This window comes from Cavia porcellus, unplaced genomic scaffold (assembly GCF_034190915.1).
Source record: "Cavia porcellus strain 051 isolate PalLab524CR breed Dunkin Hartley unplaced genomic scaffold, mCavPor4.1 scaffold_23, whole genome shotgun sequence".
Lineage (NCBI taxonomy): Eukaryota > Metazoa > Chordata > Mammalia > Rodentia > Caviidae > Cavia > Cavia porcellus.
The window spans coordinates 4,116,320-4,693,035 of record NW_026947506.1 but is presented as its reverse complement, the minus strand read 5'-3'; the positions used below and the strand labels follow the sequence as shown (position 1 = coordinate 4,693,035).

Here is a 576,716-nt window from a genome sequence, read left to right as displayed (position 1 = left end):
GCTTGCTAGCTGCTGCAGCTGTGAGAGGGCCCGTGAAGGCAGGCCCCTCTCATGATTTCCTAACAGCCAACGTTCTCTTTTTCCTGCAGACTACACCCACTGCAGAGACGTGTCTGTGCTCTTCTAGGTGAAGAGCCAATGAGATTTCCTTCCAGGGGTTTGGATTGAAAATATTAATCAATCTCTGTGGTCCATTTGAACTACGAAGTGATGGACTCCTGGAGGTGGTCACTTTCTGTCTTACTCATAAACTCCAAAAAGGATATGAAAAAAACACACAGAATTAAGAGTAGGCAGCCCCAGAGAAATAAAGAATAACTCTTGTTCTGGGGTCTTTCAGTCTTTAGTGGAGAGCCAGAGATATGCAGAGAGACAGAGAGGGAGAGACAGACAGAGAGAGAGAGAGAGAGAGCGAGAGAGAAGACATATAGATAGAAAATATATGATACAGTTCCTGCAATATTCTTACCCATCCTTATAAACCCTTATCACCAGTGATAAGATTAGCCTTACTGGGCTTCAAGAACCAGTAACTAAAGTGCCTGGTTGCGATGGCCACGCACAGCTATGAGAGACACATTCTCCTCCTGAACCGTGAGCCTGATGCATACTCTGTATACCCAGCACATAGACCACAAATTTGTCCCACAAAACCTGATAATAAAAGGCAGTAAATAGCACCTCTAGAGGTTTGCACACATTGAACAAAACTAAAGAACACGGAGGTGATGGTTATATATTCTGGTTATTTTTGTCTTTTGCTAAAGGTCTCAACTAGGTATGGAAAAAGAGTGTGAAGCCCCATGAAAGTCTCAGTCCCTCAAATCAGGACTCTACATAGAGATTGGTTGAATCTCGGGAAAATGTGAGAAAATTTTGTTAGAATTTTGCATACAGTTTTATAGGAGAAGAATATGAGGCAATAAACTTAAAAATCAGATCAAAACTGGTGATGGGCAGTACTATCAAAAAGATGAAACCTTCATAAAAAACGCATGCAGCCAGAAAGTAAGGATCCTCCAGACATAACACACACCGGAAAAAGAAAGGTTCTCAGATAAAAATAAGAGGTAAAATGGAAATATATTGTCATTCTGGGAAGACAACACGATGAGAAATGTGTATAAGCCCCTTCTCCCTTTTGCCTCCTAAAATATCCGTGACATTTTCTGTCAAAGGGTAAAGAAAAAGTCTGCATTAACACCCAAAATGTTTGACAGGAAAGTTAAGCATGCTTCATATTCTTGTATTCTATCTTACAAAACTGGAAAGAACTAGAAGTTGGCGCCAGCTGCCAACCCAAGTCCAGCACCATGTGTCCCAAGGGACGTGGGGTCCTGATGCCACTTGAGCACCTGGGTGGCGCCTCAGTGCTTGCGTTCTACCTCCGGATACACAGCCCACAGGCTGCAGAACCCTCCCAATGGCGAGCTCAGAAAGCCGGTGTGAGTGCTGGTAACGTGCCTCCTCCCTTCGGAGAGGCCTGGGGGCAGTGCACCATCTGCCCTGAGCGACACCCCCACGCTGACACTGGATATTGCTCTAGTGACAAAAAAAAAAAATTGTTTTTGACTCTTGCTTCAAATGGAAAGGAATCCTCTTTCATGAGCTATATTCTATATGCAGAAATATTTGCTATTCGGAAATATGAGGAGATAGATATATTAAGATTATCAAGTTTGGCATAGACATCAAACCCTAGATTTAGCAGCAGTATGAATGACCATTTATTTCTGTTTATGAGGCAACGGGAACTATAAACCTTAGCAGCCCCCCAAAAGTCAGCATGCTCAATACTGGTTGAAGATGGGGATTGATAATGTCCTTCAAAAATCACCCAATCCATATCAGGACTTGGACACTTCAGGATCTTCCAATCAGTGAGAGACAGAAACTTGAAGCAGCCTCTTAGGAAACCTGCGCTCTTAAAGAAAATTGAGCAAACAAAAACAAAACAAATAAGCAAAAAAATCAAACAGAAAGCAAGAGCACAAAGAGATATTCCTTTGGCATCTTTAAAAAAGAAATTTCACTAAAATCTCACTATGGAACAAGTTAAATCAGTATTAGCAATGGTTAACAGTGAACTTGATGATGCAGAAAAATCAATTAGCAAAGGAGGGTAGAAACACACAGAATTACAGAGAAATTAGCACCACAGGAAGAAACTTGACAAGTATTTTCTTTGTCCACATTCTGACACTCTGGGCTGCTAGCGCAGAAACGTGGAGAAGCATTACCAGCTGCCCTCCAGGGTCACAGCCAGGAAGGAACTTAGAAAAAGAAACAGATAATAATCTAGATGTTATTAACTGACACCAGCTCGCTACTCCAGCATCACAAAAATACGATTTGTCCTCCAGCCTCCACAGATGGTGTACACACAGAAAGATAGAACATGAAATTAAAAATATCCTAGTACTCTGCAAAGAAGAAATTGTATAGCTGTAGGTCTCAGGATGTATCCCCAACACATCCCCAAACCTGGCACAGTAGGTATTACTACCCTAAATAACAAAATGAAAATTGGAAGTCTATTTTGGGAGATGGTGAAATTTATGAAACTGGTACCACGAGGTGAGTGAAGCATATTCGTGTGGAGAGAGATCTGGGGGATATTTTGCCATTTTAAAGAGTACCATGTCTTCATTAGGAGAACCACTGGGAAACAAAAACACAGAACCCAGGAAATACTACCACACAAAGTTAAAAGGACAGCAGAGATTCCAATCAAGTGATAAAGAAAGAATATCTTTAAATTTATAAAATGCTTCTTCCTTCATATGTTATTGAATAATTAAGACTTTTCCTGGTTAAAGGACATTTTGCTAGTATACTTCAAACTATTAAATACAAATTTTAAAAATGTCTGAGAATGAAAGAACATCTTGAAAATCAAAACAATTTGGAATTGCCACAGTGAAAATTCAGTAGAGGAGCTGGGTGTGGCGGGTCATACCTGTAATCAGTATTATGGGAAACTGAGGCAAAAGCCTCACAAATTCAAGCTCAACCCAGACAACTTAGTGTCTTACTGAGTGACATATTGAGCTCTGTCTCAAAAAACAAAAAAAAAAAAAAACAGACAGTGCTGAAGGGGTAGCCTAGGGAGAAGGCCCTAGTTTAATCCCCGTACTAGGAGGGTAAGTAAGTGAATAATTCAGTGGAGGAGCTCTCGCTGTAAACACACTACACTGAGGACAGATCGCCCAGGCTCTCCCCCTGAATGCAACTGTAAAACTCGGACAAAATGCATGGACTGGATCTCAGGAAGCTGAGAAGTACCTGATGGCAGGCGATTTAGTGGAGAAGACCAGAACCCAAAGCAGCACCAACCTGTGGGCAGTGTACCGTGCTCCCCCGAGGCATTCCCTTCACCTGAGGAAAGGACTCAAAGTCCACTGGGCACCGTAGTGTGGGGAACACTCCAGGGCAACCGTCAGTTCTGGCTCGCCAAGCAGAAGAGGGAATGTCTAAGGTCAGAAAGAGCATAAAAATCTTCAGGTAGTTTCCCCTTTCCACTTTCTTGGGGTCCACACTCTACGCAAACTCTGGTGGTGGCAGCAGTTACAGAACTAGGAGAGGAGCCAGTCCACGTAACTCAGCGAGCTTTAGACCCGGGACCGCGACTAACAGCTGTACAGCTTATTTTCCCCTTCCTGCTCATGGTCTCGCTGCTTATTTCTGGGCATAAAGGCAATTGCAAGAGCACAGAGCAGCAAAGGACACTAAAGCTCCAATTTGCTGACCAAAGAATTAAAATGGAACTTCTAAAGATCCAGAAATTAAACCGCTGAGAAACTACACGGAGGCAGAAGCTCAGGAAAAGCCCTCATGAGTCTGTTTTCCATTTGCTTCTTGTTAAGTGCATCTCTGAGTGCACTCTAAAGCTAAGCAGGAACGGGCTTCCCTACAAGTTCGCGAAGGAGACTAAGGATGGATCACGGTTTGGGGCTCAGACTCCCTGAGCATGGCTGATCTCAGGTTTGCAAAGGGCTGGGAGACTGGAGTAACTAACCCTGGAGCACAGACCACAGGAGGGCTGAATGTGCAGGCGGACCTAAACAAGTTAATTACCTGCTAAAAAGTGGGCATAGCATTCCTTACAGGTTACTTAAAAGTCCCGCCACCTCAAACATAATATTCAAAATACTCGTCACAAAATCCAGTATGTAAAGAACCAGAAAAAACATCCACTCACAGGGGAGAAAAAAAATCAACAGATACTAACGCCAAGATAAAAGATGTTAAACTTATGTGACAAAGAATTCCAAGCAGCTACTATGAAAATGTTTAGCAAACAACTGCTAACCTTCATAAAAGAGATAGAAATAGAAAGCTAGAATAAAAAATAGAAAATATGAAGAATAATCAAATTGAGAAAGCAGAACAAAAATAAAATAATTAAAAACTAAAAAAATCACTAAAAGGTCTCATAGCATCATAGAGATAACAGAGAAAATAATCTATAAATCCAAAGGTGGTCCAGTAAAAATTGTCCAGTCTGAGTAAGATAAAATGGATTGAAAAAAGGAACAGAAACCCATGAATATGTGGAACAACAATAAAAGACCTAACTCAATGTTAGAGTCCCAGAAAGAGAGTACAGACACAGAAACACATGTGGAGAATTAATGGCTGAATGTGTCTGTTTAGCAAAAGACATAAACTTACAGATTCAAAATGTTCAACAAGTCACACAGTTGACAAACTCCAAGAAGCCACGCTCTGAGACACACGATCAAACCTCTAAGTATGACAGGCAGTGAAAATTATCCTTGAAACGAACAGCAGTGATCACTGACTTACTCATGGGAACAATGACCCAAGACACTGTTCATTTCCCATCAGAAACCATGGAAACCACAAAGGGCGCAAATTTTGGAGGCACCAAGAAGAAACAACCCCTAAGCCAGAATTGCTATTGAGTGGAAAGAGCCCTTGGACACAAAGATGAAATATAAGTGGTCTTGGACAAAAGAAGCCTAAGAGAATTCTTTGCCAGTGGAGGTGCTTTAGAAAAACTGAATGAAGGTTCATCAGAGAGATGTAAAGAAATACTGGCAGGAAAGCTGGGTCATACAGAATGAAACAAGAGAAATATATAAATACAAGAAAAGGGCATCTGGATAAACATAACTGACTGTTTCCTCTTGAGAGCCTTAAGCATGCTTCATGCTTGAGAGTTAAAACTATAACATGTTCTCCTAGGGTTTTGAAAGCACATAACAGGAAAGTATCATAATTATAACATCCGGAGGAAGGTTAGAAGGACGCATAGGGTGCTAAAATTTCTATGGTCCATTTGAAGTTGAGAAAACTGATTCTCATTAGATTGTGATAGTTAGGTCATTCCCTAGAGAAATCACTCAAAAATTTTATTAGTTTTTATAAAATTCAGAGGGTAAGCAAAATAGAAAGCCAAAAATGTTCAAAAGCAATTCAAAAGACAGCAGGAATTAGCAAAAGAAGAAGAAAAATAGGTGTAATTAAACATCACATAAAACGCTCAATTTAGACCTAAATATATCAATAATTGCATTAAATGCAAATCCTCCTGCACGTCAGTTAAAATACACCCGTTGTCAGAATGTGTAGTCAAACCCAAAACAAGTCTCTGCTGTTGATGTGAAATTGACTTCAAATTTAACCCTTTAGGTATATTAAAGGGAAAATGATAGAAAAAGATATCTCACAAAAGAAAATAGTCAGTATATTCATATCAGACAAAGCAGATTTCAGAGCAAAGCAAATTACCTGATGAGAAGGAATTTTGTGTAAGCACACTCACAATTGCAGACACAGTAATCCTAAGTGTATGTATGCATAGCAACAGGGCCAAAATACAGGACACAAAATTGGGAGGCCTAAAGGAAAAATTGAAAAATTGACAATTCTGGTTGGAGATTTCAATGCTTATCTCTCACTAATGGTCAACTAACAGACAGAAAATTAGCGAAGGCATAGAAACACTCAACACCACTGTCCATCAGCAGCATCTGATTAATGTCCATAGAATGCTCCATTCAACAACAGAACACGGTCTTTCCCAGTTCACCGGAAACAGTCAACACAATAGTCCATACCCTGGATTCTTTTTAATCTTTTAATGTTAAAATCACAAAATATGTATTTATTCTTTGACCATAATGGGATTAAAATAAGAAATCAATAACCAAGCAATAACAGAAATGTTCCCAAATACTTGAAAATCAATTTGCTTATAAAGCTAGACCAGTAACAAAAAACTAAACAGCAAGAGAAACTTGTTAAAGGGACAGAGTGAGGACACAGCGTTCCCCCGTGTGCACAGATGAACAACCAGACTTCAGATGACGGTGAGGTAAGATAAAAATGATGCAAATCCTCCCAGCCCCCGTCCCCACTCTGCACATAAGGTTGCACCACAGAAATCAGAAGCCTGCGGGACACTGAAGGTCACCACATCTCACAGATCAGTTCTGGAATAACTACCCACCCTTCCGTGAAGACATTAAGCAAAACAAAGCTGGGCGATTTGTCAAACATAGTAGGCCTTTAAAAAAAAAGAATGTTACCAGGAATACAGAGGGACATTTTACAATGATAAAGGTATCACCTCGCAAAGGACCTATAATAATTCTAAATGGGCAGATAGCTAAACACAGGGCGTCACAATGAATAAAGCAAAACTGTTGAACTAAAAGTTAAAAAAAACCCCACAATTTTATTGGAAAACATCGAAATGCTCCCTTCATAATGGACAGAATGAGAGTTTGAAGATCAGATGGTGGCAGTCACCTACAAGCACTGCCACCTGACCTGACCTGACATTTAGAGAGCATTTTCAGTAGCAGCATACACTGCAATAAGCTGTATTCCAGGCTATGAGACACACCTCAGTAAACTTAAAATAATTCAAACTATACAAACTACGTTCTCTTATAATGACAAAATTAAACCAGAAATCAGTACAGAAAGATAGCTAGAAAATATCCACATTGATCTTAGTTCAACATCCCCAATGAGATTTAGTTTGACTCATGGCTGCAGAGGGTTTAGTCCAGGGCTGGCTGGCTTCAAGGCAGAAATAGCATGGCAGACAGGCCTGGTGCAGGAAAGTTGTCCACTGCGTGATGTCCAGAACGTGAACTACAGGGCAAGACACCAGTGAGCCAAATAAACTCCAAAGCACGGTCCCCAGAGACCCCCTTCCTCCAACCGCCCTGTGAGGCCCAGGAGATGAATCTACCAATGACTATATGGCTACCATGCTCCCATCACCAGTCCAGGACGCTCTGAGTCCAATCAGGTTGACAGTCAGCATTAGCTGGCAGGCCAAGTCGTAACAGAAATCAGGAAGCCGTACAGTGTGAAGGAAAATAGAAACACAAAGTATTCAAATCTGTAAAATGCAGTGCCGAGAAATAAACTCTGGCACTAAAAGATTATATTAGAACAGAGATGGACCCAGATGGACCCAATTCATTGCATCTCTTCCCCCCATTTACACTTGGGTAAGCATGTTGTGGTGAAAGAAACATTTAATTTACATATCTTCCTTTCGAAGTAAGCATGCAGTTAAGCCATCTCCGTGGAGGACAGGCGCTCTCCTGAGGGTTCCAGCTGATGCACAGGAGAAGGCGATCAGTGGGTCGGGCGTGCATGTGAGGACCTCACTGGGGCTCTGTCCCTGAATGTGTGCTCACGGCACCCTGCAGCACTGGCCTGATGATGATAACATCCTGCCGGCATCTTGATACAAAAACTGATGCCTTTAGGTTTCCTACCTGTACTTAAAGCCACAGACTTCCTGCCAGGACCAAGGGCCTGCTACCTGCAGACCCCAAAGGCCTCCCGCCAGTCCCTGGGTGGCCCATGTGCACCCCAAGAGGCAACCACACCAGCTCCTTCTGCAGACCACACAGAGTTCACGTGCACTGGAGGAATGACCCACTCCCACTGCACACCAGTGCTACAGGTCGCGATGTGGCCTCCGGTCTCCCGGGACCTGCAGACCACCCCACCACCCAGCTGACAAGGCCAGCAAACTTGTCTGCTGTCCAATGAACTCAGCTACACCATTTGCACTGAGAGCTAACCACTTTCCAAGGTGGCTCTTCCTCGGTGCAGGGAGGCTAAACAAGTCAAGGTAGGCCTGCAAGGTGGTCGCATAGACTGGACTTCCTCAGAGTGGCGCTTTGACAGTCTGCCTGAAAACAGAATCCTCTTGCCCAAAAAAAGCGAAGGGAAAGGAAAGCCCCAGGGAGAACGGAAGCAGAGAAGGAGCTAACCTGTCTAGGCGGTGTCATTTAGGCCAAGGTCAGAGCGCTCCGAAGGGCAGCGCTGCTTGTGGCCTCCTGAGCAGCAGGGTTTGTGTTATCAACGCCTGGCAGGTGCTGGACCGAGCGAGCGGCTTTGAGGCGTATGCAGTGCAGGTACGTACTGACCCAGACACGCTTGCTTGGCCATATTTAAGATGTGTAAAGTTTAACTTTGTGCCAGCAAACTTTTGAACTAATTGTGTCAGTCTCCTATGCAAAAGTAAAAAACACAGGAGCCAAAACACAGAGGCCAATGTTGGCTCATTCATAAAACAACTGGATTCCATAAATCTCAGCCAAATATACCACATGGGGTTTCCATATATCTTACAGTTACTTTAATCATACTCAACTAATTTTCTTATTTAAACTATGCTGTTTAACTTCTGCATGGTTTCTACCTCTTTGTATCTCATGATGAAGACGAGGCTGATTAAAAGTTTAAGTTTTTAAATCAATGATTAAAGTTGCACCTTATGAGTCTAATGAAAGAAGAGAAAACTAAACCCAAATAGTAGAAAGAAAATAGTAAAACCAAGAGCAGAAATCAGTGAGAGTTTTATAGAAAATCACTGAAACCAAAATACAGTTCCTTCAGGTGATTAATAAAATCAGTACACGTCTATTTAAATGCTTCATGGATTTTAAAAGCAAACAAATTACCAGTATCAATGTGAGTTACTTGTAGAAAAATGAACACGCCTTGAGACCAGAATGGTAAGTGAAATAAATCAGATATACAAGCAGGTTCTGTCGTATGTAGATGCACCGATCCATCAGGAAGGCAAAAATTATGCACTAATCCACAAAGAAATGGATGTGGAGACCTCAAGAAGGGAGACAGACTGAAAAACAGTAAGAAAGACTATAGACAGCTTGAGGGAAAATGAATTCAGCAATTTAACGAAATGAGCAAATAAAATTTAAGATAACACAAAAATATGTAACACATATATAAATCTGATATAGAGTTGACATCATAAAATACTCGTAAAATGAGATTGTCTAAGAAAACGGAAATACCACTATGTGCAAAATTGAAAGGCTTACTGTTTTGAAGATGTCATGTCTTAATTATTCTATGGACTTAAAGTAATCCCAGTAAGACTTTCACAGGACTATGATTTTACACGGTATTTGAGTGATCAGCAGTCCTATTCTTGTGTGTTAAAAAAAAAAAAAAAAAAAAGGTACTGTCATACATTGAGAAAGATAAACAAAGCAGTAAATTATGCTGTTTCACAGACTTACCAACCTATAGTAATCAAGATGGCTTGGTACTGGTGAAGGGACAGACACACTTGTTAATGGATCAGAGTAACAAGCCCGAGAAGTAAGCCCCAGATCAATACGCAGACAGCAATGTCTGTTAGAACGATGTGGAGAAGTGGGGAAATGTACTGTTAGCGTTGCAGGCTTGAACACAACGTCTGCCATTAATGGGCAGATCAGTGGGCAGAAAGTCAGCGAGAACACAGCCAACCTGAAGAGCGACCAAGAAAACCAGATCTAACTGATGGCAACAGCGTTAGGAAACAAGCAGTCCTCACACTCAGGGACACATTCGTGGTCATAAACACAAGTCAGCAAATACAAGGGAATAAACAGCATATAAAACTGCTTTTAGAGATAATGGAAGTGAACTAGAAATCAACAATAGGAAGCTAGAAAAACCTTAAGTTTTTGGAGGTTACACAATAGACTAAATAACCAGAAGAAGAAATCCTAAAAGAAAATATAAAACATTTTGAACTAAATGAAATAAAAAGTGTAACTTATCAAAATGTGTAAAAGCAGCAAAAACAGTGCTTAGAGAGATATTTAAACTGATGAGTGCGTGTATCAGAAAAAAGAAATAAACCAGTAAACCAAGGAAGTTAGACAAACCAGAACAACATAAAAATAAAGCAAAGTAAAGAATTAAAAATAATGAAGGCTAAATCAATGGAATTGAAGGTAATAATAAAATTTTTAAAAAATAACAAAACCAAAATTTAATTCTTTCAAAATTCCAATAAAATTTTTAAACTTCTAGTCAGGCCAATAAAGAAAAGACATAAATTACCAGGATCAGAGTGAAGGATGAACCATCATTACGGATTCCACAGACAACAAAACCATAATAAGGGAAACACTAAGGTGATCTTAGGGACAATCCTGTGCTCGCAAATTCAATGTCATAAATGAAACGAGCTGCTTCTTTGGAAGACATAACTACCAAAATTCACACAATGAAAAATAATTAAATGAATTTAACCAATGACTAATAAACTTCCAGGACAGAAAGAGCCAGACCAAAACAGTTTCACTGGTGAAGTCTACCAAATACTTCAAGAAAGATAATACCAATAATACGCCATAATGCATAATGCCATTATGCAATAACATAAAAAGACTACAGGACAGTACAATCAAAAATCAATATTGCCAAGTGTGATGGCACAAACCTGTAATCCCAGCACTTGGGAGGCTGAAGCAGGCAGATCGCTGGGAGTTCAAGGCCAGCCTGGGCTAAAAGTGAATTCAAGGCCAGTCTGAGCTGCATAGCAAAACCCTGTCTCAAATAGATAAACATAAATAAATAAATATCAGCATCTTTCATGAACATACGAACCATGATGCAAAAATATGAATGCTTAATTTTTAAAATATTTTGTAGTAAAAAATATACAGCCATTCTTTGTCAGAATTCTCTCCTGTGCCTGGAACAAAACTGTCACAGCATCTTCAAGTGTGATAGGATAAGTGTGTTCAAAGTATGGGAAAATAGTTTTAGTGAGATTCAAGGTAATTGTTGTGTATTGCAATAAATTTTTGAAATTCAAACTTTCACTTTATATTTTCATCGCACCTCATGCATGCAAAAAATCTCAACAAAATGCTAGCAAATTGCATTCAATGATGTATCAAAAATAATGATACACACTAACAATGCAGAATTCATTCCAGGTACCCAAGGCGATTATGAACTTTTCAGCTATCAATTGATGTAATATGTCACATCAACAAAAAGAAAAATCCTGTGATCCTATAAAAATTGAGCAAAATATTTGACAAATCCCAACACCCACTCATGATCCAAAAATAATCTCATCAGAGTAGGAGTATCAGGGAAATTCCTGAACTCGATTTTAAAAAAAAATAACTACCAAAGGCTTACAACTAAAAATATACTTACTATGAGAAACTAGATGATTGCTCAGTAAAATTAGGAGCAAAGCAAAGAGGCCCTTTATCATCTCTGCTGTACAGCTTCCAATTTCTGCTCAGATCCTAGCCAGTGAAACATGACACAGAAAGGAGATAAATGTTATGTACTTTGGGGAGGAGAGAAATAAAATTATCTTTGTTCACAGATGGAATAATCACTTGGGCAGGAAATCTCAAGCCATCAGTAAAAAACCATCCTGAAATTAATTTGCTACTATAGGAAGGTTGGTGGATGTTAGACTAACACAAAAGAATCAATTGTGTATTAGTTTTTTGATACAAAAGCATGAACAGTTGAAATTTTAAATTCATTTCAGCACCAAAAAAAAAAAAACCAAAGTACTTTGGAAGAGACTTCCTAAAATATACAAGATCAATAAAACAAGTCTACCAAAATCTAATAAAAAAGATCTGAGAAGATTCAAATATGTGGTTACATGCTTTGTGTCTAAATGTACAGAATGTGAACTGTTGTTTCTAAGTTGACCTATAAATTCACTAGGAGTCCAATTAAAATATCAGCAAGATAAGTTGTGGATATTTTGGTATTCTAAAGTTTACATAAAAGGGCAAGAAAATATCCAGAGACACTCATACTGAGGAACAGTCTAAAGCAGATGTTACTCAATTTCAAAGCTGTTATCGTGGATAACAGAATAAACTCAAAACAGACTAGTTAAATAAGATGGACATCCCCAAAATACACATGCTTAAACACATGTGCAAAAACACACATGATGCCCATCAATTCACCTTCAACTAAAAAAAAGTTAATGTGATGGAATAATAACCTTCTACAAATGTGCTGCACCTGGTTATCAATGTACACCATGACTCCAGACACTGAATCTGTGCCTGTCCCACAAATTAACTCGGAAGGGCTCATAGAGCAAAATGTAAAACATAAAACTATAAAACTCTCCAGAAGTAGCATAGGACGAAAATTTTGGCAACTTTGGATTAGCAATGTTTTCGGATATTACACCGAAACCACAGTCCATGAAAGAAAGTACGGATGAGTTGGACTTTGTTGTAATTAAAAATTTCTGCCTTACAAAATATCTTATTAAGACAGTGGAGAGGGGCCTGGAGACCAGCGCCATGCACGGGCCGCTGCCGGAGCGGAGACAGCCAGAACCCAGCCTCTCTCTGTGAGTCAGCCCCGTTCCCAGACTGAGCAGGGGAGAGATCCAGGCCTCACCAGGGTGGGCTCCCCGCCTGGAAACCATATCGTTTTCACTGTTTTGTTGGGTTGGGTTTTATTCTCTTTTCTTTTGTTTGATGATGTTAAACCTGATGGCAGGAGCAGCTGTTTAAAGAGCGTTTTGGATTTACTGCTGGCTTATTTTGAAGCCTTTTGCTGCATTCACTGTTTTGTTTTTTATTGTTTCTATTCTATTCTGTTTTGTTGGATTTTTACTATGTCCAAAGGTGTCTCTGCAGCTCCTTTAATACAACAAAAGGCATCATGGTAACTATTGTCGATTTCATAAGGTTGTGAAGTCCTGTATCACTTATACTGGTTTCTTTTGATTGGTTTTACTCTGTGTTATTTTCCTTGGTTTTATTCTCCGAGAGAGAGAGAGAGAGAGAGAGAGAGAGAGAGAGAGAGAGAGAGCAAATCAAAGACAGGGAAAATTATTTGCAAGATATTTCTGAAAGTAACTGAAAGACACATTCAGTGTTCAAAATAAATAAAGACCTAAAATCTTAACAATAAGAACAACATCCAGTTTCAAAAATGGACAAATGTCTGGACCAGCACCTCACCAGGAATATAAATGGAAAATAAGCAAAGAAAAAATGTTTAACAACTTGTATAATCTAACAGATCATTCTTTAATTGGGGAGAAATCCCATGGTGTATCTATTAAAATGACTGAAATAACTTTTAAGGAAATTTCTCTTTATTTGATGGGAAGGCAAAATGGTGTAATCACCTTGGAAATGGTTTGGCTGTGTCTTACTGTCTTAGTTCATTTTTACTCATTGCTGAGACAAAATACCTGAAGCCCAAGTTGGGAAAGGAAAGATTTATTTCTTACAGTTTTTGGAGGTTTCAGTCCACACTCAGTTGGCTCCAAGGCAGGCGGGCATGGCTGGGTCGCCGTTCATGATGGCTGCAAACAGCAAACAGGAACCAGCAAAGAGAAAGAGACACCTTCTTCCTGCCATTACATCACATCCTGGCTCCACCCCTATGTGGGTGTAGCACTAACACCATCAATCCAAGCACTAGACAATGAACCAATCACAAATGCACAATGCAAATGCATGAGGTCTAGGGGCCACTGACATAAACCATGACACTTACAAACCTTAAATTACTATACAATCCAGCTATTGCATTTCTAAGTACATGAATGATTTGAAAATTTATATCCACTCAATGACCTAAGTGTTTACAGCACCTTAAGAATTGACAGAACCTGGAAGCAACCAAATTTTCCTTCGAAAGTTGAATGGATGAACAAACCATTGGGTGTTCATAGAACAATGGAAAATGTTCAGTGATAAGAAATCAGCCAGACTAACAAAGACATGAAAGAACCCAATCCTTACTGTTTAGTGAATCAGTCTGAAAAGGCTGTGCATTGTACATTTCTAATTATATCACTTCTGGAAAAGGAAAAGGCCAGCGATTTCCAGGGGTTGGGAGCTGATGGAGGATCACTAGGGGTACATGAGGGATTTCTGTGGCAAGGAAGCTACGCTGTATTATGCAAATGGATGGATACATGGCATTATGTGTTTGTGAATACTATACAATGCACACTACAGAATGAACACTGAGATAACCTATGGACTACATTTAGTAGCAACATATAAATACTCTTGTTTCCTGTGGCAACAGTGATATCACACTATACACACTGGTGACACCAGAAGAAACTGAGGTAGACTGCAAATATATGGGAATTCTCTATGCTGCCAGTTCATTTTCTGTAAATGTAAAAGTGCTCTAGAAATAAAAGTCACAAATCACAGTGTGGGAGAAAATATCTGCTGATCAGTGTTTTAAAGAAGTTAATCTAGAGAACAATTCTCAGAGCTCAATTGTAAGAAATCAGATAGTCCAGTAAAAGGGAAGGGCTATTTTAACCACAATTCATTAAAATAGATACTCAAATAACAAGAAGAATATTAAAGATACTAAACACTCTCCGTCTCCAGGGAGATGTGAGGAAACACAATTGCACACCCGTTAGAAAGGCTAGTAGCAACCAGAAAGGCTGAGGACCAAATTTGCTCCATCCGTAGATGTTTATCCACGAGAAATGAAAATATGTGTTCATAGAAAAACTGGTAACGAATGTTGACAGTGGCTTCTCTCCAAGCCGCCAAAGCCAGAAAATACCCAGAAGTCTTCCAAAAGATGAATACATAAACCGTGGTTCACTGGATTGATGGCACTCACCAATAAAAAATTACTGATAAAGATGTTACAGATGAATCTCAAATGTGTTATTTTAAGTGATAAAAGCCAGTCTCAAAATATTACATGCTGCATGGTTCTATCTATGACAATGGTACGTCAAAAATAGACAGAAAACAGATCAGTAGCTGTCAGGATAGGGTTCTGCGGGAGAAAGTCAGCTACAAATGACATTAGATAATTTCTTGGGTGACAGAAATGTTCTAGATCTTGATTCCATTGGTGGTCCCATGTCTGTGCATTTGTCAAGACACACACAGAAGTCCACACTGAAGAGTCTGAATTTGATGTATATGCTGTCAAAGAGACTCTGGGATGCTAACATTTAATATTCAATTGCGTGCTAATTTCTCTCAACTTGTCATTATCTATTTATAGGATGTCCATAAAATTCAGTAACAACCGATCATCTCATTATCCTAATATTGTCATCCTCCTATCACGTATTCCAAAAGCCTGAATCAGAGCACTGACCAGTACCTGCTCCTACACCGAGGCGTCTCCCAAGCTATCACACCGAGGCTTTAGCATCTGGCCACCAGGATCTGTCCCGCAGCACCTACCTGTTTGCATGGGCTCTGGCTTCCATATGGGCACTGATTCACTCACAGAACTCCCACCCACTTGCTCTGTAGGAACCAACAGGGCCCATTAGAAAACAGACTGAGAGGTGGAGATGAAAGTTTAAAAGATGGAAGGATAACAATAATTATGGGGGTGGGAGTGGGTTGGGGGAGCAGTCAGATTGCAGTCTAACGTGAGGGTGTGGAGGCTGGCTCAGCAGGGCGCTCCAGAGCAAAAATCATGCCAGGAAGAAATCACTAAACCTTTGTGCAATTGCTTTGCTGCATGGTTGGCTGAAGACCACCATAAGAAGGGCACAACTTCTGCTTCTGCATTCTTTATTTATTGACTGAGCTGTTTTGAAAAGAGCCTGGCCTACATTCAAAAGCCAAGGTGGACCCCAAAAGAGCTAACAGCTGGCAGCCTTTCACTCACCACACTCCTCACAGCTGGCCAATCGACCCTTCCATGAAGAGCTCCATGGCGTTTACCATAGCCAAGAAGGCACCTTTTAAGCGAAGAATAAGAACAAAGCCCTAGAACTTTGAGCACTGAATACCAACACCTATATAATGAAGCTATGAAATAAAAGTGTTATATAGAAATATTAATTGGCAAATACATTAATAAAGCAAAATAGGGTTCAGTAATAGAATCACACTTATGCCCTCAATTAATTTGTCAGAAAACACTAATGTATTGCAGGGGAAATGGAAAATCTTTTCAACAGTGGATATTCCTTATAAGAAAATAGATCTTACTATCTGCCTCACATCTTACGCAAAATTATTCTAAACAGATCAAAGACCAAAATCTAAAATTCAAATCATAAGAATTCTAGAAGAAAGCTGAGGACAACATCTCTGCAGCACAAAGCAGGCAAAGATTTCTTAGATAAGACTGAAAGAGCAGTAAGTATAGAAAGGAAAATTGATATATTAGCCTGCATTAAAATTCAAAGCTTCTGCTCATCAAAAACACCATAAAGAAAAATATGAAACCGACAGGCTGGAGACACTGCAGCCTCTGGATCTCTGATACATAGCTCAGACCCACAGACACAGATAGAAGGCACACAGCGATAAAAAGGAAAAAAACATTCAAAACTGGCCAAAAGTCTCAAACAGTCCAGGGTGTAATGTATGTGAATAACTAATAACTCCAGTAAAAACTCCTCAGGATTATTATTAGACATTAGGAAAATGCAAAAGTAAAATATAATAGGATATTATTGCACACCCATTAAAACAGATTTTTAAAAATTCAATTTTAATGACATTGAATGTCGACAAGGAGGTAGAATTACTGGAATTCTCATACATTACTGAAGGGAGTGCAAAAATGGTCCAACCACTTTGCAAAACAATGTGTTGGTCTCTTTTAAACATATACCTACTCTATTGCTAATCTATTTACCCGAGAACAATGGAAACATATGTTCACATGCAGACTTGTACAAGAATGTGTTTAGTTTCAGCTTTTTTCATAATAGCCACACACTGGAAATAATCCACATAGCCATGAGAATAAGGATAGATACTCAATCATGCTTATTCAGACCCCACAGAATTACTCAGCAATAAGAAGGAACTCATTGTGAATGAATGGACTCAAAACAATGCTGAGCATAAGGATCCAGACAACACAAGAATACATATTGCATTATTCCATTAATGTGCATTCCAGCACAAGTGCGTTGTAGAGCCAAAGCAATCATATAAGAGGCTGCCGCCAGCGTGGAGAGCAAGGATTGGTTGGGAAGGGATAAGTGGGAACTTCCTGGGACAATCAAATGATATGTATCTTAATGTCTATGTGTTACATGGCTGTATGTATTTGTAAAAATTTACACTGTACACTTCAGAGTTGCATTTTAGTGCCTCTAAGCTATACCCAAGTATTTTGAAAGAAAGAAACCACACACACTTGTGTACACACACACACACACACACACACACACACACACACACACACACACAAAATGCAGTGGTATAGTGACTCAACAGAATGGCTAAAATGAAAAAGTCAATAGCAAGTGTTACTGTGGATATGTAGCATCAGGGCTCTTAACCACAATCACTAAAGGATATACTCTAAAACTATTCAAGTGACCATCAATAATGGAATAAAATGGAGTACTACACAACAGTAGGCATGAACAACCTACAACTAAATGGAAGAAGGTAAATAACTCAAAGATAACGCTAACCAAAAGCCACACATACATAGTTGTTATGGTTTGTGTCTAAATGTCCCCCCAAAACTTCATGCAGTAATGGGGTTTTTTCAGAGGTGGCTGAATCTAGTGTGTGTGGTTGATTCATAGTGCAATGCTGGAATTAAGGATGCTGGGATTAAGGGTGAGTGACTGATGGATCAGTCCACTGATTGAACTGTCACCTCCCTAATCCTAGTAGACTAGATACAGTATAAAGAACAGATCTCTCTCTCTGTGCCTCTCTCTGTCTGTCTGTCTGTCTGTCTGTCTCTCTCTCCCTCTCTCTCTCTCTCCTTCATTGTTTGTTCTCTTTCACTGCCATGAACTGTTGCCCCTCTGCTATGTATGGGTCACCCTGTTCAGAAACCAACCAATTATGAACTGAAACCTCTACAAACTATGAGCTAAATAAACCTTTCATCCTTTAACTTTAGGTGTTGAGTATTTTGTCTCAGCCACAATAAAATTTAACTAAGACAGATTGGTACCAGGAGTGGGGTTCAAACCCTCATGAACCTCACAGAAAGAGAAGGCTAGGTCCTGATTAATGAATACTCTGCACGTTATGCAGGCATTACATGCAAGTGGACAGCTAAAGTATTAAAACCCCTTTTCAGGACATCCCCAAAGGACAGTGTTGAAGGGAAATCATCACAGTGGGTAAGACTTCAGCAGTGTACTTGATAGTACATTTTGTTTGTAAGGAGAAAAAGACAGATGTACAACTGTGTACTGATTGATGGACCATAATCGATGGTCTGGCCAGATGGTCAGGAATTTGGAAGGAACATAACTGGAAAATTGGTGACAAAGGTATTTGGGGAAAAGATATGGCAATAGACCTTTACACATGGGCAAAAAAAATTGTTTCCCATATAAACACTCACCAAATGGTGACCTAAGCAAAAAAAACTTTATCAAGTGAATAGGATGACCCATTCTATGGATAGTGGCCAAGCTCCTTCTTCAGCCATCCCAGTCATGACCATTGGTCCATGAATAGAGTGGCCATGGTGGCAGGAATGGAGGTTACATGTGGACTCAACAGCATGGACTAATCTCCCTATAGCCACTGCTTAGTGCCTAATAGGCCAACAGCAGTGACCAACACTGAGTCCCTGATACAGCACTATTCCCCAAGGTAATCAACATGCAGGTTGATTATGTTGGACCACTCCCATCATGGAAGGGACAGTACTTTGTCCTCACTGTCATAGACATGTATTCTGCATATTGATTTGCCTCCTTTGCATATAGTGCTTCTGCCAAAACTACCATCTGTAGAGTCACAGAATGCCTTGTCCACTGTCTTAGAATTCTCCATAGCATTGCCTCTGGCAAAGAAATGCATTTTTCAGCCAAAGAAGTGAGTGAGTGGGCTTGTGCTCTTGGAATTCACTGGTCTACCATGTTCCTCATTACCCAAAAGTGATAGGATTGATAAAAATGGAATAATTTTTTGAAGGTGCAATTAGAGTGCCAACTGGGTGATGACAGATTGCAGGGCTGGTGTAAGGTTCTTTGAACAAGCATACACTATATGGTACCATGTCTCCCATAGCCAGGATTCACGGATCTAGGAATCAAATGGTGTAAGTACGAATGTTACCAGTCACCATTATTCCCAAGGGCCCATTAGCAAAATATTTGCTTCTTATTCCGATGACCATATTTTCCCTGGCTTGAAGACTTAGTTCCAGGGAGATAAGGCTTATAGCAGGAAGCACAACAATAATGCCACTGAAATGGAAGCTAAGACTGCCTCCTGGTCATTTAGGTCTCCTCATGCCTGAGAGAACAAGCTAAAAAGGGAGTCACAGTGTTGTCAGTAGTAATTGACCTTACTATCAAGAGAAAATTGGGCAATTACTCCATGGTGGAGCAAAGGAATTATGTACGTGGAGTACAGGAAACCCTTTAGAGCGCATCTGGTATTACCACGCCCTGTTGTTAAGTCAGTGGAAAGCTGCAATGATCTAATCCAGGAAGATTGGCAAGTGGTCCAGAGCCTTCAGGAATGAGGTGTGGGTCAACCCACCAGGGAAAGAACCAAGACCTGCTGCGGTGCTTGCTGAAGGCCAAGGGAACACAGAATGGGGAGCAGAAGAAAGTAGTTCTTAGTAGCAGCTATGACCCCATGGTTAATAGAGAAATGAGGATTGTAATTGCAGGATTTCTCTCCTAATACAACTCTAAGGTAATATAACATAGATAGTCTTAATACTCTTAAGGATTATTATCTCTGTGTTATAACATTCAAGTTATGAAATGATGAATAAGCATCACCCAAAGAAAACCTACCTTCTGTTCTGGAAAGGGAATTAGTGTGTTTCTGTCTGTTTGCAGGATATTTATAGCATGTTAGGGATAATTATTAGTGTGTCTGTTTATCTGGAGACTGGTTAGAGAAATGTGTCTGGTTGCCAAGTTGGAAAGGGGTGGATTGCGATGGTTGATTGATGGTGTCAACTTGAGGAGCTTAGAATCTTCATCAAATTGGCTCAGCAATTCTACATGCTGGAGAATAGAGGACCCCCCTTAGGTGGCTCCTCACCAAGGTGGCATAAAGGGGAAATGAGGAAAATGGATCTGCTGTGATCTTTGGAGGAGCCCCATTCCTCACCTTCAGCTTGTACATGTTCTCCGGGCTCTCAGTGCAGGCTCTCTGGCTTCCACCTCAGACCCTTCAGTCTTCTGGCGTAGGTTCTTCAGCTTTCCATCACAGACCCATCGGTCCCCTGATAGGGACTTGCATTGACACGGCAGTGAACTCCGGAACATGGACTAAACTTTCAGTCTGCAGTGTGCAGAGGATCGTCTGCCTCTTCCTCTTCCTCACTCTACTCTGTGACTAACTATCTTGTAATTTCTTATGCATTTGTATATCTTATGTTACACGTGTTTCTCTAGTAAGACACTGATTGATACAATATTGTTTCTCTCTATTACTATAAATCAAACAACGAATAACTTAATGCATGCTGTGAGGTAACAAAATATTTGAACAATGACTGGAATAGAGCACAAGAGAAATTCTTAGGTTTCAGCAGGTTTCTGCCTCTTTCATCTTAACGCTACTGAACACTTGCTGATTTTGTGAAAACCCATCAAATCACTTTTATTAATTTATCAAAGTTTATATTTATTAATTCTTCAAGTCTACTATATACATTTATCTGTATAAAGCCTTCAGTGTAATTTGGGGGGAAAAAGAAATGGATTTCACGTTCTTATGCAGTTTCTATAAAAAAAAAAAAACCCTAAATATCCTTTTAAAGAATTTCTAGAGCTAACTGACAAATTTAGTAAGGTTGTGAGAAACAAAATCAACAGTATATATCCAAAAGAGTTTTACTTACTAACAACAGATTGGCCAGATCAAGAATAAAAACATTTGACTATTAATTTACTATAATGCTCTTTGTTAGTAGTGATTTAAATATAAATCATTACCTGCTATAGAACCTTGTTTGAGCCTTTCTCAGACAGAAGCCCCTAAGAAAGCCCTCTCTATTCCTCTATTAAGAGTGAGTCAGAGGGTTAATCAGCACTTACTGTTCAAACCATAAAGATCCAAAATCAGAACAGCTCCTGGAGCAAGTCATGTGATAGCTTTCCTTCACCCTGGGTTTCTTTATTTATTAAACGTAGTGATCCAATAATTACCTGGTCTCAGACTGTTTTCTCAGAATACTCAAAAATAATTCGCTGGCTCAGAATCCTTTTGCATTTCCCCTCGTTGGTACAGCATGCACGTATCGCGTGGAGTACTCACTTCTCTGTTCATCACAGAACCAAAAGAGCTAAGATATTGAGTTGACTGTCACACCAGGAGACAAGAGGAGACATCCTGACTCAAAGCCTCTGACATAGAGGTCAGGACCCCGGAATCGGGCTGTCACCTGGTTGTCCAGGTTATAGAGGGCAGAAGACGTTGAAGGCTCCACCTGCACAGAGCCTCACCTTGACAGGTGTCCGGTAATGCTCCTGAATCCCCAGTGCAGTGCCCTCTTTCCCAGCCTCACTTGTCCTTGGGACGCATGCTTCCTCACCATGCTTTGACACTCTACCTGCCTCAGGGATGTGCATATTCCGAGGACCTTGCCCATTCTTGGGACTTGAGAGCAAGCAAGGTCAGTATCAGTGCTGGCAGCCACTGGTGCAGGCAGCACTCAGGAGAACACATAGGCAGCTAGGGTTGGAGAGTGCCTCCGTGTTCTATTCAGACACAACCAAATGAACATAAACTGGGCAGTTTAGGAGTGTCAGGTGTTTATTTCTCACAGTTCTGGAGGCTGAAAATCCAGGATTAAGGGATTAGATCCCTGTCCAAGACCAGCGTCCTGGCTCACTGATGACATCTTGCTGCCTTGGCAGGTGAAGGGCCCCAGCAGCCCTCTGGGGTCTCTTTTATTAGGTTCCCATGCAGTTCGTGAGGGCTCTGCTCTCATGACCTCAACACCGCCCCAAGACCCCATTCTAAATAGCATCACCTTGGATTAGATTTAATTTCAAGAGAGGAAATGTAGGGAGACAGAAATTCGGGACATGGCACCCAGGCATCCAACTGCCCCTTCTCCTAGACCCAGCCCTAAGAGCCCAGAACAACGACCCTCAAAATTTCACGCTGTCTGCATGGGCTCCTTTATAGGGACTCCAGAAAGGCTCTAGCCTTGGTGCCCTTCTATGTATCAGCTGGCTGGGTACTGTACAGGAAGTACCCCTCTCCCCAGGCACTTGTCACCTAACAGGAGGAAGCAGTTCCCTGTCCTTCACAGTTCTGGGCATGTTTTGTCTACAATACTGCTGTTAATTTTTTTTCCTTTTGTGTCTTCTCTGTGGCTACCAGGGCCTAACAGTAACCTCCCCTCCTGACCTTCCCCAGTGCAGGGAGTGTGGAGCAGGAGAGTGGGCTCTCACACATCAGATATTGTGATGAGCCCAACACTGACATCCCCACACTTAATCTTCCCAACAGTTCTGAGGCAGATTATCCCCGCATTATCAACAAAGAGGATAGGAATCGTGGTTGTTAACACATGTGTGCAGGTCAGAGCCACAGTCCAAGCACCCGCACATCCAACACTCTGCAATTCTCAACCAACAAATACTAATCCTCCATTGGAAGGGCCCCTGGGAGGAATGCAGCGGTAAACCAGGATCTCCTAGTGCTTGCGCTGGGTTTGTGGAGTGCCCTGAAGATGGGGGGAGGTAAAAACACACATGGGGATACACAGACAGGTGGAGGCCAGGGAAGGCGCTCTGAGGCAGGAACTGCTTTGAAATTTTCACCGAGGTACCACTGTTATATCACAGGCTGTATGTGTTCAAAATATGCAATTCGATGTTTTGATAAGGCTCTACTCCCATGAAACTGTGGCCTCTATCAAGGTTATAAACATATCAGACATCCCAGCACCTCACAAAGTCTCCTCTTGACCTTTTATGATCCTTCCTCCACCCCTTCCCTACCCTCTGCCATCACCTGGCAACCAGGAAATAGCTGCAGACACAGAGGAGTTTACATTTCTTTCATTTTCTGTAACTGCAATCTTTTCAGTCTGGCTTACTTTGCTCACCACGATTAGAGTGAGATTTTTCCATCCTGTCCCGTGGGCCAGGAGTGTTCTCATAGTTATCGTATCTCTGTACTCTTTCACTGTATAGATAAGCTGTACTTCATTACACAGTGCCTGTTTGTGGGTATCTAGACTGTTTCTAAGTTGGGATAACTCCACAAACATTGCTCATGGATGTTCCCGTACATTAAAGTGAGCTAAAGGTGCATGACACTGCCACGATCCACTCTGCTAAAGAACTGTGGCCAGCATGGAGCTTGGCTATCTTGGCTTCCTCCAAACCCATCCGGTGCTAACTCAGACCTTTTCCCACCCAGAGCACCCAGCAGGTGTTGTCACAGGGCCTCTGCCAGTTGACAGTCACTGATCCCATAGCTGATGGTTAATTTTATGCACTGACCTGACTGGAGCTAGGGTCCTGGGGTAGTTGGTAAAACATTGTTTCTGGGTGCATCTGGGGTCCCAGAAGAGCTTAGCATTTGAAATGGTAGACTGGATAAAGAAGGTCTGCACTCATCCACGTGGGTGGGCACCACCCAATGCCTGAGGATCTGAGCAGAACAGAGAGGTCCAGGAGGGGAAATTCAGTCTCGTCGCTTGAGTTGGGAAATCAGTCTTGTCTGATTAGTAGTGCTCCTGGGTGTAGCTTCTGTCTCCCACTGAATTACACTCTCAGCTTTCCTAGGTCTCCAGCCAACAGACAGCAGATCATAGATCTTCTCTGTCTCCATAACTATGTGAGGCAATTCCTATAATAAATCCCATAACAAAATTCCATTTTTAACTGAGGAGGGAATCCTGCTCCCTGTGTTTGTCTGGAGATCCCCAAATAATACATGTGGTTATCCAAAGATATATATCATGATTTCCTGTCCTACATCTCCCACGATAGGCTCAAGTCAAGCAGAGCCACAGCCAACTGTTAAGGTAGACAGAATTGGGCATTGGTTCTGGGCCACTGTGCACTGATGGCTAAGCAAAAGGTCAGAGCCCCGGAGAGCTGGCTGTGGGGTCTCACACACAGGCCTCCTCACTGATCCCCCTGCCTTTGACCAAAGGCTGCATATACCCCAGATTCTACCCCACCCTGTTGTATGAACCAAGAAAGCTGCAAGCAGCACACAGCCATGGTCCCCAACATCCCCAGAGGCTTGACTTAGACAGCAGAGGAAGTCCCCTGATTGATCACGTCACCTCCTGCCCTGCTCAGTTCCTCCATCATGGCAATGTGGTGCCATTTGGCTTCCTGGGAAGCCAGGAAGAGATTTCACATGCTTCAAAATAAAAGGATGAATCCAAACAAAACTCTGCCTTGGAGTTTATAGCAGTTACAGTCCCCAGGTGAGTGGCTTGATCCGATCTGATGCCCATCTTCTCCACCAGAACCATCAGAAGCACAGCCCAGCCTTTAGCCCATGGTGCCTTCTACTTACCCCTGTGGTTTCTTTGGTGTCTGCTTTGTCTGTGTCTTCTCTCTTGCTTAACCAGCCAATCCAGTAAAGTATAGATAACTCCAGTAATAAACCAGGCAAACACGCCCAAACAGCATATGAAGAGAAACTAACTGGAACCACCTCCATAAAAGTTAATTCTGCACTGGTCAGACAGGACTTTGGGGTTTGTGGCGCTATTTTCTGTCCCTCACAGAGCCTTCTATGAATCTATCATCGGTGCAGAGATCTAAGGTTGGGCTGTGAAGGGAGTGGGGATCTCAAAAGCCCAAATGTGCCACCCCTTGGCCATGAATACCTGGGACAACCCAGCAGGACCTAGAAACCTTGACTGCTGCTACTGAGCCCACCCCTTCATGGGAACATCTGGCACACCCACAGCACAACTGAACCACCTTGGACTGCCGCCACAGGCCCGTCCCTTGGGGAACCCATCCATCTCCTGGACCTAGTACTGCAGTTGATCTTTGGATCCAACTCCTTCTCCTAGAACCTTGGACTACAGTGAATTACCATGCTGGCTGCATGGGAGACTCAGGAACCCCTCACCCAAACAGAAGACCTCAGCAGTCTCCAGTCAGTGTGGTGAGTTTGCCCCTAAAACACAGGTCTGCAGTGGGTAAATAGGAGCAAAAGGGTAACTCCCTCCAACTCTAAGACCTTGATGAACCTGGCAAAAGAGTGGATAATCCCCTCTTCCATACAGAGAACACCAGACAGATTGAGGGGTGTGCCAATAAGGCACCCCCCCAACATGGAGAAAATTTAAAGGGCTTATGAGACCCCCAGTGACACAGTAGGGCCTCAGCTGACACAAACACTATAGACAGGGAGATCTGGTGACTGCAACAACCTGAAGACATAGCAACAGCACGAACCGAGTTGACCTACACCAATACATCTAGGATAGTTAACCCAGACAGAATATAGGACTCACCCAACAGGCCCTGTAGGAGGAATTCAGGTGCCTGGCTCTCCTCTACATTGTGGTACCCAGAAATTGGACAAACATCAACCACAAAGTAGGACCCTAAAATTCACACTATGGACGGTTGAGACTATTGAGATTGAAAGACCAAATGTTTACCCTAAAGGTGAAAATGACAAAACAAAAAGGCAAACTACAATCTCAAACATCTAGTCCATCAGGAGCAAGTACAGGCAACATTGAAATAGAGGACTTTAAAAGTCATACACCAGAAATCTCTGAAAAGATAGCAAGTAAAGTAAAGAAACAAGTCCATGAGGCTATAGAGGAACTCAAATTAGAAATAATGTCTTACATAAAGACAGAATTAACAACTTTAGTAAATGAGTTGCTCAGCATAGCTAGAGAAGAAATAGATTTAAAAAATACAGGAGCATGGGAAATTAATTGAAACTTTGAATAAACAAGGCAGAAAAGAATCAGAATCCATGAAACAAATTCAAAGAGACATTCAAGAAACAAACAAACAAACAAACAAACAAAAAACTCTATTGAAAGCTGGCAAAGCCATTTAAAAGAAGCAGAAGATAGAATTTCAGACCTTGAAGACAGGATCACAGTTAGCAATCATGAAACGGTAAAACTTATAAAAACAACAAAGTAACATGAAATGACAATCCAGCAGCTTCAAGATGATGCCAAAAGAAATAATATAAGACTACTATGCATCAGTGAAGATGCAGGAGTCAATGCAAATGACATAACTAAACTATTCACAGAAGTAATAGCAGAAAATTTCCCACACATGGGGAAAAAATCTGATATACAAATAAATGAGGCATATAGAATGCCAAACAGTCACTACCAACATAAATCTATATCTAGACATATAATAATTAAGATCCCAGACATACAGCATAAAAACAAAATACTAAAAGCTGCTAGAGAAAAGACACAGCTCACCTATCAAGGAAAACCTACTAGAGTCACAGTAGACTTTTCAGCGCAAACCTTCAAGTTAAGATGAGCTTGGAGTGAAGTATTTCAAGCCCTGACAGAAACTTTCAACCCAGACTGATGTACCCAACAAAACTTTCTTTCAAATTTAATGGAGAAACAAGATACTTCCATGACAAAGAACAACTAAAGGAATTCATATCCACCACACCAACCTTAGAAATAGTACTGAAAGACATGCTAGATAAGGATAAAAATGACTATAATCTCCAGAACAACAACAGAAAAAATCACCAGGCTGGACTAGAAATTAAACAAGGGAGAAAATCCAGAAATCAGCAATAGGAACACAACATGGCCAAGTCAAGCCAGGACATATCTGTAATATTCACAGATGTAAATGGGCTCAATTCATCTATCAAAAGAAACAGGTTGACAGAATGGATCAAGAAACAGGATCCCACAATATGCTGTGTACAAGAAACACATCTGACTCCAAAAGAAACTTGTAGATTAAAAGTCAAAGGGTGTAAAACAGTATTTCATGCAACAGGAACCCAGAAAAAAGCAAGGGTAACTTTTACTTGCAGACAAAGTGAACTTTAAAACTAAAAGAATTAAAAGAGATAAAGAAGGCCACTACATACTTGTAAATGGAAAACTACAAGAGGAAGGATTAACAATTATAAATACATATGCACCAAATACAGGAGCACCCAATTATATAAGACAAATACTAATGGACATGAAAAACCAAATACACAGGAACACAATTGTAACAGGAGGCTTTAACACTCCACTGTCACAAGAAGATAGACAACTAGACAAAAAGCAAAGAAATAACAGAACTGAATCATACTTGTGAGTGAATGGACTTAGTGGATGTTTAGAGAGTGTTCCACCCAACCACATCAGAATATACATTCTCCTCAACTGCACATGGGACATTCTCCAAAATAGACCATGTATTAACCCATAAAGAATTCTTAACTAAATGCAAAGGGTACAAAATTATCCCATGCATAATATCTGATCACAGCACGCTAAAATTGGAAATCAATGGCAAAAAAACCTCTACAAGACCTGCATAAATACATGGAAATTAAGTCACAATCTTCTGAATAACCAATGGGTTACAGATGAAATTAAAGAAGAAATAAAATAATACCTATAATACAATGAAAATGCAGATACAATATACAGTAACCTATGGGACACAATGAAAGCAGTCCTAAGAGGGAAATATACAGCAATAAATAGTCACATCAAGAAAATGGAATGAACACAAATAAATAGCCTAATGCTAGATCTCAAGCATCTAGAAAAGGAAGAGCAAGTCAAGCCCAAAGCTCATAGAAGACAGGGAATTGTAAAGATTAGAGCATAAATTAATGCAATTGAAACTAAAAAAAAAAAAAAAAGAATTAATGAATCAAAGAGTTGGTTTTTTTAGAGCATAAATAAAATTGATAAACCCCTGGCCAACCTTATCCAGAAAAAGAAAGAAAAAACTCAAATCCATGCTAAAAGGAATAAAAAGAAGAAAATTACTACAGATCCCATGAAAATTCAAAAGATCATGAACACCTGCTTTGAAAATCTCTACTCACACAGAGTGGAAAATACAGAGAAAATGGACAGATTTCTAGGAACTTGAACTACCAAAGCTCAGTCAAGCAGATATAGCAATTTTGAATAACCCAATATCAGCTACTGAAATTGAAAATGTGATTAAAAACTTACCAAAAAAGAAAAGCCCAAAGCCTGATGGACTCATGGCTGAATTCTATAAGAAATTTAGAGAAGATTCAATATCAATATTCCTTAAACTATTCAATGAAATTGAAAGAGAAGCACTCATCCCTAACTCATTCTTGGAGGCAAGTATCATTCTGATACCAAAAACCAGGGAAAGACTCAACCAAAAAGGAGAACTATAGACCAGTCTCACTAATGAACATTGATGCAAAGATTCTCAATAAAATATTGGCAAATAGAATGCAGCAAGTCATCAAGAAGATTATACACCATGATCAAGTGAGACTTATTCCAGGAATGCAAGGATGGTTCAACATACACAAATCAATAAATGTAATACACCTCATCAACAGAGCCAAAAATAAAAATCACATGATCATCTCAATAAATACAGCAAAAGCTTTTGATAAAGTTCAACACCTTTTCATGATAAAAACCCTATAGAAGCTTGGAATAGATGGTATGTACCTCAATCTCATAAAGGCCATCTACAATAAACCAACAGCCAACATTATATTAACTGGACAAAAACTGAAAGTCTTCACTATAAAATCAGGAGCAAGACAAGGATGTCCACTATCACCACTCCTATTCAATGTAGTTCTAGAAATATTAGCCAGAGTAATCAGACAAGAGGAGAAATAAAAGGAATAAAAATAGGGAAAGAAGTTAAAATATCAGTATTTGCAGATGAAATGATACTGTACATAGAAGACCCCAAAAACTCCATTACAAGACTACTAGAGATAATAAACAAATTGAACAGTGTAGCTGGATAAAAAGTCAACACTCAAAAATCAATAGCATTCCTGTACACAAACAAAAAACTCCATGAAAGAGAAATTATGGAAATATCGCCTTTCACAGTAGCATCTAAAAACTGAAATACTTAGGAATCAACCTAACCGAGAATGTAGAAGACCTATATGCTGAAAATTATATTACTCTAAAAAAGGAGAATGAAGAGGATATTAGAAAATGGAAGGATATTCCTTGCTCTTGGCTAAGAAGAACCAACATTGTGAAAATGGCCATACTCCCCAAACTGTTATACAGATTCAATGCAATCCCCATCAAAATAGCATTAACATACGTCACACATCTAGAGAAAATATTCCTAAAATTCATCTGGAAACAGAAGAAGCCTAGAATAGCAAAGGCGATTCTAGGCAACAAAGGCAAGACAGGAGGCATCTCAATTCCTGACTTGAAACTATACTACAAAGCCACAATGATAAAATCAGCATGGTACTGGCAAAGAAATAGACCTGAGGATCAGTGGGACAGATTAGAAGATACAAACACACAACTACAAAGACTCTAAGCCACCTTACCTCCTTTGACAAAAGGGCTAAACAAGTTCACTGGGAAGAAAATAGCCTCTTTTATAAATGGTGTTGGAAAACTTGGCTTTCCACATGCCAAAGACTAAAAACAGACCCCTGCCTATTACCATACACTAAACTAAAGTAAAAATGGATCAAGGATCTAAATATTAAAACAGAAACACTAAATCTACTGGAGGACAAGATAGGTGAAAATCTTGGAGACATAGAGAATTCATGAATAAAATGCAAACCGCATGGGAAATACTTCAAAGAATCAACAACTGGGATCTCATATTACTAAAAGGTTTTTGCACTTCAAAAGAAATCACCAACAGAGTGAAAAGAAAACCCACAGAATGGGAAAGAATTTTAGCTGACAACCCTTCAGACAAAAGATTTATATCCAGAACATATAAAGAACTGAAAAACATCAAGCCCCCAGATTCAAAGACCCTCTCCAAAAATGGGCATCAAAGATGAACACACAGTTCTCAGATGAAGATACACAAATGGAAAATAAATACATGAAGAAATATTTGCCATCACTGCTCATTCAAAAAAATGCAAATTAAGACAGCACTGAGATTTCATCTACCCCAGAAAGAATAGCCACCATCATAAAAACAAGTGATAACAAATGTTGGTGAGGACGCAGGGGAAAAGGAACACTTCCCTCCTGCTGGTGGGAGTGCAGACTGGTGCAGCCACTGTGGAAATCAGTATGGAGATGCCTCAAAAAACTAGGATTGGAAGTTCCATTCAATCCAGCTTTTCCCCTCCTGGGTATTTTCACAGTGATATATGTGCACCCATGTTCATAGCAGCGCAATTCGTGATAAGTAAATCTTGGAAACAACCAAAATGCCCATCAACAGCAGAGTGGATGAAAAAGATGGCATTTTTATACAATGGAATACTATTCAGCTATAAAAAGGATGAACTTGAGGCCTTTATAGGTAAATGGAGGCAACTCAACTTAAGAGTATCCTCATTAGTGAAATAAACAAGACTCACATTAGTAAATATCACATTGTCTCTCTAGTGTAAAAAACAATAAAAGTTACAGAATAATGGGATCCAAAAAGTAAAATAGATACTGTAAAAGTGACTTAGGGAAGGAAAGTGCTCTAAAGGACATAACAGTATGTACAGTATGTAAGATCGATGACCATATTACTAAATTTCTATTAGATCATCAAACAGAAGAGATTACACTATCAATGTTTGAGTGCCTAGCCACTTTTTATGCTTTGATTTTGTAACTTTAACAACTATTGTTAAGATAGCAATACGTAATGTATCAACTAGCGATTTTATGATGTTAATTTTTTTAATTCTGTATTCTATCTTTTTCTCTGTTTTTAAAATTTTTTCTCTTTTTTCTTTCTTTAAATACATTTTTTTAAAGCCCAAATGTAAACTGAGTTCAACACAAAGACGTCCTATTTCACCCCTACCACTAATGGATGCACAGAGTTACTAATTAGCAGGACTTCCTAACAGCTGCATGGCCCAAGAGCTCCCAAATTTTGTTAACTGTTTAATTCTTCAAGTGGCTTTGCGGGCATAGGAGTACCAGCCCCAGACACTGCCTCTCAGAGTGAGAGCTGAGCAGAGAAGCAGCTTCTCTTGTGTTCCGATATAACTGCTGCAAGGAACGTGGGTTTGTACCCAGATGCCAACGTGGGCTGCACTTGATAGCAGAGTTGCGGGTTGTTCCACCCAGGGAAGAGGCTAATTGCTCCATCATGCGGGTTTATTTGCAGCCTTTCCAAGGAAGGAGGCTCCATAGTTCATGTCTAGGTGCTGCCCCAAAGCCTCACGCACTCAGGGCGGGCTTCCGGAGGTGATGACCTAGGGGAGCCTTGTAGCTGACCAGCTGCGACAGACGGCGTCTTCAGAAGAGCGCATCACGGGCTGTGGCCTGGAGGGTTCACCTCCCTCCCTGGCTCCCTTCTCCCCGCTTCCTGGCTGCCTTGGTGTGAGCAGCACTCCTGTGCATCAGGTCCTCCCACCACGCTGTCAAGCATTCCAGAACTGTAACTTTTGAAACGTGAGCCGAAATAAACTTCCCTTCCTTTAACTGGTGGGTGTTGGGTATTTTGTCCTAGAAACGACAAAAGTGACTAAGACATGACGCAAGCCTTAGAGAAGGGTAACAAGATTTTCTCTGCAACTGTTTATGGCTGCTGCTTGTGTTGACTTTGGATAATATATCCATCCTTTCTGGTTCTTAGGGGTCATGAAAATGATGTCACTTACTCTGGGGCTCAGGAATGCATGAGATAGCATTTAAAAAGCCTGCCAAAGGGCCTGACCTCAGGAGGTGCTGGCTGCCTCTTCTTCCTGGTCCTTGTATTAGTTAGCACTCTCTAGAAAAATGGGATCCATAGAAAGTGCATGCTCACTTCTGCACAGGGGTTTACTGGTTAGGCTAACAGGATCAGAGGGAGAAGAGTCCACAGTGACTGCACAGGAAAGCCAGGTAACCCAGTGGCTTCCCGGGCCCAGAAGAAGGAAGCCACAGATCAAGACCCAGTGCCAGTCCAAGGGCAAAGGCCTGGAAGCTCACGGTAGTCACCCGCGTGAGTCTGCATTGGAAGGAGAGAAACTGGGACTGACGTCTAAGGCAAGGGCGAAGACTGAGCTCTTCCCACATGGCGACACTTCCCTCTTCTTCCCCTCTATGCCATCTAAGAAACAACCTACTGACAGCTGCCATGCACAGCCGGGTGGTCTTCCCCACCTCAGTCTGCAGCCTACGGTCAGTCACCTGTGCGTTTCTAATCTGCTAGAAGGTTCAGTGTTCATCCGCTTGACATGCCGTGATTAACCGTTTCCAGCCTCGTATCTTAAGTTAGCACCGACTTCATGATGTATTCTTATTTCTTACTGTATTAGAAAAATTTTCAGGAGCTGGGACATGCTGGGCTCAGTGAAAGAGAAGTGGTTTACAAGCATTTGCAACCCAGGCAGAGCTGTGTGCATGGCTTTCCCACCTGTGCTGCCACCATGGAGCTCCCGAGATGCCCTCCACTGGCACACAGTGTGCTCCGGGTGGCAGACCACAAGATCAATGCCATCGCTGGGCAAGAGTGATGGGATTTTACTAGCTCCTGATGTCACAAGGCTGTGTCTATGTGCAGGAGCAGGGCTCCCAAGAGGTGGCCCTGAACCCCTGCCCTACCTTGATCTCGGTCCTCGCGTGGGTTAGGTTCTCTAGAGGAGCCAAGTGAGGAGCTGTGCCACCTGCCTGCTGTGTGGGGTTCCAGAGGTGTAAGAAGATGAGAGGCTTGTAGCAGTCAGAACACCGTCAGCCTCTTCGTGTCCTTCCCTTCTTCTCCTGCCTCTCCCTGGCTGACGGACAATCCCCCTCTCTGCTTCCATTCGCAGTTACCTTTCCCTCAGCAGGAGCCAGACTCTACAGCCCCAAACCCACCAGCTCACCTGCCGCCCCTTTAAGCAGTTTTGCTGGGACACAGGTGTGCACACGCTTTCATCTGCACCTGGGTTTGTGCTCTAACTCCAGAGCCGCATAGTGGTGACAGAGAACTTACTGCCCTCGAAGCCCAAAATAGTTACTTTCTGACCCTTTACCCAAAAATATTTGTTGACTTCTTCCCTGGAAAGGCGACCACACAAGGTAAACCCAATTACTCTAAACACATAAACACTTAGACTTTAAGGAAGGGAACATTATTTACAAAAAAAAAAAAAAAAAAAAAAAACCCTCAATGTTTCATAAACTTGATTATGCAGAGAAGCTTTTAAAATTTGCAAAAACCAAATTAGATTATGCGCCCCGAGAGTCTGCGGAGCCAGAGCTGCCATGGTCTTTGTGCCTTGGCGTCACTTCCGGAGGAGAGTGGGCCTGCAGCAGGGGCTGCCTGTGCCCCTCGGAAAGTGCACGGAGCGTGTAGAACAGGAAGATGAGCCTGGTCATAAGCTGGCTCCTGCCACCCACCGTGCTCTCAGGACCGACTGTCCTGAGGGAGGAAGAAGAAAGGGACCCGTGGACTCATGCTGGCTGCAGTGCGGCCATGGCAGAGGCAGACAGCATCAGCTCAGGTGCGCCAGCCCTCAGCTGGCGCCCAGGCAGGGCTACAGGCCAGCTTGCAGCCAGACAAGGAGAGGGGAGGCGGAGACTCTGCTGCCCTGTGCACAAGATCCAGTGCCAGGGGACAGAGGACGCTGGGCCCTTGAAGCCACCGGACTGTGAGGTAATCTTTGCATGAGTATCCAGCCGGTGTGCAGAGCACAGTGTTCCCCGGCGTGACCTGAACTTGCCAGGTCCCACGTGCCGGTCTCCGGAGCAGCCCCAGCCTGCAGCCTGCTCTTCTTACTCCAGAACCGCCGCTGTGGTTGCACAGCACATCGTGTCTACGCTTCCTACTTTTATTACTATTATTAATCGGATATTGTTAGCTTTGCTTTCCATGAACGCCACTGTCCTCAGTTTCTCCGGTGCTAAGTTGTCTTCACTGCCTTTTCCAAATCACCTTCTGCTACAGATTGAATTTCTCCCCAACAACAGGCAAATTGAGATATTCAATTCTCCACATCCGAGGTGACTATATTTGGAGATAGAGTCTTTATAGAAGGGAAAAAAGGCAAAATGACGGCATAAGGGTAGGGTCCTTATGATGGGATTAGTGACCTGATAGGAAGAGACAGCAGATGGCCTTTCTCTCTTTGTGTCTCTGTCTCTGTCTCTGTCTCTGTCTGTCTGTCTGTCTCTCTCTCTCTCTCTCTCTCTCTCTCTCACACACACACACACACACACACACACACGAAAATTTCAGATGAAGACACTGTGATGGAGTCCATCTGCAAGCCAGGAAGAGAGTCCTTACCAAAAACTGCCCTTGTAGACCTGATCTTTAGACTCTCAGCCTCCAGAACGATGAGAAAATTAATTCCCCTGTTCAACCCACCTAGTCCACGGCAGGCCGAGCTGAGCTGAGACACTTTTCACTTTCCTCTTCTCCCTCCTCCTCCATCGATGGAGGCAGCTCTCAGGATAATCACTCCAGTCTTCTGCATTATCAATCGCCCTCCTATTCTAAGCTGCCTTCTGTGATTTCACCTGTGACCACGAATCCATATCTGATTTCTTCTCCTTTTAACACTTTGAACCGAATGCGTGAAATCTGTTTCACATCTCCACTTGGGTATCTCGCAGGCATAGTAAACAGATTGTTTCCCAAATTGAACTCACCATATTCTCTACAAGACCTTCAATATAGTTTTCTTTCCACTGAATCTTTTTCAGAACAAAGGAGAATATGAACAAAAATAGTCGTTTAGTATGTTGGAAAGACAGACACACAAAATTAGCGCTAACCCTTGACCACAATCCTATGGATCGTGTACGATGCCATGCACTTGACATGGCTCATTTGGGTTACTTGAGTAAGAACTCTCATTTCACAGATGAACAAACTGAGGGAAATTTAACTGCAACACACAAAACTAAATTTGCACGCCAGGCAATGGAGGTCTGCGGAACGACTCCCACCAGGTTGCTGGACTGCACCCACCCACCTCTCCACTCAGCCCGGAGAACTCTGTCCCCTCACTGTGCTGTCCACACACCCGACCAGGGGACAGCAACCCATGTGCATCATGCTTGATGTCCTGTTCCCCTCTCCTTCACCTTGTCCCTTTGCTAATGAGGAGCAAGGTTTCTAGGAACCAGGAACCGTGGCCAGGACCAGGGCTGCGCCTCTTGAGAAGGACTGTGCCTATCACAACGCGCACAGAGCTTTCTCTCCTGTCTCCAGGCAACACCCAGCACTCCTCCCTTCATCCTCGCCAGCACATTTTATTTTTACTGCTATGAAACCTCCTGTTCCATACAATCCCAAGCCGTGCGTGCTTGTCTTCCCTGCTGGACGCCAGGTCTGGACAGCAGGGACCGGATGAGTTCATCTCCTGCGCGCTGCACGGGGACAATGCTCTGCCCAGAGTAGGGCTCAGTAAGCGGTTGCCACTGAGGCAGAATTGGGTCCATGACCTAACATGGCTGGAGCTTTCAGGCCTGTGAGTGGGAAGGAGCCAGCAAGGACATGGGACTGTGACCAGGAAACAAAGGGCACACTAATGAAAACCCATCAAAGGGAGCGATTTTCAAAAATGCCCTCATTAGCCCACACTCAGGATCAAGCATGCCAGGCAGAAGGTGCTGCACCCCGGGACCCTCCTTTCAGATGCTACCAAGGAGAAGCCATGGGAATAAGATCATTCCCATGATCGGGGAGCCGAGGGAGGAGACAATGCCGCCTGCCTAGAAGCCCTCTGCCCTCCCCCAGAGCGTCCCTTCTCAGAGTCACACAGGGAATTCCCTGAAGGCATAGAAACAGGTGCACCTCAGAGGGCACACAATGGGATCGGTTCTAGCCACAAATTCAGGGGTACAAGAACCATTCATTCCTCTCTAACCTATAAATCAAATTTAATCCACATGCTCACTAGAGTGGGGTACATTTTCATCTGCAGACCTCAAAGTGGACCAGACCACGGCAGATCCACTGTGTACATCCAATACTCCATATTCCTCAAGCCCAGGAAAGTCCAGCAGAGATTTTGCTTAAAAGAATGAGCTTGAAAAGGTGGCCGAAGAGGAGAAGACAGCTGCCTTTGGATGTCAGAAGCCAGACGGGTGAGAGATGGCTCTTGGGGCCGTTCCCAGCCAACAATCAGGAAAGCCAAGAACCAGCTCAAGTGAGAAGGGACAGACTAAGGGCTCAGTACCCCTGTCAGCCCTGGAAGCTGGTGAGACAGTGGGGGTCACTGTGAAGAGGAGGAGCATGGAAAACAGGGTCACAATCAGATCAAAAGCTGGCTGTGCAACATGGGCAAATGGCGCCTGAAGGAGCCCAGCTGCCAGGCCGCAGCTGCCAGGAGGACGCCTCCCAGCTGAGAAGTCCTGGGAAAGCTACCTCTGCACCCTGGCTTTACTCCTGCATTTGAAAAGCAAAGCGTGAACGTTTCCCTGTTGTGTCTAAGCTGGAGGTTGTAAAGTTTGGGTGCCCATGCCTCGCACAGAGTACATCCTTACAGATACATAAATAATGAAATTTCCCAGTCCCGATTACACAGACTAGGAAGCTGCCCCTCCTCCTCTCCACACATCTGGAGTTTTCTCTGGAGAACAGAAGACACTGTGGGCAGTGAGCATCACACACAGGGGAAGAGGAGTAGTGGGTGGAGAGGGAATTAGGGGACCTTGCACATGGAGCGCTGGGCACATTCCTTCACCTCCACAGCGATGGTCACCAGCCCCGCTCTCCAGCAAAAAGCCGAGAAGTCTCTTCAGGAAAACCCAGCAGGTCCAAGGACAGCACTGATGCTGCCTGATAGCTGCTTCAGGAGAATCATCCTATACACGGTCCAGAAGCCACATCTGATTATGCCAGGTTCGTGATTCACTCATAAGATACTTAGCTCTCAAGCTGCACCAGCCACCAAGAGCTATCAGACGGCAGGGGGACGGCCGAAGACAGAACAGAGAACAAACACCAGGCAGAGAGAAGCGGTTGACCACGGGGAGAGAGGAGTCATAGTTGGCAAAGGACACAGAATTGAAGAGAGGAGGAAGAGGAAAATCAGGAAATGAAGTGAATTCTCGACACTGAAAACATGATGGTAGAAACAAAATAAAAATGAGAAAGTTTGGAAGATACGTTTTGAAATATCACCAAAAAGAGAACAAAAAGAAAAGAGGTGAATGATATCATTTTGGCTCTAAAAAGAGAAAATTGTTCTATTGGATGGTGCAACATTCAAATGATATTATTCCCAGGAAAATAATTCAGGGTCATTATCAATGAAATAATTCAAGCAAATTTCCAAGATTTTAAGTACATGGGTTTCACACAGAAAGAGTTCACTAAATGTCCAGAAAGATGGATAAAGTTAAATACCTTCCCAGATTCAGTCTGGAAAAATTCCAGAAAAGAACGAAGAGTCTAGAAGTGTCCAGAAAAAAACAATAAGTCATACGCAAGGTACCAAAAAGCAGCATCTGGACAACGTTTGGACAGGATGCAAAGTTGCTTTAGGTTATATACGTTCTCAAATGTCTTCCCTTTATTGTGAGGAGTTTTAGTCTTAAACTGCATTTTGGTGCACGGACTTGCCCAGCAATTCTTAAATCAGACTCCAAGAAGAGAACCAACCTTTCCAAGTAACCTAACCTTATGTCAGGAAAAAAGTGTAAAAAAAAAATGTATAGAATACGTAAGTATCTAACGTTTGGCAGATAAAATACACAGTGTCTGGTGTGCACCCTGACATTAGCAAGCATGGAAAGCAGCAGGAAAACACAGCCCCAAATGAGGAGGGAAACCTAGTAAAAAATAAAACTGAGAAATGACAGAGGTGATAAAATTAATAATGCTCCACATTAAAATGAATGTTGTGAGCACATTTCACGTATTCAGAAAGCTAACGGAAATGTTGGTCCTGTTAAGCAGAAATACAGATTTACACAGAAGCCAAACAAACTTCTGTAGATGAACAGGAAAATGACTGAAAATCCATCCACTGGGCTTCATAACAGGGTAGGCAGCGGGGAAAAGGGAAGAGGAGACGTGAACTGAGGACATCTCGGTAGAAAATGTCCAAAATTATACCTGGGTGGGGGGGAAGTACTTAAAAAAATGACGCCTAGCATGTGACTGGGTTGTGTGACAGTGTCACTCGCATAATTAAAATCCCTGATGAAAAGAGACGGCAGGAGAGACAAAAGCATTTGTGAAGAAATAATAACCTTTGCACATTGATAAAATTATAAACCAAGCAGCTCAAAGAACTTCATGCACAAGAAACAAAGCACATCACACTGAAAGGCAGTAGAAAAGATGAAAATGTTAAAAGCATACAGACAAACAAAGATGAGGTAGCCGTGGACTCACTCAGAGGCAAGCAGCCCAGGGAACGACAGGGCCACAGCTTTATTACTGTCCTGAAAGCAAGCAAAAGCAAAAATCTCAGCTGAGAACCCTGTAACAGGAGAATGGTCCCGGAAAAAAATGAAAGCAAGCGAGATAAATAATCGCTGAAAGAATCCGTTACCACCAGGCCCGCAGCACCATAAATGTCAAAGAATATGTTTCAGGCGGCAGGAATGTTATTCCAGAGAGAAAACTGGATCTGCACAGGTGAGCAAAGAGCACGGGGATGGAAACAGTGTGGGGAAATGTTGTTCTGAACGTTGTAAGTCTCTCTAAAAGATTTCTGATTGTTTAAAGTAATGCACTCGGTAGCTTTAGCATACGTAGACTTACAGTGTTGGGCATCAAAAGCTCCACGGCTCGGAGAGAAAAGAATAGAATTACCGGGTTGTAAGCATGCTAGAGGTAACTGATGTGTACTACAAATTCTTAAGTAATCACTGAAATACCACAGCGCATACACAGAGCTGATGAGATAGCAAAGCAGACGAAAAGGGGACCATAAAAATATATTCAACCCAAAAAGAGGCAGAAAAAGGAGGGGACAGAGGTCACAGGAGACAACGGAAAGCAGATACACCGTTGCAGGTTGGTGAGTTTAGCCTCAACTGTGTGACTAATCACATTAAGTGCCAGTGGCCTAATCACCCCATTAAAAGGTAGAGATGGCTAATTCAGGCTTGAAAAGCAAGATCAAATAAATATAAGATGCCTAAGAAAGGTTCTTAAAATCAAGGACTTGCATATGATCACACTGAAAAGACTGACAGCAGTATGCCGTTCTAACCCCACTCAGCAGCATTTCAGAGCAAAGACCATCGCCAAGGATAAAAAAGAGCCATTTCCCAATGATAGGAGGTTAGTTCAACAAAGAAAATCATTTTCCTGAAGGGTTACCCGTCTAATAGCAGAATTTCATAATAAATGCAGCAAAGATAGAGCTTCGAACAGGCAGATAGAACACAGGTAAGCATCAGCAAACCGATCAACACTGTCAACCGGTTTAAGCTAATTGGGATTTGTGTTAGCTGTTTGTGCCTGTGACAAATCTCTGAGATGAACAACGTCAAGGGAGGCTCGTGGTCTACAAGATTTGAGTCCAGTGGTTTTGAGCCTGTGGAAGTACAGTACAGTATGGTTAGAAGATCTGGTGGGAGTGAGAGGCGGGGGTCAGGGCCCCAAAGTCCCCTAGAAGGACACCGCCCAGTGACCTGACCCCCTCCAACTAAGCCCACCTCTTACAGCGCCACTTCAGGTGGCACCTCATGGGGGACCAAGCCTTAGCACCTAGACATTTAATATCTAGACATAACAAATAGTACATCCAACAGTATCAGAGTGGACACTGTTTCCAAGTCAGTGCGGAACACTGCCTAAGATACCAGATGGAAAATCAAACAAATTTTAATGACTTCTCACTGAATTCATGAAGAGTGGGTTTTCCTATTACAATGGCATTAATTTTTCAATCAATAACAGAAAGATATCTGGAAAAATCACCAAATATTTGAAAAGCAAATAATCACACTTCTAAGCAATACACAAGTCAAAGAATGCAGTAAATGGAAATAAATCAAGTTAGGATATATTATAATCTAAATGAAACCAAAAATACCCAACATACCAAAAGTCAAAGAAAGGAACTCAAGCTACTGGATGAGGAGCCACTCCACTCCCGGGTACTGACCTGAGGAAGGAAAAGTCTGCATCCATAGAGACACTTATTTATACTGCATGTTTTCATTTACATAAAATGCTAGAAAGCTGAAAGGCACTGGTGTGACAGGAGGCAGATCCGGTGCCTGGGAAGGGGTGTTAGGGAGGAGAGGAGGCACGATTACAAAGAGGGGTAAAAGCAAGCTTCTGGGAGCAGCTGTGCGCGTCACCGTGACTGCAGGCTCTCTGGAGCCTGACATAGTGGGATGACATGGACTTTTCCTTCCCGAGTTTATCACGAGTACCATTTACTTAATCCTGGTTATGTAAGACTTGTTATGCTGCCATCCGTGAATGGAAAGGCCAGCAGGGAAGACCGAGTTCACTACAGCAGGGAAGACCGAGTTCACTACAGCAGTGGTCTCAGACCTACTCAGGAAATGCAGGTGCAGTTACCGCCCAGATACCTGTCACAGAGGCTGAAGCCGAAGTGGCCACCCACCCACAGTCAACAATGAAAGGACACAGGGTCAGGCGTCCTGGCCACCACCCCTGCTGCCGGTGTGTGCTGTAGACCAGAGGTGCTTGGGTATGCACGATGATACACAGATCCACATTCAATTCAGATGCAAAACTCAGGTGGCCACCAGTAGTCCGAAACCCTTGATATGTGGCATCTCTAACATGAAATCACCTAAACTCAAATGTTCAAAACCTCCTGGTGGCCCAGTCCCACACAGTCCCATAAAATAAGCACCATGGTAGCTCCTTGTCTGATAACTTCCCTGGACCTTGAGTCTGGCTAGGGAGTCCAGGGTGACACTTGGGCATAAAGTTAAGGTGATATGGTTCCTGGGGTATCTGGATGACCCTGTCTATATATTGATAAAAGATTGCTAAGTATCCCCACAAAAGAGAAACTGGGACAAGCCTGTCAGTATGTCCCAGTGTTACGCTCCACATATCACTAAGATACCTGGCCCAGCCTCCCCGAACTCCAGGTGAAGGCTTAGAAAATTTCAAAGTATGAATTTCCAGGAACTTGGACCTGCATGGAAGCAGAGTCAGGTTTTCCTGCCAATGCTGGCCAATTTCAGACAATGGAGATGCTCACTGACAATTTTAAAGAAGGCATCGTAAAGCACGAGGCCCCATGAAATACAGATCACAGGATGAGGCCCCACTCTCCAGGGAGGAGTGGGGGAAAGTCCCCCTGCCTGCTGAGCGAGCTCCTGGCCAGCCTGCAGGAGGATGCCAGGGGAGAGAATGAATGCCATTGTTTTAAGCCGCTGAGTATCACCGTTATTGTTACCACAGTAACCAAGCTCATCCTGACTGATGCACAGGGTGACAGCCGTGCACCTGCGCAGAGCTGCACAGACCGAAGCCAGGTGACTCCACGGGGGATGTGCCCTTGCCAAGGGATATTCACGCCATATGACTTCTGGAGCTACCAGTGTTTAAGTGCTTTTAATTAATAATGCTTGGGTGGGTCTAGGCCAGTGCTTGTTTGTATTTATTTGACAGGAACATTCACAGTGCCCTGCCTGAAGAATTCTTCCCTGTTCTAATCCTGAAAGCCAAACACTGGACATGGTGAACTTAGAAGCAGTAAACTGACCAATCCTCTGACCACGCTCCTGCCGCAGGGCCACAGCTGCCCACACCACCACCCCGTCCTTGCTCTCCCGAGCCTACTGTCCTCAGCCCCTGGCTGCCCTGGGACCCTTCATAAAACCCCAAGGACACAAGAGTTGAGGTGCGGACCATCATCCTCGGTCTGGCTGGCCGCCCACAGGCCTTCTGTCGCACGTTTTTCTGTTCGTCAGCCTTCATATCTACCTATTTAAACATCTTTTTGATGAAATCACAAATTGTTGGAGGAAAAAGGAAATTAATCCCATTCCTTCCTGGGACCTCCTTCTCTCCCATGTTTGCAATAAATGGGCCCCTAAAATAGAGCGTGTAAAGCAGCAGAGAGGCTGCCAGCTTCCCTATGGCTGCTCCCGACAACCAGGCCAAAGTGCGCTGTCAGGGCCCCTCTCCCACGTGACCAGGGGGCCATTTAGTGCAAGACAAGAATTCCGAGGTAAACAGGAATTGTGTGCCGCTGTCCCAGGGCAGACGACACAACTGTTCCCTCTTCTGTCCTGACCTCTCCTCTCAGAGAGCTGCCACATGGGAAGCAGTGTGAACTTACACCCACACCACCATCCTGTCCCGACCTCTGTCCCCAGTCTCTCATTTCTTAAACTACAAAAAACCCCACTCCCTGTCTCCTCTTACTGTGCTGAGTAGGCTTTGATAAAATGTCTCCAGTGCTTCAGGCTTCAGGAAATACAAAGACAGAAAAAGCAATGTCTCTAACAAAAAGCCACTTCTGCTTTGAGCCGCGCGACACATCCTTCCGACCCACCAACCGAGCCTGGGGACCTGGTAGCATTCGTGGCTTGAGGGACTGGTGCGCTCGGGTGGAGAAACAGAGGAGAAACCTCTGGACAAGTAGCTCGAGGCAAGACACACACAGTGTGGGCACCCACGTAGGTCAGCACGAGGGGTAAAGAACGCACTCACCAGTGTGGTCAGAGTTCCCCGGACCCCCAGAGATCTGCAAAAGAATCCAGCACTCTGCAGAGGCCCTGAGGGATGTCTGGTAAGTGGTTCTGGATGCCACTGTCCCTTGGTCTGTGGCAGTTACTTTTCTCTGGGCTGCAAAGTGCAGGGCCAACAAAGTAAAGCAAAATAAGGTTGACTTCTGAGCCCAGTCATCTGTAATGCAGCCCTCGCTCCTGAGGCTCCTGGCCTCTCTTCCGGTGCATCGCCACGGAGGCCGCACTTAGCGCTGTCATTAGTTACAGCTGTTTCCCCGCCAGTTCGCACTTGGTGGCTTCCGGCATTTTCCTGGAGAATGGCTTCAAGGAAGGACATTTTGCAAATTACTGCTCTGCAGGTCAAAATTGTCAATTCTTTCTGAAAAACAACTGCGGTACCCCATTTTGAAAATGACTATTGTTACGTGGCACTGTAAGGAAAAGACCAACATTATTGAATCGAGCCATCAAGAGCAATTTAGACCCATTTCGTACCCACCATATTATCCCTGCTCCTTGGCGGAGCTGGGTGTGTGGGTATTTAATACCCTTCACAGGAAGGAGAGGCAGGCTGGCTCCGCACTCATAATGGCTCTGCCCAAGAGCCCTGAGAATGAATGGGGAATCGCATTTCAAGCACAAGCACTGTCTCTCCCTCTCTCTCTCTCTCTCTCTCTCTCTCTCTCACTCTCTCTCTCTCTCTCTCTCTCTCTCTCTCTCTCTCTCTCACACACACACACACACACACACACACACACACACACAAAAGGACCTGATACAAGCCAGGCAAAACCCGGTGTTTATATGTAAAACTATATGCAAATGCACATGGCTAACTCTGTTCGTAGAAGGAGCAATGTCTGGGCTGGTGTGACTGCTCTTGTGCAATGAGGGTGACACTGGGGAGTAGCAGAGGCTGTGTGGGATTACCCCGATGACACACCGGAAGAATAGTGCATCCGACAGAGCAGACTACTGCACAGATGTCACCAGTGTGCAAACTCTCCATGGTAGGCAGGCGGAGGAGTCAGGCACACACACTCCTCAGAACCATGGAGTAAAATGACCCTATTCCCAGCCCTGGGAGAAGGAGCCTTGGGATGGGCCTGTCCTATATCCCCCTTCTTCCTAACTCTTGGCTCGAGAGTCAGCTGCCTGGGATGCAAGAAGCTGCTCCAGGGACCCAGATTTGCTATCAGCAATGACTCTTCCTGAGTCCTCTGTCACAGCAGACAGGTAATTATTACGATTAAGAAATGCCTTCTCCAGCATTTGCCCAGGGTTGCTGCAAGCAGAAGCACATGGAGCCTGAGACAGCGACTTTCCACAGGGCCTGTGTCTGCAAAGGGTCCTCCTCTGCTTGCGGGTAATAGCAGCTTTCCAGTACCAAGTTCCAGACGCTGGATTTGCTGATCACTGTTTCTCTTTCCCTAGAGCAGTCTATAAAGGTCAATGGGAAGATCTCTATAGGCAGGGCTTCACTCTGTCCCAAAGGTGGAAGCATCTTATCCCAGGGCACAGAGCACAGCAAAATCAACAGCAAAGGACGAATGGCAGACAGTGTGTACGGGGTGACACTGGTGGTGGCCTCTGCTCACAGCCAGGTTCCGCCTACTCTGATGAAATCTTAGTGAAGACCAACAGCACCCCTCACAGTACTGATTCTCTGCACTCGACCCCTCAAGCTGGGCCCTGGACCGATGGATGGAGGAGCTGAGGACAAAGCTGACCAGCGGGGCTGGGGTAAAGGTCCTCCCCGAGTGGGCCCCAGAGGGAAGGAGAGTTTGGCAACAGGGCCCCCCGGCCTGCAGAGCCGTTGTCCTTGGAAAGGGTGAAGCCCTCGAAGCCCTCGAGTCAAGAGGCATTGCACTCACCTGAACTGGGGTTTGGTTCTAAGTGGGATTTGAAAAAAACCTGTGGTCCTTGAATGAGCCCAAAGGGGCTGTGGATCCTTAGTCTCACTGTCACGGGTCTGGCTTGTCTTCAAAGCCATCAGTCTAGTGAGTTCCAGGCCTTGGTGTAAAATCAGGAGGTAAGCAGGCTTGACATTCCACCCTGGGGAGTTGCCTGGCACAGTACGTCCTCAACAGACGGGGCCCTAGTGGCCTGCGGAGCTGGCAGAGAGACCACCGTGTCCTTCTCTCCCTCTTCCATGTGAATGAACACTGATCTCACACAGCCAAACCCTAAGAACAGCAGAAATGCCAACACGGCGGCGGCCTCAGAGTGTCCCCCTCTCTCATTCCTCTCTGTCCCTTCGACTCTCACGAGTCATCCTGTCCTGTGCAACTGATGACCCTTAGACTCTCCAGTTTGCCCCAAGGGCTGAAATCTAGGTGCTGCCCTGTCCCCAGCCTTTCTGGTGTCTCCATTGCAATCCTGCGCTCCCACCCCAGTGCTCCAGGGGCTCTACCTTCCCAGCTCAGTCAATGGGGCCAGCATCTCACGGGCCTGACAGCTCACCGGCTCACCAATGGGCGTCTCACATTGGGAAACAGCTGGTTCCGGTCTTCTGTGCCCTCCACTTTGTCCTTGAACTTGCAGCTCTGAGGGTTTGCATAAGAAATAGGGTTTGCCAAGGAGGAAAAGTTATGGGCAGAGCTCTCCATTCCTGTGCGGATGTGTGGCTGGCTGAGGGTGTCCTGCTGTGCAGCTGCCCATGATTAATGACCCCAGCAGGAACAGGAGCTCTGGAAGATCATTCACCCACTGTCCCCAGGGGAGAGTTCAGGCCAGGTGGCCAGCAGGCAGCCCTCAGCAAATGCAAAGGGACCAGCCTCAAGTCCTTCCCCGGGGCGGAAGTCTTGCAGGGCTGAGTGCCAGGCCAGAGAAGCATGACCCGTGGCCCGTTCCTTAGCTCTGAGCCTGTTTCTTTGCCAGCAAAATAGAGATTAAAAAAAACGTTATCCCTGCCAGGACTCCAAGATTAAATGAGAAACCCAGATAAAGCAACCTGCAGTCAGTTTACTCCCGTCTCTGTCCTCCGTCCCAATGACAATAGATCCGTTCCTGTCCCTCCTGGGAGGCGCCATGGTGCCAGGATGTTAAGCAGCATCCCCAGCCCACACGTTGGCCAGGATTTCCCTGCCCAAGCTCTTCATCCGGCTTGGGGGAGGCTCCCCACCCACTTCCTCCTCCCTCCCCTCACTCAGCACAGTTCTCCCTTCCTACCCAGGATGCTCCTCCTGAGCCTGCCCAAGCCACCAACTGAGAAGAAGCATCTCTTTTCCACTTTCCCTGACCACCTCTGGATGCACCAGTCACTTAGCCCCTGGAAAAATAATGAATTTTCCCCTGTTCTGCTGAAGTTACCCACCACGGGCCGTTAAAAAGACACTCATTTTTAAAACATACTTGACAGCCTGGAAGATCTATTCAGGGCATCAGAAAACTGAGCCCATTAGGTGACATTTAGAATATACAGGGTGGCGATATATTTCTAAAACGTGCGATATACTTTATGAATTTACGTTGCATGAATGGCAGTTCATTTATTTGTATTATTTTGCCACTGCGGATTCAAGTTTCTAGATGATTTCTCTGTTTGAGCTTCTCATCATCGGGCTGCTGGCCAACGCAGCAGGCAACCACAGAAAGGACATGAGTGCAGAGCTGAAGGTCAGCTGGTGGCTGACCCCACACCCAGGTGACCAAGGGAATCCAGAAGGTGGCCAGAGTGATTCTGGTGCACACCATCAGGGGTTGGGTGTGGTAGGAGGGGGACCCTTTGTCCATTCCACAGCTGAGGAAACTGAGTCCACAGAGGTGACACCATGCACTTATCCTCCTCCTCTCCTTTTTTCCCTTCTCCTCCCTCCTGTCTGTCTGTTCATCTGTCTGCCCCTCTCTCCCTCTATGTAACTCTCAAGCCCACCTTCCTCAAAAACAGCTTTCTTTTAAAGGCCAGCTCTGAGCTCCAGCCCCTTGTTGGAGGCCCACACCTGTCTCAGACAAAGCACGGATACAGGAAAGTCCCGGCCACCACCATTCCCCAAGGACCCTGCTCTCAGTACAGAGCTGATGCCACCGCCCTTTCCCATAATTTCAAGAAGTTCGGGATCTTCCAAACCCAACATGGAGCCCAGATCCAAGTCTGGGGACTTCCTAAATCTACAAACCCCTAATAATAATAACAGGCCATTCCCTCGGACCATGAGGGGCTCACGGTGGGTGGCAGGTGACAGGCATGGACCCTGGATCAACACTGTAGTCCAAGCACCGTGCTGGGAACATGGCACAGTGGTGGACAGAGTGGACAGGAAGCCCTGCCCTCACGGGCCTCACACTCCAGGAAAGCACCTAACCAGGCCCCTGTGCTGGACCCAGAGACAGAAGAGGGACCAGGCAGGTGGCTGCCTGACCCACAGGAACGCACCTGTCAGTGGGCAGGGACACACCTGGGGCCAGGGCAGCAGGAAACCGGAGGTTTCCTGATGACTCTTAACCCCGGAGGGCTCTGCCCGGCCCCCACCCCAGCACTTGGAAGGGCCTCAGGTCAGAGGATTTCCCATGTTTTGTCCTTGAAGTGCACTCTGCTTCCTCCGCTGTTTACCGAGGGTGGAGAGCAGAGCTAAATGCCTAGAACCGCTCCTCGAAAAGCTCTTAGAACTTCCGCACTACACAGTCACGAAGGCTTGAGAAAACGCAGGCTGAGTTCTAAGAAAAGCCACTCATCGGAGCTTCAGAAGAAGCCTGTGTGGGCTCAGGGAGGCCCATTTCACAGCCAGGAAAGCCAGCAAGGACACACGGCTGGGGCGTGGGGTCCTCCTCCCAGGACTCTCACAGGGCCACACTGTCTGGACCACGCCTGCGGGGTGCCAGAGAGGAGCAGGCCCCTTCCCGGGTCGCTGTCCATTGTTCCAAATTCCCCCAAATTATTTTCCTCCCCAGCATCCACACAGTGTCCATCTGCTCACAAAACCCCATTTACACGGCTAGCCAGCCTTGAATGCCAGGGAGACCCCTCCACTTCCGAAAATAAACACTCTACCTGAGGACATTTGCATCATTCTGAAATCTGTCCTTATCTCAAGAAGAGCACTGGGCTTTAAGTCCAACCACTGTGACCTAAGCAGGTGATGGGAAGTGGGGAGGACAGGAAGGGAGCACCAAGCCATGGGCTGTCCAGTTGGCCTCGCTGGACGCTCGAGGGATGTGGATGTGTAAGAGCTGCCTGCGTGGTGGTGCATGCCTCTAATTCCCACACTCCAGGAGGCTGAGGCAGGAGGACTGCAAGTTTAAATGCAGCCTGGGTAACTTAGTTAGACCTTGTCTCAAAATAAAAAATATTTTTAAAAGGGGGTTAGAAAATGTAGTCAGTGTGAAGGCCCTGGATTCAATCCTCGGTACAGAAAAAAAAAGCCAGGTGGGTGGTGCACATCTGTAATTCCAGCACTCAGGAGGCTCAGGCAGGAGGACCATTGCAAGTTCAAGATCAGCCTGGGCAACAAAGTGAATTTAAAGCCATCCTGAACTGCACAGCAAGACCTTGTCTCAAAAAGACAAAAGAGAAAAAGTTTGCAAGTTCCTGTCAAAAGCACATTCTCAGTCAGCAGAAACATTTCACATCAGTGGGTCTGGATTTTATTCACTTGCCATCCACCCTGCGTTTATGATCTGGCCTTTGAAAAGGTCAGCAGCCCCTCCTGGAATCCTCTCAGTGCAAGGTGCCTTCAGAGTTCCCAGCAGAATCTGGGGGGGAACGGAGCAGCGGGAGGGACACCCCTAGCACAAGCATCATCCCTGTCAGCCCCCTGCAGCCCCTCAAGGTGCAGAGAGCTGTCTTCCCCGGGTGTCCTAAAGGGGGCGCTGAACGCACACAGCACAAGTGTCACTGATCAGCCTCATTCCGGGTCCTGGCTTGGATGCCTGCAGGTAAGATCTCACTAGGCCGCCTCCTCTTCCACCTGGTGGCCAAGCTGGACGCTCCGGGTGCCTCTTCAATCCCCTTTTCTCTCTATCAGCGTTTAACTTTCCAATAACCCCTGTCCAAACTGCCACCCCGCGCTGCCCCTCCACCCCTCTGGCAGGTTTCAGACACCACCAGCACCTCGCAGGGCCCAGGGTCAGCCCCCAGGCCATCACCCCAGAATCCAGGCCATGATTCCACGCACGCCTCTGCCCACCCCGAGCCTGCACAATCGAGTCCTTGTGCTTTAGTGCAACACACAACACTCAGTGAGGGTCTGGCCAAGGCCACCTCTCCTGTCTCACCCCTGCAGCTGCACCCCGGGCTGCTCACCGTGTGTCCCGTGCTAGGTTTTGAATCCACTGCTTCCTGTCCTTGGCACCTACATACCTGGCAGTTCAGGAAAACTGTTTGTCATCACTGCCTGAAAACACACGTCGCTTCCTCCTCAGAGCGCTGTGGGCCCCACAGAGGCAAGTCCAGGGCGCCCCTGGCCATCTCTGGTGTCCCCTGCATGGGCGTCCACTCCCGCTCCCTTGGCCCACACCTCTGCTGCAGCGGCAGGCGGTAGTAACATTTAAGCATCTTCTCTGAATCCTGACTCGAAAACTGTCCAGTGACACGCGTACTTACAGGATAATCGGGAAAAATGGGGACGCTCGCTGAGTATTGGATGACACCAAGGAATTATTAATTATCACAACTGCTCTTCTGTTTTAAAATGGTTACCACCTGGAGACGCTCTAAACTAGAGAGGAGGTGGGAGGAAGCCAGTGTGAGAGAGCGGACAGGAAATGACTTTCGGCTTCCCGTGGGCAATGCATCTAGGGAGGTCCTGTGGTTTACCTCTGTGTATGTGTAGAAGTCTCTAGAATATTCTAGATTCCCCTAACAAATGAGTTTGGGTGCCTCCTCTCCCACTCTTGGGTCAGCAAGAGCAGGTGGCATTTAACTCCTAGGTTCAGTGGTGACCCTGAGCACAGCAACCCCACAGCGTGCAGAGTCCTCCCCTGGGCCTCCATGGTAGATAGTAACATGAAGGTCATTTCTAAAGACAGAGGACAGCGCTGCCTGTCCCCCTACCATCCTTCCTCCTAAAGGAAAGGCTGGTGCACTGTCCTGCTGCAAACCACTGACCCCCTTGCCACCGGCGTTATAGACGGGCCCCAGCAGAGGAGCAGCCAGTCATTGGAGCTGCCCGGGCCGTCACAATCCTGGCTTCCCTGATTCCACCCTGCCCTGTCTCCTGGATTTCTGATCACAACTGTCCACACTGAGACACTGCCATGCCTTCCTCCCCGATGACCTCATGCACCCGCTTGGACTCTACCTGGGCCGATGTTTCTGTGAGCTACCCGAGTCCCAGGCGAGTCCGACAACCCCTAGCTTACAAGAAGAGACTTGTCTCCTCCTTCTAGTGTGGCTGCTAATCCACTCCGGAGGCTGGTTTGACAGCTGCCCTGGAAGAGAGTAATTGAAGCTGATGCAATTTCTTCAGATAATGCAAACTTGAGAGCGAAGACATAGATGACACAGAGAAGGACGGACTTGCTCTAAATGTCTGCCCCTCTCTCAGCCCCCAAAGTGGGCGCCTTTGCTGGAGGCCAGCACTGGCTTCTCTGCCTGGTTCTGAACCGGTCTGAACCGGGCAGAGACAGGTTAAACAACTCGCTCAAGGTCACGGCTCAGTAATATCAAAGGTTTTCCCTGTCTCTTTATATGATTAAACTAGAGGTACTCTGCCATCGAGCTAAATATATCCCCAGCCTTTTTTTGTTTTATTTTTGAGCCAGGGTCTTGCTAAATTGGCCAGTGGCCTCACAGTTGAGATCCTCCTATCTTGGCCTTGCAAGTCAGTAGGATTCCAAGTGTGCATCACCGCGCCCAGCTGAGTGTCACACATGTGACCAGTGCAAGCGGTCACAGGCCCCCAGATTCAAGAATATCTGTCACCTGAGCTCAGCGCTGGGCTGTGGGAGGGTTTGTCCTGGGAAGCTGGGAGGAGATGAGGATGGGGCCTGTCAGGAGTTCCCTCTGGCAAGTGTCCTGTCTCTGGGCCTCATGTTTATGCATTTATTCATTTATGGATGTATTCTTTACAGCCTAAATATTCTTAAAAGCCCTATCCTGCTGCCCGATGCGGAGTTTTTGGAAGGCATGCGGGCTGACTTCAGAGTGAATTTCCAAGTGTGATCTTTTTTAAGGCCGAAGCCGCCTGATCAAGCAGCAAGAATGCCTCCGGCAGCTGAAGTCCTCTGTGCGGTCCAAATCTGTTCCTCCCCCGGCTTCCTCCACATCAGCCTCTCTGTCGCAGAACAGGATTCCATGCTCCAGGCTCCAGGCTTCCTGCGCCTCCATGGGGGGTGGTACCACGTGCTGGGGACTGTCTGCCTCTCAGGGAGTTGGTCTGCTTCTTCCCCAAGGCCACACAGCTGTGTTTCACCAGGACCAAGGCCACCTGGAGCACCCATGCCATCCTAGGTTGCTCGGTGTGACCGCCACTGCTGTGGATTTCTACAGAAACTGTTCCTCTCCCAGCCCGCACCCCCAGCGCCTCCCACACCCCGCCCCAGCTGGCTCTGCCAGGGCTGCCTAGGCAAATGCTGGTTCAAGTGCAAAATAAATGTGGAACTCCATTACACTGTATGTATAATCATCAAACATAATCGATTACAGTAAATTGTGAAATCATAATTATGTGACTCCACAAAAGTCCTTTCACAAAATCAAACGTCCACTCTTTATTACGGACTCTTAGTGGTGAGGAGGAGAAGAGTCCTTCGATCTGGCCCTGAATGTCCATCTAGAACAATCCAGCAACACCGTACACACTGTGGACCACTGGAGGAGCCCTCTCCCATCAACATCGGAAGGGGAAAGTCCACAAATATTAAAGTCCACAAATAGCATCCTGGAGGTCTAGGCTAATTCACCACAATAGCAAAGATAAATATCTGCATAACACCTCAAAGGGGATAAAATACATAATACAGATTATATGATTGTCTACCTTGAAAACTTTAAGAAATTAAAATGCTATGGAAAAGGATAAAGGTCAAACTTCATCTTTTACTTTTGAATGCACCCATGGTCCTATCCCGAGTCACAAGCATCTCTAGGTCACTGCATCAGATTCCAGAGGAAGCAGAAGAACATTTGGAACTTAAACTGCCACCCGCCGGCATGCTGGGTGGGGCAGCAGAGGGCCCTGCAGCTCAGACTCGGAAGCTACATTCCTGGTTTCAGACCCGAGCTCCTGCCCACTGTGCCCCGTGGCTGTAGGCATGATCTTGACACTCTTACACCTCATAGTCCTCAAATGGTGATGTACTAATCATCTCTCACATAGGATGTGATGAGAACAATTAAATACTATCTATACGTAATGTTCTAAGAGTAACTAACAGTTGTTAGCAGTAATTAACATTATTATTAATCATTAGCATTGACCAGCATTGTCCAGAGGAAAAAGAACCAATAGGAAATATATGTGTATAAAAATATGGACCATGGAGAATTGGCTGAGAGATTACAGAGACTGAGAAATCCCACCCCTGAAATAAGCCGGAGACCCAGGAAAGCCAGGGGTTCAATTTGCTGAGTTCAAAGGACCAGAGTAGCTGGGGCCCATCTGAAAGGCAGCAGGGTACCCATGTGAACGGCGGGGAAGATGGGATGAGAGGTCCCAGGCTAACGGTGGGGCTCCGGGGCTGAATCCCTCCTTTCTCTGACTGTTTTTCTACTGGAGACCTCAATAGATTGGAAGACACCCACCCTAGGGAAGACAAGAAGCAAAGCTGATTCAGATCCTCCTCTCACTCAGAAACACTCTCACAGACATGCTCAGAAATAATCTCAGTGTGGGCACCCCAAGCACATAAAATTAACCATCGACACGGAAAATCAACCATTCCAGCTTTTGTTATTAGAATAAATTACAGGCTACCATGCCTGTATGCCTTATTTCCTTTTGATGACAGACACCCACCAATGACTCCATGAGTAAAATAAATATAAATATTCAGTATCTAATAAAACTTTAAATGTATATAGCCTATTATGTTAGTTCTGTCACCAGGACAAATACCTGAGATAAATCAGCTTCTAAAGAGGAAAGGGTGATCGTGCTCACAGTGTGAGGAGTCTTGGTTCATGATTATCCAGACCCAAAGCTCTGCCAGCTCCACTTCACGGTGGGACAGAACTGCTGATGTCACAGCTGGGAAGAACAGAGAGAGGAACATGCCAGCGACCCATCACCCCCTTTAAAGACCTTCCCTCGGTGACCCGAGCCCTCTCACCCTCTCTCCCTGGTTCTGTTAGAACCACACTGGGGACCACCTGGGGGCGTTGGCGGTTATTCCAATCCAGACAATAGCAACAATGCCAGTACCTTTCACATGGCTCCCCACAACACCCAATACCCCACAGCACCCAATTCAAAGAGGAGCGATTCATTCTGGCTCCTGGTTCGAGGTATTCGGTCAATGGTCAGGGAGCCCCAAGCAGAAACATCATGGTAGAAGGGCACTGCAGAGCACCCCATGAAACACGAGGAAAGGGGAGCACCAGAGAGGTTGATGAAGCCCCAACGGTGCCCCCCACTGACCTACCTCTTCAAACCAGGCCCTGTCCCGTGGCCCTATCTCATCACAGCTCATTTGGCTACAGACTGACCAATGGATCAGTCTACTAATGAACAAGCACCCCCATAACCCAATCACCCACAAAAGCCCCACCTCTGAACACGCATGGGACTTTGGGGATGTCCTGGACACAAACCACATAGCACCAACACGTAAGCACTTCCATTTCTAGGAATCTGTTCTAGAAATGTGCATACATGGTTTTAAAATTAATGAAGATAAAGACACGGATGACAGCATGGCGGCTAATAACCAAAAATAACTAAAAATAACCATTAATCACGGGCCAGTTAGATAGATCATAGCACATGTTTAAACAGGTGGATATCCCTCTGTGGTAATATATGAAAGTTTTCATAATTTAAATCAATTTTTAAAAGTCTCGTAATGGCATGCAAAATAGTCTATCTTTGTAAAAAACTAAAAATTTATGTGTGTATATATGTCATATGAACACCTACATATTTATCTTGCATATACGTATAGCATCTCTGGGATATATATTTTAAAAAGTAACTTTCTCACTGTGAGAGGTAGTTTTCTGAAAAACAGAAAACAGTCTTGTTTTTCACCATATGTCATTTTGTTTATTTTTAGCTTTTTAAAGCTAAAAATAAGCTTATGGTACCTACACAACTTTTAAAGATAATTGCAGGATTTAAGCAAAATCACACAATTCTGCCTCATTAGTAAAATCAAAGAAATGCAAAAATATGCAATGACCAAAAACACTGGCCTATAAAAAAGACAGAGTTGCTTTGTTTTGTTTGCTTTGTTTTAAAATAAGCAGCTCGATCTCAATTTGCACAATATGGCAGAGAGGGGGAAGTCCGATCTGCCCCTGCTAGTAGTCAATCAACGCAAACATTTGATAAACCAATTAATTCTCAGTTTTTGGTGAGCAGCCGCATTCTAGAAACGTGTCCTGAGGAACTGGCTAAAGACAGGGATGGAGATGTATGCACAGATGTTAGATCACATGGCTAAACAGTGTAAAGCCTTTTGGAATGATGTTTTGAAAGATATGTAGCAAAATGCCTGGTTTTTACTAGCAGGAATAAATTTGGAAGTTTATTAAGTTTATTCTTCAATATAAACGTAAGTCTTGAATATGAATATAAAGGACATGAAGAGAGAACCTCGTGAGATAAAATGAACAGATGAATAATATATGAAGTCATAAATGCAGCATCGCCCTAAGTTCCTAGAGATTTTTGTGCAGCGGAGGTTTGGTTCGCAGGTTAAGCAGCAGGAAACCGCGTCTCACTCATCCTGCGGCCTCAGCTCTTAGTCTGCAAGTCACAGAATTCAGCTGAAAGAATCTAAGGTTATTTCCTCCCCCTAGCATCCGCGAGACGGTCCCTGTTTCAAGTCTAAAGCTGCTGAAGGACACTTTAATAAACGATCCCCCGCCCCACGCAGGATCTTCCCAATTGTCTCCTTCTCACGTCTGAACTCTGAACACACAGGGCCACCAGGCTGGAAGCTTGGAAACCACATTTTCCAAGCCGCCCTTGCCAACAGGTCTTCGATTAGATCTGGCTCTTGGGAGTGATGCCTAGGAAACATGGAAGGCAGAAGAGAAGAGGCAGGCAGTCTCTTGTCCAGCAGCTACAGAAGGCTCTCGGGGACAGCAGATGGCAATGTGTGGAGGCACCAGAGCCTGCTGCAGGCTTCAGAGCAACAGGAGCGAGCCTCGGGCCTGCAGAGGGGCACATGTGGCCTGCCGCCTTGGGAACTGTCAGAAAGCCCTCGGGAGTCCTGCTCTCCTGATTCCCAGGACGCTGGCAGCAGCCCTGCAAACCTTCAGTCTCCTCCCAGCTCAGCCAGGGTGCAGTGAGCCCCTCCAGCCCGTTCTAACCCTTTCCTGTTACAACGCCCATGCCTATCTGCTTCTGCTGAGAAAGCTCCCACGGTCAGACCCCTCCTGTCTTCAGAACACAGCTCGTGAAAAAGAAAAGACACAAGTTACTGGTACTTTGCTTTTCAGAAATCCAGTCAAAATGTTCATCTTCTTATTGTTGTTGATGATTTTATTTTTCACTGAAACGTGATCTCACCATGCACTCCAGGCTGGACTTAAACTTGTGATCCTTCTGCTTCAGATTTCCAAGTGCTGGGAAAATGTTTGTCTTCTTGACATTTTAGGTACTAAAATATGATCAAAGAAGTCTAAAACTCTAGCATTCCTAATGTTTAGGTTTTTGAAATGCTGGTTCTCAACTAGAGGCAGTTTGTCTGCCTCCTACCTGAGGCACAGGAGGGGCATTTTTTTGTTATTGTTGTCCAGGGATCGAAGTCACGACCTCGCGCTTGCCAGGCAGGTGCTCTAAGGGGCATTTTTGTTATCGATACCGTGTGGTGGAGGGAGGAGATGCTGGTAAGCATCTCTCAGTCCACAGGAAGCTCCTCAGAATGCAGAGACAACTGACCTGCAGCATCCGTGCCAAGGATGAGGGGAACCACCTCAATCTAACCCATCAGTGCCCAGGGTCACCGTCCAGAAACCTCAGGCTGGAAACCTTTCAGCTTATCTTTGATAAAAGTAGAGAAATTTTTGTAATTAATTCCTAAAACAAAGTACAGAAGTGGCAGGGGAGAGCAGCCCCCTGCAGAACGTTCCTAACTTGTGGAACAAAGCAACCAGAGGAGGACTATCATGGAACAAAGCGAGAGAAAGACACTCAAGCATAGAAATTAGAGCTTATCTCTCCCCTGGAAAATAATGACGCTGGTTATTACTTCACGATCAATTATGGATGCTTTTTCTTCCCCTCTATGCTTTTCCAGATTTTGTAAATTTTATATAATGGTCGTACATTACCTCTGTAATTGTACAGAAAAGTCAATACACATTATATTTTTCTTGGGTGGAAATATTCTAGTCACACTGTCGCCTGTGCATCCCATCCTCTCCAAAATCCTCTGGGGAGGCAGAGACAGAGAAATTATACAACTCCCCCCAGCCTGATTGTTCTGCTTTATAACTACCCATCCTTCCCGCAAACTTTATTAACACGGCTTTTCGGGTGCAGCCGAGGTGGTCAGGCAAGAGCCGAGATTTTCCCTCACAGAGACAATGGTGAACAAGAGTGGGGTCCCACCCTGATCTAATCAAGAGATCATTGTTTAGGAAACATTGAAACCTCGTGAGAGAGGGGAAAGGGCCCTCCTTCCCAGCATCCCCGAAGAGCCAGCCCAGGCCTTTCTGCTTGATTTCCAAGGCCCTTTGCATGAGAGATTCTTTGGATCTGAATTATGTGCATCCATTAATAGCAACATTTTACTGTGAAACCATATTTCTAACTAAAGTCTGGTTTTTAATCTGTGGGTTTCAAGAGTACAGCTTGTTGCTGAAATTTAAAGACCCATAAAATATTTATTTTGTTATTTTAAATATATGAATTATTCAAATAGTATTGGGCCCTACCCAGAACTAGGCCAGGCGCGCCCCCCACTCTTCTAGCAACTCCCCCCAACTGGCAGGGAGGGAACAGCCGTAGCAAAAGTTCTAGAAAAGCCCCTCAAAAGCACCAGTACCTCAGCTTCAGGCTCTCCTTAAGACTAACAAGAAACGCTTCTCCGTCCTGCACAGGCAGGAGCACGGTCTCCTCAGCGTCCTTGTGTCCACAGCACCCTGCTGAGTCCACAGCAGCTCAGCATCCAAGCTCAGCACCTCCAGCTCTGCGTCTGGCCCCGAGAACACATCTGAGACAGGAACAAGCATTCACTGTGGCAAGAAAATGTTATTTGTTATACACAAACCCCCCACTTCTACCCCCTCCAAAAAAATAAAACTAAAATTCCCCTTTGTGTAGGGGAGAGATGGGGCTGAAGGTTGGAAAAGCTCGGAGAATGGAAGGCAAATCGCCCTTGCCCTCCCAGGACAGAAGGTGTCAGGAGGTGGGGAGGCTGATGGGAGCCAGCTGAGTGCTGCTGCTGGGGTCCAGAGTGCACCCCATAGGCCCCTGTGCGGAAGGTTTGAATGCAGTCCATGGGGCTGTGAGGAGTGCAGGACTTTTAAGCTGCATACAAGAAGAAATTGGGTCATTTGGGGCTCAGCCTCCAGGGGATACTGGAGATCCAGCCCCTTCCTCTCTCTCTTTGACCCCCAGAGACCAGGAGGTGAGCTGGCCCCATCACGTCCTCCTGCTGTGATTCCCCACATCAACAAGGCCAAGTACCAGGACAGAAAGAGCAGGAAAACCAGAGTAAACCTTCCCTCCTTTTAAGTTTATTGTCTCAGGTATTTTGTCAGAGTAGCAAGACGCTGACTAGCAGAATGAGTTTAGCCTAGCAAGGAAATAAAAGGATTTAGGATCACTGCAGAGAAATTTTTTAAGAGAAGGAATAGTGTATAACGATCTCTCTTCCATTTCCCCCATTTACTAAAATCAGGACTTCTCACTAATTGAACAGATTCATGTGCATTGTGAGAATTCACCAAATATTTTTTGAATTAATGAATGAAGACACGGGGTAAGGGTGTTAAACAAAACTGGGTTTTTATCTTTGCAGTGCACAAAAGTACTGTGTCTTTCCTCTTTTGGGTCATTCCACTGACTTCATAATCATGGTTTTTAAGACGGCTTCAACTCAAACTCACTGACAGCCTGTAATTTGCTTATTCATTGTAATTTAATTGTTTCTTCTGCTTCTCCATCAGAGGCCGGGCCCAGTGAACATCTCCGGGTGCACTGTCTCCCCCCCCACACACACACATACACACCCGCAAACTGCTTTCCCCGGGGTGGCAGGTCCCAGCCTAACTTGCCTCAGCTGTGAGGCAACGGGAATCGGGCTGAGCCGGCAGCTCAGAGTAGGCAGATAGGGTCTGGGCCCAGTCCCCTCTGCAGGGTTTGGAGAAGCCGTGTAGACCACAGGCTGGTCCCTGGCCTACTCTTTCTGAAGCCATCCCAGGCCCAAGGCAGCATGCCCTCAATGCCATCATGCACCCTGTGACCTGACAAGAAAACCCTAACCCTAACCCTAAGTGCCATGGCAGAGATGCTGAGTGTGCTTTGGGGAATATACAATGCCACCATCTATCGCAGCGTGGGATGAAGATGGACAGAAGAGCAGGGAAGACTCGTAGAAGAGGAGATGTCTGCGCCTTTCTGAGAAGAGAAATGAAGGATCAGGTGGAGGAAGGGCAAGAGTGGTCACTTCCAGGCCGGGCGACAGCCGATGCAGAAGCAGAGACGTGGAAGAGAAAGCACACAGATGCAAGAGCGACCAGTGTCACATGCATAATGGGGACCAGGAGAAGGGCTCGGGATGACCGAGAAGACAAACAGAAGATGGAATACAAAGCTTCTTCCAGAGTCTGGACCTCACGCTGGAGGAAATCGTGTCCTAGACCTGGAGCTGACACCCATGGGTGCTTCTTGTGAGGATCTCTGGAGAGCAAGGGAAGGCTGGAGCAAGGAGGCAGCCCGGGGCAGCCCAGGGCTGAAGGACAAAGGATGAACCCCTGTGCTGTGGGGGGCGGCACCCTCCGAACTGCCGCCAGTGCAGCAAAGTTCCCCCTCAGCCACAGGAGTCAGGTTTCTCAGCTTCCACAGGCCTGGCACCTTCCCACCGCTTCTCAGAGTCATTTCCGCCATGGTCCTTCTGATTCCCAGTTTGGGGCTTTCTGGGTCGTTTCTTCTGCCGATGGCCCCATGATGCTACCTTGTTCCTCAGATTACATGCCATGGTGACCTGCTCATTTCTCCCTGAATCTGCCCCCAACCAACTAGCTCAGAACGCTGACCCTGCTACACCTGTATATATGGAGATGGCATCAGGTATCTTCACATATAGGTTTGGTCAATATCACAGCTCCACAAGCTCTGTCTATGGGAAAGGGTACTCTCCTGGGTCCTACCGAGACACACATGTGCATTGTAAGGCATTGGCTCAAATGACCGAAGATGCTAAGAAGTCCCAACAGCTGTAGTTTGCAAGCCAGAGGTCCAAGAGGGCCAATGATACGACCTCTAGTCCAAAATCCCCAGTGTGAAGAGCTGATGGTACAACCTCAGTCTGAGTCCAAGTCTGATGCAGAAAATCCCATGTCCTGGCTCACAGCAAGACAGAGAATTCCTTCCAACTCAGCCTTTCATTCTGTTCTGTCCTGCAGCAGATCTGTGATTCTTGTGCACATTTTGTGCCTATCAACTTGAAAATGACAATGTCCCTAGAAATATCTTTGTAGACACCTCCTGAAACGTTTGGCTGAGTATCTGGGAACTCTGCAATTCCATCAAGGAGATGCGTACAATTAATGACTGCAGGACTCCAGTGGGCTGTGGGGGTCCTGGAGATGTCAGCGTCCACAGGAGTAAAGATGTTTCCCACGGTGAGGCTCAGCAGGGCAGGCAGGAACATGCCCAGAAGGTGGCTTATCTGAATCGGGAAGCACTGTGACAGTAAGGCACCGCCTCCAAAGACTAAGCACGGAAAGGTAAAAGGTAAAATCTCACATCGTGATGGTTGACTTTGAGTGTCAGCTGAATTAAGAACTGTCCACCAGGCTGTGAAAGTGTTATTATTCTCAGTGATTACATTTGTTATCCTCGGTGCTTCATCAGGCACTGAGCTGGTCCCTCTTCTACCAAAAGAGAAACCAAGTGGTTTAACATTGGAGTAAAGCAACCAGGCTGCCCCGGGGTCCCCGCAGGTGTTTCTGGGGGAGATTAGACTGCGAGATGATGAAACCAGTGTGGAAGATGTGTTTCAGTGCCTGTGGGTGCTGTGCAACCTGCTGGAGGCCAGAGTGAATTGGAAAGATGGAAGTGGGGTGAACTCTCTCTCTCTCTCTCTCTCTCTCTCTCTCTCTCTCCCCACATCCTATTTGTTCATTCTCCTGGGCAGCTATCCTCCTATCATCTATCTTCTTGATCCCTTGTACCAGGTAATTTTTACTCAAGAGGTACAGCAAGCTCTCTGAAACAATTCTTTTTTCCACCAATGAATTTCACTAGATAAAAATCCTAAGGCTGCCTGATTTGGGCCAGAGGCTCCATTGCTGTATCACTGAACAAATAATCAGCCTTCTTCTCTTCTGTTTGCATTGAGAAGCAACAGACAGAATTAATTCCCTTCACTGAGAAAATTCCAAATCCATTTGTAAATACCGGTTTGGTTCTTAAATGGTCCTTGAGAGGTGATACATAATTAAACGCTGTTTAGATTTTACTTAAGCAAGAAGTTTCCAATTGTGATTGTGCTGGAAGTGTGTGTTTACAGATCTTATTAAGGTCCTACAGAAGCCTAGAGGCATCCACCAGGCCTCTGTTGGCAAATGCCCAAAGCATAAAGCAGGGTGCTGTGGGAGAAGATGGGCCAGGGGGTGCGGAGTTTTCCCCAGAGGGTAGGAAGAAAGAAAAGAGTGAACACACACAGGTCTTGCAAACAGCCACGGGAAGGCTGTTCTAGCTCCTCCCTGCAGCTGACTTCACGGTGCAGCCACACACCGCGAGCCCAGCAGCCCAACTCCTGCACCCCCTGGGCTCACAAAGGCCCGGTGAAGTCAGTCCCCGAAGCCTGTGGCTGCCATCTTTCCATGCAGTCGTCGCCTTGGAAGAGGTCTCTTTGGGCTCTTCAGTGGCTGCCTTCTTGTCACCTGACCGTGGCTGCCAGGCAAAACAAGCATGGTGCCTTGGCAGCTGTTAAGCAGTCGGCATCTTGGCATTGCCCTCCCTAAGTGTGCAGCCCATTCTATCTGCTTGCCTTGCCACCTGCTGCCCTCCATCAGAGAGACGACTGGTCCTTAGACTCCTGTGAAGGAAAATTCTAAGGGGAGAGAGCCGATGAGGTGTGTGGGGGGAGCACAGGAGGGCCCCGGTGGACCATCATGAGGGCCTAGGATCCAACTCTGAGGCAGTGGCCAGAGAGCGTGTATTGCCAAGTAGCCCAGCTGGGGGCGCTGTGCACGACACTGGACTAAGAAGGTCAACCTCTCAGTACCTTCAAAGCCTATTTTCTCCTTGTTACGCAAAAGATTTAAGGCAAAGGCGGCCCAGTATTGGCCATGACGGGCTCCTGGCACTCCTTCCAAAGTCCTGAGGTCTCTGTGCAGATAGGGTTAGGAGACCAACGCCCTCCATGCAGGGGCCATGCAGTGTGATGGACACTGCGGTTTGCCCATCCAACATCCATGACCCACTTCTGTCTTGCTAGCAGCATTGTGGGGGTGAGATGTGCAGCCACGTGCTAGGTAGACGATTCCATCCCGGGCTCCGCGGCAGCTAAGATAGCCCGCGTGCCAATTAGACACAAGAGAAGGACTTTGGGGATACCTGGAAAAGGGCTCTTTCCTGTCCACAGCCCTGCCCTGGCCCACAGTTTGGTCCTTTTGCTTCCTGCCCTGGACATGAGCCAGAGGCTGGAAATGGGGCAGGCACTGATTAGAACAAAAGTGATAAACTGAGAATGGACAAGAAAGGGTCAGGACCCAGCTGTCACCACCCAGAGCCCCGCTTATCCTCGGGCGCTCATACTCGGGCTCTCATCCCCGATGTCTGGCTGCATGACAGATAGACCTCTGCTTACTTTAAACTCTTCAGATTCCTCACATCGCATCCTGGTAAGCAGAGGTGACCCAGTGTGAGCTCAGTAAGTAGAGCGACTCTTTAAACACCCAGTGTTTACATTACCAACTCCGTAGATACCCAGGTTCTTTAAAACAATACACCCTGTGAAAGGGGAGGAACGGTCTAAAGAGGGAAGGCAGTGGCCACTGTTGATCTATTATCATGATTTGAAACCCAAGTTGTTTTCATTGTTCTGTTTAGTTTTATTCTGTTTTAGTTTGTCTATCTGCATTAGATTTGATGGCATGGACAGCTGTTCAAAGATAGCAGGATACACTATGGTAACCATTTTTGATTTCCTGTTAGTTTGATTTGAAGCCCTGTATTGTTTTCACTGTTTTGTTCTGACTGATTTTATTCTATTCTGTTTTGTTTGATAGTCTCAAGTCTGAGGGTATAGGCAACTACTTTGAAGACAGTAAGATATACTACCCTACCCATTCTGGTTTGACTATTATCTTCTTTTGAAGTCCTATAATGTTAGCAATGCTTTGTTTTTATTGGTTTTGTTCTATACTGTTTTGTTTGATTTTATTGTGCCTGATGATATGGGCAGTTCTTTTGAAGATAACAAGAGGCATTATGGGGGCTGGGGATTTAGCTCAGTGGCATAAGGACCTGCCTTGCAAGCAGGCAGTCCTGAGTTCAATCCCTGGTACCGACAAAAACGAAAAAGACAAAAAAAAAAAAAAAAAAAAAAAAAAAGAGGCATTATGGTAGTCATTATTGATCTTGTATTTTGTTTTTAGGTCATGTACCATGTTGATCCTTTTGTTTTGATTGACTCTATTCTATTTTGTCTCATTTAGTTTTATTCTCTAAAAAATAAAAAATTAAATACCTGATACACACACGTGCATGTACACACACACACACACACACACACACACGCCTCAGTGTTCTCTGGCGATGGTGTGAGTTAGTACCAAAGATGTTGACCCCCCAAGACTAAGGCGTGGGATGACCACACCTCTCTGTGAAAGCTTCAGCTGTGCGCCCAGGAAGTCAGGAGTGCACTGGGATCTGCCAGAGATGGGTCGTGTTTGAGTGGGCCATCGAGGCCTGGCATGAAAGTCATCACCATAGCAACAGTCTGCTTCTCCACAGGAGCTGGAGGGCCTCTGCGACCTGGGGCCAAAGTTGCTCATGGGTCCTGCAGGTGCTGTGCACAGACAGGGCCCGAGCCCGGTCGGCCCAGGTGTCTGTGCCACCTTCCTCCGTGCGCAGAGCCCAGGCCAGTTCCCTGCACAAAGATGACTTAGCACAAAGAGGCCCTGACTGGAAGGCCTTGGCTGGGGAGGTGAAAAGGTGAGAGCACCAGACCCTGCGGAGGGGGGGACCACAGGGACCGCCATGCTCGCTGGGGCCAAGGAAATGTAAAGAAGCAGCCGCATGAGCAGGAACGGGGGCTTCGGGGTGGCGAGCCCCAGCCTGCCGGGTCTCTAGGCCACAGGGCACAGTGCGGTGCAGGGAGGGTCACAAACGCTGGCACCTTCCCGCACCCTCTGCTGGCATAATCGGGCATAAAAGAGCCCCTGGCAGGACAGGACAGAAGCCTGTGAGCCCAAGCCCAATATCATAAAGGAGACAGGAGAGGAACCTGGAGCCCAGAGGCAAAGGTTAGCGACTACACGGGATCCCTGCATCCGGCACCCAGGGACCCAGTCTGCCTCCACAGTGTGAGAGATGCACTAATCGGGAAGCAGGTTTTATGGCTCAGAGACATCTAAGCACACTTCAGCATGGGACATGGGGGAACTGAGGAGCTGAGAACCATTCAGAAACCACGTGGAGCCTGAGGCCAGGAGCGCTCCGTGCCCTTTGGGTGCACGAAGGCAGGACCAAGAAACAGAGGAGGGAATGGACCCGCTGCAGGAAACCGCAGCTCAGCACAGAGGAGAACGGAGGCTGGAAAGTCACAAAAGGAGAAACGGAGTTTTCCGATGTGGTGCAGACACACAGGGGAATGCTTCTCAGCGGTACAAAGGGAATCTGCAGCAGCATGCACGGGCTTAGAGGTCACAATACTAAGCGCGACACACGAGGTGGGGAAAGACACGCTTCCATGATTTCATTCACAAGCAGAACAGGAAACCTCTGTGCCTACAGAGGCAGAGGGGAGAAGGGAGGGGACCAGGGGGCAGGAGGGTGGGGAAGAGGCTGAGCTCGGGGACATCACCTAGCACGTACACAGCCGGCAGGAGCAGCAAGTTCTGTTTTTCTGTTGCACAGAGAGGTGATCACAGTTAGCAAGAGCACGTCACAAGAGCCGAAACAGCTGGAGGAGAGGCCTTGGAGTGCTCTCCTCACAAGTGACAAGCTGGTCCTCAGCCAGGGCTGGTAGAAGGTTCAGCCTGTTTTTCGTCCTTCTGCGGGAGGAGACGAGCCACAGACTCAAGTCCCCAAGGTGCTGGATGCTTGACACCTGGCAGGCCCAGAGTGAATGCCGCAGGACCCCTAAGGGCTGAGATTGAGGAGAGGCCAACACCCGCTGTGGTGTGGCAACCAGAAGGCTTAGAGGTGCTCCTTCTCAGGGCTCCCTTCCTCCCTCTTCTCAAAGACCCTCTGCTCTTAGAGGAGAAGAGATTCAAAGACTTCACGTCATGATTAAGTGAGTTTTGGTTGCCTGATCCTGAGGTTTATAACAAATAGTTGAAGCACATATTCATTATAATAATGGGTTTTATTGAAAATTTTCATGCATACAAAGTGTATCCCTAATCACGTCCTTCTGCCACCCAGTCTCCTTTCTGTAATCACCTGCCTTCTAATTTGTCAACTTTTTCTTCTCCGCTGTCTTGGTTACTTTTCTCTCATGGCCGGGACAAAATACCCAACACCCGAAATGAAGGAAGTAAAGGTTTATTTAGCTCACTGTTGGGGAGGTTTCAGTCCGTAATCAGCTGTCTCCTAGGCAGGGTGGCGTCGCTGAGGGGTAACACTTCAAGGTAGCAGCTAGCAAAAGACACAGGAGCAAACAGGTGGCAGAGAAGCATCTGTTTTGTTCCTCTGCATCCGGTGCATGGATTACCTGGGCGCCAAGTCTTTGGGTGAACTCGGCCTGTGGAAGGCAGAGCCCAGGGCAGGCGCCATGGAGGTCTGCTGGGGCCTTGCTGTGGGATCGAGAGTCTCTGCGGAGACCACAGTCCTGCACAAGCAAGGGTGACAGACATAGGACTCCCACAGCGCTAGCGGAGCTTGGTGCCTGCCCAGCCTCTCTAATCCAGCTGCGGCAGCCTCTCAGGGTCTCTGGCCCCAAGGTCCTGTGGTCTCCGGGCTTTGTGCTGGAGATGGCCAGGAAACCAGCAGAGGCGGACGTGAGGTCTGGGCTGGGAGTCCCAGCCGGCCGCATTCAGGGAACAGAGGACCAAGGCCTGGGAGCAGCTGGCGTGGTGGGCAGTCAGAGGGAGAAGAAAAGGACAATTTAAGGCTCATCGCTGTGACCACACTCTGCCTTCCCGGGTCTGCAGGGCCTCAGGCGAAGCACGGAAATTGCTTTGAAATTACTTCGGGCCGTATGCGCTGTGTTCTTTTAAGCACAAGCCTGCTTTGGGGAAAAAGAAATCACAGGAGTGGTAGATCTATAAAAGTTATAAAATAATCTGAAAGATTCCCTCAGAGATACAGGGACTGTCCGTGAATACCCGAGCCTGGTCCTCCTCTATTTCCAGGCCATTTCTGTTGCATAGCCACTCGGAGATTGGTGGCCTTCTCCCTGCTGTGGGGCTCGGCCCCTCCTGGGCCTCTACCGCCAAGTGGCTCCTGTCCCTGGGTCCTGTCCAGCCCAATGGGGACAGATGCAGATTTCCGGGCCTCTTGTCAGTGTCCCCACAGACCGGGCCACGGACTTTGCCTATTTAAGGGACATGCTCATTCCCATAGACAGGGACACAGATGTCAGCCTTCAGGAGAGCAGTGGCCAAGGAATTACACATGCGTGCGTGCACACATACGTGCACACACGCACACACATGCACACTCACTTTCCTGGATGTGGATCCCCACACCCGCCAGCACGGAAGAGTGAAGGGGACACAGTGATGACTGGGGTACCACCTTTGTCTCCTTGGTGTCTGTGGCTTCTCTCACTGCCAGCATGGAGATGGGGTGCTGCCCTTCACTGGACACCACCCCTTCCTTGGAAGGGAGCGGCCACGCAGGTCCTCGCATGGATTCCAACCTGGCTCCTGGGCAGGAGAAGGTGAGGGGGGAAAGGGGACCTTGGAAGATCAGGGTCACATGGGACTGGTGGTCCCTGGGAAGCAGGGAAGCAGGATGGCCATGTCTGAAACCCAAACCCAGCCTCAGTCAGGCTCAAGCACAGGCAGCCTCTTCTCCCCTCCCCGTGCCTGCTGCAAACCCCTGGCCTTGAGATGTCCTGATACCACCCACCCTGGCCTTCTCACTGCTGTTCCCTGAGCTCCCCCCACCCCACCCCTCCCGCAGCAGCCAGGATCTGCCCCGCCCAGCCATCCTCCAGCCCTCCCTCCACCCCTGCAGAAGTGCCCGAGCCTGGGCCATGGCCACCATGAGCTTTCGGTCCACCCTGAGCTCCTGGTCCCTCTGTATTCTAGTGCAGCAGCATCTCATGATTAACTCCGTAAATAATCTTCTTCCCCCAGAATTGGAGGGACAGCTTGCTGTTTGAACCCTGCCTCTCACTGGGCACACTCAGCATGTGGAACTGAGCAGACATCACTTACTGGGAGACGGTGCTGGGAAACTGCCCCAGTGTTAACACCAAACCCCCAGAATAGTTACTGATTTCAAGCAAAACAGAATATGCAAAGAGCTTAGACCTGTATGTCCAAAATACACAATAAACCCTAGATATGACTATGACTGCCCCTCCCCCACCTCCGCCTGTCAAAACCCCTGTCCTGGTCCAGGGTTATAGTGACCCTTGTGCTACAGCTGTGCAGTGGGAGCCCTCAAACATCGTTGCCAGTGGAAGAGGGGAATTCTCAATGGATTCGTGGTCTTTCTGTGGTTAGCATACTCACACACCCCAATTTCCAACCCATGAATTCCTAATTATCCTGACCCTGCTTACACAAGCCCTGAATGTGTCCAGTGTACAGCTGTCTCCTGTTTCATTGAGAAAGCAGAGACCACGGGCATCTTTTCCTCCATGTCCAGCCCTGTAGCCTGAGAACGATTTAGATCCCAGCCAGCCTCCTCTGGCCCAAGACCCAAGCCCGTGTGTCCGTCTATTTTCTGGGTGATCTGGTCCTCCACCAGCCATCCCTGTCTGCATCCTCTCTACCAGCTGGGGTGACAGGGGAATAGGGGTTCGGGGGCAGACTCCTTCCTCACCCCGCAGGCGGCACCTCCATTCTCACTGTGTCCCCACTGGTGATACTTCTCTGTCCCGTCTCCTCTTCAGAACTTCTGAGAACTCGGCCTCACCCCGTCCGTCCGCGCACCGTGACCTCCACCCGTGCCTCCTCCTCCCACACCCAGGCTCTCTTCCCACCGTCCTGTCTAAGTCAGCTCTTCCCTTATTCCCACCCGTCTGTGCCTCTGGTTAGGGCGCTATCCCCCAGCTCGGAGCCTCCACCCCACCCCACCCCACCCCACCTGTACCCATTCCTTTAGTGTCCAAAGAGTGCTTGGCTCCTCTCCGCCAGTTCTCAGTCTTGAGTTTACCAAAACCTCTTCCTCTATCTGACCCTTCAAGGCTGGGGCTTCCTAGACGTCTCCTTCGGGTCTTCTGCCCTGCTGTGACACACACCCTCCTGGGTCACTTTATCCTCCTACAGGGCTGTGTTCCTAAACCTCTGTTTCAGTTGGTCTTTTCTCTTGAACTTTGTGCTTCTTTGAAATCTTTGCTTGAGCATTCCCAGGGCTCTCAGTGATCGGTCCTCAGTCTCTCTCTCTCTCGGTCTCTCTCTGTCTCTTGCTGTCTCTCTCTGTCTCTGGCTCTCTCTGTCTCTGTCTCTCTCTGTCTCTGTCTCTGGCTCTCTCTGTCTCTGTCTCTCTCTGTCGCTGTCTTTGTCTGTCTCTGTCTTTGACTCTCTCTGTCTCTATCTGTCTCTGTCTCTCTGCTCTGTTTCTCTCTGTCTCTGTCTCTCTGCTCTGTTTCTCTCTGTCTCTGTCTCTCTGCTCTGTTTCTCTGACTCTTTCTGTGTCTGTCTCTGTCTCTCTGTCTCTGTTTCTCTCTGTCTCTCTCTGTCTCTCTGTCTCTTTCTGTCTCTGTATCTCTCTCTTTTTCTCTCGGTCTCTCTCTGTTTCTGTCTTTCTATCTCTGTCTGTCTCTGTCTCTGTCTCTCTCTCTCTCTGTCTCTTTCTCTCCCTCTCTCTGTCTCTGCCTGTCTCTGTCTCTATCTCTCTCGCTCTGTCTCCATCTCTGTCTTTCTCTGTGTGTGTCTCTTTCTCTCTCTCTGTCTCTTTCTCTCTGTCTCTCTGTCTCTGTCTCTGTCTCTGTCTGTCTCACTCTCTCTCCCCCGGTCTCCCCCACATCCTTTACACTCCATATCCCTTATCCTCCTGTGACACTGCTTTCCCCATGTCCCCTAAGGCGTGAGACTAAGCAGCTCCTCTCCCCTCCAGCCAACCTATCACCCCTTTTTTAAACTTTCACTTTTAAACACTCCCAGATCCATCCCTTCCTGTCCCTCCTGCTGCCCTGGTTGCAGCTCTCCTCCTCCGTGGCCCACAAACTGCCCCCATCTCCTCGTGGGTTTTTACTGTTGATCTTATTTCTTTGAAGCCTCCCCTGCACGCGATCCCTGGGTAGACACTGAACTCCAATCTCCTTCGGTTTCCATCCTGCATAGAATTTTTTTATGGATTCCCATTTCAAGGTTTTTTTCATAGCCTCAAAAGGGCCTAGGTTATCTGGCTCTGCAAACCCCCTACTGGCCCCCTCCCTTCTCTCCTGCATACTTCCCTCCACCTGCACCAAAGCTACGCAGTCCCCGTGGCCCGTGCAGCGTATTTGCACCTGGGCGTCCCCTGAGTCCCGGGGGAAAGAGTGCTTCATGTTCCCTAGACCTGCTCGCATCCAACACCTGAGGGCTGTTTTTCTTCCAAAGCTGAGCATCAAACCCAGGACCTCGTGCATGCTGGGACAGCCCTGAACTGTTTGTCCATCCCAGACCTCTGTGCTCTTACCCCACCTTCCCTGGGGCTTTGTCTTTCTGTCTGTCTTGCTTTCTGGCTCCCCGCCAGCCTCTGAGCTCCTCGAAGGCACGGCCACGTCTTCACCTTCTGTGTGTGTCTGCCGCCTCCCCAGCCCTGGCCTGTGCAGGATCTTCAGCAAACGATGGATGAACCGAACTGAACTGACTGTCTAGCGGGCCGCTGTGCCGCTCATGCTCAGAACTCTCCACATCTGGCCCACATCAAACCATCCGACGACTCCCCTTCAAAGGCAAGAGCATTCCTTGCAGATGAAAGTCCTCTGTGCGCTGTCACAAGCTCTTTTTCTGACTGGCTACATCAGTTTCTACTTCACTTGGATGGTCCCATACGCGGTAGCTATTTTCTGGTTTGATAATAAAATAAAAGCTATCTGATGCCCAAATGTCATCCCAAACGACCTGTGTGATAGGAGGCCAGGGGACCGGAGCTGCAGTCGCTGCTCTGCGGCTGATGTGTGTCAGGCAGAGAGCAACCCGCTCCCTGGCTAGGGCTCAGTGTCCTCGCCGTCCTGGTGCCACGGCGGGAGCTGAGCCTGGTGACCCGGCCCACATGCTGAGATCCTTCCTGGTGCAGGCCTGGCCTCCCTGCCAGCACGAAAGCACGGTGGTGCTCAGTCCTCATCACCTCTGTCTCTGTATCCGCGTTCTTTAAACTCGTTACTCCTCACTCTACTGGGACATTGCCTGCCACGCTGTCCCTGAGTCACGAGACTAAGCAGCTCCTCCTCCCCTCCAGTCAGCCTAACACCAGTTTCTTTAAGTCTCACCTCTTTCCCTTCCTGTCCCTGCTCTCCTGCCCTGGCCAGCTCTCCTCCCCTGTTCCTAGGAATTGCCACCCTCTCCTCATGGGTTTCTATTTTTTGCCAGAATCGCTACTAAGGCAGCCCAGAGGCTGTAAGATGGTGAATTTGGAAGAGGTAAAGGGGATGAGAGCAGGCTCTATTCCTCTCATCTGAGGTGAGACTCTGGAGAAAGTGTCAGCCTGAGAAGCAGGCTCCAACGCGCTCCTGGTGCCCTTGACCCTTGGATTTCCCTGAGGGTACACTTGAGGCTCTAGAACTTGTTCACTCCTCCCTTTCTCTCAGCCAGTTCTTTTCAAATACTGACCTACAGAGCTGTCTGCTCTGTTACAGATGGCCCTCATGCCAGGAGAGCCAGCGATACAAAGAGTTTCTCCCTGCCCCAAATCCTCTACTGCATCTCACCTCTCCCCCGGGCAGGTACATTCTGTCCTCCCACTGGGCTTCCCCAAGCTCGCTCAGACAGAGTAAATCTCTGAGAGATGAGGACCTGCCCTGCTCTGTGCTCCTAGTCCTAGAGGGGCCTCAGGAAAGAACGGAGGCCTGCATGTGTTAGAAACAGGCAGCAACCGGTCGATGCATCATCAGAGGTGAGGAAAGGAGCTGACTGGGGGTAACTCAGCAACCACACACTCGCCAAGAACAGAGCACATGGTCCACGCTGTGGGGAGTGTGAAATGATTTCCTTCACACTGCTCCTTACTGGAACATTCCCCATCGACAGCAATCACTCACCCTGCCAGGGAGACAGGCTCACAGAAACAACAAAGGAGAAAGAACACACAGGGTTACCCAGGACTGCACAGGGACACACCAACACATGCATACACACACCTCAGAACGTATGCACAAGCACCCAGGTGAACACACCTCAGTACACACAGACCTCACTTACGCAGTTGTGATGTGCATATGCAAGACCAGCATTCATGTACTTGAACCCACGCAGCCTCAGACATGTAGAGCCCCAGCTTGAGGCCCAAACACACACCAAACCCAGCCACCACAAGCACACAACATCTCCTAGAACCCAGAGAACATGTAGACCCTCTAGTAGTATTTGTGAGTGTGCAGCTTTGCACGGATACCTCAACCCTGACATTTCATCAGCATAAAGTCAGCCAAAGTGACCTGAAGAGGGGTGAAACGTGTGCAGTATACAGACGTAAGAGGGTGAGCTGACTGGGAGAGAGCACAGCTAGAGAGATGAGGAGAGTTTGAACTGGGGCTGCGAAGGGATTCATTGCCAAGACGTGAGCAAACTTAGTGGCTGTCCCTGTGTGCTTGGTAGAGAGGAGGAATTTGTCTGGGGACTCTGCCTCAGGCGACAGGCTAGCACTCGTTGGGGCAGGAACACGGGGAAGGAGGTGGCAGGATCACTCTGGGGACCTGCTGTGGAAATGCCCTGAGTGCCTGTCACTGGGCACTGCTCTGGCCAAGCCTGCGAGGAAGGAGGAAGGAGGAAGGAAATGCCCCAGGCATATCATCTGCTGTTATGGCTGTGCCTAGATGTCCCCCCAAGCCTCATGCAGTCCTAGGTGGGACTTTTTCAGAGGTGGCTGGATCTAGAGTATGTAAATGATTCATGGTATAAGGTCAGAATTCAGGGTGCGAGGATTAAGGGTGGGGGATCACTACATCAGCCCGCTGGTCAGTCTGACACTGCAGGACACCCTGGCATCATGGATACAATATAAGGGGAGAGAGAGGTTTGCCTCTTGCTTGCTCTGCTGCCTTCTGCCCACCATGAGCTGTTTCTTCTCTGTGATGCCCCCTCAGCCATGCCACCCTGCCTTGGGGCCAGCTGAGTATGGACTGAAACCTCCGCAATCTGCAAGCTAAATAAACCTTTCCTCCTTTAACTTTGGGAGTCAGGTATTTTGTATCAGAGATGACAAAAGTAGGCAAGACATCTGCAGAGGCCAGGGAGCACACAGACTAGAAGTCAGAGCAAGGAGCCTGCTGGGGTACAGGGGGAGCACTGGTCCCACCTTGGGATCCCTCAAGACTTTCCTGTCCACAGCACTCCTGGCTGAGGCTCCCCCCAAATCTCCCAGGTGTAGTTCAGCAAACTCTTTATGATCTAACAGCATGGTCCTCAGATTCCTCTGGACACATCCCATTCTGGAATGAAAAAGGACACTTCTGGAGGCAAATGTCACCCTATGCCTTGGCTCCTCCTCAGGCTCCTCTACTTAGGACAAGAACGTGTGTGTGCACAGGGTTCTGGTTCAGTAATCACCTTGAGCCTCAGAGGTGTGATGGTTTTCACGACAAAGGACACCTGAGCAAGGACAAATCAATACCCAGGTGCCACCTACCAGAACGGATGGCTCGAGCCAAGCAGGGAGAAGGCTCTCCAGGGGAAGACCCTGCTATCTCAGGGAAGAATGGCTTCACACGGGCTGCAGCAAAGCTCACTGCATTTTTAGCATTAAATTTTCCCTTGTCGGATGAGAAGGAAGTTCTTCTCTCAAAGGCCTAATTCACAGGACCCAGGTGGGCTTCAATAGAAACCAGTTCCCAAAGGAAGCCATGCTGAGCGGCCCTGAGGGCGGCCCTTGGGCTCTGCGCCCCAGGAGACTCTCACTTCCCTTCCTCATGCTCCCCTCCCCTCCCCTCCCCCCAGGTCCCTATAGCTGGGACTGTAGGGAGTTTTTAGCACACTGGGTTTGGGACCAGGACCCTGGATATATCAACCATTCAAAGGGACAGCCTGTACCTCTCTGCCTGCATCCTCAACACATCAAGGAAGCTCACATAGACCTCAAGGGGACCTAAGGGGCCTGAGGACACCATCTTGGGGCCACAAAGCTCAGGGCTAAGGGGTCCGCTTTTCTCCCTGCTCCTTCATTCCACGAACTCTATGAGATGATAACATGCGATTTGGAGGTGATGGAAAGATACCCAGAAGGGTTCACATCTATCAGTTCAGACAGATTTGCAACAAAAAATGTTGTAAGATGGGTTAAGTAAATACCAACAGTAATGAGGACACAGAGCCATGAAATTGCAAGGTAAATAGTCACTCTGCATGTGTGTGTGTGTGTGTGTGTGTGTGTGTGTGTGTGTGTGTGTTGGGGATAAGAGGGTCATTCAGAAGACTTCACAGAAGCACAAGTGGGAGCAGGCAGGTGCACACCGCACTGGAGAGCCCAGCCTGGGGATGAGCACTAGAATCATGGACCTTCATGACACGGGCCTGGGGGCCACCTCTGTCCCTGGAAACTGACCCTCCCAGCTGATATGATCTTGCCCGATTCTTCCCATCCATGCCAAGCCTGGCCATCGAGTCTCTTCCCTGGGATGTGGATCTTAGATTCATCTCTAGTGGCTTGAGTTCTAAGACAAAAATCTCAGGAATCTCTGACGCCCATTTTTCTCTCCTTGGAGAAGAGCAAGGTGCAGAAAAGAGAAGCAGGAACCAAGCTGGGGAAGAGCAGGAATGGGAGGTGGGGAGACCCAGACTGCTCCTGAGGTTTCCCGAGGTCACTGCACCCCTGACCTCAGCCCCTCCAAAAGACGCCATGGGCTCTCCACTGAATTGCATCTTAATACGGCAAGGTCTGGCTGGGTCTCCCCACATGTAGCTTTCTCCAGAGGACTGGAGTGACGAGGTGTGTGCGCTGGGAGAAACCAAGAGGGCGCGAAGGATGCGAGCAGGAGGTTCCCCTGCCCCCTGAGGGACAAGCAGCAGCCTCCAAAAGGAGTCAGTGAATGTTCCAGCGCACACAGGCAGGTGTGACCTTGCAGAACCCGGACTAACGCATGGGAAACCAGGAATGCAGACAGCACAGTAAGCAAGGAATGGCTGGGACAGAACTTCGACAGAACTTAGAGAAAGCAGTTGCCTTGGAGTCTAGTGGGAAGATTCCAGAGGAGTCTCCAAGGCAAAAACCAAAGGATCAGGCAGAGGAGAAAGAATTAATGAGGTGAGAGATCCTACAACAGTGTCATGAGAGAAATAGGTAATCTTAGAGCCCAAAAATTATATCCAACAACACCCCCTCCAAATCAACCAGGAGATCAGCATAATCACATCACATAGAAAGTGATGATTAACCTGCTGCTCCTCCTTTATTTTGGCAGCTCAGAAGCTGCTGACCGGAGAGCAGTGGGCTCCGCAGGAAGGACTAGGGGGAACCGAGGACGTCGTTATAGACTGTCTGCAAGTCCACCAGAAAGTCCACCCATGCCATTCCATCGTGTAATTCTGATAATTTTTTTTGTCCTTTTCATTTTTATGGGTACCGGGGATCGAACTCACGACCGCCTGCTTGCAAGGCAGGTACTTATGCCGCTGAGCCAAACCCCCAGCCCCCCATCGTGTAATTCTGGTGATCAACTTAACACATAATTTAACTCAATGGAAGTGACATTATTCATTCTTGACAACAGTTTTGTGATCCCTACTTCTATTTTTAAAATAATTTAAGAAATGTCTTCATTCAAAAAATGAGATTTTTTTTCTTATCAGCAATAACAACCCTAAATCAGCAGCTCTTTTGCCATGTCCACATTCTATTGAATAGAACCATTCTATGAATGGTTCTATTTTTTAATAGTTAATACATGTATGTTTTTTGTGAGCATTCAGAGCACAAAGGTTATAAAATAAGGGACTCTCTTTCTTGATCCTGTTGGCCCACTACAAACGGTGTCGGGAGCTGCTTGCTAGTAGCCCCCAGACGGGCCATGCTGAAACACAGTGCTGTGGCTTATGCATCCCCTTTCCCACAGAGGTCTACGTGGGTGTGTTCTGTTCTGTTTTGTGCTTCTTCCACCTAAAAGAGCTCTGAACATGTTCTATCTCTGTATATATGGACTTGCCTCTCATTTTGAAATGACAGCAAGATAATTTTACAAACTGACCTAACGTGTTCTATTTCTTTAGGCCCTATGAGTGAACTTTTGGTCATGTGCATTATTTTACTAACATAACTAAAGATGATAAAAGCTCCCTTATAGGTTGTCTAGCTGTAAGTAAGTTCCCATAATTTATCAGAGTTAAAGGGGATATGCATTAGAAGTTTGGTAGTTATGCTCAAACTGCCTCCAAGGTCCCCCCAGAAAATGTAGGAGAACAACACTTCAGCTATAAGAGAGTGTGCTGGGGCACTTTGACTGTCAGCTGGTGTCACAATGGGGGGATAGTATCAACCTCAGCCCCAGAAGCCACAGGACCTCACAGTCCTGCGTCCTCAGAAGGAGCCCAGTTAAGCAGGTGTAGGGTGTTATGTCTGTGGCCTGCACCTGGCCCGTGCACACTGAGCAGGTCTTAGGTCACTGTGAATACAAGGCCACAAAAGGGAGCCGCAGGAACCCACATGCACACAGCCCATCCGGGCCACAGCAAGCTGCTGGTAGAAACTCACCCCATACAGTGCCGGAAGTGCTCAGCCTCCTGAGAGGAAGCTGCTGCTCAGGGTCGGTGCCTGTCCTCATCTCCTTCAAAAAGCTGAGCAGCTTTGTCTCCAGGGTGAGGCCTGTGCACAGCTCATTTCTCTACATTTACATTTATTTTATAATGAGAAACTTGAAAACTGTCCTGTAGATTTAAAGATTCTTTTCCATTTTATGATCTATCATGGTTTTTGTCTACTAAGGAAATCACACTTCTATCTGATTTATAAATACTCTTTATACACCATAAGGATGTATTCTTCACTATGTATTGCAAATTTTTTTTTTGGCTTTTGTGTTTGTCTTCTGACTGTAATTATGAAATGTTTACCACGAGGATCATCCCACTTTTACAAAGTATTTATCTGTCTTTTCTGTTAAGACTTCTGAATGCTATGAAACCGTTTCAGTGGATTTTCATATTTTAAGGTTATAAGATTCCCTTTTTCTGCCTTCCATTCTTTCCTTATGCCTCCATTTTTAAATTTTAGTATCCAGTGTCTCTGAAATACTTATTTAGATATAATTAGGTAAAGATCTAAGTTTACTTTTTTTTACCCAAGTCAATGCCTGGATGTAAGAACTTTCAAACTCTACCACATGGCACTGCTACAGTGGCTGTCAAACTTAATTCATTCCAAATTCATGTTTAAACACAAAAAGTTCAAGAATGGAATGATGTTCTCCCATAAGAAATACTGTCATGGAAAACCAAATAATTGGTTCTGAGGCCCCAAAGTTACACTTACAAATTTGTTTTTCCAGGACATTAACACAAAGTCAACACCCTTAGATTGTAGAAATATCCTATAACACATCAAAACATAAGAAATACAGTACATTAAATATCAAAGCAACAGTAAATGAAATCTTTAAAAACTTTTGTACAGTGCTTTATCTCACTGTGGACACTTCCTAGCATACTGGGAGCTGTAGAGATTCACAGGAGGAGAAGAAATGTTATTTTTGGAAGGAAAGTCTCCTCCCATAACTGCTGAAACTAGGGCCTTTTCTCTTGGTCTTTTTTCATGTTTTTTCACTAAAAATTTGTCAGAATAAGAGCAGTGCTTAGACTGAAGCTTTACCACTTTGCATCTGGGGGAGACTCCACGCGGGACTCACTCTCAGCCTGGACAGGTTTTTCCAAGTCAAATTTCTGGTTCAACTATTGAGCAAAATTATGAACACTAAGCAGATATTTTCAAACTTTGCTGTTCAAATAGTAGAGATTCAAGCTTGAAGCAGTGGGACCACCAAGGTATCACTGTATATGCTCTTTTGGAGAGTTAAAAGCACTTGGTTCTAAAAATGCTTTAAATATCTATCAACACCATTAAACAGATTGTGCCAGTTCAAAAGCTTGACATATCCTGCAGTTGACGCTCTGTTCCACTTTTTAATTAACTACTCCTAAAACTACACACTATAAAAGGATTTATGAAACACTGAAAAGGTTAAAATTGTGAAATTATAAAGATCAGAGTGGAAATTAATGCAAATGACATTAAGAAAACAATATAAAAATTAATCAGGCAGCTGACACAGTGGCTGGAGCCCCCAGTGCATGATGCCAGGTCCCAGGGTGACACACCACTTAGGGACACCTCACAGCTGACCAGAAGATGAAAGTGTCATCAACAGAATCCCCAAGGATTTGATAGATAACAGCTGGCTACAGAGGCTCCCTGAGATAGTCATCTTAGAATTCAACATAATACAGCATGGGGAACCCCAAACAGAGGGAGATGAATTCTCTCATCCCAAGAAGAAACTAAAGTGAGAAGAATCAATCAAACATACAGCCCTGGTGCTACTATTGGAACAGCTAAAGGTTCCATGCTTCTGCTAATAGCGGGTGACTTAAATCCTCCGAGATCCTGCCGCTTCGACTCACTGGAGGAAGAGTCACACTAAATTCTGGGGTCGGCCAGCCAAATGGAGAGCTGAGCTGGTGGGGAGCCTGTATTGACCTGTGGTGAATGACGGGAGTGGAGCCATTCCACAGAAAGGGGGGCTCCAGCAGATGACATTCTGGGACTGGGCAGGACTAGCAAGTACAAGGGGCAGCAGTGACTTCAGTCAGTTGTTCCCTTCCTGAACGGGATTGGTGGTGAGGTAGGCCTGGGTCACATGACTTGGCTGAGACCCAATAGGTTATCTGAATCAATTCCCTATGTGGCGGTGCACACTAGCCACACTAACACAGTGAAGGCTTCAGCAGCTTGACTGATCCAGCAAGGAGGGGCCAGCATATGCTGCCCCTGTTTGCAACTCACTAGCACACTGCAGTGGGAAGGGTCACCTAGCCAGCATGCTTCAGAAGAATTGTAACCAACAAAGAAAGAAACTGGGGCCTCCTGGAAGAAACAAAAAAGGTGGGAAGAGGAAGCAACAACAAGAAGACCCCAAGTCCCAACCCTGAGAACATTGACCCAGGACAGGTAAATACAAAGGAGAATGAGAACAGCAAACATGCAATATCAGACACGGCACCAATGGACATAAAGAGATATCTTTGGGACCTCATAGACTAGTCCAAAGTGAAATATTTAGCCAAATAAAGTAAGATATAAGATTAATAAAAGAGATACTAGGTATCCCTCAAGCAGACACAGATGGAAGAAGGGAGGAATTCAAACACAGGAGAGAACCATTTGGTGAAGAATATAAAAAGTATATATAGAATACATGAAGCAGATTCAAAGAGATCACCAGGAAATTAAAAACTCTATGGAAAGATGGCAAATCAGCTTAAACTTAAGGATAGATTATCCAAGCTGGAGGACAGTTTTGCAATGTGGGATTATGAAAGGAAAAAAATTTTTTTAAATAACAAGGAAACAAGCAGTAACAATACAAAGGCTAGAAGACGACAAGAGGATCTATAACTTGAGAATAAAGAATGTGAATGAAGAAGCAGGGGTACAAACAAAGGAACTGCAAAGGCTATTCACAGAAATAATTAAGGAAAACTTCCCAAATATTGGAAAAGGAAATGATATTCAGATGTATGAGGCATACAGAACTCCAGCCACTTACAACCAAAACAGAGCCACATCCAGGCATATAATAATCAAAATTCCAGAAATTCAGTATAAGAACAGAATATTAAAAGCTGTTAGAGACAAGAAGCAGATAACCTATAGAGGAAGGCCCATCAGAATAATGGCAGACTTCTCAATACATCAATTCAAGAAGAGACTGGAATGAAATATTCCAAGCCCTGGAAGAAAATAATCTCCAGCCCAGATTGATATACCCTGCTAAACTGTCTCTAGAAATTAATGGAGAAACAAGATGCTTCCAAGACAAAGAGGAACTTGGAAAATTCACAGCCACTAATCCAACTCTACAGAGAATACTGCAGGGCATTTTAGAGAGAGAGAAAAGCACTAAGATTCCAGGAACAGTGGCAGAGAGGCTTCAATGAATGGAGCAGAAAACAGAATGAAGAAGATAAGCAGACAACCGATGGCAAAAAAAAAAAAAAAAGGGGCATAACAGAAATGAGGCAGAAAAGTTGGTTATAATCTCTAATATAGATGGCCTTGATACACTAAATTTTAAAAAATTAATATAACAAAAAGAACCACATGATCCAATAGCATGCAAGGGATAATTTTAACTCTTTTGCATTTATTTAAACATGTTCTGTAAGTTAAATTTATTTAAATATGTTCTGTGGTTTATTTTAGAGAATGACCCAGGTACTTCTGAGAAGAATGTGCATTCTGTTGTTGTTTGGATGGAACACTCTATATATGTCTATTAAGTCCATTTGTTCACAGGTGTGATTCAGTTCTGCTATTTCTTTGCTGATTTTCTGTCTGGTTGATCTGTCCCTTGGTGTCAATGGTGTGTTAAGATCTCCTGTTAGAATTGTGTTACTGCTAATTTGGTTTTGCATTTCTGTTAATATTTGTTTTATATAACTGGGTGCTCTGGAATTTGGTGCATATATATTTAAGATAGTTATCTCTTCCTTTTGAAGTTTTCCCCTAACCAGCATGTAGTGACCTTCTTTATCTTTTCTGATCATTATTGGTTTGAAGTTCACATTGTCTGCAAACAGAATAGTTACCCCCGCTTTTTTGGGGGGGGGAGTCCTGTTGCATGAAGTATTGTTTTCCATCCTTTGACTTTCAGTCTGTGAGTATCCTTTTGGGTTAGATGGGTTTCTTGTAGACAGCAAGAATATGAATATGGTTTCTTGATCCATTCTGTCAGTCTGTTTCTTTTAATTGGTGCATTGAGACCATTTACATTAATGGTTATATTAATGGTTACATTAATTACATTGGTTACATTAATGGTTATAACTATTATATGTTGGTTTATTGTTGATGTTGTCTTTCTGCTGTTGAATCTTTATCTTTCCATTCTGTCTAATTGTCTGCTTTGCTTAGTTGTTTTTTCCTAAGTGTACCTAAACTATCTTTCAGTATTCTTTACAGGGTTGGCTTGGTGATCATGAAGTTCTTTAGCTATTCTTTGTCATGGAAGTATCTTATTTCTCCATTGATTTTGAAGGACAGTTTTTCAGGGTACATCAGTCTAGGTTGGAAATCATTTTCCTTTAGGATCTGAAATACTTCACTCCATGCTCTTCTTGACTTTGTTGTTTGTGCTGAGAAGTCTGCTCTGATTCTGATAAGTTTTTCTTTATAGGCAATCTGTCTTTTCTCTCTGACAGGTTTTAATATTCTATTCTTTTGTTGGATTTCTGGGATGATGATTATTGTATGTCTAGGTGTAGATTTATTTTGGTTATGGCTATTTGGAGTTCTATATGCTTCACTGATCCTGATATCAGTTTCCAATCTCATGTTTCGGAAATTTTCAGCTATTACTTCTCTAAATATCCTCTTGACATCCTTGATGTTGTCCCCTTCTTTTTCATTTATCCTTATCAATCTTATGTTGTTTTTCTTTGTGTCATCTTGCAGTTGTTGAATTGTTATTTCCTGATTTCTTGTTATTTTTAAAAGATCTTTCCTTTCCTGTTCACTGGCTGCAATCTTGTCTTTGAGGTCTGAAATTCTATCTTCACTTTCATTGAGTTGGTTTTTACAACTTCCAATGGAATTTTTGATTTCCTGTATATCTTTTTGCATCTGCTTTGTGTATTCTGTTTGTTTCTTATATTGTTCATCCAGGGATTCTATCTTTTTGTTTAGTTCCTCCAATTTTTTAACTGTGTCTTCTTTAGATATGTTTAGCATCTCCTTCATTTCTTTTATCATTTCTTCTTTTACCTGGGAGATTGTTTCTAGTTTGAATTCCTTTAAAGCTTCCTGGAGTTGCTTCTTTATTTTGGTTACTATTATTTCAGGCATATGGCATGTATTTTCTTCTATGTACATAGCTCCTTGGCTTTCTTGGGATGGGCTGGATGTTTGAGATTGCATTTTGGTCTTTCATTTTGTCATTTTCCTACATTTCCACATTTCAAGTGTTGTTCCAAAGCTTCTCCTGGGCACGTTGGAAATTGTCTCCTATGTCCTGGGCTCCTGGGACTCCTCTGGTAGCATAGCTCCCTCCTTGGGCAGTGAGGCCCTCAGATTAAAAGAAGGTTGCCAGGTTCCTCTCAGGAAGGCCTAAAGCCTCCTCAAGCTGCACAGCCCCCCCTCTGGCAGCAAAGCTCCCCTGATGGAAAGAATGTCACCCAGCTTGGTCCAGGCAGGCCCAAATCCCACTAAGCCCAATCTAGTGTGGCCACAAGCCCAGCAGGCCCCCAATCCCCTACAGCAAGGATCTCATGCTCTCCCGGGGATTGGATGTTGTGTAACCATCCACCTCCTTGTATGGCAAAGCTCCCCAGGCTGATAGAAGGTCACCCCTATGGCCTAGGTAGTCCTCAAACCTCCTCAGCAGGGCTGCTCCCTCCTCCTGGTGGTGCAGTAATGCTGGTGCTTTCCCAGATGAAAGAAGGTCACTGGAAAAGGCCGGAGCAGGTTCCCGTGGCTAACCCCAGCTCCCTCCTCCAGGCGGGGCAGCTGTGGCATACCCTCCAGGTGAGAGAAGACAGTCAGCAAGGCTGGAGCCTTGAACAACTATTTCTAAAAAGACAGTATGTAAACATCAACTAGTGATTTCTTACTGTTTATTTTGTCTCTAAACATTTGTATTATTTCTACTCATTTTCTGTTTTGTTTAGTCTTTCTTTAAATAAAATTTTTTAAAAAATTAATTAATCAAACTGGTTCTTTGAAAGAAAAAATAAAATTTTTAAATCCTTAGCCAAACTTATTGAAGAGAAAAGAATCAAATTCATGCATTGAGCAGCAAAGAGTGAAATCACTATAGATCCTATGGAAATCCAGAAGATTATCAATACCTAGTCAGAACGTCTTTACTCTCATAGGACGGAAAATACAGAAGAAATGGACAGATCCTAGAGATACCTATGAATTACCAAAGCTGAAGTAAGAAGGTATAAAAAATCTGCATAACCCAATATCAGTTAATGAGACTCAAAATGTACTTAAATTTTACCAACAAAGAAAAACCCAGGTCATGATGGATTTATTGCTGAATTCTACAAGAAATTTAGAGAACATTTAACACTGACACTCCTCAGACTCTTTAATGAAATTGAGTGAGAAGCACCTCTCCCTAACTCATTTCTAGAGGCAAGTATTACTCTGATGCCAAAACCAGAGGAAGACCCAACCAAGAAAGAGAATTATAGCCCAATCTCCCAAATGAACATAGATGCAAAAACTCTTAATAAGATACCAGCAAACAGAATGAGCAAATCGCTGAGAAAATTATACAACATGACCAAGTGGGATTCATTCAAGAATGCAGGAATGGTTCAATATACACAAATCAACAAATGTGATGCACCGCATCAATAGAGCCCAAGACAAAAATCAAATGATCATCTCAATAAATGCAAAAAAATGTTTTTGATAAAGTTCAAATGCTCATTCATGATTTTAAAATGCTACATAACATCAGGATAGATGTCCTTATCTCAGTGTGATAAAAGCTATCTATAAAAAGCCAGCAGTCACCATCATGCTCAATGGACAAGCACTGAAAGCTTTCACTCTAAAATCAGGAATAAGGCTAGGATGTGCAGTAACACCACTTCCATTCAGTACAGTTCTGGAAACATCAGCCAGAGCAACTCCCCAGGAGTGAACAGTAAAAGGAATAAGGACAGGAAAGGAGGACATTAAAGTGTTATTATTTGCAGGTGGCATGATGCTCTACATAGAAGACCCCAAAACTCCATATAAAGACCTAGAATAGCCAAATGCAGTAGTGTAGCTGGGTACAGAATTAATACTCCAAAACCAATAGCATTCCTGTTTCACAGACCACTAACTCACTGAGAGAGAAATTAGGAAAACCACATACTTCACAATAGCATCAAAAAAAGCAAGACTTACGAATCAATATAACAAAGGAATTTAAAATTCTATACATTGAAAATTATGGTACTCTGAAAAAGGAGGTTGAAGAGGATATCAGAAAATGGAAAGATATCCTTTGCTCATAGAAAGAAAGAACTAATACAGTGAAATGGCCCTACTCCCAAAATTGTTTTACAGATTTAATGCAATCCCAATAAAAATACTACCAGTATACCTCAGGATCAAAGAAAACATTCCTAAAATCCATTTAGAAACAGAAGAGACCTAGAATAGCAAAAGCAACTCTGGGCAACAAAGGCAAGGCAGGAGGTATCACAACCCCTGACTTGAAATTATACTACAAAGCTACTGTGATAAAATCAGCATGGCACTGGCAAAAACTAAAAAAACAGACCTGAGGATCAGTTGAACAGATTAAAAAATGCAGACACAACTACAAACAAACTCAGCCACCTTGTATTTGACAAAGGGTCTAAATCTGTTCAGTGGAAGGAAGTCAGCCTCTTTAATAAATGATGCTATAAAAAACTAATTATTCATGTGCCAAAGACTTAAACTAGACCTATATTTGTCACCCTGCACTAAAGTCAAAATGAATCGAAGATTGATTATTAAAGTTGTAGCATTCAACATATTGGAAGATAAAGTAGATAGAAATCTCAAAGACACAGGTGTAGGCTGAGTGTTCATGAACAAAAACCAAACTGCTGCCCAGGAAATACTTCAAAGAATCAACAACTGGGATCTTATCTTATTAAAAAGAATTTTACACATCAAAAGAAATCAACAGAGAGAAAAGTCAACCAACATATTGGGAAAAAAATTAGCCAACTGTCCCTCAAACAAAGGACTTCTATTTAGAACATATAAAGGATTAAAAACAAATCAGACACCTCAAATTCAAAGACCCAATCCAAAAATGGGCATCTGAGATAAATACACACTTCTCAGATGAAGAAATAGAAATGGTAAATAAATGTATGAAAAAAATTTCACCATCATTGGTCATTCAAGGCATACAAATTAAAACAAAACTGAGATCCAGTCTCACTCCAGAAAGAATGGCTATCATCAAGAAATCGACCAATATCGAGTATTGGCAGGGTTATGGGGGTGAAGGAATACTTCTCCACTACTGACAGGAGTGCAAACTGGTGCAACCACTGTGGAACTCAGTACCAAGATTCCTCAGAAAGCTAGAACTGGCAGTGGCATTCAATCCAGCTATTCCTCTTCTGGATATCTTCCCAGAACTAAGATCATCATCCCTGAGTGATATGTGTATATCCATGTTAACAGCAGCACAATTTGTAATAGCTAAATCCTAGAAACAAACATAGTCACTCATCAATCAAGGAATGCATAAAAATGATGTGGTATCTTTATACAATGGAGTCCTACTCAGCCTTAAAGGGATAAACTTGAGACTTTTATAGATAAATAGATGCAAACTAAGACCGTGCTCATCAGTGAAATAAGTCGTACTCACATGTGTAAGCATCGTATTGTCTCTGATGTGAGAACGTAAACAGTAATAAGGTAAAATATGTATCGTGAAATATTAAGAAATTGTTTTAAAAAAAGGAATCAGGACAGGGAAAGGGGAAAGAGTTAGTTATACTATTATAAGTGTCTCTCTTTTTTCTCTTAAATAAAAAAATAAATGTCTCTCAGTTCATAGAAAAGGAAAGTTTACACTCATATTGATTGAAGAACTTTTTTGCCCGTATTTTGCACTCTGAGGGGCTACTTTAAAGATAGCAATATGCAATGTATTAGCTATTGTTATTCTATCACCTTGTTATGAAAGTCTGTTTTACCTTTTTATTATATATATATATGTATGTGCAATTCTTTCTCATTGATTTGCAAGAAACATTTTTTCTGGCCTAACAAATGATAGAAACATTTGCTAAACTTCAACAATAGCCTCTCTTGAAGTGGAGAACAGAATTTTAAAACGGTGTTAGAGCTTAGTGAATGCAGGTGAGGAAGACCTCTCCTTTTGTCCGTGTGGAAAGTCCACTGAGGCTCTTTTTCTAGCCGTCGTGACCATTAAGCATTGATAAGAACCGAACTTAAATGATGAACCATCTAGTTGCTGTGACACAAAAGATGAAACCAAGTCTCTAAAAATAATGATGCACATTTAAATATATTTCATATGGGGTTGTTTTGCTCTAGAAGTCAACAAAGTTAGGTAATTTACTAAATAAATAAAAGGGGCCTAGGATGTATGTCAGGGCAAACACCTGTGTTCAATCCCAATACCAAAAAAAATTAAATTTTTCACTGGACAAGACAAACATGACATGGAATTGGCGTAAAGAGGGGAAAAGGGGAGTCTGAGCTGTTTGTAACTGTTTTCTAGACAACAGCTCTCCTCTCGTTTATACTAGCCAAGGGAGAAATTCTTCTTTGCAGCAAATAACAAAGAAATGGAACCAAAAAATTATTTTTAGAACGACAGATGTACACTAAATACATACTCTGTAAGCCCCAGCAAGCGTGGTTGGGGGATGTGTATGCCAGTCATCCCCTAGCTTTAGTGCAGATGAAATTCTAATAGCAAAATAAATGAGAATTAAAGCAAGAGACCCATCAGCTAAGAGGTAAACACTGGGACTGAATAGACCCTCCACCTTCTAAGTAAACATGGAAAACATCAGCATTCGTACAAAAACGTATGTCATCGGTCAGGGACCTTGGTTGCATTAAATGGAAAGCAATTGTGATTATCTTCAGCAAAACCCGGAACTTAGATTTAACAGGCTGCTAGGAGATAAGGGCTGGGAAGAAGCAGAAGCCAGCAAATTTAGAGACTCGAGAGCAGGATGCAAGGAGCACCAGGCAGGCTCTGACTTAAATGCTAGACAAATTGCTTCTGGCTGATTTAAGTGAAAATAAATTTCCTGACTGCATATTTTGGAGCTGCAGAACTGGCAGGAAGATTGGAGAGCCGGGCTCAGGAAACGGCTGGGGTGAAGGAGAAGAGAGGCCAGTGCTGGCAGGTGAACCCCGTGCAGAGGACGGGGCTGGGGATGTCATCGCTGCCACAGGGGCTGAGGACTGGGGTGAGAAGCACCGCCCCAGCACCGAGTGACCAGCACCCAGAAGCTATCCCAATGCCATCCTCCTTCCCCTGTGGGCTCTCCGGGATGTCACCAGTACGGCCAGTGAATGCCCAGCCACCCCAGGTCTCAGGATCACTAGCATTCATTCTAAAGGTCCTGTAAATTCATTGCAATGGCCAGGCCCTGGATTTCTGTGAGGCCTGAGATATTGTATCTGAATTTTCAATTGTGAGAGATTAACTCAGCTCCTCCAACAAGTCCAAACTGGTATGTTGGACACTCCTATCACTGTGACAAAATACCTGACACCTCCAAATTAAAGAAAGAAAGGTTTAATTAGGCTCATGGCTCAGGGACTGGTTGGCTGGCTCCAAGGCCAAAACAGCACAGCAGAAGGGTTCAGCAGAGTAAAGCTGCTCAGCTCAAGCCAGACGGGAAGCAGAGAGAGAAGGGAAGAGCTGGAGAGGGAGACATACCTGCCACATGTGCCCACCCACCGCCGTGCACACCTCTTCCAACCAGGCCCACCTGCCAAGCCCGCAGTCAGCGTGGAGCTCAGCAGTGGGCAAATCTACTGATGCACAAGGTGCACGCATGAGCCAGACAGCTCCCAACAGCCCACTCGGGACACCTGAGCCCTCTGGGTGGCGTTTCGGTCTACACCAACGGAACTCAGCGGTGAAGCAAACGACAAATGACCATCTTCGCCACCCCTACTGAAAACTGTCACCATCCGTGGATGCCACAGCTGTTTCCCTGCCTCTGAAAGTGGATTATGTCTACCTCCTCAGCTCCCCGAGAAGGAGCATCAGAGAACCCAGTCATGGCCCCCAGAGCAGAGGATGGAGGGGCGCCAAGGCCCCTGTGCTCCCACAGAGAAAGGCCAGTCCTAACGACAGTTACACACACCAAAAGGGGACACTGCCCCTGAAATTCAGAAAGGAAAAAAAATAGTGGTTTAGAAAAATACTTTGTACAGTACATATTTGAGGGTTTTCATTTAAACTAAGTATGAAATCTGTGCACTAAACAAGAGAACCTTGACCTTGCTAAGGGATGACTGTGAAAGCATTAATGAATTATATTTGAATTTAATACTGTCTCAAGATTTCAGAAGGAAAAGCCAAAAAAAAGAGGAGGAGGGGCTCAGAACGCCTTCTCCTAATGCAGAAGAAATCAAACGAAAAACAAGATGAAATTTACAGAATGAAGACCTGCGTAGACACCAGCAGTTCACCCCAGAGGAACCATGACGTACTGAAAATGCACATTGATCAGAGATATAAAGAAGAAAATATTCTCGGTCGGAAGCAATCACTTCTGAGATCTCCGAGTTAATGCAAAGGAAAGCCACATAATTATAGTCAGGTAACTTCAAAATGACAGGAAGAAAGAAAGAATTCTGTGAACATAAAGGCACAGAAAAACTACTGGCATTAAAACAGAATAAAATACGAAGTCAGGCTCTCCTTTCAGGCACACCTGAGTGGTCCACCCTCGGTGGAAGGCTTGTTTTAAACGCACTGGAGAAGATCTAAGCAGAAATGAAACTACAAAATTCAAAACCAGAGAAACTAAGATATAAAAAAAATTGGTAGTTAGCAAAGACATTCTGTGAATAATACACATTTGAGTTTTATTGTAAATATCATTCAAAGAAATGCCAAAATTTATATCATACCTGCAAAGAAATATTAACAAGACTAACAGTATTATCTTAATTGAAATCTTTTTAAGAATGTGAAATTTAAGGGATAGTATTTTTGAGGCAGTATAATGAGATATTTTTAATTAAATAGATTTATAGACATCAAGAAAACACTGCAGAACTTGTAAATAACTACAGGGGAAAGAAAATAATCAAATTAAAACATTACAGACAGCAAAGAAGTGGGAACGGGTGGGGTTTTAGACAAGGCATAAAAATAAGATAAAAAAAAAGATCAGAAACGCAGCTGACAGTAAGTATAATCAGTTAAATTAGAAACTAATGATGGCTGGCTTAGGCCCAAAGAAAGCACTGCCACCAGCTGTTTCCAAGAATCTACAACAAAGTGTCACATTTACAGGTTAAAATAAAATACCAGACAAAGTAAAACTCAACAACATCAGAGGCAGGACATTCACTGCAACACAGCGTTTCTACGGCCAACCTAAATTCTCCATCATCAAAACATGCAAACCAACAAAAATTCCAATCAATATAAAGTCTCAACCTACAGAAATTGCTAAGCTGAGCAAAGGCGACTGTTTCACCTTCGGTGAAGACACAGCCCCTAATGACAGCCTCGTGATAAGAGGAAACCAAGCAAAATCTAAGAACAGCCGCCATATTATACTGTGGCTCTATACCGCTTATCCCCTTTAAATGACAGCAAACAAGACAATTAAGGCCATAAACAAGCGTGAATAAACAACCTATCACTGCACTGCAAACTTCTGGCAAAAGAACAAGTCAAACCCAAAGCTCATACAAGGGGGAAAATCATAAAGAGCAGAGCAGAAATTAATGCAAGTCAGACTAAGACAAAATGCAAAGAACAAGTGACTCAAAGAGTTGATTCTTTCAAAGAATAAACAAAATTGATAAATCACTAGCCAACCTTACCAAAAAGAGGGAGAAAACTCAAATTCACGCCGTAAGGAATGTAAAGGGTGAAATCACTACACAGCCTGTCGAAAGTCAGATCGTCGGTACCTACTTGGAAAATCTTTACTCTCACAGGACAGAAAACAAAAGAAATGGGGAGATTCCTAGAAACAAATGAATTATAAAAGCTGAGTTAAGAAGATAGAAAAATTTTTGAATGTCGCTATATAGTTTCAAGATTCAAAATGTAATTAAAAACTTACCAACAAAGAAAACCCTAGGTTCTGATGAATTCAAAGCTAAATTCTATAAGAAATTTAGAGAAGATTTAACACCAGTGCGTCTCAAACTCTTTAATGAAATTGAAGGGGAAGGCATTCTCCCTAACTCATTTCTGGAGGTAAGTATTACCCTTATACTAAAACCAGAGAAAGAACCAGCCAAAAAAGGGACTGACAGGCCAATTTTCCTTGTCAACATAGATATAAAACCCCTCAGTAAGATACTAGCAAACAATGCAGCAAATCATCAAGAAAATTATACACCATGACCAAGCAGGATTCATCCCAGAAATGCAGGAATGGTTCAACATAAGCAAATCATTAAGTGTATACACCATATCAAAGGAGCCAGAGACAAAAATTACATGATCATCTCAATAGATGCAAGAAAAGCTTTTGGTAAGTTTCAACATTCATGATAAAGCCTACAGAAAACCGGAATATATCTATAAAAAGCCAGCAGTCACCATCATGCTCAATGGACAAACACTGAAGGCTTTCACTCTAAAACCAGGAACAAGGCAAGGATGGCCATAGCACCACTCCCATTCAGCACAGTTCTGGAAACACCAGCCAGAGCACCTGGCCAGGAGTGAGCAGCAGTTAAAGGGTTAAGGGCAGGAAAAGGAGAAGTTGGATTGTCATTATTTGCAGGTGACACGACGCTCTACAGAGAAGACCCCAAAACTCCACATAAAGACTTCTAGATTCAATAACCAAATTCAGTAGCATAACTGAATATATATACAAATATATATATTCTATATATATATATATATATATATATATATATATGTATATTGCATATCTATACTGAATATATAGTACAAAGGCAGCACTCAAAATCAATAACATTCCTCTACACAAACACCTAACTCACCGAGCGGGAAATTAGGGAAACCACACACTTTACAGGAGCATTCAAAAAAAAAAAAATGAAATATTTAGGGATCAATATAAAAAGAAATACAAAATAAATACATTTAAAGTTACAGTACTCTGCAAAAAGAGTTTGAAAAGCATGTCAGAAAATGGAAAGATATCCTTTGTTCATGGATAGGAAGAATAACATTGTGAAAATGGCCCTACTCCCGAATTTGTTATATGGATTTAATGCAGTCCCAATCAAAATACCATCAGCGTACCTCCAGGACCTAGACAATACACTCCTAAAGTTCATTTGGAAACAGAAGACACCTAGAATAGTAAAAGCAATTCTGGGCAACAAAGGCAAGGCAGGAAGTATCACAACCCCTGACTTGAAATTATACTACAAAACTATGTGATAAAATCAGCATGGCATTGGAAAAAAACAGAACTGAGGATCAGTGGAACATATTAGAAGATGCAGACACAACTACAAACAAACTCAGCCTCCTTGTGTTTGATGGAGGGGGCCAAATCTGTTCAGTGGAAGGAAGATAGGCTCTTTAATAAATGGGGCTGGAAAACCTAACTCTCCGTGTGCCAAAGACTTAAACTAAACCTAATTTTGTCATCGTGAACTAAAGTCAAAATGGATCAAAGAAAACAGAAACAATCTACTGGAATAGAAGGAGATAGAAATCTCAAAGTCATCGTGTAGGCAGAGTTCATGAACAAAAACCAAACTGCTGCCCAGGAAATACTCCAAAGAGTCAACAAGTGGGATCTTATCTTATTGAAATGTTATGACACTCTGAAGGAAATCACCAATAGAGTAAAAATAAAACCTTCATAATGGCAAGAAATTTTAGCCAACTGTCCCTCAGACAAAGGGCTTCTATGTAGCCAGGAATATAGCTCAGCAGTGTGAACACCTGCCTAGCAAGTACGTGGTCTTATTTGATTCCTAGTACAAAAACAAAAATGACAACAACAACAAAAAAACAGGACTTCTATATAGAAAATATAAAGAATTGAAAAAATCAAGCCTCCAAAACTCACAGACCCAATGCAGAAATAAACATCTGAGATGAATACACACTTCTTTGACAAAGAAGTACAAAAAGCAAATACATATATGGAAAAATGTTCAACATCATTGGTCATTTGAGAGATGCAAATTTAGGCAACCCTGAGATTCAATCTCACCCCAAAAAGAATGGCTCTCATCAAGAAATTAACCAGTAACAAATGGTGGGACTTCTCCCCTGTTGGTGGGAGTGTAGACTGGTGCAACCACTGTGGAGATCAGTGTGGAGGTTCTTCAGAAAGCTAGGATTAGAGTTCAGCCCAGTTATCCTCCTTCTGGGTATTTTCTTAGAGAACTGAAAACATCATGCCACAGCAATATGTGTGCACCCTTGTTTATAGCAGCACAATTTGTAATCGCTAAATCTTGGATACAATACAAATACGTCCATCATCCAAGGAATAGAAAAGAAATGTATTTTTATACAATAGAGTACTACAGAGCTGTAAAAAAGGATAAACTTGAGGCTTTCATAGGTAAATGGATGCAAGTTGAGACCATACTCATAAGTGAAATAAATCAGACTTGCATGTATAAACATCATATTTTCTCCCTAGTATAAGAAACTGAAAGAGTAAATAAGATCCAAAATCTTGTAATCTGAGCAACTACTTTGAAGATAACAATACACAATGTATTCATCATTGTTAATTTCCTATTGTGTTGCTAAGAAATTCTGTATTATTGTTTTCATTGAGGTTTTTTCCTCTTTAAAATAAAAAAAGATACAGAGAAGACGGTTTAGAGTTAGACCATCCATCCTGTCTATCAATTCTCTGCATGATCTTACACCGGAAGAAAATCACCCTGAAAAGACAATATGATTAAATACACTGGATACACTGAGTTTACACAAGATTTTAGAAGTTTGTTGATATTTTTTCCAAAGAGTTGGTTTCTAAATTCAGTGCATGGTGGTATTTATAGTTTTAATTGACTCCATAGTCAAAAATCAACTTATGAAAGCCTGAAGATCCACACAGAAGCATCGCACTGTGGGCTATACTCTCTAACTCCATTTTGCAAAGATTTTTCCTTTTTTGCTGAAATTCCATTCTATTAAATTTTGCCCATCCTCAGCTGTCAGTTAGTTATTCATGCCAAATAATTGAAAGGTAATGTATTTTGATTTCTTTAACCAAATAAGCTCAAAACAACAAAATTCTTTTACCAGTTTTTAAATGTTAGCCTCTTTTATTCTGAGAGTTTTGTGCATGTATTTGTGGGGTACTGGAAACGCCACATATTGTTTTGGGGAGCAAAATCCCGTGAGAATGAAACATTCCCGACTGCTGTTTTCAAAATGTTCTTTTCCTTAGCACAAGTTTCTGTCAAAAACCAGCTTCTTGCTGGTTGTTAACCATACTTTTACCTTGAAGGGACAGATTAAATGTGTTTGTCTCTTCAAACCTGTCTGCTTGAAAGAAAAAGAAACAGTCTTCCATGTGGATTAGTGATGAGTATTTGAAGAATTTTCCGGAGCCATCTCTCCCTGTGGGTGCTGACAGAGCCATCCTCGCTCTCCTCTGCAGTGTCTTAGAAAGAACCCACCACTTCGCAGAGACTCCTTCGGTGCCCTTCTGGCCACAGCGGGGCTGGTGCACTTCCTTAAGGAGCCGGAGCCCAGGGGTGGATGTCACACCCGGGCCGCGCTGTTACAGAAGGCACAGCTGTTCCAGCTGCAGCACCAGAGAGCAGTCCTGAGCCCTCTTCCTCCGTAAAACAGGGGCTTTGACAGTCGTTATCAGAGACAGAATAATAACAGAACTGTTGGTAAATAAGTCATGTATGTTCAAAAGCCTCTTCTCTAACACATTTAGAAAACATATCCGAATGGCTACACACAGATACACACGGGTGTGTGTGTGTGTGTGTGTGTGTGTGTGTGTGTGTGTGTGTGTGTGCGCGTGCGTGTGCCTGCCCATGAATTACTGAAAGATCACCTAGTGAAAACTCTAAATTGAAACATCTTAGAAGCATTTGTGCAAATACCCAAGTATGTACAATATAACTGTGGTAGTCAGGTTTTACAAAGGAAGACATTTAATATAGAACACATGATCGATAGGATTATTTTATAATATTCACTCAAAGAGCCAAATGCAAAAGTGTGCAAGAGATCTCATACACTAGGGATCCAAAAAATCCAGCTGAGGGACTGGATTGGATCCTGTGGCAATGTCCTGCACAAGTCCAGCCAAAGACCTGGAGCCCATGGCAGAGTCCTCTGGGAGTCCAGCTGGAGGCCTAGAGCCCACGACACTGTCTCATGAAAGTCTGTACCAAGGACCTGCACTGGGAAGGCCCAAAGGACAGCGGCGGGAGCTAGAAAGTCTGCCCCAGCAGGGTGAAGGAGCTGTGCCAGCAGGTGAGGGGTCTGCAGTGGAGCCAGGAAGTGACGTTCTAGGTAGGGACCAGAGCTCCCCCAAAGAGAGCCGCAGCCATCCTCAGTGACAGCGAGGACACAACCATCCTCAGTGACAGCGAGGACCTGAGCTCCTTTGATGATGGGAACAGCTGAGTTCATATCAGGGAACCAGCGTGCCGAGCTCCTCCAGGAGAATCCACAGCAGACTTCCCCTCCAGCTCTCCGCCTGTGCTGTGGGCAGCGATCCTCAGGTGCCCTTCCTTCCACGCCAGCACCGCGCTCACCCAGCTCCGCTGGCTGTTACATGATGCTGCCCATCAGTTAATCCAGCAACCACAGTTCCACACTGAAGAGTTGGTTCTACAATTTGATTCTCAAGTAGATACACACAAAGGTTTTTAACTATCTTCAAATACTTTTTGCTGACAAAAGAATGCTCTTTTAGTTTGTTATGATGAGGTTTTCTGGATAAAATGTTGTGACTTTTTTACCACGAAAATTAGAGCATTCCCTATGATGTGTGCTTTGCTGTTGTTTATTACAAATAAAAGAACCTCAATAAAGGTATATATTTTATGACACAACTTAAACGTTGCTGAAAAAATTACCAACTCTTCAGGTCTTCAGATGAGGGGTGGTCGGCTCTCAGGGCTTCGCTGACCTGGAGCTGGCACTGCCAGGTGTGTCTGCACCTGAGCACGCGTCTGCGATGTGTCTTTCCACAGTCACTGCTGTTACCCTCGCTGACACGGACAAGGGCTGGTGCTGGCAGCAAGTGGAGTGCCAGCTCCCGGTTCTGGGTTTGGTTTGGTTTCGGGTTTTTTGCTGCTCCTGTGTCTGCATGGTTAGATCATCTTCAGTCGAGGTTTATTTTGCAAGAGTCTTTGTTTCACAAGAGGGGAATTACTCTTGTTAAAACTGGAAAACTGTCTTTCAGTTCCCGACCCAGGAACAGGTGGACTGTGATGCAGCACACCACGCTGAAAGCCAGTAAGAGCAGGACGAGGTGCTGTCAGCAATTCTGCTGGGAAATTTCTACAGGAAATAGACGTATAAAATATGGACTAAAAAAGAGAAGGGAAGCACCCGTGCATAAAGTCACAAATAGAAAAGAACAGAGGAAAAGGCAGAAAATGTTTAATAATTTTATTTCTCAAAAGTTCACGTAACTTTAGAAATCTTAAAGATATGAGAAACTTTAAGAAAACAAATAAAAAATATCAAAACCAACCCAAAACTAAATATAAAAGTTTTCAATAGCTTCACAGGCGAAAAAATTTTTTAAATGCGTCTTAAGAACCAAGTCCAAACAAAATCATGGACATGGGTAATTTTCCAGGGGAGTTCTTTCAAATCTCTTTAAAATTAATGTTTACCTTCTAAATAGCTGAGAATGGAGTACAAAATAAAAGAAATCCATAAACCAATTATAAATGTAATTATTTGCAAAACTGAATACACAATGTATTCGAATAAATAAGCAACATGACTATATAAAGAACAGCCCAGGAATTCTCAGAATGTTTAATATCAATAAATCTATTAAAATGCAATGGTACCTCAGTAAGCTACAGAAAGGAAAATTATATTATTACCTGCGCAGAAGCAGAAAAAGAATCTGATTTAATCAATATCCTATTCATGGTAGGGGGAGAAAACCCCTCTTGAAATTAAATCATACTTCTTTGATGTGACAGAAATTATACACTTCATGACACTGTTTGGAGGCATTTCTGTTAAACTCAGGAACAGGAAAAATGCAGCCCAAACTGTCATTAGTTTGCCACTGCTGATAATTCCTAATCAACACAATAGGAAAAAAATTTAAATGGGAAAATAAAGTATCATAGCTAAATATTGTACACACAAAACTCATTAATTTTAAACGTCAACAACAGCCAAAAAACTATACAACCAGTAAAAAAGCCAGTACATTGGATAATTACATGATTAAATATGCATAAGCTGTTAGGTATTTATGTACCAGAAAACAAATATGATAATGTAATGTAGGGGAAAATATCATTTATAATATAAACAATGTAGTGTTCCATTAATCAAACTATGTGAAGAAAAGTATTAAATTTTTCTGTAAAAACAACAGACAGTTATATCATAAATATACATGGGAAATTAAGTGCAAAAATAGGACAAAATTAGTTTGCTCTTTTCTGCAATGTTAGAGATGGAACCCAAAGTTTCTTGTGTCCTGGGAAAGGACTTTTCCACCAAACTACCCTGCATCCCTATTTTGAACTTTAATAAAATTATAATTTAAACTACATTAAAGTTTTTGAGGCGCTCACAAAGATATATATATATATATACATATATATATATATATATATATATATATATGTATATATATAATCAGAATAAAGGATGAAACTCTCTTTTTTAAGGAAAGTACCATTAAGAAGTGTATTTCCAGCCACAGTCACATAAATGTTACACCGATGAAGAATTAAAAGATATCAAGAGATGAAAAACTGACAAACTCAGAAATACTACATGTGTTTATAAACACTACTCCTATGAAAGGGAGGCACCGGAAATCGGGGCAATAGAAGGATGTTCTTTCACGAGTCGTACTGAGATACATAATGCGTTAGACTTTTTAAATAGCAAACCGGACCCTTACTGCACACCACATACTGAAATCAAGTCCAGACAATTAACAAGCTAAATCTAAGAAACTAAAGAAACCATTGAGGAGAACAAAGGAACTGAAGTGCTCTCTGAATTTAGAGACAGTCTTTGAAGTCATATAACAAATAAAAGAAGAAGAAATGGAAAAGTCTGGTTTTCCCACAGAGGATTTTTAAACTTCGGAGACCTAAAAGTAACCGGGACAAAATTAAGAGTACAGAAAAATGAGAAAAATGTGGGAAACTAAAATCAACAGAAAGGCTAGCATATTTCACACGTGAGAGAAAGCAAGCTGCTCCTTGCCGTGAACTCTCCAGCTGGCCGCAGGGTGATGCCGTGAACGAGCCAGTTCATCACGTTAGGAAATCAGGGGACGTAAACACTGCATACAACAGTCATGCAAAGTCAGAGAAATGGAACACAACACAGTAATGAGCTGACACGGTTCGCGCGTCAGGCCGCCAGGCTGATTTGCATGTTTTCTCTCCTCCCGGGTGCAGGTCAGTGGGGCACAAGGAAGGCCACCGTCCCCTGAGAAGGGTGCGACTGGTGCTGCCTTTCCCGCTGGAAAGGCTTGGGGACCCTCGGCCCACCCAGTGCACGTCTCAGTGCTGAGAGAGCTGCGCGGTGATGTTTGTACGGTGGTGCTCATCACAGTGATGTCCTCAATGCAGAGACTCAGCAGCCATCTGAACACCAGCGACAGAGGCCTGGAGCTGTGAGAGACAGATTAGATAACCCGGTGCATATCTGCGGGGTAAAGCTACGGTAAGGTAGGAGGATTATTTTAATGAAGTAAGAAATTCTTCGAAATTCGATATTAGGTGGGCATCTGAACCCACGTACTTAGTGCACTTAGTGTTGGTTTGTAAGAAAGTGACAATCAGACAGATTGACTCAGACAATGTGTTATAATTTAATTTTAATGGTAGTTCTTATCTGCATCCCTAGTTTTTACAGTGAGCAGGCATTACATGTATAAATCAGAGGGGAAATAATAAATCTTCAAAATTTACTCATTCAATATTTAAAAACACAACGTTCTCCAAGGTTAACCTCTTAGCAGCATTTCTAAATAATCCATTGTTCATTCACAGAAATAGAAGACATCCGTCCAGAATTCCGAAGCTGACAGCCATTCAGACCTTCAGCTTGTTTGGCGCTCAGACGTAGCAGTCGGCATTATGTATAACAGCATAAAAAGGGACACAGTAGAGGGTTTAATTCACGTTTTGAAGCAGAATGTGTAACAGACAGATTCAAGCAGCAAAAAGATAAATTCCCCAATATCACATTGCACATAGGTCTGTTGAATTCGAGGTAAAACTTTTCCTTAAATCTGATTGGCAAAGGAAAACAGATCTATCAGGACAGGCAGCCCCCAGTCCCCAGAAGGACTCTAGACTGCCCCCCTTCCTTCTGAGAAGGCCTCCGAGAGACTGTCCTGCTGTGTGAGACTCCTCCTACCTTCCGGGTCCCAATATCAGCCCCCGGTGAGCACCAATTCCTCCTCAGAGCAGCCGAGCCCTGGTTATCAGCAAAGCATCTGAACATCCCTGAGCTCAACAGAGAGAAAGCAGGACCCTGGAGAAGGAGATGAGGCCAGATGGGTGGATGGAAGGAAGCAAGTGAGGCAGAGACTCACAGCCCTCACTCACAAAGAGTGCGACAGAGACCAGAGAGCCCTGGTCTGTCCCCTGCCAGAGGAAGCAGTTATCCTCAGATGCATGACCTCATCAAACCCTCTCAACCATTCTGAGCAGGCAGGAGATGACGGCTGAGGAATGCACTCAAAGTCACAGACCAGGAGCTGCGGGATTTGAATGCAGATCTGCCTGGCTGCAAAGCCCCAGCCCATCTGCCCTTTTTCTGGGTGCTCTGCAGTTCAGGCGTAGTCCCCTTGTGAGGGAGCGGAGCGTGCTGGCTCCCGCCTCTGCCTTTCTCTGTGCTGCTCCTCTCCTCTGTGCTTCCCTGAATTCGCAGCACCCCTTGTCTGGGTTGTTACCCCGACCCATTTCCTCCAGATGGCACCGTCTTTCCTGGGCTGTGGATCCTCTTTGCATACAGCTAAAACTGCTGACCCCGGGCAGGCCCTTCTCCTTTCCTGTCCTGTTCCATTTTGCCCCCACCACCCACAAATTTCTTAATCTCCAAACATGTAGAAGCTCTTTCAGTGCAGGATATTTTTAAGAAAAGAAAAAAATCTAAATTCTTTCTGTTGGATACAAAGCATACATAATTCACTAAATGAAGGAGACTGATACACAGGTGTAACTGTCAACAGAGAGACCATGCACTAAACATACGGGTAGCAAGATCAAATAGATTTAGGGAACAGAACATACTCCATCTCTTCCCCATGCATAACCACGTAATAAGAGTCATGAAAATCCTCCAGCTAAAGGATCATTTTTTAACCCAAATTACTTGGAGTCCAGAAGCCTTCTGCAGGACATTCTTAACATCTGACAGAGTCCTAGAGCCTCGGCAACAAAGATTACAGAGAGATGCTGATCTTTTCTGATCTCTACAATGGTATACGTGAGCCAGAGAGAAGCCCAGGAATATGTCTTCTCTGGCCATGTTTCCAGTGTCATCTTTCATTGTCCGTCCTGGCATTCTCAGCCCACCTCAGCACTGTCCCTAGCTCCGGCTATGAATCCTGAAGAGGTGGGTTCCATCCTGTACAGCCGGAAGTTGGCAAACTTCTCCGGGCATCAGAGTCTGTACTGGTCACATGCACATAATGATGCCTGTATTTGTAACACATCTGGCAGGCTTTGACCACACACACACACACACACACACACTTCTCCTTGAGAGATCCTGAATTGTCTTCTCATTGCAGAGTCTTCCTACTCCACATCTAAAATTGCTTCATGCTCAGCCTTGAGAGCACGGACTTCAGCAAGTGTCAGCCTATTTCTTGAGCTATTTCCTTTTGCCATTTGTTGGTGGCAGATGCACACAATTACGGGGACTTCAGGAACAATACTTCCTTCCAGACTACCCTGCAAATATGTGTGACAGAACACACCTTCTTCTCCCGCTGCTGTGTGAGGATGAAGGAAGCTTCATCCTGGTGCTGTGGACGCTCCCTACTGGTGTAAGATCAGCTCCAGGCTGAATTTTCCTGCAAGTCTTCCTGGAATTTCCACATTCAGGGGTTGAGCCCTTCTTCCCCCCCCACCCACTCAGTGCCTCCCACCTCACTGGGTTTGTTCCTTCGTCCTTCCGAGGCCAGGGCTCCTGCTCCCAGCACACCTGCCCTATCTCCCAGCAGCCCAGGTAGCAGCAGTGAGTTCCCTAGCAAAGTGCAGGCACTCATTTGCAACACAAATGTGAAGAATCACCCTTTGATCTCAGAAAATACAACACTGCATGTAATTACCCAGAGAGAACGGAACTCGGAAATGCAATCACATTTTCCGTGTTACACATTAGAACAAATGAGACCTCACCTGGTTCTCCTGTCTTCCTGCACGTCCTGGTATTTTCATTCCTGCATAAATAAAAAGCCACCGAAGCTCACCATTGCCTCCCATCTTATTCCGGAACAGGAAAACACCATCCCCAGACATAAGAATGGCGTGGAAAGACTCCAGTCAGAAGAAACCCCGGAAGCAGAGAGTTGACCAGAAATGGTTGAATGAGCCCCTCCCATTTTGCCTTCCACCCCAGGCCTTCGAGACACACTTTACAGAAAGCCGAGTTGAAAGCAGCCTCCCAAGGGTTTAGAGTGGTGGAGCAGCGTGGGCTTGGGGGACAGAGCCATCGGAGAAAAGCTGCCCCATGCGCATTGGCTTTGGGATCCATAATGTATCCAACACACTCAGCTGCCCCTGCACCGAGGCACCAATAAGACCTTTGCAAGAAGAGTTGTCCCAAAGTGAGATGGATCTTTGCTCAATGCAGGAGAGACCTGGACAGCAGAGAGCCGGCCCCTTCACAGAGAGCCAACCCAGCCTGCACGGTGTCCTTTCTGTGCTGCCTTTGGCTTTGTGTGGAAGGATAGGCAGCCTGGGTGGTGGAATAAGAAGACAGTCTGGTGCCTGAGGTTCCGGGGTGAAGGACGGCAAGAGGAGGAGAAAATAAGAGACAAAGCTGGGGTCAGGAGCAGCCCTTGCCCTCCGATGGGAGGAGGAAACTGCGGCACCTTTATTTGTACCCTCAAGGGAAAGACTTGCTTTCAGCCCTGCTGCCTGGCAACTCACTTGCCGGGCTGGCCTGGGCCCCTTGCCTTCTTGGAGCTGGAACGGCTTGTTCACCTGGCTTGTTTTGGGCTTTTTGTGTTTTCTGGGTGGGCTTGCTTTAGCCCCAAACATATGATCAATCTCCAGCTCCAATGGCTCCCTGCAGCCTGGGGCCAGAGCTTGGTCCCTTCAGGTGATACTGTGCACAGAAACAAAGCCTCCCTCTAACAAAGACATCTTTCTTAGGAGCAGCTTCTGGATTGTTTTAAGTCTCAAAGCTCAAGTCAACTTACTCATTTTTCCCCATTCTTACCAACTCACTGGTTCTCCCCAGAAGCTACCAGAAAATTCCTTAGATCCAGCCACCTCCTCTCCAGGCCCTCCCCTCAGCTGCCAGGATGACCCGTCAAACATAGGACCCAGCTGCGCTGACACTGTGGCGCCAACCCCATCCTCCCGGCCAGCAAGGATGCAGCTGTCTCCCCGCTGCACCCCCAGCCTCATCTCCGTGCTTCCTTTCCTGGGTTCCATAATCCGTGTTCCAGATGGCAGCCAGAAGGATCCATTAAGAATCAAAAATAAGGTCATGTTTCTAATGTTTATGTATTTTATTAGTACAACAAAGAAATGCAAGTTAAAACAACATTGAGATCCACCCTACTCCTGAAAGAATGGCTGTCATGAAGAAATCCAGCAATATCAAATCCTGGGATAAAGGCACCCCTCTCCAGCGGCGGTGGGAACGTGGACTAGTCAGCCACTGTGGAAATCAGTGCAGAGATTCCTCAAAAAACTAAAATTAGAAACTCCATCTGACCCGGCTATTCACCGTCTAGGTATCCCCCAAAAGAGTTAAAGACCTCGTTTTACAGGGACACGCACAGCCATGTTTATAGCAGCACAATTCATGGTAACTAAGCCTTGGGGTGGCCTGCAGGTGCCCCCCCCCTTCCCAGCTTCAGCGCCATCACTCGTAGAGAAGGATTAAGGCACAAGTCACGGCCCCAGGGTGGCTCCATGGACCCTCACGCTGACCAGCACAGCGTCCATGCTCAGACCTCTCCAGTCATCTTTCTGCTTATGAGACCCACGAAGTTCAGTCCAGGCTTGCCCTTGTTACTTTCCCTGCTGGAATCCGATTCTTCAGATCCGGGGAGGATGATGGCCCTTCTGTCCACTACCATTCCTATCTGGAGGCCTTTGGTGACCAGCTGGCCATGCCCAGAGAGTTGAGACATTCAGCGTATTCCTCCCTCCACTAGATGTAAGCTGCACAAGAGCAGAAACATGTCTGTCTTGTCTTTTCACCACTCTGTTCCCAACCTAGAGGCTGGGACACAGCACACATATTAACCATTTTTTAGATGGATAGTTCAAGGGATGGTTGGGTGGATGGATAGATGGATGGATGAATGGATGGATAGGTGGATGGATGGGTGGATGGATGGATAAGTGGATGGGTGGATGGATGGATGGGTGGATGGATTAATGGATAGATGGATGGGTGGATAGATGGATAGATGGATGGATGGATGGATGGTTGGATAGGTGGTTGGGTGGATGGATGGATGGATAGGTGGGTGGGTGGATGGATGGATGAATGTATGGATGGATAGGTGGATGGATGTATGGATGAATGGATGGATGGATAGGTGAATGGATGGATGGATGGATAGATAGGTGGATAGATGTATGGATGGATAGGTGGATGGATGGATGGATGGATGGATGGATGGATGGATGGATGGATAGGTGGGTGGGTGGATGGATGGATGGATAGGTGGATGGGTGGATGGATGGATGGATGGATGGATGGATAGGTAGATGTATGGATAGATGGATGGATGGATGGATGAATGGATGTATAGGGGGGTGGATGGATGGATGGATGGATGAATGGATGGATGGCTGGATAGGTGGATGGATGGATGGATGGATGGATGGATGGATGGATGGATAGGTAGATGGATGGATGGATGGATGGATGGATGGATGGATAGGTGGATGGATGGATGGATGGATGGATGGATGGATGGATAGGTAGATGGATGGATGGATGGATGGATGCATAGGTAGATGGATGGATGAATGGATGGATGAATGGATGGATAGGTGGGTGGGTGGATGGATGGATGGATGGATGGATGGATGGATGGATGAATAGGTGGGTGGGTGGATGGATGGATGGATAGGTGGATGGATGGATGATGGATGGATAGATAAGTGGATGGATGGATGGATGGATAGTTGGATGGGTGGATGAATGGATGGGAAGAGACATCAGGTCACTTCCTAGATCAAAACCAGACACCTACCCTAGAATGCAGTCCACACGCCTTGTCATAAGTCAAAAGCCACCACATCAGTCCTGCCTACTCCACTGGCCTCCTCTCCCACCTCTCTCTGGCCCTGGCCTCCTGGCATTTAGAAAAGTACAAGTCAAGCTTGCGAGTAAGCCAGAAAGACCCCCACCTTCATTCAGCATCACACACTTACACTGTCCGGCAAGCCCACCTAATGATGTTTGACATTTTAGGGGAAAATGTTTTTGTAATTTACTGTTTACTATTGATTAAAACAAGGACTCTGTCACGGTAAATGTTAACTTTAGAATACTGATAAGTTGCGGGTGGTTTTTATTTTGGCAGAATGAATTCTGTGCAGTAGAAGAGATAACCAAACGTTGCAGTTTCACCGTTAGACAGCAGCTCGGTATCTAATAAAATCCCTTTTCAGCAGTCCCTCACTCACTGATAGGTGCTGCAGGCTCCCTGTTCACCTCTGAGTCAGTTGTGCCACTGTACTGGGTCCTTCTTTGGTGTGTTAGGTCAATCTCTGACATGTGCTCACTGTATTTTTTTAGGTATTATCTCTGACACTGAAACACTAACACGCAACTGTTTCATTTTCTCCCCACTCTGCCGTATGTCCCTCGTTTGATGGTATAAAGTGTCCTTCCCCATCTCATCCTCTAACCCCACCTGTATCCCCGCCTATTCTCCCCCCAAGTGTTTCTTGTTCATCGCTTTAATCTCCACTAAATGTCAGCACAGTCCGCAACAGTCTAACTGTGCGTCTGGGGTGGGTCGTGGAGGCCCGATTTTGAGTACAGTGTGGCCCCTGGCCCCTTCCTCCACGGTCCAGTCCCTGCTCTGCACTCTGGCCACCACATGAACTGTGCTCCCCCGGGCCCTTCTGCCATGAGGCACCAGTCTCAGAGCCAGCCTATCCTGGACTGAACCCTGCGGAACCATAAACCAAACTGATCTCTCCTCCTGCCAGTTGTGGCTGCTGGGTGTTTGTCCCAGCGATGGAAGAGACCAGTGCACACCCCAACACCGGTGAACACACGTGGATCCAGCTTTCCTCCCGGCTTTTGTGAGCTCAACTAGAAATCAACAAAAACAAAGGAAAAAGAGGCCAGGTTTGTGCAAAATCTTAGGCAGACACCAGGGTCTTTGCCTGAGGAAGGGCGGACCCAGCTCCATTACAGACACAGATGAAGCATAAAAGCTTCCGCTGCCCTTCTGGAAGTGTTGGCTCCTCAGAATCTAAGCACATACTCCCAACAGCAGATCCACAGAATCAGATCATCCAGATCATACAGCAGAGTGGTCAAGGACACAGCCTCTGAAGCTACATCCTTGGTTCAAATCCCGGTTCTTCTGCCTGCTGTTCTCACAAGCTACGCAACACTGAGCAACTTATTTAGCTTCTCCGAGCACAGTGGATCCTCCCTAAAACACAACCATAGTGCATAAATCTGTCCTTATCAGTCGGTGTACGAATCAATTAAATTAAAGTAACTAGAGTTGTTAGAAGAGTCTCTGGCACAAGGAAAGGAAATGAGATGCAATTAGTACTGTGATCCTGGGGTCTGTATTCCAGGTTCACGCCAAACTCTCTGGCTCACCTCTTCCCCGGCTCAGCTGGGGTGCACACACAGTGGGAACCTAGATGACACAGTACTGGGCTCACCACAGCTGTGGAGAGGAGTCCGCACGTTCACACCTGAGGCAGACTGCAAACCACTGTGAACCCTGAGTGTCTCACACAGTGCCTGCTGCAGTAGGTACCTGCAAATGCCTTCCTTCCCTCCGTCCCCCTGTCCTGACTGTCCCCAGCCCCAAGCTTGACCTCATGGGCGAGTAAAATTTGTGACGCTTTTGATGCTTTAAAGAGGAAAGCGATTTTGCATCATTGTTCATCTTTTCTTTACTATCTCATTGGTTTTGCACTAAAATATTTTTTCTACATTTTCAAATGAGGCTCTTGCTTTGGCGGATCCTGCATCTGGCAAATTACAAACAATGGCGTGAGTTTCTTTCTGCTCTTAACTTTAATTTTTAAAAACCCAATAAGTCATCCTTGATGTCTTTAGAAGATATTAAATAGCACAATTGTCTTGGGTTTTATTATGAAGATGGTGCTCCCAAGAGTGTCTGCACCAAAACACAGGGTTATGTGTGAAAATCAGAGGTGCTGGATTTCTGGAGAACACCCCGTGAGGATGTAGAATGGAATCAAAAGGGTCCATGGGTTGCCTCCAGGGCTGCAGTGGTTTTGCTGAGAACAAATGCAAAGAAAATTAACAGATTGACTGGACTGTTGTATTTTTTTTTTCATTCAACATAAAAAGTCATTTTTAGTGTAATCCTAATTTTGCCTACTAACAGATGAATAGGAGAACACTAACAAGCGCACTTTGGTTGGTTTGGGCCACTAAAATATTTATATCTTAGTTCATGTGAGAAGAAACATCGTGAAACTGCTTTCTAATCGCTGGCCACACAATAGATGGAGTGGACCCCCTGGCGCCTCTCAGCTAACGCAGATCCCCCATCTGGGAACAAAGGGAAGTCTGAGAATTCAGAATTTCAAGAAGCACTAGGCCACCTGCATTTCCAAATCAGGCCGCGGGGTGCCCTCTGACTCTCTGCCCTCAGGTGCTCCATGCTAGCGGTAAAACCGGGGAGCTCTGCTGTCCACCCCAGGAAGCAGGCTGCCCGGCTGTGCCGGCATTCCCAGGATGAGGACGGTGGATCCCTGGTTGCCCCACACCATACACCAAACAAGGTGCCTCTTGGTCTTATGCCCTGACCAGCAGTGACCTAACTCAGCCCCCGCCCCCCGCCCCTCTTGTTGACTGCCAGATTAGAAGCCAGAGCAGAAGGCTGTACACAGCCACACACACTCCTCTGAAGTCTGCTTGGCCCAACCCCCTATTCAGGGATCCTGTCTGACTCCTCACTGCTGGATGACAAGCCGTCTTCCTGTGTCTGATCCCACTTTGCACACCCAGCTCCTGCAGAGAGGCTGGGAGCACTTATAGGCATCCCAGCTGGTCCTCCCCCGCAGAGCCCCACCCTTCCCCAGTGCCTGTTCCTCCGCTGCCATCCACAGCATCCTCTAACCTGTCTGTTCTGGAGAAGGCCGAGAGTGGGTGAAGGGGCCTGGCCATTTAATCTGTAGCCAGACAACACTGACATCTTGAGGACTGGAGCTCTGTCACTCCCAACCAGCATGGGCCAGAGCCTCCAGGGAGCCACCTGGGAGCCTTTCCCTGCCCAGGAACCTGTGAGCAAGCTGAGGGGTTTGCCTGACATGTCCAAAGGGCAAGGGACTCACTAAGGACAAACCCACAAGGGGGCCGAAGCTGAAATTCAGACCACACTGCTAACCAGTCCCCACCGCGAGCTGAGAGCGTGGACAGCAGCCTAGAAATCCAGGACTTCCCAGTGTCTCCTGTCAGGTGGAGTCTCAGTGACCCCTAAATATACCCGCATTCTGCTGAGAAAGCTTCAATGACCCCCTGAATGTGCTGGGGCAGCCCCATACCTCCTCTCTCCGGGAGAAGCTAATGCTCATTCCAAAGCTTTCCTGCAAACCAGAACGTCCATGATAAAACACAAAGTCAGGGTGTCAGCCCGCAGAAGGGGCTCTTGGACACTAACCAGGAAGTCAAGGGCTGGAGGAAGCTGGGAAGGACCATCAGATCCCCTCCCTGGGCGAGCAGAGCACTGGGAACTTGTTCAGCTCTCACAGAATCGTCCAGAAGCATCAGTTCCCTGACCCGGCTCATCCCACCCTTCCTCCTCCGTCACCACACAGTGGTAACTCTGGCCAGGCTTGACTCTGCATCCATGGGCTAAGTCCACTGGGACACTCTGGCTCTCACAGCCGTCAGGACGGGCTTCTGGTGCTGTTCTGAGACCTTTCTACTTACCTCTCAAAGTGTGTCTGTTTCCCATATCTGTTTCCTGTATTGTCCACGTTCTGCCCAGTTCAGGATAAAACTGCATCATACAGTGCATGTGACAGACTTCATAGAAGTGAAGGTCAAAACATGCAGTGACTGTTTAAAGGATTTCATACAGTAAAGGATACATTGCCATGAATGCCCCCCAAATGCCACTGCCTCACAGACCACTGATCCGTCATTCTTGCCGCTGTCTGAAGCTGCTCCGGAAGGAAGTCACCCTTCATGTCTTCCCGAGATCTCATCAAAACCACAGCAGCTCCGAGTGCCGCCCGGCAGGAAGGCGGCCCAGCCGTGTACTCACCGCACGACTTCCCCGAAGCCGGAAGGGCCACGTGTGGACACCATCTTTAACCTGTGCAGGGCTTCGAGGCAGCCACCACACAACAACGAAAGGCCCTCCCAGAAGAGGACCCCAGAGCAGTTCAGAAAGCGGCAAGGATCGTGGGACGGGTGTGTTCCAGGCAGGGCAGGATTGTGATCAATGGCAGCATGTCTAAAAATAAATTTTTAATACAAATGCTGAGTTTTTATCACACCTCGTATATGTTTGCGTCCATATTTAAGCACTACGTGTTACGCAGCTCGTGCGGCCTGCTGTATACTTTATGCTTCACTGCAGTTCTTCAGTCAGTTGCTCCATCTTTCAATGAGGAAGCTGGAGCCCGGCTGGCTTGGGTAAGTGTCCAAAGTCTCCATCAGGAAAGTGACTGCAGGACGCAACTGCACCCGGCACTGTGCACTTCTGCTGTGCCTCAACCTGGGTCGCCCCGAGACTGCGGGCCCAGGCGCACCCTGAGCACCCACCCGGCCCCAGCGCCCATTCTGGCCACCTGGGGAACAGTGCAGCCTGTTCAGAAATAGGGTGTTATGCCCCCTGAAAGTCATGTTTTACAGCCACGCAAAGAAACGCTGGTATGCAAAACTATGATGATGATAAAGGACAGGATTTTGTGTTCTCTCAGTGGGACCAATAATGTGAAAATTCATAGACAATAAGCCATGGAAAGTCAATAAATGTTAACGGTGGTCATTTCCGGCTGATGGGCTGACGGGTGGCATTTCTTCTTCCTTCTTTTGGCGTGTCCACGATCCAGTTTTCCACCACAGACCTGCATGGTGTGATGCAACAGAGGAGCCAAGTAGTGAACCCTGACGGCGGGCCGGAACCTCGGTGCAGCCCCTTCCCGTGCTCATCAGAGAGAAACGGCCGTGTTGACCCCACCTGGCTGCACCGACCCTGGAAAACACTGCTCCCCAGGTTGGCGTCTCTGCCCTCCAGTTCCCACGCTCGCTCCCCCTGAATACCCCTCCTTCCCATTCTCCTCTCCCACAGGCTCCATACTGCAGCCTCCCGAGGGACTGCGGCCCTAACACAAGTCATGAGGTGACCGAATTCATCCCTGGGGGTTAGGGACAGAAAGCTCCCATGGTGGTGTGGTGTTGCGCACACGCCCTCAGAGGATGGTGACAGCAAGACCGTCCCCTCCCTCCCTCTGCCCTTCCCTCTGTGCCCACTGCTGTCCTTCAGGACTTCAGGTGACACAGCAGCTTCTGCCATGGCCACTGGCTTCTCCTGTCACAGACACTTAATAGGGCAGGGCTTTCCATGGGGGACAGCGTCCACCCACAGGACAAGTTCTCCTGCAGGACAGAAGGTGGCCACCTGCTGGACCCACAGAGCAATCGGCATGATGCCCAGCGGGGCAGCAGGCAGGGGGCAGCAGCTGCCCCTGAGCTGGGTTCTCAAAAGATGAGCAGTGGTGAGACCGGAGAAAGGCGGCCTTCTGCTCAGCACCACCGGGCTGCACAAGAGAGTGGACACCGAAGCCGAGGGCCTCAGGGCTTCTGCGGGACACAAGAGGCTGAGCAACCCTGGCTGCAGAGTGGAGGGCATGTGAGTCCCTCCCTTGGGTGAACCGGGCCAGGGGGTCTACAGAAAAGGAGCCATGACCTAGAGATGACTGTAGAGGGCAGGGGAGAGGACCAGAGGTGGTGTGTCCTGGATCTCAGCTTCTCATGAAAGTCTGCCCCAAAGTGCATTATTTATTCTTCCCTACTGCAAAAACACGAAATGTCCCAGCTCCTCTGCAGACCCAGCCCTCCAGGAGCTGCTCACCTGAGCAGGCCAGAATGTCCGTCCCGGAATTTGGTAGTGACGGCGAATTCCATCTCCCAGGAGCACTGATCCGTGGAACAGGAGACAGAGCTTGCCAGGCCAGCTAGGATATGGAGGAGCTGTGTGGGAGAGAGAGGGAGAGCGAGAGAGGAGGAGGAGGGAGAGGGGGAGGATGGGGGAGCAGACCTAGAAGAAAGAGGAGGGAGAGAGAAAGACAGGAGGAGAAGGAGAAGAGGAGGAGGGGCGGGGCAGAAAGTCATCACCTAGACAAACAACACAGAGGCCGCCAGTGCGGGACTGCCTGGCCTTGGCGCTGCCCCGGCTCTGTTCTGTCCCAGGCCCAGCTCTGGCTACCCCTTTGCCTCCCTTGACGTGGAAAGAAGATAATCCTTCCTTTATCTTGCTTACCAGTGCAGCTGAATTTCTGTTACTGGCAACCCAAAGTCCCTAAGTTATGTAAAGCATTTGTAAAAGTCCTGGCGTTGGCTAAGTCCACGCGGCAAAGCTGAAGGGGGCAGGGCTGTGCCAGCACTGTTTCTGCAGGTGCCTGCTCTATGGATCAGCTAAGCAGGTAGGAGCTTAGAACGGGACCGCACTGGCTTCCAGGCCCTAAAACCACCCACCGCAGCCAAGTGCCAAGGAGCTCGGGAAAGGCAGGACACTTGGAGCCCCATCTGCACGTAAAGGGGACAGAGAGCTGGTCACTAGTGGCCACCTTGGCCCCGGCCCAGCTCAGAAGATAGTCAGGTCACCAGCACTGTGGAATCACCCTGAAGGGGCTCCCTGAGGGTGGGGTGGGGAGCTGTCACTGCCGCAGGGGCCTGTGGGAGGTGGCAGCAACATCCACCCAATGCCACCACAGCCACCGGCGAAGGCCAAGCTAACACTGCCCGGGGATGGCCCCGCCCTGCCCTCTCCCCACCCCCTCTCCTGTAGATGCCGCCCTGGAGCCATTCTCCTTCACGTTGTCTGCCAAGCTCAGTGGCTCCATTTCAGGGCTAGGAAAGTTTTCCCCTTAAATGATCTTGCTCAGATTGTAGACCTGCTCCAGACTTTCAGGGCTCAGTGCAGCTGCAGATTCATGGCCCCATAACAGAGAACAGGGAGAAGGTGCAGCCAAGCTCCCAAGGGCACAACTTAGTACCAATGCCTTCCAGAAGCGGCTGCAAATTCAGGAACCGTGTGCCGGGCTCCCGCCAGTCCCCACCAGACCGGCGTCTCAGGTAAGTCTCAGGAACAGGACAGATATGCAGCCCGGGGAGGGCACCGGGAGAAGCCCATTGCTACTCTGCAAAACCTTGCAATCCCCTGTCCTCTGGCTTTCTGACCCAAAGCCGTCTCCGTGGCAGCCAGGACAAGAAGCCTGTCTGCACGCAGACGAGCACACAACATGGTCGCTGTGGATTTCCTCCGACACATCCCAGAGACTCCGAAGAAATCAAAACACAAATGTCCTTCCTCCCTGGCTAGGAAGTGTCCTTTCATTTTTGCAGAAGTCCTGCTCTCTTGCCTCTCTGACTCCAATTTTGGTTTCTGCAGAAATCTCCTCCCTTTCCCCTTGAACCTTTTCTCACTTGCACCCCAACGCCATTCCACAGCCTGGATGCTCAGTGCCGAAGTGAAACATGGCCTGGCCCCCAAGAGGGCCGGAGGTGGAGGCGCTGCTGGCCTGGTGAAGGTGACCGCTTTGTCACTGACACTGCCCAGCTTCCAGCCCCCATGTGCGAAGCCCCGCTGCAAACTGCCAGCCCCTTCTGTGTCCTCTGATGACACCACTCTCCCTTCCGCCTCGGCTGAAAGTTTATTGAGTACTTAGTATGTCCCAGACACTCTCATCATTCTGGCTTTTATGACATCGTTTCTTTCCCACGCCAAAGCAGCGGGGAGTTTTTAGGACCTGAAGTTTTTCTTGCCCTTCAGCACCTTCAAGGGGGACAGAACATTGGGAACAGGGATACAAGGTCGGTCCTGAAGCAGCGCATGCCAGCTGTGCTTGACCAGCAAGGAGAGGGAAGAGAATTGGAGGCCTGGGTGGGGGCTGCACCTTCGAGACCAGCTCTGTGACGGCTCCTGCTGAAAGCTGTCACCCTAACCTCAGATGGGGCCCTGCAGGTAGCCACCTCCTAAGGGGTTTGGGGGACCCACGGAAACTCGGTCCATATGTTGTATGCTCCAGCCTCTCTGGTTCCTCGCTGCACCCGGCCAGGACCTGTGGGGAGCAGGGCCAAGGCACCAAGGTCACCGGGCATCTCCATGAGGACTATGCATGTCCCCTGACATGCCCAGTGGACACCAGGGAGGAACCAAGGCCTCCCCCTGCAGGCTGGGCCACCTGCGTCACCTGCCCCAGGGACAAAAGCATCTCAGAGGAACTAAGTCACTGAGCGCTGGGCCGTGGCAGACCCTCAGCAAGTGACAGTGACAAGCAACACAGCAGGGCCTGGAGCTGCCATGCAAAGTCTAGGCGGGCTCACTCCACAGAGCTGCTTAAAACCAGTCTTCAATTTCCTATTGTCTAACCAAAACATCCTTTCTTTTTTATTTTAGAAACAAAAAAGGATTAAAATGATACATAATTTCAAAACAAAATAGGAAGTTAACATTAGTTAACATATTACGTATTGTTATTTTGAAAGTAATTGTTCAGATAACAAGACTTAGGCACAAAAATCAAACAATCAGACAATGAAAATGCAAACTGTTCTTTTGATGAAATAACAGATTAGTAGCATAGTTGTCTACCTTGTACACGTATATACATACACACATATTTTTGTACACATATACACGTGTAATATCTTTTCTGTTCCTCCTTTTTTCCTTTCCCCATCCCAGTTTTTCTTTCATTTCGATCACTTTCTTTGCCTTTCATTTTCATAATATCTACTATCGTTTTAGTTATTTTCTCTTTCAGTTTTTTTTTTTACCCTAGGGAGACAGTACAATATTTAAACAATGAGTCGCAGTTATTTCACTTAGGAGTATGATCTCAAGCTGCATTCGTCTACCTATAAAAGCCTCAAGTTTATTCTTCTTTATAGCTGAGTAATATTCCATTGTATATAAATGCTACATCTTGGGGCTGGGGCTTTAGCTCAGTGGTACAAGTGCCTGCTTGGCAAGCGTGAAGTCATGAGTTTAATGACCAGTATCAAAAAATAAATAAGTAAAAATAAAAATAGCTCTTCTTTTTTTCGTCCTGTGGCTGATGGGCATTAGGGTGTTTAGCAGCTCCTGTCACCCTCAACCCAACCCCTGCTGCAGAGGCTTCTCTGTCTGACCTCATAAAAGGAAGCTGCTGCTGAGTGACCCATAGGACTCTTCTTCCGGTAGATATACCCCACACCAGAAGCACCATGACTGCAAGAGAGCCCCGGGGGATCCTGGCTGCCGAGCTGGCCTGGGTTGTCACTCTGTCTCTTTCCAGCTCTGTTCTGTGGAGAGAAGGTAACCTCCCTCACGGGGCTGCCACAGTTACACAGAGAGGAGAGGCACAGACGCTGGGAAAGGGTGCAGGACTCCTCCTCCCACAGAAAAGGGAGCTGGATTCACAGGGACAAAGTGACAGGAAAAGAAAGCTACTCAGCACTGCTGTGTGGGCACTCCAGGAAATCACAGTGGACCCACAAGGCAGGTCACCGTGGCCACCCTGGCAGGGAGCCCAGGGGGAAGGCTAGCTCGCCGTCAGCCTGCCCTCTCCTCACCTCTGGCTCTCAGCACTGACCCCGCACACTTCCGCTCTTCCACGCCCTCCTGCTCTGCTAGCAGAGTGACCGTCCTGGACCTCCTTCCCTGCGTCACCTGTGGACTTCAACTGGCACTTTCCCCTAACATAACCCATTTGTGTTCAATAATCTGCATGGAACACAGGCATGGGAAAAATGACTTAAACAGATCAACAGGATGTGTGGGATCAGCTTCTAAGGATCAAACTATAGGCTTTTACCACTCAGAAAGGGCCACGGTCCTTTGCCACACCCAAACTGGCAAGCTGGACTATGAGGTCCAGCCGACTTCCTTCTCCGCCAGCTGATGCCCCTCCCAGGCCCTGGGGCTCATCTGTGTGACTCAGTCCGTGAGTTTCTAGGGAAGACAGGATGGGGTCAGGGAATGAAGGTGTGTGTGATGGTTGAATTTAATTGTGTCTGCGTGGTACATCTAGGTGGAGTGTGGAGGTGGACCTTGTACCATACGTGGTCGTGGTCCCTTTTTCTCCGACACTGATCCTCTGCTCTGCTTCCACTGAACCAAACATCTTTGCTTTGCTGTACCCTCCGCCATGATGCTTCTGCCTTAGAGTCAGCCAGTCGTGGACTGAGCCCCCTGAAACCATGAGCCAAAATTTCCTCTCCTCCTCCAAGTTGTGGGTGTTCTGTATTGTGCCCTAGCAACAGCTAAGGAATACAGCCAGCCTAATGGGTGACTTTTCACAAGGAGGAAATGGCTGCAAGTCAAAGCTGATGACTGCTTCCATGAGTGCCCTGGGAGGGTCTACTCAGGGCTGAGCAGCCAGAGGAACAGACCTCAAGGAGGCCAGGAGTGCAGGCCCCATTTCTCCCTGGCGTCCTGCTCTGATTCTGAATACCAAAGCAGATGTCACGGAGCAGAGCCCCTTGGGGACTGTTGCCATTTGGAGAGCTCAGGGAAGCCACAGCCAGCATGGAAAGGGGGCCGTAGAGAAGGGCAGAGAGAGAGTATAAGAGCCGCTCTCAAGCAGCAGCCAGAAAGGATTCAGTGCGGAGATGAGGGCAGAGCTCTCGGCAGGCCAGCTGAGTGCACAGGTCATGTCCCCAGGTCCCTTGGCTGCAATGGGAAGCCGAGATGCTGCCTCTGCTGTGGGAGCGATCAGCCGCCAACGTGCGGATTATTAACACCGAGCTGCCTCACTGTAAGTGTGTGACGATGTTTCCAGAGAGCATTCAGATCACACACCAATAAGGAAGAGACAGCTCACTGGGGAGATTCAGCAGGAGCAGGAGCATAGCGGGCACCAAGTGTGGCCCTGCAGGAAAGATGGCTTATATTTGAGCAGGGCGACCAGCTAGCACCACACGCAGCTGCCTGCAATTTAAGGCTGAATGAGTAGTGTGGGCAATAAGAAATCTGAAATTCAGAAAAGGTCAAGGTCAGTGTGTGCTGAGCGCTCCAGGGAGGCGTCTCAGAAAAGATGCATTTGTTCTTGCCCCGAGTATTTATGGATCACCTCCCAGGAGCGTGTCAGGCATCAATCTGCACCCTGGAGACACACAGAAAAGTCAGATCACCTCTCAGGAAGCTCAGAGCCCTGAAGGGGACACAGCCATGACCTTGGGGTAGTCTCGAGGTGCGAGTCTCTGTTCAGAGCAGTGGGGCACCGGATGAGACCTTTCAAACTGTCCAGGAAGGAGGGAGACGGGAGGCCTGCCCAAGGAGGTGGTGCCCCAAGAGGAAAGCCCGCGGTGGAAACAGTCAGGGGGGCAGCGGGAAGGGGAAGATGCTGAGCAGGGGAAAGTCTGCTCACGGAAGGTCAGGCAGGGTCAGAGGCAGAGACAGGAGAAGAGCACAAGGGTCCCGAGTCCTGAGGAGGTGGGTGGTGTTCAGAATGACAGGGGACTCCTGGCTCTGGGCAGAAGCATGCAGGGTGCTGCTCACAGAGAGGGGTGTGCAGAAGGGACGGCTGGACTGCAGAGCGTCAGGAACAGGGACGGCTTTGGGCTCCACTTTGCAGGCTCCACCACCCTCTGGATTTGCATCTCGTCGTCTCCTATTCAGCAAAAGCCAGCAGGCTCCCCCCTCAGCTTCCGGATGCAGAAGTCCCCTGGACTGCGGCCAGGCTGCCCTGGGACCCCAGCTGTGTGTGTGCTAGGGTGGCTTCTCACTGTGAACACCCAGCGCCAAGTCAGTGCATCCAGGGAACATCCGCTTTGTCACCATCCACCCTGGACTCCATCCACAGGGGTCCTGCTACTTACCGAGGCGGAAACCAAATCCACCTGATTTATTTCCAGGGAGAGTTACACAAGTCATCACCACGTATGGATTTAAGCCTTAAGAACTAATGAAAGAAAAAGCTGCAAATGTTCTCAAACCACAGCCCAAGTGAAGCTTTGTCCTTGAACGCTCGAAATTTAGGGCTGTCGTCTGCGGGCCTGATAATGAAAAGGAGACTTTATACCAGCCCTTTCTTCAAATAATAAAAATTGATTTTTGGCCAATGCCAATCTATTGTTCTAGATCATTAGCTTCAGAGAATAAATCATTTCTGGTGCAGTAAAGCTGCTTTCTGGGGGTCTGACATTTCAGACAGCAGGCGGGGCAGGACAGAAAGTCCCTCCGGGCTGGGGCATCTGTGGGGGCTCAGTGCAGCCGCCATGTTCGGGTTCCTCGGGCTTCCTTGCCGGCAGCTGGAGCCCAGCGGACCCTGGGTACCTTCTCCGTTTGCATCCTGCGGCCTGAATCTGAGCTGCAGGATCCTCTGCCACTCTCCATTCAGGACGGGGATGGCATCAGCACAGCTAACTCCAAGGGCCGTGCTCACACCCACCCAGCCGGAGGGTTGAGGGGCCAAAACCCAACATGCTCATGAACCACGAAATCGAAATGCTTATGCAAACCTCCCTAGTATCAGTAAGGAGTTAGAGCTGTAAGACATTCAGGAAACCTCACTCTCCTCTCCTACCTGAGGAGAGGCTCAGGTAGCCTCAGGTAGCAAGAAGAAGCTGTTCTTTCCTATGCTAAATCTCAAAGGTCTTCGGACACCTTCTCCACCTGGGCTGGTAGCTTCTCCCAAGTTCCAGGAAGCCAGGAGAGGGGAGCAAAGAGCATCAGCTGGTTTTGGTTGTTGGAGGACTGTCCACACTGATTTTCACAGTGGTTGCACCAGGTCCCAGCTAATCCCCTTGGTATCTTCCCAAAGGGGTGACATCATGCTGTACTGATCCACACACACCCGTGTGTACAGCAGCACAAATCCTGAGAGCCAACATCTGGAAGCTGCCAACCTAGCCAACTGCAGATGAACGGGTACAGAAAGGTGTTTTTACACCGCATGAGGAGCTCGTCCGCCATCAGCTTGAGCCACTGCAGGGAAATGGATGCACCTTGAGGCCATAAAGTGAATCACAGTAAATCAGATGCACGAACTTAAATACACATAACTTCTCTTATCCAAGAAACCCAAACCTTTAAAACAAATCATAGACACTAGCAAAGAGGGAGAGCTTTAGCAAGTGTGAAGGTCAAGCCACAAAATGAGGGGGAGGAATGGGCCAGGGAAGGGTAAACAGAATCAGGCTGTGTTAAGTACGTGTATCTGATCCCTAAGATGACTGCAAACACCAGGTACCATCACAAAATTTAAAATTTAAAAACAGTCAGCTACTGAGGAACCCGTGGAAGAGGTCGTCATAGTGGTGGTTTGAGAAGAATAGCCTTGAACCTTTTGTACAGATTGGAACACTGAGGCCCAGTGACCCTTGCTGTCTACCCCAGACCACAAATCCCGAGCAGCAGAGCCACATTCTAGCCCAGCCCTTGGTGCCCTGGGCGTCATGGAGAAGCTGTGTCTGCAGCCTCGCTCTGGAGGCTGGGGAAAGTGTCCAGCACTGTAGGCTCAACACAACAGGACTCAGTCCCATTGACCCGTACCTCATGCTCAGATGAGCCCCGTGACTCATGCATGGATAGCAAAACCCTGGCCCAGGCTCATGGGCCGGCTCACACAGGATGATGGCAGAACATGCTAATCTCTGCTGTGACACATGACCAGTCCAGCAGAGCAGACAGGGCTGTGAGCTGTGGGATTTACCTCCTCCGCGCTCCTCAAAGCTTACACACTGGAGGCAGGCAATTGGATCTCTTACTGGGGAAACCTGGACTGTTGAGAGACCAATAGCTGACATCCTATGTGGTGGCACACACATACAATCGCAGCACTCTGGGAGGCTGAGGCGGGAGGATCGTGAGTTTGAGTCCAGGGCGGGAGTTAGCAACATTCTGTTTCAAAACAATTTAAATTTAGAAATGGGCAGGGATGTGATTCAGTGAGAAGGCCCTGGATTCAGTCCCAGTACCCCAAGAAAGACAGGCAAACAAAGGCACCACGGGGAGAGACAGGGTGCTCACAGTGTGTCCGGGAGGGCCCCTTTCCTCAGCCCTGCAGCTCCAGCCTGAGCAGCCCTGACCCGCCCCTGACCTTGATTTACAACAGTCTCCCCTGCACCCTGCAGCTCCTGTTGGAAACAAAAGAGGGTTCATATTTTCCAGCTCTCTCCTCACCCGAAATCCTCTTCCTGCTCAGAGGCCCCACCTGCACACAGTGCATTCTGAGTGTAAGGCACCTTTACAGGTTAAATCTCGGAGTGAATGCTCAGCACGCAGGGTACCCTCACCCTCTGCTCCTGGCCCAGGTGCCCAGGACGGCAGCCCCTGCACTATAGAGGGCGGGGTCAGGTGTGCACCTGTCCTCCAGGTCTTCGTGGCTTCCAGTGGGAGGAGAGGCCTTGGTCACTTTGGCAGCTGAAGCCCCAGTGGGTACGGCTGTTGAGTCCCTGCACAGCCAGGGGACCAGCTTCATCAGCCCTGCTCCCTGGGGCCCTGTGCCCCAGCCAGCACAGCACCCTGAGGGTAGCAAGTCTGGAGGTACCAGCCTGGGAACTGTTGCCTCCCTTCAGTGGTGCCATGCTTAAACACCACAACCACCCATAACAGGCCACAGAGAGAGAGGCGCTGAGCTCCCCAGGTCCCAGGGAGGAGTTTCCCCAATCCCTCCATCCTCAGAGCCGGGAGGACAGAACGCCCCTGCATCTGATCCCCCCTCTGCCCACTGATGGGTGTCCTGGTCCTGGAAAGCTTAGACCCCTGAGCCTCATGTCCACAGGCACCTGCTGCTGAGCAGACAGGACAGCAGAAGCGGGACCCATTCACACCAGCCTGCACACACCGAAGCCCGTCCTCCCAGCCCAGGTCAGAGCTCGCCCCTGTTCCAGCCCCAGTGCTGCCCACGATGCCCACCCTGACCCAGCTCCAAGATCCCCCCGCCCTGCCTGTGGTAGACAGCTAAATAGATAGAAATTAACGTGCCATCAGGGAGGGACTGGGCCCTCGAGGAAGTCAGCACCAGATAAATAAAGACAGAACTGTAGCTGGAGGAGACGCAATAGCGTGAACTGCATGACAAACAGCAGCTTGAGATTACACTGTAACAGCACCACCTGGTCCCCTGGGCCCGGATGGGCTCTCTCTGCACCCATAGGTGTATGACAGAGTGCCTGGCCGCATGCTCTCTCCCCTTCCCAAGACTGCCTTTGGTCTTCCCACACACCTTTGCCACCCGACTCCTTTCCTATCAGATCAATAATAGCTCAGTGACTGTACTTATAATCATACAGGTTGATTGTCATCTGACCACACCGTACCATGTTGTGACTTTGCTGTATGGATTATTCCCAACACAGGCCACCCACTTGGGGCCCTTCCTGAAAATCTAGGAATATTCCTCTTCGCCTTCTTACCAATCAATCTCTCCTAACTTCCTCCTTTGGTTGGCAACTTCATTCTTCAATGCCGTGAGACCACAGACTCAGCACAGGTGACAGCTGACAGTCTGGGACTTGTATTTTTCTGTATCACCTCCTCTGCAAGTTTTTCAGGACCTCTGCTCTTTGGGCTGGAAAAAAACTGGAGGCAGGCGCAGGAAACAATCCCCAAGTCCCTGGGCATCCGAGAGGCTTTCCGGGGAAGGGGATATGCGGGACCTCAGGGAGCAGGACAGCAGCAGCCAGCAAGTGCCCAGTTTGGAGACTGCAGGGAAGGGACATGGCGGGTGGGTAGGTGCTGGACAGAAGGGCAGGCGTTAGCAAGGCTGAGACACAGAGGAGGCCCAGGTAGCACATGTTACTAGAGCCTTAGGGTAGCACATCTCCATAGACATTTGTTAGGGCTCAGACCCAAAGTGACTCCACAGACCACAGTGACGCCCACCCCAACTGCAGAGCAAGGCACCAGCACGCCCAGCTTGCATGGCCTACAGCCCAATGACATCAGGAAGGAAAACGTTCTTTAAAGAATCCCCTGCTTTGGGTTGGAACCTGGTTTAAATAAATTTGTCTTTTGTAAATCTTTTATATTATTAACACCCCAGAGGAAACAGCACCTGTCTTAGTTACGTTTCTTTCATTGCCAAGACAAAATATCTGATGCCTAAAATGAAGGAAGGAAAGGTTTATTTAGCTCACAGCTTGTGGAGGTTTCTGTCCATAATCAGCTGGCTTGAAAGCAGGGTGGCCTGGCAGAGGGGCAACAGTTCAAGGTGACAGAAGACAAAAGGAGAGAAGAGAAAGAAGACTCTTAAATTGTATGTAGACTACCCATGCTAGGGCGGGTGTAGCACTCACACCCGTAATTCCAGCACTAGACAATGAATCGATCACAAACTCTAGATTCAGCCAAACCACCTCTGAAAAGTGCCCCCCACCCTGTGACTGTAGGAGGCTTTGGGGGGACATCCAGACACAAACCATCACAGTATCCATCTAAAAAGGACACAGAGATATTTGCAATTCCTGACTTCTAAGTAAAATGATGGTGGGCAACATAATTACCCCAGTTCCCTGGACCCCAAGAGTAACTCTTGGGTGCATAACAATGTACCCAAATTTGCACTCAGCACAGATGCCTTTGTGGCACAGCCCACTTTCTTACTGGAGGTGTAACTCTGTATCTACTTTACACTAAATTCTGCCTAGACTTCCACACAGCCTGTGCGTCTTGACTGAATTCTTTTATGCAGAGCACAAAGAATCAAGCACCAAGGAAGAGCGGGCTGCTGTCCAATGCATCAGAACCCAGCTTCCCGCAGCACAGAGACGTGGGCTCCTCCATGCTGGCTACACGAGGCCATGAGCTGACTTCGTGCAAGTCCAGAGCCTCACGGAATTCAGCATCATTTTGTTGAATTTAATATCTGAACTGTAAAATGTGTTGCCATCTATAAAGTCATCTTTAATAATTTTATACCACAACCTTCAAAATTTAATAAGCCCCCTTCAGAGAAAATTAATAAGTGTACCTTAAGTAAAATGTAGAGGTGTAATGTCTTTAGATATTAAAAGCCTGCTGTTGCCAGGCCTCTCCGGCCTGTGACCCTTTCTCCACCTCTCCGGGAGCCTGTGCTTCCCCAACACCCTCTGCAGGGAGGAGGAGGGTAATAGTCAGGGCAGAATAAAGACAAATGCTTACCTCTGAGCTCAATTCCGGAGCTAGAGCTCAAAGGAAACAGTTTCCTTCGAATTTCAAAGGATGTATTTGACTCAGGTGATCAGGAACCAGAGCCCAGAGGCTGCAGCATAGAGTTCAGTGCCCTGGAGGAGGAAGTGAGTGTGGAGGACACAGGAGGGGACACTGGAGCAACCCCTGCCAGGGGTCCCCAGCAGGACCCGAGCGTGGCACGAGGCATAGCTTGGACATTACCTGGGTCTCTCTCTAGGGACTGAGAGGGTTACGTTGAGCGCGACCAAGAGAGCACCAGGTAGGAGCTCACGTATGTGGGGCTTGAAGTTTTGGAAGAAGAGTGCTTCTCAGTGTCCAGCAATGGGGGCCAGGAGACTGGGGACACAGCAGGTGTAGCAGGACTCATGGACTCCCCTGCAGGAAGTCCACACTTCTGCTTTGGGGTTTCATATTCAAGTCTGATGAAATAAGTCGGCAATCAACAGATTCCCAAGAGAAAAAGGCAAAAGAGGTTTATCCAGTTACAGTTTTGTGAGACGTGGGAGCCTTTGGATTGAAGGCTCAAAGACCAGTGTTCAAGAAAAAGCGGGCAAACGCTCACGCTCAGGCGCCGTGAATCAAGGGCAGCCGTGTGCAACTGTGTGGACAGGAAATCCCTGAGCCAGCGGCTACCGACGTGGAGGCTGGCCAGCAATGCCTGCCCGTTCTCTCAGATCCCTCTCAGCCCCAATGCAGCACTCTTTCCTTCCTGATTTTGGGCAGCATTGTTCCTCAAACAAAGATCTTAGGGTCTACCACCAAAATAAGCCAAGATTTTCTTTATGGCCAGGGCCTACACAGAAGGGGGGTGGGGGGTTTAGGTTTTATGGTTGGGTTTGGGTAAAAGAGATTGTATGAGCTGTGCAGAAGAAGAAGAAGAAGAAGAAGAAGAAGAAGAAGAAGAAGAAGGAGGAGGAGGAGGAGGAGGAGGAGGAGGAGGAGGAGGAGGAGGAGGAGGAGGAGGAGGAGGAGGAAGAGGAGGAGGAGGAGGAGGAGGAGGAATAGGAAGAAGAAGCCAGCAGGAGGGAAATCATTTCTGTGTGTCCACCCCCCCCCAAATAAAACTTTCACCTCCAAAAAGACTACTAATTCTGGCTAATGAAGAGCAAATGCTGAGGGCTGGTGTCAGAAGCATGCAGGGAGAAGGGGCCATGGAAGGCACCTCCGTCCCTGGGTCAGCTGGAGACCTCTGGCCTCGGTCCCCACCCTCGCAGACAGCATGGCTGAGCGTCCACATGCGGGGCAGCTCCCAGCTGATGCTCCTCACATGGCGCCACAGGGTGCACACAGGGCCATCGTTCCTGCACTGCCGGCCTTCTGAGACTCAGCCGCGTCCCTCCCACTCTCAGCCCGAGCCGCACATAGCTGCCAGGACCTTGTGCCACCCTGCAGTGACTTCTGGCAGCTGTGCTCCGCTGTGCCCTTCTGCCGTGATGTTCCTGCATTGCAGCCAGCCTACCATGGACTGAACGTTCTGAAACCATGAGCCAAATAAACTTTCCCTCCCCAGTTAAGTTTATGAGTTGGGTATTTTCTCCCAGCAACAGAAAAGCTGACCAACAAAGTCCCCAAGCCCCCAGACAGAGAGCACATGTCTGGGGACAAGAATTTAAGAATAAAAACAGCTCCTCCCTGCTCACAACCACCCCCAGCACAACCTGTTCCTTACTCCTGCATAATCACTAGAGACCAAAGGATGCAAGAGAGTTACAGTCCCTCCAGCTGCCAGAGGGGAGCCTGCTACGGTCAGACCTGATTCTGTATCCCTCGAGGTCCAAGTGCTGGAAGCCTGATCCCCAATGTGGGGGTGTCAGGAGGTGGCAGAACCTTCATTAGCCAGCAAAAGGCAATGAAGGCAGGTTAAGCTCCCAAAGGGATTCAGCAGGTCTCATGAGACTGGGTTAGTTCAGGTGAGAATAGTTTGTTATAGGGAGCCTGGCACCTCCACTGAATCCATCTTCCAACACGGCCCTGCCATTACTGTGAGGCCCTCACCAAAGCTGGACAGACACCAACATCACCTTCATAGATCTCCAGAACTGTGAGCCAAAGAATCCTCTTTTCTTTGTAAGTTGTCCAGGCTTGGGTATTTTGTTATAGCAACAGAAAACAGGCTAATACAGAGGCCTTCCCAGCCCTCCTTTACGAGGTGGGAAATAAATTATCAGTGAAGTTCTTCCAGTTGCCTGAGAATGAATGAGAAAGACCTCCGATGCACACATCTCCTATCGTCTAAACAGATGGGATGTGAGCCAAGGTTGAGACTGAAGGTATAAATTTGAATTTAATTTTATTATCCAAGAGAGACTGAAAAGTACCAAATCATTCCCAGATGCTGCTGTGCATGAGAAAGAGACTCAACGGGGCAGGAGTAAAAGAGCTGGCCGGGGAGCAGCAGAGGTGCTGCTGCTTACAGCGCTCTGGGCGGAGCCCCTCCGTCAGCCAGTTACAAGGGGAAGTCGGCAGTTGTCACACCCTGAGTCCAGGGGAAAGCTGTCACCATTTCCTCAAGAAATCCGAAACAAACTCTATGCTGCTCCTTCCTGTTCTGAAGTAAAGGATGGGAGGGGATAAGGGAGGCGAGGAAAGGAACCCTCAGTGAGCTCAGCTGGGACTCTCCCCAAATCATCTCCTTTGTTGTAACAGCCCTTTCAAAGGATGGCCAACTGGAGACTCTAAGCGGAAGCGATTCATCTCTGTGCTAAAAAACTTACAAGCTGCTGGGTCTGACAGAAAAGCTGCACATTTTTTCTGTGCCACAGACACAGGATTTCACTGCTCCTGGAAGGGACCTAACATCTCCTTTGTTTTCTTCCAGCCCATCGCTCTGCAGAGACCCTTCTGCCCGCAGACCCGCTGTGTCACCATCGACAATGTATTTTCCAGCACTTTCCCAGACACTGGCAATCACACTGCTCATCCTGCAGTCCTGCTCCCCCTTTGGGCTCCGGCAGAGAAGATGGCCTTGGTGGCAGACGGTTGCTATGAACCACAACTCTGAGCTCACGGGACAGCACCTTTCCCCTTCGAATGCACGCTGTATGGGTCAGCTTTCCCTCTGCTAGAGACAGCGTTTGACACCCGAGGTTTAAAGGAGTTTTAATTTGGCTCATGGTTTAGGGGGATTTGGCCCATGGTCTGCTGGCTGCAAGGCGGAAATGTCACATCGGAAGGGCCTGGCGGCACGGGGCTGCTTAGCTCATGGCAGCCGGGAAGCAGAGCTGCAGGGCAGTGGCAGAGAGGAAGCAGTGAGTGAGCAGATAGGAATCCCAAAGCCAAGTAACACCCATCTTATGGCCACACCAACAAAGAAACGGCAGGCACAAGTCCTGCACAGCCAGGGTCAAGAACCCGAGACTGTGGACTCTGAAGCAGTTTCTTCAGGGTAACTCGGCCAGAGTTTAAACAGCTCATTCTCCCCTGCCCAGTCTATGAAAGCCTCAGCTGAGAGAGGAGCTGTGGCTCACTCTTCCCCTGGGCCATGCTTACAGAGTGCTGAGCGTGAGGCGAGGTGCTGAGCCAGACTCTCAGGCTGCAGAGACGCTGACCAGAGCCCACAGGGTCACACAGATCACACAAAACTCTGAGGCAGAGCTCAGGAGACCAAAATAAACACCAGGGGCCAGGAGTGGCCTGAGATTTGGGTGCTCCCTGTGCTTTGCAGCATGGTAAGGATGAGGCAAACACCCAGGTAGCTTTGCTCAAATTCCAACACTCCTACTTCTGGAGAAGATGCAGTAACATCTATTCCTCTCACTTAAAACAACCGAAACCCAGATGAAGGAGCAAGGAGGTGGACACAGAGAGGACAGAACTCCGCAGCAGAGAGCCCCAGATGAGCAGAGGACCCCTACAGCACTGGAGGAGCTTGGGCCAGTGCGTGCATGTGTGCGGAAACAGTGTGAGGCTCGGGAATGGGAGACACCTGGGAGGACTCGGGAAAGAAGCACCAAGTGGAGTCAGAGGCCACTCTCATCCAGGCCAGAGTGGACAACACCATCGTGACCCCAGAAATGGCACTCTCGCCACCTCCTCAGCCAGAACCTCGCATCTGTGGGGAGCTGCCCCAGGTCCACGGCAGACCTCATTCTGTGCCTTCGTCCACATCCTGGTCCTCCCAGGACCCCACATCCTCTCCACCCCACATCCTGGTCCTTTTAGGACCTCACATCCTCTCCACCCCACATCCTGGTCCTCCCAGGACCCCACATCCTCTCCACCCCACATCCTGGTCCTCCCAGGACCCCACATCCTCTCCACCCCACATCCTGGTCCTCCCAGGACCCCACATCCTCTCCACCCCACATCCTGGTCCTCCCAGGACCCCACATCCTCTCCACACCACATCCTGGTCCTCCCAGGAACCCACATCCTCTCCACCCCACATCCTGGTCCTCCCAGGACCTCACATCCTCCCACCCCACATCCTGGTCCTCCCAGGACTCCACATACTCTCCACCCCACATCCTGGTCCTCCCAGGACCCACGCACAACAAGTGGACCTCAGTTTCTGCAGTGGTTTGACTGATTCGTCTGTCACTCACAACGCACCCAGGGACTCGTGCAGGAGTTTAAGGGCAATGGGCTTGACTGGATCCTGGAGTGCAGAGGTCAAGTGGAGCACTTAACACCCACGGCAGGGTGCACCCCCTTACCACAGGGACAGCAGAAGCAGAACCATGTCCAGAGGGGTCTGGCATGAGTAGAGCTATGGTGTTGGCTGACCACCTACAGTCCCTCAAAGTGAAACAGGTGGGGCACCTCCAGAACTTAAAATTTACGTAATTTAAAAAATGTAAGAGAAAATGGGCAGAAACCTATTTCAAATTGGAGTAAGAGGTAATCATGGCCACCCAACCACTTCCCAGATGTGAGCCAGTTTATAGATCCAGGATCCCTTGAATGAAAGGGAGGCAAGGTCCCCTTGGAGAAGGATCCTGATGTGCCAAAAATGTATACAGTCGGTCTTTCTCCCGTCCTTCTCCAGAGGAACTAAGGCCTTTCGCCTGAGGGACTGTCCACTGGGGAAGGGAAATGATCAGACATTTCAGGGACTACTGGACACTGGTTATGAACTAACACTGACTCCAGGGGATGCAAAATGCCATTGTGACCCTGCAGCAAGAGCAGGGGCCTATGGAGGTCAGGTCATCCACGGAGTTTTAGTGAAGGTCTGAGTCACAGTGGGTCCAGAAGGTCCCCGAGTCCATCCTACAGTCATTTCCCCCGTTCCAGAATGGGTGATTGGGACCCACATACCTGGTACTGGCAGAATCCTCACATTGGTTCACTGACCTGTACAATGAGAGCTCTAATGGTTGGAAAGGCCAAATGGAAGCCAGGAGAGTTACCTTTGCCTGGTACAATGGTAAACCCAGAACAGGACCACATTCCTGGAGGGATCACACAGATTAGCACTGCCGTCAAGGCCTGGAAGGATGAGGGTGGTGGTCCCCACCACACCCCCATTAATCCTCCCACTGGCCCGTGCAGGAGACAGGTGATCTTGGAGAATGATGGTAGAGCACTGTAAACTTAGCAAGTGTGATTCTGGGTGCAGCCGCTGTGCGCCAGATGTGGTTTTCTTGCTTAAGCAGATGGACACATCTCCCGGTCCAGCTACTGACTTGGCAAATGCCTTCTTCTCCACACCTGTCCATGAGAACCAACAGAAACAATTTGCTTTCAGCTGGCCAGGTCAGTAATACAGCTTCCCTGTCCTTCCTCAGGGCTATATTAACTCTCCAGCTCTGTGTCACAACCTGATTCACAGGGATCTTGATTGCGTTTCTCTCCCACAAGGTGTCACACTATGTGATGGAGCCCAAGCAGGTCCGGAGGGCACAGGTAAATTACATGAAGAAGCTGCCCAGATGGCCATGGTTTCTACTTCTGCCGTGTTTCCTTCTGCTTCCCAGCATGCACCTGTGGCCTTGTAATGCCTACAATACGATCACCTGTCAGAGGAAGAGAAGGCGAGGGCCTGGTTTATGCACCATCTGCAAGTGGACAGCCACAGCATGATAGCCCTTTTCCAGGACATCTCGGAAGGCCAGTGGAAAGGAAAATCACCCCAGTGGGAAGAAATCCAGGTAGTGTACTTGCTAGTACACTTTCTTGAAGGATAAATGGTCAGACGTGGGACTGCATACTGACTCATGGGTCATAGCCAGTGGTCTGGATGGATCTTCAGGAACTCAGAAGGAACATAAGTAGAAAATTGGTGACAAGGATATTTGGGGAAGAGGAATGTGGATAGACCTAGTCATTGGGTGAAGGATGTGAAAATATGTTTCTCATGTAAATGCTCGCTAAAAAGTGACATCAGCAGAAGAGGACTTTAATAATCAAGTGGACAGGAGGAGACATTCTGTATGTAATGGTCAACCTCCTTCTTCAGCCACCCCTGACCCTGTCCAATGGGCCCATGAACAGAGTGGCCATGGCGGAGGGATGGAGGGCTCAGCAACATGGACTCCCACTCACCGATGCTGATCTGGCTACAGCCACAGCTGAGTCCCCATATGCCAACAGCAGAGACCAACACTGAGTCCCCAGTATGGCACCATCGCGCAGGGTGATCACTCTGGTGATAGGCTGACTGTATTGGGTGACTCCTATCACCGAAGGGACTTTGTGCTTAGCAGCATAGACACTTATTCTGGGTATGGATTTGCCTTCCCTTCATATAATGGTTCTGCCAAAACTGCCATCTGTGGATGCACAGAATACTTTATCTGCTGTCATGGAATTCCACACGGCATTTCCTCTGACTAAGGAATGCATTCACACCCAAAGAAGGGAGGCAGTGGACTCATACAGTATTCACCGGTCCTACTATGTCCCTCATTATCCAGAAGCAGCTGGATTGATAGAAAGGGAAATAATCTTTTGAAGACACACGGATGGCACCAGACAGATGGCAGAAGCTTGCAGGTCTGGGGCACTATTCTTCAAAAGGCTGTATATGCTTCGGATCAGCAACCAGGATATGACCAGGACACACGGGTCCAGGAATCAAGGGGTGGGAGTGGGACTGGTGCTGCCCATTATTACCCACAGTGCTCTACTAGCAAAATTTTTGCTTCTTGCTCTCCTGACCTTATGTTCTCATGGCTTGGAAGTCTTAGTTCCAGAGGTGGGGGAAGGCTGGTACCAGGAAGCACATACTACTGAACTGAAAGCTAGGATTTTCCCCTGGCCATTGGGGTTTACTTGTGCCTCTGACAAGTGGCCACGGGAGTCACAGTGTTGTCAGAGGTGACTGATCCAGACGGTCAAGAGGAGATTGGGCTATTACTCCATGGTGGAGGAAAGGCAGAACACACGTGGAGTGCAGTAGATCCCATACGGCCCCTTCTAGTATTGGGGTGCCCTGTTGTTAAAGTTACCAGGAAACTACACCACCCTAGTGCAGGCAGCATGACAGATGGTGCAATGCCTTCAGGAATGAAGGAACGGGTCACCCTGCCAGGGAAAGAACCATGACCTGCCGAGGGGCTTGTGAAGGCCAAGGAACACAGAATGGGTAGGAGAAGAAGGAGGTTCTAAATCCCAAGGATGACCCTGTGATCAGCCACAGAAAGGAGGTTTGCAAATGCACTATTCCTGTCCTCATATGATTCTAACATAATATAAAGGTGATAGACCTGGTTCTTAAGGATTGTTAAACCTGTGTTGTAATACTTGAGTTATGAACGGTTAAGAGCAAGCATCACCCAAAGAAAACTTGTATCTGGAGACTGGCTTAAAGAATCATATGCCATTGTCAGGCTGACAAGGGCTGGATTGTGATGGCTGATTCTGTCTGCTTGAGTAAGAGAAGCTCACGGAAATCAGCTCAGCAGTTCCACACTCCAGGGTGTAGAGGACCCACCCTAGGGCGGCCTGTCACCTGGATGGTCTGCGGGGGAAATGAAGGATGAACCTTCTTCTGTTTATTTGAAGGAGCTACAGTCTTGGCCTTCACTTTGGACATCATCTCTGGCTTCCAGTGCAGACTCTTCAGCCTTCCGTTGCAGACCATCAGCCTCCTGATATGGGCTCACCCGGGACACTGCAGTGAGCTCCAGACCTTCAGCTGGATCCTTCAGTCTCCAGTGTGCAGATACTCTGTTATGGTTTGTGTCTAGGTGGTCCCCAAACCTCACACAGTCATGCAGGTGGCTGAGTCTAGCGTTTGTGATTGGTTCCTCGTCCAGCGCTGAGATTGGTGGTGTGAGTGCTGCACCTGCCCAGGGGCGGGGACCCAGCACACAGTGTAAGGACGGGAAGAAGGTGCTTTTCCTCTCTTGCCCTTTTGCTCTTGCTGGTAGCCGCCACGAATGGCTGCCCCTGTCACACCACCCTGCCTGGGAGCCAGCTGAGTATGGCCTGAAACCTCCAAAAAAGAAAAACCCTGTAAGATAAATAACCCTTTCCTTGCTTCACTTTGGGCATCGGGTATTTTGTCTCAACAGTGAGAGAAAGTGAGCATGACACACCCTCTGCACACTTCCTTATCTGACTCATTATAAAAGACATCAAATACATGAGAATGTACATCTGTTTCTCTAGTAAACACTGACTAATGCAGGACTGCAAGTCTTAAATGTTTTTGGGTCAATTCCATCTTAGGGAGGAAAGATAACCACGGTTACTCTCTCAGCAGACACAATTTTTTACCTCAGTTTTGTAATTTTGTTCTTTTTTTTTTTTTTTTTTTTTTATAACAAGAGCCAACTGGCAGGAGCCCAGTGAGCCTCAGATTCGGGTGAGAGATTTGTGGCTTTCCAAGCATCCGACAGTTCTCCATCTTTGACTCATCTGTTTTAAATTTACGAAGTCTACATTTCTCTACGCTCTTGTTTTCTCATTATCCCTTCAGCTTTATAAAAGAGGAACAAAGTGGCACCAATATTTAAACAGGCGTGTAAAGGTGCTCACCGTGAGAAAGTACCCTGTGGCCCAACTCAGACCGCGGGCCCCGGGCCGGGCCTCAGCGCTCCAGCAAATGGGCTTGTGCAGGGATGGAAGCTGTCCTCCCCTGCTTAATACTGCGTTAGGTCTGTTTAATCACACAGTAGTGTTCTGCATTCAGTGGAAACACGGAAGCGTCGAGCTGTGCCAAAAAGGCACCCTCTCTTTCTGTCCCCCCAACCCCTCCACCCAGTGCCACGCCCGGGGAGCGTCCAGGTGACTGCACTGTGTGTCTCTTTCCACGCTTTCTCTCTGCACAGGTGCGTATAAGCAGGTGTATGAAAACATCGTTTCCTGCTCTAGCGCATTATTTCCAATCTGGATGAATTCATACTGTGCCTCAGTGTCTTTCGTTTACCTTTTCGGCCACAGCATCCAGTGGGCAGCTGCCCAGACCTCTGCAGACGTCTAGTTAATTTCACCTTAGGCCTAATATTTCACATTGTGGATAGGTCATCATTCATTAATCCATTCCTAAGATACATCTTCAGTTGAGTTCTAGCTTTTTGACATCACAATAAATTTCCTTGTATACTTACAGTAAAAAAAGTTCTATTATATCTGTAAGAAAAATAGCCAAAATTGCATTTGCCAAGTCACAGGATTTTCGTGTTATTTATCCTAATTAGTTAGCACTTACCGCTTTCCCAAACCTGTAAAAATTCACACTCCCACCAGTAACGTTTAAGAATGCTATTCCTCACTGTCGTGGGGAGCTGTTTTCAATGTTTTTTAAGGAGAAAAAAATAAAAATAGCAATAAAAAAGAGTTTCAAAGCAGGTTAGTAAGAGTCACAATAATTGATACGTAGCATATTGTTCTCTTCATATTAGTTATGCAGAGTACAAGATCCAGGCATGATATCTCGTCCAAACAATGCTGGCACGAACCTTTCTTCTCAATGAACTCAAGGTAACTAACTGTATATTATCTTGATGTCTTATATTTTTTTCCTTTTTCTCTTTCTTCCTCCCCCCACGCCCTTCACAGTTTGTCTTGTCTTTTGAACAGCTCTGTCAGGGCACAGTAATACCTCATTGTGTTCTTTCTCACTAGTGAGGTCCAGCATCTCTTCAAAGGTTAGCTGGTTAATTCTGTGAAGAATCTGTCCCCAATTTTCTGTTGGCTTCTCTGTCCCATTACTGTGTTAATTTTCTATTGTTCACATACTAAAGTCTCACAGACGTGGCGGCTTCAGGAACACAAACTTACTTCTTAAAGCACTGGTGGGCAGAAGTTCAAAATGCGTCACAACTGGACAAAAATCCAGGTGAAGCCAGCCTTTGTTCCTCCTGGACTTTCAGGGACAATCTGCTGCCTTGCCACGTCCAGCTTTCAGAGGCCAGTCTCGCAGTGGCAGGCCAGCTCTTTCCCCCACTGCTGGCCCTGGTGCTCAGTAGCCAGGAAAGATTGGCTCCCCTTAGCTCCTAAGGGCCGTGGGCTCCAGCCAGCCGGGTGGTGGAGGATGACTCTGCCCCACAAGTTATTAGCTGCATCCGCAACGCTCCTTGGCCAAGTAAAGGACCTGCTGGTAGGTTCAGGGGATTAGGGGGTAGGTAAGTCTGGGGCTGTAACTGTCCCTTCCACAGTGCCCAGAGTGTGCTAGTACATTTTAAGAAAGGCTATTTTTCCACCGTTGGCATAACCGCTATATATATTCTTTAGCTTTATCGTATCACGTATTATTTGTGGCTGTTCTTGTCATCATGATGTCTACTGTCTTCAGTCTTGCAAATATCTTTCTGTTTCACCTCTCCGAAGGTGGGGAACTTGTGAAATAAACAATTGTTTCCTGAATTTCCTGGCTCAAAGCCTGAGCACTGTCTCAAGAAAGTCAGAGCAACAACTGACAGGCGATGCATCTGAATATCTTGAACTCCAAATCCTTCTGCAGCATCCTTTGCAATAGAAGTGGCCCTGTCGATTTAATAGGAGTCACTCTGCCTGGTTTGGGGACCCTATCAGGAACTTTTCTGGGGCAAGGGGATTATAACTGTAAGCAGAGCTTTGTTCTCAAGACCCAGCTCCCACCACTCTGTGTTGCTTCAAGATCCCTAACTAGGATCCATCAGGTCCCAGCACTAGCTGGGATGAGATATGACACAGAAAAAGGCGACAACACCCTGAATTATAGTATTTTGCTAGCTTATATCAGCAAATACCTAGGGATTATTTAGAAAGGGATCCTAATCAAGGGAATCAGGTTGACGAGAAAGAAAAATCACTGTGACCCAAATCACTTTAGGCATATGATGCGTACTCTGACCTAGGGCTTTAAACGGGACACCTAAGGGAGGCCCTGAGGACTCAGCGATGGTCTGTCTCAAATCAGATGGAGGCCCCGAGACCGCCTTGGTTTAACTTCCTTAGAGGAAGACTGGGGAGATGGGAACATTGTCAGTGAGATCTACTCCCATCTGTGTCCCCCAAGAGACACAGGGCAATGGAGAAGTACATCATCAGGAGCACCAGCATCACAACCAAAGTTCTGTGATCTCTCCGTGACTGGCTAGGGTCACACTGCATGACATGGGTTCTTCAACTGTGGTGGGGAGGTGGGATGAGGTGGTCTTTCTCAGACCTGGTGGGCATCAGAGTCCCCTGGAGAGCTGGTTGCTAAAAACCACCTCCCTCTGCCAGGAGTCTCTGATTCAGTAAGCCTGGGTGGAGGCCTGGGAATCCGCATTTCTAGCAAGTTCCTAGGTGGTACTGATCAAAGACCTCCACATGACACATGGGGAAATATTGCTTAACTCCTAACCTGTCAGATGTTAGATATGCTGAGCTCCTGTTCCCCAAAACTGAAGGACAACTTCGAAAGAACAACAGAGATTAACAGCCGGAAATATTTATTGAGAGAGACAGGTCCTGAGAATCAGGACCGGACCTGAAAATTGGCTCTCAATGAGCCCACTTCTCAAATGAAGTTTTAGAGAGCAGAATCCTGAGGTGGGTACAAAGTCAAGAGGTAGATATCAAATCACAAGATGGCACAGCGTGGGACAGAACTATGACCATCCAATAGGATTACGGCATAGCCACCTGGGCAATGTGGATCCAGCGGGGAGACAGGTCACTTGGCAAGTGCATGTGGAAAGAACAAGGACCTTCCTTGGAAGAGCTGTGTAGGAGGTCCCGGGCACCACCAGGATGGCCGAAGTCTACCGAGGCTTCACTGCACCAGGTGACAGCAGTTACAGTACATTGCTTAACCCCTGGGGAGGCAGGCAGGCCTGGTCACCCCACCTTTTTCCTGAGGCCTGGCCTTCCTGAATGCCCCTCCAGCCATCCTTACAGTGTGTTCTGATCCTCTGCACTGCCTCCCTTGGGGTCCAGCCCCATCTGACCACCTATATTTCTACCTCAGTTGGCTGTGTTGGATAATTCTGATGTGGCGAGCTTAGGACCCAGAACTGGAGAGCACAGCACACTCAAAGAAATACTCGAAGCAGAGGCACCCACCCAGGGATGCAGGGACTGTGGTTACTACAGCGGGCAGCAGAGTTAACTGACCTCATCCAAATGCTGTGACCCATGAGGATATTTCTCGGTGGCCAAATACTCTTGGGATCCCAAGGTCTGAAACAGACTGGCAGAATAGCAAAGCCTTAATTGATTTGATCCAAAAGCCAATAAATAAAACAAAACAAAGATTAGGGATTAGATCTCAGGAAGCAGCAGCCCGCAGGGTCCTGGCCTCTCCTTGAATTCCCAGTGTCCCTCTTCTTCACAGACATGAAACCGCCAGCTCTTGCAGAAAAAGAACCCAAGTCGCTACCACGGGATGGACTGTCGGCTGCCTCTCTGCTCAGCAGGACCTGAACGTCAGGCTGATGGTACATGGAGGAGGCAGCTGACTGCCCAGGCTGCTCAGGGACTGCTGGGCATTGACTCTAAGCTGATGGTGGCCCAGAGGACCCAAAATGCCACTGAGGTTCACAGTCAGAACTGGGGCCTAGGGAAGACAAGCAATAGGCTGTGCTGCGTTAGTCCATCTCGCAGCTGGCCGTGCCCATGAAACTCACTCCATGGATGTTACCGAGACACCAACAAGACAGCAATTGTACATTTCTCAGTCCAGTAACTCTGGAGTTACTTTCACTGTGAGCTTTTGGAATAGGGAAGCCCCGAGAGAGCCGTCAGTCAGGCATCTAAGGGCTGTGCTGCTTTGACACTGCACACGCCAGCCTCGGGTCAGTCCCTGCCTGAGGAATCAAATCACTCCCTTCCCGAAAGGTCAGACTTCCTGGGTGTCAGCGCTGCGCTCAGGTGAGCATCATCGACAGCGGAGATAGGCAGGGCCAGAAGGGTCGGAAGGAAAGTAGACCCTGGGCTTCCTCCCTGCCTGCCGGCCAAGGGTCTCTCTAGGAAGGACTCCTGGAACGGGGCTTGCAGGCTGGGGACAGGACACGCCGAGTCTCCGGCATGGGTGCAGAGCATGTGACGTGCGTCCATTGCTTCCTCAATGGAGCTCAGGGAGAGGGACCCTGGCCTCCTGCACCCCGTGGAGGAGGAGCAGTGGCCGCTCAGGAGTCTGAAACACAGTTCCAGGGAATCAAGCAGAGGAAATCTGTAAGGATCGGAGCGAAGTACAGGACATGAGGCCTCCTCTGGGCCACGGGAAGATGCGGTCATTAAGTGACGTCCTGCAGCTCCAAGTTCCCCTTCTACCTCAGCTCGAGGCCAGGACGGTACCAAGCCCACTGCGGCCTGCCCTGCCTGTGCCCTGTCAAGACCTACCTACCAGCAGGGGTGCGGAGGGGGATGCGAGGCTGGGGGGAGCAGGATTTACTCCCTGTGCATATGTGGCCTTCCAGTTGCTATGAGCCTCAATCCAGCGACCTTCTGCACCCTTGCAGAGGCAAGTCCTTCTTCTGCCTTGACATTTTTCTCATCCCTCCACCCCTGTCCAGTGGAGAGACCCGAGCCCTGGCCAGCACGTCCAGCGGCCTCAGCTCCTGCTCCGTGGAGCTCTGCTCCAGACTGGAGGTTCTAGCTGTCCTGCTCTCTTGTTCCTCCCGCTGCTTCCTGCCTCTGGGCCGCTCTGGAGTTCCTTCTGTGCCCTTTCAGTTACATTTCTAAGCCTGTGGACAATTCTTGATGTGAAATCCTCCCCGTCCAAGTAACTGACATGGTTCTGTCTCCCCGTGGAACCCCAACTCATGTGGAAGGACAGACCGGAACCCGAAGGGTGACCCATGGACGTGGGCTTCCTGGAACACTCTCGCACCATGCCTGGCTGGCATGGCAGGCAGGGTGAGCCTGGGGACGCTTGTTCTCTGTGAGGCCTTGGCAAGCTGCTTGGCCTCTCCATGCTTGACTTCTTCATCTGTAAAATAAGGGTGACGCCAGTCCCCTGTGAGTCGTTTTCCCATCACTGGGACAAAATAATACTCGACACCCACAACTTAAAAGAGGAGAGGTTCAGCTCACGGTTTTGATGGATCCAGTCCATGGCCCACTGGCTCCATGGCAGAAACAGCACGGGAGAGCAGCAGGGCAGAGGAGAGCTGTCCACTGCGTGGTGGCCAGGAGGCATGAGGGAAGGAGGGGCCAGGAATGGGGCTAGAAGAGGGCAGCTCTCTCCGTGTCGGCTGCGCTGAGCTTCGCACACCAGCAGCTCTCATCCCGACAACCTCTGTTAGTGGCCCTCAGCCTGAGGACCAGCGGCCTCAGCTCCTAGTGTCAGCAGCCAGCACGGGCAGCTTCCCATCATCCTCCGTCGCTCTGCAGCTGCTGGCTGCCCTCGCTGTCCCCAGGCCCAGCTGCTGGCAGCCTCCAGTGTTGGGCCTCCGCAATGCATCACCTCATCCTGCTGCTGTAAGGCGGAAATCACGGATGGGCAACGTGAAACGACTGGACCTACGCTGCAGCGTAAGAGGACGCTATAGTGTCCTCTTACGGTGCCTGGTGCTCCAGGGAGGGAAAAGCACTCATAAAACACACAGGAATCAAAGTGAGGGACGGGGTGCGCCTGCCTCGGGCTCCTGCCTCGTTTGTGCGTTCGGCAGTGTTGATTGTACACCCACTATGTGCTGGTGATAATGTGAAGTTCGGGGACCCAGCTGTGACCTAGGAGAGGGGACCTTGCCTTCTGCCAAGACAAATGAGTAACCAGTGAGCTGTAACCATCCGAGCCCGGCGGGGCTCTGTAACAAATGGAACAGGGCACAGTCAGAGAGGGTGGGTGGGCAGCTTCAGGGCGCTGGGAGACCCCAGAGGGAGGTGGCTCCAAGGCCCAGCGCAGAGCCCCTGTTCACTCTGCACAGCCGGATGAGCTGCCTCGAATCCAGCGTCTAGTTTCCTGATGCTGCAGCCTGCCTCGGGCTGATGAGGGAGCATGGAGGCTCCTGCAGGAAGGTGTTTGCGGGGAAGGCCGGCCGCCTGCGCTGTGGCCCCGAGACCTCTATGGGAGCTGCTCCCCTGACCTCACACCAGGTTGGTGTGGGAGAGTGACACGAACTGGGGGATCAGATCTCTGCGTCCAATTCATGCCGCCCGAGGCAGAGGCTGAGGCAGAGGCTGAGGCTGAGGCAGCTGCAAAGGGCCTGGGGGGACCGTGGGTTGAAGAGCAGTGTTTACTGCCCGTCTTACTGCCTCCCCAGGTGCCTGCCGGCTCCAGCCTGCCTCTATTCACCTGAGCTTTTTTCTCTCTGCAGGCCGTGGAGACCAACCTGGCTTCCAAGGACAGCCACTGGGTCTTTGTGAACGAGGTAAGAGCCCTGGAACAGGGAGGGCTTGGCCAGTGCGGAATCGAGCCCTGGCCCCCCGGGAAGCTCAGAGCAGTTCCTCTGCTGTCCGGTTTGACCTGGGGCTCCGACTGCCAGGTGACAGGCTGGAGGGCTGGGCTTGACCTTCCAAGATGCTGGCTCGGAGCAGGTGGGCAGCAGGGGAGAATCCAGACCTGAGTTTGGGGAACGTGTGGGGCAGGGAGGAGTGGAGTGAGGTGGGGCAGCCAGTCTGGGGCTGGGGCAGGCTGGCAAGTGTGTGTGGGTGGGGTGGAAGCCGCATTTCCTGCAGGCTGTTAACGGTGTGTGGGAGATGTGTGAGTGTGTGTGAGTCCAAGCAGGAGTACATGTGTGTTTGTGCATAGATGAGCCCATGTGGATGGCATATGTGATGGGCACATGTCTGAAAACGTTTATGTGTGTGTATAAGTTGTACATGAGTGTGGTGTGGGGCACGAATTTGTAAGTGTAAAGTGTACACTTGTGAGTGTGTGGTTATGCACTGTGTATGATTGTATGTATATGTAAATGGATGTGTTACGTGTGTGAGTTGTTGCTGTGTGAATGAGCTGTAGGTGCATACATGTGTGTGTTTGAGCGTGCCTGTGTGAAGGTATGTGTGTGGCTGTATATGCATGGTGGTGTTGGCTGTATGGGCATATACAGGTATTTGTGCAAGTGTGCATGTGTGTGAACTGCATTTGTCTATGTATGAGCACATGTGCATACGTCTGAGTGCACACAGTATGCAAGCCAGTATGTGAGTGTGAGCGCACATGTGTGTATGCATGTATTTGTGTGCATGTGAGTGTACAGATATATGTATGGGTGTGCATGTTTGTGAGTTGTATGTATCTGCGAGAATGCTATATGCATATATGAGCATGTACATGTATTTGGGTGCACATGCATCAATTGTATTACATGTGCGTATGCACATGTGAGTTGCATGTCTGAGAATGTCATGTGTGCATGTATGTGTGAATGTGTAAGTGCATGTGTGATTGTGCATGATTGTGTATGTATGTGTATAAGTGTGCATATATGTGTGTATGCAGGTGTATATATGTGAGTGCATGCACGAGTGTGCCCATGAGTGCGTGATTGTGCCTGTATGTGTGCATGTGTGTCTGCATGTGCATGTATACGAGCATGAGTGTGCGTGTGCACATGAATGTGCATGACATGTATGCGTGTGTATGTGTACACATGTGTGTCCTGCATGCGTGTGTATGCATGCGCATGTGAATGTACATATATGAGTATGCATGTGTATGAGTGTGCATTTGCATGTGTGCACATGTGTGTGAGTGTGCATGTGTGTGAGTGTGTAAGTGTGCCAGCCGTCATGAGTGGGGTCCCTGCACCCATTCGTGGGATGGCTGGGAAGCGTGTCTGTATCTGGCTGTCTGTCTGGCGCGGTCCCAGGCCTCTGGGACCTCTCGGTGTCATTGGCCTGGTCTGTTCTCTTGTGGATCTTCTTTCTGGCCCTGGGCTCCCCGCAGCGCCAACCCTGCCCGGAAGTGGCCTGTCCCCACATGCCCCGGTTTTTGTGTCCTCTTGGGAGGGAGCCCAGGCAGCCTGTGGCCCCAAGGCCATTTCCTGTGGCAGCCAGGAGGAGAACGTGCTTCCCTGGGCTGTGGCCCCAGCACTGCTGCTTTCCGGCTTCCTGCAGGAGGGCACAGGGCTTATCACGCCCTGGGCGATTTCCTCACATGCGGTGCCAGCCCTTCCTGAGCTCAGGGTAGCATCCTGGCCACAGTCTCAGCGCTGATGCTGATGCATCAGATTCCCATCTCGTCAGCTCTGAGTTGGCCTGGGCTGGGCGGAGACATGCACTACGGCCACCCCGTCCCCGGGGTGCAGATGTGGTGCTGGTCACAGATGAAGGGATGTGACCGCCCCACCCCACTCTTCAGAGCTTGCGCCAGGCCTCCTTGATCCCCGACGTCTGGATTCTCTGTGCTCTGCCGGCTTTGCTGCAGGGCCTTTAAAGCCCGCCATCCTTTGTTCCAGAGCAAAGCTGCATTCCGGGGCCTCGGAAATCCAGTGTCCAGTGCCGGCTTCACATTTGATGACTCCTCCACAGTGAATAGCCAGTGTTTCTCTACTCGTCTTCAAAACTGAGCTTCATCTCCACATTTCTGACGGGTTTCCTTCCCTCCCGAGTCCTGCCACCCTGGCCCCTTCACCTGGGGTCTCTGCCTCTCACTTCTTGCTGTCCTTCCTGGGCGGGGTTAGTCCGGACGCCACCTGTGAGTCCCTCCCATGACACCCTGTACTCAAGCATCCTGGAATTTCTGGGGCAGCTGGAAGTTAGGGCTCAGGGTCTCCGAGGAGACAGGTGGGGGGCCTCTGTCAGCCACCCCAGAGCAGCCACGCCCAGGGGGGCCTGGCTGGGTCACAACAGGTCAGCAGTGCATCCTGGGCCAGCCAGGCTGCAAGGACCCTGGAGTGTCGCCGGAGACCTCTGCCAGTCTCCTTTCATGGCTTTTCTCTCCACAGGGCACTCTTTCCCTTGAGTGGTAAATGATGACCCCTAATGCTTCTTTACCAGCTGTGGCACACCACACACTTGTCAGTGCCTGTGTATTATGATCTTCCTGAGTCCTCAGCAATCCTTTGGAGGGCTGTTACCATCATCCCCATTTTACAGGTGGAAAGACCAAGGCCCCGGAGGACATGCAGGTTTTCAGTAGTGCTTGTGCTGCTCTGCGTGAAAACTGTGGCACCACCACTCATGTGGTTGGGCAGAGATCTTGTGGCTGTGGTCAGTGTCCGATTTTGCAGAGCCAGGGAGCAGAGCTTGGGTGTGTGCTGTGGTGCGGACACCTCAGCTGGCCTTCGGTGCCAGTGCAGGGGTGTTTGAAGTCTGTGATGTGAAGGCAGAGACTCTTTACAGCTTTGACCCAGGCCCACAACCTCTGGTGGGTGGCCGAGGCGGTCTCTGAACCCTGTAGGTATACACCTGGGAGCCGGCCGCATCCTGAAGGACAGCTTCCTCTGCTGGCGAGGCCTCGTGGAAGACAAAAGCCCTGACTTTCTTTGTGAGGCTACATCACTTTAAGCTCTGCAGAATTTTAAAGCTGTCCAAACACAGAGCTGCAGACCTGTCACTGTCAGTTGCCCCTGTGGTCAGTTGACCCTGTGGTCATGGGGAGACCACATGTGGTCAGTTGACCCTGTGGTCATGGGGGAGAAAGCAAGGGACAGGATTGAATGGTGGGCCGCCTTTCCTCATCGCCTTCTGCATTCGGCCGCCTTGCGGGATCCCCATCTTCTCACTTGGTGAAAATGCTCCCCCGTCCCTGGTGGAGGTCCGGCCCCTCGGAGGAGCTCAGGTCTGTGCCTCCCCCGTCTGCCATGCTTGTCTTTTGGGATGCCGGCCTGCCCCTCTCAGGATGCCCTGCTCCCCTGTCCTTTGCGATCTCTGTCCTCTTGTCCTTTTTCTCCATTCTGCTTGGTCGGTGTGTTCTCCTGGATGCAGGAGAAGCCCTCGGGGCACCTGTTTTTGTTCGTGTCCCCGAGCCCTGGTTTTCCTCAGTGTGTGCATCTCCTCCAATCTGAGCTGCTCTGTCCGGGGAGGAGATCCCTGGACCCAGCGGAAGCCTGCAGAGTCCGTGAGCCTCCCTGGCAGTTCCTGCGGTCTTTGTGCTCCGCTGTGGGGACACTGGCGAGCAGATGTTTATTAGGATCGAAGCTGTATTGTCATTGACTGATGAAGTTGTAAGTTACATCGGACGAGGGTTTGGGGACTCGGAAGAACTTTTGGAAAATAAAGTGAGCCATTCATCACGGTGGTCACTAGACTGGGCGTCTCTGGGGAGCATGAGCAGCTGTAGCGCGTTGCTGAATCGTCAATGCCGGGCAAATGATAGATTCTTAACAGGGCGGGCTGAAGCTGGTCGATGTGCGTGGCGTGTAGGAAATTGCATCAATGCGCACTTGCACTTCCTAGTTTGCCTCTGAGAAAAGACAAAAACAGCAATTAAGAGCCGAGCTTCCTGGACGGAGGGAACCACACTGGGTCATCCATCAGAAGCTGCCCCTTTGAGGCCCATTGACTCAAATGAGGAAGGCAGCTTCTAGAACCTTCCATCGGCTGGCCAAGGCGCTTTCTCTGCATGTGGTCTGCAGCGGATCCCAATCACCCTGACTTCTCTAATGCCTTGTGGGGACTCATCACGCTGGCTGGATTCTCAGCAAAGTGACAAGGGCTTCCCTCCGAGCTCTGCCAGCAGGCAGGAGACACAGGCGCCCGAGTCCGGCCCCTTGAGGGCGTCCTGCAGGAGGGCCGTTGTGGAGTCTACAGTGTTTTTACCTTGGGCTATCCAGGAGCAGCTGTGTGCACTGGAGCTGCTCTGGTGGCGGCTCCGTTTTTAAATGAACCCTTCCAGATGGGAAGCTACAGCGCACTTTATGGAAAATTGTTTAGGATGCTACCACGCAGTGCAGAAGCTCAGGCTGTGCAGGGAGAGCTTGTTAGTAAGGCGAGATCCCAGGTGCTGATTCTTAGTGGTGTTTCCTGTGTGATCGGGATTTTGTTCATGAAGTCTCTACCTCCACCCCCTTCCTCAAGAGCTCTACCTGTGCTCTCTTCCAGAAGATTTAATGCTTCTGTTTTAACATTTGGATCTTCGATCCATTTCTACTTTAGTTTAGTGCATGGTGAGAGACATGGGTCTAATTTTAGTATCTGGAGTGTAAAAAAAACCAGTTTTTCTGGCACCATTTATTAAATAGGCTGTCTTTATTCCTGTGAACGTGCTTGCACTCTTGGTCAAAGATAAGGTGGCTGAATGTATTTGGAACTGTTCCCACATCCTCTAATCCGTTCTACTGATCCTCAGGTCTGGTATTTTTATTGTTTTGATTTTTTGGGGGGGCAGGACTGTACTGTTTTTATCACTGTAGCTTTGCATTATAATTTGAATTAGGATGCGTGATGTCCCCACTTTGCCTTTATTGCCTAGGATTGCTTTTGCTATTCTAGGTCTCTCTGGTTCCAAATGAATTTTAGGAATATTTTCTCTAGCTGTGTGAGGTATGCCAGTGGTATTTTGATTGGGATTGCATTAAATCTGCATTATAGTTTTGGGCAATGTTACTAATAGAGTGAAAGATAACCCACAGAATGGGGAAAAAATTTTAGCCATTTGTCCATCAGACAAAAGACTAATGTCTAGAACACATAAAAATTTAAAAAAATAGAACTACCATATTTAAAGACCTAGTCTAAACATGGGCATCTGCGATGAATAGACACTTCTCAGAGGAAGAAATGTAAGTGGCCAATAAATACCTGAAAGTGTGAGCAACATCACCAGTCATTGGAGAAGCGCAAGTTAAAGCAATGCTGAGACTCCATCTCCCTCCGGGAAGATGGCTGGGACCAAGAAGTCAGCCAGTAAACAATGCTGGAGAGGCTGTGGGGAAAAGGAACTCTTCTCCACTGCTGGGAGTGTAGCCTGGTGCAACCACTGTGAAAATCATTGTGAGGATCCCTCAAAAGCTAGGATTAGAGGTTACGTTTGACCCAGCTAGACCTCTTCTGGGTATCTTCCTAGAAGAATTAAAAAGGTCATACCACAGTGATTTATGGTACATGTGTTTATAGTATCACAGTCTGTAATAGCTAAACCTTGCCAACAACCCAAATGCTCATCAGCTGCGGGAATGGATAAAAAGGGTTTTTTGTACTATGCAGTACTGTGCAGCCACAGAGAAGGATAAACTTGAGACATTCCTAGGGTAAATGGATGCATTTTGACATCATACTTTTAAGTGAAATAAATTATACACGTGTGTAACTATTCAGTTTCTTTGGTGTGAGAGACCAAAAGAGTCAATAAGGACCAATGCGTGTAATAGGTGTGAAATAGGATGACACTGTTCAAAAGAAAAGGGAACTGAGGCAGGGGAAGGGGAAAAGGAAGGAAGGGAAACGAGAAACGAAATGATAAAAGAAAGATAAGATGGCAACAAAGCTTTGTGAATAGGAAGGGAGGCGGGCAGAGGGGAGGGAGGGGGTGGGAGAAAATCAAACCGCACCAGGACTCTTGCATTGCATGGGCGCCGATTCCTGGGGATGAGCGTGATTAGCATGAATTTCTAAACTGGCCCGGTAAACTTAATAAGCAACAGAAGGAGCCAGGCGCACCTTCCAGGCTCAGCAGGCAGCTTCCGCAGGAGGGAAGGGGCACAGTGGCACCCTCAGTTCCTCCCACGCTGCCAGCCTGTGCCAGGGATGGCACCTCTTGTGTCCACTGCCAACCTGCATCAGGGACGGCACTTCCTGTGTCCACTGCCAGCCTCTGTGAGGGACGGCACCTCCTGTGTCCACTGCCAGCCTGCGTCAGGGACGGCACTTCCTGTGTCCACTGCCAGCCTCTGTGAGGGACGGCACCTCCTGTGTCCACTGCCAGCCTCTGTGAGGGACGGCACCTCCTGTGTCCACTGCCAGCCTCTGTGAGGGACGGCACCTCCTGTGTCCACTGCCAGCCTCTGTGAGGGACGGCACCTCCTGTGTCCACTGCCAGCCTCTGTGAGGGACGGCACCTCCTGTGTCCACTGCCAGCCTCTGTGAGGGACGGCACCTCCTGTGTCCACTGCCAGCCTCTGTGAGGGACGGCACCTCCTGTGTCCACTGCCAGCCTCTGTGAGGGACGGCACCTCCTGTGTCCACTGCCAGCCTCTGTGAGGGACGGCACTTCCTGTGTCCACTGCCAGCCTTGTCCCCGAGCTCCGGAACCAGAGATCCCCCTGGAAGCCCCGTCTGTCCCCACTCCAGCTCAGAGCTCCTCTCTCCACACTCTCTGTCCTGCGCCCCATCGGGTCCTGATCTCAGAGACCGCGGTCCTTACCCTTCTGGTGACCTCAGCTCCTAGAGAAAATCCCACCTCTCCAGCCGGCTCCTGGCTCACCCTGCCCCATCTTCGTGGCCCTAGGGACTCCTTACCATTCCTCAGGCCGTCTCGTGGCTCCTCCCTGCAGTTGGGTGCGGGACCTGTGGTTATTTTAACATTCTGGTGCCCAGCTTTTGCTAGGACTTTCCTTTCCACCTGCCACGCCCTTCCTGAATCTCTGATCCTCCAGCACCTACCTTTCCTGCAGGGATCCACTACCCGTTGCCTCTGCCCGGAGGGCCTCAGGATTTCTCCAGTTATCTCATGCTGTCCCGTTTCATTTCCTGGCTCTGGCGTTTTTTGCCTGTCTCCCTGGGAGGGAGGACCTGGGTCCACTTTCCATCGGTTTCCCTGAAGTCCCACACAGAGGGACCTGCTGCTCACGCCTCCTGCCGCGGTGGCCGCCTTTTGGCTCTGCAGCACACCTGCACGCGGAGGAAGAAGCCACTGCAGGCTTCCTGGCGCAGCCCTGCCTTTCGAGCTACAGTGGTCAGTGCCCCCATTCCACCGCACCTGTGTCACAGTCACACGGGGCACCGGCTCTTCCCTGGAGGCCCACGCGCTCCCTTTGCCTTGCACCGGACTTGTAGCAGGCAGCGGAGCAGCCAGGGAGGAGGGTGGGGCAGCCCGGTCAGGCTTCCTGCAGACGTCCCCCGGCTGTACACTGGGGAAAACGTACCCTGCCAGTCTGAGCTGCTTTGTGGGTAAAGGCGTCTGTGATCAAAGAAGACCACTAGTGCAGCATTAAGCAGGGAGGAACACGTGTGTCCCGGAGGCAGCTTCGAGCTCTGGCGCACGCTGTGCCGCTCCAAGGAGCAGGCGGCGCGCGCCACTCTGCCACCCTAACCCTAACCCCCAGCGGCCCAGGCCAGGTCAGGCCAGGGTGCAGCCTCCCCAGCTCCCTCCTCCCAGAAGGCTCTGAGGCCCCGCCCCTGACCCCGGCCACTGTTCAGCTGCATCCTCTGAGTTTCAGCCACTGACCCTCCATGTGGCTCCCTGGGAGGACAGAGCTGCTCTGCCAGCACCCAGAGCGCACCGCTCTGGGCCTTCAGAACTCCCCTACCCCAGGACACATGCTGCGTTCAGACACATCATAATAAGATTAGACTCCCACAGCTGATGCACGGGGAGAAGCCAAAGCTCTAAGCGGAGAAAACGCACACACAAAAGATAACACGATTGCCGAATCACCCAGGTTTAAGAAATCTCTATTTGTGATGCAGAGCGAAGGAAGCGAAGGTTTAATGTTTTTTGTTCCTTTCATTTCAAAGATGCTAATTCTGTTTGAATATTAAATCCCTGTGCCGTTTGCTGTCTTTAAATTTAATTTAGTATCACTCAAAACCAATTATGTTGGTGGCAATCTATTCTGTTGTTTGTCTTCCCTTTTCTCTTACTTGAATCTGCTCAAATTTCTTGAGACTCATTTGAAAATCTCATATATTGTCTTTCTGAGCATGAAAGATTTGTGATCTGTTATGTGGAACATCCTGTAAATGTCTGTTTAGTTGACGGTTTTGTTTGTCTCTAGTATCCTTGATTTTTTTCGATGTATGTCTTTTCATTTATTGAGAGAGAGATATTAAAAGTTCTCACCTTTAATCATGAGTGTGCTCACTCCTCCTTTGTAGTTCTGTAAATTGTTGCTTAGTATCTGTTGAAAGCTTCTTTTACAAAGAGCCTTACATAGTTAGGCATTTTTATACCTTCTTGATGAACTGACCCTCTGTCATTACGAGATGCCCTTCTTTATCCCTGGGAACTGTCTTCCCTCAGAGATGCGTTTTATCTGATATTAGTGAAGCTATTCAGCAAGACGTGGCAGCTGAAATTACTCCTCTGCCCGTGGACTTCACACGACATCGGTCTCTCTGTGCGTCTCCCCCAGAGCACAGGGTGACCAGGTGCGTTTGGATGAACAGTAATATTTTGAAAGGACTCTTTTTTTCTGAGCAGGAGATCTAAGTATTAAGTAAAAACTAAAAATGAAAAAAAAAAAAAGCCCACTTTACGATCCAGCTGTCCCACTTCTGCATCTGTATTTAAAGAATGAAATCTCCATGCCAGGAGGATGTGTGCCTGCCCAAGGCTGTGGCTTCCTTGTTTAGAACAGCTAAGGTGTGAATTACCCTCCGTGCCATTGACAGCCAAAGGAGGAGAAGGCAACAGGTATCTATTACCGCCTATTAAACAGGCTAAAATTCTGTCGTTTACAGCAAAATGGATGGGAGGAGCACATTGTGGCCTGTGAAATAAGGTGCCCCGTGTTTGCTCTCATACTTGGAAGCTGGAAGACCTCAGTCTGAGTTTGGAGTGGTGAGCACCAGTGGCTGGGGAGGGTTGGGGTGAGGGATAAAGGGGCTCCCTGTGCTCCCCTGGGTGCCACCAACACTGACATCGGAGGGTCTACTGTGGAGCCTGGAGCACCTCCGGACGGGATGACTTCTGGTTCGCCTTCCTGCGAATCTTCCTGGGGAAGCTTCGTCCTTAATAGCTCTGACTCGACATGACAGATGTGGCTCTTCTTATACTTAAACAGAACCCGCTGCTCTGTGCCGCCTGGCCTGAGTTCTGCGTTGCTGTGTCTTGGTCCCTGAAAGCCTGAGCAGCCACGGAGGTGGCTGGCCGGTGAGCAGACATTTGTTGAGTTTGCCGTCATAGGGACGAAGTTCTTGATGACCCCTAATGATTACAGTGCCAGTATTAGAGATCCCTCGTCGGAGATCACTGTGACAGCCGTGGTGATGGTGAACAGGTTTGAAATATTGTGAGAGTTGCCACAGTGCGACTCAGACACCTTCAGGGCACACACAGAGGGACTCGCTCTGTGCAGGGGCGCCACACACCTGCTGTGAACAGGCATCGTGCTCTCTGAGGAGCACGGCAAAGCGGAGCACAGCAGCCTGCACCGTGTAAGCACTGTGCATGACGAGATGAGAGAGAGCTGTCTCTGCAGCCTGGGTGCAGGCCTTGTAGGCCCCTTGGCAGCCGCGCGGCATCTTTACACGAAGCCTGAGTGTGGTTGGCCGAATCTGCAGATGCAAATCCTGTGAATGCAGAGGGGCAGCTGTCTTTAGCTCATCATCCTTAATGCACCATTGCATACTATTTGGGGAGGGTTGTAACCAGGGATCGAATGCATGACCTTGCGCTTACCAGGCAGATATCTGTGCTGCTGAGATAAAACCCCCACCTCATCGCTGCACACTTTCAAGTGGCTTCACGCACTTCACGTACAGTATAAGGGTCTGAAAGCCTGACACTCCCACTTGCTCTTTTGGCCTGTGTGCTAATCGTCATAAATATTACCTTTATATACATTATCTACACCACAGTGCATTGCTACTATATTTATTTATGCAGCCGATTATATTTTAAAGAGATTGGAACAGTACAGAAAATCAAACGCTTTATTTTGTAGTTGTCATTGCAGGTGCTGCGTCTCCTTGGGCAGAGCCCCACTTCCATCTGGCGCCCTTTCCCTCCCATCTGGAGGGCATCACTCCTACAGCGCAGGTCTGCCTCCGTAGGAAGCTCTCAGCTCTGCACGCCTCCCACCGTTTATTTTTACATCTGAAGATGAGTTTATTTCACCTTTTGAAAGATATTTTTGCTGGGTACAGAATTTGCAGTCAGCAGTTTTCAGGTGTATTATTACTGATCGCATAGCTGGTGTTATCTTTTTTCTTGCTTTTCTGTAGATATCATGGCTCGTATCTGCTGACTTTTAGGCTTCCCTTTATGTCTGACTTTGATCACTTTTGTTAAGCTATGCCCTGGGCGCTTGTCTGTATGTCTGTCTTTTTCTGTTGTGCTTGCAATGTTTTTGCCTGCTTTAACTTGTATGTTTATAATTTTCTTCAAACACTTCATAAAGTATTTCCTCAAATATGAAAGCATTTTCATTTAGTACTTCCTCAAATATTTTCTATGCCTCCCGTCCTCTTTTGGGAAATCCAGTCACATGTGTTATCAGTCTTTTTGAAGTGGCCCCACATACCATGGATATTTTCTTTATTTTTATTGTTTTTTTCTCCTCTGTTTCATTTTGTGTAGTTTTTAGTGCTTTCTGGTCAGGTTCACTTACCTTTTCTTCTATGACGTCTAATCTGCCAATAATTACATCCAATGTGTTTCTCATCTCATAATTATAGTTTTGAACCCTAAAAATTTGAGTTTAGACTTTTCTTCAAATCTTCAATGTGTCTATTTACATTTTGAATTTTATTTTAAGAACAGTGATACAGAATTTCAAAACAAAATAATGGAAGATTAACACAGTGTGGAGGTTCCTTAAAAAACTGAGATCAGAAGTCCCGTTCATTCCAGCTGTTACCCTTTTGGACATTTCCCCCAAAGAACTGAAAACATCATGCCACCATGATATATGTGCACCCACATTTATAGCAGCACAATTTTTAATAGCTAAATCTTGGAAACAGCCCAAATGCCCATCAACTGAGGGATGGATAAAAAAGACGTGGTACTTTTATACAATGGAGAACTGCTCAGCTATAAAAAATGATGAGCTTGAGGCTTTTATACATAAGTGGATAGACACCTAAAGATCATACTCAGGAGTAAAATAAATCATATTTGCATGTGTAAATATCCTAGTGTAAAAAACTGAAAGAGTAAATAAGATCCAAAATGTACATTACATTTGTGAACATATGAAACACAGTTCCAGTGACTGCTTGAGATGGCTGTCCGCCAGTCCTAACCTCTTTTGGTTCTGCATCAGTTTTGATGAGCTGATTATTTTCTCCTCTCCTCATATTGCTTATGTTTCCCTATTTCTTAGAGGCCTAATAATCTTTTAATTTGTGAATTTTACCTTGTTGGGTGCTGGATATTTTTTATAGGTTTGCAAATGTTATTGGAATCTTTTAGAGATGTAGTTACTTGAAAACAAGTCGATTCTCTGGCTTGTATGATGTACTAGGTATTTCTCAGGGAGGCCCCAGTGTAGGGCTGATCACCCCTCTCCACGAAGCTCACCTTTGGAGTGTTGAATCTAGTGCGTACGAAGTCTAAGATGTTCCAGCCCGAGTGCTGAGAAGAGGCGCAGCTCCAGCCCTAGTCCTGATGACATTTTCGCTGGTCCTTTCCCCGTATCGGGTTGTTTCCTTCTGTCCTGGTCAGTACTCGGCAGAGTAAGAGGTCAATACTGTGGGCCTCACAACAAGAGGTTCTGGGTTTGAATTTGGCTCACTTTTTTCTTAGCTGTTCTCTCCTCTTAGACCTTCTGTCCTGTGAGCTACAGTGAGCTTGGTCCAGTGTCTGAGACCCGCACCACCTCGAGGTGGAGCTGGGCTTGCCCGGGTCTTCCCTTCGCAGATGTGGAATCTCCCTCAGGACGGTGCACAGCACAGCTCAGCCCCGGGCTCGCTTTGCCTCTGCCTTGAAGGATCACAGCCTTTCACTGCTGGTGTCTGCCGGTCTTATCTATCTTCTGGTTATTAGACAGAAGGGTTCACCCTGTCCCTGTCCCTCCCCTTCGGCAACTGCACAAGTCACCTTTATTATCTCCTTTGACCCACAAAACCCCTCTTCATTTTATTTAGGATACAGGGTCTCATGGTCTTGCCCAGTATGTCCCTGAATCCCTGAAATCAAGTGATCCCCAGCCTCAGTTTCCTAAGAAGCTGGGACATCCCATGGTGCCCAGCTGAATATATTTTAATGGCACCTGAGGGATGACCAGGTACTGATTAAATCAGAACTCTGATGGACCTTGTGGGCTCTGTGTGCCATGATGGAACTGCGTAAGGAGAAAACCCGAGCCAGAATGGGTTCTGGTTTATACTGAGTGACCGAGAATGGCTCTTTGATGAGATCAGAATGGAGGCTTGAAGCAAGGGAGAGAGGAGGCTGTGTGTGCAGGCGGAGGAGGGGCGGGAAGGGTGTGAGGCCCTGGGAGGGAAGCACAGGAGGGGGCTGCGGAGGGTGAGGAGGGTGGGGGTGGAGGCTGGGTGGACAGAAGGTCAGAGGCTTGGCAGGAAGTCAGGTCATGTAGGACTCTGGGGGCTGGTGTGAGATGTGTGTGACTTTTATTCTGGGTAAAATAGGAAGCAGGTAAAGAGTTTGGGCAAAGATTGACAAGATGTGGTTTATTTTTAAACATATACTCTGGCAGCTGCCAGGGAAGTGTTAAAAAGGTCAGGAGGGTAAGGGGAAAGCAGGAAACCAAACCTTTAGCAGGGTAGTGTGATACTCTGGGGAGCCAGGTTGGTGGTTTGCCCCAGGGCTGGAATCCAGGTGGTAAGCGTTGGTTGGTCCTGGATGTATTTGGGAGATGGAGCAGGTAAGATCTGCAGCTGGATAAAACCTGGGTTTTGAGATAAAGAGAAATGCCAAGGATGCTTCTAGATGTGTTGTTCATGTTTGTTTCTGACCTTGAGGAACTGGAAAGAGATGATATTCCTTGAGACCAGAGCACTGCCGTGGTGCCTGTTTGAGGGGCATGCCAGAGACTTGGTTTGAACATTTTCCCTCAAGATGCTTTTGGGACCATCACGTGGAGACCCTGAGTAGACGTGAGGTTATAGGATTGTGGTGTGTGTGGGGGGTGTGTGGGGGTGCTGGGAGCCACATCTATCTACCAGGGATGTTTGCCATTCCTTGAGTGGAGATCACAGAGACTGGAGATCACAGAGTTGAAGGATCCTGAACCCTCATCACAGAGGAAGGAGGAGAAAGCTGCAGAGGAAACTGAGGAGGAGCCCTGGAAGAACAGGGTGTGGGGTGCTGCCACCCAGAGGACGCAGCGACCTACAGGGGAACTGCCAGGACAGGATGAAGGACCGTAGAATTTCACTGTGAAGATAGGAAACACAGGATCCCGGTCATCAGTAAGCGGTAGAATCAGGACTTGAACTTAGGTCTGTGGGACTCCAGCTTCAGCACACTTTTCCCCCTGCCACGCCTGGCCCCCTTAATCTGCCCTCCCCCATCAGTACTAATTAGATGCGGGATCAGTGGCTGAACCCCACAATATTTGTTTTCCTGTTCATAATTTGGAAGCAGTGACATGGCTCTTATTAAGGAAAGTGTTACAGTGAAACTTTTGTCTCTTAACAGAGCTCTGTGCTGCTGTCTTGTGCATTAACACCTCGTTTTTAAGAATCACTAATAAAAAAGGTGAAAGAGCCTTGCAAAAACTGTGCCAACAGGCTAATGCCTGTCAGGTGAACAGCAGCTGAAGGGGACAACTGCTTTTCCAGAAGAAATCAGAATCCATCTGTTTCCCTTTCTCGGCTCAGAGGGGACCGGTGATGGTGGCAGTCATGTGCACTGTCCTATCATAGCCGTCAGCCTGGTGCCGCTCCACGGCGAGGCATTGGCAGCTGCCCGCTGGGGTTGTGGGTCGTGACTGGCCCTGGTTCTCGCGTTTCTTTGACTTCGTGAGCTTTTCCGTTTTGCTTCCTTGGGCCTCATTTCCTTCACCTGCTCCAGGGTGTGCACTTGCCCTTCTTTGGGAGAGATCTAATATGAGCCGAGTCAAGAGAGGAAGTGGCCAGAGAAGACAGGGCAGGGGTGCCAGTGCCCTTGAAGGGCTGCCCTTCTCATCAGTAGGGGACGAACGTCCCTCGGGAGGGTTAGTCTTCAGGCTTCCATGCAGAAAAGGGCACCGTCTCGGGAACAGACCCTGATGACTGCAGGGTTGGGTGCATGGCTGGACTCCTGGCTTAGAGGAATCAGAAAGGCAGAGTTCACGGCTAAGTGCCGGCTCTCGGGCACCCTCATGCCCGCTGCCTTTCAAACACAGATTGCCCTCCCGGACATAGCTCGGGTATCCGCACCTCCGCTCAGCAGCACCTGCTGAAGTCTCTCCTGCCTTCCCTTCTGCCGCATCCCAGAGGACTCAGTGGGGATCCGCAGCGGTCCTTGGCTTTGCCCTCCAGGAGCCGCCTCCTGGTCAGGATGGCTCCAGGCAGACTCATCTGTCACACATTCTGAGTAGCTGCGAGGCCCAGGGGCTCTTCCCCACCCTCACAGAGCGGGTGACGTCGTAGGGAGAAGCAGGCGCCCTTGCCCTTCACAGGCAGCCAGCCCAGGGCCGTGGGCCTCTCCTGGTGCTCGTGACTCCAGCTCAAGCCCGCTGTTGACAGACAACGTCCCACTGCTGTGGGATCCCACCGCGTGTTTTTAGACACCAGTCAGCTGTTCCCAACAACCGCATTGGCATTTGCAGAGTTTTGACAGAACAATGCTTGGGAAAGGGAGCGGTGACACTTGGGGAGTTTTAAAAATAGCTCTACTTGCCACGTGCCGCAGATGTATCTGAAAACTAAAGGTTAGCGTCTCTCGCTTCCTGCTTTCCGCCCCAGCTTTCTCCCCACAGTTGGATTTCGGGGGCCCCAGTGAACTTAACACTCGTGCCAGAGGGCCCGTTACCTGTGCCATCTACCCTGCCATCACCCCTCCCCTGCCAGGACGTGTAATCGTCACGCACCACACTGAGAGGGAGAAAGAAGCAAGCATGCTGCTTGCACGGGACACGCACCTGCACACTCATGTGCACACGTGCACACAGCGTGGGATCACAGAGCCCCGCTGAGGCTCCCCAGGGAGGCCCTTTCAAAGCCAGAGCACAAGCAGCAACAGAGGCAGGAGGCAGTTCAAACCACCAGAGCGTCACAGTCACGGTGTGAGCGCCCTGAAGGATGTCTGCAGGTGCTTGGGGACAGAGTCACAGCCTGGGGTCTCTCCTGCTGCTTCACGCCAGGTGGTCGTGTGTGCAGGGAACAGCCTGTCACCGAGAGCTGCTGGAAGGATCCCAGGTGACTCTCCCGCAGTTTCCTCAAGTGGAGCCAGGAAACTCGCCAGATCAGCAGTAAGATGCAGCCTCCTGCAGCCCCGAGCCCAGCTGGTTACGGGAGAGTGGCCGAGCCTTGTCGGGGCTGGGGAAGCCGCAGGCTGCCACCCTCATGCTCCGGAACTGCAGAGGGGCCTCCCTGCCCTTGGCCTCTGCCTACTCCCTGGGGGTGGTTTAGACACTGCCTTGGCTACTTCACAGACATTATTTCAAAATAAATTAAATCTGCCTGTGAACTCAATCAAGCGGTAGCAAGATGTTTGATCCCTGTTGTAACAGGAGTGTTTTCTCTCTGTCTTCATGAAGATCTTTAGACACCCTTGTCATCCTAACAAGACCAGTCACAGAAAGCCCTCTGTAGTCTGCTGGGTGTGTTTCCCAGGAAGGGATAACCCTGTGTCTCAGAGACTCCTGCACCCCCACGGTTAGCACAGTGTGATTCAAGACTGCTGCAGTGTGGAATCAGCCTCAGTGCCCATCCGTGGATGAGTGGGGCGAGAAACGTGGTGTATATGTATGTGGATTACTACTCAGCCTTGTAAGAGAAGCAAGTCTTGCCGTTTGTGACTGCAAGGGTGACCCTGGAGGACCCTGTGCTGGGTGAAATAAGCCAGGCACAGAAAGAGGATTTTTCATGATGTCTACTGTGGAATCCACAACACTCAATGAAGCTCAATGAAGAAGGCGTAGAATTTCGGGTATCAGGGGCTGGGGGTGGGTGTCGGGTTGAGAGATGCTGGCGAAAGGGCACCAGTGCCAGTCAGACGGGATCAACATTCAGGAGAGCGAGTGGGCAGCCTGGTGGGTATAGTTAACAGCAGTGGGTTGGGTCCTTGAAAATGATCAGACAGGAGGATGAGTGTTCTCATGGCCAAAAAGCAGTAAGCCCGTGAAGAAGCAGATATGAATCAGCTTGACTCAGCCGTTCCACAGTGCGCTCGTGTTTGCAAACCTCAGCTGGTGTGCGTGGGTACATCCACTTTCCCCTGTCGGTTCCGTGAGAACTGTAATACTGATAATGCAGTGCAGGACGTGGCTCTGTGGACACTCAGCGTGTTCCAGCCCACTTTGGACCTCAGGCCTGGGCTTGGTGATTTTTCCTGAGGTTGAGACACCCCGTGCCTGGGGCCCGGCCTTGCTGTGCGGCCACTGCCCGCTGATGGTCTCCCTGGGGCTGGGCCGAGCTGAGGGCTTCCCCGCTGCCTCCCTCCTGTCTCTGCTGGAAGTGTCCTAGCTCAGCCTCCTGGATCACTCCCATTCCCTAGGCCAGGGAGACTGCCAGCCACCAGCACTGCCAGTTCAGCTAGTTTTTGGAAGAAAATATCTTGGGAGACAGAAGAGTGCAGACTTCCTAAAGCAAAAGGTGTTGTTTACTGAGCCAGAACTGTCTGGCGCCTGGTAAACTGCAACCATGAAGTCCAACCCCTTGGTGACCTCGGACTGCCACAAAAAACGCAGATGCTGCTTCAGTGCCCCCTGGCACGTGTGGCGGAAGATTGTGTCTTCCGCTCTTTCCAAGGAGCTGCCACAGAACCACAGCATCCGATCCATGCCCACGTGCAGGGACGATGAGGTCCAGGTGGTGCCAGGACGCTGCAGAGGTCGGCAGCTGGGCAAGGTGGTTCGGGTGGAGAGAAACAGATGCATCGTCTACATCGCGCAGGTGCAGCACGTCTGTCCAGGTGGCGCTGTCACCAGGTTAAGACGGACCAAAGCAGAACGGACATTCTGGAGTGCAAAGCCAGGTGTCCATGAGCTGGAAAAGAGGGAGTCAACCTGCAACCGGGTTTAACGGGGAAGTCTGCAGCCTGTGCTCCTCTGAGCTTTGCAAGACGTCTCTGGAGGGCTGGGGATTTAGCTCAGAGGCAAAGTGCCTGCCTGGCAAGCATGAGATCATGAGTTCAATCCCCACTACTGGGGGGGGGGGTGAGATATGTCTCTGGAATGTTTTATCGCCTTCCTGTTTTATTATTGATATCTGGCTTTGTCAATCTATTTTTGCAATTTCGATCAATAATTTTATGAAGAAAATTGGAGCTATTTCCAAAACAAAAAAAAAGTGTTGTTTATTTCTGTGAGGAGTGTGTGTCAGGACAGAGGAAGGACAGAGGGGGGAAGTGGAGGAGGAGAGCACCAGTGCTTTCTGCTCCTGCTCCAGAGCAGTAAAGCAAAGTACAGAGGTTTATCTTTTCAGGTGGCCGTATTTCATGTGTATGAAATTTTTGCCAAATTAGGATTTTTTTAAACTGTTAGGTTCAATTTGGTATCCTGCTGTTTTCAATTAATAATGTACCATCAACATTTATCATGTCAGTAAATAGAATTTGAGGTACTATTTAATGGCCTTGTGTATTCTTTCATTTGAAGACATCGTAATGTATGTAAATCTTCACCACTGTGGGAAACTTAGGTGAGTTAATGCTCTTGTAAATAATCCTGCATTCAATATCCCTCTACTTAGATCTCTTGATATTATCTTTAAGTAAATCTTTTGATTATCATATATTGGAGGAGATCATTTTGACTTCTGGATCAAAAGTTTTCCTTGGCAGTAACATTCAACTTTCTGTTACCTAAGAATAAAGAGAGGATTCATGAAATTTGCCCAAGTTTCCATCCAGTGGAAAGGAATAGAGGAGCCAGTTCAAAGACTGATGACAGACAAGCAAAGTGGGTCACAGGGTTAAGCCCACGGAATCTTGCAGGGCGCTCCTGTGTTGTGTGGGGGGCTCCTCCAAGGTGAAGGTCTTTCTCCTCCCCGGGGAAGGTGCCCTCTCCCCCTGCACAGGAGCAGGAGCACATCCACCCTCTCCCAGAACGTGGTCCTTACAAAATCCTCTTTCCTGTACCTTTGACTCTTCTGGATTTTTACGATCCAGTGAGTCAGAACTTTCGGAGTGCAGAAGTGGAACCTCTCATTTTCCTTGCACAGTGTTCTTTGGACCAGGCCCTCTTGTAGCATTTCATGTCATTACCGCCCGCTGCCTCAAAGGGAATTTTGCAGTTAGTGCAGTGGCTAGGTGTAATGTTCAATGCCATTTCATCTTCCTGGAGCGTTGGCTTCAGAGAGAAAGGCTTAATTTCCATGGTCTTGTGTTCCTAGCTCACACCACACAGCCCTGGAGGAGTGCCACTGTGGTCTGAAGGTGCTTTTTCCCCACCAAAGCTCATGTTGAAATATGGCCCCCGGGGCACCCTGTGGAGAGGTGTACGGCCTTTAACAGGCGGTTAGATCATCAGTGGGATTACTACCTTCCTCATGGAACTAGAGTCCTTAGCACACCAGATAGAAAGGAGGGACACCCTCGTGTTTTGTCTCTTTCATGCATACCCATTCATTCTTCCTCTTTCTACCACAAGTCAAGGCAGCATAAGGATCTGGCCAAAGCCAAGCAGATGCTGATGGGCGCCATCTTGGACTTCACAACCTTCAGAGCCCTTGTTCTTTGAAACTCACTCAGTGTCAGTCATTCTGTAGTCACGGCAAGTGGACCAAGGCAGATGTGTACCCCACATGAGAAGCTTTCATGGCTGGAAGCCACTTGAATGGGGAAAGGTGGTGTCAGCTGGGGAATTATATTGTTAAGATATTTAAAGTTGGGCAAAGGCTTGCAGTCTATGGTTATATGTGAAGAAGGATAGGAAGAGACCTTACGGCATTTGTTACTTTATGGACGGGGGCTTTTAGTTAGACTGAGCTGAGGAGCTGCTGGAGAGTGTTGAGTGACAGACCAACCTGCTATCTGCCTTGAGAAGAAAGGGCAAGAAAAAAAGATAGCAAAGGACAGAACAAAGACGAAGGTGCAAAGGTTAGGGCCTTCCGCAGACTGATGGCGGTGCCGTCCACGCTGGTCAGAGCAGGTGTGGTGAGCTGGACTCGGCTTCTGAGGCTCAGGAGCCAGGGCTGACAGCTGGCCGGGCTGACGTGCGGGAGGATGGATCGGGGCAGAAGCCAGCACAGAGCCCGTGGGAGTGGGGCAGGGGAGACCGAGGCTTGCAGATCTGAGTTAGTCTTATGTGGTGCCTCTGCTCACTGTTTTATAAAGTTTCCGAAACGTAATCATCCTTTAAAGTTCCGCGCAATCAGATGAGGACTCTGGAGTTCTGACCCATGCTCTTGTGAATCTCTTTCTGTCGTCATAGAAATGAATGTGAGTATCCCTCACAAGTTTCCCCGTGTCACCAGTTCCTGCCTCCACCCGACCCCGAGACAGCCCCTCGTCTGCTTTCAGTTGCTACAAACTACCTCGCAGTTTGTAGAATTTCAAATGAATGGAATACAGCCAAGTGTACTTTTCCATCTAGCTTATTTCCGTCAGCACGATGGGTTTGAGATTCGTTCGCAGTGCTGTGTATATTGATGCTTAAATCGTGTGCGGTGTGAGGTAAGGGTTAAGGGTAATTGTTATTTTATTTTTTTGCAGCTGATAATTTAATGACCACCCTTCCTCTTGGAGCCCTTCACCATGAATCAGTTGACCTTCACTGTGTGGGTCTATTCCTGTCTTGTACTTGGCTCTGCTGACCTCGTGTCTGTCGCCCACTAACGGCTTCTTAATGATTGCACCATTGTTGCTAGTTTGACAAACAAGTCGAATAAGTTGCCCACCTTTGTATTTTTCAAATTTATTTTTATTCCTCTATGTCCTTCATAAAATCGCAGGTTTGAGATTAGGGTGAAAAATATACAGCATCCAGTGTACAAAATTTTAAGAGAAATTTAAGTTTCTGTTAGTATCTCAACCCATCCTTGACCTGCATGGCTGTATAAATTAGGGTTAACTTGCCAGTTTCTAGAAAAAGTCTGTTAGGGTTTTAATTTCAATTGCGTTGAAACTAGAGATAACCTGGGGAGGAGGCCTGACATCTTAACCATGCTGATCCTTGAGGGAGGAATATCTTTCCATTTGTTTAGGTCTTCCTTAATCATTTTTAACAGTGTTTGGCAGTGTTAAGTGTAAGCATCTTCCTGTTAAATTCATCTAAAAATTCTTAATATTCTTGCTATGCTTGTAAATGGTACTGCTTTTTTCAATTTAAATTTGCAGTTATTTGTTGCTAGCATGCAGAGACACGGTTGATTTCTGAATGTTTACCTATGTCTCTTCAGTCTTACTTAACTCAGCTGTCAAAGTAGTTTCCTTTTGTGAACTTCCTGAGATTTTCCCTGTAGACCGTCATGCTCTCTATGCATAAGGACAGCTGTGCCTTTTCTTTCAATCTGGTCAGCAAGAGGAGCGAATATGTCTGCATTTTTCCTATTACTTGGTGCAAACCATACAACTTGTGATTGTGAATTATCAAGTTAGATGTAGGTAGCTCGTAGGTGCCTTTTTATCAGGCCTCTGATTTTTATTCTTCATTAGCTGAGAACATTTAACACAGTTGGGTGTTGTATTGAGTCACTCTTGATACACATCTACTGGGATGATCATCTCTTTCTTATTCTATCACTAAGGAGAGTGAACTTGATTCTTTCTTTTAGCATAAAGCCAACCTCATAGTCCCAAGGTGAGCTTCATTGGATCACGATGTATTCTGGACAATTGAAGAATTGAGCTAACAGAGAACTATGTGTGTTACATATTTCTGGCTGAGTGGAGTTTAGTCCTTTGTATATTTCACGGAAGCTGTCCATTTCATCTAGGTTTCTTGGAGGTCTGGTGTGCTAGCCATAAATTTTCTACCTATTTTTGTTTTTAAAGAAAAAGTTTTCCTTTGGTCTGTTTTTGCCATGTATACATATCTGGAAAAACTTTTTTTCCCTTTGCATACCTGACTTGCCTCGTTTTTTATGAAAAGTTGGCGATCATTCTCAGTTTTATGTCTCTCTGGATGTTGAGTCTTTTCCCTTTGGTTGCTTTGAAGGTGGTCTTTGATCATGTGCTTTTGTGTGGTTTTCATCCAGTCTGGAAAAATCGTGTCCATTATTTCTTTAAGTACGTGTCCCTGTCCCTTCCCCTCCCTCTCCTGCATGGACTTCTGTGGCGTGTGTGTCAGCTGAGTGAAGTAATCCTACTCCCACTGACGCTTTGCTGATTCCCCCAGTCTTGTTTCTGCGTCTCTGTGATTATAATTTCTGTTGCCATGCTTTCAAGTTCATTGATTTTATTCGCTAACGGCATCTAACATGCTATTAATTTCATCCACTGAAGTTTTCATCTCAGACCTACATATTTATTTGTAGAAATTCAGTTTGTGTCTTCATTGTTTTCCTATGATGGCCGTATTTTACTCTTTCTTCCTGAGTACATGCCATGTATTTGTGTTTATAATATCTATTTAACGTCCCATTCTATTAATCCGACCATCAGTGTTATTTCTGAGCTTGTTTCTATTGATTGCTTTTCTCCTTGTTATTAGTTACAGTTTTCCGCTTCTTTGCATGCCTGGTAATTTTGGATTCGATGCCAGGCATTGTAATTTTCACGACTGTGTGCTTTGTTCATTTTTATTCCTGTAAATGCCTCTCCCCCTGGACACACGGCGGAGTCGCTTTGGAACGCTCTGAGTTCTCCAGGCGTGCGCTGCAGCCTTGCTAGGCAGATCCTTCAGGGCACTGCTGTCTTCACCCAGCACTGAGGATGGCCGCGCGCGCCCAAGAGCAGGGCTGGCCTGGGGTGGTCCTTCCCAGGCTCAGGTGGCTTCTTCACATGCGTGTGCCAATCACTACTCTGCTAATGATTCATAAAGTATCTCTGCAGATGTCTGTGTATTTCTCTGTTCTCTGGAGTTTTGCGTTATGGTTTTTCTTTTTCAGTACTAGGAATGGAATCCTTGGCATTTGTACCCAGCTGTATCCCAGCCCTTTCTGGTTTTTACTTTGAGCCAGGGTCTGGCTGATTCACCTGGCTAAGCTGACGCGTGATCCTCCTGCTCAGGCTCCTGGAGCGCGGGGGTCACACGCATGCACCAGCGTGCGTGGCTTTGCTTCGTGAATCTAACTTCCTGTGATTCCTAAGATCCCTGACTCTCCTGGCGACCTTCAGGCTTTTGCCTTGGTTTCCCCTTTCTGTGCTGCAGCTTGGCAGGGCTCTCGGAGCCATGAGCCCCTCTGGTCGCGCCTGTGCTGCTCTCCTTCGGGTGTCACTGGCTCTGCCTGCTCCTCATTGGCTGAGAACTGTCTTAGCCGTTTTGTTTTTAGTTCCCTGAAGTGCCAGTAAATTCCGTCCATGCAGGTCCAGCAGGGCCAGCTGTTGCACTCTCCTCACCCCACTGGGTACCCTTCCAAATTCATACTTTCAGAGTTTTTACTTGTGTCTGCAAGCAGCTTGGTATGTCATCCACAGTCAGGAACCTCAGAACCTGGCCACCCCAGGGTGCTGGACCATGAAATATTGTTTCCAAGTCATCTTTAGAGAAAAAAAAATTGGGATAAAATTTCAGGGTTTTAAATTATAAATGCAATTAAAATTTATACCTTTCTACCAGCTCCTGGGGAAAAGAAGCATGAGGTGTTAATGCAAAGCATAAGGTCTCATTTTCCTGGCGGTCGGGACACTTGTACAAAACAAAAGCAGATTTAAATATTCCTGGGAGACAACAAGTAGGTATGCAAGCAAAATAATTAAAATGGTTGGTGACAAGCAAGCAGATGAGTGCTGGGAAGGCTCAACCCCTGTCATACTCATTTTCCTGTTGGAGTATCTGCCCTGCGGAGTGAGCTGCAGATGAGGGGCCCGCCAAGCTCTTAAAAATGTAAGCAGAGCACAACAGCGCTGGCGTAGTGTTAAGGAGGTAGCAGTTGAGGTCCCAGCTTTAAATATTAACACAGTTGAGATTTAATCTGCGGGTGCAGAATTCTTCCTTCATCGTTTTCTCCCGTCCTCCCTCCTCCCTTCTGCCCCTTCCCCCTTCCTGCTTCCCCCCTTCCCTCATATGGACTTGCCAGGCCTGGCAAGGGAGCCAGCAAGACACCAGGGAGCCAGCACGCAAGACATATGCCCTGCCCTTGGGCAGTTACTCTGGTTAAGCAGAGTGGTGGATTAGGCCTGCAGTTCCCCCTCCTCTCCTCCCCCTTCTTCTCCTCCTCTCCTCTCCCCTCCCCTCCCCTCCCCCTCCCCTCCTCACCCCTCCCCTCCTTCTCACCCCTCCCCTCCTCCTCTCCTCTCTCCTCCCCTCCTCCTCTCTCATTTTTCTCTATCTGCCTGTCTGTCTGTCTCTGTGGCACTAAGAATTCATGAACCTCTTACAGCATCAGAAAATCACAGCCATGGAGTACATTGCAAAGGCCCAGAGCACACTTGATGGATTTTCCAGCCGAGTCCCTGGAGTTCCCTTGCGCAGCTCCAGAGACCCTTTTTCTGAGCTGATTTCCACGGGGGCTGTAGTGAGGCCAGAGGGCAGCAGGAAAAGCCACTTCCCTAGCCCAGACCAGCCAGCCCTGCTACCTGGAGGACTTCCTGTTCAGCCCTGCCTCAGAATCTCTGGCTTTGCCCTGCCCTCCAAATGCCAGGGGAACTATTTTTAGCCTGTCCCCACAGTTATTTTAGTGCTTTAAAAACCCAGATCTCCACCTGCAGAAGTTTACATTTCAGATGCACCTTAGAGCCTATTTCAGGACTCTCACATCTGAACCAGGAGGGCAGGGCTTGCGGCTGCTAAACCACATTTGGGGATGCTGTTGACTGATGTTTGACACCCCCAGTCCACTGGGATGGAGGAGACCACCAGCAGGGATGGGCAAGGTGGGGCTGTGGGAATTCACACCTGCTGGGCTGGTAGACCTGGGAAGCCTGTAGAGGATGGAGCACAAGAAGGGCAAAGGAAATGAGAAAGGGAGAGAGAGGGAGAGGGGGAAGTGGAGGAGAGGGAGAGGGGGAGGGGGGGAGGGGAGGGGAGGGGTCAAGTGGATATATCTGTGAAACTAGCCTTCTTCTACCTCTGGAGAAATGACTTACCCTGCACATAATAGGGAGACACGGGTTCACCCCATGAGTTTTAGGGGACAGCAGAGGAGTCAGCTTCTGTCTGGTTGGGACAGCCCTGTGACATGCTGTTTCTCCTTCTGTCCTCTGCAGGGGATGTGACCAGCACCCCGCTTCCCCTGTGCTCTCTCGCTCACAGGGTGGCCCTACCTCGGGGAGCTCCACCCACCCTGACCTAGATGCCCGGGACATCCTGGAGATCCCGATTGCTTTGGTGGGGTTCTTCTTGGTCACCTGTTACTGAATCCTCTACCTTCTTTCCCCCCTTTTCCAAGCCAGTCTTGTCTTTGGAGTTTCTCTGCTGTCATTAGCTTCCTGACACTGACACCGCGTCAGGAAGGGGGAAGTCAGGTTTCTTATTTCTCCAGAGACACAGTAGTGCTCGGATCGCACAGATGTTTGGTTGGTCTTGGTCTTTGAAGGAAGAAATGGCTAATAATGTGCTTGCATAACCCCATATAAGTTTAGAGATCTACATGAATATTTAATAATATTTTCCCCAGTATCAGAAGGTTCAGAGATTTTTACTGAAGTCAAAGATCAGACACAAAAGTATTTTTGCATGAGTTGGGCATCCACTTTGCAAAATATATACTTGGGAAAAAAGAGCTCGTTACCATTTGAATGGCCATTTTGAATAGTCTTCCTCATAAAAATTTATCCTTTTGGTCCACATCCTGGCATAGAGTGAGACCTCTGCAGTGATTTTTCTCTGTTTTCAATAAAATACTTTGAAGAAGCTTATAAGGTAAAGAGAGTGGTATAAAAACCACCCACGTTTTTGTCATTCAGATTTTTCTATATCTGAGACCTCAAATGTGAACGGATGACCACTTCAGATGCTGTGGAAATGGGTCCGTCTCCTACTTTACGCCCCACTGGAGTCTGTATCACGTGGGTTGTTTTTAGTGTTAGCAGCAGAAAAGCCTAAGCCTGGGTTTTGTGAGCGGTCTGAGAAGTTTTCCTCTTACTGTAGGCAAGGCTCGGGGTGGTTCACGAGGCCTCTCGGCAGGGTGATTCAGAGGCCCGACAGTGCCCCCAGGACCCTGGGGCTTGCTGTCAGCCGTCCTCAGCTGGAATCCACCCGTGGCTCAAGGTCCCAAGGCAGAACAGTGCCGCCTCTTCTGAGTCCTCCTCGGATCGTGGACACCAGCTCAGAAACCACTCGGGAAGTTCTCTACCCACCTCAGCCATCAGAGACTGAGATGTAATCCTTCTGACATCCCTAAAATGGGTTGGGCCACAGGAGCTGGATGAGACCAAGCAAAATGCAGCTGTGGCTTGGTACGGGGCCAGTCCCCCGCTCTGTGAGCCCCAGGGCTGGGAGGACAGCCTGGAGCAGGAGGTGCGAGGCAGTGGGTCTGCAGGACGCCTGTCCTCACTTCCCGTGTGCTCCAGGGGCGACCACTCTCCTGGAGGCGGTGTGTGCCTGACGTCTGAAACCCGTCTGGTGGTGTTTTCATATGTACCTTTACTGTAAATGCACCTGATTTTAAATCCCGTTATGCAACTCGTTTTTCGTTTTCTTTCTGTCCTTTCTACATTCCCGACTCTATTTTCTACATTGTACAGTAATGATGTCTCACTATAGGTTTATGAAGTCGTTTTTGTAGCCGTGTCATGGGCCATCATTAAATTCCACCGCTTTTCTGACTCTCCTTGTTGTTGATTACTTTGGAAGCCTGAACGGAAGAAAGGGAGAAGCCTCTGAGCATGACAGATAGGGAGACTTTTTTATCTCCAAATTATCCTGTTGAAGTTATTAATCATTTTTATTCTTCTCAGTTAGCAACAAGGGATACGTTGACAACTATTGCTGGCCTCCCTGTCAATCCTGCACCGCATTTTCTTTCTTTGAGCTCAAGGCTTTTTGGAAATGGAGTGCAGCTGATGTGCTTCCTCCCCGGGAAGATGTGCCCGAACTTGTCTGTGATGAACCCCCGCGAAGCCAGCCCCAGACCCTGGCTGGAGACACATTTCCTCAGAACGCAGGCAATCAGATCTCATTCTCTGCCTTCGTGTGATCTCTGAGAAGGACAATTTTGCTTTCAATCAGTGAATTAAGTATGTGCCTCCTGGCAGAATGTGAGGCTTGGCTTTTCTTTAGAATTCTTCTAACTTTTCTTTGGTCTTAACCCTTTGCAAGTGGAATCGAGATTTGTAGAGGTTTCTGAATAATTTGACCAAAAAATGCATATTCTTAGTATAGAGTTGCAGACAGCGTTTTATTATCCAATCCACGGGACAGTTTCTCCCGTCTTGTTATGCTCACAAGCATCTCCCTGTAAGTGTTCTGGGATATTGTAAACCCAAGTAATGAGTTTAGAATCATCTTTTTAGTTTTCCTCACAATCCAAAAGGTTGTATTTGTAATCCCACTGAGATGTCATTGGAATCCTAGCAAGTTAATTCCAGTCTACCACCACCAATGCAACCCATAGCAAGAGTAAAAACACCAAGACATATTCCAAGTTAAGGGCAGCCAAGGAGTCCTAAATCTAATCCCGTGAGGACATGCAGACAAAGGCCCTGATCCTAGGCCTCCCCCAGCATTTATTATCTTGTGAAGAAGGAGGATGGCTCAGGGATGAGTGGCTGTGAGGATGGCAGGAATTATGTGAGTAACTTGAGCTGGCTGGCCAGGTGCAAGAGTTAAAGATATTCAGAAGGATCAATTTACATAATCCAATTAAGGGTAGCAGTGGAATTGTTTTGGGGGGCTATGGCTTTGGTTTTTGATATGTAAACTCTTGTGCCCTGGGGAGTCATAGTCTCTGATCTTGAGGCTCATACCCAGTTGACATTCCTGGAGCTATTTGCTGTGACCTCTGGCATGCTCATATCCTGTACATATCTGTACTGTATGGAGGAAACAGGACTCTCTGTTGACTTTAGAAATTACATACCAGCACCTCAGCTAGCCTTATTTGCAATGCTTAGAGCAAATTGAAGAAAGAAGGAAATACCCAGCCAGCTTTTTACCTAACAGTATAAGGAAATGAGTCTCCACATAATCAAAGTCACAGTAATTGTTTGGATTCAAAGAGAATCACTAGACTTGTCTCCCACCCTGGAAGGCACAAAAGTGTTCTCTTTTCTTTTTCTGATGGCTGCTGTGGAGGGTGTGATGTTGGCTGGAGACCCCATCCTGCATTTCTATTTTACTCATTTTAGTGACTATATTACATTAGTTTTGTTATCAGATCATAAATATATCCTTCTCTCCTTGAAAACAGAGTTAGGTCCGCCGGTCTTGGCCATCTTGCCGTTCCAATTCTATTATAGGTATGGGCGCCCCTGATAAGTTTAACTCTTTCAAAAGCTGATCCATTCATCCAGGTCAGCATTGTTCTTCTCAGGGCCAGTTTCTTGAATGAGCAGCACTGATGAGAGAGGATTTATGAACCAGGGATGTAGCTCAGCAGCACGGCACCTGCCCTGCAAGTGCTAGGTTGTGAGTTTGACTCTCAATACCAAAAAAGAACAAGAGAAGAAGGAAGAACAGACTTAGGAGCGGAATCTATCAGATGGTGGGAGTTGAAGGTTGCAGAAATTCATGGGGATATTTTTGGCGCTACAAGTGGGATGCAGTGGGATGCTTACCTTTGTGCATCCACAGTAGTGAGATGATGGAAGACCACAGTTAGGACCTGGTGGAAGGGAGGCGTCTCTTGGGTCCCTCGGACATGGCTGTCCTCTAATCCTACTGACTGTGAACTAGGGACAGGAAGTCAGTGACACAGGCAGAATGGAGCATAGCAACCGCTGTGTAGCCGGCCACACAGCCAGGACAGATGGGGAGCAATTTGGGAAACAGGTGTGTGTCTCAGGAAAAAGAATCAGGTCATGAACTAAAGAATTTAAATTTCATACAACATGTTTAGTAGGATGTTTTTTAGGATGACAAATTAGCCAGATTGACACTCCTAAAAGGAAAAAGACTGAAAAAACATGAAAGTAACTAACTTTTAAAAATGTTTTGCAATAGAAGCTGTCACGTGTAATAGCCAAAAAGGCTAAAATAAAAATGAACATGGGGACTTGCGGCGACGAGTGAACTTCAGACTTAATTTCTTCCCTGAATGTTCTGATCAAATTGAAAAAACCTGGAACCTCTGTTCTTGTGGCTGTGTGGGTAATAGGACATACGAGATCAAGCCTAAGGACCAAACCGTGTGGAGCTAATGAGGGATTTATTTCCACTAAAGCTGGAAATGTGTCCTCAGTGTAAGAATTAATGAGAGGCAAATGCGCTGGGCAGAAAGGACATCAAGAAAAGCTTCCTTCTTTGTCTTTGGAGTTGCATGGAATATCAGCACGTTCCTAAAAAAGGACAGTGGACGTAAGTTTTTACCATTTGACAAAGCTCAAAGGAGAGTTTAGCTCGCAGTGGTTACGGGCTGGTGGCTCTCCTGGACAGGCAGTGGAAGGGACCACAAATAACCTCGGTAGGACAGGGAATGCCAGTCAGATGGGAGCGCTCCTGAGGAAGCTGTGAGGGAGAGGAAGACGGGAGGAGGGAGCAGGAGAGAGAAAAGACAGGGACACGATTTAGCTCAGAAAAAAGGGAAGTTTAATCAGACCTCAAATGACTTAAAATATAAGAATTGTCTGTCATAGAATATTAAGTGAGTATAACTATGTATGCTTCAAAAACAGAGAAATGTAAAATACAAGGCAAAAATGAAGCAGAGAACAGAAATGACGAGGAAAAAATAGAAATAAAGGAAAATATTTTTATTCCTTAATAAAAGACCTTACGACAAAAGAATCAAAACTGAGAAACAAATGAACAGAGCATCAAGAAATTACAAAACCTCATATTTGAAGTTAGAGTTCTTAGAGGAGGGGTTCAGCATGGAAGTGGATGTATGTGGAGAAAGACCTCATGGCCTCAAGACCGTGAAGAGACTGTTCAGAATGTATCTCAGAGAAGCAAAGGTGTGCAAACTGTGAAATGCAGGCTGAGATACAGGGCAGACCGAATAACAAGATTTAACATACTTTCGATTGGGTTTCTAGAAGAAGAAAATGGGGAATAAAGAACATTAAAAGATGCTGTGGTTGGAAATTTTCTAGAATTATTAAGAGCAAACTCCAGATCCAGGAATCCCGAGGATCAGAAACAAAAAAAATGGGGAGGCACATGCAGGCACACGAGAGCATGACATCATAGAGCAACACGGGCAGTTAAACACCCGGAGTGCAGCTAGCGAGAAAAGTCATCTATACGTGATTTCTAATGTCTGGATTCAGGGGCTGGACGCTGGCCTTCTCCTGGAGCTGACAAGTGTCACCACGTGTGGCAAAAGAGACTTTGCAGATGGGAGATGGCGAGCTTGCCTGGTGTTCTGGGTGGGTCCTGAGGGCAGGCACTAGCATCCTTCCCAGAGGAGTCTCTGGAGTGATGTGGCTACAAACCCAGCACTGATGGCAGCCATCAGGAGCTCTAGTGAAGAGTCTCCCCTAGAAGCCTCCAGAAGAACAGCTTGCCAGCCCCTTCCTTTCAGCCCAGGAGGACTGATTTTGAACTTGCTGCTTCTGAAAAATGTTACTCTAAATGTCCAGGTTTGTGACAGCTTATTATTACAGCTGTAGAAAACTGACCCACCGTAATGGAAGCCAGGAGACAGCGTCCAGTTCCTCTGCACAGGCTAAGAGAAAAGAGAAGGCAACTTAGAATATTTTCCATGACAAGGTCAAAATCCATTTTCTAGCAAGAGAACCAAACAAGTGCAAGCTGGATCTATCACCAAAAAACCCACGTTAAAGGATGTGTTTGTTCAGTGGTATGCTTGAGGAGAATGCTCTCTGAGGTAAGCCTTGAGGTTCAGAAAAGATATCTGACAAAAATATTAATCAGGGCAGTCGTGGCTGGGAGGAGCCACCCCCCTCCTGTGAGCCAGCTGGCGCTCGGGCTAGGAGAGGTGAAGAGCTGTCCCCCACCCCTGTAAGTAATCAGCTGATTTGGAGGAACACAGGCTGAGATCATCGCTACTGAAGTCAAACACAACTTAATGCCTGTATTGTTTGATTGACTTTGCTGGCTGAAAATCCAGCAGTCTGAGCATCTACTTGGAGGATAACGATATGCTATATAGCAGCTATGGGGGGCTCTCTTCTCTCTGATTTTTGAAATCCAGTATTGTTCTTACTGCTTTGCTTGGTTCTGTTTTATTGTGTTGTTTTATTCCCTTTTAAATTAAAAAATTAATCAACATTGGTTACATAGACAAGCACTGACTTTCTAAAGTAATCAAAATAAGGTGGAATAGAAAGGCATAAAGACATAAGTCAGCATTTAAGTACAGAATGATATTTACACATTAGCTAGGCTGCTCTTCACTGGAGGTTGACGTTGACAAAGAGCACGAAAATGCTGGTTAATTTCACATTTTCAAGTATACATAATAAGATACATAGGATAACCAGTAAAAGACTAATACAGAAAACATAACACCAAAAAGAGGGTAAACAAATAAAAACAGGAAAAATACTATTCTGGTGTGAAAATATAAAACAAGGTTTAAAAAGAAACAGCAAAGTATATAAATAATACTGTAAAATAAATTCAAGTATGTAAATAATCTTAATTAACATAAATGGGTTCACATTTTTCACTAAGAACTTAAATGTGGATATAAAAACTTCCGCTATAGTTTGTTTTTAGAAATCCCAACTAAAATATAAGAGAAAGACTGACAGCAAAGAGGTAGAAAAAGAGCAGACAGATAACTAACCAAAATAAAACTGGTATAGTTATGTAAATATCAGATGCAATGGACTGTAAGTCATAAAAATTATTAGAATAAAGCAGCTGTAAAGGGATGTATATGAAAGACACTTGACTTAGCCCTGATGACCCGCCTTGTCCAACCAGTCCTTAACTCCTAACTGCACACCAGCTAGACACCTATCAGCTGACCAGTCCCTCAGTCTGACAGTCATCCAATCACCATCAGACACGTGAGACTTTGGAGAGACATTTCAGGTGCAACCCATAAAACACTCTCGAGAAATTATACAAGGGTATCAAGGCTGCACACAGGAAAAAATGTACCCAGCGACTTTGTTGGTGAGAGTAAAGAAACCAGACATCCCAATGGTGACCAGCAGTCAGGTCGACAGAGCCACACTGTCCAGCCTGAAAGTGATTTCCCTGGAGCTGCTCCCATCACCTCGTCAAGTTTTACACTCTACCCATCATTTGCAAACATGAGTGAATATTGGGGTTATGAAAGGAGTCTGGGGAGAGCGCGCAGATTTTGCTTGTTGGTGTGGGGCAGGGCTAATTCTCTGTAATTTTATCAAATTGTGATTCTGTGCATGATCAAACTTGAGAGCCACTGTGTTAACACTCAGTTGCAGGAGGCCTGCCTGCTCTTCAGCTTACACAAAACAGAGCAGAACACGCAGAACAGGCTGCATGTCCTGTGTGGATTGCCCCCAGGTGTCCTGACAGAATCTGCTCTGAGGGGGGCATTTGGGAGTGGGCATCCAACCAACTGATGGGAACGGGCATTTGTTCATTCCTGAGCTTGGAGATCATTCGTACTTAGTATGTGTATTATATACAAGCATAAAACATGTTTCACCATACAAGTTTGAGTTAATAAAGTAAGAAATCTTTACATTGAGGCTGTGTCCTCCAGTGAGCATCTGCAAGCCTGTGGTCTGGGGTTTTCCCTGCCGACTTACTGATTTCCAGTAGTGGTGTTTACACTGTCTTGCTTCTTCTGCTCATTAGTAGCCCTACCTGGAAGTGTTCATTCAGCTGGGACAAAGGGAGACTTTGCCCCTTTTTATCACCTCTGAGGAATTAGGGAAGTTGCTTTTGTGGATTGCAGGTTTCCTGGACCAGATAGGGACAGTTGTGGAGAGCAGGGAGCAGGGTGGGGGTCATCGGCTTGCAGGGACTATGCTGTGACCCAGAGCCAGTGGAGGTGAGCTGGTGTAGGGCACAGAGGGAGGTCTGCAAGGCCCTGGCAGAGCCTCACCACGAGGAAGGCAATTGGCAGCTAATGGGCTGGCGGAGAGCTGTGCCAGGTCCTCCAGGAGTGCTGGGCAGGCAGAGCACTAGAGGTACGGGCTGCAGATGAGGGTGGCCAGGGGCGGGGCTGCCCACTCACACCAGTTACAGCACAGCTGCACCTGAGTTCCTTAGCCACTCCTGCCAGGTGCACTTGCAGAAAGGTCCCCTGCCACCTGCTAAGTCAGCTCCCTAACAGGTTTGCAGGCTCTGCTCCAGGTGTGCTGGGGAGAGCTCAGTGCTCTCCAAGAAGGTGAGGAAACAGAGTGTTGGGGAGATTGCTGCTGCCTCTACAGTGGCCTCTGCCCTCCAGAGATTGTGGGAAGTCAAAAGCAGTGAGACCGCTTTTCCTCTCAGAGGGGTGCAGGTCCCGAGTCACCCCACTACCATCATTCAGATCACATGCCTCACTGTCTCATGCGTCTTTGAGATAAAGAATTGCCTCCTCTGTCCTCTGCAGTCCTTCTCCAGGGAGAGTCACCTGGTCTGCTTGTTGCTCCATCTAAGATTCCTCCTTCCCCTGAGATGGGATCTGATGCTCAGGCCAGGCCTCGTCCCCACGGCAGAGAGCGCTAAGCTGGGCGTGTGTACACTGGTGCCCCGGAACCCGCTGTGTGCCCGACCTGTTCCTGCAGAGCAGTTTCCTTACTTTTGATGATCTCTTGGTCCCAATCTGGCAAAACCATCTTCTCCCAAAGACTCTTTTGTTTGAATACAATCTGTAGTGTGTTAAGCCCAGTCCACTGTAAAATGGCGTGTTCATTTCCCCAAGATCCTTGCAGCTTACTGTACTTAGGAGCTATTGACCATCCTGAAAGGACACAACTCTTGCTGTTTTATTCTCTCTCGGCTCGGCATGTGGTTTCAACTGCCCAGGCTTCACCCCCACAGCAGCTTCCAGCCAGACCCTAAATGCTTGGTTCACCAGTTTACCTTGATCCTGTGGTGCTGCTGTAAATGATTTTGCAGCCCTGATTGCTGCTATCTAACCCCATGAGTTCTGCTCTCACCATCTCCGCGCCTCAAGTGGGTCATCGGCAAGGAGGAGGCCTTCGAGCCAATTTTTTGTTTTTTATTTTTTTGGTATCGGGAATCAAACTCATGACCGTGTACTTGCAAGGCACGTTAGAGCTGATTTTGAAACGCATTCACAGTTATAGTCAACTTGCAAACACCCAAGGTTTTGGTGTCATGTTGGAAACAATGAACTGGAGCTTTTCGCAGCCTGACCATCCTGTTTCCCACTGCTGGGCTGCTGGGCTGCTTGACGCACATCTGGCTTAGGCCTCCGCAGCCCTGTGCAGTCCAGCTGTGCCACCTGGAGCCCCTTCCTGCCCTCTCCTGCTCCCACTTGCTCCTCTTTAATCCTCTCCACACAGCCCTCAGAGGTCTTCAGAAACGTCAGTCTGATTGTAGCTCATTGATGCCTGGTCTCCTTCCGGGGCTCGTCAGCCTTCTTAGTGAGGGTGCTTTATAGGGTGCGCTGACCGAGGGCCCCGTCTGACCCTGAGCACCGGTGCTCTCTTGCTCTTGCTGTCCACCTTCTGGGCCCTCTCAGGCTCCCCTGCAGAGCGCTCCCCAGCCCCGATGACCTCCCCAGCTCGGTGAAGATCATGGCCTTCCACCCACCCCAGTGCTGCTGCAAAGAACAGTCAGTCTGCTCACCCATGCTCAGCTGCACCCCAGCTTCTCAGAGGCATGGACCCCCCTCCTTGCCCCAAGTGTCACACATTCAGTTCAGGCTTCCTCCTGGACAGAACTCCCTGTCTGCTGCCCCTTTTCAATTCCCGTGCTCCAGGGTAAAGTGGGAAAATGACTGGATCTGTCTCACACAACTCCGAAGGCTCTCGCAATGGTGATGGTTGGTGATTCCTTCCTACTTTGATAAGGAAGAGGGTCACGGGATGGGGTTAAGTCTGACTCTGCACGGCCGTGTCCTGGTGCCTGGTATGGAGCACAGTGCAGAGCAGATGTTGGGTGGATTTTTGTGGAATGAATGAATGAATGAATGAATGAATGAATGGTGTTGCAAAGTTTGCATGCAGATATTGTCATACAAGCAGTCTCAGTGTTGCAGGAAGCCCAGGGTTCGATGCCTGCATCAGGAAGATGACTGCCAAGTGGAGGCTCAGCCTTTGCACGGGGCTGATGCCGCCCCTGATTCCTGACAGTGTTGGGTCCTTGGGGAGTGGCCATGTGGAGACCTAGGTGAGGTGATTTAGCCTCTGACACGCTTTTCTGGCCTTCATGGAGAAGGGTGAAGAATCCCGTGTGGGGTGTAAGTGGTGTCGGTGACATGATGGGGACCCCATTCTTGGACGTCTTGGGCACTGGCTCTTGGGGCTGTCGTCATAGATGCTCTGGGTGGGCTTTTCGCAAGGACAGGTCCTGAGCTGATGGTAAGCATGGGTCTGGTTATTTCTCCAGGAGATCAGTGACCCTGAGATCCTGGATCTGGTCCACAGTGCCCTGGGCAGGATGACCGTGGTCCGGCAGATATTCCCTTCCGCGAAGGACAATCAGAAGTGCATGAGGAACAATCACCGCATCTCCTCCCTGCTCTGCGACCCCCAGGAAGGCTACCTTCAGATGCTGCAGGTCAGTACGCTCTCCCCACCTCCGGGGACCCGGGATTACACCCTTGACCTGTGCAGGAGACTGGCCCGGCTTTCTGGGTGCCAGCTGAGTGCTGTCGTCCTCAGACTTTAATTACTCAGACTGCCGTGTGCTGCAATTGAAGCTTGTTGACTGACTGGACCGTGTTCCTGTGTAGCTTTAGCAGGCGATTACGCCTGTTGTCAGTACACAGGGTCTGTTGGCTCTCCAGGTGCCCCTGTGATTTACCGGTTACACGCTAGGTGGAAAGGAGACTGGGGGCCTCTTAGGCCTTGAAAACTGCTTCCTGAGTGTCTGGCAGGGGGCTCTTCCATGTTAGAAGTCACCAGTGGAAACAGGGCATCTACAGACTGGGAGTTGGCCTGGCCCACCTGCTGAGAGCTGAGGTCAGAGTCAGCCAGGACTCTGCTGGGTTCCCAGGTGAGCAGAGAGAGGCCAGAGAGCAGGCCTAGGACACGACCCCCAGCTCCTTCCAAAGCAAGCAGTATCAAGGGGCTGCAGTCGGTCGGTCCTTTGCTGCCCAGCACGTGAGCACAGGCACTGGCTTGTCCTGTGGCCGTGGGATGGGATGGGGAGACTCAGGCTGGCTGCATCGAGTGGATTTCTGCCTGGAGATTGAGGAACAACAGGAAGAAGAGTGGAGACTGCCCGCTGGTCATCCCGAATCTGCTTTCCCATTAGGCATGTCATGCCCAGAGAACTGTTACTGCTGTTTTCTGGAGGCCACGTGACAGAGGGGCATTTCCAGTTGGGTTTATGAAAGCTGGCCTAGAAGTTTGCATGCCTGACACCCTCACCACTTAGTGTTTGGAAGCCTTAGTATCTTCATGCAGACAGGGTGAGGCATGGACACCAGGGCTTCTGGCCAGAGGGGGCTGTAGCTGCCCCACCCCAGGACCTTTGCAATCGTCATAACAGGGGCCCCACATCTTGGGCCGGGGGGGGGGGGCGGTTGCTGGAATCTTGAGTGGGCTGTAGACATCATAATTTGCCAAAGCATTGAATTTACTCTATAATCTTATATTTGGGGAGGAAAAAGAAAACATGTCTCAATAGATGACAAACAGGAGAAATACAATCATTCTTTGGTTCACATTTTTGTTCGAGAACAACTTGGTTTGCAGACAGAAGCATTTTGCAGAAGTTCACGTCTGTTTTCGAACTCAACATCATGCACTGTGGAAGAATTTAGGTTCACGAACCCAGAGACCAGTGTACATTCTCAGTGGCTGGGAACCTGCGGACACTGGTGCCCACTGCACAGGGAATCCATCAATCAGCTGGCTGGACGCACAGGGACCCCGCCAGCTGGCTGGACTGGATGGGGTGTGTGGGGACTTTCCGAGGTGGAAAGGGGTTGCTCAAGAGGACCAATGGCCCCTGCACGGCATGGAGACTAGACAGGGTTGGGTTCATGGCTCAGCAAGGTCCGTGGTGCAGTTGTACCTTTTTGGAGGCTGCTGTGTGTGTTTCCTTCCTTCTTCTGGAGCCTGGAAGACGATAACCCTGAAAGTGCTTCTCATGGGGCCTGTGTGGGTCAGTCCATGTGCACAGAGATGAGGTGGACAGGGGACAGGCAGTGTCTGTGCCCCCAGCCCCATGCAGGAGGAGCAGTAGCTATGCCCTCTGCCGTGTGTGGGGCCTGAGCCCCGAGGGCCTCCCTCATCTCCCCACGTGTTTCCCCCTCTCCAGACGCATGCTGCAGCCCTGCCTCACGTCCCTCTGTTCCACTCTATTTCCTGCTAACTCAAACTCAGCCCGCCAACAGGCACGCAGAGGCCATTCTTCATCTCCTGAGCATGGGCTGCTCTCGCAGGGGTGAGGGAGAGAGGACAGTACTTCTCTCAGTCTGTGCTGTGGCCCAGAGTGTGCAAAGAGGAGGGGACTCAGTCTGCTTTAACAGACACATGAGGTGCAGAGGACCTGTCCCCTGGACAGTGATGAGCAAGCAGGGACACCAAGGGACAGGAGCCCAGCTGCGGCCATCCGAGTACTACCAGTAAGATGGCAGGCGGAGGTGCAGCACCGAGACGTGCAGCTGACCATTGCTGGACAGAGCACATGAGTTGTGGGACCAAGGGAGCCTCAGACACCCTCCTCCCTCTGCTCCTGCTGAGACCTGGCCTCCTAGGAGGAGGTGAACCCACGGGCTCCCCCGCAGCACCTCACAGCAGCAGGACAGGAGCCAGACTGCCTGCGTACAAATCCCACTGACTCTGCTTCCTGGTTAGTTAATTATTTCACTCGCTTGTCATTCTGTGTCTCGGCTTCCTGATCTGTCATCTGGAAACTAGACTATTACTTGCGCCCTAAAGTCAACGGAAGGCTCAGTGGGAGCAGAGCTGAGCTGTTAACAGTGTCCTTATTACTGAGGAGGTGGCCAGGTGTGTGTGCGCACACACACACACACACACACACACACACACACACACACGCACGCACACACTAGTGTCCACCTGCCTTTCTGAACCTGCTTTTTGTTTTATTTTGAAGCGGCACCCCGGGTAGACGTGTCCCCCCACTCTCTATCCTCTTCCTGCCCGTTTTCTTGTCTGTGCCACTGGGGCAGGTGCTCAGTCGCAGATGCCTGGGTGGGAGGGGACCGGCTGTGTCTTTCACACCCATTTGGCTCTTCCTACAAGACCCAACCTGGTGAGGACTCGCAGGGTGAATCTGTTGGAAACGCAGGTCTCAACACAACTTAAGTCTCCTCTAGGAACCTCTTTGTCTATATAAAGCAAAGCACTTCATTAGAGAAATTTCCGTCTCCATTTTTACGCCTCCGCTTCCTTGTGCGGGGCTGTGATGGGGAGGAAATGTGGATTTATTTACTCCTGCCCAGCAGCCACTTGGGCAGCCTGTAGATTCATCTCATTCGCAAGCGTTCCCTTCCAGATTCTTAGAAACCATTACCACTTCTCTCTCGCCTAATGATGGCGTGGAAGGCAAACTAATTTCTCCTAGCCTCTAGCTGTGAGATTTATGGAGAAGACACAAACATGCTTCCAACAACCAACTCAAGGAAAAGAAAAACATTGATGTCATGGGTTATTAACTTTGTCTTGATGAAATTAATGAAAATCCTCTTGGAAATGGAGCTGTCTAGTCTGTCTCCATTGCGTCCCCAGACAGCTGCAGTTGGGCTGATAATTCTGGCGTAGGGATCCCCGTGAGGACCATCAGGAAAGGGGCATTTCTGCAGCAGGTCCTCTTCCGGCTTCTCTGTCCAGCTGGCCTCAGAGCTCCGTCTTCCTCTATTAGGCCTGTGGCCCGAGCTTCCTGTGTTCCAAAGCCAGCCAGGCACTCTTAGAGCAAATCAATTGGGTTGCTGTTTGGTCAAAAGTCCCTGGAAGAAAAATCCCTAAATGAGTGAGTCCTAGTTGTCCGAAAGCATTGTACCTGCCAGCGTGCAGCGGCCCCCTTTATCTTTCCTTACAAAGTGCGGTCTGATTTGGGTGTTGCTCAGTCTTGTTTTCTTGACAGTTTAGTTTAGGGCTTGCCTGGCTCAGCTAGTAAAAAAGTGATCACTGACCCTCGGTCCCCGAGGCTTTGCTAAGCTTTCACGGCAGCCTAGCTCTGAGGAGACTCTGCCTGCTGCATGACCTGGTGACTTCAGGCCTGTAACTGAAATAAGGGGTGAATTATCACCTTGCCACCTGATTTACAGTCACACGTATTTGTAAAGGGGGCAGACAATGATGTAAACTGTGTTGTCTGGTCCCCGAGGAGCCTGCTCCAGGGATGAGGCTGGGAGGCGCCCGTGGAATTGTCCTTGAGTGCCCCCTTAGCTGGGAATCCCCCTTCTTGGTGCATCTGAAGATTGCTAGGAGGCTGACTGAGCTCGCTCCTCCTCCTGGGCTCAGCCTAGTAAAGCATCTCGCCCTGGCACACCTGTTTCTTTGGAGCTGCCTGGCCTCTTCCCTGGTGGCAAGGTCATCAACCTCTTAGGACAAGCCTTTGCTCCGGAGACTTTCCCAAGCTCCTGACATCCCGAAGGCCCAGACACAGAAGCCTGATGGGGAGAGCAGAGTCCTGTGCTGCAAACCAGTACCTGGAGGTCTCTGGAGGCTGTGCAGGGGTTTGGAGGCCATCAAGCCTCAGGGATGGACAGACGTCCTCTCCTCTGTCCCACCTGCCCTCGGTTCAGCAGAGCCCCCTGCATCCTCTTCACCCTCTGCCGCCATCTGCTGCATCCTCTGGCCTGGCCGCAGTGCCCTCTCTCAGGACGCGTGAACTGGCAGCAGTTGGCACCGTGACATTTCGCAGCACAAATTCCTCCATTTGTGGCATCTGGACGTCAGCCTGTCCTCCTGGCTGGACCTTCTGTCCGCTGTTTCTCTGACATTGCTGTTCTAACAATGTTGCCAGTGCCTGTTGTCTGCCTCTGTAATATCTCCAGGACGGTCTGCTTTACTCGACTAACGAGGCAGGGGAGGGCGTCTGGGCTCTTCAGGAGCCCCCAGGAAATAAGCCTTTCTCATGAAAATGTCCCCGCATTTCTGGCTTTGGTATTGCGAGGCTAGTGACCAAGCCTGAGATACAGCTGGCCTATGTGCCCTGTCCCTGGCCCTCCCTGCACCTGCCTGTGTCTTCGGGGATGGTCCTGACTGACATGGTGCACGAGGCCCCCCGGGTGCCCTGAGCATGGCAGCAGCAAGGTCAGAGCGCCCCAGGGAGGAGTGCCAGGGAGACAGGCAGACTGTGGGGCATGCAGCAGGGGCATCCTCTGACCTGCTGTGTCCTGGCCCTTCCAGGCTGATGGGCATGGGCAGAGGCCTCGGCCTCCATCTCCAACAGGCCTGGCAGCCTCCAGCTATCCGGAGGGGCTCAGCGCATTGGGGGCCCTCATCAGTCCTTCGGTAGGGGAGCAGGGCCTGGGGATGGAGCTCTAACAGGGCTGCTTCCACCCGACCTGGTCTCATCCTGGAGCTAAGGCAGCGCCTCCCATCGGTTCTTCCCGTTATTTCCTGTTCTGTTGGCGTCCTCCTGAGAAGTCCTCTCCCGTGCCTACAGCTCTGTGTGATGCCCTCGTCCTCCAGCAGTTGTGAGGTTTCTGTTTTATGTCGCAGCCTTTAACCCCTTAGATTTTGTTTTGTGACAGGCAAGGTGGGGACCTCGTGTCAGTCTTCTGCACGTGGACGGTCAGTGTCACTTATGAAAGGGGCTGACTTTCCTCCAGCGTGCTTTGGGCTGCTCTGTCAGGTGTCAGCTGTCTCTGGGAGCCGGCTTTGTTGCTGCATCTTTTGTTGGATCACATCAGCTCATCAGCCGGCATGCTTGATTTCGTGCCCATGCCACCCTGTTTTTGTTACTATGGCTTTGTAGTGTAACTTCAGATCTCGTCCTGTGCTAGTCTCAGCACTGCCCTTTGGACTCAGGACTGCTCTGGATACTGCAGGCTTTTTCTGATTCCATGTACATTTTGTGTATTTTTTAATGTTTGTAAGGAATGTTGCTGGAGTTTTAATTGGAGTAGTGTTGAATGTGTAGGTCACTTTTGGTGACCTGACTATTTTAACATTGGTTCTGACGGCCCTCAAACAAAACGTCTTCTTAGTGTCTGTCTTCAGTATTTTATAACTTTCGTTGCAGAGGCTTTGCCTCCGATTAGGTTGATTTCCAGGCATTTTAAGTTTTTGGAAACTTTTGTGAATGAGATGAATCTCCTGATGTCTTTCTCAGGATGCTCATTATTGTTGAACAGGAATGCCAGTAATTTTTGTGTGTTGATTTTATACGCTGCACTGAATTTATCAGGTCTGAAAATTTTCTGGCGGAGTTTTTGAGATTTCTCCATAAAGGATCATGGCGTCTGCAGAAAGCGACAATTTGATTCTTCTTTTTATTCATACGCATTTCTTTTCTTCTCTTGCCTAATTCCTCTGGCTAATGTTTGGCGTACTGCATCGAAGAGGAGTAGTGAGCAGGGCACCATTGTTTCGTTCTTGATTTTAGAGGAAATGTTTTCAGTTTCATCCATTCAGTATGACATTGGCTGCACGTTTGTTATAGAGGGCTTCTGAGTTTGAGGTAAGATGCTTCTGTACGTGTTTTTATCAGAGTTTTCTATCATACTGGATACTGGATTTTATTGAAAATATACCGTGTAAGTATGGAGATTGCTATGTGATTTTATGCTTGGTTGTACTTACGTGGTGTATCCTATTACTAACTGACATAGGTCAAACATCCTGGCATCCCTGGGATGAAATCAACTTGGTCGTGGTTTATGATTTTTTAAAATGGGTTATTGGATTCGGTTGGCAAGGATCTCAGAGGACTTTTGTATCTATGTTCAAGAATTTTCTGTAGCTTTTGAGTCTTCATCCTATTTTGTTATTAGGATAATGCTAGCATCATAGACTGAATTCAGAGCATTCCTTTCGTTTCCATTACATGGAGAAGTGTGAGAAGCACTGCTCTTAGGTAAAATTCAACTGTAAATCTTTCAGGTCGTGGGTTTTTTAGGTTGGGAGAGGTTTTATTACTCCATCAGTTTCATTGTTCGTTATTGATCTATATATATGGTATCTTTTTGGTTCAATTTTGGTAGGTTGTGTCTAGAAATTAATGTATTCTAGATTCTACATAAAAGTTGTCAAAATAATTTCTAATGTCTGGATTTCAATGGTGTATATTGTGATTTCACCTTTTCTATTTCAAATTTTATTAATGGAGACTTTCTCCTTTTTTGGGTGATTTTGACTAAGACTTTATCAATCTTTTTATCATTTCAATTAGCCAACTCTTTGGCTTATTAATCTTTTATGCTGTTTTTAGTCTCAATTTCATTAATTTTTGTCTTTGTGGCTTCTTTTTTACTGCTGGTTTGAGGTGTGCCTTGTCTTGTTTTTCCGGGATCTTGAGCTGTGTCACCAGGTTATTCACTGGGAGTACCTCTGCGTTTCTAATGTGGCACTCACAGCTGTGAACTTCCCTTTAGAACCGGGTTCAGCATCCCCACAGATTGTGATATGTTGTTTCCATCATCGTTTGAGTCTAGAATTTAAATTTTCACCCAGTTTCTCTATGACAGACCAAAATCATTCAATCTCTGTATGTTTGTGTAATTTCTGTGGTTTCTTTTGCTGCTGATTTCTATTTTCATTTCATTGTGATCTGTAAGGAGCATGAGATTATTTCAGTTTTGTATTTATTGAGATTTGCTTTTTGACCTAAAATATCATCTATTTTGTAAAAAATTTTATGGGCTGTTTAAAAGAATATATATTGTATCATTTTTGGGAGAAACCCTCTATACATATCTGTTAAACCCTTGTAATCTGTAGTACATTTTAAGGCTGTTGCTTGCTTGCTGAATTTTGCTTTGCTTTGTTTTGTCTGACTGACCTGTCACTCTGTGAGAGGGGAGCATTGAAGCAGCGCCCCCCAACATTGTACTGGCGTCTGTCTGTCCTTTTATGTCAAGCAGTGTTTGTTTTATGAAACCAGGTGAGCTGATGTTTAGTGCATATATTTAAAGTCACCTCTTGTTGGTGAATTTTCCCTTTATTAATATGTAGTGGCCTTGTTCTTCTCTTTTGAGCAGCTTTAGTTAAAGCAAACTTTGTTAGATGCAGGTGTAGCTGCTCCTGCTTGCTTTGGGGCTCCAGTTCCAGTTCCCTCTCACTTTTAGGGTATGTGTGTATTTTCAGATGAGGTGTGTCTCTTGTAGACAACAAATAATGCTTTTTAGTTTTGATCCAGTCTTCTCATCTGTGGCTTTTAACAAGAGAGCTAAAACCATTTGTATTGTGTTATTATGTATATTAATTCCTGTTATTGTGTTGTTTTTCCAGTGTTTAATTAACTTTCCTTCCTGGTTTGTTTACTCTTGCAATGACATTCACTTTCCCTTGGCCTTATGGTGGTTTTTGTTCTCATCGTGTGTGTTAAGGATTCCCTTAAGTATCGTCAGCAGCTTGGTGGTCTGCTTTATCCTTACCGTGGGAGCTCGGTGGTTCTCCTTTGATCTTGAGGGACAGCCTTGCAGGATATGGTAACCTAGGTTGGTGACTGTTTTTTTTTCAGGGGTTGAAACACATCATCCCAAGCTGTGTCTAAGACTTCTGCTGAGAAATCTGCTGTTGTTTTGGATGGGATTTGTCCTCATAAGTTATTTGGCATTTCAGTCTAGCAGCTTTTAATTTCCTGTCTTTTTTCTGAGTTTCTGGCCTCTTGACTGTGACGTGCTGTGGAGGGCTTATTTTCTGGTCGTGTCTTCTATGGTTCTAGATGCCTCCTTTACCTGGGTAACGTCTCATTTCACGGATTTGGGAAATTGCCTACAATGAGTTCCGTGGACGGAATTTTTATGTCTTTGGTCAGTCCTTTGACACCTCCGTAAGATGGATGATTCTTACGTTTGTTCTTTTCTAGCTGTCCAGGAATCTTGTCTAACCTTTTCCTCATTTCTTATGCATTTTTCATTATTATTGACTGAATGTTCTGGATCCTCACCTTGTCTTCAAGACCTGGTAACCCTTTCTGACTCACCTGGTCTACTGCTGAGACTTTCAGTGGGGTTTTTATTTGACTGGTTGACGTCTTTATCTCTCGGATTTCTGCTTTGTTCTTCTTTTTAAATTACTGCTGTGATTGTTGCAGTGGTCTTTGAGGCCCTGCATTGTGTCCTTTAATTCACTTAGCTGCTTAGTTATATATTACTTAAATTCACTGGTCATCTTAATAATAGATTCATTCAGTTGCTCATTTGTCTCTTCAAAGCACTGGCAGTGTTTTGAATTCTTTGGGGTTTTACTCATTTCAGGATCAGTGGGATCAGCTTTTGGGGAGCTCAGAAGTTTTTGGAGGTGTCTCCATGCCTCGTTTTCCTGTCCAGCTGTGATTCTTCACAGAGGTTTGCAGGCCAGATAGGAATACTCTCTTGCACTGTTGTGTGGGGTCTTTTTGTGGCGGGCTTTGTCTTCGTGATGTGCCTGGGGTGGCAGCTATGTCTCTAGGAGAGCGTCCCCCTCGTGCACCCGAACGCTAGGTCCAGCCCTGTAACATTGGAATAGGAGAGATTTCCAGTAACGTTACCAATTGAGACATGAACCGTGTATAATATTGGTTGATTAAGGACTAGGTTTAAGACATGAATGCTATTTTGGGAACAGGCATGTAATAAAATACAACAGCCTAGAAAAATTAAACTTCAATGACATTTACATTAATCCTAGTGGTATATATATATGAAAAAAAGACAAATCCTGATGGGACGGACCCAGTGCTGGCAGAGACGTGGAAGGACAGGACAGGAAGGGTGGCCCCGCGTGCCCTTAGCACCGTTGTCCCAGGGCAGCTGGCAGCATTGCTGTCTTCAGGGCACCGTGCTCCACTCCGGAGCGCCTTGCTTTCTCAGGGCTCTGGCTGGCAGGGCGCTGAGGGCTCCCCTAGGGGCTCTCAGCCTCGGCCTCCCAGCCCCCCTCCTGCCTTGCTCTCTGTGGCTGTCCCTGCCCTCTCTGTCCCTCACCAGCCCCCAGCCGCCCGCCCTCCGCCATGCTTACAGTGGCATCTGTGCCCTGACAGACACAGCCCCAGCTAACGCCTGGCCTGCAGCTCCCCTCCCTCCGGGTTGCCGGCCCTGCCCTGCTGGTGCCAGGCGGTGCCTGATCACCAGCCCGAGGCGGCAGCATTGAGTCCATCTCCCTTTGCTTCCGTGCTCAGCGTTTCCAGCCACGCTGACCCCACTCTTTGCACCTCTCTGTCTCCCTGACCCTGCCATGCACAGCTCCTGGGAGGTGCTTGTGGACAAGCATCTCTGACTCTGGGCCAGGTGCCAGCGGAAGTGCTGCTCAGCACAGCTGGTACCGAGGCTGGTGGTGCCCGAGTTGGGTGCTGAGCAGTGCCCGCCCGACCAGCTTCTTCCCCTGGAGTACTTTGTCTTTTCTCTCTCCAAGCCTGTGCTGTAAGCGGAGCTGGGTGGGGCTGCGGCTGGCTTCTCTTTCCAGCTGTCCAGAAATTCCTGGATTTCTCCTCTTCACTGCGTCCCTCCCGCTGTGTCCCCTGGTCAGTCTCCCCCACCACTCCCAGCCTGCCCAGCACCGGGAGGGTGGCTCAGCACCTCTGTGAGTAACTGCTGTCTCTGGTCTGCCATGGTCAGGTTTACCTCCCTAGGGTCTATTCTTCCCTCCTTGGGACTCCAGACACCTCACAGAATTGTCTCCAATTCTCAAGCAACCAAGGGCTTCTACCTGGGCTTTTCAACAGACGCCAGCCCCTACCAAGGGCTCAGAGCTGGGTGTGCCTCCTGCCTCCTGGCCCATGTCCTCCTCTTCCTGGTTCCTTCCGAGGACCCAGCTCCCACCTTCATAGCTAGGATAAGGTAGACGTGTCTGCCTTGCCGGGATCTCCCACCGCATGGAGATGCACAGGTTCATGTGTTGTACATCTGTGCAGAGGTCCTGAACCTCCCGCAGCATGGCTTCTGTCCACCAGGACTTTCTTGTGGGAGGCAGCCTCTCTTCAGTGAACTTGGCATCACTCTAACTTAGCGTTCACATCTAAAATGTGACTTCAAGCTAGCCACTCAGCTTAACTCATTCCAGAAACATGGATGTCAGGGCTTCCTTCGTGGCGGTGCTTATATTAGATGGCTCACAAACGCTGTCTTCATCCCACAAATGCTGTCTGTCTTCATCCCACAAATGCTTTTAAACTGGGAATGTTTTCATTTCATTTCGTAGCATTTTGTTCAGTTAGAGAAGACAGCATGTGCAAAGATCTGGAGGTCTGTGTCAAAGGCTGAGTGTATGCAGTGTTGGGAGAAGAGGGTGCCACCAGGGCAGTGCTCTTAGAGATGCTGTGTGGCAGGACATGCATCTGAGAAGGTTACTGGGCAAGATGTAAGGGAAGGGCTCGAGGGAGAGGTGAGGCTGCTCAGGCTGTGCAGGAGTGGTGTTAGGTGACCACTTCTTGGAAGGGAGGGACCTGCCCAGGCAGGTGCTGGGTACAAGTGGCAGAGTACAGAGCACCGTGGCTCTCATCATGCTGGCTGCAGTGACCCATGCACCATCCCTGTCTTCCGAACCCCTTGCCTTCCGAACCCCCTGAAGTCCTGGGGGCCTCTTTGAGGGAGCTGCAGAGCCAGAGGCTCCCAGGGCTGGGCCAGCCTTGCAGCACAAGGGTCTGGCCTTGGACCACAGTGGACCATGCTGTTCGGTTCAGGAACCTGGGTCAGAGTGCCAGGGAGGCCCCCACCTCCAGTCACACGTTCTGTGGAGCATCCCAGGCACAGAGAAGTGGCCTTTCCCTCAAGGGACAGCCCGGAAGGCCTGTGTCAGGCTTAGAGCCCTGTGTTAGCAGTGACTGTGCTGCACAAGCTGGATACCAGCTTCCTGGCCAGCAGACTGCAGGTGGAGTTGGGAGCTGGGAGTTAGGGCCGAGCTTTGCTCAGACTGCTGACCCCCAAGCTGTGGAAGCCACACAGGTCCCCTGTGTTCCTTCCAGAGACCGAGGAGACGAGGATGGGAGGTGTTGGCAGACACAAGTTGGTTTTCCTAGCAGCGCTCTGGTTCACAACCTTGCCAGGCACCAGCCACTCGGGATAGCCCAGTGGAAGCCCAGGGCTCACCCACCTTGAAGTCGGGAGCCCCTCAGGTCCTTCATTGGTCCCTTCCATTGTTCTGAAAGTAATACTGCACGCCGAGAGCTCAGAACAGGCTTGGCACATGGAGCTGTTGCCACCTGCATGTTGCAGGGAATCAGCCAGGGCTGCTTCTGTGCACCTCACCCAGGGCCCGGATCACTGCTTTTATTGCCATCAAGGTAAAATCCAAGATGGTGACATGGTCCTGTCAGTGGCGCTCAGGAGTTGGGTGTGAGTGGAGGTTTAATTTTGCCCACTCCGCGGACATTTATCGATTGCATGCTGTCTTCATACCCCACTGAAAGCACTCGGGTTTGGCAGTAGGCAGATCTGGCCCAGGCTGGCATGAGTCCACAGCTACCCAGCGTCCTGCCGGGGCCTCCAGCCTGAGCTGTGCATGTGGCCGCATGGGAGTCTCGTGGGAAGGAGCGAGTGAGGAATAAGGCAGAGGTCTCCAGGGGGCTGTGAAGCAGGCCCCTCCAGGTGTCTCCTCGAGTACAGCAGCGACCCCAGGCTCGCAGGAGAGCAGCTTCCTACCGGAAGCGGGGAGGGAGAAGCAGAGAAGGTGGCATCGAGGATCAACAGGATGTTTGGAGGAGAGTGTGAAAAAGAACAAATGAAGGAGGCTGTGTCCCAGGTCAAAGTCGGGAGGTGAAATCTCTTTTCCTTGCTGTGTTTATATTTTATTTTGTTGTGAAACATAATTAGTATGTTCCTTCCTAGTATAAGATCCAACCATCCATCCATCCATCCATCCATCCATCCATCTACTATCCAGTCATCAACTTATCTATCTGCCCATCCATCCATCCATCCATCCATCCATCCATCCATCCATCCAGTCATGAACGTATCTACCCATCCACCCATCCATCCATCTATCAATCTAGTCATCAACTTATCTATCTATCCATCCATCCATCCATCCATCTATCCATCCATCCAGTCATCAACTTATCTACCCATCTGTCCATCCATCCAGTCATCAACTTATCTACCCATCCAACCATACATCCAGTCATGAATTTATCTACCCATCTGTCCATCCATCCATCCATCCATCCATCCAGTCATCAACTTATCTATCCATCCATCCATCCATCATCCAGTCATCAACTTATCTATCCATCCATCCATCCATCATCCAGTCATCAACTTATCTATCCATCCATCCATCCATCCATCCATCCATCCAGTCATCAACTTATGTATCCATCCATTCATCCATCCATTCAGTCATGAACTTATCTACCCATCCATCCATCTATCCATCCAGTCATGAACTTATCTATCCATCCATCCATCCATCCATCTAGTCATCAACTTATCGAACCATCCGTCCATCCATCCACCCAGTCATCAACTTATCCATCCATCCATCCATCCATCCATCCATCCATCCATCCATCCATCCACCCATCCATCCATCCATCCATCCATTCAGTAATGAACTTATCTATCCATCCATCCATCCATCCATCCATCCATCCATCCATCCATGCAGTCATCAACTTATCTACCCATCCATCCATCCTTCCATCCATTTTACCATTATTCCATCTACCCATCCCACTCTTCATACAATCATAAATCCACCCACACACCCACAGTCCACCAAACCCACTACCACCCACCCGTCTGTCCAGCCATGTTTCTGTTCATGCATAGGTGTGTCCACTATGCCTTCGTCCACCAGACATGGATTAAGCCCCACCCATGTGCCTTTGTTGGTGATGGATGATAGAAATAAGCACTTAGGAACCTCAGAGGTCAGTGATGTAATCACATTCATGGACTGACAGTGTGGTGCAGCCAGCGTGCTTTGGGAGCTGTGGAAGGCTCCCCATGCCTGGAGGCTCAAGCTTATTTCTTTGAACTAGAATGCATACCCCGTCCCCTCCGAAGCAGACGCACTTGTGGGAGCACTGATGCTTTCCTTGGCTTTTCTGCTTTCCTGCCTGCCGCAGGCCACTCTGCTTCCATTGGTGGTTGAGTATCTTAAATCGTTGTGAACAGAAGCACTGCAGGGAAAGGGGACATTGTGGGCCAGAGCGGGGGCAGTGCTGTGGGCTCTACCCTGATGTTCCGGTGTGAGGTAGGTGAGGCCATGGGTCACAGGTCCCCCTGCCTCCGTAGCACCCGCTCTGAGGGGGCACTGGGAGTTCCATGCTTGTGTGGGGAAAGGAAATCTTCAGATCGTCAAGTACTCTCGGCTTCAAGTTATCCTTTTGGACAAAAATAAAATAAAGCCTAAAGACCTAAGCAGCCTTCTGAGGGGCTGTTACTCTCTCCAGCAGCTTCCCTGTTCTGAGTCTGCAGCCCAGAGGTGTGGGAACGGTTTTGCAGTGGTGCGGACAGGGGGACCCTGGAGCTGGCAGGAACAGGGAGGTTGCTGGTCTTGTCGTTGTGTGAATGCTCCCCCTGGCCAGGGACACAGTTCTGTCACAGCGTCCTCTGTCGGTGTGGAGTCAGGCTTCCTGTGCGTGTTGGAGCGGCCAGCGCTGCTCTTGAACATCAGCTTGAACTGATTTGCTCCTTTACTATGGACCATGGTCCAGGTTTTGGTCAGCAGTGGTCACTGTCCAGGCACCCTCCTGCTGCTTCTGCAACATCTGCCTGTCCTCCTCTTGTCTCTCACATCTCTGCTATGGGGAGGCATGAACGGAGCCCATGGCGCACTGCGAGGACACAGGACAAGGATGGACAGGACAGGGGCCACTTGCAGGGGTGGACAAGCAGGCGGCTCTTCTTGGATGTGTCACGGTGAAAGTGACCTGTGAGAGCTGGCAGGAGCCTCTCAGTGCAGTGGACATTTCTGATGCCTCCTCCCCATGGCCCATCTCTGACTTCTGCTTTGCTTTGGGGCACACTTCCTACCACCCGGGCTCTTATCTGGGGCGCCCTGACTCAGACAGATGAAGACCAAAGTGGGCAGGGAGCGAAACATGGACACAGGGCCCCGCAGGGGAGGCTGCCGCTGGGGTCGGGAGTTGCAGCGGCCGGTCCTACAGCCCACAGGGCCTGTTTGATCTTCCCAGGAGTCCTCCAAGGCCCACACAGTCTCCTTTTCTATGCCGTGTGTTGTGGTGGTATATTTTTAGCGGGATCCTTGCTGACTGGGGGTGCGGTGACTGGTCCTCTTGACCCACTTTGGCTGGCCGTTATTTGTGCAGCCGTCACAGTGAGGAGCCCCAGCCTGACCGAGGCTGGAGGTCACCTTTCCTTCCTGCTCCTCCTCTACCCCTGCGCTTCAGCGCGCCCTTCGAGGCCAGGGGTCCGCAAGGGGACATCTGAGAAGAGGGTTGCCCTCGGCCCCCTGAGGGCTCTGCTGGCCTTTCTGGTCATCGGAGTCCCACCTGCTGCGTCCCGCAGGCTGGTTTGTCCCCACCCCGCCACGCGGCTGCCCTTCCTGCTGTCACCTCTCTTACACAGGGCTTTACTCTCAGGGCTCCGGGTTGGAGCTGTCACCTCTGCATCTCTGCAGACAGCTACCTGATTTGCAGATCCCAAGTGCATTCCGTGGGTGGCAGTGCCTCCTGTGCAGCAGGGGCTGGAGTCTCTGCTACTTCTTCACTGCCACGGGGTCACACGGGCCACCACTCTCCCCATGGCAGCGGTGACGAGGGTGGTCTTCCTGACACCCAGGTCCAGTCATCAGACCCCTGCTGCACCCTTCTTGAGGTCCTTTGTGCTGTTGCTGCTTAGCGTGTCCCATGAGGCTCTGCATGGCTCTATTCCTGCTTCTGCTGCCCCACCCCATCCTGACTGCCATCCATGCTGTCCACTAAACTGCTTTGTCCTCTAACTCAGCAATCGGCCAACTCCGGAAATGGCACAAATCCAACACATTTCCGTGTTGGGGAGTCTCGTTCCATCAGTGTAAGGTGGCACCCGTCCCTTGCTGTATGTCCTGTGGCTGCCCTCAGGTGATGACAGCAAGATGGAGCAGTTGCAGAGTCTGGACGGCCCTCAAGCCTAGAATCTTCTCTGTCCAGTCCCTTATAGAAACCCGGGAGAGCCCACCTCCCCTGGGCCTGCTCCTTCATGCCTTCGCACATGTCCTTCCCTCCCTTTATCCCTGAGCTGCTGCCCTCCTTCCCGCCGCCCTTTGCTGCCTGAGCCAGTCAGTCTCCTGCTGCTGGTCACACTGGTTCTCCTTGCTGACACATGGACCTCCCTCCTGCAGCCACCCCGACGGAGCTCCCGCACCTGCAGGGCTGTCAGCAGAGGCTCACGGTAGAATCTGGGGCTCCCCACCTCCGTGCTGCATCCTGTGTCACCCTGCCCTCTGTCTATGCAAACCCACCACGGAGACTTGCCTTGGTCTTTGCAGATCTCCAACCTCTACCTGTACGACAGTGTTCTGATGCTGGCCAACGCCTTCCACAGGAAGCTGGAGGACAGGAAGTGGCACAGTATGGCGAGTCTTAACTGCATACGGAAGTCCACCAAGCCATGGAATGGAGGGAGGTCCATGCTGGACACGATCAAAAAGGTGTGTGTGTGTGTGTGTGTAAGAAACACACCCGCTGGGCGAATCACAGCTGGGTGCAGATTCTCTTAGTCCCTTGACTCTCTGCCCATTCAGCCGCTGGCTTGAAGTGGGATCTTTGTAGGGGTATCCACTGTCCACTCTGTGCACTTTTCCCTGTCACTTCCTGTGCCTGCATTTGAAAGCTGGGGGAGCTGTGGTTCAAGGGCGTGTCATTATCATGATCTCCACTTTAATATAAGGAGACCACACTTCAGAGAGTTTAAATATCTTGCCCAAGGTCACCAGCAAGCAAAATGTGGCGATAGCTGCCTACACTGTGTGCCAGATATCCCTCCGTGCAGTGAGATGGGTCTCCATGGGCATGGCCACATGCTGATTGGCTAGGACCTCTGCACATGTGTGTGCACACGCTGTGTGTCCGAAGTGTGCCACGCTTAGGAGGCTGGATTGCGAGTAAAGTGTGTAATTCATGCAAGACATGTTAGAGTGAATAGGATTTTAGAGGCTTTAAAAGAGTGTTTAGGGAAATCTCAGTGTCACAATAAACTGTGCCTGGTTTCAATAGCAGGGTGCCTGTTCTGATGTTGGATTAAATTTGCTGCACATCAGAGCAGAGTGGGGCCCCTGGTGGGCCAGCTTAGTCTCTGGGGCTCTCCCTGGGACCTATCATTGGGGGCCATCTTCACCCCAGGTTGGAAGAGAGCAGGGTGGCAGGGACTCACCACAGCCCCTTCGGCCCCTGCTTCCCGCTGCTCCATGGAACTCCCTGAATCCCTGGGGAGGGTATCTGGCTGGCAGCTAATCCTTCAGGTCACTCTGCCCTGTGTACCTGGCTCCTTTGATCCTGGGGCCCTGGGCTGTGGATCCGATTCCCTTTAGGCTGAAGCTGGGAGATCGGCACTAGTTTGCCTGTGGTGGCCAGCAGGGCTTATTATATCTGTCGCTCTGCAAGCTACAGCCGTGTGTTAGCCATGGCTCCTGAAGACTGGTGACCTCTGTCGTGGGTGGGCTCAGAGAAGCCCCTGGAGCAGGCTTCGAGGTGAGATGGGGTGTGCGGAGGGAGGGTCGGGCTGTCAGTCTTCAACCCCATTGTTCACATGGCGCCTGGCACAGAGCAGGGCCGTGACCATGCTGGCTGCGGGAGGTCAAGTGCATGTCTCAGGGGCTCCCTGCTCAGCTGGTGGCCTGGGGACACCTGATCTCACTCTGAGACCAGCTGCCAGCCACAGAGTCCTTGTTGCAGGCTATCCATGGCCTCCTCATGACCCACATTGCTCCCTTCTTGGTGACCTTTACCTTCTTGGTGACTGCGTCCCCTGCCACAGCCACCTTTCCCCCACTCTCCAAAACCTCTCCTCCTCTCCTGCAGGGCCACATCACCGGCCTCACGGGGGTGATGGAGTTTCGGGAGGACAGCTCGAATCCCTACATCCAGTTCGAAATCCTCGGCACGACCTACAGCGAGACCTTTGGTAAAGACATGCGCAAGGTGAGTCTCAGAGGCCTCAGGGTGCTGCCTGGTGAGCGGTGCCGCTGCAGACAGCCCAGCTGCGGAACTCTGGGCTCCTAGTGAGGGTTTACCAGGGTAGACAGCCCATCTCCTGCACCCTCTCTCTCTCTCTGCTGCCGCCGCTGCTGCCCTTCAGGCTGGTGTTTAGGGGACATGCTGGACAAGGGGCACAGAGAGGTCTCCAGACAGGAAATGTGTGCCACTGGGTCCAGGAGAGGCCCTGGGAACCTTCTGGTGTGCAGTGCTCCTTGGACAGCTGGGGCACCACTCGGAGGCCGGAAGGGGCGTGTGATTCCCAGAGAGGTGAAGTCAGCCCCTCTGTGGGGACAAGCGTGACCGACCTGTAGCTGAGGCTGGGGGCAGAGCGTGTCCTCCAGATCCGGAAGTGAGACAAGGGCATGAAGAGAAAAATGAGCCACAAGGAGAGGGTGGGGGCGTGGCGAAGCCCAGCGGAGAGGGAAATGCGGGCAGATGAGCAGAGCGACCTGGGTAAGGCTTGGTTTGGCTCGGTCTTGGCGCACGTGGAACGTGGATGGGCTGGGGCATCTGTCCACTGACCTGTTGGCTCTTCTTCCCCCCTTAGCGGGGTGGAGGGTGGTTTCTCAGGGTGAAGGAGAGCAGGGAAGTCAAAGTACCATAAAGCCACGTGTCAGCCATCTGGCCTTTTGTCCAGCATGGAGACCCCCGACGTTAAGGGGAGACCTGTGGGGCCAAGAGTCTGATAGGGTTTGGAATCAAGATGTCAATATGGCAAGGAACAGCTTGCAATAATTGTCCAAGCGGGAGACCTCAGCCATAGTCACTGAGCAATGCAGAGCCAATGATGGCCGGGCAGGTGAGGGAGACACCTGGCCACCCCTGCTGGCTTGGCCGCATTCCCAGAGAGGGCTCAGGTGCTTGTCAGGCCAGAGAAGGGGATGTGTGTGGTGCGGTGTGGCCACAGGGCTCGGGCTTCTTGACGAAGAATACAAGCCTTTGCCGATTGCATGTACTCGAGCACAGGCCTGTGCAGTAACGTGCATGCTCGGACACACACGTGTGCAGACACTCAAGAGGAGGATGTGTCCACTAGTGGGAGTGCTCCGGAAGTGAAGGGAAGTCCTCACAAAGGTTGGATAAAGATTCTTCTAGCCATGCCTGCAGTACTGGCCGGGGCAGCGGAGAATGGACGGTGGGTTTAGGATTACTGTGAATCTGAGGGGTGGTAGGAGACTTTGTTGATTTTGTCGCTGGACAGCCAGAGTAGAACGGCACACGATTGTAGGAGCAGAGTGACGAGCAGAGAGAGATCCTGGATGACACGGGTAGGGAAGCAGGACTGGCACCCGCAAGAGGCTACGATGGCCCGGGGTCCCCGGATGATGGGTTCGTAATGGAAGTTAAGAGTTGCAGATGGGTCACACAACTTCTAGAAGATCTGTCAGCTGTGATGCAGTGGCCCATCCCCAGGTCTCCTGACATCTTGGTTCCTTGAGGTTGACTTGTGGTGCCATCGAGGGGTTGTTGACTACCCTGGAACACCTTGGGGGGCCACAGTGTGACCCAAGGTATGGCTGTCAGGGATGCCTGACACGGGTCAGTGGCGGACTGGGTCATGACCACACAGAGAACGGGCCTGTGTGGGGACCCCCACCTGCTAAGGAGATGCATGCAGTCACTGTGGTGGGACGGAGCTGGCAGAGTGTGGCACCAGCTGGAATGACCCTTCTTAGCAGCCACAGCACGGTGTCCCCGCCTTTGACCCTGAGGTTCCTCTGAGGCCCTGGCTGCCGCCACCTTTCGGTTCTGTTCTAACACCAGGGTCCCCACACTCAGCAGGATGTGGACAGCGGGGGCCCTGATTCCCCTCAGCAGTGGACACTCCCACCCCAGGCCAGAAGCCCTGCTGGCCACTCCAGGTGTCCCAGAGCAGGAGGGAGGCTCTGTGTCCTCTACTTGCGTTTCAGGTGCCTGGGTCTTCTGTGTTGCCAAGGCAACGCTCCTCAAAACCCCGAAGCCAATCTGGAATCAGTCTGAGGAGCTTCAGAGCAGGAGGCCAGAATGTAATTGAGTTGGAAGGGAAGCTGATTTTCAAGTGGGCTTTATTTTAAAATGTATCCTTTTGTCATTTTAAAATCGGCCCTTAATAACTGCATATCCCAGTTGTTATCTGTCTGCCTTGCAGCTTATCTCTGGTAGGGAGAAGTTACCTAGAAGGCAGGGAATGGGATTTACCCTGGCAAATGTTTGTTATCGGGGCCCAGTGTACTTTGGGGTGTGGGGGTGGTGGTTTGAGGATGAAGCAGGGGGCCAGGATTAGGCCCTCATCCCAGGCAAGGGCAGCTTCTGAAGGCAGGCCTGACCTGGGGCTGCCAGAGGAAGGTGCTGGGAAGGCACATGTTGAAATAAACGGAGGAAATGGGGGTTGGCAGCAGATTTGAGGGAAGGGCTGGGATCCTGACCACCCAGGAGGGGGGCAAGATAAGGTCTCCCCTCCGCCGCTCATGCCCCATACATACGGAGTTGCCAGGGACCAGCCGGAGAGATTACTGGATGTCCTTGTTTTGGACAGGGTCCAGGGGTCCCTGTAACATAAAACAACCACAGCAAACAAAACTGCACGCAAAGCCAGCCATTTGTGGAAGATTGAAACCCAGAGGCATCGTTTACATTAGAGCAAATGGAGATCTTTCTTAAACTAAGTACCCTAGGGAATCACATGGAGGGTGAGTCACCCAGATGCGTTTTCCATTAAGTGGCACCAAGGGACTGCGGATCACTCGGGCCTGCCTAGGAGGGCAGGAGGGTGTGGGCGCCTTCCGCTGCAAGGCACTGGACAGCACTAATGAAATGATCTCATCCAGGAGGTGTGTTCTGATTGAGGGAATGCTGGGCGGTGAAATCAAAGGTCTGTGTCACCGGCTTGCTGTGTAACTCCGGGAGAAAGATGCGCCTCTCCGTGTTGGACTTGAGCTGCTGGTGCCTGGGTTTGCCACTTGGGGCGATGTTTTCTGGGAAGTCACTCCCCCCCCCCGGGGGGGGGGGCTGGCCCACATCCGTTGGAAGGGCTCTGCACATCAGAAGACCTTCAGTGGAGTCCTGTCTTTTCAGCTGCAGACCTTGGAAACAAATTCAGCTCCACAAATTTCTCCTTGGCTGTGTTCCTCTTTGCTCAGATAGGAATGGTCAGAGGAGGATCCCAGGATGTTGTCCATGCAAGTGCTCCTAACTGATGGCACGGACTGGGGCAGATCTGTTGGAAGTCACCTTTCCTGTGGGGAGGTATGTGGGAAGCTATCTGGAGTATGACAACAATAGCCCCGGTGGGCTCCCCGTTCTGCGGGTGTCGGCTCCTTGACTCTGGGCCCTTCGTGCTGCTTCTCTTGGGGTTTCGCGGCCACCCTCTTTTCTGAACCTTGCAGTGCACCAGCCTGCATCCTCACCACCCCATGTGCCAAAGCACAGGTTGGACATAGGAGGGCCGCTTGGCAGCCCGAGCAGGTCAGCTGGGCCCACTGAGCCCCGTGAGCCTGCGGAGTGCCTGGCTCTTCCTGAGCACCTGGCAGCAGATGCCCGCTCCTCATAAAGACGCAGGGTGAGTGGGACATGGGAGCCCCACTTCAAGAGACGTTTCATTGTGGGTGCTGTTTTGGTGTTGGAGTGACCCGTGGGAGGAGGAAGGCATGGTTGCTCTGCCTGGGCCCCAGTTTTCTCAGGACGCTTTCTCTGTGGCCTGATTGCTGAGCCACCCTTCTCTGTCACTGTGGCGCTGGTGTGGGGACTTGTTTCCTTCCGGGTGCAGTGAAACCCTGGGAAAGTCGCCAGCTGCTGTGAGCTCCTGGAACGCCATTTCCCAGGGGTGGTATCCACAGGCTCAGGGGAAGGGCTGGGGAAAGGGCAGGCACGTGCAGCAGGCCCCTGGATGTGCCTCTGGGGTTCAGGAGTCCCTGGTGGGGCAGAGGGCCCTTGGCTATTTTCTGCTCCTTTGTGCAGGGCGAACTGAATTAGGACCCCGATAGGATGGGGAAGTACTTGGTGGTATTGAAGCTTCTCTCCAGCCTGGGAGGTCCGGTCAAGCCCCCGAGTGTGTTAAGAGGTTGTACAAGCTCACATATGTGGCTGTGGTCGCCCCGGGGACTTGGGTCGGGGAAACCCGAGCTCCCTTTGCGTTAACTCTGGTCTGCAGCATATCTCAGTGGGTTTCTGGACAGTTTTATTTGGGAGACTGAGTCACGGAGACTGGAGAGACCTGATTATGGAGGGCCAGCAGCATGTGGCCTTGCTGGGGCTGGAAGGCAGGTGTGGGTGTATGCATCTGTATGCATGTGAGCGTGCACGTGTGTGTGTGTGTGTGTGTGTGCATGTGAGTGTGCACATGTGTGTGTGTGTGTGTCTGTGTGTGTGCGAGCGTGGCACGACACCCTTCTGACCTGGAAGCCCTGAGTTTCTGCCAGGACCATCCTTCCCTCCGTGTCCCCCTCTCCCCAGAGACAGCGTTAAGGCATCCACCCTTTTTCCTGTGGCGGGAGCCTGCTACCTCCTGGGCCTTGCTGCAGTCTCCTCATCCCAGCAAACACACCCAGGGGGTGGGAGAGCCTCCTTGTTCTTTTCTAGTTTTAAGATACCTCGTTTTTGGTCTTTTCTGTCAGTTTGATTCTCCATGAAGCCAGCTTTCTTAGGAATCAGATGCCCCCTCCATGCCGGGCCGCAGGAGGGTCTCGGGCTCAGACTAGTAATTGCTCACCACGCCGTGATCAGATCGCCATGCCCTGAGCCCCCATCCTCCCGGCTTAGGGGTACATGGGTGCACCCTTCACGTTCTCCTCTGTGTCTGCTGCCCATGCTGCAAACTGTCCCTCATTCTCGGGGTTCAGGAGGCACCTAGGAGACACAGCTCTGTGACACAGCCAAGTCCCTTGGTGCCAGGGGCTCCCACAGAGAGGAGGGGGCTGCAGGCCAAGGTGGCCTGAGGACATCCAGCCAGACTCTGCTCGGTGGCTCCTGTAAGCGCCTGTCACAGAGGCTCCCGGCTGTGCACAGAGTCGCCCGAGAGAAATAAACTCCAGTCTCTTCGCGGATTAACATTCTTGCAGCGTATTTCCTTGGTAAAATGTCAACTGCTTGGAACCCCTAGTGCAAAACTGCTTTTGACAGACCTGAGACCCAAAACAAACACTGTCGTCTCATCTGAGGAAAGGCAGAGGAAAAGATGCTATTAGTATTTCATTTTAAGTAACATTTCATCAATACACGCTCATTTAGGGCAGAATGTTCAGGAAATACAGATAAATGAAATGAAGAAGACAAAAGCCAGCTATAATCTCTGAGCCAAGAAATAAATACTGTTTGCATTCCTGGTACATTTCTTTTTGCCCCCCTCCCCATACACATATAGAAATGGTGTGATGTGTATTTATCAAATTGCTATTTATTATACACACATTTTATATCGTGGCTTTCCCACTTAACACATATTGGGAGTATGTTCTCGTTTCTTTGACTATTCTTTACAACTGTAATTTTTTAATGGAAAGACATTACCACAGGGTGCTATCATTTATTTAATCGTCCTATACAGAGAATATTCATGATTTCCCATTATTATAGAATGGTGCCATCATGAACATCCAAAAATACGCAATTTTAATTACATATATATTTGTTTCTTTATGATATATTTTTAAAGAAATAAATTTACTACACAATGATAGTAATTGTTATGATGTATTTGGTACATATTTTCAAGTTGATTATAGAAAGACTTAATTTTTACATCTATGCATAATGTATGGAAGTCCATGTGGCATCCTATAGTAAAATAATGGTTTATATATGTATTTAAACATGTTGGCTAACTTAGTAACAATATACAAAATAATGTTGATAAATTTGCATCTTAAAGGATTTTTCATTTAAAAATATAATCATCGATCATTTGCTTCTTGTATTTTATAAACCAGAACTCGAGTTCTCTGCACATTTGAACTGAGGGTAGAATTTTGCTTGTTGGCTCCTGAAACTCTTTCAGGGGAGAACTGATAGTTTTTTGTGTCAAATATTTTGTCTCAATAAATTGTTTGCCTCTGAAATGGAAGTCTTCACATTGACACATTTGAAATTGCATGTGGTTAAATACTTAGACTTTTTTTATTTGCAGAACTTTTTCATGTTTGTACTTTTCAGAAAGTCATATGCAGTTTGCAGAATAGATACTATCCTGTTTTTTTTTTTTTATTTAAGTAGATACTATTTACTCATGCTTTTTCGAGTTATTTTTATGGCTTGATTTTCTTTCAGCAAAATCTGCCATCTGCCTGGGATGGGTTTTGGATGGATGGGTGCAATGGTCTGGCTTCTGCATTTTCACTAAACGGTTCCCACCACCACACATACAGTCAAACTTCCTTTACCATTGCCCTGAATCTCATGTCTTACTCTAAGCGACGTGAAAATTTGCACATCTCCTCACTGATTTTTTTAAAAAGAAAATCCTTAATCTTTTTATCTTCTTTTTTTCTCCCAGCATAACTTGACTTCACTTAGGACTCTTACTGCAATGCGCTGGTCTGCATGTGACAGAATGCCCCTCCTGGACTAAATGATGGAAAGACATGTCTCACATTAAAGGGGGCCTGGAATGGAACCAGCGCAGGTTGGGCTTGGCCACTTCCAAAGCGTAGCGCTGAGACCAAAGGCTCAGGGACAGCCTTAATCTTCCTGAGGGTTTTAGGGTGGTGGTGCCAGTTGTAATGGGCACACCCAGGAAGATCGCGGCTGGGGACCCAGTTGTGCTTTGCTGTTCATCTTCTTTTTGTGAGTAAGACATGCTTTCCAGGAGCTAGCGCTGGCCTCCATCCCGGTTCATAACCATTTTGCTTTCTCTGAGGTTGCAGTAGGGGTTCTGCACTGAGATGCGCAGGTCACAGGGGCATAGTTTGTGTCCTGGATTTCTCAGGATGTGTCCCCTTCGTGAGTGATCACACAAGAGGTCACTTATTGTTTTATACTTTGATGTTGTGGCTTGTATCTAGCTGTCCCCTCAAGCTTCATGCACTTATGGGAAGGACTTTTCAGAGGTAGGAGGATGTAGGGTATGTGATGCTGGGATTAAGGAATGGTGGCGATTAGACTGGGTTAGTGTACTTCTGGAGACGGATAATGGGAGGCCCACTCCGAGCATGGGTGGCACCCACCAGTAAGCTCATAGCTGGCATGCAGTAAAAGGGAAAGGGAGCCACGGTGCTGCTGCTGGCTGCCTCCGACCTGCCCTTCTGTGGACTGTCTCTCTTCTACTGTGCTGTCCTGCTTTGGTGCCCGCTGAGTATAGACTGCAGCCTCTACAAACTCTGAGCTAAGATAAACCTTTTAACTACGGGTGTTGGGTATTTTGTCTAAGCAATCAGGAAAGTAACTAAGACATTCAGTGGGCAGAAATCTTCAAAATTGGAAAGAATTTGACTCTGAACTACTCTGGTCTAGTTGCTAAATTTGGAAATATTGCTTTGATGTCCTGGAAAAATTGGTTTCCTAGATTCTAACACTTCATGCAGTGTTTTAGTGATCCTCTTCACTGAAAATCTTACCAAATCCATTACTTAAGACTTACAGCGTTTGCAAATAATTTTTAAAATATCTGTTGACATATCTCCCTTTTCATTCTTCTTATGTATTGGTGTTGTGTCACATTTTTTCTTGAGAAGAGCTGACAAAATTTTTAATAGAAATTTTAAAAGATGTAGGCCTAATATTTTGTGTCACTTTTGTTATTCTGATTAATTGATTTGTTTTCATGCTTACCTATTGCCTAGTATTTTTTATTACTCTTTCTTGATGTTCTTATATGAAGTGTTGGATAGTTTATTTGTATTCTCTCTGCCGTTAGGATGCTGTACATATTATACTAAATTGTGACTGAATGTGAGTGGGTTTTGTCCTGTAAGCTGAAAGGTAACACCACACAAAAATATACCAGAATCTTAGGCGGATCACAATGAATTTTCAGACGTGAATCCCGTCTTGCTGTGAGTGCGCACGCAGAAGTAGAACATTCCCAGCACCCCAGAGGCCTCACTAGTGTCCCCCTCTAGTCCCTACATCCACTGGTGGAACCATTTTTATCTACAAGGTTTCCTGTTCTTCACTTGATATCCACATCAGATACTCTTTTGTAACTCTTTGGTAAGGACTTCTTTTGCTCAGCAGTAGGTGAGATACATTATTACCCTCCTATGTAGTTTTAAATAATTTGTTCTTATTGTCTTTTAAAGTGAAGCTTTTGTTATTATTCTGATAGGCTGAGGCCAGCAAATCAGGAGACAGCTGCCGTTGTAAAGATAGCTTGTTTCTGACAGTTGCCAGGGAAGGGGTAAAATCACATCAGAGACGTGCTGGGAAGTACTGGAGTCTATCAGAGAGCACAGAGAAACATGGAAATTATTTGCACTTAGATTTCAAGACTGATGTGTCTGTTCTTGGCTCTTGGTATGTATACATTTTAAAGTTAGATTTTCATTTTCCAGAAATGTTGTGATTTTGACTGAGGTTGCGTTGACTGTAGATCAGTTTAGGAAGCATCAGCCTCTCATGCACCAGCAATCTAATTTATGAGGCGCGAGTGAAAAATTCAGTGAATGTCTGCACTTTAAAACAATTACACTAAAACCACACTTCCATAAATCCCCTCGGAATGCACCATTTTTTTTTTAATCGACTGCCTGCTTGCAAGGCAGTGCTTATGCCACTGAGCTAAATCCCCAGCCCCTGGGATGCTCCATTTTTCTCCAAACACTTTTCTCCCATCATTCTCCCACTTTCTCAAGCTGTTCTTCAATGAATGTCTTTAGTTACGCTCCTGCGGTTGCCTTGATGTCCTGAATTGATTCAAAATATTTAGGGAAAAGCTGAAAGTTGCCCAGTGCCAAATCCAGTGACTAATCCAGGTGGTGACACATGTGACACTTGTGAGCTGCCCTTCCATTGGCTGGCATTTGGCAGCAGCATTCACAGTATTATTATTATTATTATTATTGGTACTGGAGCTCGAACTCTGGACCTTGCATTTGCTGGACAGGTGCTTATGCCACTGAACTAAATCCCTGGCCCTTCTCTGGATTTTTTTTTTTTGTCATACTTTTCAAAGAGGACCTTCAGAACTGCTTCAGAAAGTGGCAAGTGTGATGACATGAGGGTGTTTAAAGTGAGTCTTTTGAGGGAGATTAACAGCAATGTGCCTTCTACCGTGATAACGTTTGAAAATTTGAAGCACGCTGTATTTTTAATCAACCCTTGTCTGCACATCTTCTAAAATTGTACCTTTTCATTGTAGAGATTTTAATAACCCTGACTTATTCCTAGGTATTGCTCGTTGTCAGTATATTATATGGTATGTGTTCAAACTGATCTTTACTTGCTTATTGTATGCACACAGAAATTGAATTGATTTTGTATACTTAACTTGTTTCTAGTATACTAACCGAATTTGTCAATGTATTCTAATCATTGTAGATTCGTTTATACTGTGTTATATGCATACTCATGTGATAGATTAATGATCAGATTTTAATTTTTTCTTACAACTTTTATTCTTCTAACCTTGATAGAGTTATTGAATCATGTTGAATAGATGTGATAATAGTGGACGTCCTGTTCTTGCTCTTAATTTCAAAGAATAACTTTCAATAATTCACCTTTTAATATTATGTTTATTAAATAGTTTTGGTTATTAATTTTTTTATAAGCAAATTTCCTCAAATTCCCAGTTTGCTGGTAGTTTATTAACTATGGGTATTACATTTATTCAGAGACTACTTTTGTGCCCATTAAGATTACGATGTAATTTTTATGCTTATTTTTTCCTGATAATGTGATATGTTTACTGTTTTGTTTTTCTTTTTTTGGTACTGTTCATTTCTCTTTTTATTACCACATTATTTTGTTTTATAATATATGCTAATATTTTCTAAGGTTAATATTCTCTACTTCCTTTGCTTTTGGGGGATATTACTTTTAAATTAAACTTTATTTTGAGATTAACATAAATTCACATTCTCGTTTCTCAGTTCCCTCCAGGGGCAGAATCTTATGATACTGCTGTGCAGTAACACAGCAAGGGTGTTATTTCTAGTACACCCCCGGGCCTGACTCAGACCCACGTTTCCCCAGGTTCATTTGCACCTCTGTGTGCACGTGTGCATGTGTTTCCTTCCGTTTTATTGTGTGTTTGATGTTGTACCCACCGCCACAGTCAGGTCCCAAGAGTTCTGTTATGAAGACATCTCTCACGTTGCTCTTTTTTAACTGTATTTTCTTTCTGTTTGTTCCCTTGCCCTCTGCATCCCTAATCACTGGCTGCCATTTATCTTCTATTTCCAGAATTTCTAAAATCTTGTCATTTTCAAAATGTCACACAAATTGACTCACACAAGGTCATAACTTTGGGATTGGTTTCTTTTTACTTAATATAATCTCCTAGAGACTCATCCAAGCTGTTGCACGAATGCAACAGTAGTCTCTTTTATTGCTGAGTGTATTTCAGAGAAAAGGTGTACCACTGTTCAGCTCTTCACACCTGGAACCTTTAAAGGGCGTCTGCATTCTGTGCAGCTGTGGGTGCCTGTGTGTACATTTGCTAGTGTGCTGGTTTTCTGGTATAAACAGTCAAACGTGCAGTCGGGGGTCGTGTGGAAATTGCTGTAGAGTGATACAAAGAAGCCACTGCCCAATTGTTTTCTTGAAGAGTTGCCCCACTTACACTCCAGTGATACAGTGCATCACAGTACTTTTTTCACATGCTGAGCGGCCTTTGTTGTGAGCAGTATTTTTCCAATAGTTGTGCAGAGGGAGACATCTTACTGTGAGTTTAATTTTCACTTGCCTACCGGCCGCTGATACTGAGCACTTTCATGTGCTTATCTGTCAACTGGGAAGCCTGTCCAGGTCAATGTGCAGGTCTTTGCCTATTTTTCCAATTGGATTGCTTGTTTTGCACTTCTGGGCTTTGAGGACCTTCTGTATATTCTAGATGCTACTCTGTGGGTGTGCATTTTGCAAAATTTTATTGTGCTTTACGGTTATTTTTCATTCTTTGTTAAGGATGTTTTGCAAAGTTAGAATTTGCAGTTTTACGGCTCATGATTTTGTGGCTTTAAGTCTTAAGAGTTCTTTGACCGTCCTTACCTTCCAAAGGGCTTTTTGCTATTTTTTCTGCAAAATTATAATTCCTAAATCCACTTCAGATTATTTTTTGAATCGTGAAGTTGAGGTTGGGGTTTTCATGTTGTTTTGCTTTTGCCTGTGGACGTCCTCTAATTTCATCACCTTTTGTTTGAGGCCTCAACACCTGGGCACATTCGCTTGGTTTATTTCTGGGTTCTGTCTTCTGTCGAGCTGACCGTGCTGCCTTGGTTAATCAGCTGTTAATTCACTGTGGATAGTACTTGCCACTGCCTGACTGAGGACTTTCCCAATCTAAGTTCATAAACTGTCAGGCTGCAGTCTTTTTTTGTCTTTTTCCTTTTTATCAGTACCGGGGATCGAACTCACTACTGCCTGCTTGCAGGGCAGGCGCTTATGCCGCTGAGCTAAATCCCCAGCTCTACAGGCTGTAGTCTTCCTTTCCGTGCTGTTTTACCTGATTTTGGCTTCAGGATAGGAAGAACGTTGTAAAATATGCTGGAAAGAATTCCTTTGTCCCGTCTTGTGGGAGCTATTGTGTATGATGAAATTCTCCAGTGAAACAGTAAAGGCCCAGGGTTTTCTGCCATCAGGAGGTTGTCTGATAGAATCCAACTCCTTTCATGGTTATTGAATTATTCGGAGTATCACTTGCATCACTGGTGAATTTCAGTGTTTGTGGGTTTCCAGGAACTGACAAATGATTTGTGCCTTTAAGAAACTTACCCATTTGCTTCTAACTTGTCACACTGATCAACAAAAAGTTCATAAAGCTGTTTGTATTTTTCATATCTTTGAAGTAGCTCCAGTGTCTGTAATAATAAATTCCATGTCTTTCTGACAATTGCTGATATATCTCATTATTATTTGTGTTAGTTTATCATTTTTAATATTTTTGAAAAATTAGCTTTTTGTTTTGTTCATTTTCTCTATTGCTTCCCTATTTTCAATTGTAATAACTTGTTACTGTTTTATTAATTTTAAATTTGTATTGGCTTTGGGTTTATTTGTGCTTTCTTTCTCTGATTTCTTGAGGTAGAATCTTAGACTATTTGAGACATTTACTCTTTTCTAATGTAACCTGTTAGTGCTATACACTTTCCTTCATTAGACCTGTTTTAATTTACTCTACACATTTAATATGTTTTGTTTCATTTTATTCATTTCTATGTGTGTTCCAAAATTTTCCTTTGAGAGTTGCGGTTTGACTCAGGTATTATGCAAGTGTTTTAATGTCCACATTTAGAGGTTTTTCTTTTGTTTCTGTACTATTGAATTCTAGTCTGATTCCTTTATGATAAGAGAAAATATTCTGTAAAAATCAATTATTTTAAATTCACTGAGGTTTTCTTATGGCCCAGAATACAATCTGTCTGAACAATATTCAAAGATCACTTGAAAAGCATTGTATTCTGCTAGTGTCAGGTGGGGTTGTACATCCGTTAGACATTACTGTTGATTGTGGTTCTCAGGTCAAATATCCTTATTGATCTTCTATTAATTCTAGCAGATGTCAGGATGCTAGATGTTCCAGCAGGAGTGTAGTTGAAACTTCCAACTCTGTTTATTTATGAATTCATCTTTTTCTTACCAGCTCTGTTTTGGCCTCATGCATTTTGAGGCTCCCTAACTTGGTGCGTGGAGGTGTGGGGTCATTATGTCTTCCTGGCGGGTTGCTCCTGCTGACACCCTCTCTGCTGATTTCATATATGATGTTACAGTAGCCCATCATGCTCTTTAAAATTAATATTTGCATGTGTTTCTATTTTTTGACTTTGAGACACCTGTGGCATTGCTTTTGAAATGAGTTTCTTGCAAGCAGCATAGAGTTGAACAAGTTTTAATACACCCTGCCAGTTTCTGCATTTTTTAATTGCTGTATTTACATGATTAAAATTTAAGATCATTATTGTTTTAACACTTAAGAGCTAAGTCATAATGATATGATGTGTGTCCATTCAGTTCGCAGCTTGCTTTCGGTTACTGACATATTTTGAGGGTGCAATCTCGACTGACCTGCATGTTAAAAATGTTTAACTGCCTTGATTGTCTGCTCTTTGCATTCCTGAGCATGAGTGATTCATCACGGGGTACTAGAACGCTGCCTTCTATTTGGTCATCTTTGCATTCACTGCTTTTAGATGTTATTATCTTGAGTATTACTTTTTATGATTCATCAAGTATTATTTATAAAACTCACAAAGAGAAGAGGGAGGTATATTCGTTATTCTGTGCTTTCTGGCGTTCTTTTTTCCCGATGCTGGGAGGATCCTTCTTGCTATCCTTTGCTCTTTGTTTAGTAAACTTCCATTATCTGACCCTGAAAGGTGAGTCTGCTGGTCACAGATTTCAGTTTTCCCTCATCTAACTTTATTTTCCCTTTATTCTAAAAGGAATCTTTGTCCAGACATAGAATCTGTGACTGTCTTTTCTTTCAGCTGTTGTAAAGAACTGTGTCACTTTCTACTGATCTCCAGTGTCAAGTTAGGAAGCCACTGTCATTTAAATTTGTGTTCCTCTGGGTAGTTTCTCTCTTGGGTGCCTCTGAGATAAACTCCAGCCCTCTGAATCAGTGGATTCCGTATCTGTGGATTTAATCAACTGCAGGTCAAAAACATTTAGCAGTATAATGCAATAACTATTTCCATTACATTTCCATCACATTAGGCTTCATAAGTAATCTAGCAGTAATTTAAGGTACAAAGAAGGCTGTGCGTAGGTTCTATGCAAATACTAAAGGACTTAGGTATCTATGCATTTTTTTTAATTTTTAAGAGTTCCTGGAACCAATCCTGAGGTACCACAGAATTAAATTTTGCTTATGTATTTGTATTCATATCTTGTGGGATCTGTACATTTTACATCTTTCCTGTGTTTGATAAATTTCGCACTGTTATTTATTTGGATAGTATTTTGTCTCTTTTTCTTCTCTTGCTGGTGTTCCAGTGAAATGATCATTAGATCCTGGATCTTCTGTTATTGTCCTACAGGTCCCCGAGGCTCTGTTCAGTTCCTTTCTAGTTTATTTTCTCTGTATTACTCACGCGGGGTAAACTTTATTGATCTGTTCTCCATCTGATGAATTCTATCCTCCATCATATGAACTCTGTGATTGATTTTGTCTGGGGATTTACACTTTTTCTGTAACCGCATGTTACTTTATCTGTTCAGTTGCCGGGAAGGCAGCGTGGACCCCCGGTGAAAAGAGGGCTCCCGGGCAGTGTGGCTCTGAGGTCAGTTTCCCTCGGTCAGTGCCGCTCTGTCCTGTGTCATACCTTGCTCTGTGCTGAAGCTTTCTACATCTTTCACTTATTTCAAGAGGATTTCTTGCTGAAGCACTTTTGTGATGACTTACTTAAAATTCTTGTTCGATGATAAAACATCGGATTCGTCTTGGGCTTGGCCTCAGTTGATTATCTTTCCCATCTCACGGTGAGGTCTTGGTTCTTGGTATATGGGTCATTTTCACGTACATCCTGAACATGGTGGGAATTGTCGTAGGAGAGTGTTCTTAAATTCTTTATTTTAGTAGGAAGGTATCGTACTAAAATACACACACTTTGGCTTTAATACACAGGTCTGGCCTGCTTTTGTCTGTGAATTTGCGGTGACTCCTGGATTTTAGGAGCGAGTGCTGTTTGGTGGTGCTGTTTTGGTCTGCCTGGTGCTGTTAATGCTCTGCTTTGTGTTCCCTGAGATGGGTGAGGGAGTCCCCTGGCTGGGACCTGGGACTCCAGCTGCAGAAAGGGAGTCTCAGGCCAGTGCGGATGAAGAGAGCTTCCCAGGTTGTTGTGGCCACGCACCATGCCTGCAGGGAAGGAGAATCACTTCCCTGCTTGGTGCTGATGGTGGCAGGACCCTCCTTGTCATTGGAGCTGATGATTCTCAGTGGCGGAGCAGAGACCCAGTCATCGGGGCTGGGAGGTTTCCTGGGTCCTGGGTTGGCACTTGCTGTGGAATCTCCGCGGTGTCTGTCCAGTTATGCCAGGGTCTCTCAGTGGATTGGGGAGTTTTGGACACACAGGGATGAGAGGTCTCCCGGGCTGTGCACTGTGCTGGGGAGATCACTCAGTGCAGCTCAGAGGCCTGGTAGGGCCAGGAGGTCCAAGCTGGTGTGGAAGGAGAGAGGCCCAGGACAGGGCATCTGGCCCTAGGATAGGGGGAGGTTCCGATGGACAGTCCTTGTCGGGGTGCTGGGCTCAGCTCATGGGGAGAGTGAGCCTCCCTGGGCCAGCTGAGGTTCAGACAGTTGTAGGCCTGAGCTGCTTCCTTTCTGTCCACTGGGCCCGTGTGGTTCCCGCCATCACGTTTGCTGGCTCACAGCTGCTTCCTCTGTGTGTCCTTCAGGTTCTCCTTTGGTGGACCTGCACTGTTTCTAGGTTTTTTGGTCCTACCTAGTGGAAGGAGCAGGAAAAAAGTGGCTTAAATGCTCACAGCATTTTTGGGATAGATTTTTGGAAGTTGTTTTTCATTTTTGAAATTATGCTTGCTCATAATTTCTTTTTTCTTTCTTTTTTTTTTTTTTTTTTTTTTTTTTTTTTTTTTTTTTTGTCTTTTTCCTTTTTATCGGTACCGGGGATCAAACTCACGACTGCCTGCTTGCAAGGCAGGCACTTATGCTGCTGAGCTAAATCCCCAGCCCCATAATTTCTTTTTTTTTTTTAATTATAATTTTTTAGCCCTATTGTAGATTGAAACTTTTGACTTGCTAATACTTTTCACTTGCACATAATTTATGTTCCTGGAGAGCTGCTTGGTTTCCTGCTTGACAAAGTGCTTGGCAGGTTTCAATATTAAGGCTGTGGTGGGCTCGAGTTCTCAAAAGGAGAAGGCTTCTGTTTTTAGTTTTCTCCTTAAGACTGTGATAAGTGGGCACATCTTCCTAGATATCTGGATAAATTCACCAGTGAAGCAAAATCATATTTAAGGTATGTATTTATACACAGAGACCTGAGTTTGCTTTACTTGTGACATACCCACACAGTTTAGTATGCATATTTAAATTTTGTAGAATCTAAGTTAGTTTCATTTCCTTGTGACTTTTAAAGGAATCTATTCACTTTACGTAAACTGTCAAATATGGCTCCAAATATGCTGTTCTTTAGTTGTTGACTTCTGTAATTTGTATTTTGCTCCTTTATTTTTTTCAAAACCAAATTTTGGCTTTATTATTTTGTCCTTTAAAACGTTTTAAAAATTGATTTTGTATTTTTCTGGATTCTTGATAATGTAGTTATTTATATTTTGTGGTGGATTATATTTTGTTTTTCATTTCATTTATAAATGAAAACTATGCATTTCAGTCTCAGGACCAGTTTTGAGATGCTTCTCACATATTTTGACATTTTACTTTTAGTGCTAGCCAATGCAAACTTTATTATTATTATTATTATTGACTTAGGGCATATTAAGAAGCACGCTGCTTATTTTCTAAGCAAAGACTTTCTAGTCTCTTTGTGTTAGTGGTTTTTAACCTGGTTCCACCATAATGAGAGACCTCATGAGTGATTTTGACTTTTTGAACACTGTTAGAACTTCATGATTACTGTGTAGTCATTTGGGGTAAATTCCATGTGTCCTTGAAAACATTGTATATTTTGTCTTTAATTAAAAAATTACTATTTTAAATTGTGTCTTTTGGGGTCCTTTTGTGAGTATGAATTTGTTTCTCTTTTCACTGTACCTCAATTTTCAAGAAGTTTTCAAGGCTTGTTGTTCGAGACATAAAATAGTAGAATTTTGATACCGTGGTGATGTACTTCTGTCTAGTAATGCTTGCCTGAAACATGTTTCATTAACAATTGAGCTGGCAGGGGCTGGGGATTTAGCTCAGCGGCATAAGCACCTGCCTTGCAAGCAGGCAGTCGTGAGTTCGATCCCTGGTACCGATAAAAATGAAAAAGACAAAAAAAAAAAAAAAAAATGAGCTGGCATGTTTGAGTTACCAAGGGTAATATTTGCACGGTCTATCAGTTTCCATTAGTTTAAGAATTTTTCCCAAATGTGATCTGTTGTTCCTGGTTAGATTAGGTTTCTCAAAGGAAGAACTCTGGCCTCTAAACAAACCATAAATAACTCAGAAGAGTCTCGAACCCTGGCCAGAATCCATCAAAGCAAACTGTGAGGTACATTAAGCTCGCCTTTAACTCACCCTCCATCGCCTTTCCCTGAAAAGACAACTCGTGGCACGTTACTGTCAAGGTTACACTTAGATTAGAGAATGCCGGGTCTCAGGTTCCCTCCTACATTGCAGTGTGAACCGGGAGAATCTACTTAAAGCATCTAAAACTGAGTTTCATTGTGAGCAAACTAGGAATATTATAAAACCAGCTCTCTTCCTGTTGCAATACACATGGAGCTCAGGGCTGGATTCACCCACCGTGAGCTCCCCGGCCACAGAGAGGATCCTTCCTGAAAAGGGGCAAACCGAGCTTATGCCAGGGGAGGAAGTTACTCAGAAGAAAAAGCTACCCCAGAAGAGATCCAAGATACAACAACTTGTGCTGCAGGAATAAATTAAGCATGAAATAAATGCAAGTAAAAGTGAAAAAAAAAACCCTGACTTTCACAGTGCTGTTAGAAGAAAAAAATGACAGTGTTTGCAAACAAACTTTAATAATAAATGTTGTGATTGTAATTGAAATAAACAAAAGAAAGTACCTACCATTTAAGCAACATTGTTAACTTTTAAAAACCACTGACAATTTGAGACTTGCTTTGGAGTGTTTTTGACTTGCTTGTAGTAAAGCAGTGAAAGATCTATTTGGGTTCATAATTATCATTTTTCCTATATGTCTTCTATTCGCTTTCTATTGTCTTTTCTTGCCCTGTTTTAAAAATCATTTATCTTTTTCCCTTGAAACAGCTCCATGTATGTATATTTAAATTAAACAGCTCATCAGTACAGTCGGCCACACTTATCTGTGGTTTCTTTTCCCAGCATTTCAGTGTTGGTGGTCAGCCACACCCCAAATCTGAAGATAGTGAATGAACAGTTCTGGAAACTAACACCTTGTGTTTTTAATCCTTTGTTACTCGGTGCAGCAGAACGAAGCCTCATCCCTCGCTGGCCCCCTCCCTCGGCTGTGGATCACCCCCCTGTCCAAGCCGAGCATTCAGTGTCACTGTCTGGTTACCACTCTCATATTACAGTGCTTGTATTCAGATTAATTCTGATTTTACACTCTGAGGAACCCAGAGTGCAGGGACAGAGGTGCTGGGTGTTTGGACACCAAATTGAAGTCATAAAGGGCTTCTTGAAGTGCAAGTGGGAAAGTTTATTATAGTGTGTATGGATAGGGAGAAATAGGATGTATTTAGAGGTTGGTAGTATTTGTGATTTCAGAGATCCACTGGGGTCATGGGACATAGTGCCCCTGGATGGGAGGGGACTTCTGTGTTTGATGTGTACAAGTAACATTCAGTCACTGTGCTCTGGGTGATACACGTAGTTTTCTGTCCAGATATTTTCCTCTTCTTGCAAGTCTGTTTCCTTTCCAGGTTGCGTTTTGTGTTCATCAGCTTTCCATTGCTGTGACAAAATACCTGACCTACACGGCTTAGAAGAAGGAAGGTTTGCTTTGGTTCAAAGTCAGGCCACGCATGGTTGGTTGCCTCTTGCTTTGGTCGTGAAGCAAAGCAGAATGCCACGGCAGCGAGAGGCACAGAATCAGAGAAAGTCAGCAAGGAAAGGACCAGGGACAAAATGTACACTTCGCAGTCACAGCTGTGGCTGTCGTCTGCCTCATTCAGTCTGGGGCCACCTCCTACTCAGCCGTCAGCTGCATCCACTGCCAGCCAAGACCAGAATCCTGGGAGCCTTGTGGGGCCGTGTGGGATCCCAGCCATGACAGTTCTGTGTCGTATTTCTCTCCACATCTTTTGGATTAATCGTTCTGTTTAAATTAGCTCTTTCCCTCCCTCTCAGTGCCTTGTTCACCTAGACTTGGACGGACTTTTCTCTTAGTGAGTTACTTGAATGAAAACGTGCGTTCATTACAGCCCGGGGTAGTTTCTTTTGCTCCTTCTGACCTGTGCTAGAACCCTGCCACGTTAACTTCTTCTACTCACCTCTTTATAAACTTGCTGCTGTCATGCAGGTGGTTATGCAGATGCCGTAAGCTCGGTTCTCTTAGCTCTTGAACATCATCCCGTTACTAGTTCAGCATGTCCAGTCGATCCACCTTGGAAGTGGCTCTCACCGGTCCTCCCCCTGGTCCTGCAGGCTCCTGTCCTGCCTGCAGTTTGGCGCCCTGTGAGTGGGCTGGTGACCAGGGGGTTCTTTGACTTCATTCTTGTGAAAATATTGTCAGTTCGTGCTCGTCTACGAAGGTGGTTTGCGCTTTGTATGGCATTCTAAGCTGGTAGTAATTTTTCTTTCAGCGCTTTAAAGGTATCGTTTCATTGTCTTTCTGATTCCAATATTTCTATACTGTCAATCTTATTATTTCTCATTTGAAGGTAAAGTGACCTGTTTTCCCCCTCTGGCTGTTCTGTAAGTTTGGAAGTAGTCTTACTGTACCAAGCTTTAATTTTCATTTCTCCAGTTGGAAATTCACAAAATGACTCACGAAATTACTTCTTTGGATTCAAGGATATTAGCAGTTTGGGAAGTTGGCTGCTCTGTCTGCTCTGATATTACCTTTGTTCCATTCTCTCTCCTCCCACTGCAACTACAGCTACACATAAAAGAGTTTGGTCATGAGCTGCATTTAATAGCTTTTTCTCCTTTCCTTGTGGTTTGAGGAATTGTATATTATTTATTTTCTACCCATTTTAAGTTTGTTTAAATATATTTAATTAGCTTTTCATTATATCTGAAATTATTCATATTTTCATGTTTGCTATTCCAATATATTGACATCTTTTCATGACATTATGTAATGTACTTACTTCAAGTGCATCCTTTAATAAATTTTAGCAACTCTGTTGAGACATAATTGAAGTACAATAAATTGGAAATATGTAAAACATAGTTTCAATCAGTTTTACATAAGCACATAGACAAAAACATACACATGAAAGTGAGAAAATTTCAGTATGTGCAAGATTATGCGTATTTGAATCACCCTAAAATTGCTTATCATCTTTGGAAGTCACACTTCCTTCTAACGGGGTTGCTTCAACCACTGATCTGCTTCCTGGTTTGAATTTATTTGGTGTTTTCCAGAATTTTATGTACAAGTGAATAAAATCCTATACTATACTCCTTTTTTATTTATCTTTCTCCTATGATAAAAATTTGGGGCTCCTCTGTGCTGCTTGTTTATGAGGTCTTTTTATTATTGAGTAATTTCATTATATGGAAAAGGCACAATTTATTTATGAACTCATCTGTTGATAGACATTTCAGTTGTTTCTAGATTTTGACTATTTTCAATAAAGCTGGCAAAGATATTTTTATAAGTCTTTATGCAGACATATATTTTTATTTCTTTTGCATAAATATCAAAGAGAGAGAATGGCAGAGTCATATGACAGTTTGACATTTAATTTTTAAAGAAACTTCTAACCTGCTTTCCAGACTGGTTAGTTCAATTTTAATTTCCCGCAGCAGTGTATTAGAATTCCAGATTTCCCACATCTTGCCTACACCTTGTAGAGACAGATTTTAAAAGTTTTAGCCGTTTTAATTGATGTCTGGGGTATCTCATAGTGGTTTAATTTCAGATTTTCCAAAGTTATAAAAATAGTAAAATTGTAAAAATTCTTACATTTCCTCATGTTAACATTTTATGTAACAATTAGATCTGTATCAGAACTAAGAAATTAACCTTGGAAAAGTACTGGGAACCGATCTCTGGACTGTGTTTTGCATTAATGTGCATTTCCATTTCCAAAAAGCCTTATCTAGAAAGCCTTGTGGCATTTGCTTATTGTGTTTTTTTCCTTATCTTCTGCCAGTCTGTCACAGATTCTCAGCTTTCCCTCCTCTTCCTAGACCGCGACACCTTTGAAGGATAGCAGTCAGGTGTTTTGTGAAAGTGCCTCAGGTTGAGTTGATCAGAGGTGTCCCGGGATTAGATGGTGTGTTCCTCAGTGTTTACTGGAGAAGCAGCTGTAACACAAGATACACAAACACTGAGAGCTCCCAGGATTGGCTCGCAGTGGCCGCCCGCAGCGTCGGATGTGGACCTGCACTGAGGACATGTGCACATAGGAGACCTGGGGATACAGCAGAAGGTCCGGAGCTCCTGCAGCATCCAGGGGACTGAGCCTCAGGAGGCCGCCTGTGACCGAAGGCAGGGAGGTCCGAGCCACTGAGCTGCAGGGTCTGCGTTGGAAGCCAGGAGACGATGTCCAAGGCGAAGGTGAAGGCGAAGACTGGAGTGCCTCCTCCAAAGTAAAGGAGGCAGATCCGTCCCTCCTCATCCTCCCTGATACCATCCAGGTGACAGGCCACCCGGAGTGGTCTTCCATCCCCAGGGTATGGAATTGCTGAGCCGGTGCAGTTAGGCTTCTCTGAACTCGCGTTGACACAGTCCATCAACCATCACATGGGTGCTGGGCCTGGGGGAAGATCCCCGCCAGGTAGAGCTCCCTTCCCATGGAGGCCTTGCCCCAGGGGCTGGGGCCCAGGGACCCCGTGTTACTGGGATGTTGGCCTCGATCCCTAATTTAAAGCCATGTCTGTGATACTTCTCCAATGCAAAATGGAGCAAGGTTTTTCCCATTCATTAGGCCCAAGTCACTGAATCCAGACTGTACTCGAAGGGACAGGATTTAAGATCCCTCAGTCTGGCATGAAAAGTGCTAATCACGTAGAGAGACACAAGCTAAAGTCATCCCGATAATAAACACCTGTGGGATGCCGCACTGAAACCACGCAAGTGCCCAGGTCTCCAGGTTTTCTCACTAATTGTGTCACCTATCTGCTGACCCTGCCTGCAGCAGTTATTATTGGTGTTTGCGGGGTGAGTTTTTAATTTCCCCTATTCCTCCTGTATGAGTTTGAATTCTTTTGTAAGGGTATTTATCCCTTCTCTTCTCCTCCCCACCATCTAATCTGTATCTGTATATATGACTATGTCTGTATCTCTACCTGTATCTCCATCTATCTGTTTGTTGGAATACGGTTATATTAGTATGGACTCTTGGCTATCGATGTTATTTTGTGGGTTGTAATCAAACACTGTCACAGTGCTGCTTCAGCTTGGGTTTCTGGGAGCAGTTTAAAATTGCCTCTGTTCCCTTTGGACACGTCCCTTCCTCCCCCTTTTTCATAAATTTATTTTCCAACGTGTAGGGTGCTCTGGGCGTATCTTCTATGTTCTCTGTCTTGGACCTAGAATTAGCCCTTGCTCCGAGGGTCTCAGGCGTATCTTGTTTGGGAATGGTATTTAGAAACTAAAACCTGGTGATGGGTGTGTCTGTTGTTGCAGGGATATCCACACTTCTAAGACCTCTCGGAGCACAGGGAGAGTATTGGATGCCTGTGCACTAGCCCATGTGATCATGGGTGTGTGCGGTGTTTAACCGCAGTTCTTTTGATATTTAGCCTCACAGCATCCAAGTCAAACACCGTTTCCCAGAGCTGCTTAGGTCAATTCTCTTCCCTCACCATCTTCCGCGAGGCTGTGTCTTACATCTGTAATACGGCTAGACTCATGTTTTCCCGCTCTTGAGTTCCGTCTGGGGACCTGCTGACATTCTGGCTTCACAGTTTTTGAAAATGTCTACAGTAGAGTTTACTTTTTGTGGTCTTGACAAATGCTTAGCATGAGGTGTCTGCAACACGATCACCCACAGAACAGTTCTGTCACCCTAAAATTATCCTGTACAGACCTTTGCTATTTGACTTCTCTCCTTGCAAATTCCTAATCAATTATTTTTGTCCTTCTGGTTTGGGCTTTTCCAGAATTTTATCAAAATGGGGCAGATGATATGTACCCTTTGAAGTTTGTCTCTTCATTTAGCAAAATCCATTTAAAATTCACGCACGTGGTTCTGCAATGTAATGCTTATTCCTTTGTTTGCTTAATAGTTCTACAGGAGGATATTTTGGATATTTCAAGTTTTTGCAATTCTAATTAAATGTACTGTCAACATCTATGTAAGTTTTTTTTGTGAAAATCGTTTCAGTTCATTTGGGTAAATACCTTGAAGTTGGCTTCATGGGCCACATGGTAAGCGTGTATTCATTTTCATAAAAACTGCCAAACTCGCTGTCTAAGAAGCTGCACAATTTTGCATTTCTACCAGCAAGCAATTGATGTTCATGTAGACACACACCTTTCTCAGCATTTGCTACTTTCAATTTGTTATTATTAAATTAATCTTTCTAAAAGACACATTAGCACTTCATGGTACCTCACTGGAGTGGGAATTTGCATTTTACCCACGACTAACAATACTGTCATTTTGTATGATTATTTGCTGTGTGTCATTTTTGGTGATATGGTCATTTAGTTCTTTTGTCCATTATTAAAATGCTGTTATTAGGCTTTATTATTTTTGACGTTTAAGTGGACATGTTTTTAAAAAGTATCTCTCCCCATTTATAACTTGCTTTTTCATTTTATTAGTTTTTTAGCAGAGAAAAATTATTTGAATTTTGATACATATTACGTTTATTATGAATTTTCCTTTCTTTAGATCATGTGTTTATGCCACATTTAAAATCTCTGCAAACCCAGGATGATGAGGACTTTCTCCAGTTTACTCTGGAAGTTGTAAAGTTTTACAATTAATTTTGTGGTTCCATTTGAGTTTGTATCCAGAGACCTTGTTCTTAACCTATTAGTGAAGCATTTTATGTAATTCTTTAGGATTTCCTCTGTAGAAGAGCTTTTCATCTGTGCGTAGAGATAGTTCTCTTGCTTTCTTTCTTTCTGATCTGTATTTCTGTTGTTAATTTTTCTTGTTATGTTACCCAGGCATCTCAGTAGGGTGACGATTGGGAATTATGAGACAGGGATTCCTTCCTTGTTACTCTCCTAGGAAGACTGTGTTCATTCTTTTACAGGTAAGTAGGCAGTCACGGTAGGGGTGTTTTCCAGAAGTCTTGCTGAGATCCAACAAGCCCCTTCTGTTCCTAGCTTGTGAGTGCTTTCCTGGTGAGGTGATGCAAACGTCTCAGCAAGCCCAGCCCTTTGCCTCCCAGGTTTCTGGTCTCCCCTCTTGGTGAATCCCCACCACAGCGCTCTGTGTGTTAAAGCAACCTTGTGTCTCTGAGATGAATTGAGTCTTCCAGGATCATCATCTTCCTTATAAACGGCTTCATCAAACGTGCTAATACTTTGTTGAAGATTTTGTACCGATGCCTATAGGGCCTCTTGGTCTCTGCTTTTCTTGCGGTGTCTATTTGGCTTTGGTGTTAATGTAATGCTGGCCTCCCAAGAGGAGCAGGGAAGTTGTCTTTTTCTATTTATTTTCTAGGAGAAAGTGTGAGACTTGTTGACAGATGTTCGATGACATGCCGAACATTCTTCACGAATAGGAAAGACATTCTGTTTTTCTGGCTTTGGTTGAGTAATGACAGTGTGTTTCTTTAGTCATTTTCTCTTACTCAAGTTGTGTAGGAGCACAATCTTAGGTTTTCTTTCCCATCGTTGGCGAGTCTGAGGTACTGTGCTTATTTTATTTCAGATACTGGTCGTTTGTGTCATTTCTATGTACTTACTGGTCACTGTGTGTAGAGGTTTATCATCATTATTGATTTTACCCCCAAAGAACCAGTTTTTGGTTTCACTGATTTTCTTCTATAATTTCTGTTTTCACATTCAGTGATTTCTCCTCTTGGTTCTGTTTGAGTTTGTATCCAGAGACTTTATTATTTAGCACGTTAGTGAGCCAGTAGCATTCATGTAATTGTTCAGGATTTTCTCTCTATGAGAGCCCTGCTACTTTTTGTTTTAGGTGTGACTTGTTCTTCTCTCTCTAGTTACTTAAAATGGAAACTGGGACTCCTTAGCTTTTATCTGTGGTCTTTATTTAATTCACGCATCTAATTTCCACTTTGCCTCTAAGTCCTGCTTCAGCCTTCCTGCCATCAAGGTTTGTAAGCTGCACCGCGATCCAGCTGTTTACTTTCTGTTTAGTTGACATTTAAGTGCAAATCATAACTCGTGCGAGCAGCATCCTGCAGGCTTCTGCTTTTCCCATTAGTGTTTGCTTTTCAAGTGTTCAGGACATGATCACTTCGTCCAGTAAGTGCGAGTTGAAGGTCTACTTTCATTATTGATTTTTTTTTTGCTTATATCTTTCTTTTGGGCTTCTGTACCCTATTTATTGCTTTCTTTTGGGCTATTTGAATATTTTTTAATGTTTTATTGTTTTCTTTTTAAATATATCTCTGTGTCAACATTTATGAGACTTGTTTGAGTTTATGTTGCATATGACTGTGCATAAATTTAGAAATCTTGTGGCATGTGGGTTCCTTTAATTATTCCCTCTTTCCCCGTATTATATTATGTATTATAGTCCATGATAGGTGTTATTTGCACCCATTGAAAGCTATACTAGAAAATGTATATTTTTATTCCAACAGTCATACACATTTAAAGGTGCTTAAAATGGAAAACATAGCTTTTGGATATTTTCTATCTAAATATTTATTCCTATCTAATATTTCCTATCTATATTTTCTTTCACTTCTGAAGACCCAAGTTCCCTTCAGGTGTTACTTTCTTATAATGGAAAATTCTTTTGACCTATTTTTCTACTGCTGGCGAACAGATTCTCTTTGCTCCCCGAGAAGGGCCTAATTCCTCTTCATTCTTGAAGGGCGTCTCACTGGGTGTAACATTCTGGATTGACAGTTGCTCTTTCTGCTCTGTGTTCCACATTTTGAAGATTCTGTGCCGCTTCACTGGGGCCCCCACGTTACCTGACAAGAAATGTGGGGTAATTTTAGTTGAAATCCCACAAGTATAATATGTTTCTTTTTCTGGCCGCTTTTAGAAATTTTTCTTTTCCTTAGGTTTTCAGTAATTTGAATAAGATATATTCAGATTGGGATTTTTTTTTTTCTTTTTTTCCGGTACCGGGGATCGAACTCATAACCGCCTGCTTGCAGGGCAGGTGCTTATGCAGCTGAGCTAAATCCCCAGCCCCCATAGATTGGGATTTCTTTACGTTTATACTTTTATTTAGTTCAGTTAGTGTCTAGAGCATAAAAATGTATACCTTTTACTAAACTTGAGATGTTTTCCAAACTTACTGCTTTAAATATTTTGTAGTAAAACATTTTTCTCTTCCTGTGGGCTCCAGTGGGTCATATGTTAAATGTTTTGGTGTCATCTGGGAGGTCCGGGTTTTTTCCTTCTGATACTAGGGGTGTAACCCAGGGCCCTCCACTGGAGTTATAGCTGTAGTCCTTTTTACTTCCTTGTTGTTTAAAGTTGACTTTGAGACAGGGTCTCATGTGGAGTTTTCCCAGCAGAGCTTGAACTTGTGATCTGCTGAGCCTCCAAAGTGCTAGAATCACCTGCATGCACCTCTGTGCCTGGCTACCATATTCTGTTTTTTCCCTCCTTTATTTCTGGACTAGATAATTTCTGTTGCTCTGTATTAAGAATTGAATCAACAGGGAACAAGATGACTTTATGTGCTACCCTGTGTATCAATTTGCCTCCACCACCAAGTTAACTAACAAGAAACTCCTTATGGGGAAAGTTGAGAGAGAACGGGAAAGACATGGACTCAGGCCTGTACAGCACACACACAGACACACTCACACACACACACATCTACATCTTCCTTTTTTAGTTTGGATTTCCTTCTGCAACTTAACTGCATTTCTTCACACTTTAGAATTCTCAGGCAGCTATTTTCTGCATTTTGTCCAGAAATTACGGTTCTAGTGAGTAGGTGCACTGGCGATGGCAGGCTGATTAGACGGCAGCAGACAGAACTGGCCTGACAGTTGTCTGTCTTCAAATAAATCAAGAGGACAAGCGATCACCAAGGACTCCAGCTCACGACCTGCGAGGTGGCTTCCAGGCGGCCCGCATCCCGGCCACGAGCACCCTACACACCATCCTGACCTATGCAGCCACTCCCAGTTTGGGGGAACATTTCACTGGCAGGCAAACTTCAGGTCTTCAGTTATTTTTTTAAATAAGCACTTAAGAACTGTGATTTCATTGCTGTTTATCTAAATTTTTTTTGAAAAGTCAAGAATGTCTCATCGCTCTTTTGAAAGGAGTCTTCCTGCTCCTCTGACCCAACACTGTCTGTGCATTTGATTTTCAGAAGTCTGACCGCAGTGCGTCTGGTGGTGACTTTCCTTCACCAAGCCCATTCTAAATCTGTTGAGGTACGATGTGTTTCAACAGATCTGGGGAATTCTTAGCCAGTGCTTTTTTAATTTAATATTTTCTCTCCCATAGTTAGGTGAGCTGTATTAAACAGGAACCATGAATTTTATAATCCAATTTGGCCCCAAGTTTTCCTGTCTTCCTCAGTTGAGTGTGGGACATAAACACATTTTTGAGTTACCTAACCTCATTTCCTGTGTGTCCAGTGGGTTGAATATTTAATTTTGCATTATTTTACTTCGTATGTCTTGAGTGTACCTAAAATTGTTTTTTATAGCTGCATGTTATCTGGTGAAATTTGTCCACTTTTCTCGCTCAGGTTATTCCTCATGTTCCTGTTACGTAGACACGGCACACACATGTGTTTCTGTAACATGATGCGCATGTTTTTGTAACACATAGACATGATACACACTTAACTTACAAGAGTGTTTTATTCTTTAGCTTTAGTAGCTTTGTCTTCTAAAGTTTTACTTTTTTTTTTTTTTTTTTTTGCTTTTTTTCCTTTTTATCGGTACCAGGAATCAAACTCACGACTGCCTACTTACAAGGCAGGCACTTAGGCCGCTGAGCTAAATCCCCAGCCCCTTAAAGTTTTAATTTTATTACTGTTCCTTCCTTTGATATTTTTGGTAACTTCTTAAATTTTATTTTGAGCATTGCGGTTTGCAGAGCCTTCCACATGTTTTATCTTTATTGATACTGAAATTGATAATGAACACCCTGATCCTATAAAGACCAAGAAATTCTTCCCATCCAAGTACTAACCAGGCCCGACCCTGCTTAGCTTCCGAGATCAGACGAGATCGGGCGCGTTCAGGGTGGTATGGCCGTAGACAAGACCAAGAAATTCTTATGCTGACTGTTTTTGTGGCTTCCCCTGCTCTGTGGACATCTTTCCAGGGAAGCGTCTGCCCTTCGGGTCCCACTGTGTGTTACAAAATCCACCAGGTCTTTGCAACTGGCCTGACCTTTGATGCACGCCCCCGGAACAGCCGGTCTGGCCTCTGCATCTGCAGAGCAGGCCTGTCCTCCCGGGCTCCTGGGGATGGAGACCACGGAGCTGTCCATCATCTTGAGGGCAACTTTTACATCAGCTCCTCCTCTCCTTTAGTATATTTCACGGATTTTCATAGCACGTCACCCCCAACTCTAATCTCTGTTCCTGCCACTTGTGGGGACCTCGGTTTCATGCTGGTACTTGACTTTCCTGGAAAATGATCTCAGGAAAAGACATCAGGGTGAACATAGAGGAGCATTTTTCTATTACTGCAAAAGTAGCTTTATTAGTTGGTGTCTAAGAACAAAAGACAATTTTTCCTTACATTTTAATAGATTTTATAGCAGCTTTCTAGGGGAAATTCCCTTTCTACGATTCTCCCTCATGTTCATCTATCTATTCTCTGCCTCCCCCAGTTTTAATCTTTCAGATAAGTTACTTTTAAGTTCAACATTATTATATTAGTAAAATTTACTGTTTGTATGACTAAGTGGTTTTACTTTCACAGCCGTATAACATTTAATTTCCTGTGTATTTCACAAATCCATTTCCCTGGACATGGACACTTGGTTTCTTCCTGTTGGTGTGCTGTTTCCTCTTATAAACACTGCTTGAACATTGTCTGACCTGTGTGTGTTCATGTTCACAACCTCTCTGACTGCACACCGAGGGGGAATTGTGGGTTATGTGGATAATCAGTGTAAAGTCAAGTTATTATATCTGTTTTCCAAAATTATTACGTTAGTTATACCCCAGTGATATATGCAGTTTCTTACATCATCCTGAGCCTTTACTATTCTTAGAATTATTTTTGCCAGACAAGAAATGGTAGAACTTGAGCCGGGCGTGGTGGTTCATGCCTGTAATCCCAGCACTCGGGAGGCCGAGGCAGGAGGATCATTGCGAGTTCGAGACCAGCCTGGGTTACACAGTGAGCTCAAGGCCGGCCTGAACTGCATAGTGAGACCTCGTCTCAAAAACACACACACACACACACACACACACACACACACACAAAAATTGTTCAAAGAAATGGTAGAACACTTTGATTGTGATTTGCGAATCCCTGATCACTATGAACAGTGAGTGTCTCTTTGCGGATTAATTTAGCATGTTTTTCCAGTTAATGTTCATTTTTCTTGCTAATTTCCTTCTCAGTTATTTCTTGCTTTCTTACTAACGTCGTTTCTTCATGTTTCCTTGCCTAGAGCTGATAGTTTTTGTCTGAACCTGGATAAAAGATAATTCCTCAGACCTTCTGAAACAAGTGATTTTTAAAACTTTCTGAGATATTTACAAATACTACAGTGAACCCCGTTTAATGCCACAAGACAGAACATTTCTGGGACCCTCAGATTTCTCCTTCTTCCCCTGTTTTTCTTTCTTTTCTTGTTTTAGACTGTTTGCACCTTGGATATAGTCTTGAGAAGACACAGTGAGAGTTGATGCTATTGCTTTGTTCCCAGTCTTAGTGGGGAAATATTCAGACATTTACAATCAGCGGTGAAGAGCAATGGGGGAATGGTTTTCTAAACATGATCTTTATCAATTTTTTCTTTTGTTGAGAATTTTACCATAAATGGGCTTTCAGTTTCTCAAATACTTTCTTCTTGCCTGTATTGTGATTGTTTTGTTAGTCTGTTTATTTATTCTATTAATGTGGTTAAGTATACTGACTGATATTTTTGAAATAGGAAACAGCCTTGTACTTGTAGGATAAGTATTTCTAGCCGTAATTCTGTATCTTCTTTCATCTAGAAGTGGGTTTAATTTGCCATTATGGGGTAATAATGGATCAGTTTTCTTTAGTGTTAGAAGAGTAACACTCTTCATATGAAATGCTTTATGAAGTACCCACTTTTTTGAAGTTGTTTGTGTGAGGTTGATCCTAGGAAGCCATCTGGGACCACACCTTTCTTTGCGGAAAGTTTCCAATTCTGAATTCAATGTCTTTAATTGCCATGAATCTATTTAGACTCCTGAATTCCTGTAATTTCAGTTTTATTGATTGATTGATTGTGTTTTGAGACAGGGTCAGGCTGCCCTTGGGCTCACTGTAGCCCAGGCTGGTCTCGAACTTTCAATGATCCTCCTGCCTCAGCCTCCAGAGTGCTGGGATTACAGGCGTGCATTTAAAAGCGCTCTTTTGAATTTTAATTTTCCAACCTTATCCACATATTAGTATTTATAGCTATTTTTAATGATTTTTCCTTTTTATTTTTCTTCTGTAGAGTCTGTAGTGATGCCTTCTCTTTCACCTCACTGAAAGTGCTTTCTTTTCCCAGTTTATCAGTCCAAATAGTTTTTTTGAAAAAAGAAAACTTAATAATATTTTCAAGAATATCTTCTTTGAATTTTCCTATTTTTGTGATTTCATCCTTTTAATAGTATATAATTCTATCTACTTTTTATTTAATTTCCTCTTCTTATTAGCCTTTTAATTGAAATCTTGGATTAGTGGTTTTGTACTTTTCTTTTTTAGGAAAACATAATTATTACTAAGTATTGGTTTAGCTGTATTCCACAAACTTAGATAAGTTTCATTAGCTCTTAGCTCAAAATATTGTCTAATTTTCATTGTGATTTTTGACATTATTTATATAAACACTGTCAGCATTTTGTTATTGATAGCTTATTTGAAATATTTTCGTTATTAATTTCTGAGTTAATTTTGTTTTGGCCACAGGTTACTCTCAGTATGATTTTGGTCTTTTTAAATTTGTTGAGACTTGTTTAGAAAAAGCTTGCTAATACAGAGGAGTGGTCCCTATGTGCCTGGACTGTCACAAGGAGTGTTGTGCAATTCCACATGCATTAGGACCCGCCTGCATTTTCTATATATCTGATGATGTCTGATCTTTTTAAGAATCCCGGTTACTGAGAAAAAATAGGAATGTTTTTTCTATTTTTGCCTCACGTATTTAATGTTCTTTAATTAGATGTACATACATAACTTATGACTTCTCGATGTGTTATTACTTTATTATGAAAATCGTTACTTCTTGTTGTTTGACTGTATTCTTCCTGTCTTCTTCTGTATTATCCTTTAGTATTCTACCTCATTTCTATTATTGGTTTGTATATGCATCTACACAAATCCCTGTGTGTGCATGTGTGCGTGTGCGTGTGTGTGTGTATGTGTGTGTGTGCGCGCGTGCGTGCATGTGTGTATGTCTTTGGTTTTTAAACTTCCATGTCTGTGTATTCCAGGGTTCATGGTAGACATTATTTATGTATTTCCTTCTAACGTGAAGTATTATCTAATTCGTGTGTAACACAAGAACTTTATAACGGTGTACTTTCAATTTATACTATCTCATACTTTGTTATCATTGTCATTAATCTTATTTCTAGTTATGTTTGAAATCTAGAAGTTACTGTTTTTAATAATTTTAGCATAATCAAATTTTAAATGTGTAAAAAAGTATACTCTGTATATACTTTTTTCACTATTTATTGGTTTGTTAAATTTGCATTTCCATGTAATACAGTATTATTATATCAGCTGAAAGATACCCTTAAACATTTTTGTTTGGATGTCCCTGGAAGAAAGACCGCCTCTTTGATACATGGTGTTGGGAAAACTGGCTCTCCACATGCCGAAGACTTAAATAGACCGCGCCTATCACCATGCACTAAACTCAAGTCAAAATCAATCAAAGATCTAAGTATTAAGACAGAAACACTAAATCTGCTGGAAGATAAAGCAGGTGAAAATCTCGAGGACATGGGGACAGGCTGAGAGTTCATGAATGAAAACCAAACTGCATGGGAAGCATTTCAAAGAATCAGCAACTGCGATCTTGTCATATTAAAAAGTTTTTTCCACATTGAAAGAAATCACCAACAGAGTGAAAAGATAACCCATAGATTGGGAAAAGATTTTTGCCAACTGTCTCTGAGACAAAGGACTTTTATCTAGAATGTATAAAGAGTTGAAAACAATCAGAGCCCCCCAAATTTAAAGACCCAATTCAGAAATGGGCATCTGAGATGAATACACAGTTCTCAGATTGGAGAAATACAAATGGCAAATAAATATATGAAAATGTTCACCATCATTGGTCATCTGAGAAATGCAAATTAAAACAACAGTGAGATACCACCTCACCCCAGAAAGAATGGCTAATACCAAAAAATCAACCAATAGCAAATGCTGGAGGAGCCGTGGGGAAAAAGGAACCTTTCTGCATTGTTGATGGGTGCATCGGCTGGTACAACCACTGTGGAAATAAATAAGGCGATTCCTCAAAAAACTAGGATTAGAGGTTCCATTTGACCCAACTGTTCCCCTTCTGGTATCTTCCCAGAACAACTGAAAACATTACACTACAGCAGTACATGTGCACCCGTGTTTATAACAGCACAATTTGTAATAGCTAAATCTTGGAAACAACCCAAATGCCCATCAACTGAAGAATGGATAACAAAAGATGTGATATTTATATAGCGGAATTCTGCCCGGCCATAAAGAATGATAAACTAGAGACTTTTATAGGTAAATAGATGCAACTAAAAACCATACTCTTCAATGAAATAAATCAGACTTGCATGTGGAAACACTGTATTATCTCACTAGTGTAAGAAACTCAAAAAGTAGATAAGATCCAAAATTATAATAGATATAGTAAAAGGGAAAGAAACTGCTCAGAGGGAAATTACATCTTTTGGTCAGTCTTGTGTGCCTGTGTCTAGGAACACGATAATTTCTTTGAGGGTGACAGTAAGCAGCGTAATGACCATTTCCAGTTCCCTGTCGTCTTTCCAAAGTCCTGTATCGCCGTTGTTTTTGTTATTGTCATTGTCATTTTGCTTTTGTTACTGTTTTTTAATTATTTGCTTCTTGATTTTTATGTTTTTTTTTTTTTTTTTTTTTTTTTTTTTTTTGCTTGGGATTTATCTGGAAACACCTCATTCTGTTTGCCGTTTTGAGGGATTTGAGTTTTGTTGAGTATAGTTTTACTTGGACAATATCTTTTTCTATTTTCTTTCATTATCTTTTGGTTTAAATTATAATTGGAAGGAAGTCTGAGTAATTATGTATTTTTACTTTTCTAAATGGCATATTTCTCTGTTTGATTTTTAAGATTGTTTTCTTTTTAGCAGTTTGATTTTAGTGTGCATTTGCAGTGTGTGCACTGTGCGCTGTGTGGGTTTTGTGAGTGCGCTGGGTGATATTCTGGTGACCCTGCGGGGATCTCCTAACCAGTCTGTCCTCTCTTACAGGCCACCATCCTGCTCTGTCTCTTGTCTAATGTTTGACAACAGTTGCTTGTATCTATCCAGCCCAGCTTTTTAGTTATTTCTGATGGGAAGACTAGTGTCCAACCAATGGCTAAGGTTAAGAATTCTTCCTAAGAAAATTAATTTTTCCTTTCAATTGTAAGGCTCGAATATATCTGGAGGTAACTTTTGTGCATAAGATGAGTTTAGGCATAATTTTAGTTTTTAAAAGGTATAGATAAGCATTTTATCCCAAGTTCCATTTGTTAGGTGCTCCATGCCTAATCATTTACCGTGTCTCTTCTTTCCCCATAGGCAGATTTTCTGGTGTGTTTGTATGTGTCTGCATGGCTGTGTCTCTGTGTGTCCCTGCTTCTGAATTCTTTGTTCTGTTGACCACACAACCTGTCATAAGATACTACAATATTGTAGTATCTTAATTGCGGTAGCCGAACAATGCGTAATATAAATGATCTTCTCTGCTAAGTTGGGCCAGTACTTCTTCAGAAATGCCTTAGCTGTTTTTAGCTTTTTATTCTTTAAATGTCCTTGTAAGTGTTGCTTTTTTGGTTAGCTTGTCTTGGCCAAGATAAATCAGTGTTAGGAGAATTGGTAGCCTTGCCTTAAGATATCTTTTTTTCTTTGAACGGGCCTGAACTGTTCTTTTCTCCAATGGACTTTCAGTCATTTTTATAGTTTTCTCCATACAGATCGCATACATATTTGGTTACATTTATTTGCATTGTAAATTGTGTCCTTTAAAGATATTTTCCCTAATTGTTTGCTGCTTCAAATACAATTGATTTTCGCATATAGATTTTATGTTCATTCCTCCAATTAAATTTAACTTGTATAGCTAATAAATTTTTCAGGATTATCTCTATTTGTTTTATATATAAACATGTAATCTGAAAATAATGATTCATTTCTTTATAATCTTTTAGATCCTTTTTCTGTATTGTTCTAGAACATCTAGTATAATGTTTAGCAGATTTGCCCATACTGAGTCTTCCTTTATCTTCATGATTTTAAAGTAATTGCTTTAATGTTTCCACATTTTGGATTATGTTTACTAAGTGTTTATTGTAGATGCCTTTTATCACAGTAAAAAAAACTTTCCTCCTCCGCTCAATATTATGATTTTATTATAAATAGATGAAGTATGTAAATGTGTCTTTCTGATGGAGTTTTCTCCATAAGTTTGTTTAATTTATATGCTGTTTTATTTTGTTGCTTTGAATTTTACTTCAATTTTATTTATGTATTTTATTGAAGAATGGACCTGTAAAGATTCCTTCTTGCATAATTTATTGTTTCTTTTGCAATCAAAGCTGTAGTGGATTTATCAGATGAGTTAGGGTCTGATTCTTTATAATTCCTAACAGGATACATGCTTTGTAAATTTAGTAGAAACTGTAAAACTGCCAAGAATCTTCGTATGAGAAAATTTTTACTTACTGCTTTTAACTTTTTTTAAAAATTATAAAAACCATCATGTTTATTCTTAAATCATCTTTATATTAGTCTTAAACATATGCTTTTTGCTAGGTTCTAGAAAGCCACTAGTATAAAAGAATGACCAATATCTCATATATTTAATTTCTGTCATACTGGTTATGATGTTAGTTTTTCATTTACACTATTTGTCTGTCTGGTTCTTTTGCTCTGTATCTCTAGACCACTAATCCCAGAGGTCTATAATTTTATTCTTTCTTAAAAATTAACTTTTGTCTCTAAGTGTCTCCATTCTAGCAAATAGTCCATAGTTTGCTGCCAAATTCTGGCTACAGCAATTACTGGCTGTGTTGTTTAATCTAAATTAAACTCCCTGTTGCTCAGTTTTTATCTTTGTAAAATGGACATTTTACAAAGTAAAGTAGTAATTATCCCCTCCTCATAGGTTAAGATGATTAGGAGGGTTAATAATTATGAAGTGCGTATGTATCTAGTACAAACAGTGAGATATAAAAATTGTTCAATAGATAAAATACTTTTTTTAGTAAGTAAACAAATTTTTAAATTTATCTTTACCTCCTTTCCAACATATTTTTGGGCATTATTGTTATTCTGTTTCTAGGTTCTTAGGTCTTTTTTCTTTTATACAAGAATCAGAAACCACTTAATTCCTCAAATTGTAATTATTGCTACATTCTATGCATGTTGCTATATGGTTACTATTACTGTTGCAGTCTATTTTCAAATTTTTTGAATTAATGTAATAATATGCAGCATAATATTTCAGTGCACAGAACATGTACTGGTTTAATTAGGGTAATTACCATTTGCTAGTTGATTTTAAAACATTTGTGATACATTTTCTAGGATGTCTAAGTTGTTTAGAAGTACTTCACGTTTTCCCCATGAACAGAAATACTTGTTATTTGATAAGAAATGCAGTTTCTTTTTCATTTAGTGTGCAAGGAGTTTTGGAAAATGAAGTGTACATTCTGAGAAGAATGCATATTTTTAAATTATCTCCTACATTATTGTATGTTCATTAATTGTATTGTTCATTCGTATCTTCTATATCATTGTTAATTATCTAGTTTGCTTGATTATTGGCATGGTTTGTGTCTGGCTGTTCCCTCAAAGCCTCATGCAGTCACGGGGTCAGCTGCCTCTAGCGTTTTTGATTGGTCCGTTGCTTAGCGCTGGGATTGGTGATCTGAATCCTGAACCCGCCCAGGGGCGGAGCCAGCATACAGTATAAAGGGGGGAAGCAGTCTGTTTTTCCCTTTTTGCTTTTTTTGTTAATGTCTGTCTGATTGTGTCTATTGTGGCTGTTTATCTTTTTCTTAGTGTTTCTTGGCGTATCTTTTCTTCTCTTCTTACTTTCTATCATCTTGCCTCCTTAAGCATACTTTGTAAATTACATAGTAGTAACTATTTCCCCCCAACATTGTCTTTAAACTCACAATAATATTCCTTACGATAATTAGATTTGAACGTTAAGTTTTGGTTTAAGTTATTCAGAATTGTCTGCCTTTTAAGTCATTCGGGGGGTGGCTGAGGATATAGCTCAGTGGCACAGCACCTGCTTGGCAAGCACAAGGTACTGAGTGTGATTCTTGATACCAAAAATAATTATTCTTTTATTTCCCCTTTGTGAACTGATAAGACATTCAGCAGCTTCAGTGGCATTGGTCTCCCTCCTCCCCATGTGGTCTTGGTTTTCTGTGCTGTTTTCTCTTTGCTTTTTATGACTGTAACTTTCTTCTTTGGGGATGCGTTCAGCCTTTGAGAAGAGCAAAGCACACTTTCCAGATGCCACACAACTCCCACCTGATGCGTGCTCTGCAGTTCTGCTAAGGCTGTTTCTTCCTCTTTCGGACACTTTCCCAGTAAGGCCCCGTGAGGTCAGTGTCTATGAGAAGCCTAGTGATGGCCGTGTGTCTCAGAATATCTTCATGACCTTGGCAGGGCGATTTGCTGGATATAAAATTCCAGGTGCAACGTGCCTTCGCTTAAAATGCCTTAAAATATTACTGCAATATTGTCTTATTGAACCTAATGTTGCTTTTGATAAGTCTAATGTCAGAGTGTTCCGAAAGGTAATTTGCCATTGGGCACTAGAAACGGTGAGATTGTTTTCCTTTGTTGTGGACAGTCTTTGATTTCATGACAATATCTCATCACTGCTTACACTTTCTCATTCCCCCGAATTTCACCCAAGACCGCTTCTTTTCTTTGAGTCTTGGCAAATTTATCTCCGGTTTCCTTTGTCCACCTCTCTGTCCTGCCTCAGGCCCTGGTCCACGTGACAGTGCCCTTCATTCCCAGCTCTGTCTTCCTCTTGGGGTCTGGGGTGTGTCCATGGCTGTCCTGTCCACTGTCTTCCTGTGTCCACTCCGGGCTAGGTCATTAGCAGCTCTCACAATATCCCATCTACTTTCAGGCAGAAAGTCATTATCAGAAGTCCAAACATCTGAATGAACACTTACTGACATGTGCTTAGATTACTTCACTGCGCAGAGCCATCCCTTTCCTACTGTGATTTACCATCTTGATTTAATTCTTGTAATTTTTTATGTACTCATGCTGTTTATCCAAGTGAGTAGTTTTTGTGCATTTCTGCCTGTTATTAATCTTGCAGTGTCTTTCTTGAGCTAGAAAGTATTTCTGGTGTTTTTACATAAACTGGGGACATTTCCCCTTTTTGTTTTTAGTATAAAAGGGGAAAAGTCTGAAACCGGCCTGAGTTTTAGTCAATATTGTTTTGTTTTCTCTACAAGAAAGTGTTACGGTATGAATTCTTTGTTCAGTAAAATTTGGCTTAGGTAACAAATCTAACTGCTCTTCCAGTCTTCTAGATTTGTTTTAAATAGCTGTGTTTAGAGCATTAGAAATGCCTTTGACCCACAATTGGTTCTTATAAATTAGAAATCTATTTTGGGGTCCTGGGTTCTGTTAGCTTTGGAGCGTGTCTGGGTTGGGCCTTTATTTGCTGGATCTCAGTGCTGCTGGCTTGGATTCCACTTCCCTGTCGTCTCCTCATCTCCCTCCTGAGCCCTGACCGTTGCTGTCTCTGTTTCCTTGACGAGGTCCAGGGCAGGCGGCTTCTCGTGAAAGAGTCTGTCTTCTCTTGGTTTAGTCCAAGGTGGACTTGAATGCTGGCTTCCTTTGCAACCCTTCCTTCCTTAACCAACCCTCTCCTCTTCCAAGCTCAGCTTACTTTCCCCTCTTTCCCTGTGGCTTTGCATCCTTCCCTGGTTTCTTCCTTAAGTTCGTTGTGACAGTTTCGTAGAAAACAGGGACCCTGAGTCAGTTTGAAGCTGCTGGGTGCTGCAGGGTGTTGTTTTAACTGCGATCACTTTCACCGGATTACTCCATAACCAACTGAAATCCGTGTCTGAGACGCTGAGATTTGTCCTAAATCTGTTTCAGCTGAATGCTGTCAGCGAGCAGGGACTACATTTCCCAGGATTCAGCAACCTTGTCTCCTTTCTGGTCTACTGGCTGCCCTATAGCTCCCTGGAAATTGCTTTTCTTGTGTAGCTTCAGAGCATTTTCTGAAAATATGTTTCAGGGAGCACTAGTTTTTCACGGTGTGTTTAGGTGTTAAGTGAAAAATAAATGTGCAATGTATTCATATGCATTTAAGACACATCGAATTGAAACAAAACCATACCAGGATTCTCCACAGAGGGCTCTGCAGCTCCCAGGGATGGAGGCAGGTGATATCTGACATGCATTTTATGCATCTGGTATTCTGCGGGACAAATTTGGGATTTTTTGCCATCATAGATCTGGGGGGAAGCAGGTAATTATCTGGCTTCCCCAGAAATAGGAAATGCGCAGTAGGATAATTGATGTGTACTGTTCAGTTTTGCGTACATCCTGGGCCTCAGAAGACCAGTCAAAGAGGGGAGGAGTGGCGTGGGCACCATGCCCTGTGTTCCGGAGTGTCCGGCTGGCCTGCCTTTTGGAGGAAGGCATGGTTGGTCTGAGGATAAAAGTTTTTGGTGCCGAGACATTTTTCTAGCATTTGTGACAGAATGATTACTACTGTGTTCTGTCTTTCATCGTTTAATCAATTAGGTGTCTCTATAAACATTTCAGCTAGACGTTGGGAAAGAAATGAGCTATTTCCTCCCTGAACCAGAGATCTCTGTAAACAGTATGCGAGGTTGGTAAACATCCCACAGCCAGTGTGCTCTCTACTTGGACCAGAAGAGCAATCACTCGGAAGCACTCCGGCTTGACCGACCCCAGGGGTCTGTGTGTGTTTTCTCGCTGATCACAGCAGACAGAGCAGACTCTTGTGTCTGGTCTGCTTCCTTTCCCAGGTTCTGGCCCTGGTGGCACCATAGTGAGAACTCGCTCCACCCTGGCTTTGATTTAGAAGCCAGACTTTGAACTCGGCACTATTTAACCCCATCCCAAGCAAAGCTGGGAGAAACAGTACTTTTTACAGATGACCTGAAAGCCTTTTATCTTATCGTTTGATGTTGCTGTAACAAATTCCCTCAGGCCAGATACCGTATGAGAAAAGAGGTTTATTCTGCTCATGCTTTGGAAGCTGGGAAGTTTGAGTGTAGCACCACTACCTGCTTGGATTTGAGTGACAGCGCTTGGCAGGAACATACGTGTCAGAGGGCAGTAGACAGAAGCACGGGATGCAGGAAGGCGTGTAAAACAGAGACAGACCGAGGGAGGCGCCAGGACTGCATTCCGTGTTCGTCTGCATTTGCAGTGCACAGTGATGGTGTTCACCGAGAGGGAGCAGACGCCTGCGCGTGACACCTCTTGATTCTTCCTACTGTCCTTCCTCTCCTGCTTTGCCCACCGCTGTTTCTGGGCTTTGCCCTTTCCCTTTTGCAAAACATCCATCTCCCCCGTTTCCAGCATTGCTCGTTCACAAGCCAGTCTCATAACCACCCTGAGAATGAGAACTCGGTCCTGGGAGAGAAGCGGTCCTTCTTCTGGCCCACAGCACTGCTGTGCCGGGGGATCAGATCTCGACGTGCGTTTTGGTGGGAGCAGAGTGCGTCAAAACCTGGGCGTCATTCAGCCCATCTGGCCTTTGGACACTCGTGCTGGCGATCTGGCCCAGCTGGACGGCTAGCGAGCATCCTCTGGTGAGAATCACTTTCTTCCTGGGACACCCCTTTCATCAGATGTTGGTGGTGTGATGAGGCCGCTGTCATCTGGGATGCGATGAGAGACGGGTTGATGGACGCCTCACTGCCTCTGTGGTGAGCCTGAACCCGGAAACGTTCCCTGCCAGGCACACGTTTTCCTCTAGGCACAGAGATTCGGGTTTGGGCATGGAGATAGCTCTGCCTGTTTTCTCGCTGTGATGTTATAAATCACATCGATGATTAGGCTGCTGATCCTCTTAAGGGGCTAAAATGATAGGTGCCAAAGTTGATATTTAAGTCATGGTGGCAGGCTGGGCGGGGGCTAAGCAAGCGTCCCCAGCAGGGGAGATCTGCAGCCTTCATTTGGGGGAAAACATTCCCCCAAAACACCTGTTCTGATGGAGCGAGATTAATTTGGCTTTTCTAAAGCTGCCTTCCACTGGGCTGTGCAGATGCTTCCCGGAGGAGGGGCCCTGGGGAGCGATGGGGTGGGAGGTGGCTGCCTCCCGGGGATTCACAGCGCACACTAGCATGCTGGCAATTGGATGCAGAAGATCGGTTTCATTTCTGTGGTGTCTGCCATTTCTCCCGGAGTCCATTCGCATGGGAGTCTTTGTCTTCCTCCTCATTGTTCTCTGTTCCACCCGGTACTATCCAAGCCCTGCTCTGTGGCATTCACAGACCAGGAAAGACCAGGAAAGACTGTGTGTCATCCCAGCACACCTGTAATCCTAGCACTCTGCGAGGCTGAGGCAGGAGGATTGCAATACAAACTCAGCTTGGGCAACTTCCTCGTACCCTGTTCTTCGTAGTTCAAGCTGGCCTTGAACTCACTGTGTAGCCCCAGCCTCGCTGTGATCCTCCTGCCTTGGCCTCCTGAGTGCATGTATTGTAGGTGTGCATCACCATGGCACCTGGCTGGGATAGTTTCATGGAAGGAGAACTCAGACCCAGGATCCTCAACACCCTCTCCCTGCAGAACTTTGGGGATCATTGTTCTCTTTCTTTTGGGGCTCCAGGGGTGACAGACTTCACCCCAGAGCCTGCCTTTTGGCTCCGAGCTGTCTCAGTCCTGTGACAGAACCATGTCTGTCACTTTGTGTAGGTGGCATGGCTAGAAGAGCAGAGAGACCCCCTGTCCTGAGGCCTTCAGAACTCTCCTCACCAGCTGAAGGCCAAGTAACCAACCTTGCACCCTGCCCCAGGACCAGTCATCGCTATGCGAAAGGGTTCTGGCTTCCTGCATCTGATAGCTGCTTAGAAAATACAGCTGGAGGAGAAATCATCCTTAGATATTGAAAGGCCCCCCGCTAGGGCTCCCTCCACTGGTGGAAATACCAGTATAAGATGTATCTGAGGACTTGAGCTCTGTGGCACCTCTGGAGACAGGGACAGCACCACTCTGCAGCTCAGGGGCTGAGTGGGCGCCTTCATGTCTGGACAGCTTTCCACTGGTGCTGGTGGTTGGGGAGCAGTGGGGCCAGGCCCATGGAAGAAGAGGTCAGGGACCCTCGCTCTGTGGTTGGTGGTCTGGGAACAGAACTTCAGCCTCGGCCCAGCTTCCGGAACCCAACTTGGGGGCTCACCTAGACCACTGCCACCCGTGCTGGAGCCCCGACACCCTACCCTGGCCTCAGGACTCAGCTGCTATCCTGCACCCTGCCCTGGCCTCCTGCTGTGACCCCTGAACACGCTCCCAGGGCCCGCTGTCTTTCCTGAGCCCTGTGGGTAGCTGTTCACCTCCATCTGTTTTGTGATCTCCTCTTTGAACTCAGGTATCTCTTAGATTTGCTGTTCCGTGGAGAGACCATTATCTGTAACTTCCGTGAGGCTGGGGAAAATATTTGTCTGAGCTCCGAATCTTTGTTTTTCTCTCTCTGTCTCTAAAAGACAATTTCTGTGATGGAGCTGATGTCTTCTAATGTTCCTCAGCCCAGCTTGTCCCTCACCCTTCCAGTTTTGGAGGAAGTTTTGCCCATATAATGCTCCCTTTCTGATTGTTACCTATGTTTTGAAAAGTGCTAGTTCCCTTCTGGAGAAAGTATGGGAACAGACTGGGGGTCGGGGTGAGCCCCTGGGCTCCGGTGTGAACTTGCCACAGGGTCTTCCCCCATCTGTGATGCACTTTGGCCTGGGTGTGTATCTTCCCTGCCTTCTAGGGGTGGTTTTAGGAGCTTCTTATAAGATCCACCCTCTGTGTGCCCTGGCCTGGGCTCTGCCTGGGCTGCAGCTCTTGCACTGGTCTTGTGGCTGGGGTGCGACTGGAAGCCACAACCTCTGTCCCTGTCAGTCCCCTCCTGCGGCCAGGGGCTGAGCTGGCCCCTTTAGGGACATTGCTGCTTTGTTCCTGCAGCTTCTCACCCCAGGACATCTGTGCCTGCCGCTTGCTTGGTACTGCAGATGGGAGCGCGGCCTTGCCGTGGGTAAAGACCCCGCATCTGGAAGGCAGTCTTGGACATGGAACTGAGTGACAAGCTGGAGGCTCACACAGGGACAGCTGGCCCACTGTGTGACTCTGCATGCTCAGCCCTGGAGCAGCACAGTGGCCATTCCCATGGCCCCCACCCAGGTTGGACAGCTGGTGACCCAAAGCCCTGCCCACCCTGCCAGGTGACTGCTGCTCTAACCTAGGACAGGGCCTGCCCCCAACCCAGTGACCCAGCTCATCCTGGTCCCCCCATACTCTCGTCTCACCTGCTGCCACCACCCCTGACCCACGAGGACTTCTGTCACTGGCATTCCCAAGTAGCCCCGGCGGTGTCTGTCCTGTGCTCTCTGCAGAGACCCAGGCTGTCTGTGCTCCTTGCAGGGTCCCTTTTCAAGGTCTGAATTGGCCCCTGAGTCCAGAGCCAGGTCCGCTGAGGACAGTCATCTAGTGACAAACTGCTGGTGCCTGGCAGACTGCACAGAGTCTGGTTTAATTTAATCGCTCTGCGGCTCAGTCTGTATTTATTGAGTTCCGCTGTCTGTCAGGCTTGGGGCGAGGTGGTGTGAAATGACGGGGACAGAGGAGGAGCAGCCTGGTCCTGGTCCCTTCCTGGGCAGCTCGGACCTTCCTCTGCTGGGACAGGGCTCAGGGCAGAGGTCACAGCTGAGTGGGGCTGAGTGGAGGGCAGGACACTGGGTCCGATTCCATATAAAAGCAGCGTTGGGGAAAGGGAGCAGCTCCCTGCGGGGCAGGGACATCAGGACAGGCCGGGCTGTGTCCTCCCTCCGTGCTGCTGCACCCCAGATCGTGAGTCCCTGAGACTGTGCGGGCTCTTGGGGGAGCCCCTACCCATGCGCCGCTCTGAAGCCAGCCTGGCTCCTTCTCCTGTGATTTGCAACCTGGGAGTGCTGGCTTCCACCCGCAGTGCTTGCCGCAGTGGGGGACCCCGAGGCCATGGCCAGCGGGGCAGCTGCAGAAACCTGCGGGGTGCGGCCGGGGCGCTGACCTGCGAGCTTTGCGAAGTCCACCTTTTATCCTCAGAGAGGATCTCCGCCCTTCACCCCCCTTTTTCTGTAAACCAAAAGGGGGAGATGCAGCTCTGGACCCTGCACTCCCAGCGCCACCTGGACCCCGTGGCAGCCCCAGTGTCCCCCTCGGCCTCAAGCTCCTCCCAGGCCCCCCAGCCAGCTCAGCAGTTCCTGCTTATGCCATCAGAATCCTGGAATTTGAAAATAGATCATAAATAGACATGTGGGTGACCTAAATCCAAGCGGATGGGGTGCCTTGGGGGAAGGCGGGACTTATTTATTTATTTATTATTTATTTATACCCTGCCTCATTCCAGAAAAGGATTAGCGGGAGCTTATCCTGTGCACAGATACTTAATATATAACCGAGAACCCCTCCCCCACTAGTCAAGAAATGGGGGGAAGAGCGCAAAGAGAAAACCAGGGCAGGGACTCAGTGCCGGGGTCGGGGATGGGGAGGTGGATGGGTGGGAGGGGTGGGACAGTGGGAGGAATAGCCCGCCTGGCGCCAGAGCCTGTGCTGCCTGCCCCTCCTCCTGCCAGTCCTCCTGTCCTGTCCTGCTTCCCAGGTGAGCTCTGACTCCAGCTGAGGGCTCCAGCAGCAGAAAGCACCCTGGCTAGTGCACTCTGCAGCCTGGCCTCTCTGCCAGGGACTCTGTCCGTTGCTGCAGGCAGCCAGCTCCTCCTGCGCCTGTGTGTCCACTGCTAGAACTTGTGAAGAGGGAAGCACGCCCTCTGTAGTGTCCAGCTCTGCAAAGGCTGCAGTAAATCATCCAGCGGGGAAAGAGGAGCCTGCCCACACCCTGGGGCCTGCAGAAGTCTGCAGCGGCTCCCTGGCAGGAGAACGGTGTTCGCCTTTTCCTGAAGGATAAAGTCAGAGATCGATTAACACAGTCTTCACTGACCCCCACCCAGCCCTGGCCACTCACAGGGCAGGGCAGTGGGCACACACATGCTGCCCACCCACTTTCCGTTCCTTGGGAACACAGGCAGGCTGGACACAGTCCTTGGACCTGTGATGCGAACCCCCCGAAGGAAGAGGAGCTCCAATAAGATAGCCGGGGCCCTGCTGGGGCAGTGGGGTGCTGTGCAGAGTGAGCTGCAGGGTTCTTTCAGAGGACAGAATGCGCAGAGGGAAACCTGCGTGTTGAGTAGAGGAGGTCACAGTAAGAGCTGGGGATGTGTTCCCGGCAGAGGGAAGGACAGGCTAAGCTGCCCCAGTCCCGAGAGCTGGCCATGAGAACAGGATGGTGTGGAATCCCGGGGCAGCCTGCCCGGCTCTCTCCAGGGCAGACTCTGGCTTTTAGTGATCCCTTGGGGCAGCTGGAAGGGTGTGCCTTGCAGAGAGGCTGCTTACAGCGCAGCCCCGCGGGAGGCAGCGTCCCAGGGTCTCCCTCACTCTGCCTTGATGGCTCTGAGGCTCACTCTCCTTGCGTGTGGCACAGGCCCGTCCGGCAGGGTGTGTTGGGCAGGCACCCCTTCAGATGCATGACCGCACGAGCTTGGTGCCTTTCACACCAGAGGACAGAAACCAAAGGGCAGACCTTTGAGCCCGAAGCAAACAAGCCCAACTTTGTGCAAACATTCCCCATGGATCACAGAACAGAGAAGGTCTCCCGGCAACACACAGCGCGCTGCACAGGGCCTTCATCCTGCCTTGGCTGAAATGGAGTCCTGGGCAGGAGTGGGGCCACAGGGGCTTGAGAGCCTGCTGCACGTGCATGGAAGGAGACCAGGCTGCCGGGGTAGAAGAAGCCAAGCATGCCTGTGCTTTCCCAATGGCCGGAGAGGCCCCGGACGGTCTCAGCAGTGTCCTCCTCCCCTAGCCTCTTTCCTGACCCACTGGGCCGTGACCAGGCTTGGGCTGGTGGCCCGTGGAGCTCCTCCCCTCCTCTGTCAGCCTGCCTCTGGCTTAGGATGGTTGCATCTCCAGCCTCGGCCGCCGACCACGAGCAGTTACCCCAGTGGGAAGGAGTAAATCAAGAAAGTAAAAGGCTAGCAAGCTTCTAGGCAGTCAATAAGTCCTGATTTTTTTTTTTTTTATTCATTCATCAACTGTTAATTGGTGTCTGCTGTGTGTCAGACACTTCGCTAAGGGGTAATTAAAAGGCGAAATAACTTCTGGGTTTTTTTCCCCATGAAGTTGATAGTCTGGGGGGTTTGACCGATGAGCAAGCAGATACTCATGATGTGAGAAGCATTTTGTAAGAGTAACAGGAGAGCAGAGAGTTACTGGGCTGTACCCTGGGGGTGGTTTTGAAGCAGATTCGGTAGGATGCATGGAAGGGAGGAGGCCCAGAACAGCGGTGGGGACCCCCAGCCCGCGACCAGGCTCGGGCTGCTGACCCTTGGAGCTGACCCTGGAGGGGTCAGGTGGACGGCAAACCAGGGTGCAGTGCAAGTGCCGTAGGCTTGGCTGTAGGCTAAGCTTGGGACCGTGGGGGTGGCAGGCCAGGCTGGACAGGGACCTGGAGTGGACAGGCCCGAGCAGGGAGCAGGCATGTTCGCCACCCTCTCCTTCCTCACCAGGCCTCCAGTCCTGGGCACGCGGTGGTGTCTCTGATGGCACCACAGCCTCGTGTGCACAGGAGTGGCCCCTCTACCTGCCAGTGTGTCCTTGGCAGAGCAGTGCTGGCAGACATGCTGGGAGCCTAGAGGAAGGACACAGGAGGGGCCCACTCTGCCACAAGGCCACAGGGGAGGCCCAGCCCCAGTGCTGCCCCTCACCTGGGTGTGACACCAGGCAGAGGGGCGAGACGCCCCTGCCCTCATGGCTGGATCACATTCTGGCTGAAAGCCTTTCCCTCTCCTTGCCCTGCCCTGCCCCTGCCCTTTGCAGCCTGGACCCTGGGAGACCATAGTGACGTCCACTGCATGCAGCCTCGGGTCCCTGGCCTTCTGCTTGGATCTCGTTCCGATCAGCTGGGTCCTGTGGGGGTGGGGCGTGTTCACCTAATGGGCCCCTCCCCTCTGTAATTCCTGCCGTCTATAACAGTAATTACAGCCCATTTTATTTTAGTGCCACTTAACAGGATGTGGAAGTGCGCTACTGAGTCTGCCAACAGAAATGAGCCCCTGGTGAGGTGGCAGGGGAGGTGTCCCCTTGCTGTCCCTGCCTCCCTGGGACACCTCACTGCCTGGAGAGTCCAGCGTGCCTGGGTGTGGGTGGGCCCATTCATCCTGGGAAAGACGAGGGTCTGTCACATCTTCTCAGTGACGCCCTTGGGGAGGGGCAGCTGGAGCCCCAGAACCAGGGTGAGGGTATAACCCTGCCAGGGCCTGCTATGGCCCCTGCAGTCCAGGTGTCAGGAATGGGATGACATCACCTGCTCCTGGTTTCTCGGATGCCAGGTGCAGTGTCCGGTTGTGGTCAGTGCCTAAAGAGCATCCGGTGAGTGATGTCGAATGGTGTCATCCAGGCTGGCCCTTGACTCTAAACACTGTGTGTCCATGGATCGGGAGCTGTAGCTTCTGTGATTTATGATTACTTAGGGGAATAATTGAGGAAGAAATACAGCATAATGTAGCTGAGCCAGGGATTGTGTGTGATGTATGCATGTGCGTGTGTGTGTGGGGGGGTGTGCATGAACGTGTGTGTGTGTGTGTGTGTGTGTGTGTGTGTGTGAGCACATTTCTTGGAACAGTAGGCCTTGCACTGAGTGACTGCTTCCACAGCATCACTGGGTGACGGTACCCCATGTGGAGATGAGGGCGCTGAGCTCCACTGTGCGATCAGGCTGAGAAGTGTCACGTGTCACATCTCATGGGGGAGACCTCAGCTGCATGGCCACATGGAAATGCAGGTTCAAGCCTGTGGCAGAGGAAGGAGGAGACTTGAGGACCAGCAGAAACCCTCGGCTGCAGCCCAGCCCCGTGGTCACCGCGAGCACTGTGCCCTTTTGGGCTCATGGAGTGCACATCCTATCCTGAACACCCACCTGCCAGGCGCTCCCCACTCTGATCCAGGGCCGAGCTCAGACCCCATCTGCTCATGATGGGCCCCAGGGCGCTGCCACCTGTGCTGACTGAAACAGGCACCCAGGGCCTTTGGTCACCCCCAGAAGTCCCACCGCACTCCCCCAAACCTCCCATGCATAGTACAAGAACTGGGAGGGGACAGACGCAGTGAACGCACCCACTCAGGAGAAGGAGGAGAGGCAGGCGCTCGGGGTCATCCTGCATGACACCAGCTCCTCGGAAGTGCCCTTGACTCTGTGTGTCACTCGACCAGGTTCTGCTCACTTCGGGACCTTCCTTGGTCATGTCCTCCCTGTCCCTGTCCTCTCTCTGGAAGTCCAGGACACACCTGAGGTAGTGGTGCATGTTCTTGGGCCTGCAGGTTGACACAGAGCTACACACACACACACACACACACACACACACACACACAGGACCACAGATTCCACTTTCAAGATATGAGTAAAAAATTCTTCAATTCACTTCTGACATACTGCAAACTTCTTGAGCAGGGAGGCTCCTGATCTAACGATCCTCTAAAATATTTCTCCTAAGGCAGTGTCCACGTGTCCACTTTCTTAAAATTTATGTTGCTTCCTTTGATGGACGTGCTCCAGCTCTTTTCTGACCTGTAGCAGGTCTGTTTGAAGCTGGCCTTGCTGGAGAGCAGGAACCCGGCAGGGTGCCGACCCCTGCTCTTGTCCTGGGTGGTCTCCCCATCCCCCATGCCAGAGGCATCTGTGGCCCTCAGCTGGCCATCACCCGTCCGGGCTTTGGCGTCTGGACATGGCCACCTGTCCTGAGGACTGCTCTTCCCTGAGTGCCCCTGGGAGGTTGGACCTGAGTGGAGGAAGCTTCTAATGACAGTGGCTTCCTGCTTGTTCTGAGTAAAGTGATTCTGGCCTAGATGAAAGGAGGCATTGGCTCAGCCCCCGTCCTCTGTCTGTGCTCAGGCGAGACTCACAGTCCTCTGCCAAGGTGACCCCAACCCTGCTCTGCTCACACCATGACCCCAGGGAATGTGTTCCCAGGAGGACCTTCTCTTTCTACCCAGGGGTGCCACCTCCTCCCTGGATCCAATTCCCGATGGCGTCTCAGAGGTCTCTGTCTGCCCAGCAGCCCTCAGAGCTGCCCAGCCCTCCTGCCCGCTCGGCTGAATGGCCTGGGCCGTGCCGGGCCGCTTCCCTGCAAGGGTGCTGCCAGTGATGCGGTTGCCGGCTTGGTTTCAGAGTTGGTTTGTGGCACCCAGGAAACAAGCATCTGCTGATGACAGTGCCAAAAGCCACCAGGGTCCCTGAGAGACTCACGCATGTCTCCCTCTGGACTTGCGAAGGTGACCGTGGTGCTTCCCTGTTCCTGCCTGCTCTGGCTTCTAGAAGGTGAATGGGGAAACTGAGGCCACCTCTGGGGGACAGGGAGGCACATCTTCTCTGGGGCTGCTTCTATTTCTGGCCCCAGTTTCTTCCCAGTTATTTTTCTCCTTCTGACCTCGTGTCCGTACATGCTGTCTCAGTGCGGTTAAGTCTGGGCACTGCCCGCACTACCACCTGGAAGATGGTTTAGGCACGCGCACACCCTGACTTGGACACGAATGCTTCCCAGGATGGCCGCTGGGGCCAGTGTGACCACATCACCCACGACCTGCCTGTCTCCGCTGCAGCTGCCCTGGCCTCCTTGTTCTCTTTACGCCCCTGAGATGGGCCTGCCTCAGTGCTTTAGCCTTTGTGACACTGCCCGAGATGCTCTTCTGCCCAGTACTCACTTGACTTAGTTTTTGGGTCCACTCTACTTAAAATTCCAATCCTCTACCAATCCTTATTACCAAGCCAGACCCCGGGATGATGGAGTGGCTCTGACCCTGTGCCTCCTCGGAGCCAGGGCAGCCGCCGCAGCCTCAGTGTCTTTGCAGTTGGAAAGCCACAGCCTGAGACTCGGAGGGGCCGGTGTCTCAGCATGGAGGACGGCAGGCAGGAAGAGCTCTCTCTTTGTGGGCAGGGTCGGCCTTCTGGTTCTCTGTGGGCCTTCAGCTGCCGGAGGGAGGCCCCTTGACAGGGTGGACAGCCGTCCGCTTGCTCAATCTACCAGCTCTCGTGGTAAATGGGTGCAGACACACCACACAGCTCATGCAGAATAACACTGGACCAAGCAGCTGGCCAGCCGCTGGCCCCTCCCTCGGGTTCGCCATTGTGCATCGGATGTGCTCTGACTCACATCAGGGGGGTCCATCTGTCTGCTTCTGTGAGACTGCGGCGACAGGAGAGGCGTGACTTTGGTTGTTTGTGTATTGCTGGGGTCCTCAGGGGTTAGAACGGGGACTTGCAGGCCCGACACACATTTGTCATTGAGCGAAGAAACTGTTTCCGGCTGCCGGTAGATGGTCACACTGTCCGGCCCTCGGAGGCCTTGTAAGAGGCACTGATCCTCAAGTTCCACATGTTTCCGTGGCTCGAGGCTGTGACTGTAGACTCAGACTCCCGTGGGCTGGGTGGGTGGGTGGGTAGGGGTGTGTGTGTGTGTGTGCGCGCGCGTGTATGTGTGTGTGCGCGCACGTGCACCTGCTTGCTTGCATTTCTGGTTTGAGGGTTAATTGTTCGGGGCTGTGATCAGTATCGTTAATGTCCTCATCTGTTTGTGCTTCCACTCGAGCGCCCTGCCCCAGCTGGCTTTTCAACTAATGAATGTTAGGAAATTCTTATGAGGACATTAATTTGGATTTATCATCATTAATCTTTCTAAAGGCATAAATTAAAAATTTAATTTTGAGACAAAAGACTAACAGAAATAGGTCAAACCAATGTTAAACGCTTGAGAATTCCTGGTCTCCTGTGTAACCTGCACGCTCTATAAGTCCTACTAATTAAAATCCTGGCTTTGGAGGCCAGACATTTCTGGGTTCAAATCTGAGCTCAACTCAGTTGTCACCTGCTCCCCTTGAGCTAGATTTTGGTTTAATGTGCAACACATTTCTTTGCTGGAAACTGGAGACCATGGTATTTACTTTACAGCTTCTAAATATGATGCTTTGTGTAAAATTTCTAACATAGACCCAGGCAGGTAGTAGGTATTCATTAAAAGCAGGTTTTATTCATGATAAAATGTTAAATCCACACTTCTAAACCAAGTTGGAAGGTTCATCCTTTGGTAAACAGCTATTAACTACGCCCAGAAATTTTGTTTTGTGTTTTTGATTTCTGAGAGAGGATCTTGTTACATAGTTCAGATTGTCCTTGACTTACTGTGTAGTCCATGTTGACCGTAAAGTCACAGCAGTCCTCCTGCTTCAGCCTTCTGAGGGGTAGAATTATAGGCCTGGGCCACCGCACCCAGATTCTACCCAGCATTGGGCCAGCATTTTGTCATTTGAACTGTACATCTGCAGCCGGCCAAGTAGTGCTGTTATAGATCATGCGGTCAATAATGTCATACTTCACCAAAATAAAGGGTATTCGTTACCAGACACACTGCAAAAAATAATCCTGTGGGTTCAGAGGACAAAGGATTAATTTCTGGCAGTACCAATAGTGCTCCTGGGTCAGGACAGGAACATTCTGAGGTGTCTCAGGGTTTGGAAAGACACGTTCCTCTTCAAGTGACATCATAACTCAGGAGTCCAAGGTAATTAGCTTGTCTTTCTGTCAAGTACAGGAAAAGTTTTCTTTGATTCTCTATTGATTTGGTTTCTGCTGCCTTCCACTCAACCCGAGATCAGAGACTCTGCTGCGGGACTTCGATCACGCCCTCCTCGCTTCCCGGACCCGCTTTCTGGGTGAGCAGTCAGGGTGAACCCCAGAAGCTGCTCAGGCTTGGGGTGAGCTCCCTGAGACACGGGGGTGTCTTTCATGCCATGTCCTTTGAGTCCCGAATCGTGGCTGCTGGTGGCTTGTTTGGGGTCCATCATGGCTGCAGGTCCTCAGCAGCCAGGTGCTGAGCAGACAGGCGCCAGGATGTGAATTACAGGGGGCTGGGCATTGGCCTGCAAAGACGCGGGTCACCTGGGCAGGTGATGCCCCTGTGAGAATGGGGGTGGGGGGAAGCGGGAAGGGACCTGGGCTGTGGGCTGAGGGTCACGCTGCCACAGGGAGCTGACCCGAGGTGACCTGGCTGCTGTCCTGTGTGGTGAGAAGTGAGGCCCCGGCTCCCTGCTTCCCACGAGTCCTTTCGTGGGACCTTCCTGCTCCCCACAGAGCCCGTGATGGTGACAGTGTCCGGGTGGGTTACCCAGAATGAGCGTGTCACAGAGGTGGACATGTTTGTCCTCCTGAGGACAAAGCTGGCACAAAAGAGTAACCAAAGCTCATTCCTGTTCCTGAGAGTCCGTTCTGTCCTGTCCAGCGGATTCCCACTGAGGCCCCGGCTGAGTGTGCGCCCGGGTCCAAGGTGTCCTCCCGGCCTTGACTGGGGAGGGGACTGCTGTGCTTCTGTTGTCTTCTGGAGCCATAGCCTGACCCTGCCTGGACCTGGACGTGTGACGAGTGGCAGCCACACCCTGTCCCTGCCCCTCCCAGCCCATTTCTTAAGGTGTGGAGCCAACCAGGTCCCCAAGCAGGGGCCCCTCCCTGGATGAGGTGGAAGCACCCCCATTCCCACGACCTGCTCCCCTCTCCCCTTCCATTCCAGCCAGCTCTGCTGGGTGAGAGTGCTGGCCACTTGCTCAGGGACAGTGACGGGAGAACAGTGGGAGGACGGGGCAGTTAGCAACTGTTTAGAGATGCACTAAACCCGTGGCCTCTCAGCTCTTGACGGGATAGCTTTGTCAGGCCCTGTCCAGTCTGCCCAGGACCTGGCGGTTGTAACTGTGACAGGCAAGCCCGGGCTGGGCTGGGCAGAGTGAGGGCAGTGGGACTGCCCTGCATGCTTTGCAGGGGAGTGGCCACTCCTTGGGTCTTTGTCCTGATCCTTCTGGGCCAGGGGCCATGTGCTGCGGGCACTGGCGGGTGCTCAGTCCTGTGGCCGGGACATCCCAGAAGCCACTGTCCTGTCCAGTCAGGGTGATCTGCCACAGAAGGACACAGCAAGCAGAGGTGAAGTCTGCTTTCCATTCGAGATGTTGTCTGGAGCCTCCAGGAGGGAGAAATTCCAGCGGGTCCCGCAGGGCTTCCCCGGGCCTGCTCTGGGCAGCCAAGCCCTTTCCACCCAGCTCTTTACCAGCAGCTATGCGGTTCCATAAACAGAAGGGAAAAAGAGAGGTGTCCTACTTGGCTACTTGTTGAAAAATGACAGCCGAAGCCTCTCCGGAGCAGCTCCCTGTGTAGATGGTGCAGACGCTTCCTCTGCTGTGGCCTCTTCTGAATGCGGCTTTCCCCGAGGATGCTGCCTCTGTCACACAGTTTTTCCCAGTCAGTAGCTGTCAGACCCTGCTTTGAAGGCCTTCCACCGACTTCTCCTCCAGCGCAGACATTTTTCACTTCGCCGTGTCCTGTCCTGCTGGGAATTCTTGGTTTGCTGTGGACCTCGAGTTAAAACCCAAACCACAGCACAGCCGGAGCAGAGCACTTAACCCCTGCCCTGAAATTATTACCTGCACACACACTGGAAAGTGAGCTCGCTGATGGCAGGGACCCCAGCTTGTGTTCATCACTGTGCCCCAGGAGCTCGTGGGCCAGCGGAGAGGAGGGTGCTGCACAGAGTTTGCAGGTGATCGCTGTGCTCTGTCCTGCTTGACAACCGGGCCCTGGAGCAATGTTGCCAGGTGTCACCCGCTGCCGTCGCCCTCGTTCCCCTGCCAGCTCCCTAAGCTGCCTGCTCATCTCCTTGTCACTCTGTGTCTGCTCAGTGTCCCCATGGGGTCCTCTTCCTGCCTCAGGGCCCTCCCTGAGCTGCCAGGCTGCCCCAGTGTCCCCGGGAGCCCAGCTCAGCTCCTCAGAGCTCTTTTCCTCCCTGGCATCCCTGGTCTCCCTGTTCTCCTCTTTCTTTTCCTGCCACTCATATTTTACAGGGAGTGGAACCTCCCCTTCCTGTAGGCCCCATGGGCACCAGAACCCGGAAGAAATGCCCAGAATTGGATTGTTGATTAGGTGACAGATCGTGTGCAGAAGTGGGTGTGGAATGCAGATTCCTTCTGTCTCTGGTAGGTTTCCCGGGGCTCCCCTAGGGACAGGCACATGTGTGTGATGACAGCCGACGTCCTGTCCACCATTGCTGAGTGAGGTGTCATCCTGAGCTCCCCCTGGGACCCAGGGGTTCGCTGGAGGGGAGAGCTCAGCTCTTTAGCAGGTAAATGGCGGGTAAAGTCGGGTGTTTGCGCTGTAGGAGTCTTCGCTGCCTCCTTTGTTAGATTGTAGTTTTCGTGGACAGATGCTGAGAATGTCAAAGGCATAAATGAGGCAGCACGAAGATGCAGGGCCCTGGTCCTTGTTGTGCATTAGAGTCGCACAGGGCTCCTAAAAATCCCACGCTGAGGTGCCCCCACCTCAATTAGTCATCAGCCTGGGCGGGGCTCGGAGCCTCAGCCTGCTCTCAAGACTTTCAGGGTTGCCTGCCCCTAATCCTGATCCTGACTTCACCTCCAGGCTTCAGCCTGCCGTGAACCAGCCACGTGGCAGGCGGGGCCAAGCAGAGCTTAGTCTGTAGCTGTGGCTGCTTCCCAAGGCTCACGTCACCCCGACTCCACCTCCTGCCAGGTCACAGATTAGATTCTCATAGGAGCGCAAACCCCACCGTGACCTGCACCTGGGAGGTCTGAGTTGCAGGCTCCCCACGAGAACTGAATCCTGAACCCAATTTCCCATCCCCCTGGAAAAACTGCCTTCCACCAAAACCAGTCCCTGGTACCAGAAGGTTGGGGATCTGTTGATATAGTCCATGGAGTCTGTGGTTTGGGTGATTCAGACAATGCTGCTAGTCTCCTGTGACTAAAGATAGCTAGGGTGACACCATAGTCTGCCCTCTGTACACCTCTGCCCTGTCACCTTTGGCCAGTTGGGAGACCATGCAGGGACAGGTGGATGGGTTCAGGGGCACAGCCAAGGTCTTGGCCACTGTCCTTACACGGTTTGGCATACTCAGTTCAAACGGCCACTGAGCCCACAGGCCAGCCTCCACATGCGTGGGTTCCACACCTGCAGATTCAGCGGCCACCCACGGGGAAAAGTTGCACCTGTACGTAATGCATACAGGTTTCTTTTTGTTTACCTTTTTATCTGTCTGTCTGTCTGTCTGTCTTTGTATTGAGAATCAAACTCAAAACCTCATGCTTGCCAGGCAGGCACTGTGACACTGCGCTACACCCCTGGCCGCAGGTTTATTTTTCTTACCATTATTTCCTGAACAATGACATGAGAACAATTATTTACAGAGCACTTAATTCTCTTAGGAATTTTAAGTCATCTGGGGATGGTCACAACACAGGGGAGGGTTGTGCAGGCCCCATGGGAACACTAGGCCTTTTTATAAAGGGCTTGTGCAGCCTGGCACTGGTTGCCTGTGGGCACCAAGAGACCACTGAATTTGCTGGTTGGCCATGCGGGGTCGGGCATGACAGCTGGGCCGGGGCTGTGGTCCTGAGGTTGGGGGACGCCTTCCATCCGGAGATTCTGCTTCCCACGTGTCATCTCCCCTTCGCTGCATGCTGTGCGGTCTCCTGGTGCTGCCTACCCTCAGCATAGGTGGCTGTGGGCTGGGCTCTGCCCCGCCAGGCCCCTGCACCGTCTTGTAAATATGTTGCTGCATTTCTCTAAGTGGAGGAAGAGTTTCTTACCATGTAGTGGGCCTTTCACGTCCTATCTTCCATTAGCATCTGTCCTGTATCCTTTGTAGTGCAAATCGTGTAATTGATCTAAGCTTGTTTTTCTTGTTTATGAAACAGGCTGGTTTGAGGATTAATTTTTAATTCTGACTGCACGTGGTGAGCACTTCCTGGCGCGGCAGCGTGGAGAGCAGCGTGCTGTGGGTGTCATCTCCTCTGACACACAGGGCCGAGGGGTCCGTGACTTGGCTAGGGGTTTCCAGGTCTTAATACCAAAAACACTGCTGAGAGGGAAACTCACAATGTATGAGAGGACCTTTAGGGTTGATGTGTAGCTAAAAGCGAGCTTGTTGGTTAAAGGGAAACGCACAAGTGCATGTGGCCACGCGTGTGTGTGTGTGTGTGTGTGTGTGTGCGCGCGCATGCGTGTAGCTTTGCAGAACACTGCCCGCTTACCCTCAGCAGGGCTGGAGTCCTTTTCTGTATTGGTCAGCAGGGCCTGAGCTCTCTGCTTTCCCCAGAGCTTGGCTGACACAGTGATCCGCCAAGCTTGGGGCTTTTTGCTAACCCGACAGGTGACAGTGGTACCGTGGCACAATGAAAGCTGGTATTTTTCTTGTCCTTTGTGAGTCTGCGTGTCTTTCCAAACATCGTAGAGGCACTGTTTTTCCTTTCCTGTTAACCGTGTAATTTTTCCGAGTTAAAGATCGGTGTGTCCGCCTCTGTCTCGCTTATTGATTTGCGGGAGTTTTCACATCAAGGAGATTACTCCGCGTGCTGGACGTTGCCAATGTGTCCCTCCGAGTATTCTCGGGCTTTTTGGCTCTGCTTCTCATCATCATCGTTTCTTATGACAAGAAAGGGTTTTATTCTCTCCTTTTAAGGGTCGACTTCAAAATGTTTTTTTTACATTTTCTTTTAGTATTTTTGTAGCTTCAATCCAATCTGGTTTAACTTTTGATCCTTTGGGAGTTCTTCCCAGTGTGGCCTGTGCCGTGTTTGAAGAAGGCTCCACTCACTTTTCCCAGGGCGCCCGTTACCCAGCGTCATTGACTGACTGCATAATATTCTTACGTTCTCAGGGATGGCTGAGGGAAAAAGGTCCTCTGCTTTGAATCTGTCTTAACGGATTTTAACTTGGGGTTTCCTAGGATGGCCATAAACTTTTCTGCCAGGCCTCTGGTGTTTGCATTTCCTGCCGTGTTTGGGGTTACTGTGCATCCCTTACCCTGCAAGCCACCTCAGCCTGTTTAGTTTGCCTCTCTTATCAAACAGATGCTTTTCCCACACACAGCAGTGTCGAGGCCTGGTGTCCTGAGGTGCTTTTTGGTCCTGCCAAGCGAACACAGCAGAGCGTTCCCTGATACCTCCTGCCTTGCTGTTCTGCCTGCTGATTCTGCCTCAGGATGGGATGGGTGCTGCTGCCCTTGACACATATCACGGGGGAATGGGTGCCGCATCTGGGACGGGAAGCATAGAGCCTTTGAGAATCTATTAGGGGTCACGTGCAGGAAAGGGCAAGTGAAGAAATGCCCACTCTTTCCCCCGGATCCCACCTGTCCCCCAATAACGCTTACGAGTAGTCTGATTAGCAACAAGCTAAACTCTCCAGCAGAAGGAGAATGGCTCGGGGCTTTTGAATCCTGTTTGTCTTTTCATGCATTTCTGTATTAGGTTTATTTTGCCATTATGACAATAAGCATGCTTGTTGTGTTTAGCTATTTTTAACTAACCTGCATTTTTAGTGGGTGATCACTAAAGAATTTGAGCCTGCAAGCGAAGCCAAAAAAAGGGGGTAAGAAAAGGCACCAGGTGGAGCTGGCACTGGATGATGGCAGAGAAGGGTAATGCAGCTGAGACAGAGTCGGTCACATCGCGGGAGGAAGGCGGGCTCGGAGAAGTGCACATTGTGAGAGTGTTTACAGTTCCTACATTGCTTGCAAATGTGGCCACACATTTCCTAGCAGGCAAGCAAAGCAGAAGATGTTGCAGCATTTACAGGAAGACAAATAACTGTGTCGGACGCCGTTCAGACCCCGCGCTCTGGGGCAGAGTTCTGCAAAGGCTGAACTCCTCTTTATGGAGAGATTCTAGGCCCCCTTGGCATTTGCCTTTCACACGCGTGGGTTTGGTCACAGGAAGCAGGAGGAATGTAGCCACATCCTGGCCATCCGGAGGAGAAAGCCCACCTTTCTAGTTAGCTTTGCAGGCAAGACACCGCGGGGCTCAGAGACACAAAGCAGATTCAACTTCAGGGGCTTCCTTTACAAAAGAACATGACATTGGGACAGAAAGTCAAGTAGAAAAATTGGCTTATTTAGTAAGAAAATAAGAATTATAAAATTTGCAAAATGCAAAAGCTACTAGCTACAAAATTCATGTGCACTCACACACACATTTCCCTGTGTGTAGTTCTGTAACAGCTTTTCCCTTTTCTTCTTCATTTGGCCATTCTTTGATTCTCTCTTCAGAGGACAATTCTTTCAAAGTCAATTGTTCTACAGAGATAGTGGAAAGATAATTATATCTTTCCCCAGGGAAAGTTAATTGAAAGTTGTTCAGAGCCCTTTCGCTTGGCTGCTTCCGATGGTTGACGGGTTGTCAGTTAAAGACCACCGTCAAATTTGGACAAACGTCTCCCACGTTACTTCTGGGAGACTTGGCCAGTTTTCCCGGTGGGCCTCTTTCTTATTTCTAAGCTGTCCCCCTAACCTGCTTCTGCTGTGTGGGGCTGCAGGACACACACGCCACGCGCAGGCTCTCTAGGGCACCAGGGCCAGCAGAGTCCGTGCGAGGATGGGGAGGAGATTCCTGGGTTTGTACCCAGAGCAGCCAGCAGCAAGTCGGTGTGCACGGAAGTGATGTTTGAGCGTGGAGGCATTTCCCACTAAAACCAAACAACCATAGCCAAAACTTCCTGAAATTTCTACAGCGGCTCCAGCACTGGTAGACATGAGAGGGTGTAAGAAAGAGAGGTTGGCTGGAACGCGGGTCTTCGCGGACTGTGTGCTACCCGACCTTTGCCAGCTTTGTAAAGCTGAAGGCGTGCGCTGCTAGGACCCTTCCCTGGCGGACGGCAGGGCTAGAGCAATGCAAGTCCCTGAAGCCTCGGGCGTCTCCATCGGCCTGTGAGCTCTTTAGGGGCCCTGGATCACTTCCCACCTTCCCAGGAGGGTTAACAGGTGGAAGTTAGTTTTGTTTTATTCTCTATAAAATAAAAAGAAAGAAGTGAGAGGCAGAGCGGGTCTTCGCTGAGCTGTTCTCTTGCTGCATACCCGGGCGAATTTTTCCACTTCTCTGAGCCTCAGTTTCAGTTATTCAGAGACCCCGTTTGGGGGCTCTGCTGGGTGTACCCCTCCGGAGAAACGGCTCCTCTGGGCTGGTCCTTGGATCCACTCTGGACCTGCTGCTTGTGTACCCACCGTGGGGTCCAGGGAGGGTGTGCTGAGCGGGTTTTGTCACCTTTCCTGGAAAGGCTGTCACAGAGGCTCACTGTCCTGTTCCCATGTGAGCCACATCCCTATGGGCGGAAACCACACTTATTTAATTTTTATGAAGACCTAATGTGGGAGTGTCCAGCGTCTCCTGTGGCTCCCTCTCCATGGCCCCCTGGGTAATTCAGGTAGTGTTTAATCATCAGCTGCAGGCTCACGGAGACCTCGCCTGATTCTGCTGGGCCGCCTCCTCCCGGCCACACAGATAAAATTATTCCCTGAGTGTCTTAGATCACGAAATGGTGCCTTTTGGAAATGAAAAGATAATGCTGTTTATGTGTGAGTACAAGAGAATCACTTTACCCGTCTGTGGTAACACTGATTAAACTGAAATGTCAGAGCTCAGTTAATGTCTCAGTTAATAAACATTATACATATTCACATCTGTCTAAATACCCAAGGTGCTAACTAGTGCAGAGGATGCTGCTGAAAAGAGCTGGGACCCAGGAGTCACCCCCCGAATGCCACCTGTGCTGCCCGTTTCTAGGAAGTCAGGTAGAGTTGCAGGCTGAAAATGAGACCCGGGGTGATGGTGTCCAAAATGAGGCTTGTCTCGGGGGTGGGGGTGGGGTTTGTAACCGGGTAAATGAGTGAGAAGCTGGCCTAGCATTTACAAAATATTTTTCATGGAAGGGTGCATTGTGTAAACCAAAGGGCAGTGGGGATGGGGTGATGGGAGGTGACGAGCTGGGCATCGGTGTGCAGGGACCTTGAGTGACGGGGCGGCACTTGGGTCCTTGTATCCCCTCTCAGAGCCTCACAGAGAGGTTTCCTCACGGCACTGGCTGTTCACTGCAGGGACAAACACAACCGAGACCCGTTATCTCACGGGCACCCTTGGGCTGTGGCCTCTTTGCTCCCAAAGAGTAGAAGACAGGAAACAGGACAGGTATGCACACAGGAATACGGGCCGCAGCTCGGGCAGCTGGCTTCAGGTCACTGATAGCGGATCCAGCCCACCTGGCCTGTCCCCCGGAAGTGAGGTCCTGATTTCTGAGCAAATTCCCCATCCCTTCCTCTGGCCACGGGCAGTTCTTGCCTGTCTGCGGGTCACTCACCCTTCTCCCCAGATGCTGTGTTCTTTGGCTCCTCAGTTTCTAGAAAGAGCATGGGGGTGGTGTCTCATAGATAGAGCTGCAAAGCCTTGCCGGGCCAGGTGCTGGGTTTGCCCTTGGACCATGCTTAGCCCTGAGGCTGCTCAGCGGCCTCCTGTGCTCAGGGGTGGAACTATCTGTCTCCCCAGAGGATTCTGCTTCATCAGTGAGCTAATGTGTCTCAGCACCTGGCGAGTCACCTGGCTCCCAGCGGGACTTTCCTTCCCCCAGCCTCTCAGCCCACACATGGTCTGGCTTTTTTGCGACCTAAGACTCCCTCTGCCCTGGCTTCTCAGCACTGTCAAAGCCCCAGCTACCTTCTAGATGACCACGAAGCCAGCCAGCAATCTGAGCCCTTTCTGTGCTGCGAAGGGTCCAGCCAGGAAATTGGAGGCTGGAGGCTCAGTTTCTGTACTGGGGCCGATCACAGAGTGATCTTGCATGTTCCAGCCCTGCGGTGGGACGTCTGTGACAGGCCAGCTGGCACCTGCGGACAGGTAGCTCATCACCCTGGGCGAAATCTAATTCGGCTGGATTTTACCAGCAAACTCCTGTAGCAAAAGAAAGGATGTATTAAAGAGTGCATTGGGGAATGTGGTTATTATAAATTACGTTCTTTGAAATCTCATTTAGATCCAGGAACTAGACTGCATTTGGATGGCTCTGAGGATTAATCCTTTTTGGAACAATGGAGTGTCAGTGATCATTTGGAAAAGTAATTATGCCAAATTTAATTATCATGCATGTGCATCTCATCGGCATCGCTGCACACACCCAGGGGACAGTGGGGGACAGACTGCCCCAGCACGAATCCTTGACTGAGAGGATTGTGGTGCAAAATTATACATGTTGTAATTGAGCGCCACTTAATATGAGGCTTGACGGAGACCAAGATCGTGGGTGGAGTGAACGGGAGGGGGCGTTCGGCCCACCCAGCAGATGTTTCCAGGCTTTGCAGTGTTTCCACGTAGTGGAGAGGAGCAGGCTGATGACAACGTTTCCCTGTCTTAAGCACTTCTTTTGTTCTCTGTTCTGGTGGTATCCTCACCTCTTCTGAACTACAGAATTCAGTTTGGAATGCTTAAGTACTCTGGGAGAGAGAGAGAGAGAGAGAGAGAGAGAGAGAGAGAGAGTGTGTATGTGTGTGTGTGTGTGTGTGTGTGTCTGTGTGTCTGTGTGTCTGTGTCTGAGGGAGTGGAAGGTGGATGGCCCAATCCGCCTTCTGTCTGGTGGACAGTTAGACCTTGGCTCTGTGGACTCCCACATTCACAGAGCTTGCACTGTTGGATGCTGACTTACAGGGGAGGCTCAAGTTTATCCGTCTCTGGGCTCGTGCTCCATCCCTTCCTTGGCTGGTTGGTGGCCTTAGAACTCACCACCTCTGTCTTTCTTTCAGGGGCCTCTATAATGGCCCTGCGTTGCACGGGTGGCCTGGCACTTGCACAGCACAACAGCTCATGTATGTGTCTGTCTCCTACCCTGGGGGCCCTGGGACAGCAGCGACTTGTCCTTGGCTCAGCCCTGACTCCAGCCTCTAGCACAGCACCTGCATAGAAGTTGCTCAGTCAGTATCTGTTTGAATGGCTGATCAGACACGGGATAGAACAGGAGTCAGCTCATCTTCCCTACGCATCACCGGCCATGCTGCAAGCCAAACAAGTTGTCTTCAAAGCTGCTAACTTTGGTTTTGGTTTGACCTGGAAATAAAGCCATTGGCATTGGACACACGGATCTTCCACTGATAGTGGACCAAGAGCCCACCGCTAGGCTTCTCTGGGGCTCGGGCACGACTGTGAAACAACCGCGTGCATCCCTGAGGACGAGCTCAAGCAGCACACAGCAGACTCTCCCGGGATGCCTGCGAAGTTACTTTTTATTAGCACAACCGAGCTTGGTCTTTATCTTTTGAAGAGCTGTCTAAGAATTCATCAAGGGTCCCCAAGCTGAAGCCTTTCACTTCAAGGTAGAAGTACTCTTAGATTATCAATTGCATGATGTGAAGGCCACATCTCATGGGCGAGACCACTTGGTGGGCAAATTGCCCACATTAAATACCATCTCCCCGTGCTCTCACTCGGAGACCTGCCCACTTCAGATGGATTTTGATGGTCCTGCTTGGCTTCAGTCCGTATGAGATGTAGCTTTTTCTGATGCAGGTGTTTTACCAAAGCCCACTTCTCTTACTCCACTGTGGCTAACGGGGCAGTTGCTACACAGGAAGTCCAGCTTGAATGCCAACTCCAGCAGCCCTTAGATGGACAGAAAGGAACTCTGGGGTGGTTGTGCTTGAGCAGCCATGGGTGTACTGCACATTTACACTTATTCTTGGCCTCTGTTTCCCTAGCTAATTCAGTAAGTGTGAGCAGCCTGAAATGGTTTCCTAAAACACGGGCGGGCTCAATGATACCCTCATAGTACGCAGGGCCCTGGTGACTGGCGCTGAGTTGCTCCATTTTACTTAGCAAATGAACGTAGCAGACCCAAAATCGGGCAAGGGAGGGAACTAAACTGCTCTGAAAGTAGCTTGTTTGCTAAGAGGAATGCCACACCCATCGCCTCATCTGGTTCCATCTGATTTTCCCAGCAGCCTGGGAGGCAAGGACACTGTCTCCGTCTGCAGCTGAGCTGCCTGTCACACTGTTAATGTTAACAACAGCAGCAATAATAATGATGACTGTAGCACAGACACGCTATTGGACACTTGCCTTATGTCAGGCTGAACCAGATAAAACTGCCTGCTGTATTGCTCAAAAACAACAGGAGATCAACATCTTCCTCGTACCTTATTTGTGGCTGAACTGACTGATGTCAGACAGAGCTGCCTTATGCCTGGTTATTGGTTGTGACACCTCCTGGAGCACCACTGACACAATCGGGTGTCAGAGCAGTGTGACTCTCAAGGGCTGCAACCGGGAAGGCTTGGACGCGAGGCTCTGAGGACGTGGAGGTGCTGGAAGGGCTCTGAGTGCTCCAGGGACCGTCTCTCTCTTGCATGAATTCTTTACCTGACTTGGCACGATACCCTTGGAAGCAGAGGACCCTTGTGCTGTATGAGATTTAAAATGTCACCCCTAATTAGCTAGCATTGCAGCCTGGGGCCGTGTAACACCGAGCCCAAGGACTTCACTTTACAGACAGACGTGAAGGAAAAACGCATTTCCCAAACTCATTTTAAAAATAGTTTCCCTTGGAAATTAAAACCATTAAGTGTACATCATCATGCAGATCAGTATTCCTGCGTTAAAGAAACATAACTTTGCCTTCATTTAATTTGTTTCTCTAAGACCTAATTATGGATTGGGTAAAAATTATTACCTGTCTATCACTGTGCAGACCGCTGTCCTCCCCCCGGGAGGGCCATTCTCTCTGGTTAGAGGGTCTTTTCCTACTAGTGATCAGGCAAGGAAAAGCCAAGGAGCTGGACTGCGAGAGGGAGGTGGTTGTTGGGGAAGATGCAGGATGTGTGATCCTTTCCTGTGGTGCGGAGTGGGGGAGATGGGCTTGGATACAGCTGGGGATTTCCTTTCAAGCGCATGCTTGTCAGCTGCTTGTCCAGGCTTTTAGACTGACAGGGTGCAGGAGGCCCAAAGCCAGTCCCAGAGACGGTTCCGGGCCATCAGGCTGGCTGTCTCCCTGGGAGGAAGGCACTCAGTGACACTGCCTGACGTCCTGCGTGGAGGTGGGAGGCAGTGCCTCCCTAGACATCGCTTTGCATCCGGGAAGTGCTGATGCTTTTGCCTTGATCTGGGGCCGAGCCTCGGAGCCTGGAGTTGGCAGGGAACAGGCCGGAAGTGGTGGCAGTCTCTCCCGTCATGTTTACTACATGCCTGGCATGATTCTCAGCACTTTACAAACATCAGCTTGTGAAACCTCCCAATAGCTCCGAGAGGCAAATGCCAGTATTGTTTCCATTTTATAGATGAAGAATTTGAGGCACTCAGAAATCAAGCAGCTTGAAGTCTGTAAGAAGTCAAAAACGGAGTAGTTTGACTGGCGTCTCCACCAGCAGCCTTCCCCATTCTGCTGTCCCGTGTGTCCACGTTGACAAGGGCTACTTACACATGGGCACAGCGAATGTTCTTGCTGGCTAAGGGAGGAGCTGACTGTGATGAGCTGTTACCCTGGTGGGACCCGAGCAGCCATCCCTTCATCACCCAGACAGTGAGCCGACAGTGAACAGATTTAATCAGTAGATGTGAGTGAACTGCTGCTTTGACAGTGCTGGACTTCACATTCGGGGTCACTGGGAGCCTTCTCTCTGCACTCTGGGGAAATCTAGCTGCCACGTGAAAGCCTGGGTACCCCAAGACTGCGATCAGAAGAGGGAAACTGAGGCCCAGCTCAGCAGTCCCGCTCACCCCAGAAGCACATTGTCCAGCCACAGTGCTTGCCCTGGACAGATGAAGCACAGATGAGCGGCAGCCTTGCCCTGCCCAGATCGAGAAAGCATAAGCGAATAAATTCAGCGATTGTTGTCTTAAGTCATGAAGTTTTGCAATTACTTGATAAGGTAGCCAAAGATAATTGAAAGTTATTACCTTCATTTTATAGATGAAAACTATGAGCTACGGAGGGAACTTGGAACTGGTCCAAAATGATATCTCTGGGAAATGGCAGATACAGAAATTAAATCAAGGAACAGGAACTCAGAGGTGCCCGACCACTGCTGCTCCCCACTCCTCCACAGAGGCCCGCCAAGCACTTCTCAGCACCCCAGGAGGCCTATGTGAGGCTGTACAAGAGCTCTCAGGGTAGGGGGCGCCCTGACCCCTGGCTGCTGAGGCTTCCCATTCCAGCCGAAGCGCCCACCTCCCCTTGGAGTAGCTGCTTATCAGGAGAGCATTGCAGGGTTTCTTGAACTACAAGAACACCTGAGACTCTAGCAGAAGTCTGTAAGCAGGCAGGGATGGTGATTCCCATCTTGCAGTTGGGAAAATCCAGGCTTGGCGGTTCAAGCAGTTTGCTTTTCTTCCCCTAGCGTGTTGGAAGCGGAGCTGGCATTTCCACCTGGCCCCCTGCCCTGCACACACAGTCCGTGGCCCAGTCTCGCATTCTGTACCCGCTCTTTGGAGTCTCTGACGGGCTCTGTCCTGTTTCAACCCTTGCCAAACTGTTCAAGCTGAGACCCTCTGATCCTTCTCTCAACAACAAAGCCAACCATCATCCGAGGATGCTTTGAACCTTCGTAGGAACGACCGCAGCCTTTTACTGCCTCTCCTGATTGGAGACCTGGATGTGAATTTTCCTGTGCATGGTGATCCCTGGACAGGATCGGTCGGGGGATTTTCTGTCTTACTTCCTGTCATCTCCCACATACAGACTGGGCATCAGCCCTGCCAGCACGGTCCTCACCTCCGCAACAGCAGGGCTAACAAGCTTTCTCCAGCTCTGTGGGGCATGGGCCGTGTTCCTGGAGGAGTTCACCAGATAGGGGCTGGTTCTTCCTAGGGAGGCAGGTGACAGAGCTCCTCTGGGGCGTTAGAGTCACGGGGTTGTGGCTGAGGCTGGCAGAGGAGCATCTGTGAAGCGAGTGAACTCCTGGCCCCCCAGTTTCCCCTCTGTGGGTCTGATCTGTTTCTCCTGCCTGAGATCCGCACTTCACTCAGGGTGCATCCTAGAAACCTGTGGCAGGGCCTGGATGACAGCAGCTGATAGGCTGTTATCCTGCCAGTCTGATTAAAAAAAATACAGCCAGCAGTCACCAACCCTCAAACTCAAACTCTGTGCTCTGCCTGTCTCCCGTCGTCCGTGGAGTTGGTAATGTACCAACCTCAGTAGAGTGTCAGGGCTGGAGAAGCATGTACAGTGCTCAGAGAAGCACCTGGAGTAACTTACATAAATGTTTGTTGACTGAATTAATGAAGAAGAGACAGCTCAGTGTACAGGACGGCTGGACAGATGGCGGGATGCCTGTGTGTTGCTGGGTAGAGATGAGAGCCAGCATTTGTGGAGGGAGGAAGAGAAAGCACGATAGGGAAGGTCTAGAGCTACTTCCACTCTGAATCCCTACTGAGCCGTCACCTGAACGATGTCCCACAGCCACCCTGTCAGCTCACCGAGCTGTCAGATGTGATACACCGCGGCTGCTCTAAGCCACTAGGCTTTGGGGGTGATCTGTTTTGTTGTGATGGATACCTGGAACACTTTCCCTGGTGCAACCAGATCTGGATTTGGGAGTCCAGCTGCCCTCTCTGGCTGCCCTCTCTCAGCCCTTGAGAAAGGGAGCCTAAAAGCCATAAGAAATAACAGGAAGAGAGGATGAGCAGAAAAGAAACATTTGCAGGCACGAGATCAGGCTGCTTCTAATATCGAGAAGGCTGTCATCACCAGAAAGACTAGGCCGTTCAAAAGCATCCCAGGTTCTTTAGAGAAATCCTAACAGTGATAAAAATAAATTTGCCATCACCAATATGTCACTCATCTTATAGACAACCTACTCTCATCCTGTAAATAACTCTCTAAGGTGTGTAGGCACCGATTCCATCCTTTTTCTGGTGAAAAATAGAAGCCAAGCAGTAAGATATTTGCACGCGTCCCCGCGGATGTGAGGGGAGGACTCTCAAGCCGGCCCCTGCCACTGTCCTGCTCTGGCCTGCCCACGGGATAGAATTGAAGCACAGGGAGGGTTTGGCGTGTGAGTTAGTTCTGAGCACTTACGCTCTCTCGGCCTGGTGTGTGCTACCCCTTTAACAGCACTGGCCCTTGTGTTATTCCCTTTGGGAAAATTCTTTGCCATCTTTAATGTCTTATTTCATTTTCTTGGTCTTACCTTTGTCCGGTAAGGAAAGCCCCTAGGTTCTTTTCCTCTGAAGTGCATGCCACGAACCTCTTATGTAACTCATGATTTTAATTATGCTCTATCATTCCATCTGGCTCCCTTCTAGACCATAAATTTCTCTAGGACAGGGATTATGTCCCATTCATCTTCGTGACCTGTTCCTGTCACCTTCCAACAGATGATAGACTTCAACCTTATTAAATTAGTGGACGTATTGATGACACAGTGGAAGGGACAGCTTTGGGAACCTCACCTGGGTTTGGAGAATGGCACTTTTTTTTTTTTTTCATTTTTATCAGTACCAGGGATGGAACTCAGGACTGCCTGCTTTCAAGGCAGGCGCTTATGCCGCTGAGCTAAATCCCCAGCCCCTGAGGATGGCACTTCTGTTGGAAGCTCCCCTCTCCTTGTCTGCTAAGAGGCAGCGAGGCGGTCCTGTGTGACCTCTGGGTTCATACTGGAGATATCACCAGACCATCGATTTTTGGAATGAGATAGTGACTTCATTGGATGATGAAGAACAAAATGACAAGTTTTTCTCCAAAAGAACTTGAAAGGACATTAAGCTCTGTAATATCTACTCTGTGATTGACACCTGGCGGAACCTGCACCATGCTGGGCTGACAGCCCTGCACCCAGATAGGATGCGCAGGAAGATACCCGAGCTGTGGCTGTAGGAAGTGCTGGTGGGGTCCTTCTCCATCCTCCTGGAACATGAGGGCAGTTGGTGTGAGCCATCTCCCCGCCCCTCCTGATTACCCTCAAGGGGCTCCTGAGGGGCTCCCTTGCTCAAGTCCTCATTGATACTCAGGTTGTGATGAGGCATGAGGCTTCCTGTCCTGCCCTCTTGGCCACCATTGCAGGGTGTAAAACTGCTCGGCTGGAGTCTAGACTTGGCAGTGAGAGGAAGTAAGCTTGTACCTCCAGGTACGGTCAGCAAAGCCTTTGGTTTCAGTGTGGAAGGACACAGAGAGCTGGTGTGTTTGGTGACCCCTTGCTTTGTCTGTTTCTGTGAGAGTGCCTCGGGTCTTTCCAGTGATTTGTTACCTGGGCTGCTGAGTGCTGGAGAGTACCCTCGTCTCCACACGTATCCAGGTGTCACATAGGTCAGGGTGTCACAGCTACTGGTCACGACGGCCCATTCTCCTGTTTTCAATCTGCCAACCCTGTTTTTATAAAGTACAAGAAGATGGTGTTCTAAAGAGATACAAACTCCAAGGGCCTCCGCCTTTTGGTTACATGAAGTGGCCCACAAAGGTCAGGCAAAGTGGAGATGCTGAGAAGCAGTTCCTTTGGGTTTCTTTGCTCTGCCCGCTGAGGACCGGGCACTGTGGGAGGTTTGGCGCTGGCCTGGAGATCACACTGCGGCTGGCACGGAGGTGTGTGGGTTGGTACCTCCGAGCACAGAGCAGGGGCTGCGGCACACGGCTGGCTTTCCAGGTGCCTCGGGATTTTATTTTATTTCAACAAATTATAATGTGCTGTATCTCATATTTACCTGCTAAAGGATCTGTGGATAATACTGGGTTGCAGCTGGATTAACCCTTAAAGAAGTGGAGAAAAGAAGCTTAAAAGTTACCTGGCAAACTAAAGATGACAGTAACAGGGCGGACATAACCAGCAACGTGAAAATGGTATGGACACCTCTGATTCCTCATCTGAGCTTCCCGTAAGCCTATTAGATTGTTTCCCTCATTTTAGGAGATCAAATGATGAAAATACTCTGATGTATCAGGAAGATGGTGATAAATTTCATGTTATGGATGGAATTATCTGAACTACCAAATGAAATTTATAGTAGTTGCTTATGCAGATTGCCTAAGAATGTGCTGGGTTTCAAAATCTTCTCTAAAGATAACATGATCCATCAGGCCTGGTAAGACTGTACAATAATTTAGTTCATTTCCATACGTCACAGTTTTATTATATACAAAGATAATACATACATTCTACTAGCATATGGGTGTGTGTCACTCCCAGAAGGCTTTCAGACATGAGCCTGGGGCTCGATCTTCCTTCACAGGGGGCTTCGGGTACTTTCTTGTGCTTAGAGCTGCGTGTGGTCATCACCCAGGACTTGGCAGCAGGAAGGTGATTGGTCGTGCCTCATTTCCAAGTGCAGGCCAGTGTTTCTGGCTTTCTCCAGTTGGTCTTAGAATGCGTTTCCCACCCACTGTGACTCATAAAGGGCCTGAGGGCTGGGGCTGTGTGTGCTTTGGTCCTGTAGCAATTACAGGGATCATAAAGATACACTCCAGGGGCACATCCACTCTCCCCACAGCTTATCTGTTTGAAGCTTCATTTAAAAATGTGCAATAAAGAAGGCCTTTTGGGCAGGACCGGCCCGGCTCCGCGCTGGCCGGCAGGCGGGGAGAGCACTTTCGGCTGGCCACTGACAGGGCAGCAGGAAGCCCACGCCCTGGCCCTCACAGCAGCATGGCTTCACATCATATAAAGAACGACTTTAAAATTATATTGTGTTTTCCTTGTTACATGAAGTCAAGCTCATGTAATATAGAAGGTTTTAAAATGCAGTGAATTCAGGGGCTGGGGATTTAGCTCAGCGGCATAGTGCCTGCCTTGCAAGTGTGTGGTCTTGAGTTTGACCCCCCGTACTGATTAAAAAAAAAAAAAGATAATACTCAAAATGCAATGAATTGTAAAAAATTTTAGCAATAATTTAATTACTTTGAGAAACCATTGTTAGGTGCAGGGCTATAGCTCAGTGGTATAGTATGTTCCTGCCACTAGGACTTGTATACTTGAGGCCCTGAGTTCCAGCCAGCACCAGAAGAAGAATCATTACTGACTTTTAGATCAAAGTATTCTCTATGGCATATCCCATACCATAAGATATACATACATACCATCTTTGCATGTAGATAATATTAAATATTTGAATAGTTATAGAGGAGCGTAGATATGAGTGACCATGTAGCTTTGACTCCCCACCTTTAACCTGACCCATCAAAAGGCTACTAAGGATGCCGAGCTCTTCCTTGTAACTGGAGGCTCCAGAGCAGCAGTTGCTCGTGTGCTGAGGCCATCTTAGTGGGGTGAGCACAGAGCTGGCATCCCCCAGCCCACCGCAGCTGTCCACCATGCTTATTTTGAATGCCTTGCTAGCTTCCAGAGGTCACCTGTGTCTCCTGCCCCTGGTACCTGACCCTGATGGACCCTAATAAGTGCTTACTTTGCGTGCATGTGATTCGTCTCATTTATAACGCCACTGCCAAAGAGAAGGGACCTGTAACCAAGGCAACCCGAAGCAGCGCTTCGTAATTCAGACTTGGCCAGACTTTCTGCTCCGTCTAGTCTGATTTCCACCCCTCTGGGCTCTCTTCTCCCTGGAGGCTGTGAACACCCAGGATCTCTCGTCTTCCGGCCTTTTCTGCCAGCCCCTCCCTTCAGCCCAGCGACACAACACGTTCTGTTTCTTCTGGCTGAACATTTCTTCAGTAGTTAGAAGGTTCCTCGTCTGATCATTACTACCCAGCATTCAGGAGCATGACATTGGCTAATGTTAATACTGATTAACTCTGATAATGATAATCATTACTGATAATAATGATCATCATCTCTAATAATCACGTTTAATACTGCCTGACATTATATCCAGGGAATAGACCACAGTTACTTGACAATTCTTACGTAATTGAGTTGTAGGTAATTTCCCCTTTTGTTTATTGTAGTCATTATGTCTAGTCACTAATGATCATTGTTATGCATACCTTTGCTTTTGTATTAATATATAGAAGTCCTTTACTTCTGGGGAATTTCCCCAGAATTGAAATTACTGGTCAGGAGAGACATTTGTTATGCTCTTAATACGTGGTGCTAACTTAGTTTCTCCAGAGTGTCAGTTTGCTGTGTAATACTTCATCACTAGCTAATTCGCTTAACAAAATATTCTCTAAGCTTGCAGCTTGCTTCACTTATGTTATTAGATTGAATATATTTTTTTGTCTGGCAGGTAATTGAATATTTTCTTTTTGTGGAAGTATTGATACTGGCTTCCTTCATTTTCAATTTTCCCATGTTTTATGGGGCACAGTACTCTGCTTCTAGTCCAGCTGGAAGCTCTGCTCTTGCCAGAGGAGGATTGTACTGCAGTTCATCGTAGCTGGTGATCAGATGCCTGAAGTTTCACCTGAGCGTTTATCAGAAGACTTGGGCTTCTGAGCATAGCCCATTTTTCTCTAAATGTTAGTTGAGGGGGGTTCTATGTGACCTTACATTAGGCTTCTTTCAGACCCGCCCCTCAGTTACCTGACTATGGATAGAGTTGTCTATTGGTAAAGACAGGCATATGTGTCTTCAGTTTTTTGTGCCACTGATGGTAATACGCTTAGCTTTTCCTGAATGTCTGTTCTGTGGCAAGTACTTCCGTTAGTTCTGAGGACTTAAAAGAGGGCTTCAAAATACTCTTCTCAGGCAGCTAAAATTCCAGTGAGAGGGCGAGGTGGTCTCTAAAATCATGTAAACATTTTAGCAATTGTGTAGTTTGTAAATTGTGCAATTTCACACAGTCATTACAGACCAGCAAAAGCGAAACGGACTTCGGAGTGGACTCTCCTCGGGACAGAACTGACAAGGAATTCCGTTAGCAGGGATGAGGACAGACTTGCAGGAAGGTGACCCGGTGTGGTTCTGCAGGGAGCGAGTTTCTAGAAGAAGGTTAGGGTGGTTGGAAGGTTTGGACACAGGGAGAGAGCCGGTGTGCCTGTGTTTGGTAACTGAGAGGAGGGAAGGAGATGTCGGGGACTAGGCTGGGTGCTGTGGGTCACGCTCCAGAATTTGGGTCTTATTTTAAACAGGTGCCAAGAGAGCATTGTAAATGAAGGTGTGGTAGAAAATGATTCATGCATCTGAGCTATCACTCTGCGAGCTGTGGGCAGGATGAAGGACGGTCAGGATAGGCCCGACCGTGTTATGTTCAAAGTCTTGAGAGGATAAAGGCTTATTTCTTTGCTCAGCCAAAGGCTAATGTGGCTAGACGCTTCTCTGGGAAGCCCCTTCTCCACATAGCGACTCAGGGACCCAGGCAGGTCTGTCCTGGGGTTCTACCCCACCAACTTGTGAACTCGGAGGTTGCTACTAAAGAAGACTTGGAAGGAGAGGACACGGGCTGTAATGTGTGCTGGGCCACCGAGGTGTGCTAACCTATAATTTACATTAGAATTCAGGTGTGTGGCCCAGTGTCCCGGAAATGAACTGGGAACTTTAGGGAACAGATATATATATATATATATATATATATATATATATTTGTCTTTTTGAGACAGGGTCTCGCTGTGCAGTTCAGGCTGGCCTTGAGCTCACTTTGTAGCCCAGGCTGATCTCGAACTTGCAACGATCCTCCTGCCTCAGCCTCCCGAGTGCTGGGATTACAGACTTGAGCCACCACGCATGGCTAAAAGATTGCTATTTAATGGACATTGACTATCTAGAAATGCATGAAGCCAGTAAGGAATAGGGACACAAGCTACCTGGCAGTTCTAATGATCCAAGTGACCGAGGTGGCCGAGAATCGAGAACATCGAGAGATGGCTCTGTTTCCATTCAGAAGCGACCCCAGTGGAGCGAACAGGTGGCTTTCGGTACATGGATGTAAAATCAAGGATGACCTTAAAGTCTTTGATTTAAGCAGTTAGAGGGACAGTGGTACTCGTAACTGAGCTGAGGAAGCTTTGGAAGATGAAAATCTACAGTCAAGCATGCTTACAGAGTTTGTAGATCAAAAGTTCTATTGTGAAAATGATCGTCTCTGAGTCACCTGTTACCAAATGGAAAGTCAGGCTGGAACCTGAACGCTTGATCCGGAGCTCAGAAAAACAAAACTGAAATAGGAATATAAATTTGGAAGTAATCAGGACATTTGTGAATTTTAAAACTCATTAGGGCTTGTTATCAGTGTTATTTGTATCTTCTGTCTCCAGGGCACAGAATGAGGCTGGGGCAGGGGAAGTAGCTGGTTCCAGGCCATCGCTGGCCTGTGATGGGGCTGAGATTGCAGTCCAGGTCTGTCCAGACTCGTCCTGCCCGTAACAGTGACGGCTGGGTCGTTGGTGTTACTACAACACCCGCTTTGGCTCCGCCGTGCAGTCCCCTGCCTTCTTGTCCGTGGGTGGCTTCCTCGGGGAGGAGGTTATAGTAGGGGCTCCCACTCCGGGTTCCGGGTGGGAATGGGGAGACATGGGACGTCAAAGGAATCCACTAAGGATGTGCGGTGTTTCCCAGGCTCTTGCTTTGCAAGTTTCTTTTGTTTTTGTTTTTTTGACTGTAGCTCTTTATACTACACTGCCTCTTCGTTTGGAAGAGTTTTGTGAACCTTGTGTTTCCTTAGCTCTGGTTCTGTTCCTGTCTGGCCAGTTGAAACATCCTTAGTGCGTGTTTGCTCCCAGCCCAGCCCCTTTGGAGCCACAGAGGTGGATTCTCAGCCGCTGGTCCCTCGTGGTCACAGTCACGGGGCTGATGACCCCTTCCTAATGGGTTATTTCAGAGGAGAGCCTGTCTCAAATCCTACGGGGTCAGTAGCGATGCTTTTCTGTTCTTATTTTTAGAGAAAAAGGATGCTTTGGCTGTGTGTAAAATCTAAGAACACTCATCCTGAAAGCAAGTCCTGTTTACACTATGATCATGAAGCATGAAGGAGACATTAGGGACAGGAAAAGGCTTCTCCCTGTCCTGCCTTGTCTCCGCAGCCAGCTCATCCACGCTTTAGGCTCCTACCACCCGCCATGTCATAAATTTGTTTCCAGTGTCGCTCTCCTGGATTCCTGTTTCCCATGCCCCTCCCGTTTTCCGCATACATGGGTCACTTGTACTGCTTTTAGCTGCCTGTTCTCTCCCTTATTTTAACTTTCTGGGTAGAATAATTATTTGACCCTGGTGCTCGGTGAAGGACAGTTACGTGGCTTCTGCGGGGTCGGAAAGGAAATGTGGGCAGAGGAGGGGACAGGAGGCCGGGGGCTTGTGGGGTTTCCAGGTTGGACTAATGCAGCGATGTAGGAGAAAGTGTAAGAAAAAAGAATTTTTTTTTTTTTTTTTTTTGAAAAAGCAAGGAGAATGCAAGCTGGCAAGGTACTGACCTCGGTGACAGGGTCACGGTCCTGTGAGCAGCCGCGAGTTCAGGCAAGGTGCTCCCACCATGGGAACCAAGGGCTTGGAGCACCTTTCTCTCCTCTTCCCTGCCTGCCTCCTTTCCTCTCTTCCCTCCTCATTAAATAAGTCAGTGCTTGTGTGGAATCCACAGCGTGCAGAGGGAGCGTTTTAGAAGCAGAGTCCGCGGCACTTGGATTCAGAAGTCCTCACTGTGCTGGTTCTCAGAATGATCTGATAGAGACACAGCGAGTCACCTGACCTCTGGGCACCTCGGTTTCTCTACCAGCAAAATCGAGGATCTTTGCTCACAAAACTCACAGGGTTAGAGGTGTGCGTGATAGCACCGCGGAGTGTGACACATCCACCTCCTGTCCAGGAGACACTGTACGGGGATACAGCAAGGGGAGAACCAGCCCGTGCTGTGAATATAAGCACCAGGGCAGGTTCATCAGAAATCGTTACTGCTGGTGCGTAACCAATGATCCCAGCATTTAATCACTTAAAACAGGAGTAATTGTGTTATGTTAGACTGTGTCGTGCCATATTCATTACATTTTATTTCATTATAACTCAGATTCCACAGTCTTGGGTGGGTGATTTTTTTTCCCTATGGCATCAGTGGAAACCACTTATTTACACTTAGGTGGATTTGGGGGGCTTCCTCCCTGCTGTCTGGGTGCAGGGTATTAGAAAGGTGGCTCATCATCTATTGCCGCCTCTTTGGCATGGTGGCCGTGGGTATGGAATCTGTTACATGGTGCCTGGCTTCCCTGCTGCATAGCACAGGGCCACTTGGACTGTGACCTCAGAAGTCACAAATGGTTACGTCTACCAGTGTTTGTATTGCAGGAGAAGCCAGTTAAGGTTCAAGGAGGGAAGAGTGTCGGGCCTCACTTGTTGATGGGGTGTAACAAGGGACAGTCTAGAAAGACATGTGAGACAGAGGACACCACTGTTGCCCCTTGCGTGGCACAGTGTGTTAGTGCCCCGTCCAGCCACAAGACCACACTGTCTCATTGAAATGTGCCTTCTGACTCCTTTCCCCAAGAACCCCCAAACCTCACCCTGTGATGACTTTGCTCAAAGCCTAGCACTGGATCATCTAAACCAGGTTCCGTACAGACGAAGACCCTTGGATACCGATAGTCAGAATAGCATAGCTACACGGAGGGGCGATGAGCTAAGCTTCAGCAACCATGCTCCTCCAAAGGGGAGCGCGGGATTTCGAGGCTCCTGGTGCCCCTGCATCACCCATCTGGGCTTCACCCTCGAGTAGAGCCTGCTGCAACATTAATGCTGCTTTCTAAGTTATCCTGACTTTCTTGGGGAAAACGTAGATTCTAGTCTCAGGTGAATAGTTTACTCAGCCCCTTGCTGCCCCCTGAAATTCAGGGTCCAAAAGTCTCCCTCTACTTCCATTTTCAGTGACCCGTGTAGCCTAACCGGGATGGGCTTTGGCCGTTACGATTCCTTTAAAACCTGTGTGGGTTTGTTTTCTGGAGAGTGAACCCATTGCTCTCGGCACTGGATAATAGCGTATCTACAGCAGGTTTCTCAGAGAGGGACTGTCTTCACCGTGAGCTTCCTAGTGGGCTACAATGGCACAAAAGGGCTGGACTTGTCCCTGTACCACCATAGGAGGCCTTCATCTGCCTAGAAGGCCTACGGACACTGCCTTAAGTACGTCTATGTAGTTATTAACTAGTGTTAATTTCCTACTTTTGTCTTTTGAAATTCTGTATCATCTCTTTTTTGTTTTGTTTTTAAAACTTAAGGAAAGCTCTTTCCCCACCCCCTAAAAGAGGGACTTTTGCAGCCAGAACCCTTGATTTTGCGTGTTCACATTTTCCACAGTCTGCAGACTTTGATCTTTGCACTGGGAATCTTCCTTACTTTGGAATCTTATCCAAGATGACACCGAGGATTCAAATAGTTTGTTTTCAAATAAAAAAAATTCTGGATTCTATATATTTTCTCTAAGTTCTGATTAAAAGCATAATTCTTTCTCAGGTCCTTCTGTGGCTTATCTGTGTCCCTTTGCATGCATTAGGGTAAGCAGCTCAGAGAAAGCCAAGGACCATTCAGAATTCTGCCTGAACACCTCTTTAGCCTCATGAGTTTTTAACAAGACTGTCTGCTTTCCACGTTGCATATGCCAGTTTTCTTAAATTTTCTGGCACTGGATAATACAAGTACTTTCCTTTTAGTGACCAGTGTTTTCCCCTAAATTCTTAGGATTAGTGAGTTTGTATTTTGCATCTACTAAAATTTTCCTTGGTGCTTGCTTTGTCTCATTGCCCAGACAGAATACCTAGCATGCAAAGTTAGGAGAGGAAAGGTTTATGGTGGCTCCCAGTTTGTGGAGTCTTCGGTGCAGGTTGGCTGGCTCCAAAGCAGGGCTGCATGGCCTCTTACTGATGGGCAGGTTTTAAGGGTTTCTAGAAGCATCCACCCCCATGTGTGGTGCTTTGGCTAGGGCAGGTGGAAGACCACTATCTGGGGGTGTCAGTGAGAAGATCTATATGTAGTCTCTGTGGCATGGTCTCAAGGATGTGCTTTGTGCATGGCATCTCCATTCTCCTAGATAAATGGTTCTCTGTGGCTGGTAGCTGGGCTCATTCTGTCCTCCAAGACATTTTTTGACCATACCTGGAAGTATTTTGGATTCTCGCTCTGGGAAATGCTATTTACAGCTAGTCGATAGAGGTCAGGGATATCTGTAATGCACAGAGCAGCATCCCTACCCAGCAATAAAGAATTAGCTGGCCCAAAATATCTACGGTTCCCAGGGTGCAAAGCCTTGCAGTGGAGTAAGCATCCCAGGAGATCTAGGCAGGAGTGGCAGAGCAGATTGAAAGGAAGGGCCTAGACCTCGCTTCTGGATAGGGGTGGGGAAGCCACACTGCAGAAGAACATGCCAGGTGGGGAATATTGCCACACGCATCTTTCGACAACATGATCTGATGTAGGAACAGTCAAGGAAATCCGAAGGAGATCAGGGTCTGGAAGACGTGTAAGCACAGGACTTTCAGGTGCAGGAGGGCCTTTCACTTCTGGTTGGAGGGGTAAAGCAGAGTGTCCTGAAAACGTGGCAGTTAAACAGTTTAAGAAATGACAAACCTGGATCTGTGGCACAGGGTGGTCCCAGCTACTCTGGGGACTGCGAAACTGAGGCTAGCCTAGGCAACTCAGTGCCACCACGTCTTGTAAAAAGAGAGAAATAATAAAGAAGGGTCGTGCTTTGAGAAGTGAAATTGGAGGGGATATCATGGTAGACAGAGGCGACAATAGAAATAAAGGTATTGATTATCAGGGAAGGGCACCCGTGGCTCCGGGCCTCAGTCCAGCCTGCCAGCTTTATTTCATATGTAAAGCCCGTTAATACATACACCCATTGAGGCTGTGTAGCTCAAAAAGCTTAAAATATTTACACTGTGTCCATTAATAGAAAAGCTTGCTGATTCTTGGACTAGATTTTTCATTAATTCTTGTATTTGGCCAATTCTTGTTAAGTGCATGCAGTGGGCCAGAAATTATGTGAGATGTTATCATGGGATGCTGGGCAAAACAGACATTCTGTGTATCATGGAGGGTGTTTATGACAGTTGCAATGTTTGAGAGCTTCGAAGAAAATATCAAAGTCCTGTGTTTGAGAATATTGAATGTACTTTGGTGGAGTGACCTGGGAAGGCTGTGTCAAGAGGATTACTCACTGGCAAGACCTGCCAGAGGAGGAGCCAAGCATGGGATGTGGATGGGACAGATAGGCTTATCAGGCTCGAGGGGGTTGTATACAGGGTTCCTGAGCAGAAAGGACCTTGACGTGGGAGAGGAAGTGAGCCAAGTAGAAAGAGGGGCGTGGGATGAGGTGAAAAAGCAGGCATTGATCAGGTCTTGGAGTCTTTGGGAAATGTAATCCATGTTTAACAGAAGCCCACTTGCAAGTTTTAAGACGGAAAGTAAAGTTGAATAAGTTACATTCAAAAGAAGAAAAAACGAAACTCCGGCTGGGAGGTGGAGGTTTGATAGGAGCTGGATTAGAAAGGAATCCAGTCGGGTAGGGAAGGCAAACAGTCAGTGATTCTATGGTCTGCTCGTTATTTCTCAAACTTCGCTGTGCCTACGCATCCTTTGTGGGTCTTGGTAAACTACAGGCACTGATTCAGCACATAGGCAAAGGATCAAGATGAGGTGCTTCTAGTTCCAAGACCATGTTCCGTAGCAGCGGTCCCCAACGTTTTGTTGGATGAGTTTCTTGGAAGACAGTTTTTCCCAAAGACTGCAGGAGAGGGCGTGGTTTCAGGAACAGCCACACAGATCCGTGTGCTCAATTCCCCGTAGGGTTCTAGCTCCCATGAGAATCAGTGCTGCCGCTGATCTGCTGCGTGGTGGAGCTCCGGCAGTGCCGCCAGCAGTGAAGTTGACCTCTTTTGTCCATGGCTCGGCCCTGCCGTGTGGCCCTGCAGAAGAAGGGGCTTGGAGACCTCTGGTCTGGAGTAAAAACATAAAGTGTTTTAATATCACTTGATTCATCTCTAACATATTTGCATAATTTGAAGTCTTAAAATTAGTTTACAATACAAAGTCATGCAAGAGAGAAAATCGCGGCCAGAAACTTTCCATCACTGTGAACAAGTCAGCACCACGCAAGGGAGCCTTTTGCAGAGCCTCAGACAAGGGATCTAACTTGCGCTTGTTAAAAAGCTGAAATTTGAGAAAAACATGAATTTCTCACCCGTTAATGAGGAGATGCCCACGGGGTGATCAGGTGTATTAAATTTTCTAGTGAGACTTTATTGGGTGAATCAGAATGAAGAGATCTTTTCCTGCTTAGAAGAGATGTAGTGTATTTGTGACTACATAGAGCTGAAATTTTTACATGTGGTGCAAAGCATTTCTACAGAGCTACGGGCTGGACACCTGGACATGCCCAGGGGAGGCACGTACTCTTGGGAAGCAGGGAGGGGTCTCGTGGATGCTCTTTAAAGGATGAGTAGGAGTCAGAGTGAGGGAAGAGGAAGCCATTCCAGGGGGCGGAGGTGGCGAAGGGTGTACAGACACCTGCCACTGTACTCAGTGTAGACTCACAGAACTGACGGGCAGGATGGGTCTTGTCAGAATTCAGACTGATGCATAGTGTGTGCAGTGCCATTAACTCTGGGAAGTTCAAACTACCAAGAATTTCAGAAGCTGTTAGTTTGGGTCTGAGCACAGGGAGACCAGAGAGGAAAGAAACGTTGCCCGTGAGATTGGCTGGTAACCACAGATGGAAACCACAGAGGAGGGTGGTTGCGCCCAAAGAGCAGGAGCAGTGCAGGTGCTGGCCAGAAGTCGTGGGCTTGGGAGGGGAAGACACTGAATTCCAGCCTCATTTTTCCCATCACAAAGTACGCTGTTTATAGAGCCTGCGTGGAGAAAAACAAAAGCAGTACACCTAAAATAATTAAGAGAGAAACACACATGGCAATCCAGTCAATATCTAGATCGAAGAGTGCTTTCAAAATGAAATCACTGTGTTGTTTTTTTAAAGTGTTGCTCCCCCTCTGAAACTGCGCAGACACTGCAGGCTTGTACTGAGTAAGAGACGAGCCTTCTCTGCATCCCCGCTGCTCCACTGCAAGTCCAGAACAGCCGCTTACGGTGACCTCTGTGTTTTAGGCAAATACGGACACCATCTCAGCAAAAGAAATAAGCTTTTAAAAAAGTGGGAACACTTGCTGCTGTGTATCTGATCTGTTTTCCTGCACACACTGTGGAGCTCTTTGTAGGTGAAATTCTTCTCAAACCCTTTGAAAGATTGAGCTAGCTCTTTGAGGTTGGTAGGTGATGCCGTGGCTGCTTCTGCTCCTCTGGCCCCAGGTAATTAAAGTGCCATCCTCTGAAGGGGCTCACACTGATGGTGGTGTTATTCTGGGACTCCTTCCCTCTCATCAGTCCTGCCACACAGCCCCTCAGGTCATGTGACAAGTTAGTGTCACTTCCTAGTGCATAGCTTCCTTAGAATCATTACGCATGTGTGCACACACACGCACCTCGCAGTTCTTCTGAACGTAATGATCTGCATCCTTTGAGGTGCGCGGTGTTTGATCCACTCTGACACGTGTGGATGGTGGTGTCATCACCAGCACACACCAAGAATAAGCAAAGCTTTATAGGAAACTCTGGTCCTGTTCTGTCTCTGAGCTCTTGAGCAGTGGGGTGCCTCCCCTCCTCCCCCTCCTATGTCATGATGAGAGAAGGCACTTTCAGACACACTTGTAAGTAAGTGACAGGTCAGGAAGCCAGGAAGCCCATTGTGTTAAGAGTTAATAGCCTCGCATGTATCAAGAACAGGGCCATAAAGTCCCAAATCCTCACATTTTACAACTTAAAAACACATAAGGACACCCCCCCCCCGCCGCCGCCTTTTGACTTGGGAAATACCCTTTCCTGACAGCAGGAGTTTAGGAGATTTATTCTCCAAATGGCCAATCTCTTGAGCCACTGTTTGTCATAATCAGATCTGGAAACCATAGATCTTCCAAGTGGCGATTACGCCGTGACCTCTGGGCCTGTCCACATTTCAGGTCTGGGCACAGCAGATCTCAGCCACGAGGAAAACCCGTGGCGGCCTTCTCAGCCCACAGCAGCGCTGGTTTTGTTTGCAGAGCTGGAAATGAGTGTCTCAGACACCCATCTTGGCAGGTCGGCTGTCAGCAGTGGGTGTCTTCGGCTGTAAATTTATCGATCCCATAAAGAAAATTCTGTCTGCCAAGAGCAAGGGGAAGTGGAGCAGATGGACGGAGGTACAGATGAAACGGTCTGGGGCTGACTGACCCCGTGTCAGGACTTCTTTGAGTAAGAGGTTCGGCTGGCTTCCCATTTATCAAGCCGAGCAGCCCCACCTGGCTTTTACTGACTGAACCAATTCCTCGGCGGGGAGCACCAGCCCCGCTTAGGACAGAGGTGGGTTGGCTGCAAGTTAAGAATACACTGAAAGGCTTTATGGTGTTTTTTCCCAATGGCTCTTCTCCTTGGAACCGTGCTTCCGTCTTTTCTGGTCTTACATGTTAGACGCTTGGCAGGAGAACCTCTCTCAGGCATGGTGCAGGCTTGTAGCTCCCGGCTCCGTATCTGGGCAAGAACCCCAGCTCTGTGAATGCAGGGAGATTCGCTCAGCCTGGGGCGATCAGTCAGCTTCTTCCTGATGTGAGGGAATAATAATCTTCCCTGCCTAGCACAGGGTCATCGAATCCAGGAACATGGCTGTACTTTGATGTGTTTGAAAGGCAGAATTTGAGTTTCACTTTGAAGTGTTCCTTCTGTCTTTGTCAGAGCACAGGATGCCTGAAGGGCAGGGAGAGAGAAGTTCATTTTTAAAAGAAAACAAAAACTTTTAAGTCTCCAGCACTCCCAGACCAAAAAGATAAGGATAATAACAGGATTTGGGCAGTTTTTCCCCTTTTATGAAGTTCCACGCTGATTGAGATGGTCGGCCTGCATTAGGGTCCTAACAATATTAAGCAAAATGTTTGAGCTTGTGCCTCTTTCCTAGTAGAGAAATATGCTTGATCCAGAGATCTGGGCCTTGGCCTTGGCTGCTTCCCTAACCTGCTACTCCACAGCTTTATGGAACCCGAAGGCAGCTTGGCAAGGTCTTAGTGAGTGACAGTGGTCACACCAGCTAGAGATGCCTCTTCTTGGAAGGCGAGGCAGCCCTACCCGCAGTGCCAAGGAGCAGGGGCACAGATCTGCTCTGTTCTTCCAAGCGGCCATTATGCCGTGACCTCAGATGGTGCCGCTCAGCTGGGCCTGGACTTACTGACAGATAATTCGGCTCTAATTTTTCCTGTGACATTCAGTCCTCTGTCATAAGAGAACATGTGACAGACTTTTGCTTAATCACCTATGGTAGTTATTTTTATCAAAATCTCCTTTTCTTTCCTGTTAATCTGATTTAAAAAAAAAAAAAAACCCTATTAAAAGCGAGAAGAGCTTCCAGAAGGTGATAATAATTATTTATAAGCCTCTACCTATGTGTAATACATAGATTCACGTTTTGATGTGTCTCCTCCCATTTTTACCACTGCTCTGCTTAAACATAATTAGTGTCATCTTGTACATCCATACACATACACATACACATTTTTACAATCGCCTAAATGGATTCTTTACTTTGTGATTCTTAAACTACTTTATAATATGTGAGTCTTCAAAACTGCTTTCACCTTTGAATAGCCCCTCAAATCCATGGGCAGAGAACGTATTCCTGCCTCACTGTGTGGCTAAGGGAACGGCATCTCAGTGAAGTGCAGTGTACTGAACAAATACTTGATGCCCCTGTCTGTATTTCCAGCACAGTGCTGTCCAGCAGGCTGGCCAAGGACATCTCAGTAAATGCTGAGAATCACTTGAACATAGGTCTGCTGTCCCTTTGACACCCTAGTTGAACCCTTTCACATTCTTACGTCTGTCCCCAAATCTAGACTGGTTATTGGAGTTGATCTTGGAGAGGAGAAAGTGGTGTCCAAGGTGAGATTGGCACCCAGAGATGTCAATGAGTGGACAGCCCCAGAGCCAGAGACCTGGCCATCATACAGGCCAAGGACGCAGGTCCCACAGCTGCTCTGAGACCGAAGCCCACGGGAGGCAGGTCTGGAGATCACTGCAGTGACAGCTTTGTGTAGATCACAGGATCTGAGCTTACTGTTTTGGTAGTCTTGAGGAATGTGTTGCACACTAGTACAGATGACACACTAGTATCAGCGGTGGGTGACATCAGGCCTAGAGCATCTGCATGTGACACACAGTTGTGTCTTAACAAGGGAAAGTGGGTCTGTGGTATTGGGACATTTTCCATAAACCTCTACAACGTTCTGTAAATCTAAATCTATTCTATTATATATCCTAATTTTTCCCTTAATTAAGATATATAATAGAATAGATTTAGATTTACAGAACGTTGTAGAGGCTTAAATAAAAAAAAAAATCTAAATCTATTCTAAAGTGAAAGCTTATCACTGTTTTTAATGAATAAGAGTTTACCAGACCCAGAAAGAGCCTCCTAGCGGGAGGCGTTGGATGCACAGGCCAGGAGCGGACACAGCATGTGTGGAAAGGGTAAGGGAGCGTGGGGATGGCACATGCCGGGGCTGAGGCAGGGCGGGCAGCCTCAGGAGCTCGTCTTTCAGGTCAGGCTCACGTGCCTTAGGACTTACACTGCGGGAAATGAGACCCTACCAAGCCACTGTGATGAACTCACATCACAGTTGAGTTTATTTACTGTAAAGATAACGGCAATGGAGGACATGCGGAATAAGGGAGAGGTTGGGGCTGATGAGCAGATGAGGAGACCGTCACAGTGATGAACAGATGAGGAGACCGTCACAGTGATGAACAGATGAGAGAACCATCATCGTGATAGGCAGACAAGAGACCTTACAGCAATGAACGGATGAGGAGACCTTTACAGTGATGAGCAGTTATGAGACCATTACAGTGATGAGCTGATGGGGAGACCGTTACAGTGATCTGAGCAAACTCCGCAGTGATTGGAAGCAGAGACCAGTGTGGAGAGGCATTGGGAGGCTCAGAGCTGAGCTTAAACTCTAGCTGCACAGGGCTTCATCCCCACTGCTGCCTCCTGCCTCTGTCCCCGTGCTTCTGCCTGATTACTGTCCCAGGAAAAATGATTGATTGAGCCTGAATTGATTGAGACCAAGCAGCACTCAAAAGCAGGTGCTCATCCAAGCCAAGCAGCAGAGAATCAAGATGCCTTTGGCTGAGAGGCTTGGCGTCAAGTCTAGGAACCCAGGTTCCAGTCGACGGTAGGATCTCCGGTGTCTAGGACTGACACATCATCAGCAGGGCCAGATTGCCTCGATCTGAACTCTGAGTCATCAAGCTGATGGAGGGGACAGTATAACTTCACCCACAGCCAGGAGGGCCACAGGCCACACCAGAGGGTTCAGGGGCTCCACGGCCTGGGCTAAGCAGTCAGGGGATGCAGTTGCAGGCAGCTCAAATGCACCCCTTTATCTGCAATGGAGCGTCTCCAGGATGCAGGAAATCAAACTCTTGACACTGTTTACTGAGCTTGTACTGTTCTTATGACCAACATTTTAATCCAGCGGCAATCAATTCTGAGTTCTAGTGCTATTTCTTGAACCTCAGTGGAGAAATATTTCCTTTGCACTGTCCCAGTTTCCAGAGTGTAGCACCATTAATATCTCTGATGCCTTTGATTAGAATTCTGGGCGGAACTTAACTTGCGCTTTGCTGCAGTGCCCACCGCATTAATTAGTGGTGCTTCTGGGGCTCTTCAGAGTATGTGGTCAGGCTGTTATTTTTTTTTTTACCACTGCCAAGCATCCTTTTGTATAGGATGGAGGTGGTCTTAGTGAATATCATGTCCAAGGTCGCAACAGAAATTTCAGGTTTCTTTGCACTTCTAGAGCTCCATATCTCATTCTGATGGATTTGCTTTAGGGTTCAGAACTGTTGCGTGTCCCAAGTGGAATGGTGGCTGATTACGGCTCAGTGTGCAGATCCTGCTGCAGGTGTCCATTGATGCAGAATGCTGGGAAAGTAGATGCATCCTTCATTGGGCTGCTGGTGGCTCCCTGGGGACCCCAGTGCCACATCTCCATGAAGGGTGCATCCTCCACTCAAGCAGGGCCCCTGAGGGTCTCCCATGATGAAAAGTAGGTGCCTCTGAAGGCGATCTGATCTCTGGAGCCCTTGCTGCACAGGTGTAAATCGTCAACAGTAGCAGAAGCCGCTTCACCCGGAGCTTGTTAGACAGACATAATCTCAGGCTGCAGAATCCCAGAGTGCGTGCAAATTCCCGAGGTGATTTGTGTGCACATCGCCATTGGAGGATTACTGCTTTAATCTACAGCAGTGGCTCAACCCTGGCTGTGTGTAAGGATTGCCCAGAACTAAAATGTCCGTATCTAGCCCACTATGGGCCAATTAAACCACAATCTCCGGAGGCAGAGCCCAGCTTTCAATATGTCTGAGAAGGCCCTCAAGAGAACCTATTATGCAGCCATGCTAGAAGCAGTCCAGGGACTTAAGAGATCAAGATCTCCTGGAAGCATTAATGCTCCCCATGCCTGGCCCTGAGGTTCTGATTTAGCTGGCTTGAGATCGGCTAGCGTCTGTACTTTTTCTGTCTCCCCAGTTAATAATTGGGAATCATTGGCTGGGAAAAGGCTTGATTATTGTTGTCCAGGTCCTCTGAGAACACAGGGCCTGAAGCAGTCCCAAGAATGCCTTCCTTTTCTGTAGTTTCTGAACCAGCAGAGAGCTTGTTGGGGTGCCAGGCAGAGAGGCATCGGGCTGCTGGGCCTGGCCATGCCCTCAGGAGGGTATGCAGGTCCAGAGCACATGTATTCTGCTGCCAGCTCCTACCTGCATGTTGGGAAAGTTGTGATGTTCACACCGTAGTGAAACCTGGTGTTTCTCCCAAGCCTCCTGCTGCTTATAGTGGTGTCAGTGACTGATCTTAAGGATCCTATGGTGATTTGGGAAAGTCAAAAGAGGAGAGAAAAAAGGGGAGACTTTGTGGGAGACCAGCGGCGCAGCCTCCTTGGGTGGACAGAATAGAATTGCATGTAACTTTCGGAGACAAGGTTTAGTTTTTAGTTTCATTTTAGCGATGTGCAGGTCCTAGAGATCGGAGTGAGCTGATGGGGAAGTGGAGCTTTCTCTCCGTTTCGTCTCCATTTCTGTGCTCCAGAGATGACCTGGGGCTCTAGGAAGCCTATGGCGCTACTGTCCACCTACCTCCCTGGCGCAGATCCTGGTTCCGGGGGGACTCCTGCTGCGTGCCCCCTTTGCATCCCTCACATTCCCTTTCTTCCTTCACAGCTGGCAACGTGGGATTCGGAGAAGGGTCTGAACGGCAGCTTGCAGGAGAGGCCCATGGGCAGCCGCCTTCAAGGACTGACTCTCAAAGTGGTGACTGTCTTGGTAGGATCATGGGGGACACTCTGGGAGCATGGCTGGCCATGGTTTTCAATCAAGGCTTCTTCCTGTCTGATGTGAAGTGCAGGGAGCAGGGGACCTTGGGGTGTGGTTTGAGCTTTCCCAAGACCTTTCATGGGAATCAGGGTGAATGGTGAAAGAGAGACTAAATTTGGAGATCTCTCCTGGGGCTGCCGAGCCTCCCCTGGAGGTGCCTGAGATGGGGGGGGCGGGGACCAGTCCTGCAGATCTGCTGCTGGGCTCCAAGAACACTTGCTGCCCGGCTGGTGCTCAGACGTGAACTTTACCTTGACCTATTGCTGCTCTTTGAGGGGCTGTACTGGTAGCTGGGTCCCCCAGAAAGATGCCAGGAGGAGGCATCTCTGGACATGGTGATGGCACATACCACACGGTTTGCAGTGAAGACAGCTTGCTAGAGTTTTTCTGCTTAGTTACCCTGGAATCACAAAGGTTTACACTGGTGAGATTTTCTTTTGACTCGTTTTTGTCACCTCTTTAGAAGACCCCCAGAGACATTTCAGGTTTTTCTCCTTTTTGGCTGGGTCAGACATGGTCCAAATGCCATCCCTGTCCCAACAATCACAGGAACCTTTGGCAGCAGCGTGTCTGCTTCCCCTGTTTGTACCCCATGAATAGGCCTGGTATCGTTTTTCCAACAACACTAACCTAGTGAGGTACATCATCTGGGGCTGTTTGCTAGAACCCTTCCTGTGTGATCCCACCAGGAAGCTGGTGAGAATGCAGAGATCTTTTCCAGATGGCCCCTGCCGGATATGATGGGCACTCACCGTGCGGGTGTGATCACAGCCTGCTCCGGCCAGGGCCTGAGGTTTAATCCTCTCTCATCCCTGGATTTATGGCCAGGCTTGGCACTCGATCAGCACCCGTTTTCTAGCACAGCCTGATAGATACGATGCTGTCTGTTCTCGGACTAATCTCACAGAGCTTTATTGTCATGAATGACCCTGGGGGAGACGTGTCCATGTCTTATCTGTAGTCAGCCAGACCGATGGCATTTCCTAAGGACAGAGTCCTGGTCTGCAATGAAGGAATGAAAACACACCACACTGTCCTGAGAGGCGGGCTCTGGGCAGGGCTGGGAGATGACAGACCCAGGACAGTTAAATCGCCGTTGCTGCACGTTGCCCGGGGGTGGGAGCGGGGTCCACAGCTCCACGGTGCATGTGCTGCTTTTACAAAAAGTAGAGGAGTTTGGCCTCAGGGTGGAAGCTGGGTGAATGCCGAATTCTGCTACTGTGGTTGGTGATGGGAATTGAAGCCCGGGTTAAGGTCTTCCTTTGAGCTACACCCAGCCCTGGTATCGGCCTTCTGCCCTTACGGTGTATCAGACGGGTCTCTCCAGCAATGCCCTGGAAGTGCACATTAATGGACCTTTTATTTAACTGAAGAACATTCATTCTCTTGTCCCCAGGAAGAGCCTTTTGTGATGGTGGCTGAGAACATCCTTGGGCAGCCCAAGCGCTACAAAGGCTTCTCCATAGATGTCCTGGATGCACTGGCCAAGGCTCTGGGCTTCAAATACGAGATTTACCAGGCCCCCGATGGCAGGTACGGGCACCAGCTCCATAACACCTCCTGGAACGGGATGATCGGGGAGCTCATCAGCAAGGTAGGTCCCGAGAGCAGGCCAGTGGGGAGGGCACCTACTCGTTTGCTAGGGGAATGCCGAAAACGGGCCTGCTGAGCAGCTGGGCCCTTGGGAGCCAGCTAACAGACCCCGGCTACCTCTCTCCAGTCTTGTGACCCTCCCTTCCCTCCTCTCCGCTGCTCTTCTTGTATCCATCCTGCCTTTTAATCTCCTCAGCCCCTTCCCTCCTCTCATTCCTTTGGAGTCTGTGCACTGTAATGCTGCCTTCCGGAAACACACCCCACCCGCACGGGAATAAGAGTATAGTGCCCCCGCCCCCGGCCCTGGGAACACTTACTTTCTTATTCATCAGACTTTACAGGCGTGCACTTGTGTGTGTAAATGTGTGCATGAATGGGTGTCTGCGTGTGCATACATTGCTCTCTCTCCATGTGTGGCCTTCTCTAGCTTTTCATTCCTTTTCCAGTCATCCCTTCTGCTCCCTCCTGTAAGATGTGCCCTTGCAGAAAGCCATGGCGGGACGCCAAGTCACATATCCCCATCTTGCTCCTGTGGTCTCTGTGATCACTTACCATGGAGGGACAGACTCCCCCTTCCCTCTCCAGTGCTGCTGCAGCCACCGCCTCCTGGACAGTGTCTGGCATTGCTGCAGGCAACCTGACTCCTGGGACTGTCACCCCCTCGGCTCTGGGAACTTTGCTGCTCCAGCCCAGGGATGTCTCCCCTGCACCGTGTCAGTGCTGCACAGCCACCCATTCGGTCCTGTCTTGGGATGACTTGTCCTTCTGTTTTTGATGCTTTATTCCAGAAATGCAGTATCTCTGCTTTCTAAGCCTGTGAGGGCAGATGTGAGGTCTGTAATTCCTCCAAGTTTTCTTACTATGTTTGCAAAACGACTCTATTGTGATAGAATTTAGGTATGATAAAATATGACGTTTAATACACCTACCGATTTGTGCATAGCCATGTAGTCTTAGTTAGAGCTCCTCTGTTACCCTTGGCGAGCTCTCCTAGTTGATTACAGTTAATGCCACCCCCACCCCTCCCAGCCCTTGCTCTCTCTGCAGAGTTGCACTTGTGAACATTTTACACCAGCAAAGGCGTATTATGCACAGGCACTTGTGTCTGGTTCTGACATTAGCATAAGCTTTGGAGCTGCAGCTTCCCCTATGTTCCTGTGCTCTTCGGATGCCGAAGCCTTTCCTCCTTCAGGGTCGCCCATCGCTGACCCCGCAGACCCACCCCTGCCCTTCGTCTCTTGTGATTTCGTGTCTTCTTGATTTCCTGTTTCCCCTAACTCCTGAATCAGTTCTATCGCTTACGCTCTTGACTCAGACACCAGCTTTCTGTGTCCAGTAAGAGAAGAATTTCACAAATCTGCAAAGATTAATGCAGTGGTGTGTGGGGCCACTGGGCTTCAGTGCAGCTCAAGTCCCTGAAAGTGTCCCCTGTCAGGCCCTTGTCTATGCCCCAGAAAGAGTGTCAGTAGTTTACCTTTCCCCTCCAGCTCCCAAATAATCTTCCCTCCTTCTCAGTTAAGAAAATAACTTTTACTCAAATGTTAGGGAAAGAAATTGAGATTTTTAGGCATGAAGTTCTACTTTAAAGACACATCAGTGGGCACCGGCGCCCCATCAGAGGTGTCCCTCTCGTCCACCACAGAGCTCTTCTCCCTGCTCTGTGAGTTGATTTCCCATGCCTTGTCTGAGCCTTGCTTCCTAAATTAGCTCCCCTCCATCCTCCGTTGTCAGCTTACGTTCCTCTGCTCACTCTTTTTCTCAGTCCTTAAATAGGTCTAGACTCTCCTGACCCTGATGGAGATCCCGAGATCTTAGGTGTCTCGGAGAAGAGGCAAAATCTGGATAGGCTCCAACACAGTCTCCGCCAGCGTTTGCTTCTCTAGGCTGCTGTTGGGTTTCTGTTCAGGACCTCGGTGAATCTGCTCCTCTAGCCCTCACGTGAAGTCTTACAAAAGTCGTCCATCTGTATTTCCCCCATTTGGAGCCTGTAGGTTAGGCCAGAGGTCATCATAGGCCATTCTCGAATGTGTCTGATTCTGCCGATCCCTCCGACCTGGAGACCCAAGAGCCCAGAGCAGGATGAGTGGCAGACTCCCCGCCACTTGCTCACGTAGGCACAGGATGCATCACCTCCACACAGCAGAGCAGCTTCATCCTCAGGCTAATTCCATCTTAATGCAGACTTAGTCTCTTTTTAAAATGAAATCTACTTTGGCGTGCCAAAGCCCTGGAAGGTAATTTTTAGGTCACAGTATGACGCGTCCAAAGGGAGCCTTCCTAGGGTGGCTTGACTGTAAGAAAAGTTGGCTCCAGCATGTTCAGGCTCAGATGGCAGGTGGTGGGAGACAGAAATAAGTAGGTGACCCCTCTCTGCTTGGAGGACTTTACCCTCTGGCTCAGTCTGCATACAGAACCATGGGGATGGGTGTGTTACTGAGATCCAGCAGGGTTGCACAGCTCACCCCACCACTCGGGAAGTATTTTAGAGAAGAGAGGATCAGGGTGGGATAACGGGTTTTGGGAAGGCTTGTTGGGGACAGGAAGTCGGCCCATAATCTGGCTGCATGGGGAGGATTCAGATCAGCGTAGGAGAGAGACGGGTCCTCGTGGTGGGAGAGACCCCACGGCAAGAGAGATCGCGAGTGGGAATCAGTGGGAAGCAGTGAGAAATAAAAGATGGACCACAGCTGAGGAAAATGAAGAAGTTTCCTGTGCAGACATTTCCAGGCCTTTGAAGGTCTGGGGGGACACGTTGCAGGGGGAAGGAGGTAGGGGCCATGGCGGTTGCTTGCCTCTGAACAGAGCTACTAGGGGGCCTGAGGGCAGACCTTACGGGAGGCACCCCAGGCGGTGCCCCCTGATGCGCTGCTTTGCCTTCCAGAGGGCAGACGTGGCCATCTCGGCCATCACCATCACCCCCGAGAGGGAGAGCGTCGTGGACTTCAGCAAGCGCTACATGGACTACTCGGTGGGGATTCTCATCAGAAAGCCGGAGGAGAAGATCAGCATCTTCTCCCTCTTCGCCCCCTTTGACTTCGCGGTCTGGGCCTGCATCGCGGCTGCCATCCCCGTGGTGGGCGTGCTCATATTCGTGTTGAACCGAATACAGGCTATGAGGGCTCAGAGCGCCGCCCAGCCTCGGCCGTCCGCCTCTGCCACCCTGCACAGTGCCATCTGGATCGTGTACGGAGCCTTCGTCCAGCAAGGTACCTCCTGCTTTCCTGAGCTCTGATCGGCCCAGGAGACTGGGAGAACTTGTTCGGTTTCTAGTCTTCAGATGCATCTCCCCAAAGTCACTTCCGGTGCAATTCTAGTTTGTCTCTAGTTCAGTGCTAATACTGCGATGCACCCAGTTCCTCTAAGTGGTATCAGACGGGAATTAAATGAAGCAACCACAAGGAACCCATTGAGCAGTTCTGATTCTCCACTTTAGAGAAAATTAACTTTGGAATTATGCTAGCACCTTTCTCCCCTCCCTCGCTAGGCTGATTGCTGTGCACTGAGGTCATCACCTGACACTCTGGAGCTTTGCTTAAAGGTGGAGGCTTAATGGGAAGGGAAAGAGCTCAGTGGTGTTGTAGTCACTGTGAGCCAGCCCTGCAGCCGTCCTGGAGATGCCAAACCACCCACCTCTAAGCGGTCTGGGTGGCTCTCGTATCTGGCGGGGAGTTTCAGGATTGTGTGACTCTGACTGGAAAGAACTAATCGCAGGGTTCTTCAGCGTGGAGCTTGGCCTTGTTTGCGCCATGGCAAAGGCTTTCCACGATTATGTGAGGGAAACGGGCAGGGAGGAGCTTTCTTTAGCTACCCCCTGAGGGACCAAAGAGAAATAATTGGCCTCAAAGAGGCAGCTTCTTGCTGAAAGTTACATGCAATGATTTCTAAAAGTGCAGGGGAAATCATCTGGTGAGAGCTGAATATTAATAAAGTGATAGGCTGTATCTAATTTCTCTGGTTGAAAAGAAAACCGGGAACCCACCAGGTAAGGAGTCATTCTGTATTCACAGAATTCCTGTCTTCTCTATGTGAGTCTGAAATTGCAGAAGGACCTTACGTCAACTGCCAGCTATAGAAGTTCTTACCTTTGGAATCTCCTATGACGTTCTGATGGGCAGCACTTTCTTCTTGGTGCTCTGATACAACTTCCCATCCCTCGAGACCAAGCTTAACATATCTGTCCGTCCCTTTCCAAGACTGGTGGCTTTAGGATCTTTTCTTAAAGGAGACATCCTGCTGGCAGTCACTCATGGGTGCCCAGAGCATGCATAGTGGCAGCTGTGTGCCTGGCTGTGGGGTGTGCATCTCCCTGGGGTGGGGTGGCCGGTGCGCTGGCCCACGCCCTGCGCCTGTCTCCTCAGGTGGCGACAGCTCTGTGAACTCCATGGCCCTGCGCATCGTGATGGGCAGCTGGTGGCTCTTCACCCTCATCGTGTGCTCCTCCTACACCGCCAATCTTGCTGCCTTCCTCACAGTGTCCCGGATGGACAACCCCATCAGGTGAGACCCTCTGCGTCCCCATCTGGGACCGCGAGCTCCGAAAGGCTTTACAGAGAAGGTAACACTGTGGGCGAGGGCTGGACATGACAGGACAGATCGGATTCCGGGCTGCAACGGGATGTGCGGCGTATGTAGTGCCAGCAAAGAACTCCATCCTGTTGTATTTTATCTCATGCACAATGACATAAATGTATAAGTGCATGAGATAATATTAATCTGAGCATTTAAATAGGTCTTACAAAACTAATACATCAAAACATTACACTCAGAAAATTGAATTTCCTCAGACATTTAAACACTGATTTGCAAACTCATTTAATCAAAAGTTTTATCAACATTTAGTTAAGATTAATTGAAACACAAGCCTAATGTATTTTTCAAATATTCAGACATCTTAAAATTATCTTTTAAAAATAAGCCAATTATCATAAGCAGAAAAATTATTTTCACTTACGTCTATAAAATTGGAGCATTATTGTAAGGATTAAGGTTTTGTCTTCATTGAAATGCCTTATTTTATGAGAAGAGTCCCAAATATAGGGACATTTCCAGGAGACTTGAGGTGGATGTGTGTTGGGTGTGTCCTTGCTAAGCCGAGTCAGCGTGAGTCTGTTCCACACTTGCTTGGGTGCAGCCCTGGCTTCCGTGGGGCTCTCAGCCGAGCCTGGAGGGCTTCTCAGAGTTGCTGCGTGTGTATCACCTACTGTCACTGTGCTGGTCCTTTTGATCCACAGCTCTGTCAAGTCATCCTTACTTAATCACCTTCTCTGGCTCCCACCTGCTTACTGAAGAGTTCAGATTCCTCACCTTGGATCCAAGGTTCAATGTGTGATTATTTGGTGGCTTCATCAAACTGACGTTTTAACTGAGATGATTATGGTTTCACAACACGTTGTCCAAAGTAAGGCAGAGCGGTCCACCGGGATCCTTCACTTAGTTATCCCCAGTGCAACACTTTGCAAAATGATGTGTTTTATTACGAGAAGGCCATTGACATGGGTGCCATTAACTGTTTCATTTAGGGGTCCCCCCTCGTACTCGGGCTCCTGTGTACAGGGGTGTGGTGTGTGTGTGTTCCATTCTGCGTAGATTTCTGGGTCTATCCCTGCAGTAGACATGCAGCAGCTCCTTCGCCAGGTCCCCTTCTGCTGTCCTTTCACAGACACACCCTCCTCCTCCACAGTCCCTCCTCTCCCATCTGGCCCCTAATCCCTGGCAACCACTAATTTCCCTCTGTTTCTAAAATTGTATCATTTCAAACACGTTGTATGAGTAAAACAAGCAATACCGTTTGGCTGTGGGTTTTTGGAAACTCAGTGTGCCTCCTCGGAAGGTCACCGGGCCAGGGTGTGTCCACTGCTCATCTCCTTTATTGATGAGTGATATCCTAGGTCCCCCAGCGAGTTTAACCATTCACCCCTGGAGGACAGTGGGTTCTTCCGGTTCTTGGCAGTTTTGAATGAAGCTTTTGTTGTTACCCAGTTTTGAGCCAAATCCTGCCCCTTTAGCTCTCTAGAGCATAGCCGATAACTACATTCGAGGTGGCCGGAGCAGAGGGAGGACTTCACAGCAGCCAGTGAGGAACGGAAAGGCGGGGAGCCCAGTCCTCAGATTTGCACCCCCAGCAGAGTATAGAAACGAGGTTCCATGCACTTGGGAGACTAGAAGGGGCCTCGGGATAACTAGAGGGAGGGACACCCCTGACTTTCCCAAGAAATTGCCACCTGGTCCCCACTCACTTTCCTCTATCAATCATTTGTGTGGTCAGTTTCACGGGTCATCACGGAGACACTGAACTGAGAGGCTGGTCTGGAATTTACAGTGAAAATACCTGACAGTGTGGCTGGAGGTCCAGCTGAGGCCAGGGTGGTTTCTCAGCTGGTTCAGGCCAGCTCAGTTAGCTGGAGTCTAAGATCCAAGTTTCCAACCCGGTGGTCCTAAGACCTGGTGGCCTCCTGTCTTTCATGGAAGCACATCATTGGTGTAGTCAGACACCTCTCCGTAGGTGCTGATCGTACAGTCTGACCAGGCCTCAGGGAGGGGGACAAAGAGAAACAGAAGGGGAGCAAACCGCAGGGCAAAGCACTCACTGCAGCAGGGCCGGGCTGACGGCAGCCTGTCCTGTGCACCTTGGGTGTGTGTGGTTCCAGATGTTTGTTCTCCCCCAGGATTTTGAAGCTTCTTTCTATTAGTATCGCTAAAGTTTTGTTAATTGTTTATCTTTTCAAAAAACCAGCTTTGAGTCTTGATTTTTTAAATTATCTTTCTAGTCTCCCTCTCACTTATTTTCTATTTTTATTTATTTTTTATCCGTACCGGGGATCCAACTCACGACCGTGTGCTTGCAAGGCAGGCGCTTATGCTGCTGAACTAAATCCCCAGCCCCTCTCTCTCATTTATTTCTGTCCTAATTTTTATTTCCTTTCTGCTAACTTTGGATTCTTTGTTCTTCCCACACTCCTGGCTCCTCACATCATAAAGTTAGCTTTTCTATTGGAGATCTTCCATTGTTTTTAATGTAGTTTTTTAATGAATATTAATTTCTTTCTTAGAAGAGCTGTTGCTGTATGTCATAAATTTGGTGAGGTTTCATTTGTCTTAAAATATTTTCTAGATGTTTCTTTTGACTTCTTGTTTAGCTGTTTAGGGATGTGGTGTTTAATCTCCATATTTTTCAAATTTCCTAAATCTGTTGTTACTGCTTTCTGGTTTGACAGCATTGTTGTTCCCAAAGATACTTGGTGTGATTTCAACCTTGTTAAATTTGTTACACTTGTTTTGTGGTCTAACAAGTTATTGGTGCTGGAGAATATTCCATGGGGGCTTGAAAAGAATGTGGACTTTGGTGCTGTTGGATGGAATGTTCTGTATTTGTCTGTTATTCTAGTATTTTTCTACGGCTTTTTAATTTTCTGAGGGATGATCTTTCTGTTGTTCAAAGTGGGCTGATGAAGTCCTTTCCTCTTGGTATGTTGCTATTTACCCCTTCAATTATGTTGCTCAGGTGTGAAAATATTTGACACACAGTTATATCTGCTTAATAAATCGACCCAGTTATCATTGTGTAGTGACTTTCCTTGTATCTTGTGACAGTTTTTGACACAGAGTCTATTTTACCTGGTAAAAATATAGCCAATTTGTTCTCTACTGTTCACATGGTATGCCCTTTTCCACTAATTTTCATTCACTGAATGTGCTTTTGAATCCACAGTGAATGTGTACATAAGGTAGTTGGAGTATGCTTTGTAAAATTCTGCTAAACTTTTTAATTTTAAATAGAAAGTTTAATCCATTGTCATTTAGTGTAATTAGTAAGCAAGTTCTTCTGTTTTCCTATTTTATTTCCCCACGTGTTCCTTCTTTTGTTCCTCATTTCTCTGTTACTCCTTTTGTGTTAAGAGAGGTGTTTCTTATTTACCATTTTAATTCTCTTGTTGACTCATGGTTCCTGATGCATGTTATATTTTTTGCATATTTGTATATATGTGAATGCCATATTCTTAGTGATTACCCTGTGCATCATAATTAGCACCTTACTTTATAGCAATTCACTTTAGATTAGTACTGTTTTTAGTAATATGTATGGACTATGCTCCTGTGTACATTGTGACACCCTCTCTTTCCTCTGTTGAAACTGTTGGGTGAGAGTCTGTTGTTATCTTTTTATTTTGCCTTTGTATATGTTGCGTTTGACATTTTCCCTGTGCTCACCTTGAGGTCTGGGTATCAGATTCCTTTCCACTTTCTCCTACTGGATCTGACCATCAGATTACCTTACAGTTGACTACACAGTTTAAAAATCAGGCTTTGGCATCGGTTGTAGTTAGGTGTTGTACACAGAGAACAATTAGAATCAGGACATGGAGTTTATATATTATTTTTATAATGGTCACTGGGGGTTAACACAAGAAATGGAGGACATCTGTCCACAACACCAAAGACATTTAGAATAACTTAGTCAGGGGCCTAAATCCCACAGCAATGTCCCACCTGAGTCCAGATAAAAACCCAGAGCTCAGGACAGTGCCTCCCACGAGTCCAGCTGGAGGTCCAGAGCCCACAAGGACTCACACCAGTCTCTTTTACGGATCCGCTCCGGGAAGGCCCAAAGGTCAGCGGTGAAAGCCAGAATCCATGCCAGCGGGGTGAAGGAGCTGTGCTGGTGGGATGAGGGTTCTACACTGGAGCCGGGAAGTCACACTCACAACAAAGACCAGGGTTGTCCTGACAGGCACCATAGTCATCCTCAGCGACACGGAGGCCCCGAGCTCCTCCTATGACAAGCACAGTCGGGTACGTGCCAGGAAGCAGCGTGACGAGTTCATCCTGGAGACCAAGCAGCACATGTCTTCCCCTCTGGAGCCAGGAAGCAATGCTCGATGTGAGGACCAGAGCTTCTCCAGGAGAACCAGCAGCTCAAACAGCAACTCATAGAGAGCCCACAATGCCTCAATGCAACAGCACTTTAATGCCTTTATGCCTTAACAAGCTCCTTCTCCTTCTCCACGTCTGTATTTATGCAGGCAACTTTCCTCAGGTGGAGCATCTTCGCTCAGCGCCATGCGGATGTAATCCAGCTGGCGTTAAGTTGACCACCAGTTCTTAATCCATAACAGTGTCCAAATTAGGGCTCCATCAATTGAGAATTAGCCCCTCGTGTCTTATTTTTCTCACTGAGGTCTGGTAGCTGCGTGCCCGACAGAGGGCTAGGGAAGGACTGTGAGGGGTGGGCGTGTCAGGAACACCGTGCAACACGAGGTGCTGGGCACACCCAAGGGGGGCCTGCTGAGGTGCTCTCCAGGGCACTTTGCAGCTTACTCTTCATTTCAGTGCTCTGTCCTCTTCGATTCTCATTTCTGTCCCATCTTCTGTTTATTATTTTACCTTCATTCCTTTTGAGGAATGGTTAACACACCAGAAATGGGCTTTTCTCTTTCTTCTGTCATAGTTTGCTTTATGCACTTTTGTGACCTGTAACTTCATGAGGAGTTTGTCCTTTATCAATATAAATTTTCACTTTCCAATTTAATGTATGCAACTGAAATCCCACTTTATCAAAATGATATAGTTCACTTTGGTTATAAACTTTTATGCAGTTATCTGACAAATTATTTGATACTAAGCATCAGAAATGCTTGATATTAGGCATTTCTGTTATAATCAGTATGCATTTGCCTTTGGATCTAACTTTATTAATTTTGTTTTATTATGGATAATATTAAATACTGATAGTCATTAAAACATACAGATGTTTGTACTCAATCTTTTTTTTTTTTTTTCAGTACCAGGAATTAAACTCACCACCTCGCACTTGCCAGGCAGGTGCTGTGCCGCTGAGCTAAATCCCCAGCTGTGCGCAACCTTATCAAAAAGGCCAAAATGTGATTGTCATAGAGATATTGTTCTTATTGTTTTCTTAAATGTAGACAATGTCAGTGTCTACATTTCAGGTTGTTTCCACAGTGTTACACGTACGGTTGCATGGTTGTCATTATGGTTCTCCACAGCCTCCTGGGAGTGAAGCCTTTTATCCTTAAGTGATGTGTTTATGCATTTAAAAATACACGAGCGGTACTTCTGCATCTCTTTTTGAATCAAAAGTGAGGGTCACACCATGCTACAATACCTCTTTCCATTCCTTCTTCTTCATAATTTTTGTGGATAGAAGTATAAACCCAGAATAATATGTTTCTTTGTTTTATTTTAAAATTACAGTTCTCTAAAATGTATCTCGGGCATTTACATTGTTTTGTCTTGACATCTATTAGAGATACCATTTGGACTGAACTCCATGTGCTGATGACTTTAATACTTACTGAATGTTTTTTAAAACTGAGACTGAGTCACAGTACATTTCCTTTGGTGAACTTTTGATGAGGTGGAATAGCTTTCTGAGCAAAATACCTGGTGAGAGATCAGTATAATATGTGAGACGGAGCAATATCTTTCTCGATATGCTTCTTCCCGGGAACTAAAACTTAGCAGGGTACAGTGTTCCGTGTCACCATGTTGCTGCTTCACATTCTAGAAATCCCCTCTTCCCTCCTCTGTGCTTCTCTGTCTTCCCCTCCAGGGTCTTCCTCTCTTCTCATCTGCTTTATCTCCGTCTCCTCGTCCCCTTTTTCCATTCCTCTTCTCCTCTGATTTCCACCTCCTCCCTATTTGAATCCTTCTTCCACTGTTCCTTCTCTGTCCTCATTGCTTTCCTGTTTTCATCTTGTTTTTTCTCTTCCTTTACACCTCCTCCTTTTCTTCCTCTTCTCCTATTTCCTTACCCTCCTCCTTGTCTCCTTATTTCCTTTGTGTTCTCCTTCTCCTTTTGCAGCTTCTCTCTTCCTCCTCCACCTCTTCCCTTGCGTATGCTTCCTCACGTGTAATTAACCTTACTAATATCTTCAAATTTAAACACCTGCACCAGAATGTTTTAAAGAGCTAGTGGATGTACTGTCAATTATGCCTGGTATTCTTGAGCTGAGTCCTCACAATATGAAAGAAAGAAGCTTGCACTTTAGCAATGATTAATATTTTTTCTTCTATTAAATTTTTTCCTATTTTTCTACCCGCTTATCCTTATCTTGTTTCCAGGAACATTAGCTCTTCATACGAGCCCCCCACATCTCTTACCCTCTTTCTGAGAGCTTTCAATTAATCTCCAATTTCTTGTTCATTCTAAGCGATTTCTCAGTTTGTCTTTCATATGTCTGATTAGATTTTCACTAGCCTTCATATGCCTGCCATCAGTGATAATGACTAGGGAAATTTTATTTACATATTTTTAATTTTCCCTTTATCATTTTCCACAGTCTTTTACCTCTTTCTTTCTTTTTTTTTTTTTTGGAACCACAGTTTAATGAATTTCATCTTTAATTTCTGTTGTACAGTCCTTGCTATAGTAAAGTATACCTTTCACAAAAACTAATAGTTTTTAAGTCTCCAGCATGTTTTCCAACACTGTAGTCTCCTGTGTCATCAATGTGATATCATGTGAATGTATGTATGTGTTATTTCTTTGTATTAAAAACTTTATTTGTGCCTGCATGTTGGCTTTATTGTTTGATATTCTTGACTATGGGACGAAGGTATCTCTTGACCCGCTAGTAACACATTTGTCTGCAGTTAGAATCGTCCCTTCCCGTCTCACTCTTGTTGTGAGTACAGGTGGAGACTAGAATGGAAATTCCCATGGCTAGTACTGTGGCTTATGGAACATTTCCCTCTGGAGTGTTTTGTCCTGATGACAACGTTTCTATCTGTAGAATTCTTACTGATCCAGCCCCTCCAGCAGTAAGAAAAGCCGCAGTATAGCTTTTCTTAACCTCCTCCCATCATTACGATTTTCTCCTGTTTACTGACAAATTACTGTTTGTCACAGGGAAATGGCAGGGACCTGGAGTTTTGCATACGGTACCCAGCAGAGCTGAAAGGAATCCAGGGGCTTTGCATTGTTGCTATTTTAAGTTTCTTGTCTCTGCAGGTATAAAAATAAACCCAGTGAGATGATGCATTGTTAGAGAAAGATGTATTTGAGTTACCCATTAATTTCCACTCCTCCAGAAAGTGTCTAAGGGCGTAGCATGCTTCCATTGTTCAGGATACAAGACTGGCTGTAGTTTAAAATTGTCTGTTGATTCCATCAGGTGTCTGGAGGGATGAATGATGAATAACTGTCCTCTCTTTATCAATACCTTTCTTATTCATCTATGTGATTTTCAACTTAGCAATTTGAAGTGAGTATGTGTCTATATTAGAAATTACTATATTCCACTCTGTTCATGCGAATGTTTACAGTTACTGGCCTAGTATTTGGGGCTTATACACCTCTTAAAGGGCACCAAAGATGCTGGTATCAAAAAGGAATGAATCTTCTAAAGAGCAAGGGTATATTGACCAATGAAGCAGTTTTTACCCCTTATTTGGGCCTATGTTCAAGGAGAGCATAAATCAGTTGATTCAATATGAAAATGTCAAAATGTTGTAATTGTCTTCATCTCCAGGGCAGTTACTAATAAATGTACACTTGTTACCGTGAAAGCAGGGTAATCTGAGAAGAACTGGCCCTGGCAAGTGGTAAGATACTATAGTTCAGTGGTGGCGAACCTTTTAGAGCCTTCAGTGATACAAACAGCCCCTGCGGCACGCGTGCCATGGTTCGCCATCACTGCTGTAGTCTCTCTTTGCCACAGATGCTTGTATGTAGGAAATATTTTAGCTAAAACCTCTAGGTGAGTAGCACCCTGTGTTCAGAAGGGTCACATGTATCTTGGAGGCTCCTGTTGGAAAGGAGGGTCACAATAACAGAACCGAGAGGTAACAAAGTACAGTGTTTAGGAACATAGACATTGTAACTCGACCTCCGAAAGTCATATCTCCCTTCCCACATCCGAGCTACTAGGTCCGGTGCAGAGCACATACCTCTCTGTGCTGCTCTTTTCTCATCTGTACTTGGTGATAAGAACACCCCTGATCTCCCTCCGGGCTATGGGGGAAATTAACCAGCACAGATTCAAGCCTGGAGCATCACCTTGTGCATAGAAGGGGCCATATAGATTGATGTTATTGTTGGTTGTTATCGACAAGGTAATCAAAGGAACCACCCTGTGATGTGGGGTCCATGTGAGAAAGCAGATCATAGTGTAGGAGGCAGGCAAGTCCAGTTTGAATTGGGATAGGTGACATTATTCACTTGACCATCCTGACCCTTTGTTTCTGTACTGGGGAAGCAGGGAAGTGGATACTATGGCAATGTAAATTGTTTGCTCATCTGTTTATTGAATTTGGAAACATGAGGCTTATAAATTAAAGTGAGCCAGCGTTTCCTACAGACAATCCTTGTGCCAGAATAGAAGCTGAACAATCCATAAAGGCAGTTTTGTCATGTACAGTACTCACAAATCCACATCATATTAGGAGGGAAAATAAAAAGACTGAATGTATCAGAAGTCTCGTGTATCCCAGGGTAACTGTCCTGCTATCTATCTTGGTGTAAAGAAATAGGCTTCCTGTCCAGCCATTAGCTGTGAACCTTCAGTTTTAAATGTTATAACATTATTTGCAAAAATTAAACGATAACTGAATATGTAAATGGATTGTCCTTGGTGATGATTGCCTTGACCTAACAGCAAAAGTGTGGTACAAAAGACAAAAAGTGGCCAAGTCGGGCTGCATTAAAATTTTAAACTTCTGTGAAAGACACTGTTAAGGACAGGAGAAGACAAGTCACTGCTTGGGAGGAAAATATTTCAAAAACATCTAATGTAAGTGACTGATATCCAAAATTTATAAAGAACTCTTCAAACTCAACAGTAGGGAAAACAGCCCATTTAAAAACTGGGAAAGAGATCTGAGCAGATGCCTCACCAAATCAAGAAGACACCCGGATGGCAAATACATATTTGAAAAGACGCTCAGTGTTATGTGTCACCGCAGAATTACACATTAAAGCGGCAGCAGGATGCCATGACAGGCCTGTGACAGTGGCCAGGGCTCCAGGCACCATCGTCCCAAACGCTGGTGGGGAGGGGGCTAAGGAGAGGTCCTCCTCGCTGCTCAGGGACGCCCGCCAAGGGAGACCCTTCACGATTTCTTCCAAAACGAAGAAGCTCAGCACCCTAAACGCCTGCCTGCCAAAGGACACATGCTCTTAGCGTGGGATTCAGCACTCGCAGACTTTGCTCTTTGTCCGTATTGGTTGAAAACATAACCACACAGAAACATGCACATAGGTCTTTGTAGACTTCACTCGTCATTTTCAAAACTTGGAAGTAAACTAAGATGTTCCTCAATAGGCCAGTGGATAAAAGTCCCATGGTGGATCCAGACCATGGGATGGTGCTCAACACCAAGAAGAAAGGAACTGGCAGCTCACGCAGAGACACACAGGAAACTCAAAGGCACATGGCTAAGACCAAGTCTTAGGAGAAGTAGACATGTTCATGTGTACTGCTCTGTGGAAAGTGAAATTACAGATTGTTTGCACGTGGATCGTTGTTACTTGGGATGCAGGGATTCCACTGTTGAATTAATGCATGGATGAAGACTTTAAGTGAGAATCATAAACAGGCGGGAGTGATCTGCCCTTAGCCCATGCTAGTTTTTTTTGACAGCAGTGTCCTCGGTTCGAATGCCTTTGGTGGTATGTTTACTGTTTCAGCTGCCTCTGCTCACATCACTGTTCTTTGCTCCTGCTGTCTTCACACTTTGCAAGCCAATCTTGTGCCATCAAGGCATGCAGCTTTGTGACCTCTGACCCGGAAGATGTGGATGGCCCTCCATGAGTTACCACTTACTGTTAAATTCCTGCCATTCAAGAGATGGACAATGACTACCCTCACTGGCCCGATGCGCAATCCAGGTCTTAGCTCAGACCTCCTGACTCAGCCTCTGTGTGTAGCTATATCCCCAGGTGACTGAGTTCACATTCAGGCCTAGATGGCGGTGCTTCTAGTTAGGAAAAACAGTGTCTTCTGGACTTCCAATAGCTCGAAGTATCTTGCATGGGTCTTCACACAGCGGCACATCCCCCTGCCTTTGGGGTGCCACAAACTGGAAAGAATGTGATACATGCCAATGGTGCTCGTGAGAAAGGTACTGTGGGAATTGCTGTGTACACCATGATGGATTACCTGGTATGGGACCTGGCCTTCCATCATTAATCACTGGAAAACTGGAAAGATATGCTCTGGACAGGCTTTTGAAGCATAAAAGCACAGATGGACCGAGAGGGAAGGAAACATTTCATGCAAATGGTAACCATAAGAAAGCTGATGGGCTACATCAATATAACCTCACAGAGAAGACCTTTACCACTGAGTCTCATAAAGGAAAGAAATATTGACGCGGTAGGAGGAATAACTTTTACCAGAAAGAGAACAGTCTTAAATATGTATGCACCTAATAAAGGGACATTAAAACTTATGAGATAAAATCTTTCAGACATAAAAGAAGGAATACAAAAATGTTAAACAGTCAAATATTTAACCTCATTCTCTTAGAAATTGTCATAACAAGTAAACAAAAAAGGATTAGACATTAAGGTTATGGAAAATCAAAACAAAACCGTCAACTAACTTGATGTAGTAGACATCTATAGAACTCTTCTCCCCAGAATTGCAAAGTCCACATTTTTGAATGATATGCAGGATATTAAGAGAGATCATGTGTTGATTGATAAAGTTGTTTCAATAAATTTTAAGTGTAAAATCTTAGACTGTATCGTATCATTACAATTAAGTAAAATTATGTACAAATAATCTAGAAAATCTACAGTATTAAAATATAATTCTAAATATTCCACATGTCAAAGAAAAGAGCTGAAAGAACAATGTTAAATATTTCTAAATGATAATGAAAAGACAGTATACAAATATTGTGGAATGAAGCTGAGACAGTGCTTAAAGGTAAGTTGACAGTTTAACATAGCCGCAACATGAGAAACAATAGGTTGTCTTTCTTTCCTTAAAATCAAGTTCTTTATCTTCCTCTGTCATGGTCACTTTTTTGTCCCTGGAACACAGTGTCGGACACTAGCAACCGTGAGGAGGAGAAGTTTATTTTGGATCAAGGCTGTAGTGCGTGGACTGCTGGCAGGTTGAAATGGCCTGGAAGACGGGCAGAGCAGAAAGGAGCTGCTCAGGGCATGGAGGCCAGGAAGCAAAGGGCGAAGCCAGGAGCCAGGAGGATGCCCTTCCGGGTCACACCCCTGGGTTTCCGGGTCACGTCCCAGGGGCCACCTCCACTGATCAGGCCCCGCCTTCCCACAGCACAGTCCCCGATGGGCTCCCTGGCAGGGACAGCCCCTGGGGAGCTGTTGCTGTCTGCAAGCCCCACAGGTCAGAGCAGGAAAAAAGGAAGAACTTTCTCATTTCCATGTTATTTTGAAAAAAGAAATGGAATATGCGTAATAAAAATAAGTAGAAAAGCACAAGTTGGCTTTTTGGTAAAGTTAATGAAGTCGATAAACCCAAAACAAGATTAATCAAGAAAAATAAATGAGAGAAAACTGAAATTAACCAGTGGCAGGAATGAAAGTTGAGATTTCCTCTTGTCTTGTACATCAAGACAATAATAAGGCAATATTATAAACAACTTTATTCCAAGAAATTCAACAAACTGAATGAAGTGGATATATTTCTTTCAAAGCAAGATGTTGGGTTTGTAAGCAAACACCTTGCCTTTTATGAAATTCAGGCCCAGATGGCATCGCTACTGAGCTGTTCCCAACATTCAGAGAAATTATATTAATCATAAATTCTTTCACAAAACAGAGGAGACAATCATTGAAAAAACATTTAATGAAATTGGCACCGTCCTGATGCCAAAAGCAGAAAAAGATAGTACAAGAAAATAAAATGACAGGTCAATATCTTTTATGAATTCAGATTCAGAACTTCTCAACAGAATATTAGCAGGCCGAATCTGGTAATAAATACAAATGATAATGCATCAGATGCAGGTGAAATGATGTGCCTGTGATACAAGCTTGTTTTAACATTTGAGAACAAATCAATGCAATTTACTATGGAAAATACAGAAGAATCATATGACCATCTCAGTTGACGCAGGAGAACGTCTGACAAAATCAGTGCCTGTTCAAGATTGAACATAAATAAAAAGAAATAAAAGGAAACTTCTACAACTTGTCAGGGCTTAGCAGAGAGCTGACTGCTACCGAATGCCTAGCGCCGGAATCTCGGGTGCTTTTCTTCTGAGGTCAGGAACGCACTGCAGCAGAGGTTTTTCACCTGAGCAGCAGGTTGAGAAAGAAATAGAAGGGGCGTGTACTTGAGTGAAAAAGTAGCAGTCTTTCGTGGTGACACGAAGGTCTTCGTAGGGCAGCCTGATGAGCTAATAAAACGGAATATCATCAACAAATCCTCATGTTGCAAGAAACAAAATCAGAAACTAAAAGTAACTCAGCAATTGCAATAGCATCAAAATAAACAAGTTTTAGGGAAATATGTTTAGGAACAGGTATGAGCCGTACTCTGAAAACTATAAAATGCTGCTGAGAAAATGAAAGAAACTCGGAATACCTGGGGAGGTACCCAGTATTCGTGGATGAGGAGATTCAATGTTGTTGAGACGGCAAACCTTTATAGCTGAGCAATAGATGCAATGCAACGCCCACCAAAACCCTAGCAGACTTTAAAAAAGAATAGAAATGACATGATTTTTAAAATTTATGTGTATATGCAAATTTATATGTAAATGCAACAAGAATTATGAGCAAGTGAAAAATGAGCCCAAGTGATTTCCAGACTCTCTGTCCTGCGGCAGGGGCAGCTGAGGGATCTGTCTCTCTCCAGCTGTGTGCATCTCCTCCTCCAGTGCCCTTTGTTCCCTGGCTTTTTTTTTTATTTAAAGAGAAAAAAAGAAAGGAAATAAAAAACAAAGCAGTAAAAGGGTACAAGTAATACAGAATTTCAAAAAAAAATACAGTAAGAAATCACTAGTTAATAGCTTACATATTGTCATCTTAGAAACAGTTGTCCAAATTATAAAATTAAAGCATATAAAGTGGACATTCATATAGTGAGACTGCAGACAGTTCCATTCAATGATCCAACAAAAGCTTAGTAATATGGTATTCCTTCCTACACACTCAAACATACATGCAGTTATATCCCTTAGACCATCTTCCTTTCCTCTCTTTTTTACAATAACAATTACACTTTTTGGGTTTTATTACTCCCACAGTTCTTATTACTTTTTTTTTGAACAGAATAAAACCAAACGTGACTAAACAAAACAGAGTCACTTAAAACAGAAGGATGGGCATAGTACATGATGCAAAAATAGAATACCAGGTGATCAAAAATGGTTACCATTGTGCCTCTTGCTATTTTTAAAATGAGTTGTCTGTATCATCAGGTATAATAGAATTGATCTAAACAGTACAGAACAAGACCAATAAAACCTACACTGGAGACCTTACAGGACTTCAAAAGAAGATAATAGTCAAACCATAATGGGCATCATAGTAAATCTTATTGCCTTCAAAGTGGTTGCCTATGCCCTCAAACTTTATACTATCAAACAAAATAGAATATAGTAAAATCAGACAGAATAAGATGGGGAGAGCAATACTGGGGTTCAAATCAGGTTAATAGGAAAACAAAAAGGTTACTATAATATATCCCGCTATTTTTAAATTTAGTTTTCCCTTAATTGAAAAAAATAAGAAAAAATAGATTAATTTTAAAAAGGGGGGGGAGATTGAGATAAAAGAGGACATTGTAACAGAACAACATAGGTCAGAACCAAACAATTTAAGCATCAATGTGTTTCACCACCAGATAATCTAACATAATAGTAGTCGCCATAGTGCCTCTTTCCTTGAATTATTTGAGTATAACTTTGTATACTATAGCATCAAGCATATCAAGACAGTGTTCCCTGGCTTTTGTCTATTCCCGAACGTCCCAGGCTGTCCCTCGGCTGTGGCCTTTGTATCAGCCTAGCTGTGTTTTTAAGCACTCTTCCTTTGCTTTCTACTGAGTCAGCTTTGACTCCTCCTTCAAGTTCTGCCCTTGTGTCCCCTCAGACCGGCCTTCCTGCATGCGTGCAGTTTCTATAAGCCCCGTTTAGTGTTTTCTTTCATAGATACTCCCCACAGAACTTCTGTTTCTTAGTGGTTATTACACTATGTAACTGCATATCAACTAACGTAAGTGTCTGTTTAATATGTACTGTACCTCTACATTACAAACGCCATCACTGAGGGACTGAGTTTGCTTCGCTTCTGTGCACAATCCTGTCTAACACAATGTCTGACACAGTTTCATACCCATACATATGTTAACTGGATAGATTAATTACCAGAGCAGACGTGTGTGTGTGTATAATTTTAAAATCAAGACCTTTGGTGAGATAATTGACAATACAGGTTAATTTTAGGTCTTTAAAAAGTCCTTCCGTGGCATCAGACCTGTCTGAGGTTGAATAAACACTCTTGGGAGGAGCCGAATTGCAGACTTGATGCCTGTCTGCAATAGCTGGAAAATCTTGAATGTTTAGACTCTCAGGTTATGTAATACGCTTTCTGTTCCTTGGATTTTGCTCTGTTTAAAATTCCACATGAGTTTTGTGTGTTGGAGGACTTTATCTCATTCAGTCATGCATTCTTTTATAACTCATGAGCCAATGCTCCTATTATGTGTTCTGCTGGGTCATGCTGGCAAGACATCTTTCTGTGAGGTCAAATTGGAGATTTTCCACTTCTTTAGATTGTTTGATAGTTTTCATTTTTCTATTGCTCCGGTATTTATAGGTCCATTGGCCTGGTGAGGAATGCAGTCTACAGTCTGTGTATGGCTTCACATTTGAATAATGAGGTTCATGAATTGGAAAGATCCAGACTTTATAGCCACGCAAGTCATGCATATGCAACCCTGGCTGTAGAATTTGTGCTCCTGTTCAGACTTACGAATGCACAATATATATGGCTCCAGGAAACCTAGTTTCCCAAGGGGAAAAGCATGATACCCAGCTCCCGGGATGGGGGCGTGGCGCCTCCCCTAAGCCTCCTTCAGAACCACAGCATCTGGTTGTCAAGGGAACAGCGAGGACACCACATCCAGTCTCCTGAAGCCGATGCTGGTTCTTAAGAAGGTGAAGCAGCAGCCTCTCCACAGGCTTCCTTGGTGGCTGGTTCAAGAAGGCGGCCCTCCCGTGGCAGCTAAAGTGGATGTGGGCAGGGAGCTGGGCACTGCGGACTGGTGCCACTTCCGCTTGTTTTATATTTAAAAAGTTAATGGACTCTTTCGGAGCAGTTTTAGGTTTACTTGAGAGTGGACTGGAAAGTGCAGTTTCCGCATATTTCCTTCTGTACTTTTCCCCTATTTTCATCTTAGTGTGATGCATTCGCAAGAATTACTGAGCTGATAGTGATAGGCTATTATTAACTGGAGGCCACAGTTTACTTAGGACTCAGTCCCCATGTGGTACATCTTCAGGTTTTCACACAGCTGTCCTGACACACATCCGTCCACAGTGACAGTGTCATACTCCGTCTGTTCACCGTGTTCTTCCTCTTCTCTTAGTTTTGTTGTTGTGGTGGTGGTGGCAATGGTGCTGGTGATTTTTTTGGTCCCTTTTTCTTTAGCTAAACGGCACACTGGGTCAGTGTGTGTATCTTCCTGGACCAAAAGCCCTGAAACTCCATCGCCACTAGATTCCATCCGTTCTGCCTGCCACACCTCCAGCGCGTTTCGTGTGACATCCTCTGCTGAATCTAGGTCCTGATGATCCCTGCGCTCATCACTAAAACCTTCAGATTCACCTTCCTCTCTCCTGCTTACCTCCATACTGCCCGTAGATAAAGCTTTGTGAAAGAGATTCTGGTCCAGTCAGTCACTGGCTTGGAAACCTGCAGGGATTCCCCGTCACGTTCAGGTGGAGGCATTTCCGCCTCAGTCTAGCTCTCCTCCAGCCTGACTGGTCGTGATGTGCACGTATGATCTGGTCACAGATTGCTAAACTTTGGCGACCGTTGCCATGTACTTCCTGTTTGTAGCCAGCTCAAGAGTTTGGAATTTTTAGGATGCTTTTGGTTTTTGGTCTTGTAGACTGTTCTTCTTTATTATATTCTAGGAGAGCTCTCATATAAAACTTCTTAAGTTGAATTGTAGCTATTTACTGATTTATGCTCCTAGTGTTTCTATTACTGAACTTACTAAGTTGAGTTATTACTGTTCATCTCTAAGTGATCTCTTTCATTAGACGTGACCTCTGGGAGGATGGAAATGGTGTCACATTTAGATGAGAGATTTTCGTGCTAGGCAAAGGGCTTGACACTCAGCCCTCAGTGGGAGCTGGAGAAATGCATGAACAAGTGGACAATGGAGCTGGAGGCTCAGGTCACTAATAGCCAGCAGATAATTAAATGGTAATAAAAACAGTCTTGGAGAAGAAGAGTAGCTGAGGACAGAAAATAGTGTGCATGGTCCAGCTGCTGAACAGAGAGTGCGCTGCCCATGCTTGGACTGCGTGGTGTGGAACCACAGGTGACAATGATGGCCTGCAGGGACCACCCGGCGTGTGGTGGGACCCTGATCCAGGAGATGAGCTGGCGGTGGCTTTGGTGGTCAGCGTCTGTGGAACCTTCGCCCTCCTCTAACAGCCCGGATAGTCTTGGCTGTTCAGTGACCATCCGTTCTAACAAACACAGGCCAAGTGACTTGGAAAAGACCCAGACCAGGAACAGCATATTTGGAGTGATGTGGAGGTGTTCACTTTTTTAAAATAAGGGACAGAAATTAATCTGCTGGTATTGCAAGAAATGGGAAGATTTGGAGCAAAATGGTCCTACTGAACTCTGTTGTTACAAATAACAAAAAGAAAGGGGAGCCAGGCCTGGTTGGACAGCTGGCTCAGCCTCTGGAAGATGGATTTCAGAGGGGGAGACATTTGGAGGTCCAGGGCGAGGTGTAGTTTGAGAGGGAAGCACCCGTGGATGATGAAGTGGTGTCTGATCACAGGGATCTGCATGAGGAAGGGACCCTGGGCTCCTCACGGGGTCAGAGATCTGAAAACAGCATGGGGTTCAGGTCATCGTGAGAGGAAAACAGGATGACCACTGGGAAGTGGGCATAGGGGGCCAGCTTGCTGGGAAAGAAATGGAATCTTAGATTTGATTTCCAAACTCTAGTTTTGGCTCAAAAAACCCAAGAAAGAAGAGGCGGCCATTGTCTGAGAGTCCCGGGTGGTGCTGGTGTGTGGTGAAGTGGAGGAGTCGGGCTCTTTAGTCAGTGCTTACATTTTAGTGGTGCTTGTTTGTAGTACATAGTGATTACACCCCCTTGGGGAGTTGGTCCATGTGCAGGACTCATCTTAATTCTCTTTCACCCCCAACCTCTACTCCCCTTCCACTCCCCTTCTTTCCCCTTCCCTCCCCTTCCCTCCCCTCCCCTCCCCCTGCCCTCCCCCTTCCCTCCCCCTCCCTCCGTTTCTTAATCCCCTCCCCCCCACTTTTTTGGTACTGAGTATCAAACTCATGACCTCACCCTTGCCAGGCAGGTGCTTGTGACCCTCATCTATGTCCTCGGCACCCCCTTCCCCTGTGAAAAGCTGGTTCCCTATTTGATACTGTCTTTCAGTTTGCTCCTTATCTGTGTTACGGGTTTCTTACCTAAGAGAAGCCTGTGTGTCTGGTTTGTGTGACTTAACATTACAGTCTCGGCATGCATCCATTTTCCTATAAATGCCTCGCCTGTCCTTTATGGCAGGCTAGTGCTGCATTGTCTGTAAATACCACATTTTCTGCATGCATTCATCTGTTGATTGACGCAGAGACCTCTTCCAAGATTTAGCTGTGGTGGCTTCTGCTGTTATTATTATGGGTATGCATGTATCAAGACATCACACCACAGTGGATTCAGTCTTTGTGTTAGCACAGTGGCTTGCTGACTGACTGTCTGATTTTATGCATTTGAGCCTTAGACTTTTCTCCTCCAAAGTACACAAAACCCTACTAGTTCAGTGGCTCATTATGTTGGCTGATTAAGTTAGAAATTCCAAGAGCCAGCATGGTGTTGGTATTCAGTTAGTCCTCAAATAATTCTATCCTTCCCTTGATGCCTTTTAAAAGTCTGTTTCCAGGTTCAGCTAGAAAACAATCCCGAGACATCGGAATAATTCATGGGCCTGTGGGAGGCGCATATGTATGCCGTGCTCTGCTGATAACATTTGAAAATCATGGTGATATGAGGGTAGGAGACGGTTAAATATCTAACTTCTTGAAAAGAAGTTGAATTCTTACTGAATTTTAACTTTGTTCTGCCTTTAAATTTGATGTACAAGTGTGGCAATATTTATAAATGATTGACTTGAAAGAGGACGTGTGAACACTTAGGAAAGAAAAAGTGTTCCCTGGGAAGTCACACCAGTTCCCTAAGAGCAGATCGTGTTGGGGTAGGCTAACCCCTTCCAATTCTTCTTTGTTTTTGATGGGCCTGTTAGTCTGGCAAATCAGGAAACTCTGCAGACATCTTGTATCTTGACTTCAGCAACGCATTTGGTGGTCTTACATCATAATCTTGTGGATAAGAAGGAAAATGCAGTTATGTAATGAAATAGTTTTGCTATTGATGAAAAACTGTCTCAGGGCATTAATAAACTAACATTTGGGCTGCACTGGCAAACGATTCTGCAGTTGAGTGGCATAAGGTTCTGAGCTTAGAACCATTGTGTTGAACAACAGTCAGACTTAAATTATTAAATCTAAAATTTAAATATTGTACAAAGTATAAAAATACAACAACATATTTCAACTTAGGTATTTCATTGCAGATATATTTCATGCTGAGTCCAAGCAGGTATGGTGTATCAGAATCCTTTTCCTGCAGATGCCTCTGATACATTAGGTATTGGTCTTGCTTTAAAGTTTTTGGAAAATCTGAGAATCATTTTGCACATAGTTTCTCTGTACTTGTATTTCTTACTATAAACTTCACTCTTGATTGGCTTTCAGCAGGTGTTTCAACAGTAGGGCACAGGCATTTTCCAAATTCCTGTGTTTCTGCCATTTTGGTTTATATCTGGTTCTTTGTGTATCAAGGATAATGTCACTTGAACCCAAGTTTATAGTCTCTAGCCTGTAGGAATCCAGAAGGAAGAAATGAATGCTTAATTATATTTCGTTAAAGCATTCTCTTCTTTAAAAAAATATTCTTAGCTGGGTGTGGTGGCTCATGCCTATAATCCAAGCACTCAGGAGGCTGAGATAGGAGGATCATTGCAAGTTCGAGACCAGCCTGGGCTACAAAGTGAGCTCAAGGCCAGCCTGAACTGCATAGCGAGACCCTGTCTCAAAAAGACAAAAAAAATATAAATATATTCTTATGGGATACTTTTGTTAGCATGCATCTTAGTTTTCTCATTGCAGAGATAAAATACCTGACACCAGAAGCTAAAGGACAAAAGGTTTATTTAGCTCCCAGTTTGTGGAGGTTTCAGTCCATCATTGGCTGGCTCCAAGGCAGGGTGGTGGGGTGGCATGGCAGAGGGGCATTGCTGAGCAGGTGGGAGGCAGCAGCAGAAGCAGCCTCTGCAGCAAGGCTTCTTGCAGTCCCTGATATCCCACCCAGGCTACGGCCCTCTGCCCAAGAGCACTAGCTCTCAGCATGGTGTGTGATGCTGAATCCCAGCCTCAGCACCCTAGATCCGGCCACCTTCGAAGAGTCCCGCCTAAGCTACAGGAGCCTTTGGGGGGATTCTAGACACAAGCCATAACAGCATGTGTGCCAGTGGGATCTGTCTGTGTTCACTGGATTTCCGTGGGACATGGTGGGGTGTCGATGTCCGCTCCCGGCCGGCAGGAAGGACACACGACAAAGTCTGGTAGTGGACAACCTTTTCTTTTTATTTTCCTTCTCCGTACAGCCTGCCCTGGGTTCTCCCAGCTGAAGCCTCCTCTGGTCCGCTCCCCGCGGCTCCTTTTGTGCTTCAGTCTGCCCCAAAGCCTCTACCGGTCCGCTCTCCGTGGCTCCTTTTGGGCTTTTACTTCTGGGCTTCTACCTGGCTTCTTCTTCCGCCCAGGGGTGGCATCGGTATATATACGGGTACAGTGTCCAATCATGTTAAAGTAAGCAAGGCAAGCTGATTGGCTAACATCATCAGTTGCCAGGCAGACTATATTGTTGAGCGGGTTGTTTACGCGGTAAGCAGGAAACTAACATATTCGATGGGAGGGGTAATCTACCTCAGGCTTTGCTTTTTACCACAGGCCGCACGTCCGCCGCGCAAGGCGAGCTATCACAGACGCGGCTCCCAACATCTCCCCCTATTTTATTTTTTATGAATGTGCGCATCGTAGCCCTTCCTGGACTGGGTGCAGAGGCTTATGCCCTATGTGTAGGTCCACCGTAGGTCCTTGGCTTAGACCCTGGTTGGCCATGCCATGGTCTGCCAAGGCCCTGAGGCCCTCGTCCTTTTTCTAGGGCCAGGCACAAACTGGACGGAACCTGGATGCACACAAGCTTGCACTCATTTCCTCTCCGTAAAGAAATCCCCTCGGAGAGAAATTTAGACCTGGGCAGCATCTAACAGTCCAGCGGCTTACGTGCAGGATGGGGTAGGGCCTGGCTTAGGTCGAGTCGTGCTGGGGAGGCACGCTGTTACCCGTCATTGACTCACCTACCCTGCTGTGTATTGTCACCTTATGGAGGAGAATGAGGGATGCCCGCCATATCTAGACTCGGTCGTGGGCCAATTGAGCAAGCCATGCATATGTCTGAGGATCTTCTTGTCCATTTCGGGCTACCGCTATTTCTATTCATCTTATTGGTTGGTCTGTGATGGATCTCCAGTAGGGCAGGTCTGATCTTCAGTCGAGGGCTTTGTTGCCCGTGTCAGTCTCTCCGGTATCCACAGTGGTTCTCGTCCCGGTTCCTGTGGGAAAACACAAACCGCGCCTCGGTTCCAGCTGACCACTGGATCCGGGCCCATCCATTGTCCTGTCAGGACATCTTTCCACTTCACCCACCCTTTATGGTTGGGGGAAGGGTTGCAGTGCTCCACAGCTGGGGAGCGATTATCATTATTTAAATTTAAAAAATTGTGTGTGAATAGTGCCATGGATAATCGTGCCTTTGGGGCCAGGCCTTGGCCTACTCCCCCTTTTTGTTTTTTATTTTTTATTTTTTATTTTTATCTTTTTCGTTTTTTTTTTTTTTTTTTTTTTTTTTTTATTGGTACCAGGGATCGAACTGGCGATTGCCTGCTTACAAGGCAGGCGCTTATGCCGCTAAGCTAAATCCCCAGCTCCCATTTCCTCGACCGGCGTTTTTCTCAGCCTGCTCGGCAGAGAACTCTGTGTACCAGGCTCGCCAATCCAGGTAACTGCCCGAGGGCAGACACGCCTTTGCCAGCTGAATCCAGTCCGCGGGGGTGAGGGGCCCAGAAGACAGATTCTCCAGCATGGCAATGGTGTAAGGCGCAGTCGGCCCAAAGGTTGTAACTGCATTTTTAAGTTCTCTAATCTGCTTTATCTCAAAAGGCTCCCATACATTGCGTCCCTGGCCCATAGCTACTTGTACAGGAAATATCCCGTAGGGGCCACTATCTATCCCAGGTGGATGTACCTCATGAGACAAGCGTCCCCCCTGCCAAAGCCGCCTGTAAAAATACCGACCCGCCGGCGGCGGAGCATAAGACAGCGGCCGTGATTGGGCGGAAAATGGGGGCCCGTGCATCACTTCCTGTTCTGGCGAAAGGGGAGAGAGCTCCCAGGCGGCCGCCTCGTGGCGAGGAATCGCCTCTGGAAACGGCCCCCAAGGTGGGGCGGAAGGCTTCGCCTCCCTCTCGCGCCGGGGAGCGCTCAGGAGCTCTCTACTCCTCCGCAGACCAGGTTGAGCAGAGCGCAATTCGCGGGGCAACGCTGGAAAAGAACCCTGCGACTCCTTATTGAGCGATTTAGGCTCCTGACAGCTGGTCTCTTTGGCCTCTTTGCCATTCAACTTTCCCTCGTCCTCGGAGTCAGACGACTCCGAGGCTAGAGCCCCGTCCTCCTCCTTAGCATCCTTGTTCCCCTTGACGGACCCCTCTCGGGAGCTCCCTGACTGGGCCTGCTCAGATACCCTGCGTACTTTTGTAAGCTCTTGAGAGCTTTCTCCACAACCACCCTCGCTCTTAGTGTTGCTACCTAACATGTTTCCCATCTTTTAATATGTTACTCACCGCGTGAGGCCCAAGGAATCCGCCACTTACGCGTGAGCCTGAGGGGAGTCTAAAAGCCCTGTAGGTGCGCGCCACCCAGAGCCCAGGCTTATCCCCAACTCACCTGTCTCGCAGCTCTGTACTGGAGCGTTGTCCACTTCCACGTCTCGGGGGTGATCAGTCCCCGTGCGGGCCACCAAATGTCGATGTCTGCTCCCGGCCGGCAGGAAGGACACACGACAAAGTCTGGTAGTGGACAACCTTTTCTTTTTATTTTCCTTCTCCGTACAGCCTGCCCTGGGTTCTTCCAGCTGAAGCCTCCTCTGGTCCGCTCCCAGCGGCTCCTTTTGTGCTTCAGTCTGCCCCAAAGCCTCTACCGGTCCGCTCTCCGTGGCTCCTTTTGGGCTTTTACTTCTGGGCTTCTACCTGGCTTCTTCTTCCGCCCAGGGGTGGCATCGGTATATATACGGGTACAGTGTCCAATCATGTTAAAGTAAGCAAGGCAAGCTGATTGGCTAACATCATCAGTTGCCAGGCAGACTATATTGTTGAGCGGGTTGTTTACGCGGTAAGCAGGAAACTAACATATTCGATGGGAGGGGTAATCTACCTCAGGCTTTGCTCTTTACCACAGGCCGCACGTCCGCCGCGCAAGGCGAGCTATCACAGACGCGGCTCCCAACAGTGGGGTCTCTCAGTTTTCACGCACAGTGCTTTTATTGCTTTGCTGTTTTTGAGGATGCTGTCTTCAGTTGTATCTTGGTTGTTGCTTCTTTTAAAGTCATTTCCGTGTCTTTCAGCAGCTCCTCTGTACTGGTGCTGTGGCCTTTCTGTAACTGTTAGCTCATCTATTGGATTTTCATTTCTTTTTTTCTATCATGATTTCAGAGTAAAAGTGGGTCCTTTTTATAATTCATTTTGTTTTCTCTATTGCTCCTGAGGAGTATATTTGAGAAGTTCCACGCCCTGCCCTGTAATTCTCCATTTTACTAACATTTTCCTTCATATCTTCATACCCGGTTGTAATTTTCGAGTGACGGCATGATGTTTTATCCCTTTTATGGTAATTTGATTAGGAGGCCGGGGCAGTAGTGGGGCCTGCTGGAAACCGTCTTCAGCTGGAAAGTCTGAATGGGTAAAGAGACATTGACTGATACACTCGAGATTATAAATGATAGCAACAAGATGGGGCCAAAGCACCCAGGCCAACCAGATGATAAATGAAATCCGACAGGCTGCCTAAAACTATGTCACTTACGTCCAGGACAGGGGATGCCTGAGTCTGTGCCTCTGCAGCTCTCCACAGGGAGCTCGAAGTGGGCAGCGCCACCCGCTCCAAAGACTTCAGGTCTCATCGGGTGACACAGATGTGACACCTGCAGCCCTAGTCCAGGCCAGGCACCTCAGCTCAGTTTGTTCAGCAGCGAGCTCATTAGCCCAACTCCACACCACCCCGCCAGCATTCGTGAGTGGTGAAGTATCACTGTCCACCTGGTCACTTAGTCACCGCCCTCATTCCCCATGGGAAAGAATTCTCCAACAGAGATTTCGTGTCTCTCACACCTATTTCTCAAGTTGCTGTATTTCTGAAGCAGGTATTTGCGCACCCAGACTACTTCCTCTCCACCTCTGTGTGTATGTAGGCCCCATGTCCTCTGTGTGTTTTGAACCCAGGACCTTCTGAGATGCTCTTAGACTGACCACGCGGGGTCACGCCGTCTCCCAGTGCCTTCCTCCACACCTCCGTGTTTCCCCAGGGAATGGTCCTTTGGGGTTCCCTGAGAGCGGCCCAGCTCCCCCGACAGGCACGGAGACTGGGATGGCTGAGTCCTCGCGCGTCTCCACGCTGCTCTCCAGGCACTGCCTTCCTGTCCCTGCCCCGGAACTCTGCTGGCCTCGTCTTCCTGCTGGAACTCTGCTTATTTCCCATTGCAGCGTCCTCTCAAGAACCCCATCCCCGGCTTTGCCAGCATTTTTCACATGCCACCCCAATGCCACCTCCTTCTATTCAAATTGCATCGTTAATATACCACATTTCCACCTTTTTAAAGACAGCCACTTCGCTGTGAGTAAACCAGTTATTTTCAGGGGCCTCCCGCGCCCTCTCCCCAGGGTGCACGCCGCTGCCCTCACTTCCTTTGAGATCTCAGCTGTCTGTGAAGTCTCCCTTCTGCTCCCAGCTGCTCTTCCTTGAATCATTCTTGAACTTTGCCAGTTTCTTCTTTTCTTCTCTCTTCCCAGTACTGCGTGTTCCTACCGCACCGCACTTTCTTCTCTGTGCTGTGTGTGTTTGAAGCTGATCCTGAATGTACTGCTCTTTCTTAACATTTCTTCCTCTTACCCAAAGCCTCCCATTAAAAAAAAATTAGAAAAAGATCATCAAAGCTTTTTCCTTCCTCCCCCAAGTAATCAATATGTTTGTTTCAAGAAAATAATCTTAGGTGTTTGACTCTGCACATTTACAGGGGGAGAGAGGAAGGTAATCTAAGAAACAATACAATCCTAGCTTACAGCTGTTTTTAATAAAAAAAATTAGGTTTATTTGTATCTAACTTGGAGGAAAAATTAATATAATACAAAACTAAAGTAATCCCTGAATTTGATGGATATTTCTTGTTCACAAATAATATTAGTTCCTAAATTATTCTTCTGTAGTTATAAAGTCAAATCGGAGACACTGAGCAAATTGGCATACTGCTGAATTCCTTGCTTCAGTTATCTGAACCTCAGTGATAAAAAATACGGGAATCATCATACACACATCTTCCCATTTCTCCAGACATCACTTTTAGTTACTGTATTTACATTGCAAAAATTGTGACCTTATATTCCTTTTCTGTAACCAAAGTTACCAAGAGTAGTTAAATATTTGTTCTATATGAAATGAATTCAGGGCAGCTCAAAACTTACCTTTATATTATAGTTCACGTCATTAATTTTCTTGGTTTTCATAGAAAATACAAACATGAAAAATATTAAAAAATAATATAACATGCCACATCATTGATATATAACTAGTGTTACTGAATTGGTTGCTTGAATTATGTTTTTTGAAACAAAATCTTTTAGATACAGTTGAATATATATTTGAAATAATAGCTAGTTGCAGTTTTTTTCTGTTTCAACTATAGGTACTTACTGACATGAATTCAGAATGTACTGAGTTAATATATTATATATACATGTCTAAATAATGTATTTGTTTTACTATTTTAGTACATTTTAAATACACTGATATCTTTGGTATCATTATGCATTTATCTGGGTAATATATTCCCTATCTTGTTTTGAATCCTTGAAAATGTGTATAAATGGTATTGAACTAGATGTAAGCTATATCAGTAGCAAATCTTCTATATGTCGAGTTTTACAGTCGTTATCTGAGACACATAGGTCCACCTTTATTTAGATGCCATGTAGATGTAGATGCCATTATTTAGATGGCGTGGAGTTTAACGATCAGCTACATTGCGTTCATCTGTACCCCTGTGTTGAGTGTGTCAGTATTTGGCAGCCCCACACCACTGGCAAGGCTGCCGTGGGGATCCTCCGTGTGGTCCTTGGGGTGTGTACCCTGACATAGAATTGCCGGCTCGTGGGTATGGACCTGTTTAATTTTGTTAGCTATTGCCAGGTTGTTCTCTAACGTGGCTTTGCAAGTTTACACTGCTGTAGCTGTCTACGACAGCACACATCGTCTACCGACATTGTGAATACTTGATGATTTTCTGCCTTTCAATTTTGAAAATCAGATCAGTAGCACACGATGTCTTTCGACTGTATTAATTTACCGCTTCCTGGTTCCAAGTGAGACCAGGCAATTTTTCCTGAGTTACTTCTGCTAGAGCTTCTGTATCTTTCCTACTAATTGATTTTGAATTCATTCAGTTATGCACATCTTACATGCTTATGTTGCCTTTTCTATTCTGTGGCTTACATTTTATTTTCTTTACAATACCTTTATTGTGAGAAGATTTTAATATTAATGCAGTCAGCTTTATAAGTGATTCCCTTTAGGGTTTGTCCTGTTTGTGTGTTCTCTGAAAATGTCATCCCTAACTCCAGGTCATACCGTTTCTTAGAACAATTATGCAGTATTGATTTTCACATGTTGGTGTTTTATCCACCTTGTGTTTATTTTGGAAAGTAACACTTAACCTATCCGGACAAACAACTTAGCCAGCAACACTCATTGAAAAGTTCGTGCTTTTCCCCCTCTGATTTTAAAAAATAAATATTTTGAAATAGTTTAGATTTAATAAAAGTTGTGCCGACACAGTGTGGTTCCTTCCCAATTCTCACCCAGGCTCCCCCGTGGTAGCATCTTAAGTCAGATGTGTGTTTTTCACAGCCACAATCCCACGTTAGTGTGTTGCCGTTCAGTGACCCCCATTTAAATGGGGGTTTAAGTGGATCTCACCAGGGTCTCCCGATGGATGTCCCGCTTCTGTCCCAGATTCCAGTCCATCACCTCACATGACGTTTAGTTATCATTTCCCCTGGTGTCATGTCTGACTTCACTTGTTTTGCATGACCTTGGGAGTTTTGAACAGCACCGGGCAGGTGTTTTTAAAGACTGTCCCTCACTTGGAGTTTGATTTCTGTGATGATCAGATCTGGGTGGTGGGGAGGAAGGACACAGGAAGAGCTGCGTCCGGATTACATCAGATCTGGTCTGCATGCTGACCACCATGGTGTTGACCTGGTCTCTTAGGCAACATGCGTTTGCCACATTTTTCCCGTGTGATGTGACTTTCCTGGTTACCATATTTTTAGTTTTAAAAGTAAGTTATTACACACAGCTCACATTTAAGATGGAGCAGATACCATACTAACGTTCTACTCAAAGAAGGGACTGTTTACACAAGTTATTTGTAATTCTCCTTTAGAAATGTTTTATCTAACCCTCTGCCATTTATTAATTGAGTCAATAATTTATATTTGTGCAGACTCAAGAGTATTGTATCATTAGGGTTATAATCTTACCATATTGACTTTGTAGCTCATATCGTTTTAGTTTTGGCCACTGGAGCTCTTTGGGTTGGCCGCTTGGCCCTTAGCTCCCCTTCTGTTATGCCTTGTATCGCCATCGCCCCCCAAACTTCCTGTGGTCAGAGGTGGGGCGTTTTGGAGGTAGATGGATGTTGGGCGTGTGATGCCGGGATTGAATCAAAGTGGGATGCGAGGATTAAGACTCCCCACCCTGGGATGAGAGCTACCAGCCCTAAGGATGCATCACCTGGGTAGACAGAATGACAGAAGCAGGCTTGCTGCTTGTCGCTTGCTGCTGACCTGTTCACTGCTCTTCTGTCTTCCTGCCTTCCTCCCACCGTGGTGATCTCTCCTCTGCCACGCCATTCTGCCTTGGAGCCAGCCAGCCGTGGACTGGATCCTTTCAGTTTAACAGCGCTTCTATGCACCGTGAGATGCTGCGCCCCCATCTCGTCTGTGCCTTTCCACAGCCCTTGGATCGGCTGTTTCCCTCAGGAACTTGTTTCCTCTTACTGAAGAGCGGTATTAGATTCCACCACAGGAACACTGGCTGTCCCTGTTACTCCTGGGTGTCACTGTTGCTCTGCTGTGAAGTATGTGTCAGTGCACTAAGCCGTGCGCGCACACGTGGCTGTAACTGCTTCTGTATTTACTCACCAGCATTCTTACTCAGCTGAACACGAGCTCAGCTAATGCCAACCCGGTGCCATCTGCCTCGCTCTGATTTCCTCTCTGCAACTTCTCCCTCCAGTGATGGGAAACTTGGATCTTACCATCCATTTCCCGCTTCTTACTTGGTGCATCCCTGGGGTATATGTGCATTTCAGATTTAATACCCCAGACTTCCGCGGGAGAGAAGTCTGTCTTCCTGCTTACCGGATTTACCAACAGCATTCTTGGATGGTTCTTTGTCTTTAGTATTATAATTTCTAGTCAAAACATCGTTTTCCAGCATTACTTAGGTTAGTCTGCTTCCTGTTGGCAGCCAGTAGCCAGGTCACCTGTGTTTCTTCTAGGTAGAGCGCTCTGATGTGGTCTGCGATCTGCTGGCCTGGCCTGTTTATGAAAACCATTGCACACAAGCTCTCTTCCCGCGCTGGCAAGCTCTGTGGGTTCTGGCGATTTCCGCAATCCGCATCTGCACATGAGTGGCTCTGTACTTCAGGAGACTCCCGGACTTGCTGTCCCCTCCACCTGTCTGCCCTGGGTACTGTCAAACGTCTGTGCCTGTGACATTTATTTCTGTTTTTCTTTTCTGGAATTGCACTTAAGGGTTATTCTTCCAAGCATGTACATGTATGTGTATCTATTTAAAATTAACTTCTTAGATTTAAAAACCAACTTATAAATAATTTTGAAGATGATCAGCCTCTTTGTGACGTGAGTCTGCCTACTCAGGGACGTCATATATCTGCCTTTCCATTTTTTCTTTGCTTTTATAACTTTTTTTTTTTAAAAAAAGTCCTACACATAGTCAGTTAGATGTATCATAAACGTATCATAACATCTGTGGTCATTGTGGATACTGCATTTAATTCTGCTATATTTTCAATACACAGTATGATTAGTGTATTAGAAATCTCAGCCCTTTCTTCAGCTCAGTGGCATCTTTGGCAAAATTAATGTGCCCACACACGTGGGGACATGTTTCCAGGCTTGCTCCTTCTTTCTGTCAGTGTAACTCTCTTTGTAAAATATCACACTGTGTTAATTATTAAAACTTTATAGGAGATCTAGGTGCCCATTATATCCATCATGTAGCCTGCTTTTAAGTATTTTGTTTACCCATGTCTCTTTTGATTTCCATATAAATTTAAGTTTCACAAAGCATTACTTGGGGTGGTTTGATTTCATTGAATTTTTGCAGTGATTTGGGAAGAATTTGCATCTTTACAACACTGAGGCTTTCAGTATGTAAATGAGACTGCATTTCACTGACGTAGTCTTTCTCTCAAGATGATCATAGATTCTTTTCTATTTAACATACTAATATGCAAATATATTAATATTGTAATTAGTACAGTAATATACAATAAAATATAATGATATTTCTAGTGCTGACCACAATGGTATTATTACCATAAAGATATTTACAAATTTTGTTAGATTTATTGTTACATATTTGACCTTTTCTGGATATTTTTCAATGATAACATGTAATTATTTATTTTGCAACTTTATGTTGCTCACCTATAGAAAAACAATGCATTTTGAACATTGACTTTGTGTTCAATTATGTTTATAAGCAGTCTTATTAATTATAATAGTTCAATTCTTTCATTCTCTTACAATTTCTGTGTACACAATTAGATGGTTTGTGAAAAACAGTCACGACTTTTTATGAGCCCTGATTTTTAGTTTTATCTCCCCCTTAATCCCTAAATAATATTTCCCGTGCAGTGTTGAATAAAAGCAGGGTCAGTGGTTCTATGGGCTGAACTGTGCTTGCACAGGCTGTGTGCTGACATCCTGACTCCTAGCCTGGCGAGCTCCCGTGATGGCATCTCCAGAAAGTAAGGGAGACTGACTGAGGAAAGGCAGGAGGTGCTCCCCTCTCCCTCATGTGCGAACACAGGGTAAGGAGGGCTCTGCCAGCCGGACGAGGGCCCTCACCAGACCCTGACCATGCTGGAACCCTGCTCTCGCTCTTCCGGCCTCCAGAACTGTGAGAAGTACACTCTCTTTCGTCTGGTCTGTGGTTGTCTGTTAAAGTAGGGCTGCTTTAGATGACCTGCTCAGGGATGTGTTCTTCATTTTTCTTGTCTTAAAGGGAATTTTGCCATTTAGGATGATGTTCGATGTGTTCTACAGACTTCATTAAGACATTTCCTTCAAGCTAAAAGATTTATTTTTCCATGAGAGAGACAGTTGTTACATTTCATGAAGTACTTTTCTACAGTCTATGAAGATGGTCATAGATTTTTTTCCACGTTAGTATACCAATATGCAAACTATATTGGTATTTCTAATGCTGGTCTAACTTTACATTTCTTAAAGGAACTCAGTTTGGCTATGATATTTATAGTTTTTCAATTGCTATATATATATTTTTCTAATATTTTGTTTAGGACATCTACATTTTATTTCTGAATCAGTTGGGGCTATTTTTTCCATTCTCCTGCTGTCGTGGTTAGATTGTGTCATCAAAATTTTGCTGGTTTCTTATGTTGTGATAGAGGCATGTCTTGTCAGGTTGGGCCAGGCTGTCTTGGGGTACCAGCCATGCCAGGACACTGTAACAGTTCAGGCTGATGGGTCCAGTTCAAAAAAGTTCCCATGGCTCGCCTTGGCATGGGGTGACATGGGGGCACGGGGGAGATCTGGAACCTTGACATGGTGGCATGGGGGAGATGATCCAGAACCTGGCATAGCATGAGGCTGCTGTAGTTAACGCGTGGTTACTGAAGGAGAAAAAGAATGTGGCTCAGATTTTATGGTCTGTTTGGATTTTTTTTATATCATTTCTACCCATTTTTCATTAGTTTGAGTCTAGGTATGTGATTGCAAACTAACCTCAAGAAAGACTACAAAATGCAGTTTTCTTTTGTATCCTGAGAAGAAATATGTTTAATAAGAATTTAGAGAGGATCATAGGACAAAGCCTTCAATGTCCCTTTCCCCTGGATGTCTCCTGAATTGGACCTATTCATTTCTTAAACATTTGGTGAAACATCACAGGGAAGCGACCGGAAAGCTTTCCACCTTGAAAGCATCTCAAAACATGAGTTGAACTCGTGAAATACTTATTAGGAATATGTAAGTTTCCTGGTTTTTCTTATGATGTTAGATTTTACCAGAGAGCTTCAATGCAATGTCAAGCATTTGTTCATGGCCAGAGAACAGGCAGGACAAGCTACAGGGCCAAGGATTGGATGGCAGTTTATCTCCTCATCTAAGGAGAAAAGGAGAAGACTTGTCTGCTGTAAGTGGGTTTGATGATCTTTGTATGATCCACAAGGCCATTCTCAGCTCATCATGTTTCGTGCCCAGTGTAACAGCACGGAAAGAATATTGAGAAGATCTGTTCACATTGTCTTCACCAGACCAACACTTTCAAAAATTACTCACTTGAGGCCTATAGATTTATTCCTGCTTGTCTTGGTGTACTGTCATTGAGAGATTTGGAATTTACCTCACTAAACAGACACATAAACCCGAACTATCTCTACACAAAGACAAAATCATCTTCACTTTCATCCAGTGGAAATTTTGTTGGTCTATTTTTTTCCTACATGCCTGCAAGAAACTTCTAGAACATTCTAGAGAATGAAGTTTCTCTTAGTAAGCAGGCTTCAGAGGAAGGAGCTGTTGGAGTTGCTCTGCCTCTGGGGTAGGTTGAACTAGATATGAAGGTCGTTGGCCCAGCCTGTTGCCATGGGAATTATCATTTGAGTACTGGATGGAAAGAGAGCTTGCTTTACCAGATTTGCTGAAGCAGACTGAGAAACAAAGTATAAATGAATCATGAGGGAAAATATAGATTGTTTTTCACATCCTCGGAAAGTGAGAAGTGACCATGGTGAAAGGCTGTCTAGCCTCCAGCCATCTTCCCCTGAGGACTGCAGAGGCTGAGTTTGCTTGTGCATTTGAAGAGGAATCTCGGAACAGGCCTGCGGTTCTTCCTGTTGATGGAACTGCGTTCTGTTAACTGGGTTACACCTCAGACAAAAACCCAGGTCCTTCAAGGTTCAGTTGCTGAAGCCAGGAATGCAGAGCCGTCCACGCTCAGGGGACGGAGCCTGAGGCCCCAGGTGCCTCTCTGCACCCCAGTGGAAGTCACAATTGGTTTCTTTTTCTACCTAGAAAATAATTTGTCTGCTTTTTTAGGGAGATACAGAGATGCACACACACATACACACACACACACACACACACACACACACACACACACACACACACAGAGACTGACTGACTGACTGACTGACTGACTGTAAAAGGAGCTAATATTATTTGTGAACCATGGCAGCTGGGCTGCTGGTGCCAGCTCACTGGCATCATGATGCTAGCTTAAAATTGGTTCTGCTGGGAGTATTTCTACCACAGCGCTGAGCCAGTGCTGAGCCATCCAATGCTGTTTACTTATTTACCTATTTGTGAGCCTCGGCTTGGAAGCCTCCTCCTGCTAAGCATAGCACATAATTGCTGCAGGATAACTCCTGTGACCACTCTGGAGCACGCATCTTCCCAACGTAATCTCCTGTCACCTGCGCACTCCGAGAGTTGGCCCTGCACCATTCGCATCTCACTGGCAAGGACAGGCAATCTGGGAAATTAACAGCCTTGCTCACGCTTGCCTGGCGGCACCTAAGACCTAAGACTGCTCCTCCATCGCCCCTTCATTGGCGTGTTGTCTTTCCTCGCGCCCCCAAGGCCCTGGCTGGACACCTGCCCCTTCAAGAGCACCGGTCTGGCCCCGCCTCTGTCCGCCATTGTCCTCATTTCCCCATGCCTCTTTCTCCCCACCTGAAGGATGCAGTGGGCCGAGATGCCAGTGGGCGGGATGCTGTCCCTGTCTTGCTGCTGTGTCAGCTGCATGTCTGGGTGCACAGGACCGCCAGCTTTTCCACGGGCTGCCCAGGGTTCCCTGATGCTCACCCCACTATGGCGAGCGTTAGTGCTGTGCTGACAGTGGGCTGAGTGTGTGCTGGGGGGGAAGGTCACTGAGTGTTATCCTTGGAAAAGGCCCTCTGTCGGGGAGCGTGGAGGTTCTCAGGAAAGGAGAGAGAAGCAGACCATACAGAGCAAGGCGTGGCTGTGCAGGCCAAAGGCTGCACGGAGGGAGTGATCATCCTCAGCTGAGGCGGGAAGAAGGGAGCTGGGCCTCGATGCAGGTGGAGGACGGCAAAGCGATGGTGAAAGGGGCGTTCAGGGAAAGGCGCAGGGCCTGCAGGGTCACGCAGAGGGGAGGATCCAGCGTCTTCCTGGGAAGTTTCAGATTGTTCCAAGACGTGGAGGAGGTGGAGACCATCACCAGTGCCCAGACCCTGCCCCGGAAATCTAGACGCCCCGAGCAATGTGCTCAATTTACTTCTTTGCCTTCTTCCTTTTTCCTCCTAAAGTAAATGAAAATACGAATACCTGCTTCATGAGAGCTGTTTGGATTTGGAGGGAAATAAGCAAGCACATTTCCAAGTATTGTGTCCTCTGCTGAACACCAGGGAGATGCCCGAGAATCCAGTGCTCTTTTGTCTTCCTGGGTGCAGTTTAGGTGGAGACCAGGTCCCAGGGGCCCCAGGGGAGCCAACTTGGGCTGGGCCAGGTCATGAAGGTCTTCAGCACAGGATCCAGGAACCGCGCACCGAGTGACAGGTGGAGAGTTTTCTTCAGGAGTCGGTCCCATGTTGGTGGCACGCTTCGGAGTCAAGGTGCGCGCACAGCCTGAGAGGAAGCCATGGTCTCATGGGCTGGAGAGACTGAGGGGTTCTCTCCAGGGCACCCGTGGAAGAAGGACCATCGAAGGTCTTGAGCAGAGTTGGTACTGGTTGGATGGATGTGGTCTGGATGGAGGGCATTTAAGAGGGCGGTGGGCTTGGCCTGGCTGCCTGCTCTTTCGTTTGCTTGCTGCCCCCTTGTCCCCTCTCCCCCTGCACCCGACCTCGTTTTAGATTTGGAGCTCCAAGGGGGAGCAGTCCGGGCATCAGGAGGGAGATGTGTGGTGGTTGGCGGCTGGGGAGCCTGAAATGTCCCTCTCTCCCAGAGCCACAGCCCACGTCCCATAACCTGCCACGCTGACCAGCCACCCCTCCCCAAGCCGCCTGTGGTCATTACCTGCTCGGCTGTCTCCTTTGCAGCAAGCAGTGCTGCTTCCAGGCCAGGGCTGGGGTGTGTAAAGGTCACCACTGTGACTCTCCAGGTGGTTTGTCGGTGGTTTGCAACGTTGCTTTCCAGACATTTCCCGCCCGGGCTGTGCTGTTGCACCCCCTCATTGTTCCTTCCTAGCTTGTCTCTCATCTCATGAGGGTGCCCACCTAGCAGGGGGTATGGAACCAGAGCCAGATGGCAGGGCAGCGATCTTCCTTCACCAGTACGCCTGCTGCCTCGATCACAAGGGTCACCTGAGGGAGGGCTGTGGAGCAGTGCTCGCCGGGGTGACCTGCCGGTGGCTAGTCCTGAGGCGCTTCCTTTTTGCTTGTCCTGGTGGCCCTTGCAGCATCTGAGATGCTGTAAGTTTTCTTTTCTAATGGGATCTTTTCCAAGATGAGGTTTCATTAGATTCCCAGGCTGATCATGAGTGTACCATTCTCCTGCTCAGCCTTTGAGTAACTAGAATTTGAGGAGTGCCCCATTGTGCTTGCTGTGGTGCTTAGGGGTGTGGGCATCTTTAGAAAGGTCACTCTTGTGTCCCTGACAATTAGTTTCACCAGAAGTCCTGGGGAAGGCTCTTACTGGCCCATTTAGGTCACATGGCCACCCCTGAGCCAATCACTGTGGCTGGGAAGGAGATGCAGTGCTCTGGTTGGCTGCTGGAGGTCAGTGAGCCTAAGACTGAGGAGTCACCTCTAATGCACAGCAGCCAGCTGTATCTGTTCTCTACCAGAAACGTATTCTTCCCAACAGACCAGGACATGTTTCTTTGGTATCCTTGCTCCTGTGGCTTGCAGGTCCTCCTGCTGCTGTGTCTCCAAGGGATCCACCCGTTAAGACTCAGTTCACTTTCATCCTCCTCTAAAAGGCCTTCCCATGTCCCATTATACAGACCCGATGAACAGGTGGAACATGTAGCTGTTAGTTGGCAGGAGTTGCGGTTGCCGACCCAGAGCCTTTGGTGTCTTTGCTGAGACCTGCACCATTGTGGAAGCTAATGGGTCCCCAGTGGAGATACTGTGGACTGAAAAACCAAAACACCTGGACAGGATCCTGGATGAGAGTAAGAGAAGTGGCTCCAGGGTTAGGAAGGAGGGAGAGGCCTGGCCAGCTGGGACCCCATGGTGCTCCGGGAGAGGTGCTATGAGAGTGCTGCGGGAGCAGAGGGCTTCCGCTTGACATCAGAATTCTCTGGGGAGCGGACTTTAAAACTGGGGTTGTCCACCAAGGAGAACCACTGGAGTGGTAGTCACAGTAGAAGGGTGTTCCGGTCCTGGATGAGATGAGGCCTGCAGGACTAGAAAGCATACTGGACTAAGTGGCCAACCTGGTCCTCACCCTTCTCCCAGAACCTTTTTTCTTTTCTGTCAGGTGCGGAGTCCCTACAGCAATGCATGTTAGGTAGCCAAGAAGGAATTGGCTGGATGTAGGCCTCTGTCTTGTATCAGCTGAGAGAGAAATTTGCATACTATGAACATGAATTAAATTTCAAGGGAGTATAAACCAGAGTTAAAGAAGTCAGAATATTTTTCTAGGGAGAGCTTTGATGGTGAGAGGCAGCAGAGCAAAGCCAACGGCTCACAGAGCTGGTGGAGGCAGAGATGACTTGGACATGTTTTAGAGAGGCAGACCTGGTCCAGCCCCTAGACAGAGTGGCCAGACGCAAGATAAAGAGAGGCTGGTGTCTGGGGCAAAGCCTCTGAAAAGAATAGAGAAAATACAGACAAGTTTGGGACTCAAATCACAGGAACCATGGACTACAGGTGCAGAGGGAATGGGACCTCTGCATAAGCCTCCAACTATTGAAAGAGTCTTTGGGTACTGGACTTTCTGGAAGTCCATTTTCCCCACCGCACAGTTTCTTCTAGGTATGAGAGAGGAAGGCAAGAAGACCACTGCCCGGAGTCATAATTCTCTTTGAGAATGTTTGAAGGTGGCTGGTGGAGAAGGAGATACACGTATATTAAATCCAGCCTTTGATCTTTTCCTTAAGGACATTATCAAGAAAAAACTTCTCTGCTAAATCATCCTGGTTGAGGTTCTCTCTTGGGCATCTTGGCCAGCAGGAGGGTGATGATTCTTCTTAGCCCCCAGCAGGGCTCAGAGCTTCTTTTCCTACTGAAGCATCTGTTGAAAGGCTGTGGTGATTTTTGACCCTGGCTGGGGAGCCTCGGTTCTCCCAATGTACAGTGGGGTGTGGGATGGGACAGGGTGTGCTGTTGGCAGAAAGATGGGACTCTTAGCCTTTGAGTGTCACATAACTTAAGAGAGAAATACCATCTTGCCCTCTGTTATGACTTGAGTCTGGATGGCCCCCCAATGCCTCATGTGGTCATAGGAGAGGCTTTTTCAGAGCTGGGTGGATCTGGAGTGTGTGATGCTGGGATGGATTCAGGGTGCAATCCTAGGATCGAGGACAGGAGGGTTAAGAGAGCCCAAAGCCGTCTGAGGAAGACAAAAGGGCAGAAAGATGCTGTTAAGGTCCCTTGTGACTGTTGCTGTCTTTTGGCCGCCATGAACTGCGGCTCCTGTGGCATGCCACCCTGCCTTGGAGCCAGCTGATTATGGACTGAAACCTCTACAAACTGAGCCGAGTAAACCTTTTCCCCTTCAGCTTTGGGTGTGGGACATTTTGCCTCAGCAATGAGAGAAAAGTAACCAAGACCCCCACGGATGTCATAGTGAAATCTCTCCTGTAGACACGGTAAAGGCCCACGCACCTTCCCTCTCTCCCGCTTGTTTGTATTTGCAGCTCTATGGACTCACTTCCCTGTAAGCTCATCTGTCCACAGCGTGGACTGTGTCCTGCCTTAGCTGTCCCTGTCAGGCTGTCCTGTCTCCCTGAAATATTCATTGCTGTTCATTGCATTTAACATCCTGCTTCTCATTCACTGTCAGCTTGAGAACCTCTCTTGTAGGGGAGACTCGGGGTCAGACCTGAGACTGTGTGCTCCAGGAAGGTCTCCTCCAACTGAAGTCCTTCTCAAGTTTGAGAATAAAACTCTGATGAGACTCATGGGCCATTGGTGGATGTGGGTATGTGTCTTCTTGCCTTCTTTCCTCCGACTCTGGATAGAAATACGAATCCCTCCTCCACACTGGTACTGTGTGACTTTCCAACCGCCTCTCCATTAAAGTTACTTTCCCTCTTCTCAATTCCCAATCCTTGATGCGCCCAGAAACTTACTGGCTCTGGTTCCCACTGTCCCACTTGACGGAATCCTGAGGGTGTCTCATTATATGTATATCAAACAAAATAAAGCAAGATTAAGTCAAACAATGATACAATAAAGGAATGCTCAGAAACGCGAGCTCTAGAAGGCTCTGCCAGTGTAACGCTCCATATTGTTTTCCAGTAAAGTCTGTTTTCCCTTTTATCATTATTCTAAAATTTTGAGTAGTACATAAAGATTCCGTTCATGCTGGGGAGTTGGTGCACGTGCGTGACACATCTTCAGTCTATTTTTCTCCCTTCTCCTCCCCCCTCTCATGGAGTCTGTATTTAGTACCTAAACCTGGTCTCCGTGCAAACCAGCCCCGCCTTAGCCCCACTGTCTCTCTTGCCCTCTTCTTTACCTTTTGCCACTTGAAATTTTATTTCAGAAGGAGATTCTGAGCCTACCCCTGAGGAAGCCCGTCCGATCTGGGGGTCAGCTGTCTGACTCAGTTTTCAGAGGAGACCAGTCACAGGGTCCAAGATGTCCAGCAGAGCGTAGACTGTGCAGTCCAGACTCGGGCTGACAAATTGGTTTCTTAGACCATCTGCAAACAACAGCCACTGTAGAGTCAGATTTTCTCCTAACCCTTATTTATGTTTTATTTTCCCAAACAGGAAAATGATGATTCTGATAACTCTGCCTGCCATTAACTAATGACAAACCCCGTGACTAATTGTGCTTGAATCTGGCGAGAAAGCAAGATTAATTGCCCTTGGAGAGACTGGGTCCTGAGGACCTGGGGGAGAGCAGAAACGAAGGCCTGCAGAAAACCAGGCCTGGGAAAACGTGGAGCTTGCTCAATCCTGTCTGACCTGCAGCATCTCACGGTGCTGGTGATGTCCTCAGTTCTGTGTCCATAACTTCCATCTGCTGACCTCAAGCTGGGAGAGCTTCATCTTGACCCCAAAGCTCCAGGCCTCTTGCTTCTAGGTGGGATGCCTGTAAACAGCTTGCACCAACAGTTTTTGCACAAGTGGTTTATTGGGCAGAAAAGGGATCTCAAGAGAAGCAAGATACAGAAAATAAGACCAGACAGGAGGAAATGCAAAGTGAGAACAGGACATTAGCTCCAGCCTGATTCCATGTTGGTTTTTGAGCAGAGCAGAGGCAAGAAAGACCCGTTTGAGCTGCTGTGCTTGGATGAGGTAACATGTGAGGAGCATGTTACCCCGTGTGTGGTCCCCCTCGGGCCAGAGGGATGCTTTGTCACCCCACAGCACAGGCCTACCCAGCTAGCACTTCAGGTGCTGCCCTTTGTAGAAGGGACAGAAGGGTCATTTCTAGGATTGACAGCCCCTCTCTTGGTGGGCTCTTCACCATCCGCAGCCACCATCCCATCAAGACTGGGTGCATTCTTGCAGACAGAGTCTGGACAGGCTTTGTTTGCCTGTCCCCTTTGGGGTGGGACTCGAAGTACACCTGTGTTGTTTGCTGCCATGAAAATCCTCATGCTGGCCATTATGCAGCCTATTCTGTGAAAACTCTCTGCTCCAAGGCAAGGCAAGAGGCGGAGTCTGCTAGCTGATCTTTAACCATGCCCAGGACCCTGCTCTCAGGGCAGACTGTAGCCCCCCAGTTCCCACAGAGCCTCACAGGCAGGTCCCAGCCCTCACAGGGGGCCTAGACCCTCGCAGGGCACCCCAGTGGTCCCTCCACAGTACTCCAGGCCTGGGCTCTCCTGTATCTGAGGCTCGAAAACCAAGCCTGCCGCCACAGGACCTCCTGAAGCTGATGCCTCCAGTTTAGTCTGTGAGGGTGAATGTTACAGCAGGGTCCGCACCATGTTTACACAGGGGCTGCGCTGGACATTGAAAGGATGTTGCACTTCTTTTCCTTGAAGTCTGAGTGTTGATCTCGCTGTGTTTGTGGTGTCCTTGTGCTTGGATGAGATACAGATGAGGAGGGAAGAGAGGCAGGGTTCATTCTCTATCACAGCGGTACACTGTAATTCACATGTGTGGTCACTGTCTCAGACGTCTCCCATCGGAAACTGGAGGCACAGTCCAAAGGACTGGGGATCAGGGATCCCCCTGTAACACACAGTCACCACCTTTGCTCCAAGCATCCTTCCCCCAGCAAACGGGTCTTCCTTGCCTCTGCTCTGAGCTCAGGCACCGACTGTGTCATTTTGCCCAGCCCGCGGTCATCGTCGCCTCTGACCTGGGAGAAGCTGGGCAGGTGGAGGGGGAGGGGTAGCCAAAGGAAAGAACAGTGTTCTTGCATCTCAGACGCGCGGCATAGCATCAGTTGATAACCCTAATGGATACCATCACTCCCTGCTGGCCCCGTCGCCTACCCTTGTATTTGCTGCCTCGGGGTAGGCACCATTGTTAGGCTTCTTCTAGACCTTCCTGAAGTGTGAATAATATCTGAAACCTTTCACTGGGAACAGATTTCTCCTTTTTTTCTGGGCAATTTTCCTAAGATGAAATGACACAAACCAGCAGCATTGAGCCAGATGGACGGTCCCTTATCTCTTTTGAACAGCGGTAAAGCCATTGATAGTGCATCGAACATGAACCCAGAAATGAGCTCTAGAAAATAATTTTCCATGAACGCCGACAGAATATATCAGTATGTTAGGCGGGATGATTCTCTAATATCTGAGCCTCATACCCAGCGATTGCCCTGCATTTATCTTGGCTTGGGATAAAGGACCTGGATGTCTTGGTATCTGGGTTAATAAATGAATGTGTTGCATGGCAGCATTCACTGTGATCCATTTGACTCTGCTATGGTTGAATTGTGTAGCACCAGAAAAGAAACCCCAACAAAATTACAGTAGCCCAGTGTTCCTTTCTCTGGTGCTAACTGGTGGGAACAGGTTGCGTGGTTCCACAAAACCCACCTCTGTGCTCCTTCACCTCTCAGAGGGTCCCTTTGCTTGTCTTTGAATCTGCAGCTGGTTTTGTGTGAAAGTCATCTGGACCGGTTGGTGAACTCTGGATGACGATTCCTGGGATTATCTAAAATGTCCTATGAGATATAACTTCTAAGCTTTTACAACCCTCCACCTCTTTAAAATTTGTCTCCCTTGAACTTTGAGCTGTGCTCTGGCTTGTGCCAAAGTTGTTCTCATCTATTCGATTTCTCCCGAGCATACATTTCCTGGGTGCCCAGACTTCATGAGGGTTTCTAGTAGCAAATAGAGAAAGACACAGGCTTCATCCTGCAGAAGGGAGAGCAGGGGGGCACACAGGGCTGTGGGGCTCCTGAGCCGGAGGAGGGCCAGTGCGCATGTCCCAGGCAGAGGTGACAGGCAGGAAACAAACGGGGGGCCATGGCTGAACTGGGACGGGACAGGTGAAGAGCTGGGGGAAGAGGAGCAAGAAAGTTTGTGTGTGAGGCGATCGCAGAGGAATTTGTAGTCTTCTGTAGGACCAAGGCCGAGAGAGACTGAGACAGGGGAGGCGTAAGCGTCAGATGGGAAAGAAACCGAAGTGGAAGGGGCTGCACGGGTGGAAGGGGCCTGCTGAACAGCGGGATTCTGCACTGTTAAACATGGCAGGTGAGACAAAGGGAGTCCCGAGGCTTTCTCTTCGGGGACTGGAAGGGAGGCAGAGTCTCCCAGGTCCTGCGGGAGAGGGCTGAGCAGGGCTGCCCTCATGGTGAACACCCTCTATTTTGACCTCTCAGAGAGGCTCACTGCAGAGAAGGAGGACCTCAAGGTGACGGAATAGCAACTCATCCATGAGCAGGTGGACAGGGAGACAGAGCAGGTGACAGTATTTTGAGCAAAGATGAAGAACAAGAAGAAAGAACGTTAGCAAGATGGGTGTGCAGGATCTTGTGATCTATCGAGCTGGGCTGGTGATCTTCGGACCCACGTAGCTGGGGGTGGTGACAGCAGCCAGCTGGCTGTGAGCAGGGGTGGAAGACACGCATCTGAGGGGCTCCGAGGGTTTCTGTGTTGTTTCTCTCTCTGTGGCCCTACATCCTGTCTTTGCAGACACAAGAGAATGTGTCTTGGTGTTCCTGGGTACCCCGTTTCCATCGGAACTTCTGGCAGTGACTCTGGCCCTTGTCCATTCAGCTGATCATTCAGGGTAGACATCAGTATGCCCATGCAGGTGGGAAGATCTTTGTGGCTTTGCCCCAGCTCCAGGCCCTGTGCTGACATAACACTTGTCCCAGAGGGGACAGAGGCATCCGTGGATGTCGGCCTGGTGAGTGCATGAACTCAGCACAAATCTGGAGAAGGAGCAGGTACCTTTCCTATGGCTCGAGGCAGCCACATCAGATGCCAGCCCGAGGGGGGCAGAGTGCTTCAGAGATCACAGGCCTGGCATACATGGTGATGGGACAGGCTGGGCTCGCCCACTCCTGCTCTCCCGGTGTCTTTGCTGACCACCTGCAGTGCACTGGGGGCCATGCGCAGCTCTGGGAACACGCTGGGGAAGAAGCCAGGCCTGCCTCATGTCCTCATGAGCTCCAGTCCAGGAGTGGCTGCCTGAGCCCGCACCCCGCATCCACCGTGTAGTGGAGGGTGACTTTGAGTAAGTTAATTAACCTCGGGGCCTGCGACTCCTCTTCTGTAGATTAAGAATAATTATAATAGACACTGCCTAGAAGGATTGTTCTGTAAATACTCAGAAGTGCGCTCCGTGAGAGTCAGCACTCAATAATAATCTCTTTTCACTTGCTCCCTCCTCTTCCCGCCCTCCTGTAATAGAGAATTTGGAAGAAGGCAAGTTTATGAGATGTGTGTGTGTGCGAGTGTGTGCACATGCATGTGCACGTATGTACCTGCGTGCCAGTGTGTGCGAGACACTTGGTAAAGGGTCCCTGGCCAGTCTGGGGGTCACAGAATGATGCTGGGGAAAGTCACCCTCAGAGAAGGAGAGCAGATGAAGAGCAGGTGACTTCCCAGGTGCTGATGTGGGAGCTGATTTCCTTGTGAGACAGCCAGCTGGGTCACGCAGGTGTGCTGTCCTTTTGGTAGGGTAAGGAGCGGGGATCTCAGGGTCTACTCTTTTCTGCTATCAGTGAGGCTCAGCTGTCTCCTCTTTCTGTCTTTCTGGCCCAATGCATGTTCTCTGCATTTCTCCAAACTAGGGTGGCAGCTAGTGTTGGTGCTGGAGGAGGAGGGAGACCTGAGAAACAGAGCAGGAAGGCTCAGTTCCAACACAGTGGACAGGAAGGGGGCTCAGTGGAAGGACAAGACATCTAGGTCTGGCTCAAGGGCCCAGAGTGTGGTGATGCCTATACCTGACGTGAGGTGCCCAGGGCAGGAGCCAGCCTGGGTGGGCACAACTGTGTTCCATTGGACAGGGATGTGTGAGCTGCCCTGGATGTTCGGGTGGGGATTCCCCAACAGGGGGTGCTGAGGGAGCCCAGAATGAGCTGAGCCACATCACTTGTAGCATCTGCAGTTGGGACACATCGTTCGGTTGGATGTTGGCACGGTTGACTGTGGAAACTGATTTACTGATTGTGATGAGATTGACCTGCATAAGACAATGCAAACGTGGGCATCTCAAGGAATAGCCCCCACACAGCTTAGGAGCTAAGCCCAATGGAGTCTTATCTTCCCATCACCTGTTGCCAGTACTTCCCTTTTCTGGGGAGAGAAACTCCCTGAGGAGTCAGAGCACAGTGCCCCCTGCTGGTAGGAGAGGCAACTGGGGATGCCCCTGCCCAGCCTGAAGCAGGGTCAGGAGGGCCCTTCCTACCCTTTGCTAGGAAGCTCTTCTAACTCTCCCCCATCCTCCCTGGCTCCCTGCTTTATCTGAGAAGTGTGGGGGAGTGGTTTTAGCCCAACTGGTTTGGAGCCCTGACTGAGCCACATGGACTAAACATACTTTGGGTTTGAGAGGCCTTTGCCAGACAGAGCCTTGAGCTCCAGCGTGAGCTGTGCCCAGCCCTCCTGCCTCCCCCTAGAGGAATTATGCTGATCTTGCCTGGCAACCTGCGCCTTCCTGAGAGAGCCTAGAGATGCATATTTTTGCATTTCCAGCCATCACCCCAAGAGCTCAGATTTTCCTGTCCTTGGTGTCACTTTAATTAATACACTCCCATGTGCTGGGTGACAAAATTAGGTTGCAGGGGTGGCAGGCGTTTATATCACGGAGGGAGAGAAAAAGGTGTTTTGCACCATTTTCCTTCTTGAGCTGTGCTATTAATCTTTGCAATCAAAACTGTTTTATTTTTGGCTCCAGAAGACGGTGGGGTGGGACCAGACTGTTGAGCCATTTAAGGCCACATCTGCATAAGTGATAGAGATGGTCTGTGGCTCTGATTCCGGGTGAGGACACGCGTCCCTGGCCAGATGTGGTGGGGCAGCCTCTGTGAGTCTCATGCCAACTTTATGATATGTCTGATTTAGGTAAAGTGCCCAGAACCTGCTGGGACCAAGTTGTTATTAAACACCGTCTGCAGTTTTCACTGTAATTAATATCCTAAGAACCAGGATCCTGTGCTTTAATTGCCAGGTTAACCCGTTAGGAGTGTGGAAAGAAGGAGGGGTCCTGAGGGTGTGCAGTGGGGCAGGTCCTCAGGGAGCTTGGGATCTGGGCGCTGTGGTCCTGGACCTGGGCAGAGTCAGGTGTGACCCTGGATGTGGGTTCTACTTGTGCGTAAAGGAAAACAGAGTGTGTTGGCCATGGAGAAGGCATCCCTGAGGGTCAGCCATGCCCACTTTCCTGGCCGCCACAACAGCAGCACTAGTGATAGCCCATGCAGTGGTGACCTAAGCACTGATTAGCATGTGCTGAGAGGTTACTGTCATCGTGCTGCACAGCACAGCGTATTAAATGCTCTGTGTGTGTGTGTGTGTGTGTGTGTGTGTGTGTGTGTGTGTGTAAGTCCCCCACCTGTGCAGAGCTGGGTCCAGGACTCTTGTCACCCATGACTATGAAAGTCCTTTATGTAAAACCATGTAATATTGGTGTAGAACCTACTTACACACCCTTACGTATTTCAGATCAGCTCTAGGTTGCTTACAATACCTCATGCAAGGTAAATGCTGTTAAGTAGGTGCTGTGTTGTATTCTTTTAGGAATGCTCACAAGAAAAAGTCTGTATATATTCAGTACAGATCCACACTTTTTCTGAATATTTTTAACCTACAGTTGGTTGAATCTTCAGGTGAAAACCATGGGTTTACAGTCAACTTATATATATACATATATATAGTCTATATATGTGTATATTTATATTATAAAAATACATTACAAAATCTATGATACATTATATATAATTTATAATTTGTATAATGCATAAAATATATATGATATACTATGAAATATATATGATGAAGCCAGGCATGATGGTGCATGCCAATAATCCCAGCACTTGCAGAAGCAGAGGTAGGAGGATCATCACAAGTTCAAGGCCAGCCTGGACTACATAGCTAGTTCAAGGCTAGCCTGGGTTACACAGTGAGTCTCTGTCTCAATATGTGTATATAATAAACTATATATATAATATATATATATGTATATACTGTGTTATACAGTGTAAATCTGCTAGAAGTTAAGTGATTTTCATAAATTATATCATTTAATTTTTACTGCATTGAACTATAATAATACTAATTATTATTTCCTTTGGAAAATGTAACCTGAAACTTCAACTTCTAAGGTTACTGCTTGTGTGCCCTCTGAGGTATTTGTGGCTGTGCGTTCAAGCTTGATTCTCAGCATAGCGACCTAGCTCATTGCTTGGGCTCTGCAAGCACTGCTAAGGTTGGTCAGGGCTTTAAAAATACTCTGTTGGTCCATGTGAGGTACAAAGACATGAATCCATTCGAGTATCACACAAGATATAAAACAGGAAACAGCTTGTAACCAGTTAGTCTTAGTGGTTCCCTAGTTTTAAGGAAGGACATTTTGAGGTCAGACCTTCCTGGGTGGAAATCTTTGTTTATACCTTACTGGCCACAGAACCACAAGCTGGTCACTTCTCCCTTACGCTGCAGCTTCCTTGTGGGAAAATGGAGATGTTCCTCTTTGCCTCTCTTGGGTCTGACAGGGATTTTTCGCAGGTCAGACACATGGGAGGAATTCTTTGAAGAGCAAGGCTGCTCTTGCAGGAGGCCCTCTAAAGTGCGTTCAGGCTGAGAGGCTGTGTCGTATGGCATGGTTCCTCTCAAGGAGCATGGCACCAGAAATGGACCCCAGCTAGAGGGACACTGAGCCTGGCACACTCCAGAAGATGTCTGGTGACTCAGTTATCCCTGCCTTGGGCAGTCAGTGAACACCTGGACTGAGCTGGCCATTGGTGGGGTTATAGTACTATAGAAACAGCAGTTATAACCACATACAGTCCAGACTGCAGGTGTGGCTCCCCGTCAGGGTCATCTCATTCATCCATTCATCCTTCAGACAATTCCACTGCAGAGAGATCATTCGCTCCTGTGTGTGGGCACTGTGTTAGGGCCTGGCGATAAGGAAGCAATTCAGAAAACCTGGTCTTCACCATCACAGAGCGGTGGTGGGTGGTTAGACAACCGTGCCGGGCGGTGCAGCCTGATAGTGCCGTGACTGGGGAGTCTCTGGGATTGTCTCAGAACCAGGCCTGGGTTTGTTTCCCCGGCAGCCTGAACAAGGTGTCACAAACCGCTGTTTGCATAACAGAAGTTTATTGTGTCTTAGTGCCAGTGGGTGGAAGTCAAGAGACCAGGGTAAGGCTGTGAGGCAGACTCTGTCCCCTGCTCCCGCAGCTTCTGATGGGTGATGGCACCTTTAGTTAGCTCCTGGACATCACCCGACCTTCACCTTCATTTCCACAAGGACTTCTGCCTGCCAGTGTGTCTGCATTCAAACTTGCTTGTTTTATAAGAAGGCCCCTCATATGACAGTAAGGCCCACTCTGTGACCTTATTTTCCCTCATTACCTCTGCTAAAGACTTTATCTCCAAAGATAGTCACATTCACAGGTGCTGGAGGCCGGGCTGTGCATTATTTTGCAGCTGTGCAGTTCACCCCATAACCAGGTGGAGGTGTCTTCAGTGGAACCTCAGCAGTAGTGCTGTCCTACCCGAAACCTAGCATACGGGGAGCTGGCTGCATGTTTAGGAAGAAATGTTCCCTGTTGTTACGACTTGAGTCTAGATGTCACCCCAAAGCCTCATGCAGACATTGGTGGAGCATGTTCAGAAGTAGGTGGTCTAGAGTGTGTGACCCTAGAATTGATTCATGGTGCAAAGCTAGGCTCAAGGCCAGTAGGGTTAACAAGTGTCATTACTAACTCTGTACATTGATTGGTTTGGCATCCCCCAATCCTGATATCCTGGATACAATGGAAGGGGCAGAAAGAGGCTGGTCTTCTCTCTTGATGCTTTATCTATCTTATGGACCTCATGAACTGTTGCCTGTCTGCCATGCCACCCTTGGAGCCAGCCATCTATAAACTGAGTCTACAAACTGTGAGCTAAAAATATACCATTTCCTCCTCCCTTAACTCATGGGTGTTGAGTGTTTTGTCTCAAAAACGAGAAAGGAAACTAAGACAGAATTTGGTACCAGAGAGATGAGTTGTTGCTGTAACACTCCCTGACTACGTGGCTCAAGTACTTTCGGACTTGCTTGTGGAGAGGGGAAGACAGGAAGGGTTCGGAGATGCCCGCTGAGAAAGCAGAGCTGGAATGCCTTACCCTGTACTTGATGTAAGAGTCTACTCGGAGCTCAGAAGACCAGAAGCCTGATAGACATTCTGCCAGTAGACCAGGCTTAGCAGGTTTCTGCTGGGAAGAAGGGCTGCATTGGTTGTTGGTGGTTCCCCAGATGGTGTGTGTTATGCCTTGGCAGAAGGTTTGTCTGCATTTTGTTTGTGTTCAAAGACTTTGCCTGGGACTGAGATTAAGGACAGGAAACCAGTTAATCTGGCAGAAGAAATTTCAAGACAGCCTGATACTGAGGTGGTGGCCATGTTGCGAATCAAGAGCAAAGAGCCCAGCAGAATGATTTAAAAATGTCGTGAGTCTGGACGCTCCAGTCAGGCTATGGACTGCAAGGATAGAATTGAAGAGATCTTGGTTGCTGATAAGGAACAGGAGAACAGGAAAGATGGTTAAGCCATCACAAGAAGCACCAGTACTCCCCATTTTTCAGACTCAAAATCAAAGTGGAAGGCTTTGATTTAAGAAGATAGTCCTAGAGCACCATGTTTCAAAATGGCAGTGGCCTAGGGGAGTTATTCATCACACACTCATAGGTTCATAGGCATTTGACCCCTACAACCGAGAAAGAAGGAAGCCAGGCTGCTGCTCCAACTGGTGGCAGACCTTGGCATCATCCATGTGGTGCTGGTGTTAGGTGCATGCAGAATTCAAGAGTTGTGGGATCAGGAAGGCTTCCAGACAGATTTCAGAAGAAGGCCCAGGAGGCCAGGCAGTGGGCTCCTGAGAGGGCAGCGTGGGAAGCTCTGGGTGGGAAGTCAAACGTACATTGGTGCCTGGAAGTTCGGAGAGGTCTTGCTTGGGTCCTATTCTTTTGCATCTCTGTTTGTAACTTGTAGGATGGAAATGCCTACCTTGTGCCATTGAATGTTTAAAGTGTCTAACTTTGCTTTCATTTGTATAGGGCTTGAATTTGCTGTAGATCTCAGAAGAGACTTTCGACTTGGGCTCTTCAGCAATGCTGAGTCTGTTAGGACTTCAGCAACTCTTAGAGATGAATGAAGTGCTTTTTTTGCATATGAGTCTTTGCAGGGGCAGGGTAGAATGTTATGGCTTATGTCTAGATGTTCCCTCAAGGCCTCAAGAGGTGGCTGGATCCGTCATGTGTGACCCTGGAACTGATTCATGGTGCAGTGCTAGGCTCCTGGGCACTAGGATTAAGGATGTGAGTACTGCTCACCCTAAGAAATCTAGATAAGAAAAAGGGCAAAAACATGTGTTGAAGACTCTTACTGAAGTCTCTTTTGTTGCATTCCATCCACCATGAACTGTTGCTTCTCTGCCTTGGAGCCAGCCAATTATGGACTGAAACCTTCACAACTATAAGACAAATAAACCTTTCCCCCTTTAACTCATGTTGGATATTTGGTCTCAGCAACAAGAAAAATAACTAAGACACCTGGCAATTAAAGCCTGCTTTGTCTGGATGCCAGACAAGTACCATAGCCTTGTAGGGAAAGTTTCAGTTTGGCCAGGACACAACGCACAGGGATGGTGCTGGAGGACTAAGTGGGACAATGCAGGGTGGCACAGAGCTGTAATCAGTGGGGTCACTTTGTCCAGAGGGGAGTGGGGAGCCATGCGCAGGTCATCCGGACGGCATCATGGTCACAATCATTGTGGCAGGATGTTGGTCTTCCTGCGGCAGCGCACAGCTCCATTCTGTTTGGCACATTTTCCTTGCATGGTGTGCCTTAGCTTGGGTATGGGGAGAACATGGGTTCGCCCCAGGAGAGGAATCTTGTGTCTGGAAGGAGAAGGGAGCCTATCTCTGGTGAGCATTGGCCACACCGTGAAGATGGGAGAATTCTGGGAATAACTCAATGTGGTGGGTGTGCAGTGGACACGACTGGAGAGAGGTGGTCCTCTGACCTGTGAAGCTTCCTTTCTGTGCATCTGAACCTTCTCCTTTCCAATAGAGTCCTTCAGCCAACTTCTCTCCAGTTCTTCTGCCTTTCCTTCCCCAGCCTGCCTGGAAGGGAAGTTCCAAAACACCTTTATAGAGAACTGTACACATCCCTGTCTGTTCACCCGAGCAGAGCCTCCAGACCAGAGGAAAGGACAGAAAAGCAGGCTGAAGTGGTAGTGATGTGGGCTTATACGTCCTGCGTTCCCGCCAACAATTCACAGTGCAACGTCTGCTGAGCAGCTGCTGGGGTCTGGGTGTAGAGTGCGGGTGTAGCTGGTCCTGGTGCCACAGCTCTGAATCCCAGGAATCATAGGGGCAGCTTCTGTTCTGCCTGGCACGGATGCTCTGTGTATGCGACAGAAGGGGGACATTTCAAGACCTTGTTTCTGGCAGACACAGCTATCTGGAGGGACATCAGGTGCAGAGAGAAGTGTCTTTGTGGGGCATAGCCTTTGAGGGATCCCACAATGCTCATTTCTCTTGAAGGATGGCTGGCAGCTTCTGCTAGTAATGCACGGCCAGCTCTGCCTGTGCAGCTGAAAGTCCTTGTCCCACAGAGAAAGGGCTGTGGCTGGTTCTGTGCACTCATGATTTTTCATCACAAAGTACCATGAGTCAGAGAAAACCATGGCCCCCTGAGCGGATGCCTTTGAAGGTGGTGATTTACTTGTCTCCATATGTGTGGCCTGGCTGTGGCCTTGGTGTGACCCAGAGGGGAGCTCCCTGGGCCTGCTTCTGGGAAGCAGCAGCTAGCACCCAACAGGGGCAGAGCCACTGGCATCCAGACAAAGCGTGTTTTAATTGCCAGAGGTTTATGAGAGCCTCCCCATGGTAGCTGCGGTAGTCAGTCTGAGTTCCGACAGACACTGTGAAATGAGATCCCAGTTTTCGAGAAAATAACCATGCTGTGGAAGAAGTTCACAATTCCGCTTTGTTGGAAGAGAGAATCCTAAATAAGCTCACATTTTAGTCCCGGTGCAGACCACGGGACAATGAAACACCACCGTGGGGGACAAGCTCACAGATCCTCTTGTCCAGGGGTTCCCACTGCAATCCTTCACACAGCCAGACCGAGAATGTAAATGTCAACACAGAAGCAAAGAACGTGCTGGGCCTGTGAGGACCCAGAAATCACGTGCTGCTAAAGAGCCCCAGTTCAAAACAAATGCAAGCTGTGCCCGCCAGACCAGCCGCTTCTGGGCCTGTCATACAGATGGGCTGTTATGTCCACTGTGTAGCATCATCCTCCCATTTAATAGCCAGGATAACTGAGCCTCCATAGCTGGTGCTCATGGAATGTTTCCCTCTGGCTAGCACTGTTCTTAGTGTTTTGCCTAAATTCCTTCAGTCCAGAAGTGTTCCCTGCCCCTGTTGTGTAGATGTAGACACTGGCATACAGAGAGGTTAAATAGCTTCTCCAAGGCCACGGAGACCACAATGGCAGAGCAACATTCTAAAGGACTGTCTGACACCACTGCCCAGTCTGGGTGCCCTTCGAGCAGGGAAATGCCCTGTCCACTGGGTGGGACCCTGGACTCTCAGGATGATGGCACTTGAGCTGCTTCTCAAGAGGTTGTAGATATCTCAAGGGGAAGAGGCAAGCTTTGTATCCAGACAGACTGGCTTACATGTTCAGCTTTTGTGCTGAACAGCTGGAGGATGCTAGGTGAATTGGGGAAGCTAAGTCCTGAGATCAAGGGTGTGACAGCTTCCTCTCTGGGCATGCAAGGATCCCGTGAAAAAGGGAACCACCCCAAGCCTGCCCACGTTTGATGCTCCACAGCAGGATTTTCACTCCCATTAGACCGTCCGCTGTTGGACTCCAGTACAGTTATCCTGAGTGTCTTGCCCAGGCTGCACAAGGTAATGGGATGAGTAATTACCTAGAGAACAAGAAACATGACCATGTTCCACACTGCCAACATTCTGGTGCTGCAGCTGTAGACAGTGCCACTCTGATGGACCCTCTGTGATGCCCATGATGACGCCCACCCCAGAAAGCAGTAGCCAGTCCCCGTCACTGACCACAGCAAGTACCAGGCTGAGGCCATTTGGTTTGTAGCCTCCTGGCATGGTGTGGCTGGCACCTGGCATTCCAACAGTGCCACAAGAACCTTTTGTCCAAGAAAAAATCAGCTGTTGGTAAATGGCCCACAGCATGGGCACCATCCCTAATCAGAGCAGGCTTGCAGTGGTCTCTGCAGAGATGCAGGCCTGAGAATGCTTGGCACCGGGTCAATCTGTAAACTCAACCTGGCCCTGGCATGGACCTGTTCCCCAAACCTCAGAGTTTCCTCACAAGCTGGGAATAAAATCTTATCACCCAGGGTGGTTCTGGAGATGAAGTGAGCCAACCCTTGCAATGGCAGTCGGCCCAGAACAGAGCCCTTCCATCCCCTGAACTCAAACAAAACTCATTATTAGCAAACATAGCTCTCTTCCCAGCTCCCTTTGCACCAGTGTTTATATGCTTGTTAAAACGCATTTTCTGCAGACGGACTTAGAATAGCTCACATCTTGTTTGCATTCTACCTGCATAGCATTTTCCCTTGCTTTTCTCACAAGGGAAGCACTTGAGTCTGCTCTCCTGCAGGGTGAGTACTGACAGCCCCACCACTGAATACACTCAGGTGGGCAGGTGCCTCCTGTGTTGTGATCCCTGCTGCAACGGCTTTGGTTGGTTAATCTGCCAGATGAATCTGTCTCCTCTGGGGTCTCCATCTCACACTGAGGACCCAAAGCTTCTCCTTTAACGACCTCTCCACTCCATGTCTAGGGACCCTTGAGTTCTGCACATACAGACCTGTGCACGTGCACATGTACACACAAAGGCACCATATGCATGTGTGCACACGTACACATGCATGTACAGATGTGCCCGCGTGTGCGCACAGGTGCTCTGCAGCTCACTCTGCCCTAAAGTATGTGGACGTTCTACGTGGAGGGGCTTCCCTGATGGCCAGTGTACAGGGCGTGTCACCTGCACGTTTCACGCATTCTCTGACCCGCAATTGTCCGGGGAGCATTGATAGTCCACCATTTTCCCATTATCTTTGCACTTCTGCAGCCCTATTATAACTATCCTCTAAGTGTTTTATGGGCAGTTGTTGTCGCCAAACCCCTCCTTAGTGCTTTTTGTTATTTATCATTTCTGCTCCGCCTAGTACCTGATGAGGTCTCGGAATGTTTTGCTGTCTTCTAAACATCCGTGATTTGAGAAAACTGTTACCTTTGATCTGACACCTTCGATTCCTTTCCACTATGTATAAATTTCCTTTCTTCTTAAGTCTTGACTTTGGCCTCACCTTTTATCTGTTCTCTGACATCCTAATGTTTGAGCTGCCGAGCAGGAATAGGCGCAGTACGGTTTCCATGACTCTGTTTAATTCTAGCAATGCATTTTGCATGATGTTTTCAATTATCTGCATGCATATTAATCCTACCCTCTGAGCTGCACGCTGTGAACCATCAGGATGGAATGAGGCTAAAGGGTACAGATTTTCATATCAAGAAGTCTGAGTGTGAAAACAGTGCCTTGTCTTGCTTCTTCTGTAAATGTCCATCGATTCCTTGATTTTCCAAGCCTCTGTTTCTTCATCTGTAAAGTGGGGGCAGGAATAATAATAACTTTATGAAAGGGTTATTGCCAAGGTTAAATGAAGCAGTGCGGATGAAGTGCTGGCAGAGTCTAGAAGTTACTCTCCTGTGTTTCTTCTACTGTATCAGGTGACTGCCAGGAAGTGGATGTGGAAGAGGTGCTCAGACATCTGAAAAAACAAGAAGAGGGAAGGAGGGATGGTGGGAAGAGATGCATCAGAGAGAAAGGAGATCAGGAGTTGCTTTAGAGTAGGAGGGGAGGGATGCTGTGCCAGAGGGAGGGGAGGCACCTTCACAGCCTCCCGGAGGGCTGCCGCTCTGATTTGCATTGCAGTCACATTTGTGACAGCCTGATAATGGATTAAGAGCCCCAGCACTGATATATTAAAGGTTAATGGGGCATCCTGCTTTTGTATTGATTTGTGGCAGCAAATATTTGCAGGTAGAGAGAGCTGGGAGCCATCAGTGTTCTTGGCACGGAGGAGGAGCTGCCAGCCTGAGAGGCTGCTTGACACAGCTCCCAGGATGTGGGAGCAGGGACCCAGGAGCCAGGGAAGTGGGTGGCTTCTGCATCCAGTGGCGGGAGATTGTGCTGTCTGATGGATACCCACTTCCATTACATCCATGAAGATGCTGGATCTCGAGGCTTCAGCACCTCAAGAATGGACCCTGCAGAGAAGCTGGTCCAACTCCCAGGCTCCTTGATGATCGGTTCCTGGAATTGCTGTGACCCACACTGCTCTGTGTGGTGTCCCCTGGTGCAGGGCCACTGCTTTTCAATTCAAACACTCCAAGACATTGCAATGCATACTTCTCTATAGATCACATACCCACTTATAGTTCTGAATTAAGACTAGCCAACCCAAGATGAGGACGTTTTCATTAGAGTTTCCAACTTAGGTACTTTAAAAGCATAAAAAAAAAGCGAATTCATTTGTACCATATGGTTGATGCACATGACCCATGTTCATGGAAGGGTCTGCCATATGTCAGTGGGGAGGGAGTGAATCATATAATGCGTGGAACTTCCTTTGGGGTAGCATTGGAAGTCCTGCACCCCAGGATGTCTCTCTATGCTGAACAAACTGGGATGGTTGCTCACCCCTGTTAATAGGTGCTGCTCATAGACCAACAAGCCCAACAACCATGTAAACCAGCTGGAATATGTTTAGTTTTTGTCACAGGATTTAAGGAGAGCAGTATTTTATAGTAAAGAAGGGATCATTTGATCAGAGACTGTACACCTTCAGAGAAGCAGCCAGTTAGAGATCTGAGGGAAGAGTCACCTAGCTGAGGAAGAGATGAAGCTCCAAGGACCTCAACAAAGGAAGACAAGCAGACGGATTTGTTGGGCGCAGATTCTGAAGTCCACTCAGGACACAGGAGGATTGTGGATGTTCATTTGAGAGATAAAAGCCAGGGGAAGACTCTCATCAGTGAGACAACTGGATCTGGCATAGATTTTTAAAGAATCACCCTGTTTGTTCTTCAAGGGGTGGAGCGTAGCAGTTAAAGGTGGATGCAGTAGAAACTACTCCAGAGGTGATCTCCATGTAAAATGTTGCCCGATTCACAGGGAAGGTGAGGAGAAGCCATCAGATACTGGACCTATCTTGACGGTAGAGCAGATGGACGATGCTGTACTTACATGTGAGATATGCAAGAGAGGAATCGGCAACGATTCCATGGGTTTTGGCCATGGTGATGGGAAAACTAGTGGAAGGGCAATTTTGGGGCTGAGTTTTGTAGTTTGAAGCTTAAGAGTTCGAGCTTGACTATGTTTGGTCTGGGGACCGAATGGAGTTACCAGCTGGGAAGCTGGCTGGAGTTGATGGGGTGGGTCAAAGCTGAATAGCCCACTGGGAGTCACTGGGATACCAATGTGTCTCCAGGCAGTGGACTCATGGGGTCCCAGGAAAAGGTGCTGTCCCCTGAGAATAGAAGGGATCTGAGGAAGAATCCTAGTACACTCCAGGATCCAGTCTGTGCAAAGAAAGAAATGGATCAGGTGTGTCTTCAAGACGGGAACAAGACTGTTAAAGAGTGATGTCTCATAAGCCAAAGGAAGGATGGGAAAGCTTCAGGAAGGACAGAGGGATGCATCTGTCGGATGCTGCTGGTGGGGGCACGGTGTGAACTAAGAATTGGCTGCTGTTTTTGAGAGATCATTTACGATCTTGACAAAATAGCTTCCCTTTAATGGTGGGTAGAAAATCTGAGTAAACTAGAGTCATGAGAAATGGGCCCAGGCTTATGGAGATGATAACCATAGGTAATTCCAGAAGAACTGGATGGTGAACAGAGGAGGGTGCAATAACTAAGAAGGTTTTTTTAAAGCTAGAAGATGTATGTGTTTTCAAGCTGATGGAAATGATCCATAAACAGAAGCAATTTCATGATGTAGGAGACAGAAGTGACAACTGGAAGAGCAATGTATTTTGAGAAAACAGCAACATCTGGGATTCAGGAGGCAGAGTTAGACATAAACAGGGGCAAAGGCAGAGCAGCCAGTTTAAACAGGTGGTCAGGAAAGTAACTGATGCTTTTAGAAAAGAGAGTTCTTTAGAAAAGCCAAGTTCTTTACCGATGGAGTCTACTTGATTGTACAGTAATAAGCAGGGTCATTTTCTGAGAGTCATCCAAGAGAGTGGGAGAATGAATTGCATGAAAAAAATTTAGAAGATTTCCGGGCAGCATCAGAGGCCCACTTGAAGTTGGTAGGGTTAGTGATTCCAAAGTTAGATCCATCACCAGGCCAGTCTCCAGCCTGGAGTCTCCCTAGCCTTATTCATCCATTTGGTTATAAACACAGATTTGATTTGGGACACAGTTGATTGTTCCAGGAAAAACTTAGCACATGTAGGGTGGTCCAGAGATGGACGCCGTCCTTGTCCTGAGTGAACTCAGGACTGAGCCAGGGAGACAGAGTGCGTGAAGCTCAAGGGACTGAGTGAGCATCAAACAGAGCTCCTCCAGGAACAGATAGGGAAACAGGCCAGCAGGGGCGGGGTTCTGCTCCTCCTGTAGGATGCTCAGCTGATGCCTCGGTAATGCTGACCAGGCAGAAGGTGCTCCTGGGTGAAGACTGGAAGGCCTAGAGAGCAGGGGGATGCTTGAGGAAGGCAGCAGCAGTGGGGCACAGTGGGAGAGGTCCCTCTATGACTTGGCAAAGGTGTGGACCTTGACATGCGTCTCACGTCATGACCTTGGCTCTGCCTGAGCCTCGGTCACCTGGCCACCCAGGGCTTCCTGCAACACCCATTCCCGAGCCTGGCTCCCCTTCCCTCAGCAGACAGGAAACGTGTGACACATGTGCTCACCTTTCACAGACTCATGTGCAGCCACCTTGGTCTTCTGTAGGGCCAGGGGACCGTTCTGGGTTGAATCCAGGAAGAATATATAGAAATGAGGTGTCTTAGTCACTTTTCGCATTGCTGGGACAAAATAGCTGATACCCGCAAGTTACAAGAGGAGATATTTCTCTTGATTCACAGTTCGTGGAAGGTTCAGTCCCTAATCAGCTGGGCAGAGGGGCATGGTGGAGAAAAGCACGGCAGACGAAGCAGAGGACAAGGGAGGAGCCAGAGAGGGAGACAGACCCTTCCGGGCCAGGCCCGCTTGACTCAGCTCTTCTGTTCAGACCTCATGGCCTAATAGGAAGTCAACTGTCAACGCCATAATCCAGTCACCTTCCAGAAGCCACACCTGTGAGTATGTGAGGCTCTTTGGGGACATCTAGATATAAACCATGACACAAGGGAAATTTTAGTGGGGTGCCCAGGCCAGTGTGTGGGCACAAGTTTAAAAGGGCTTTGTGGCTTGTGTAACTTTGCCATTGGTCACACAGCTCACATCCTGGCCCATGCCCTTATACCAGGCTGCCCATGGCTTTGTGAAGATGGGATTAGGATTTTCAGTCACTGTGTGACTCCCCAGCGTCAAACCCTGCTGTGGCTCTGGATCTACGGAGCCAGGGTGACCCCAGCATTGACCTCCTGCAGCGCCAAGGCGTGATCAGGTGGAAAAGCCGCAGGCCGGCTCCCAGCCACAGTACCCAGGCTCCTGGGCAGGACGGCTCTGGCAGCTCTCAGCCTTGCCGTCGTGAGCCCGCTCTTCTTGGCTGCTTGCTATCTAGCACAAGGGAAGATACGGGGAGCGGGGGGGGCAGTGCCCAGGACAGAACGCAGGTGGCTGGGCCACCCCCCCTGGCCTCTTGGTACCCTCATTCTCCCATTGTCATGCCTGGCCCTCACCCTGCTCAGCTGACCTCCCTGGCACTTTCCTCACTGGATGCATGACCTCAGAGGCCACCCGTGGTGTCCTGCAGGCAACTCCTGAACTGCACCTGTTTTCCTACAGCCCGCAAGCCAACGCTGCTTTCATTTCTTCAAACATATTAAATTGTCTTAAAAACAAAACATACACAGAAAAGCAAGGGACATAACAGAGTTGTGTCTGTGGCCATCAGAGCCCACGTAGGCACTGTCTGACCCTTTCCAGGAAGTTTGCTGTCATAGTTTAGCTCTAAAGTGTCCCCCAAAGTTCCATGTGAGTGGGAAGTGATTGCCTCGTGGGTTTCTGTGTGCACCAGTGGATTGAGACACGGATGCGTCATAGCTGAGTGCGCTGTGGGGAGGAGCCTGGTCACTGCAGCGTGACCTGCAAGGGTGGATGCTTGTCCCTGGCTTCTCCCTTCTCTCTCCATTTCCCAGCAGCATGAGTTGAGCCTTCCCCTGCCAGACCCTTTCCCTTTGCCATTTCTGCCTTGGAACTAGCCAGCCAAGACTGAACCCTCTGGAAACTGTGGACTGAAGTAAAGCTCTCCTCCTTAACGCTGTGGGTGTCAGTGTTGTGTCCAGGAGTGGAAAGGTGACTGATGTGCTGAACCCAGAGTTATGCAACTGCTGTGGTGCTGTCCCTGGTGCTGTCCATGGTGCCGTGCTCGGCTCTTTGCCCACCTTCACTAAGTGCACTCTGGGAAAGAAGGGACTTTACTATGTCACTCCTCCCCAGACCTGACTCAAACAGATGGTAGGACAAAGGGCTTCTTGAATGATAATTGAGTGAAAGAAGAAAATCTCCCAGGAACCTTGGCCCTGCGTGGAAGAAGGCTCAGAGAGAACAGAGTCATAGAAGCGCCCTAGGGGTAAACTCCAGGAGGGGCTGTGTGTAGGGCTGGAGGTGCTTCAGCACCCAAAGAGCCCACAAGCAGGTTGGGACCCCAGGCGGGCTGTCCTGATCGCTTTGTGCTGTGTCACCTCCTCTGTCCTCTATCGTAGGACGTGTGACAGCCCCGTGAGGCTGGTAGCAGATAGTAAGCACATCTACACACTGTATTTAAGACAGCTTCCAGTTAGTGTGACGAGCGTCCCCATCCTCTTGGGTCTTTGGGGCCACTCCACTACCTTCTTTCCTCCTTCAGGAAGAATAATAGGGCCGGGGATTTAGATTTATCAGGCCAAGATACGGCAGCCTCACAGCTGAAATTTGTTTTTGCATATGCTATGTATTGATTCTGCTCTTGTTGCAAGTGTATTTATCTCCATTGCCAATGTAAATAATTTCTGTTAACATGCAAAGATGTGTTTATAAATTCGGTATTATTGATTTTCCTCATACTGCAAACACATTTATCTCTTTGTTAATGAAAATGTATCTAGGAAGTAGTAAGATTGATTTGTGGGGAAAGGTGTGGGGAAGACGGGCGGTGGGGCTGAGCTGGGGGGTGCCCTGGGCCACAGCCGAAGGAGACACTGGGAACTTCCTGTGTGCAAAGCTGGGAACTGTTCTCAGATGCAGACGATGCTTGCAAGGTCCTTTTGCAAGGCTGTCTGATCTGCTCATTGGTGTCTGCTATGCTTTTGGCAAGGGAAGACCACAAGATCAGCAATCCAGGGATGGGCTATGGAGAAGGAGCTCCCATTGGTTCCAACTCCAATGTCAGTAGAGTTGGAGGTGAGGGCAGGCTTTGCCCTGGGAAAATCCCAATGCTAAGCTTCATCCAAAGTCGAAGTAAGCTGATGCCAGCAGGAGGCACCAGGGGAGCCTTGGCGTGAGACTCAGTAGCCCATCCAGGCCCAGCCTGGAGCCGGAAGTTGTTGGGGCCATTCTCGTCCAGCTGCTTGTTGCTTCCCCACAAAGCGTCTCTGAGACAGTCCCACCACGTCCACCAAGGGAGAGTGCAGGTACCTATCAGCGGAGCCGGTGTCTCCCTGCTGGTCACTGGTTCAGATTGCTCTGGTCACCCAGAGTGTGCCCTGGTGGTGGGGCCATGGACTGGATGACAGTAGGGAATATTTGAGTCTGCCTCGGCAAGACAGTGGAAGCAGGATGGGCCTCAGTTTCCTCACTGAGTAGACCGATCGGTCCGGGGAGACAGGCTCTGATCATAGGAGACTGGGAGCCATGAAATGCTGTCTCCACACCTGCTGCCACCCACCTGTGACCACCCCAGCCAGTGTCCACAACTCCTCTTCCTGGGCCCATGATTCAGCCACTTGAGTTTCTTACTGGTCCTCTAACAAAACACCATCATTGACCACATGCTGGCTCTGTGGCGAATGTAATAATCATGATCATTCGCATTCATCAGTTCCAGGCGCTGGCATAAATGACAGAAACTAAGATCTCAGGCACTAAATGCTTGCCCCAGTCACTGCTTCTGAGACTTGCATCCTGCAAGTCACCCAGAGGACCACAAAAACACAAGACTGCCGAGTACTGGCTGCAGCATTTCTGCTCTACCAGGTCTGGGGTGGGGACCAAGCAGGGTGACAGAGGACCACATTGAGAACTACCAGATTACATCAACCAAAGAAGGCGTCCAGGGCCAGGGTATGAATGCAGCTCCGTCAGGCTCTAAAGCCCGAGTGTTTTTGGCTGTAAGAGTCACCTCATGATGACTGAGTGAGCTGTATTTGCACACCAGTGTGTGGTCTTCCTGGGGACCCCTCCTCCTGGGACCCCCTCGGGTTCTCCCTGTAGCTGCCTCTACCTGCCTCCCATGACTCAGCTAAGGATTCTTCCAGCCCTGGCCCACGGAAACCATTCTCCCCGAGGTGCCCCTCGCCTGGCTGCTCACCGCTTCCCCAGGAAGTCTTGCTCCATGGGTGTTCAGTGCTGGGCGTTCTGTTAGAGGTCCAGGGAGAGACTCAGGTTTCTTACTGAAACTATTAGCAGCTCCCTTGTGACTCTGGGAACCCCATCTTGTCCCCCTGTTGGGGTTCTGCTCTGACCACTCCCCTGCCACCCATCCCAGTGTGTATTAGCCATTCGTTCATCCTTGTTCTGGGGGTCACCATGGGCCACCACCCACTAGACGTCCAGGAGCTGTTGGGGAGCTGCGAGGGTGCGCACGGTGCTGGTGCGCTCTGTGTGGACAGAAACCCTCCTGTAGGCGGCAGGCCGGCTCTTCGATGCTGTGCTGGGACTGCCTGGACATTGTGAGCAGTCGCTGCTGAGGAGAGGGGCTTCAGAGAAGCCCTGTGTGGGGTGTGCTGCTCGGGCAGCAAGGCTCACTTTGCGCCCTGGTGGGTGTCCTGGCTGGCTGCCGTGTCTGCCCCGGCTGCAGCGTCTGTGTGGCTGGCTGGCTTCACTCCCCTTGTCAGAGCACACCCCGACAACAGGACAACCTGTGGGGAGACCACAGCCTGGGTGTGCCGTGACTTGACCCTCCTGCCAGCCTGGTGGATAGCCCACTATAGCTTTATCACCCTGAGCTAGGACGCAGGTCCCTGCTGTGTGCAGAGTGTGCCAGCGAGCACGGAAGCCATCGCTGACGGAGAGAGAGAGGAGGGATCACCGCTTGGATATGCAGCTTGCCAGCTGATGGCCCTTGGTGGCAATGGTGCATGGTGCAGGGAAGGTAGCTTGGGGTGGAACCGTGGTCTGCATTGGGACAGACAGGAACATGGAACCGTAAACATTTGGGCTGCCTCCCGCCACCCACAGAGGCCCCCTTAGCCTCTGGCCGTGGCCGCTGTCATACATAAGTGCCAGCACAGAGAGGAGATCTCATTTCAAGCTCGGGAACCTGTCGGGGTGCAGAGCTTCCGGGCCGTTATGCATTCATCCCATGCTTGTGGAAACTACGGTTATTTAGAGTAGTTCAGTATTTTGCTCAGCTGTGTAATTCATCTTGATGCTTTCCTTTCATCAAAGCCTTGCGTTTGTTTGTATTACCAGGAGAAAAATAAAAAAAACTGAGGAAGGGAGACTCCCCTTCCTTTCATTACAGGGGGAGGATGACACAGTTACAACCCTTGGGGGCCCTTCAAGCACAGGAACATCTTGCTTCAATTAGATATAAATAATGCACAATAATTAGGAAGATTTCTTCATCGAATTAGTTACTTTATGTTTCCTTTCACCCGCGACGTTTTGAAATGAATGCTGAACTCGGCTGCTATGCTGTGTAGCTGGGGAGGGCCTGGGGAGTGTCCCCAAAGCTGGAGGAAGCTCTGCCACCCCTGGCCGCTCTGCTGTCAGCCTGGGTCCAGGGCCCTAGATGCAAAGTCAGGGCTGCCGCAGCACCAGGCCTCCTGATTCTTACAGTGCAGGGGACCCGGATGTCTAATCCCAGCTCTGAACCACTGCTTCCAGGGCCCCAGTGCCCGCTGCACGAGGCTGGTGACTGTAATTTCATAGTGGGCCTCTGCTTCCACCCCCAATTTGGAAAGATCTGGAAATGGGCACAGGGACTTCAGTTTGCTTGTCTGGGCTCGTAACATTAGTGTAGAAGGCTGAAATCCAGGGTATCCCCCCTGTTTGCTGCCCTCTGAAGTCCCAGTGAGGGCCTTCTGTCCCTGAAATCTGCAAGGTGCCGAGATGCCATAGCAAAGTGAGGGTTGGAGTAGCTCCCCCGGGGGAGAGGCAGTGGCTGGATCTTCAAGAGGTTTGTAAGGTACAGGGGTGTGTGACAGAGATAAAGGTTTCTAGGCAGGGGGCACGGCACAGCCTGGCACTGTACATGGGGGTGGGTAGTCTTTCTCGTGCTGAGATGGGCTGTGCGGCTGCCAGGCATGGGGCCAGAAGATGAATGGCTGCGTAGCTCTGGGCGGAAGCTTGGCTATTCTCTGGGGTGCAGTGACTCAGCAGAGGGGTGAGGGTAGAGAATGATAAGGGCTGATAAGGAGGATAGACCGAGGTCTGCAGCTGAGAAACAAGTTAGGAGCGACCAGGCTGGAGCCTGGCTGTCCACCGGCATTTCTCACTGTTGCAAATGCCCAAATCCGCCTGGCTTGTGCATCGTCTCCACACGCGGCTGGGCGAAGCTCTTCCAGGGCCAAGGGAGAACTCTGCACCAGTTGCTTCTTCCTGCTGTGCTCCAGATGGTCCCGGTTAATGATGGCTCACCTTAGGAACGCTTGACTTTGCCTTGGTACCGGAGCAGTAAGCAGGCGGTAGATCCACACTGCCAATTTTGAGTTTTGATCTCTTCCCAGTTAGCAGTGCATGGCTTTATCCTTTCTTACGGTGCTGGGCAGCGACCACTAGCTGCAGCTGCCATCAGCCTTGGGGCCACAGAGGGAGACACGAGGCACAGCTGTGTGCCTGTGGCCAGAGAGTTTGGGATGTGGGTGACTGGTGATTTGCACGAGCTGTCCAACTCTCTTACAGGCTTTGTGTTGTATCATTTTGCTCAACTGCAAGCGGAGCAAGCGTCCTCAGTACATTTAGGGTGGGCGAGGCTGAGCTTTGATGTCTGATAGGTTAAATGTAGTAAATGTGGGTTTCAGATTCTGTTGGGCTTATTGACCTGCAACGCAATCATCAATTCAAGAACATTTGCATTTCTCCTTCTGAAAAGAAATCTTGTCCTCTGTCGCCAGCTTGGACATCTTTTCCTGGGATGCTGATGGCCTTTCTGATGGGCTCGCTTCTGTCCCTCCACCATGAGCCAAGCTCGAGCTGCCTGCTTCTGCTCCACCTCCAACAAAGCCAAGGCCTCAGGGGGGCTGGGTCTAATCATCAGCATCTTGTAAATAATTGATTTGAAAACCAGGAAAGAAAAAAGAAAAAAAAAACTTACGAGGTCTCCCATAAAAATCTGATTTCCTTTATTTTAAAAAAATGCAAATTGGCTGGGGCAAGGTGTTCAGAGGCAGTACCTGGTGGGAAACCAGGACCCCTTGGAGCTTTGGAGTGGGCACCTCTTTGTTGGCACAAGCTCTTAGCATGCCAATGTCTGCCGCACTCAGTATGAGCGCCAGGCCCCAGCCTTCGTCGTTATCGTCCTCTGTCTTGCCAGCGTGGTTCTTTCCTGTTCAGCATTTGTGGGCTTCGATGGAGACCTTCAATAATTAGCATCTTGCATTACCCAGCTCTTGTATCATGATCGCATTCTAGATGTCCACAGCTGACGCTAAGCTCCCTGAGGGCAGGCATCATGTGATACTCATCTCTCTATCCTAGAAGCTCAGTGCAGAACCACTCACCACATGTGCTATAGTCTCACTGGATCATGCTCTGAGGCCTGGCAAGTCCTGCTGTGGATCTGAGGGGCTCCTGCTGTTGGGCTTTCGGTGTGAAGAAGGTGGATGCCGGCCACAGCATTGGCCTTTGGGGGAGTGCGGTCCCCCTAGATCTCTGCAGCATGCTTGACAGCATGTACCCATGCTTCTCTGCATTTCAGGACATTCCAGGACCTGTCCAAACAAGTGGAGGTGCCTTACGGCACCGTCTGGGATTCTGCCGTCTATGAGTACTTCCGCGCCAAGGGCACCAACCCCCTGGAGCAGGACAGCACGTTTGCGGAGCTCTGGAGGACCATCAGCAAGAACGGGGGAGCTGACAACTGCGTGTCCAGTCCTTCGGAGGGCATCCAGAAGGTAGGTGGGGGCCGTGCCCTGCACATACGCCAGGAGGTATCTGTATTCCAGCAGTCCTGCCATTTGCAGGGTGAGCCCTCGGCATGTTCTTGGTGGCCCATTCTTGGCTGCGGAAGCAGAGGGCTGCTCCTTAGCTGCCTCCTGGTTTCTAAGGGACGCTGGTTGGGCAAGCGTGGGCAAGCTCCCTTGGAGACTTGGCTGTCCTTCCTCATGGCCGCCAGGGGTGGTGGCACAGAGAGCCCTGCCCACCAGACTAAGGACACTTGGTGAGGGCAGGGGCACAGTGCCAGATGGTGGACGCACACAGGTGCCATGGGTGCTGCTGCAGGTGCCATGGTTCCAGGGACCTCTACATGCTATGACTGCAGTCTCCAATGTCGCTGCTGCAGGCGTGAGACAGATGTGTAGCCTCAAGGTCAGCACTGCCATGGTCTGCCTGTGTCACTGTTTATCCCTGTCCTGCTTCACCTTCCCTCCCACTCTGTACCTCTCTCTGTCTCTGTCTCTCTGTGTCTCTGTCTCTCTGTCTCTATCTCTCTCTCTCACACACACAAAACCTTGTGCTCCCCTCTGGATACTCAGTGACCATCTGGCCTCCCTGCACAGGACAGGGATATAGGAAAGTTTTGGGGGCCACCATGGCTCACTGCTCTGCTCTTTGTGAAGAGCTTGACAGTACCCCATCCTGGGAGAGAGCAAGAAACTTAAGCTCTACCTAGGAAGCTCTTGGGTGTCAGGGCAGAGCGCAGTCTCCCTTGGTCCTATGGTCCTGGGTGGGCCGAGTGCCTGCCGGGAATGTGCTCCCACACAGTCCTGCTGGAGGGGACCTTTCCTTGTCACTTAGCCGTGCTGAGCTCTGGAGCCTGACGTGTTGGTAAAGTACTTTTTCTGCAACTCACCAGCAGGGTGAATGGAACAGGACGTTCATTCTCCAGGTCTGGTACCTCTTGGAGCTGAGAGACTGGGCAATTTCTCTTTAAGAGACTTAAGATATCTAAAAATGCACATGATGGTAGACTTTGGAAGTTGATATTTGAATCAGAATAACAGAATGCAGTCTAGCGGCACTGCCCTGGGGTTTACGAGATTTATGAGACCTCTCAAGTCCAGGTCCACTGCTAAGATGGAGCTCTGGCTCCAGCTGCAGGGTCTCCTTTCATGCCTGACAGTGAATCTCTGTGGCTGCAGGTAACCTCATTTGGAGATAATGAACACACAGTTGATTTAAGTCTTTCCAGAGTGTGAGCCTTGGGCCAGATGGCTTTCGAGTTCCCCTTCTCAGCCAGCTTTGCCTGTGAGGCAGAGCCAATCCTCCATCCACGTAGGGTCTCATGGAGATTCATTGCAACAGGGCCGCAAAAAGCACTTCTTGTAAGAGAAAAGAGAGCTACTTTATCACAAGGCACTCTAAAGAGGGGATATTTACAATGCAAATAACCGATACCCCATTAGTATCAAGGATATATCATGAACTTCTGTAAATCAATGAGAAGCTCACACAATTAAATAGAAAAATGGGCAAAAGCTTTGCACAGGCCTTTCACAGAGGAGGCAACACATATGGCCAGTAATCAGAGGAAGAGATGGTCACGTCATCCGTGGCCTGAGAAATGCAAATCGTGATCATAAGGATACATCATTTGAGGCCAGTTAAACAGGCACACAATGAGAGGTGGTGGAGAGGAAGGGCTAGCAGGTGCTTAATTACTTGTGGGAGTGTACCCAGTACCATCACTCCGCAAGAGAGTTTGTCATTCTCTTGTAAAATGGAACATCACGTACTCTATGATCCAGCAATTCCACTCCAGTGTGTCCACCCACATTTCTGTAGACAAGAGAACCCAGGGCATCATTGCTTATGGAGCCCAAACCTTGGAAACCCTCCCAATGACTATTAACAGGGTAAAAATTATTATCCACAATGAAATGCATGAACTGCAGCTGCGTTGAGTAGGATGGATGGACCTTCGCAAGATAGTATTGAGCAGAAGTACGTTATAGACAATTTCATATGGGTCAACTAATAGAAAATAGCCTTCACCATCACACCCTTTTAAAAAGATAAAGTACCCCCTACACACATGCAAAGTAATGCTGGTTTAATACAAGACTCACCGTAGGGGCTGCCGCACATGAGAAGCACAGAGTGGCGGTGGGGAGAAGCATCTTGCTGGGTGCAAATGGATTTTCTGTTCCTTTTTCATTTCTCATTAGGATATATATTAAAGGACTTGATGCTAGAAGAGGGCTCTGCCTGGAGAAGTGGACAGGCGTCCTAAAGTAAGGGGTGTGAGGAATACCGCTCTGTGCACCTCGCTGCTCCCCCAAATAAATAAACCCAGACCGAGTCAGGCAGCGCTCAGCCTCCCACACATGCCGCCCCTTCCTTCTCTGCCTTCCCCGGTGTGTTTAGGACGATCACACCACTAAGTCCCTGTGGACGGTGGTCAGTGTGCAGAGGGCTCACCCAGGAAACACCTCTTCACAGCTCCCCAGCGCTCCTCACACACTGTTCTTCAGCTCCTGCCAAGACTTAACCCTCTTAGCCCAACACCCACAGCTTAAAGGAAGAGAGGTTTATTTTGGTTCACAGTTTCAGAAATTTCCATCCATGGTCGCCTGGCTCCGAGGCAGGAAGGCATGGCTGAGGGGTGTTGTGAGGAAAACACTGCTCACAGCTTGGTGGCCAGGAAGCAGAGGGACTATGGAGGGAAATGCACCCTTCCAGGCATGGCCCGGGCTCCCCACTGCTCACCATGCTCCACCTCTAACAGCAGCTCAGCCATAGCGCCCCACAGTTCAATCACCTCCCAAAGCCCAGCCTCTGAGGACATGAGGCTCTTGGGGGCCGTTTTTGACCTAAACCCTGAGGTTCTTACTCATGAGTACTAGTGTAAGAAATAGGTGATAAAGAGAACACATAAGGACACAGATAGTCAAGGGTGACCTTTCCACGTCTGCACCTGTCCTGCACGACACAGGCTCTGTTGTTTTTTCCAGTACACAGGATGTGTTACTTTGAGATGGGTTTAGGGGTCACCATCTCCCTCATCATTTGAATGTCCAAGAAAAAAATAAAGACTGCCAGCACTAGACAAATGTTAAGAGTTTTATAACTAGTGTCATAAAAGCAAGTTTATACTATTGTCAGAAAAAGAAGTGTGCTGCACTTTTTTATTGGAGAAAGAGCTCAATCCACTCTCAAATCCTCCCTTATGTTTCTATCTGGATGGCTATTGGACCAAAATGTTTCCTTCCTCTAACGCTGGGAATCAGCTGTGTCCCTCCCTACAGCACTAAAGGTCCCCCTAGACCTGCAGGGGACCAGGCTGGAAATGGCTATGCCCACAGTGACGGTCATGCCTTAAATCCAGGAAAAGTAAGGAGAAATGTCCAGCAAGTAGGACACACAGGCTGGAGCCCAGTGTTCAGGTAGGAGAAGTTGTCCCAAGTCCTGAGGTCTCCTCTGTACATACAGAGCTCTGTGCAGTCCAGCGAGCCTAACCGAGAGAAGAGCAGCCCGCCAGGGACTTGTGGACACTCCTGCAGCCATGGAGGGACCACTGCACTTCTGCTTCCCCGGGGCTCTCTGGGGACTCCAGGTTTATTTCCAGAGAGCGTGTGATGGTGGAAGAGGGTTAATTGCTCCCCAGGCCAAGGAGCCTGGCATCTGGCCGACCTTGGAGAGCTGCAGCTCTTAATGATTTGAAACCAGTGTAGGTGCGATACTGTTTCCCAAGACGTGCTCACTTCGCTACAGCAGCCAAACAGGAAAGGAGTTGTGTTATGATTTGCCCATTGGCTAGGATCCCATTACCACTAAGGCAAGAGGAGCATGGACCTCACTGGGCCCTGGGAAGACAGCAAGAAGGATGTTAGGAAAAGGAGACTCCAAACACACCCTCCTGGCAGCAAACCTGCCTGTCAGCCAGGCATCTCAGTATCCAGCGTGCCGCCTGCCTGAGTCAGCGGTTTGCTGTCTGACTGTGCAGACAGGGCATCAGGGACAGCTCCCGCCCTTCATCACAGTTCCCTTCCCTCCACTCCCCGCTGTCAGGGACAGGGACCTGCGGGCCTGTTCCTGCTAGCCTTCCCTCGGGAGCAGATCCTCCAGGTCTTCCTGGAGATGTCCAGAAAGAGGGGACGGTGGCAGCTTTGTTCTTGTGTATCACATGCATCACAGACCCGAGGAGGGCTGGGCTACTGGCTGGGAAGCCGTGGTCCTGCCGGCCTCTGTGTGTGCACATCAGCCTTCCTTGAAAACAGCCCCACCTATTCACTTCCGGTCCATGTGTGCCTGCTTGCCTGTTACTTCAGCAGGACTGAATTGTGCAACGAAGAACATAAGGTCTTAAAAACGTGAAACGTTATTATCTGGCCTTTTACAGAAAAGTGTGAGGTCTGTAGTCTCGAGCAGAGCCCTTTCCTCTCACCTTGCAGCTGCCTGGCATCTGGTAGCTTGTGATCTCTGCCCTTCCTCACCTTGTCTGGGTCTAACTCCGGTGCCCTAGCAGACTCCGTCCCCATGCGTTGGGACCCATTTTTGTCCCAGCCTGGCCTAGAATCCCCTTGAGCTCTCATGGGCAGGCTCCGTTGGCCGGGCACTGTGCCAGCTGATTTACATATCTGATTACTTCCATCCCACACAGGCTGTGCGGTGGCCATTGTCTCAGAAACACAGAAGGAAGACCCTGGCCTCAGGAATTAGAGTGCCTTGCCCAAGGTCACGCAGATCGGAGTCAGTGGGCGCACTGGCCTCCCATCCTCACCCCGACAGTGCCTCGTTCCGCAGGGTATTCTGTCCCTCTGTGCTCCCACATTTTTTTTTTTTTGCATCCTCTTTACTTACATCCCTATTTCCTGTCTCCTTTCACAGCAGTGTGGCAAGACATATGCCTGCCTTCCAGTTTTAAAAGCCGTAGCCCTGCTTCCGTGTGTCATGACAATGATTATTTACTTCTGTGATTTTTCCAAATTATTACAATCATCAATTGGCAAAACTTTGCATTGCAGAAGTGAGCTGGCAAATGGTGCAAATTTATATGATAATAACGATGTCACCAGAAGTCAGACTTCAATGTTACTGGTGCAGTGTTCTTTTTTTTTTCCCTTTCCTGGAGCTTAACTCTGTGAAGTCACATTCAGCAAGACACAGTTTCTGTGCCATGCCAGGGCTGACCCGGCCTGCCGATTGATTAAGCCTTTCCATAAATCAGACCTAGTACTTAATAACATTGTCAGATAGGATATAGTGTTAATAGTTTAAATGTCAATCTTTACACCTAATGGAGCACTTTGAGTAAATAGGCAAGAAGCTTGTCTCGGGCCCTGTGCTGGCAGTAACCTCGGAGGCCAGGGCCTGCACAAAGGACAGCTTTTCCACTCTGTGAATATCGCCGAGGTCATAAAGGGTGAATGCAAGTGTGGAGAAGAAATGGGCCCGCAAGTAAATCTTCCTCTTCCACTGCCGATCTGATGCTTGCCTTGGCTGTGCCTCCCACGCCTGCACGCGGTCCTGTCCTCTTCCCTGTTTGTCCACCCTGCCTGCTGAGCGTCAGGGACCCTTTTCGGTGGCAGCAAGGTGGTCTCCGGAAGGCGCACTCTCTTCTGTGGAAAGGGCCGGAACTTTGGTCTCCATCGCGCTGTTCTGTCCGTTAGAAGGGCGAGGTGGGCCAAGTGGTCTCACACAGGTGGTGGCACGCTGGCTCCGTGGAGGCTGGGCGCTCCTGCTGAGGAGCAAGGCGCTTACATGACACGGCATTTCTCTGTGCTTTGGGACCACTTTGTTCAGAGATCAGGAGGGCTTGGCCTAGGCCCTGGGCAGTGTGTGGTTCTGCCCTCTCAGAGGGAGGGTCTGTGGGATCCATGTAGCGGTCTGCAGGGGAAGCCCTGGCAGCGCTGTCAGAGGCAGCGTCTGGGCCTCCCTGTCAAGCTTCATAGCAAAGCGAAGTCCTGACCCTGCGTGGGTTGGTTGGTCTCGTGCCCTCGCCCATTCATCGATTCATGCACTCACCCGTTCATCTGTTCAGCGAGTGCAGTTGCAGTCGTTTCTGCCTCGGAGCGAGGAAATGTGAGTTTAAATTCCACTCGCACCTTCTTTAATCGGTGGCTTTGAGCAAGTGAATTTACTTTTCTGAGCCCTCGATGGGACTTCTGAAGCACTGGCCCAGCTGAGACGCGCATTTACCGAGGTGTAAAATCTAAAGCGCTCTATGCGCACTGTGCATTCCTAGATGTCAGCGCCATCTCAGCATCCACCATTCACGGGGGAAAGAAGATGAGAAAAACAAAGAGAAGTAGCAGCGGGTCTTTTCCTGAGGCCCACGGTGCACAGATTGATGTGCACAGATCATGTGTCCATCTCTGGCATTTAATGAGCTGCAAACAGTTGTTTAATCACCATCGGGACAAGATTCAGGATGTGTTCATCAGCTGCAAAAGTGTTCTCTTGTTCACCAAGAAAATGTTGATGAGATTTACCCGTAGAGCTGTAGGTATTTGTGCTGTAGTTTGTTTTTCTTTCTCTTTTCCTTTGAGGACTATTTGCTTTCTAAGAACAAATCCCAGGCCCTTATCCATTCTCCAGCTGATGTACGTGTGTGCTGTTACCAACTTAGGACTGTAATGAATAAGAACACAAATCTTCTAACACGAGTCCTAAATGGAGATACGTTTACATTTTTCTTTGCTGAATACCAAAAGATGGAATTCCTGGGCCGTAAAGTAGACGCTGTCTGTAAAGGCCTAATTGCATCTAGTGTGGTCAGTTTCATGTTCCCACTAGAAATACACTGCTTGCATATTTTGAGTTCCGGTTGCTGGACAACCCACCTGCATTAATCTTGTCGGTTTTTGGGAGTAGCTAACTTATAGCCAGTTTTAACTTTGAAGCCCAATCGTAGCTGGTTCAGTGAGTGTAAATAGGTATTGTTTAAATTTAGTAACTAGTGATGTTGAACATTTTTTCATATACTTATTGGTTACCCATGTATTTTTTTTTGACAATGTGAGTACAAATCTTGTTAAATATTACTGAGCTTTTTACCTTTTTGTTGCTGGGTTTATATGAGCTTTTAATGCATTCTGAGTACAAGTCTTTCATGAAATATAAGTACTGCAGATGTAATTCTTTGTCTGTAACTTACCTATCCATTTTCTTAATGGTGTCTTTTGAAGAGTAGGAATTTTTAATTTTAATAAAATGCTGCACATAAATTTTTTCTTTTATGGTTGATGATTTTTTTGTGTGTCTTGCCTGAAAGTATTTCCTAATTCAAAGCAGCAAGTTTTCTTCTAGAAGTTTTTGCACTTAGTGTTACGTTGCATCTAAATTCATACTGTGTGTGGAGTTAGACAGTGCTGAAGAATGCATTTTGTACCCATGGGTACAGTTGACATGGCATCATCTGTTTGTAAAAAAGTTCTAAATTCACCCTACAAATAGATGAGATTCCTTGACTGGAAATCAGTGTGCTGTGTACTATTGGTCTACCTCTGGTTCAGTGGTCTCCCTTTCTATTCCTTTTTATTTAAATATTTTTGCTTTCAATTTATAATTTGATTTAAAAAATTTTTAAAAATGTATTAGTACAACTTCTCAGTACATAATGGTTACATTCACCATGGGGAAGTTGATACATAACACATTTTAATTCTTTTTATTCTTATGCCAGTACAAAAATAATCACTATAGTAATTACTTAAATTAGGCGGTGTAAGGCTTCCAAATTTTTTCTTCCTTTACAAGGTCTCAGAGCTATTCTAGATCCTTTGCATTTCCACTTAAATTTTAGAGCCATCTTTTAAGTTTCCTCAAAAGAAGCCTATTGCGATTTTGATAACTATTACACTATAGATAATTTAGGGAGAATTTGTATTTAAAATATGAAGTTTTCTCATCCATGAACATGGTTCTCTAATTCAACATAAATAAGTTTGACTTTATTGATTTTCACTACTTTAAAAAAGTATTTTGTTGGCTTCAGGCTTTTGTAAATAATTTTTCTATTTACTTTGTTCCTAATTTGCCCTTTCTTCTTCTAGGCTTTTAATGATAATGTTTAAGTCATAATATTTATGCTGGTCTTCTTTCCTAATATCATGACTACAGCTGTACATTTTCTTCTGGGTGTGGTTTTCAGCTGCATCTTGTCAGTTTTTATATTGTGTTATTATTCTCAGTTGAAAATATGAAGCCTCTGTCAGTAATAATGTATTGTACATTTACAAAATGTTAAGGAAAAAGATTTTGAAAGTTTTCATGATGCATGTTTCAGGGGTTTTCACCTGATGAAGACATTATGCGGCATAAACATATCTCAGAATTCAGTGAAACTCCATCAATGTGTGCAGTTTTATGTATGAGTTGAAAATTAAAAATAATAACCAAACAGGCGTTGAAAGATTTTACGTAAAAATACTGACGTTGTCAACATAACCTGTTTTCAGAGGTCACCTACTGAACTTTAGAGGAAGCAAGTGGCTGTGATTTTTTTTTTCCATGACTGGAAAAGACCAAGAGGGGACAGAGGAGGGGTTTATTCACACAGTGAGGTTAGAAGCTCCCTATGATTGTCTCATGTCCATGCACATTTTATAATTCATGCGCCTCAATGTCTTTCCGTTTTGAAGACAAGTCGAGAATGTAACAGAATGCAATACTAGATTAATAATTCTATGTGACGCGATACAACTCTCTTGCTGAAAATGCAGAAATTACTTCCCCAAAGTTTTAACAGTTTCAGCATTTTTCAAAAGGCCAAGTCAAAGTCTCTTTTGAGATTCAAGCCAAACTTTTTCTGTGAGCCTCTGTAAAAATAAAACACAAGTTACATAATCCCAAGGCACAGTGGCACAGGGAAAACATTCTTATTCCAAAGAGAGAAATGGAGGAGGAGAGAAGAACTGGACCCGAGCAGGGCTGAAATCATCAGGGCGAGCATTCAGCCATGCACTTCACATTCAGCAGTTGGGACAAGTGACAGGGATATGTGTGCTCCATGGGGCCTGGTACCTCCACTGTGGTGGCCTTGTGTCTCACATGGTCTCCCTCTCGGGCTAGCTCCACTTACTGCCCGGAGCTCCTCTCAGCAGACATTCTGTGATCCTGATATCTCCTACTTCCTACCCTGGACCTGTGGTTTCATCTCCACAGCTCGGAAACCACCTTCCCAAGGGCTCCTCACCTGGCTCCCCAGGCCTTCTTTTGGGTGGAAGCATCCCTGACCCCACAACTCTTTCATTCCATATCCTGGTAAAACCAGCTTTGTGTGGATAACGGCGAGGTCTTCTGTGAGCAGCAGGAACAGCCAAGCCTCTGTGGCCCGTGGTGGAGTGACCTCAAGTGTCTGTGTGGGTGAACACAGTGAAATGGGTCTCAGAGAATCAACTTCTTAGGACATGTGGCACAAGGGCTGCAGCAGGCTGTTCGTTATCACTGAAAGTTCTAAAGGGTTCACCATCTCTATCCTAGGATATTCTTCTTGTACAGTGGACCCAGGACTATTTTCAAATGAAAGGTGAAAATTTCCTGCTATCACATAGTACACAGCACCTTTTGGGCCCTGTGCTGAGTGGGGTCTTGCTAATTGCTTCAAAGCAATTTCCTTGTTCTTGCACAAAATACTTGGTTTCTTTCTAATGGTACTAATGTCTTCAACAACCACACTTCCTTTGGCTCCAGATTTACACGTGGTTTCTTCTGGAAAAACATTTAAATTTTTCAAGTCTTTCTGCTCTGCCTTTTGCTCCTGATTCTTGCTACAAACCTTGCTAAAAACTGCCAGCTGCACCCATGCCAAAGCCTGAATATTGGACGTCTTTAAATTTCCTCCACAAGATCAATTAGTCTGTCACCGTTAAGCTCAGCTATAGGATTTAATAATTTTCCTGCTGGATTTCAATCCTGCTTTTGTTTGATTCTTTTCTGTTTCCCTATTCTTCCCTTTTGGAATGGGAATGTTTACTCTGTGCCATTGTATGTTGGAAGTATTTATCTTTCTTTCTGAATTTTACAAGGGCTCCCAGCTAAAAGAGTTTGCCTTGAGTCTCAGAGGAAACTTTGGACTTAGAACTTTACAGTAATGCTGGAGCTGTTTAAACTTTATTGATTCCTCGAGATGGACTAAATGGATTTTGCATACCGTGATAGATATGAGTCTTTCGGATGCCAGGGATAGAATATTATGGGTTAGATCTAGAATACCCCCCAAAAAGACTCTTCGGGTCAGAGCTGAATATGTTGTTAAGAGGTAAAGTTAGGTGGAAAATGTGGTTCACTAAAGGAGAAAATCTCTCATAAAATCTCAAGACATAAGAAAACTGGAGACAAATTTTCTGCTACAACATAATGTATATCACCTCCAGCTCAACTGGCAGTGAAGTCCTTGTTCCTAACTAAAACCTGGCTTTTATGAACCATGTTCCTAACTGCATTCTTACCTTCTGAGCTCTGACCAGAATCTCCCATAAAGTTTGTCTGATTGCATTCTATATCTTCTCTAGTCAGTATTTCAAAACTTTTACAAACTCTTCCCATGAACCAGTTCCAAAGACTTTAAGCCACACATTCAGGTATGGTTACAGCAATAACCCTACTCCTGGTACCAGTGTCTCTCTTAGTTACTCTACCCAACACAGAGAATTTAAAGGATAGGTTTATTTTGGCTCATGATTTTTAGAGAGTCTAGGCCATGGTCAGGTAGGAAGGGCAGAGTATGACAGAGGAAATCTGTTCATATCTTGGCATTCAAGAAGCATTGGGCCAAGGGAGAAGCCAGGCATGTAGGTGCCCCCTTCAGTGATCTGCCCCTTCCACCCTAACATCCTCCTAACAACTATTCAGCTCTGAACTCTTCAGGGTATTAATCTACTAATTAGCAAAGTTCTATGACCCAATCCTTCAAAAGCTCCACCTCTGAATATATGATTGTTTTGGAGCTACAATCCAGATATAAACTGTTGCAAAATGTCAGACATGCATGACCCACCCAAGAAAGAGAGGTTTTCATCACTAACCCTCTATCTGGTTCCTATGCCAATGATGTTGAAAATTAATCATCACAACATGCTTTAATTCTGAGGTCTGACCCAACTCCAAATACACTCAAATATCCCCAAATTCATGTCACTGTTAAAGTAATAAGCAGTTTTGAGAGGAAAATCTTTAGGCTATACGTTTATAATTTATTGAGAGCCATTGAAACTGGAAATTGAGCACGTGTGCAGGACTGCTGCATGGCCAGAAAGCAAGATAAGATAACAGGTGAGGACACCTGGCTCCAACTCCAGTTAACTAAATAAAGACCTTGGCCACAAGCATTTCACTCCTGTAGTGAACTGCAGCATGGAGATCTTCTTCTAAGATACTTCTCCTAAATTAACGTAATTTGTTACTTGCAAAGTCCTTGAACCACCTGTTCAAATTCCTTTGTTTTCCACTCTAACCCACTAAATAAATATGGGCTATCCAGAGACATCCCCTGTCTTAGTCCTCAGATTCTTAAACTCTGTAGAAGGGGTTTTAATCCGCCTGGAGCCCTAAAATCATACCACTTACCTCATTTATTGTAAGCCATCACCATATACTTATTTGAGAGATTGGACATCTAGCCAGGTTCCTGATAATAATTTACATGTAATATGTACTCATTAAGAAAAAGTTTAAAATGTCAAGAAGATTAGAAAATAAAAATAGGCAGAAGAAACTAAATCAGAATTTTTTTACTATCTAAATATAACTCTATTAATTGTTTTACATGCTTATTATCTAGTTTTTTGAACTTCTACCAAAATTTGCATAATTATGATATTATAGAAAATGTACTTTATCTGGCAGTATACTGGTTCTTAATAATAAAAGTCATTAGTGACTAATATTTTCTCAGTAGATTTAAGTGAGTATATCTCAGCTTTCCTTTCTTGTTTGTCATTTGGCTGATTTTCAATTTTTCACTTACATAAGTAACCTTGTAACAAACATCTTCATCATTAACACTTTTTAGTTACTACATTCATTTCTATAGGTGTAACTCTAAAAAACAGTTATACTGTCAAAATGATATAAATTTGTAAATATACTGGCAAAATACTCCTGAGTATTGCCAAAAGCAAGACTTTGAGTGAGTTACATTTTTCTTTTTGCTAATTACATGGTCTAATTACACTTTGAAACTTTAAAAAAAAGTACCAAGAAAATAAAACAGAAATACTCCCATAAAACTTGCTACTTTGTATAATTTAGTTTTCCCCCCTAAATTCTATAAACAGTTGAAGTTTTATAACATATTTAAAATCTTGGACTATTAGTTCTTGAAAATGATGATCCAATATGATGATAGAATCACTAGGTAGAAGATGAACATTCTTACAATTAGATTTTAACACATTATGTTGCCACTAATAAAAATGGGTAATATGTGAATTACTTAAGTTCTGGAACATAAAAGAAAAAACTGACTTCAGCTAATCACTGAACACTCCAGATATGAGGTTTGCTTACTTTTTAAAAGCAAAAATAAGCAATTTGATGCAAAGGAAGCTTGATAGTTTAAAACAAGCATGATATTTTTTAATATGTTTTACCTATCAGAAGAGCAGTCTGAAGCAATCAGAATCTGTTACATTCTTATTTGGGGGAACAAAAAAATATTCAGTGCTTTCTTCCCTCTCCAAATTCTTGTGATATGCGTTTAGAAGGAGAAAACATAATCACTTCTTAAACTTTTACCTAAGATCAAGTGCAGAAGGAGAGATCTTTTTACAAGTTATTATTTATTGCCTTTTTATACCCTTTACTGTGCTTTATCTTTCTTTCTCTGTGTATGCACATATCTCTGTGTACGTGTGTATCTGTGTTGTATTTTACTTTTTTATTCTGCAGACTAGAGTCTTTATCCCAGATTAGACTTTGCCATCATACATCGTGAAGCCTGAATTGTGGCAGGTCTGGGGCACATGGGTGAGAGGCGGTTAGAGTGTGATTTTTCAGTAACAGAAAGGGATGTGCATACAAACCCCGTCCTCCAAAATGAGTTTCTGCAGTGATTCACTATTGGAAGGTTTTGTTTTCTATTTATTTATTCATTCAGTTATGTGTCAGCTCGTCTTGTCAGTGCTGATTGTGTTTAATAAGTAAAAGTGGGTGTTGCATGTTCAGTCTATAAACAGTTAAAGTCCAGCTAACGTCTGTGCATTACTGTCCCTTCCTTCCTTCCTTCCTTGGTGCCTTTGTTCTGTCTGGGCAATCAGGAGATTAACTGAGTCCTAACGACGCTCATTAGAAAGGCTGGGGACGCATCCTCAGCGGGGTTATGTTTTTCCCCCCGTCAGCTCAGTTGTGCTTCAGCTGAGCTGTTCGCTGATGAGGACACTGCTGTCCCAAGAGGACGAGGACTTGCTGATGACCCGGCTTGGATCTCCACGAGACCCCAGCCTTGAGCTCAGACCCTTCTCACTCCGGCGCCCTTATCCTGGCCCTGCGAGTCTGTGAGATGGAGGAGCCGTGGAGCAGAACGAAGCCTTGGCTCACGCCTGCCCTGACACCTGCCCTGGTGTCCCTGCCTGTGTCCCTGTGGTGTACTCTGCTTAGAATGTCGCTGTTACTCCATCTGCCAGAGTGGTTGCTGGCTCCCTTCTGCCTTGATGGCATTATTTCCTTTTCCTGAGTCTCCTCTGGTGCCCTCTCCTCCTCACCACACCGCGTCCCAGGGCGCAGCCCCGGCAGATGCCACCCAGCCCTCAGTGCCTTGATGTCAGTCACAGTGCTGCCAAGCTCAGAGCCTCGCTAGGTTGGGCTCTGCCTCTTGCTCATGACCTAGGATAGAGGTAGGCACAGGAATAAAGCATATTAACATGCAAAGCCTCTTATGCTTAAAAAAAAAAATCAAGTAAAATAAATGTCCACTAAGGAAGACGTGAAATGCAGGCAGATGCTGTGCCCGCACTGAGCTGGACTGTGGGTGCCTAGGTGAAGGAGCCGTGAGAGGGCCAGCGTGACAGGCTGTCTGCTTTGGTTCCGGGGGCTTCCTCAGTCTCCCCACAGCTCTTTACCACACAGTTGGCCAAGTCTGTCCCTGCGTGACCCCTTGCTGCTTAATTCTGTTTGATGGTGATTGGTTTGGGACCCTGCAGTCCAAAGATCAAGGAAAGCCCCCTCTGAGCTTCCCTTATTAAATTACTTTGCTTTGGGTTTTGAACATTGCCAAGCAAATCTCATTATGAATTCTTCAATTACTTTCTTTTGTGATTTTCATAATTTGGTAGGGTTAGCACTGGAGTCAAACCAATATCCGTGCCATCGTGCTAACTTTGATTATTTTCAAACTCCTCATTAGAGCCAGTGGGAGGGCATTGGCTCCCCTTTAAATCTGATTTTATTTTTCAAAGATTTCCGCTGCCCCATAATTTGCTTTGGACCCTGGTCTGATAGGCTTCACCTCGGCGCTGGCTGTAAATGTGGGCTGATAGCATTCTGTTTGTTTCACTGAGTATTATTGCTTTGGGTTTTATGCCGTAAGTTTTTGCATTTGGAAGGGAATTATTTTGTTATTTGATTGCATAAAAATCAAGAAGCAGTTTGCCAGCGAAAACCATTGTGATTTATGATGTTGGTCAGCTTGTTGGCCATTTGCACTGAGCTGATTTTTATTTTCATTTTGTTGCCACAGCGTTTTTTTTTTTTTTTTAATTTTATTTAAGAGGAAAAAGAGAAAAACACAAAACAAAACAAAGTGGTGTAAGGTTACACATAATACAGAACTACAAAAAAAAAAAAAAAAACCGTAACAGTAAGAAATCACCAATTAATAGATTACATATTATCATCTTGGAAATAGTTGCTCAAATCACAGTATCAAAGAATACAAAGTAGACATTCAAACAGAGAGACTGCAAACAGCTGTGTTCAATGATCCAAAAACATTAATATAGTCAGCTGTTTAACACCCCTAAACACACTTGCTGTTATATCCGTTAGAGCTCTTTTTTTTTTTTTCCTCCCTCTCTTTTTTACAACAAAATTTACACATTTTGGATTTTATTACTCCTTAGTTCTTATTACTTTTTTGGGAGGGGAGAGAATAAAGTCAAATATGGCAAAACAAAGCTGTCAGTCAAAACCAAGGATAAACATAGCACATGATGTAGAACAGAGTACAAGGTTATTAACAATGGTTATCAACGTTGTCTCTTGTTTCCTTAAAAAGAATTGTCTATCTCATTACATATTATAAAGTTGGACAAAACAATAGAGAACAAGACCAATAAAACTTAGGCATTGTAAACATTACAGGACTTCCAAAGGAGACAATAGTCAAACTAGAATGGGCATCTTAGTGAATCTTATTGCCTTCAAAGTAGTTGCCTATACCCTCAAACTTGATACTATCGCACAGAATGGAACAGAGTCTAATCAGTCAAAACAAGATCGTGGGAGTATTACAGGACTTCAAAACAAGTTAATAGGAAATCGAAAAGAGTTACTATTATATATCCTAATTTTTTTAATTTTTCCCCTTAATTAAAATAAACATAAGAAATAACTAAATAATTTTTTTAAAGAATAGTAGTTACCATAGTGTCTGTCTTTTTCCTTGAAATATTTGGATAAAACTTCATATACTATAGCTTCAACTATTTCCATATCAAGAAGCCCAGAATAAAGCCTTTCTAATTAATAAGTGAAAATTTTATAAGGCTTCAAGGCCACATAATGGGGAATCATGATTACCACATATTTTTATATATTTGAATCATTACTTACATTAGGGAAACTATTCGGTATTCATACATGCGACATTGATTTATTTCACTTACGAGTATGGTCTCAAGCTGTGCCCATTTATTGATAAATATCTCAATGTGGTCCTTCTTTATAGCTGAATAATACTCCATTGTATAGAAATACCGCAACTTTTTTATCCATTCCTCAGTTGATGGACACTTGGGTTGTTTCCAAGATCTGGCGATTACAAATTGTGCTGCTATAAACATAGGTGCACATATATCACTGTGGTATGATGCTTTCAGTTCTTCTGGGAATATGCCTAGAAGTGGAATAGCTGGAATAAATGGGATTTCCAATCCCAACTTTTTGAGAAATCTCCAGACAGACCTCCACAAAGGCTATACCAGTCTACACTCCCACCAACAGTGCAGGAGAGTTCCTTTTTCCCCACAGCCTCTCCAGCATTTGTTGTTGGTTTTCTTGATCCTGGCCATTCTTTCAGGAGTGAGATGGTATCTCAGTGTGGTTTTAATTTGCATTTCTCTAATGACCAATGATGATGAGCATTTTTTCATGTATTTATTTGCCATTTGCATTTCTTCATCTGAGAATTGCGTATTCATCTCAGATGCCCATTGTTGGATTGGATCTTTGAATTTTGGAGGTCTGAGTTTTTTTAATTCTTTATATGTTTTAGACAAGAGTCCCTTGTCTGAGAGAGAGTTCACTAAAATCTTTTCCCAGTTTGTGGGTTTTCTTTTCACTATGCTGGAGATTTCTTTTGACATGCAGAAACTTTTTAATAAGAAGTGGTCCCAGTTATTGATTCTGGGAAGTATTTCCCGTGCAGTTTGAGTCCTGTTCATGAATTCTCTACCTACTCCTATGTCTCCAAGGTTTCTACCCAATTTGTCTTCCAATAGATTTAGTGTTTCTGTTTTAATATTCAGATCTTTGACCATTTAGATTTTAATTTAGTACATGGTGATAGACGTGGGTCTAGCTTTAGTTTTCGGCAAATGGAGAGCCAGTTTTTCCAGCACCATTTATTAAAGAGACTGTCGTTCTTCCAGTGAACCTGCTTGGCTCCTTTATCAAAGATAAGGTGGTTGAGTGTGTTTGTAGTTGTGGTTGTATCTTCTAATCTATTCCATTGATCTTCAGCTCTGTTTTGATTCCAATACCATGTTGATTTTACTACTGTTGCTTTGTAGTATAATTTCAAGTCAGGGATTGTGATGCCTCCTGCTTTGTCTTTGCTGCTTAGAATTGCCTTTGCGATTCTAGGTCTCTTCTGGTTCCAGATGAAATTTAGGAGTGATTTCTCTAGATCTGTAAGGTATGTTGATGGTATTTCTATTGGGATTGCATTGAATCTGTATAAGAGTTTTGGGAGAATGGCCATCTTCACAATGTTTGTTCTTCCTATCCATGAGCAAGGGATGTCTTTTCATTTTCTGAGATCATCTTCAATTTCCTTTTTCAGTGTATTATAGTTTTCACTGTATAAGTCTTTCACTTCTTTCGTAAGAGTAATTCCTAAATATTTCATTTTTTTGCTTGCTAATGTGAATAGTCCAGTTTCTCTTATTTCCCTCTCTGTGATTTTGTTGTTTGTGTATAGGAATGCTATTGATTTCTGAGTATTGATTTTGTATCCAGCCACATTACTGAATTTATTTATTGTATCTAAGAGTCTTTCAATGGAGTTTAGGGGGTCTTCTATGTAGAGTATCATGTCATCTGCAAACAATGATAACTTAACTTCTTCTTTTCCTATCTTTACCCCTTTTATTTCTCTTTCTTGCCTAATTGCTCTGGCTAGTACTTCCAGTACTATATTAAATAGGAGTGGTGATAAAGGACATCCTTGTCTTGTGCCTGATTTTAAAGTAAAGGCTTTCAATTTTTGGCCATTTAGTATGATGCTCGCTGTTAGTTTGTCATAAATGGCCTTTATTATATTGAGGTAAAGACCATCTATTCCAATTTTCTGTAAAGTTTTTATCATGAATAAATGTTGGATCTTATCGAAGGCTTTTTCTGCATCTATAGAAATGATCATGTGATTCTTATTTTTGGCTTTATTGATATGGTGGATTACATTTATTGATTTGCGTATGTTGAACCATCCTTGCATTCCTGGGATGAATCCCACTTGGTCATGGTGTATAATCTTCTTGATGATTTGCTGGATCCTATTTGCCAATATTTTATTGAGGATTTTTGCATCTGTGTTCATTAGGGAGATCGATCTAGAGTTCTCTTTTTTAGTTGGGTCTTTCTCAGGTTTTGGTACTAGAGTAATATTTGCTTCCAGGAATGACTTAGGAAGGATTGCTTCCCTTTCAATTTCATTGAATAGTTTGAGGAGTGTCGGCATTAGGTCTTCTTTGTATTTCTTGTAGAATTCTGCAGTGAATCCATCTGGGCCTGGGCTCTTCTTGGTGGGTAAGGACTTAATTACATTTTCAATTTCAGTAACAGAGATTGGGTTATTCAACAGTTTTACATCCTCTTGATCTAGCTTTGGCACTTCATATGCTTCTAAGAATCTGTCTATTTCTTCTGTGTTATCAAACTTTTGAGAGTAGAGGTTTTTGAAATAGGTGTTGATGATCTTCTGTATTTCTATTGGGTCTGTAGTGATTTCTCCTTTTTCATTTCTTATTGCATGAATTTGAGCTTTTTCTTCCCTTTTTTTAATAAGGTTGGCTAGGGGCTTATCAATTTTATTTAATCTTTCAAAGAACCAACTCTTTGATTCGTTGATTCTTTGGATTGTTTTCTTAGTCTCTATTGCATTGATTTCTGCTCTGATTTTTATAATTTCCTCTCTTCTTTTGGCTTTGGGCTTGACTTGCTCTTCTTTTTCTAGCTGTTTGAGGTGTAGCATCAAGTTATTTATTTGTATTCGTTCTGTTTTCCTGATGTGGGAAGTCAGTGCAATAAATTTTCCTCTCAGGACGGCTTTCATTGCATCCCACAGATTCCGGTAAGTTGTATCTGCATTTTCATTTTCTTTTAGGTATTGTTTAATTTTTTCTTTAATTTCTTCTGTGACCCACTGATTACTCAAGAGTGTGTTATTCAGTTTCCATGTGTTTTTGGGATTTTTGCAGTATCTTTTATCATTAATTTCTAATTTCAGAGCGCTATGATCCGATAACATGCAAGGGATGATTTCAACTCTTTTGCACTTGTTTAAATATGTTCTGTGAGCTAATATATGGTCTATTTTAGAAAATGATCCATGTACTGCTGAGAAGAATGTGTGTTCTGATGTTGTTGGGTGGAACATTCTGTATATGTCTATCAAACCCATTTGTTCACAGGTATGATTCAGTTCTGTTATTTCTTTGCTCATTTTCTGTCTGGTTGATCTGTCCCTTGGTGTCAATGGCGTATTAAGGTCTCCTGTTACAATTGTGTTACTGATAATTTGAGTTTTCATTTCTGTTAATAATTGTTTTATATAACTGGGTGCTCTGGAGTTTGGTGCGTATATATTTAAGATAGTTATCTCTTCCTCTTGGAGTTTTCCCCTTACGAGTATGTAGTGACCTTCTTTATCCTTTATGGTCATTGTTGGTTTAAAGTTCACGTTGTCTGCAAACAGAATGGCTACTCCTGCCTTTTTTTGGATTCCTGCTGCATGAAGAATTGTTTTCCATCCTTTGACTTTCAGTCTGTGAGTATCCTTCTGGGTTAGATGGGTTTTCTGTAATCAGCATATGGTTGGATTTTGTTTCTTGATCCATTCTGCTAGTCTGTTTCTTTTGATTGGTGCATTGAGACCATTTACATTAATGGTTATTACTGTTAAATGCTGGTTAATTGTAGGAATGTTATCTCTCTGCTGTTGCATCTTTATCTTTCTGTTCTGTTTAATTAATTGCTTTGCTTAGTGGTTTTTTCCTTTGTGTATCTAAACTGTCTTTCAATATTTTTTGCAGGATTGGTTTGGTGTTCATGAAGTTCTTCAGCTGTTCTTTGTCATGGAAGTATCGTATTTCACCATCTATTTTGAATGATAGTTTTGCAGGATATATCAGTCTAGGTTGGAAATCATTTTGCTTTAGGATCTGGAATACTTCACTCCATGCTCTTCTTGACTTTATTGTTTGTGATGAGAAGTCTGCTGTGATTCTGATAGGTTTTCCTTTATAAGTGATCTGTCTTTTCTCTCTGACAGCTTTTAATAATCTATTCTTGTGTTGGACTTCTGGGATGGTGATTATTATATGCCTGGGTGTAGTTTTATTTTGGGTATGACTATTTGGAGTTCTATATGCTTCACTGATCCTGATGTCAGTTTCTGATCTCATGCTTGGGAAATTTTCAGCTATTACTTCTCTAAATATCCTCTTGATATCCTTTATGTTGTCTCCTTCTTTTTCATTAATCCCTATCATTCTTATGTTATTCTTCTTTGCATCGTCTTGCAGTTGTTGAATTGTTGTTTCCTGATTCCTTGTTATTTTTAAAAGATCTTTCCTTTCCTGTTCACTAGCTGCAATCCTGTCTTCAAGGTCTGAAATTCTATCTTCACTTTCATTAAGGTGGTTTTTACAACTTTCAGTGGAGTTTTTTATTTCCTGTATGTCTCTGTGCATCTGCATTATGTATTCTGTTTGTTTCTTATATTGCTCGTCTAGGGATTCTATCTTTTTGTTTAGTTCCTCCAATTTTTTATCTGTGTTTTCTTTAGATATATTTAGAATCTCTTTCATTTCTTTTATCATTTCTTCTTTTATCTGGGAAATTATTTTGAGTTTGAATTTCTTTAAAGCTTCCTGGAGTTGCTTGTCAACTTCAGTAGCTATTGTGTCTGATATATGAGGTGGATGGGATATATTTTCTTCTAAATACATTCCTCCTAGGGTTTCCTGAGATGGGCTGGAGGTTTGAGGTTGTAATTTGGTCTTTCGTTTTGTCATTTTCCTATATTTCTGTGTTTCAAGTGTTATTTGAAAGCTTCCTCAGGATCTGTTGAAAATCCCCTTCTATGTTTGCAGCTACTGAGACTCTGGCACCACGCTACCCCAAGCCATTGGGCCTGCAGAACCAATGGCCCTCCTCTGCTTGTTCAGAACTCCGCAGTTCCAGACAAGCTGGGCCTCAGGGACACTGTGCGCCCACCTGCCCCTTGGAAGCTCCACAGCTCTTCAATTGCAGCCGGGTTAGGGTACTCACCACAGGCCGCAGTGCCTCAGGAGCCTGTGATCCCTCCCTGCTTGAAGAGATATCCACAGTCCTCCAGACAAAGGAAGGGGCTTCTGCAGGCACTCCAGATCCACCCAGCTCCTCCTCTGCACACCGATGGCTAGGTGCGGCTGGGCTCGGGGGATAGTGTAGGCCCGCCCACCTGTCGGGAGCTCAGCAGACCTCCAAGTGTAGCCGGGATGGGGAGGCAGATGTAGTGGCCTCTAACCTCGCTGCTCCACTTCACTGCACCCGGAAGCCTGGGGGCTCCGGAACAGTCTGAGATTTGGGCAGAGTGTGCTGAGCTCTCACCACAGGCCGAGGTGCCTCAGGAACCTGTGATCCCTCCCTGCTTGCAGAGATATTCAGTCCTCCAGATAAAGGAAGGGGCTTCTGCAGACACTCCAGATCCGCCCAGCTCCTCCTCTGCACCTGCCACAGCGTTTGTCAAGGAAAACAGAGATGGGGAGGAAGGGCAGTGGCTCTGACTAGGAAACGTGCACATGTGGCTCAGGTGCTTAACCTTCACGGGGTGCATTTTATGATAGCTCCATTTTGCAGATAACGTAGACAAGCTCAAAGAGTTGAACCATTTGCCCATAGATTATCCAGTTTCTTTCTCCCATCTTTGTGTTTGATTATTATTACCACCATGATTACCATTGTCATCATCACCATGCAGTCATCAATAACACAAAACATGTCTGGGAAGAAATAGTGATGTCCGGCGGGGTGGGATGAATGGCTTTAACAGAGTGGAGAGTTCTCTGTTCTCTAGTGTGGTGGCGGTAAACTTTGCTGCGGGCACGAGAGGGGCGGGGTCCCGTAACTCAGACTAGAAGAGCGGTCTCCTAAGGAGGGGAGACAGCAAGCAGAAATGTTTGGGCTGGTTTCAAAAATTCTCAGCAGTGCAGTTTGACATCTCTGACATCTGAAGAGTCCTCGTGAGGCAGAGGACTTGGACCCGTGCCACGCAGCCCAGGTGCCGACCTCAGTTAGTTCCACGGGCTTGTGATGAAGAGGACTTTCTGGGAAGCGTAGAGATGCACCAGGACCGCCTACAGGCCTTGACCTCGTGGGCTTTGGGGTCCCTTCACCTGGCACAGCTGTAATCCTGACAGGTAGGCCCAGAGCTTGTGCAGGCGTGGGACCGAGGCCTTTGACATACGTGGCCCCAGAGTGATGTCTTTTGCAGCTCCTTAGTGTTTTCTAAGGCTGCAGTGCAAGCTCTGCTCTCCAGGCTGACATTTTAGCAAAGGCCATAAAGGAACACTTAACCGTGAGTGCGTTACAGAATGAAGCCCTTCACCATAACTGCAGCGCCCAGTCTCGTGGCCCATTAAGGGGTCTTTAATATCAGCTGGGATGCGTTCAGTTTTGCTGCTTCTCTGTCCCTCCAGCGCCATCGGGGTTCCCAGAGCCCCATAAACCTTTATGGTTAGAGAAACAGTGCGAAGAAGTTGCTTCAGATGGCAAAACTGCCCCGGGCTCGGGGTGTCGCTTCGTGGATCTCACTTGAACTTTATCAAGAGAGTCAAACGCGCTCGGTGAGGACACCAGAGTGTAATGAACAGAGAGTGAAACCCGAGTGAAGGAGAGCCTGCATCTCTTTTGCCGGTTATGAAATCTCAGGCAGGTTCACTAATTCTTGAGAACTAAGAATAGTAACATAGCGCCTTCTGTGAGCTGCGATGGATGGGGGCAGTGTGAAGGGGTCAGCGCTGTGCTTTGCAGAGTCCGAATTAGCACCACAGAGCTCGGAGGTTGGCCCCGTTCCACCAGCCGGTGAGGTCTTCTCCGAAATGTCGATTCTCAGGCTGCACTCCAGGCCGTACGCATCAGAAGCGAGGATGGGAAGGTTAACAACCCGGGTAGCAGCGTCCCCCGGGTGATTCTCGGCTCCCTTGAGTTCCAGAACACTGGCTCGAATCCAGGGTGCTTACTGTGGTAGTGCTGCTGGTGGTGATTAGTATCTGATTTATTCTTGGCTGTTAGAAAACGGCCAGGGTGTCCATGGAGCTAGGTCAGCTCTGGGAAAAGACTGCAGCGTGGAGCGTGCACCAGGGTGCAGAAGGGACCTGGGAAGCCAGCCTGCTCTCCAGGACCCAGGCTTCGCCTCACCCAGGCTTCCTCCATCAGATTTCCATTCAGTTGCTACTTATGTAGCGCCAGCTGTGCACCAGCGGGGAGCAGACAGCACAAACACGATCTGGGAGCTCACGTTCTTCTTCTCCGTGTCCACATGTGTGCGTGTGCATGTGACACGCGGGAACCCGAGCCCGGTCCCGGCCCTGCGCTTCCCGTGTTGAGCCACGCAGATGCCCCTGCTCTGTGCTCTCTGATGCATGTATTTTTCTTCTCTCTCACTTCCTCTCTTTTAAATCATTTCCCTGTGTGACCTGTGTTGGCTCTGGGCAGCCCCACTCAGTCTTCCTTTTAGATCATTCTTAATTTTTCCCACGGTGTAACTCAGATTGGGTTGTTGTTTATCATTGTCTTTGGACAATTTGAAATTTTGACAAATCATCGGAAATCAATGTGTCCCTGTGCCCTGCGGAGAGGCTTGGTTATGGCCCCTTGCTTTGCTGACGGTGTGCGGTTTTAGATTTTGAGAAAGGACTCATTGATTCTTCCAAGTTAGTGCTCTTTTTTTTTTTTTTTTTTTTTTTTTTTTTCCCTTTGTAGAAAACCAGGCAGATACAACAGATTTCTCCCACCAGGACAATTCCAAGTGTTCTGAACAGGGCTGTTTGTCCTTGGGGTGCTAAAGGGCCCCAAAAGGGAAAAAGGAAGGCAGCTCGGCACCTGCAGAGGGTCAGGTGTGGGAGGCAGATGTTAGCGGCAAACGCTTAGCCAGGGTCTGCAGCCGAGGTGAAAAACAAGCGTGTGGGAAACACAGCTGACAGCTCAGGGGCACTGAGCTTGACCGCCACAGAGAACAAGGCCACTTGCAGCCGAGGGGTCTGGGGAGGAAGTTATGCTCTGTGGTAGCTGACTCCATCCACAGCTTTGGGTTCGGTTCTTCCTAAGCCTCAGTTTCTTTGTTTTGGAAAATGGACACATCTGTATGAAGTCTCTTCTGAATTTACCAAGGAGAGGATAAATGGAATAGCACCAAGAGAGAACTTTTCAGGAAGAAGATGTTCAGCAGACTTTTAAGTTTGTTTTCAATAGTTTTAGTCCTCTACTCTGATTTCCCCTCCTCCACCTAATGCCCCAAATTCAAAGCCTGAATACTCTTTCTAAATCTGATTTCAAGAGAAGATCAGACGTAAGTCGACCTGAAGTCTGTGTCATTAAATCTCACTGTTAACGTGCATCAGGACCATCTGGAGAGGTTATCAAAACCTAGGCTGCTGCCTCCCGCCCACCCCAGTGGTGCAGCATGAGACACGGTGTTACATTTCTTATTTTTCCAGTGCTGCTGATGCTACTACTCAGGGAACACACTTGGGTGAACGCTGTTCTACAGAACAGACTTTGAGGATGTTTAAGCTGGAGAAGACTTGGAGGACCATCTGGGCGCCTCTCCCATTTTTATAAATTGGTAATGAATCCGTAATTGGGCCAAGACTAAGCCAGGCTAACAGTCTTTCTAATTTACCAGGCTGATGACGAAGGACAATTTCAAGTGTTATTTATCCCAAGGCAATTGCATTTTAATCAGGATCCGAACTTTATGCTATGATGTGGGTGATGATTATCATGATCATGAGGATATCGCGGTGTTGTGTGAGTCCCTTTCCACGCCGTCTCCCGCTGTGGCTGGCCTCTGAAGCTGAGTGCTGTGCTCCTCCTGTCCTCTGGGTAAGGCCACTGAGCTCAGAGCACTCCGGGCCTGCCCCAGCAGCCAGGGCAAGGCCTGGTCTGGTGGTTTTCAAGTCCTTTCACCAAGATGGTGTGCTGTGCTGTCTACGAACTGGGGTTGACGATTCTCAAAGGAAAGCAAGGGGATCAAAGGAGCAGTGGCCTTTACGGAGATGCAAAAGCAGCGGCCAGTGTCACTGCCTTCAGTGTGCTCCTCGGTCATGAGCTGGGTGCCCCAGGACAGCAGGAAAAGCAGGCGGAGCAGGTAGGCACTGGCAGAACCATCCGAAGGTCTGTCATTAGATGCCTGCATCACAAGCCATTTCCACTGCAGGTACCTGGGGCATCTCCATCTTCTCGGTCCTCCTGCCCAGATGACAGGCGGCCTCTCCGGGACCACCATGACCAGCCTGGAGGCGGCCTTGTGCCTTCCCTATGGGTGACACCTCTTACCTTGCTGCCCCATGCCTGGGAGCTCTGGCTCTATCCTGTTCACTCTGGTCTGAAGTAGATTGATGCTGCATGCTGTGAATACTTCCAGAAAGCAGCATTTGTGACCATGTGGGAGCCTGGCTGCCACCTCCGTCTCTCCCGTTGAGCATGTTCCCCTGTGGTGCTTTGCAGATTCAGGGTCTCATCCAGATATAAGATCACTCTCCCGCCCTCCTTGGGCAGCAGGGCTCCTGCAGCTCCTGAGTTGGGTGTGCTGAGTGGCCCTGAGGTCTGTCTGCTCTGCATCATTTTGGGCCAGGTGTTTCCACTGTGTAGCTGACCAGGGAAGGTGGACGCCTCACCTCCAGCAGAAATGAGCCTCCTGCATCCACTGTGGCTCACCAGGCGCTTGGGACCCAAGTTCTCTGCTGCCTCCCTGGGGACTGTGACGCTCATGGTACCTTTTACACACACAGGCACATGTGCACAGACATGTACATGCATACTAAAATTTCCACACACATATACACCTGCACACCCACATACACACACGATTATCTGTGTGTGCTCTCACACACTTGCACATACTCACATAACTTTCACACATGCATGTATATTATCCCACACTCATGCACACACCTATACACACATTCCTACATTCACACACACATACACATTTTACATACTTGCACATATGCACACACTTTTCACATGTGCATGCACTCACAAACATAGATACACCCCTACACAGGTTGGCACATGTGCCTACATGCAAACACATTTTTGCACCCATGCACATTACCACACATCCTCACATGCATGCACACTCATGCACACGTGACTTCACACATGTTAGCACACAACCCTTACATACATGCACACTTACACCCTCACGCATGCAGACACACATGCTGCACTCACGTAGTGTGCTGCTGACTGGGTGAGGGGGAGGAGTGCCTGACAGGAGGGCGTGGCTGGGGGGAAAGGAGTTCCCATCCCAGCTGGCAGCTGGATCCCTGGGGATGGGGAGAAGGCAGCTGAGCGTGTGCCGGGTGCAGTGCCCTGCGTCCCGGGATCTTACACTGGAGGGACCCTCGTGGGACACCTTGCCCAGCCCCAAGCATGCAGCATTGCTCACTGCTGGATATGATGGGTGGGACTGCTGGCTTTTCCCACTCAAGATCGGAGGCTGATTCTCTAAAATTACCCTCTTGCACATCTGCAGTCTCGAAGGAAATTCTTGCTGCGCATGAGAAACAGAGATTTAAAAATAAAAATAAAATCCACTTGTAACGGCACCATCCAAAGCTGACCACGTCGTTTGCTACTGGATTTTGATTCCTTATAGGGACACACCTTTACAAGGGCATTAATATGGTGACAGGCTCTCATTCATTACACAGTGTGCGGTCGGTTATCATTTATTTAGCAGAGCCCTGAGCGTGGCACATATCAAGGGCTTTAATCCTCATCAGAATTCTGTGAGGTGTGGGCCGTTTTATATCCCGCAGCATCAGGGCCTTGAAATGTGAACTAACTAGCCTGGCCTCACACAGCCAGCTGCAGAGCAGCTGGGATTCAGATCCAGACCCAGGCGAACTCCCGGCCTAGGCTGGCTCTTTTTGGACGTGGACGTTTCCCTCAGTCATTAGTCCTCTGTAAGCACTATATTAACAGTAATTTAACGTTCCAGCCCATCATTCAATGCTACCATTTACCCACCTGATTCTTCATTATTGGGCGTCTCGCTTGTTTCTAATTTCTGGCCACTTTCAGCATGGCTGTTCTGTAGAATCTTTGCACGCACATCTTTTTAGAGACTGGGATTCCACAGGAGAAATCCCAAGGGGTAGAATCACTGCATGTGCACATTTGAAAAAGCATTGGACTCTCCCCCACCAACCTTCCACTCCAGAAATATCGCGCCAGCCCGCGCTCCTGCAAGCAGGTGCAACATTGGCCTTTTCTCCGCCGATGCTGTGGGTTTGTGCTGTTGCACCTTGTGATTTGGCCCTGTGCGTGAGACCGGTACGGCCGCAGCCAGGGTCAGGCTGTGTCTGGCAGTGCGCTGCCGGGGTAGGAACACAACTGTCAGATCTGGGACTCAGATGCGTGAAAGGCCGGGCGCTGCTTTGTCGGGATGAAGGGCGGATGCCAGCAGAGGCGGCACGTGTGCCACTTGGGTGGTTAATGCACACACTAGTGTGTCTGGTTGGCAGAGGGTCCTCAGAAATGTGCAGAGCCTTGTCCTCCTCCCAGAGGTGCAGCACCCCATGAAGCATCTTTGTACAGCTGGAGAGGGAAGCATTTGGATTCACACCCGAGTTATCAAGAGCCCTTCCTTCCTTCAGCCCTCCCTTCTTGAGGCTGATGGGAGAGGGGAAAGCCTGGGCTCCTTGGAGCTGGGTGGAACGGAGAGTGACCTGCCCACTCTCAAGTAGAAGCTTGGATGAGTCACTGCCTCTTTCCAAACCTTGGTTTGTCCATCTGTACAAGGGGGTGAGTGGTCTGTCCTTGGGAGTCATCCCACAGAGGATCAGACCCATGTTTCTGAAGATCCTTGGACCCAGTGGATGCTCCGCCCCCAGCTGCCTGGACTGGTTCTGTGCTTCATCCCAGCAGCCCTTGGAACTGAGACAGATACTGCCAGCATTGGCAGGGCGGGAAATGTTCTGGTTGCTTGCCCTGTTCTTAACGCCATGAGGATGGAGTAGAAGATAACATCCTTTTCCTCGCAGGCTGATGCCTCTGAAAGTCTGTGCTCCAGTGAATCAGGAAAGGAGGGAAGTGCAGAACAAGAGGCTGTGCAGTCTCATTTTATTACCAATGTGGAGCCACATTGAGAGTGTGTCGGCCAGGGCTGTGGCTCACTGTGGCTGTGCTTACAGTGCCCCGCCTTCCCCAGCCACACGGACCACACATCTAGTGCTACATATTAGGAAGGATCCCGTGTGCACGGGAGCCGGACAGCCCTGCGGCCCCAGGTCCCTTCCATCCTCACCGTTCCACTGTGCAGGTGGGCCGGGAGGGGTCACCGGTGACACGCGCTTGCACAGTTTGCTGAGATGCTTGCTGGGAGACCAGTTGGGTGGCCCTGCCACCTGCTGCTGTCTGGCAGCCCCTGGATGGATGTCAAGGTGCCCTTGACTGTCTCCATTGCCAAAGGTGTTCTTCCCTCCCAGTAAGTCCTCACCTCTACCTTTTTCGTGGCAGTATGAATAGTTTTTGTTAGAACTTATTTGTTCAATTTTATCTTTAGGGAAGGGGCAGAGTGAGATAAAGCACACCATCTACAAGCAGGCCAGGGAGGCTCCAGGTGTTCCAGTGTGACAGGTCTAAGTACTCCACAGTCCGTATAATCACTGTGTGGTGCATAAGATGCCATCGCCTTCACGAACCATGACGTATTAAATTATTTCCCTAATGATGAGTATTTAAGCTGTTCATATGTTGACTTTATAGTCAGTGCTAAATATGAAATACTTCTCGTATCTTCCAGAAATGTTCAGATTGCTTTTTAGGATACATTTCCATTCACCAGGGTAAAAGTTGTGAGCAGCTTTAAATGTTTCTGTTATGTGTCATTGCTTTACTTTCCAAAGGGCTTAGCCATAATGCCAATGGCCATTTTGTCCTAACCTCCTTGGCACTGGATGTTACCAATTAAAAAAAAAAAAAAAAAAAAAAAAAAAAAAAAAAAAAAACAAACCACTGTACACATGGCCCAGTTACATTTCCAGGCTACGTTAACTTTGAGATCTCAGCTTTCTTAAATACCCTGAAAATCCTTCTATGTACTTGGCGAAGCATGAGCTCAAGCCCCAGGACCCTAGAGCCAACCCCAGGGTCTTACTGAGGTCGGGAAGAACTGGGTGGAGGGTCTTCCTGCCCATCTGGCTCTCTGCAGAGCCAAGATGTGGAGAAGTCGGTCTCAGTCAGTGACACTGTCTGCAGCCCTATGTTTCAGTGGCTGTGTGACACACCATGAGTCAGTGGCTGGACATTCAGAGCACGTTTAGTACTGTAAATGGACAGGCCAGATAAAGGTAATTGAGTCCACCAACAAGGTGGAGCACAGTGTTGTTTTTGCTCTGTCTTGATGGGAGAATGGAAATCTGCAGCACTGCTTTGACCCTCTGGCAGCCTATTTATTAACTTCTCATACCCTATCATGCCCTAGACATCATCCTCCCTAACCTGCATCCCCAGCAAGGCAGGGCAAGCCTGGGAGACGGGGAAGAGGAGCTGGCACAGACCGGAGGTGCCCCAAAGAGCCACTCTGCAGATCCTGGTGACGTGTGGTGGAAGGGCTTGGGGACACAGGCGGGATGTGGCTGTGCCCACCCTTCTCTGTGAGTGCTGGCTAGTGGTACACAGTTGAGAGGAGGAAAGGTTCCCGTCCACACTGTATCCTCCCAAAGCCTGAAGAAGAATCCTCCGCAGAAGGGAAGTTGCTAATGTAAAGCAAGGACAGCACCGATGCGCAAAGTCTCAGGGACAGAGCTGAGGGATGGAGAATGCTAGGGAGGGACAGGCATGTTCTCCCAGGGAAATCAGAGACTAGCTAAGAGGCTGAGCCCCAGCACAGTGGGCCGAGCCTCTAACAGAATGAGTGGGGTACCAAGACCCAGGGAAGCAAGGGGAGAGCTTGTGATGGGAGGCACAGGAGACCAGCGACAATCCTGCAGGTGGAGCTTGGAGATATTAGCTGTGTCCTGGGCAGGCAAGCCAAGCTGGGGGCAAGCAGCACAGATAAGAAAGTGGGTTCATAATTATTAGGGACCACATGGAAAACCCATTCTGATCTTTCCAGGAAGAAATGCATCTCAGCACATTTTATGGGACAGCAGGGGATGGAGCTAGCTCTGCAAAGGGGGTCCCAAGGGATCTTATGGAGAATGGTAAAGCCATGCTGGGTGCCAGTGTCTGGACTTCTTTAGGTGGCATCTGAACTGTTGCTGAGAGTGTGGTCAAACCTAAGCAAGCGTACATCTCACTGGGGTGCTGTGACACATGGGGAGGAATGCGGACACATGCACAAGGTCCAGAAAGAGCTCCTGGAAATGGATGGATTGCGACCCCGTGGAAGGGCTTGGTGCTCCATGCCACTTAGGCTGGGGCTGACTGAAGAGAGCAGAGAGCTCCGGGAGGCCTCGGCAGTGCAGCAGGTTGCTGAGAAGAAGGAAGATTTCGTGGAGACAGAGCCCAAACCTTCCTGTCCACCGCAGGTGGGACTGTGATTTGGGTCCCATCTTCTTGTCCAAGTCCTGCTCAGGTAGATTTGGGGTCTAACCACTTAGTTCCTCAGGCAGACCCAAGACAGGATGGTAAATAGAGTCCCCATTTGCAAATGAGAGGTTGAGGGCCTGGAGTCACTGAGCAGGTCAAGAAAGGTTTCTATTCACCCTCTTTGTGGCTGCTGTCCTACTGAGCAGGGATTCCAGGCTGACATATTGCAAGCATCCTTTCTTCCTCCTCCTCAGACAGAGCAGCGGGATTATAAAAGCAGCTTCCTGCTGGCAGCTGTGCCCACCCATCCCCAAGGCTATGATGCAACCACAAAGGCTGTGGGGTGAAGGCAGCCAGGTGGCAGAGCACCTGGGGCAGGCTTCCCCAAGAGTCTGCACTTGATCTGAGCCAACTTATTCTTTAGCTGACTTGGAACATCACTTGAAAGGTAGGAAGGGAGCTGATCTTAATTCCTCCTTCAACATGACATGCCCTTTTGAAATCATACAAATAACAGTGTCTGATTGTCACGTTGAATTGCAAGCATGGATCCGAAATGTTCTGAAGTCTGACTAAAGCCAAATATTAGGTCGTAAGTCAACATTTTTCTGAGAAACTTGGTTACTAAGAGGTTCAAAAATTTCTATCTTTTCACAAGGAAACTTGTTTGCCGGCAGGAAAAAAATCTCAAAGACTGTTATCTTCTTACACGGAGACAGAGATGTGTGTAATTTTGCAATGCAGGTTGAAGCCCTTCAGGATTTCTGGAATTGGATTGGTCCAGGAGCAAAGCTTTGGTGTAATGTTTGAATTGCTCCCTATGGAAAAGCCAACAGGTGGCACTGGTGTGTGTCATTTCTGACAAGGAGGTTGGGCAAATTAGTGTGAAAAGCTGGGAGCTGCTGGGTCCTGCGGTGGGAGGTCATGTTCTACCCACAGATCCTGAGGATGGAGAAAATCTGACAAGAAAGCACTCATCTTGGGCCACTGGCACTTAGGGTCTTGAAGGAAGGAAAATCTTGGTTTTGATCAGAGCCACAGTGGCACTCCCTGGAAACTCAGCTCGCATGGGGATTCAGTGGGATTTGGGAAGAGCCAGGGATAGTGCTGGTCCCGAAGCCCAGCAGCTGGTCCTGCTCTTCTATGTGTGAGGCTTCAGTGCACTGACCACGCCCACACTGAGGTCTTCAGCATCTGGTGTGAGCCGTGGGAGGAGGGGAGGGAAAGGGAGAGGGACTTCTGTGTGCTCGCTATGGAATGAAACCCGGCACTCTGTGGCACCTAGAACCTTGCACACTCTGCTGAGAAGGCTAAGCACCTAGCTCTGGTTTGCATCACGTGCAGAAACCTGAAGCAGCCCCTGGTTCTAGACAGAAGTGAATGCTAGTTACTGGGAAGGGCGAGGTGGAGCTCGAGACTCCTGTGGAGACCCCTGGTGGGATAATCTTTTCTTCAAGTGTGTTTGGTATTTATGTTTCTTGTTGGGAGTTGGTTCCTGCCTGGGACATCTTAATCCTCCCATCTCCCCACCTCCTGGTCCACTTTTCATTTCCAAAAAAATCTATCATCCTATTTCCTTATTTTGCTCATTATTTATACTTTAGGTTTCTCCTATAAGAGAAACCATGGGATAGTTAAGCTTATGTGTCTGACATATTTGACTTAACCTTCTGGTCTCCAGACACACCCATTCTACTCTAAATGACTCAGCTCTATCCTTCTTTAGAGCAGAGTGGCCCTGCATTACGTGTAAATACCACATTTCCTGTGTCCATTCATCTGCTGATGGACATGTAAGCTGCTTCAGGGATTTTTAGCTATTATGGGAAGGAATAATCTGAGGCTCTTGCATCTTACAGAATGTACTGTCACCAGAAACTGGCTCCTGTACAAATGTAGGTGTGTGTGCATATGTACAAATGTGCAGTGTGTGTGTGTGTGTGTGTGTGTGTGTGTGTGAGCTCATTCTCATGTCAGGCCAGGGAAAGGCAAGTGGCAGAAGCTGACTGGCACCGTAACAAGCAGGTGCCTGTTCCTAATGGGTTCTTCCCAGGAGACTAAGCTCCACATCTGCCCATGCTTCATATTAAGTCACGGCTGGCAACAGGCACTGAACCCACAACCATCACCCTAAGGGGGACCAGTCAGGTTCTAAGCAGAATAGTGAGAGGACCAGACTTATCCGTGTTGTCCCTCCCATTCCCCAGGGCCTGTCACCAGGGAGTAGCTTCTTCCTCTTGCCCTGCATCTCTTGTGCTCCCCTTGCATATCTGACCTGCACAGCTCAGTCCTCCGTGGTTAGGCTCCACACTCTGCAGGGATGAGTGAGAGATGGGCCCATTCCCTCAGGACCCTCCCTGCTGCATGAGCTGGGCTATAGCTGGAGCCTGCACATCTTTCATATATAACCAAAATGACTGGCATTGGGTTGATTACTTTTCTCCCGCTGCTGAGACAAAATACTCAACACTCAAAGTTAAGGAAGGAAAGGTTTATTCAGCTCACAGTTTTTGAAGATTTAAGTCCATAATCAACTGGCTCCAAGGCAGGTGGCGTGGCAGAGGGGCGACAGTTCATGGCAGCGGAAGATGGCAAAAGCAACCTAAGCAGAAGGAAAGGAGAGCAGAGAGAAAACTGTTTCTGTATTAAATTGTATGCAGCCTACCCACACTAGGGCATTTGTAGCACTCACACCCATAATCGCAACAGTGGACCATAAATCAATCACGAACTCTAGAAGTCCACCCCATGACTGTATGAGGCTTTGGGGGGGACATCCAGAAACAAACCGTAACATTCCACCCCTGGCTTCCCACAGACACATGTATATCCCTTATGCAAAAGACATTTAGTCCATCTCTAAGAGTTGCCAAAGTTCTGACTGTTTCAGCATCACTGAAAAGTCCAAGTTCCAAGTCTCTTCTAAGATCTAAGGCAAACTCTTAGCTACATACCCCTGTATCCCTGAATAAAAAGTTAAACACTTCCAACATTCAGTGGCACAAAATTGACATTACCATTCCAAAAGGTACAAATGGAGACACAAGGGATTGGGACCAGAGCAAGTCAGAATCCATCAAGCAAACATTAAGACCTGTAGTTCTTTGTGGAACCCACAGAACAACCTGTGGTGATTTGTGGGCTCCAGATGACTTGCATGACTCCACCCCTGAGTACTTCCAGTGTTTATAGCTCCCAGAGCTTCTCTTTTAGGCCTGCTCTGCTCAATCTTTGCAGATTTCCGTAGATGATCCACATTCCTGGCTTTTCCAAACTTCTGGGTTTTCCACTGCACTTTAGGCTTAACACTCACAACTCCCCATATCACCCATCAGGGCACACTTCCCGGCCTCCCAGGCCTTCTGGCATCTGAGTGGAATCCTTCCTAACCTCAAACTCTCAAATTCTGCTTTCACCTAAAACCAGTGCCGCATGGATGATGCCAAGGTCTGCTGTGAGATGGAGGAATAGCCATGTTTTCCTCTTTCTTGACTGTATAGGTTGAGTGCCTGGATCACTGAGCACACTTGATCTGATTCTGAGGAGTAAATTCTGCATGTTGCTGCCATTCTGGAACATGGTGCTCTGCGGCTTTCTCCTCAAAGCAAAGTCTTTCACTTTTTGAGTTTTGAGGTTGTAAAGGGTAGAGGTTTGCTGCTGCTTGTGAGGCCCTTAGGTCATCTTTTATATTCTTCTGTTTCTTCTCAGCAATCGAGATCTCCTCAGCTTTATCTTTTTGGTCCACAGATTTATTGATGCTTCCTTTCTGATCAAACTCACAGCCTTTTAAATCATTCTGCTAGGCTCTTTACTCTTGATTCTCAACATAAATCTGGCTAAAAGCCCCAACAATAGCCGTGCCACCACCTTAACCTTTGAATGACTTGAAATTTCTTCTGCCAGATTAATTAGTCTGGTGCTCTTAATCTTAGTGTCAGATGAAATCTCTGGACAGGAGCAAAATACACACAACTTTCTACCCAATGATAATACACATTGTCTGGACTCCAACAACCAATGCACTCTATATTTTTTTCCAGCAGAAACCTCCCAAGCCTGGTCTTTTTTGGCAAAATTTCTATCAGCTTTCTAGTCTTCTGAGCTCTGCCCAGAATCTCCTATGCAGAGCAGCCTAAGGCATTCCAGCTCTGCTCTTTCAGGCATCATCCGAACCTTTCCAGACTCTTCCCACAAGCCATTCCCAATGGCTGTTGAACCACTTAATCTGGTGCAGTCACAGCAATGACCCCAATTTTCTGGCACCAAACTCTGTATCTGGTATCAAATTCTTACTTTTTCTTATTGCTATAACAAAATGCTTGATGCCCAAAATTAAGCAAGGAAGGTTTATTTAGCTCACAGTTTGTGTAGGTTTAAGACCATAACCAGCTGGCTCCAAGGCAGGTTGATATCACAGAGGAGCAACAGTTCTTGGCAATAGAAGATAGCAGAAGCACAAGAACAAAAAGGGAAGGAGAGCAGAGAGGAAACTCTTTCTGTCCCTTATATTGTATGCAGGCTACCCCAAGGGTGGGTACCCTGCATACACTCCTGGTCCCAGCACTGGACCATGAATCAATCGTGAGCTGTAGAAGCCGGACCCCATGACTGCATGAGGCTTCGGAGGGACATGGAGACACCATCCATAACAAGCATCAACCAACAGTGGCACTCATGGGCTAGAGTATGATAGATGAGTTTGCCAGGCTATCTGGTGGGTAGGACTGTTGATGATGGTTCCTTCAGATCTTGCTGTCTTAGTTACTTTATGCTTGTCGCTGAGACAAAATACCTGATGCCCACGTTCAGAAAGGAAAGGTTTATTTCTTACAGTTTTTGGAGGTTTCAGTCCACACTCAGTTGGCTCCATGGCAGGCAGGCATGGCTGGGCTGCCTTTCATGGCCGCTGCAAACAGCAAACAGGAACCGGCAAAGAGCAAGACACACCTTCTTCCTGCCATTACATCACATCCTGGCTCCACCCCTATGTGGGTGCAGCACTGACACCATCAATCCAAGCACTAGCCAATGAACCATCACAAATGCACAATGCAAACTCATGAGGCCTGGGGGACACAGACATAAACCATGACACTTGCCATAGAGATGTCTCACTGCTCAAAGCTGATGTAGTGGGTCAGACCTGCTGATGTCATGGTGATTTTGGTCTTTCAGGCAAAGAAGGGGAACTACGCCTTTCTGTGGGATGTGGCCGTGGTGGAGTACGCAGCTCTGAGGGACGACGACTGCTCTGTGACTGTCATTGGCAACAGCATCAGCAGCAAGGGCTATGGGATTGCACTGCAGCATGGCAGCCCCTACAGGGACCTCTTCTCTCAGAGGTAGGCACGACCGATGGGTTGACCCCAGCATCCCCCACCTCCTGCGGCAGGAGCAGAAGAATGCCTTCTCATAGGAGCTCAGGGCAGACGCACTCCCATGCATTTGTCACATCTTGCTAAACACAGACTGTGTACCAGTGTTTCCTCCTCCCCTCAGCTAGGGCCTGAGTAGGTGCTGGATTCAAAGAGGAGGTACATCGTCTCTTCCTAAGCAGGCATCTAGTGCTGCTGACCAGGTTCACTGTCAGGGTGCTGGGATGGGTGGCAGACAGAAGAGGGCATCTACAGACCCAGGAGACCTTCCAGAGTTGGCACCATGAGAGGCCTGGAGTAGTAGAAATTAGCCAGATCAATGACTAAGGAATGGGTTTTGGAAAGGGCTGAATAATCACCTTTAACGGGAGATATGCCATGTCTCCAAAGGGGTAATTGTCATGTGGAAGCTTAGAATGTAGATCTAGGTGGCAGAATGTCCCCTTCTTCATCTGCACATAGCCTGAGGGACTGCAGATGGTAGAACAGGAGTTTCCTGGTGCAAGGAGATGCTGCCTGCTGGTTTTCTATTGCAGAGAGTCATCCCCCTCCCTGACTCCCCGGACCAGAATCCAGGTTTCTAAGCCTGCTTTAGCTACCTAGTAGTAAGCATTAGCCAATAATATGGCACTGGAGGGGAAAGGTACAGGCAGGGGGGTTCCAGCCTCAGCGGAGCCCACGGTAGCCTTTCCCAGAAGCAAATGCAGTGGGTCTAGTTTGCCTTTGCCCACTCTGCTTCCCACGGGACTTACTGGTGTAAGTCCATCCCTTGAAGCTTCTTAGGACATGGTCAAGTTTCTGGCTGCCTGATCTGGGCATCTGGCTGCTTTCTTGGGAAAATTAGTCCTCAGCCTTCCACCTCAGTGACTGGGCATTAGCCAAACTGGACTGAAGATAAAAGCTCAGTGGCCTCTTCCCAGCAGCCAGTCTTCCATTAGGGACTCCTGTCCCCGAAGGTCTCTGTGCCTTTGGCCGACTCTGGCACAGGTCTGTGAGATCGCCTCCTGCTGGGTGAAGGTGGAATTGCAGGGCCCAGTGAAAAAGCCAACCAGTGTTGGTCTCCCAAATTCAAGCTGTAGCGGAAGTGCCCAGGTGGCGTAATGTCAGCCTCCAAGTGCAGTGGGTAAAGCTGGGTGTGGGGTAGGACTTGTTAAGGTAAATGAGGCTCTGGGTTGTTTTTCTAGAATTTCATCAAGTATGCACTCTGTGCTTTTCTCTGTGCTCTGGAGCAGAGCACTGTGATGCAAGACGAGGAGTGATTTGTCAGTTGCTCCAATTCAAGGCATGAAGAGGCGAGGCTTTGTCCCTAAACTGTAGTGCACATTGGCATTCCTGCGCTTTGTCCTGGCTGGCTTTCCTGCCTGGGATGTTCAGGGTGATTGTACAGACCAGCAATCTGCAGGCGGCTCAGTGGAGCAGATGTAAGGAAGCCCATGAGGCCCACACAGCAGTAACATCCAGACAGCGAACACAACCCTAGACAGCAGTGCTCCCCGAAGCACAGTTTGAGTCCCTGGAGCCGGAATTCCTGTTAGCTCCTGTGAGTCTGCAGAACTGAACGTCTCCTCTCAGAGAGAGCAGATGACCGGGTAACATGTGGTAAAGGGATTCAGGACAGTGGGAGCCTGAGCTTGATCAGAAGAAGGCATGAAGACCCTGACACTGGAGAAGGAGGAGATGAGTAGGGAAGAGCGTGGTCGCTCTCCTGCTGTACCAGGTGATGAGGAAGTAGGTGGCATTTGTGTGGACCATGACCAGCTTGGAGCTGGCCCTGGATCGGCTGTGCATAGGACCCATCTGTCCCATCACTGTGAGGCCTCTGGGGCTTCTCCCACCCCTCCTCGTGGTCACCATCAGCAGAAGTGGCTCATCCAGTTTTCACGTCATTCCTGCAGTACGTAGCCCTCTTTGCTTTCTCAGATGGCCACGCGCTCGGTGTCTTCACTGTGACACTTGTCTCCATGGTGAAGCCTTTCCTGGGCTAGTGGCACCCTCTGGGCAGACAGGTGTCTGCTGCTGAGGGAACACTCAGCCCTCAGGTTGCCAGCCTCTTTCTGCCACAGTTCTGCATTGAATCCTGGGCACAGAAGTGTGTGCTGCCTTGGGAGCCCCCTGGAAGGCTGACGAGGCTGGTCCTCAGGCAGCACATCAAACCGTTTGCAGAAAAAAGGTCCCCACATAAGTAGCAGACCTCAGCCTTATTGTCTGGAGCCCTCGCCCCTGTCCTTCGGGGAGCTAAGCTGTTTCCTTGCTTTGGCAGAGGACAGGATGTAGACGTATGCATGAGTAATGGAACTGTAAGAGGTTTGCAGGCCGCAGCATGCAGAGTGAGCATTCAATAAATGTTTAGCAACTTAATAGCCATTTATTGAGCACCTACTGTGTTACAAGCTCCACAAGTATTGAATAAAGCCAAACACCTGCAATTATATCTGTCTGGAAAATAGAACCACACTGGCTTCAGCCAGTGGCTATTATCGCTCTGGCTTCCTCGTAAGTGGGATACGGATTATTATAGCGTGTGCTCCTTTAGCCCTATTCTGCATGGTCCTTTGTTCCTGGGACTTGCCTTTCCCGCTGCATCTGTACTTCAGTTTTCTTTTATGTTTGTCTGTCTTGCCTTTAATGCTGTGTCTTCCTATAAATTGCCTTCCACTCTTTCTGTGCATGAAAGATGCGCACCGTTCTGGGTAGCTAAAACAGTTGAGAAGATCAGCAAAATTAAACAGCCCACCTGATGTCATGCAGGAGAGGCGAGGATCTGACCCCACCATCTGGCCAGAGCCTCTCCATCCCCTGGACCCGAGTTTGGCCCGCAGAGAAAAACTGCTGTTCCGCAAGGAGACGGCCTCCCTCACCAGCGCCGTCCAGGGCTGAGCAGCAACACTGCTGTTTTCTAATTAAAACCTTGGCCACATCGTCTGGTCTCTGAACCTAAGTCTTCTCGTGGTGTAACGGCCATAGCAGGGCTGCTCTGCAGGCTGTTGGTGAGGATTCAGGCTGTGTCAGAGGGTTTGCTCCTTCTGCGTTCTCCTAGGAGGTGGCTCAGCTCAACAGTGGCCTAAGAAAGCTGCTGTTAACACAGCCCCCAGACTGTGTGGCCGTCACCCGCCCTTTCTGGAGTCCTTAGTACTTGTCAGGTCTTGAGCCAGGGTTCTCGCAGGTAGGTGGTTTTTTACCCTAGAACTGAAGTGGTAGGAGAGCTGAGTTTGAGGGCCTCAGAGTGTGGGTTTGAACCAATGTTCATCGAGCAGTTTATGTCTGTCAGTACGAAGTCTTCTCCGTCTGCACGGGGACTCCTTCATTCAGCTGGTGGTATGTCCAGGGCCCCAATGCCTTGTGCAGTGGGTGCTTTGTCTGCCAGGAGCTTTAACCTGTTCCACCTTGCCAGCTGGGGCTTAATTAAGGTAGCTGTCCTGACATAATCAAAGCCACGTAAAATAGCCAGTGAGACCCTGCCGCTGCCCCATTAATCATGCAACGTGGGGAGACAGCTGTGGTGCTCCCCGTTATCGGGAGCATGACCAGAGCCATGCAGAGGTGCGAGTACATCATGCATTTATCTTGGCCACCAGGTCCCACCATGCACAGCCTCTTCCCGAGTTCTGTGTGCTCCTCAGTGCCCTGGGAACACAGTGGACAGGACATCATGGTCTCATGGGGCCTCTTCAGTGTAGATTAGTGTTCATTATTCAATATTATATGTTTATTGACAAAATAAATATCTGCGGATAGCCTGGGCTGTACTGGCCCATGTGCTTGTACTAGGGTGGACATGGAAAGCAGCCCCTCTCCTGAAGCCATTGCCAGGCTCCTCTGGCGGGGACGGGTCAGCAGTCTGTGCTGGGAAGAGGGGGAAGCTGAGGTGAGCAGGAGAATTCTCTTGTCCCAGAATCCTCGGCTGAGATCTTTTGCCGCCAGGGCCTGCCTTTTGCACTGATTTGGGCCTTTTCAAGGCAGTGAGAGCCTGTGTCCTGCTGTGCCCATAAGGCTATCAGATCCTCTTGGCCGTCACCTGTGCTCCCAAGTCTTTGCATGGTCACCACCAGAGCGCAGACCTGCGGTCACAGCAGGCTGCAGTGCGGTCCGCGGCGGGGTCTCTGCGGCCATCCAGCAGGGCTTCTCCTGGCTCGTTGTGAGCCAGGCTCAGGAGCTCTTCTCCCCAGTGGAAGAGCCTGTACACTCAGGGCCCGGAGCACCCCGCTGCCCCTGCCTCACTGTTTAGATTCCTGGGTTTCAGAGGAAGCCGCAAAGCCCTGTAACAGCAGAAAATCATTGTGAGGACTCTGGGATCAGGAGTTGGTCCACTCCACAGCGGCACACAGTGCACAGTCCTGACTCCCTTTCCTGCTGGGGCTCTGTCCATCTCACTGCGTTCGCCTTCTGGCCCTTTGCTTTGGGCTCAGCACCCTCTCTGCTTGTGTGTCAGCACCTTAAACCCCTGGAGCTGCTGCCCGGGACAGGGACACACAGGGCTCAGCCTCGGGAGGGTTCTTCTTGCCTCGAATGCCAACCCTGCCAACCTCAAAGTGGCTCTGGCAAGTTGTTTCACCTCCGTGCCCCACTGACCTTCTCTGAAAAAATGAGAAAACAGAAGTCACCACCTCAGAGTGTCAGCGTGAGGACTCGCTCGCCACGCTCTTGGTGTGGTCGTTGGCCCAGAGACCCTGTTGGGTGATCAGCAGTCCCCTACTGTTGACTCCTCAGTGCCCTCCCAGTCCTCCAGTCTGAGTTCCCTCCAGATTCACCCCTTGCTGGCCAGCTACTCCAGTTCACTGTATTTCTCAGAGCCCAGGTCTTTCCACCCGTCGCTCTCCGGGCTTTCTGGTTGGTGTCTGTGCTTCCAGGCCACAAGCTCAGCAGTGCTAAACGTCATACCTGGAGCAGGCCAGTGACTCCTTAAGTCAAACAGACACATGAACTATTTTGTGGATCCTAGTGGGACAAAATTAGGACAGAGGTGCTGTGTGCCCCTTATTCAAAATGCTTGGGTTCGGAAGTTTGGGTTTTTTCCTGATCTTGGAATATTTGAGATCTCTTGGGGATGGGACCTAAGTCTGAATGTGAAATATGTGTATGTTTTATATACACCTTAGGCACATAGTCAGAAGGTAACGTTACACAGCATTTTAAATTTATGCATGAAACAGGGCCAAACCATCAGAGGGCATGTTGATGCTCAAAGTTTCAAATTTTGGGGTATTTCAGATGGTGGATTTTGGATTAAGGATGCTCAAACTACAGTCTTTGAGTTTTGAGGGAAAAGATTCTGGGGATCTGAACGACCTAACCCCACAGCCTGTGTGTCTGTCCACTTCACTTCTCAGTGGTCCAGTTTTACCCCTGTACGTGGTGCGCCGCCCACATGAAGGTCCCCTGAACGGTGCCCTGGGACTTGTCCCTGGCATTGGGATGGGGTGGAGGAGAGCAGGGGACCTGGTGTGTTTGGTGAAAGCTGTCTGTCTGTGGCGTGCCGATGAGCTCAGGAGGGAAGCTGAGGCAGAGAGCAGCCAGGATGGTTCAGGGTTGGTTGTCTGTGGTGGGACCAGCATGGAGGGGCGGTGGCTAGGACTCCATGGCTAATTAATGAGCTCAGTGGCTCTGGTTCACCTGGCTTGTGTCTTGTAGGATCCTGGAGCTGCAGGACACCGGGGACCTGGACGTGCTCAAGCAGAAGTGGTGGCCACACACGGGCCGCTGTGACCTCGCCAGCCACTCCAGCGCCCAGACCGACGGCAAGGCCCTCAAGCTGCACAGCTTTGCCGGGGTCTTCTGCATCCTGGCCATCGGCCTCCTCCTGGCCTGCCTGGTGGCCGCCCTGGAGTTATGGTGGAGCAGCAACCTGTGCCACCAGGAGACCCCCAAAGAGGTCCGTACAGGGCACCTCTCCCTTCTGCAGCGTGGAGGCCAGAGGGTCGCATGGGGCCATGGCTGGGTGGTTTCCGTCCAGTTAGAGTTCAGCAAAGTCACCCGGAGACCACCAGAGACAGTAGCATTTTCTACTGGGGCATAGTTTCATTTTGATTTTAAAGCAAGAGGGGAACAAAGAGTAGTCCTAAGGGATGATGTTTCTATGTTTGAACAAAGTGCTGAGGTGCCAGCCACAGCCACTAAAGTCCTGTATTTATCTATAGAGCAGGTACAGCGTGGGCAGCGCCAGAGAGCCCTTCCCTACCCTGCCCCGCCCACGCGCCTCCACCCAGGCCTGGAGAGACCAGCTGTAGGGTAAGCGAGGAGCCCGCACCTTCCCTCCTGGTTCTGTCTGCCTCTTGCCTAGGGCTGCAGTGCAGAGGGGACCCCTGCTCCTCCCGCCACCTTTACTCCGTCACCCTCCTCTCAGGGCCCACCTTGCCCACCTCCCTACTGGGTACACCCCTTGGGATGGTCGCTCCGTCCAGACTCGGGGTGCAGCACCCTCTTTGCGTGTGCCTACCGCAGTGGACCCTGTTCCTCAACTTCCTCCTTGGGTGTGTGCTCTTCTTCAGGCTAAGCTTTTGCTTTTTAAGTGAAGGCGTCATGAGGGTCCCTTGGAGACACCCTGAAACAGGGTGGCAGGGCGTGTTGTTTGGTGAGGACGGTGCGGCTGTGGCAGCTGCGGCCGCCCAGCCATCTGTGACCCCAGCCTGGCCACTCTCTGTGAGCCTGTCACTCCCTGCCACATGCACCTGGCTGCATCTGGAACCACAGCTCTGCTTGCTAATTTTGTGGGAGCGGAAAGACTTAAGTCTCAAACGGGAAACAGCGCAACAACCAGCATTGAGCCCCAAACTGGTGCTTTTTGACAAGAACTTCGCCTGTTTTTGTTCTTGGGTGACATGTGACAAGGTCATAAAAATGGCTTCTGAGGCAGGGACTCTCGGAGAAACTCAGAATGCACTGGGGTGGGCAGGGAGAGCTGGCCGTGTCCTCTGAGCCTGACCTGGGGCTGGGGCTTGGCGCCTCTGAACAGTAAGGACTGTCACCAGGGTTTGCACACCCTGCTCAGCTCAGCATTGGAAGGGAGACTCGCCACAGTGGCTTCCCCTCCATCCTCTCTGGATTCCCTGCCCCCCAGAGGCAGCTGACTGTGCTCCTCCTTACTCTGGCTGGGAAGGAGGCAACTGCTGAGTCTGCATCTGAAATAACCCAGAGCGTCCCTGAGCCTCCCCAGCAGCTGCATTCCTCCCTGCCAGGAAACCAGCTTCTGTATCACCTGGGTAGCTCTCTGCTGGCTCTGGGACCACAGGAGGGAAAGAAAGAGGAAGCTTAGGGAAAATCTACAGCAAGGCATAGTTGGGGTTCCCTTTCAAGCTTTTATTTGCAAATGGAAAATCCTGCAGGGAGAATCCTGAATTCCCTGGTGAGCAGCTTTAGGGAGGAGCCCCGTCCCTCTGCTGCTGGCTCCCTCATCAGCCTCTGCCAGACATGGCCAGGGACCCTCTCCCACTGTCACCAGCCAGGCCTAGATGAACAGGAGCCTCTGAGGGCGACAGGGCGGGGTGGTTCCCAAACCACTGCAGTAGGAGCTGGGAGGACAGGGCAGTTGGAGACACACTGGCCAGCCCCACTGCACCCCTGCCTGGGTTGTTTGGGGGTTTGACTTTTCCTACATCTCCTGCCCAGTTTCCTCTGTAAATACACCCCTCCAGCAGGGGCAGGGGCAGGGGCAGGGCCAGGGGAACCGGGCGATCTTCAGAGGGGTGAGCTTGCACTGTCATGGAGATGCTTGTCCAGCTGGTGTCTGAGTCGCAGGCTCCAGGAGGTCCAGGGGAGGCTGGAAATCCTGGGATAGTTCCAGCCCGGGCCACCCAGATTTCATTGTTATGCGGGGAGTGTGTGCATGTGCGTAGACACCTGTGTGTGCACGTCGGGGAGTTAGGTGAGGAAGTAACAATGATCAGGCGTTGGAGAAGCACAGGCAGGAAGAGGGAGGCGACCAGAGACTGGGAGAGCCAGAGATGACCACGCTGTCCTCGCGGCTGCTTGCCTGGCAGTACAGGGCCTTCTCTTTTCTTCTCCTCTGGCTGTGACCTACAGCCCGCTGATCAGGGCTGTCCAAAGTGAGTGACAGGTCCCACCCAAGTGCAGGGCAGGCCCAAGTCCATCTAGCGCCTGGTGGAAGGGTGGTGCGGATTTCTGGGCTCAGAGCTGTTAGGATGGGGACCCATCCCAGGGCTGGAGATGAGAAGGGAGGTTGCTGATAGGGTGGGGAGCAGGGAGCTGCTGAGAGAAGAGGCCGGAGGAGGCTGCAGGATCTGCCCGAAGGACTAAGCCCGGGCCAAGGGCTCCTTCTGGGACGATGGCCATGGTTCTCAAGAGGCAGAAGCCTGTCTTTGGGTGGAGCCCGCGCCATGTTCAATGGCTTGTGCCGGCATCTTTGGAGTTCTGATGCCTTTTAGGGAAGAGCAGTAATGTTCGTTCGGCCCTTAATATTCATGCCCATCTCAGCTCGTATTTTTTTTCTGAGGAATCAGACAATTACGTAGTTACCCAGTGCAGGTGAGCGAGCCAAGCCCGGGCTGCGGTGAACAGCCACCCGCTAGATTTATGGGGCGTGTGGAGCCCGTGCTCGGAGAATAAAATATTCATGAAATAAAGATGAGAACCACACAAATGGGAGCTGACACGAGGCGCCAGAGAGGACACATTCATCACGGGGCGGAAGCTTCCTGCCTTGCCTGGTTCCATGCGGGACAGAGGCAGGAGGCTGTGTTGCTGCTGGTCCCTCTGTTTCAGGAATCCCCCTTGAGCCCACCCTCCATGGGAGCTGGGGTCCCAGGGACACCCTTGTACTCCACGCCTGTCTGTGGCCCCGTCCCCTTGGTGCGTTCTCTACTCTGTGCAGAGATTTCCTCTTTCCTCTTCCCATCTGCCAACCCAAGGAGTGTAAAGTGACTTATGGATGTGCCCGTCCCAGCACTGTGCTAGGTGAGTGGTGGTCAAGGGCTCCGCCCTCCTGAGGATGTGGAGATGGACAGGAGGGATGTAAAGGAAACACGTTACACCTGAGGACACCGACCCTGCATGGTCTTGAGGAAGTGACCCGCTGTCTTCATAATGCTCTTTGGCAGCCTTCAGGCAGGTGTCCCTATGCCCAGAGAAGGGACAGAAGTGGCCAGGGCCAAGCTAGGGAGTGAACTGTGTATTCTTCCAGGGATAGGTCATCAGCGAGCCAGGACAAGGGGCTTCCGTGGGGAGTGTGCAGAGGGCTGGGGGTGGTGTCATGGCTTCCTGCTTGCCTTTCTCAGAGGACTTTGGGAGTGGAGGGTCAACTCGGGTCTTCCATGGGCTGCACTCCTGGTGCAGCCTCTGTATTCTCTGAACGTTGGTTTCCCTCCTGTGTGGAGAACCGAGCCTGACCAGTAGCTGCACTGTGGAGGTCAGAAAGCATGGCACAGGGTACAGAGAGTGTGGGCGCACGATTCAGGCCTTTGTCCAGGGCTGTCCGGGGGGAGGCCCTGTCCACTCACTACACACCACACTGCAGCTCAGAACCAGCACACCGGCAAAGCCTGCCCTGCTTCCAGGGCCGGCTGCTCCCTCATTGGATGTGAGTCTTCTTTGCCGGTGATCATTTACCTGTCTGTCTCTGCTTCCCATCCGCCAGCACCTCCTCAGCCCCACATTCCCTAATGCAGAGGCTCCTGTTAAGGGATGATGAGGTATCCAGCATCTTCCATGTGCCAGGACCCAAAGACGAGTGCTTTACCGAGAGCGTTAGCTCATCTGGTGGTAGGGGCTCCAGAGTATTTATTGAATGAATGAACCAGGCTGGGCTCCCATAAAGGCAGTGTTACTCAGGCTAAATTGTTGTGTAATCATTGGAGCTGGATCAATGGCTTGCAGTTCTGGCTGCGCATCAGAGGTGATTAATTCTGAAGCTTTTTAGAAATGCAGATACCTGAGCCCCGTTTCCCAAAGGCTCACCTTCAGGATATTCCTGAAGTCTCCACATGTGCTTCTGATATCCTGCCTAGGATGCAAACTTTCCCCCTGGTGCACACCCGCTTTCCTCAGAGGAGTTTGGGAACATCTAGCCTGCTAGAGTGGAAGAGGGACTGGCTTTGGAGCTGGGTAGCCATGAGCACTCTTGCTAATCTCCACTTACCCTGGAATTTATAATCGTGGACAAATCCTTTCTCTCCAAGCCTCGGTTTCCTCCTCTGTATCTTCGGGGCTCCTCCATGTGATGTGGAGTGGCTGTAGGTCCCTCTCGTAGCCCTGCCCTGCAAATCTGCAGTTGAGCTGATCGGAACTCTGTGTATGACATTTTATAAAACCGCCCATCACTCCCTGAGATCACTTTGTTGACTTAGCGTTTGGCTTTGCTCTTCCCATTCAGGATTCTTAGACCCCAAGCTTGGCATACATCTTGGGAGCAGGGCTTAAGAAGCTCATGCTGGTGGCTTTCTCCCCACCGCTGGGTCTCATTTACCAGCTGGTTGGTCTCAGTGGTTTCTAGAGGATGCTGCCAACAGCTACCCCAATCAGGTGACAAGTCCCTTGTCTCTAGTTTTGTTCCTGTCCAACTTAAAACAGGAGCTGTTGGACTCCAAACAAAGTCAGTGCTAACGAGGCCCCAGTGGAACAAGCTGTTACATAGACGATAGTTTAGTTAATTACCATTTTCCAATACACTGGATTATTTCCACGTTGGTGAACACTGACTTAATTACAGAACTTTATCTCTCTGCAAGACGATACCGGAGCAGGGTTCCCCAGTAACCTCTGCTGGTGCATCTGCTGTCATGTTTAATATGGGGTGAGATATGTGGAGCTGGAACCCAGCCGATTCGTGGGTAGATGCAGCCAATGAATTTTATGTCATACGTGGGGATGTTTGAGTAGGTCAGTTACCCATGTTAGATTAATGAAGACAGCCGTAAGTTTCCAGGTCTCTTTCCACAGCTGTCATTACCTGGCTGAACATCTAAACCTTGGGATAATGAGGATGTAAACGAATGTAGTTCACATAAAAAAGCCCATTATTTGAATTTGCATAACATTATAGAATGCACCATTTTGCCCAAACGATGGACATTTGTTCAATCACACTTGCACACTGCTCGGGTGAGCTGCAAGCACCTGTCTTCTCTGCCCTTGGCTAGAGATGCAGAAGGTGCAGGTGGACGTGCAGTGACCTTGTGCACGCTGTCTGCATCCCCAGGTGATGCGGGAGCACAGAGCTCTCCGCACCCCAAGCCACTGGCCCTCTGCTCGCTGCTCCTCATCCCTAGCCCTGCAGGCTGCTTCCTGGACCCAGACACAGACTGGCTGTCTTGCTCTCTGGGGCATCAGAGAAGTATCTGCTTCTAGTGCAATCCACTTTCGCGTCCATTTAAGCCACCATATGAGACTCTTGAGAGTCCCCTCCTCCCAGCTGGTCTTCACGGGGATAATGGAATCTGAATAGAATGAGGGCCTTGATGCAGGAGGTCGGCTCCTTGACAGCCATGTGGCATGAGCAGCTCTCCCTGGGAATTCTGGTCAATTGATGTGGACATTTGCTGGGTGTCCCCGTGCGGAGAGGTTAAAAGGCTAATAAATAACCGCACAGCCCTGCAGTCCTGGGGACAAGTCCATCCCTCCTTAATTTGAGGAAATTGAAGAATATGTGAATTGAAGAATCTGTTTGAGCCCCTTCCTTGAGGCGTCTTGATTTGAAGGTGATTGGCCACCTTCAGTGGCCCTCCCCAGGCTGGTCTTTATTCTAAGCGCTTTGCTGTACCCGACCAGCTCTTCCCAGCTGCACTTACGGTTCTAGCTTGGTGTCCGTGCCCTGGCACTTTCCCAGGCCTGCCCCTTCCTCCTCTCCCTGTGCTTCGGTGGTGAAGGCATCCACCTCCAGGAGACTGCCTCCATGTTTTCTCTTCAGAGAAGATGTGTTTTTTGTTTGTTTGTTTGTTTGTTTTTGTACTAGGGATCGAACTCACGACCTGGTGCTTGCCAGGCAGGTGCTTATGCCACTGGGCTAAATCTCAGGCCCTCCTCAGAGGAATTTGATCTGCCTGTGTCCGCTCCAAAAGCTCCCTGTGTTTTGCTGGCCTTAGATAGAGTTCCTTCCCTTTGCCCCTTCCCTCAACTCCCTGTTTCCCTGGCCTTCTGGGACAGGAAATTATCCTTTGTTTCTTCAAACCCTAGCAAAACCAAAAACTCCTAAGTAGTCTGCCCTGGCTCAGACCTTAACTGACTCTGAGCAAAATGGCCAGGCTCTCCCTTCTGACTGCCGAAATCCAGGTGAACAGCTCAGACCAAGACACTTGCTCCCGGCTGCTAATTAGTCCACTCTTAGACTTTATTTCCTTCGTCCCCAAAGGGGACCTGAAAGTCCAGAAGTGAACAGAAAGGAGGAGAAGGCAAGATTAGGCCATTAGCTGGTTCCTTCCAGGGTCCCAGGGCTGCCCGGTCACCAGGCTCCTCTACAGAAACAAGTCCGTCCTGAGGACTCCTGCTTCTCTGACTTCTCAACCTTTACCGGCTGCAGTGAAGGCAGTTAGTGTCCACTTAAACCCTGACGTTGTCTGAAATTCTTTGTCTCCAGCTTCCGTGCTCTCTAGTACAAGTCCTTGAAGCCCTTTGTACCTTTTGAGATGGAAATAGCTTATGGGTCCAAATATTTACTGAAATGGTTGTGGCACCGAGGGTGGCCAGTGCACATAAGGGAACGGCGGCATCCTGTATCAGAGCCACATACTGCGTCAGAGGCCTCATCGGCGCTTGGAGTAGCCATAAAAAAGCTGGAGGTGTGCAGGTTTGGTGAGGACCAGAACTGGAGCCTGTGCAGAGGCCCAGGACCCCAGAGCCAGGAGGGTGGCCGGAGCAGAGCAGGGGGAGTCACATCTGCCTACCCTAGGGACGCTGTCACAAATAAGCTGGTTCATCAGTTTAAATGGCTGGAGAGCCACCCGGGGGTTAGCAGATTTCTAGGTATGTCTGGTCCCTTGCTCCTTGTTTGCTAACACTGTTCCCCTGCCCTCCGCTTTCCAGCCACTGTGAGCTGGGCTGCTCTGCCCTGCCACAGCCTTCCACCGTGACACTTCTGCCTAGGAGCCAAATGACCATGCACCAAACCCTCTGAAACCCTGAGCCAAAGGTGTCAGGTGTTCGGTCCCAGCAGTGGGAAGAAAGATCAGTACAGACACCAAGCATTTTCTGTGGCTTTATCCCCTTGTTCAGAGTCAGTCATCCGTCTTTCCATTGTTGGGGTCGTGGGGCTGGCTCTCGGCTAGGCGAGCAAGTCATCCGGCACGGCCATTACCCAGGGTAGACAGTAGTTCCCCAAGAGCCTGAACCCTAGACTTTTTCAAGAGGGGAGCAGCGATACCATTCCAAAATTCCTTTTTAATAAATAATGACCTTAATCATCTTTTAAAAGGCAAAACATAAAACACTGCGAAAAGGGGAATGTCACATGGAGCTGGCTCAGTCATGAAGACAGTAAGATCTCAAGTTTGGTGTGTTATTTACCAGTGGCCCCAGATTATCATTGTTCGTCTTGGTAGTTTTCACGCTAGGATGTTCCAAGAGTAAGATGCATTCAGTAGAAATCATACTTTGAAATCGAGCTGTTGTCTTTTCCAGGGCCAGCATGGTGTGCCCAGCAATGCCGGGCAGCTGCGGGCAGCCACAGTTTTCACCTAGCCCTGCACTCTGCGGAGGGGTGTGTGGCTAAGCTGGGATGCTGGCTCGGGTAGACAGAGCCAGCGTTTGCAGTTTGGGGATATTTTCAGTTTATGATGACTCTGCCTCCTAAGCCGAGGAGTACACGGTAGCAGCCTTTTGGAGGAGCCCCTGAAAGCGTTTCATGGATGGCATTTAGCAGGAAGAGCAGAAACCTGATGTCCTCCAGCCACTTTGCATTTCACCATGACACCTACCACCCCCAGCTCAGAGATGGTTTCCAAGGCCCAGGGAGCTGAACTCTGTTCCTCTGCGGCTTCTGATCACTGGAATCTGGGCTCTGCTTTGGGCCGTGTCAGTGACTCCCCGTGAGGCCAGGTCTCTCCCTGATACCAAGGCTAAATGAATTGACCCTCTCCTCCAGGAGAAGTTCTCTTATTTTAATTTCCTCCTGGCCTGAAATGAGTTCTCCATTGTCTTGTGGATGTCATTAGCTTTCCTGTGCTGGGAGGAGTTTTGAGAGACAGTGACACCAGATGTCCCACTGGAAGACAAACACCAGCTGCTGGCTTTGGGCTCACAATGATGCAGAGCAGTGGTCCCCCAGCCCCCTGCTGAGAAGGTTGGGATGAGGAGGAGATCACGGGGTGCAGCATGAGACATGTTGAGTTCGGTCCTCCCATCTGGGTTGGTGCATTCCGGTGAGGGAGATGCAGCCCGGTTATTCAGGATGCCTATTCCCCTGGGGACTCCTCATGACCGGGCCCAGAAGAGCTCAATGCTTGTCATGGGGACAGCTTTATTCTGCAGGATTTCTTTTTGCTCCTGAAAACATATCAAGGGATCTAAGTTTCCTGGGATTTCCAGCATCCCTGCGAGGTGGGAAAGGCTTGGGCTCCTCTCTTCAGGATGCGATGTCAGTGTTGGAAAACCCACACGGTTGTCTTGAAAACGAACTTTAATGTGGTATTTCTCTTGGGATTTTGCGTGGGAAGGGGCAGCCCATTGATGCTGATGTGCCCACAGACAGAACTGCAGCTTCCGGGTTAGAAGCAGGGAGCTGGGGTGGCCCTTCTCATGGGCACGGGCCAGTCTCCCCCCAACTTCATAGATGAATAGATGACCTCTTAAGCTTTCAAAGTGGTGTGACCACCTCCATTCACTTTCACATTGAAAGCAAGTCAAGTGATTAAAAAAGGATACAGTCCTGTTTATTTTATTTTTTGACACAAATAAACAGATTAAACAATCTGCTGTGATACTACTGCCCATGGAGTGGCAGTGTCCGGGTAAGGGTCACCCATCTGGGCAGCCTCAAGCCCTCATGGTACCAGCAGTCTGCTAACCCTAGAAAGTCCTCTCACCACCCCCACATCTCATCCCCACCCAGAATCCCACGCCTGCCCTTAGCCTTCTGGACAGAGGCATGCCCACCCCCTCCCCGCCTCCCCAGAGGCATGGATGGAGCCATTGTAGGTGACTCGGTAAGACCAGACGCCTGTCCCACTCTGGGCTCCAGACCACTTGTGGCACCCAGAAGGCTGGTGACCCTGGTGAGGTGATTGAGTCTCCTTTGTGCAAGGCGGGGCCGAGCGTTCTGAGCTTTAAATGACAACCGCAGGGGACGTGCTAGGTGCCCAAGGATGTCCCCTCCATTCCCGTAGAGGGCTTCCACTTCTCTCCTTCTGTATCTGCCAGTTCTTCAAACTGTCTTGTCACAGGATTTCCTTGGCTTGTGGCCGTGATGCTAAGCTGAGTAAACGTGGCAGGGACACTGTCACCAAGGGTTTCCTTGCGTATCCTGGCCCACGGACTCCCCTCCGTGGCGGGCAGTGGGAGCTGGGGCAGGTGATGACGGGCAGCAGGCCGAGCAGGCCCGTTCCGCCGAGTCCCCTGCCTTTGCTGCTGGGCCATTGGCCCCCGAGGGCCCCCTGACTCCCCGTCTCCCCTCCAGGACAAAGAGGTGAACCTGGAGCAAGTACACCGGCGCATCAACAGCCTCATGGACGAAGACATCGCGCACAACAGATCTCGCCCGCGTCCATCGAGCTCTCGGCCCTGGAGATGGGGGGCCTGGCGCCCAGCCCGGCCCTGGAGCCCACGCGCGAGTACCAGAACACCCAGCTGACGGTCAGCACCTTCCTGCCGGAGCAGAGCGGCCACGGCGCCGGCCGGACACTCTCGGCAGGGCCCAGCAGCAGCCTGCCCCTGCCGCTGAGCAGCGCGGCCACCATGCCCCCCATCCAGTGCAAACACCGGTCGCCCAACGGGGGGCTGTTCCGGCAGAGCCCGGTGAAGACCCCCATCCCCATGTCCTTCCAGCCCGTGCCTGGGGGGGTCCTCCCGGAGGCCCTGGACACCTCCCACGGCACCTCCATCTGACCGCACCGCCTGCCGCCGCCCGCCCGCCCGCCCACCCGACCAGCAGAGCTTTTTAATACGAGAAACCACAAGACCACACACGCACACATGCACACACACGCACACAGACTCACACACACACAGAGACTCTTTCATGTTTCTTGTACATACGTGTAAATAATGACAGAATGGAGTGGGGTAAAAGTGTATTTTGAATATTCCCAATTTTCGAAGTCAGTAAAAAAACCACAAAAACTGTATGAGCGACTTTGTAAATTTTGTTCTATATGAATAAAAAGGCAAATTACTTGTGATCATTCTGAAGTGCCAAAGGGCCCCCCATCCCTGGCCTCTCTGAGGGCAGGAAGGGCCGTCAGAGGAGGAGCCCCTCCCTGCTGGGGAGAGGGAAGGCAGGGGCCCCCCATGCGGCTGGCTGCCTGGACGCCAGCTCCCCTCTGTCCTCTGCCCCTGGACCTTCATTCCTCCTCCCGTCTCTTCGGGTGGGTAGAGTCCAGCCGCGGCCCAGCTGGCCCGTGGGGTCACGGTGCTGGAGGGTGAGCCACTCTTCCAGCCGGCCAGGCTCTGAGGACCGGCCCTGGACGTAGGGCGGTCCCAGCCGGGCCAGCTCCAGATGGGGACTCCCGTGTATGTCACGGTGTGCACCTGCCCCTGAGCCCCAGAGAAGCCGCCCATATTGAGGTGACAGGCTCTGAGGCTTTGATGCCAATGTGTTCTGTACCATCCCTTTGGGCTTGTTTTTTACTTTCTTTTCCCGTTTAGAGGAGTGGCCATGGATAGACCATGGGGGAGAAGGGCCGGCCTCACCGCTGTGTCGCAGAGGCGGGGCGGAGATGGGATTGGCCTGGGCGAAGGTGTGAAGTATGGTTGCTCATGTTGATCGGGGAGGCTGGATGCTTAGATTCCGGCCTGTGGCCCGGGTGAGGAAATTGTGGCCAGGGAGCAGGAAATAGGAGCATTTTGATTTTTGGTAAAGGGTCCTTTTGGAAGGGATTGGGGCAGATGCTCCCCAGGTGATGGGGAGGCTGGATAACAGAAAAGAGGGGCGGGGGAAGGAGATTGGATTCTTAGTGAAGCTAAGACAGAAACTTCCCATCTCCTGGAGAAGCTGCAGGGCGTGTCTATGGCTCTCAGACCCTGCGGGAAGCCTCCCAGAGATAGCCAGGCCCTGGTACCTTTACCACCTTCTGCAGACAGGGAGTCTTCAAGCAGTCTATCAACCAGAATGACAGAGTTGCTCCAGGCTGAAAGCATCTCAGGTCCTCTGAGACCCTCAGGTCTAGGCCTGAGACAGAGAAGTTGCTCGGAAACCCTGTTTCCAAAGAGCACACCTACCTGAAAGCCTCACCTCCCCCTCCTGCCCCTTCTGGGGGACCTGAATGTAGGACCAGAGAAAGAATCGTCAGGAGTGGAGTCACTGGAGGAATCTGAGCTGCGACACTTCAGGGCCCCTCCTAGACACGGGTGATCCACTGCCCTGACCTGGCAGGAGGCAGAGCAGAGCCCACAGCCGGATCTGAGGAGCAGGGGGACTCCCAGCTACTCCAGGCAGTCTTCGGGGTGTGAGCCTGGGCCCGTGGTCAGGGGGAAGGACAGAGTCCCAGCGCTGGCCTCCTTCAGCCTTCTGGAGTTCCCAGAGATGCATGTATGGGGTGGTAACCACCCCAGGGTTGATTTCTTTCCGAAAGTCCCTAGTGTCAGGAGGGAGCCGTAGAGATGCTGCAGCTGAAGCACCTGGGAAAGGCTGTCTGTAATTATCTTATTTTTCTTTGGATGCTGGGAATGGGCTGAAGTCGGTGCAGGGAGGGTCCGCTGACGTCTCTCCAGTCAGAATGTGGCGCTTGGAGCTCAGATGCGTGGCAGAGGTGAGGTGGGCTGCTGCTGTGGCCCCGACAGAGCAGGCTTTGCTTTCATTCCCTGAACACTCTGGGGAGCCAGCCCCGAAGGTCAGTGCCCCATCCCTGGGATGTCACCCTGAGGCCGGTGTTCCTCCCGGAGGTGCCCTGTGTTCTGAGGGAGAGTGTGGGTGGGAGTGTCTAGGTGATGCTCAGGTGGTTTTGCTCAGAATGAGTGTCGGAGACAGAGAGAGGGAGTGTGAGTGTGTGTGTGTGTGTGTGTGTGAGTGTGACAGACAGACAGACAGCATCTTCGAGGGGAAAGTATAGTGCTTCCCAAACCCTTAGTACCCCATGGTGTCATCCTTCACCGTATTTATGTTTTTTTTTTTAACTTCCTGCCCTTGGCATGAGGGGAAATGGTTGATATTCAAGCAAGTTCAAGCAAGGGAAAACAAAAGGAAAACCAGAATCTTTCCAACTTAGATTTCTGTGTCAGCCCGTAGAATGTATCTTTTTCCATGCTTTGCCCTTTGGATTTATAACTCTGTTAGACTATTCCATACATTTTAGGTATCTTTTGTGCCTTCAGACACTGCAAATAATAATCAGCATTTGGATTAAAGTTGTTTAATAATAAAACTGACTGCTCCTGACCCTCTTATTGTCTGGGGTGAGGAAGTGCTATCTGCTGTGCCCCGGGGGGCGTCCACTGCTACACACGCTTGTGGGGGAAATTCAGCTCCCAAGGTGAGTCTCAGATCCTGACCAGAGGACAGCATGAGGGGCGGCAGTCCCAAGTTCCCGTTCACCTGACAAGTGAGTGTGTTTCCAAGGCTGAGATCTCAGAGGGCTGGCGGGAGCCCTGGGTTTAGCCCACCACAGGCAGTGAAGGTCCTTCCCCCCAGGCTGACTGCAGCCTGTGTGTGTGCCTCTCAGTCTGCACGCTCTGTGTCTGTAGGTGCCCTGCGGTCCCAGAGCGAGGGCACTGGCATCCTCAGAGGAACCCGGCTGGGCTTCTGGACACTGGGCTTTTACAGAGTCTATGGTGCCGTTCCCATGGACATTCCCTACACCCCATGTTCCCCACAGCCTGGAGTCGGCTTCTCCACACCCCACGTGTGTGCTCCCCACCCCCACCGATGGCATCCCGGTGACCAGTGGACCTTCATGGGAAAACCAGGGTGCCCTGGGGAGGTTGGTTTTCACGGTGGAGCTCACAGCTTTGTTCTTCCATCTCTGCTCACAGCTTTGTTCTTCCTTCGAGGTGGAGGAAGCTCTCAGACTGGAGACGGGAGAGTACAGCCCAGCCCTGCTCAGATTTCCTGAGCAGAGCCGTGGCTGGAGAGGCTACCAAAGTGACTTTTTTTTTCTTAAGGAAGAGCAGCTCAGATTTTAGGATTTGAAATCCTACAAATCTTGCCACAGCAAAACTAATTGCAAACTTATTTTTTTTCTTTTCAAGCTCAGAAAGAAGAATAAGGATACACCAAAGAAGCAAAGAGTTGTAGGTCTACCAGCCATGGGGATAAAGGAACATTTGGTCCCTCTGCCATTTCCTTTAGAACACATTTAGTTGAACAACACACAATAGGAACAGTGTTACATATTTTACAGTATTATTAAATGTCATAATTGTACCTGGTAGTTAAATATTCTTAAATATTTCATTTAACAACAGAGAAGGACAGTGTCTAATGGATAACACGGGGCTCTCTGTGGCCTTCTGCCTCCAACAGGGGTTGCTTCATCATGGGCCAGTGCTTTGTTTCGAGTAAAGTTTCATTTCTGTAAGTGCAAGCTTGGGAATTAGCATCGGTGTCTTAAAGCCTTGTATTGTGCGCTTAGCTTTGTCGGCTCAAGATGAGATAAAAAGCTCAAAAAAATTTAATTGACCTTTCCTTGCTTCTGTTACAATAAGAGGAAGCATTTCTGTTCCTAATGTAACTGCTTTTTTTTGGCATTTAAAACAGTCTTTTATTTCATGCCATTAGCTGTTTTAAAAATGTAATTATTTTTGGATTTTTGGTTCTTGTCCTGACCCCTTATACCAAGAAACTCTAGGTAAATAGTTCTTTCTTATTTTGTTCTCCTGGTGGTATCTGAGTCGGGTTATCTGTGGGAGGGGTACATACTACAGACAGATCAGGTGAGCTAATAGTCACTGATCATAGAGTGGAAGGGACAGCTGTCAATACGAATCACCAGCTTTCATTCTGTCTCTCAGATGAACTTGACATTGAACACTGAGCTCCAGAGAGAGACAGCAAACTTCTCTGCATCTAGGAAAAACCCTAGATGCAGAAATTTGCAATGACAGTGGCCAGGACCTAAAAGATGTGGCACCACACAGGATTTGATCACTGAAGATGAGCGACCAAATGTCATTCAAGGAGAGATATGCTGCTTGAAGATCCTAGCATACAGTTGCCAGGGGCAACCAGCTGTCCAAGCTCCAACTATTCACCCATGCACAGACTTATTGACACTCAAAATGAGCACACACAGATAAACCACACAGTCGTGCATGCACTCACAAGCAAACATCAAGCTCTTTGCAGACACAGGCACCCTACCAGGCACAGGTGTGTTATTTACACGCACAGTGATCATGTACTCCAGGGCTGCAGGCAGGTGGAGTTCTGCTCATCACACTGGAAACAGGGTCCAGGGAGGGAAAGAAGCTGTCGCAAGGCCGCTCTGCCCTGTGCACGGTTCCAGGGCAGCAATCAGCCACACAAGGCTCTGCAATCAGCTGCCCAGGAAGGAGGTGTCCCCCCTGCTAAGAGTCCTCCCCTGCAGGCTCCGGGTGTGTGTGGCCACCGTGCCCGCCAGCCCCTGCTTCCTCTGAAAGCTTGAATCCCTGAAAATTGCAAAAACATCTCCCAAATTCTCCAAGATGCCCTATTTGTTTCCAAGTAAGGCAATCCATGATCACATCCGTATCAGTGACCATGTATTGATTAGGTATCAGAATCTAGAGGCTATACTATTTCCTTTACATACAGATACTGTCTTCACCTCAGCCTTGCAAGGTAGAAATTATTATTTAAAAGTTATAGACAGAGAAACTGAAACTCAAAAAAGTGGGCTCCCCCGTGGTCACCCCCATGGGAAGCAGGTGGTGCTGGCATTCAAATCCCCCATTTGGCTCTGCGGGTGATCGGTGATTGGTGATCCTAATAGGTGATCCCTCCTCTTCCTGGGGGGAAGCGCTCATCCGGTGCTGGGCTTCTCTGTCCCCAGATACAGTGTCACCAGCACCCACAGCTTCCTCAGCCTCCACATTCGCTCTCTTCTCCCTGGTGGCCTCAGGGCGTGTGGCTTTGTAGCTTCTGTGTCCTTGCAGGGCTTGTGGCTTGTATGGGATAAATGGTTGTCCCTCACCATGGGGCTGAGGTGAGTGTGGGGCCTGCTCCTCTCTCTGAAGCCCTCTCGGCCAGACAGGTCAGGCTCTGCCGGGGCCACCCAGGAGAGGTGGCTTCTCTCAGAGTGTCTCTTTCTTCCTCTGGGCCCCCAGAGGAGAAGCAGCTCACTTTCTGCAGAAAGCAAGCTGCATATCAGATGGTCGGGAGCTCTGGGGCTCACTGGCTCTCTCCAGAGCCTCCAGATTCTGTTTCAGCGCAGGAATCCCCCAGGCCTGTCAAAGTCCCCGGATAGATCCCAGAGGTGTCAAGATCATGGTGAGTCTGTTTTTCCAGAATGGGGTTCATATGTTCCAATATATTCTTAAAGTTCTCTTCATTTCTCTAAACCACTACCCTTAAAGGCTGAGTCAAGCAAACCCCTGAACCCCACTTCCTTGGCAGTAGTGTTTAGATGTCCTGCTGTTTGGGGCTCCTCTGAGGTAGAAACCAAAATGGTAGCCAGCAGAGGAGAGGGGACTGGGAAATGCGTGGCGGGTAGGGTCTTTGGGGCTTTGAGGTGATTACATGCCACTGACAGGGCAGCCAGGAGAAGCACAGGTGTTGGGATGCACAGGCCTTGGGGTGAGACATTGGTGCCTGACCCTGGCAGAAAAGGAGATGACCAAGACCAGGCAAAGGGACAGATATTGCAAGTGGCAAGGTCCAATCCGGATGCCCCTGCTGCCGCCGCTGGAGGACAGGCTTTGGACATGGTCCTTTACTCCAGTGAGTCTCACCACCTCATTCACGTGAGTGACACTGTCTCTATGCTATTTGTGGGCATCCAGTGAGTCATCCTGACAGTAGCCGGGCTTAGTCAAGCGCTGACTGCCTGTGTCACCTGGGTAGGTACCACCATCACCGTGCACGCGAGCTGATGAGGAAGAGGAGGCAGAGAAGTTGGGTGATTCACTTTCGAGGTCTGTGAGCTCCGTGGCAACAACCAAATGTTTCTCACAGTTTCGGTCCCCAAGACCACGGTGCTGGCTCCGGGTCTACTGAGTGCTCACCTCCTGGCTCACTGATGGTGTCTCCTCGTGATGTCTCCTCGTGATGTCTCCTCATAGAGAAAGGGACACAGCAGCGCTCTGGTGCCTCTTTAGTAATAGTACAAATCCCATTTGTGTCCTGAGCATCTTGAGAAGGCCTCACCTCCTAATGTCATTGCCTGTGGCAGGTGAGGGTGTCATTGACCTTTGAATCTGGAATAGACACACACACTTGGACCGCAGCACCTGGGACCTGGGCTGTCCAGCTGTCCAAGTAGAGCACTGATGCCCTGCTTTCCGTACGCGGGCTCAGCACTGGTCCCGGGGAAGGTGAGTGTTTTCTGTTTTTCTAGGTCTGGCCGTCTAGGCTCAGGGAGTAGGAGACAGGAATTGGTGTCAAGTCAGTAAGCGCTTGGCATTTTGCAGGGGACCTTATCCCTCTGGTTTGCAATGATGAGAAGGAATTCACAGGGCTCTCTGTGACCCACAATTGCTAGAATGAAGTTTTCCCGGATCATGAGCTGCTCTCTTCTGACACCTGGACTTTTTGTGGAAACTACACAGATCCCAAAGGCCAGAGCTGATTTCAGACAAAGCCACGCTTGCCTTTCCTTCACAGAAGACAGGCAGCTGCCTTTCCTGCATTGGGGTGGAGCCAAAGACATCTCCATGGAGAGGGCAGAGTGGCTGAGAGCTCATTCAGAAGATGAGCCTGGGCTACGCAGACCTGGCTTAAAATCCTGTTTGCTACTCACTACGTGGGCACCATCTCCAAGTGTCTTCTTTGTGCTCTCAGCTGCAGGACGCAGCCTGAGTCCTGAGCTCTTTGTGGGGATCAGGGATGATGCGGGTAAGGCGCCTTTGCAAATACGCTCACCAGTGGCTCTTCTGTGATTCATACAACTACAGCATCCCGATTCGGGATGAGGTGCTCAGGTTTTCAGCTGAGCCGTCCCATCTGTGGCATGAGGCAGAGGGGAGCAGCGTCGCCGTTCATGTCCCCAGAACTTGCAGGCTTGGTTTGCGCCCCATTCTCCTATCCAGCGCCGGAAGTGCTGGCAGCCCTCACCTCTGTTCCTTAACAAGACCCGCTCAGGTAATAATTCTGACTGTTCCCAGAAAATGAAGGAAAGGAGGCTGACTTAGCAGGAGAGGGGTGATTTGATTGTGAGCTGTCAGTCAACGCCCATCAACTTCCAGGCAAGAAGGAGCCGATTTTTGGAGGAGCAGCATCTCCTAAGCAGATGGAGGCTCTGATGCGGCCTCTGGAGTACGGTGGCAGGGGTAAGGTTCCTGGTCGTGCAGGCTGTAAATGACAGGCCTTGATAGCTTCCCGGGGTGGCATCTCTAGTTCTTAAACTGGGCCAAACTTCTTTGTGTTTCACGGGCAAAGTAATGCATGTTTTGTGAGCCAGTGCTAAGAACAGGTATTCCGTGTCAGTGCTTTCATTTCTGCCTCTAGTTGAGGCCTGCAGCCCACAGTGGTTGAATCTTATTCTGTCAGCAATTTGTCATGTGGACCGACAAAGCTATCTCACGGAGAAGGTGCTTGTTGCACTCGGGAGAAACTGACAGCGCGGACTGGGATATCAGTGAGGACCTGCACGGTGAGACAGAGACAGCACGCTAACACTGAAGGGTTTGAAGGGAGAGACGGTTTGCAAAGATTCACACAGGGGAAGAAAATCACAGGGGAGCAGAGGCGCCTGCTAGAGGCAGCAGTAGCCCCTTGTTGGCACCGCAAGGCCCAGGAGGGCAGGAGGAGGCGGTGGGTCTTCTAACTGTGCGAAGGCTGCTTGGGCGGAGCCCAGTCCTGAGGCGGCACCAGGGAGGAGCCTCCCAATGAAGACCCCCAAGCAGCGAGCTGGGGGGCAGGCACATGGGTGTCCTGGACTCAGCCTCTAATCTCCCGCTGATCCCGAGAGCACAGAGCAGAGTGTCCACTGGGCAGCTGTGTGAGCAAGGTGGAAAAGAGTGGGAATGAGGCTGGTGACGGGGAAGAAATCAGATGTAATAGCGCGGGGTCCAGGCGGAGCGAAAGGCGTCTCACAGGGGTTCCCATGAATTTTTTAAATCTAAATTTTTATTTTGTAAGTACATGTGTGGTGTCCATAATGATTATATTCACTGTGGGAAGTTGGTGTATATATGGGACATTTGGTCACTTCTTAGGAAAATTAACCCATTCTTTCCTTGGGACATTAAGAAATCTCTTCTTGGTAAAGGCAGAGAATGAGAGTTAGGTGTATAAGTGATTTCCCCGAGCTCGTGACGCTTGTCCATGAGCCTGAGCACAGCTCAGGTCTTCCTGCTCTGGTTGTCTGATGCTCTCGGAGGCTGTAGGCATGACAGCTGGTCACCCTCAGGTCTGGTCTCAGCCAACAGTGACCACAAGCTTGAGGTAAAGCTAGGCAGAGCGAGGTGTGTGACATCCATTGAGAAAGCACTTGTCTGCCCTGTCACAGTTTGGGCACATGACTGCATCCTGCCAAACCCTAATGTGGTTTCAGGCTGGCGGCGGTGTGTGTGTGTGTGTGTGTGTGTGTGTGTGTGTGTGTGTGTGTTTTCTGCATGGATCCCCAAAAAGTGCCAAGGCACGGAGCTGCACATGAATCAGTGTGTCCTGATTTGGAAGTCAGATTCTGCTGTTCCCTAGGCGTGTGACCGTAAGACTGTCCCTTAACCTTGCCATCTTCAGCTACTGTGTAAAGTCTATATGATAAAGACAGTAATTCTACCTCAAAGGATGAATTCAGAAAACTTGGAATAGAGCACCTCTTACAGGCATGAGTGTCTGGGGGCATGGTAAGCCCTCAATCGACGATCAGCATTCGTGTAGGTGATACAGCCAGGAAGGGTCCAACCATGCGGCCATGGGTTTAACACATAATCTTTAAAAAACTCTGAAATACACGCAGAAAAGGGCACAAATCATAAGCATACAGCTCAACTCATTTTAAGGGGATAAATGCCGTTCTATTGCCCTAAGCCAAAACAAGAAAACAAAAATGACCAATGTTCTAAGGCCCCTGTTGGGCACCCGAACCTCCATGGCTCCAAGGCACTGCTCTTGTAAGTCTTAAATCCATTCCACCCACTTTTGAAAGAGCTGGGAATGGGATCAACTAAATTTTTTTCATTCAGCTTGGACTTAAGGGATTTATCTACATTTTTGTATGAGGTTCACTTCCACTGCTATAGAGTATTTTCCTGAATGTGTATGTCACAGTTTGTATATTCCAATATCGGTAGACCTTTAGATTGCTTTCATTGTGGGTTGTTACCAACAGGGTCTCACTGAGCATGCTCTGTGTGTGTGTGCTAATGGGCACCTTCATGTTGGATTTCTGAGCCGTTGACATGCACAGGTCCAGTTCTTGGTAGATACCACTGAAAAGCGTTCAGAAACATTGTGATGATTTACACACCTTACTTGCAATGTTTGAGAACTGTAATTGCTCCACATCTTCACTGTGCTGCTCAGCCCCGATTGCCAGGTGGGCTAAGAGACTCCTGGAAACGTGACTGGACATGAGGGCACTCACCTCACCCACTGAGGAGCTCACGCTGAAACGTGCCGCTTGGAAATGGGGCTGATGGGGGAAGTGGGTCATGGAGGTGCACCTTTGGTGGCTCTGTCTGGTCTCTGGTCTCCTCCTCTTGGCTCTTTCCAGTCTGCTCTGATTCCTGGCTCCCCAGAAGTGGGTCTTTCCTCCTCCACACTCCTTCAGCATGAAGTCTCAACCTTGGACCCAGCTAACCATGGACTTAACCCTCTGAAACCATAAGGCAGAATAAACCTCTCCTCCTTTATGTCATGTGTGTAGATATTTAATCCCCACAACAGAAAGGTGATTAACATACTCACCTACACTGGTGTCATCATATACTTGAATTTTCAGTCATTCTAGTGGGAATGCAGCTTACCTCACTGTTTTTAAGTTACATTTGTTGAGCGTTACTTAGGTGTCTTTTGCATCTTTATTACACTATGGTCCCCTGTGTCACACGTCTCTTCCACCCCATGGTTTACCTTCTCAGGACATTCCATTTCTGTAGCTTTGGATGAATAGCGGTGTGATTTAGCTGGACGTTCAGGTTCACATATGAAGTTTGCACTTTTACTGTGCTGTGCTTCTATGTAGCTTTCTTTGAATTTCTCATGCTTGGGGTTTTGGGATTTCTGAATCTACGCATTGTCATCTCTTAGTTTTGGTAAAATGTCACACTGTCTTTTCTTTCCTGTTGGACCCTCTGTTTGTTTTCAGGCTTTTTCTTTTAAAACCATGGCATATAATTCCCCTAGCTTATTTGCTGTGTTTTCTATTTTTCTTTTTATCTGCTTTCTTTAGCAGATAAACTTACCTTTAACAACATTATTATGTCTTTTTTTTTCCTTGTTCAGTGTTTAGATCACCTAAAGATCTGTCCTTTGAAACTTGGAAGTGTCAGCTATGTTTCAAAATTTTTGTTAGTTTTCACCACACACATACACACACACACACACACACACACACACAAATATTCTTACACAAATAATCACGAACTCTTCAAGAGCACTTTTAGGCTCACAACACAGGTGTGTGGGAAGCACGGAGGACCCGCAGGTACCGAGGGCTCAACTTCCCCCGCCGTCAGCCTCCATTATTTGAGCTGCAGCTTCACTGCAACTGAGGAGCCCGTACCACCGCGGCGTTAGCCTCCAGCTCATGGCTTGCGCTGCGTTCTGCTCTTGGTGTTGGCTTTTCTGTGACCCGGCAAATACATAACGCCATATGTTTTACTCCACCCTATGCTCCTGCAACAAAGGTCGAAGCTGCATAATTAGTAAATAACAGAAATCGCTCACACTTTGGGAGGTTGGGAAGCGGAGATCAGGAGGTTCTGTCTGGTTGTGGCTTCTGTGTGGGTCCGTCGTGGTGCCAACATCGTTCCAGAGGGAGGAACTCCGTGTCTTCATGTGGACGAGAGAACTGGACTCTGTTGGGAACCTTCCGTGTAAGACCTTTCATCCTGGTCACAAGAGAAGAACGCTTCACATCCTAATCACTGGTGCACGTCTTGCCTCTAAGAACCTTTGCGCTGCTCATCAACTTTCACAGCTACTTTTTTTTCTTTTGAGATATGGTCTCACTACGTGCTTCCTGGTGGCCTTGAACTTACTATTAATGCAGTCTGGCCTCAAACTCTTAGCGATCCTCTTGCCTCAGCCTCCTAAGTGCTGAGATTCAAGGCAGGAGCTACTCTGCTCAGCTCAACACCTGAATGTTGGCGGTGACACATTCAAACAAAAGCAACATAAATCCATCACGTTAGTATCACAGAAAATAGCATTTCTCGCCCCAAAAGTCCTCTATGCTCTTAGTATTCACCTGGCTCCCACCTTGTGGCAAGCACTGATCTTTCTAATCTACAAAGTTTTACCTTTTTTCCAACGTTACGCTGGTGGACTCAGACAGTACGTGGTTTTTTCAGATTACTTTCTTTCACGTGGTGATATGCGTTCAGTTCCTTCCCTGCATTTTCTTGCTTTGGTAGATCACTTTTTTTTTAGCACAGAGTAAATTCCAAGGTCTGCAGGTGCCACGATCATTTCTCCATTTGCCCCTGAAGAACATCTGGATGCCTCTAGGTTTGGGCATTTATGAATAAGCTACTATAGCCATCCATGCATAGGCTTTTGTGGACATTTAGTGTTCAGTTCATGTGAATAAATACCGGCAGGCAGGATTTCTGTATCACTGATAAGACTTTAATTTGGTCAGAAATTGCCAGACCATCTTGGCAATGCCAGACCGCCTCAGTGAATGAGGATTCCTGTCCCTCCAGATTCCTGGCATCAGTGTCTTGGATTTTGGCCACGTCAGTGTAGGAGTAGTGGTATCTATCTTACTGGTGCCCCGGTGTGTTAATAGGCAGTGCTTGAATGGAACATGACATAGGGCATCTTGTCACATATTTTTTGCCATCTGTTCTTCGATAAGGTGTGTTTTGAGGTGAATTTATTGTTGTCTTAAAGTTTTGGCTTCTCATTGTTGACTTTGAAAGTTCTTAATATAATTTCAAAAACAACCTTGTGTCAGCTGTGTCTGTCTGTTGCATATTGTCCTTTCAATATCAGCCCTGTCCTCTCTTGGATTTTCTAAATTGAGAAGCATTTCATCTATGAAGAAGGCATTCAAATATTTTTTCAGATTTGTATAGACGTTGGTACGTTAGTTCAAGAACTTACTTTGATTTTAGAAAAGCTGCTCACATATGTGTTCATGTGGGAAAGATGGCCTTAGTTGTGTTTGTCACCTGATGCAGAATTTTCAAACCAAACATTTTACTGAACACTTCTGTTTGTGGGCCACATTGTCTGCAAGCCAAAATGTATGGGAACCAGTGTCACCCGGCCCCTTAGTTGCTTTTCCTGTCTTATTGCATTAGCTTGTCTTACTGTATTGTTTGTAACAACGTTGAAGCAGAATAGTGGAAGTGGGCAACCTCGCCTCTTTCCTACTCATAGTGAAAAAAAAAATACTAGTAGATGCTTACAATCAGATGTAATGCTGTGAGTGTTTTGTGTATGTTCTTTGATATAGTGAAAAAGTTCCCTTCTGTTTCTAATGCACTGCAAATGTTAATTATCAACGGGTCTTGGATTTCCTCAGCTGCTTTTCCTACATGTGTTGATGTGATCAGATGCTTATCTTTACTTTGCCTAATGCTATAAAGGATTATATTGATCTTTGCAAATGAATGAGCCTTTCACACCTGAAATAGATACCACCTCAGCATGGTATATGATTTTTATAGGTTATTGAACTCAGTTTATTAAGCTTTAGAGGAGATTTGTATCCATTATTCTGTAGGTTTGTTTTGATGTTCTATATTTGGGGAAGTTAGCAATTATTGGTTGAATTCTTTAGCAGATATGGGTACACTCAATTTGTCTGCTTTCTTTGTATGAGTTTTGGAAGACTGACCTAGGCTATTCATTTTGTGGGCATAGAGTTGTTGATTTTTGATGTTAGCAACTTTTACCTTTAATTTTTCTAAGCCTGACTACAGGCTTATCGATTGTACTTATCTTTTCTGAAAATCAGGGTTTGGTTTTGTTGATTTTCTCTACTGATGTCCTGTTTTGTTTTGTTTTGGTACCAGGAATCGAACTCAAGACTCTACACTTGCCAGGCAGCTGCTTGTACCACTGAGCTATATACCCAGCCCCTGACGTCCTGTTGTTTATTTTATTGATGTCTGTTTGATTTTTATCACTTGTCTCTGTATCCCTCTCCTCTGTCTCCTCCCCCTCTTCCCTTCTCCCTCTCCCTCTATTCCCCCGCTCTCCTCCTCCTCTTCTTCCTTCTCTTCCTCTCTCTTCTTTAGGGGGTTCTGGAGATTAAGTCCAGGGAGTGTTGAGCTATCTCCCTCTTTATAATTTTACGGTGAGACAGGTCTCATTACTTCCTGAGCTGCCCTTGAACTTGGGGCCTTCTTACCTCAGCCTCCTGAGAACCTGGGATGACAGGCCTGTCATTCCATGCCTGGCTATTTTCTTCTTACTACTGAGTTTGATTTGCTCTTATTTTTTTCTAGTTTGTATTAGACAGATTCTTGTCACTGTGCCCAAATGCCGGACATATACAGGTTGAAGAAGAAACTTCACAGAGAGGCCAGGGACAGAATATACCCTTCCAGGCTGTGCCCCCTATGACCCAATCCTCCAACCAGCCTCACCTCCCAGCAGCACACTGAGCTGGGAGCTCAGCCCTGGATTAAGGCCGGAGGGGGGGCGCAGCACCCCGTGATCTGATTATCTCCCCAAAGGCCCGCCTTCGCGTGCATGAGTCTTGGGAGAGTAGGTTTTTCATGTTTCCTGTTTCCTCACTTCTAATATGCACGTTCATCATGTACACAGACATATTCAAAACCACTGTTTTTACTACTTGCTGACAATTCTGATAAAATGTAGTTCAAAATATTTCCAAATGTCTCTCAATATTTGTTCACTGACCCAAATGCTGTTTAGAACTGTGCTCAGTTTCTAGGCACTTGGGAGGTTTCTGCTCCCTTCCTGCTGCTGATTTCTAGTGTCATCCTGTTGTCATCTGAGAACATCGTACGATTTCCAGGCTTTATTTTGCAAAAGTCTTGTTTATTTATGAGCCCAAATGTGGTCTAGTTTTGGTGACTGTTGTGTGAGAGCTTGGGAAGAATCCACGTGCTGCTCTCTGAGGATGAAACAGTTCCTAGATGTGGGTTACAGGTCCCCAGATGAGGGGAGCATTGATTTTACCTCCTTTACTATTGAGCTGCACCCTACTGGGCCTGCCCATTTCTGATGAAGCAGGATATACCAGAGGCTCAGCTTTCCCCAGCAAACGCGGGCCCTGCATTGTTAGGTGCAGGCACACTCAGGACCACCATGTGCTGCTTTGTGTTTTTGTATTTAAGGTTTCTTCTAGACAACAGAAAACTGGATCTTGTTTGTGACCTTCTTTTAAGTATGCAGATTGCTCATGCTCCCAGTGATTGCTGAAGTAGTGTTTGCTGTTTTCGATGGTTTTGATTTGTTACCTTTCCTCTTTTTTTCATTGACTTTCATGATTCTCCTGACTTTTGTGGTTTTACACGAGCATTTATATAAATCCCATTTTCTCTTCCTTTCCTTGCTTTTTTCTCCTTTATCCCTTCCTTCTTGATTTCATGGTACTGGGAACTGGAACCAGGGCCTTTGCACTGAGCTATGTCACCAGCCCAACTTAATTAGTTAATGAATTAATTTGGAGACGGGGATGTACTAAGTTGCCCTGGTAGGACTTGAACTTGTGATCCTCCTGCGTCAGCCTTCCAGAGCCCTGCTACTGCAGGCCTGTGGGCCTGTGCTCAAGTTTTCTCTTTTTTCTTATTGTAGCATTTATATTTCCTGTTTCACTTTCGTAATGGTTGCCCTAGAATTTATGGTATACATTTACATCTAATACAAGCAAATTTCCAAACCAAATAACATTATACCCACTTGAAATGTCAGAACGAGTAGCTGCTAGTAATGAAAAATTCCAAATTTCTCCTTTTTTGCAGCATTTCCGCACACGTTTCATTTTTATGTAAGGTGTAATCATCAAAAGCACGGCTGTGGTTATTTTGTACAAAATGTGGTCTGTTAGATCAGTGGAGAACAGGAAGACTGGAAGGTTTTATTACACCTTTGCCCGTTCACCTCGTGATCTCCGGGTGTTTACAGATCTGAACTGGCTCGCCCACATCTCTTCCTCTCTCTCTGGAGAACCCCTTTGACATTTCTTCCATCTCCTGGAAACAGCCCCTCAGTTTTTGTGTGAGGAGGTTTTCATCTCTCCTGCACTTTGGAAAGGTGATTTTGCTGCACTCTGAAGTCTGGGCTGGTGGATTTCTCCTCTCAAGCCTCTACATACTTGCCTCTGCTCAGGCTTGCACAGTTTCTGAGGACACGCGGGATGCGATCCAAGCAGCAAATTCTGTTTGCTGTTCTGTAAGGATGGCGCTTCTTTCAGGACTCTGTATTGATTTCCCACAGCTTAAATAAGGTATTTCTAGGTGTAGTTCTGTTTTTCTTTTCTGGGGGGTGGTGTCCTATTTGGTGGTCTCTGTGACTCTTAGGTCAATGAATTGATATCTAACATTAGCTAGGAGAAGTTCTCAACTCTTATCCTTTGAGTATTTATTCTATGCCTGTCTGTCTTTCTGGTCCTGTCACACATGTGCTACAGCTTTGGTAATTATCCCGAAGCTCTTGGCTGTGATAATCCATTTTATCTGCCTTTCCCTCTCTACTTTCTAGTTGTGGGTGTTTCTTTGACATCTCAAACTCACAGATTCTCTTTCCTCAGTCCTATGCCGTCTACAATGAGCTTATCAAATGGATTCTTCATTCCTGTTATAATTTGGGGGTCTCTATTATTTCTTTTTGAATCTTTTTTTTTTTTTTTTTTTTTGGTACCGGGGATTGAACTCACGACCTCCCACTTGCCAGGCAGGCGCTTATGCCCCTGAGCTAAATCCCTGGCCCTCTTTTGAATCTTAACATTCCATCTCCCCGTCTACATTGCCCCTCTCTTCTTGTTGCTGTCTGTGTTTTCTGCAGGAATTTCTGGTATGAATCACAGCGGCTTCCCCTTCCAGGTCTGAGAATCCCAGTGTCCCTGCCACGGGAAAGTCTGGTTCCAGGGCTCGCTCTGTCTCTTAATGTCATGTTGCTGGCCTTCGTATGTCTTTGGAATTTCTTTTTTGTGAGTGTGCCATGTTGTACTCAATACAAGGGGCTTGAGGAAATAGATCCCTGGTAATTTGGTAAGGAGAAGGGAGGCATTTAATAGTCCTCCTAGGAGCACAGTCTCGTTTTTCAGGAGCCAGATTCCCTCGGCTGTGAACGTTAGCCACCCGCCCCATCTCAGGAGACACAGACAGGCCACCACCAAAGAGGAACTCCATCCAGGAATTTCCTTCCTCCAACTAAATTCTGACAAACCCCTCTTGAATGCTTTGATACAATAGTTCACCTTGACTGTGGGCTTAAAGAGAACAGAATTTTCTGACACTTTTCTGAATGGTTACTTCTCTCCTCCCAGTGCTGGAAACCTGGAAGTGGTTTTCTGTGCTATTCATTTTGAGAACCAGACAGCGTTCCGGAGGTAAACTCACCCTGAAGGAGACCACCTTTCTGGTCTTCCCTCCCTGAAGCTCCTTACGCTCAGCTCAGCTCGGAGACATCCTCATGAGGCCTCCAGCAACTCACCAGGTCAGTGTGGCTTTTCCCGCCCTGGACCCTGGTTCTGGTTCCCACAAAGCTTTCCACGTGCAGTGTCTCTCCCTGTAAGTCACGAGTCTCTGTATGCGCTGCTTTGTCTCTAGAATTTTCTGTGTAGGAAGTGGCCCTGCGAGCTCACTCTGATGGATCCCAGCAGACTTGATTTTTGTGTGTATTTTCCTTGTGGCTAAGGTGGGCTCGTATGCCACACTGGAAACCATCAGAAGTTATTCTGTGTGTGTGCACTTAGAATTTTACTCAGAATTGGACACCATGTATTGAAAATTATGGAGACACAAAATGATGTATCACTTTATTAGAGATAATTTGCTCTCTCCTACAGCAGGCAACTACAATGAGACAAATAACCTCAGTCATCAGGCTGGAACTGACCGGAGCCTACATTTCGCTGTTCCTGAAACCGTCTGCTTGTGATCTGTCCACCCTCCAGGCTGCTGCCCTCCTGAGATCAAAGGGAAACCTGTTATGGGTAGCAGGATCCCTGCTTACGGTGCGGTCTCATCCTGAGTTTGTCTCCCAAGCACAGCGAAGTGACCAAAAACTCTGCTACATTTTTAGCTCGCCCCCTTTTGCTTCTTAGTCTCTGTTTCTACACAATTTAAAAACGACCTAATTCCTCAGTAGGAAAAAGATGCATAATGTAATTCTCACTTCACTGTGTTCTGCTTTTCTCCAGGAGTTTGGTTCCCTGAGGTCTGGATGCGGTGTGACCTCTAACTCTGATATGTCAAGTTCCTTGGAGTAAGAACCACCCAGCAGATCCGTGAAGCATGCGCAGGTGTGTCTGGGTGGCCGTGGCAGTGTGACCTTGAGATCCGCCCACAATCCGGCTTCTTTCTCTCTGGCACTCCTCCCCTGTCCCGCCTCCTGGCTTCCATGAACACAGTATCTTTGCTCTTCCATGCCTTTCCGCTATGATGAGAACTAGCTGACCATGGCTTGAATTCCTGAAACCATGAGCCTCATTAACCCTCCTCCTGTAAGCTGTGGGTGCTGGTGTTGTTTCTCAGTGACAGAAACCTGGCCAGCCTAAACTACTTGTGTTTCCCCAGATCTGTTTAGTTAACGGTCTGTTTGGGGTTCTGCTCCACTTTTTGGCTGGCTTCTCAGTTCCGGGGTGAGAAGTCCTGACCACAGATGGAGCCCCTCCTGCAGGTCTCCTAGGACAATGGCCCTCAAGTTCCGGCTCTTTCAGACACTTCCTATGAACAGATGTTTCTTGGATTTTATTCAGCATTTCTAGTTGTTATTCTTGGAAATACCAGTCTTCATAGGCAGAAATGGAAGTCCTGGGGCTCCTTACTTGTAAGAAGCGGAAGTGGCAGGCTGGTATTCACGGCCACCGTGGGGTGAGGTGAGGGGATTAGAGAATCCTGGAAAACTCCCAGGAGGGAGTCTTTTCCATGAAAATTATGAGATGGCCCACTGTGACAGGTGAGGAGGTTGCGCTTCCCTGCTGATCAGAATCCTCTGTAATATCTGATTTGAAAAAAATGAGCTGACCCCGCACGATCCTGAGTGCCACCCCCAGGAGAGCGAGGCAGCCGAGCTCGCTATCAAGCGGTTTTGGAGAGGCAGCCTTCGGAGCATACATGGGCTACAAAAAATTCCTTGAAAAGCTCCAGGGGAAAGCATAACCCTGGGCCGGGGTGGCTGCAAAGTTAGTGGTGTGCTGGTGCCTGATTCCACCTGCTCACAAGAGCGCACTGCGTGTGCCTCTCTCCAGCTCTATGTTTAGTGACATATGAGGAGGAACATGAGACTGGTTATGTGGGGAGTATTTGCACCATGGAAATCACAAGCTCTATAAGTCAGAGCTTGTAGCTCAATGCCCAGCACCCTAGCACCCACAGGAGACGCATGGCAGAATGCTAGAACCAGTTTTCAAGGCCGGTAGGTCGTAGATTTTGGGGATTGACTCGATAATGAGCACCGTGTAAACTCCTTGTTTATGACCCATCATTCAACTCTCAAGGCCTCTAGAGCTCCTAGAGGCGGCGAGGTTTTATGTAACCTGCTTAAATCCACAGGGCGAGCTGGCTCAGGCCGATCCCTAAATCTTTGTTTCAATGCCACACTAAACTTTCCTGCGCACAGCACGATCCGGGAGGGAGGGCAGGCTTTAGATGACAAGGACTGGCAGTCTTCCCGCGTCTGAACAATGGCCAATGCAGGGCGGCAGAAGCCAAGCTCTGGTGCTGGAACCAGGCACATCTGGGGCGTACAGGAGAGATATGGGTGTTCAGTGCACAAGCTCTGAATGCTGGAAAGCAAAAGGTCACCTTCCGTGTCTCCCTAGTGGCTGAGAACACAGTGACAGGGAGCCTGGAATTCTCAGTGTGAGACCAGTGTCTGACAGAAGGGGGCAAGACTGTGCCTGGGTTTGGGGGTTGATTATGGAGACAGTTGACTGAATTTATTTATTCATTTATTTAAGAGGAAAGAAGACACAGGAAAAAAAAACCCAAAAATCAAAAGACAAACAATAAACAACAACAAACAACAAACCCAAAACAATGAATGGGTTTTCAAAACGAAGTGAGAGGAATTGGATGATGGTTGTAATATTGCATATTGTTACCTCTAAAAGGGTTGCTTAGATGACCAGATACAGACATGCAAAATTGATCTAATCACGGGAGGATTAACAGTCCTTTTCCAAGAACTAATAGAATTAGGAGCATAGTCATCTTGGCTATCTTATGTTTACATACATAAATTTAAGTCTTCTTTCCTCTTTTTTCCCCTAGTGGGCCGAGTCTCATCCCAGAGGGTTTGCAGGCCTGAGCAGGTTTACAGTCGAAGGTTCCAGGGCTCCTGAGCTCTGAGGAAGAGGCAGTTTGATCAGAACAGAACCAAGGGTCAGAACCACAACTGATGGTGTCCTGGGGTTTCAGGGATACACAGGAACTCTGCCGGGGAGCAGGGTGCAGCTGGGGACAGCACCTGGGACCCTGCCACCGAGCAGGCCCAGCAGCAAAGCCACGGCAGGCACAGGGACAGTGTGAATCTCATGCCAGGCAGAAGAGTGGCTGGAGTGCAGTCTGCTCCATGACGATTTCCGTAAGCCTGGGGACAGGTCTGTGTGCACATGCACAGAGGCTGACTGTCTTCCCTCCCTGTTTTTGGGAGCTGCTTCTCTGAGGGCATTTCAGAGTGCCCCAGAGCCTCACAGAGAACCAGTCCGTCTTGTGTTGGATGAGGCTGGGAGATCTCAGGTGGGCAGATTACCTGGAAGGGCCTGGGACACTGAGGACAGATCACAGGCATAAATCAGGGCACCTGCTTCTTCCTGGGATGCAGAGCTGCGTAGAAACTCGCTGTGGTGACACCAGAATAGGGGTGTGCTGACGTCCCGATTGGTCAGGGGCAGCCCCCAGTTATGCTGTCTGTTCAGGGGTGCTGTGGGGTCACTGTTGTGTTCCGTTCCCTGGAGCCTTAAGTGAGGATGGCTATCATGCAGGTGCTCTAGCTACGAAGCATGCAAAGCTTAACTCCATGTGTCACGTTGGCTGGAGTCACTGCTCTCAGATATTTGGCCTGGACCCATCACATGGAGGTCTAGACATCTCTGTTTCAAACCAATAGAATTGGAGGAGAGAAGATTTATATCTATAGCCTGGACTGGCTTCGTCCAATCAGGAGACGACCTCATGAGAAGGAACCTGAAGAGGTCTTTGGAAGAGGGACCGCTGTCTTTAGATTGACTTTGGATTTGAGCTACAACACCATCTCTGCAGGTCTCCAGCCTCCCGTAATGTGCAGAGGGCAAACACCAAAGCCTCCATGACCGTGTGAGCCAGGTCCTTGAGATGAGTAAACAGTAAGCATCTGACATGTATGCACACATTTCCTGTGGCTGGTTCTCCACCCAACTCTGATGGTTAGAGAGACTTTCAGGGTAGCTGTGAGAGGCTGTAGCTTGGCGGTGGGGCCCTTGGTTCAATCTCCAGCACAAGATCAACAAACAAAGCAGGAAAGAAGGATTGAAGGAAGGGAAGGGAAGGAGGAAGTTATGCAAGCATGGTGACAGGAGCACTGTTTTCCCTGAGCCTGGGAATTTGAGCGATGGCTGGTTAAACAGGGAGGCTGACTTGGGAGGCGCCCAGGAAGGTCTCGGGGCTGTGAGAGGACAGGAAACCGAACACTGAGCTCTGCAGCAGCAGGGGCATGAAAAGCTCAAAGACAGATTGGCGAGCGCTGTGCTGGGCTGATTGTTCCTGTACCTGTTTTGCACCCCTGGCTCTGAGCACACCCAGCACCACCTTCCTGGTTCCTAGACCTGGACCCTGGAGCACAGAAATGAAAGCTCCAAAGCAGAGCGGTTGCTGTCTTTTAAAAGTTATGATTACTAATCTCCAAGAAGCCTGGAGATCCTAGTGGGTCTGTGGGGCCCATTCCGTCTTTACGTCCCCCGGAATCTACTCACACTTGTAAAATGTATAACCATGCTTCCTCTCCCGCACTCAGTACTGGTTTTTTAAATGAAATGCTGCGTGTTTTGAGAAAATTGTTAATTCTCTTGGAGCTGTGAGATGCAAGAGATTCCCTGTTTAAGTTGTTTTGTTTTCTTCCAGTGACAATCTTCTACAAAATGCTGGTGCAGGACCAACCCAGGACATGGCCATTGGTGCAAGCCAGATGGAGTGCTCTTTACCCCGTGAGAGTCTTGGGGCGACCCTTTGTGGCCACCCCCACTCCCTCTGCACTCCGTCTCTGGCAGTCTCTGATTTGTTCTGTTTTCATCATTCTGAAATGCCAACTGTTTTCCAGCGTGGTTGGACCATGTTAACTCCCCACCAGCGGTGTAAGGCGGGTTCAGTTCCTCCACATCCTCGCTAACATCTGGTGTTATCACTGTAAAAATTTTAACTGTTTTGATAACCATCTGTAGCTGGTCTCTCAGTCTCATTTATTTGCATTCATTGATATTAAATATTTCTTCATGGGCTTGTTTGCCATCTGCGTCTTTTCTTTGGTGAAATGTCTCTTGCCTGTTTTCTGTACTTGGATTACTTTACGGCTCGGCTTTGACAATTCTTTCCATATTTTACGTGCAATCATTTGTCAGCTAGGAGGTTTGCAGGAATGTCTGTAAGCCTCATCCTCTTTGCAGAGTTTGTATGTCTAAATTTTGATGAACTCCTATTATCCACACTTCTGTTTATAGACAGTGCTTCCGGGTCACATTCAGAATGCTTTGCCTGCTTTGGGTCTCAAAGCCTCCTACTTTTTCAATGCTTTAGAATTCTCTAGAAGTTGTATAGTTTGACATTGTTGTTTGCCGGCCATTTTTGAGTTACTTGTCATATAAAAAGTACGGATCAGGTTTTAATCTTTCCTCTAAGGATGTGCATTGGTGCCACACCATTTCCTTAAAAGGCTGCCATGCCTTTGTACTTTTCTATAGTGAGCAGGGCTCACTACAGTCCGTTTCCTGATTCCCTGTCCTCCATTCATGCGGGCAGCCCTTCCCGGTACCGCTACGGTAAGCCTTGAAATCACACAGAACCATTTCTTGAACTTTCAAATTGTTTCAGCCGTTGTAGTGCTTTGCCTTTCCGCATAAATTTTATAATAATTTATATTGACAATATTTAATATTTATATTTAATCTATATCAACAAAATTCTTGTGTCTTAAACCCGGATCTTAATTTGGGTAGAATGCACATTTTTGCCTTAGTATGTCTCTCCATTCCTTTAGGTGTTACTCGATTTCTTTCATGAATGTTTTAGACCTTTTAATATGCTGAAGTATCTCATTTCTTACAGTAAGGAAATATTTTAAAATTTGGTATCCATGTGTTTATTTGTAAAGCGTACAAACCAACTGACTCGCATGTTGATTACGTATCCTTTAATCCCACCAAGCTCTTACGCTGTATCTAAGCAGTTATTTTGTAGGGGGCTGGGGTTTTCTAGGCGGCTGGCCATGCTCCCGGCTCCTGGGGGTTGCTGAGAGTGGGCATTCTTCACCTTGGGCTCTGGGGTCCGAGCGAGCAGCAGCCTTTCAGTGGCTCTCAGGCTTTCTGTCTTAACTGGTGCTGCACGCTTAGCTCTCCAGGTTCGGAGGCTTCTGAGAGGCTCTGCGCTGCTACCTTCTCGGGCACCGCGGTTTGCTGTGTGGCCGCCATGGGACACTGCAGCCCTGTGAGCTTCTCAGCCCGTTACTAGTGACTCTACATCTACCTATCCATACACCCACCTATCAGTTATCTATTTATCTATCATCAGCCATCTGTCTCACCCTTCTCTTCTCTTCCCCTCCCCTCCCTTTCCTTCTCTTCTGTTTCATCCCATTTTATTCATCTGTTTCTGTGAGAATCTTGACTAATTCTGTGAGAATCTTGACTATACTTGACTAATACACTAATACACTGTGAAGGATTTCTGAGAAATCTTTTTGAATGTTAGAGGTCTGTAGTTAGTTCTATTTTTCTTGTTTGGGTAGCAGATAGTAATAACTACCTAAAATGAATTAAGGTACATTCTCTCCTCTTTTCTGGAAGAGACCATGTAGACTTGGTATTAATGTGTCTTAAATATTTGATAGATTACATCAGATAAAGTTTGTGAGCTTAAATCTCGGGATGCAGTTAGATAATGAACTTAATTTTGTTAATAGCTATATGGGGCCGGGAGGCATGGGTCACTCCTGTAAGGCCAGCACTCCGAAAAGCTGAGGCAGAAAGACTGCAAATCTGAGCCCAGATTGGATACCTTAGTGGCTTAGTGAGAACTCCACCTCAAAATCAAATAATAAAAAGACTAGAATGTAGCTCCAGGTGAAGGCCCTGGGTCCAGTCCCTAGTACTGTGAAAAAGTTATAAAGATATTAAATCGATCTGTTTCATAGTGGGAGGTTTGTGGTAATTTGTCTCTATTTGAGGAATCAGCGCATTTCACGTAGTGTCACATACGCCACCCTCGAGCTGTGGGTATTACTTCCTTTACTGTGTTTTTCATGTCTGTGGTGACGTAGTTTGCTTCGTTCTTGGTATCTGCAATCCTTATGTTTTCTGGGAGTTTTTTTTTTTTTCTCAGTATTGTTAGAGGTTTGCCAATTTTACTGATGTCTAAAGTGACCAGATCTTTGTTTCGCTGATGTCCTCGGGCTCTTCTGTATCCAGTTATATTGATTTCCATTCTCACCTTGGTTTTAGTCTATCTGTTGCTTGCTTTAGACTTGATTTTATTTTTCCCCCTGCATTTTGAGGTGGGGTATGTTGTTATTATATTTTCTTTTTTTCTAATGTATGCTTTGGTATTATAATTTTTATGAAAATAAAATTTCATGGTCAAACAGAGAATAACAATCATTATTACATTATTTTGTTATCTTCAAAATAGTTACTCTGAGTACAAGACATAAACCAAAAGAGATTCCTACAAAAAATAAGATACCGACTCCAAATCTCTTTTATTGGTTAACTAAGAGAAACTAATAGTATAAATGAAATAAATTAGCATGTATGTTGAAATATTTTTGAAACAATGGAATTTGTAATTTGGGAAAATATTTGAATTTTTTTTACTGTGTTATAATTTTTATCTTAACACATTTTAGGTATGTCTCCAAAAGCCTGATTTTCCACTTCAATGTTTCTTCCAAAATTTCTATAGTTATTTTCTCTTATCTTATGAATTATTCTGAAGTTTGTTGCTTAGCTTCTGAGTGTGTGCAGATTTTTCCTGATGAATTTTGGCCAGCAGTTTCTAGTTTTATGTTGGTTGGGCAGGAGGCATATATTCTAATATGATTCACAGGCTTTTGAACTTGCCGAGGACACTCTACGGCCAGGAGCTGACCAATGGCCGGCGTGTCAGATGCCGCTGATGGACCATGGTGCCCAGTTCCGCTGTGTCCCTGATGAGCTCTTGATCGTTGCTATTTGAGTTGTTTGGAGGGTTCTGGAGTCTTCAAATGGAGCTGAGTTTATGCATTCCCCTTCTCGTTCTATGAGTCCTTATTCCACTCATTTTGAAGCTCTATTTTTTTTTCCTTTTGTGTGTGTGCACACACACAGGTTTAACTTGTTCTCTTACTGGATTGAACTTTGTAAATTACATGATGACTCTCTTTACATCCAGTAGCAAATTTTTTTTGCTCCAAAACGCTCTTTCTAATATTAGCATAAACATTCCTGATTTCCTTTGATTAATGTTTGCCTGGTGTATCTTTCATATCCCTTTATCACTGACCTGCTCCTATATCAGTATTTTTAATTTTTAAATAAACCGCATGTGCTGGGACCATTCCTCACCCCTCTGTAAAATCAAACCATCCTTTCTTACAGTCCTCAGTTGGCCAGCGTGTCAGCTGCCATGTTTGCTTTCTTTATTTCCTTCCCCTCCTCCTCCACTTTCCTGTAGGTGATATGAACCTTTGTTCCAAATTTCCTTTTCATTTCAGTGAAACGCTTTGATGACATCTGTCTGTATCATTTTCCCAGTGGTCCCTCTGGTACAACGTTTGGCACACACACAGCATCCCTGTCCACGGGGGATTTTCTTTCCCAGTTGAAGAGAAATCATAAGCTTAGCTCCCTCTGCAGCCTTCCTTTCTGAAGCAGAATTGCTTTAACTGTTTTCAGCACATACACTCAAAAACTCATCAGACCGTTTGTTTTTCGTTCCAACTATGAACCATAATTTAATAAACTTACAAGGAAGAAGAAAGTCTATTGTATTTACTCACATCTTTGCTTACTGTGTTTTCTTTTTTCCTGATGATCCAAAATTCTTCATTTTACCATTTTATTTCAGTTTAGAGGAAGCTTTTTCTTGTAGGGAAAATCTTCTGGTGATAAAATCTTCTGGGTGATAACTTTTCTTTTATCTGTGGCTGTGTTGACCTCTCCTCGTTTGCTGAAGTATATTTTCAGTGCATGTAGAGTTCCGGGGTAGGGCTTCTTTGCTTTCAGTGCTAGAGATGGTGTTATAGATTAAAAACTGGTGGTCAGCTTAACTCCAGCAGAATTAAATCACCATGGGGCTGAACGTAGATGCTCCACCTGAGGAGGGTTGCCAGCATAAATAGGTGGAGAAGAAGGGAGGTGTGGAGGGTTGAGGCGTTAAGGAGGCACTGTGGGTTCTCCTACGAGTTGCTGTCTGAGCTGTTGGTTCTCCTGGAGGAGCTCTGGTCCTCACATCGAGCATTGCTTCCTGGCTCCGGAGGGGAAGACCTGTGCTGCTTGGTCTCCAGAATGAACTCATCACGCTGCTTCCTGGCATGTACTCAACTGTGCTTATCATCGGAGGAGCTCGGGGCCTCCGTGTTGCTGAGGATGGCTGTGGTGCCTTTCAGGACAGCCCTGGTCTTTGTTGTGAGTGTGACTTCTCGGCTCCAGCGTAGAAGCCTCATCCCACTAGCACAGCTCCTTCATCCTGCTGGCATAGACTTTCTGGCTTCCACTGCTGACCTTTGGGCTTTCCTAGCATGGATCTGTAAAAGAGACTGGCATGAGTCCTTCTTGTGGGCTCTGGACCTCCAGTTGGACTCATGGGAGGGCTTGTCATGAGCTCTGGGTCCTCATCTGGACTCATGTGGGACATTGCTGTGGGATTCAGGCCCTTGGCTAAATATTCTATGCCATTAGTGTTGTGGACAGATTTCCTGCATTTTCTTGTGTTAACTCTGGGTGACCATTATAAAAATAATACTATAAACTCCATGGCCTGATTCTAATTGTTCTCTACAACCCTGACTCCAACAGAGGGCTTGACTTCCTTTTAGCCTTCATGGTTTCTCAGGATTTTTTTTTCTGTTATTTAACTATTCTTTTCCTGATAGGCAAGATGCTGTTTCTCAGTGCTTTTGAGATAGTCTTCTACTGTGTTTAATTTTCAGACCAAGCTAGGATGTGTGTCTTCCTGTGGATTTGGTCAAGTTTATTTGTTTGGGTTCCACTGTTTCTTAAATCTATAGATTTATATGCCTTATAAAACTTTGAAAGTTTTCAGCCATCATTTCTTGACGACTTTTTCAATTTCATCCTCTCTGTTCTCCTCTGAGCCTCTGCTAATGCAAAGGCCTGACTTTTTTGTATGTATGCCTGAGGCTGCGTTCATGTTTTAAGTCAGATTTCTTTTCTTGGGTTAATTTGGTTTTTTTTTTTCTTTAACATCATTACTTCTGTCCTCGGTCCTCTCCAATGTGCAACAGAGTCCATTCATTCTCTTGTTGTGTATTTTTATCTTTGTTCTTACATTTTTCATTTGCAAGATTTCCATGTAGTTGTGCTTTGTGTCCCCTATTTTCTTGCTGAGACTGTCTCTGGGGGCGTGGGATTTGCCTTCTAATTTTCTCCTTTGTTTATGCGTATTCCTCACTGTCCGCTGAATTTTTTTTAAATGACAACTATTCTGGGCTCTTGGACAGGTAGTTCTAACACCTGTGTCACCTCATTGCTGTCCTCTGTGGATCATTTATTCCACATAGCTAGAGACCTTCCTGGTTCTTAGTAGGAAGAGTGATTTTCAAGTTAGATAAGGAGGTGGTGGCTGGTTAGTCCATGAGACGCTGGAAATTATTTAAGCTTCCTGTTGGAACTGGTTTCCTCTCACTGACTGAGGCTCTGATCAAGAAGGGATGGGTGTCTTCTGGTTACTGTGACCTGTGAGTAGAAGTCCAGACTCACAACCTGGCTTCCTTTGGTGCTCGGGACTGGGAGACCCCGTGTCACTTCTGCATGGTTGCACAAGTTCGAGGTTCCCACTGACCCCCACTGACCCCACACCTCCTTATCACTGGCTGGTTCTTGCTGTCTTGAGTTCCACCAGCCATCCTGTGACACCGCATGAGTGGCGTGGGAGCCTTCCTGTCCGGCTCCTGACTACTGGCACCTCCAGAGGGAGACAGCATTTCCTTACAACCTGACCCGGTTGGCAGGAGGTGTGTCACCATTCCTTCTGCAATGTATTGCTGTAGCAGAACAGTTATTATCTAGAGTTTTCTGTCTTGCTAGGCTGCCCGTTTACGATCTGTCTGGTAGTTCGCACAGGACTTTGCTGACTGTTTTTCTGTGCCCAGTGTGTTCTCCGTTGCCTGCTTCCTCATCTCCAAGTCTGGGCATGCAAAACAAGAAGAAAACACAGGCACTCAGGCTGTGGTTTCCTTTTATCCCGAGGCCTCAGCCAATGTGTTCCCCTCTCCATGGCCCAGAGTCTTTTTCTATTTGTTTTGTATAATATCCAAGGTTTTTAGAGGAAAAAATAAGGAAAACAACATCTACACCATCTCTGGGAAGCAAGAGGGCTTGCTATATGTATCTTACTCCATATCTACAGAAAAAAAGGAAGCAACTGAGGTAAACTATGCTCATCCTGCAAAACCTGCTCTATGAACACCTGGGTCTGTTCCAGCCTCTCCCCTTCTCTTCCGTCACTGTGAAGAAGGCTTTCTCCTGGGCCGGAGGCCCCACCTCTTCCTCAACACTGGGCTCCATCTATTTCTGCTTTCCCCAGCACACAGGCTCATGTTACTGATACTGTCTTTCTCTTGTGCATGGGCTCCTCCTCCTAACTAGAATCTTCTGTTAGCTTTTAATTGTGTTGAAGCCCTGTCCATGAATCTCAAGTCAAATTCTCCCCACATCCCCTCTAGTTATCGCTCCGCCCCTCTGCTTCCGGCCTGAACTTTTAAAAAGGAACTGCTTGTTTCCCATTGTTTCAGTAATGCTCATTTTTCCCCTAAGCATGTCTTCCATTTACTCCTGGGCTGTTCCAGGAGTTTTGGTCCCCAGAACCCCACACCCAGGAGCTCCGTGGTGCAGAAGCATCTCTGTCTTGGGCTCTCAGCAGTGTTCCGGGCTCTGAGAACCCATGCCCTGTTCTTAGCTTCCAAGGGAGGATCTTACTTCCGAGATAGCTCACCACCCTGTCCACTGGGCTCCAGATCCACTTCCCTCCCTCTGACCAAAACACCGGGGATCCTCTCCTGCTCAGAGGGCATGGAGCTGCCTGAGCAGAGCCCCTCTTCTGCCCTCTGTTATAACCTGATTGCCCCTGGGTGACTGGAGAACTCTTCAAAATTCGAATTTGCTCCTTCCAACTGTACTGGCCCTCTGTCCTCAAGCTTTGCATCTGTAGCCTTCTCCTGGAGCACCCTGCCAGTGCTCTCAGGGCACCTGTGACTCCTTGGCATGGTGTGGGCCCTGCACAGCCTGTGTGCCCTCTGACCCCCAGGCTTCACCACAATTTTGTTACCATTTCTGCTTCCACCACACTGGGCTTTTGGTGCCAACTAGGCCCTGGGATGCTTCTGCTCAGTGTGTTCACCTACAGACTCAGAGCAAGCTCACTTATCTTCTCCTCCCCTCTCACCCTTCAGTTCTTGATTAACCATCATTTTCTGATGTCTTCTTGCGATTTTTCACTTAGTGGATGCTTATTTATTTCATGCCCCACTCTAGAATTTTTAGAGCCCTAAGGGCAAGGAATGTCACACACCGAATGTGCTTTTGTCCCCTACATTCAGCCTCCAAAACGATGAGCTTAATAAACCCCTTTTCTTTATAAAGGTATTTTGTCAGAGCAACTCACAAAAGACTAATGCAGAAATATTTGCATTCATGGCTGTGAATAAAACCTATGGATAAATTTAGTAGATAGAAAAGAGTACGTAGAATAAGAAGATGCTCAAAGAATGTCCTGAGTATTCGCCCAGTGATTAAAAGAGCATGTCCTCAAGAAATAGGGGAGGAGGAAGTTTCAGAAGAAGGGATGAGAAGCACCATTAGAAACTCCAAATGTCTGCATGGGAAGACTCAGGAAAAAACTGTGGACTTGGTCTTTGGGAGGATCTGCAGAGACAGTGGATTCAGGAGAGGCTGGAATGATGGATGGGGAACCCCAAGACACGGGGGATACTGCACAGCACTAAGCACGGTCCTGCTGAAGACCAGGAATTTGAAAACTGGGTGATGTGTGAAAGGTGTTGCCCTAGAATAAATTACTGTACGGCTATGGCGGTGGTCTAACGTGGCGGAAGGCCACAGCGGGAGCGCCTACCACTTCCTGCTTCTTCCCCAGCCTTGAGTGCAACTCCCCTTCCTGTCTGTGCATGAAGAAAACTTCAATCAGCTCCTGGCGCCTCATCACTGCCCGCCCTAAGTGCCACCCCTGGTCAGAGGTTATATCTATACCCCATGCCCCAGGCCGCTGGGGGTCATGGACTCCTCTCCATGTCCTTGGAATAAAGACTACTTTTACTTTATATTCTCTCTTTCATCTGCCAAAAACTTTCCATGAGTAGAGACAGGACGAGGGAAGGCACAGGTTTTCAGAGTGCGTTTGGAAGGGTTCATGCATCCTGATCTCAAGTTTCCCAACGACAGAGACCTCTGGCTCATTAGCTGAGAGAATGGAGGCAGGGGCCTGGTGGGGGACCTGAACACAGAACAAGACTGAGGGTCTTCGCTGTGGCGCGGGAAGGAGAAACAGCCAAGCAGGACAGAGTTTAGCTTGAGACCAAAGCGTTCACCAAGGCTGATTTCCAACACGGGTAGTGGATTTGGGGCAGCATCCTCCTCATCCCAGCGCAACAAGGGAAGAGCAGGTGGTGGTATTAATCCTGCCTTGGACATCATCAGAGCCCTGCAGAGAAGGATTAGGGGGTCGGGGGAGTTGAGGGAGCTGGTAAACATGTAGTTAAGATGATTGACTCGAGCCGCTCGGTGCACGGGAGGGAAGTGAGGCTGAGCAGAGGCTGATGAGCCAGAAAGAGAAACAAGCCCGAGGTCTCCGTGGGGCTCACATCAGGGCTTCACTGGGGCAGCTGGAGAGAGAGACGAGTCGGACGTGGAAAGGTTAAGCTAGAGATTTCACAGGAGCAACAGAAATATGGCAGAGATAAAAAGCAACCGTGTGCTTGGATGTTAGACACACCTTGTCTTGTCTCTTAGTTATGAGCGCTGTGAACCTGGAACTCAATGTCTTAATCTGTACAGTAGAGATACTAATAGCTCCTATGTCAAAAGCTTGTGGTGAGAACTAAGCGGGGTGATAATGCACGGAAAGCGCTCAGCACAGCCGAGACCATGCCAGCTCCTTGGGAGTGGGGGGGAGCGTATACTCTCACTGCTTTGATGATCATGATATGACCTGCAGGCTGTGGCCGTCACGCAGATGAGGGAATTTTGGATTTTCTGCAGAAGTCTGGAATGGAGAAAAATGGGAACTGAGGCCAGGGAATGGGCATCTGGGGGCCGTTTTGGTGGATAACTGTCTTTGCTTTGTCATTACTGATTTGTCTGCTAGGGCTGGAGGCTGGGCATATTTCTGCTGAAACCTCCTGCCCCCCCCCCCCCAAAAGCACCCAGTAAGGACAGCCCAGGACTTAACCTCTGGAACCTTCTTTTGTCTCCCAAGACTTACGCACTCACGTCCAGCTTTGTGTGTACTCAATCCCTGTATATCACAGTGTACACTTTTTATAAAAGGATGCCCAGGTTTTAGCAATGAGGCTTTCTAATTGTTTGGTTTCTGCACATAAATTGGTTCTGAGTCAGCCAAATTGGCTTGCAATTAGGAGAAAAACAGCAGAGGCCAGTGAGTACATGTTCTTTTGTTTATTTAAATAGTTGGCTTACTTGGAGTCCAGCCATATCGATTCCAAGAAAGCTTTGTTCATTGAAGGCTCACGTGTAAATTCCGTGCTGTGTGGTCAGGGAGACCCTAGGTGGACTTGAGGATGCCTCCTGCTTCCCAGGAGTGCGTGGTCTCCGCACATCTTGCAAAGGAGATGCCTAGACTCTGCCCTTCGCATGACAGCACTGGTGTCACCCCTACTGTGCTCGCCATGCCTGCACCCGCAGGGCCCTTGTGGCCTCCTGGTGCCCTGTGAAGCCCGAAAGTCTGAGGACTCAGAGCAGCCTTCTGGTGGGGCTAACAGTCCTGGTGCTTGGTTTCAGAGGAAAAGAAGGAGGCCAGCCATTAGCACTGCCACATAGCAGGGGCTGCTCTAGGTTGTCACTGACAACAAATCCTCCAACCATCCCCCCCTCTCACGGCAAGATCTATCCCCACAGAAGAAAAGGTCCGTTTATAATCACACTGCACCGGTTGTTAGGGGATCTGAGGTGTGCAGCTCTGGCTCTCCTAGTGGGGTTTTCCTGAGTTGTTGTGACCCCAGGACACTTGTTTGAGTGTCATGGCTGGGAAGGGGTGGAGCTGTGTTCCGAAACAAAGTGGAGGGGACAGCGTGGCTCAGGAGTTTCCAGTGGGCTTGTGAGAAGGCTCGGGTGCCTGGGCTCAGGTGGTCCCCGGGATCAGGCGGTCCCTGGCCACAGTGTGGCTTTCCACTGGAAAAAAAAAAAAATGATTCCAGGGGGTGATGCTCCTTGGGTTGAACCATCCAAGCTTCAGCACACTGAATGATCCTCAGAAGAGCTGACCCCTTGACATGAATTTTATTTTTATTTTATTTTTTATTTTATTTTTCATCAGGGCACGATGCCCTTCTCTTGAATTTCTGCTAGAGAGAATGCTGACCACTGCAAGCAAATAAGACAGAAATAAATGGGGTAGAATTTGCTGTAGTTATGTCCACGAGCACTTGTCAAGAATTATTTCTTCTCTGTTAGAAAGAGGATAATTGGCCCAAAGAGAGAAGGTGCCTTTGGGTATGGAATCTGTTTTCGTCGAAGGTGGTTGGCAAGCTTTTAATCTGGTGGGAATACGCACACCTAGTGGCTACCGCCTTCCGGAAATCTCATGTCCCCACTGGGAAATTAACCATTTTTAATGGAATTACCGGGAAGGGCGTTTGCAGAAGCAGCTGCCTGAGAACTGCAGAGCCTCCTGGGGGAGCCCCGAGTGAGGAAGCCCGGAGCTGCCATTTTTCCTTTGAGAGGAAAACACGGCCAGCCTGGCCCGGACACACTGCTTTTATGTAGGACGCCTCGTGGAGAGCAAAGCGCTTATAGAGGCTGATGTTTAAACTGTAAATTTCCCCAAGTCTTACTCATGCTTTAAAAATTTGTTAATGAGGAAAGTAAACCCATGTAGAATTAGAAAATCTCCAAATTACAACTCTTAATATAAAACCTTACTCAAAAGTGTTAGCAGTGAATGCAAAAACCATTAGGTAAACTATTTTGGGGAAAAGAGAAATATTCTCAAATGCAGTGACAAATATTATGGTTTATCAATTATAAGAGAGAAAACATTTAATGGGCAGATAGTGGTAGCCACATTAACCAAATAGTAAAGCCAGGATCATGCACCCTGGGCTGTCATGACACTTGTGTCTTGATAGGATGCCGTATGAAAGCTGTGTATACATGAAGCATGCTTGACAAAAATATTTAGTATTCATCTAATCAGCCCTCTGGCTCGGGGGTAAAAGGTAATTTAATGTGGAAATAGAGGAGCACACTGAAAAGCACTGTCAGCAAACCATCAGAAAAGTCCACAAAATGTCTTAGTTAAAAAACATGAAGGAACATTTTTTAAAGTGTTAAATGCTAACAACATTCTCTCACAATTTCTGGATGTTTGAAAACCCTGGAAACAAATTTTATAGATTTCTGTGTTTACCATGATGGTGTAATTGGTGCCAGCTCATCCTTCTTGGGTAAATATTTAAACATGGGAAGGGAGGATAGGAGTGAGCTGGCAGGCAGCGCTGTGCTCCCGGGATGTGTGGCACCACGGGAGCTGAGCTCTGGGGCACCCCGCTTTTGTCTGGGGACGCTTTCTGCACAGCCATGCTGGGAGATGAAGACCCAGGAAGGCGTGAAGCTTCGAGCAAGAGAGATGATAGAACCTGTGGTCCTGAGAGTGAAGGATGCAGAGAGAGCGAGACAGGGTATCAGAGAAGAGGCAGCGGGCGGAGGAGAATTCAAGTCTGAGGCAGGCTCCTTAGGGTGTGCAGATACGCAGACTCAGGCAGGTGAGGTGCCAGGACCTGTGGGCTGGGATTTCTGAGACCGGTCACCAGAGTCTCAGGTGGTTCAGGCAGCTACAGGGAGGAGACTTGCGGGACACCCTGGGCTCTGAGTGACCCGCTGACACCCAGAAGGATGGTTCTTTAGGAACCAGCCAATGCTGACCACATCCACAGGCATCATTCGAGTCAGGGAGGAGACAGATTAGTAAAACAGTCAGAGAAAAGTGTGCAGATAATTTAATTTGAACAGTAGCTGACTTGTCAAAAAAAAAAAAAAAAAAAAAAAAAAAAAAAAAAAAAAAAAAAAAAAAACCTCTAATAGGGGTCAGAGGATAGTATGAAGTTGAGGGTGAAGTTTGTGAAAAGCTGAATCTCCAGGGAGGGACCCCGGGGGAGCAAACCGAGCCTACATTGGGAGTGCAGCCCAGAAGCCATTTGGTGACTGGGGATCACACACTACGACGGGTTCTGGAAGAATCTCAGGCGGAGCACTGTGGCCTTCGCCAGGGTGGCTCCCTGCTCCAACTACCGAGATGGGCAGTCCTTGGAAAGGCTCACTTTGCGCCCTGGACCTGCACAGTGAGCTGGTCTGCAGTCAGCCCTCAGCTCTGGGGCTGCAGGGAGGCTCCTGTCTCCTCCCCTTACACAGGCCGGCGGGTGGGGCTCAGAGGAAACCAGCACCAGCTGCTCTTCCCTCTTTTCTCCTTCCCTCCCTCCTCTCTCCCCCCTCCTTTTCTTCCTCTTTCCCTCCCTCCAAAAGCTTCCTTTCTTGTTGCGTTCTTTTCAGGTGACTTTTATTCACCGTAGTAAGATACTAAACTTAAAAGAGCTTGGAAATAAAGCCACACACACACACACACACACACACACACACAGTTTCTGCAAGAAGCAAACTTATTCTGCAAAACAAGAAGAGCATAAAATGTTTTCAGAGAAACAAATGGAGAGAATTCGCATTCAGATGTCTTCATAACAGAGCGTTAAGACTTTGCCCCAGGCTGCCGAGGACCGATACCATGTGGAAATTCAGATTCACGGAGAGAAAGGAAGAGCCCAGACGATAAGAACACAGGTGGGGAAATGTGAAAAGCTGGCTGCTCCGTCTCCTCCCAACTGCTCTAAAAGAGATGACTTCTGAAGCAGCAGTGCTGGGCGTGACAAGAGCCACTGAAATGCAGCCCAGTAAATTCTTGTCTGCGTGGTAAAGGGGTATCGTATTAAATGTGAAGTTAAAGATCCTTTCAGAAATTCATAGAACAGCCACTCAGTGAACTGTCTGTAGTCCTCAGCATACAAGCTTTACACAGTTTTTGTTATGTTTTTCTAAACATTTTGCGTGACCCGGTTGATGGCACCTTGACTATCAACTTTATTTACCATTTCTCAGCTGCTAGCATTAGAAATGCTCTTGCGTATTTCATATTCACATGGTCTCCTGCAAACTTGCCAGATTTAGTTTTTACTACTTTTTTTGTTTTTAAAAGGAGGTTCCATGGGTTTTACACACATGCATTCATTATGAGCAAGTAACTGTGGCTATTTTCTTGTTTTCCAAGCCATTTTTTCTTTTTTTCTTCCTCTCCTTCCCCTCTCTCCCTCATCTTGTGTTTGCTGGTTTGGGCTTCTGGTAGAATGTTAAATATGAATTAGGAGAGCAGATATTTTTACCGTCTTCCTGCTGTTAGCGGAAAAACATTCAATACTTCTCTATTAAGCATGATGCTAGCCATAGGGGTTTTTTGTTTCTGTTTTACTCCGTAAATGTCCTTTTTCAGAAAGAATTTCTCCTGTGTTCCCAATTTCCTGAGTTATTCTCATGAAGAGGCTGTAAATTTAATCAAATACTTTTCAGCACCTCCTGAGATGATCATTTTTTCCCCTCTGCATTCTGTTGATATGGTGAATTATATAGCTTGATTTTTCAAAAGTTAAAGGTACCTTGCATTCTAGAGATAAAGTGCATTTGGTCATGAGTTATTATCTTTTTAAAATATTTCTGCGAAAGATTTACTAATAGTAAATTCAGGATTTATGTCTAGATTCATGAGAAGCATTGATCTGTAACTGTTTTTTTTTTAAACTGTCTTTGCCAGGTATGAGCCTCAGGATTTTCTTCTTTTTATAAAATGTGTTAGGAATATTTCCTTTCCCCTTTTATTCTGAAAAACATTGATAGGCTTTGCATGATTTCTATTAAAGTTGTATTGAATTGTTATGAAATCACGTAGGCTGGGGATTTTTGCAGAAAGATATTTATTATGAATTCAGTTTTTAATCAGTACTGAGATCTAACAGGTCTTTCTGTCTCTTTTTGTGTTAACTGTCTCTTTTTGTGTTAACTGTGCTAAGTTTTGACTTTCTGCCGTCCATTTGGTTTACGTGAAGGAACTGATTGTCCCAGCATTCTTCTTAATATTTCTTTGCTGTCTTCTCACTGTTTATAAACCTATAATTATGCTCTGTCTTTTATTCCTGTCGTTGCAAATTCATATTTTTTCTTTATTTTAACTTGTTAGATTTTAACCAATTCTATTATTACTTTCAAAGTTCCAGCTTAGAAATGTTTTTTATTTGTCACTTTTTCTATTTTGTTGATTTCTAACATTTTATTGTTCTCTTCTACTTGCCTTTTTAACATGTAATTTCCTTTTTCTAGCTTAAAACGTGAGCCAGGATAATCGACTGAGGACCTTTCCTCTTTTCCATTGTAATCACTGAAAACGACTTAATTCCCTCTGAACGTTTCTTTAGCTCCTACCCCCTCGTTCAGATATGTTACATCCTTTTTATCACCCAGTTTGGAGTCCTTTGTGGTTTTCTAATTCTTCTTTTGACTAATGGGTTATTTAAAGTGGTGTTACTAAATGGTGAAATGCTTGGGGGATTTTCTCATTATCTTAGTGTTATTTGTTGTGGCGGTATGTAGATGAGGCTTTTCAGAGCTGGCTGGATCTAGGGCGTGTGATGCTGGGACCAAGGCCGCCTCACCTGAAAGGTGCATAGCCCGGAAGGCCTAAAGGGAGAGGCAGGCTGCTGCTGCTGCCTGCCCTGCTATGCCATGGACTGTTCTCCTCCGTGATGCCCCTCTGCCACGCTCCCTGCTTTGGAGCCAATCAACTATGGACTGAGCCTCCATAAGCTACAAGATAAACCTTTCTTCCTTTAACTTCGTGCATTGGCTATTTTGTCTCAGCAATAAGATAAGTAATGAAGATGCTGATCATTTTTAATTTTAAGCTATTTTGGTTGGAGAAAATACTCTTCATAATTGCTTTCTTTTTAATTGATTTAAAAATGCTAATGATGCAGGATATTTTGATTTAGCACAGTGACTGTCCCCCATACAACTGGAAATAATCATGCTCTGCAGCTTTGAGGCGTGGGGTTTTGTAGATCCCGGTTAGGTTGAGCTGAGGGACAGAGCATTTTTGAATCTTGTGTTTTACCAATTTCTGTATACTTATTCTATTGGCTACTCAGAGAGGAGTGTAAATATGTCCACTGCAGTTTCTCTGGGCTCCCTGTCTGCACTGGCCTCTCAGCTGCTGAGCGGGACAGGCCTCCATAGATCCATCTCTCAGTGCCTTTCCTGTGCTGCCTTGGAGAGAACTTGGGAGCCACCACGCACTTCAGTGAGATCTCTGAGAAACCAGCCTGCCTCGGCACCCACCGTGCTCCCGGGGCTTTCCATGCACAGCCATGGGAAGGTTGGTGAGAGGTGCCGGCCCAGAGGGCAGGTCAGAGGGTGCTGTGGACCTGTGGGGAGGGTTGGGGGATGACGCGGACCCAGAGGGAAGGTTCGTGAGAGATGCAGACTTACTCTGTGGCTGAGATGCCTCACATCTCCAGCTATCAATCTTCCCATATTCAGCTAAGCCAAGTTTGTACTTTCTCCTAACACTTGTTCAAGATGGATTTTCCCTCTTCATCCTCCTGTACAAAGAATTCGTCTCTTTTATCCTATGATACGCTTGTCCATTTTTGGGATTTAGTATGCTCAGTTTCTAATAAGTTTTGCAGAAAAAAAACTGTTTGCATAACTAGATTTCTTTGGTAATTTTCCAAATTAAGAGGTTTTGCCTAATTTTCTAAATACTAATTAAATACTAATCTACTTACTGTTCTAGTTTATTTTTCCTTTTGGAAGTTGCTTTTTAACATCTAGTTTTGCACATATAAAACCTTTATTTTATCCAAAATCAAGCACATTTTAAAAGTAATGTATGAGAACTTTAATTGAATTCTTTTTCCCTTTTAAAAATAATGACTGCATTGCCTCTTCTATTTTTTTTCTGTATTTTCTTTTTTCTGATATAAATGTGCGTTTGTGTGTATAGATACATAATATAAATAAGTAGGTATTAATTTATCCCTCTACAGGGAAGATCAAATCCTAAAAACTGTTCTAAGAATGCTTTGATTATAAACCTAAAAATATGAAAAATGTGTAATAGATAAAAGTATACAAGTGATAAGAATAGTTACGTATCAGTGCATGGCGTAATACCTATGTTTTCTAAGAAATAAAGTTGACAGAAACCCGTGATTCTCCTTAACATTCTGTATCAATTATTACACCATTTTTGTTCCCTCAGATACCCCAACTTTGCCATTGCAAGTGAGTCCTGTCAGTTCTGCAATTTTATAGGTGAAAGTACACAAACATCCTTTTGTGTCTGGCTTACCTATCCAAAGATATATTTGGCAAAGTCCAGCATGTTCTGGTATGAAGCCTAAATCATTCATTTTTATAGCTTTATAATATTCTGTTGTCTGGATATGATGAAATTCATTTTTCTATATCTTTCATAGAAATTACATGGAAATTATATTTTAAAATTTTTCACTTCTACAAGTAGTTATGCTTTTACTACCTTTTGATACATTTTTGTTGCATAGAAAACTATTCATATTTTGCTGTTATGTCACTTTTATCAAATTGTGACTTTTCTCTAAGAATGTGAATTTTCAAATTTATTTTCAAAAACTTGACCAAAGTATCTTTTAGTTTTAAGTGTGATTTCTTCTTTTTTATTTCTAATTTTTGGAACTTGTATTTACTTTGTTGTCTTTATCAATATTTTTTCTTTGTCAATATTAACATTTTTTGATCAAGTTTTTGCTATTTTGAAGAACCAGTTATTGTCCATTCTCCAGCCACATTTTGGTTTTCTATTTAGCTTCTCATCTAGGTTATTGTCCTCCTGGTTTCCTTCTTGCTTCCTTTTTAGATGGTATTTGCTGTCTGATATATCTTCTCCCTGTCTTTTTTTATCTATGTGCAGCAGAGATTATATATATATATATATATATATATATATATATATACATATGTGTGTGTGTGTGTGTGTGTGTGTGTGTGTGTATAGACCTTATAGACTCTGATTTGCACAATGATTTGAATTGCTCCTTGTTTTACTATATAACCAAAGAGTTTCAAGAATTTGGAACTAGAGTTTGAAGACTTTCTTTTCTTCATGTGTGAACTATCTTTTGATTCATATGGGTAGAGATAATTTTTATTTCATCACCATATATGAAACAAGTTTAAGAGTTCGATTTCCCGTCAGATACAGCAGATGTTGTTACCCACCCAAAGCCCTGAGCAGAATCATGTTTAGTATGTATTTTCTGGTGTCATGGGGTGAGGATGCAGGTGTCCTCCTATTCCTAGGGTTCAGGTAAAATCCACATGAATCCTGGTTCTGCTCAGAGTCCCTGAGAATTAATGGTGGAGTCGACTTGAATGGGTTAAAAAAGGTGTAGAGAATTAGTGGAGCACAGTTCCCAGTGAGTTTGTGGATGATTGATGTGTAAATCAGCAAATTGAGGGGAAAGCCCCACCCCGGATGTGGGTGGCATCAGCCAATAGGATTATAACTGGGATGGAAAGAAGCAGGAAGTCTGCAGAGGAGCTCTGGTTTTCGCAGGCCTTTGAATGTTTGTCTCCATGGTTCCAGTGCAGAGAAGTCAGCCTTCCGACACGAGTCCTTGGATTTTCTGATGAGGACTTGCACGAGACAGTCCAGGGAGCTGCAGGCCTTCGACTTTGACTTAATCCTTGCAGATGGCCATTGATCATCTTCTGCTCTGATTCCTCAGGTGCTATTGTAAGCCCACTTGTTCCATTTTTTAATTAGATATAATTAGATATATTATCCTAGCAAACCCTAACCGATGTAGGGCCTCAGTTTGCCTTCCTGATTAATCTGTGGCTAAGGCCAAGTTTCTGTTTCTGAGAAGACTGAAACCTCGAGCCTTCCCTCTGGAGTTGTGATCAGTTTATCACACCGTGTTTCTGCAGTGAGAAGCACACCTGACTCCAGTTGCTGTGGATGCAGGTCCTGTCCTCCTCAGCCGTGGACCTCATGCTGCGCTGGGACAGACATTTATGCTGACTCCTTCCGCAGGATTGCTGTTCTGACTCGGGGCTACCTTTGCAAAAGTTGGACGTGAGTCTGGTTTGCATTATTTCCAATGAGGTGGTGAGGCTGACAGTGAGGTAGCAATGCATCTGGATGATCAGGAAAGAAGAAAAATGGACTGTGTGCTGTGAATTCTATTCCGTTTGCAGGATATTCAGTATAACCGGCATGGGAAACTACTACCCCGAGATGCCTTGGCTATCGAACAAGTCTTAGCAAAGAATGGGCTGGGGGTTAAGCATAAGCATAAGCAGAACACAAAAATTATTCTTCTTTATAATGCAAATACATGTAAGAGCTGAGGCTGAAAATCAGTCCAACCAGGTTAAAAAAAAAAAAAAAGCCCATCAGCACATACTGGGGTTTAGCGAATCTGGCTTCACTCACCCCTAATTTACTGTGTTCCAAAGTTTGCAATTAAAAGCTACAGCTGAACAGTGGCTGAACACTTACTCATTACAAGTGAGTTTCAAGAGCTCAACAAAAACCACCTAAATTATAGACCTCAGCTGTTACCAAGGCTTCCTTAGTTTTGGCAAATCAATGTTTTTAAAGGCTAAGTGTGTACTTAGGGATGGGCTGGGTATTTATTGATTGATGTGGGTTTATTTATTTATACAAATCTTTTACAGTAGTCAGAGACAGAGCTGTGCACTAATAAAGCGTCACCATGCAAACTATCAGGTGAGTACCCTTCAGGTTTGTTTATTTTAACCCATGCCCGACTCCAATTTCTTCTTCCCCCCACAGTAATCCTAATGTGTGGAATCTACATGTCCCAGAGCGTGCATTCATTTTACAAACTGTATATCATGATGGATAGCACCAGTGCCCTGCCGCCTGCCTCAACTGCCACGAGGTGAAGGATGAGAGCCCCTGAGGACCCCTTCTCTGGCTGAGAGGGGCCATCTCGCCTGCCCGCACGGTCTCCTGCTTCCACATTGTTTCTTTCCCGGGAGGACAGCCACAAGGCTCTTCTTGGGCTCCAAATTTAGAGTCCATCCTAAGACATAGGTTTGCTGGAGGAATTAGGAATTTCGTGAATATGTAGGAAAGCATGTTAGAATGCAGGAATGGTGATAATTATTACAAAAAGGGGAACCAGAGGAGGAAACTTCTTCCAAAGACAGCACGACTACGTAAACATAATCATGATCAGAATAAGTGGGTTAGTGATGGAGAATCAGCTTCCCTAAGGGGATAGGATGCAAACCCCAAGGGAGACGCGGGCACACATGATCACTGATACGTAACCAGCGCTTAGGACAGAGCTGACCATGTGCTAGGCGATAAAAATGTGCTGACCGGATGACAGATTCATGTGTGACAGTTGATATTATGGCTGGAGAAAAAGAAACTTTTCAGTGCATGTTTCTGAAATGGTAGCTTATCCATATAAAATATGTATGGACCCCAATTCCATATTTTAAAAACAAATCAGTTCCAGTCAACTGCCAATCTAAATGTGAACAACAAAATTTTAAAATGTTTAACAGATAATATATTGCTACACAGTTTCACGACCTTGATATTGGAGAGTGCTTTAAAACTATGTTGGGAAAAATTTGAGCAATAAAGGAGGAGACGGATTTAAAGATTTTAATTAAACAAATGTCTCTGCCTGAACCGTAAACATTTAAAAGTTAAACCACAGAGCAGGAGAGATACTTACAATTCACAAAGCACAGGGTATTAATATTCAGTATATAAAAATTACTATAAATCAATAAGAAAACCTATGAAAATTGAGGAACAGACAAATGAGATGAACCAGCAAGTCCCAAAGAGTCAATAAGTGTGTGTTATGATTTGCAGTCTCAGAAGATTTTTCATATTCAGATAAATCAAATTAAAAAACAGTAACCAGCAACAGTCGCTGGATGTACCACATGACGGCAAGGATGTCAGCAAAGAACCAGGGATAGATATGCAATGCGGTGCTGATGAAGTGGTAATTAAGGATTGCCACTCTGGAGAATTATCGGCCAACATCCAGGCAAATGTAAACATGCGTGCCGTAGGCATCTCAGTTCTAATTTTATACACCTGTGAACATCTACAAAATGCACATTTCAAAATTATAGGTAGTGACAAGAAATCTGAAACAATCCATCTATCAGTAACACAAATAAATGATAAGAGATATATTTAACCATGTAAAATGTTGCTGGGTATTATTTTTGCACAAATACGCATATTGCAAGAAGGTAACAGTACAGATGATCAAGGAGGTCTGACCAGTTTTAAATTCTGGTCAAAGGAGAGGGGAATACATTCCTGTAGATTTAATTTTTGATTCCATATGGTGATGGGTTTTATTTGTAATTTTTAAAAAGTTGAATGGAAGGAATGTGCTTTTTTGTATTAAATTGTGTAGACTGTCGTATCCCTGGAAACTTTCTTGATAAAGAAGAAAATTAATTTATTCTGTTTTCTTCTGCATATTTAAATTTATATCATATGAGTCTATGGATTTGTTCATAAGCTATCTGCGTTTACATATTTATACATATGTGTGTGTACACAAGGCATATAGTTTTATAACTTATTTACTGGAATTTGCTTATTTATATTTATTTGTGTTAGTCCATGCATATCTTCAGTGTTTCTGATTGCCAGATTCTAATATTCTAATAATTCTAATATTTATCTCTCTGACCTTACTTTCATTTTTCTAGCTATGGACGATAAATGCCTTCTGTCATTTTGCTTGGCCTCATTAGATGCACATAGGGCTCTTTCTCCAAGTGCTTCTGAATCATGGAACACACACACACACACACACACACACACACATTTCCCGGAGGCTCTAACGCAGACAGTTCTGGATGGCATTGCATCTTATTCTTCTGCCAGTAGTGAGCGAGCGACTCTGGCTTCCCAGAGTCTCATCCCAGCATGTAATCGAGTAACAAAATACGCAGCACTTTTTAGTGAGTGGCAGTTCTTAACTGTGCTGGGGCAAAATCAGTGCACTTTTTTCTCACACAATGTGCTTCTGTTGCTCTTGTTTAAGAAGTTCATTTCCAGCCCAAGCTTCTGGAAACATCCTTGAGCAAGGAGTGGTTGTTCAAAAGAGTTCAGCTGGGATTGAAGCACCTTGGATGTCCTCGAATGTCCTCTGTCTCAGAAGGTGATCTTTGTCCAGCACAGAGATGGCTCACTGGGAGTATCCATCCCCAGGGGCGCCAGGCAGTCAGAGTGCGTCTGTCACCTGGACAGCAGACAGATTCCCAGGTGTCCCAGGTGACACAGTCTCCCAAGTGAGTTAGAATTGGAACTGTGTCTTCACGCAGCAGCACAGCCCGTCCGAGTTTTCGTGTGCAGTGTGGAGCATCCTTCTCCATCCCTGTCACTTGAACGGCCTGTGATGGAATTATGTTACTCCCGAGTTGCCAGAATTGAATTTATTGATGTCAATTTCTCATGTGCCCTAGAATGTAAATCGAGATGTCTCAGATTCCAGGTGGGGCATATTAAACTGGCTTCCAAGTGTAATGCTTTTTTAGCCACCATATAAATATGTGCTCAGGCTTCAGTGATTGAAGTCAACAGAAACTTCCTTACCCGGGTGAATCCAACCAGGCGTTTCTGGCAGGTGGTTTCCGAGCCGTCATTCAAGAGTCTGGGCTTTGTCTTGTTCTTCTCTTCTTGAGTTTCCTGATGTTATTTCTAACCACGATGCAGACGAGAAGAAAGCAGAGAATCCCCATGAGGGCACTTTGTGCACCAGATCCTGATGTCACATGGGTCACCACTGTGCCCGTGGTCTTCGCTGGAACTGAGTCTCAGGGCCAAGCTAGGAGAGAGGATGGCTCTGGAGGCCACTCCAGGTGTGAGCCTTGACGGCACCGCATCCTCTGGAGGACACAGCAGTCCCTGCCACTCCGGGAGGACCTCATCAATGGTTAATCTCAGAAATGGTGCAGCTAAGCAGGGTGTGGTGGTGCACGCCTGTGATCCCAGCACTCGGGAGGCTGAGACAGGAGGATCACTACAAGTCTGAGGATTCCTTGGGTTGAATAGTGAGTTTAAGCACTATGAACTACATAGCTAGACCCTGTTTAAAAAATTAAGAAAAAGAAGAAACAGTGTAACTAGATTAAAAACATTTCCTGATTAAAAGAGAATCAACCATAATTTCATGGCAGGAACGAGATGTCAGTATTATTGATGTAGCTTTGCAGGGCTGTCATCTTACAGGGCTGGTGCTTGGTTAGTTTCTCCTTCTCCCCCCAGTTTCCCTCCCTCTGTTCTTCCCCGCATCCCCCCTCCCCCGATTTTCCTTCCTTATCTATTTCTTGACATCAAGAATACAGAGATCAGTAAGACCTAAAGTTTATATTTTCCCTCAAGAAGTCCCTAAAGTCCAAGCACAAGCAAGCACCTCATCCTCGCAAGGCAGCGTGAGGGTTGTTAGGGTTAACGATGGAAAAGCGTCCAGAGCTGTGGTCGCCCTGACCCAGCAAAGGCAGGGTAGGGAGAACGCGGCATCAGAACTGAACACGAGAGGATACAGACACTCGTGGGGTCGGGACAGAACAGACAAGTGTCCAGGAGCCTTCCGTGGGGCAGCCCCCCTGCCCAGGTCGGTGGCACAAGGTGGTCGTGAGTCCCAGGGGGCAGGAAGCCAGCGCCAGGAGGACACAGTGAGAGCAGAGTCAGGGGGTCCCTGATGAGGTCACAGAGCAACAGACAGTCAGCCAGCCTCCCTAAGGATAAACGTTTTAAACACGGGCGCCACTGAATTCTTTCCACCAGTGCAGTCCGCAAGCAGGACTCTGCTGGACAAAGATAGCCCTGGCTTCTGTGTGAATCGAAGCCTACCAGAGGTGGATAGAGTTAAAGACAGGAGCTCAGTGGAGCGACCAGATCCAGGGTTCCTGGGAGGCACGGTGACCACCTGACGTGGGCTGTGACCGACCCTGGACTGGAACGCATCGGGTAGAAGCGCTGTCTGGCTGGGGAAGCGAACAGGACCCGAAGACTGACTGGATGTCAAGTGTTAGAGAGCACAGCAGGCGAGGGACGGCTTCCAGGGGTGTCTGGCCTGGATAATCAATCGACAGTTCCAACAGGAGCTGCTGGAGGAGAGCGCTTGGGGAACCCACATTTCCATCTTAACTTTCAGGTGTTTTTTGGAAATAGAAGTGACGGAGACTGTTAGGAGATTGGTTATAAAGCTGGTATCAGGAGTGAGTTCTGCGTGGGAGGTAAGGTCCCTAACTGCATCTGTAAGAGCAAAAGAGAGCCCCACATTTAAATGAAGAATGAAAGGACAAAAGCTAGCAATGGATCCGTGACGGAGCAAGCCAAAAGAAACAAGGGACACATACAACCAGACTGGACAGTCCTAGAAGTCCAAAGAAGACTGTCATGCCCTGAATTAAAACTAGAAGACGAAACCATGTCCTTAGGGTTGGCATCCAGCCACCCTCTGGAACCATCCTGAGTACTATTGATGGAGACGGGAGGAATCCAGTGGTTTGATAGAGAGGCGTGTGGTGTGCGGTAAATCAGAGAGAATGATGCCAAGGAGCGGAAAAGAGAGGACAGGGGTCTCGCTCTTATTTTAAGAGGGTTTGTGGTGTTTAAAGTCACACCTGCTGTGGACAAGCAAGTTAGTGGGAAAAGGGGGAGGTTGCAGGCCACCACGGCAGAGGAAGCTGTCACAGGAAAAGTGCACAGTGACAAGGAACAAGGAATCCTTGAAATCAGAGAGAATACCGGTCACTACCCGAGGACCCACAGGGCTTCTCTGGCCACCGGCTGTGTGGGGAGGGAAGGAAGACAGTGTAATGGTGGCACAGGTGTCACCTGCCAGGTGGGTGAGGCACAGGACAAGGGCACAGAAAATAGGAAGCCAAAAATCTCAGCAAGCAGGGGAGAAGGAAAAATTCCACGGGCCTGGAGGGTCTCGTGAGATGGAAGTTAAGGGCGCTGATGAGCTGAGGGAGAGAACAAAAGGAATAAAAATCATTCTGAGACTGGATGCTTACTGCAGTGTCAATGGAGTCCACGGGACACACACTGCTGTGGTTTGGGTAAGTGAACCCCACGGGCCAGCGCGGCCGAGCTCGATCGGAAGTGGGGTCTGTGGAGTTGGGCCTGGTGGGGGGTGGCCTGGTGATGGGGGCACTGTGGGAGCCTGGCCTCCCTTCCAATTCCTTGTCATGAAGTGAACAGTGTCCCCCCATGATTCCCTCCTGCCACGATACACCTTGCTGCCACAGGCCAAAAACAAACAAGCACACAAACAAAGCCAATTTGCCATCAACTTCAAAGGGGTAAGCACCAACAAACCTTTGTTCTTTACAAGTTGGTTTGTCTCAGCTATGTGTTGCAGTAAGGGGAAGCTAACGCATAAATGTTTTTGAGTAATGGGTAAGAGTGAATTTACACAAACTTCCCCTGTGTTGTGGCACACCTATGCTGCTTTTAGTTTCAATTTGTTTTTGAAAATTAGCATTGCAGTAAAATGAATATTAAACTTTCAGTGGGCAGTTCTTTGATTTTTTTTAAATGAATAGACCTTTGTTTTCAGAGTTGTTTTAGGCTTTGCAGAAAGTAAAGAGCTCTCCTGCACCTCCCTTCTCGTCCCTCACTGCACACAGCGTCATGCATGTGATAGATTTGTTATAATCAGACGTTATTGGTGTGTTATTTTTAATGGACTTCCTTATTTTACATTAGCACTCACTGTGTAACACAGATTGATGGATAGTCTCAAACACATATGTCACGTGTCTGTTCAGAAGCACGCACAATGCTAGAACTGATCTAAAAGTCCTGTTTGGTTCCTGCCTCCATCCTCTCCTAACCCTTAGAAATTGTTGCCTTGGTAGCTTTCCCCCTAATTCTGGAAATCATAGTTGCACTTGTACAGTGCTCGGCCTGCACAGACTTTCTTCCACTTGGGAAGGTGCATCCTTAGGCTCCTGTGGGTCTTTTCCCCATCTTGCTAGTTGTTTTTGGTGTGGTTAATACTCCACTGTATGGATTTACCAAGTGCATCATTTATCCACTCACTTACTGAAGGGCATTTTGTTTCTTCCATGATTTGAGAGAAATAAAGCTGCTGTAACATCCCTGTGCAGTTTTTAGTAGGGCATCAGTTTTCACTTGACTGAGGTAACCTAATGTACTGACTGCTGGATTGGTGGATGAGATCATGGTTAGCTCTGGGAGCAGCTGACAAGCTGTGTTTGAAAGTGGTCACACCAAGTAGCATTTTGTGTTTCTGCCCTCAGTGACTGAGAGTTCTTGTTGCTTGCATCCTTATCGGTGTGTAATACTGTCACAGTTTGGGGTTTTAGCAATTCTAATAGGTATGTGTTGTCATTAATCTGACTTTCAGTTACCTGATGATCCGTGTTGGTGAATACCTTTCCTTAGGTCCATATCTTCTATGTGTCCTCCTTGCTGAATTATCTGTGCAAATATTTTGCCCATTAATGAGTCCTTGGTATCCTAAAGTTATGGTTGATACATTGTGTCAACTTGAGAAGTCTAGCAATTTAACAAGGAGACTCAGCAGGGAGCCAAGATCCTTACTTTGTAAATATCCTGATCATGTGCAAGAGGAGGGCACAGAGATTTTGTGAGTGCCACATCTGCCCTGGTTTGGGGGTGGCCTTCATACAATACAAGGGAGGAAAGGAGGCTTGGTCTTCTCTTGCTTTTGCTCTGGCTGCTTTTGCTGGCTGCCACCTGGAAGTGCTGCCCCAGTGCCAGGCCATCCTGCCTTGGAGCCAGCTGATTATGGACTGAAACCTCCACAAACTGTGAGCTAAATAAGCCTTTCCTTATTTCATTTTGGATGTTGGATATTTTGTTTCAGCAACGAGAGAAAAGTAACCAAGACATCTAGTTTTGAGAACTGTATGTTTTGTATACCAGCCACTGGATATCTGTTAGACAATTATTTCTACAAACTTATGACTTGCCTTTTTATTCTCTTACCAAAGCTTTCACATAGCAGAAGTTTTAAATTTTAATGCAGTCTAACTCATCAATGTTTTATCCTATGCATTGGTCCTTCTATATGGTCCCTTAAAAAGTCATGGCAAAACAAAGGTCACTTAGGTTATCTTCTGTGTAATCTGGAAATTTTGTGGCTTTGCTTTGTTTTTGGCTATATGCTCTATTCTGAGTTAATATCTGTGCAAGATGTAATTTCTAGAGCTGTATTTTTCCTTTTTAAAAATATGTTTCAGCAAAAAAAAAAGAAAAAATATGTTTCAGCACTATTTGTTGAAAAGACTGTCACTTATTCATTGACTTGCTTCCTCTCCTTTGTAAAATGTCAGCAGAGAATGTTTATTTATGCTATTTTCTGAGCTCTCTATTCTGCTCCATTTCTCCACTGTCTTTTTTTTTTGCCAGTACCACACTGTGTTTATTGCTGAAATTTCTATGTCTTTTAATACATTTATAGATTTATGTAAAGATGACCACAATGAGCATACAGAACTAATCCATCATCCCCCAAGCCCTCTCCTGTGCTCTCTGTATGCACCTCCTGTATGCGCAAAGCCAGTGTGGAAACCACCAACTTGGGGCTCTCATCACTGTAGCTTTGTTTAATTTTATTTGGAACACCACATGAGAAATAATGTGATACAAACCTTTTGCGATTCACTTCTGCCACTCTCCTTTGGTTTTCTGACTCTTCCATCTCCTTGAGCATCAGAATTTCTCCTCGGTCTGGCCGAGGGCTGCCCCCATGGTTTAGCTGCAGCGTCCTTTGCTCGACTGTGTCCTGATGGAGAGGCATTTGGGCTGTTTCCAGTCGGGGTAAGCTAAAAGTGATTCTGCTGGGAATGTGCTTGAGGTTGCTGAGTGGACAGGTTTTCAGCTCCTTAGGATAAGTCCCAGGAGGGAGCCGCGCCACCAGTGGTCAGTGTGTGTGTGATTACTTTAGAGGGAGCTGACCATCATTTTCCAGAGGGCCTGCATCACTTCAGTTTGCAAACAGAGCTGGAGAGATCCCGTCATGTCTTCACTGTGACTTGACAGCCTCAGTAGTCCGTGGGCTGCATGCTCCATGGCTGGCTGTGGGTTCGTCCTGCTATTCATTTGCTTTTAGTGGCTGATGACACTGAACATCTTTTGAGGTGGTTATTTTCCATCTGTGAATCTTCTATGATGAAGATTAATTTTCTCTTAACATCTTTTGTCCATTTGGGAAAGAAAAAAATTTGTGTGCTTTATTTTTTGCTGTTGAAATTTCAGAGTACTTTATTTATGATAGATAAAAGCCCTTTGTCAGACACGGGGTTTGTAAACACAGTCTCCCAATAGGTAAGCTTGTCTTTGGTATCCTTCTGTCTGCACAGAGCCAAAGCTGTAAACTTTGAGACATCAAAGTCCAATTTTTCATTTTTTATGCCTTAGGCTTCTGTACTCAAGACTAAGAATTTTAATTCTTTGCATAGCTCTAGGTTATGGAAAATTTTACCTAAAATGTTTAGCTTTGTGCTGGGGATCTATATGTGTGATCAATTCTGATCTAATCTTTGTGTCAAATGCCAGATGTAGTTTAAGGTTTCCTTTTTGTGTATGCATGTAAGATTGTCCTATCACAGTTCTGATGAGAAGAATCCTTTTTTCCATTAATCACACTCAGAGCTTTGGCAGCCAGCGAAGGGCCACACCCGTGTGGCTGGGTGCTGAGAGCTTTCTTTCTGTTGATCTGCATGTTGATCCTCCTGCCAGAGCGACACTGGCATGATTCATACTTGCCGTGATTCTTAAATTTGGAAGTACAATTGTGGGTAACTTATTCTTGTTTCTTAAAATTGTTCTCTTCAAATTTCTTTGCTCCTCCATGAAAATTTTCAAATCAATTTCTTTCTTCTACAGAAGACTGCTGAATTTTTGGCATTTTTGCATTCACTTACAGATCACATTGGGAATAAATGGAGTCGTTACTGTAAGGAATCTTGCGATCCATGAATATATCAGGCATTTCTATTTATTGAAGCCTGCTTAAATTTCTTTTATAGCACTTTGTAGTTTTCAGCATACAGATTTTGTACTTGATTTTTACATTTGTGAGCATTTCGGTTTTCTTTGATCCTATTGTGTAAGATTTTTAGAAAAACTTGCATAACTGCTACTACACAGAAAGGTTGATTTTTCTTTATTTACATATATTCCAGCCTAGCTTACACTTTGATTTTTAGGTTTTTTTGTTTCTTATTCCTTAGAAATTTTTATGCAGAAAATCACATCACCTATGAATAGAGACAGCTTTATTTATTCATCTCTAATTGCTCTGTAAAAACGGTTTCTGTATTTTGGCTGTTGCATTAGCTAAAACATCCAGTACTAGGTTGGCAAGGAGCAGGGAAGTCAAATCAGTGACTTTTTCAATGTTAAGAAGTATTCCATCTCTCACTATTAAGTAAGACATTAGTGATAGATTACAGTTGTGGGTGCCCTGCAGTCTATTGAGAGTTTTCTTTTACTCCTCTATTATAAGAGTTTATTGTGAATAGATGTTGAAATTTATCAAACCCTTTCCCTGCTGATTATGGGGACTGATGTGTGTAAATTGATGTTGTAATTTATGTGTAAATTCCCTGTGTAAATTGATGTTGAAATTTATCAAACCCTTTCCCTTTGTCTTTCTGTTTGGACTCTGAATATGGTGGGTCACATTAATTGCTTTTCAAATATGAAGAGCATTATTCTCTTGGGATAAATTTGGCCATAAAGCATTATCATCAAACCATTAGGATTAGGATTATTTTTATATTGCTTCACGCAATTTGATAATGATCTGCTGATGATTTTCCATCTTTGAATGATGAGTACCAGTCTGTAGTCCAGCCTGTTCTCTACTACCCCTGTTTAATTTGGGTATAGAGAGATGCAGTCTTCATAAAGTGACTTAGGAAATGTTTCTTTTGCCTTCTATTATGTGAAAGGCATTTTGTAAAATGTGTTACTCCTTTATATATTTGGTATCATTTGCCTGTGAACCATCAGAATTCTGAGGTTCTATTCTTCAGAAGATTTTAAAACTACAAATTTCGCATATTTTGTATTGATGAGAGAGGAGGGGATGCGTAAAGGTGACCAGGTCTCACTGGAACCTAGAAATAAGACGTTTGGGAAGCAACAGCTTAGTGGAGAGAAAGAGAAATGGAGCTCCACGAATCAAGGAAGAGCCAGCTGAAAAACTAGAAACCACAGAGACACTAAAACCAGTGCAGAGGAAAGAAGGCCGCAGCTGGAAACACTAATTCTGCCTCCAGAGTGGACATCCTGGTTCCACAAACACAAGGTAACCTGGACGGAGTTGGCAGCACCAGAAAGAAGCAATGAACCAGCAGCTCTGTCCCCAAGAAAAGCACACAGTTGTGTGCACCGCAAATAGACTGAAGTCTTACTGCGTAGCAGGCGAGGGCGGTTGTCTTTGTGTCTATTTGTGGTAGAATGTTTGAAGAGTTATAAGGAGCAACGTATAAACAAATGTAAAAGATGTTTAATGAGCTTAAAAAGGGTTTCCTGAAACATATAATGGATTTTTAAAATTTTACAATGACGATAAAACAATACAGAATTTCAAAACCAAACAGTAAGAGATTTGTTTGTTTCTTCTTTAAGTTCATCAAATATTTTATTGTGAACATCTATACTATGTGCATAATGGCTTTTACTAACAAAATATATGATGAGCTTGAAGAAGAGATAAATTTACTAAATAAAAGGTTAGTATTGTCGTTACACATGTAGTTTTGTTGTAACAAACCAACTTCTGCAGTTTGAATGTTCAAAGCTGTCGATTACCTTTTCTTTTTCAGTGAAAACAAAATAAATTCAAAAATAAACCAAAAAAATTACAATAGAGAAAGGTAATTCCAAATAAAAACCAGCAGGTTCTGCTGATTCCCCCACTGAGTGGCGGGGCTCAAGTCCTAAAAGAAACAACAGTCAACTCAGATGTAACTTTCAGCCACCATGGAAAAATATTCTTCACAACCAAGAAATTAAAAAAAAGACCTCTCAGGTGACAAGGAGGCCACCAGCACCTACGACCCCAAAGGAAATTACACGTGTAACTGGGAGAGGAAACAAAGGGAAAAATTAGCACTGGGGAAATAATGCGATGATAGGATTTAATAAGCAGAATAACTCCCAAAGCCAGTGATCTCAGCGCCCTCATCAAAAGACACAGACTGGCACACCGGGTTAAAAAATGCAGCCATGTGCTGGTCTGAGGAGACACACCTCACCCAAAGGGAAGAACACAGACTGACTACACTGGAAAGAGAGAGTGGAGAGAGACAGACAGACAGACACACACACACAAAGAGAGAGACAGAGGAGAGAGAGAGACAGAGAGAGAGAGACAGAGAGAGAGGTTGTGTGTATTTGTTTAGCTTTGCTTTTTATTTTTCCTTTTTAGTACTAGGGATTGACCCCAGGGGTGCTCTGCCACTGAGCCATAACTGGACCCTTTTTATTTTGATTTCCAGACAGGACTTTGCTAAGTCATCCAGGCTGTCCTTGAACAATTCTCCTGCCTCTCAAGTTGCTGAAGTTACAGACTTGACTCAGTGTGCCTGATTTAGATCTGAGCATATATTTGTAGGATTTAAATCTCATCAACTTTTACAAGGTTGTTTTATGACCCAGGCCGTGGGCTGTCTTGGTGAGTGGCCCGTGCAGAATTGAAATGCACAGACATTCTGCTGCTGGGTGCAGTGTTCTGCGGCATCGGTTACACCGGCTGTTTGAGAGTTTCTTTCGGGGCTTCAGGACCCTCGTGGGCCCCTCCTAGTTCAGTTACACTGTGATGTGTAGATGTCTCCATCCGTAACTGTTCTATGGAATATTGAAGCTCTATAGCTAAGAATGCATGAACAGTTCTTTTTAAAATACATATACCATTTACACTCTTTACTATAAGCATCCGTTCAGTTGTCAGCTATAATTACTAATGCATGTAATATTGGTCATACATATCAAAAGGTTTTGTGATATTTCCATACATGTGCGTATTCTGCTTTGGTCAAGTCCGCCCTCCCAGTGCTCTCCTTTCTCCTCTCTGCATGGTCCCACTCTCCTTAGGGCCTTGCCCTTCCTTAGTAATCCCTAAACTAATTCCAGGTCATTTCCCCCCCTAAATTCTGATTTCCACTTGTGTGAAAAAACGCATAGTAGTTTTTTCCTATAGCTGGCTTATTCTGACCTCTGTTCCATGCATGTTCTTGCAAATGACCTGATTTTTTTTCTTCTTTGTGGAAAAAGAATTCCTCACTGGGAATATATACCGTATCTCCTTTATCCATTCATCTGTTGATATGCAAGTAGGCAGATTCCATCACTTGGTTATTGTGAACACACCAAATTCAGCTCGGAGTGGAACAGATCTTAATGTAAGACTTGGAACTTCGGGGTTCTAGAGGAAAACACAGGGTGAACACTTCAAGATATTGGCAAAGGCAATGATTTTCTGAATAGGACTCCACTAGCTCAAGAAGTTAAAACTGCTTGCTTCACAGCATGTATGCTAAAATTGGGGGGATACTGGGAAGATTAACATGGCTGCTTACAAGGATGACACGCAAATTCGTGAAGCATTTTGTATTTTTGCTTGGACAGTTTAATGCAGATATTGTGTACTCCAAGGAACTGATTTAAAGGTAACAATGCACAACATATAAACCATTGTTGCCCTCTAATTATTGTGTTTTGAAATTTTGGGGGTTTTTTGGTCTTTAAAATAAGAAAGTCAAAATCAATGTAGGATTACATCCAAGGAAAAGACTTTTCACAGCAAAGGAAACAATCAAGAGAGTGAACAGACAGTCAATAGCATGGGAGAAAATCCTTGGAGGACCAATATCCAGAATATATAAAGAACTTAAGAAATTTAGCTAGGACAGAACAAGTAATCTTACCAATAAATGGCCGAATTATCTGGATAGACCCTTCTCAAAGACATAAACATGATGGATTGACAGATGAAAAACGTGCTGAGCCTCCAGCACAAGAAGGCGTGTTGGGGATGGAGCAGCAAGACCCCTCCAGCCCCAGGGCTTGGCTCTGAGGTGGCCTTTAAGTGGCCCGTGCTGTGCCCAGCAGTGAGCAGGCCAGCTGTGGGAGGGGATAGCGCAGCGGGATCAAACACTGTCTGCAGAAAGAAAACAAAGTGGGGAAGGAGCGGGCAGGCTGCTGAGGGACACACCGATGGTACTGGTGGCTGAGATTCTGGCCCGTCTCTGCGCATCCAGAAGCCCAGATTGGGCTCCCCCCCAGCCGTAGTCCCACTGCAGGCCTGGCGGGATGACCCGCAGTTTTGAACGCTCTGCCTTGGACCCTGCCCAGAACGCTGGACACCAGAGGAATGCCAATAGTTTTTCTTTGCTTCACTTTCCTTTTTCTGTTATTTTTGTTTGTTTGTTGTTTGCTTGCTGAGGTTTTTGCCTTTCTTTTCTGTTCTATTCAACTTTTTTCTCCCCTTTCTCAGTGATCTCTCCTGTTTCACGATATTTTCCTGTGAGTGAACTTCTGGTCTTTCTGGTTTTCTTCAGTAATCTTTTGCTTAGCCCTTCCCTCTTTGTTTCATTTTTAGTTATTTATTTAGAGCAAAAAGGAAAAACAGAAAAAAGGGTAGAAATAATACAGAATTTTAAAAAAACAGTAAGAAACCACTAGTTGATAAATTGCATATTGTTATCTTAGAAGTGGTTGTTCAAGTTACAGAAGCAAAGCATAACAAGTGGACAGCCAAACAATGGTGGGGCAAACTATTCTGTATGATGAACTAACAAAAACAGCGATATTGTTAGCTATCTTGCACACTTATACATACAGCTATATCCTTTTTGAACCTGAAATCATTGGCTTTATTTTTTTAAGAGAAAAAAAAAAAAAAACAGAAAAATCAAGAAGCAAACAATTGAAAAGAAACAACAAAAGCAACATGACAGCCACCACCACCACCACAACAAAAGCAACATGACAATACAGGATTTCAAAACAAGACAGGAATTTGACAGAGATGATACCATGCATATCATGATCCTCAAAGCGATTGCTCAGGTACCAGGTACTTCATTCTCCCCCTTCTCCTCACTTCTCTAGTTTACCAAAGCTGTGAGTGTCCTTTGTCCTCCAGGCTCGCTTCTATTCTATTTTTCTTCATCTGTCTCTGTCTTGTCCCCTATCCCTCTTAAATTTCCCTACCACAGGATAAAACCATTATACGAAAAGGAAATCCTTTGCATACAAGCTCCTGATTTATACTGGTTTTTGTTGTATAACTGTGGATCTTACCCAGTGATTGAGGAGACCATGTTAATAGTTACAGTGGTTTGTCACTTTCTAAACTGTACCCGTCACTATTATTATTGCTCATTGTTCCACTCCAGCCAGAATGTCGTACCTGTTGTAATCAGTTGTTTTCGCTTGTACATCAACACTGTGATTGTTTGGTACTGGATCATCACCATAGTCCAGTACCAAAGGGCTGGGCACTGAGTCAATTAGATAGTGACATCTCATCTCCTTAATAAATTGGGAGGATAGGATGTTGGGCAAGATACAAAAATCAAGAGCTTCCTGCACCTGCAAAACATCTCTGAAGAACAGACATTTCCTAGGGAGACCACAATACTAATGATGAAGTTATCTGATACAAGAAATTTATAAGTCTCAACACAGACAACAAAATTAAATTTAAAAAATAGTAAATGACAAGACACAAAAGCAAAATCCAATGCCAGAACTGCAACCCACCCAGGACAAGTCCAGGGGACAAAGTAGGGGAAAATAAAAGGCACCTTCCTCAAGTCTCTGAAATGATAGCAGCAGAAGTAAAAAAAAAAAAAAAAAAAAAAAAAAAACAAAGAACAACAAAGCAAAACAAAAACAAAAGGTATAAGACTATAGAGGAAGGCAGATAAAAATAATCTCCCATGTAAAAAGAAAAGATGACAACCACAATGAAGGACCTACTCAGAACAGAATTTCTCAGAATAGGCATAGATTTTAAAAAAATAGAGGAGCATACGAAAATAGTAGAAATCAAAAACATCAACATAGGAAAGAAACAGAAGCCAAGAAACAGATTCAAACAGATATCAAGGAAATTAAAAATTCCATTGAAAGCTTGCAAAATCACAGAACAAAAGTGAAGACAGAATATTGGGCCTAGAAGATGGGATCATGGCTAGCAATCATGAAAAGAAAGATCTCTTAAAAAAAAGCAAGGACCATGAAAAACCAGTCCAACAGCAGCAAGATGATGAAAAGAACTGGAGTCAGTGAAGAAGTAGGAGTCAGTACACGTGACATAAAAACCTGTTCACAGAAGTAAGGGCAGAAAACTTCCCATCATTAAAAAATAATTTGACCTACAGATAAGTGTCATGGTTTACGCCAGTGGCCCCCAAGCCTCGTGTAATTATGGACTCAACCAAATCTAACTTTTGTGACTGGTTCATTGTCTAGTGCTCAGATTGGTGGCATCAATGTTTCACCTGCCTAGGAGTGGAGCCAGGATATGATGTAAGGGAAAGAAGAAGGTGTCTGTGTCTCTCGCTTGCTGGTTCATGCTTTTGCTGTTTGCAGCAGCCATGAATGGCTGCCCCACCACACCATGCTGCCTTGGAGCCAGCTGAGTATGGACCAAACCCTCCAAGAACTGTAAGCAATAAACCTTTTCTTCCCTAACTTTGGGCATCAGGTATTCTGTGACGAGTAAAAAGTAACTAAGACAATAAGTAAAGCATATTGAACTCCAATTAGCCATGACCAAAATAAACCTACACCAAGGCGTAGAATAATCAAGATTCCAGAATGCAATACAAGGACAAAATATTAAAAGTTAGAGAAAAGAAACAAATCAACTATAAAGGAAATCCATCAGAATCACAGCAGACTTCTTAACACAAATGCTTATATGGAGGAGAGCTTGGAGTGAAGTATTCCAAATCCCGAAAGAAAACAACTTCCAATCCAGATTAATATACCCTGAAAAACTACCTTTCCTAATTAATGGAGAAATAAGATATTCCATGATAAAAACAACTGAAGACATTCATGATTAAGAAACCAGCTCTACAAAGTGCTCTCAAAGATATTCTAGACAAAGATAATAATGATAACAATTCCAAGAACACAAGCAGAAGGAAGCTGTCAGGCATGGCAAGTGATTAACCCAAAGGGGAAGACAAGATATCAACATTAAAAAATAAAATGTAGAGGATAAACCAATACATATCAGTTATAACCACCAATGTAGGTGGCCTCAATTCACCAATCAAAAGAAGAAACAAGATCTAACAATATGCTACCTATAAGAGACACACTTAATGCAAAAAGAACTTCATGGATTAAAAATAAACAGATGCAAAGCAATACTCTAGGGTGGCAGGAATCTAAAAAAATACACGAGCAGCTATTGTATTTGCAGACAATATGAACTTTAAGCCAAAACTGATCAAAAGAGATGAAGAATGTCAATATATTTTTGTTAAGAGAAGACCTCAAGAAGAGATAACAATCATAAATATGTATGCACCAAATACAAAAGCACCCAACTCTATAATAATTTTAATGGACATGAAAAATTAAATAAGCACTAACATAATTGTAATGGGAGACTTTAACACACCACTGTCACAAATAGATAGATCAACTGGACAAAAATTTCAATAAAGAAATATCAGAACTGAACCAAATTTGTGAACAAATGGACTTAGTAGATACCCAGAGTGTTCCATTCCACAGCATCAGAGTACACATTTTTCTCAACTGTACATCGGACATTCTCCAAGAGACCACATGCTGGCCACAGAACGTACTTGAGCAAATGCAAAGGAATTCAAAATATTCCATGCATACTACCTGTCCATAGTGCAATGAAACTGGAAATCAGTGGCAAAGGAACCACAAAAAGTCCGGAAACACGTGGAAATTAGGTAAACACCCTCCTGAACAATGAGCCACAGACAAAATTAAAGAAGAAATTACACAATACCTGCAGCAAAATGGTACTGTTGATACAATGTACCAGAACTTCTGGGATGCATCGAAAGCAGTTCTAAAAGGGAGATTTAGAGTTGTGAATTCTCACATCAGGACAACACTATGAGCTAGAATCACCAACCTAGTGTGGACACTGAGCTTCTAGAAAAAGAAGAACAAGTCAAGCCCAAGGCTTACATGGGGGAGGAAATTATAAAGATTAGAGTAGAAATTAATACAATTGAGTATAAGAAAACAATGCAAAGAATCAATTAGTCAAAAGAGTTTGTTCTTCAAATGATTAAATTGTTAAACCCTTATCAACCTTATTATAAAAGGGAATAAAAGACTAAAATTCATGCAATCAGGAATGAAAAAAGTAATATCAAAACAGAGCCTTTACAAATACAGAAAATAATTAATAACTACTTAAAGAATGTTTGTTCTAGGGCCAAGGATTTAGCTCAGCAGTGTAAGTGCCTGCCTGGCAAGCACAAGATTGTGATTTCTATCCCCAGTACAAAAAAAAAAAAAAAAAAAAAAAAAAGAATATTTTTTTCTAATAATATGGAAAATGCAGAACCAGACAGATTCTTAGATGTATATGGATTACCAAGATGAATCAAGTAGATACAAAATTCTAAATAATCCAATATCAGTCAATGAAATGGAAAATGTAACTAAAACTTTACCAACAAAGCAAACTTCAGGTCCTGATGGATTCATTGATGAATGCTGTAAGAAATTTACAGTTTCTAATGCCATTACTCTCCAGACTCTTTAATGAAAGTGAAAGATGTAATACTTCCAAATTCATTCCTGGAAGCAAGTATTAACCTAATGAAAACAAAAAAAACACCAGAGAAGGATCCAACTAAGAAAGAGAACTACAGGCCAATCTCTTTAATAAACATAGATGCAAAAAACCTTAATAAGATACTGGCAAATATAAATAAGTTATTGGCAGCAAATCATCAAGAAGATTATACAACATGATCAAATGTGATTCATCCCAGAGATGCAGGAATGTTCAACATACACATATCAATGAATGTACTATATCATATCAATAGAGCCAGGACAAAAATCATACAATCATCTTAAAAGCATTTGACTTTCAACATACATTCATTTAAAAAATACTACAGAAAATTGTAGTAGATGGTCTTTATCTCAATCTGATACATACCATCTATGACAAACTAAACTGTCAAAATTGGAAAACTTTCACTCTGAAATCAGGAACAAAGCTAAGATGTCTACTATCATCAGTCATATTCAATATATTTCTGGAAATATTAGCCAGAGGGATTAAGCAAGAGGAAAAAATTAAAGAAGTAAGGTAGGAAAGGAAGAAGTTAAATTATCATTATTTATAGATGACCTAACACTCTGCATAGAAAATCCCAAAAATTTCATCAGAAGACTCCTAATTTTAATAACAAAATTCAGTAGCATACCTAGATGCAAAATCAACTCTCAAAATCAGTAGCACTCCTGTACACAAGTAACAAGCTCACTAAGAGAGCAATTAGGGAAGCCAACCATGTCACAGTAGCATAGAAAGAAAGAAAGAAAGAAAGAAAGAAAGAAAGAAAGAAAGAAAGAAAGAAAGAAAGAAAGGCAGACACAGGCATCAATCTAAAAGGAAGTAAAAGGTTTTTACATTGAAAACTACAGTATAATGAAAAAGGAGACTGAAGACCATGTCAGAAAATGGAAAGTTATCCCTTGCTCTTTATTAGGAAGAACCAACATAGTGACAATGGCCATACCCCTAAAATTGTTATTCAGTTTTAATACAATCCCTATCACAATACCACTAACATATCTCAGAGAACTAGAGAAAACAATCCTAAAATTAATTTGGAGCCAGAAGAGAATAGAATAGCAAAGACAGTTCTGGGTAACAAAAATCAAGGCAGGGGTCATCACAATCCCTGGCTTGAAATTATAGTACAGAGTTACTGTCATAAAACAGCATGGTACTGGCAAACAAGCAGGCCTGAGGATCAATGAAACAGGTTAGAAGATGCAACAACAACTCCAAACACACTTAACCACCTGATCTTTGATACTGGGATTAAACACTTTTTAAAAACAGCCTTTTTAATAAATGATACTGGAAAAACTGTCTTTCCACATGCCAGAGACCAAAACTAGAATCAGGTGCCTTGCCATGCACTAACATCTACATGGATCAAAGACTTAAATATTAAGACAGAAACATTACATCTTCTGGAAGAGAATAGATAGAATGTTTGAAGACGTAATTGTAGACAAAGACTTCATGAACCAAACCTTGATGGCATGGGAAATGTTGCAAAGAATCAGCAACTGGGATCTCATCTCATTAGAAAGCTTTTGCACATCCAAAAGAATGAGAAGACAGCTACAGAGTGAGAAACGACTTAGGCAGCTGTTCCTGAGACAAGAGATTGCTATGAAGAACATGTAAGAACGCAAAAGAAATCACACTCCCCAGAATTCAAAGACCCAGTATAAAAATGGGCATCTGAGATGAACAGACACTCCTCAGAAGTGCAAACGTCAAATAAATGTACAAAAAAATGTTCAACATTGCTGGTCATTGGAAAAAATGCACATTGAGACATCTGAAATGCCAACTCACTCCAGAAGGAGCGGCTGTTATCAAGGAAGTAACCAATGCGAATGCTGGCAGGGTTGGGGAAGGAACCCTTCTTCGCTGCTGGTGGGAGTGCAGACTGGTGCCACCACTGTGGAGATCAGGGTGGAGATTCCTCAAAACCTAGGAGGAGAGGTCCCATTGGACCCAGGCAGTCCCCTTCTTGCTGTCTTCCTGAAATAGGAAGAAATTGTTCAAAAGGGAAAAAGCTTCTAGGGAGGAGGAAGGGAGAAAGGAAGGGAAGAAAAAGAGAAATGGGGAAAGAAGGATAAAATGGAAACAAGGCTTTGTGAGTAAGAAGGGGAGCAGGGTTAAAGGTGAGGAGGGGATGGGAAGAAAAGTCACCTGACAGATGACAGATGATGTGACAGATCATCCACAGGTGTAAGTTCCCTATGATGGATGCGATCATGATGGATACCTAAACTGCACCAACAAGCTTAAGTAGAAAATAAAATAGTATTAATACTGATAAAAAATGAAACCAAATGCTTAACATTTTTCGACAGCAGTGACATGCAAATCAAAGTTGTTTTAGGTTCCGCTGCACCAATCGGAATGGTTATTACAAAGAAAGCAGAAAACATCACAATTGCTGACAAGGACTGAATAAAAGGAATCCTTGCACACCGTAGAGATTGCAGCTTTACAGATAACAGGGTAAAGTGTCCTCAAAAAGCTCAAAATAGAACGAACATAGGATCCAATGGTGATGTTCCTGGATACACACTCAAAGCAAATCAATTCAGCATACACAGTTATTTCTGTTTTTCAGTTGAATCTTTGATCAATATACAATGGCCTCTTACTCCGTGCTATTTCTCTGTGCTCTGAAATGTTCTTCTCTGACAATATCACAATTCCAGTTTTCTTAGATTAATGTTTCCATAGGAGATAACAGTACCCTTTTACCATTAATTTATCTATTTGTTATATTTGAAGTGAGTTTGTTGTAAATTACATATAGGTGGGTTACTTCTTAAAAATCTGAGTCTCATTTAATTGCTGTGTTCACAGAGTGCTTGCACTTAACATAATTATCAGTAGGCTTCCTAGTCACTTCCTTGTTGCTGGGTCAAAAGACGAAATGCCTGAAGTCAAAGGAGGAAAGGTTTATTTTGGTTCCCAGCATGTGGAGGTTTTAGCCCACAGTCAGCTAGCTCCAAGGCAGGCTCGTGTGGCAGAGGAGAAACAGCCCACGGCGGGACATGCAGAAGTAGCAGAAATTAAGCAGCACCAGCACCTGCCTTGCGTGTCTCCCTTTAATTCCATCCAGGTGACAAGCCTAATGGCACCCGCACCAGGGGTTGCGGGCCTCGACCGGTGGGTGGGGGCTTCCCGATTACCTACATCCAACGCTGACCATCAGTGGACGAATCCAACGGTCACACGTGTAATCCACATTCGCACACTCCACGCGGCTGTCTCTGAAATCACGGGAGGCTTTGGGGGGCACATGTGAACGCAGGCCATGCCAATAGGTCGAGGGTCGCCCCGCTGTTGTAAGTATCTAACTTCTGAGTGTTTTCTGTAATTACCACTCCTGCGTCTCCCTTCCTGCCTTCATTTGGGAACTTCTGGGTTATCTATTGTGGTGTTTTACTTGATCTCTTTACATAGTTACTAGGTGGCTGCTCCCCCAAGCCTGCCATGCATACTTCAGAGGTCTAAAAATTATACCACGTTAAACTGATTACAGAAAACTTATTGGCGCAGGAGTCTCTTAACCACCCTCGTTGATGAACTCTGATGAATTTCATGCAATTCTCTGAACATATTCCAACATTAAAAACTTTATCAGATGACTTTTTATTTCAGATATTGAATACATTTTTAAGATTTGAAGAGAGTAATCGATTAAATTCACCAAACTCTCCTCTATGTTTAGTATGTTAATGAAATGTATTTTAAATCTTTTGTTATTATCCTACAAATTCCTGGGGCTCTAATCACTGCTCCCCCAAACCTTTTTTCCCTCTATTATTGCTGTCTAGCCCTCTCATGAGTGTTAAATTCTTTACATATTTTTCATTTCTAATACTCATATTTGATTCTTCTTTATACATTCTGCTTCTTTGCCGCCTTCCTGATTCTCCATTGCTTTTGAAAATGGGTTTTACTGTTTCTTTTGGCCTGTTTGTCTAACAGCTGCTCCACGGTCTTTACTGGTTAATTATAAACAGATTACCATCCTGGCATTTGTGTCTGTTAGTCGGCTTCTCCCAAACTAGTTGAGAATTTCCTGTCTTTTGTTTTGTTGTGTTTTGTTCTGGTAGCAGGTAATTTTGGATCACCTCTGGGCCACTTTAACTGTCATGTTTTGTCTTACTTAATATCATATTTTGTCTTGTCCTGGGTCTTTTTTCATGTATGTGGCAAACGTTGCTGATGTTCATTTAGCAGCCTGTTGACCTGGCTGCTTCGAGCTAGGCACTGTGCCCTGCCTTTTGTGGACCGTGGTTCTGCTCACAGCCCACTGTGCTGTGTCTGGCAGAGCTGTTCAGCTTTGTCCCATGGGTACACCACCCCGTGATGGAGCAGAGATGTAGACAATTGTGTGTTTGCCATTTCAGTGCTGTGCATCGTCTGTGTGCCCTTCACAGCTTGACGATGAGCCCAGACGTTAACCAACTTTTTGGGGCTGTTATCTCGATATCCTCCCTCTGCAGGAAGCTACCAGACTCAGTAAAGGCTGTGTTTCATGTCCCCTGCCTTAACACGCACTTTCACAGCTGTAATTCTGACAAATGGAAGGAAGGCCAATATTGTAGTCAGGGGTTGTACACAGAGAACAATTCAGATCAGGACATGGAGTTTATAATATTTTTATAATGGTCACTGGAAGTTAACACAAGAAAATGCAGGAAATCTATCCACAACACCAAAGACATAGATTATTTAGTCAAGAGCCTAAACCCCACAACAATGTCCCACATGAGTCCAGATAAAAACCCAGAGCTCAGGACAGTGTCTCCCACGAGTCCAACTGGAGGCCCAGAGCCCACAAGAAGGACTCACACCAGTCTCTTTTATGGATCTGTGCCGGGAAGACCCAAGGTTCAGCGGTGGAAGCCAGAAAGTCTACACCAGTAGGATGAAGGAGCTGTGCTAGTGGGATGAGGGTTCTACGCTGGAGCCGAGAAGTCACACTCACAAAGAGCAGGGCTGTCCTGAAAGGCACCACAGCTATCCTCAGTGACACAGAGGCCCCGAGCTCCTCCGATGACAAGCACAGTCAGGTACTTGCCAGGAAGCAGCATGACGAGTTCATCCTGGAGACCAGGCAGCACATGTCTTCCCCTCCAGAGCCAGGAAGCAATGCTCAATGTGAGGATCAAAGCTTCTCCAGGAGAACCAGCAGCTCGTAGGAGAACCCACAATGCCTCCTTAACGCCTGAACCCTCCACACCTCCCTTCTTCTCTATTTATCCTGGCAACCCTCCTCAGGTGGAGCATCTTCACTCAATGCATGCTGATGTAATCCAGCTGGCGTTAAGTTGACCACCAGTTCTCCATAACAGCCATAACAGCCAAGATGGATAAAGATAATCATTATTCCTCCCACACCCCTGGAGTCCCAGCTCCACAGAGAGAGACATCTTTACCGCAACTCCACACTATTGCTTGGTGCTGGGCGTGAGAGGCTGGAGAAAACACGTAATTTCCACATCCCTTTGAGATTGCAGAGTCCTTTGCAGCTTCTGGAACAAGAATTGGCTGTCCTTCTGGGAGGTCTTTGTGTGTGTGCTAATAACCACCTCCAAGTTCCAGTCTGCATTCAGCTTTCAGACCAGAGAACACTGGGGGACAAAATAAACCCTTCCCACTGCTTTTCTGGAAACTTGAATTCTGGTTTTCTTTCCCATTACACATCCTAACGTATTATTCGTTACCTTACAGAGCTTTGTTTTCATCATTTTTGTTGCTGCTGGTGGTTACCATACAGTTGGCATACGGTACTATGTGTAAGTTTGTGCTGACAACACGCACGTTAAGATATAGACTCCTCCATCGTTACAGAGGACCTTCTTCATGTTACCTCCATAACCACAGCTTCCCCCCAAACCTAATTCCTAGCTACCACCGATCTGGTCCCCTTCACTATCATTTTGTCATTTCAAGGCTGTTCTATAAATGGAATCACACAGTATACCCAGCAGTTTTTACCAGAATCCAATTCTGAGCACTGTGAGTTTTGTTGCTATTCAGCATTCAGACATCCAGTCGTATTCTTTGACTTGGACAAAAACCGTGCAGTGCTGTCTCCCTTATTACTGGGGTCTGTTAAAGAGTCAGCACCCCATTATTCTGTGATGGTCCATTTCTGAGCGCCTGCCTGAGTCAGAATGAAACCAGCTTCCCCTGGAGGTAATGCATCTGAGTCACAAACCTTGGCAAGTGGACTTTGTCTGCCTCCTCCCTGACCCCAGGGTGGCCTCTTCATGGGACCGCAAGGACTGGAGAATGGCATGTTGCAAAGCAATGGAAACCATACAGAAAAGGCACATTTCCACACATGTATTATCCCAATGGGTTTGCTAACAGAATATTTCAATCCCTGATGAATCCTTCTGTGCTCTTTGATTTATTTCTTGGTGTAGCACAACAGATTGTTTCTTTGTTTGCTTTTTTGTTTGCTCGTGGTTATTGCTTCCTCCTGAGTGGTTCATCACTGCAGCACCCATGTAGTAATCATCTGGCAGTGTATTATTATTTATTATGCATCGAGAGCTACAAAGGATCATAACACATCTCAGGTGCCAGTAAAGATACCATCCACGGGCTGCATGCGTCCACGTACCAAGATGAAGCCGGTGGCTGTGAGGAGCAATCTGTTACTTCCACCTTCCTCCTGGCAGGGGAGACAGACGCCGAGCTCAGGGAGCTCAGTGTGGTGCAGACACAGATGAGGACATGGGCAGAGCTCGTGCTCTCCATGCAGCTTCGATGGGTGAAGTTGGTGGTGCCTGCCTTGGCAGGGGTTGGTATGACTCTGTGGGTTAGGAAAACACAAGTCTCGTTGTCATATTTCAGAAATGGCTTTCTGGAATTTTGCTACAGGATAAGGAATGGATAAAGGAAGGAGAAATAACTCATATTTGTTGATGATCACTGTGGGCCAGCACTGGTCTGAGCACTTAGGAATAGAGAACGGGTTCTTTCGATGTGTTAAAAAATAAATACAATGTGATATCAGAAAAGGAGAGTACCATTGAATAAGAAGACTGTGCGTAAAGGAGTGGTTGTTTGTGGTGGGTTGCGGGAAAGAGTGTTCAGAAAGTGGCTGTTGAGTCGGCACCTGAGGAACGACAGAGGTGAGTGATGCAAATATTCAGGGAAGAACTAGGGGGACAGTATCGGGAACCCAGCCAAGAGTCCCCATTGTGAGTATCAAAAATGTCGCAAGAAAAATAAAAACAGAGACAGGTATCATATTCCAACAATGGCTGGGACATCAATATCTCTGGATCCAACCTCATCCACTCCCAAAACAGCCACTAATTATTTGGTCTATACAGGGATCGGTGAGGCTAGCAAAGGACTATAATTTATTTAAAGCCTTGGACTCCAGAGGGCATAGATTATCTTATGTTTGAAGTATCTTGACCCGAATGTAATCCTCTGATCATTTAAGGAGGCATAGATGATCTTTGGCTTACAAGTATCTTGTCCTTGAGTGTAATCCTCAGATGACCTAAGAAGGTGTGGATGTGTTATCCTTGGAGGAGTCAATGGGAAATGCCAGATGGGTGATGTCAACAATCCCAAGCCTTCCTTTCATCCCACAGGGAAATGTGCAAAACCAGTCACTGCGAATTTGTTGCCCTCAAGGGGACAAAAGCTCTGTGCAGGTTCACATGTGGCCAGTGGAGGGGTAGTACCTTTGTCAGTGGGACTGGAGCCCAAAACACCTACGGCAGATGGTTGAAGCAGCAGCCATGGGCAGACCATGTGTACTGTGGAGAAGACAGTGGATTTGCTCCCAGGATGATGGAGAGCTATTTAATGCTTGAAATGGGCAAAATTCATGATGCTCTTTATTATAATTTAAAAAGTTTGTGGTGGATGCTGCACCAATATGTGGAGAATCAACTGCGATGGACCAGGCTAAGAATGATCTATGTGCATGGGAGAAGTGTGTGGCAAACATACCTGTGACATTCAATCCTACATAAGCACAGGACATTGATGACGATGGTATCCACCAACAGAAAAGCTTGGCACTCAAAGTAAGGTGATCAACCAGCTCTATGTTAGTCATGTAAGGAATCACACTTAAATCCAAGGCTGCCTCTCTCTAGATCTCTCCTCTTATCCCCAGATGGCCATGCTGTAGGACCTTGCTTTGGAGAACGGGAAGGCTCATGGCCTCCATGTCATCTCCTCTGCCCCTCATCTGCTTTCCTTGGGCAGTGCAGACCAGCTTGTCTCCCTCCTGTGATTACAGCTTCACACCTGTGTTAGCCAGCTCCCTCCCATGTGGCATCACAGGACTCGTTGCTGTGGGCAAGAAGGGTCGACCTTGGAGAGACCATCCCCTCTCCTGAGATTCTACTCCTGTGTTTAATCAAAGCACTACAGAGAAGACAAAGGCTCTCCTTCTTGAATTTCCAGCGTATCTTCCAAAGAAATGTGACATCGTGCAAAATCCCAGAATTGTGGGCCGGAGAAATAGCAGCCATCATGAATTCTGTTAGAGAATTGTGATGATCTGTGATCATGTTCTCCCAGGCTGCACAGAGGAGGAACCAGAGCATGCTTTGGTCACTGATGAACAAATCCAGTAAACTCTGAAGACTGAGCAGAATGCGTGGGATACAACCTTGGGAAATCTTGCTAATTTTTATTATGATAGTTTTAACCTAAACATTTCTCCAAACAGTCATGTGGTTGGTGTGGTGGAGACCGGGGAAGGCGATTGGATTATGGGACATTATATTTATCAATGAATGAATCCATTGATGAGTCCATGGCTGACTGTGCTGTTAGCAGCTGGGGCTTGGTTGCAGGAGCTCACGGGACCTGGAAAGCTGTTTTCCGGTTATCGACTCCCCAGCTCCTCTCTTTTTCTCACTTCCTGTTTGTCATGGGTTGTACACATTTTCTCTACCAGGCCTTTCCCACTACATTGTTTCCATCTTCAAGTCAACCAACCATGGACTGAACCCACTGAAAACATAAGCCAAAATAAACCTGGCTTCCTTGATTCCCAGGTGTCAGGTATTTAGTCATAGCAACAGGAAAGCGGACTAATACAGAAGATTGTTACTGAGATGGGGGCCCTGGCTCTGATTCTGACCACAGGATATAGAAGCTTTTAAAAAAGAAACTTGGAGAAGTGAGCTAGAGAAGCCCTAGATTGCTATAATCAGAGATTTGTGGGAAATTCTGATAGGGATGCAGAAGATCTGTAGGAATGTAGATAGTAAAATCCAGACTCATGGGGTCCCACTTGTGAATGAGGACTCCTTTGGAAACAGAAGTAGAGCTACGCATGCTCCAGTCTGGCAGAGAACTTTGTTTGTGCTTTGCTCGCATACTCAGACATTGTGCGAGGCCAGATTTAAAGATGGTGGAGGAAATTTCAAAACATTCAGGTAGCATAAGTACTACTGGTTGCTTTTATCTAGATATATAATGAAACTCAAGATCAAATGGCAAACAGAAATACTGGGAAACTTGCAGTTTGGCTAAAAAAGAAGCGTTCACAAATTTGGGACCAAGGAAAGTAAGGTTGCTAAAAAGCTTGGTATTAAAAAGAAGCCAAGTACTTTGCACTGGAGCAATAGGAAAGATGGCTTTAAGGCATCTCAGGAATCAAGAAGACCTCACCCATCAGAGCGGCAAAGGTGCAGAAGTACACAGCTTTCATTTGTGGAGGGAGCCTCTGGGATGCCTGCTTAAGACGGGCCTCCTAATGAGTTGGCTCTCTGGGGCTGATTTCTCTATTTCCAGCAATCTAGTGACTCAGTAGACATAAAAGCCACCGTGCAGGGGCTGTGCTCCTGCTTCAGCTGGTGCTAGGTGTGTTTTCACCTTTGTGGTGCTGATTATTCGGGCCAGAAGAATGCTAGAACTGTGGAGTCACGGAGTCTTCCACCCGTATTTCAGAAGCAGGTCTGAAATTGTAATCCTTCTGCTCCTAAGAGGGTAGCACATGCAGCTGTGAGAGTGACACTAAAGGCACACTGTGGACCCCCAAAAGTTGGAGATATCAGTAATATAAAATACTGCTGAGGAAAATCACAGGCAGTAAGGGGAAGCTGCAGGAGAGAGAGGCATTGTGGGCTGTAACACAAGATCTTAAGTCCAGGGCTGCTTGAGTCCTTTGGAGCTCACCTCTCAAGCCAGCCTGCCCCAGTTGCAGGACACGGAGCTTCAAGAATTAATGTTCACCCTGCTGAGATCTGGTCCTGGATTGGTCTGATTCATTTTGGTCTTTTCATTCATCCGTTTTGGAATGGGAATATTTACCCTGTGCCATTGTATGTTGAAAGTATTTACCTTTCTTTTGCATTTTCATAGGGGCTCATAGCTAAGAGTTTGCCTTGAGGTCAGCAGAAACTTTGGATTTGGACTTTTCAGCAGTACTGGAACAGTTAAGAGTTTTAATCTATCTTAGAGATAGATTAAATCCATTTTGCATAATGAGGTAGATATGAGATTTGGGGGGCCAGGAGCAGGATATTTTGCTCTAGATTTAAAATGCTCCCCCAAAAGTTCACGTTTTCAGCCATGAGGTTTTGAAGGTGATTAGATCACGGGAGTACCATACTTAGCAGTAGGTGAAGCCATTACCGAGGTCATGGCTAAACGTACAGTTAGAAGGCAGAGACTGACCCGAGGTGCGTCCCCGGGGTGGGTGTTCTTGCCCCCGGCTCCTTCCCTTTCTCTGCTTCCTAGCTGCCATGGGCTGAGCAGCTTTCCCACCATACCATCCCTGCCTTGGAGCCCACCCTCCGTGGGCTCAATCTTCTGAAACACAGGAGCCAAAGTAAACTTCTCCTTCTTTAAATTGCAGGTGTCAAGTATTTTGTTGCAGTGACACAAAGCTGATTGATACACATATCATCTCTGTGCTTCTTATTGTGTGGGAAGGAAAAACTTTTTTTGCTTGGACTTTTTGGTGAATTAAATTGAGTAGAAGGACAAAGGAGTAGAAGAAAAACATACACAAAATTTAACAATGTTTTATTTATTTGAGGGCTTCACAGAAAACAAGAGGAGCTGAAGGACGTCTAGAGGGTTGCATACCATTTTAACAAAGGATGATACACTGTGGGGAAGTGATGGGCAAACGGAATGTTGTAGCTTCCAGGGGCAGTAAACCATGTGCTGGCTAATGAAAAACGAGCATTTTGGGAAGCTGGTTTATGCAGACTCATGTTGGGGCCAACTCTCCTCATCTCCATGGCCAAGCAAATCCCATGGACGGCGCTCTGGTGGTTCTCGTTTCTCAGAACTTTCCCCTTTGAGACAGAAATAGGAAGCACTAAGAAGGCTTCTTTCGGCATCTGTTGACTCCCAACAACCCTCAGCTCAAAATAAGCCCACTTCTAAAGTGAAATACTTAAGAGTGGCCAATTCTAATTTCCTTCGTCATCTTTACCTGGTGAGGTGGCACCGGGACCAGCTCCAGCAATGGCTCAGGAGCCTGGCTGCACATCACAGCAGTAGATAGGATTCTTCCTGAAAAGGGTCACGTGATGTGGTCCCTAAACTTTGGCTTCTGGGATCTGGTTACTGTGTTTAGAATGCTAGCTGTAATCTCACTGCATGCTGATGGAAAGCCATTTGGGGCTGTGCTCCTCCGGAACAGCATGGTGGTACCCGAGCAGCGTGTGCTACACAAGTTGGTCTTGTCACTGTTCTGTGCCAGGGAAGGGGCAAATGGCCACGCTGGCTGCTCCTGTAAGCACAGAGGCCCAGGACACTGCGCTGTTGCTCTGAATATCGCCTGCCCCTGTCCTGAAGAAATGGAGGGGCGGTGCTGGACAGGCTGGTCCGCCTCCAGCCCTGCTTCTCTCTCGGGGGCAGACTCCTCCCAGACCTGTCTCTGACTGGCAGCGGGGCCTCCATTCGCCTTTCTTCAGTCTTCCCTTGTGACCAGCCCGGGACAGCACCGCCATCTTCCCCTCCATGTTCCTCTTCTGGCATCTGCAGATCCCCATCAGCCAAGAAGATTCTGTCAAGTTCACTTTGCAAAGTTTGCTTTCTAGCCAGTGCTCTGCTTGGTTTTACTTCATCGGCCTCCACGATGGCCCTCCAGAGAGTCACACAGCCCTTTTTATTTTCCCCGGGATGAAAATGAAGTATAAGCTAGAAACCCCTCAAGTTTATTTCTCACTTTCGATTGCAACCCTGGCCTGAGGAACATGGCCCCATTTTTACTGCCTATCAATTCTCATGGAATCAACAGAGGGAAAGGCAGGGGGCCCTCGGGCCTGAGCCACGATCTCGCTCTAAGTCCCATGCAAGATGAAATTCTGTTATGTATTTTGAATGATACCGAGGTCAGAGACACCTGACGTTAACCTTGATGTCTCTAGTTTAAACCTTCCCGTGTATGTGAAAGTGTCCACCACTCCTCAGAGCAGGCTCAGCTGACCTTGACCTTCAGGAAGAAGTGGAGTATTTCTACCTGGGCCTTTGCTCTCTCTGGACCTGCCACATCCCATGGATATGTGACCTGCTGTGACCCTCTGTGGGCCCCAGCAAGGCGGCCGTGCAGAACCCAGCGCTGCTCCCAGGAGCATCTGTACTGCTGTGGCCGCTCACTTGTGAGGGCTACAACGTTAATCTGAGCGGACAGGGGCCAGGCACGTCTTGTTCACTGCCATCTCTCTGGCACTCACAGCAGTGTCTGGCACACGCTGGGCAGCAGCATTTGCTGGAAAGTCACTGAGCACCGTCAAGAATGCCAGCATGGCTGCTTTCAAGCCTGTGCTGCACGGAGGCTTTGCCCACTTGCTGTGTGTGCAAGGTTTCAATGAATTTTATTCTTTTTTGGTTGGCACACATGGGGCTTATATTTACACAGAGATACATAGGTGCTCCATTTGTTAGCCAACATGTAAAGAAATAAATCTAGTTTTAGCTAAGAACTTTTGTACCTGTCTGTTTTCCCCATAACTGTTTAGTTCCTTTAATAGTCAGTAGACAACCACGGATTCCTACTCCAACCAAAGAACCCCACTTGTAGGGGTGAAGAGAAGGATCTCCCTCTACCCTCAGGATGTCTGCTGTAATCATCTGACATTGGACAGACTGAGGAGAAAAGACACACAAATTCATTTACACGCATAGAAGCAACTGTCCCCAGGAAGCCAGGTCACGCTGAGAGGAACCATCTTCCATGCTCCTTGATCCTTGGTTCTCTGTGTCTTTTATGAAAGAATTCTATCAAGACCCGTCGGTGGCCATGCAGCAGCATGGAGTTTGCTGTCAAGCAGATGCAGAGAGACTTGTGTCTTCGGGTCAGAAGTCAGGCAGGGCCGCCTGGGCACCCGCACTGAGTGTGGATACCTTTGTTTGCACACAAGAAGCAGAGGCGCCATAATGCTTATTGACAATTTTCTCAGCGCTCACCTTGAAGCTGCCAAATGTTTTCTTGGTTCTTTGTAGATGACCAGTGCCCCCTCAAGGGTCTCATAGTGTAAGAAACTTAGGAAAGAAATTTATGAAAGATAAGTTCTAATCTAAGTCAGGAGGTTCTTTAAAGAAAATCCCGCTTTCTGTATCACTGGGCTGCGGGGCATGGAAACCAGGAAGGCTGCGTGGATTGTCCGAGAAACAGGGCTTCCGTGTCTTCATGCCTAAGATGTAACAAGTGATAATCAAGGGCGAGGGGTACAGCTCAGCGGTGCAGCGTGAGGTCATGATTTCCATTCCTAGAACAAAAAAAAGAATAAAGAAAAAGATTACCAGTGCAGGACGCCATGAGGTCTTTTTACCTACAGCCAATGGAACATGCTATTTTGTCCTGTTCTCTGTCCCCCAGGCCCACAGATGCCTGACCACCTGCCTGTGTCACCCTCACACAGTGTGACGCCCGCCAGTCAGGGCTGGTTCTTCTCCTCGCCCCCCTTCTCTGAGGGAGGGAATTTTTAGGGAGATGATTTTTAAGTGAATGTTAAGGGGCTTGGAAGAACATGAAATGACCTGGTACAAAACCCACTGAGTCACACACCCGAGGATGGATTACGGATGACGACTTTGGTTGAAATGAAACACAACAGTCTGTGCCAAGATTCTCTGCAGGTTTGTTGACAGAGTTCAGCTTTTCTTCCTGAGGTAAGCGCTCCCTTTGGTGGCAGCCCAGGGAAAGGATCGGGAGCAATCATTTACTTTCTGGGCAGATCGGGACTTGAGGGGGACAAGGAGATATTGCCAACGACTAGGTAAGAAGCTTTGGAGGTAATTGCCCAGGCTCGCTGAGGGGGAAAGCTGCTTCCACTTTAAGCTGCAATTCATACTCTTTCAAAGTTGGTTTTGTTGCCTGTTTGTTTCTGTGAGGTCCCTCCAGACCCAGGAAGGGCCAGGGCCGGTCACCTGGCTCATTCTTTTTTGGTGAATGTCTTAGTTACTTTATGCTCGTCGCTGCGACAAAATACCTGAAGTCCAAGTTGGGAAAATAAAGGTTTATTTCTTACAGTGTTTGGAGGTTTCAGTCCACACTCAGTTGGCTCCAAGGCAGGCGGGCATGGCTGGGCAGCACTTCATGGCTGCCGCCAGCAGCAAGCAAAAACCAGCAAAGAACAAGACACGCCTTCTTCCTGCCATTACATCACATCCTGGCTCCACCCCTGTGTGGGTGGAGCACTGACACCATCAATCCAAGCACTAGATAATGAACCAATCACAAATACACAATGCAAACTCATGAGGCCTGGGGGACACAGACATAAACCATGACAGTGAATCAGGGTGAATTTTGCTTATTGCACTACTAAATTTTCCTTTTGTGGAATCTGATGCATGATCCTAAACTGAGGACACTCAGGAGTGAGCCGGCCTCTCCATGTGTAACAAGTCTGTCCCATGTCAATGTGCATGGGTTTCCCCAGTAGAAGTCTCTCACTTTCTACATGGGGGAAGCACTGCTTTGAGAATTCTCTCCGGAGCACTGCTTACTTACTGCAGATAATAAACCCTTTATCACCTGGTTGTGCTTATCTGAGTTCTACTCACCAAGAGGTGAACTCATGGTGACCAGTTACAATACACAGGAAAGCCTCGTTTAGTGTCTACTGCTTTTGAAGCTCCTTTATTTAACACCTTAGCCTATTAGGCTGCCGTGTTGAGGATGTCTGCCTGGATTCGTTCTCAGGCACTCATCTAGGATCTAGCACCTCTGTGGGACTAGTATTTTTAGCACCAGAAAATTTAAAACATGTATTTTTCTCCTAGTCTTAGCTTGAGACTTCAGAACTTGAGTTCAACTGAAAGCCGCTCTAACTCAAGAAAATTGTCAAATAATCCCTGCTTTTATTTGATTTCTTGCTCTGTCACTGATACTCTGTCTGCTTTTATCCAATTTCCTAGTCTTTTCAATTTTTCCTAGGAACACATCTTCCTTAAGAACAGTCAAGGGAAGGTGGGTACAGGAGACCACGTGACGCCACGACTCTAGAGATTTTCAGAGGAAACAGTTACAACAAATTTGAAGATGGCACGGGCTTAGTTTCTAGATCTAGAATAAAGCAGAACTTGGTTCCATAAAATCTATGCTCCAGTGGGCTGAACAGGGGAAGATGGTTATATAAACAGAGAAGCCGAAGGAAGCCAAAACCAAGAACAAAAACTAGACTGACCAGTGTTACTTTCCTTCTAAGATGGGGACAAGGAGATAGAAAAATTTTTAAAAATGTGACTGCTTAACATGAGATGAATTCAGTTTGCCCTTTTGAATAAGGGTTAAAACAGAGGGACTGTTATTAAGGCCCCAACCGCAAGTGACCTGTGTGGGAATGCTGACTGTTAGCTCCCTAGTCCTGATTTCTTGGAAGGTCACACTGACGTGGACAAAGATCATCACAGGGACATAGGATAAGTATAATCCTAAGAGGAGACTGGCAAATTCTGGGGCCACTAATTTGTTATTTACTGAAAATATGATTTGTGTTTTCTTCTGAGGCAGTCGAGGTTTTAAATACTGTTTTTGCTAAATAACAACAAAAACAGCAACAACAATAATAGTAATTCTTGGTCCTACAGATGCCCAAGAGACACCTAAAAGTAGAAGAAAACATAACCTTAATTTTGCCTTTATTGTTTATGACCTAAAATCTTTGGATCACATCCTTGTTAAATGCTGCATTCGGGTACGTTAATCATTGAGGGAGTGTCTACCTACAAGTTGACAAGGTCGATTAGCTCTGAATTAACATAACCCACTTCAATCCCCATCAAGACATCAAGATGAAAGATTACAGGGATGTTCAACTAGTGCCTGGAGGTCTCCAAACATGGCCCTAAACCTTAGGTCACCTTGAATTCCGGCAGAGCCTCAGGAACTCTGAGACTGCCCCTGAACAGAAATAATCATGGGGAAACTGAGTTACCCCTCGACCAGTAATGACTTTCTCTGTAGCCATCCAGCAAAACCAGAACTGAGGTAACATTCAAACACGCCCTGGCCCACCTCAGCTGACCCATAAATACTGGGCTCATTCATTGCTTGTTGGGCCCCTCTGATCCTCTTTGCTGGAGCTCTCCCTTCTTCACCTTCTCAAGCTTATTTTCTGTTACTCTCTAACTCTGCCTCATTAATCTACTTACACGTCTCATGAAACCATGCTGACATTTTTTTTCTGAGAAAATGGGCCAAGAATCTAATTCGCAAGAAGTGTTGAGGTTCCCATCTCTTTGGGGTGATCTCATCCGACTGTTCTCAGCTGAAACAGGAGAGGAGGGCATGACAAACTGGCTGGAACAGTTCCCAAAGCCCTGCACAACGAACCAACCAGAGTGTCCTACTTTTTGAGTTCTTCTTGTGAGAAATTGAGCAGATTTTTAATAGTCCTGCCTAGATCTGACATCAGCCTGAGAAGTGGGAGATATAAAAAAGATGGCCGCCATCAGGCAGGGACAACTGGTCACCCTTCCAATCACCCACCCGGTTGTTTGTAGTTTGTGTTTCTTTTCTGACCTTTACTTTCCCCAAATTTGTTCTTCAGACCATATTACTTTTCTTTTCTTGCTTTAATGAAGTGTAAAAATCTCTCTACCTTTTGTACTTGTCTTGACCCAATTCTTTGTTCCGTACATAAAGAACCTAGAAACCACCTCAAAAAGACTCCAGTGCCCCTGAACTCAGTTCCACAATGACAAGATGATAATTTAGCTTCAATTTGGTAAGGCAGGATATGGCCCAATCCATTCTGACTTTTTTCTGGTCTGTAGGAACCTAGTGTGGTGTCCCGTAAGTTTTATTTAACAAGATGTCTTGTGACAGAATTTCTAGGAATGGCACTCAGGAGTCCACATCTAATCCCTGGGCCAGGGTCTGTAAGAGATATCATGCCCGTGGGCTGTGTTATGCTGTATGGTGAAGTCCATCTGACCTAACCACATGCCCTTAAAATCTTAAAATGCACAGGACTTTGTCAGGTGATGGAGCTCTTTTGCTTGACCAAACTGTATTCAAGATTGTGAACTTTCTTTTAGACTTATCTGCTGTTGTAGTTTGTTTAAATGTCCCCCACAGCCTCATGCGGTCATGGGAGGTGGGCCTTCCTAGGGGGGCTGAGTCTAGCATTTGTGATTGGTTCGTTGTCTACAGCTGGGATTGGTGGTGCTTCACCTGCCCAGGGGCAGGTAACTCGCATCCAATATAAGGGAGGGAAGGAGGCGTGCTTTTACCCTTTTTCTCTTTTCATGCTGTTGCTGGGGGCTGCCATCAATGGTTCCCTTTAACCACGCCACCCTGCCTTGGAGCCAGCTGGGTATGGACTGAAACCTCCAAAAACTGTGAGCTAAGTAAATCTTTCCTTCCTCATTTTGGGCATCAAGGAAAAGGTAACCAAAACATCTACACATTTCCCTATAAAATTCAATGTTAACAACGTTTCTGCTAAGTAAATTCAGCAAGAAGACTCCAGCGTGTACGTCTTGTGAGGTTCCTCCACCATCCCCAAGGTAAAGTGTGATCCCATTAGCTTGACTGCAGCAAGAAGCTTTTTAGGTTTCCTTAGTCAGCATCCCCTTTATTCCCAAAGGCTACCTCTTAGTGATTTGCCATCACCAATCGCCAGCCTGCTCTTTGGCTATAATTTGCCATTCGGCTGAGCTGTGTTAGGAGTTGAACCCAATGTCTCTTCCACTACAGACCTGCTGTGTTCCCTTTCCTATTATGATGGTCTGAATAATGTCTGTCTTACTTAAAAAGTGAACTCAGCTCTTTTCATCACTGGAGCAGCTTGGGACCTCAATGTCACCAAGGATGGCTGTGACACTTTTCAGGGGAGTCCGGATCCTTACTTTGAGTTTTGCTTCCCGGCTCCCATACAGAACCCTCAGTCTGCAGGCCCAGATCCTTCATCCTGCTGGCACAGATTTTCTGGCTTCTACCGCTGACCTTTGGCTCCTCCCAGTGCAGATCTGTGAAACAGACTTGCATGAGTCATTGGCAAGGGCCCTATATCTTCAGCTGGAATCCTGCGGGATGCTGCTGTGGGATCTGGGCCCTCGGCTGGATTATTTTAGAGTCTTTAGTGTGTGGACAGATTTTGTGCTTTTCATGTTTGACTCTTTGGATGACTATTGTAAAATAAATTATGTGTCCTATATTAAATTGCCCCCCTTGCAAACTCTGACTATGATGAATGGAGAGGGCCACATGAAGGAGAAAGTAAGTGGTCAGCGTGTCTAAGACATGGTGGCCCTCAATCGACAGAGACCAGGGAAATGGTACCACAAGGAGATGAATTCTGCCAAAATATGAATAATTTTGCAAATGAATTCTTTCTCAGTGCACAAATACACACAAAGTAAATAATGGCCACATCATGATTTCTGTCCTGTTAAGACTTTGAAAACTGTGAAAAGTCTTTTGTTTATACTGGGAACTCCAGTAAATTATTATAGCAGCAACAGAAAACTAGTTTATGCCCTATCATGTGTAATTAAGTTCTAAACAGAGCAAATAATGGAGGCCCTGAATATCCTACCTGTATATTGGAGGTTGGACTCATTTGCATCACGAAACAGTTCTTAACATAACAAAAGAAGAGAAAGGTCCTTTAAAGTAGCTCTTACTGAAGTATTTTTTTTTTACAGTTCATTAGATGCTTAACAGAGAAAGCAACTAAAAGCTGAAATGTTCCAAGTTATTGCTAATTAAATAGCAATGGAAAAGTGAAGATAAACATGAGATTATTTATAGTAATACCAAATGCATGCTTATGAGCACACATCCATTTCAAATACCTTCACTTTCTATGACTAAAAGTGCAACTTTCTGAATCGCTAATTCTTTCTGGAGACCCAGCAGCAATTCAAGCACAGCATCCAGCTCAGGTAAAAAACCATGCAGCTTAGAAGACCTTGGAAATCCAAAGAGGGGACAGAAATTCTGGTCCTTGGGTTCCTGGCCCCCTGTTGTCTTATCTCTTAATTCTTCCTGACCCTGGACTTTGGACCAGAGGAGCTGGGAGGAAACAGAAATAGCAGGAATTTCAGAGGCTGAGGTGAAGGGATTTTAATTCTAAAGAAGACAGAGGGAAACCCTTCATCAGGCCCCCTTTCCCAGGGACCCACCGGGGCTGCTTGACTCACTGCTTTGATTTTGTGAAATGTGCATTTTTGCTCACCAGACTCTTCTGGAGAAGTTGTCAGAATCAAAATGGAGTCAATTGTGTCAACTTCAACAAAATAAATAAACATAACCTGATTGAAGGTTTGCCACATGTGCATGTCTGAACCACAAAACTGTGCCAGAACCACAATCTCATGCAAAGGCCAACACAACCTAGCGCACACACACACACACACACACACACACACACACACACACACACCCCTGTGAGGACATGTGGTCAGCAGTTGTAGGTTTGGCCAAGGTCTATTGTCTCAAAATGTCCAGTGGAACCCTCTTCGTGTTTGCCTTTGGAAGCTTCCTCTTGTGCATTCCCACGGTGTACTCTCCAGATGCTTGCAGAGATGAGCAGCTGAGGAAAACAAGTAACAAAATCAGCACAGACACCAGCAGTGGTACTCCTGTAAGGGGTGAGGGGGTGTGAGGGGCTGAGTCAGGAGGTGTCCCATGTATGATTCTAACTAAAACATTCCTAACTGCTTTCAATTTTTCTCCTCAAGCATATAGAGCAATGGATTGGTACTAGTCTGACTTATTAGTTTTCACAGTTGTTCTTAATATTTCTACTTGGAATTCAGTGGCACCAGGGAGGGTTCAGGCACAAGGAGCTGGTTGTTAATAAGACCCTCCCATGGAGCTGGGGACCACTCCTTGCCAGAATTTTCTATTTCCATGAATACAAAGTTTACCTCCAGGGTACTAAATATTTTAAGATTTATCCAAGCCAAGTAAACATCCTTCTACTTTCAAAGTAATTACAGCTCGGTGAATACTAAGATATTCATTACATAAGCCCAGTCTTACTACCCACGTTAGCGTTAGACACCTCGTGTTTCTTGAATTAATAACATTGGTCTCCAGCTACCGCTATCCCTTGCCAATAACCGCGTGAGTTCCACGGAGCAATCAGTACTACTCTGACATACTCTCTGTCCCAGTTAATAAATAAAACCCTAAAGGTTTGTTGCGTGTATTTTCATCCCCTCCTCCTTAAACCATTTATTTATTAATGAGCTCAGTAACAGTTCAGTATTTATTGAATGATGTCAATATGACAAATAATTTTCCTGAAGGATTTGCTAAAGTTGACAGTGGTCTTATGCAAAGTGGTGCATTTCATGACAGTAAGATTCTAAGCATAAGTGCAAATGTTACTTAGTGCCAGCTGTTTCTCACATGTGTGAGCACACACACACACACACACACACACAAACACATATCAGGAATTAAATGTGGAGGTGAATGACACATCTGTCCTTCAAGGAGCTCCCAATGTGTGTGGGAGAGAAAGAAAAAAGTAGGTTGATTACAAAAGAAAAGAAAAATGGTGGACACTTCTGTGTTGGTAAGATTCAGAGAAAAATTCAGATGCAGAGGGGGAAGTGAGACAAGGAGAATATGTAACCCTCAAGCTGTTAGATGCCAGACTCACCAAGTTTGTGTTCTCTGAAGTCAAGGAATGAATATTAAGGAGCAGCAGAGGTTAAGGGTTGGGAAACTTGTTAGGGAAAAGGAATGGAGAACAGGAGTGGGGATGTTAGGGTTTGTGTCTGGATGGCCCCCCAGAGCCTCATGCCATCAATGAGGCAGCTGAATCTGGTGTTTGTGATTGGTGCGTTGTCTAGTGCTGGGATTGGCGGTGTGAAAGCTACACCCACATAAGGGTGGGGATCCAGGGTACAATATAAGGGAGGGGAGGAGGCGTGCTTTTCCCTTTTGCCCTTTGTCTCTTGTCACATACAGCTGTAATGAATGGCTGGCCCTTAGCCACTCCACACTGCCTTAGATCCAGCCGAGTGTGAGCTGAAACCTCCAAAAGCTGTAAGCTAAATGAACCTTTTTTTCCTTCATTTTGGATGTTGGGTATTTTGTTCCAGCTATGAGAAAAAAGTAACCAAGAAAGGGATAAGAACAGCTTCTGAGAGACAAGAGGGGTTGCAAATGGGTCGCCAGTGGGCTCACTTCTCTGAGCAAGTTTTATGGAGCAAAGTCATGAGGGCTTGATACAACATAGGTCAAATTATAATCAACTAATAAGATTACAAGTAATGCCACTTCTCAGCTAATAGTGACCCAATAGTATATGGTTGATGTCATTAACTTTGGCTGATGATCCATAGGCTTAGTCTTTATTTTTTATTTTATTTTATGGGAAAAAGGTAAAACAAATTTTATAACAAGATAATAGGGGAATAACAATAGTTAATACAATATACCTTGTTATCTTTAAAGTAGTTGCCAGGGTACAAGATATGGGCATAATAATTGCTCCAATTGATATTAGGACAAAACTTCCTTTTTAATGAACTAAGAGACACTAATAGTAAAATTTGCATTTTTTCCCTTTTTCCTACTGTCAGTTCACCTGGCTAGTTTCTTTTTATTTTTGAACAATTTATTTCCATTTTATAATATCTATTGTACATTCTAGAATTTATTTACTTGTTCAGTTTCTCATACTAGGTTGACACCAAGAAGTATGATGTTTATACATGTGAGTCTGATTTATTTCACTTCTGAATATAGTTTTAAGGTGTATCCATTTATCTTTAAAACTCTTAAGTTTAGGCTTTTGTGATTGAATAGTATTCCATTGTATAAATATTCCACATCTTTTTTATCCATTCCTCAGTTGATCGGCATTTGAGTTATTTGCAAGACTTAGCTATTATAAATTGTGCTGCTATAAACATGAGTGCACATATATCTCTGCGGCATGCTGTTTTTAATTCTTTTGGGAAGATACCCACAAGGGGAATAACTGAGTGGAATGGGACCTCTAGTTCTAGGTTTTTTGGGAATCTCCACACTGATTTCCACAGTGGTTGTACCAGTCTGTGCTTCCCCCAACAGTGTAAAGGGATCCTTTTCCCCACAAGCCCTCCAGCACTTATTGGTTGAGTTCTTGATGGCAGCCAGTCTTTCTTGAGTGAGATGGAATCTCAGTGCTGTTTTAATTTGCATCTCTTGAATGACTGTGATGTTGAACACTTTTTTACACATTTTTTGTCATTTGAATTTTTTCCTCCAAGAAGTGTGTAGGAAAAAATTTTTTCCAAATCGTCTCTCTGATGTAGGGCTTCTATCTAGAACATGTAAAGAATTGGAAAAAAATCAGACCCCTCCATTCAAAGACCCAGTGGCAAAACGGCATCTGGGATGAATACATTGTTAGTCTCAGTTTTAGTGGGCGAAAGAGGATGGCCCACCCTAATGAGATAATGGTTTACTTATAGGGGAAATCTCGAAAGGGTGGTACTGATAATCTCAAGCTATCCTGGGGAAGTACGTAAACCTGGCCATTGTGACTAATCTTTTTAGATGCTCCTCTAGCCAGTTTTTGAGGTGTTCTCATCCTCTGCACTGACTTCCTGGAGGATCCATCCTCATCTGACTGCCTGGAATATTTGTACCTGACTTAGCTGTTTGCCTACAATCAAAGGACCTCACACTGGTGAACAAAGGGGTGGGGGATGAAGAAAGGCTTTCACAGTAGTTCAAAGCTGAGCAGAATTGTGAAGAAGGAACAGAAACCAGCCAGATGGATAAGGACAAAGTGAACGACAAAGGCCACCGTCTGGAAGTGTGATTTGCTAAGGGACAGACTGAGAATCTCAGCCACAGCTGATGGACGCCCAGGACAAGGCCTGGGGTGGGGACGGAAATGCTGTGTTACTTCTCAGGCCCTCTGGCTGTGTTCGCATTTGGGCAGAGCAGAGAACTACGATGCCATACAAAGTCCTCGCAGGGAGACAAAGCTGACAGGCATCTGACTCCTGCTTGAAGGGAGACCCCGTCCCTGCAAGGAGACCCCGTCCCTGCAAGGTGATGGTGAAGTGGCCTAAAACCAACCACCTTGGCAGACTAAAATGAGAGCTGGAAGGATGGGACGGGAAGAGCTGGAGGCATCTGCCATGTGTGTCCATGCATGTGCCTTGGGACTTGTTATGGTTTAGGTCTAAAATGCCCCCAAATGTCTCATGTTCTCAATGGTGGCCCTTTTGGGAAGTTATTGCATCATGGGGCACTGCACTCATCATGGACGAGTCGCTATGAGATGGGCTTTTGCAAAGTGGGGCCTGGCAGGAAAAAGGGGTGTCCCTGGGAGTGTGACCCAGGAGGGTGTATCTTCCTGCCTGGCTCCTCCTTCTCCCTCTCTCTGCTTCCTGGCTGCCATGAGGCAAGTCCACCAACAGACCTCCCACTGTGATGGTTCTGCCTTGGAGCCAACCAACTGTGGACTGAGTGCCCACAAAAAGACACACTCCTCCTTTAAGTTGAGAGTGTCAGGTATTATATCCAGTGTTATAACCTAAGCCCCCTAACTGCTGTGCCACAAAGCCTGTTCTGTAAAGCACCACACTGCTCTCCCTTCCCTTCCCCCTTCACATCTAACTAGGTTAAGTTTTAATTTCCTGAAAGGCCATAAAACAAAGGCCTGAGGTAATAGTTCCTGGCAACCCCCTTCCCTACCCAGTGGCCCGTCATAAATTGTGCTAATTGTGCTAAATTGTACTATTCTTCAAAAGAAGTGCTTGCTGTTCTTTAAAGAAATGATTAACCTCAGGGCATTACAGAGAGTTCTGGAAGGTCCAGCTGCCAGCTGCAATCTAATTGTGTCAATAACAGTGACTTATAAAGTAAAAAATCACAGGAATGCCATAGCATTCCTTTAGCTGTGAGGTGTACAGCCTCCAAATTGGCTCCTGGAGACTGTGACACCAGGCCTGGCCTAAAATAAAGCCTTTGCTCCCCAAATTTTAATTTCCTGCTTCCTTGGGTTTTATTCTGGGGTCCGAACTATCACATCCAGCAATGGAAAATTTAGCTAAAACAACACTACAGTTTCCCTGCTCATGAAAGACTGCCAAAAAGCTCAGAAGATCAAGGTGTTACCAAGGTGAAATTGGGATGTGGCTTGCAATAGCCCAGGCCAATGGCCAGACATGGAGAACCACGTGAATGGCTGCACGCACGTTCTGGCTGAAACTCCTGGCTCCTGACAATGTCACCGACCTCAGCAGAAATTCAGCTGCGGCTTTCTTAGGAGACCAGGAGAGATCCCAATTCAGACAGAGGATGGAGATTCAGAACAGACAATGGCAAGATGTGGGAGATGACCAGCACAGTGGTTCTAGGAAAAGAAGCCTGAATCCTTTCTGGGAGGACACGTGATTGCCAGTTTTCCACACCACATCTCGCTACTCCTACCTATCTGCACATTTATTTTCTTTCCCTGACTGCCGGTCATTTGAGTCTGCAGCCTTTTTCACAGAGCAAATAATGGAAGGCAAGGAAGCCCATTTCAGCTTGGGGAAACCAGAAGAGGAAGAGTCCTCAGCAGGGGTGCGGGAGGCCAAGAGGAAATGAGATTGATTATCAGGGTGGAGAGCGAGTTCAGTGTCAGAGGAAGGTCAGGCGAGGTGCACGTTGAAAGCTTTCACGGGCTTAACCTCAACGAGATCAAGTCACGTTCTGTGCAAGGACAGTGCCAGAAAAGCAATCCCGATGGTGTGGCCAGGAATTCAAGAATAAGGACAAAGTACACTGAAAGGTCCTTGCCCTAGTATAAATTACTGTCCAGTTATGGCGGCGGTCTAACATGGTGGAGGGCCACAGGGGGAACGTCTTCCACTTCCTCCTCCTCCAGCCCTAATTGCACCTCCCTTTCTGGTTTTCTCATGAAGAACATACGTAAGAGGCAGTTAGCTTTAGGACTGGCTTCTCTAGCTGGATGCTGATAAATGCAGTTGAGAGTCTGTTTAAATGTTCAAGGGCTAAGTCTAAAGGGAGAGCCCTGGCAGACCATTTCCCTGCGGGCTTCTATCCCTGCTCCTCTGATGCCCATCTTCCCATTCACTTTCCCCGACTTGGGCTCATTCCATCCTTTCCCTTTCAAAAGCCATCCTCCCTAGGACATCGTCCTGTGGCTTTTGTTCAAGGCCACAGTGGTTTGAGCTGTTTCTCCTAAGCCTTTTCTTTTATCTAGTCCCCTGTCTGAAGCAGTTGGTTACCTTGGCAGCCGACTTGGCTCATTTAAAACCCAGACTTTCCTTCCTCCTAGTTCAAGGGCAAAGAGGCAGAGCCTCCAAATATCTGAAAATGAGGAAAATTTGCAGAGATTACTCACTGGCAGCCTCAGGGATGAAGGATTGTCTGCAAAAGGTGCCTCAGGGAATGAGTCCTGATTCACTCAAATTCGCCTTAACTCTGCTAATAAATGAGGGGTTCTTCTTCCTCCTCCCCCAGTGAGAAGGAACTGAGAGTAATGAGGGAGGCCGGGGGGGGGGGGGGGGGGAGGCTTCACCCCGTCTCCTCCCACCTCTGAGGACTCTGTGAGATCAGGCGCAAGGTATTCAACCTTATCCACGAACCTATATTATCATTCAACACCTGGCTTTCTGGATAGGAATGATTCATAACAGCTGTAAAACATTTCCTCTTCACATCTGCAGCGGTCTTGAATATTCATCATTTCATTTGATCCTTGCAACTGTCACGCATAATCATAATAATGAAGATAAAAATCCTTTACGTCTTTTGGTTCAGGTTCTATCCTGAGGTTTTTCCATTACCTGATTCGATTCCTCAAATCCTTTAACCGAGACTTTTTATTGTCTCCGTCTTTAAAGTCAGAAACTAAAATCCAGATCCTGCGCCTTTCAGGCAAGGGTGTCCGGCTTTTCAAGGTGGCACGCCTTTTTGGTCGCGCTGCTACTGAAGATGAGGTGCCCTGGGTCCTCACTTGGTGTTCTTTGAATTCTACCAGGTTGTTGCAAACCTATCTGATCTCACAGCATTTCTCTAATGCGCACTAGACTCACGAAGGATCTTGTTAAGTGCAGATTCCTCAGATTTTGCACCTCTCCTCAGTTCCTGGGTGATTCCCGCATCGATGCTGAGGACCCAGGAAGCACAGGTTGGGTACCAGCGTGGATGTGATAGAAAATTGGACGTGTAACCCTGGTCTTCTTCATCCTCGTTCTGAGATTAAAGATGACTTTTTAAAGAGAATTGATCCAGTCTAGTTTACTGACCAGATGTTTGCAGATACTTCGTTGGCACTCACAAAAAAGCAAACATTTGCTACTCTATAAAAGGTTTGAAATAGTTAACAAAATATTTCTAAAAACAAAGAGCAAAGAGCAGCTCTGAGCCGGGCCTGAGCACTTCGGAGAGTCTTTTACAGGACCCCTGTGCTCCTCCTGCTGGGAGCTGGGAGAGCCCTGATTATGAGAAAGAGCACACCCAGCACCCCTCTCTCCAGGCAGCTTCCCCGCAACTCCGTATGGGGGAAAGAAAGGACAGCAGAGCAGGTGCCACTTTTAATTCAAAAGAGACATCATTTTTTTTCAGATTGTCAAAGTACTGCATATCCTTTAGGAATCATTTGTGAGATACTTAAAATAACAAAAGAACTTTTTAGCTTAAGATCTAGCAATAATCACTACTCACAGTTTTTATGCATTTAGGAGTCTCTCAGCCAGGTGCAGGTACCCCCTGGTGAAAAAGGCAGTTGTGTTCACACTGCACATTTAGCTTTATGTTGCTGTGATTGGTTTAAACTTCTGCTAGAAGCCTCTCCCCGTACTACGAAGGATTCTTATTTAATATCATTTTTCATGGTGGCATAATTTTCCCCTTGTTTATCTGCATTATAATTTTCTTAGCCCTTGCTACCCTTTCAAGATAATTTTCAGGTTTTTGCTGTTAGGATCAATGCTGTCACGGATCTTGGCTTACACGCTTTGTGGTTGTCCCACAGTAACGCCTAGAGATGAACTTGCAAGCCAGTGGTGCTCCTGTGTTTTAAGACCAGTGCCACAGGGCAGAGCTGCTTTCCAGGACTGCTGTTCTCCAGAGCAGACGCTTCACAGGTGCTCCTCCGTTGAGGGGAGTGCTTAGGTCACTAACTTCACTGCTGCAGGTCACTAACGAGGTGCCAGGGGAGGACTGAGGACAGAGACTCATCCAAGGTGGCCTTTTCCATCTATCTTGGTTGCCCGATGATTTAACTGGTATTAAGCTCATAATTAAGCATCTGTGACTTAGCAGTGGGTCCTTCCCCACCCCAGGCTGGGCTTTGCTATTGCTCAAAGGCAAATGTCCTTGCATGTAGCAGGCTTGAGGACACATCACCTGGTGACAACTCATGTCCCTCTGGCCTTGCCATTTGGAGCACAGCCTTGTCTGTAAGGGGTAGGGATCAGGGCATAGAGCTGAGGACCCTGAGCTCCCATAGAGCTCAGGATCCTGCGGCCTGCCATGGGAGAGATCACCAGTGGGAGGCCGTGTGCACAGTGACACAGACTCTTTTTGGGAGGGGACTGAGGGGGAAGCGGAAGGAAATGAGCCCCAAATGTGCAGGAAAGGCTCCAAGCACAGGAGGAAGATACCGAAGCAGAAAACTGGTTACCCCACAGCTTGATCTGAGCCTGGCCTCACAGCCCAGAGCTGACACTGAGCCCTGATCCCTGTCTCAAGAACTTGCTCAGGCTCACTAAGCCCTGCCATGGCTGCTCCCATGTTACTGACTCTGGTCACGGAGTAAGATGTGACCCCACTTGAGAAAAATCTGCTCCATCCATTTAGAGAGTATGTCCTCGGTGTCTGCAGACTGTGTGGTTCTGGGTTCATCTCTGACCTTGGGACCTCACTACCCCTTTTCAAGGTCAGTGTGTGTTCAATGAGATAACACAAGTGCGAAGTCAGCTTGTGTACACAAGCTGTGAACATTACGTACCCCTGCACGACCTGGGTGACTCTCCCAAGGCAAGGCTGGGACAGGCATCTTCTGGGGGGCGGGGCTCTTGTGACGCCTCCCAGCAGTTTGGGGAAGGCTGCTCCCGCCAGCCTTGCACATGCAGTCCTTGGTCCAGCAGCTGGCACAGCCTGCGTGGTCACTCACTATCTCTGGTTTCCGGCCACCTACAGTGTCCTCAGAGCCTCCTTCCTTCCGCACACTCACACAGAGGAGTCCTCTGAAAGGAGCAGACTTCTGGGGGCGCCTTTCTTCCTTAGCTTCTTCACGCACACAGTGAGTTCCTCTAAATTCAGATGTCCTGCGTGTAGAAAAGGAGGCTCTCTGGGCCTTCACTGCCTCTTCTAAAGGCTCTGATGTTCTTCTTTGATGCTGGACAAAATTGTGAATCCCCGACCTGGAGCAGGACGTGGGTGGAGGGTTTCACTTGTCAGAGACTCCACGCGGCTGTCACTGTGTGATTCTACCAGTGGAGCTCAGCACCTGGGGACCTGCGATGTCATCAGCATGGCCAATTCCTTCAAGGAGAAACACATGAATACTTTCAAGTGACAGGGCATTCTGAACATTCCTGTTCTGTGCACTGTTGGCCAGCCAGGTGCCTCCTTTCAGGTGCCAGCCTGCAGGGTGCATGGGCACTGACCAGTAGCTCAGAAGAGATTGAGAATTCTGAACGAGCTGTCCAGCATCAGATCTACGGAGAGCGCATCTGCAGGAACCCCTCTTTCCACTTCACAAAACTGGGCCAGCAGAACCCAGCAGACCGGGTCCCTTTTATATGAGCAACAGGCTGACCTAGATTCGGGCGGATCAGCCGTGGGGAGGGAGGGGATGTTGCCTTCATTTCGCCTGATGCTCAATACAGCTGTTCCAAGTCAGCACAATTATCCCCATTTGCCCGATTAAAAGAATAACCAAAGCGCAGAGATGCTAAGGGAACCTCAGAAACTCACACAGTCGCTGACACAGCTTGGACTAGAAGGGACAAGTTCGCATTCAAATGACACAGCCACAACCCAATGTCTGTGCAACACAACTCTTAAATATTTCACTGGTAGCCTCAGCCTGGCTCCTCTCCTCCATCCCCTCCCGAGGTGCCTTGAATGTGACCGCGGGGTGGGATCACAGACCCTGGTCAATACCCATGTTCCATAGCGCAGGGAAGAGAGACCAGGCTGCTACCTGATGGGTGGCTTGCCGGCGGGAGAGATTTTCCAGGACAGAGGTGATGTGACAAAATGGGAAAAAAGCACAGGATTTTAATACATCATAGGCAAATTTCTTAACCTTCTTCTGACTTTTCTGTTCATTTGTAAATTGGGAATAATAATAATAATTCCTAGGGCCAGGGAAAGCCGTGAAGGTTAAAAGGAAAACTGTGCCAACCTGGAGAGGGAGTCTAAACACCTACAGTCTGGAACTCATCCCCTTCTCCCTCCCTGGCCGGCCTTCCCGAGCCTCCTGCTGTGGCCTCTGCCTCTCTGCACCTCAGTTGAGCAACCCCGCTGCAGGACCACATGGTGCATGCTCCATTTCTGGCTCCCTCACATTTCCAGGGCTGCTTGCTGTCTCAGAGGAAGCCCTCTGGACCTGTTCCGTGTCCAGAGATGGCCTCCTTCCTAGTCACTTGGTTTCTTGTTTGATTGGTGGTCTACTCATAGCTTTACAACATGCTTAACCCACCCTGCAGTTCTGAGCTGTGTTGTCTAGGGACTGTCTTGTTTTCAGGGAGGAGCTGTGGCCTCAGGTCATTAGAGGAACAGTTGGTGTTTCCTTGCCCCTGCTGGTTCCCAGACCGGAATACTCTAAAAGTAGCACATAAAATGTGGAAGACAAAGGAAGGGGGGACTTAGCCTCTTCTGCTGCTGTGTGCACCTCTTTGGTGACTCTCCCAAGTCTCTGTACCCAAACACTAACTCACATAAACTCACGGAGCTCACACACTTGCAGGTGTGCATTCACCCCCTCACTCACACGCCTTATCAAAACACAGAGCTGCTCTGGCCCCATTTTGCCACAGCAAAAAGACAGGTTTCCCTTTCAGGGGAGTCATCTCTTGGTATCTGTAGGGGATACCAAGGAAGGACTCCAAGGGAGGGTAACAAAATTAACAGATGGTCAAGTTCCTTATATAAAACAGTGTTTACCTCTAGACTCGGCACATCCTCCTGTGTTCATTAGATTGTCTCTAAATGCCTTAGATTACCTAACACAAGGTAAATGCTGTGCAGATCAGTGTTCTGCTGCATCATTTGGGAATAACAACAAAAAATGTACCCATTCAGTACAGACACTTTTTTCCCCAAATACTTTAGTTTGCAGTTGGTTGAGTCCACGGGTGCAGAGCCTGTGGGTACATAAGGCTGATTCTACCTTCTTGGGAGTCTCTCTTGTTAGGAACTCAGACTTCAGCCAATGTCCTAACTTACCCAATCAATTCTGGCTAGTTTTGTCACTGTCTGGCTACTCAAAGACTTCAGGCTAATGACTGAGCACACTTATCTCTGATGGAAAGGTCCCTCCTGATGTAGGAGGCACAAGAGAGAGGAGATGGTGGTGCCCAGGGATGGCCCTCCTGATGCTGGAGGTCTAAATGCTTCCCAGAAACCCCAGCAAGGCTTGCTTTCAGTGTTGGCCTGTCCCGTAGCTGCACACCAGGGCACTCTTAACTTCCCCTGCCTGGAACAGTCTCTCACCTGCTCCCACTTGACAGTGGCAGAGACGGTGGCAGAGGAGAGAGAAACCAGATTCCCTCCTCAGTTTCATGGATCGTATGTTTAGGTTATTTTCAGAACTGCTACTGAGGAAGAAGAGGCATGGAATTCCATAATGAAAGGCTTGGTTTGCCATTCCTCCCTCCTTTCTTCTCACCTTTCGTCCTCCTCTCCTTCCTTTCTGGACAGTAAGCAGACACAGAGGACAAAGAAGTGAACAAAGGCAGTCCCTTCCCCTGGAACTTGGGCCATTGCAGAGGGACCGGGAGGAATGGATCCAGCCTCGGGTCCCGGGTCTCCAGTGACTGCGGCGTGGCTCAGAGCGTGTCCTGTCTTTAGCCATGCTGGCCTCCTCCACCATAGACACTGATAACTTGCCTTTCAAATCCAGCACCTAGAAAGGGGAGGAAAAGGCTCAGTCAACAGAGCAGAGCACAGAAGAGACGTCTTCTTCTGAAAAGGGATGGGTAACCGAAATATGTAAAGTCTATCTACAATTCAACTGCAACAACAACATAACCTAATTAACAAGTGATAAAGAACTTGAGTGCATATTTATTCGAAGAAGTTATACAAATAGCCAATAAACATAGGAAAAGAAGTTCAACATTCCTATCAATAAAGAAGTGCAAAATATATTACAAAACATGGGAAGACCACTGCATATTCTTTAGGGTGGCTATAAAAATAGAAAAAATGGGTAGTTGAGTCAGATGGAGAAATTAGAAGTCTGTTCATCACTACTGGGGGTGTGAAATGGTTCAACCACTATTGAACTCAGTATGGCAGCCACTGGAAAGAGACAGGTAATTCATTAGGTGAACTTGGGAAGTTCTTTGGGGCCTGGGGAAGTTTCCTGATGAAGAGCAGTGAACTGGAGTCCAAGCAGAGAATAGCAATCATCTCTGCCCAGAGAAGGCAGCCAGTTTGGGGAAGCTTAAGGTGCTGGAGATGAAGGAAGGCTGGAGAGTATACAGAGCCCAGCACGTTTCTTCTTGAGTCCTTGATGAAGAGGGAGGGTAGAGACTCGGAAGAAGTAGCTGCTGTAGAGATCAGGCTCCACTCGGGACAGCTGGGGACATTCAGCCGAGATGCCTTAGTCCTTAATCTCAGGCTCAAGTCAACCTGATTCTTCTGGTACCCAGTTGGTCCTCTGCTCAGCACCAGCGCTGCCCTCAGCAAACACAGGATGCTGTAAAAAGATAAGGTAGGACATGGAATCTCGCAACACCGGAACTTCTGATGACACCCAAGCATTGACACTGGATGCCTCAAGGGCTTTGCCCACCGGGGCACCAGATGTCCGGTGACCTTTGAGCATTGATGTTCACTACAATCTTCCTGCCTAATGTCCCTGACTTTCTTTCAAGCCCTATTAAAAATAAAGCCCACTTCTTGTTCCCTACAGATGGCTTTATCACCCTCTGTCTGCCTGCACCCAGGAGTTAAACTGTGAGCCTCATGGCTTTCACACAAGCCTGTTAGTGGTCTCCACCTCATGGCAGTCTTTAATTTAACTCACAAGGAAAAGCTCAGCTCTAGAGAAGATCTATGTTGTAGTCCGGGGTTGTACACAGAGAACAACTAGGATTAGGACATGGAGTTTATAATATTTTTATGATGGTCACCGCGAGTTAACACAGGAAAATGCAGGAAATCTATCTGCAACACCAAAGATATAGATTATTGAGTCAAGAGCCTAAACCCCATGGCAATGTCCCACATGAGTCCAGATAAAAACCCAGAGCTCAGGACAATGCCTCCCACGAGTCCAACTGGAGGTCCAGAGCCCACAAGAAAGACTCACGCCCAGTCTCTTTTATGGATCTGTGCCGGGAACTCAAGGGTCAGCGGTGGAAGCCAGAAACTCTATGCCAGCAGGATGAAGGAGCTGTGCTAGTGGGATGAGGGTTCTGTGCTGGAGCTGAGAAGTCACACTCACAACAAATACCAGGGCTATCCTGAAAGGCATCACAGCTGTCCTCAGCGACACAGAGGCCCTGAGCTCCTCCGACCACAAGCATAGTCAGGTACTTGCCAGGAAGCAGCGTGACAAGTTCATCCTGGAGACCAAGAGGCACAGGTCTTCCCCTCCAGAGCCAGGAAGCAATGCTCAATGTGAGGACCAGAGCTTCTCCAGGAGAACCAACAGCTCAGACAGCGACTCGTAGAAGAACCCACAATGCCTCCTTAATGCCTCAACCCTCCACACCTCCCTTCTTCTCCACCTATTTATCCTGGCAACCCTCCTCAGGTGGAGCATCTTCGCTCAATGCATGCTGATGTAATCCAGCTGGCGTTAAGTTGACCACCAGTTTTCAATCCATAACAGATCTCTAACAGAGTTTGGAAACAAACTCTGACAAGATTCTGGGGGAAGGAAGGAGTTTGGAGGTTGGGGCTTGCTGAGTTAGAGAGGTTACAAACACTGATTTGGCTTTCAGCTGAAATAGACAGTAAATAAAATCCATTCAATTCCAAGAGGAGCCTGCGTTAGTCCAACTACCTATAACAGAATCTCAGACCTCTGTAATTTACCACAAAAATATTCAGTATAAGGAAAAACACTGCTGAACCCTGATGGAATTCAGGAAAATGTGATCCAGATACATGGTGTGGAGGGTGACTGGGAACCTGGACAGCAATGAAGTCTGACTGCAGACTGACCACAAGATGCCCTTTAATATGGATTACGCTGGAAAAAACCTCTTTCAAATAGCTGCTGTAAAAATGTTCAAAAAACTAAAATAGAGATTTCAAAAATAACCAAATATGAATTTGAGGTGAAAAATACAGTGAATGGTCATATCAACAGATTAGCCATAGGGAAGAAAGAGACATGGACCTTGACACCAAATCCAAGGAAATCACCTAATCTGAAGAGGAAATGAAAGGACAAAAATTTCAGTGGAGTCTCTGGACTGGCTATGTGGATCAATGTCATCAAATTAAATATCTGAATAAATGGAATTCCCAGAAGAATGGACCAAAATGATACAGATAAAACAATGCTTGCAATGTAATTAGTTAAAAATTTGATGAAAAACACTGATTTATAAACAGTTAAAAAAAACTACAAGCAAATACATGTAAGAGAAACCACCTATAAGTATGTCACAGTGAAATTACGTGAAAACCAAAGGGAAAGAGAAAATCTGAAAATATTCACTAAAAAAAGTCAGAATATGCACATGGGAACAAAGATGGAGCTGACCCCTTGCTTCTGATGGGCATGTTAGAAGGGTAGGATGCCGTGGGGGGACCTCTGTGCTTAGCTGCTGGGCTGTGTTGGGTTGGCCCACTCAGAATTCTACACAAACTAAAAACATCACTCAAAAAGAAGGGAAGGTTAGTAAGGGCTAACTTTTGTTTATCCTTCAGGTACTCCATCTGGGAAGTGTCAGGTAGGTGGTGAAGGCTGACCAGGGAGCAGTGGCCTCAGAAGTGCAAAGGTCAGGTGTGACAAGTTCCACAGACAGTGAAAGCTGAAAATCCAGATCGTTAGTTCTCAAGCAGTTAGTTACTAAGGAAAACAGCAACACTGCGGATAGGTCAACAGAGGACATAAAAGAGGTCTTGTGTGCTATTAGCCTACCTCTCCTTCACCAAAACCAGAAAGGACAATAGGAAAACAAACATAGAAGACCATAATGGAGAACAGTGAGCCTATGGACTTGAACCCAACCCTAGGGCTGTTACGGCTTTGCTCTTGAGGGCACCCCCTCCCAAGGCGTACACCCCAGTATGGTGCCATTGGGAGCTGGTAGAGGATTTAATGGCTGAGGCGTGGCAGAGGTCTTGGACCACCAGGCTGTGCCCCAGAAGGGATTGCAGGACCCCGGGTTCTTTCTCTTTCTTTTGCTTCCCACTCATGAGGTGAGTGGTTTTGTCCCATCACGCAGTCCCCCGTGATGTCTCACCGTGGGCTCAGAGCCGTAGGCCCAACCAACCATGGACTGACCCCTCGGAAACTGTGAGGCAAGACACATTTCCTCTGTGAACTGGTATAATCAGGTATAATCCACTGGAAAGCTAACACAAACGTAAATGGATCCCACACTGTTACTTAAAGTTAGAACCACTAAGAGTAAAAAGGGAAAACAGACACATTCATTTTTTAAAACAAGAGACATAAACAAATTCCACCTTCGCATGGTTTTGCCAGTGACTTTTATTAAACCTTTAGGGAAAAAGAATTCTGCTATTTCTCAGCTCCTTCAGAAACTGAGAGAGAAGGGTGCTTCTATCTCATTTTATGAACAAATCATTGGTCTGATTCCAAAATCAGAAACGTATAATACTGAAAGCAAATCAGTAGACCAATATTCCTCATGAACACGTACAGAAAAGCCTCAAAATATTAACCAGTTGTTTCTGTAGTTGGGTTCCATTTCTTGTTCTCAGTTCTTATGCATTTTTTTTCTTTAGAGCTTAGTTAAGTTTTTAGACTTTAGTTTGCTTCATTGATATTTATTTGTCTATTTATTTATTTGTCTAATTTGTCTCTATAAAGAGACAAATTGTTTCTTTTTATTTTTTTCCTGTGTATAATCAATTTATTTATTTATTTTTTAATATTTTATTTAAAAGGAAAAAGAGAAAAAAATGCAGAACAAAACAAAACAGTGTAAGGGTACAAGTCAAACATATCAAGACTGTGTAACACCATTCAAGTGGATGAAAGCATTGTAGAGTATTTAGAACCAGCTAACAGAAAAAAATGATCAATGGTTTCTATATTATCTCTTTGCCTATAACAATTTTTGTTTATATTACCACATATGATAGAATCCAGCAAGTTACAACATGATAAAATCAATGGAGACAGAGAGCCATGGTTTGGTGTGGCTTTAAGACAAGATGGTATTAAATCAGCACTAGCTATTATTATGTATTATTTTCTTCAAAGTAGCTGTTCATTGCATCACAGGCCATAATATCAAGCAGCCCAGAATAAAGCCATTCCAATTAATTTGTGAAAATTTTATAAGGCTTCAAGGCCACATAATGGGGAATCATGGTTATCCCTTACTTTTATATATTTGAATCATTTCCTACACTAGGGAAACTATTTGGTGTTCACAGATGTGAGTTTGATTTAGTTCACTTATGAGTATGGTTTCAAGCTGCGCCCATTTATTGATAAATACTTCAATGTGATCCTTTATAGCTGAGTAGTACTCCATTGTATAGAAATACCACACTTTTTTATCCATTCCTCAGTTGATGGACATTTGGGTTGTTTCCAAGATCTGGCAATTACAAATTGTGCTGCTATAAACATAGGTGCACATATATCACTGTGGTATGATGCTTTCAGTTCTTCTGGGATGATGCCTAGAAGTGGAATAGCTGGAACAAATGGGACTTCCAATCCCAGCTTTTTGAGAAATCTCCAGACTGACCTTCACAAAGGTTGTACCAGTCTACACTCCCACCAACAGTGTAGGAGAGTTCCTTTTTCCCCACAGCCTCTCCAGCACTTGTTGTTGTTGGTTTTCTTGATCCTGGCCATCCTTTCAGGAGTGACATGGAATCTCAGTGTGGTTTTAATTTGCATTTCCCTAATAACCAATGATGATGAACATTTCTTCATGTATTTATTTGCCATTTGTATTTCTTCCTCTGAGAAGCATGTATTCATCTCAGATGCCCATTTTTGGATTGGGTCTTTGAATTTTGGGGGTCTAATTTTTTTTAATTCTTTATATGTTTTAGACAAAAGTCCTTTGTCTGAGGGGGAGTTCACTAAGATCTTTTTCCAGTTTGTGGGTTTTCTTTTCACTATGCTGGAGATTTTTTTTTTTACTTACAGAGGTGATCCCAGTTATTGATTCTGGGAAGTATTTCCCATGTGGTTTGAGTCCTGTTCATGAATTCTCTACCTACCCCTATGTCTTCAAGGTTTCTACCTAATTTGTCTTCCAATAGATTTAGTGTTTCTGTTTTAATATTCAGATCTTTATCACCATGTACTAAATTAAAATCTAAATGGATTTGGGTCGAGTTTCAGTTTTTGGCAAATGGAGAGCCAGTTTTTCCAACACCATTTATTAAAAAGACTGTTGTTTTTCCAGTGAACCTGCTTGGCTCCTTTATCGAAGATAAGGTGGTTGAGTGTGTTTGTAGTTTTGGTTGTATCTTCTAATCTATTCCATTGATCCTCTGCTCTGTTTTGATTCCGACCATGTTGATTTTACTACTATTGCTTTGTAGTATAACTTCCAGTCAGGGATTGTGATGCCTGCTGCCTTGCCTTTGTTGCTTAGAATTGCCTTTGATATTCTAGGTCTCTTCTGGTTCCAGATGAACCTTAGGGTGATTTCTCTAGATCTATAAGGTATGTTGATGGTATTTTTATTGGGATTGCATTGAATCTGTATAACAGTTTTGGGAGAATGGCCATTTTCACAATGTTTATTCTTCCTATCCATGAACATGGGATGTCTTTCCATTTTCTGAGGTCATCTTCAATGTCTTCCTTCAGTGTATTATAATTTTCCCTGTATAGGTCTTTCACTTCTTTCGTAAGAGTAATTCCTAAATATTTCACTTTTTGCTTGCTAGTGTGAAGAGTGTGGCTTCTCTTATTTTTCTCTCTGTGATTTTGTTATTAGTGTATAAGAATGCTATTGATTTCTGAGTATTGGTTTTGTACCCAGCTACATTACTGAATTTATTTATTATATCTAAGTGTCTTTCAATGGAGTTTAGGGGGTCTTCTATGTAGAGTATCATGTCATCTGAAAATAATGACAATTTAACTTCTTCTTTTCCTATCTTTACCTCTTTTGTTTTTCTCTCTTGTCTAATTGCTCTGGCTAGTACTTCCAGTACTATATTAAATAGGAGAGGTGATAAAGGACATCCTTGTCTTGTGCCTGAATTTAAAGTAAAGGTTTTCAATTTTTGGCCATTTAGTATGATGCTGGCTGTTGGTTTGTCATAGACAGCCTTTATTATATTGAGGTAAAAACCATCTATTCCAATTTTCTGTAAAGTTCTTATCATGAATGAATGTTGGACCTTATTGAAGGCTTTTTCTGCATCTATGGAAATGATCATGTGATTCTTACTTTTGGCTTTATTGATATGGTGGATTACATTTATTGATTTACGTATGTTGAACCATCCCTGCATGCCTGAGATGAATCCCACTTGGTCAGGGTGTATAATCTTCTTGATGATTTGCTGCATCCTATTTGCCAATATTTTATTGAGGATTTTTGTTATCTGTGTTCATTAGGGAAATTGGTCTGTAGTTCTCTTTTTTGGTTGGGTCTTCCCCAGGTTTTGGTACTAGAGTAATATTTGCTTCCAGGAATGACTTGGGAAGGATTGCTTCCCTTTCAATTTCATTGAATAGTTTGAGGAGTGTCGGTATTAGGTCTTGTTTGTATTTCTTGTAGAATTCTGCAGTGAATCCGTCTGGGCCTGGGCTCTTCTTTGTAGGTAAGAAATGAATTACACGTTCAATTTCATTGATAGAGATTGGGTTATTCAGCAGTTTTATATCCTCTTGATCTAGCTTTGGTACTTCATATGTTTCTAAGAATCTGTGTATTTCTTCTATGTTATCAAACCTTTGAGAGTAGAGGTTTTCGAAATAGGTGTTGATGATCTTCTGTATTTCTATTGAGTCTGTAGTGACTTCACCTTTTTCATTTCTTATTGCATGGATTTGAACTCTTTCTTCCTTTTTTTAAATAAGGTTGGCTAGGGGCTTATCAATTTTATTTATTCTTTCAAAGAACCAACTTTTTGATTCGTTGATTCTTTGGATTGTTTTCTTAGTCTCTATTGCATTGATTTCTGCTCTGATTTTTATAATTTCCTCTCTTCTTTTGGCTTTGGGCTTGACTTGCTCTTCTTTTTCTAGCTGTTGATGTGTAGCCTCATGTTGTTTATTTGTATTTGTTCTGTTTTCCTGATGTGGGAGCTCAGTGCAATAAATTTTCCTCTGAGGATGGCTTGCATTGCATCCCATAGATTCCAGTAAGTTGTATCTGTATTTTTATTTGTTTGTAGGTATTGCTTAATTTCTTTTTTAATTTCCTCTGTGACCCACTGATTACTTAGGAGTGTGTTATTCAGTTTCTATGTGTTTGTGGGATTTTTGCAGTATCTTTTATCATTAATTACTAATTTCATGGCGCTATGGTCCGATAGCATGCAAGGGATAATTTCAAGTCTTTTGCATTTATTTAAATATGTTCTGTGAGTTAATATATGGTCTATTTTAGAGAATGACCCATGTACTGCTGAGAAGAATGTGTATTCTGTTGTTGTTGGGTGGAATACTCTGTATATGTCTATTAAGTCCATTTGTTCACAGGTGCAATTTGGTTCTTTTATTTCTTTGTTGATTTTCTGTTTGGTTGATCTGTCCATTGGTGTCAATGGTGTGTTAAGATCTCCTGTCAGAACTGTGTTACTGCTGATTTGGTTTTTCATTTCTGTTAGTACTTGTTTTATATAACTGGGTGCTCTGGAGTTTTGTGGATATATATTTAAGATAGTTATCTCTTCCTCTTGGAGTTTTCCCCTAACCAGTATGTAGTGACCTTCTTTATCCTTTCTAATCATTATTGGATTGAAGTTGACTTTGTCTGCAAACAGAATAGCTACTCCCGCTTTTTTTTTGGGGGGGGGGGTTTCCTGTTGCATGGAATGTTGTTTTCCATCCTTTGACTTTGAGTCTGTGAGTATCCTTTTGAGTTATGTGGGTTTCTTGTAGACAGCATAAGGTTGGATTTTGTTTCTTGATCCATTCTGCCAGTCTGTTTATTTTAATTGGTGTATTGAGACCATTTACATTAATAGTAAGAACTGTTATAAATTGGTTTATTGTTGACATATTATCTTTCTGCTGTTGTATGTTTATCTTTCTACTCTGTTCAACTGCTTTGTTTAGTGGTTTTTTCCTAAATGTATCTAGGCTGTCTTTCAGTATTCTTTGCAGGGTTGGCTTGGTGATCATGTAGTTTTTCAGCTGATCTTTGTCATGGAAGTATCTTATTTTCCATCAAATTTGAGGGACAGTTTTGCAGGGTACATCAGCCTAGGTTGGAAATCATTTTCCTTTAGGATCTGAAATATATCACTCCATGCTCTTCTTGACTTTATTGTTTGTGCTGAGAAGCCTGCTGTAATTCTGATAGGTTTTCCTTTATAGGTGATCTGTCTTTTCTCTCTGACAGCCTTTAATATTCTATTCTTTTGTTCAATTTCTGAGATGGTCATTATTATATGTCCGGGTGTAGATTTATTTTGGTTGTGACTATTTGGAGATCTATATGCTTCATTGATCTTGATATCAGTTTCCAATCTCATGTTTGGGAAATTTTCAGCTATTACTTCTCTAAATATCCTCTTGACATCCTTTATGTTGTCCCCTTCTTTTTCATTTATCCCTATCAACCTTATGTTGTTTCTCTTTGTGTCATCCTGTAGGTGTTGAATTGTTATTTCCTGATTTCTTGTTATTTTTAAAAGATCTTTTCTTTCCTGTTCACTTGTTGCAATCTTGTCTCCGAGGTCTGAGATTCTATTTTCACATTCATTGAGGTGGTTTTTACAACTTTCAATTGAGTTTTTGATTTCCTGTATATCTCTTTGCATCTGTTTTATGTATTCTGTTTGTTTCTTATATTGTTCATCCAGGGATTCTATCTTTTTGTTTAGTTCCTCTAATTTTTTAACTGCCTCTTCTTTAGCTATGTTTAGCATCTGCTTCATTTGTTTTATCAATTCTTCTTTCATCTGAGAGAATATTTCTAGTTTGAGGCTTCCTTTAAGGCTTCCCAAACTTGCTTCTTTATTTCAGTTACCATTATTTCAGGTATTTCAGTCATGTGGCTTGTGTTTTCTTTTATGCACATGGCTCCTGGGCTTTCTTGGGATGGGCTGGATGTTTGAGATTGCATTTTGGACTTTTGTTCTGTCATTTTCCTGTATTTGGGAGCTTCAAGTGTTGTTCCAGGTGTGAGAGAGAGATCCACCAGCCTGGGATGGGGTAACCTTCGATGGCCCCACTCACTGGATCCAGCAGGGAACATGGCCTGCTTCTCAGGCCAGGAACAGTGTCTCCTCAAGCTGGGCGGAGCTCCCAGCCGCAGCTGTTACTCTCACCCTTCTGGCCTGGTCTCTGGTCCGGTGGGGAGCCGGTCTGGTCCCCCAAGTCAGGGAGAAAGTTCCTGCAGGCTGGGCGGAGCTCCCAGCCACAGTTGCTACAGTCTCTGAACTGGCCTGGCCCCCGGGTCTGGTGGGGAACTGGCCTGGGTCCCCAGATCAGGGAGAGAGTTCCTGCAGGCTCACTTTATTGATATTTAAAAAGACTCACATGAGTATTAATTCTAACTCACGCTCCGTTTTAGTATTGTTCCAACCTTTAGATTGAATTATGGCGTTGCGTCTAGAATGTATATTTGTGTTTTTTTGTTTGTTTGTTTACAATGCAGTCATTTAAAAAGACTGTCGAGTATAAAATATGTACATCAAGCCAATTAACTATTTACTGTTCTGGGTCCCCAACTCATTTATGATTTTTGACTTGACCCATGAAAGATTTAGGGAATTGACGTAGTTTCCTAACTTGATTGTGCTCCAGTGACCTCCTCCCCACTGTAGGAGTTATATTTACCTTGATGGCTGGCGGCTGGCTATCCAGCATGATCACGCCTTGAAGTGTCTGCTGAGAGCAGTTACCGTTATTGACAATGTCATTAACGCTGAGAACCTTCCCGCTTACCTGAATGCCCAGTTGGGAAAACTGGCTTCCCTGAATAATCGGGCCTCTCTTTTCTGCATTCCCCGAGCAGCTGTGCTTTCTTGTGTTGCTCTTACACTTTTTTAATACGGTGAATCAACTGATACTCTTCCTCATTAAATTGTGAATTCCATTAAAATTCTAGTTCTCAGCATATTTCTTGGATTTGATAAGAGGCTGAACAAATATTCATTGAATTAGTTTCGAAAGAAAAATGACCAAAACCCAATGCGTATCTGGGAATGCCCACTGCACATGCTGGCTGTGAACTCAGACAGCGGGAAGAATCTGAACAGAGAGAAAAACCAGAAAGGAAGCTTCGCTTTACTCTGTCCACCTTCTCCCCTGGCCCTGCTCCAGTGCCCTGTCCAGTCTTTCCCTTTGCTGGGCCTTCTTCTGTCCTGGGCCTGCTCCTAATCCCTTCCTTGCAAGACTTCCTGCCTTTTGTCCAGGAGGGAAGCAGGGCCCAAGGCACACTCTTTACATGCCAGTCTCCAAAATAAAACAGTCTTTGGCCAGCTCTACGGTGTGGGATCCTTCCTTACAAGCCACCTGCTCCATGCCTTACATGGACAAGGATGGCATCACAGTGACCAGGAGCCCTCAGGAGGCAGACTGAGCTGGTGGAGGAACCAGAGCTCTCATTCCTGGGCCACACATCAGGTACATGGGCTGAGGCTTGGTCCTTGGATGAGGCTGGCCATGAACATGGCATAAACTAGAATATAGTTCCAACCTTTAGACTGAGTTACGGCTGCTGCCCTGAGGATTCCCACCGCATGCTGGACTGTGGGTGGCTTTAGACTGGCTGAGGGCCAGTCTAAGTGGAGCAACCCCAACCCGCTGCCCTTCCTGCAGCCCAAGGGTCAGCTCCTCTATGAAACCTCTCGTTTTCCCTCTGCAATGCTGATAATCCCCTTCCCTGAGCATCTGAGATGAGCTGGCCATTTAGTCATCATGCCTTTTAACACATTTCTGTTTAAGTAACTTTTTCTGTTCCTGGTCTGAGGGCTTCTCATGGACAGGATGAAACTGGATCCTTCTTTTCCATACTCAGTCCTACCTATCGCCACCTGATTGTACTCAGTCAGTGAGAATTTACTGGAATCATCGGGGCAGGTGCACTCGCTGAGTGTAACTGGAGGGAAGGGAGCTTCAGTTTGGGGGACTGGAGGCCCGCGCTGCCTGGAAGGCTGCCAATCAGTAAGAGCCCTGTGCACAAGGCTGGGGTGAGTCTCAGCTCCTCTAAAGTGGGAACATCCGTCTGCAGACTCTGGAGACCAACAAATAGGGAGTCAACTCTTTGTTCTGACCACTGACACCACACTTTTTAAACCAGATTATTCATGGTAAAATACAGATATCAACTTGTTCTTTCAGCAAAACCAACTGCCAGGGAAATTTTTATCCCAATAATTTTCCTATGAATTTTGCCCTATGATTTATGGTGTTTCTGACCTCCTGAGGGGATCGTGGAGATTAAGGGAGATGACACATAGACCACTGATCGGAGCGGCACTGGGTTCACACCGTGAAGCTGCATCTGTGCTAAACACAGCGATGATGGATGAGCTCTGCTCACAGACAAAGGGAGTGCTCAGGGCTCTGAGCATAACACAGCCCCAGGGTGGACAGAGGGGAAGCCACCGGCTTGCCCGGCTCTGCATATGGGAGCAGCTGGAGCTGGGAGCCAGCAGTGGTGGCCTGCAGTGGGACATCTGTGAGTCACAGGAACCAAGTACAGTCTGCATGCAGGAGGAGGGTGCTGAGCTTCTTCTACTCACTGAACAAGATTTCATGGACAGGGTCCCAGGACTGTGCCTGGTATAAAACTGTTTCCTCCCAAGGCAGAAGAAAGTAAATATACACTAGTACAGCACTGTGGAAATTGGCACAGAGATTTCTCAAAAATCTAAAACTAGAAATGCCATTGCATCCAGCTATTCCCCTGTTAGGTGTCTTCCCAAAAGAGTTAAAGACCTCAGGTCACAGTGACACATGCACACCCATGTTTACAGCAGCACAACTCATGAAAGCTAAATCTGGGAAACAGAAGAATGGACAGGGAAAATAGTGTTTATACACAATGGAGTATTACTCTGCTGTAAAGAATGAAAAATTGGGGTCATTTTTAGGAAAACGGATGCACCTTGAGACCTCCATGTTAAGCAAAATGCATCAGACACAAGTTTGAAGACTGCACGCTTTCCATAAACCAATGAACAAATAAAAATAAAGTCAGTAAACAAACAACATAAAAGACACTAGGAAACAGGGAGCAGATGGATCTTCTGGAAAAGGACAAGGGACCGAGAGCTAGGAGTGGAGAGTGAGAGGGAAGGGGCTGTGAAAGAGTTAAGCTGTTTTATACACAGCACCAACGTCCCACAGAGAAGGCTATGCTTATGCTCTGCAAACATACACTAATAAAAATAGAAATCAGCTCACATACACTGGACCTGAACCCACGTCAACCGTGTTGCGTTTTCTGGGTGATATTTGTGATCAGCTCGGTGAATCCCGAACACCATCAAAGCTCTGATTATGAACTGGGTAGACTGAAGCTGCCTGATTGCAAGCTGAGTAGAAGCCAAATAACTAGCAAAGAAACACAGCCGAGTCCAGCGAGGGAGGTCCCGGGCAGCCCGGGAGTAACACGGCTGTTTCTCCATCTGCTGTGGTCCTGTCCCTTGCTGCTTTTTCTTCGTATGTTTAAGTACTTGTCACTTAAGGACAAGTGGGCTCCTCGAGCTCAGTGGCTTTCTCTGAGTCCTCCCTCTTTTCCTAGAGGGGTCTGGGCCCAACAATCCAGGGAAGCTGAGGGACCTTTGCTTTTCTGCCTATACAGAGCAGCGCAGTTTGGTGGGGGAATCACGGGAAACAGCACAGTGGGTGAGATCCTGGTGCATGACAGGGAGCTGGACACAGTTTTCCACTTGGCCATTTGGAAGATGGGCCAGTTGCTCTGGGGAGCTTCTCCTCTGTCTGAGAGTTAGTAACACTCTCCACGAACACGGCGTCCTCCGTGCCTAGGAATCCCTCTGCTCCGGGTCTTAGCCTGCAGCACACAGCTGGGAAGGTCCCGGGCCAGCAGCTGCCCACGCTCCAGGATCGCTGAACACACGACCCTTCTCTCTGGCCAGCACCCGGGCTCCCTGTTCTCCCGCAGCATTTCTGAGCTTTCTCTCTCCAGTCTACCTCACTGGTGGGGCTCACTGGTACTCTCAGATAGGAGGAAGCAAGCTGCCTTTGCAATGGTAGGCTCATTTCTGTTTCCTGTTTTTCCGTCCTGGTGTTTGATTTGGTATTTCCTGTGAATTTGATAGCTTTAATAGCATTCTTTGTACATGCCCTGGGGCAGCTGTTTGCCTTTACATGAAACCAGCTCCGCTTCTGAAATCCCCTCTGCTAGTTCTGCTGTTTTGATCAGGTTTGTGAGCTCCTGCCTGTTCTTCACGCGCCCTCTTGATCACCTCTAGCTCTCCATCCTCTGTTCTCCCTTTGTTCTTCAGCCCTGGGTTTGAAAAGACGGAGCCTTTGTCTTGTTAAGAGTCCTCCCGTTGCAACCACTTAAGGCGCTCACCTGCGTTTCAATTCAAGGAGCAGACAGTTGCACAGTGTTTATGTCCCGGGCTGAGTCTGAGCTCATACAATATCGAACTCATCCCAGTCAGGAAATGGAAACACTCGCAGAGTGATTGATTTTAACTGCGGTGTGGATCGCCCTGTGTCCGGAGTCCTGTCTGTCCCCAGGATGGCAGCTCCACGTGGCCAGAACACGCCATCCAAGGCTCTCTTTCTCTGCACGCCGGGCACTGTGTGTGCCTTTCTGTCACCCTAGCTAGCTTGCTGGGGACGTCAGGTGTAGTTGTTTGGCAAGCGAGACCTCAGCCTTCTGCCCAGCGCTCACCTGTCAGGAGTCTGGCTCTCGCTCTGCATGCTTCCTCCTGCTTTTGTAGCGTTTCCTCCTGTCTGTGTAAAGCTCTCCACACCTCGTTCCCTTCTGCGCTTGGATCACGGAAAGCTTCTGAAGTCGAACAGATGCAAGATATGTATGGTCCACCTTCGTGCTGCTCTGCCGTGCATCTCACGCTTTAAGCTGTGCATACCCAGCTGCCCAAGGCCAGCGGGGCAACCGTAAGTCTGGCCGTTCACTGTACCTGTCTTCCGGCATAGACCTCCACATGCTGCCTTCTCTTCCGCAGTAGCTCTGGGGCTGGCTTTGCACCGCCCCTGGCCTATGAAGTTAAATACAAACTTAGGCACTCAGTGCACACTTAGGAAAACTAATAAAGAAAGGGAAAAGGTAGAAGAGGGTGGATGACACTGATGCACTTAACACGGTGCGCATGGCCGCTCCGGTCTCCTGTAACTAGATGTGTGCTCTACGGTCTGCTGCAGCCAATGCCAGTTCTGTCTGCCAGAATGTGTTCCGGCGGAGATTCTTTGTCTGGAGGGGAAGGTCCATCTTGATGTCCCTGTCTTGGTTGGGTCCTCATTGTATTCTGTTGACTTTTATTTTTTTATTTTATTTTATTTTTTGGTACTGGGGATCGAACTCATGACCTTGCATTTAACAGGCAGGCACTTTAGCCACTAAGCTAAATCCTCAGCCCCTTCTGTTGACTTTTAGATACATGCTCTTTGAGTGACCTGTGAGATTCAGGATTCCCCCTATTTCTGACACAGAAACATTCCAATTCCCATTTGTTGATTGGTATAAATATAAATAGCACCAATTAGACTAGGCTTCCTTCTCTACGGAGTATCCAGGATAGAGGAATAATACAGAGACTTATTCCTTTGGGAATCAGGACGTCTAAGCCAGCAGACACCCAGGTCATGAAGACTGAAGGTCAAAAGATTGTGCATAAATTGGCCAGCGTGCTGTGTGAGTTCTGGGCCCCGGAAAGCAGCGGCGGAAGCAGCAACAGTGCGTATCGGCTGCTGGCTCAAAGTGCGCACTGCAGCCTCCAAGCAGAAGTGCTAACTCACAGGCTGCTGGCACTTTCAGTAGGCCTGCAGCTGGCATTCGGCCATTGGAGGCTTCTGGATGATGGACTGAACCACACGATCTGAGAATTTCATGGGCCTAAGTCTGTTGGCAAACTGATATTGCTGTAAAAAATGTCTTTAGTCAGAAAAAATGTGAGGAAGGTGTCATGCGGTGATGCGGGAAGAGGCATTTCAAGTGGGGAAGGTGGGTACAAAGCTGGGGTAAAGGTCTGCTGCGAGGAGATAAATCCCCCCGCTCTATCAGGGAAGGGACCCAGTGAGCTTGCACTGCCTGTGGTTTGAGAAGGTGCTGGGCAAGGGCTCCGCACTGGGCCATGCTGTCCGCAGGGTGGTGCACAGGTGGAACCCATATCGTTAAACTTGTGTGTAGGCATCCACCAGAGCCACCATGACACTTCGCTTGTGGAACCATTATCAAGTAAAGGGATGTGAAAGACAGAGCTGCCTTATCCGTGCAACGGGCTGTCCAGCCTCTGGATTACTTGAGAGCTTTCGTTGCTGTGAACATATTGCATGGAGTGAACCGGTATCATCATCTGTCCAACTGGCCAAATAACTAGCCACTGCCTTTGAATCAGCAGGGATCCACAGACGTAGCTGTACCCACTTCAGTGAAGGTCGGGGAACAGATGCGTGGCTTGGAGCTGTGACAGTTTCACCATTGCTGTTCTGTGTGGTTTCAGTGTGGAGCTGCAGTTGGCCACTTGAGGCACACAGAGCACCTGATGCATGAATTCCATGTTGTCACTAGGTGTCCCATGGCCGGGTACATCAAGGCCCAGTAATAAGCTGGAGACGGTGGCCAGCAGTGCCAGCTCTTGCGGGGCTTGCTCTTCAGAGGGACTCCTGGAGACCTAAAGTACTCTGTCACCGGGTTTCTCCTCCAGCTAGGAGCTCCTCTCTCTTTGCACCTTGCTGAGCCCTTGCTGATTGTATCTTGTGGTATTTCCAGGAATTACAGTTGTGCTTTGTGGGCAGAATTACGGAGACAGTGGTAGATAATACCTCAGTTGGCTAAGAAATCCCCTGGAGAAGAAAATTTAAGAGTAAAGATGTCTTGTTTTGCATTTATGCTGGGTTAAAACCTTTCTTAATCCCCTGGTCCCCACCTACAATCAATTTTCATGAAGTTCATTATATAGACAGATACAGTAGTCAGCGAGGTCCACACCAAGAATGTCTGTGAGTGGGCAGAGCATAAGATCATAGAAGCTGTGTTTCTGTGAACACCTTATGTGGCCAGAAACAATAGGTTACAGTTTCTCTTGGAGCATCCTCCTGAGTCTCCTGTGTTGAGGTTTCCCTGCTGGTGGGCCCACTGCGAGGCAGTGCAGACTTGAAGATGAGACCCAGTAGGAAGAGGTGGACCAAGGGGGACGTGAGTGCCTTTGAAGGGACCCGTCTCTGATGCTGTGAACAGCTTTGCTCTGCCACGCTCTCCTGCCCGTGATGCTTGCCTTTGTCTCAGCCCCAAACTGATGAGAGCTCACAATCCCGGGCTGAAACCTAAAGCCAAAGTAAATCTGTCTCCTTTAAGTTGAGTTTTTCAGGTGTTTTGTCAGAACGAGAAAAAGCTGGCAAATACAGCATTTATAAAAAGAGAAAGCAATCCAGAAATTATCTAGCATGAGTACTAGCAAGAACAAGATCCATGAAAATCTCAGTCTTTGAAACAGTCTCAAAGAAAGCTAAAAATCTACAGAACGTGGATTAAGGCTCCTAAGGGATCTTAGCAAGGAATCAGAAGCCCAGGAGGTGCTGGCGGATGCCTGAGTTGTGTGTGCCTTTTGTTATCATGCTGATTGTGCTGATTCAGACTGTACTGTTGCTAAGGTGTTTGGAAATGAGCTAGAGTGTAAGACACAGTGAGTGGCTCCAGGTTCACCACAGTGACCTGAGTGAGGGCATGCAGCTTGCACAGTGGCTGAGGACGCAGTGTCCCCCTTGGTGCAGGAGCTGTCGAGAAACTGGAGCCGCACTGTCCTGTCTGTCCACAACCTGGGTGCGCCTGTGAACTATGAGCTGGCCTAGGAGTTTCTGTCAGTAGGAGAGTCCGGTTGGAAGCTGGTTGCACAGCTACGGTCAGAATTTCCAAGAGGGGCATCCTCAGAGGGGACAGAATCTTGGAGTAAGCCTCAGGAGACCAACATAACAAGGGGTCAGGCAAACGCAAAAACCTAGAAGTGGAGACTAATACAGGATGGAGAACCTCTGGCAGGAAAGAGGTGGGCTGTATCAAGGGGAGAGAGCCAGGGCCAGTAGGACGAGGAGGTGCCCTTTCACAGTGTGAGAGGTTGAGGCTCTGGCATTCTGGAGGTCAGTGTGAGTGGTGGGAACGGAAGGCAGATGGTTTGGCTGGGCAAGTACCATGAGCTGAAGAAATCTCAGTTTTAAGGGAAGATAGCATTTCTTTTTAAACTTTGCCTTCCTGATAGCTCCCTGTGGAAGATCTGGCACATGACAGAGGTTTAATAATACTCATGTTTTCCTCCGAGGAGTCTGGGCTGCTCTGGATCCTCCAGGGAGCTGGCCCTGGTGGCCCCTCCAGAATGGCTGTGCGGTTTCCAGGCCGACCTTGTGGCTGTGTCTCCGGATGGTGCTTGACAGGCAGCATCGCACACTCACGGTGGGAAGCTCCGAGCTTCTGCTCTGGGGCAGGTAACCCGGGTCTGAACACCAGGTAGGGCTGGAGGCTGACGGCCCAGAGAGTCCTGGGAGGGCACCGCAGCACACAGCAGGTTGTGCTCCGACAACTTCACACAGGGATGACAACTCATCCATTCCAAGAGCAAATGTTAGAATAAAGGAACCATGCTGCTCAACAGCTGCGGGCCTCCGCCATGGTCACTGTCAATCAGGGCCTCTCGCTGGGCCAGGAAGACGTTTTTAATTAGCTGGTTTGGGGAAATAACCAAAGCTAGGACATTGTTCTTCAACTGATGAATTCAACTCGGATGACAGCCAGAGTGCGTGTTTTGCCCTGTGTGATGCTGGTTCCTGATAAGCACAATTCAGCATCATCTGTTCACCATTTTTCAGCTCAAGCACTTGCTCTGTGAGTGGGGGTGCTGACTCGGACCCCAATAACTCCTTCCTAATCTGGCCATCGCATCTCTTCCTCCAGGAGCAGATCGGCTGTGATTCCCTGGGTCTCTTCCTCTGACTCTACTTCTCTTTGGGTGTTTTGGGAGGATGCCTTTGAAATATAGAATTGTACAGAGTGAACATCTCGTACCTTTTCTGTTAAAGGAAAAGAAATCTGGCATGTATTGAGCTATCGCTGTGTGCTAAGCACGTCTACATCACCTAATTTGGTCTCTGCCATAGTTCATTGAAGTCTGTTGGATTGAGTCCATTTTAGAGATAAAGTAAGTGAGTCTCAGGTAAGTTACCTGCATAGAATAAAATATCCAACTTGCATTAAAACCGTCACTCACCCCACCTCTGTCTTCCCCAGTGCATTGCATTCCATAAAATAAGTTAAACCCTGCGGATCACACAGTTTCCTGCAGCCCCCTCTGCTCCCTCTGCCCCGTGGTGGGTTTTTCATTCAGGCATAAACTTAAATGTTACCTCCTCAGAGAGCCTTTTATGACCACTGGCCTTCACCGTCTGACCAACCATCACTAGGAAGCTTATTATTTATTCTGTCTTTATTTTGTGTTTGCTGTCTAGGAAGAAAGAAAATCTGTGGAAACAGAAGTCTCGGCCAGTCCCCCACTAAGTTCAGTCTCGGCAGCGGCACCCCATCCTGCCATTATTAATAGTGGCTGGGTTAGTAATGAAGCTGTAGCTGAATTATGGATTACCCGAGATTCCTCTATTCCGTGGGCTCCTCTTGAAGCTGTGCAGTTTCCCTTAGCATATAAATAAGTCATAAAGCTTTAGTCCTGGGAAGGTGTCAGAGATTCTGTTCAAGGTGAACTGCACTCAGCTGACTTAGAATAATACACTCACGCTCAGTCATTCGAAGCCAGTAGAAGGGATTGAGCACTTCTGGGGCCGAGGAGAACTCCGGTTCTGCAAGAACAGTTGGGGTCCCTAGGTGAGCGAGACTGGGGCCCCGGGCCCTGTAGGAGGCAGGAAGGAGGAGGCCCAGCTGACAGCCTGTGGCCTGGAGGCCTGTTTCTGGAGGCCTTGGGTGGACGGTCTGCTTCTACATCCTCTTCTGTGGAGCTACACCCTCCCACATGGGCCTTGATCTAAGCATAGTACCCCTGCCCTTAACATATCCCATCAGCCCACCAAACCCAGCCCCCTATCAACAAGTCCAATGACCAGTCAGTGCCCCTCGAGACAGTGGAGATGGAGCCTGAACCCCATGAAACAGGACAGTGGGCCCAGATTCAAGGTGTCCCAGCTCTGGGCCCCGCCACTCCTCCCAAGTTACTACTGACCACTTCCTCGTTCAGTACCTACAGTAAGATGACTTTTGGTTTGCACAGGTCTTCTCTGATTCCTCTTCCTCCTTCTAGGTCAGACAGAGAGTGTGAGACAAGCCCGGTGAGGGGCTGGATCCACGAGACAAAACAGGCTCCACTGATACTTTAGCAAAACCTGGGCATGTGATCCTGTGTTAGGAGCTCGTTTTGTGAAACCAGACTGTCTGTCTTCTATAATCTAACATTTAAGTTTATGTAAACATATTTTGCTTTGCTGTCTGCTGAGGTGCATCCTTCCGTAGCCAGAAATTTGTGCACCTGGGTAGTTCTCCCACAAAGGAGGAACAGCTTCCATTCTGCCTTCTGAGCATGAGAGACATTGCGAACAGCGTGCATTCCTGGGTGGGACGTGTAATAGTCTGCTATTCCATTGTAATGAGGTAGCACAACCTTCAGGACTTGAAGCAGCACAAGCCTATTTTCTTACACTTCTGGAAATCAGAAGTCCTCAGTGAATCTCACTGGGCTCAGACCAAAGTGTTGAACCAAGCAGTGCTCCCTGTGGAGCCTCTGGAGGAGCAGCCTTGTCCTCTCTTCTCAATGCTGCTTGTATTTGTTATATTAAAAAGCACCGCCATACTGTTCTGTATGTGCAGTCACCCTGGTAATCTGTTTGCTGTGTTAACTTTTGTTCCCTTTGTGAGGGACAGTTGTTTCTGGAATCAGTCAACCTTGAGTTACCTATATTCCTCTCGACCTTGGTCCCCCTTTTGTGAAAGATAGCTGATCCTAAAATTAGTAGACAAAGGGCTGTAAATTCCTGCAAAGAAGGAAGTGGCTGACCACCAACTGTGAAACTTCTCTGCCCTCAAGCAAGGGCGAGCAAAGGTCTTCCTTACTCCTGTCACCCCACCAACATTTACTCTGTGATTGTTCTTTCTATAAAAGTCTGTCAAAATTTTAACCCAGTTACACAGATTTGCAAACTCCAACTGCACTGTGTTGCTGGTGCCAGCTTAAATAAAGTGCTCCTTTTTCTTTTAAAAAATGCCTTGCCCCATATTTTGGACAACATCTCGGGGTCTCATTTTTGGGGTACAGCAATATTCCTCACTTATGGTCCCTTTCTCTGTCTTTAAAGCCACTGGACAAGCCTCTCTGACACTTGGCCCTACTGTGATGCTCCTGCTTCCCTCATGTGAAGGTTCTCGTCATGGTAGCAGGGTTTCTCTGCAATCCAGAGCAACCTTCACATCTCAGGATTCCAAGCCTAATCACACACACAGAGTTCCATTTGCCGTGTCGGGCAATGCATTCACGTGTTGAGGAACGGTACATGGGAATCCTCAGGGGTCCATTAGATAATGAAATGGCAAGAAAATAAATTAATTTCTCTGAGGACCACCATTCGTGAAGGATCGGTGATGGGCATCGAAGTACGATTTTTTGATCTCCAGTGCCTCTGGAGATGGCCCCGAGTCTCCACAGCCTGAAATTCACACTTGTCCAGACTTCAGTCTATTTCACTAAATGGGCAAATGAGTTTTCCTTCTTGGATCACAGCTGGATCCCCCCTGCCTTCTCTCCTCTTTTTTCTGTGCTCTGATCCCTCTCTTCTAATAATATGCAAAAGCTGCCTTTGGGTGACACCGCGGGAGAGATAAATCTTAGAGTAAAAGATGGTATATCGTTCATCAACATTACATTTAATCAATGTGTTGCCTGGTTGGAGCCGCTGGATATTTTTTAATATAAAAATATAGAAATTGTCTCTCTTCTATTTTTATTTCTTTTGAAGACTCAACATTCTCAGCACTGAGAGTTAATCACTGGTCCTTTTTGTTCTCTGTTTGAAGCTGTCACCTTAAGCAGCAACATCCTTTCCAGGTACTTGAGTTGAATTTATATGCAGAATACTGCTGGATGAGTCTCCAATGCCAAGTGACCTCCGAGGCCTCACACCTGAAGGAAACAATTACTTGGGGAGTGGAAGGAGGCGCTGGGATTTGCACACTGGGCAGCTGGCAGGAGCTCAAGCGTCTGAAACAAACACGAACAGCTGGACACCCACGATATGACCAGTCCCTTGCCTGATTTGTAATTTTACTTGGATCTGCTTTAGATCCATTAACTCAAGGTCTCCATGTTCCCGTGCACATACACTTCCCTGCCAAAAAGCATTGTCTTTCTTACCTTAAAACACTTAGTTGCTAAAAGAAGAAATGTAACAGCCACACCTTACGCCTCCTTCCCGTGGAACCACAGGGGAGCTCTGTTTTCCCTGTCTTGGGTTTGGGTCCACTGGACATCGGCCCTTGTGGGGTCTGTCCTCGTGCACCCACACTGCACTGCTTAGAAGCATTCTCCACATAGCAACCGGAGTGATTGTTTCAAAATGTGAAAAGATCAGGTCAGTGCTTGCTCAGTTTACACACCTTTAACATCTTCCTCAAGGGTAAAGACCAGTTTGTTTATAAAAACTCTAGACCACTTAGCGGTTCACTCATTTCACAGATAACTGTTGACTCTTGGCCCTGTGTGAAGCTCTCTCCAAACCACTGGAATCAGAAAACAACAAACCAAACACAGTGGCTGTTTTTAAGAAGTTATTTTGATGGGGAGGCAAAGACTAAGAAAGAGGCATAAAAATAACCACAAGGCGTAATGGGAACAAAGATGAGAACTGGATTTTTAAGGGAGCACATGGTCAAAAATTCTGTCGTAAAGACTATCCTTTAAGTCAAAGGAAAGCACACTCGAAGCCTAGAGGGAAGAGTGGTCCAAGTGCAAAGGGCATGTGAAAATACCCTTTATCGGAAAAGACTTGGATGCTGAAAGAAGGAACAGTAGATGATGGTCCGTGCAGAGGAGAAAGAGACCTAAACAGACAGGTTAGGTCGGGCTTCGTGGTGCTGCTTGTGACACAGCTGTGAACCTTCAGGGGAAGAGGTAGATCACCGTGCACTTCTCAGCTCAGGGCTTGAAGTGGAGGAATGGTAGTTGTTTACTGAAAGCAGGAAATCTCAAAAAAGAGTGGATCTGGGGGAGGAAATGAGTCTTGCATGTATAGTACTTGAGGGCCTGGTAGACCATCAGCAGGAGCCACTAGGAGATCAATTGGAGGCCTGGGGCTGGAGTTCAAAGGGTGTTGGGGTTTGGGGATTCAACACAGCTCGAAAGACCTGTGTTTTAACATGCATGCTTCTAATGCCAGAGTTTTGGATTTAATACAAAGATTGACAGAACTATAGATAAATAGACTAGTTGAAAATATATTAGGCCATATGAATATTTTTTTCTTTGAAACATAAAAAAGCAGGAAAATAATCTGAATATTGAACAAATACTTTAATAAAAAGACTAGCAAATTTCACAAGATAGGAAATACATAAAATGCTGTCTTGAAGAAATAAAGAATAAATACTCTTTTCAAATACACATAAAATATTTTCAAATATTGACCACATATTGGAGCATAAGGAAAATCTCAGCAAATTTCAAAAGACTTAATTCTACAAAGTAGGTTGATTGGTCATGACAATCTTAAACTACAACTCCATAAGAAAACAAACAAAAATCACAATTAACAACTAGCATTTCTCATTTGTCTGAGGCTTAATAAGCATGACTCTAAATGTCATGAATCAAAGCAGATATACACAATTAGAAAAATATTTAAACTGAACAAATGAAACTGCTTTATATAAATTGTTTGGAATGCAAGCGAACACATAATTAAAGAGATCTAGTATCTTAAATACAAATATCATCAAAGAAAAAAAAAACCCAAAACCAGATCTATTACCTTAAATCAAATATCAACAAAGAAAAAAAAACCCACACATCCATTTCAAGGAGTTATAAAAATGGGAAACAAATTAAACACATGCTGCATGGAGAAAAAATATAAGTGTGAAAATAAATAAAGCAGAAAAAAGAGGCAGGAAAGAGATTCAAAAGCTAAAAGTGGTTCTTGAAACAGCTAATAAAATTGCTAAGACAATCAGAAAAGTGCAGGCTCAGACGTTCACTTTGGGAACGCAGAGACGCAGTGACACAGATGTGAGAGGGACTCGGGAGAGACAGTCTGATGACTCACTGTGAAAATACGTTAACGCAGGCCAGTGAAGAAATACCTAGAAACGTAAAATATTAAGATAGATGAAAGGGGATAATAGTAACAGTCTTCTAAATGTTAAGGACGGTGAATCTGTAATTTAAAACTTCCAAACACAGCGAAGTCCAGGCCTCCATAGAAGGTCATTGGAAAACTACCAGTATTCAAAGGCAAATAATGGAAAAAGTTCAAAGCTCTCTCTGGGAATTGGCATACAATAAAATTTGTCATCAAGTTAGGAACATAAGGGTTACAGCTCTGTGTGTGTGTGTGTGTGTGTGTGTGTGTGTGTGTGTGTTTCCAAAATAAGTTTAATATCAGTGCACAAGTGCCATAGATAATAAAAAGAAACTAGAGAGCATATCATTCTTGAAGAAAGATACAGTAAGTCAGACACATTCTTGCCAGTATAGCTCCTCGTGTGTGAAAAATCCAAAGCTTCATACAATATTGGGTTAATTCCAGGTGCCGTTACTGGTTTGAACATTTGGAAATCAAATAATGTGATTTATCACACCAACAGAATAAGATTGAAAAATTACATGATCATTGCAAAAATGTAAAGATGTTGACAAAACGTAGTTCCTAATCATCTTTGATATCGCTTCAGACTAGGAATGGAAGAAAATTGCCTTGATCTAGTAAAAGGTATCTGTAAAGAATCCTACACCAAGTATCATACATGAATGCAGACTTTGCAGTGAGAAACAGCAGTATACGGCAATGCACAGTGCACCATGTATGTAATAAATATAACACCTCACAGCAGTAAGACGGACTCAGAGACGGAGCAAAGAGATACTGGGCAGCCCAGATTCAACCTGCTCATCAAAGTCCCTTGCTATAAACAAAGAGGAAACACAGAGGAGTGCGATAAAGGGATCTTTCAATAAAGGATGCAGAGTCAATTAGACGGCCACGTGAACAAAAATTAAATTTGATCCTTGTCTTGTTTGTGAAACAAAAATACATTTCTGAGGGACTGCAAATCTCTATGTATTGCAAGACAGCTGAACATTCAGAAGGTAACATGGTAAAATATGCTTTTGATATTGATATTGGGAAAACCTCTCCAATTAAGACCTAAATACCAAGACGGTAAAAGAAAATACCAAAAAATAATGCTATGCTAAATTAAACTTTTGTTTACAAAAGGGACTATTAGGAAATTAAAAAGAAATCAAGCTACAAAGTGGGAGAAAATATTTGTAGCCCACGTACCTAGTGGAGCACTCCTATACGGAATGTATAAGCATCTCTACCAATTCTGCAGTGAAGGAAATTAGACCGCCTAATAGAAAAACAAACAGGATATCTAAATTAGAATTTTACCAGTGTTTTTCTTGCTGGCTAATACCAATAAATATAATTCTCAGAAGTGCTCAGCTTAGCTGGGCATTCAGTACAGACCTGTAATCTCAGCACTGAAGAGGCTGAGGCAGGAGGATTCCTGTAAGATTGAGACCAGCCTGGGCTACATAGTGAATCTAAGTCCAGCCTGAAAAAACAGTGCTCAACTAGCAGTAATCAGAAAAATACAAATTTACATCACATACATTGCAACATTCTACCCTTTAGAATGAGATACAGGAGAGTAATGTTTCCAAATGCTGGCCAGCAAAATGTGAAAGAACAGATACTTTCTGTACACTACTCGTGGGTCATTACAGAGGTGTGAATATTTTGGAAAGCATTTGTCACTATCTATTGAAGTTGAAGATATGTAAAACCCATGATCCCTCACTTTTACACTTGGATACACCCCAAGCAAATTTGTAACAGTTGGTTCCAGTGCACATTTGTTGCAAATATATTCACAGCAACAATGCATATAAGGATTCTAAACCAGAAACAATGACAGTGTCCATCAAAAGGAGAAAAGAGATACATTACATAAGGAAGACTTCATCCATTCACGGGTATAAATTACAGCGTCCTACACGGATGAATCCCACGGCCACGAGGTTGACAGGAGGATGCTATGTACAAAGAATCTCATATCACACGCTGATGCTCACGCACATTTAAAGCCTCAAAGCCAAGTGAGCTGAAATACAACATTTAAGGTTGCATACATCGGTGGTAATAATGCAAAGCGAGGCAGAAAGTGTACAAATAAATTGCGACTGGGGTTAACTTTGGAACGGAAGGAGAGGAATTGGGAAGGGAAGGTGGACGCTTCGGAGTTGTCAACACTTTAATGGATTTTCTCTCTCTGTCTCTCTTGTCTTGGGTGGTGATTCATTGGTGCTGCCTTTTCTAAACGTGTGTCATGTATCCCAATTTTAAAGAAAAAAAGAAGAGAAGGAGGGAGAGAGGGGGGAAAGGAAGGGAGGAGAAAGAAGATAAAAGACGGGGGCGAGGAATGGCTCCTGAAAACTTTCAAAGAACGTTATCTCCAAGAAGGGAGAGAAGCAGCATGGCAGATGCCAGGAGAATGTTGGCGTCCACGCATTTTTTTCTTCCTTATTTTGGCTACGAGATACAGGTGCATTGATGCTCGCGTTCATTTTGCAGAAGAGAAAGAGGCGTCTAAGAAATCACAGCCAGGGGAAGCTACAGAAACACGAAGTCCTTGGCGATGGCGGTGGGTGCATGTTACGCAACGGGGGTGAACCTTTGAAGGAAGGAGACCCCGGGAGCAAAGATGCTCCAAGAGGATCCCATGAGCGCCGGCGGGAGCTTTCCAGGTGCACCAGGCTTGGCTGAGGCCTGCGCATGCGGTGAACCCCAGGGGTGCCGCCATGGGGAAGAAGTGTGTCCCTGCTCTTCCAGGGCCTCTGCACCCCTCAGGGCAGCGCGAACCCCTGCGCGCTCACATATTCAGTTCTTTGAGGCTGATCCCCTCGCAAGCAGCAGGTGCTGGGCATTCAGGGTGCGTTTCCTTTGGGCCAAACCCTCAGCACCGAGCCGGGAGCCCTGCAGGTGCAGTGTTTTGAAGGCACGAATGCATGCATAGGTGAAGCTGCACGGAAATAGAAGTAAAAGAAACACTGTTTGAGACGTCAGATGTGCGCGCGGATCGAATGCTCCAGGGCCTTTGACCCGATAAATCGCACACTGGGCTCCACAGCTGTTCATCAGCCAACGTGTGTTTGGAGGCTGGGCTGCGCCAGGTGCTGTGAGAGGAAGCCCCGCTGGAGGGTTCCGTCACAGGAGCCTCCCGCGTCCTGGGTGAGGGGACAGATCTGCGCCCACGGCCCTGGCTTTGGACTTGTGAAGTTTGAATCTGAATCCCAGCTCTTTCGCTTGTGCATTTCTGGGCAGTGGTCAGCTCCCCTGAATTCTTGGAGCTCTTCTCCCCTGGTTTGTAGCACGGGGCTCATTTATTCCTTGCAGTGTTTTTGTGGACACTGATGGACGGCGTGGGAGGTTCGCTGTGAGTGAGAGGGAAGCGGGGGCTCTGGGCCCTGGGTGCGCCCAGGTTCTGCGCATGGGTGGGGCTGGGGAGGGCCGGGGCTAAGCAAGGTCTTGGGCAGATTCTCTGAGAAATGCAGAGCCTCAGCTGGAAGGGAGCGGGAGTTTCTGTGGGCGGAAGGCTCCCAGCAGGTGATGCCCCAGGTCTCTGGGAAGGAAGGGCCCCTGCAGGTCCAGCTGCATCTCAGATCCCAGCTGCCTGAGTCTTAGGGAAGGCGCCCTTCTTCCTTCCTGGTCTGCAGGGCATCTCAGCTGGGGCGCTGATAGGCGAGCTATTTTGAGGCCCTAGTTGAATAAGGAAAGGCTCGCAGCTGTGCCTGGGTCCTGCCATCCTGTGGGCCTCCTGCGATGCCTCCCTCCTCACCAGGCACTTAGAGCCAGCAGGAATGTGAGGCAAGTTATGAAATTCAATTAACTCTGCAGCCAGCCCACTGGCCTCCTCCAAGGCTGGCCCAGCCAGGACCAGGCAGGGCTGGGTCTAAAATGGAAGTGTCCTGACTGTCCCTCTTGCTTTGGGCCAGCTCCTTCCTAGATCTCGCAGGAGGCAGAGCTGAGCCCCGTGACTGGGTTTCTGTATTAAAACACGCTCGCACTCCTGATTTTTGTTTGGAATCTTCAAGAATTTAAATTATAGGATTGCTTTGGTTGAAGATGGGAGACGGTGATGAAAATACCCCTTTCCTTGTTTCCTGAGTTCCAGCAGAGGAAACAGAGAGGGAAGGGAAAAAAAAAAATAGAAGCCAACTCTACAATGCACCCATTTCCAGGGTGCACCCACAGTTCCAGTTAAGCAAAACTAAAACAGGGCCGCCAGCTCTCTGTCCTGTACCCCTAGGCGAAGGCAAGGGGCAGAGATGTGATCTAATGTTCTCCTGTTTTCTCTCCTAATATTTTACTGTATTTTTTCCCAATTTTTGTTTTTAGCAGTCCACGTTTGCAGTACATCATGATCACACTCTCTGTGCAGAGTTGGGGAAAGGATTTTGCCCTGGATAGGACACTACAGCAGTGGGAGGCAGGACAAGGAACGTTTCCCTTGAGGGTATTTTCCCCACCCCCAGGCAATTTACCTGTGGTGTGAGATGAATTCCAATTGGCTGCTGGGAGGTCAGCAATACCCTTTAGGCACCAACCCAGGCCAAAGCTATATGTACGCCCCCCACACCACGTGTCTGGCAGAGAAAGCCAGACCCCCAGTGGTTGTGGGGTTCTCTCTGCGTGCTTAGAATAAAGGCCACCTTTACTTTATATTCTGTCTTCTAACCACACCGAAAATGCTATCATTTGGTTCCCCGACCTGGAAAGGCAGGGAAAGGCTCCTAGGAATCCCTCCCAGTTTGAGCCCCCCTGCCTAAGAACTACCTTTTTGTTCCTCCGGGATTGTTTACTTGTTGCCCCTAATCTGCATGCAACAGAGACCTTCCTCTCTCCACGCAGGTGAGCTACCATCATCTGGGGTTTTCTGTTACTGTTCCTTAGCAAGCTCTTGATAGAAAACCCATCTGCCTCCCCAAGTACGCTTACCAGTTTCCATGCTTCTGAGGCTGCACAGGTTGAGGCCAGACTGGGTGTTGGGATGTTCCATGTCACACTTACAAAATAGGTGACCCTCTCTTCTGCTAAGTGTGACCCAGGACGGCTTCCTCGTTCCTTGAGTGGAGCTACAGCTCTTACTTCCCTGGGCCAAGTTGTTCTCTCGACTCACTTATAATTTGGCCATGGGGACCACTTCCTGCCCCCCAAAAAAACACACCTCTGGGGTGCCTGGTTCATCACCTTGGTGGTCTTGACCTCTAAAAGGCAACCAAAACCCAAAAAGCTGATCTTTCATTTATGCTTTGTGACAGTGGCAACAAGTTGGCAGAAACCCTTCATCTTTAGGTCTTTTTCACTTTAAGGAGGCGTCTTTCTCTCACTCTGTCTTCGGTGATGGCCCAGAAACTTCTGGCTCACTCTGCTCCATCAGGATCTCTCCCCCTCCCGACACTTAGGATACGGCTCCTGTCTTTACAGCTTCTCCCCTGTATCTTTCATACCAAAGCTGGAAGCCTTCTCAGCCAAAAGCTGAGACCCCTGCATCATCCTCTCCTTCTCCTTCACCCACTAGGGTCTCTAACCCTTCCCCAAGGGTCTCTAATGCTTCCCCTAGGGTCTCCAATCTTTCCCCCAGGGTCTCTAATCCATCCCCTAGGGTCTCCAATCCTTCTCCTAGGGTCTCTAATCATTCCCCTAGGGTCTCTAATCCTTCCCCTAGGGACTCTAACCCTTCACCTAAGGTCTCTAACCCTTCCCCTATGGTCTCTAACCATTCCCTTAGGGTCTCCAATCCTTCTCCTAGGGTCTCTAATCCTTCCCTAGGGTCTCTAATCCTTCCCTAGGGTCTCTAATCCTTCCCCTAGGGTCTCTACTCCTTCCCCTAGGGTCTCTAATCTTTCCGCTAGGGTCTCTAACCCTTCCTCTAGGGTCTCTAATACTTTCCCTAGGGTCTCTAATCGTTCTCCTAGGGTCTCTAAGGCTTCCCCTAGGGTCTCTAATCTTTCCCCCAGGGTCTCTAATCCTTCCCCTATGGTCTCTAATCCTTTCCCTAGGGTCTCTAATCCTTCCGCTGGGGTCTGTAATCCTTCCCCTAGGGTCTCTAATCCTTACCCTAGGGTCTCTAACCCTTCCCCTAGGGTCTCTAACCCTACCCCTAGGGGCTCTAATCCTTCCGCTAGGGTCTCTAATCCTTCCCTAGGGTCTCTAATCCTTCCCCTAGGGTCTCTAACCCTTCCCCTAGGGTCTCTATCCATTCCCCTAGGGTTTCTACTCCTTCCCCTAGGATCTCTAATCGTTCCCTAGGGTCTCTAATCCTTCCCCTAGGGTCTCTACTCCTTCCCCTAGGGTCTCTAATCTTTCCGCTAGGGTCTCTTACCCTTCCTCTAGGGTCTCTAATCCATTCCCAATCCTAGAGTCTCTAATCGTTCTCCTAGGGTCTCTAATGCTTCCCTAGGGTCACTAATCTTTCCCCCAGGGTCCCTAACCTTCCCCTAGGTCTCTAATCCTTCTCCTAGGGTCTCTAATCCTTCCCCTGTGGTCGCTAATCCTTCACCTAGGGTCTCTAACCCTCACCTAGGGTCTCTAATCCTTCCCCTAGGGTCTCTAACCCTACCCTAGGGTCTCTAATCCTTCCCCTAGGGTCTCTACAGCTTCCCCTAGGGTCTCTAATCTTTCCGCTAGGGTCTGTAATCCTTCCCCTAGGGTCTCTAATCCTTGCCCTAGGGTCTCTAATCCTTCTCCTAGGGTCTCTAATGCTTCCCGGAGCTTCTCTATTCCTTCTCCTAGGGTCTGTAATCCTTCCGCTAGAATCTCTAATCCTTTCCCTAGGGTCTCTAATCCTTCTCCTAGGGTCTCTAATGCTTCCCCTAGCGTCTCTAATCCTTCTCCGAGGGTCTGTAATCCTTCCCCTAGGGTCTCTAATCCTTCTCCTAGGGTCTCTAACCCTTCCACTATTGTCTCTAACCATTCCCCGAGGGTCTCTAATCCTTCCCCTAGGATCTCTAATGCTTCCCTAGGGTCTCTAATCCTTCCCCTAGGGTCTCTAATCTTTACCCTAGGGTCTCTGATCCTTCCCCTGGGGTCTCTAATCCTTCCCCTAGGGTCGCTAATCCTTCCCCTAGGGTCTCTAATACTTCCCCTAGGGTTTCTAATCCTTCCCCTAGGTCTGTAATCCTTCCGCTGGGGTCTCGAATCCTTCTGCTGGGGTCTCTTATCCTTCCCCTAGGGTCTCTAATCCTTCCCCTAGGGTCTCAAATCCTTCCCCAAGGGTCTCTCATCCTTCCCCTAGGGTCTCTAATTCTTCCCCTAGGGTCTCTAACCCTTCCCCTAGGGTCTTTAACCCTTCCTCTAGGGTCTCTAATCCGTCCCCTAGGTCTGTAATCCTTCCCCTAATTTCTCTCATCCTTCCCCTAGGGTCTCTAATCCTTCCCCTAGGGTCTCTAATCCCTTGGGTCTCTAATCCTTCCCCTAGAGTCTCTAATCCTTACCCTATTTTCTCTAATCCTTCTTCTAGGGTCTCTAATCCTTCACCTAGGGTCTCTAATCCTTCCCCCAGGGTCTGTAATCCTTCCACTAGGGTCCCTAACCCGTCCTCTAGGGTCTCTAATCCTTTCCCTAGGGTCTCTAATCCTTCCCCTAGGGTCTCTAAAGCTTCCCCTAGTGTCTCTAAACCTTCCCCTAGGGTCTCTAATCCTTCCCCTAGTGTCTCTACTCTTTCCCCTAGGGTCTCTAATCCTTGCCCAAGGGTCTGTACTCCTTCCCCTAGGGTCTCTAACCCTTCCCCTAGGGTCTCTAATCCTTTCCATATGGTTTCTAATCCTTCTGCTAGGGACTCTAATCCTTACGCTGGGGTCTCTAATCCTTCTACTGGGGTCTCTAGTCCTTCACCTAGGGCCTCTAGTCCTTCCCCCAGGGTCTCTAATCCTTCCCCTAGGGTCTCTAATCCTTTCCCTAGGGTCTCTAACCCTTCCCCAAGGGTCTCTAATCTTTCCCCTAGGGTCTCTAATCCTGCCCCTAGGGTCTCTAGTCCTTCCCCCAGGGTCTCTAATCCTTCGCCTAGGATCTCTAATCCTTCCCCTAGGTCTGTAAACCTTCCCTTAGTTTCTCTAATCCTTCCCCTAGGGCTCTAGTCCTTTACCTAGGGTCACTAATCCATCCCCCAGGGTCTCTAATCCTTCCCCTAGGGTCTCTAACCATTCACAAAGGGTCTCTAATCTTTCCCCGAGGGTCTCTAATCCTTCCGCTAGGGTCTCTAACCCTTCCCCAATGGTCTCTAACCATTCCCATAGGGTCTCTAATCCTTACCCTAGGGTTTCTAATCCTTCCCTAGGGTATCTATTCCTTCTCCTCGGGTCTCTAATCCTTCCCCTAGGGTCTCTAACTGTTCCCAAAGGGTCTCTAATCTTTCCCCCTGGGTCTCTAAACCTTCCCCTAGGGTCTCTATTCCTTCTCCTAGGGTCTCTAATCCTTCCACTAGGGTCTCTAATCCTTCCCCTATGGTCTCTAGTCCTTTCCCTAGGTTTCTAATCCTTTCCCTAGGGTCTCTAATCCTTCCCCTAGGTATGCAATCCTTCGACTAGTTTCTCTAATCCTTCCCCTAGGGTCTCTAGTCCTTCACCTAGAGTCTCTAATCTTCCCCTAGGGTCTCTAACCCGTAGTAAAGGGTCTCTAATCTTTAACCTAGGGTCTCAATCCTTCCCCTAGGGTCTCTAATCCTTCCCCTAGGGTCTCTAATCTTTCCCCCAGGGTCTCTAATCCTTCCCCCAGGGTCCCTAATCCTTCCCCCAGGGTCTCTAACCCTTCCCCCGGGGTCTCAAATCCATCCCCTAGGGTCTCTAATCCTTCCCCTAGGGTCTCTAATCCTTCCGCTGAGGTCTCTAATCCTTCTCCTGGGGTCTCTTATCCTTCCCCTATGGTCTCAAATCCTTCCCCAAGGGTCTCTAATCCTTCCCTTAGGGTCTCTAATTATTCCCCTATGGTCTCTAACCCTTCCCCTAGGGTCTCTAATCTTTCCCCTAGCGTCTCTAGTCCTTCCCCTAGGGTCTCTCATCCTTCACCTAGGGTCTCTAATCCTTCCCCTAGGGTCTCTAGTCCTTCCCCTAGGTCTCTAATCCTACTCCTAGGGTCTATAATCCTTGCCCTAGGTCTGTAAATCTTCAATTAGTTTCTCTAATCCTTCCCCTAGGGTCTCTAGGCCTTCACCTAGGGTCTCTAATCCTTACTCCAGGATCTCTAATCCTTACCCTAGGGTCTCTACCCTTCCCCAAGGGTCTCTAATCTTTCCCCTAGGGTCTCTAATCCTTCTGCTGGGGTCTCTAATCCTTCTCGTGGTGTCTCTTATCCTTCCCCTATGGTCTCAAATCCTTCCCCAAGGGTCTCTAATCCATCCCTTAGGGTCTCTAATTATTCCCCTATGGTCTCTAACCCTTCCCCTAGGGTCTTTAACCCTTCCCCTAGGGTCTCTAATCTTTCCCCTAGGGTCTCTAGTCCTTCCCCTAGGGTCTCTCATCCTTCACCTAGGGTCTCTAATCCTTCCCCTAGGGTCTCTAGTCCTTCCCCTAGTTCTCTAATCCTTCCCCTAGGGTCTCTAATCCTTCTCCTAGAGTGTCCAATCTTTCCAGTATGGTCTCTAATCCTTCCCCTAAGGTCTCTAATCCTTCCCCCAGGGTCTCTAATTCTTCTCCTATGGTCTCTATTCCTTCCCCTAGGGTCACTAGTCTTTCCGTAGGGTCTCTAATCCTTCCCCTAGGGTCTCTAATCCTTCCCCTAGGGTCTCTAATCCTTTCCCTAGGGTCTCTAATCCTTCCCCTAGGGTCCCTAACCGTTTCCCTAGGGTCTCTAACCCTTCCCCTAGGGGCTCTAAGCCTTCCCCTAGGGTCTCTACTCCTTCCCCTAGGGTCTCTAATGTTTACGCTAGGGTCTCTAACCCTTCCCTATGGTCTCTTACCCTTCCTCTAGGGTCTCTAATCCCTCCACTTGGGTCTCTAATCCTTCCACTAGGGTATCTAATCCTTCTGCTTAGGTCTCTAATGCTTCCCCTAGGTTCTCTACTCCTTCCCCCAGGATCTCAAATCCTTCCCCTAGTGTCTCTAATCCTTACCCCAGGGTCTCTTATCCTTCCCCCCAGGGTCTAAAATCCTTCCCCTAGGGTCTCTAATCCCTAGGGTCTATTATCCTTACCCTCAGTCTCTAATCCTTACGCTAGTGTCTCTAACCCTTCCCGAAGGGTCTCTAATCTTTCCTCCAGGGTCTCTAACCCTTCCCCTAGGGTCTCTAATCCTTACCCAAGGTTCTCTAATCCTTCTCCTGGGGTCTCTAATGCTTCCCCTAGGGTCTCTAATCCTTCTCCTAGGGTCCCTAATCCTTCCTGTAGGGTGTCTAATCCTTCGCCTAGTGGCTCTAATCTTTACCCTAGGGTCTCTAATCCTTCCCCTAGGGGCTCTAGTCCTTCCCCTAGGTCTCTAATCCTACCCCTAGGGTCTCTAATCCTACCCCTAGGTCTGTAATTCTTCCCTTAGTTTCTCTAATTCTTCCCCTAGGGTCTCTAGTCCTTCACCTAGGGTCTCTAATCCTTCCCCCAGGGTCTCTAATCCTTACCCTAGGGTCTCTAACCCTTCCCCAAGGGTCTCTAATCATTCCCCTAGGGTCTCTAATCCTTCCCCTACGGTCTGTAATCCTTCTCCTACAGTCTCTAATCTTTCCAGTAGGGTCTCTAATCCTTCCCCTAGGGTCTCTAATCTTTCATCTAGGGTCTCTAGTCCTTCCCCTAGGGTCTCTCATCCTTCACCTAGGGTCTCTAATCCTTCCCCTAGGGTCTCCAACATTTCCAATGGGTCTCTATTCCTTCCCCTAGGGTCTCTAATCCTTCCCCTAGGGTCTCTGACCCTTCCCCTATGGTCTCTAACCATTACCCTAGGGTCTCTAATCCTTCCCCTAGGGTCTCTACTCCTTCCCCTAGGGTCTCTAATCCTTTCCCTAGGGTCTCAAATCCTTCTCCTAGGGTCTCTAATGCTTCCCCTACGGTCTCTAATCTTTCCCCCAGGGTCTCTAATCCTTCCCTTAGGGACTCCAATTCTTCTCCTAGGGTCTCTGATCCTTCCCCTAGGGTCTCTATTCCTACCCTAGGGTCTCTAACCCTTCACCTAAGGTCTCTAACCCTTCCCCTATGGTCTCTAACCATTCCCCTAGGGTCTATAATCCTTCCCCTAGTGTCTCCAATCCTTCCCTAGGGTCTCTATTCCTTCCCCTAGGGTCTCTAATCCTTCCCTAGGGTCTCTAATCCTTCACTTAGGGTCTCTAATCCTTCCCTTAGGGTCTCAAACCTTTCCAATGGGTCTCTAATCCTTCCCCTAGGGTCTCTAATCCTTCCCCTAGAGTCTCTGACCCTTCCCCTATGGTCTCTAACCATTCCCCTAGGGTCTCTAATACTTCCCATAGGGTCTCTAATCCTTCCCTAGGGTCTCTAATTGTTCCCCTAGTGTCTCTACTCCTTCCCCTAGGGTCTCTAATCTTTCGGCTAGGGTCTCTAACCCTTTCTCTAGGGTCTCTAATCCTTCCCCTAGGGTCTCTACAGCTTCCCCTAGGGTCTCTAATCTTTCCGCTAGGGTCTGTAATCCTTCCCCTAGGGTCTCTAATCCTTGCCCTAGGGTCTCTAATCCTTCTCCTAGGGTCTCTAATGCTTCCCGGAGCTTCTCTATTCCTTCTCCTAGGGTCTGTAATCCTTCCGCTAGAATCTCTAATCCTTTCCCTAGGGTCTCTAATCCTTCTCCTAGGGTCTCTAATGCTTCCCCTAGCGTCTCTAATCCTTCTCCGAGGGTCTGTAATCCTTCCCCTAGGGTCTCTAATCCTTCTCCTAGGGTCTCTAACCCTTCCACTATTGTCTCTAACCATTCCCCGAGGGTCTCTAATCCTTCCCCTAGGATCTCTAATGCTTCCCTAGGGTCTCTAATCCTTCCCCTAGGGTCTCTAATCTTTACCCTAGGGTCTCTGATCCTTCCCCTGGGGTCTCTAATCCTTCCCCTAGGGTCGCTAATCCTTCCCCTAGGGTCTCTAATACTTCCCCTAGGGTTTCTAATCCTTCCCCTAGGTCTGTAATCCTTCCGCTGGGGTCTCGAATCCTTCTGCTGGGGTCTCTTATCCTTCCCCTAGGGTCTCTAATCCTTCCCCTAGGGTCTCAAATCCTTCCCCAAGGGTCTCTCATCCTTCCCCTAGGGTCTCTAATTCTTCCCCTAGGGTCTCTAACCCTTCCCCTAGGGTCTTTAACCCTTCCTCTAGGGTCTCTAATCCGTCCCCTAGGTCTGTAATCCTTCCCCTAATTTCTCTCATCCTTCCCCTAGGGTCTCTAATCCTTCCCCTAGGGTCTCTAATCCCTTGGGTCTCTAATCCTTCCCCTAGAGTCTCTAATCCTTACCCTATTTTCTCTAATCCTTCTTCTAGGGTCTCTAATCCTTCACCTAGGGTCTCTAATCCTTCCCCCAGGGTCTGTAATCCTTCCACTAGGGTCCCTAACCCGTCCTCTAGGGTCTCTAATCCTTTCCCTAGGGTCTCTAATCCTTCCCCTAGGGTCTCTAAAGCTTCCCCTAGTGTCTCTAAACCTTCCCCTAGGGTCTCTAATCCTTCCCCTAGTGTCTCTACTCTTTCCCCTAGGGTCTCTAATCCTTGCCCAAGGGTCTGTACTCCTTCCCCTAGGGTCTCTAACCCTTCCCCTAGGGTCTCTAATCCTTTCCATATGGTTTCTAATCCTTCTGCTAGGGACTCTAATCCTTACGCTGGGGTCTCTAATCCTTCTACTGGGGTCTCTAGTCCTTCACCTAGGGCCTCTAGTCCTTCCCCCAGGGTCTCTAATCCTTCCCCTAGGGTCTCTAATCCTTTCCCTAGGGTCTCTAACCCTTCCCCAAGGGTCTCTAATCTTTCCCCTAGGGTCTCTAATCCTGCCCCTAGGGTCTCTAGTCCTTCCCCCAGGGTCTCTAATCCTTCGCCTAGGATCTCTAATCCTTCCCCTAGGTCTGTAAACCTTCCCTTAGTTTCTCTAATCCTTCCCCTAGGGCTCTAGTCCTTTACCTAGGGTCACTAATCCATCCCCCAGGGTCTCTAATCCTTCCCCTAGGGTCTCTAACCATTCACAAAGGGTCTCTAATCTTTCCCCGAGGGTCTCTAATCCTTCCGCTAGGGTCTCTAACCCTTCCCCAATGGTCTCTAACCATTCCCATAGGGTCTCTAATCCTTACCCTAGGGTTTCTAATCCTTCCCTAGGGTATCTATTCCTTCTCCTCGGGTCTCTAATCCTTCCCCTAGGGTCTCTAACTGTTCCCAAAGGGTCTCTAATCTTTCCCCCTGGGTCTCTAAACCTTCCCCTAGGGTCTCTATTCCTTCTCCTAGGGTCTCTAATCCTTCCACTAGGGTCTCTAATCCTTCCCCTATGGTCTCTAGTCCTTTCCCTAGGTTTCTAATCCTTTCCCTAGGGTCTCTAATCCTTCCCCTAGGTATGCAATCCTTCGACTAGTTTCTCTAATCCTTCCCCTAGGGTCTCTAGTCCTTCACCTAGAGTCTCTAATCTTCCCCTAGGGTCTCTAACCCGTAGTAAAGGGTCTCTAATCTTTAACCTAGGGTCTCAATCCTTCCCCTAGGGTCTCTAATCCTTCCCCTAGGGTCTCTAATCTTTCCCCCAGGGTCTCTAATCCTTCCCCCAGGGTCCCTAATCCTTCCCCCAGGGTCTCTAACCCTTCCCCCGGGGTCTCAAATCCATCCCCTAGGGTCTCTAATCCTTCCCCTAGGGTCTCTAATCCTTCCGCTGAGGTCTCTAATCCTTCTCCTGGGGTCTCTTATCCTTCCCCTATGGTCTCAAATCCTTCCCCAAGGGTCTCTAATCCTTCCCTTAGGGTCTCTAATTATTCCCCTATGGTCTCTAACCCTTCCCCTAGGGTCTCTAATCTTTCCCCTAGCGTCTCTAGTCCTTCCCCTAGGGTCTCTCATCCTTCACCTAGGGTCTCTAATCCTTCCCCTAGGGTCTCTAGTCCTTCCCCTAGGTCTCTAATCCTACTCCTAGGGTCTATAATCCTTGCCCTAGGTCTGTAAATCTTCAATTAGTTTCTCTAATCCTTCCCCTAGGGTCTCTAGGCCTTCACCTAGGGTCTCTAATCCTTACTCCAGGATCTCTAATCCTTACCCTAGGGTCTCTACCCTTCCCCAAGGGTCTCTAATCTTTCCCCTAGGGTCTCTAATCCTTCTGCTGGGGTCTCTAATCCTTCTCGTGGTGTCTCTTATCCTTCCCCTATGGTCTCAAATCCTTCCCCAAGGGTCTCTAATCCATCCCTTAGGGTCTCTAATTATTCCCCTATGGTCTCTAACCCTTCCCCTAGGGTCTTTAACCCTTCCCCTAGGGTCTCTAATCTTTCCCCTAGGGTCTCTAGTCCTTCCCCTAGGGTCTCTCATCCTTCACCTAGGGTCTCTAATCCTTCCCCTAGGGTCTCTAGTCCTTCCCCTAGTTCTCTAATCCTTCCCCTAGGGTCTCTAATCCTTCTCCTAGAGTGTCCAATCTTTCCAGTATGGTCTCTAATCCTTCCCCTAAGGTCTCTAATCCTTCCCCCAGGGTCTCTAATTCTTCTCCTATGGTCTCTATTCCTTCCCCTAGGGTCACTAGTCTTTCCGTAGGGTCTCTAATCCTTCCCCTAGGGTCTCTAATCCTTCCCCTAGGGTCTCTAATCCTTTCCCTAGGGTCTCTAATCCTTCCCCTAGGGTCCCTAACCGTTTCCCTAGGGTCTCTAACCCTTCCCCTAGGGGCTCTAAGCCTTCCCCTAGGGTCTCTACTCCTTCCCCTAGGGTCTCTAATGTTTACGCTAGGGTCTCTAACCCTTCCCTATGGTCTCTTACCCTTCCTCTAGGGTCTCTAATCCCTCCACTTGGGTCTCTAATCCTTCCACTAGGGTATCTAATCCTTCTGCTTAGGTCTCTAATGCTTCCCCTAGGTTCTCTACTCCTTCCCCCAGGATCTCAAATCCTTCCCCTAGTGTCTCTAATCCTTACCCCAGGGTCTCTTATCCTTCCCCCCAGGGTCTAAAATCCTTCCCCTAGGGTCTCTAATCCCTAGGGTCTATTATCCTTACCCTCAGTCTCTAATCCTTACGCTAGTGTCTCTAACCCTTCCCGAAGGGTCTCTAATCTTTCCTCCAGGGTCTCTAACCCTTCCCCTAGGGTCTCTAATCCTTACCCAAGGTTCTCTAATCCTTCTCCTGGGGTCTCTAATGCTTCCCCTAGGGTCTCTAATCCTTCTCCTAGGGTCCCTAATCCTTCCTGTAGGGTGTCTAATCCTTCGCCTAGTGGCTCTAATCTTTACCCTAGGGTCTCTAATCCTTCCCCTAGGGGCTCTAGTCCTTCCCCTAGGTCTCTAATCCTACCCCTAGGGTCTCTAATCCTACCCCTAGGTCTGTAATTCTTCCCTTAGTTTCTCTAATTCTTCCCCTAGGGTCTCTAGTCCTTCACCTAGGGTCTCTAATCCTTCCCCCAGGGTCTCTAATCCTTACCCTAGGGTCTCTAACCCTTCCCCAAGGGTCTCTAATCATTCCCCTAGGGTCTCTAATCCTTCCCCTACGGTCTGTAATCCTTCTCCTACAGTCTCTAATCTTTCCAGTAGGGTCTCTAATCCTTCCCCTAGGGTCTCTAATCTTTCATCTAGGGTCTCTAGTCCTTCCCCTAGGGTCTCTCATCCTTCACCTAGGGTCTCTAATCCTTCCCCTAGGGTCTCCAACATTTCCAATGGGTCTCTATTCCTTCCCCTAGGGTCTCTAATCCTTCCCCTAGGGTCTCTGACCCTTCCCCTATGGTCTCTAACCATTACCCTAGGGTCTCTAATCCTTCCCCTAGGGTCTCTACTCCTTCCCCTAGGGTCTCTAATCCTTTCCCTAGGGTCTCAAATCCTTCTCCTAGGGTCTCTAATGCTTCCCCTACGGTCTCTAATCTTTCCCCCAGGGTCTCTAATCCTTCCCTTAGGGACTCCAATTCTTCTCCTAGGGTCTCTGATCCTTCCCCTAGGGTCTCTATTCCTACCCTAGGGTCTCTAACCCTTCACCTAAGGTCTCTAACCCTTCCCCTATGGTCTCTAACCATTCCCCTAGGGTCTATAATCCTTCCCCTAGTGTCTCCAATCCTTCCCTAGGGTCTCTATTCCTTCCCCTAGGGTCTCTAATCCTTCCCTAGGGTCTCTAATCCTTCACTTAGGGTCTCTAATCCTTCCCTTAGGGTCTCAAACCTTTCCAATGGGTCTCTAATCCTTCCCCTAGGGTCTCTAATCCTTCCCCTAGAGTCTCTGACCCTTCCCCTATGGTCTCTAACCATTCCCCTAGGGTCTCTAATACTTCCCATAGGGTCTCTAATCCTTCCCTAGGGTCTCTAATTGTTCCCCTAGTGTCTCTACTCCTTCCCCTAGGGTCTCTAATCTTTCGGCTAGGGTCTCTAACCCTTTCTCTAGGGTCTCTAATCCTTTCCCTAGGGTCTCTAATCCTTCTCCTGCTGTCTCCAATGCTTCCCCTACGGTCTCTAATCTTTCACTCAGGGTCTCTAATCCTTCCCCTAGGGTCTCCAATCCTTCTCCTAGGGTCTCTGGTCCTTCCCCTCGGGGCTCCAATCCTACCCTTGGGTCTCTAACCCTTCACCTAAGGTCTCTAACCCTTCCCCTATGGTCTCTAACCATTCCCCTAGGGTCTCTAATCCTTCCCCTAGGGTCTCTAATCCTTCCCTAGGGTCTCTAATCCTTCCCCTAGGGTCTCTAATCCTTCCCTAGGGTCTCTAATCCTTCCCCTAGGGTCTCTAATCCTTTCCCTAGTGTCTCTAATCCTTCCCCTGGGGTCTCTAATCCTTCCCCTAGGGTCTCTAATCCTTCCCCTAGGGTCTCTAATCTTTTCACTAGGGTCTCTAGTCCTTCACCTAGGGTCTGTCATCCTTCACCTAGGGTCTCTAATCCTTCCCCTAGGGTCTCTAACCTTTCCAATGGGTCTCTTATCCTTCCCCTAGGGTCTCTAATCCTTCCCCTAGGGTTCCTAATCCTTCCCCTCGGTCCCTAATCCTTCTCCTAGGGTCTCTAATCCTTCCCCTGTGGTCGCTAATCCTTCACCTAGGGTCTCTAACCCTCACCTAGGGTCTCTAATCCTTCCCCTAGGGTCTCTAACCCTACCCTAGGGTCTCTAATCCTTCCCCTAGGGTCTCTACAGCTTCCCCTAGGGTCTCTAACCCTTCCCCTAGGGTCTTTAACCCTTCCCCTAGGGTCTCTAATCCTTCCCTTAGGGTCTCTAATCCTTCCCTAGGGTTTCTAATCCTTGCCCTAGGGTCCCTACTCCTTCCCCTAGGGTCTCTAATCTTTCCGTAGGGTCTCTAATCCTACCCCTAGGGTCTCTAATCCTTCCCTTAGTTTCTCTAATCCTTCTGCTTAGGTCTCTAATGCTTCACCTAGGGTCTCTAATCCTTCCCCCATGGTCTCTAATCCTTCCCCCAGGGTCCCTAATCCTTCCCCAAGGGTCTCAAATCCTTCCCCTCGGGTCTCTAATCCTTCCCGTAGGGTCTGTAATCCTGCTCCTAGAGTCTCTAATCTTTTCAGTAGGGTCTCTAATCCTTCCCCTAGGGTCTCCAATCCTTCCCTCAGGGTCTCTAATTCTTCCCCTATGGTCTCTAATCCTTTCCCTAGGGTCTCTAATCCTTCCCCTTGGTTCTCTAATCTTTCATCTAGGGTCTCTAGTCCTTCCCCTAGGTCTCTCATCCTTCACCTAGGGTCTCTAATCCTTCCCCTAGGGTCTCCATCCTTTCCAATGGGTCTCTAATCCTTCCCCTAGGGTCTCTAATCCTTCCCCTAGGGTCTCTGACCCTTCCCCTATGGTCTCTAACCATTCCCCTAGGGTCTCTAATCCTTCCCCTAGGGTCTCTAATCCTACCCTAGGGTCTCTAATCCTTCCCCTAGGGTTTCTACTCTTTCCCCTAGGGTCTCTAATCCTTCCCCTAGGGTCTGTAATCCTGCTCCTAGAGTCTCTAATCTTTTCAGTAGGGTCTCTAATCCTTCCCCTAGGGTCTCCAATCCTTCCCTCAGGGTCTCTAATTCTTCTCCTATGGTCTCTAATCCTTACCCTAGGTTCTTTAATCCTTCCCGTTGGTTCTCTAATCTTTCATCTAGTGTCTCTAGTCCTTCTCCTAGGGTCTCTCATCCTTCACCTAGGGTCTCTATTCCTTCCACTAGGGTCTCCAACCTTTCCAATGGGTCTCTAATCCTTCCCCTAGGGTCTCTAATCTTTCCCCTAGGGTCTCTGACCCTTCCCCTATGGTCTCTAACCATTCCCCTAGGGTCTCTAATCCTTCCCCTAGGGTCTCTAATCCTACCCTAGGGTCTCTAATCCTTCCCCTAGGGTCTCTACTCCTTCCCCTAGGGTCTCTAATCCTTTCCCTAGGGTCTCTAATCCTTCTCCTAGGGTCTCTAATGCTTCCCCTGCGGTCTCTAATCTTTCCCCCAGGGTCTCTAATCCTTCCCCTAGGGTCTCCAATCCTTCTCCTTGGGTGTCTGATCCTTCCCCTAGGGTCTCTAATCCTACCCTAGGGTCTCTAACCCTTTACCTAAGGTCTCTAACCCTTCCCCTATGGTCTCTAACCGTTCCCGTAGGGTCTCCAATCCTTCCCCTTGGGTCTCTAATCCTTCTCCTAGGGTCTCTAATGCTTCCCCACGGTCTCTAATCTTTCCCCCAGGGTCTCTAATCCTTCCCCTAGGGTCTCCAATCCTTCTCCTTGGGTGTCTGATCCTTCCCCTAGGGTCTCTAATCCTACCCTAGGGTCTCTAACCCTTTACCTAAGGTCTCTAACCCTTCCCCTATGGTCTCTAACCATTCCCGTAGGGTCTCCAATCCTTCCCCTTGGGTCTCTAATCCTTCTCTAGGGTCTCTAATCCTTCCCCTACGGTCTCTAATCCATCCCTAGGGTCTCTAATCCTTCCCCTAGTGGCTCTAAGCCTTCCGCTAGGGTCTCTACTCCTTCCACTAGGGTCTCTAATGTTTACGCTAGGGTCCGAACCCTTCCCTACGGTCTCTAACCCTTCCCCTAGGGTCTCTAATCCTTCCGCTGGGTTCTCTAATCCTTCTCCTGGGGACTCTTATCCTTCCCCTAGGGTCTCTAATCCTTCCCCTTGGGTCTCAAATCCTACCCCAAGGGTCTCTAATACTTCCCCTAGAGTCTCTAATTCTTTCCCTAGGATCTCTAACCCTTCCCCTAGATTCTCTAATCTTTCCGCTAGGGTCTCTAATCCTTCCCCCAGGGTCTCTACTCCTTCCCATAGGGTCTCTAATCTTTCCACCAGGGTCTCTATCCCTTTCTCTAGGGTCTCTAATCCTTTCCTTAGGGTCTCTAATCCTTCTCCTAGGGTCTCCAATGCTTTCCCTACGGTCTCTAATCTTTACCCCAGGGTCTCTAATCCTTCCCCTAGGGTCTCCAACCCTTCACCTAAGGTCTCTAACCCTTCCCCTATGGTCTCTAACCATTCCCCTAGGGTATCCAATCCTTTCCCTAGGGTCTCTAATCCTTCCCTAGGGTTTCTAATCCTTCCCCTAGGGTCTCTAGTCCTTCACCTAGGGTCTCTAATCCTTCCCCCAGTGTCTCTAATCCTTACCCTAGGGTCTCTAACCCTTCCCCAAGGGTCTCTTATCTTTCCCCTAGGGTCCCTAATCCCTTCCCTAGGGTCTCTAATCCTTCCCCTAGGGTCTCTAAACTTTCCCCTAGGGTCTCTAGTCCTTCCTCTAGTGTCTCTCATTCTTCACCTACTGTCTCTAATCCTTCCCCTAGTGTCTCCAACCTTTCCAATGGGTCTCTAGTCCTTCCCCTAGGGTCTCTAATCCTTCCCCTAGGGTCTCTGACCCTTCCCCTATGGTCTCTAACCATTCCCCTATGGTCTCTAATCCTTCCCTAGGGTCTCCAATGCTTCCCCTACGGTCTCTAATCTTTACCCCAGGGTCTCTAATCCTTCCCCTAGGGTCTCTGACCCTTCCCCTATGGTCTCTAACCATTACCCTATGGTCTCTACTCCTTCCCGAAGGTTCTCTAATCTTTCCGCTAGGGTCTCTAACCCTTCTTCTAGGGTCTCTAATCCTTTCTCTAGGGTCTCTAATCCTTCTCCTAGGGTCTCTAACCCTTCCCCAAGGGTCTCTAATCTTTCCTCCAGGGTCTCTAAACCTTCCCCTAGCATCTCTAATCCTTATGCTAGGTTCTCTAATCCTTCTCCTAGACTCTCTAATGCTTCTGCTAGGGTCTCTAATCCTTCTCCTAGGGTCTCTAATCCTTCCTGTAGGGTATCTAATCCTTCTCCTAGTTTCTCTAATCTTTCCCCTAGGGTCTCTAATCCTTCCCCTAGGGTCTCTAGTCCTTCCACTAGGTCTCTAATCCTACCGCTAGGGTCTGTAACCCTTCCCCTAGGTCTGTAATCCTTCCCTTAGTTTCTCTACTCCTTCCCCTAGGGTCTCTAGTCTTTCACCTAGGGTCTCTAATCCTTCCCCCAGGGTCTCTAATCCTTACCCTAGGGTCTCTAACCCTTCCCCAAGGGTCTCTAATCTTTCCCCTAGGGTCTCTAATCCTTTCCCTAGGGTCTCTAATCCTTCCCCTAGGGTCTCTAATCTTTCGCCTAGGGTCTCTAGTCCTTCCTCTAGGGTCTCTCATTCTTGACCTAGGGTCTCTAATCCTTCACCTAGGGTCTCCAACATTTCCAATGGGTCTCTAATCCTTCCCCTAGGGTCTCTAATCCTTCCCCTAGGGTCTCTGACCCTTCCCCTATGGTCTCTAACCATTCCCCTATGGTATCTAATCCTTCCCTAGGGTCTCTAATCCTTCCCCTATGGTCTCTACTCCTTCCCCTAGGTTCTCTAAGCTTTCCACTAGGGTCTCTAACCCTTCTTCTAGGGTCTCTAATCCTTTCTCTAGGGTCTCTAATGCTTCTCCTAGGGTCTCTAATGCTTCCCCTAGGGTCTCTAATCCTTCTCCTAGGGTCTCTAATCCTTCCTGTAGGGTGTCTAATCCTTCTCCAAGTGTCTCTAATCTTTCCCCTAGGGTCTCTAATCTTTCCCCTAGGGTCTCTAGTCCTTCCGCTAGGGTCTCTCATTCTTCACCTAGGGTCTCTAATCCTTCCCCTAGTGTCTCAAACCTTTCCAATGGGTCTCTAATCCTTCCCCTAGGGTCTCTAATCCTTCCCCTAGGGTCTCTGACCCTTCCGCTATGGTATCTAACCATTCCCCTATGGTCTCTAATCCTTCCCTAGGGTCTCTAATCCTTCCCCTATGGTCTCTACTCCTTCCCGTAGGTTCTCTAATCTTTCCGCTAGGGTCTCTAACCCTTCCTCTAGGGTCGCTAATCCTTTCTCTAGGGTCTCTAATCCTTCAACTAGGGTCTCTAAACCTTCCCCAAGGGTCTCTAATCTTTCCTCCAGGGTCTCTAAACCTTCCCCTAGCATCTCTAATCCTTACGCTAGGTTCTCTAATCTTTCTCCTAGGCTCTCTAATGCTTCCCCTAGGGTCTCTAATCCTTCTCCTAGGGTCTCTAATCCTTCCTGTAGGGTGTCTAATCCTTCTCCTAGTGTCTCTAATCTTTCCCCCAGGGTCTCTAAGCCTTCCCGTAGGGTCTCCATTGATTCTCCTAGGGTCTCTGATCCTTCCCCTAGGTTCTCTAATCCAACCCTAGGGTCTCTAACTCTTCACCTAAGGTCTCTAACCCTTCCCCTATGGTCTCTACCCATTCCCCTAGAGTCTCTAATCCATCCCCTAGGGTCTCTAATCCTTCCCTAGGGTCTCTAATCCTTCCCCTAGGGTCTCTAATCCTTCCCTAGGGTCTCTAATCCTTCCCCTAGTGTCTCTAATCCTACCCTAGGGTCTCTAATCCTTCCCCTAGGGTCTCTACTCCTTCCCCTAGCGTCTCTAATCCTTTCCCTAGGGTCTCTAATCCTTCTCCTAGGGTCTCTAATGCTTCCCCTACGGTCTCTAATCTTTCCCCCAGGGTCTCTAATCCTTCCCCTAGGGTCTCCAATCCTTCTCCTTGGGTGTCTGATCCTTCCCCTAGGGTCTCTAATCCTACCCTAGGGTCTCTAACCCTTTACCTATGTCTCTAACCCTTCCCCTATGGTCTCTAACCATTCCCGTATGGTCTCCAATCCTTCCCCTTGGGTCTCTAATCCTTCTCTAGGGTCTCTAATCCTTCCCCTAGGGTCCCTACTCCTTCCCCTAGGGTCTCTAATCTTTCCGTAGGGTTTTTAACCCTTATCCTAGGGTCTCTAATCCTTCCCCTAGGGTATCTAATTCTTCTGCTTAGGTCTCTAATGCTTCCCCTAGGGTGTATAATCCTTTCCCCAGGATCTCTAATCCTTCCCCCAGGGTCCATAATCCTTCCACCAGGGTCTCAAATCCTTCCCCTCGGGTCTCTAATCCTTCCCCCAGGGTCTTTTATCCTTCCCCCAGGGTGTAAATTCTTCCCCTATGGTCTCTAATCCTTCCCCTAGTGTCTCTAATCCTACCCCAGTGTCTCTAATCCTTCCCCTAGGGTCTCTACTCCTTCCCCTAGGGTCTCTAATCCTTTCCCTAGGGTCTCTAATCCTTCTCCTAGGGTCTCTAATGCTTCCCCTACGGTCTCTAATCTTTCCCCCAGGGTCTCTAATCCTTCCCCTAGGGTCTCCAATCCTTCTCCTTGGGTGTCTGATCCTTCCCCTAGGGTCTCTAATCCTACCCTAGGGTCTCTAACCCTTTACCTAAGGTCTCTAACCCTTCCCCTATGGTCTCTAACCATTCCCGTAGGGTCTCCAATCCTTCCCCTTGGGTCTCTAATCCTTCTCTACGGTCTCTAATCCTTCCCCTAGGGTCCCTACTCCTTCCCCTAGTGTCTCTAATCTTTCCGTAGGGTTTTTAACCCTTACCCTAGGGTCTCTAATCCTTCCCCTAGGGTATCTAATTCTTCTGCTTAGGTCTCTAATGCTTCCCCTAGGGTGTATAATCCTTTCCCCAGGATCTCTAATCCTTCCCCCAGGGTCCATAATCCTTCAACCAGGGTCTCAAATCCTTCCCCTCGGGTCTCTAATCCTTCCCCCCGGGTCTTTTATCCTTCCCCCAGGGTCTAAATTCTTCCCCTATGGTCTCTAATCCTTCCCCTAGGGTCTCTAATCCCTAGGGTCTCTTATCCTTCCCCTAGGTTCTCTAATCCTTCCCCTCGGTCTCTAATCCTTACCCTAGTGTCTCTAACCCTTCCCCAAGGGTCTCTAATCTTTCATCCAGGGTCTCTAACCCTTCCCCTAGGGTCTCTAATCCTTACCCTAGTTTCTCTAATCGTTCTCCTGTGGTCTCTAATGCTTCCCCTAGGTTCTCTAATCCTTCTCCTAGGGTCTCTAATCCTTCCTGTAGGGTGTCTAATCCTTCTCCTAGTGTCTCTAATCTTTCCCCTAGGGTCTCTAATCCTTCTTCTAGAGTCTCTAATCTTTCCAGTAGTGTCTCTAATCCTTCCCCTAGGGTCTCAAATCCTGCCCCTAGGGTCTCTAATCCTTGCCCTAGGGTCTCTAATGCCTAGGGTCTCTTATCCTTCCCCTAGGGTCTCTAATCCTTCCCCTCGGTCTCTAATCCTTACCCTAGGGTCTCTAAACCTTCCCCAAGGGTCTCTAATCTTTCCTCCAGGGTCTCTAACCCTTCCCCTGGGTCTCTAATCGTTACCCTAGGTTCTCTAATCCTTCTCCTAGCGTCTCTAATCCTTCCTGTAGGGTGTCTAATCCTTTTCCTAGTGTCTCTAATCTTTCCCCTAGGGTCTCTAATCCTTGCCCTAGGGTCTCTAGTCCTTCCCCTAGGTCTCTGATCCTACCCCTAGGGTCTCTAATCCTACCCCTAGGTCTGTAATCCTTCCCTTAGTTTCTCTAATCCTTCCCCTATGGTCTCTAGTCCTTCACCTAGGGTCTCTAATCCTTCCCTCATGGTCTCTAATCCTTACCCTATGGTCTCTAACCCTTACCCAAGGGTTTCTAACCCTTTCCCAAGGGTCTGTAATCTTTTCCCTAGGGTCTCTAATCCTTCCACTAGGGTGTCTAATCCTCTTAGAGTCTCTAATCTTTCCAGCAGGGCTTCTATTCTTTCGCCTAGGGTCTCTAATCCTTCCCCCAGGGTCTCTAATTCTTCCCCGATGGTCTCTAATCTTTCCCCCAGGGTCTCTAATCCTTCCCCTAGGGTCTGTAATCCTTCCCCTAGGGTCTCTGACCCTTCCCCTATGGTGTCTAACCATTCCCCTAGGGTCCCTTACCCATTCCCCTAGGGTCTACAATCCTTCTCCTAGGGTCTCTAATCTTTACCCTAGGGTCTCTAATCCTACCCTAGCGCTCTAATCCTTCGCCTAGGGTCTCTAACCCTTCCCTTATGGTCTCTAATCCTTGCCCTAGGGTCTCTAATCTTACCCTAGGGTCTCTAATCCTTCCCCTTGGGTCTCTAACCCTTCCCCTAGGGTCTTTAACCCTTCCCCTAGGGTCTCTAATCCTTCCCTTAGGGTCTCTAATCCATCCCTAGTGTTTCTAATCCTTGCCCGAGGGTCCCTACTCCTTCCCCTAGGGTCTCTAATCTTTCAGTAGGGTCTCTAATCCTACCCCTAGGGTCTCTAATCCTTCCCTTAGTTTCTCTAATCCTTCTGCTTAGGTCTCTAATGCTTCACCTAGGGTCTCTAATCCTTCCCCCATGGTCTCTAATCCTTCCCCCAGGGTCCCTAATCCTTCCCCAAGGGTCTCAAATCCTTCCCCTCGGGTCTCTAATCCTTCCCGTAGGGTCTGTAATCCTGCTCCTAGAGTCTCTAATCTTTTCAGTAGGGTCTCTAATCCTTCCCCTAGGGTCTCCAATCCTTCCCTCAGAGTCTCTAATTCTTCCCCTATGGTCTCTAATCCTTTCCCTAGGGTCTCTAATCCTTCCCCTTGGTTCTCTAATCTTTCATCTAGGGTCTCTAGTCCTTCCCCTAGGGTCTCTCATCCTTCACCTAGGGTCTCTAATCCTTCCCCTAGGGTCTCCATCCTTTCCAATGGGTCTCTAATCCTTCCCCTAGGGTCTCTAATCCTTCCCCTAGGGTCTCTGACCCTTCCCCTATGGTCTCTAACCATTCCCCTAGGGTCTCTAATCCTTCCCCTAGGGTCTCTAATCCTACCCTAGGGTCTCTAATCCTTCCCCTAGGGTCTCTACTCTTTCCCCTAGGGTCTCTAATCCTTCCGCTAGGGTCTGTAATCCTGCTCCTAGAGTCTCTAATGTTTTCAGTAGGGTCTCTAATCCTTCCCCTAGGGTCTCCAATCCTTCCCTCAGGGTCTCTAATTCTTCTCCTATGGTCTCTAATCCTTACCCTAGGTTCTCTAATCCTTCCCATTGGTTCTCTAATCTTTCATCTAGTGTCTCTAGTCCTTCTCCTAGGGTCTCTCATCCTTCACCTTGGGTCTCTATTCCTTCCACTAGGGTCTCCAACCTTTCCAATGGGTCTCTAATCCTTCCCCTAGGGTCTCTAATCTTTCCCCTAGGGTCTCTGACCCTTCCCCTATGGTCTCTAACCATTCCCCTAGGGTCTCTAATCCTTCCCCTAGGGTCTCTAATCCTACCCTAGGGTCTCTAATCCTTCCCCTAGGGTCTCTACTCCTTCCCCTGGGGTCTCTAATCCTTTCCCTAGGGTCTCTAATCCTTCTCGTAGGGTCTCTAATGCTTCCCCTACGGTCTCTAATCTTTCCCCCAGGGTCTCTAATCCTTCCCCTAGGGTCTCCAATCCTTCTCCTTGGGTGTCTGATCCTTCCCCTAGGGTCTGTAATCCTACCCTAGGGTCTCTAACCCTTTACCTAAGGTCTCTAACCCTTCCCCTATGGTCTCTAACCATTCCCGTAGGGTCTCCAATCCTTCCCCTTGGGTCTCTAATCCTTCTCTAGGGTCTCTAATCCTTCCCCTACGGTCTCTAATCCTTCCCTAGGGTCTCTAATCCTTCCCTTAGTGGCTCTAAGCCTTCCTCTAGGGTCTCTACTCCTTCCACTAGAGTCTCTAATGTTTACGCTAGGGTCCGAACCCTTCCCTACGGTCTCTAACCCTTCCCCTAGGGTCTCTAATCCTTCCACTGGGTTCTCTAATCCTTCTCCTGGGGACTCTTATCCTTCCCCTAGGGTCTCTAATCCTTCCCCTTGGGTCTCAAATCCTACCCCAAAGGTCTCTAATACTTCCCCTAGAGTCTCTAATTCTTTCCCTAGGATCTCTAACCCTTCCCCTAGGGTCTCTAATCTTTCCGCTAGGGTCTCTAATCCTTCCCCCAGGGTCTCTACTCCTTCCCATAGGGTCTCTAATCTTTCCACTAGGGTCTCTATCCCTTTCTCTAGGGTCTCTAATCCTTTCCTTAGGGTCTCTAATCCTTCTCCTAGGGTCTCCAATGCTTCCCCTACAGTCTCTAATCTTTCCCCAGGGTCTCTAATCCTTCCCCTAGGGTCTCCAACCCTTCACCTAAGGTCTCTAACCCTTCCTCTATGGTCTCTAACCATTCCCCTAGGGTCTCCAATCCTTCCCCTAGGGTCTCTGACCCTTCCCCTATGGTCTCTAACCATTCCCCTATGGTCTCTAATCCTTCCCTAAGGTCTCTAATCCTTCCCCTATGGTCTCTACTCCTTCCCGTAGGTTCTCTATTCTTTCCGCTAGGGTCTCTAATCTTTCCCCTAGGGTCCCTAATCCCTTCCGTAGGGTCTCTAATCCTTCCCCTAGGGTCTCTAATCTTTCCCCTAGGGTCTCTAGTCCTTCCTCTAGGGTCTCTCATTCTTCACCTAGGGTCTCTAATCCTTCCCCTAGTGTCTCCAACCTTTCCAATGGGTCTCTAATCCTTCCCCTAGGGTCTCTAATCCTTCCCCTAGGGTCTCTGACCCTTCCCCTATGGTCTCTAACCATTCCCCTATGGTCTCTAATCCTTCCCTAGGGTCTCTAATCCTTCCCCTATGGTCTCTACTCCTTCCCGAAGGTTCTCTAATCTTTCCGCTAGGGTCTCTAACCCTTCCTCTAGGGTCTCTAATCCTTTCTCTAGGGTCTCTAATCCTTCTCCTAGGGTCTCTAATGCTTCCCCTAGGGTCTCTAATCCTTCTCCTAGGGTCTCTAATCGTTTCTGTAGGGTGTCTAATCCTTCTCCTAGTGTCTCTATTCTTTCCCCTAGGGTCTCTAATCTTTCCCCTAGGGTCTCTAGTCCTTCGGCTAGGGTCTCTCATTCTTCACCTAGGGTCTCTAATTCTTCCCCTATGGTCTCTAATCCTTTCCCTAGGGTCTCTAATCCTTCATCTAGGGTCTCTAATCTTTCCCCTAGTGTCCCTAGTCTTTCCCCTAGGGTCTCTCTTCCTTCCTTGGGGTCTTCAATCCTTGCCCTAGGGTATCCAATCCTTCCCCTGGGGTCTGTAATCCTTTCCCTAGGGTCTCTAATCCTTCATCTAGGGTCTCTAATCCTTCCCCTAGGGTCTCTAATACTTCCTGAGGGTCTCTAATTCCTCCCCTAGGGGCTCTAAGCCTTCCCCTAGGTCGCTATTCCTTCCCCTAGGGTCTCTAATCCTTCCACTAGGGTCTCTAATACTTCCTGAGGGTCTCTAATCCTTTCCCTAGGGTCTCTAATACTTCTTCTACGGTCTCTAATGCTTCCTTTAGGGTCTCTATTCCTTCCCCTAGGTCTGTAATCCTTCCCCTAGGGTCTCTAATCCTTCTCCTACTGTCTATAATCTTTCCCCTAGGTCTCTAATCCTTCCCCTAGGGTCTCTAATCCTTCCCCACGGTCTGAAATCCTTCCCCTAGTTTCTCTAATCCTTCCCCTAGGTTCTCTAGTCCTTCCCCTAGGGTCTCTATTCCTTCACCTAGGGTCTCTAATCCTTCCCTAGGGTCTCTACTCCTTCCCTTAGGGTCTCTAACCCTTCCCCTAGGGTCTGTAATCCTTCCCTAGGGTCTCTAATCCTTCTCCTAGGGTCTCTAATGCTTCCCATAGGGTCTCTAATCCTTCCCATAGGGTCTCTAATCCTTCCCCTAGGGTCTCTAATCCTTCCCTTATGGTCTCTAATCCTTCCTCTAGGGTCTCTAATCCTTCCCCCAGGGTCTCTAATCCTTCTCCCAAGGTCTCTAATCCTTCCCCTAAGGTCTCAAATCCTTCCCCTAGGGTCTCTAACCCTTTACCTAAGGTCTCTAACCCTTCCCCTATGGTCTCTAACCATTCCCGTAGGGTCTCCAATCCTTCCCCTTGGGTCTCTAATCCTTCTCTAGGGTCTCTAATCCTTCCCCTATGGTCTCTAATCCTTCCCTAGGGTCTCTAATCCTTCCCCTATGGTCTCTACTCCTTCCCGTAGGTTCTCTATTCTTTACGCTAGGGTCTCTAATCTTTCCCCTAGGGTCCCTAATCCCTTCCGTAGGGTCTCTAATCCTTCCCCTAGGGTCTCTAATCTTTCCCCTAGGGTCTCTAGTCCTTCCTCTAGGGTCTCTCATTCTTCACCTAGGGTCTCTAATCCTTCCCCTAGTGTCTCCAACCTTTCCAATGGGTTTCTAATCCTTCCCCTAGGGTCTCTAATCCTTCCCCTAGGGTCTCTGACCCTTCCCCTATGGTCTCTAACCATTCCCCTATGGTCTCTAATCCTTCCCTAAGGTCTCTAATCCTTCCCCTATGGTCTCTACTCCTTCCCGTAGGTTCTCTATTCTTTACGCTAGGGTCTCTAATCTTTCCCCTAGGGTCCCTAATCCCTTCCGTAGGGTCTCTAATCCTTCCCCTAGGGTCTCTAATCTTTCCCCTAGGGTCTCTAGTCCTTCCTCTAGGGTCTCTCATTCTTCACCTAGGGTCTCTAATCCTTCCCCTAGTGTCTCCAACCTTTCCAATGGGTTTCTAATCCTTCCCCTAGGGTCTCTAATCCTTCCCCTAGGGTCTCTGACCCTTCCCCTATGGTCTCTAACCATTCCCCTATGGTCTCTAATCCTTCCCTAGGGTCTCTAATCCTTCCCCTATGGTCTCTACTCCTTCCCGAAGGTTCTCTAATCTTTCCGCTAGGGTCTCTAACCCTTCCTCTAGGGTCTCTAATCCTTTCTCTAGGGTCTCTAATCCTTCTCTAGGGTCTCTAATCCTTCCCCAAGGGTCTCTAATCTTTCCTTCAGGGTCTCTAAACCTTCCCCTAGCATCTCTAATCCTTATGCTAGGTTCTCTAATCCTTCTCCTAGACTCTCTAATGCTTCCGCTAGGGTCTCTAATCCTTCTCCTAGGGTCTCTAATCCTTCCTGTAGGGTGTCTAATCCTTCTCCTAGTGTCTCTAATCTTTCCCCTAGGGTCTCTAATCCTTCCCCTAGGGTCTCTAGTCCTTCCGCTAGGTCTCTAATCCTACCCCTAGGGTCTGTAACCCTTCCCCTAGGTCCGTAATCCTTCCCTTAGTTTCTCTACTCCTTCCCCTAGGGTCTCTAGTCTTTCACCTAGGGTCTCTAATCCTTCCCCCAGGGTCTCTAATCCTTACCCTAGGGTCTCTAACCCTTCCCCAAGGGTCTCTAATCTTTCCCCTAGGGTCTCTAATCCTTTCCCTAGGGTCTCTAATCCTTCCCCTAGGGTCTCTAATCTTTCCCCTAGGGTCTCTAGTCCTTCCTCTAGCGTCTCTCATTCTTGACCTAGGGTCTCTAATCCTTCACCTAGGTTCTCCAACGTTTCCAATGGGTCTCTAATCCTTCCCCTAGGGTCTCTAATCCTTCCCCTAGGGTCTCTGACCCTTCCCCTATGGTCTCTAACCATTCCCCTATGGTCTCTAATCCTTCCCTAGGGTCTCTAATCCTTCCCCTATGGTCTCTACGCCTTCCCCTAGGTTCTCTAATCTTTCCGCTAGGGTCTCTAACCCTTCTTCTAGGGTCTCTAATCCTTTCTCTAGGGTCTCTAATCCTAATCCTAGGGTCTCTAATGCTTCCCCTAGGGTCTCTAATCCTTCTCCTAGGGTCTCTAATCGTTTCTGTAGGGTGTCTAATCCTTCTCCTAGTGTCTCTATTCTTTCCCATAGGGTCTCTAATCTTTCCCCTAGGTTCTCTAGTCCTTCCGCTAGGGTCTCTCATTCTTCACCTAGGGTCTCTAATCCTTCCCCTAGTGTCTCCAACCTTTCCAATGGGTCTCTAATCCTTCCCCTAGGGTCTCTAATGCTTGCCCTAGGGTCTCTGACCCTTCCCCTATGGTCTCTAACCATTCCCCTATGGTCTCTAATCCTTCCCTAGGGTCTCTACGCCTTCCCCTAGGTTCTCTAATCTTTCCGCTAGGGTCACTAACCCTTCTTCTAGGGTCTCTAATCCTTTCTCTAGGGTCTCTAATCCTTTCTCTAGGGTCTCTAATCCTTCAACTAGGGTCTCTAACCCTTCCCCAAGGGTCTCTAGTCTTTCCTCCAGGGTCTCTAAACCTTCCCCTAGCATCTCTAATCCTTATGCTAGGTTCTCTAATCCTCCTAGGCTCTCTAATGCTTCCCCTAGGGTCTCTAATCCTTCTCCTAGGGTCTCTAATCCTTCCTGTAGGGTGTCTAATCCTTCTCCTAGTGTCTCTAATCTTTCCCCTAGGGTCTCTAATCATTCCCCTAGGGTCTCTAGTCCTTCCGCTAGGTCTCTAATCCTACCCCTAGGGTCTGTAACCCTTCTCCTAGGTCTGTAATCCTTCCCTTAGTTTCTCTACTCCATCCCCTAGGGTCTCTAGTCCTTCACCTAGCGTCTCTAATCCTTCCCCCAGGGTCTCTAATCCTTACCCTAGGGTCTCTAACCCTTCCCCAAGGGTCTCTAATCTTTCCCCTAGGGTCTCTAATCCTTTTCCTAGGGTCTCTAATCCTTCCCCTAGGGTCTCTAATCTTTCCCCTAGGGTCTCTAGTCCTTCCTCTAGGGTCTCTCATTCTTCACCTTGGGTCTCTAATCCTTCACCTAGGTTCTCCAACGTTTCCAATGGGTCTCTATTCCTTCCCCTAGGGTCTCTAATCTTTCCCCTAGGGTCTCTGACCCTTCCCCTATGGTCTCTAACCATTTCCCTATGGTCTCTAATCCTTCCCTAGGGTCTCTAATCCTTCCCCTATGGTCTCTACTCCTTCCCCTAGGTTCTCTAATCTTTCCGCTAGGGTCTCTAACCCTTCTTCTAGGTTCTCTAATCCTTTCTCTAGGGTCTCTAATCCTTCTCCTAGGGTCTCTAATGCTTCCCCAAGGGTCTCTAATTTTTCTCCTAGAGTCTCTAATCCTTCCTGTAGGGTGTCTAATCCTTCTCCTAGTGTCTCTAATATTGCCCCTAGGGTCTCTATTGCTTCCCCTATGGTCTGTAACCCTTCCCCTAGGTCTGTAATCCTTCCCTTAGTTTCTCTACTCCTTCCCCTAGGGTCTCTAGTCCTTCACCTAGCGTCTCTAATCCTTCCCCCAGGGTCTCTAATCCTTCCCTTAGGGTCTCTAACCCTTCCCAAAGGGTCTCTCATCTTTCTCCTAGGGTCTCTAATCCTTCCCCTAGGGTCTCTAATCCTTCTCCTAGAGTCTCTAATCTTTCCAGTAGCGACTCTAAACTTCCCCTATGGTCTCTAATCATTCACCCAGGGTCTCTAATTCTTCCCCTATGGTCTCTAATCCTTTCCCTAGGGTCTCTAATCCTTCCCCTTGGGTCTCAAATCCTTCCCCAAGGGTCTCTAATACTTCTCCTAGGGTCTCTAATTCTTCCCCTAGGGTCTCTAACCCTTCCCCTTGGGTCTTTAACCCTTCCCATAGGGTCTCTAATCCTTCCCCTAGGGTCGCTACTCCTACCCCTAGGGTCTCTAATCTTTCCGTAGGGTTTTTAACCCTTCCCCTAGGGTCTCTAATCCTTCCCCTAGGGTATCTAATACTTCTGCTTAGGTCTCTAATGCTTTCCCTAGGGTGTATAATCCTTCACCCAATGATCTGTAATCCTTCCCCCAGGGTCCCTAATCCTTCCCCCAGTGTCTCAAATCCTTCCCCTCGGGTCTCTAGTCCTTCCCCCAGGGTCTTTTATCCTTCCCCCAGGGTCTCAAATCCTTCCCCTAGGGTCTCTAATCCTTGCCCTAGGGTCTCTAATCCCTAGGGTCTCTTATCCTTCCCCTAGCGTCTCTAATCCTTCCCCTCGGTCTCTAATCCTTTCTCTAGGTTCTCTAACCCTTCCCCAAGGGTCTCTAATCTTTCCTCCAGGGTCTCTAACCCTTCCCCTAGGGTCTCTAATCCTTACCCTAGGTTCTCTAATCCTTCTCCTAGAGTCTCTAATCCTTCCTGTAGGGTGTCTAATCCTTCTGCTAGTGTCTCTAATCTTTCCCCTAGGGTCTCTAATCCTTGCCCTAGGGTCTCTATTCCTTCCGCTAGGTCTCTAATCCTACCCCTAGGGTCTCTAATCCAACCCCTAGGTCTGTAATCCTTCCCTTAGTTTCTCTAATCCTTCCCCTATGGTCTCTAGTCCTTCACCTAGGGTCTCTAATCCTTCCCCCATGGTCTCTAATCCTTACCCTAGGGTCTCTAACCCTTCCCCAAGGGTCTCCAATCTTTCCCCTATTGTCTCTAATCCTTCCCGTAGGGTCTGTAATCCTGCTCCTAGAGTCTCTAATCTTTTCAGTAGGGTCTCTAATCCTTCCCCTAGGTTCTCCAATCCTTCCTTCAGGGTCTCTAATTCTTACCCTATGGTCTCTAATGTTTCCCCCAGGGTCTCTAATCCTTCCCCTAGGGTCTCCAATCCTTCTCCTAGGGTCTCTGATCCTTCCCCTAGGGTCTCTAATGCTACCGTAGGGTCTCTAACCCTTCACCTAAGGTCTCTAACCCTTCCCCTATGGTCCCTTACCCATTCCCCTAGGGTCTCTAATCCTTCCCCTAGGGTCTCTAATCCTTTCCCTATAGTCTCTAATCCTTCCCCTAGGGTCTCTAATCTTTCCCTAGGGTCTCTAATCCTTCGCCTAGTGTCTCTATTCCTTGCCCTAGGGTCTCTAATCCTGTACTTTCCCTAGGGTCTCTAACCCTTACCCTAGGGTCTCTAACCCTTCCCCTAGGGGCTCTAAGCCCTCCCCTAGGGTCTCTACTCCTTCCCTAGGGTCTCTAATGTTTACGCTAGGGTCTCTAACCCTTCCCTATGGTCTCTAACCCTTCCCCTAGGGGCTCTAATTTTGCGCTTGGGTCTCTAATCCTTCTCCTGGGGATTCTTATCCTTCCCCTAGGGTCTCTAATCCTTTCCCTTGGGTCTCAAACCCTTCCCCAAGGGTCTGTAATACTTCTCCTAGGGTCTCTAATTCTTCCCCTAGGGTCTCTAACCCTTCCCCTAGGGTCTTTAACCCTTCCCCTAGGGTCTCTAATCCTTCCCTTAGGGTCTCTAATCCTTCCCTAGGGTCTCTAATCCTTCCCCTAGGGTCCCTACTCCTTCCCCTAGGGTCTCTAATCTTTCCGTAGGGTCTCTAATCCTACCCCTAGGGTCTCTAATCCTTCCCTTAGTTTCTCTAATCCTTCTGCTTAGGTCTCTAATTCTTCACCTATGGTCTCTAATCCTTCCCCCATGGTCTCTAATCCTTCCCCGAGGTTCCCTAATCCTTCCCCAAGGGTCTCAAATCCTTCCCCTCGGGTCTCTAATCCTTCCCGTAGGTTCTGTAATCCTGCTCCTAGAGTCTCTAATCTTTTCAGTAGGGTCTCTAAACCTTCCCCTATGGTCTCTAATCCTTTCCCTAGGGTCTCTAATCCTTCCCCTTGGTTCTCTAATCTTTCATCTAGGGTCTCTAGTCCTTCCCCTAGGGTCTCTCATCCTTCACCTAGGGTCTCTAATCCTTCCCCTAGGTCTCCAACCTTTCCAATGGGTCTCTAATCCTTCCCCTAGGGTCTCTAATCCTTCCCCTAGGGTCTCTGACCCTTCCGCTAGGGTCTCTAACCATTCCCCTAGGGTCTCTAATCCTTCCCCTAGCGTCTCTAATCCTACCCTAGGGTCTCTAATCCTTCCCCTAGGGTCTCTACTCCTTCCCCTAGGGTCTGTAATCCTTTCCCTAGGGTCTCTAATCCTTCTCCTAGGGTCTCTAATGCTTCCCCTACGTTCTCTAATCTTTCCCCCAGGGTCTCTAATCCTTCCCCTAGGGTCTCCAATCCTTCTCCTTGGGTGTCTGATTCTTCCCCTAGGGTCTCTAATCCTACCCTAGGGTCTCTAAGCCTTTACCTAAGGTTTCTAACCCTTCCCCTATGGTCTCTAACCATTCCCGTAGGGTCTCCAATCCTTCCCCTTGGGTCTCTAATCCTTCTCTAGGGTCTCTAATCATTCCCCTACGATCTCTAATCCTTCCCTAGGGTCTCTAATCCTTCCCTTAGTGGCTCTAAGCCTTCCTCTAGGGTCTCTACTCCTTCCACTAGGGTCTCTAATGTTTACGCTAGGGTCCGAACCATTCCCTATGGTCTCTAACCCTTCCCCTAGGGTCTCTAATCCTTCCGCTGGGTTCTCTAATCCTTCTCCTGGGGACTCTTATCCTTCCCCTAGGGTCTCTAATCCTTCCCCTTGGATCTCAAATCCTACCCCAAGGGTCTCTAATACTTCCCCTAGAGTCTCTAATTCTTTCCCTAGGATCTCTAACCCTTCCCCTCGGGTCTGTAATCTTTCCGCTAGGGTCTCTAATCCTTCCCCCAGGGTCTCTAATCCTTCCCCAGGGTCTCTAATCCTTCTCCGAGGGTATCTGATCCTTCCCCTAGCGTCTCTAATCCTACCCTAGGGTCTCTAACCCTAAACCGAAGGTCTCTAACCCTTCCCCTATGGTCACTAAAAATTCCCCTAGGGTCTCTAATCCTTCCCCTAGGGTCTCTAATCCTTCCCTAGTGTCTCTAATCCTTCCCCTGGGGTCTCCAATCCTTCCTCTATGGTCTCTAAACCTTCCCCTAGCATCTCTAATCCTTACGGTAGGTTCTCTAATCCTTCTCCTAGGCTCTCTAATGCTTCCGCTAGGGTCTCTAATCCTTCTCCTAGGGTCTCTAATCCTTCCTGTAGGGTGTCTAATCCTTCTCCTAGTGTCTCTAATCTTTCCCCTAGGGTCTCTAATCCTTCCCCTAGGGTCTCTAGTCCTTCCGCTAGGTCTCTAATCCTACCCCTAGGGTCTGTAACCCTTCCCCTAGGTCTGTAATCCTTCCCTTAGTTTCTCTACTCCTTCCCCTAGGGTCTCTAGTCCTTCACCTAGGGTCTCTAATCCTTCCCCCAGGGTCTCTAATCCTTACCCTAGGGTCTCTAACCCTTCCTCAAGGGTCTCTAATCTTTCCCCTAGGTTCTCTAATCCTTTCCCTAGGGTCTCTAATCCTTCCCCTAGGGTCTCTAATCTTTCCCCTAAGGTCTCTAGTCCTTCCTCTAGGGTCTCTCATTCTTCACCTAGGGTCTCTAATCCTTCACCTAGGGTCTCCAACGTTTCCAATGGGTCTCTAATCCTTCCCCTAGGGTCTCTAATCCTTCCCCTCGGGTCTCTGACCCTTCCCCTATGGTCTCTAACCATTCCCCTATGGTCTCTAATCCTTCCCTAGTGTCTCTAATCCTTCCACTATGGTCTCTACTCCTTCCCCTAGGTTCTCTAATCTTTCCGCTAGGGTCACTAACCCTTCTTCTAGGGTCTCTAATCCTTTCTCTAGGGTCTCTAATCCTTCTCCTAGGGTCCCTAATGCTTCCCCTAGGGTCTCTAATCCTTCTCCTAGGGTATCTAATCCTTCCTGTAGGGTGTCTAATCCTTCTCCTAGTGTCTCTAATCTTTCCCCTAGGGTCTCTAATCTTTCCCCTAGGGTCCCTAGTCCTTCCGCTAGGGTCTCTCATTCCTCACCTAGAGTCTCTAATCCTTCCCCTAGTGTCTCCAACCTTTCCAATGGGTCTCTAATCCTTCCCCTAGGGTCTCTAATCCTTCCCCTAGGGTCTCTGACCCTTCCCCTATGGTCTCTAACCATTCCCCTATGGTCTCTAATCCTTCCCTAGGGTCTCTAATCCTTCCTGTAGGGTCTCTAATCCTTCTCCTAGGGTCTCTAATCTTTCCTCCAGGGTCTCTAACCCTTCCCCTAGGGTCTCTAGTCCTTCCCCTATGGTCTCTAATCCTTCTACTAGGGTCTCTAATCCTTCCCCTAGGGTCTCTAGTCCTTCCCCTAGGGTCTCTAATCCTCCCCCAGGGTTTCTAATCCTTCCCATAGGGTCTCTTACCCATCTCCAAGGGTCTCTAATCTTTCCCTTAGTGTCTCTAGTCCTTCCCCTAGGTCTCTAATCCTAACCCTAGGGTCTCTAATCCTTCCCCTAGATCTGTAATTCTTCCCTTAGTTTCTCTAATCCTTCCCCTAGGGTCTCTAGTCCTTCTCCTAGTGTCTCTCATCCTTCCCCTAGGGTCTCTAATCCTTCCCCGAGGGTCTCTAACCCTTCACCTAGGTTCTCTCATCCTTCCCCTAGGGTCTCTAATCCTTCCCCTAGGGACTACAACCCTTCCCCTGGGATCTCTAATCCTTCCCCTATGGTCTCTAATCCTTCCCCTAGAGTCTCTAACCCTTTCCCTATGGTCTCCAACCATTCCCCTAGGGTCTCTAATCCTTCCGCTAGGGTCTCTAATCCTTCCCTAAGGTCCCTAATCCTTCCCCCAGGGTCTCAAATCCTTCCCCTCGGGTCTCTAGTCCTTCCCCCAGGGTCTTTTATCCTACCCCCAGGGTCTCAAATCCTTCCCCTAGGGTCTCTAATCCTTGCCCTAGGGTCTCTAATCCCTAGTGTCTCTTATCCTTCCCCTAGGGTCTCTAATCCTTCCCCTCGGTCTCTAATCCTTACCCTAGGGTCTCTAACCCTTCCCCAAGGGTCTCTAATCTATCCTCCAGGGTCTCTAACCCTTCCCCTAGGGTCTCTAATCCTTACCCTAGGTTCTCTAATCCTTATCCTAGCGTCTCTAATCCTTCCTGTAGGGTGTCTAATCCTTCTCTTAGTGTCTCTAATCTTTCCCCTAGGGTCTCTAATCCTTGCCCTAGGGTCTCTATTCCTTCCCCTAGGTCTCTAATCCTACGCCTAGTGTCTCTAATCCTACACCTAGGTCTGTAATCCATCCCTTAGTTTCTCTAATCCTTCCCCTATGGTCTCTAGTCCTTCACCTAGGGTCTCTAATCCTTCCCCCATGGTCTCTAATCCTTACCCTAGGGTCTCTAACCCTTCCCCAAGGGTCTCTAATCCTTCCCCTAGGGTCTCTAATCCTTCCCCTAGGGTCTCTGACCCTTCCCCTATGGTCTCTAACCATTCCCCTAGGGTCTCTAATCCTTCCCCTAGGGTCTCTAATCCTACCCTAGGGTCTCTATTCCTTCCCCTAGGGTCTCTACTCTTTCCCCTAGGGTCTCTAATCCTTCCCCTAGGGTCTGTAATTCTGCTCCTAGAGTCTCTAATCTTTTCAGTAGGGTCTCTAATCCTTCCCCTACGGTCTCCAATCCTTCCCTCAGGGTCTCTAATTCTTCTCCTATGGTCTCTAATCCTTACCCTAGGGTCTCTAATCCTTCCCCTTGGTTCTCTAATCTTTCATCTAGGGTCTCTAGTCCTACTCCTAGGGTCTCTCATCCTTCACCTAGGGTCTCTATTCCTTCCCCTAGGGTCTCCAACCTTTCCAATGGGTCTCTAATCCTTCCCCTAGGGTCTCTAATCCTTCCCCTTGGGTCTCAAACCCTTCCCCAAGGGTCTGTAATACTTCTCCTAGGGTCTCTAATTCTTCCCCTAGGGTCTCTAACCCTTCCCCTAGGGTCTTTAACCCTTCCCCTAGGGTCTCTAATCCTTCCCTTAGGGTCTCTAATCCTTCCCTAGGGTCTCTAATCATTCCCCTAGGGTCCCTACTCCTTCCCCTAGGGTCTCTAATCTTTCCGTAGGGTCTCTAATCCTACCCCTAGGGTCTCTAATCCTTCCCTTAGTTTCTCTAATCCTTCTCCTTAGGTCTCTAATGCTTCACCTAGGGTATCCAATCCTTCTCCTAGGGTGTCTGATCCTTCCCCTAGGGTGTCTACTCCTACCCTAGGGTCTCTAACCCTTCACATAAGGTCTCTACCCGTTCCTCTATGGTCTCTAATCCTTCCCCTAGGGTCTCCAATCCTTCCCATTGGGTCTCTAATCCTTCTCTAGGGTCCCTAAACCTTTCTCTAGGGTCTGTAATCCTTCCTTAGGGTCTCTAATCCTTCCCCTAGGGGCTCTAAGCCTTCCGCTAAGGTCTCTACTCTTTCCACTAGGGTCTCTAATGTTTACGCTAGGGTCGGAACCCTTCCCTACTGTCTCTAACCCTTCCCCTAGGGTCTCTAATCCTTCCGCTGGGTTCTCTAATCCTCCTGGGGACTCTTATCCTTCCCCTAGGTTCTCTAATCCTTCCCCTTGGGTCTCAAATCCTTCCCCAAGGGTCTCTAATACTTCCCCTAGAGTCTCTAATTCTTCCCCTAGGATCTCTGACCCTTCCCCTAGGGCTCTAATCCTTCCCCGAGGGTCTCTACTCCTTCCCATAGGGTCTCTAATCTTTCCACTAGGGTCTCTAACCCTTTCTCTAGGGTCTCTAATCCTTTCCTTAGGGTCTCTAATCCTTCTCCTAGGGTCTCCAATGCTTCCCCTACGGTCTCTAATCTTTACCCCAGGGTCTCTAATCCTTCCCCTAGGGTCTCCAACCCTTCACCTAAGGTCTCTAACCCTTCCCCTATGGTCTCTAACCATTCCCCTAGGGTCTCCAATCCTTTCCCTAGGGTCTCTAATCCTTCCCTAGGGTTTCTAATCCTTCCCCTAGGGTCTCTAGTCCTTCACCTAGGGTCTCTAATCCTTCCCCCAGGGTCTCTAATCCTTACCCTAGGGTCTCTAACCCTTCCCCAAGGGTCTCTAATCTTTCCCCTAGGGTCCCTAATCCCTTTCCTAGGGTCCCTAATCCCTTCCCTAGGGTCTCTAATCGTTCCCCTAAGGTCTCTAGTCCTTCCTCTAGGGTCTCTCATTCTTCACCTACGGTCTCTAATCCTTCCCCTAGTGTCTCCAACCTTTCCAATGGGTCTCCAATCCTTCCCCCAGGGTCTCTAATCCTTCCCCTAGGGTCTCTGACCCTTCCCCTATGGTCTCTAACCATTCCCCTATGGTCTCTAATCCTTCCCTAAGGTCTCTAATCCTTCCCCTATGGTCTCTACTCCTTCCCGTAGGTTCTCTAGTCTTTCCGCTAGGGTCTCTAATCTTTCCCCTAGGGTCCCTAATCCCTTCCCTAGGGTCTCTAATCCTTCCCCTAGGGTCTCTAATCTTTCCCCTAGGGTCTCTAGTCCTTCCTCTAGGGTCTCTCATTCTTCACCTAGGGTATCTAATCCTTCCCCTAGTGTCTCCAACCATTCCAATGGGTCTCTAATCCTTCCCCTAGGGTCTCTAATCCTTCCCCTAGGGTCTCTGACCCTTCCCCTATGGTCTCTAACCATTCCCCTATGGTCTCTAATCCTTCCCTAGGGTCTCTAATCCTTCCCCTATGGTCTCTACTCCTTCCCGAAGGTTCTCTAATCTTTCCGCTAGGGTCTCTAACCCTTCCTCTAGGGTCGCTAATCCTTTCTCTAGGGTCTCTAATCCTTCTCCTAGGGTCTCTAACCCTTCCCCAAGGGTCTCTAATCTTTCCTCCAGGGTCTCTAAACCTTCCCCTAGCATCTCTAATCCTTATGCTAGGTTCTCTAATCCTTCTCCTAGACTCTCTAATGCTTCCGCTAGGGTCTCTAATCCTTCTCCTAGGGTCTCTAATCCTTCCTGTAGGGTGTCTAATCCTTCTCCTAGTGTCTCTAATCTTTCCCCTAGGGTCTCTAATCCTTCCCCTAGGGTCTCTAGTCCTTCCGCTAGGTCTCTAATCCTACCCTTAGGGTCTGTAACCATTCCACTAGGTCTGTAATCCTTCCCTTAGTTTCTCTACTCCTTCCCCTAGGGTCTCTGGTCCTTCACCTAGGGTCTCTAATTTTTCCCCCAGGGTCTCTAATCCTTACCCTAGGGTCTCTAACCCTTCCCCAAGGGTCTCTAATCTTTCCCCTAGGGTCTCTAATCCTTCCCCTAGGGTCTCTGACCCTTCCCCTATGGTCTCTAACCATTCCCCTATGGTCTCTAATCCTTCCCTAGGGTCTCTAATCCTTCCCCTATGGTCTCTACTCCTTCCCCTAGGTTCTCTAATATTTCCGCTAGGGTCTGTAACGCTTCTTCTAGGGTCTCTAATCCTTTCTCTAGGGTCTCTAATCCTCCTCCTAGGGTCTCTAACCCTTCCCCAAGGGTCTCTAATCTTTCCTCCAGGGTCTCTAAACCTTCCCCTAGCATCTCTAATCCTTATGCTAGGTTCTCTAATCCTTCTCCTAGAGTCTCTAATCCTTCCTGTAGGGTGTCTAATCCTTCTGCTAGTGTCTCTAATCTTTCCCCTAGGGTCTCTAATCCTTGCCCTAGGGTCTCTATTCCTTCCGCTAGGTCTCTAATCCTACCCCTAGGGTCTCTAATCCAACCCCTAGGTCTGTAATCCTTCCCTTAGTTTCTCTATTCCTTCCCCTAGGGTCTCTAGTCCTTCACCTAGCGTCTCTAATCCTTCCCCCAGGGTCTCTAATCCTTCCCCTAGCGTCTCTAACCCTTCCCCAAGGGTCTCTCATCTTTCTCCTAGGGTCTCTAATCCTTCCCCTAGGGTCTCTAATCCTTCTCCTAGAGTCTCTAATCTTTCCAGTAGGGACTCTAATCCTTCCCCTATGGTCTCTAATCCTTGCCCTAGGGTCTCTATTCCTTCCCCTAGGTCTCTAATCCTCCCCCTAGGGTCTCTAATCCTACCCCTAGGTCTGTAATCCTTCCATTAGTTTCTCGAATCCTTCCCCTATGGTCTCTAGTCCTTCACCTAGGGTCTCTAATCCTTCCCCCATGGTCTCTAATCCTTAACCTAGGGTCTCTAACCCTTCCCCAAGGGTCTCTAATCTTTCCCCTAGGGTCTCTAATCCTTCCCGTAGTGTCTGTAATCCTGCTCCTAGAGTCTCTAATCTTTTCAGTAGGGCCTCTAATCCTTCCCCTAAGGTCTCTAGTCCTTCCCCTAGGTCTGTAATCCTACCCCTAGGGTCTCTAGTCCTTCCCCTAGGTCTGTAATCCTTCCCTTAATTTCTCTAATCCTTCCCCTAGGGTCTCTAATCTTTCCCCTAGGGTGTCTAGTCCTTCCTCTAGGGTCTCTCATTCTTCACCTAGGGTCTCTAATCCTTCCCCTAGTGTTTCCAACCTTTCCAATGGGTCTCTAATCCTTCCCCTAGGGTCTCTAATCCTTCCCCTAGGGTCTCTGACCCTTCCCCTATGGTCTCTAACCATTCCCCTATGGTCTCTAATCCTTCCCTAGGGTCTCTAATCCTTCCCCTATGGTCTCTACTCCTTCCTGTAGGGTGTCTAATCCTTCTCCTAGTGTCTCTAATCTTTCCCCTAGGGTCTCTAATCCTTCCCCTAGGGTCTCTAGTCCTTCCGCTAGGTCTCTAATTATACCCCTAGGGTCTGTAACCCTTCCCCTAGGTCTGTAATCCTTCCCTTAGTTTCTCTACTCCTTCCCCTAGGGTCTCTAGTGCTTCACCTAGGGTCTCTAACCCTTCCCCAAGGGTCTCTAATCTTTCCCCTAGGGTCCCTAATCCCTTCCCTAGGGTCTCTAATCCTTCCCCTAGGGTCTCTAATCTTTCCCCTAGGGTGTCTAGTCCTTCCTCTAGGGTCTCTCATTCTTCACCTAGGGTCTCTAATCCTTCCCCTAGTGTCTCCAACCTTTCCAATGGGTCTCTAATCCTTCCCCTATGGTCTCTAATCCTTCCCCTAGGGTCTCTGACCCTTCCCCTATGGCCTCTAACCATTCCCCTATGGTCTCTAATCCTTCCCTAGGGTCCCTAATCCTTCCCCTATGGTCTCTACTCCTTCCCGTAGGTTCTCTAATCTTTCCGCCAGGGTCTCTAACCCTTCCTCTAGGGTCTCTAATCCTTTCTCTAGGGTCTCTAATCCTTCTCCTAGGGTCTCTAACCCTTCCCCAAGGGTCTCTAATCTTTCCTTCTCGGTCTCTAAACCTTCCCCTAGCATCTCTAATCCTTACACTAGGTTCTCTAATCCTTCTCCTAGGCTCTCTAATGCTTCCCCTAGGGTCTCTAATCCTTCTCCTAGGGTCTCTAATCCTTCCTGTAGGGTGTCTAATCCTTCTCCTAGTGTCTCTAATCTTTCCCATAGGGTCTCTAATCCTTCCCCTAGGGTCTCTAGTCCTTCCGCTAGGTCTCTAATTATACCCCTAGGGTCTCTAACCCTTCCCCTAGGTCTGTAATCCTTCCCTTAGTTTCTCTACTCCTTCCCCTAGGGTCTCTAGTGCTTCACCTAGGGTCTCTAATCCTTCCCCCAGGGTCTCTAATCTTTCCGCTAGGGTCTCTAACCCTTCCCCAAGGGTCTCTAATCTTTCCCCTAGGGTCTCTAATCCTTTCCCTAGGGTATCTAATCCTTCCCCTAGGATCTCTAATCTTTCCCCTAGGGTCTCTAGTCCTTCCTCTAGGGTCTCTCATTCTTCACCTAGGGTCTCTAATCCTTCCCCTAGTGTCTCCAACCTTTCCAATGGGTCTCTAATCCTTCCCCTAGGGTCTCTAATCCTTCCCCTAGGGTCTCTGACCCTTCCCCTATGGTCTCTAACCATTCCCCTATGTTCTTTAATCCTTCCCTAGGGTCTCTAATACTTCCCCTATGGTCTGTACTCCTTCCCGTAGGTTCTCTAATCTTTCCACTAGGGTCTCTAACCCTTCCTCTAGGGTCTCTAATCCTTTCTCTAGGGTCTCTAATCCTTCTCCTAGGGTCTCTAACCCTTCCCCAAGGGTCTCTAATCTTTCCTCCAGGGTCTCTAAACCTTCCCCTAGCATCTCTAATCCTTACGCTAGGTTCTCTAATCCTTCTCCTAGGGTCTCTAATGCTTCCCCTAGGGTCTCTAATCCTTCTCCTAGGGTCTCTAATCCTTCCCCTAGGGTCTCTAGTCCTTCCGCTAGGTCTCTAATCCTACCCCTAGGGTCTGTAACCCTTCCCCTAGGTCTGTAATCCTTCCCTTAGTTTCTCTAATCCTTCCCCTATGGTCTCTAGTCCTTCACCTAGGGTCTCTAATCCTTCCCCCATGGTCTCTAATCCTTACCCTAGGGTCTCTAACCCTTCCCCAAGGGTCTCTAATCCTTCCCCTAGGGTCTCTAATCCTTCCCCTAGGGTCTCTGACCCTTCCCCTATGGTCTCTAACCATTCCCCTAGGGTCTCTAATCCTTCCCCTAGGGTCTCTAATCCTACCCTAGGGTCTCTATTCCTTCCCCTAGGGTCTCTACTCTTTCCCCTAGGGTCTCTAATCCTTCCCCTAGGGTCTGTAATCCTGCTCCTAGAGTCTCTAATCTTTTCAGTAGGGTCTCTAATCCTTCCCCTATGGTCTCTAATCCTTCCCCTACGGTCTCCAATCCTTCCCTCAGGGTCTCTAATTCTTCTCCTATGGTCTCTAATCCTTACCCTAGGGTCTCTAATCCTTCCCCTTGGTTCTCTAATCTTTCATCTAGGGTCTCTAGTCCTACTCCTAGGGTCTCTCATCCTTCACCTAGGGTCTCTATTCCTTCCCCTAGGGTCTCCAACCTTTCCAATGGGTCTCTAATCCTTCCCCTAGGGTCTCTAATCCTTCCCCTTGGGTCTCAAACCCTTCCCCAAGGGTCTGTAATACTTCTCCTAGGGTCTCTAATTCTTCCCCTAGGGTCTCTAACCCTTCCCCTAGGGTCTTTAACCCTTCCCCTAGGGTCTCTAATCCTTCCCTTAGGGTCTCTAATCCTTCCCTAGGGTCTCTAATCATTCCGCTAGGGTCCCTACTCCTTCCCCTAGGGTCTCTAATCTTTCCGTAGGGTCTCTAATCCTACCCCTAGGGTCTCTAATCCTTCCCTTAGTTTCTCTAATCCTTCTCCTTAGGTCTCTAATGATTCACCTAGGGTATCCAATCCTTCTCCTAGGGTGTCTGATCCTTCCCCTAGGGTGTCTAATCCTACCCTAGGGTCTCTAACCCTTCACCTAAGGTCTCTACCCGTTCCTCTATGGTCTCTAATCCTTCCCCTAGGGTCTCCAATCCTTCCCATTGGGTCTCTAATCCTTCTCTAGGGTCCCTAAACCTTTCTCTAGGGTCTGTAATCCTTCCTTAGGGTCTCTAATCCTTCCCCTAGGGGCTCTAAGCCTTCCGCTAAGGTCTCTACTCTTTCCACTAGGGTCTCTAATGTTTACGCTAGGGTCGGAACCCTTCCCTACTGTCTCTAACCCTTCCCCTAGGGTCTCTAATCCTTCCGCTGGGTTCTCTAATCCTCCTGGGGACTCTTATCCTTCCCCTAAGTTCTCTAATCCTTCCCCTTGGGTCTCAAATCCTTCCCCAAGGGTCTCTAATACTTCCCCTAGAGTCTCTAATTCTTCCCCTAGGATCTCTGACCCTTCCCCTAGGGCTCTAATCCTTCCCCGAGGGTCTCTACTCCTTCCCATAGGGTCTCTAATCTTTCCACTAGGGTCTCTAACCCTTTCTCTAGGGTCTCTAATCCTTTCCTTAGGGTCTCTAATCCTTCTCCTAGGGTCTCCAATGCTTCCCCTACGGTCTCTAATCTTTACCCCAGGGTCTCTAATCCTTCCCCTAGGGTCTCCAACCCTTCACCTAAGGTCTCTAACCCTTCCCCTATGGTCTCTAACCATTCCCCTAGGGTCTCCAATCCTTTCCCTAGGGTCTCTAATCGTTCCCTAGGGTTTCTAATCCTTCCCCTAGGGTCTCTAGTCCTTCACCTAGTGTCTCTAATCCTTCCCCCAGGGTCTCTAATCCTTACCCTAGGGTCTCTAACCCTTCCCCAAGGGTCTCTAATCTTTCCCCTAGGGTCCCTAATCCCTTTCCTAGGGTCCCTAATCCCTTCCCTAGGGTCTCTAATCGTTCCCCTAAGGTCTCTAGTCCTTCCTCTAGGGTCTCTCATTCTTCACCTACGGTCTCTAATCCTTCCCCTAGTGTCTCCAACCTTTCCAATGGGTCTCCAATCCTTCCCCCAGGGTCTCTAATCCTTCCCCTAGGGTCTCTGACCCTTCCCCTATGGTCTCTAACCATTCCCCTATGGTCTCTAATCCTTCCCTAAGGTCTCTAATCCTTCCCCTATGGTCTCTACTCCTTCCCGTAGGTTCTCTAGTCTTTCCGCTAGGGTCTCTAATCTTTCCCCTAGGGTCCCTAATCCCTTCCCTAGGGTCTCTAATCCTTCCCCTAGGGTCTCTAATCTTTCCCCTAGGGTCTCTAGTCCTTCCTCTAGGGTCTCTCATTCTTCACCTAGGGTATCTAATCCTTCCCCTAGTGTCTCCAACCATTCCAATGGGTCTCTAATCCTTCCCCTAGGGTCTCTAATCCTTCCCCTAGGGTCTCTGACCCTTCCCCTATGGTCTCTAACCATTCCCCTATGGTCTCTAATCCTTCCCTAGGGTCTCTAATCCTTCCCCTATGGTCTCTACTCCTTCCCGAAGGTTCTCTAATCTTTCCGCTAGGGTCTCTAACCCTTCCTCTAGGGTCGCTAATCCTTTCTCTAGGGTCTCTAATCCTTCTCCTAGGGTCTCTAACCCTTCCCCAAGGGTCTCTAATCTTTCCTCCAGGGTCTCTAAACCTTCCCCTAGCATCTCTAATCCTTATGCTAGGTTCTCTAATCCTTCTCCTAGACTCTCTAATGCTTCCGCTAGGGTCTCTAATCCTTCTCCTAGGGTCTCTAATCCTTCCTGTAGGGTGTCTAATCCTTCTCCTAGTGTCTCTAATCTTTCCCCTAGGGTCTCTAATCCTTCCCCTAGGGTCTCTAGTCCTTCCGCTAGGTCTCTAATCCTACCCCTAAGGTCTGTAACCCTTCTCCTAGGTCTGTAATCCTTCCCTTAGTTTCTCTACTCCATCCCCTAGGGTCTCTAGTCCTTCACCTAGCGTCTCTAATCCTTCCCCCAGGGTCTCTAATCCTTACCCTAGGGTCTCTAACCCTTCCCCAAGGGTCTCTAATCTTTCCCCTAGGGTCTCTAATCCTTTTCCTAGGGTCTCTAATCCTTGCCCTAGGGTCTCTATTCCTTCCGCTAGGTCTCTAATCCTACCCCTAGGGTCTCTAATCCAACCCCTAGGTCTGTAATCCTTCCCTTAGTTTCTCTAATCCTTCCCCTATGGTCTCTAGTCCTTCACCTAGGGTCTCTAATCCTTCCCCCATGGTCTCTAATCCTTACCCTAGGGTCTCTAACCCTTCCCCAAGGGTCTCTAATCTTTCCCCTATTGTCTCTAATCCTTCCTGTAGGGTCTGTAATCCTGCTCCTAGAGTCTCTAATCTTTTCAGTAGGGTCTCTAATCCTTCCCCTAGGTTCTCCAATCCTTCCTTCAGGGTCTCTAATTCTTACCCTATGGTCTCTAATGTTTCCCCCAGGGTCTCTAATCCTTCCCCTAGGGTCTCCAATCCTTCTCCTAGGGTCTCTGATCCTTCCCCTAGGGTCTCTAATGCTACCGTAGGGTCTCTAACCCTTCACCTAAGGTCTCTAACCCTTCCCCTATGGTCCCTTACCCATTCCCCTAGGGTCTCTAATCCTTCCCCTAGGGTCTCTAATCCTTTCCCTATAGTCTCTAATCCTTCCCCTAGGGTCTCTAATCTTTCCCTAGGGTCTCTAATCCTTCGCCTAGTGTCTCTATTCCTTGCCCTAGGGTCTCTAATCCTGTACTTTCCCTAGGGTCTCTAACCCTTACCCTAGGGTCTCTAACCCTTCCCCTAGGGGCTCTAAGCCCTCCCCTAGGGTCTCTACTCCTTCCCTAGGGTCTCTAATGTTTACGCTAGGGTCTCTAACCCTTCCCTATGGTCTCTAACCCTTCCCCTAGGGGCTCTAATTTTGCGCTTGGGTCTCTAATCCTTCTCCTGGGGATTCTTATCCTTCCCCTAGGGTCTCTAATCCTTTCCCTTGGGTCTCAAACCCTTCCCCAAGGGTCTGTAATACTTCTCCTAGGGTCTCTAATTCTTCCCCTAGGGTCTCTAACCCTTCCCCTAGGGTCTTTAACCCTTCCCCTAGGGTCTCTAATCCTTCCCTTAGGGTCTCTAATCCTTCCCTAGGGTCTCTAATCCTTCCCCTAGGGTCCCTACTCCTTCCCCTAGGGTCTCTAATCTTTCCGTAGGGTCTCTAATCCTACCCCTAGGGTCTCTAATCCTTCCCTTAGTTTCTCTAATCCTTCTGCTTAGGTCTCTAATTCTTCACCTATGGTCTCTAATCCTTCCCCCATGGTCTCTAATTCTTCCCTGAGGTTCCCTAATCCTTCCCCAAGGGTCTCAAATCCTTCCCCTCGGGTCTCTAATCCTTCCCGTAGGTTCTGTAATCCTGCTCCTAGAGTCTCTAATCTTTTCAGTAGGGTCTCTAAACCTTCCCCTATGGTCTCTAATCCTTTCCCTAGGGTCTCTAATCCTTCCCCTTGGTTCTCTAATCTTTCATCTAGGGTCTCTAGTCCTTCCCCTAGGGTCTCTCATCCTTCACCTAGGGTCTCTAATCCTTCCCCTAGGTCTCCAACCTTTCCAATGGGTCTCTAATCCTTCCCCTAGGGTCTCTAATCCTTCCCCTAGGGTCTCTGACCCTTCCGCTAGGGTCTCTAACCATTCCCCTAGGGTCTCTAATCCTTCCCCTAGCGTCTCTAATCCTACCCTAGGGTCTCTAATCCTTCCCCTAGGGTCTCTACTCCTTCCCCTAGGGTCTGTAATCCTTTCCCTAGGGTCTCTAATCCTTCTCCTAGGGTCTCTAATGCTTCCCCTACGTTCTCTAATCTTTCCCCCAGGGTCTCTAATCCTTCCCTAGGGTCTCCAATCCTTCTCCTTGGGTGTCTGATTCTTCCCCTAGGGTCTCTAATCCTACCCTAGGGTCTCTAACCCTTTACCTAAGGTTTCTAACCCTTCCCCTATGGTCTCTAACCATTCCCGTAGGGTCTCCAATCCTTCCCCTTGGGTCTCTAATCCTTCTCTAGGGTCTCTAATCCTTCCCCTACGATCTCTAATCCTTCCCTAGGGTCTCTAATCCTTCCCTTAGTGGCTCTAAGCCTTCCTCTAGGGTCTCTACTCCTTCCACTAGGGTCTCTAATGTTTACGCTAGGGTCCGAACCATTCCCTATGGTCTCTAACCCTTCCCCTAGGGTCTCTAATCCTTCCGCTGGGTTCTCTAATCCTTCTCCTGGGAACTCTTATCCTTCCCCTAGGGTCTCTAATCCTTCCCCTTGGATCTCAAATCCTACCCCAAGGGTCTCTAATACTTCCCCTAGAGTCTCTAATTCTTTCCCTAGGATCTCTAACCCTTCCCCTCGGGTCTGTAATCTTTCCGCTAGGGTCTCTAATCCTTCCCCCAGGGTCTCTAATCCTTCCCCAGGGTCTCTAATCCTTCTCCGAGGGTATCTGATCCTTCCCCTAGCGTCTCTAATCCTACCCTAGGGTCTCTAACCCTAAACCGAAGGTCTCTAACCCTTCCCCTATGGTCACTAAAAATTCCCCTAGGGTCTCTAATCCTTCCCCTAGGGTCTCTAATCCTTCCCTAGTGTCTCTAATCCTTCCCCTGGGGTCTCCAATCCTTCCTCTATGGTCTCTAAACCTTCCCCTAGCATCTCTAATCCTTACGGTAGGTTCTCTAATCCTTCTCCTAGGCTCTCTAATGCTTCCCCTAGGGTCTCTAATCCTTCTCCTAGGGTCTCTAATCCTTCCTGTAGGGTGTCTAATCCTTCTCCTAGTGTCTCTAATCTTTCCCATAGGGTCTCTAATCCTTCCCCTAGGGTCTCTAGTCCTTCCGCTAGGTCTCTAGTTATACCCCTAGGGTCTCTAACCCTTCCCCTAGGTCTGTAATCCTTCCCTTAGTTTCTCTACTCCTTCCCCTAGTGTCTCTAGTGCTTCACCTAGGGTCTCTAATCCTTCCCCCAGGGTCTCTAATCTTTCCGCTAGGGTCTCTAACCCTTCCCCAAGGGTCTCTAATCTTTCCCCTAGGGTCTCTAATCCTTCCCCTAGGATCTCTAATCTTTCCCCTAGGGTCTCTAGTCCTTCCTCTAGGGTCTCTCATTCTTCACCTAGGGTCTCTAATCCTTCCCCTAGTGTCTCCAACCTTTCCAATGGGTCTCTAATCCTTCCCCTAGGGTCTCTAATCCTTCCCCTAGGGTCTCTGACCCTTCCCCTATGGTCTCTAACCATTCCCCTATGTTCTTTAATCCTTTCCTAGGGTCTCTAATACTTCCCCTATGGTCTGTACTCCTTCCCGTAGGTTCTCTAATCTTTCCACTAGGGTCTCTAACCCTTCCTCTAGGGTCTCTAATCCTTTCTCTAGGGTCTCTAATCCTTCTCCTAGGGTCTCTAACCCTTCCCCAAGGGTCTCTAATCTTTCCTCCAGGGTCTCTAAACCTTCCCCTAGCATCTCTAATCCTTACGCTAGGTTCTCTAATCCTTCTCCTAGGGTCTCTAATGCTTCCCCTAGGGTCTCTAATCCTTCTCCTAGGGTCTCTAATCCTTCCCCTAGGGTCTCTAGTCCTTCCGCTAGGTCTCTAATCCTACCCCTAGGGTCTGTAACCCTTCCCCTAGGTCTGTAATCCTTCCCTTAGTTTCTCTACTCCTTCCCCTAGGGTCTCTAGTCCTTCACCTAGGGTCTCTAATCCTTCCCCCAGGGTCTCTAATCCTTACCCTAGGGTCTCTAACCCTTCCCCTAGGGTCTCTAATCTTTCCCCTAGGGTCTCTAATCCTTCCCCTAGGGTCTGTAATCCTGCTCCTAGAGTCTCTTATCTTTTCAGTAGGGTCTCTATTCCTTCCCTTAGGGTCTCCAATCCTTCCCTCAGGGTCTCTAATTCTTCTCCTATGGTCTCTAATCCTTACCCTAGGGCCTCTAATCCATCCCCTAGGGTCTCTAATCCTTCCCCTAGGGTCTCTAATCCTTCCCTAGGGTCTCTAATCCTTCCCCTAGGGTCCCTACTCCTTCCCCTAGGGTCTCTAATCTTTCCGTAGGGTCTCTAATCCTACCCCTAGGGTCTCTAATCCTTCCCTTAGTTTCTCTAATCCTTCTGCTTAGGTCTCCAATGCTTCACCTATGGTCTCTAATCCTTCCCCCATGGTCTCTAATCCTTCCCCGAGGTTCCCTAATCCTTCCCCAAGGGTCTCAAATCCTTCCCCTGGGTCTCTAATCCTTCCCATAGGTTCTGTAATCCTGCTCCTAGAGTCTCTAATCTTTTCAGCAGGGTCTCTAATCCTTCCCCTAGGGTCTCCAATCCTTCCCTCAGGGTCTCTAATTCTTCCCCTATGGTCTCTAATCCTTTCCCTAGGGTCTCTAATCCTTCCCCTTGGTTCTCTAATCTTTCATCTAGGGTCTCTAGTCCTTCCCCTAGGGTCTCTCATCCTTCACCTAGGGTCTCTAATCCTTCCCCTAGGATCTCCAACCTTTCCAATGGGTCTCTAATCCTTCCCCTAGGGTCTCTAATCCTTCCCCTAGGGTCTTTGACCCTTCCCCTATGGTCTCTAACCATTCCCCTAGGGTCTCTAATCCTTCCCCTAGGGTCTCCAATCCTACCCTGTGGTCTCTAATCCTTCCCCTAGGGTCTCTACACTTTCCCCTAGGGTCTCTAATCCTTCCCCTAGGGTCTGTAATCCTGCTCCTAGAGTCTCTAATCTTTTCAGTAGCGTCTCTAATCCTTCCCCTAGGGTCTCCAATCCTTCCCTAGGGTCTCTAATTCTTCTCCTATGGTTTCTAATCCTTACCCTAGGGTCTCTAATCCTTCCCCTTGGTTCTCTAATCTTTCATCTAGGGTCTCTAGTCCTTCCCCTAGGGTCTCTCATCCTTCTCGTAGGGTCTCTTTTCCTTCCCCTAGGGTCTCCAACCTTTCCAATGGGTCTCTAATCCTTCCCCTAGGGTCTCTAATCCTTCCCCTAGGGTCTCTGACCCTTCCCCTATGGTCTCTAACCATTCCCCTAGGGTCTCTAATCCTTCCCCTAGGGTCTCTAATCCTACCCTAGGGTCTCTAATCCTTCCCCTAGGGTCTCTACACCTTCCCCTAGGGTCTCTACACCTTCCCCTAGGGTCTCTAATCCTTTCCCTAGGGTATCTAATCCTTCTCCTAGGGTCTCTAATGCTTCCCCTACGGTCTCTAATCTTTCCCCCAGGATCTCTGATCCTTCCCGTAGGGTCTCCAATCCTTCTCCTAGGGTGTCTGATCCTTCGCCTAGGGTCTCTAATCCTACCCTAGGGTCTCTAACCCTTCACCTAAGGTCTCTAACCCTTCCTCTATGGTCTCTAACCATTCCCGTAGGGTCTCCAATCCTTCCCATTGGGTCTCTAATCCTTCTCTAGGGTCTCTAAACCTTTCTCTATGGTCTGTAATCCTTCCCTAGGGTCTCTAATCCTTCCCCTAGGGGCTCTAAGCCTTCCGCTAGGGTCTCTACTCTTTCCACTAGGGTCTCTAATGTTTACGCTAGGGTCCGAACCCTTCCCTACTGTCTCTAACCCTTCCCCTAGGGTCTCTAATCCTTCCACTGGGTTCTCTAATCCTCCTGGGGACTCTTATCCTTCCCCTAGGTTGTCTAATCCTTCCCCTTGGGTCTCAAATCCTTCCCCAAGGGTCTCTAATACTTCCCCTACAGTCTCTAATTCTTCCCCTAGGATCTCTAACCCTTCCCCTAGGGCTCTAATCCTTCCCCGAGGGTCTCTACTCCTTCCCATAGGGTCTCTAATCTTTCCACTCGGGTCTCTAACCCTTTCTCTAGGGTCTCTAATCCTTTCCTTAGGGTCTCTAATCCTTCTCCTAGGGTCTCCAATGCTTCCCCTACGGTCTCTAATCCTTCCCCTAGGGTCTCTAATCCTTCCCCTAGGGTCTCTAATCCTTCCCCTATGGTCTCTAACCCTTCCCCTATGGTCTCTAACCATTCCCCTAGGGTCTCCAATCCTTTCCCTAGGGTCTCTAATCCTTCCCTAGGGTTTCTAATCCTTCCCCTAGGGTCTCTAGTCCTTCACCTAGGGTCTCTAATCCTTCCCCCAGGGTCTCTAATCCTTACCCTAGGGTCTCTAACCCTTCCCCAAGGGTCTCTAATCTTTCCCCTAGGGTCCCTAATCCCTTCCCTAGGGTCTCTAATCCTTCCCCTAGGGTCTCTAATCTTTCCCCTAGGGTCTCTAGTCCTTCCTCTAGGGTCTCTCATTCTTCACCTAGGGTCTCTAATCCTTCCCCTAGTGTCTCCAACCTTTCCAATGGGTCTCTAATCCTTCCCCCAGGGTCTCTAATCCTTCCCCTAGGGTCTCTGACCCTTCCCCTATGGTCTCTAACCATTTCCCTATGTTCTCTAATCCTTCCCTAGGGTCTCTAATCCTTCCCCTATGGTCTCTACTCCTTCCCGTAGGTTCTCTAGTCTTTCTGCTAGGGTCTCTAATCTTTACCCTAGGGTCCCTAATCCCTTCCCTAGAGTCTCTAATCCTTCCCCTAGGGTCTCTAATCTTTCCCCTAGGGTCTCTAGTCCTTCCTCTAGGGTCTCTCATTCTTCACCTAGGGTCTCTAATCCTTCCCCTAGTGTCTCCAACCTTTCCAATGAGTGTCTAATCCTTCCCCTAGGGTCTCTAATCCTTCCCCTAGGGTCTCTGACCCTTCCCCTATGGTCTCTAACCATTCCCCTATGGTCTCTAATCCTTCCCTAGGGTCTCTAATCCTTCCCCTATGGTCTCTACTCCTTCCCGAAGGTTCTCTAATCTTTCCGCTAGGGTCTCTAACCCTTCCTCTAGGGTCTCTAATCCTTTCTCTAGGGTCTCTAATCCTTCTCCTAGGGTCTCTAACCCTTCCCCAAGGGTCTCTAATCTTTCCTCCAGGGTCTCTAAACCTTCCCCTAGCATCTCTAATCCTTATGCTAGGTTCTCTAATCCTTCTCCTAGGCTCTCTAATGCTTCCCCTAGGGTCTCTAATCCTTCTCCTAGGGTCTCTAATCCTTCCTGTAGGGTGTCTAATCCTTCTCCTAGTGTCTCTAATCTTTCCCCTAGGGTCTCTAGTCCTTCCCCTAGGGTCTCTCATCCTTCGCCTAGGGTCTCTAGTCCTTCCCCTAGGGTCTCTAGTCCTTCCCCTATGGTCTCTACTCCTTCCCCTAGGTTCTCTAATCTTTCCGCTAGGGTCTGTAACCCTTCTTCTAGGGGCTCTAATCCTTTCTCTAGGGTCTCTAATCCTTCTCCTAGGGTCTCTAACCCTTCAGCAAGGGTCTCTAATCTTTCCTCCAGGGTCTCTAAACCTTCCCCTAGCGTCTCTAATCCTTACGCTATGGTCTCTACTCCTTCCCGAAGGTTCTCTAATCTTTCCGCTAGGGTCTCTTATCCTTCCCCCAGGGTCTCAAATCCTTCCCCTAGGGTCTTTAATCATTCCCCTAGGGTCTCTAATACCTAGGGTCTCTTATCCTTCCCCTAGGGTCTCTAATGCTTCCCCTCGGTCTCTAAGCGTTACCCTAGGGTCTCTAATCCTTCCCCTAGGGTCTCTAATCTTTCCCCTAGGGTCTCTAGTCCTTCCCCTAGGGTCTCTCATCCTTCGCTAGGGTCTCTAGTCCTTCCCCTAGGGTCTCTAGTCCTTCCCCTATGGTCTCTCACCCTTTCCCTAGGGTCTCTAACCTTTCCCCTAGTGGCTCTAAGCCTTCCCCTAGGGTCTCTATTCCTTCCCCTAGGGTGTCTAATGTTTACGCTAGGGTCTCTAACCCTTCCCTACGGTCTCTAACCCTTCCACTAGGGTCTCTAATCCTTCCGCTGGCGTCTCTAATCCTTTTCCTGGGGACTCTTATCCTTCCCCTAGCGTCTCTAATCCTTTCCCTATGGTCTCTAATCCTTCCCCTAGGGTCTCTAATCTTTCCCTAGGGTCTCTAATCCTTCCCCTAGGATCTCTAATCCTTCCCCTAAGGTCTCTAATCCTTCCCTAGGGTCTCTAATCCTTCCCTAGGGTCTCTACTCCTACCCCTCGGGTCTCTAATCTTTCCGTAGGGTCTCTAACCCTTCCCCTAGGGTCTCTAATCCTTCCCCTAGGGTATCTAATCCTTCTGCTTAGGTCTCTAATGCTTCCCCTAGGGTCTCTAATCCTTCCCGTCGGATCTCTCATCCTTCTCCAGGGTTCCTAATCCTTCCCCCAGGGTCTCAAATCCTTCCCCTAGGGTCTCTAATCCTTCCTCCAGGGTCTCTTATCCTTCCCCCAGGGTCTCAAATCCTTCCCCTAGGGTCTCTAATCCTTCCCCTAGGGTCTCTATTACCTAGGGTCTCTTATCCTTCCCCTAGGGTCTCTAATCCTTCCCCTCGGTCTCTAAGCCTTACCTTAGGGTCTCTATTCCTTCCCCTAGGGTCTCTAATCTTTCCCCTAGGGTCTCTAGTCCTTCCCCTAGGGTCTCTCATCCTTCGCCTAGTGTCTCTAATCCTTCTCCTAGGGTCTCAAACCTTTCCCATGGGGTCTCTAATCCTTCCCCTAAGGTCTCTCATCCTTCTCCTATTGTCTCTGACCCTTCTCCTATGGTCTCTAACCATACCCCTCGGGTCTCTAATCCTTCCCCTAGGGTCTCTAATCCTTCTCTAGGGTCTCTAATCCTTCCCTAGCGTCTCTACTGCTTCCCCTAGGGTCTCTAATCTTTACGCTAGTGTCTCTAACCCTTCCTCTAGGGTCTCTAATCCTTTCCCTAGGGTCTCTAATCCTTCTCCTAGGGTCTCTAATCCTTCCCCTGGGGTCTCTAATCCTTCCCCTAGGGTCTCTAATCCTTCTCTAGGCTCTCTAATCCTTCCCTAGGGTCTCTACTGCTTCCCCTAGGGTCTCTAATCTTTACGCTAGTGTCTCTAACCCTTCCTCTAGGGTCTCTAATCCTTTCCCTAGTGTCTCTAACCCTTCCTCTAGGGTCTCTAATCCTTTCCCTAGGGTCTCTAATCCTTCTCCTAGGGTCTCTAATCCTTCCCCTGGGGTCTCTAATCCTTCCCCTAGGGTCTATAACTCTTCACCTAGGGTCTCTAATCCTTCCCTAGGGTCTCTAATCCTTCTCCTAGGGTCTCTAATCTTTGCAGTAGGGTCTCTAATCCTTCCCCTATGGTCTCCAAACATTCCTGTGGGTCTCTAATCCTTCCCCTAGGGTCTCTAATCCTTCCCCTAGTGTCTCTAACGCTTCGCCTAGGGTCTCTAACCCTTCCCCTAGGGTCTCTAACCCTTCCCGTAGGGTTTCTAATCCTTCCCTAGGGTCTGTAATCCTTCCCTTAGGGTCTCTAATCCATCCCCTCGTGTCTCTACTCCTTCCCCTAGGGTCTCAAGTCTTTCTGCTAGGGTCAATACCCCTTCATCTAGGGTCTCTAATCCTTTCCCTAGGGTCTTTAATCCTTCTCCTAAGGTCTCTAATGCTTCCCTTAGGATCTCTATACCTTCCCCAAGGGTCTCTAATCTTTCCCCCAGGGTCTCTAATCCTTCCCCTAGGGTCTCTACCCCTTCCCCTCGGGTCTCTAATCCTTCACTAGTGTCTCTAATCCTTCCTCTAGGGTCTCTAATCCTTCCTCTAGGGTCTCTAATCTTTCCCCCAGGGTCTCTAATCCTTCCCCCAGGGTCTCTAACCATTTCCCAAGGGTCTCTAATCTTTCCTCCAGAGTCTATAACCCTTCCCCTAGGGTCTCTAATCCTTCTCCTACGGTCTCTAATATTTCCCTTAGGGTCTCTAATCCTTCTCCTTGGGTCTCCAATCTTTCCCCTAGGTTCTCTATTCTTTCCTCTAGGGTCTCTAGTCCTTCCCCTAGGTCTCTAATTCTTCCCATAGGTCTCTAATCCTTCCCCTAGGTCTGTAATCCTTCCCCCAGGGTCTCTAATCCTTCCCCCTGGGTCTCTAATCCTTCGCCCTGGGTCTCTAATCCTTCCCCCAGGGTCTCAAATCCTTCCCCTAGGGTCTCTGATACTTCCCCTAGGGTCTCTAATCCCTAGGGTCTCTAATCATACCCCTAGGGTCTCTAATCCTTCCCCTAGGGTCTCTAATCCTTACGCTGGGGTCTCTAATCCTTCTCCTGGTGTCTCTTATCTTTCCCGTATGGTCTCTAATCCTTCCCCTAGGGTCTCTAATTCTTCCCTTAGGTTCTCGAACCCTTGGTTCTAGGGTCTCTAACCCTTCCCAGGGGGTCTGTAATCCTTCCATAGGGTTTCTAATCCTTCCCCTGGTGTCTCTACTCCTTCCCCTAGGGTCTCTAATCATTCTCCTAGGGTCTATAATGCTTTCCCTCGGGTCTCTAATCCTTCTCCTCGGGTCTCTAGTCCTTCCCCTAGGTCTCTAATCCTAGGTCTCTAATCTAGGGTCTCTAATCCTTCTCCTAGGGTCTCTAACCCTTCCCAAAGGGTCTCTAATCTTTTCCCTAGGGTCTCTAATCCTTCCCCTAGGGTCTCTAATTCTTCTCCTAGGGTCTCTAATCTTTCCACTAGGGTCTCTAATCCTTCCCCTAGGGTCTCTAATCCTTCCCCCAGGGTCTCTAATTCTTCCCCTATGGTCTCTAATCCTTTCCCTAGGGTCTCTAATCCTTCATCTAGGGTCTCTAATCTTTCCCCTAGGGTCCCTAGTCTTTCCCCTAGGGTCTCTCTTCCTTCCTTGGGGTCTTCAATCCTTGCCCTAGGGTATCCAATCCTTCCCCTGGGGTCTGTAATCCTTCCCCTAGGGTCTCTAATCCTTCATCTAGGGTCTCTAATCCTTCCCCTAGGGTCTCTAATACTTCCTGAGGGTCTCTAATTCCTCCCCTAGGGGCTCTAAGCCTTCCCCTAGGTCGCTATTCCTTCCCCTAGGGTCTCTAATCCTTCCACTAGGGTCTCTAATACTTCCTGAGGGTCTCTAATCCTTTCCCTAGGGTCTCTAATCCTTCTTCTACGGTCTCTAATGCTTCCTTTAGGGTCTCTATTCCTTCCCCTAGGTCTGTAATCCTTCCCCTAGAGTCTCTAATCCTTCTCCTACTGTCTATAATCTTTCCCCTAGGTCTCTAATCCTTCCCCTAGGGTCTCTAATCCTTCCCCACGGTCTGTAATCCTTCCCCTAGTTTCTCTAATCCTTCCCCTAGGTTCTCTAGTCCTTCCCCTAGGGTCTCTATTCCTTCACCTAGGGTCTCTAATCCTTCCCTAGGGTCTCTACTCCTTCCCTTAGGGTCTCTAACCCTTCCCCTAGGGTCTGTAATCCTTCCCTAGGGTCTCTAATTCTTCTCCTAGGGTCTCTAATCTTTCCACTAGGGTCTCTAATCCTTCCCCTAGGGTCTCTAATCCTTCCCCCAGGGTCTCTAATTCTTCCCCTATGGTCTCTAATCCTTTCCCTAGGGTCTCTAATCCTTCATCTAGGGTCTCTAATCTTTCCCCTAGGGTCCCTAGTCTTTCCCCTAGGGTCTCTCTTCCTTCCTTGGGGTCTTCAATCCTTGCCCTAGGGTATCCAATCCTTCCCCTGGGGTCTGTAATCCTTCCCCTAGGGTCTCTAATCCTTCTTCTAGGGTCTCTAATCCTTCCCCTAGGGTCTCTAATACTTCCTGAGGGTCTCTAATTCCTCCCCTAGGGGCTCTAAGCCTTCCCCTAGGTCGCTATTCCTTCCCCTAGGGTCTCTAATCCTTCCACTAGGGTCTCTAATACTTCCTGAGGGTCTCTAATCCTTTCCCTAGGGTCTCTAATCCTTCTTCTACGGTCTCTAATGCTTCCTTTAGGGTCTCTATTCCTTCCCCTAGGGTCTCTAATCCTTCCTCTAGGGTCTCTAATCCTTCCGCTGAGATCTCTAATCCTTCTCCTAGGGTCTCTTATCCTTTCCCTAGGTTCTCTAACCCTTCCCCTAGGGTCTCTAATCTTTTCCCCAGGGTCTCTAATCTTTCCCATAGGGTCTCTAATTCTTCCCCAAGGTCTCTAATCCTTCCTCTAGGGTCTCTAGTCCTTCCCCTAGGTCTCTAATCCTTCCCCTAGGGTCTCTATCCCTTCCTCAACGGTCTCTAATCTTTCCCCCAGTGTCTCTAATCCTTGTCCTAGGGTCTCTAACCCTTCCCCTAGGGTCTCTAACGCTTCCCCTAGGGTCTCTAATCCTTCCGCTAGGGTCTCTAATCCTTCACTAGGGTCTCTAATCCTTCCCCTGGGATCTCTATTCCTTCCCCTAGGGTCTCTAATCCTTCCGCTAGGGTCTCTAACCCTTCCCCTAGGGTCTAATCCTTTCCCTAGGGTCTCTAATCCTTCTCCTAGGGTCTCTAATCCTTCCCCTAGGGTCTCTAATCCTTCTCCTAGGGTCTCTAATCTTTCTCCTAGGGTCTCTAATCCTTCCCCTAGGGTCTCTAGTCCTTCCCCTAGGTCTCTAATCCTTCCCCTAGGTTCTCTAATCCTTCTCCAGTGTCTGTAATCCTTCCCCTCGTTTCTCTAATCTTTCCCCTAGGGTCTCTAGTCCTTCACCTAGGGTCTAATCCTTTCCCTAGGTTCTCTAATCCTTCTCCTAGGTCTCTAATCCTTCCTCTAGTATCTCTAATCCTTCTCCTAGGGTTTCTAATCTTTCCCCTAGGGTCTCTCATCCTTCCCCTAAGGTCTCTAATCCTTCCCCTAGGGTCTCTAATCCTTCCCCCAGGGTCTCTAATTCTTCCCCTATGGTCTCTAATCCTTTCCCTAGGGTCTCTAATCCTTCCCCTAGGGTCTCTAATCTTTCCCCTACGGTCCCTAGTCTTTCCCCTAGGGTCTCTCATCCTTCCCCTGGGGTCTTCAATCCTTGCCCTAGGGTATCCAATCCTTCCCCTGGGGTCTGTAATCCTTCCCCTAGGGTCTCTAATCCTTCATCTAGGGTCTCTAATCCTTCCCCTAGGGTCTCTAATACTTCCTGAGGGTCTCTAATTCCTCCCCTAGGGGCTCTAAGCCTTCCCCTAGGTCGCTATTCCTTCCCCTAGGGTCTCTAATCCTTCCACTAGGGTCTCTAATCCTTTCCCTAGGGTCTCTAATCCTTCTTCTACGGTCTCTAATGCTTCCTTTAGGGTCTCTATTCCTTCCCCTAGGTCTGTAATCCTTCCCCTAGGGTCTCTAATCCTTCTCCTACTGTCTATAATCTTTCCCCTAGGTCTCTAATCCTTCCCCTAGGGTCTCTAATCCTTCCCCACGGTCTGTAATCCTTCCCCTAGTTTCTCTAATCCTTCCCCTAGGTTCTCTAGTCCTTCCCCTAGGGTCTCTCTTCCTTCACCTAGGGTCTCTAATCCTTCCCTAGTGTCTCTACTCCTTCCCTTAAGGTCTCTAACCCTTCCCCTAGGGTCTGTAATCCTTCCCTAGGGTCTCTAATCCTTCTCCTAGGGTCTCTAATGCTTCCCCTAGGGTCTCTAATCCTTCCCCTAGGGTCTCTAATCCTTCCCCTAGGGTCTCTAATCCTTCCCTTATAGTCTCTAATCCTTCCTCTAGGGTCTCTAATCCTTCCCCCAGGGTCTCTAATCCTTCTCCCAAGGTCTCTAATCCTTCCCCTAAGGTCTCAAATCCTTCCCCTAGGGTCTCTAATCCTTCCCCTAATGTCTCTGATCCCTAGGGTCTCTAATCCTTCCCCTAGGGTCGCTAATCCTTCCTCTAGGGTCTCTAATCCTTCCGCTGAGGTCTCTAATCCTTCTCCTAGGGTCTCTTATCCTTTCCCTAGGTTCTCTAACCCTTCCCCTAGGGTCTCTAATCTTTTCCCCAGGGTCTCTAATCCTTCCCATAGGGTCTCTAATTCTTCCCCAAGGTCTCTAATCCTTCCTCTAGGGTCTCTAGTCCTTCCCCTAGGTCTCTAATCCTTCCCCTAGGGTCTCTATCCCTTCCCCAAGGGTCTCTAATCTTTCCCCCAGCGTCTCTAATCCTTCTCCTAGGGTCTCTAACCCTTCCCCTAGGGTCTCTAACGCTTCCCCTAGGGTCTCTAATCCTTCCGCTAGGGTCTCTAATCCTTCACTAGGGTCTCTAATCCTTCCCCTGGGATCTCTATTCCTTCCCCTAGGGTCTCTAATCCTTCCGCTAGGGTCTCTAACCCTTCCCCTAGGGTCTAATCCTTTCCCTAGGGTCTCTAATCCTTCTCCTAGGCTCTCTAATCCTTCCCCTAGGGTCTCTAATCCTTCTCCTAGGGTCTCTAATCTTTGCCCTAGGGTCTCTAATCCTTCCCCTAGGGTCTCTAGTCCTTCCCCTAGGTCTCTAATCCTTCCCCTAGGTTCTCTAATCCTTCTCCAGTGTCTGTAATCCTTCCCCTAGTTTCTCTAATCTTTCCCCTAGGGTCTCTAGTCCTTCACCTATGGTCTAATCCTTTCCCTAGGTTCTCTAATCCTTCTCCTAGGTCTCTAATCCTTCCTCTAGTATCTCTAATCCTTCTCCTAGGGTTTTTAATCTTTCCCCTGGGGTCTCTAATCCTTCCCCTAGGGTCTCTAATCCTACCCTAGGGTCTCTAATCCTTCCCCTAGGGTCTCTACTCTTTCCCCTAGGGTCTCTAATCCTTCCCCTAGGGTCTCTAATCATTCCCCCAGGGTCTCTAATTCTTCCCCTATGGTCTCCAATCCTTTCCCTAGGGTCTCTAATCCTTACCCTAGGGTCTCTAATCTTTCCCCTAGGGTCTCTAGTCCTTCCCTTAGGGTCTCTCATCCTTCCCCTAGGGTCTCTAATCCTTCCTCTAGTGTCTTCAACCCTTCTGCTGGGGTCTCTAATCCTTCCCCTAGGGTCTCTAATCCTTCCCCTAGGGTCTCTAACCCTTCCCCTAGTGTCTCTAATCCTTCCCCTAGGGTCTCTAATCCTTCCCCTAGTGTCTCTAATCCTTCCCAAGGGTCTCTAATCCTTCCCCTAGGGTCTCTAATCCTTTGCCTAGGGTCTCTAATCTGTCCCCTAGGGTCTCTCCCAATTTCTCAATCCTTCCCACCTGAGCATTCTGTCCTGTCTGAGGGTTCTTTGTCCCCTTCACTTGCATCAACATTTTCTCTGCCTGCCCACCATACTTGGTCTTGGGGATTCCAGGACAGATCCCTACTCTTGCTTTGGCAACAGGCTGGCTCCAAAAGATTATGTTCCTTTTTTAGCTTTCTGATCTATCTCAGATTAGCCATAAATTAGGTTCCTTTTCAGGTATTCTTCTATTAATTGATCTACAAGAAGGTTCACACTAGTCTATTTATTATAGTTCAAATTGGCCAAATATATTTGAGTGCATTCTAATTTTATAAGATGATCATCAGTCTGTATACCTGTTATCTGTTTGTTCAGTCTGTTTATAATGTACAGATCATCTGTCCATGTTTGTCCATTTGTCTGCTCTGCAAACAGCTGTTCCTTTTTATTTGAGCTCAACAATCTTTTCTCGTATTTTGCATTTTAAAACCATTTAATCAAAGTTTATTTGGTTTATAGATTTAAAATACATGCTTCCATTTAGTTTGCCAGCTGGTCAAAATGATGTTGAAATTGGTTAAACAAAATCCCTTGGGGTGAGAAGACATTGGACAAGACTTCAATTGATGAATAAGAAAGTGGCCACCTGTTAACTTTAACCAGCTTTTGTTCATTAATTGGAGGCCCTAATAATCTCCATAGCCTTATGGGAGACACCTCTACTAAAGTTCATATGACTAAGACAATTCATTGTTGCTGATCTGATGGTATATTCATGCCTTCAGATACAAAATTGGGATTGTGTCTGCCACCTTTTTCTTGTGTTCCAGCCAGGAGATTCAGATCAGACCAACACGAGATCACCAGTCAAATAATAATTTTTAAACAAAAATTTATATAATATACAATGACAAGTGTTTTCTTTCAGATTCAGACATATGCTTAGAGATACTTTACAAATTTCTTCAGCACTGAAATATTAAAATACCCATGGTTAATAGCCATTTAACGTTCTATGTTAAGCTTACTGCCTGTACTGCACTGTACTGTTATCAATCTCCTGGATGTTCAACAACTAAAATTAAGAGATAATTATAAATTCCTTTTAGATTCCTTTTGCTGGGATCCACCTGATCTTTTCAAGAAAAAAGGTTATATGATGCAAGGGATGACAGAGCAATGAGACCAGCACTAAGGCTGGGGCAGGGGCCAGGTCTGAGCCTTTCCCAGCCCCTCCCTGGCTCTGGCTCAGCCCTCCACTAACCAGTGGGTGCCGGGCATATTGGGGCCATAATTAACTATACTCAACTGGTGTTAAATGACACTGTGGCTGATCTCTCTCCTAAATAAAAAGGTAAAATTAATAAAACAGGCCATTCTCCAAATATCAGATGGCATTAGACATTCTAACAGCATAAGAGGTACTTATACAATTGTAAAACCTAAATGTGTGTATGACAAAAGAATGTCATGTCAGTTTCTAAAATTCCCTGGACCTTAGCCTTATCCTCCTTATGGGAAGCCATTGCTAAAGTTATACTCATAAATACCCTGTTGATTGTATTATTTGACTCCTGCATACTTAATTGATTCTTTGCCTTTGTCTCCTTTAGACTTAAAGCTGTACACCTACCCAAGATAAAAACCAGATGTCTTGTGACCTTGGAAGAGACAGACACCTTCCACTGTGGGCCAGATCCCAAGACAAAAGGCTAAATGTGGCCCTCAAACCCCACATGGAGACCTCTTAATATGGCTTTTTATGTTTTCAATAACAGAGATAAAAATCAAAGGAAGAATAACAATCTGATTGTGTAGCAGTGACACTTGGAGCTCTAAGACAGGTAAACTGACACAAGGTGGAGCTGCCTGAGCCTCTCCCAGACCATGATTCAACTGCAGCAAAGAAGGACATTGGGCAAGGAAGTGCCCCAATCCTGGCATCATCTTGGGGCCTTGCCCCAGAGCAACTGTCCTAGCCACCAGAGAGCGGGTAAGCCCTGCTCTAACTCCTTGCCCTCACGGGAGACTCCATCACTGCCAGATTCATCACTCACTGATCTGCTTGGACTTGCTGCTGAAGCTTGATGGGGCTCAGAGCCCACAGGCCCCCATTAAGGTGTCCTCAGAGTCCTAAGTCCCACTGGAAGTCTCAGGTAAGACATTCTCTGTACTTGTGGACACAGAGGCCATGTATAGTGTTTTCCCTGAGTTTTCAGGCTGCTATATTAAGTCCTCAGTCTCTGTAGTGGGTGTTGATGGCCAATCTATGCAGCCTTTGCAGACAGGGCCTATTTCAGGCAGATTACAGAGTTGATTCTTCTCTGGTCGATCCCATAGTTTGAGATACCTCCAATCCCTCCTGCGCTACCTGTGCCATGGCTATTTTAATTGTCTCAGAGATCCTTCAATTTTTCCTTGTGTTCCCCAATATCCCTTAGCTCCCAAACATTTACAGGGACTTACACCTATAATTAAGTGCCTTTTAGACAATGGTTTTCTTAAACCTACCTATTCACCTTATAATACTCCCATTCTTCTGGTACTCAGCCTGATGGGTCTTACCATCTAGTAGAGGACCTTAGGGTAATTGGTAGTGCTGTTACCCCAGTCCACCCAGTGGTGGTCTCTCACGTCCCTCCCTCCACCACTCACTTTACAGTCTAGACCTTAAAATGCCTTTTTAAAAATTCGTTTGTGTTTATGTAGAGCCAGACACTCTGAGGTCTCAACAGCTTACACCTGTTATCTCTAGTAAACCCTCTTCTCAGGGACACATAGCACCCCCTTTCTTTCCTATTCATCAGTTTCTCAGACACAACCCTGGTCAAGACTGATAGATTTTACACACATGCCCTGCCACAAAATGCTCAAATACTTTCTCACCTTTGTACTTTTTCAAGAAAGATAAAAATCTTTCCCACAACCAGGGAGACTACTGATATACTTACTGACATCCTGCTACAGGAAATCGTCCCAAGGACTATAATCAAGTCTAATGTGTGGGCATACAACAGTGGTAAAGTTGTCCTGGCCTTAATACTTGGCACCAGCTTCTGCATGGGCATCAACCATCATCCCCCCTAAACCCCAATATGGTGCCCCTTTCAGCAGTAGGTAGGAAGAGAGAAAACACTTCTCCCTTTTCCGAACAATAAAAAGATGGGAATGAAAGGATTTTGCCCTAGATAGGACACTATAGCAGTGAGAGGCGGGACCAAGGGACATTTACCTTGAGAGCATTTCCCTGCCCCCAGGCAACTTACCTGTGGCTTGAAAAGAAACCCAATCAGCTGTTTTCACATCAGCGATGCCCCTTTTAGACACTACCCCAGACCAATGCTGTTTATATGCCCCCCACACCACATGTTTAGCAGAGAAATCCAGACCCCCAGTGGTTGTGAGGTTCTCTCCACATCCTTAGAATAAAGGCCACTTTTTAAAAATATTCTCTCTTCTAACTGTGCCCAAAATCCTATCAATGGTTGCATGTAATTTTCATACATAAAATGAGAAAGCAGTGTCTGACGCCCTTAGACCCAGACATCAAGAGGTCTGAGCAAGAAGAGATATGAGGGGCCGACTCCAGTTTCAAGAAAATCAGATACTTCTACAAACCCAGTGAGAGTCCTGGACTATAAGACAGCAGAGTGCCAGGAGGAGCTGAGTGTGTTCACTCCTACATTTTCTCCCTCCTGGGAATGAACTCAGAGTCCTCTTTCTGCGGACAAAGGGAACACAGGGAAATATTAGATCTTCCCTGACGTTCTTCAAAATATTTAAGCTCTTCCTTGCATTTGAGAGTTTAGTTCCACAATGATGGTCATTGTGTACCTTTAAAGGTGGAGAAGCCAGCTGGGCTACTTTTTTTTCGTCCTTTCTTTCTTGGTCTTTTTCAGACAGAGTTTTACTCTGCAGTTCCGGCAGGCCTAGAACTCATTTTGTACGTGAGGCTGGCCTCAAACTTGCAGCGATCCTCCTGCTTCAGCCTCCTGAATGCTGGGATGACAGGTGTGCACCATTGCGATCAGCTGTGTTACTTTCTTATGATAAACTTTGGTTTTCTTGTGTAATGCATGTGAGGCTGGGTATCCACTTCAGCTGGTGAGTGTCAGCATCTGGGAAGTAGTGGCCCATCTTCACAACATTCTCGTTCCCCGTGGAACTGTCACCAGAGTACACAAGAACTGTAGTGTCTCCACGGCAACAACACTAGGACAAACAAGAACATTTAAAATTTTTCTGATAAAATTTTGTTGCTGGAGCATAGCGGGGTATCACCTAGACTCAAGCTGCTCTTGTCGACTAATGATCATAGTGGAAAATCAATGCTATCTTGAGGCGGATAGATAGAGGAGACATTTACACACAGACGTGGTCAAATATTCTTGGTATTCGAATCAGGACAACTTTAATCCACCCGTTGAGTCTATTCAATTGATTGCGGAGTATAACCTGTGAACTTCCCTACAGCAGGAGAAATCTCTCAGTAAGTTTAATCGTGGCTTAGCTTGTTCTTCTTTTTCTACGTACTTGAGCTATTAAATTGTATCATTATTGGAAAGCTTCCTATTCATTTGATGTAAATGTGTATTGCTATGAACTTGGCCGTCCCTTTTCACTGTCCTTGGCACTGAGATTCCCAACACCCAGAGTTTAAATGAGAAGAGACTTGTTTTGACTGACCAGTATAGTCCTTAGCTGGTTTGTGTCCATGCAAAGACAGCAGAGGGACATAGCACAGGAAGTCTGCCCACACCAAGCGAGCCAGGAAACAAGCTGAGAATAGAGGAACGGGGGCTGGGGGAGGTCTACCCCCAATGCTACGGCTTCAGTGACCCGGCCCCTCTAGTCAGGCCTGCTCGTAACAGCAAGTCAGCCACGCCAATGACCAAGCACCTGTTGAAAATGCCACCACCGGGTACACTGGGCTGTTGGGGTCACCTAGTATGAACCATAATAGTTTCATTCTGTAAATCACATTATGCTATGTTTTATTTGTCTACAAGTATGTTTTCATTTCCTTTTTGATTTATTTCTTTGACTTGATGGTTATCTTCTAAGAACGTGTTTTTCAAATGTCTACTTTTTTTGTTGAAGTTGCTAGCGTTCCTTTGATTTTGATGTCTAGTTTCTACTGTAATCAGCAAAAATTCTTGGCATGATTTAAGTCTATTAAGAAATATTTTGTAACCTAGCATGCACTTTACCCAGGAGAAAGACCCGTATGTATTTTTAAAAAGTGTACGTGATTCTGCTGTTGGCTGGAATGGTCTGTGTGTTTTCTTTGCATTACTGTTTTGGTCTACAGAGTTATTCAAGAGCTTTTTCCTTTTGAGGGTTGTCTTAGTTACTTTTTACTCATCGCTGAGACAAAATACCTGATGCCCAAAGTTGAGAAAGGAAAGGTTTATTTCTTACAGTTTTTGGAGGTTTCAGTCCATACTCAGTTGGCTCCAAGACAGGGTGGCATGGTGGGACCACAGTTCATGGTGGCTGCAAACAGCAAGATGGAAACTGGCAAGAGAGAGAGACACACCTTATTCCTGCCATTATGTTCTATGCTGGCTCCACCCCTATGTGGGTGGAGCACTGACACCATCAATCCAAGTGCTAGACAATGAACCAATCATAAATGCACAATGCAAAGCATGAGGCCTGGGGGCCGCAGCATAAACCATGACAAGGGTCATGTTTCATTAAGATTCTGCATCTTACTAAAAGTGGAATTTTGAAGTCTCCAGTTATTACACATCTGTGTATCTCTCTTTTCGTTTCTGTCAGTGTTTACCTTACATATTTGAGTGTTCTTATTTGAGATACATGCTCTTCATTGCTTAATAATGGAGACGGTCCTGAGGACTATTTTGTTAGGTACTTCTACTGTGGGGTTAACACTTACACGAGTCTGGATGGCATAGGTCAGTCACTGAACACAACCCACTGATACAATCAAGTGATGCTATTTTACAATAGAATACTTTTAATAAGCTAAAGATGTGTGCCCTAAAATAACCACTGAAAGTACAGTGTGGTGAATGCATAAGCCAATATTTCATTTGTGATTTTGGAGTGTGTGCATAATTGCATGTGCTATATTTTTACATGGCTTGCAGTGCAGTAGTGTTGTTTACACAGGCATCGCTGCAAAC

At 47.1% G+C, this 576,716-nt stretch overlaps 1 protein-coding gene, 2 long non-coding RNA genes and 1 other non-coding gene across 5 annotated transcripts; 3 read left to right on the top strand and 1 right to left on the bottom strand.

Annotated features, from left to right (window-relative positions):
* Positions 1 to 64,915: 64,915 nt before the first annotated feature.
* Positions 64,916 to 66,277, bottom strand: LOC134472305 (uncharacterized). The gene is made up of 2 exons (XR_010042147.1): positions 66,126 to 66,277; positions 64,916 to 65,613 (listed from the first exon to the last, which is right to left on the bottom strand). It is a non-coding gene; the product is annotated as an uncharacterized LOC134472305 (long non-coding RNA).
* Positions 66,278 to 134,824: 68,547 nt separating this feature from the next.
* On the top strand, positions 134,825 to 395,662 carry LOC134472245 (glutamate receptor ionotropic, delta-1-like). The gene is given in 14 exon segments (XM_063233516.1): positions 134,825 to 134,936; positions 135,137 to 135,207; positions 170,332 to 170,502; positions 186,444 to 186,605; positions 187,975 to 188,094; positions 273,750 to 273,851; positions 275,299 to 275,496; positions 278,377 to 278,701; positions 279,854 to 279,992; positions 343,418 to 343,613; positions 379,186 to 379,352; positions 385,014 to 385,254; positions 394,939 to 395,005; positions 395,008 to 395,662. Coding segments are annotated over 14 exon segments (2,430 nt in total). The 3' UTR covers positions 395,367 to 395,662.
* A 39,541-nt stretch (positions 395,663 to 435,203) lies between these two features.
* Positions 435,204 to 437,251, top strand: LOC134472304 (uncharacterized). Of its 2 annotated transcripts, none has more exons than XR_010042145.1 (3): positions 435,204 to 435,392; positions 435,587 to 435,734; positions 436,458 to 437,251. It is a non-coding gene; the product is annotated as an uncharacterized LOC134472304 (long non-coding RNA). The 2 variants fall into 2 exon arrangements; XR_010042146.1 differs by having other exon boundaries at positions 436,340 to 436,461.
* Positions 437,252 to 449,209: 11,958 nt separating this feature from the next.
* LOC134472565 (U6 spliceosomal RNA) lies at positions 449,210 to 449,314 on the top strand. Its single transcript, XR_010042453.1, has one exon. It is a non-coding gene; the product is annotated as a U6 spliceosomal RNA (small nuclear RNA).
* The last annotated feature ends 127,402 nt before the right edge of the window (positions 449,315 to 576,716 follow it).